The sequence below is a fragment of the Manis javanica genome, chromosome 8, assembly GCF_040802235.1.
Source record: "Manis javanica isolate MJ-LG chromosome 8, MJ_LKY, whole genome shotgun sequence".
Classification (NCBI taxonomy): domain Eukaryota; kingdom Metazoa; phylum Chordata; class Mammalia; order Pholidota; family Manidae; genus Manis; species Manis javanica.
This window is the reverse complement of record NC_133163.1, coordinates 39,001,596-39,578,311: the sequence shown is the minus strand read 5'-3', so window position 1 is coordinate 39,578,311 and position 576,716 is coordinate 39,001,596. Positions and strand designations below refer to the sequence as shown.

At 38.2% G+C, this 576,716-nt stretch overlaps 7 protein-coding genes, 1 long non-coding RNA gene and 1 pseudogene across 21 annotated transcripts; 3 read left to right on the top strand and 6 right to left on the bottom strand.

Moving 5' to 3' along the window:
* Positions 1 to 45,399: 45,399 nt before the first annotated feature.
* Positions 45,400 to 54,885, bottom strand: LOC118970287 (uncharacterized). The gene is made up of 2 exons (XM_037006827.2): positions 54,759 to 54,885; positions 45,400 to 51,332 (listed from the first exon to the last, which is right to left on the bottom strand). Exon 2 carries the CDS (start codon positions 50,953 to 50,955, stop codon positions 50,098 to 50,100), a length of 858 nt encoding a protein of 285 aa, XP_036862722.2. The 5' UTR covers positions 50,956 to 51,332; positions 54,759 to 54,885; the 3' UTR covers positions 45,400 to 50,097.
* A 2,859-nt stretch (positions 54,886 to 57,744) lies between these two features.
* SIX1 (SIX homeobox 1) lies at positions 57,745 to 62,116 on the bottom strand. The gene is made up of 2 exons (XM_017681249.3): positions 61,068 to 62,116; positions 57,745 to 59,027 (listed from the first exon to the last, which is right to left on the bottom strand). Exons 1-2 carry the CDS (start codon positions 61,625 to 61,627, stop codon positions 58,733 to 58,735), a joined length of 855 nt encoding a protein of 284 aa, XP_017536738.1. The 5' UTR covers positions 61,628 to 62,116; the 3' UTR covers positions 57,745 to 58,732.
* LOC140850742 (uncharacterized) lies at positions 61,627 to 62,859 on the top strand. Its single transcript, XR_012133803.1, has 2 exons — positions 61,627 to 61,762; positions 62,525 to 62,859. It is a non-coding gene; the product is annotated as an uncharacterized lncRNA (long non-coding RNA).
* A 4,464-nt stretch (positions 62,860 to 67,323) lies between these two features.
* Positions 67,324 to 70,064, bottom strand: LOC118970407 (uncharacterized). Its single transcript, XM_037007373.2, has 3 exons — positions 70,020 to 70,064; positions 69,445 to 69,857; positions 67,324 to 69,201 (listed from the first exon to the last, which is right to left on the bottom strand). The coding sequence occupies exons 1-3, from the start codon at positions 70,062 to 70,064 to the stop codon at positions 69,030 to 69,032; spliced, it is 630 nt and encodes a 209-aa protein (XP_036863268.2). The 3' UTR covers positions 67,324 to 69,029.
* Positions 70,065 to 106,574: 36,510 nt separating this feature from the next.
* Positions 106,575 to 118,806, bottom strand: SIX4 (SIX homeobox 4). 3 transcript variants are annotated; one of them, XM_037006727.2, is made up of 4 exons: positions 118,700 to 118,806; positions 117,650 to 118,491; positions 114,279 to 114,967; positions 106,575 to 110,913 (listed from the first exon to the last, which is right to left on the bottom strand). In XM_037006727.2, exons 1-4 carry the CDS (start codon positions 118,700 to 118,702, stop codon positions 110,117 to 110,119), a joined length of 2,331 nt encoding a protein of 776 aa, XP_036862622.1. In that variant the 5' UTR covers positions 118,703 to 118,806; the 3' UTR covers positions 106,575 to 110,116. The 3 variants fall into 3 exon arrangements, with proteins under 3 accessions (XP_036862622.1, XP_036862613.1, XP_036862627.1); XM_037006718.2 differs by lacking the exon at positions 118,700 to 118,806 and having other exon boundaries at positions 117,650 to 118,623; XM_037006732.2 differs by lacking the exon at positions 118,700 to 118,806 and having other exon boundaries at positions 114,735 to 114,967; positions 117,650 to 118,623.
* Positions 118,807 to 125,356: 6,550 nt separating this feature from the next.
* On the top strand, positions 125,357 to 369,088 carry MNAT1 (MNAT1 component of CDK activating kinase). 3 transcript variants are annotated; one of them, XM_073242296.1, is made up of 9 exons: positions 125,357 to 125,572; positions 180,146 to 180,298; positions 181,674 to 181,747; positions 194,072 to 194,175; positions 200,210 to 200,350; positions 211,164 to 211,289; positions 256,668 to 256,789; positions 350,335 to 350,439; positions 368,642 to 369,088. In XM_073242296.1, exons 1-9 carry the CDS (start codon positions 125,484 to 125,486, stop codon positions 368,763 to 368,765), a joined length of 1,038 nt encoding a protein of 345 aa, XP_073098397.1. In that variant the 5' UTR covers positions 125,357 to 125,483; the 3' UTR covers positions 368,766 to 369,088. The 3 variants fall into 3 exon arrangements, with proteins under 3 accessions (XP_073098397.1, XP_036862711.1, XP_073098398.1); XM_037006816.2 differs by lacking the exon at positions 350,335 to 350,439; XM_073242297.1 differs by lacking the exons at positions 350,335 to 350,439; positions 368,642 to 369,088 and adding an exon at positions 333,323 to 340,013.
* LOC140850741 (ribosomal protein uL24-like pseudogene) lies at positions 273,211 to 282,595 on the bottom strand (annotated as a pseudogene).
* A 4,909-nt stretch (positions 369,089 to 373,997) lies between the features above and the next one.
* TRMT5 (tRNA methyltransferase 5) lies at positions 373,998 to 381,669 on the bottom strand. 3 transcript variants are annotated; one of them, XM_017664311.3, is made up of 5 exons: positions 381,530 to 381,669; positions 379,753 to 380,408; positions 377,755 to 377,879; positions 375,025 to 375,679; positions 373,998 to 374,674 (listed from the first exon to the last, which is right to left on the bottom strand). In XM_017664311.3, exons 1-5 carry the CDS (start codon positions 381,532 to 381,534, stop codon positions 374,589 to 374,591), a joined length of 1,527 nt encoding a protein of 508 aa, XP_017519800.1. In that variant the 5' UTR covers positions 381,535 to 381,669; the 3' UTR covers positions 373,998 to 374,588. The 3 variants fall into 3 exon arrangements, with proteins under 3 accessions (XP_017519800.1, XP_017519799.1, XP_017519798.1); XM_017664310.3 differs by having other exon boundaries at positions 381,469 to 381,609; XM_017664309.3 differs by having other exon boundaries at positions 381,336 to 381,567.
* A 12-nt stretch (positions 381,670 to 381,681) lies between these two features.
* Positions 381,682 to 456,706, top strand: SLC38A6 (solute carrier family 38 member 6). Of its 8 annotated transcripts, none has more exons than XM_037006780.2 (16): positions 381,745 to 381,878; positions 383,018 to 383,148; positions 384,942 to 385,015; positions 412,932 to 412,984; positions 415,151 to 415,190; positions 425,234 to 425,312; positions 434,706 to 434,788; positions 435,258 to 435,316; positions 440,957 to 441,022; positions 441,262 to 441,315; positions 443,134 to 443,213; positions 443,772 to 443,872; positions 454,650 to 454,774; positions 455,882 to 456,026; positions 456,170 to 456,225; positions 456,408 to 456,706. In XM_037006780.2, exons 1-16 carry the CDS (start codon positions 381,774 to 381,776, stop codon positions 456,486 to 456,488), a joined length of 1,332 nt encoding a protein of 443 aa, XP_036862675.1. In that variant the 5' UTR covers positions 381,745 to 381,773; the 3' UTR covers positions 456,489 to 456,706. The 8 variants fall into 8 exon arrangements, with proteins under 8 accessions (XP_073098393.1, XP_073098394.1, XP_036862675.1 ...); XM_037006766.2 differs by having other exon boundaries at positions 456,131 to 456,225; XM_073242292.1 differs by lacking the exon at positions 383,018 to 383,148 and having other exon boundaries at positions 381,682 to 381,814; positions 456,131 to 456,225.
* The last annotated feature ends 120,010 nt before the right edge of the window (positions 456,707 to 576,716 follow it).

Sequence of the window (576,716 nt, the reverse complement as noted above, 5' to 3'; positions counted from 1 at the left end):
TGTTGCCCAAAGATCAGTATGCCTCCTTAAAAAAAAGAGCATCTAATATGGATCTTAAATATTTAGATGGTATTTTAATCCTAACTTTTTCAAATTTGCCACTTTAATCAATCAATGAAATCAATAAGCATTTATTACCACTTTAGTGCAGTGGGGGAAAGGATGGTCTTTTTGATAGAAATGCATCAATTAGAAATTATAGAGAAACAGCTACTCCAGGACACCTTGGAGACCTTGTGATTCTCTCAGACATGAGAGTATAAGAGACTTGTGAGGAGCTGCTCCAGTGCCATTTCCCATTTGCTTCCTTATCTCTCCCTGAGAGGCTATTATGAGATAGCTTTTTATTGCCTCTTGGGTTCTGATGAAGTTCAAGGCTTTCTGCCCCATTCCCCTCAGAATAATGCTACAGACTATAAATCACTTAGCTGCAGTTTAGAACTGGCTCTATAAGGTGGTGTCCCACTAATCTCACTGCAGTCATCTAGCCTCTTTTGTTTTGGTGGTGTCCTTTTTGGTGTGTGGGACAACCAAGGGAAGTTCTCAGCCTTTTACTGTCTATGTAGTAATAATCTACCTGAATCTAGAAGTGGTTCATTGTATCTTTATGACTGAATCAGTCGGGCTTGGTCTTACCTTGTCTTATATGTGTTTGACAGAGATTCATATGGAAAAAGGCAAAACTTGATCCCTGCTTCACACCATACTAAGCTGATTTGAAATGGATTGTAAACCTAAATGTGAAAGACAAAACAATAGAGCTGCTAATTCCTCAAGACTTCTTCTTTGACCCATATGTTATTTAGTAGTGTGTTGCTCAACTCCAAATATTTTGGAATTTTCCACTTGTCTTTCTTTTTTTCACTTCTAGTTCAATTCTGTTGTGATCTGAGCAATGTAGTAACATACTTTCTTTGATTTCTATTCTTTTAAGTTTGTTGTGGCATATTTTCTGGTTCAGAATGTGGTCAATTTTGATGAATGTCCCATGTGAACTTGAGAAGAATGTATATTCTGCTGCTGTTGGATAAAGTACTTTATGTCAACAGTAGATCAAGAGGATTGGGGGCGCTGTTCAGTTCAACTATATCCTTACCGATTCTCTGCCTGCTGGATCTATCAATTACTGAAAGAAGGGTGCTGATGTCACCAACCCTGATGGAGGGGAAGCTCTCTATAATTCTATGATTAAGTCAGTCTTTTAGTGGGACTGTGTTCCTGGGCTGTGATCTTATTTTGTCACTTTAGGTGAGAAAGTCTAGACGAGGCTGGAGTTGGGTAATTTTTCTTCCTTCACTTCATATAAAGCTCTGGTAATCTTTTCTGTGCTAAGCAGTCCTTTGTTAAGGAGACTGTTCTTGGTGTATTTCAAAATGGTTGCTTTTCCCCCTCCATTAGCAGAAACAGGAAGGTTTTCTTGGCTCTTCACTCTTAAGAAGCTAGTGGAATCCTGGGAGGTAAAACGCATAAAAGGATGGGGGCTTCCTAGGACTGCCTCAAACTAAAAAGCCTCTGCACAGCTTTTAAAATAAAAAATGTGAAAAAGCAACCTGTAGGACAGAAAAAAAAGGACATTAAGTTATATTAAATATAAAGACCAATTCTAAAATTTGCATGGAACCACAAAAGATCCCAAGCAACCAAAGCAACCTTGAGAAAGAGCAAAGCTGGAAGCATTACACTTCTTGATTTCGAAGTATACCACAAACAGATAGCAATCAAAACAGTATAGTACTGGCATAAAAACAGACACAGAAACTAATGAAACACAAGAGCACATATGCATATACAGTCAACTAATATTTTGACAAAGGATTCAAGAATACTCAATGGGGAAAGGATAGTCTCTTCAGGAAATGGTCCTGGAAAAACTGGATATCCACATGTAAAGTGAAATTGGACTAAGTTTGGGCAATCGTGAATAAAGCTACTATAAACATCCATGTTCCAGTTTTTGTGTGGATGTAAGTTTTCACCTCTTTTGGGAAAATACCAAGGAGTTTGGTTGCTGGATCATATGGTAAGAGCACTTTTAGTTTTTGTAAGGAACTGCCAGCTGTCTTCCACAGTGGCTGTACCATTGTGCATTCCATAAGCAGTGAGAGTTCCTATTTCTCCACAACCTCATCAGTAGTTGGTGTTGTCAGTGTTTTGGGTTTTGTACATGCTAATAGGTGCACAATTATATCTTATTGCAGTTTTAACTTGTAATTGACTAATGACATATGATGTTGAGCATTTTTTCATATGCTTAATTGCCATTTATATTTCTTCTTTGGTGAGATATCTGTTCAGATTTTGGCCCAATTTTTAAATGTGTGGTTTCTTATTGTTGAATTTTAAGAGCTATGTGTATATTTTGGATACAGTCCTTTATCACATATGTCTTTTGCAAATATTTTCTCCCAGTTGATTCTCTTCTCATCCTTTTGACAGTATCTTTTGAAGAACATGTATGCTGTTTTTTTAGGCTAAAATTGTATAACAAGCACCCTTATACTATTATAAAGACCTTGGAGGGCTTTTTTATTGTGTTAAAATATACATAACATAAAATTCATTTTTAAGGTGTATAATTCAGTGACAGTAAGTCCATTTACATTGTTGGGCAACTATCATCATTATCTGTGTCCAGAACATTTTCATTGTCCCAAACTGAAACTCTATACCCATTAAACAATAATTCCTCCTTCGACATCCCCCATGTCCCACCCCTAGCCACACGTTCCTATTTTCTGTCTCTGTGAATGTGAATACTCTAGGTACCTTATATAAGTGAAATCACATAATGTTTGTCTTTTTGTAAAAGACCTTTAACATTGCAATATTATTCAGTGATTACATTAGATATGCAGTACATAGTTTAATGACTCATTTCCTATTGTTGAACATGTTCATTGTGGTTCTATATATTTGATTGGTGTATTTACATATTATATGCTTTTTTGCTTTAGATTAGTATATTTATATATTATATGTTTTATATAATATTATACCCTGAGAATAGGTTTCTAGAAGTGTAATTAATAAAAGTATAAAGTATGAGTATCTTTAAAAGTCTTCATACAGTTTTCCAACTTACTTTGCAAAAGAATCTTAACAACTTGTACATCCAAAAATGATTTGAGGAAGTACATATTCTACCAACTCTTACCAGTGGTATATTCTTCTCAAGGCTGTACTAATTTGGTGAGCAAAAAAGAAAAAAAAAGTACATCTGCTAATATACCTATCACACTTGTGAGAGTGACCTATTCTCCATTTTTATTGAGCTCTCTATTTTGTGGAATGTTCATATCCTTTCTCCATTTGCTGAATGTATTCTTGATGATAGTCTTATAAATTTATTTAAAGCTCTTTATATAACAGAATAAGAAATTTTTCTCTTATCGTATTTTCTGTAAATACTTTCTCAAGCATGTTTGCTTTAAAAGAAAAAATTTCTTTAACATCAAGTGGTTTCCAGGAATGTTTTAAAATAGGATACATGTAGAAGGAAGAACAGTCATGGTGAACTGTAGAATTCTCTTACAGGTGTGTTACTTCACAGGACATAAATAATACATCCCTAAGAGAGTCAAATTCTCCAAGATTAAGTTTTCCAGAACTAAGTCAATGCTTTTGCATAATATTTAAAAGCAAATTGGCAATTAACCTTGGACAAGAAAGCGATGATGTAAGATGACCTTTGCCATAAACACTGTTTGAAAGTCAGGTGGCTCCAGTCAGCACCAGCCAGTCAGCACCAGCTGGACATACTCTGTGGAATAAAATGCGTATTACTCTGCTGTTTTCAATGCCAAATACAACTAAGGTCATTACCAATTTGTACCAAAGATTTCAGAGCAACTAACAGATCATAACCAAGATACACAATTCTTATGTTGTGGAAAGAGGCCAAATGGGTTGAGTTGTTACTGGTTTCACTATATGGAGCCTTCTCTTTCTTTATCTGTATTTTAAGAATAAGCATCTTTCCTTGGTAGGCTAGGTAACAGAATTCAGGGAGGGTGACAAAAGAGGACCCCTAAGATAGAAAATATAGAAATTATTACAACATTGAGCAAGCCAAAGATAGTCCTAGGATATTTGTTTATGCACCTGGGCACTTATGAAAACTAGAGGAAAAGAAAAGGTACATTTGTTGTGACAGTAACACTCCCCTTTGCTTTGCAGGAGGAGAGAGTCCTACCATGGTTTCTCTGCCCACACCTGACATGCAAGGGCATTTTGCAAAAGAAATCAGTGAGGATGAAAATCCAAGTCACTTAATGTCTACATGACTCAAAAGGCAAAACTAGTCTCAGCTTCCTCTTTACCCAAATTGAAGATTATAACTCTGTGGGTTTCAGAGGATAAGATGAATGGTGCTGTTACAACCATAGTACCCACAGCTTCTGATATCTAAGAATGTGAACCAACTTCTAGCTAGCCAGAGTTACTGCTGTTCCATATGCCCAGGGTTTATAAAACTGCAAAATTGTAAAGATTTCACTTTTGTGTTGAACAAGCCATAGGAAAAGATGAACTGATTTTCTTTTTGTTAACAATACTACGTTTGCTTTTACTTCATAGTTTATAAAGCATTCTTCATATAAATGTTTCATCTTATTAATCCATTTTGAATCCTGCCACCCTCTGAGCTGCACCTCTGTATTTCCCATGTATGAAAAGGTGCCTTGAATATAGTAGGTATTTGAACAAATGCATATGTAGGAAAATGTCCCTCTTCAAAACTGACCACAAGAATAGGTCAGCCATCACATCTCAAATGTAGCAGTGGTTTGTTTCTCTTTTTCTTCTTGAAGCATAGTTGACATTATATTATATTGGTTTCAATTGTACAACATTGTGATTTGTTAATTATACACATTATGAAATGCTCATCACAATAAATGTAGTTACCATCCTGATAATAATTAACACACACACAAAAAAAAAAATAGCATGAGGCATTAGGTAAAAAGGGTTAATTATATTTTATTAAATGAGTCACATCAGTTACCATATATTTTCTGTATTCAAACCTAACCAATTATATTTCTTTCCTAGTTTGAGAAATAGTTGACATAAAACAATGTACAAGTTTAAGGAGTACAGCATGATGGTTTGACTTAAATACATTGTGACATAATGATCATAATAGGTTCAGCTAACATCCATCTTTTCTTATAGATGCAATAAAGAGAAAAACAGAAAAAAAGAATTAAGGAAAAAAATTGTTTCTCATCAGTAAGGAAGCTCTTAGGGTCTAGTCTCTCAACTTTCCTATACACCACACAGAAGAGTTAGCTATAGTCATCACATCGTGCATTATATTCCTAGTATTTATTTATCTTGTTACTGGAAGTTTGTACCTTTTGACCACCTTCCTCCAACCCCTCTCCCCTACCCCCTGCCTGGTTGTGGAGGGTGAGGAGGGCGGAGGAGGCAGTTTTAATGTTATAACAAGATCTTTTGAAAAAGTATTTTTTTAAAAGGAGGTAAGCATAGGGTATATATCTAGCCCATTAGTTATCCCAGGATTGGCTTGACTGTAATGGGGAAGAAGACAATATCTGGAAGTCCAGGAGTATGACATGATGCTCCATCAAGGTTTGCTATAGACACAAGGAGAGCCCAGGACATAGGACTGGAAGATCTCCTACAGTCCTATTGTGCTCCAAACTCAATTCTGGGGGCATAAAATTGACAAATGTCACTAAGAAAGGATACACACTTGAGAAAATCTTATCCCAAAGTGTGGGCAAAATAGTATGAAGACACAAAAATGCCTGAATGAGAAATAATAACATCAGATAATACATGACAAATTTACTTCAAGGCAACAAATGAGAAGGTATTAGATATTTGGGATTGAAAAATTGAGACCATTGACAAAAATTACTTTGTGTTATAATTTATTTTATGCAAAAAGTCTCCCATGGCCCTTCTTTAATTATTCCATTGCACTCTAATATTTAAGGGTTTACCTCTTCCACTGGAGTTTTAGCTGTCATACAACCAAACATAGTACATCGTATGTTCTCAGGAATGGGAACACTGAAGATGTTTTAAAAAAGTTTTCTTGAAAGCATAAACAGACAAGCTCATTTTCATTTTTTATTTCTTGCTTTTTATCCTACCCCCTCCTTTATCTTCCTTTCTTATTTTCATTTTCTCTTGTTAGGATAGAAATCAAAACACCTGTGTTCTGACAGTTACTAATTGTGGGTCATCTTTTACCCTATCAAAAAATGGGAATAATAAACTAGCATCAACAAGACAAGAAATAACAAGCATTGGTGAGGACATGGTAAAAAGAGAACCTTAATACACTGCTGGTGGGATAGCAAATTGGTACTGCCACTATGGAAAACAGTATGGAGCTTTCTCAAAACACTAAAAATAGAAATACCATATGACTCAGTAATTCCACTTCTAGGAATTTATCCAAAGAAAACAAAATCACTAATCTGAAAAGATAAATGCATTCCTATGTTTATCACAACATTATTTACAATAGCCAAAATATGGAAACAATCCAAATATCCATCAGTAGATGAATGGATAAAAAAGATGTGGTATATTATACAATGGAATATTACTCAGTTACAAAAAAAGAATGAAATTTACAAGAACAAGGATGGAACTAGAGGTCTAATGCTAAGTGAAATAAGTCAGAGAAAGACAAATACAGTATGATTTCACTTAAATGTGGGATCCAAGAAAATAAAACAAATGAGGAAACAAACAAAACTGGAATAAACTCATAAACACAGAGCAGCAACTGGCTACCATGGGGGTGGAGGCTGGGAGACACGTGAAATAGGTGAAGGGTAAAAAAAATTAGAATGTTTAGTATCTTGATCTGATACCAAATATGAGCATATACACATGTCAAGATTTATTAAGCTGTACACACACACACACACACACACACATACAAAAAGGGAATAAGAGCACCTGTCCTTCTACCTCATTGTCAGAAATATGTAAATTCTAGTGAAATCATACAAGGAATCTCAATCAAGAGAGAGGAATTAAATAGATAAAACTATTGTTTTGGTAATTTTTGTCTACTGACTAAACCATAGACTAGTCTGCAAAACTAAGAAACAATTAGGAAAACCTGGAAGTGAATAAATAGGTGCAGCAAGGAAAGGATGATAACTCTCCAGTGGACTGAAGGACCAGTTAGCTTACCATCAACTTGTCTTCCTTTTCCAGTTGAAAATACAGTGTTACTCAAAGGATTCTTTGGGAGGTTAAGCAAAACTAATCCCAAATTGGATGACTGACCACAGGATATGTCTGAGTTTCCCCAAGGCTCTGAAGGAGTTATAGTCCTTTAAGAAGCCAAATCATTTACAGAATCAATATTTTCATTAAAATAGGATTAGACATAATATCCCCTCCACCAGCACCACCTCCTCTCCACCAGCTCACCTCATTTTGTTCTACATCTAAAATATACTTAGAATCTGACTCTTCAGATAATTTTAACAGTTCTCTAGTGGTTTTCTCTCATGTGGTAGAGGTGGGGCATTCCTGCTTAGAAATTGCTAGACTGAAATCCCAGAGCACTCTTCTCCAATGGAAAGTTGATCTAACTAGTAATTGGCAAATATGCATCATGAAAAAGAGAAACTATAATAATAGAAAACTAAGGCATACTTGGCTCAAAAAGTCCTAGCTATTGCCAAAATGGCTATATATTTGCAATAAAAAATAAAAAGCAGGGGAAAGGTAACTGCTTTCCTGTAAAAATGAACCTGCTCATTTGCAAAACAAATAAAACAAAACTCTGTTTTGGTTCATATGAGTCCTTGCTTCTCACAGGTATTATAGCTGTGAAATGTTTGCATTACAGAATTATATAGCAACAGAACTATAGTAACAGAATTATACAGAAAAAGCCAAAGGTGAACTACCTTTTCCTATCAAAGTAATAGAGTTACACTATTCTTTCATCTGAGCTCCAGACTTTAATACCAAACTGCATTCGTGCCATCACTTATTGTATGCCTCAAAGGTACCTTAAATACAAACTCAGTGTGCCTAATCCAAAATCATTATTTCTTTCACTTTTCAAAACTTGGTCCTCTTCCAGAGATCCCTGAATGATTTAATCCAGCAACCATCCAACTCTACCAGTCAGAAACCTATAACATGTGACGTCTTCTCATTTACTATATTTATCCTATCAGCAAGTCCTATTTCACCTCCTGTGTATCTCTCAAACCATCTCTTCCCCTCCATCTCCACCACCACCACTACCCTAACCACTGTCTCTCACATGGACAACAGCAGTGGTCTCCAAACAAAGCTAAGTATATCCACTCTGGCCCCTTCCAATCTGTTCTCCACACCTTAGCCAGAGTCATCATTTCAAAACACAAAACCTGTCACATGCACATCCTGTTTAAAATCCTCAGATGTCTCCCCTTAGCTCTTGGGATTAAGGCAAAACTCCTTAGGGATAGTCTGCAATGCCCTGAATGATCTGGTCCTTACCTACCTCACCAGCCTCAACTCACACCACACTCCCTCTCATTAGGGAAAGAAGAAAGCCAGTAGATGCACCTCCCAAGCATAATCCCCTAAAGTGACAACTTGATAACAATTTTTCTTTCAGATAATATGTTGACAAAACAGTCATTATGACTGACCAAAATAATGTTGTAGAAAATGAGACAAAAAGATAGAGAAAGTATGTGCTTGCTCCAAACCTGACACAGCTTGCCCCAAGCATATCCCCCACCAAAACACACACCCCAACATTACAAACCAGCCATACCTCTGTTCTTACCATCTTTGCTCCAGCCTGTTTTCTCCCTCCTCAGGACTGTGGGTGCAGGTAGGATTTAAGCCACATTTGTCTGACTTCTAAGGCAGTGCACTTTCCACCCTTTCATCTTGACCCACAGGAAGTGTTTCTCCACATAATTTTGGACATTATAAGGATAAATCTTAAGCATACATAAGACGCAGTATTTTTAGAAAAAACTGTAAATAATACTCTATTCTTTATTCCTTTTCTAATGAAAAACTTCAAACACATTAAAACAGAATAGACAATAAACTCCTATATACACCTCACTCATACTCTAGAATTACTCAAGAATTCATTTGCCATTGTATCATCTATTCCTTTGTTTTTATTTGTCTTTGCTGAAGCATTTTAAATAAAATCTAAGACAACATGTCATTTCACCCCCACAGGCTTTAGTATCCATTCCTAAAAAATATAGACACTTTCTTATGTAGCCATAGGGCCATTATCTATTTAACAAAATTAACAATAATTCTTTGGTAACATCTAACATCCAGTCTATGATTATATTTCCACAATTATCTCAAAAAATATCTTTTTAGAGTTCATGTGTTTGAATTATGATCCAAAGAAGTCTACACATTACATTTAGTTGTTACATCTCTTAAATCTCTCCCTGCCATTGACCTGCAGAAGCCAGGTCAATTGTCCTTTATAATGTCCCATATTCTGGATTTATCTCAGATTCCTTGAGGTATCATTTAATTTGTTCTTCTCTCCCTCAATTTCCTGTAAACTGAAAGTTTATAATATCTAAATCCTCAGACTCAGGATTATCTTTTTGGCAAGAATATTTCAGAGGTAATAGTGTGTGTTTCAAATTGCATCTTATCAGAACACTCACAGGGCCCACTGTCCCACTTTTAATAATATTTAGTATCATTTTATTTTTATCATGACTTATGAAGATTTACAAATTCAACAAATATTGACCAAATACCTGCTATGAGCCAGGTACACATCCAGGTTGTGGGTATAAAGAAGTAAACATGAGAGCATGGTCCCTGTCTTCATGAAACTTTCACATATTATCATTCTAATGACTGAATTATAGACTGTTTTTAATGTTAGTGTTTCAGTGTGTGATATGGACTTTACCTCTAAATACAATATATATATAAATACGTGTATTTGTATAATTGTGTGTATATGTATAAACATTCTTCATCCATCCTGTTAATCATCCTATTAGTCCTGACTGACTAATAAGGCCATAACTCGAATCCCCTTGAATGAGAACTGCCCCTCCCCTACATTTGTAGTAAATAACCTTGTCCCCTTGACCATAGCTGATTGAACTGGGAATGGACACCTGACCCAAGACAGCCAATCATGATCTCTCTCTCTTAAACTTATGAACAGAAAGACACTGCAAGTGGGGATAGTGGCTTGGGTTCTGACAGTTCTCTACTTTCTGTTTACTTCCTTTCCTGAAACCTTATTTAATGATCAACTGCTTGGATTTCATAATCTATCCCTTTTTTCCTTTCCTTTCCTTTTTGGCTAAACTATTCCCACTTATTTTCTGTTATTGGCAATCAAAAGAACTTTACAGTATTGACTATAACCCAGAGTGTGAGAGTGATCAGATGACACTGTCAAATAACTTCTATTCAGGTAAACAAATTTTCTTCATGCTTTTGGACATGAGCCATTTAGCCAGCCTTGTGTGTAAATAAAGTGAGCTGCAGTCCACTGAGTTGGCTGATGGTTACTACACTCAAGGCCATGCCTACCAAAAAGCTGCCACCCTGGCTTGCCAAGGTGTTTCCTCTCCTCCCTGACTATGAACTCCCATCCTTGCAGTCATTCTTTTGATGGAATAACAAAGATGGAAGCATTATCTTCAGATGCCAGCTATGCATTACCACATAGGATAGAGGGATCCTAAAAGGAGGGCCCTAGACCTTTCCTCTTTTCTTTCATTTGACATAACTGAGCAATTTATCAACTTACAAACTGCTATCAAGTGTCAATAGATGGTACATAAAAGAGTGCTGCATATCACTAATCAGAGAAATGCAAATCAAAAGCACAATGAGATACCATCTCACTTCTGTTATGAAGGCTATTATCAAAAGATAAAAAGTGTTGGTAAGAATATGGAGAAAAGGGAAACCTTGTACACTGCTGGTGGGAATGTAAAGTGGTACAGCCATATGGAAAATAGTATGGAAGCTCCTCAAAAACTTAAAAATAGAATGACCATATAATCCAGCAACCCCCTTCTAAGTACATTTCCAAAGGAAATGAAATCAGTATCTTGAAGACATAGGTGCACCCCATGTTTATTGCAGCATTTTCACAATAGCCAAAACATGGGGAAAAACCTAAGGGTCCATCAACAGATGAATGGCAAAAAAGATGTGGCATATACATATGTATATATATATATATATATGGAATATATAAGGAATAATACTGGAATATTACTCAGCCATAAAAAAGAAGGCAATCCTGACATTTGTATCAACATGCTGAACCTGGAGGTCATTTTGTTAAGCAAAATAAACTAGACACAGAATGGCAAATACTGTATGATATCACTTATATGTGGAATCTAAAATAGTCAATCTCATAGAACCAGAGAATAGAAAGGTGGTTGCTGTGGTCAGGAGGTAAAAGAAATGTTGGTCAAAGAGTAAAAACTTTCAGTTATAAGATGAATAAGTTCTGGGGACCTAATGTGCAGAATGGTGGCCATAGTTAATAATACTATATTGTATACTTGAAATTTGCCAATAGAGTAAATCTCAGGTGTTCTCCTCACACACAGAGAAATGATGACTATGTGAGATGATGTATATGTTAATTAACTTGATAAGGGTGATCATTATACAATGTATACACATATTAAATCATCACATCATATAACTTAAATTTATATAATTTTTATTTGTTAATTATACCTTGATAAAGCTTGAAAAAAGAAAAGAAAAGAAAGAAGAAATAAAAAGCAACAACTTCAAGTGCTGGCAAGAATGTGGAGAAACTGTATTGTTCATACGTTGCTGGTAGGCATGTAAAATGATACAGCCACCCCAGAAAACAGTTTGGCAATTTATTTTAAAAGCTAAACATACAAGTACCAGAAACTGCACTCCTGAGCATTTATCACAGAGAAATAAAAATCTGTTCTCACACAATAAACCTGAAAATAAAAGTTAACAGCAGCTTTATTTATAATAGCTAAAAACTGGAAACAATGTAGATGTCCTCCAATGGGCAAATGATTAAACAACTGTATGTCCACAACATGGAATACTATTCAGCAGTTTTTAAAAGAACAAACTATTGATACACACAACCTGATGACTCTCCGAAAAATTATACTAGTGAAAAAAAAGTAATCCCAAAATCATACATACTGTGTGGTTCCGTTTAAATAACATTCTTGAAATGAGAAAATTATAGAAATGAAGAACATATTAGTGGTTGTCAGGGTTTCCAGAGAGGGAGTGCAGAAGGGAAGGGAGGCTGGTTACAAAAGGGCAACATTATAAATCCTTTGGTGATGGAAATATTCTGGACCTTGATTGAATCATTGTCAATATCCAGATACTATGGTTTTACAAGATGTCACCCTTGAAGAGAACTAGATAAAGAGTGTGTGGGACCTCTTGGTTATTTCTTATAATTGTATGTGGATCTACAAACATCTCAAAATAAAAATTTTACTGCAAGAAATTTTTTTTCAATAAAAAGTGAACAGAAGGCTAGGCCAATAATTATTCCATAAGTTAGACAGCAGAAACAGGATGGGGAATTTGGTGATGAAAGAGTAGAGAATGATATGGCTGTTTAAAAACTGCACCTCTACACCATACAAATGTTAGCAGTATTCCACTAACCACAGTGATGGTGTTTGTAATGTCAGCTGATAGGCAGGTGGTGGTCTAGCTCCCACCTCCCATTAGAGTCTGCTTGCCAGAAGGATTCCTAGTATCAGCTCTCTAGGTCATGTGTCCTCGGAAACAGACTCTGAAATGGAGATTTGTGTTCAGGAACTTTACTGGGGTGTAGCTTCAGGAACATACCTGAAAGGAAGTGAGGGAAACAAGATTGGGCAAAGAAATAAATTGATCTGTGATGCAGTAACATCTGAAGTCAGAGCCAGTGCCACAAGAAGCTCTAGAGTTCAGACAGTCCTTCAGAGTTGTCCCATATTGAAGCAAGAGAGACAGGCTTTTTTACCCTCTAAACCAGCCATTAGACTCATGCTGTGGGCCTGGCAGGTACAGGAATAGTACTCTGATCATGACGATGGAATCTGGGAGGCAGCACATTACAGCATCTATTACATCAGATTTCTACAAAAATCAATGGTATAGGTAAAAAATGGAAGGGTACGATTATTATAGAATAAGAGATTTAAAAGGCAGAATAGCCAAAAGTAATATGTGAGCTTTCCTTTGATCTCTTTCCACACAAACTAACTAAAAAGGCATCTTGTAGATAACCGGGCTAATCTGCATGGTGAATGAGTATTACATCAAACTAATTATTATTGATTTTGTTACATGTGATAATGGCACAGTGGTTATTTTTAAAAAAAAGTCTTTGCCTACTTGAGGTGGAGACTGAAATGTAAGTGATGTCTAGAATTTGCATGAAAATATAATAGGAAAATAGTGGAGGAGAGAGGAGTTACAACAAGATCGATAAAATGTTGATAATTGGAGGCGGAGCCAGGATGGTGGCATGAGTAGAGCAGTGGAAATCTCCTCCCAAAAACACATAGAGCTATGAAAATATAACAAAGAAAACTCTTCCTAAAATAGAGACCAGAGGACACAGGACAACATCCAGACCACATCCACACCTGCAAGAACCCAGCGCCTTGCGAAAGGGGTAAGATACAAGCCCCGGCCCGGCGGAACCCGACTGCCCCTCCCCCCGGCTCCTGGTGGGTGGAAAGAAACCGGAGCAGTTTTTTTTTTGGCGAGTGCCCGTTACTAGGGAGGCAGGGCGGTGGGACCGGTGAGCGGGTGCATGGGACCGGCGCCTGAGGACAAAGATTATCGGGTGTTTTTCCCTACGGGACTGGTGGGCGGGTGCCTGAGACTGGCGTCTGAGGACGGAGGAAATCACGCGTATTCCCCTTTTTTTTTTTCCTCTTTTTGGCGAGTGCTTTTTGAAAGCCTTAGGGCTCCACCACTTTGGAGGGGCAGCCCCAGCCAGGCCACGCCCACAGCAACAGCAGAGATAAACGCCATAGAAAATGGGCAGGTAGCAGAAGCCCTGTCTGCGCACAGCTGACAAGCATAAGCCACTAGAGGTTGCTATTCTCCCAGGAGAGGAAGGCCACAAACCAACAAGAAGGGAAGCTCTTCAGCGGTCACTTGTACCAGCTCTGCAAACTATCTCTATCACCATGAAAAGGCAAAACTACAGGCAGACAAAGATCACAGAGACAACACCTGAGAAGGAGACAGACCTAACCAGTCCTCCTGAAAAAGAATTCAAAATAAAAATCATGAACATGCTGACAGAGATGCAGAGAAAAATGCAAGACCAACGGGGTGAGATGCAGAGAAAAATGCAAGAGCAATGGGATGAAGTCCGGAGGGAGATCACAGATGTCAGGAAGGAGATTACAGAAGTGAAACAATCCCTGGACGGATTTATAAGCAGAATGGATAAGATGCAAGAGGCCATTGAAGGAATAGAAGCCTGAGAACAGGAACGTATAGAAGCTGACATAGAGAGAGATAAAAGGATCTCCAGGAATGAAACAACACTAAGAGAACTATGTGACCAAGCCAAAAGGAATAATATTTGTATTATAGGGGTACCAGAAGAAGAAGAAAGAGGAAAAGGGATACAAAGCCTCTTTGAAGAAATAATTGCTGAAAACTTCCCCAAACTGGGGGAGGAAATAATCGAACAGACCATGGAATTACACAGAACCCCCAACAGAAAGGATCCAAGGAGGACAACACCAAGACACATAGTAATTAAAACGGCAAGAATCAGGGACAAGGAAAGAGTTTTAAAGGCAGCTAGGAGAAAAAAGTCACCTATAAAGGAAAACCCATCAGGCTAACATCAGACTTCTCAACAGAAACCCTACAGGCCAGAAGAGAATGGCATGATATACTTAATGCAATGAAACAGAAGGGCCTTGAACCAAGGATACTGTATCCAGCACGACTATCATTTAAATATGATGGTGGGATTAAACAATTCCCAGACAAGCAAAAGCTGAGGGATTTTGCTTCCCACAAACCACCTCTACAGGGCATCCTACAGGAACTGCTCTAGATGGGAGCACCCCAAAAAGAGCACAGAACAAAACACACAACATATGAAGAAGGGAGGAGGAGGAATAAGAAGGGAGAGAAGAAAAGAATCTCCAGACAGTGTATATAACAGCTCAATAAGCGAGCTAAGTAAGGCAGTAAGATACTAAAGAAGCTAACCTTGAACCTTTGGTAACCACGAATCTAAAGCCTGCAATGGCAATAAGTACATATCTCTCAATAGTCACCCTAAATGCAAATGGACTTAATGCACCAATCAAAAGACACAGAGTAATACAATGGATAAAAAAGCAAGACCCATCTATATGCTGCTTACAAGAAACTCACCTTAAACCCAAAGACAAGCATAGACTAAAAGTCAAGGGATTGAAAAACATATTTCAGGCAAACAACAGTGAGAAGAAAGCAAGGGTTGCAGTACTAATATCAGACAAAATAGACTTCAAAACAAAGAAAGTAACAAGAGATAAAGAAGGATACTACATAATGATAAAGGGCTCAGTCCAACAAGAGGATATAACCATTCTAAATAAATATACACCCAACACAGGAGCACCAGCATATGTGAAGCAAATACTAACAGAACTAAAGAGGGAAATAGACTGCAATGCATTCATTTTAGGAGACTTCAACACACCACTCACCCCAAAGGATAGATCCACCGGGCAGAAAATAAGTAAGGACACACAGGCACTGAACAACACACTAGAACAGATGGACCTAATAGACATCTATAGAACTCTACATCCAAAAGCAACAGGATATACATTCTTCTCAAGTGCACATGGAACATTCTCCAGAATAGACCACATACCAGCTCACAAAAAGAGCCTCAGTAAATTCCAAAATATTGAAATTCTACCAACCAATTTTTCAGACCACAAAGGTATAAAACTAGAAATAAATTCTCACAAAAAGGCTCACAAACACATGGAGGCTTAACAACATGCTACTAAATAATCAATGGATCAATGAACAAATCAAAATAGAGATCAAGGAATATATAGAAACAAATGACAACAACAACACTAAGCCCCAACTTCTGTGGGACGCAGCGAAAGCAGTCTTAAGAGGAAAGTATATAGCAATCCAGGCACACTTGAAGAAGGAAGAACAATCCCAAATGAACAGTCTAACATCACAATTATCGAAACTGGAAAAAGAAGACCAAATGAGGCCTAAAGTCAGCAGAAGGAGGGACATAATAAAGATCAGAGAAGAAATAAACAAAATTGAGAAGAATAAAACAATAGCAAAAATCAACGAAACCAAGAGCTGGTTCTTTGAGAGAATAAACAAAATAGATAAGCCCCTAGCCAAACTTATTAAGAGAAAAAAAGAATAAACACAAATCAACATAATCAGAAATGAGAATGGAAAAATCACAACACACTCCACAGAAATACAAAGAATTATTAAAGACTACTATGAAAACCTATATGTCAACAAGCTGGAAAACCTAGAAGAAATGGACAACTTCCTAGAAAAATACAACCTCCCAAGACTGACCAAGGAAGAAACACAAAAGTTAAACAAACCAATTACGAGCAAAGAAATTGAAACGGTAATCAAAAAACTACCCAAGAACAAAACCCCGGGGCCGGACGGATTTACCTCGGAATTTTATCAGACACACAGAGAAGACATAATACCCATTCTCCTTAAAGTGTTCCAAAAAATAGAAGAAGAGGGAATACTTCCAAACTCATTCTATGAAGCCAACATCACCCTAATACCAAAACCAGGCAAAGACCCCACCAAAAAAGAAAACTACAGACCAATATCCCTGATGAGTGTAGATGCAAAAATACTCAATAAAATATTAGCAAACAGAATTCAACAGTATATCAAAAGGATCATATACCATGACCAAGTGGGGTTCATCCCAGGGATGCAAGGATGGTACAACATTCGAAAATCCATCAACATCATCCACAACATCAACAAAAAGAAAGACAAAAACCACATGATCATCTCCATAGATGATGAAAAAGCATTTGACAAAATTCAACATCCATTCATGATAAAAACTCTCAGCAAAATGGGAATAGAGGGCAAGTACCTCAACATAGTAAAGGCCATATATGATAAACCCACAGCCAGCATTATACTGAACAGCAAGAAGCTGAAAGCATTTCCTCTGAGATCGGGAACCAGACGGGGATGCCTACTCTCCCCACTGTTATTCAACATAGTACTGGAGGTCCTAGCCACGGCAATCAGACAAAACAAAGAAATACAAGGAATCCAGATTGGTAAAGAAGAAGTTAAACTGTCACTATTTGCAGATGATATGATACTGTACATAAAAAACCCTAAAGACTCCACTCCAAAACTACTAGAACTGATATCAGAATACAGCAAAGTTGCAGGATACAAAATTAACACACAGAAATCTGTAGCTTTCCTATACACTAACAATGAACCAATAGAAAGAGAAATCAGGAAAACAATTCCATTCACCATTGCATCAAAAAGAATAAAATACCTAGGAATAAACCTAACCAAAGAAGTGAAAGACTTATACTCTGAAAACTACAAGTCACTCTTAAGAGAAATTAAAGGGGACACTAATAAATGGAAACTCATCCCATGCTCAAGGCTAGGAAGAATTAATATCATCAAAATGGCCATCCTGCCCAAAGCAATATACAGATTTGATGCAATCCCTCTCAAATTACCAACAACATTCTTCAATGAATTGGAACAAATAATTCAAAAATTCATATGGAAACACCAAAGACTCCGAATAGCCAAAGCAGTCCTGAAAAAGAAGAATAAAGTAGGGGGGATCTCACTCCCCAACTTCAAGCTCTACTACAAAGCCATAGTAATCAAGACAATTTGGTACTGGCACAAGAACAGAGCCACAGACCAGTGGAACAGATTAGAGACTCCAGACATTAACCCAAACAAATATGGTCAATTAATATTTGATAAAGGAGCCAAGGACATACAATGGCAAAATGACAGTCTCTTCAACAGATGGTGTTGGCAAAACTGGACAGCTACGTGTAGGAGAATGAAACTGGACCATTGTCTAACCCCATATACAAAGGTAAACTCAAAATGGATCAAAGACCTAAATGTAAGTCATGAAACCATTAAACTCTTGGAAAAAAACATAGGCAAAAACCTCTTAGACATAAACATGAGTGACCTCCTCTTCAACATATCTCCCCGGGCAAGGAAAACAACAGCAAACATGAGCAAGTGGGACTACATTAAGCTGAAAAGCTTCTGTACAGCGAAAGACACCATCAATAGAACAAAAAGGAACCCTACAGTATGGGAGAATATATTTGAAAATGACAGATCTGATAAAGGCTTGATGTCCAGAATATATAAAGAGCTCACACGCCTCAACAAACAAAAAACAAATAACCCAATTAAAAAATGGGCAGAGGAACTGAACACACAGTTCTCTAAAAAAGAAATACAGATGGACAAGAGACACATGAAAAGATGCTCCACATCGCTAATTATCAGAGAAATGCAAATTAAAACTACAATGAGGTATCACCTCACACCAGTAAGGATAGCTGCCAACCAAAAGACAAACAACAACAAATGTTGGCGAGGCTGTGGAGAAAGGGGAACCCTCCTACACTGCTCGTGGGAATGTAAATTAGTTCAACCATTGTGGAAAGCAGTTTGGAGGTTCATCAAAATGCTCAAAACAGACCTACCATTTAACCCAGGAATTCCACTCCTAGGAATTTACCCTAAGAACGCAGCAATCAAGTTTGAGAAACACAGATGCACCCCTATGTTTATCACAGCACTGTTTACAATAGCCAAGAATTGGAAGCAACCTAAATGTCCATCGGTAGATGAATGGATAAAGAAGATGTGGTACATACACACAATGGAATACTACTCAGCCATAAGAAGTGGAAAAATCCAACCATTTGCAGCAACATGGATGGAGCTGGAGAGTATTATGCTCAGTGAAATAAGCCAAGCGGAGAAAGAGAAATACCAAATGATTTCACTCATCTGAGGAGTATAAGAACAAAGGAAAAACTGAAGGAACAAAACAGCAGCGGAATTACAGAACCCAAAAATGGACTAACAGGTACCAAAGGGAAAGGAACTGGGGAGGATGGGTGGGCAGGGAGGGATAAGGTGGGGGAAGAAGAAGGGGGTATTAAGATTAGCATGCATGGGGGGGGAGGGAGAAAGGGGAGGGTGGGCTACACAACACAGAGAGGACAAGTAGGGATTCTACAACATTTTGTTAAGCTGATGGACAGTAACCGTAATGTGGTTGTTAGGGGGGACCTGATATAGGGGAGAGCATAGTAAACATAGTACTCTTCATGTAAGTGTAGATTAAAGATTTTTAAAAAAAGGGAAGAAAGAAAGAAAAGGGGGATTACTCCTTGATATGATAAAACTATTGGTAAATCAAAGATCAACACATGCTTTAAATATCCTTAATGTTGATCACGTAAAGGGTGTCAGATGATCAACTATGGAGGTACTCTTTTCTGATAATATTCCTTTCTCTTAATAAAAAGAAAAAAAAAAGGCAGTCCCTGTGTGCTGACCTCCAATGAGTTCTGCACAGTGGTATAGAGGGCATGTCAAAGTGTGGGCAAAGGGTCTGTTTGTTTCTATGCAGAAGATCAAGGCCTAGCTTGGATACCCAGAAAATGAACTAAGATACGATATGAGGAGGAGCTTCTGGCATCAGCACTCTCTGGAGGACTCGTGCCGGGGGACGATCATCAAAAAGCCTCCACAGGGATCCGGGCGATGCTGCGGTCGTGGCTGCGTCCACCCCATCGTTTCCTGGACTTGCCATTGGAATGAGGAGGGAGATGTCTAGGCTGGCATGTGCATACAGTGAGACAACGAATTTGACCGGATCTGTACTGTTGGAACTCAACCAGGAGTTGGGAGGGGTGCAAGGTGTAGCACTCCAAAATCTTATGACTATTGACTATCTACGGTTAAAAAAACATATGTGATGTGAACAGATCCCAGAAATGGGCTGCTTTAATTTGTCTGATTTCTCTCAGACTGTTCAAGTACAGTAGGACAATATCCATCATATCATAGACAAATTTTCACAAATGCCTAGGGTGCCTAAATGGTTTTCTTGGCTTCACTGGAGATGGATGGTAATTATAGATTTGCTGTGTTTATGTCACCGTATTCCTATTATGTTAATATGTGTGTGCAAATTAGTTAGTAGTTTAAAACCTATACATACTTAAGGTACTCTACAAGAAGATATGTCAAAGAAATAATCAATCCTCCCATGTTTTCTTCCATATGCTACCTCTATAGCTTTTCTTCTTCCTTCCTAATTACAACCCTTAAATAGAATTCGTGCCTCATATCGAATTTACCGAGCATCATAATTCCTCCAGGTGGTAAAGATACCTCGAGACAAGTGCTGGGCATAGAAGCCACAGGGCATAAATCTGCAAAGAAGTAAAAAGTTCACCTTTTCAAACAATATGGCTTCTCTCCCACTTACCAACTTTACATTTCCCTGTATGGCCCCGGAAGATGACTGGTTAGCCAGAGACGGGTAAGATTCCTCAAGGGAGGAACAACCTAAGACAGGCACAGTCGCAGGGGGGCCATCAGGTGAGAAATTGGGGATCAACAGAGGTGAGGCTCAGAACCTCATCCTCCCTGCTTTGAGAGAAATCTTCTGCATCCGTGGATGTTTTGCTGCCCTTGTCTAGCTTGGATTAATACTTAGTCCATAGGCACACACCTGATCATCTACATTTGCTCTCTTACAGCACTAAACTATGTTTTCTACCTTCATCTTGCATCTACCTACCACTTCAGCATTTTATTAAAAATAATAATAATAATAATAATAATAAAGGAAGAAATGTGGGATCCACATATAAATCAAGTATAAAAATCAAACGAATATTCATATTTGACCTGATTGTTTATAGTTCATAATGCGTGATCAAAACCGAATGTTTCTGTTCACCATGTAAGAATTTATTCACTATGTAAGAATTCGTTCACCATGTAAGAACTTGTTCGTTATGCTTCAGAAGATTGGAGACTGACGAGAATTAGGCTCGAGATGGATTAATGATTGTACATTGAGCATTGACCCCCCTATACTGAATTTTATTGTTGTTAACAACCATTTGATCAATAAATATGAGAGATGCCCTCTCAAAAAAAATAAATAAATGTTGATAATTACTGAAGCTGAGAGATGAGTGATAAACATTCATTCTGCTATTCTCTCTACATTTGCTCAAATTATTCATACTAAAAATATTTAAGGACATTTAATAGGTAATTGTGGTGTGTCACCAACCATTGCCCACAAGCACCACAAGATCTGCTGTTGCTACTCAAGCCAACGGTCCCTTCCATGGGGTCTCCCAAGATAGAAAACTACTTAATAAGCTTAAAATACTAACCATGCATTACAGCAAGATTCTAAGTCTTCCCAACACAACTGGAATCATCCAAGGCTACAACAGACAGAACTTTTCTGTATATTGCTCATCAAATGATATCCAGAGCCTAGCACACTGCTTGGCCCAGTGGAGGTGATGAATAAATGTTTGGGGAAATTAAAATGCAAGAAATACTCCCTGGCTTCTCCTTTCTGTCCCCACCCACCACTGCCTTAGTTGTCACTATCCCTTGGACTCTCCAGACACTATTAGGAATGTGTGCCCAGGGGCGCAAGGTTGTGTGTCCTGCTGTCCTGTCTTTGGCCTTGTGTGAACACTGGCACACATATGCGGCTCCTGTCCTTATTATCGGCAATGCCTTTCCCTCTTCAAAAACAATTCCCCTTCTGAGTGGGTGTTCCACATAAGTGAAATGTCAGAGAAGAGCAGTAATAGGTAAAACATGTTTCAGAGTAAGCAAGACAGCAGGAAGTTGGGGAGGGGGAAGCTGAACTCCACTGCAACTGGGTAAAGAAACAGGGAAAAAAGAGAAAAAGAGTGAAATCAGGGCCGATACAAAAACCCTGAGGACCTGTGGGGAGAAGTGTCTGACTCCTGGCCAGGAACTAATGTAAGTCTGCAAAATATGTAGAGCCAAGCAGCTAACCGCTTCAACCCCCTGTATCCTTTCTCTATGCCCCTAAAGAGCTGTCTTTCCCCACCTTCCACCCTCCTTTCTCCAGCAAAGTCCAAAATCAGCAATCAGTGTCGACATCAACGTGCAAAGGGTTAGAGTCCCAGGTAAAACAAAAGACACTGGCAGAAAGGCAAATGAGAAAGGAACGCAAGGAAAGTTCACGATGGAAAAATAAACACAGGCAAAACAAACATCCACAGAGAGGAGAGAGAGGGAAGCCAAAGAGACAAGATCAGCCAGAAAAAATAAGAACAAAAACAATCAGAAAAGCCAAGAAGAGGAAAAAAAGACTAAATAAAACTAAAACAGGCTTAATCTTCCAAAGAAAAGTAGAGGAAACGACAGGAACAGAATAGCACTGGCGGCATGGAACTAAAAGCTTTTACACACTGTCTCACTTCATCTTTGCCCCACTCTGAAAACTGAATATTGCTGATCCCCATTTTGCAGAAGTGAAAATAGAGGCTTAGAAACTTGCAGAGTTGTTTGTCCAAGGCTATACAGATAGAAAATGGTGGAGCAGAATTGAACACAGTTCTGCTCATTTCAAAACCTAGATTCTCTCACAAGCTACCCCAACTTTAAAAAGTATGACAAACACGAATTCTAAATCTGGTTGACTACATTTACTAACATGAATAACCATAGGTTCAATTATTCCTTAATTTGGGATCATTTCTTGAAATAGGTTCTGAATGCTTTTATTGCATCAAAAACACTATCCTTCTCAGTCCACCCAAATTCCTACTTTTGACCAAGGAATCCCTCCCACATGAATGAAACCATCTAACTACATCCAAGCAACTGAGGTAAAAGGAGACAACAGTACCCCACCTATTCGGTGACTGTAAAGCTGTCAAAAACAAAAAACAAAAAACATTCCTCTGGGACTAATCCGAGAAGGCCTAAAATTACAGGGGGGAAGAGTCAGGGAGGCAGGTGACTGCCTCCGATATGAAAACATCCTTTGAAGCAGGTGATGAGAGAATGAGAACAATGGACGTGTGGGTCTGGTGTGTGTGTTGTGGGTCTGAATAGCTCTGTCTTAGATCCCCATAAGCTTCGAGAAGGCAGAGACCACATACTGCACCTTTATTTTCTCCTTAAAATTCACAGGTCAAGATTAGCCAAGAACTGAGTGAATGCTGAGTGGTATAGCCTTGTGAATTTGTATCAAGACATCCTGTTCTTTTTGAAAAGTAAAGCTGCTCTTAAATTTTATTTTTAATTCTAGAAGAAAAGATATCAGGACAATAGCAAGACTAAGTTTTGGAACTGAACCAGCTCCTTTTTGAGCAGCAAGGTAAGTAGCGAAGGTCTGGGGCACTTGGAGATAGGCAGGAGGAGGCGCTAACCTGACAGAAGCCACAGATTGGTTCCCCTTATACCTTAGGTTTCTTCCTACTAATTTTTCAGTGTGTTCCCACCCATTAGAGTTTTTATATTCTACTAGTAGTACAGGACACATGAATAGGATATGGAGTCTGTGCAGACAAAAGATTACCAAGTCAGGTCTTCCAGTGGGAATTCTTGAGCCTGTGGAAGTTTGGATCCTTCCACAAAGAACCCCTTCTCTGACATGACTTTACAGGCCCTGCAGATTTACTGGCTGAGCTCTGAATACAGTGTTGATTTTCCTGGTTCATAAAGCCAGGCAGAGTTCCTGCTGCCAGACAGGTGTATTTGTTTTTGAATGATGAGGACACTCACTTGCTCTCAGTTTAAGCTAATAATAAACACTTTAGACATCCTTCTAAGTCTGAAAGAGGAAAGAATAAAAAACCTTCAGGCAACAAAGTCTGTTAATGGACTCCTACTCCTTAAAGAACGTATGGCCCATATGGCCCCGTAGAAGAACTGGGTGCTTGCTGGCTAACCCTTCTGGCAAGCAAACCCTCTGAATACTGCGTTTGAAAGCCCTCTCCCAGCAATAGAGCCCTGAGGTTAGCTTTACTTGAGTAGAAGGAAAGAAGACTTAAGAGAGTCAAGATAAATAGAATAATTAAATAGTAAACTGACCTCAAAGAAATACCAGAGGGAGACAGTACCAATGAGGAAACTCTTTTCACCCCTTTAGCTTAGCAGCCTATAAACACGCTGCCTCTTGAGAGTAGAGGCTTGAGGAGACCACCAGTAGCACAAGCAGACACAGCAGGATAACTAGGAAAGATAAGTGTGGGAAAGGAAAATGCAAGAAGAAAGAAAACAGAACAAATTTGCTTGTCCTTTAAGCAACCTAAAACCTAATCTTCCTACTGAGATGGTTTAGAAAGGGATATACAACCAAATTCAGAGAGCTAGATCTCTCTGCCTCAGTTTATCAAGGGGTGGTGGCTGACTTCTGGGATCAAGCTGCCCAGCAATGTAAAGGGGGGCGGGGGTAGAAAAAGCCAGTGGCATCCTCGGCACTGATACCTTAATCTACTCCTACCTCAGACTGTTTGAGTCCAGCCACTAAGCTCACATTTCACCCTTGATTCTCAATCCCCCTCATGTTGTTGTTTATACCACCACCAGCCATGTGAAAGGAGTTTGCTTTGGCTGGACTCTGACGGGCCTGGGCACCACCGGCAGACTGGCTCCCTCACAGTTCTTGATGGTTTTTCTTGTGGAGGAGGCAACAGTTCTGCCCCTGAATGGGGTGATGGGACCACAGCGCATCCATCATCTCCGGGGCTGCCTGGGACTGGCCACTGGCACTGCCTGGCAGTGAGGCCTGGGTCTCTCTGCTGAACAATACTTCAGGAACTTTGACACCAACAACAGAGAGAAATGGCAGCTCTTTCCACGAAGTAGGCATGAAAGAGTGCCTGGGACCAATTTACCTTGCTTTGTTTTATCCTTTTCATGTAACTTCACCCTGAGGATCTGAAAGTCTCCACAAATCAAACTAACCTTTCTCTTTCTCCAGTTGTTCTACATTGTTGTAATTCCCAGAACAACTCTTCTCTGGAATGTTTTACTTACACCTTGTAAGTCCAGGGAAAGGAAATCCCAGGGCAAAATACCTCTAAAAACCAGAATCAGTCAAAGGGAGAAATAAAGTTTAAACCCGGTTTATTGCTTACAAACTGCAGTCCAGCACCGCCTCTCTCCCCTGCTTGGGAAGGAAGCAAGCCAGCAAGCAAACCAGCCCCTCCCCTTAAACTCCCAGGTTCAGACACGTCCTCAGTTGCCCAGGTAATTAACCACTGACATGGAGATGAACTTCTCTCCACCCCTGAGGATATGCAAATGCACTAAAGCCAGACGAGATAGTCTGGAAATGTTACAATTTTACCCACACACCTTTATTTCTTTACCTCAAATACATTTGCCCTTAGAGATTCAGATTCATTGTTTCCTTTTGAAAAAGCAAAGTTACTCCTAAATTTTCATTTTTAATTCTAGGTGGCACATACATGTGTATTTATTCTAACAACTTCTTTTACTTTAAAATTGTTCATAGCTGAAAAAGGAAGTAAAGGGTAGTAGAAGAACTTGAAAATGTTTCACATTCTGACTTTTTCTCTTTAAGTTAGGATACTGTGAGAAAAAACAAAATTAAGCATATGTTTTCTGAGCCACATTTTTCTCTGATGTGAGTTTTGTATACAAAGAGCATGACATGTTTTGCAGGTGATTACTAGGTATCTCCCCTGAAGGATTCAGCCCCAGGCAAGTTAGGCATAAAAGGGTTTATACCCAGCTTTCTTTCACAGTGGCAGGCCACATGCTGGAATCACATCTGCCTCTGGGCAGTCTGCATACACAAGCCTGTCTCTGTCTTTGCCTTCAGGTCTCTCTGCTGTCTTGCAGCCCTTTCCTCTGCTCCTGGCTCTCGCTTGCTCTATTCTCCAGACTCCACCCTACTCCATGCTCTCCACCTGCTCCAGGCTCTGCTCTGCCCCAAGCACTGAGCAGAGCTCATTATATAGAAACACAGGAAACACTGTCTTATTGCCAACAGGTGTGTATGCATTAGCCTAGCAGGCCAATTACATCATCAAGTAGATTAGGGTTAGGTGAGGATCCTGGCCATGGGCCCCTCCATTTTCCCGACACTAGGGTAGCATCATCTTCAAGGATGAAGCCACATAGACACTCCCTGTCCTGTGCATACTTGCTTCATGGATTCTTAGTGTCTCATTTTCTCTACAAATCATATTTCCTTTTAAGCACAGTTCTGTGCTGCAATTACATATCCAAACAGAAATGTCACCTTAAGAAATGTATGCTCAAGTGTTTAGGGGTGAAGAGTCTGCAACCTACTTCAATAGCTCAGAAATAGATATTCAGGTAGATATGTAGGTAAGTAGGTAGATCACAAAGTGATACCAGTACCCCTGGACTTCTCCATGAACTTTCACAGAGAGCCTTCTTTTTGAGAATCTTCTAAAGTATAGCTGTAAGACTCTCAACTGCCATTATTCCATGGGCCTGATCCATAGGTGAAAACTGCTTTAGCATCAGTACTTCATACATGCTTTGTATGCAGTTTCAGAGTATCCTATTATTGTTGACCACCTGTCTTGAGCTATTGGAGGTAGGTATTGTTGACTGGATGACCCAGTCAACATATGTGAAAATCTGCTGGGTGTATCTTCTGGATAAGCTCTTGTTTTCCTCATAAAATGGGCCTTTTCATCATTTTGCCCTTTGCCTTTTCCCTCTTTTTTTTCCTTCTTCCTGTCTGGAATGGTAGACATGAGGTCTGGAATTACAGCAGCCATCCTGAGATCCTAAGGTGACCATAATGAGAATGACAATGGAGTGAAAAGAAAAAAAATGTCTAGGTTCCTGATGCCTTCAGTTTGCCACCTTGCCAGTCTTAGAATTCCTGATGAGAAAAACAAAACTCTGAAAGACTGAAAACGTGTAGGGGGTTTTCTACAATTTGCAACACAGCTCTGACTTGATGGATTTTGCCACCTCCTAGAAGATTTGGTCCTGGCATAAATAGAGTCACTCCCAGCCTCATACCACACACTGATGATGCCCTAAGCAGAACTTGGGCTGCCCACAAGTTGCCAAGGCTGTGAGTCTTCATGTGTCACATTTCCCACACTCCGCTGATTCTAAACTTGACTATTTCTTGAGTTTCCTTCAAATTTTTATTTTGAAAGAGCAACATGATTTTTCCAGACTATTGGGCTAAGTCCACCTCTTTCAGTCTAGGCAAACTTGCTACGTTTTTCCCTAGAGAACTACCCAAATTTTGAGCTGAATAAATTGAATATAGTCTGTGAGTGCTGGTAAGTGCAACCATGAGCAGTTTCAAGAAATAAATCTTCCTGTGGCCGGTAGAAATGTCTGGAGACTCTGGGAGAAGAATTAGGTAGCGAGGGAGAAAAGGCATGCTTTGGTTTTGTAAGCTTCCAAAAAACAGTTTAAGTAAATAAGGTTCAGCTAGTAACTGGAGACAAAATCGCTCACCTTGGCATTTCTAAACTGCAAGCCAAGACAGAACAACTTTCCTTACCCTTAGTCCCCAGGCCTTGGCTTTGGACTGGGCCCCCAGTTGCTTTCTGTTTTGTAAATCTCAAACCACACAAAATTCAGTAGGGCTGGGGTTTGAACATATGAATAAAACAAGCCAAGTTTCCGCCTGACCTTGGCTAACCTTGAAGTCAATCGTTCTGCCAGTCTGGTCTAGCCAACAGGGAAACTTGTGGTTTCATCTTGGTTTCACCACAGAATTTTGTGATGAAACACTAAGAGCCCACTGAGATCTGTGCTTCCAATCCAGTCTTGCTTCAAACTTGTTTTGCAAAATCTTATGACTTCTATAGCATTTGACTATTATCATTCAGCAATTTCTCTTCTGTTATACATGGGCTCAGAACCAAATTTATGCCCAGCAACATTTTTGGGGAACCTAATGATAAAAAAGCAGAATATATAACTGAAATTCATATAGCATTAAGTCAAGAAGACTTTACAGATATGATACAAATCTACATGATACCAGTGTTAGACCAACTTAATAATAACTCAAATAATTTGAAAGTTGCTGTTAAAAAAAAATTGCTGGGGGTTGCATATGTGGTAGGACAGCCAGAAGAAAGAAACCCAAGAATTGACAAATGTTGCCCCAAACAAGAAGTGCAAGAAACATAGAACCAGCATAGTACCCTAAGAGATGCAAGGGACAAATAAGATTTTCTACTATAAAGAGTAGCTCCATCTTTTCCAGCCCACAAACCTGGGTTTAGTCAGGAAACACAGGTAAAGAAAAGCCAAAAATCTGAACATGCTATTATAAGCAAGGATAGAACACCTCAATCTCATGAGCCCATTGTGTCATCGTATAAGAAGTAACACCTGCATTCTATACTCTAGCTTGGCATTTATGGAGGTACATACAAGAGTGCCAAATGTCATATCATCTCATACAATATAGATTCTTTTTTTCAAAACTGAGGTATAATAAGATAAAACATTATGGTATATGTTATATATTTCAGGGGTACAACATGTTTCTATATTTGTATATATTGTGAAATGATCACCACACCAAGTCCAGCTAACATCTGCAATATATATTTTTGTTAACTAGAAATCTTTGGGAAAATCTAACCAAGCACCCATCACTTCCCCCATATAATACTGAATTCCAACATGCTTCTGTTATAAGGGTCCTGAGCTTAACCCTTATATAACCTGAAATAAAAACAGAAGGCTCTATTTGCCTGGATCCCCTTTCAAATCTGAATCCTATTTCGTAGGTTCAGAAATTTAGCCACAAAAACCCATTAATAAACTTTGGAACAAAGAAAGAGAATTTTTACTTTAGCCCAACAGACTCTTCTGTTAATTATGCATGATGTTTTTCAGTGATAGGAAAAAAGAACCAGGACAGGAGAAATAGATGCTGCCAGCTTCTATAAAATCCTGAAAGTAGAAAACTGGTCTCATCACATCAAGAATACACTAAAGACAATCCTTGGATCAGTTATAACCTAGGGACCAATGCCTGGAACTTCAAAATGTCTGCAAAAGTGATAAAAAATGAGCCAACGAGGAAAAGGATAAATGATAGCTCCTTTCCCTCTTCCTCTCCCAAGTAGCTAACACACAAACACAAACAATGCTATGCAATTTTCATGTCCTTCCCAAGGACCAATCTGGAGAAATTTAACAAAGCTCTTACTAGACTAAGACATATATTTGTTTCTCCTAAAGAGCCATTTCTACATTCTTGCCCTCAATGGAAATTATAAGTTGTCGCAATGCTCCTGTGAGTCCCAGTCTACTGAATTACTCTGTAAGTCACAGATTAAGTTATCTTCACAGACCCCATTAGAATAAACTGATGCAAAGGGACACTTCTCCCCTAAACCCCAAACAAGGGCCATGGTACCAAAACCAAAATTCTAGGATGAGATTACATATTTGGCATCAAAGCCAATACATGGTCACAGCCAGGGGTTCCCTAATTTCCTACCCTTCTGCAAGATATAAGTAGAGGCTCTTTAAGGTAAAAGCCACCCACCAACTGCCTATGTCACCAATGTATAAAACTCAGTGAGCTCATAATATAAAACTTGGCACTGGCAAGCTTATAAACAATAGCTCAGTGGAATATTTTTGCATTGAGTTTGTTTCCTGGCTATGTTTTTCTTATAAATCTGCATGCTTACCCAAAAATCACATTACTCATTAGGCATTACAGCTGTCCTTGTGACCTAAAATCAAAGGGGTGTTACTTGGGCTCTTTCCCGTTAAGAACAGCAAATGAGTCACCATTTTGGGGCTGAGGTACAGGAAAGTTTTTGTGAACAGCATCCAGTAGATGGCACTCACATCCAAGGCTACTGGGAGGTTCCCTGCCGACCAGGGAAAGAAATCTTTGTTCACAATATACTGATTCACTACAGCTCAGTAAATAGTTGGAAGATGCCTTCTTACTAAGAGACTGAATTTCACAGCTAGTGTCTCTTTCAATGAAGTTTTGCCATTGGATATGAACAGCCAATGGATTTATGTAATTTTTTTCAAATAAAGTGATCCATCAATGGAGAAATTCCACACTGAAAATATTAACTTTGTGGATGTTATGGGCTGAATGTTTGTGTCCCCCAATATTCATGGTGAATCTAATTCTTCAATGTGATGTTGGTGGCTAGGCTAATTACCTTTGGGAGGTAATTAGGTCCTGAGAGTAGAGCTCTCATGAATGGGATTAGTGCCCTTATAAAAACAGGCCAGAGAGCTAGCTCTTTGCTCTTTCTGCCGTGTAGGCGAGAAAAAAGCCCTCTGTAAACCAACTAGAGGGCACTCACCTAGAATCCAACCATGTTGACACCCTGATCTCAGACTTTCAACCTCCAGAGCTCTGGAGAAACACTTGCTTGTTGTTTAAGGCACCCTGTCTATGATAATTTGGGCTAAGATATCTCTGCTGTCGTTTTTCTGGTTTGGCAATATTCGAAATAGGATTAAGGAACTATATACCACTTTGAATATTAAAAAAAGCATGGGGGTGAAATAGGTGAAAGGGATAAAGAGTTACAAACATTCAATTATAAAATAAATTAGTCATGGGGATGAAAGTACTGCACAGTAAATACAGTTAATATATTGAAATATTATGTTGTATGTTGACATAATATGTTGTATGTTTGTATGTTGACAGATGGCAACTATACTTATCATGGTGAGCATTTAGTAATGTACAAAATTGTCAGATCACCATGTTGTACACCTGAAACCAGTATAATACTGTATATCAACTGTGTTTCAATAAAAAAAAACAAGCCCAAACCCCTGCGAATAAAAAAAGAGTTGAGCAGAGAAAAAAAAAAGACAAAAGCCATTCTTTGCTAAAGATTCTCTTAATATGACAATTAAAGCTAGGTGTCAAATCATGTTCACAAAAGCCCAGGAATTGTTTTGCAAACAGAATGGAATCATCATGATCACAGACTTTATTTACTCTCAAGTCACATGTACTACTTATTATTATTAAGCCATACATCTCTTCCTAAACAAAATCATTCTATTATTTTAGTAAAATAAATAGAAGTACAAGAAGATCTTCTTGGCTGTATAAAATCAAGTATGCTGATACTAGCTAACACTGCCACTTATTAAGCACTTATATATCAGACACTGAAAAACAGGAAACATACAGCAATTTAATTTTTACAGCAATTCTATGAGGCAAGTAACAATTATCTACACTTTGTAGAAAGGAAGACTCAGTTTAGAGGCAAATTACATAACCTATTTTAGTATCATTTTATCTGCAAAGTGTGAGTAAAAGTACAATGTAAACTATTTCTTAGGGTCATGAGAATTAAATAAAAGAGTCCCTACCCTGGTAAAATTAAGTCCCAAATATGTGATTACTGTTACTGCTGCTGTTACTCTACCACTACTACTGCTATGATTACTACTACTATTTATAATTTTTTAAATTATTATTATTATTTTATAGAGGTTGTTATTGTTCAAGGTCACACAGAGAGCATATGGCAGCCAGAATTCGAACTCAAGTCTACAACTCTGAAACTTGAGTGCTTAGCCTGTAGGAAATAATGCCTTCAAATGACTAAATCAAGGTAGTTCTGAGAATAGAATAACTTTTATGGAAATAGAGAACTAACTGGCTTTTATGGAGAGCATATATAAGAATGGTCATAAGTTTATCTTTCCAGACCCAAACACACACATGGACAAGCATTGCCTCTCTTCCCCCCACCCAGCTTGTTGGTCAAGATGACTTTTTATCTTTTGGACCAAAATAAATCTTAATGGTCATAAAATTGCATCCTTCTCAAGGGAGGAGGGTAAGGAACTAGAATTTAATGAAGAACCATAGACTGGTACAAGCCAGAACCACCCAGCATTGAGCCAAGATAACCACACCACAGAATGTAGAGCCAAGTCTTGATCCTGACTTACCCTGTATCAGCAATGTGACTTAGAGGGAGCTGTAGCCCAGGCATATCAATCACAGTGAATGGTGGTGTAAACCTAGGGTCAGGTTCTCTGACTCGCAACTTTCATATGCTTGGTGTGATTTTGAATATTCCTTGGTATGGTTCTAGTCCAGCCCCCAGTTTACTTTCACTCATTTGCCATTTTTCTAACTGCCTTGGAATTTCTATGTGACATTGTTTTGGAGAAGTACGTTAATATATTGCACTGAAACTCTACTCCTCATTTATCAGAATAAAATTGGTTGAAAGCAATTATATTACTTCGGGTTTTAGATTCTCCAGATTTCTGTGTAAATCTATATTTTAACCTATTATTTTTTGAACACCTACCATGTACTAGGCATTCTAGTTAGCACTTTAATTACATTATTATTTCATTTACTCTTCAAATTATTAGTCTAGGACAGGGGTTCTTAACCTAGGATTAAGTTCAGTATGTCTATGTATTAGATGGAAAAAAAATCACATGTATATTTTAATTAACCTCTAAATTAAATTTAGCATTTCCTTCAATTATCACTGTAGGCTACAAAACAAGCAGTATTCCTAAAACCTGTGACTTTGTCACTAAAAATCACAGGCATTTTCAAATCACATCACAGTTATTGTAGATATCTCAAAATATCACTTATACTAGTCACTACTTAAAAATTATACTAATTATTATTATCATTAGGGCCTAATAGTAATTAATAAAAATAATACATATAAAAAATACATTATGACTAGATCACAAATTCAGAAATTTTGTTAAGAGTAGTTTTTTATTGTTAATTTCAATGGTAATGATTTAACCACATTATTCTGGGAAAGGGTCTGTAGATTTCACAAAGCTGTCCAAGGTGTGCTTGGTAGAGAATAGAATAAGAATCCCTGGTCAAGGCTGATCACAATTCCCCACTCCCCAACCACCAGTGATTGGTTTATCAATTGTACATCACTCAATTCTGTCTAAAGAGACAAAGAAAAATCTGTTGAGGAGAGGAGACTTAAAGGTTTCCTCCTTCTGGGGAGCTCCAGGAAGAGAAAGTTCCTCTTGTTCCTCTGGATGCAGCTAGACCAGATAGATGCCTGGAACTGCTACAACCATCTTGCAACCAATAAGGATGACACCAGCACCCAGAAGATGGTCTAGCTGGCACTGCTGTGAGCAGCCTGTCTGGGGCCATGCCTGGAGCCTGCTCTACCATTTTCCCCATTTGGGGCTATAATTTTCTGACATTTGCAGCTTAACTCTGTGCTTCCATACTGAGGCTTTAGAGAAAAGGCCTCTCTGAGAAGGTAACACTCAAGTGGCAGGAAGGATTAGGCAGAAGAGGGGCAATGCTAAGGGTCAGCGGAAACAGTGTCTGTAAAGTCTTTGAAGACAAACTGACTTTGGCTTGTTTGAGGCACTAAAAGCTCATAGGACTGAAGTATGGTGACTGAAGGAGAGTGTGAAATGAGATAAGATTAGCAAAAATAAATCATTTAGGGCGTTCTAGGCCATAGTAAGAAGTTTAAACTTGATTTTCAGTATAATAGGAATTCACATGAAGGACTTAAAGCAGAGATGTGACATGATCCAAAGTTCATTCTGGCTGCTGGTATTTGGAGGATATACTGGAGAGAGTGAATACAGCAGTAGGGAGACCACCTGGGGCTATTGCAGGGATCCAGGCAAAAGATGATGACAACTTGGGCTATATACAGAAATATTAGTTGGAACAGCTATTCTTAAATTTTAGTTTGTGGAAGAATCACTTGTGGTATTTGTTCACAATGCAAGTAAGCACACCAGTGGATTTGGACCACACCTGTGAAGCACCAGTATAGAAACATTGGTTAAGATCTTGAACTCTCTGGGTCAGACCACTTTACAAAAATAACCATCTCTCATTCTTTAAGTTCTCCCAATATAGGAGCTTCCATCCTTCCCAGGTGAGAAGTCCTTGGGTCCCAAACCCCTTAGAGTTACATGGTTTTTCCTACTGTCTCACCCCAATCTCTCACAACACAGTCTACCTGTTCCCTCTTGTGCTGTACTCAATAAAAGAAGAAATATTTCTATTGTTCACTGCCCCTTAGGTTCCTGAACATCATTCTTGAATCCATTCAAAGAGCATTTATTAAGTACCATCTAGGTGCGTGGCACTGAACTGGGCATTGGTCATACCAAGATAAATGAATGCACATAATCATATGATAGATGTCCATCTTCTCCCTCTATTTATGTGGCTCAGATGCCATCCACAGTATAAAACCTGGACAGCATTATGAAGGAAAGAAGAAAGAACACAAAGGGAAATTAGTTTCCACAGAAAACAGGAGCTGGGGAATGTTCAAGAACAAGACTTTGGAAAAATATAAACTGATGAAACTCTCGTCAGATCCTACATAGGATGGGGGTCTTAGCAATCTCTTACCTGAACCTTCAGCAAAGAACAGGCAGCCTCTAACAGCAAGGCAACATCTGACAACATGAATGCACTTCAGAGACAAGCACTGAATACTCAGAAGAGAAAACTACGTGTCTAGATTGTTTTAAAAACCACTGGGATCAAAGTTTTCTTGTTGAGAAGAAGAAACAAAAAAGGAATTATGCCATCTTCTGAAGCTGACCAAGACAAGGTCCCCAAATCACTGCATGCTGAGCCTGTATGAGGCATGGAACATCTGAGAATCCGTGAGGTATTGTGATTTCAGCTTCTAGACCCTTTGATGTTTAATTAATGTGCTAAATCCAAGCTTATATTCATCTGTTTAACCCCCTGCTGAATAACACTAGAAGGGGTTGATTAAGATCATAATTACTATCTCTAGAAATAATAGAAGAAATTCTTTTTTAAAGGATTAGTATTGAGTTGTTTTCAATGGGCATCAAAGATGACAATAAAGCTTTAAATATGGCTGCCCAGGGCCTTAAAAACAATTCTTCAGTAATAGCTTGTTCTCATGGGCTATCTAGAACCTCAGATTGTTTTTCCTAGCCACCCTAAACTCTTTAACAATAGGTTAGACAACTGCAATAAAGGAAATTATCTATTATGTACAAGTTACACTCAATAAATGGACTTTGCCAACATGTTGGGCACAGTTGCTGGCATACTCCTTGGCAGATCTCTAATGAAAATGAGTCTCTGATTTAAAATACAGAAAGAAATGTAAAAATATAGAAATGGACCCCCGGCAGCCTAAAGGCTTTATTGTACCTTAACAGACCTATAGTTTACTAAGGGGTTAGGGAAGAAGGTGATGAAACTGCCTGCCTAACTTAAATTTACAAACTATTTGTAGAATTGCAGCATTCAATCCAATAGGTATTTTGCTTTCTGTAATGCCAAATGGCCAGTTTCATTGAGTTTGGGGTAGTTTTTTTTTTATGGAACTGCGATGCTAGTTTTATGTAAGCACAACCTTAGGCACTTGAAAGAATCTGGTTTAAAAAGTGTAAACAGGGGCGGAGCCAAGATGGCGGCATGAGTAGAGCAGTGGAAATCTCCTCCCAAAAACACATAGAGCTATGAAAATATAACAAACAAAACTCTTCCTAAAATAGAGACCAGAGGACACAGGACAACATCCAGACCACATCCACACATGCAAGAACCCAGCACCTTGCAAAGGGGGTAAGATACAAGCCCCGGACCGGCGGGACCCGAGCGCCCCTACCCCCGGCTCCCGGCGGGTGGAAAGAAACCAGAGTGGTTTTTTGGGGTTTTTTTTGGCGAGTGCTTTTTGGAAGCCTTAAAGGGACAGGGACCCCGTTGCTAGGGAGGCAGGGCGGCGGGACCAGTGAGCGGTGCCTGGCACCGGCGCCTGAGGAGAAAGATCGTGCATTTTTCCCTACGGGACTGGTGGGCGGGTGCCTGAGACCGGCGCCTGAGGACGGAGGAAATCGCGCATTTTTCCCTTTTTTTTTTTCTCTTTTTGGCGAGTGCTTTTTGGAAACCTTAAAGGGACAGGGACCCCATTGCTAGGGAGGCAGGGCGGCGGGACCAGTGAGGGGGTGCCTGGGACAAGCGCCTGAGGACAAAGATTACCGCATGTTTTTCCCTACGGGACCAGTGGGTGGGTGCCTGAGACCAGCGCCTGAGGACAGAGGAAAACGCGCGCTTTTCCCCTTTTTTTTTTCTCTTTTTGGCGAGTGCTTTTTGGAAGCCTTAAAGGGAGAGGGACCCCGGTGCTAGGGAGGCAGGGCGGCGGGACTGGTGAGCGGGTGCCTGGGACTGGCGCCTGAGGACAAAGACTATCCCGTGTTTTTCCCTGCGGGACCAGAGGGCAGCTGCATGAGACTGGCGCCTGAAGACGGAGGAAATCGCGCGTTTTTCCCCTTTTTTTTCTCTTTTTGGCGAGTGCTTTTTGGAAGCCTTAAAGGGACAGGGACCCTGGTGCTAGGGAGGCAGAGCAGCAGGACCGGTGAGCGGGTGCCTGGGACTGGCGCCTGAGGATAAAGCATACTGCGCATTTTTCCCTGCGGGACCGGTGGGCGGGTGCCTGAGACCGGTGCCTGAGGACGGAGGAAATCGTGCGTTTTTCCTCTTTTTTTTTCTCTCTCTCTTTGGCAAGTGCTTTTTGGAAGCCTTAAAGGGAAGGGACCCCGGTGCTAGGGAGGCAGAGCAGCAGGACCAGTGAGAGCATGCCTGGGACCGGCGCCTGAACACAAAGAATATCGTGCGTTTTTCCCTGCGGGACCAGGCACGAGTGCTTTTTGGAAGCCTTGAAGGGACAGGGACCCTGGTGCTAGGGAGGCAAGGCAGCAGGACCAGTGAGCGGGTGCCTGGGACCGGCGCCTGAGGACAAAAAAAATCGCATGTTTTTTCCTTTTTTTTTTTTTTTTTTTCTGTTCCCTCTCTCATTTTTCTGTTGTTGTTTTGGTTTGAAGAGTCCTTTTGGGAAGTCTTAAAGGGGCAGGACAGGACACTTAGACCAGAGGCAGGGAATCTGGGGATCTCAGGCCACTCTAACCCCCTGGGCAACAGGGAGCACAGAGGCCCCTTACAGAGAAAAATAGCCTCCCGGCCGCTCCCCCGCCAACAGGGCTCCACCACTTTGGAGGAGCGGCCCCAGCCAGGCCATGCCCACAGCAACAGCGGAGATAAACTCCATAGCAAACGGGCAGGTAGCAGAAGCCCTGTCTGCACACAGCTGACAAGCATAAGCCACTAGAGTTCGCTATTCTCCCAGGAGAGGAAGGCCACAAACCAACAAGAAAGGAAGCTTCCAGCGGTCACTCGTACCACGTCTGCAAACTATCTTTATCACCATGAAAAGGCAAAACTACAGGCAGACAAAGATCACAGAGACGACACCTGAGAAGGAGACAGACCTAACCAGTCCTCCTGAAAAAGAATTCAAAATAAAAATCATGAACATGCTGACAGAGATGCAGAGAAAAATGCAAGACCAACGGGATGACATGCAGAGAAAAATGCAAGAGCAATGGGATGAAGTCCAGAGGGAGATCACAGATGTCAGGAAGGAGATTACAGAAGTGAAACAATCCCTGGAAGGATTTATAAGCAGAATGGATAAGATGCAAGAGGCCATTGAAGGAATAGAAGCCAGACAGCAGGAACGTACAGAAGCTGACATAGAGAAATATAAAAGGATCTCCACGAATGAAACAACACTAAGAGAACTATGTGACCAAACCAAAAGGAATAATATTCGTATTATAGGGATACCAGAAGAAGAAGAAAGAGGAAAAGGGATACAAAGTCTCTTTGAAGAAATAATTGCTGAAAACTTCCCCAAACTGGGGGAGGAAATAATCGAACAGACCATGGAATTACACAGAACCCCCAACAGAAAGGATCCAAGGAGGACAACACCAAGACACATAGTAATTAAAATGGCAAGAATCAGGGACAAGGAAAGAGTTTTAAAGGCAGCTAGGAGAAAAAAGTCACCTATAAAGGAAAACCCATCAGGCTAACATCAGACTTCTCAACAGAAACCCTACAGGCCAGAAGAGAATGGCATGATATACTTAATGCAATGAAACAGAAGGGCCTTGAACCAAGGATACTGTATCCAGCACGACTATCATTTAAATATGATGGTGGGATTAAACAATTCCCAGACAAGCAAAAGCTGAGGGATTTTGCTTCCCACAAACCACCTCTACAGGGCATCCTACAGGAACTGCTCTAGATGGGAGCACCCCAAAAAGAGCACAGAACAAAACACACAACATATGAAGAAGGGAGGAGGAGGAATAAGAAGGGAGAGAAGAAAAGAATCTCCAGACAGTGTATATAACAGCTCAATAAGCGAGCTAAGTTAGGCAGTAAGATACTAAAGAAGCTAACCTTGAACCTTTGGTAACCACGAATCTAAAGCCTGCAATGGCAATAAGTACATATCTCTCAATAGTCACCCTAAATGTAAATGGACTTAATGCACCAATCAAAAGACACAGAGTAATACAATGGATAAAAAAGCAAGACCCATCTATATGCTGCTTACAAGAAACTCACCTTAAACCCAAAGACAAGCATAGACTAAAAGTCAAGGGATTGAAAAACATATTTCAGGCAAATAACAGTGAGAAGAAAGCAGGGGTTGCAGTACTAATATCAGACAAAATAGACTTCAAAACAAAGAAAGTAACAAGAGATAAAGAAGGATACTACATAATGATAAAGGGCTCAGTCCAACAAGAGGATATAACCATTCTAAATAAATATACACCCAACACAGGAGCACCAGCATATGTGAAGCAAATACTAACAGAACTAAAGAGGGAAATAGACTGCAATGCATTCATTTTAGGAGACTTCAACACACCACTCACCCCAAAGGATAGATCCACCGGGCAGAAAATAAGTAAGGACACACAGGCACTGAACAACACACTAGAACAGATGGACCTAATAGACATCTATAGAACTCTACATCCAAAAGCAACAGGATATACATTCTTCTCAAGTGCACATGGAACATTCTCCAGAATAGACCACATACCAGCTCACAAAAAGAGCCTCAGTAAATTCCAAAATATTGAAATTCTACCAACCAATTTTTCAGACCACAAAGGTATAAAACTAGAAATAAATTCTCACAAAAAGGCTCACAAACACATGGAGGCTTAACAACATTCTACTAAATAATCAATGGATCAATGAACAAATCAAAATAGAGATCAAGGAATATATAGAAACAAATGACAACAACAACACTAAGCCCCAACTTCTGTGGGACGCAGCGAAAGCAGTCTTAAGAGGAAAGTATATAGCAATCCAGGCACACTTGAAGAAGGAAGAACAATCCCAAATGAATAGTCTAACATCACAATTATCGAAACTGGAAAAAGAAGACCAAATGAGGCCTAAAGTCAGCAGAAGGAGGGACATAATAAAGATCAGAGAAGAAATAAACAAAATTGAGAAGAATAAAACAATAGCAAAAATCAACGAAACCAAGAGCTGGTTCTTTGAGAGAATAAACAAAATAGATAAGCCTCTAGCCAAACTTATTAAGAGAAAAAGAGAATCAACACATTTTCAACATAATCAGAAATGAGAATGGAAAAATCACGACACACTCCACAGAAATACAAAGAATTATTAAAGACTACTATGAAAACCTATATGCCAACAAGCTGGAAAACCTAGAAGAAATGGACAACTTCCTAGAAAATACAACCTCCCAAGACTGACCAAGGAAGAAACACAAAAGTTAAACAAACCAATTACGAGCAAAGAAATTGAAACGGTAATCAAAAAACTACCCAAGAACAAAACCCCAGGGCCGGACGAATTTACCTCGGAATTTTATCAGACACACAGAGAAGACATAATACCCATTCTCCTTAAAGTGTTCCAAAAAATAGAAGAAGAGAGAATACTCCCAAATTCATTCTATGAAGCCAACATCACCCTAATACCAAAACCAGGCAAAGACCCCACCAAAAAAGAAAACTACAGACCAATATCCCTGATGAGTGTAGATGCAAAAATACTCAATAAAATATTAGCAAACAGAATTCAACAGTATATCAAGAGGATCATACACCATGACCAAGTGGGGTTCATCCCAGGGATGCAAGGATGGTACAACATTCGAAAATCCATCAACATCATCCACAACATCAACAAAAAGAAAGACAAAAACCACATGATCATCTCCATAGATGATGAAAAAGCATTTGACAAAATTCAACATCCATTCATGATAAAAACTCTCAGCAAAATGGGAATAGAGGGCAAGTACCTCAACATAATAAAGGCCATATATGATAAACCCACAGCCAGCATTATACTGAACAGCAAGAAGCTGAAAGCATTTCCTCTGAGATCGGGAACAAGACAGGGATGCCTACTCTCCCCACTGTTATTCAACATAGTACTGGAGGTCCTAGCCATGGCAATCAGACAAAACAAAGAAATACAAGGAATCCAGACTGGTAAAGCAGAAGTTAAACTGTCACTATTTGCAGATGATATGATACTGTACATAAAAAACCCTAAAGACTCCACTCCAAAACTACTAGAACTGATATTGGAATACAGCAAAGTTGCAGGATACAAAATTAACACACAGAAATCTGTAGCTTTCCTATACACTAACAATGAACCAATAGAAAGAGAAATCAGGAAAACAATTCCATTCACCATTGCATCAAAAAGAATAAAATACCTAGGAATAAACCTAACCAAAGAAGTGAAAGACTTATACTCTGAAAACTACAAGTCACTCTTAAGAGAAATTAAAGGGGACACTAATAAATGGAAACTCATCCCATGCTCATGGCTAGGAAGAATTAATATCGTTAAAATGGCCATCCTGCCCAAAGCAATATACAGATTTGATGCAATCCCTCTCAAATTACCAGCAACATTCTTCAATGAATTGGAACAAATAATTCAAAAATTCATATGGAAACACCAAAGACTCCGAATAGCCAAAGCAATCCTGAAAAAGAAGAATAAAGTAGGGGGGATCTCACTCCCCAACTTCAAGCTCTACTACAAAGCCATAGTAATCAAGACAATTTGGTACTGGCACAAGAACAGAGCCACAGACCAGTGGAACAGATTAGAGACTCCAGACATTAACCCAAACAAATATGGTCAATTAATATTTGATAAAGGAGCCAAGGACATACAATGGCAAAATGACAGTCTCTTCAACAGATGGTGTTGGCAAAACTGGACAGCTACGTGTATAGGAGAATGAAACTGGACCATTGTCTAACCCCATATACAAAGGTAAACTCAAAATGGATCAAAGACCTAAATGTAAGTCATGAAACCATTAAACTCTTGGAAAAAAACATAGGCAAAAACCTCTTAGACATGAACATGAGTGACCTCTTCTTGAACATATCTCCCCGGGCAAGGAAAACAACAGCAAACATGAGCAAGTGGGACTACATTAAGCTGAAAAGCTTCTGTACAGCGAAAGACACCATCAATAGAACAAAAAGGAACCCTACAGTATGGGAGAATATATTTGAAAATGACAGATCTGATAAAGGCTTGACGTCCAGAATATATAAAGAGCTCACACGCCTCAACAAACAAAAAACAAATAACCCAATTAAAAAATGGGCAGAGGAACTGAACAGACAGTTCTCTAAAAAAGAAATACAGATGGACAAGAGACACATGAAAAGATGCTCCACATCGCTAATTATCAGAGAAATGCAAATTAAAACTACAATGAGGTATCACCTCACACCAGTAAGGATAGCTGCCATCCAAAAGACAAACAACAACAAATGTTGGCGAGGCTGTGGAGAAAGGGGAACCCTCCTACACTGCTCGTGGGAATGTAAATTAGTTCAACCATTGTGGAAAGCAGTTTGGAGGTTCATCAAAATGCTCAAAACAGACCTACCATTTGACCCAGGAATTCCACTCCAAGGAATTTACCCTAAGAACGCAGCAATCAAGTTTGAGAAACACAGATGCACCCCTATGTTTATCACAGCACTATTTACAATAGCCAAGAATTGGAAGCAACCTAAATGTCCATCATTAGATGAATGGATAAAGAAGATGTGGTACATACACACAATGGAATACTACTCAGCCATAAGAAGTGGAAAAATCCAACCATTTGCAGCAACATGGATGGAGCTGGAGAGTATTATGCTCAGTGAAATAAGCCAAGCGGAGAAAGAGAAATACCAAATGATTTCACTCATCTGAGGAGTATAGGAACAAAGGAAAAACTGAAGGAACAAAACAGCAGTGGAATTACAGAACCCAAAAATGGACTAACAGGTACCAAAGGGAAAGGAACTGGGGAGGATGGTTGGGCAGGGAGGGATAAGGTGGGGGAAGAAGAAGGGGGTATTAAGATTAGCATGCATGGTGGGGGAGGGAGAAAGGGGAGGGTGGGCTGCACAACACAGAGAGGACAAGTAGGGATTCTACAACATTTTGTTAAGCTGATGGACAGTAACCGTAATGTGGTTGTTAGGGGGGACCTGATATAGGGGAGAGCATAGTAAACATAGTACTCTTCATGTAAGTGTAGATTAAAGATTAAAAAAAAAAAAAGAAAGAACGAAAGAAAAGGGGGATTACTCCTTGATAGGAAAAAACTATTGGTAAATCAAAGATCAACGCATGCTTTAAATATCCTTAATGTTGATCTCTTAAAGGGTGTCAGATGATCAGCTATGGAGGTACTCTTTTTTTGATAATATTCCTTTCTCTTAATAAAAAGAAAAAAAAAAGGCAGTCCCTGTGTGCTGACCTCCAATGAGTTCTGCATAGTGGTATAGAGGGCATGTCAAAGTGTGGGCAAAGGGTCTGTTTGTTTCTATGCAGAAGATCAAGGCCTAGCTTGGATACCCAGAAAATGAACTAAGATACGATATGAGGAGGAGCTTCCGGCATCAGCACTCTCTGGAGGACTCGTGCCGGGGGATGATCATCAAAAAGCCTCCACAGGGATCCGGGCGATGCTGCGGTCGTGGCTGCGTCCACCCCACCATTTCCTGGACTTGCCATTGGAATGAGGAGGGAGATGTCTAGGCTGGCAGGTGCATACAGTGAGACAACGAATTTGACCGGATCTGTACTGTTGGAACTCAACCAGGAGTTGGGAGGGGTGCAAGGTGTAGCACTCCAAAATCTTATGACTATAGACTATCTACGGTTAAAAGGACATATGGGAGGTGAACAGATCCCAGAAATGGGCTGCTTTAATTTGTCTGATTTCTCTCAGACTGTTCAAGTACAGTTGGACAATATCCATTATATCATAGACAAATTTTCACAAATGCCTAGGGTGCCTAAATGGTTTTCTTGGCTTCACTGGAGATGGATGGTAATTACAGATTTGCTTTGTTTATGTTACCGTATTCCTATTATGTCAATATGTGTGTACAAATTAGTTAGTAGTTTAAAACCTATACATACTTAAGGTACTCTACAAGAAGATATGTCAAAGGAATAATCAATCCTCCCATGTTTTCTTCCATATGCTACCTCTATAGCTTTTCTTCTTCCTTCCTAATTACAACCCTTAAATAGAATTCGTGCCTCATATCGAATTTACCGAGCATCATAATTCCTCCAGGTGGTAAAGATACCTCGAGACAAGTGCTGGGCATAGAAGCCACAGGGCATAAATCTGCAAAGAAGTAAAAAGCTAACCTTTTCAAACAATATGGCTTCTCTCTCACTTACCAACTTTACATTTCCCTGTATGGCCCCGGAAGATGACTGGTTAGCCAGAGACGGGTAAGATTCCTCAAGGGAGGAACAACCTAAGACAGGCACATTCGCAGGGGGGGCCATCAGGTGAGAAATTGGGGATCAACAGAGGTGAGGCTCAGAACCTCATCCCCCCTGCTTTGAGAGAAATCTTCTGCGTCCGTGGATGGTTTATTGCCCTTGTCTAGCTTGGATTAACACATAGTCTACAGGCACACACCTGATCATCTACAATTGCTCTCCTACAACACTAAACTGTGTTTTCTACCTTTATCTTGCATCTACCTACCACTTCAGCATTTTATTAAAAATAAAAATAATAATAATAATAAAGGGAGAAATGTGGGATCAACATATAAATCAAGTATAAATATCAAATGAATATTCATATTTGACCTGATTGTTTATAGTTCATAATGCGTGATCAAAACCGGAAGTTTCTGTGATGAATGCCCTTGCACTGTTCACCATGTAAGAATTTATTCACTATGTAAGAATTCGTTCACCATGTAAGAACTTGTTCGTTATGCTTCAGAAGATTGGAGACTGACGAGAGTTAGGCTTGAGATGGATTAATGATTGTACATTGAGCATTGACCCCCCTCTACTGAATTTTATTGTTGTTAACAACCATTTGATCAATAAATATGAGAGATGCCCTCTCAAAAAAAAAAGTGTAAACATAACTCATATACATGCTTATACTTTTTAACCAATACAACTATAATTATTCAAAAAAGATAGCACTTTTTATATTAGATTTGTTTTTCCCAGTTTAATACACAGTGAAATCCCAATAAATTCACTAAATCTAGTTACATAAAAATCTTCCTCCAATTCTATATGAATATTTACTATGGCTAACACCTTCCTGGGGTGCTCTGGCAGCATTTTTGCTTTGGGTTTCTTAATGAAAACCATGCCTAACAAAGTTCTGGATTCACATTTTAAAGACAAAGATCCTTGTGTAAAAATTTTTGTAATAAAAATATTTATCCCCCCAAACATGAGTGATAATATGTATTATGTGCAACTCGATTAAACCAGTCTGTATTTTTGTGAAAAAATATGTGTTGTTACTCTGATGCTTTTCTGTGTGATTACGCTTCCCATTTCTCAGGGACAGTCTGTCTTGAGGGCATTTAGCTACCTGAACAGTTTTCAGTTCCATTAGCACAATCTTATCAGGAGAGATCGGCAGGGAGATAAGGCTATCCCATATATGGTTGCATCTAGAGTCCATGGCCAAACCCCCACTGTTAATGCTACATATTTGACCCAAGAACCATTTTGTAGGCTGCTCATGAATAATGTTTCTAACCGCAATTCTCCACTCATTGTTAGAAAGGAGAGTTTTCTTTATATTTAACTAGTCAACTCTTTAAAATAAATGTGACCTCAATTCTATGAATTAGCTAGTGGCTGTGGGCATATTCTTTCTGAGACAGCCACTTTAAGTCATACTACCAGGAGGGGAGAGGCCTTTCTCAATGGTGGTTTTCTAACTACTGACAAATTCTCAAGGTAGAAAAATGTTCCTGAGAGATCTAAAGGTACATTCCACCAACCTTTCCCTTGCATTCATCATAAATAAAGACAGTATTGAGTCTGAAACCTCATAAGATGCTTATTGTTTTAAACCTTACCTTTATTATCATTGCTTGTTCATACAAGGCCACAAATTTCACTTTTTCTGAAATTTCATTCCAGGCAAAATTTCTAATATAATTGGAACACAGCATATCTAAACATTTGGATTCATTTCTGGTGAAAGCAAAGGGGCCAGAAGATTAGCAGAAATCACTGTGCTGACATGTCTGCTTCCTATATGTAAAAGAATTGGCTCAACTAGGCAGCTGCAAGCACAGAAAAGTTCACTCGATCATCTAATCCCTTCTAGCATTACATTTTTCTTTTTTCAGATCTTTGGCTAATTAGAAGCACATCCTTAATAGGAAAGGAGAGAAAATACTTTCTTATCCCTTTTAATTCATCTTCATTACGAACTCTAATGGCTCCTCCCACTAGCTTAACTAACTACCCACTGTTAGTAAATCAATCAATCACTCAATAAAGATAGCATTTATTTCCATATATATAGACAACTGCATGCATCCAATCTACCTGGAATGATTATGAGAATGTGTGAAAAAGGACATAAGGAAAAGAAAGATACAGGTTTTAAGAGATGATAAAAACATCAAATTTTTGAGAAAATAATTAAGTTACAGTGATCTCTCACTCCCCATATGACAAAAAACTATGGACACTAGAAATTCATTGCTGGTTTTATTTACTGTCTCTAAACAGCTGATCTAACATAAGACCTTTTCTGACATTAAGCTGAGCCATGGATGCTTTTTGTCTGAGATGGTATTTCATACATCCAAATAATCCATAATTTCTCTAAAGCCCAATAACTGATTTTTTTCTTACAAAAAAAAAAAATGTATCGATCTGGTAGCACAAATAGATACAGTATACTTACAGCCATTAGTATCATAGTGTCAATAATTTTCCAAAAATTTATAAATTTTTATATTTTTCTTCCATAAATTATTTGTAGATAACGTAAAATTTATTATTTGTAGATAAAATTTTTGTCCAGTCTTAAGTTAAACCAATTAAAATATGTCTAAACAGAAAGTCTTCAAAGATCCCTTAGCCTTCAGCTTAACAGCCATCCACAGACACACAAAATACCACAATAAGTCTAGAACAGGAAGTGACAAATAAATACCACTTCCAGTTATGACTGGAACATAAACGAGCATAGGGGAGGTCTCAAACCTAAACTTCAGCCAGGATACCAGGATTGTTGAGAACTTCCTTCCAAGAGAACTAAAGAATGTTAAGGTGAATAACGTGGTCAAGACTTGAAGTTTTATTTCTCAGCTAAGAAATATGGCATGTTTGGACTCTCTTCTCTTAATGGATGAAAGATACAATTTCAACTTTTAATGAATTGGTGTGCTAAGTCAAAAGGGCCAGTGCTGGAATTATAAATAACAGTCTGAAATCAAATTAATCTTCACAATATAGACTGACCTGTGAACCAAGAAGGATTTATAGATTAGGCTCTGGACTTTTTCTTACCCACTCTACCCAAGAGGGGATACAATAGCCAGAAGAATTTCCTATAGGGAACCACAAACCCTAATACCTCTGGTACCACCTGCATGTCCTTCTGCCCCAGAGTTGGCCCACTCCAACTCCATTTAATCTTGAGCACCAATGGGTGTACAACTGCACCTAACCACTGAATTTCACAACATAACTTGAGACAAACTGAACCTGAAAGGCTATTTTATGGATATTTTGCCTCCTTTCCTGCACGTAATACAATCCATCCACTGACTAGCAGTATTTGACTCTTCTAATCCTCACTACCATACTTCCTTTGGTATCCTTATTAAGGAGAGTATGGCTAAGAGCATTCGGCAAAGAAAATAGGTCTTTCTTAATCATTTGTATTGTTCATAACAAATGTAATGGAAGCTTAGAACAATCTTGAGTCTTGTTTGTGAGTTTTGTTCGTATCTTCACAAAAAATGTGGTATTTTCGTCTTACTATATTTTTATCCATCTATTTCAGGTAATTATTCAAATTCAAGTCTTCATTATTCCAAAGTCATGCAAAATCTAATTTTAAAAAAGGGGGGGTCACAAATTATAACATTTGTGGTATGCATGTCTCTACAGTAAATTTGCCACCATATAATGCTAAAAATTTGAACTTTGGAAAATAAAGCATATATTTCATTTCATTCCTTGCTTTGTTAACTAATGTTAAAATCTTTATTTTATAAGAAATTTGCTTGTTTTTCCATTGTTTTTGGCTTTAATTAAAATGAAAAAACAGTGCTTTCAACACTTGAAGGAACCATCAACTATCTGAGATTGACCTATAATTAAAATCATAAAATGTCATGCATCATTAAATATACTGAAAATACCTAGTATGTTGTCTTCTGAGTGCTCCATGAGGGCTAATTCATTTTAGCTATAACTAATTTCCAGTAGAAAGAAAGCTACTATACTTTTGAACATATTGACAAATAAGTCTTTCAGTTTGGTGGAGGTCAAGTGATTGAACAGGAACTACTGCCTCGGCACATACATATAAATCCTTTAAGAGAAAATCTGAAATTGAGGGTCCTGGATTTCCACACTTAATTTATTTCACTATGATACATCTGCAGAGTAGAAATAAGACTCCCTCTTTATCCAGCCTTCAAGTTCAGTCATATATTTTTTTATTTGAAATGAACTAAAGCTGATTTAGAGCGGACAGGCCTTTTGGAATACCCTAAGGGCTTTCATTTCTTAAACGATATGCTAAAGCTTGGAATCTACCCAAACCTCCTTGAAGCACCCTCTGCAAAGTTTAATCTAATTTAAATTAACTTATTCCTTAGCACAAAATGCTCTTTTTCTCATTTCTTTTTATTTTTTGAGTGAGCCCCTGGACATATTTTTGTGTTTCTAAACATGTGGGTGCTGGAACAATTTAGAAAGAAAAACACCACATATTTCTCTATTTCAGTCACATTTAAAGCAGTGGCAAAAAGCATAATTCTGAGAACTCTTGGCCCTCACACGAGGCAAACAATTTCACAATATGCAAATGATTTAGCAGCAATATAGTCATAGTTCCCACCAAATGTTTCTCTGGACACATTCTTAAAAGTGATGGGCCAAAACTCTTCACTTTTTCTATCTATTTCTGTCTGTGTACTGCTTACTTTCAAATATTCACTTTGCAAGTAAAAGTAATATTAAATATATATTTGCCAATAAGCATTTATGTACACAAGTGCAATTCTGCAGTCATAAGACAGAGTATATGTATCTAACAGACCTTTCTGGTAAATTTCTGAACATGCATCTGCTCCCTCTACTAGGGCTCTACCCCAAGGAAGTTGTAAGTGTAATATAGAATTTTCTAAACAAAAATAGTGTGGAACTATTTCTGATCATGTATGGTAATTGACTATGAATTAATCAACTTCCCTAAACTAAAATCTTAAATATGTACAGTTTTTAGTTGGCTAGGATATAACTGAAGAAAATGAAGATGCTGGATGAAACTTGCAGTGTTAAAGAACTGAATACAAAATGCTTCTTCTAGTAATGACAATGAAATTATTTTGAAAGGCTTGAAGGGCATGAAGATCCATTCTTGAAGACACCTACCACATGCATGCTTCACCTACTCTCTAGGTTTTGTATTTACTTTTGCTGGGATTATTTCTCCTACTAGTAAACCCCAGCACATTACCAGAAGTTTCTCTCTCTCTCTCTCTCTCTCATTTACACAAGCAAATTTCAGCTATACGTTTTGCATTGAATATTACCTGAATGAGAAAGTCCTTGAAATCAGAGAAGGATGTGCAATATGTCAAAATGAGCTATTCATCCCTGGTGATTATTAGGGAGTGTCACAAGAGAAGAAATGTACCCAAGAGGGTCCTGAAAAATTCCAACTCTGGGAATTGTGTTCTATCTAAAGACTCTCCGTCATTTCAGCAGCCCATTCATTTACTCAAAAAGTATTTATCAGGTGCTATTATATCAGCACTGTGTTAACATCAGCAAAGCATTAAATCTTCAAAGTAGTTTCTTACTCTACACATATGTTGACACATTTAGGTGGGGCCTTAAATTCTCTACTCAGCTAAATACTTTAGTTTCCTTCTAAGTAATTTGTCATTTTCTGGCACACTTAAGTGGGTTTTATTTTTCATCAATGGAATTCTACCATATATGAAAGCATCTACATAAGTGTCCAAATCATAAAGAATAGAGATAACAAAATCCAAGCATTCCAGATTTCAATATTATTCCAGAACTAAATTGCTGCAGTTAAACTTCTACAGAGCACAAACAAATCATTTTCAGCTTTGGCTACACCCAAAGGCTAATCGGACCTTAGGTCTCCAGTAGAATAACTTGTACTTCTTTCAGTGTTTCAGACAAAAGAAGGAAATGGCCATAATCTGCCCTCACTGGAAACTCTAGCATCATGGGAATTTTCCCAGGCGGCTTTGTGCAAGTCTAAGGAAGCTTCAAGCATGTCATAATTACAGCTACTGTTCATTAAATGTTTATTGTGCCAAGCACTTTACATTTAATATTCAGCTTCAAAGCATCCCTGCAGTGTTTAAATATCATAGTTTCTATATTCCCAAGGTGAGGCTCAGAAACGTTAGGTAACTTGGCCTAAGTCTACACAATTTGCAAGTGATGGATCTGTGGCGATGCATTAATACTCTGCTTCCCTCGTTAGTTTTCTAGGTAACATGTTTCTACGTTCAGAAAAAAAAGAAAGAAAAATCACCTACCTAGACCCCATGAAGGTTGGGGAGAGAGATGGGGACCGATAATGCTATCTGAACTGATGGAGCAAGAAAAAGAAAAATCCGCGAAAGAACAAAGCAGTCGCAGCAGCCTGGGTTAAGGAGCAAGACTCGCTCGCCTTGAAGGGCCTTGGGTTTCCTTTTAAAACCTTGCGGTTGCGCCGGCACAGGGCGCGGTGCGTGAGAGAACAGTATGACCGGGGATGGCTGGCTGCGTGGGGGTCGGAGCGTCAGCTTCTCAGCTCCCCTTCCTCCCTTTACCCTCACTCCCCGCGCCAGCTCCCAGCGGGCAGCGGGGGCAGCGGGGAGCTTCCCTGCCAGCGCGGGTGGGGCCGGGAGACAGATGGGTGCTGCTGACTGATGGGGGCGGCCGAGCGCGAGGGCGCGTCGTCGCCGCTGGGCCTCGGGATCCGGCCGCTCACCCAGCGCAGGCTCAGGGCGGGGTCGGGAGGCACACCTCCGCCCAAGGGCTGGCTCGGGGTCCCGGAGCCTCCACCCAGGCGGTCGTGTGCTCGAAGACTGGGCCTGGGCCTGCGCCGTGGCCCGCGGGGGCTCTAGGCCCTGTGCAGAGGCCGCGCTGCTCCGCAGGGGTCTGTTGGCGGAAGGCCTGAGGCCGCGGGTTTTCCTTCCCACCTCGGGTTGACTGAAGACAGACGTAACCGTGGCGGCGGCGGCGGCGGCCCACGCCGCCTTGAGGCACAGGAAGCTTGGGACGCGGCGTGGAAGCCCGCCCTGAGGGGCACCCCGGCCTCTCGCGCCCAGCTCTCTCCCCTCTCTCCCCTCTTCACTGGTTGAGAAAGCCTGCCAGCCGCAGCCCCAACCCTCTCCCTTCTCCTCCCCCATCCTGCGCCGGGCTCCGCTTTCCCTCCATCAACTCCAGGCCGAATTCAATCCGAGAAGGCTTCTTTGAGCTTTTGTGTTTGCTGGAGGAGATGTGGGCGCAAGAGGGATCGCGTTACAACTTTCATTTCCTGAAATGTTTGAGGGAACATCCAGGGTTTTTATCCCCCCATCAGGCCGGGTGACGGGCTCGGGTTTCAGGCCTTGTCACTCAGCTGTCACCAAACAAACGAAGCTCTCAGAGCCCTGGAGAGGTAGAGCTACCTGCTATTCATGACCCCTGGAGCAGGTGATCGCTCATGGGAAAAACAGGTAGAATTAATCATCGGGCTGTTCTCTGTTTCCTCTTCTTTTTGGCAGACCTGCCCACAGTGTGAAACCTGTCAGAAAACAAATTAACTCTTTCTTGTCGCCCAGGGGAACATGAAATACATTTTCAGAAAACCCAACACATACATTCACACCAAAAGACTCGAATGAGAGTAGAAGGGAACGAATTTACATTCTGCTCTACTTTGCAGTTTCTTAGTTTGTGGGGTTCCCATCTTTAGTGAGACTTGGAACAAGGGGAACCAGGGGAGAGTGGGGCATCTTCCTGTCACCTGATTCTACCTAATGAAAGGAACCCCAGGTGTAGTCTCTGAATTTAGGCAGACTGACATTTCCTTCCTGCTGGGATGTCAACGCAGCTGGGCTTGATCCCAGTAAAAGGAAAACCTCTACCCTAACAGGAGCCGTTAAGAAATTTCTGTAAATAGGTGTTTCCTTTCCCCCAGACTCCTCCCTAAGTCAACCTTGTTGAACATCCATAGTGGGCCCTGCATTAGAAAATCCAAACGATTTCAAAATTTCCCCCATTCATTTCATTCCTAACTGAATTCACAAGTAATTTTTTTTAATTGGCTCTTGCCTTAGTTGAACAAAAGCAGAAAGGGTAGCACACGGGCATTCTTTATTGTGTGGCTACCATTTAATTGCTACTTGTTAAATATTATAATACAAGTTTTAAACCATATATTTCCAATTTTTTCTACTTTTATTTTTCCTATATATTTCCTAGAAAATAAAAATAAGAGGGAAACAGGAAATGTATACAGATCTGTTTCTAAGATATATTAATGATGTAGAAGTCAGCCAGGATAGATTGGGAGCCTTAAATCAGATTGATATTTTTAAAACAGAAGTATGGTAAATGGCCTGCATTGTCATTTGGCCTTTTAGTTTTTCCATAAAGAATTTTTTTTTGTATGATAAGTTGGCATATACCGATTGTAAAACAATCTTTCTGGCTTTCTTTATGAAGATTTTGTCTGTTTATTTAAAAACAGCCATTGGTTCCAGATTCCCAGAACTGATTCTCTTAGATTAGCTATTTGTACTCGGAGGTAAAGCCCTGAGCAATATTATTCTTCAATTAAAATCAAGAACTTGACTTTAGGAGGAAGCATGCTATGTTTATATAGCATCAGCAATGCATAGAAAATATTCGCCACAATATCTGGAGACAAGGCTTCAATTGTTTAAATGTTCTTTTCACTTCATAGATACTAAGACACATTGACTATCCAGCTTAATCTTTTTAAAGCTTGTTACCTCCCTTCATATTCATGGCATTCTAAATAAATACAAAGCTAATGCTTCTTCCTTGCTACCTCCTTGACTTAGAGGTAAAGTTGCCTTTTGTAAGGTAGTGCAGACTGTGACCTCATCCTCAAAATGTGTATTTTCAGTACAAGCACTGTACGTTTCTTTTCTCCTCTACCAACTACACCACTATCACACACCAAAAAAAGCTGCAAAACTTAAGGAAAACATTACTGCATACTGATGCTTACAGTTTAAATTTAATATCTGTGTGAGGATCAACTAAAGATGTCACAGTTATGTGGGTTTAATTTGGTTTCTTGTTTATTCACAGCCCCATTGCCTTTCCTTGCAGTTAGATCATTTGGATAACTGGTAACTCAAATAAAAATTGAAGTGTTGCAAAGCAGCTAAAGCCATACCTTAAGGAAGAAGAAAAGAAGAGTACTTGAGTGCATGAAAACGCTTAATGTAAAGAACACCTAGAAAGTTGGTTTTATGGGCTTGCTGGCTAGAATCTGCAGAATTTGTATTAGGGATGCTGACTGACTAGCTCTATGAAATATTAAAGGATGTTTTTATTATTGTCCTAAAACAATTTAAAGGCCTGTCTCAAAAGTATGTAATCTAGGACTGTTCTTTCAAGACCCCACATACCTATCAGCTCAAGGCCTGAACCACCTCCTTCCCAAATGTATCTATTATAAATAAACCATGGCATTTAAAAAGCCATAATCAATTTTAAATCCTAAATTAAAATAAATAGTATATTAAAATATATTTGCCTTGTGTTAATCCATGAGTATTTCTATTTGGATCTGCTTAGTTGTCCCATAAAGGATTTGTCTTCTGAGTTAGGGAGGGTGGGAAGGACAGGGGACCAGATCAAGGAGCTGTTTACCTACTCCCATGACTCTTTACTAAAGTAAGTAAAAGGCTAGAATCTTTTCACTTACCTGTCTTTTTAATCACAGTTAATGGCAGAGAAGGGAGAGCAGTCATTATCACCTAATTATATTCTCATTACAATTGGATAGCCGCTTCTGGTACACTCAAGTGTGTGTTAAATCTGAAGTTAATCTTTTTTCTCTTTCAAAGATAAAATGATTTGGGTTTTTGGTTTTTTGTTTGCTTTTGTTAGGGTTTTCTTTCCACATTTTCCTGTTTAATCATGGGGTGGGGGTTGTGATTTTAAGAAAATTTTAGTGTTATGGAAAAGGAAAACAGTGAGTGCTTTTCCAAAAGGAAAGATAGGAAATAAGACTTCAGGTAGCAAAGCAACAGAGGGGAGCAAACCTTAAGGTGGTTGTGCTCCACCTGCTGAGAACTGGGGTCTCAGCTGTTCATTAGCAAGTTAAAAGGAGTGAAGCTGAAATTCAGATTGGGGAAGGGGCCAGGTGGGTGTCCACGCGCCTCAAGCAGTCTTTCTCTTTGTTTTTAAACGCTACTGCAGTGTTGTTCCTCACTGTCTGAAAGGACCAGTGTCTAAAACACTGATTGTCATCCTCAGTGGGAGAACAGGTTTCCAATTTCATCAGCTGGAACGAAGTTGTGTGTGTATACTCCGTTTAAAACACTGTAGAAAACGCGGCCTTTCCAAGGCAGCGCTTTTTCTGGGTAAACGATAAGCCAACAATTCGCCCACGATTTTGGCTCTTTTTGTCCTGGCTGTCCAGGTGGAGTTATTGGATTCAGTCAGACTGGAGGAGGGATATACTACCACTCTGAGGGGCTCAGAAGTCCCCAATGAAGTTTCAGAGCATGCCCGCAGGGCTAAAGGACTGAGCTCTCTTGCACCTTTAATGCTACTTGCCCCTGGGGGCGAAATGGGCACAGACACTAGTTTCACTGGCTTTGGCGGCTGTAGGAGGCAATATGGGAGAAGATTAAAGGTTCCACTTCTGAAGAGAGCTCAGAAAAAGGAGAAATGGGGTAGAGAGAGCGCGTGGGCCACTCGAGACTCTCCTCACCTTAACCCTGACCCACCTGTCCCTGTCAATCGTTACCTACCCCACCAAAGAGGGGCAGAATGTGAACCTCTACAGCCCGCCCGACCCCCGACCCCCTCCAGAACGCTCTGCGGGCGGCCGCCAGAGCCTTCCTGCTGGGGCCCCGAGGTCCATGCGTGGGGAAGAGGTTGATGCTCGACCCAAGGCCACGGGACAATAGCAAAACATCCGACCGGGCACCACCAAAGAAGAAGAGCTGCCGCCCTGTCCTACCCGAGACTCCAGAAACCAGGGCCGCTCTTCTCGGTTGTTGAAGTTCTAACAACAGCTCGGGAAGGGGCTCCCTCTCTGTGACGCCGCCAAGGGAGCGGGTGAGAAGCCCAGGTCCAACAGGCAAGGCGGAGGCCGCAGGAAGCAAAGATGTGCTGTATCTGAAGCAGGAAGGGCAGCCGGCAATGGGCGCAGGACCTAGGCCGCCTTCCGACCAGGCTCCGAAGCCTGAGACGGCGGCTCTGGCCCCAAAGCGCGGTGTCGGACAACCAGAGCTCACACCTGCGGCCCGAGCCCCGCGCACATGCCTCGTCTACAACTTAAGACTCGAAGAGGGAGACCCGGACTTGGGCCTGCCAGGTGGCTCCGGGGTGCCCAACACGACAACGTTGTCCCACGATGCTCAGGCCGCGGCCTCCTCCATTGTCTGGGCCCTAGTGGCCAGCCTCGCAACCTGTGCTCCCAGGGGCTCCCCGGGCCCGGCGGCTGGAGCTGCTTTGGGATGCGGGCCCCCGGGACACGCGATTCTCTGAACTGATGAAGAAGAGGCCGCGCAGGTGCGGGAAGGAGAGGCAGCCGCGCCCTTCTCCTCCTTGCCTCTCCGCGCCTCGGGAGGGCAGTGGCACGAATGGCCTCCGGAGTCTGCGGGAGTTCTGCATGCGCACTTTACCAAAGACCTCCAGGCAGGGGGAGGTGGTAGAAGTGAAGCCCCCTTCAACCGCAAACGCCACGACCGCGCTGGCTGTAGCAGAACAGAGGAAGGGCCGCTCCGCCCGGGTTCAGGGCCAGGTATCCGACTGGCCCTCAGTCTGCGGGGAGAGCGGCGTGACAAGGGTCATTGCTCCGCAAACTGGGAGTTCGCTCCTAAGCGCCAATGCTACTGCCTCTTCCTGGTAGCTTCCACTTCAGCTCGGGGCCAAGACCAAGGTTCAAGACCGGCAGAGCCCGGCCCCTGCAGTGCCTTTCTCCCTGCCCGCAGCTCATGGGGCTCTGGGGACTCTTGGGTGCCTACTGCTAAACCAGAGCCTCGGGAACCGCCAGCCAAGGCCTTTGGACTCTAGTTTTTAGGCAGTTTCATTCTCAGTTAAGAGATCAAGTCAAGCAGGTAGTCAGGACCCGAACTGTCATATATTCAGATTTAAAAAGAAAAAAATTACCCTAGTATTTTTTTTCATTTTACTAGGCAAAATGCTGTCAGGTTTCCTCCTAAAAACTATTTATAAGCCGTTGTTCCTTACTTGGTAAAGTTATGAAATCTGTAGAGGAGAAAGTAAAAGTAGCTTTTGAGTCAAACTGCATTGCAGAGAAGGTAAATTGGAGGTCCCTTTACAGCTGGTCCTCAAAGAGTTCCTCGAGGAAAAAAAAATATGGTTAGTTCCCCCTAATGATCGCTCTTAAATGATTGCCAAGAAAATTCAAAGCAATATCCAGCTTTCTCGCCTTCTGCTTGTCCCTAGTTTAGCCAGACGAGCCGAGGGCGGCAGAGGGAGGCATATTGTGCAATTTCTTATTAAACACATCTGGAATATGCACGCTCTAGATCGGGTGCCAGGGATTTTACAAAGGGTTTATGGCTGTGACAGAAAATTGTCCTTTTAACAAGTTTACAAGCCGTAATCACAGGGGCTTTTACAGAACCGACAGCTCTGCTCCTCACCAGATCTGCAGACATTTCCAAGATTCACCAACCGAGGAAGCAGGAAGTGGGCCGGAGCGCCCAGAGACAGAACTTCCAAGGTCTAAAATTATACTAAGCAGAGCTCCAAGAGTGGGGGGTGGTTATCGGAGTAGGAAGAGAGAGCATGTAAGAAATTAAAGTAATTGGCCCTTCCTTATTTTCCAGGGAGATTTCCGCGGTGTCCTTTGAAGCCTGTCAGGGTCATTGAAAGCTATCTTTGTGCAGGGTGTTTGTTTTGGGGAGTGAATGTGAAGAATGTGCAGAGATCCCCTGTGAGAGCCCCTCCTGCAGAGGGTGGCATTTCTCCGTGGCCCAAGACGTGGAGAATAAACACCCTAGTGACTTAAATAAACACCGACTTAATGATCCAAAACACTAACAAGGGAGATTGGGACCCTGAGCTCCCAGTCCAAATGATGGTCTCTGAGCGGCTGTGTGCACATCTGTCCATCACTGAGGGGAAAAATGACTTTATAAGTAAAAGTGACTACAGTTAAGTACAGTGACCCTTTCTCCCTTGAACTTAGTCAAAACCATTCGACAAAAAAAAAAAAAAAAACTCATAGTGAGGTCTTAATCGCTCTCCCACCTTTGTCTCCTAGATCAGGACAGGAAAGATAGGAAAGAGTGAGAAAGAAAATTTATATATTAATAGTGACACAGATAGGGAAAAATCAGAATTATGAAAACTGTCATGTCAGAAAATAAATAGGCTCTCTCTGGGGAGCAATATTTTACAAAGCACAAGCAAGCCAGTCCTGTTATCCTGAGTAGAATTTTAATAAATAATGCCATTTGTTTCACTACTTTTAAAACCTATATACAAAGACACATCCTTTTTGCCTGGAGCCTCCATCATTACTGGGATTTTTTTCTGGACACTATCTTGCAGCACTGCAAAGGGCTATCCTGCTGGTCAGCTTTTCATTTTACAGATTATTCACAATGTTGCTATCCTTGTTCAATTTCCCTTTTTTTTCCCGTCCAAGCAGATAAATTATTTTACTTTCACAGTCTTGTCATAAACTTGTTAATACAAAAGAGCTGAGTTAACATATGAATGCTGTGGAGAAGAGCTAGTGGTAAACAAAACTGCATATCTAAATAATGAAAAAATAAATAACCCAAAGCTAAATTCACTCTTTCTGTCATATAATTAACTCAGTCACCACTTTTGATTCAGGTGATGGCCTTCCTAAATACCCTGCAATTCATAATCACCATTAAAGAAGGCAAGAAAACTACTTTTTCTTTTTAAAAGAGCCCAATGAACAGCAATACACAACTCACCTTTCAGAAACACAATCATACTCCTGGTGTTCTACTAAGTTTTAATTTAGACGGTTTAGGTACAATAGAAAAGAAACCTGAAAACACATGCTGGTTTAGTAACAAATACCAGGTTGCCCGATTTATCCCATATTTTTGCACGCTAGAAACTAGGAACAGAAGAAATCCTTAGTAGGAGTAGGCTACAGATACGAAAGCTTCGAGGGCATGAGAAGTATGGCATTCAGGAAAGTGTTTTTTCACATTGGTACATTTTCAAAGTTTGCCATAAAAAAACCAAGAAAACAACCAAAAATCCCCCCTAAATTTGACAAAAATAGTTGCAATTACTAATGGTCACTTCTACTTCTAACTGCTTCACATAGAGAGCATTAAGACATTTAGGCACTTGATTTTTCCCCCTAATACTGTTCTTTCATTTCAATCTACATAAAAGTGTTTAACACTAAATATGAAAAATGTAAACTTAACTTTTCCCCATCAAAAAAAAATTATAAGATTGTATTTTTCCTATTCACCTTAATACAACAAGTTCCTCCCAGGTTGGAGGCTGTTATTTTCATTATTTTGACTTCTCTTCTCGTTTTCTCTCTCTCTCTTTCATTTCCTTTTCCTCTACCCAAAAGATTTTTACATAAATTAAAAGGAAATAATTAGAATCCAGTTTATTTGTAATTCCCATTCACTGAAATAAAGAGAAAAGAAAAGCTACTGAAGCAGGCACATAGGTTGCCCAGAACCAAGACTAGTTGACTGGGTGCTTTTGTTTGTTTGGGGTTTTTTTTTCCTGATCTTTATACTGGGAGGAGAAATGCAAAAGTGAAAACAGTCAGAGAGAAGAAGGCAACTAAGCTAAAGATCGATGTTGGTTTGAGTTTTAAAAAGATATTTGTGAAAGTCCACCATTCCTTTATGCGCAAAGAACCCCAGAAACAAGCTGCAAAAAATGTTCTGATTTCTATTTACAAGTGTCCCTAGTTGCTGCTTCAAGGCCCCAGTCCCTCCCTATTTAGGACCCCAAGTCCACCAGACTGGAGGTGAGGGGGCCCAGCAGGGAGTCCTGGAGCTGGTGCTGATGGGCTTGCAGGCCGTGCCCGGGCTGTGAGGCCGTTAAGCCCGGGAGAGAATAGTTTGAACTCCTGGCGTGGCCCATATTGCCCTGCAGCAGAAGGACCGAGTTCTGGTCTGGACTTTGGGGAGGTGAGAATTCTTCTTCTGAGCTGGACATGAGCGGCTTGCCCCCTTCCAGAGGAGAGAGTTGATTCTGCTTGTTGGAGGAGGAGTTATTGTTTTCGGTGTTCTCCCTAAGAAATAGAGGACAACACCATATGGTTAAAAAAAAAAAAGTAGGCTTTAAAAAAAGTGTGAGATGGAGGGAGGGGAGTTGGAAGGAGGAAAGGGTCATTGTGCAATCAGTCATAGACCCAAGTGGAGAAGCTCTGCCCTCCCACCCATCCCCAAGGGTCCTAGGAAAAATGAGGCAGAAGACACCAGAGAAATAGGGAGCTAGGGTCAGAGCTCATGGGGAGCCAAGTTCTTTCCTCTTCCAGATTTTGGAAAGCCAGGCAGGCAGGGCTTATTTGAAACACACAAAAATTATTTTTAAAATTTTGTTCAAGCAGTTATTTTTAAATACCTATCAATTAGCACCACATTTAGAAGTAACTGAGTTTGAAAATCTTCCAACAAATAGTTGTTGGTAATCAAGAAAATGATCAGGATACAAACAGTGCCCAATGCACAGATGTTTGGGGTGAATCAAGTCAATTGTCCTGTTCCCATCTGAGGAAACAATTAAACGTTGAGTTTCCGTGCCCCTGACGGAGGTTGCGGTTCCAAAGACACATGACAGGTCATGGGAAGTGGTGTCCAAAGCGGCCCAGTGACCTGAGTAAACACAGGGAGCACTGCCAGTCTCTCCGATTTCATCAGGGAGTGGGCCCTCCGGCCTGGCTTATAGAAAGGTAGTTTTGTAACTAAGGTCTAACTGGAACCGTCGTGTCCCTGTCCCCGTGTTTCTCGCTCAGCCCTTAGACCCTCACTGCCCTCCCTCAAACTCCCCTCGGACATCCACAACCACGCACGCTCTCCCTGCAGAGGAAACCGCCACCCCGCAAGGCCTGTGGTGGGCGCAGCGTGCCGGGGCGTCAACTCCCGGAGCTCGGCACTGTTACACTTGGATTTCGAAGCCCTCACCGCTTCCGCCTTCAGAGTGCTCGCCCTTCGTCCTCAGCCCTCGTGCCTGTCTGTCTCCCGCTGTCTCTACCTTTCCCTCCGTCTCTCTCCCCGCAAAAGGAGATCTCAGCTGAATTATCCGGGCTCTGTGCTCTCCCACCTAGAGGGGAACGCAGAGGCGACATCTTCGGCCCCCAGGCTCGGAAGCGAACAAAGGAAACCCACCCGGCCCCGGCGCTCAGGTTTCCCCCAAACTCCTGAGCTTCCTGGAGTGCTCTCCCGCCGCCGCCACCGCCGCCTCCCGCGCGCTCTTCCGAACCTTGTTCGCAAACTGCAGCAAATGGAAGGAGCCCGGCCAGGTGGCAGGGGTGTTGGCGCAAGGAGGGTGGAGGCAGAGGCAGGTTTTTAAAAGACTGTCTTCTGAGCTTCGGAGATATGTCTGCGACTGGAGACCCCCTCCTCGTCCCGGCGGCGGCGCGGACTGTCAGCCAGACGGCGCCGCGGCGCCGGGCCATGCACGAGGGAGCCCGGCGAGGAGCAATCCTTTCTGGGCTTGGGGCGCCGAGCAGTAAATGCAGCGCCAGCTCGCCCAAAGCTCTCTTTGCGGATTTCTTTTGAAAGACTCCTCCCTTCGTACACCTCGTGCGGAATGCAGCGGCGACCTTTCGCCCAAAAGACTACCAGGAGAGAGCAAGTAAAGAACTGGGCGGGGGTGGAGTGGGAGCTGAGCAGATGTCTCTGGCCAGCTGTCTCTGGGGAGTAAGAGAGAGGCTCACGACCCTCAGCCTCACCGAACTCCTTTCCTCGACATACCAATCAACGTTTCCCTTCCAGCTTATCTAGAAACTCACTCTACTCATCCCCCCACACCTCGGCCAGCCAGTCAGGGAGACAGGAAAAACAAACCTAGCGCTACTATTTCCCGACACTCACACCCCCCAAGAAACCCACGCGCGGGCGCTCAAATCAAAAGAGTCCCCATCCCTAGCAAACGATCCCAGAGTTCATGAACTTTCACTGCAGCGCCGCGGAGGCCCCGGCGCCGCCCCGCGGACGGGTTCTGGCCGGCCCGGAGAACGCGGTGGCGGGTGCCTGTTGGGGCGGGAAGGAGAGTAGGGGAAAGGAAAGCTTCCCGGAGTCGCCCGAGCAGCGGGAAGCACGCCGCGTACCTTTCCTTGGCCTCGGCGGCCCGGTCTCTTTGCCTCCGGTTCTTAAACCAGTTGCTGACCTGGGTGGTGGTGAGGCCGGTGGCCTCGGCCAGCTCCCGTTTCTCACGCGGCGAGGGGTAGGGGTTATGCGCGTACCACTCCCGCAGCACGCCCCGCGACTTCTCCTTGAAGCAGTAGCTAGTTTCCTCGCCGTCCCAGATGGTACGCGGCAGCGGGAATTTTCGGCGCACCCGGTATTTGCCCACGGCACCCAGGGGTCGGCCACGCAGCTTCTCAGCTTCCACGTAATGCGCCTTCAGCCACAGTTGTTGCAGCTTGGGGTGGTTGTGAGGCGAGAACTGATGGCTCTCCAGGATCTTGTAGAGCTCCCGGAAGTTGCCTCGGTGGAAAGCGACCACGGCCTTGGCCTTGAGCACGCTTTCGTTCTTGTGCAGGTGGTCGCAGGCAGGCAGCGACCACAGGAACCTGCCCAGGCGCTCCAAGTTCCCGCCTTGCTGCAGAACCTCGCACACGCATGCCACTTGCTCCTGCGTAAAGCCGAACGACGGTAGCATCGACATGGCTGGGGCCTGCCGGGGCGCACTGCCCAGGCGCACGCGGCAGGGAGCAGCGCCGAAAAAGCAGGGGGCGGCGGCCACTGGGATCGGGGTGCAACTGCTCCTAACTCCCTCCTTAGGCTTTCCGTAGGAGAAAAGGCGAGTAGAGATTTGGGGGTGAGCGGACGAGGACGAGGAGAAGGAGGAATGGGGCGGGCGCTGGACACGGAGCAGCCGGCTCACTCCGCAGCCTTTCGGGCCTCTCTGGCCCCAGCCTCCAGCCGGGTGGATGCTCCTCGTTGCCGGGGAACTTGGTTTCTGTTCTCCCCGCAGCGGCCTTAAAGCGCGCAGCGTCCCTGGCTCGCTGATTGGCTGCGGGCGGCGCCTATCCGGGGCTGGCCAGCCTGCGCGCTGCCAAGCCCGGCAGCTAGACCGCACCGCCCCGCGTGGGGAGGGCGAGGGTGTGGAGTCAGGAATAAGGAGTGGTGGGAAGCGAGGGGGTGGGGACGGAATCTGCTCTACTGGGGGCGGGGGCGGGGGTGGGTGGGAGAGTGTGAGCTCGTCAGGAACCTGCAATGTGAGCCCCCTCTCCAGTGTCACTTAGGGGCAGCGGCGCACACCTCTGCACAAATCAATGACCCTAGACCTTCTAATACCCCTCCTCTCCCTCCGTACCCCTGTCCCTGTCCCTTGCAACTTGCCCTTTCCCGGTGAGCTCATATTTAATTACCTTAATGTTGGAATGAATAAGTAATGGATTGATGAATAGCTTTTATGGAACTCAATAAATAATACAAGAGCAGACCAGGGCTCGGTCTCCAGCCGCTGGGAGAGTGGCTTCTCTCTGGGCTGACTTCAGCTCCAGGAGCCAAACCTAATTTCCTCCTCCCTTCTCCTCCCTCCCCCACCGCCCTCCAAAAGGACACAAGTACTCCCAGCTGGATAGCGCTTCCCTCATTCTCAAAAGACTGCGACATTTGGGGACCACGCGAAGAGCTGTTTAGAGCACAGTTGTTGAGCAAATGAAGATTCCAAGGGCTCATTTGTGATTTGGTATCTCAACGTTCCATGGTTTAAGTTAATAGGCTTCTGGACTCAGTTTCCCCATCTGAGCTGTCGTGTTTTCCAAGGCTTACCTGTGCTACCGAGGAATGCCGAGAAGCTTTACTTGCCAATAGGAAAAATACTTTGGAAACCTCGTAAGAAAGGCGCAGAATGGAGTGTAAATTAAATAAAACTGTGTCCGGCTCCAATAATCGTCCGGTTGTAACCTAATCCTTGCCCTGCTCTGAGAGGGACACTGCCCTCAAAGTGAGGATGACAGCGACTCCAAGAAGATTAAATAGGTTTTGTGTGTGTGTGTGTGTGTGTGTGTGTGTGTGTGTGTGTGTGTGTGTGTGTGCGCGTGTGTAGCAATGCTGGCCTATTTTACTGTCAGGGCATGAGAGATGTTCTGCAACTTCAGTGCCATCATCTGTTATTGTGTGTATGTGGGAGAATGCTTAGTAAAACTGCACAAATGGAGCTGTAATTATCTTAAGCCTCATTTGCACACCTTGTTCCAAAGCAATTATTTAAAAGAGTTTGAAAACAATTGGCATCTCTAAACAAAGATAATCTATTGTCAGTAGCAGAGACTGGAAGGAGATAAGAACAATGCATGGAGATAAGGGGAGCAGAATTGTGGAGGAAGAGTGGCTTTATGACTATACTTATCTCTGATTAGATAAGTTCAAAACAGAATTTTAAGTACACTTCAAAATGCTTTTCATTTAAATGCACCCTCTTGGTGAATGTGAAGAACAAACTCTAGGCTCTTTCTAGTTGCTTGTCTTCTTTTTTTTTCCTTTTTGTTTATTTTGATATCGTTAATGTACGGTTACTTGAACAACATTATGGTTACTAGACTCCCCCTATTACAAAGTCCCACACACATACTCCATTACAGTCACTGTCCATCAGCATAGTAAGATGCTATAGAATCATTACTTGTCTTCTCTGTATATACTGCCTTCCCCATGTCCCCACTTTGTCTGTTTAAATATGTTTTGATTCCATGAACCAGAGCCCAGGTCCACAGAACCATTTGTATATTGAGACAAGTGAAAGAAAGAGAAGCACTGTGCAGGTTTCCCGTTGTATTATTTATATGGTTTTAAAATAATGCACCCACTCCAATGCACCCTGCAATGTACATTTTAAACTCATGAAGAGTTTCCACCTCCTGGCTACTTCTGGGAATATTCCAAGTAGGAAAGCTACTTCTTCCCTTAACTCCCACACAATGCTTTTTGCATCCCTAAAACTCTACAGTATCCCATGCGATTAGACCTTGGAACCAGATGCTGGTATTCTGTTACATTTAGGATTATTTTATAAGTGCACTTAATGGGTGCATACTATTTCAAAAGAGCCCCTACCACATGGTGCGTCCAATGACTTACTTTCTAAACTAGGAGGCTGGCACCGCTAAACCTAAGCCCATGTTTCTGGTAATTTTCCCTCCTCGTCTTATTTTAGTGCTCATGATGTTTCAGATGAAGTCTTAAGTACCTGCAGTGTCCTGCCAGAAGGAATGTCTCTCCTTGGAACAGTCCTTATTGACATGGCAGCTGTGTGAGGACCGGAAAGGAGGCTTAAACTCTCCTCTAAAAATCAGTTAATACCCTAAAGTCTGGAGCAAGTGCGCAGAATTATACTGGGGGAGAGGAGAGTCTGAAAGTACAGCCACATCTCTTAAAAGACAAACGGTAAGCAGAGTATGGAGTGTACTTATATTAACAATTTTGTATAAGGAAGTGAAGCATAGCTTGGACAAATAAGGGCAGGTATAAATTTACAGGGAATGACGAGGAGCCTAGAGATGGCAATTAGACACCAATAGGACCTCCTTTTTTCCGGTTTCTTCCAGACCTTCCTGTCCACTTTTTTTCATCTCTCTTCAAAAGGACCCAGGACGTACTAGATGTTGGTGACAACTGGGTAGGCGATAGTGTGGATGCCGTGATTGCGGGCACCGGGGTTGATGAAATGTGGTGTTAGTCCTCGGAGGCTGGGCCGGGCCCCGCCAGCCTTTTCCCTTGCGTTAAATCCGATGAATCGCGTAACTAGAAAAGAAAATGGCTATACGCTTTGTACCAACGAGCCTACCTGCTATTTCGATCCCTTGGTCAGGGGAACCTATTGTTATAAATGTTAATTATTGGCTCGTATATACAAGGTTTCCCAAAATGGAACCTTTCACTGAAAACCACTAAAAAGAGGTAAAATGACATGAATTTACAAACCACATAAACCAAATGATCCATTTTAAATCGTACACAGAAACGTTTGAGTTGTTCCAGTAATTTAAAACCTTTGCTGTCAATGCAAATCACAGGAAAAACATAGATGCGTCGGAGATTTAAAGGGAAAGAGCAACTATGACTGCTGCCCCCTGGGCTTCGCAGCTCTAGAGGGCAACGCAGCCGGCGAGCGGCGCCCGACGCCAGGTTTCGGCTCTTCTATGCCTCCTCTGTGCAGGTAACAGTCGCGTGCACACAACCGGTCTTTGGAAAGGCCAAAGCATTGGTTGCTGCTGGGGTTTCTCAGCTGGGTGGGCATAGGGCCTCGGTCCTTTAAAAAACCCCTGTCTGGGACCCACTTGTTTCCCTTCTGCCTTGGAGTGAGATGCTTTGGGACTCTCTGCCCGCTTTCTTGGAATTCCTTTGCAGTCAACAACTACAGCAGGCTTCTACTCTACCTACAGATATTTGGAGACGAAGGGCATTAAGAGGTATTTCTTCAATAAATTAGCGTTGTCGCTCTGGGGCAGTGCGAAGACTTCCTAAATCCTTCCTGAAGTAACAATATTCATCTTTTTTTCCTCTGCTTGGTCGGAAACTCCGGGTGCCCTCGACCCTTGGGATCCAGGCTCCGACGGCCGGCGCCGCCCGGGATCAGCCGTCCACCTGCCTCCTGAGGACGCCGCTCCCCGTGAGGTCTGAATAGGCCGAGGGCTAGGGAGGGCGATTTGCGGACCTGGAGAAGAGAAACTCAAAACCAGTCCATTAGTAAATGAGTTTTGTGTTGTCAAGGTTCTTTCCCATCTACTTGCTGTTCTGAAAAATAGATCACGTTTCGTTATCTGTAGTGGGAATCTGCAACGTGACACCGGATCCGCGCTGCCCCCGCCCCTCTTCCTCCCTTCCTTCCAGCGTCTCTTGGCCAGGCCGAGGGGAGCCCGCCACCCTCCTCGGCTTATTTCTGAACAATGAAGATTTGTCTGTTCTAATATATTTATGTATGGAGGGAGTGAAGGACGGAGTTTTCTCCTGCAAGCGGGAGGCGCGCGAGCAGCCCCTCGTTTCCTTGGTGCGAAAACCCAGCACCAGCCGGAGACTCCGGGACACCGCGGTCTCCCCCCCAACCCCACTCACCGCCCACACCTGGACAAACAGAGCGGGCTGCGTGCCCCGCTTGCGCTAAAACCCCCGCCGCCCGGCGCAGCTCCTGAAAATAGTCTCACATTGTCCCGGGGTCAAGGAAGAGAGACTGACACCGCTACGAGGGAACTAGTGGTGGAAAAAGACAGAGCCAGGGTGGGGTGTGTTTGGAGGGGTTATCCTCTTCCTCTGTGTGTGTCCCCACATCTAGTCCCTCTCTCTGAATGTACGTCTCTGATTCTCTTTTCAATCTGAAAGAGGGAGCCTGTTCATTCTGCGTGTGAACGTTTTTCATTCTTCAATTCTCTTTCATTCTGTCTTATCTCTATATAACCCTCTCTCCCTTTCTCTCGCTCATTCTTCTCATTGTTTCTCCTCCCTCTGCCTCTCTGCCTCTCTGCTTCTGTCTCTCTCACACACACTCCCTCTCTTGTCTGGATCTCTTTATTTCTCTCTCGTTCCCCTGTGTACCGCACTGCTATGGGGGGCCTACGCCTCTTTCTGCCCAGGATCAGGCGCTGTGAGGTTCTAAGGACAGAGTATGTTTATGTTGCCCACCCAGGCAGTGCGGGGCAAGTAGACTCTCAAGTCCTGGCAGGGGCGTAGGGTTCAGCCGGTGGAGCCCCACCACGCTGAATGGTGGCGTGGTCAGAAGGTGGGGGAGCCCCGGGTAAGGCGGAGGAAGGTGGGTTAGCCGCCTGAGGGGAAAAGGGCCAACTTAAATGGTGCTTTGAGAAGGCTCTAGCTCAGGGACTCGTCAACCGCCAGATAATGAGCCTGAAGACGCCACTCAACATCAGATGCCAAACACCTTTCTGCAAAGTGGAAGAGAGTGTTGTAAGAATCCGTTCTTAAGAACTTAAGGCATTCTTGTTCCCTTCTCTTAAAAAGATTGCCTTAGGACAAGTTTTTTTTTTTTTAAGATACTCGCCAAGAGCTCTTATCTTCCATTGAATTTCCAATCAACTTTTTTCTCTACTAAGGTACATCTTGAATACCGAATCTGCTTAAGCTAAGAAGAATTTCCTTTTGGGAGGTGAAAGCCTGCAACTCCTATTCAGAGGAAAGTGCTAGTGACGGTAATGCAGGGTGACACTAAATAAACAGTTAGGGTGGACTGGAAAGATGGAGTTAATTATCCAGTGAGCTGCGTTTCAGCCCAGACCATCAGGGGCTGATTTGTTTTGGCTCATAGTCGGAGGAAGGAGACAAACCACTCTCTTCTCTGCCTTTCTTAGGGATCCTGATCGTCGGTGCCTCAAACAAAACAACAACAAAAAACACTACGAATATATCGCTATTTCAATTAAAATTTGGTTTATTACTCCTCCGCACACTGCAGAAATGTCGGGTCCTTTGCTCCATAGCCGTGGAGAGAAGACCCAAAGTCACCTAAAAATGCTCTCCCCGAATAATTTTTTAGAGATCCATGGTAAGGAACCTGGTCATCGGGCACCCCACTTCATCTCTTTACTTGGATTCTTACAAGTTTATGTAACTACGTGTTTAGAAATACTAAGATGTTGGCCTGGTTTTCAGGATGATTTACTTTTCCCCTACAAGAAAAATCAAGCTTCGTGAAATTTTAGATGCAATTAGATTTATTGTTTGCGTGATTCACTGACTATCCAGTTTCCTCAGGTAAGCCTGCGCTTATATATAAATCCTAGAAACTTAAAACTTCTCCCTCCTAACTTTGCTCTCCCTCCTTCCCCACCCTCCCGCTCTCCGCCACATTCTGATATTAATAATCCCCGGCTGCCCCTCTTTCCGGGTCATTACGGTACTGCTGGTCTCTAATCAATCCTAATGCAATGGCAATTGGAGTCCCTGATGACTGCGGCTCGGGTTTCTTGTAATGGCTCTACCACATTTTCCTGGACCTCCTTTTTTAACCTGAGATGCCAGGGGGACGAGTCCCTTCTCGGCTGCTGATTACTTCAAGATGTGGGGGCTGGGTAGAGCAGAAGGAGAAAGACGCGCACAGCGTGGCCACCACTGCGTGTTGGGCGGCTGGGGCGAGCAATGCGTCTGCACGCCCGGCGCCAGGACTGGAACGCCTTTTGCTGGTCTTTTAATTTCTTTCCATTTGCCAGGCCCAAACTTACTTTGGAGGACTAAGGTGAAGATTCTTAGAGCATTTTTTTCTTTCCCGGTGCGGAGACGCCTCGTGGTCTCTGTGCCTTTCCAGTTCTCACCGGCTCTCACCCTGCAGCGTTCTCCAGGGATTCCCTGACTAGGCCTGGCCCACACTTAGGAGTGAACGTCTCTCCCCATCCTTCGAGCCGGCTCCTCTTTCCTCCTGGTTACTTTCTCCTAGTGCCATCCCCTCTCCCCAGTTTTACTATTGTAGCTCCGGACTGGAACTGGGTTCTTCCCCATCTCCCTCACTGACCCTTGACCTCTCCCCTTCCTTACTCCAGCAGTACCCAGCCTGTTCCTGACCCAAAACTGAGGCCAGAAGCTTGGCCCGGTCATGTCGAGATACGACCCCCTTCTCTTTCGACCTCTGAGGGTCCATCGCTCAGAAAGAATCTTTAACCTCTACGGATACAGGCCCAACATTTCGCTGGTGCCATTGCCAGATCGTTGGTGCCAAAAGTGGGAACTTGAGCCCGACCTCCCTCTCCCCAGCCGAAACCTTCCTGCTCTCTTCCCTTGCCCAGGCCCAGCAGCGAGGTGATCAGCACCTTCGCGGCATTTGTACTCTTCCACTTCTCAGCCTAAGCCATTTAGCGTAACCCGAGCCCAGGATAATTGCCACGTTTTCTGCCGCGATACCTTTAAAAACAAGATAATGCTTCTGAATTGCGTTTGAAAGTGCTGCGGACAAATTGGGTACTGAGCTGGCGAGATGGATCGCTTTGTTAGGGGCAGCCGGTGGTTTGTGACTCAATTAGTGCCTTTCTGGAAGCTGCCGGCGCTCTGCAGTCGGGTCAGTTTGAGGCGAGCTCCCCCTGTGGTTCCCGGGACCCAGGATGGGTTCAAGGGGTGGGAGCACTTTAGGCCTGTACCTTTGTCGGTGCAAATCCACACCGTGGAAAATGTTTCTGCATTTCCATAGGAGTACATTGTTTGGGTTCTAAAGGATGCAGATTTTCACGGACAGAGAAGCATGACAGCCTCTGCTCCCGATGGGCCGATCGGCATTGTCTGAAGTACCAGTCCTCTGAGCTGTGGGGAAAGAAATACTATGTGGAGGGTGCAGAGAAGGTGCTCACTTACCCAAGCCCCTCCGCGCGTCTCGCCCACCGCTTGAGTTTGGAATTCGCAACTTCTCCAACCCCGCTGCTGTATTTGGCGCAGCCCTCCTGAAGCCGGCAGGGTGAGGTTTCCAGGCAGCTGGCGGACAGCGAGGGGAGCTTTTAGGGTTTGGAACAAAGCCGTAAGAGCTTTCCTGCCTCTGCTCAAGCTCACCCTTCACCCCTCTCATCACTCCCGGTCCACGTTTCGCTGACCCAGCCTGGGTCCCGGATCAGCCTCTCTGAGAAGTCCTCGCGGCGCGCGGATGAGAGGAAGAGCTCGCCGCGAGGCGTGCTCGCGGCCCCGCCCGCTGGCCCGCTGTGCCCAGCTTGGGGGAGCCGGGCCTCATTCCCCCCAGCTGCGGCCTGCGCCGGGAACCCCTCCCCGGGACCCGTCAGGGCTCCTGGGCGCCGCGTCAGCGCCGGGAACAGCTCCGCCCAGTCGTGCAGGCAGAGGTCCTGCGTTCCAGCCCGGCTGGAGCAGGAGCCAGACCTGAGCAAGCTTCGCACCCCGCTGCTCTCGGGTTCTTCCCCCGGGCGGCATTGGGGCCAAGCGGGGTAGGCGGTGTGAGGAAGGAGGGGACGTAGCTGGGGAGGGTAGGGGCCAGAAGGAGGTGCGGGAGGTCAGAGCAGGGAGGGGGCGCTTGCCGCTGGCGGGCGCGGCCGCGGGAGAGAGAGGGCGCTGTCTTCCTGGCAAAGGATCCTTGGCCTGGCCGGCAGGAACCAAAATAAAAAAAAGGAAAAATTTGCCCGGAAGAGTGCCCAAGGTGAGGGCCGCGCGGCGGGGAGGCGCATGGATGGCAGAGCGGACTCTCAACCCACAGCCTAGGAATCCTTGACCTGCGCGACCTCGCTAGCGCCGCGTAGCCGGGAGCGGGACTCGCGGGAAGGGAGCTTTCTTTGGCCGCTATAGCTCTACTCACAACAGCTTTCCTTCAGATGCATGACCCCCACCCCCTCGGAAAACCAGGCGTCGGTGTAAAGTCGGTGTCGCGTCCCTGGTGATTAAGGTGCCTCAGCATGCCCGAGGCGAGGGGAGTGGGTGACGAATCCGAATCTCCTTTCCCCTAGCAGAGCCCGTTTGGGGTTTTGTGAGTTCTGTGGAAAGGAAACCGCGACGCCATCCAATCCTCACGTAGAAACGCCTCAGCAAGTGGCCTCTCCTGGTTTGGCCGCGCCTTGCCCAGGAGCAGAGAAAAGACTCTTATTAACTGTCACCGATTAGCACTCAAAAGACCAGAGGGTTCTGATGATAGCTACAATCAATCATTCCCCACCCAAACTCACAGATTTAAAATGTGAAGTTACATTAGTTTGGAAGAAACTGCTATCCCTCCATTACAAAAATACACATTTCTCTGTCATCCACAAAGCATAGTATGCCCATAATAAACCAGGCAAAACAAAACAAAGGATCCCAAACTTACTCGTTTTCTGTCTTAAAGTTTCCCTGTTTCATTGAAAGTAGTTAAAGGCCCTCCTGGTTTGGTCTTAGACACTAGAACTAGAACCTTTCATCTGCTTACACATCTTTCACCAGAGAGTCTACAAGTGAATTTCCTGGGTACTTGTGACCCTTCCGTAGTCCTTCCAGCAGAATCCAGGTGGCCCTGTAGTTCTGCCTTTGGCAAAAAAGCTATTTCCAAGGAGAAACTGGGTGGGCTGCAATCCGCCGGCCTCTTCACATTGAGAAACGATTCTCTTGTGGGAACGTCTGTTTCTATTCATCAGATTTTCTAATTTCTTTGATCAGCTTAAATATTTTCTTGGCAAACGGAAATTGACCATGCCATGAATATGATAACAACCTGCTTGGAAAAAAGCTGTTTCGTTTCCAAGTAGCAGGAAAAGGGGGTAGGTGGAGGGGGAGGAGCTGGCTGGTAGGAATGCCTGTAACAGATTCCTACACATCTTTTTTCAGTCTCTGAAAAAGCTTTGTGAAAGCTGCCTTTTTCCCCAGTGTACTTTCTTTCCTTTCTCTCTTCTCAGATAGACATACACCTGGTCTCCTAAAAGTCTTTGATATCTTTACAAAAAAATAGAACTTCAATGGACACCTCTGGAGAATTTCCGTTTAAAATATAGATGAAAGGCAAGGTTCATACAATGTTCTCTTAATCCCTTTGCCTTCTGATTAAAAAATTATTTTCTTCTGCGTGTGATTGTACATCCTGCCATTTGGCTATGGCTATAAGCAAATCGACCAGCAATAGAAGTGTTTTGAGGCTGTGTATTAAATGCAACTCTCTTGAAATCAAGGGGAGGGTGGGGAAGAGAGGGAGGAGTCTTACTTCACAGGCAAGAGTTGGTGGGTTTCTGAAAAATCTGCAAGAAAAGGACCTTTCACCTCTCATTAGTGATGCCATCAGTGCTCGGGCAGAGTGGAGCGGAGGTCATGTTACATATGGCACACAGTCTGCTCTGCACTTGAAACGTCAGCTTTGAAATTTTAGAGAGGGGAAAGGTCATCTTTAATAAGCTAAAGTCTGCAGCTCCCATTGCCCTCATTGCAAACTGAGTGGGTGTCCATATGCTTCAAACCTTCTGTACAAGTTTTTTTTTTTTTTGGTTTGCAGTTTTAAACTGATTTTTGTTTCACATCTTCATTCAGGCCATACTTTTTTCAGCTGTTAATACTGCAAAAGGTCTTTCATTTTTATAGCAACTCTGTCATCGTTTCTTTTCATGCAATCAGAAGACCGTCTGTTCTGAGTGATAGCTTTTAGAACTCAGCTTCCCAAGAGAAATGAAGTGTATCTGTCCATCTGCATACATGGATCCAGACTTATGGGCTATAGGGTTACCCTTCTGAGTGGGTAATTTAGACTTCACTCTTGTATACTACATAATTTACTGAACCTTCAAAACATTAAAACTTCCATATTATGTAAAAGATCTAGTTTTTGAAAACTTCGTGGGTACTACTAAAATTTTTCATGCTAGTTACTGAAATTTCGTATTTTATTTTTACCATGTGGGGGAAACTTCCAAATCAGAATATACTGATTCTTCTATAAGGCTTAAAGTTAAGGCTAACTGACAGATGCTATACAGCTCTGGGGGTGGGGGGGGAGTGCTAATATCTCACTTCCTTGTTTAGAAAATATAAGGAACATTTGTGAATGTTTAATCCTCAAATCTGTTCAAGAAGTGAAGTCAACCAAAGTCAAGACACTGAACTGTCCCCAGATCTCTTTGTAGCCACTGTCAAAATAAATGCAAATAGTTCTCTTACACGAAACTCTGCAAGGAACTTCTTAGTAGCGATTTGTCATTTACTAGGTTTTAGAAACTTTTTCCCTATAGACCTATTGTCCAAGAGGAACAGATCACTACACCATTACATGCCTTTCTCACTTACTTTATCTGTCAACCCATTTTAGCTCGTTATCATATATCCCAGATTTTGGTTATTTTTTCCGGTTTTTCCATTTTTTACATAAGAGTTATATATTTTGTTCTTAAAATAAACTTAAAAAAATAAGACAACTGTATATGATAATCGAGTTCAAACAATAGACTCAATGACATTTAAAAATTCCATCTCCCACTCTACAAATTGAAAACATTGGAACAATCTTCAAATATCCTCTTGAGCCATTTAGGGATTCCTCATTACTAAAGAATTTAATGACTGTGATATGCGGGTAAGTGTTGGTTTTTTGCCTTGTTTCTGGTTAGATTCACAAAAATCCTTAATTTTGGATGAGCAAAAATTTGAAAGAACAGTCTGAATAATAGCAACTGAAACTATAGATGAGTAGAATGATTTCACATTCAAGAATGACATCAAGTAAATAATTTATTTCTAATCACTTTCCTACATTAGGGTTTACTGCTAATAAGCTCGCAGACTCTGTGATACTTTAGCTAACCCAAAGCACTTGAGGCTTTGATGACCCCAATGGTTTAGGAAGTTCAATCAATCTAGTCAGTAAAAAGTCAAGATAAAGATGCAAAAATTATAGTCTCAAGGAGTGCATGTGTGTTTCAGAGGTAATGTTGCTTTCCTTGTTTTTGTGTTTGACTATGTTTTAAACCTCCCAAAAATACTCCAGGAAAATTTAAGAGCAGACTATGTCACTCCAGTAAGCCTGCAAAGCAAGAAGTGAGATATTTTAAGAGGCAGATTCATTACTAACAGGTCGATAATTCCTTAAAGGCCTATAGAAGGAGTACTAGTATTTACACTTTTTATAGGATGCCTCACTAAAGAACCTTTAACATTTTACAAGCCTGATCTCATTCATCTTCTCAGAACTTTGGGAAGTAGTATTCTTATTACAAAGTGATTATCCCTATTACAAAAACATGGCAGAAAAATTGCATAATTTGCCCATGCAATTATAATTCCAATGCAGTTTGGAGATAAAAGCTATGAGTCCCAGACCCCTCCCAATTTATCTAAAAAAACTATTTTCCATAAAGAGATCAGTGATTAAACTGATTCGGATTCAGTGAGCCCTTGTAAAATGTGATTCTCCTTCAGTTAGATTCTATATTTCAGGCTCAAGATTTGTGAGGAGTTTCATGAATGTCTTTAAATTACCAAGATAAAGAAAATATAACATGAAGTGGCATCAGTTCACATAGGTCTGGTAATTCTTCCATCCTGCCTGGAAATAAGCCATAGTCTCATGAGGTAATTACTACAGCTTAACTGTCCCACAGAGAAACTATTAAGTGTTCACAAACAGGGTTACACATTCAATGACACGGTTTGGCCTGTGCTTTCAATGCTTACAATTCTGTCTTTGGCTTATTTAGGAGAAGAAATAGTAGAAATTCGAGAAAAATTAAGGATTTGGTTAATCTTGAGGGCAGGGCTTCATAAATTTTACTGGGCATGCAAATGACTTGAGGCACCTGTAAAAGGCAGCTTACTGGGCCCTGCCTGTAGAGTTTTTAATTTCCTGGGTTTAAAGTGGGATCCTGGAATCTGCATTTCAACAAGCATTCCAAGTAATTTTAACGCAACTGGTTAGTGGGCTATTCTTTGAGAATAAACATTCACTCTCTTCGAGGTAACAATAAAAAAGGAAGGTTCTATCAGCAGGAACAAAGTTTAAACTCCAAATTTTGACTTAACCAGAACTTATTTTCTCTGTATGATATTGAAAGAGAACTTTTAGATTGGGTTTTTACAAGGTGGGGAGGTGGATCTATAGGAACATGATGGAAAACAAGGAACCAGTTATTGCCTCCTGAAAGCCATCTAAAAAACCAAAAGGTTTTTTGAACATCTCCCAATATGCATGACCCCTTTAGAGGAGTAGTGTAACCCAAATGGGCCTCCTGCCCCAAGAGTCACAAGAAATGGAGATGCTTTGGGGAGTTGCCACAGTATGATAAAAAGAATGGAACATAAAATCTAAGAGGAAGTTGTAAGTGGTTGTCTATACTGCAAATAGTGGTCATTTGTTGTTTATAAAGGTACAGAAAGGATTTTCATAATAAAGAACACAACCACATAGTCACATACAACCACATAAAACTTCTTGCTTCTAGAGGGAGATTAAATACTGAGAAAGATTAGCATTCAGAATTTATTTTTATCCCTTTAAAGATCATTTGAATGAGATCATGGAAACATGAACACCAAACTCTGCTGTTGGAATAGGCCAAGAAGTCATTAGCTAAACCTGCCACTCTAAGTAGAATCCCTCAGAAAACAGTCTTGATGGGACAACCCTTGCTTGAGAATGGAGAACTCACTACCTCACAGCTCTTTTGCATGTTTCACAACATAGTAGCAACAATGTCACATGGAATCCATGGTCCCATACAAACCAGGTGAATGTGAGGGAAACATGGAGGGAATCTTCTAATTACTTGTTGGTCAAGTAGAAAGTTAGGGTAAACTGTACTAGCTGAACTGCTTTCTCAAGTTTCCATTTTAGGCATTTCTACTGTTTGCCCACTGCCTAGTAGGCTGCTGGAGTTCACTATAGGAAAAGTAAATATTGTCATTTCAAATAAAGAACTGTTTATTATATAACAGAACAGAAGCTGCCTTCTATTTTTGAGACTCTGCTAAGTTAATTGGGGACAGTAGCCAAAGCAGCTGCCCAGGAGATGGTGTTTTCCAACAGCTACAGTCCTCAAATCTAAACTGGGTTCATGTTTGTCTACAAAGTGGCAATCACATTGTTCTTTTCATTGAGTGTTCTTTGACTCCTATCTGGGTTGAATAAGTGGGGACCATTTGTACTACTTTACCAGCCCATTTGACTCCTGCAGTGATGGCAAACCAAAAGACAGATCAAAGCCAAACCTGATGACCTGTTACCATTAATGGGATTCAGCCCAGACTCTTCTCTAAGAAAGGGGAAAGGTTGACTTAGTGCCTAATTCCATGTAAATCAGGGTTTCTAAAATGTTGGTAGATTAGGGACTTGACTCTGTATTTTTAATAACTTTTCCATATTGGCTCTGATGGAGATTTTTCTGCTGCACATATATTTTTTTTTTTGAGAGGGCATCTCTCATATTTATTGATCAAATGGTTGTTAACAACAATAAAATTCTGTATAGGGGAGTCAATGCTCAATGCACAATCATTAATCCATCTCAAGCCTAATTCTCGTCAGTCTCCAATCTTCTGAAGCATAACGAACAAGTTCTTACATGGTGAACGAATTCTTACATAGTGAATAAGTTCTTACATGGTGAACAGTACAAGGGCATTCATCACAGAAACTTTCGGTTTTGATCACGCATTATGAACTATAAACAATCAGGTCAAATATGAATATTTGTTTGATTTTTATACTTGATTTATATGTGGATCCCACATTTCTCCCTTTATTATTATTATTATTTTTATTTTTAATAAAATGCTGAAGTGGTAGGTAGATGCAAGATAAAGGTAGAAAACACAGTTTAGTGTTGTAAGAGAGCAATTGTAGATGATCATGTGTGTGCCTGTAGACTATGTGCTAATCCGAGCTAGACAAGGGCAATAAAACATCCACGGATGCAGAAGCTTTCTCTCAAAACAGGGGGGGGTGAGGTTCTGAGCCTCACCTCTGTTGATCCCTGATTTCTCACCTGATGGCCCCCCTGCGACTGTGCCTGTCTTAGGTTGTTCCTCCCTTGAGGAATCTTCCCGTCTCTGGCTAACCAGTCATCTTCTAGGGCCATACAGGGAAATGTAAAGTTGGTAAGTGAGAGAGAAGCCATATTGTTTGAAAAGGTTAGCTTTTTACTTCTTTGCAGATTTATGCCCTGTGGCTTCTATGCCCAGCACTTGTCTCGAGGTATTTTTACCACCTGGAGGAATTATGATGCTCGGTAAATTCGATATGAGGCACGAATTCTATTTAAGGGTTGTAATTAGGAAGGAAGAAGAAACGCTATAGAGGTAGCATATGAAAGAAAACATGGGAGGATTGATTATTTCTTTGCCATATCTTCTTGTAGAGTACCTTAAGCATGTATAGGTTTTAAACTACTAACTAACTTGTGCACACATATTAACATAATAGGAATATGGTGACATAAACTAAGCACATCTATACTTACCAGCCATCTCCAGTGAAGCCAAGAAACCCAGTTAGGCACCCTAGGCATTTGTGAAAATTTGTCTATGATATGATGGATATTGTCCAACTGTACTTGAACAGTCTGAGAGAAATCAGACAAATTAAAGCAACTCATTTCTGGGATCTGTTCACATCCCATATGTTCTTTTAACCGTAGATAGTCTATAGTCATAAGATTTTGAAGCGCTACAACTTGCACCCCTCCCAACTCCTGGTTGAGTTCCAACAGTACAGATCCGGTCAAATTCGTTATCTCACTGTATGCACATGCCAGCCTAGACATCTCCCTCCTCATTCCAATGGCAAGTCCAGGAAATGGTGGGATGGACGCAGCCACAACCGCAGCATCGCCCTGATCCCTGTGGAGGCTTTTTGATGATCATCCCTTGGCACGAGTCCTCCAGAGAGTGCTGATGCCGGAAGCTCCTCCTCATATCGTATCTTAGTTCATTTTCTGGGTATCCAAGCTAGGCCTTGATCTTCTGCATAAAAACAAACAGACCCTTTGCCCACACTTTGACATGCCCTCTATACCACTGTGTAGAACTCATTGGAGGTCAGCACACAGGAACTGCTTTTTTTATTTTTTATTTTTATTAAGAGAAAGGAATATTATCAGAAAAGAGTACCTCCATAGCCGATCATCTGACACCCTTTAAGTGATCAAAATTAAGGATATTTAAAGCATGCGTTAATCTTTGATTTACCAATAGTTTTATCCTATCAAGGAGTAATCCCCCTTTTCTTTCTTTCTTTCTTTTTTTTTTTCCTTTCTTTTTTTTTTTAATCTTTAATCTACACTTACATGAAGAATACTATGTTTACTATGCTCTCCCCTATACCAAGTCCCCCCTAAAAACCACATTGCAGTCACTGTCCATCAGCATAGCAAAATGTTGTAGTGCTGCACATATTTTTGAGCAACACTTGTTTAAAAACACTATAGGGAAAGGAAATTCGGACTGGTGATTTAAGATAAACACACAGTTTTGGTGTACGAAAGAATATTTTTCAGGATTAATATTTTGCAACTTCTGTAAAGATTTATATTTTTTAAAGGGCTTCTTGCATTTGATTCTCACTTGTGAGATGGATGAAAAGGAATAATATTATTAAATCCATTTTACAAGTAAAGAAACTGAGATAAAGAGTATATAAGTGACCGGATATGTGGTACAATGGAGGCTGGAAGCCTGAGGTTTCTCATCATTTATCCTGCTCATACTCTTATTTCTAGTTGGTCAAAACATATACTTGTACCTCAAGCTTTTTAATGGTTATATCATGGATTTTAAAGATTTATCCAACTATTCTCTAATGGATGGACATTTTCCCACCAACTTTCTTATTTTATAAATAATGATCCTGTCACTATCCTTACACATGTATCTTTGAGTACTTGTGTGAATATTTCATTAGGGCAATTGTTAAAAGTGAAATTACTGAGTCATAGGGCATGTATATTAAATTCTTGATGTACATTGCTAAATTGTCTTTCAAAACTTGTACCATATTGCACTCTCCTTGAGTATATAATAGATTATCTTTCCCCAAATGCCTATCTACCTGTTTAATCTTTGCCAATCTGATTAGGAGAATGTGGCTAATTCTAAACTTTTCATTTTATTATTATTAAAGTGTAACATTTAAAAAATTATGTCTAAAATAGATTTAATGAGATAGGAAAGTGTACAAATCTGAAGTGTACAGTTCAATGGCTTTTCCCATATGTATACATTTAAGTAACCATCATCCAGATCAAGATATAAAACATTTCCATCACCTCAGAAAGTTCTGCTTGCCACTTCACCCACCTACCCCAGGGGTAATCACTCTCCTGGCTTCAACCAACATCAATTCATTTTGCCAGTTCTTGAATTTAATGTAAATGAAATCAGTTTTATACTGTCTTCCTTTGCTCAACAGATCTGAGGGATTCATCCATATTGTTGGGTGTATTAGTAGTTCATTCTTTGTTGTTATTGTTTTGATTTCCATTATATGAGTAATAATAGATTAGTAATCCACTCTCCTGGTGATGGACATTTGAGTTGTTTCTAGATTTTACTATAATGAAGCTGCTATGAACATTCTTGAACATGTTCTTCATTGGGCATATATACCTATTTCTCTTGGTCATAAACTTAAAGTAGAATTGCCAAGTCATAGAGTAGGTATATATTTAACTTTAATTGGTACTGCTTAACAGTTTTCTAATGTTACACTCCCACAGCAATTGTATGAGTAGTTCAACCTTCGCCATATCCTTCCTAATACTCAGTGTTTTTAAGCTTTTAAATTTTAGACTTTCTGATGAATGTATAATAGTATCTTGCAGTTTTAACTTGCATTTCCTTGATGCATGATGATGCTGACCATCTTTTCATATGCTTATTGGCTATTTGGATATTCTTTTTTGTGTGGTACTTGTTCAGGCCTTTTGTTTATGGGTTGTGTTTTTTTTGTTTGTTTGTCTTACTTCATTTGTATAAGTTCTTTGTAAAATTCTGGATACAACCCCTTTGTCAGATGGATAGATAGGTACAGAAAATACTATCATAGTCTTACTTCCCTCTTTACTCTCATACTGATATTTTTAATAAACAAAAGTTCTGAATTTTGACTTAGTCTTATTATTTTTTTTTTTTACAGTTATTGCATTCTGTATCCTTGACAACCCAAGGTCAGAAAAATGTTCTCCTATGTTTTCTTGTAGAAGTTTGAATATTTTAATTTGACATTTACACTTATGAGCCATCTTTAATTTTTGTATATGGTGTAAGGAAGGAGTGAGGTTTTCTCCCCCCTATGGATATACAATAGTTCTAGCCTTATATGGTAAAAAACAGAATTGCACTGACACCTCAGAGTGGAAGTATAATATTTTGCACTAAATATGTCAGCTATAGTTTTGGGGAGTGTTTCTAGATAGCTTTTGTCAGATTAATAAAGTTTCCTTCTTTTCTCAATTTGCTGATAATTTTTTTTCCTGAGTGCAAGTTGTATTTTATCAAACGCATTTTATCTGCCTATTGAGATGTTATATGGATTTTCTCCTTTTTTCTGTTAATGTGGTGAATTATATTGGTTATTTTAGAATGTTAAACCAACCTTGCACTCCTGGGAAAAAACCATACTTGGTTATGTATCACTTCTTTTTATATCTCTGTATTCAATTTGCTAATGTTTTATCTAGAATTTTTACGTCCGTATGCAGAAAGGTTTTTGGTTTTGGCATCAGATTTATGTTAACTATAAAACAAGTAAAAAAGTGTCCCTTTTTTCTCTGATCTCTGAAAGCACTGAGAGAAATTATCATTATTTCTTCTTAAGTATTTGGTAGAATTTACCCTGAAAGACACCTGGGCCTGGATTATCTTTATGCAGATTTAGCTATATATTCCACTTCTTTAACATATGTCAGATTATTCATATTTTATTTCTTTTTATATCAGCTTTGATAACTTGTATTTTTCCAAAAATTTATATACATTGTCAAATTTATTGGCAAAAAAGTTGTTTATCATATTCTCTTAATAGCTGTAGAATGTGTAGTGATATCACCTTTTGAAATTCCTATGATATTGGCATTTGTGTTTTCTTTCTCTTTTATTGATTATTCTTGCTAGGAGATAATAGATTTTATTATTCTGTATAAAGAAAAAACTTTTGGTTGTGATGATTTCTCTATTTCTCTACTGTATATATACTTCTTATTCCAGTGATTACTGTGCTTTCTTTATTATTTCCTTCCTTTTACTTTGAGTTTAATTTGCTTTTCTTCTTCTAGTTTAATAAAATGAAAGTTTAGAGTATTGATTTTCAACCATTCCTCTTTTGTAGTGTATTTATTAGAAGCCATAAATTTCCTTCTAAGCAATGCTTCAGCTGCATTGCACAAATTTTGATACATTTTATTTTCATTATTCTTCAGTTCAAAATATTTTCTAATTTCCTTTGTGATTTCATCTTTGACCCACAGGTTATTTAGAAGTATGTTCCTTAATTTTTGTACATTTTGGATTTTTCTTCTTATATTTCTATGTTGATTTTAATGGTCAGAGAAAACACTGGTCTCATCTGAGTCCTTTGAAATGTGTTGAGTCTTGCTTTATGACCCACCATCTGGTCTATCTTTGGTGTGCATTTGAAAAGAATGTGTATTCTGCAGTTGTTGGGTATAGTGTTCTATAAATATCAATTAGGTCAAGTTGCTTAATAGTGTTTAAATATATCCTACTGACTATTTGGTCTTCTTGTTTTGTTACTGGGACATGTGTTAAAACCTCCAGTTATGACTGTGACTACTTTGTCTATTTATTTTAAACTTTACTATAAATACAAAGATTATATACAGTAAAGCTGTGTTATTATGTCCATACAAATTTAAGATTGTTAGGTCTTCCTACTGAACCAAACCTTTTATAATTATGAAATTTTCTTTCTTATCTCTAGTAATACTTCTTACCAAAAGTATGTTTCTGTCTCATAAATATCATCATACCGGTGTTCTTTTAATTAGTATTTTTATGCTGTATTTTTCCCATCCTTATACTTTCAAGTTGTCTGTGTTTTCATGTTTAATGTGTTTCTAATGAGCAACATAGAGTTTAGTCTTGTCCAACAAACTGTCTAACATCCACTTACTTTTAATGAGCTTATTGATATAATTGGGTTAAAATCTACAATCTTCTATTTGTTTTCTGTTGGTTTCATCTTGTCTTTATTCCTTCCCATCTCCTTTTGTAGTGTTTATTTTATTTGATATCCTTCATTTAATTTTTGTTATTTATTATCTTTTTTTGGTAATTACAAAATAATATATTTAAAATACTAAGTCCTCCTATTCAGGAATAAGTTTTTTAATTCAGGTTTTATTAAGCCTGTAGTGACTCAAATATGTGTTCCCCAAATTCAATTCTATTTGGAATCCCAAAATATAACCTTATGTGGAAATAAGGTCTTTGAGGATATAACTAAGGTAAAGATTGGGATGACATCATATTTTATTAGGGTGGCTCCTAAATCCAATGAGAGTCCAAGACAGAAAAGAACACAGAGATATAGAGAAGACTATGTAAAGATAGAGATAAGAGATTGGAACGATGCATCTTCAAGCCAAGAAACAAGAATTAACGAGCAACTGGCAGAAGCTTGGCAGGACAGATGGGAAATTATCTCTCTTCAAGCCTCTATAAAGGAACCAAAACTGCTGATACCATCACTTAGGGTTTCTAGCCTTCTGAACTATGAGATAATAAATTTCTCTTGTTTAAAGGCATCCACTTTGTGCTGACTTAGTACAGCAGCCTCAGCAAACTAATACAAAGCCCTTCAGGAAAATTTAGAGTTTATTAACATAAATCTTACAAAATTCTTGTTAAATTTATTCCTAGGCTATTGGATTCACACATTTTTATATTAAAAATTCTTAATTTCATATTATTTATAAAATTAAAATTTTATATTAAAATGTTTTAAGATCTTCTATTGTATTACTTCAACAAATGGAGGAAAGCTATTATCCTTTATCTAGCCTCTGTTGAACTCTCGTACTTTTTATTATTCTCATGGATTCTCTAGATTGACCTCAAATCATCTGCAAAGATTAAGTGCCTCTTTCTTTCAAATATTTCTTATTTTGAACCATATGAAATTGCTGATATTTGACCATCTTGTCCTATAGAAAGTGATAATTTCATATGGTTCAAACTACTACAACTCTTCCATCCTGTATATATTAGATTATCTTGGAACTCCATAATAACTGGGTGAAATCAGCAATAGAGCATCCTTGTCTTCTTCCTAATATTAATGAGAGGGCCTTTAATATTTCATTTTTTAAGAAAAATGTGATATTTAGTGTTGTGTTTTATTACATTAAGCAAGTGTTCTATTTCTGGTTTCTATAATACTTAGTCAGGAATGTCTGTTAAAATTCATTTAATACCTTTTGCCCTCCATAAACATATATTTATGGGTTTTCTCCTTTATTAACAGAGAACATTATGTATGTAGATTGGTGTAACTCCAGGGGAAAAATATGTTCCCAGCCCAGAGCAAATAACCTTTGAAGCCAAAATCAGTCAAGGGGGAAAGTGAAGTGGGAGAAACCCATTTATTGCTTACAGGCAGTTGTCCACTTCTGCTTGCCCATGTCTCTCCCAACCTGACTGCAAAAAAAGACCCCACCAAACCTCGCTGGTACAGATATGCCCTTGCTCTCCCAACCCTTGTAATCACCTACTGATATAGAGATGGACTACTTCTCTCCCCTCCTTGGAAACACCTATTAACATGGAAATGCACTAAGACCAGGTCAGAGAGTCTGGAAATATTACAATTTTACCCACAATTGGTTTTTAAAAACTTTTTAAATGTGCTGCCAGATTTATTTTATAACCCTTGATTATGTAAAAGCAGTTCATGTTCACTGTAGTAAAATTAAAAAATGTAGAAAAGTAAATATAACAAAATAAAAATTTTTATTCCCACTATGCAGAGATTACCACTGCTAAGACAATAAGTTTTTTCTGTTGGCTTTCTCAGATTTCTTGTGTAAAACCTTCTAAGTCATGATATAATGGTTTTTAATACAGTGCTGGATTCATTAATTTTATTTACAACATAGTTATTCTCATTCATAAAATGGCTCTGTTGTTATGGTTCTTTTTGTAGGTCACAGACATGTTTTAAAATCTGATGAAAGCCTTGTATGCTCTCTTCAGAATTATACATACATACATATATATATACATATACACACATGTATATATATATATATATATATATATATATAATTTATTTATTTATTTATCTGTACCACATATACACCCAATTATCCATTCACTTTCGAGGATTTTTAGATTCTCTTGAAGTTCCATAATAAATATCTCAGTATTTAAGACTCCAGGTTAAGAACTATGGTCTGATTTTCTTTTCTAATACCTCCTTTGCTAGGTTCTGGTATTAAAACTATGCTAAAACTGGAAGCTTTCATTTCTTTATTTTTTTTTTTCTTTGCCTTTATCTCTGGTGTTTAGAAATTTCAGAATGAGTTTTAGGTGTGAATTTTTGAAAACTCAACCTGTTCTGTATTTAAAAGGCCCTGACAATCTGAAGTTTTACATCTCATATAAATTCTGGGGATATCATATTATTTTTATGATTTTCCTCTTTTCTCTATTACTGGAACTTTTCTTTGACAGATATTGATTGGTTCTTTCAGCTGTTCTGGTTCTCTTGCATTTTTTTTCCCCACATGCTTTCTGTCCTTGTTCTTTTTGCTCTATGTTCCTGGAGAGTCTCTTGACTTTATCTTGCATTCCTTACATTTATTTTTTATTTTGGTGATTGTATTTTTTAATCTCCATGAATTCTTCATCATTTTCCAATTGCTCTTCTTCATAACAGCCCCTTTTGTTTAAATAGAAAACATATCTTCTCTTTTGGGACACTAGTGGGAATTCCTTGTAGTCTGTTATGTTTTAGGAATTATCTGTATTTCCACAGTCTGGGTCAGTTCTTTTGATGTTTATTTTGGTTATTTTCACTTGGGCAGCAGAATTTCCTAAACATACATGGTCTTTAAATTATATTTTTTGTAAATCAAGGATAAGTTTGATTGATATAGGTGGCTTGGGTGGGGTTTCCTTGCCCTCCCCCTGAATCAGACCTAGGTTTTTTGTTTGTGGGTTAGAATGCAAATGACAGGATTTACTTTAGGGTGCTAGGGGCAGGTGGTCAGGCCAGGCCTCTTGCCAAATGCCAAAGCAAAGTGGGTCCTGCCTAGTGGTCCAACTCCTATTCTGAGCTGCTATTCCATGAATAAGCTGCCTAAATTTTTTCAGAGATAATGTTTCCAACTTGGCCTGAGGCAAAAGCCATTGCTACAAAAAAAGATGGGGACAGGGGACCAAAGCCAAAGAGAGTCAGGACTCCATACTCTGGATCCATCAGCCCTGATTCATGTGCCCATCTTTGGAGTTGAGAGTTAGGACTTGAGCACTCACAACACCATCAATTGAGTAGGGAAGTTGTATTCCTCAGAGAGATTCAAATGCTTTTATCTGAATATTAATGTAGTCCAAATGTGACTACCTTAAGTTGAATGTCAGATTTGGGGAAACTGGAGTGTGTACTAAAATATTGCTGCTATTTACACTCCAGTAGCCTGGGGTGAAAATAACTTATCTAGTTTTAAAATAATTGAACCAAGAAAAGAAGAACTACTACCTCCAGGATGTCGCAGGCTTAGGGTACCAACTGTTGTTTTTTTTTTTACCCTGCCCACCTCACTTGTTCGCTTCTTAAACACATCCTCTACACTGAGATGATGTTAAGAGGGACATCCAACCTCACCAGCACTCTGTACCAAGGACACCCAGACCCTCTGAGTATGGTCACCAAATCAGGCCACCAGGTCAGACTCTCCTTGCCTTTGGGGTAACTTCCATTTGGGGGAGGTCGGTGTACTCTCCTACTGACTGGTCTTGGTCAAGATTATCTCAGTCCTTCAGAGATGTTCTAATAATGTGGAATCACAAAGATAAAATGTTGGTTCTTGAAAATTTCTGCAAATTTACTCATTTCACTCCCACTTTCTCTCTCCAGGGTCCAACTCTGCAAACCAGGGACTCCTTGGTTTGAGAAAGCTTTGTCAATCTACAAAAGATTCTGCTGTACACTTTCCCTGGGGCCCTGGGGCTGAAGGGGACCTACTTGACATACATTTGCATAACTATGTATTTGAGAATAAAAAGAACAAGTAGAATCTGCACCAAGGGTTCTTGCTGTTTTTAAACAGAGACAATATTTAAGTGCAATTTACTTGGCTGAAGTTCTGTCTAACCAGGCAACCTCACCACTGACCCATTCAGGTGCACACACTCTCTCATGCATGTTTCATGGGAGACATGATCCATAAATGTTTTTGTGGTCTATGGTTGTATACTCTAGTAGTTCTCCATTGGAGAAAATTAGAACATGTTAAAAATTTTGTGAATTTCAATACTACAGGCACACCTCATTTTATTGTACTTCACTTTCTAGTGCTTCACAGATACTGCATTTTTTACACGTTGATAGTTTGTGGCAATTCTGCATCAAGCAAGTCTACAGATGTCAATTTCCAACAGCATTTGGTCATTCCATGTCTCTGAAGTACATCACGGTACTTTTCAACCTTTTTTAGAAAAGACACATAAGAAGTAAATGTTCAGTCTTTACATGTATGAAATGTCTTCATTTCACTTTCACAATTGATTGATAGTAAAGCTGTGTGTAGAATTCTCTGTTCAAAATATTTTTTCCTTAGCCATTTGAAAACATTACTCAGTTGCTTGTTTTTTTCTGTTTTTTTTTCTCATGGTTATATTGTCTGGATTTTGCCTGGAATTACCTATCTCAATGTTCCAATACCACTTTAGCCACCTCCTTCTGTCCTAGTTGAGAATACCTCTTCAGTTCCACCTGGAAATTCACCACAGGTATTTGTGGCCACTAGACTGCCTCTTGGTTGCTCAGTGAGGCATCCTTCTCTGTCAGACTTGGGCTTCCACTTCTGGCATGTGTTGTTCTGAGGTCTGTCTCAGGCGTAAGTGGTCCATGTCCTGCTCCACTGGCCAATCCTTTGGCTGGAATATCAGGCATCTCCCACAGCTGCTCCGCTTTACCGCACTGCTTTCTTACATCCCATGTGGCTTTGGGATCCTGGAAACTGTTATTTGTTTGCAGTAACCTGTCCTTCCTAATACCCCCCACCCAAGTAACATCTCCTCTATAATAGTAAAATGTCCTCTCTAATAGACAAGTGTGATTAACCCCACTGAGTGAATTTGGTGAAATATTGTGAATGAATTATCGAAGTTAGGAATGTGGAGCAGCATGATATAGTAAGTCAGCCTAATATAAACAACACCATTGCTGATCATTGTGGGAAAAGCTAAAGAGAATGTCTAAGTATTTCCATTAACTTAACCTTTATCCAGTTCACACTAGTTGGGGTTTGAGAGAAACAGGCTCTGAGGAGGGACATGCTTTGCAAATCCCTAACATCATTGTAGGCTTCACTGGAGACAACTTCCGGTTTCTGATTCACTGAGTATCTTGCCCTTAAAATGAATACGGAGTAATCACGGCAGGAGAATGTGCCTGTGGAAAAGGTATTTGCAATCTTACAAAATGTTTGGGGCCTTATTCACTCTATTTGTATTCCCGCGCTTCATTTGTGGAGTTCCTATCCATTTCAAAGGCCTTCCTGAGTGCTGACAGGGAAGACAGTTCTGCCAAATCGAAACCTTTTGAATAGACTAAGACTTTCAACATATCCCAAACATGGCTAGATTTGATGCTGATAAATCTCAACCACATCACAATGATGATGGGATCGTTCATTTCCTTTCTTTTTAACAGAGTAACTGTCATTCCCAAACACAGATCAGGCATTTAGACCTAACAAATGCAGTAATCAAAACAGAGGGTGATCAGCTTATCCACCTTCCCATCTGTGCTTCCCAACTGTGTTGTTTAATTTTCATTTCCTCCTTTCCACTGACATTCTAACCCAGTCAGGGAGGTCTGACAGCCCTTCCCACGGGATGTTGTTACTTCCTCATTCTTACATAAAAGCCGGAATTCCATTTGGAAAGAGAGATTATGTTGGGCTTAATCAATAACCTCAAAGAACTAAGAGAAAAAAAATTATTTGATTTTAATATGTATTTAATGTCCATGATTTGTGTTCTTGTGCTAATTGTAGGGTCACTAGAATTAGATTAGCAATTGTTAACATCTAACATTGATTTAAATGCAAAAAAAATCAATACTTGAGCTAAATGTTTAAATATCATGACACTAACAAAAGACTGAGTCTTCCCAATTGAATTATTCTTTGTTCTGCATTCTAGAACATTGGGCATAACTAAGAAAGATGAAAAATATGTACTGTTGTAAAGGACAATGTAAATAACTTCCTGTGGTCATAAAAATGAAAATAATGTCACAGGTAAGAAGGGTAAGGAGTAAATGCAGGAAAACTAAAATACCTTACATTAAATTTAACAAAAGATCATAATACTTACAATGGCTTTTGTTTTTAAGTACTTACTGTACACTTAACACAGTCATTTTAATTTTTCTCATTTAATCCTTACAACAACCTTATCAAGCAGATACCAAGTGAGTCCAGGGGGAGTCACCTCCTCTGAGGCACAGGTCAGGCTTGTTAGAAGTGATTAGAGAAGACAATTTAATTTATGCAAATAAACTTTATTTTACACCTCATGAAGGTTCCATTCCCAGAGTCCACACAACTGCAAAATGGGATGGAAGGCAGGAAGCTTTCATAGGGCAAAGAATAAGTAAAAAGAAAGGGGAGAATGGAAAATGAGTAAGGAACAAGGAAATAAGTTTACAGCCCAGAGCTGACATGGCATTTGGGGATTGGCTGGTTGGATATATTGGACTGTGTTTCTGGACAAAGGGAGCATTTACAGGACACGAAAATTAGATCTGAGTTTTGGTTTGCTGACATGGCAACCCGGGCAGGACCATTCCATGTTGGGACTATATATTTATTTCAACAGAATGAAGCCTGGGTCTGCTGACTGCTGATCCAGAACTCTTAACCTGTATGCTATGTTTTAGCAACTGTGATTCTAGATATATTAAACAAACCGAGTCTTGGAGCTTTAAAGTGTGGAAATTCCAAAAGACTGGTTATTCAGAAAGATACTGGAGTTTGCTAATTGCTTGTGAGTTTCATATTTCACTAATTTAAGTCTCAGAAACTCTCCTGTTAAATTTGATTCCTGCATAACCCAAAATTTTGTTTGTTGAATTGTATTTTACCATTGGACCGGCATGCTTCAAAGATGTTGCCGGCTTGGTTCCAGACCACAAAAATAAAGTGAATCTCACAATAAAGTCAAATTATTATTTTTTGGTTTCCTAGTGCATATACAACTTACGTTTACACAATAACAAGTCCTCTTTAAGTATGCAGTAGCATTGTCTAAAAATATGTATATACCTTAATTAAAAATACCTTATTGCTAAAAAATGCTAACCATTATATGACCTTTCAGTGAGCTGTAATCCTATTACTGGTGGAGGGTCTTGCCTTGATGTTGATCACTATTGACGGATCAGGGTTCTGGTTGCTGAGCGTTGGGGTGGCTGGGGAAATTTCTTAAAATAAGACAACAGTGGAGTTTGCCACATCAGTTGGCTTTTCCTTTCACAAATGCTTTCTCTGTGGCATGCAGTGGTATTTGAGAGCACAGAACTTCTTTCAAAATTGGGAGTCAATCCTCTCAAACCATGTGCTGCTTTATCAACTAAGTTTATGTCATAGTCTAAATCCTTTGGTGTCATTTCAACAATTTTCACAGCATCTTCACCAGGAGTGGTTTCTGTCTCAAGGAACCATTTTCTTTGCTCATCTGTAAGAGTCAACTCCTCATCTGTTCAAGGTTTATTGTGAGAGGACAGCAATTCAGCCACCTCTTCAGGCTCCACTTCTAATTCTAGTTCTCTTGCTATGTCTACCCATCTGCAGCTACTTCCTCCACTGGAGTACTGAACCCCTCAAAGTCTCCCATGAGGGCGGGAATCAACTTCTTCTAACTCCTTTTAATGTTGATATTTTGTCTTCTTCCTTTGAATCACAAAGGTCTTAATGGCATCTAGAATCATGAATCCTTTCCAGAAGGTTTTCAATTAATTTTGCTCAGATGCATCAGAGGAATCACTACCTATGGCAGCTAAAGCTTTACAAAATGGATTCCCTAAATAATGAGACTTGATATTCAGAATTATTCCTTGATCCAAGGCTGCAGAATGGATATTGTTTTAGCCGGCATGAAAATGACATTAATCTCATTGTGCATGTCCATCAGGGCTCTTGGGTGATTGCTGTCAGTAAGGTGTGTTGTCAATAAGCAGCAATATTTTGAAAGCAATTTTTTTTCTTCTGAACAGTAGGTCTCAACAGTGGGTTTAAATATTCAGCAAACCATGTTGTAAACAAACATGCTGTCATCCACGATTTGTTACTCCATTTATAGAGCACAGGCAAAGTAGATTTAGCATAATTCTTAAAGGCCCTAAGATTTTTTGATGGTCAATGAGCATTTAGCTTCAACTGAAAGTCACCTGCTTTATTAACCACTAACATTTCAACCTGTCTTTTGAAGCTTTGCAATCAGGCATTGATTTCTCCTCTCTAGTTATGGAAGTCCCAGAAGGCATCTGTGGATAAAATGAGTGTTCCTGTGGTCAGGATTCTCACCTGGCCCTGATTGACTAGCTCACTGCACACCTGTGGGCAATACATGGCTGTTGACTCTATAAAAAAGAGCTCCGCCCAGTGCTCTGTGCACAACACGGTGACAGGGCTGCAAGGCTGCAGGAGAGCAGAGCAGAGGCTGGAGTGGTGGCAGTGCCGAGGACAGAGGCCCAGAGGACAGCTGTGTGGGACAACTGTGCAGAGAGGCCAGAGGACGGCTGTGTGGGACGGCTGTGCAGGCAGAGGGGCCCACAGGCAGAGACTGGCTTGCTCCATGCATACTTGCTCTGGGTGAACGGAATTTTAGTGACTGACTGACCTGCCACTGTGAGAATAAAGTTGGGTATAACCCTTTCACCCCAAGAACGTTTTGCTGTCATTTTCTTTGGTCACACTGAATCCATAGCGAAGTTGCCTGGGGCTGAAACCTATTGCAAGACAGCATCTTCTCTCAAAAGAAGGCTGTTTCCTCTACATTGAAAATGAATTGTTTAGTGTAGCCACCTTCATTAATAATCTTAACTAGATCTTCTGGATTACTTGCTATGGCTTCTATATCAGCACTTGCTGCTTAACTTTGCCCTTTGATGTTATAGAGATGACTTCTTTCTTAAACCTGACGAAGCAACCCGTGCTAGCCTCAGACTTCTTCTGCAATTTTGTCAGTCTCTCAGCCTTCACAGAATTGAAGAGAGTTAGGGTTTTTCTCTGGATTAGGATTTGGCATCAGGGAATGTTGTGGCTGGTTTGATCTTCTCTCCAGATCATGCAAAATTTCTCCATTGCAGCTGTTTCACTTTCTTATCATTTGTGTGTTCACTGGAGCAGCATTTTTAATTTCTTTCAAGAACTTTTCCTTTGCATTCATAATCTGGCAAACTGTTTCATGCAAGAGGCCTAACTTTTGGCCTATCTCAGATTTTGGCATGCGTTCCTCACTAAGCGGAATCATTTCTAACGTTGGATTTCAGGAGAGGGACATGCAACTCTTCTCTCATTTTGACACTTAGAAGCCACTGTAGGGTTATTAACTGGCCTAATTTCAATATTGTGTGTGTCAGGGAATAGGGAGGCTCAAGAAGAGGGAGAGCACTGGGGGACCAGCCAGTCAGTGGAGCAGTCAGAACACACACCACATTTATCTATTAACTTTGCCATCTTACATGGTGCCCCCAAACAATTTTAATAGTAATAGCAAAGATCATTGATCTCAGATCACTGTAACAAATAAAATAATAATGAAAAAGTTTGAAATATTGCAATATTTTCAAATGTGACACAGAGACATGAAATGACCAAATGCTTTTGAAAAAATGACATCTATAGACTTGATTGATCCAGGGTTGCCACAAACTATCAATGTGTAAAAAATGCAGTATCAGTGAAGCACTAGAAAGTGAAGTACAATAAAATGAGGTGTTGCCTGTAGTACTGAAATTCACAAAATTTTTAACATGTTCAAATTTTCTTTTGACTCTCGCAAGTTCTCCAATGGAAAACTGCTAGAGTATATACAACCATAGACCACAAAAACATTTATGGATCTGAGTTGAGTGTGCCAACCCTAGCTCAGTGCATGTGTGTGCATGCACATCGTGCAGGGGAGAGTGTGTGTACCCACATGTGCACCTGAATGGGTCAGTGGTGAGGTTGCCTGGTTAAACAGAACTTCAGCCAAGTAAATTGCACTTAAATATTGTCTCTGTTTAAAAACAGCAAGAATTCTACCTTGGTGCAGATTCTACTTGTTCTTTTTATTCTCAAATACATAGTTATGCAAATGTATGTCAAGTAGGTCCCCTTCAGCCCCAGGGCCCCAGGGAAAGTGTACAGCAGAATCTTTTGTAGATTGACAAAGCTTTCTCAAACCAAGGAGTCCCTGGTTTGCAGAGTTGGACCCTGGAGAGAGAAAGTGGGAATGAAATGAGTAAATTTGCAGAAATTCTCAAGAACCAACATTTTATCTTGTGTGATTCCACATTATTAGAACATCTCTGAAGGACTGAGATAATCTTGACCAAGACCAGTCAGTAGGAGAGTACACCGACCTCCCCCAAATGGAAGTTACCCCAAAGGCAAGGAGAGTCTGACCTGGTGGCCTGATTTGGTGACCATACTCAGAGGGTCTGGGTGTCCTTGGTACAGAGTGCTGGTGAGGTTGGATGTCCCTCTTAACATCATCTCAGTGTAGAGGATGTGTTTAAGAAGCGAACAAGTGAGGTTGGCAGGGTAAAAAAAAAAAAACAACAGTTGGTATCCCAAGCCTGCGACATCCTGGAGGTAGTAGTTCTTCTTTTCTTGGTTCAATTATTTTAAAACTAGATAAGTTATTTTCACCCCAGGCTATTGGAGTGTAAATAGCAGCAATATTTTAGTACACACTCCAGTTTCCCCAAATCTGACATTCAACTTAAGGTAGTCACATTTGGAGTACACTGGCAATTATATGTTGGGTAAAATTGTCATTTTAGATGAGTATTTGGAAATGTCTTAATCATCTTAATGCTTATTTCTTTTGAACTCAGTTTATTTTGCCAAAGATTATTTCAACTTTAGGATCATTAATTCCCACCGTTTTCTAAAAAATGTTTGTGTTGGATCTATTCAGAACCTCCGAAGCTCTGCTCATCTTTATCTATCTCTGAGGCCATGGGAAGGTCTTTCTGCAGAATCATGTTTGCCGGAGTGTTTGGTTGTAAGAATTGCCTATATCACACTGTGAGGTAGGCAACATGGGGATCACTTTGAGGCAAGTGGGGTAGTTGGGTCAGTTGAAGGTCTCAGTGCTGGCCAGCAGCATTGTTGGAACTTGTATGGGCTATTCCTGACTTTTAAAACAACAGGCCCTCCTCACTCAGTTATGTGCTCATGATCCTTAGGAGTAGTTTTCTAGACTGAAAAGTGCTCTTCAAGGAGGAGGCAAATCTGGGTTCACATTCTAAAGCTTCCACTTCTCATCTTTAATTGGGCAAGGTCCCTGAACTCTTTGAGCTCTAGTGTCCTCTTGTGAGGGAGAAAAGGATATAAGCTATGCAGGCCTGTTAGGATTTAATGAGCTGTAAGTTTTAAGTACCCAATACTGTAGTATTAGCATAAGAAACACCATGCAGTCTCTCTTTGCAAGTTAGAATATACTTTACCACTGCTTTTTTGAGACTATATTGAATTTTATCATAAGAACCTAAGAATCTTAGGAAAAATAAATAAAATCATAAGTAGCTTTCAGATCAGCATGGAGTGATACAAAGTGCTCTAGGCAGCAGACTGGTTCTGAGTATCTACCACTAATCAAAACAACAGTTTAAATTTCATCCATTCATTGAACAAGTATTTATTGAGCATCTATTAAATGCCAAGCATTCTCTAAGCCCTGGGGCAATAAAGAAAAAAAGGCAAAATCCTTGACCTTAGATTGCTTACATTCTAGTGGCACTTATACATGCCAGGCATTTGTTCCAGTGATCACTGTGCAATTTAATACCAAAACTAATTATGTAAAAATAATATTTGGGCAAAACTCAGCCAGCAATTCTTTTGCTCCATGCAGTATTGACTAGGCTTACTCATTCCCATTCAGCTGACAGCTGGTGTGGTCTGGAGGGTCCAAATGGACTTACTAAGCTGCCTGGTACCTGGTCTGGATGGCAAGAAAGCTGAGCTCAACAGAACCCCTCTCCCTCTCCACGTAGTTTCAGGGTCTCTGTGCAGGGTCTTTCCATTTGGCTAGTCATACTTCTTACCTGACAGCTGTCTTCCTGGAGACCAAGGCAGATACTGAAAGGCTTCTTCTGACCCAGACGTTTGAGTCAAACAATATCCCTTCAGTGGCATTTTATTATTGACAAGTGAGTACCTATGGCTAGTGCAACTCAAAGGGAAGGGAATTAGATCCCTTCTTCCACTGGAAGGGTTGTCAAAAATCTGGCCATTGCCAAGCTGCACTTTACATGCATCATCTTATTTAGTCCTTAGAGCAAGAACTCTATGTGGTAGGTACCCTTAAATTATACTCATTTTATGGATAAGGAAAATGACACAGAGAAGTTAAATAGCTTATCCAAGGTTATCCAGCCAGCCAGTGGCAGAACGAGAATTTAAAAATAGAGACTCTGGACTCTAGCTCCAGAGTCTAGTATTTTAACCATTACACTTTACTTCCTCAAATAATTTGCACTACCTTGGATAATTTATTTAAATGACTGAGTCTCAGTTCCTCATGCACAAAACGAGAGACTAAGAATAGATAAGTTTTCCACCTCACACCTGTTAGGATGACCACTATCAAAAAACAAAGAACAGCAAGTGTTGGCAAGGACATGGAAAATTGAAACCCTTGTTCACTGTTGGGAGTTATGTAAAATAATGCAGCTACTATGCAAAACAGTATAGTGGTCCCTCAAAAAATTAAAATAGAATATAACCAGCATTCCACTTTAAGGTATATAACCAAGAGAGTTAAAAGCAGAGTCTCGATCAGATATTTGTACATCCATTTTTCATTGCAGCATTATTTACAACAGCTAAAAAGATGGATGCACCCCAAGTGTTCACTGATGTACAAATCAATAAACAAACTATGACATATACATACATACAATGGAATATTATTCAGCCTTAAAAAGGAAGAAAATTCTTACATATACCACAAAATAGGTGAACCTTGAGGACATTATGCTAAGTGAAATAAGCCAGTCACAAAAGGAGAAGTATTGTATGATTCCACTTACATGAAGTCCCTAGCATAGCCAAATTCATACAGTAAGAAAACAAAAGTTGGTTGCTAGGAGCTAAGGGGAAGAGGAATGGAAAGTTGTTGTTTAATGGGTATAGCGTTTCAGTTTTGCAAGATGAAAGGAATTCTGGAAATTGCACAACAATGTGAATGTACTTAACACTACTGAACCATACATTTAAAAATGGCTACAAAAGTAAATTTTACATTATGTGTATTTTACAATTAAAAATAAAAAAGACTGGATGTTTCATCAACTTTTCATAATTCTGTGTAATTTTTACCTTATATCTAGTATAATAGCAGTGAATTTAGGCTGATCTTAGAAATGAATTTGTGACAAGTATATAGCAATTACAGGTTGGTACCTACTCTCATAATTCTATAGAAAGAAGTGGATTAAGTCATAAGAAAGTAGAGTATATTATATACTTTTTTCTCCAAGCATTGAAATAATTAGTCATTAAAAAGGTGTCCAGTGATGTGTACAGAAAGTGACTAAAATATATAATAGAACTGGCAAATCAAACAGGATTCTGGACTTCTCACCCATCAGGACAGGCCAAAGCAAACAAGTGTATTTTGTATTGTGCTGTGAAGGTCAATAAACTCAGACTTGGCCAATTCAGAAAAGGCAGAGAGATGTAGAAACCAGGGCCCTTGGAAGTGAGCCTCACCTCAAATTCAAATAGGATGCGACTCAAATGTAAGCTGTGTTTTGGTTGCTGGAAGTGACATGGGAAAAAGTCAAACAACCAGGCCATTTAAAAGAAAGCAAGTTTGATTTTAAGTTCTAATCAGAAGATGAATATAATTGCTTTTTCAAGTGGCCAGAAAGCCTGTAGAGGAAGTATTCCAGAGGCACCACTAACCCCGGGGCAAGAGGGAAAAAGACGGAAATGGTATTTCTTCACCTCAAAGCATTTTTCCTGATTATCCAAATAAAACAGGCTATTAAAACACAGTCCAATGGACAGTTGTTGTTCGGATGGCCCAGCAACACCCTTCTTTTCTAGGTATATCACACTCCTCACCACACTAACTGGCTGGAGGAAGTGCTGCTGTTTTTTTTTCTTTCTTTCTTTTTTTAAATTCTGGTACCGCTTGGGAAATACAGGCTTCCGTGACTCACTCCAAACACAAGCAGAGCAGATCCTGTCCCCTCCTCTTGGTGCCGTCTTCTTTCACAAGCCAGATTTTCTGTTCACAGTGATTGGCTTAAGAGTAGACACCTTACCCAAGTTGGCCAATCGCAGTTTTTCACTACCACCGCCTGGGCCACTATGACTGGGTATTGGTTGAACTACGAGAACTTTTCACTGGGTTCTGAATTTTAGTGGGAACTGCCTCCCACAACTCCCAAGAATGGCAGAACATTCTTAGCTTTTCTAGCTGTAAAACTAGAAAACGTGAATTTAGGAGCTGCCAGCAACAGAATTAGAAGGCTTGCAGAGAAGGCAGATCAAGCACAGGGGAAACATTGACCCCAATGTGCAGAGAAAAACAGAAAGGAGTGGGGGAACGAATCCCTGGACCCAGTCAGTCCTAGTAATTGATTCAGTGAGCCAATAATAGCCCTTAAATTAAGCTAGCCTGTTGTTTTAGGTTTCCGTCACAATCAGAATAAGTCTTGACTGCTATCAAACAAAAAAGTAAAAAAGAAACAAAGTAATATGTATCTATAGTGCTACTCCCCAGCTGCAGCAACTGATAACGCTCTGTCACAGGTGCTTGCGGTCTTTTTACCGTGCTTCTTTTTTTCGTTTTTCATTATAGCATTGAAAATGTTAATAAATGTAATCTTCAAAATGATTCCCATAATGTTGGACATTTAGGTTATTTCCAAGTTTTTGAGGAATTGTGTGCATAAATTTTTGTATCTCAAATGATTTATTTGGGATATATTGCTAGAAAGAGAATAACAAAGCAAACGGTATGAAAATGACTTCTAAAGTTCTTTACTTTTGTTGAAAAAGTGGCATACTTGCATGATAAAAAGAATTAAATCATTTAAAAGGATATAAAAGTGAACAAGTTACCCTTCCATTTCTGACCTTCAATCGTGTTTCTTCTTTCCCAACTCTCTTTCTCTCTCTCTCTCTCTCTGTCTTGCTCCGCTACTTTTAAAGAAACCCATCAAATTATGGTATTGTAGGAATACTCTCGTGTACTTTGATTTTCACAATTTTAACAATGTATTTTCTAATAGCTGCATGGCATTTAATTGTCCCCTTCCAGTGATGAAAATCTAGGCTTTTTCCAGCCTTTTTACACTACCAACAGGTCTGCATTGAGTGCCCTTAGATAGAAAATACATGACAAAAGTGTAAATATATCTGTAAGACAAATCTCTAGAGGAGAAAGTATTGAATCAGAGCATGTGCATTTTCATTGTGCTGAGCACTTCCCAAATGTCTCTGCAATTGGTTATTCCAAATAGACTCCCATCCGTAATATATGAAAGAACATGCTTCCTGATACCCTCACCAAGATAACATATTAACAAATTTTTACATCTTTGCCCATGTGATTTAAAAAATGTTTCTTTTTGTAGTCGCAATTTGACAACTTGCCTTCTGAAAAGGTTATACTAATTTATACTTACATCTGTAATATGTGACAGTCTGATTTATTGCTCCTTTATCAGCATTAAGCATCATCATTATTTTAAATCTTAACTAATTTAATAGGAAGTAATAGTATCTCATTTTAAAGCTTGCATCTTATTAATTCATGCACATTTATTTTCTGAGCACCTATTATATGGGACATTGTTCTGACAGCAATGGTAAAATACTTTCCTTGCCCTCAGAACCTTATGTTTCTCTGATTACTGAGCCTGAACATTAAAAAATGAGCATTTTTGAGTTGTATTTTAAAGTAGGAATTGTGCATTGCCTCAACTTTTTAAGGAGATAAGAGATGATGGTAATTTAAAGATGACATTTATCATTCTGATTGGAAGTCAGATCTCTGTAGTTCTGTAGTGGAAAAGTGGCATTTCCTGTCTCATTTATATGACTACTTCCACTTTATTATCTAAAAGGGATAGTGCAATGCTGATAGTGACTGCAATAGGTGGATGAGAACTTGATAATATGGGTGAATGTTGAAACCACAAGGTTGTTCATGTGAAACTTTCATAAGATTGTATATCAATGATACTTTAATTTTAAAAAAAAGAGGGAGAGTGCATAAGCTTCAAGAAAGTAGGATAAATACAGTAGCAGGTAACACTAATTGACCACTAGTATCTATTGTTCCCTTCTTCCTTTTAGGAATATGATTATCTTCCTTTTAGGAATAGAATATGGCTATTCAGCTAGAGAGGATATTTCCCATGAAATGAGGTATTGGATATATGACTAGTTTGGGGCCAATGATATGTAAGCAGTGATATAAGCAATACCTTGATTGTTTCTTAGAAAAGTCCTACTACAGACTTCTTTCTTCCTGTGAGCTGGGAAATGACAGGGATTGGAAATTAATGTTGAGGGTCACAGAGACCAACTCCAACCTGGGGTCCTGGATGACCTGATGAGGCAGAACTGCCTTGTCAACTTTGACTATTCACCTCTGGACTGTTATGGAGAGAAATAAACTTTCATCTAAGTGAAGTCACTGTAATTTTGGGCCTCTGGGACAGCAGGATGGCCTGTATGCTAATTAACATACTCACACAATGTGATATGGCATGATAGATGCTACAGAGGCCTGAAATATCTGTTCCGGTTGACCTATATAATGTCTGAAATTTCCTCATTAGAGAGTCCTCTTTCTGAGCTAAGTTTTCATAAAACAGTTTCTGTAGAATTCTAGCTTCTCAAAATAATAAGAGATATTGAGATATTGCTAGAATAAACGGGCAGGTTTCAAATTAAGATTAGGACATACAGAATCATATCACATTTCCTTACTGCATGCTTTCTCAGAGAATTTCATATGTTTGTGTGCATATGAATATTCAAGAGTGATGCAAAATACATCTTCAAAAATTTATTTCTGTAAAAAGTATTTCCGAAACTTAAGTGATTACTTAAGTAGTCAAAATTTAACCCATTTTTGTGGATTTTGTATTTCAAAGGACTAATGCTCAATGGAACACATCTTGGGAAAAGCTGATTAAGGCTTTAGACTCAAAGAACACTTTTTAAGTTTTCATGAGGTAGGAGTAATAAATTAACATAATTCTTGGTCATGAACATTTTCTCCAATAGCTTTTGGGAGCCTCTGATTTTGGCAGTAACCCTAAAAGTGAAGTAAGCTTATATGTGGACTCAGTGATTTGGCAGGGAGGGGTCTGGATGAAGGATGGCAACAGGCTTGGTACTCTGGGATTACACTAGGCAAGTTAGGTCACTGGCATATGCCCAATAAATCTGATTATCTCATTTCCCTGTGTACTAACCAGTTATTGCTACAATAATGCTGTGTAACAAATAGCCACAATAGCTCAGTGACTGGCATAACATTTTTTTTCACCATCAGATCTGAGGGTCAGCTAGGGAGCTCTGCTCTGGGCTGAGTTGGATTCAGGTCTGAGCCACATGTACTTCATTAGGCAACTAACAGGTACCCAGGGCATGTTACTCTCATGGTAAGAGTATAAGAAAGTGAATCTTCAAGGCAGCAAATCAAACCACCCAGGCAGGCACGTTGAGCCTTTGGTCGAATGTTGTACCTTCTCCCATTCCTCTGGCCAAAGCAAGTCACAGAGCCAAGCTCAATATCAGTGGAGCAGAAAGAATAATCACCTCAAGGACAAGGTGCTGCAAAGTCAAATGGCAAAAGGTTTGGGTATATATGTGTTGAAAGCTTTTGTTATCTGCTTAACCAAATGACTTCACTAATCAAAATTAATTTTAATGTATTAATCATGGATAATACCCAAGGACACACTGACAAAGATATTCTTGAAAATATTTCCTATGTTATAAAAAAATGCTAGAAACAGTTGAAATTTAATAATGGATAATCAGTTGAATAGATAACATATCCAAACAATGGATATATTAGTAAGTTAAAAGGTTATGTAGTACGTTAAAAGCTTAATAATAATAAGTAACAGTTGTGTGCTTGGCTAAGTGCTTTACAACATGATTTTGTATAATCCTCACAAAACATCTATGAGGTAGATATGATAGTAATTCCCAGTTTACAGAAGAGGGAACAGATCACAGGGCGACCAAATAACCTGCCCAGGTCACTCAACTAATAAGCAGCAGTGTGTGATGTTTAATTTTAGATGTCAACTTGACTGAGCCATGGGTTGCTCAGATTTTTGGTCAAATGTTATTGTGAATATTTCTGTGAGGGTGTTTTGGGGTGATATTAACATTTAAATTGATAGACTGAGTAAAGCAGATTGCTCTCCCTAATGGTGGGCTTCATCCAATCAACTGAAAGACTGAAAAGAACAAAAAGGCTGATCTTCCCATGAGTAGGAAGGAATTCTTAGCTGACAGCGTTTAGCTGGGACATTTAAGCTTTTTTATTGCTTCATGCTTCTAGATTCAAAATGAAACTGATTTTTCCAGGGTCTCAAACCTGCTGGCTTTTAGACTGCAATTACACCATCCACTCTTCTGGTTCTTGGGCCTTTGGACTTGGACTGGAGCTAAACTGCCAGCTACCCTGGCTGTCCAGCTTGCCAAGTCACCCTGCCAGCCTTGAGAGTTGCCAGTTTCTGTGACTGAGTAAGCTATTGCCTTGTAATAAATCTCTGTCTCTCTCTCTCTCTACACACCCACCCTTACCCCCCCTACCCTCCCCACACTTCACTGCATCATTTTAATGAATAAAGGAAGAAACAAATGTAAGATCATTCATTTAGAAGAGTACTTGACATTTAATGCTAGCCATTATTATCTCTAGGTGGTGGGATTGTGTATAATTTTTGTGTCCTCTGTTCTATTTTCAATAGAAAATAATTTTTTTTGCAATAATAAAGAGTGAAAGTTTTTTTTGAAAATAATGCTTTTCATTGTTACCCTTTGCCTATAATTTAAAATCCTTATTTATGGAAGTTGCATTATCCACCTAAAATATCGTTTCTCTCTGCCCTCTAAGAGTATTCCTACTCATTCTTTAAAATGTAGTATCACCTTGCGTATGGAGCCTTGTACAACTCCTCTGGAAATGTCCTGTGTATCTCTTGTGTAGCACTTGAGCATGGATAGTTTGTATGCCCCTATCAATCCACTTAACTTAGCTCTTAGATATCAAAGAACAACCTGTCCATCTTGACTCCCCAGTAACAAGCCTGGCACTGGCACATGGACGCTGGGGTTTGGTTTAAATTAAGTAAACTAATTCAATCTTTTGGAGCTTTTCAGGGCTCCTGGTGTTTCTAAGAGCTGAAAGTGGTCCTTTAGCACCATTTTGTTCCTGGTACAGGAACTTGGGCCAAATCACAAGCCTAGTTTTATGTTTATGTACCAGTGTATCAGCATTGCCAAGATTTGGGTTTCATCAGATTGGCCCTGGGGAGCTCATATCTCCACTGAATGTTGCCATCTTCTTTACATCAGCAAAAACGAGTGGGGAACATCTATGACTTCTGTTTATCAGAACTCTGGGGAGGGAGTGTGCATAGAAGGTAATATGACCATCAGGCATATAATATAATATGATCACATTTGGGATAATATGTCAAAGATTGCACTTAACTATTTCCTCTTCTGTGTAAAAATCACCTTGGTTTACAGACACATCTAACAGTTTTCATGGAGAAACCTAACTAAGAAAGACTGGAAAGAGGTCTGCCAGTGTGAATAATGAAAAATTTCACATTACTGAAAAAAAATTAAAGGGAAGTTTTACTTATAGACCATATAATAACTTAGAAAAAAATTTCCTGTAGGCTCCATGTTTGGGAGTGGGGTGGAATCTGCTATGATAGAGAGAAATACATTATATTTAACACTTCAATGGCTATATATTTGAGAGTGCTTCTAAGGAATAAAAAGTTTGACAAATAGTTTTCCCCTTAGGTAATTTATATATGGACCCAATCTTGCCTATATGTTTAATTACCTTGTCAATATGAACCATTTAAAATGAAATAGTTAAAGGGAAATTTTACCCTAATTTATCCCTTCATGAAAAAATACACTTTTTGTATTACTATAGCTTCCCTCACACTGGGAACTCAGTATTACAACAATGATGGTTTGCTACCTGTTATGAAAATCTGTACTCAGTTTTGGAAAGATGGGTATGTGTTAAGTTATCAGAGTATGACTGTACAATGAGATTAGAGATAAGGGATTCTTATTAGGTCAGATTGTATGTATTCTTAGAACTAGTATGTGTTCATAGGAGACATTTTGGAAAATCTACCTGGGATCATTGGGATAGGATACTTGAACAATTTAGGATTAAGACCTTTGATGATTATTCATGCAGGGGCAGGATTTAATCGATCTTCATTCCCATTAAGCAGTAATAAGATAAATTTGCCAAGGAATAAGTAATATGTTTATACTAAGATATTCAAGGCCATCCATCTGTTAAAGAACATGGTAAGAATATACTTATTAAATGAAGAAAAATAAATACAAACTTACATTTCCTAATTTTTAACCAAATGCATACTTTGGGTTTCTCTTTGGCACATCTCCTATGTAGCTAACATTTTAAAAAGCAAAACAAAACAAAAAACCCAGAACAACCCTAGTTTTTCTATGGTTAACTTTTATGGTTCATTATAGCTAATAACTTTTCAGAACAGGAATCCTCTTGAAGGAAATATCCTGGACTCTGGACAAGATGGATTCGGGGAAAACTACACCATTAATTGTTTTCAAAGGATCAGTAGCTCAGGTTCCAAGGTCTGGCCCTTGATACACACTGAGCATGTTGAGCACAGAAATAAGGGAAACGGTGACATTTTCTTTTCTTCTGCTCATCCGTACTTCTCTCCCTACTCCCCAAATACAGAAAAACATATGCACACACACACATGCCTACTGCACTGAGAAATAGGGAACACCTTGCTCAGTTTTATTGATCTGCAATATATCATTCATGTGGATAAAGTGAAGGTTCCCGTGGCCAGGATTCTCACCTGGCCCTGGTCAGCCACACACGTGTGGGCAATACGTCGTTATCGACTCTATAAAGAGCGCTTTCCAGTGCTCTTTACCGTGGCACGGCTGCAAGGTTGCAGGAGAGCAGAGCAGAGGCTGGAGTGGTGGCAGTGACTAAGATGGCCGTGTTGGTAGAGAGTCCCAGAGGCAGAGACTGGCTTGCTGTGTGCAGACTTGCTCAGAGTGGATGGGATTTTAGTGATTGACCTGCCACCGTGGAAATAAAGTTGGGTATAACCCTTTCATCTCAAGAACATTCTACTGTCAACTTTGGTCACATTGAATCCATAGAGAACTTGCCCAGGGGCTGGAACCCACTGGCAAGACAATCAGTGATTACAGCTGGATTCTTTTGTATCTTCAAAAGCCTTCCTTAAAATGCAAATTCGAGAGGGGTGAAGGGGTTGGGATCATTATACCTGTAACAGTTGATCACCCACCCCAGGATTATCACTTAAGGCACTTGGGAGATAGGGCAATACCTGAGGGGAGGGCAGAACTTTAGGGAACAAAGTAGATACAGGTGAAGAAGGTGGAGGAGTACAAAACCAGACCTGCCTTACTTAGCTCTCCACCTCTAAATATCCTAGGGGCCACAGATTGTTCACTCAATATCAAATATTTTATCTTATATTTGTAGCCCTTGGCCGATCACAGTGTACTTTCATTCTGTAATTGATTTGATCTTCTTAACCTTTGGTGGGGCAGAGGAGGGAGTGCAGCCTATTAACCCTTTTCTTTTTCTTACAACTACATGGATCTCAAATATGATATCCAGTGTACCTATTTCAATAAACAAAAAAGGTCTCAGAGAGGTAAATTGCTGTTTCCCAAATCTAAAGGCTAATAAGAATTTAGATTTCCTGATGCTAAACTTTACGTCCCATTTACTATTCCTCATAGACTCTTTAGACATCTGCTTGATTCAAATACAGTAAGAACATCCGCAGAGAATATTTTTAGAAAGTATATCTATACATAAGTATAAATAGCTTTTTTGTACCTCACTGTGATTTTTGAAACATTGATCTGAAAAGGCTTAGTAAGTACATTTTTGCTTATGCCCCACTTGTCTGTCAAATTTTAGACGACCTCTATAACCTGGCACCCAGCCTCTATTTGGAAGTGGAAAAAAACCTTAGAGGAGTAAGCACAATAATTACCATAAAGACTGTGCACTCAACTTTATTGCAATAAAAAAAAGAGATTGTCTACTAATACTAGAAGATTCAAAGAATCATTCTCAGCACCTACCCCAACATGTGCTCACTTATTTTTGTTCTCTAAATAAGGGCAATGCTTTAACCAGTTAGCCCTAAAGTTCTTTTACTATTAGCAAGTGAAATGGTTTAAAGGGATGGATGACTGTTAGAGTCACTACTGATTCAACAAATTTTTAAGTGTCTATGCTCTACTATACTAAATACCAGAGAAACAAAGATGAAAGTGTAGAGAAGCAGACGTGTAATTACAGTGATGTGGTAAGTGCCACACCAAAGGAAGGTATAAATCCCTGGTCTAATCACAGAATGGGCTAGGCACTAATCTGCTTATGAGGGTGAGGCGGAAATTACTGGAGCATGTGACGTCTGGTGAGTCTTGGAGATTGGGTAGATAAGAAAGCTCCTGGTCTCTGTGGGGAAATTTCATGTGGCTAGAGATGGGACTAGACAGAAAATTAGGTCCTGGGTCTTTGTATGTTAAGGAGTTTAAATGGTATTTTGTAGGCAATGGCTAGCCTTTGAAAATGAGGCTAGGGTAAGTCTTGAATTCTGAAAGTCCCATCTAAATATAGTTGTAATGTAACCTGAAATGACGGCCAGTTGAGAATGATAAGTACTTAAATTATAACAGTAACCATAGAAATGGAGGAAAAGAAACTGATTCAAGACAGTAAAAGAGCAGCTGTGGGTAAATGTGATCTGGTTGAGGTGGGAAGGAAGGGAAAGAACCCTCCAGAGTGAATTCCAGATTTTTTATTTGGCCAGTGGGTGAATGAATGCTACTGAAATGAGGAATACAGAGTAAGGAACAGGCTTAGGGCACACATAATAGTTCAAATTTTCATATATAGAGTCAAAGGTAACAGGGACATTCTGAAAATATCCCTTAGAGAAATGGCTCTTCCAGCTTGGAGTTAAGGACACAGGTTCAGGCTGGGACAATCACAGCAAGAAGCTGGAAGCTTTTCCTAATAGCAGGAGGCAGAGTAGACAGAAGACTTGGAGAGCACAAAATTCTGGAGAGGGACAAACTGCCATACATACTTCAAGAGCTCCTGAAGTATTTCCTGTCCAACAGTTTAGGACAACATGACATAATTCCCTAATTCTGCTTTCACTCTTGCTTCCTACAACACCATTCTCCAGAGAATAGACGCTGTGATATTTTGAAGTGTATATCATGTTCCGTCATCCCTTGCTTCTCAGACTCAGATCCAAACTATTTGGCACAGGCCAGTAAATACCTATGATCTAGTCCCTGCCTATCTCTCTGACTGGATCTTGTATCATATGCCGCCTAGAGTCAAGACTGTGATCCAGCCACTCTGCTCCTCCCTCGGGGCCTTTGTACCTGCTGTCTCCTCTGTTTGAAATGCTCTTTTCTAGGTCTCGCAGCTGGCTGGCTCTCTCTCATCATTCAAGCCTCTCTGCTGGAATGTTACTTCCTCAGACTTTTCTTGATATGTTTTATGTTCCCGCCTCTACCATTCCCCATTCTCAGTTCCATTATGCTGTTATTGACTTTGTAGCCCTGATCATTGTATGATTTTATTTATTTACTATCTACTGTATTGGAAATGGTGATATGCAAAGGTAAATTTCCAAATTTATTATTTCCTAAGGGAGACTGGAAAAGACAAAATCATAAAGCTGAGTGTTGAATTCACATTGAGTTTTATTTAATCTGCTGGTTTCCTTGGCGCCACAAAAATAATTGAAGGTTAGTGACTTTGTCAAATGCTCTAAAAGATGTCATAAAATATAATTATTCCAAAATACTCCAACCCTACTCAGAGACACTATTCACTGTAACTGGTTTAACTACATAGAAAATTGCTAAATAATTTATCTGAATTACAAGAATACATAAAGGTCTAGACATTTGAATTAATTAAGTTAATCTGAGCAAATAAATTTGGTGGCTTTAACTAGTTTTGTAATAGAATTGTACCATTGGTCCCAATTTACACTATTCTCCATTTCAGTGTGGGAAGCATACAGATGTCCTGTGATTTTAAAATTAGGATCAAACTGTACCAAGGCCACATCTTAGCACACACTTAAGTTGTGCAGTTCTATTCATAACTTTAGTCAAGACTTTTAGTGGACCCAACTGTGGTGTAATCAGTCTTAGGCTAATGGGAGTGCTTTAAAAAGATGGATTATATTGAGCTCTTTCAATAAGATTGGGAATGGAAATGTCTTTGAAACTTTCAATTTAATTTTGTTGAACCTTATGGAGTACCAGATTCAGATTTTGGGATACCCAAAGGCATTGCATAATTTTATAAAATGACCAACAGAGTTTATTTTTCTAAAATGACTCCCATTGTCCTTATATTTGCAGCTTATGAAATGTGTGGGGATTTTTGTTTTTCCTTATCCTTCTCTGCTTTTCCAGGGATAAATAACTTTTCAACATGATGTATATATGTATAAATATAAAGTTTATTTAGCATAGTGTTTAGAAAAATAAGTTCACATCATTTCAGAAAACAAATAAAACAATTGTCCAGGCATAAACCCCTATTACAGTACAACATACATACTTTAGATCTCTTTGGTTGGGTAATTAAGCACAGAAATGTTCTGGGACATGCTCTGTGTGCCATCACCTAACAGTGCAGTAAAGACTCTGTTACCCCACCCCATGATATACATTCTGTATAGATTTCCTTTGTGTAAGGCACAGTAAAACCATAGTGAGTATATAACTGGTTGCCTCTAAACATACAGTACATGCAACAAAATACAAATTTTTTGAGAACCCTGAAAGCCAAAAGTCACATGCTATATCATTTTGATTAATAGAATGTATGGTGGTAATATTAACATGAAATGTATCAACTAGATACAAAATAACTATTAAGCTCTATTATCTAATTTCTAGGAAGACTTTGAAACATCTTTTGTAAATATAATTCTTTTTCCCACAACTCTCCTGAATTATTTATATTCTTATGATGAGATGATCTGTCAAAAACATTTTAAAGAATTCTGGCTATGTCCTAATGCACACTTGTCTGACATGTAGCAGGGCAGACTGCAACACATGCCCAATAATCCAACGTTTAACATGCAAGATGCAAGGGCATATACAGGGAGATTTAAGGTCAGTGTGCAATTTAACTACAGATTTTTATCTATGGCTATAACATCTACCTGCCTTTCATAAAACAAGAAAGGCACTGAAACATGTACAATTCAGTCTTTTCATTATTATAAATATACATGAGCTATAAAAGCAGTACCACACAGGTGCTCTTGCTTAAGGAACAAATGCACCTTCTCCAAATGAGAGACTGTACTTTAACTGGATGTAACTAAGAGCTAAATGCCAAATTCTGGCTAATAGAGTGCATAGATAGCTTCACACCAAAAATCCCACAACCAGCAGCAGTGGCTGGCATTTGCAGGGAGAGTTATTCACCCCTATTCTGATTCCTCTTTGGGCATCATTAGAGGGTCATTTGCAGCATCTTCAAGCACTGGTTTATGTAAGAGAGAAATTCTGCTACATGAACTCCAAGTTTTGAGTCTGGCCCTTGGGATTGCAAAAAACATTTGCAATTCTGTGCAAGGAGATCATGGGTTTACCTTATTTCATTCACATGTATATGGGCTTATTTTACTGAATAAGAATAGAAAAGAACAATAGTTCTTTATAATGTGCACTGATTCTTACCTGGTATATTGTGTAGCTACCTGCAATAATTGTAGGGGTATAATTACATCTTGTTGGGAATATGAATGGGTTTCCTTGGTAAGTCTTAAGTTTTGTGCTATCTTTTCTTTTTCTTAAGGGAGAAAAGAGGAAGAATGGTGCATAAAAGGCTTATTATATTTTTGGAAGACATAAAGAACTTTTCCAGTTATATATATAATATATATAACTTTCTAAACCTTCCCATCTCCCTTATTGGATGGGTAGTCTTAAGTAACTAACAAACTCTTTTTTTTAGGATCAGAGTAATCAAGTGGAAAACAATTTTCATGTAAACTACACTCTAGAATCATGTAACTAATCTCAATAACATGATCACTACCTACCCAAAGGGAAGAAACAATCTGTATAAGTAGTGGTGGAGTGGAAGAGAACTCTAATAAACACCTAGCTGACTTTGTAAAAAAAGACCAACAAAAAACATGTAGTTTCAGCAGTTTAGGAACATCCACTAATGAAAGATGGGATCTAAGTTCTTTATCAAAATTATGGGAGAGGAATTCTTCACAGGGCTCTTTACCTATGCCTGCAAGTTCCATCTGCAATAACAACATAAGTTAAACCCTCTACGGCCCTTTTTCAACATGCTCAGCTGCTTGGCATGTAGAGATCTCAATGGACCCTTTGTTCTGATCTTAAAAAAAGCAAGACGTGGTAACATCTTTATGTTCAACAATGTTAAGTCATCTCTCAAGAGACCACTTCTCACTTTTCTTGTTTTGCGAGGACCAGAGACTTTACTCACTACATAAATGTGTTGTAGTTTAACATCTTGTATTCAGTCCTAATAAAAACTACCACAGCTCACAACATTATCAAACAAGCTTCTTAGAGAAACCAAAAATGATTTACTTTTAAAGAAGACATGATAATATAGTGCAAACAACAGTCATATGTCATAATGTAACAACTGATTCCAAACATTGAGAACTAAGTATTTCAATAGGACAGAATGTGCTCAATAGAATTTATATTCTTTCTTTAAGAGGGTTGGTTTCATAGCCTACAGGATTAATTTTACATGGTAGTCTATAATTGTTGCTATTTTTCATTGTAATGACAAGCATCAACAATAATCAGTTGTTCATCTATTTGCATCATAAACATTATACATAAAAATACAATTGAAACTTAATTCTTTAGATTTAAAGCAATTCTGTGGTGTAATTAACCCTGTTAGATAGTAGAAAAGAGCCATCAGTGCTTCTGTTGACACTTTTGTACCTTAGTAAGAATAATAAAAAGGCCACAAGGTAAAAAGGCACATAGAATTCTATAGAAAAAAATATTTAAATGAATTGGATTGCTAAATAAAGAACAAGGGTGTGAAAAAAAGTACCGAAATTCCAATATTGGGAGTTAGATTGCCTGTTTCAGTGTTATAAATATTGACCTTAATTGACTCCTGATAAAAATCATTACTTTTAAAATCCTACAAAAAGTAAAACTTTCTTGGAAATAACTGTTCACTTCCTGTTCGAACAATAAAATAAATTAAACAGTAAGAAAACATCTTCCTTTTCAATTCCTAGTGTCCGAAGTATAAGAGAAACATATATACAGCATAAATAAAATTCACTATAATTACTCAATACTTGCTTACAGGACTAATATATTTACACTCATACTGAAGTTTGAGTTTTTAGTGGAGTTGCAAACTTTCTCAGCCCCACTGAACTACTTGCAATCACATTTGGAAATGTACAGAGACAAACCAAGACTCACAAAAATGCTGAAAAACAGAAATACATATATTCAAAAATATACCCTTAAAATATAATGTGGAGTACCATTTATGCTTCCTAACCTTATCAATGCCCATGGAGGAAAAGTAAACAAAAAGAATTGTTTGTATTGTTTCTAAGCTCTGTAGCAATATTTAATTTTCCATGTCAGTTGTATGCATTTTTAATTTAAAAAACTATTTATCAAGTCCCATTTGACCTTAGAATTATATTAAGTCAACCAAATGATACACTTTGACTTGATACATTTCATCTTGTTGCATTGTCTTCATCTATTTAGGAAAGAACATCTGTGAACAAAAAGGCTGCAGTAATGCAGTTCTACTCCTGTATATTTTAACTGTGATCTTCATGCAGATCAACTCTAAGTCTCTTGAATGCATTTACTTGCAAAACTAGTGTTTCCCTTTAAATGGAAAAATGCTTTATGTCCTCAGGGCTTTGTGAAAAGATTTGCCTGCTGATGACAGAAGAAAAAAAAAAGGTTGGGGGCAATAAAGTTTATAAGTCTTGCATATCTTCATCCAATTGGACAGTTTGGAGCTTGGCAAGCTCTTTTTTGTCGGTTTCCAGATCTTCACAGACAGTCTCAACCATGCCCTCCAGGACATACTTAGATTTGGAGTCCAGCATCATTAAGTTGCCTGTTGCTTTGCCCTCAGAATTTGTTAAGAAATTCTCTTTTATGTCAGCTACAGATTGCAGAACCAAGCGATGCTCTCTGACAAAATCTTGGTGTACTGCTGGGGAGGGGTGACTCACCTGGTCTTCAGCTGTAGGAACTATTTCCCCAAGGGTAGCCTGGGTCATGGGGACTGACAATAGATCTTGACTGGTAATAAGGGAGCAGTTCTGAAGAGTTGCATAGTTAGTGTTGCTGACAGATGTCACAGTAGATTTGCTTGCCACAGGTGCAGACATTGGCTGGCTATCAGCAATGTCAGGGTTTAGCTCAGTGGGATTTAGTAGGGTAGGGGAAGTCAGGGAAAAATTGTGAGTTGGGGATACATTAACTAATGAGGAGGCTAGTGGATGGAGGCCACTCCCCGAGATATTCTCAGAAGACAGGTTCGCATTTACTTGTGCATTCTGATTGACAGGCATCAACTGAGAAAATACCAAACTCCTCTCCAAGCCCTCCTGTTTAACAGATCCTATAGTCTGGCCTGAATTAGGAACAGTATATACCACTGCACTGGGAGCAAGAGAGCTCAAGAAAACCTTTCCTTGCTGGATTGTGGTGGACTCACTTGTAAATGTGCTCCCATCTGAAGTGCTTGAATTTACTGAAATATTACCTAAAAAAAAATAAAGTACATATTATCATCGATGGAAATGATAAGGAGAGAAAAAAGATACTTTTCTGCACGCACGATTTTTCTCAGGTTCCGTAGAATCACCTTGAATACTTAAAACTACAGATTACGAGATTCCACTCTGGAGAATCTGACTCGGTAAATCCTATAACTGGTGTTATCTTAAAACTCCCTGAGTAATTCTGATGATCCAGTGGGAGTGAGAACTACTGGTTTAGAAGCCAAGTGTGAAAAAATAAATCTTTTGCAAGTTCTAATTTCAGTCAAGTTTCTTGTTATTATCAACTTGCTATCTCTCAGTTAGTTGGTAGTTATTGCAAGCTCTGCTAGTTAGAACTAGAAAACAAATGCAAAATAAGTACCTTTGTTCAGCTCAAGCTCAGTAACTGACAAAATATAAATGGAAAATACCACATAAAATGAGTTACCCTGGGGCTTAAAGTTAACCATAAACTTGTCCAGACAAGTTGCAAACTTTCACCAAACTAACCATAAAGTAATGTCAACAAACATCCAACAGGTTTTTTTCTTTTGTTGTGCCAGTTCTGGATTTTCACTGTTGTAGTGATAGAAAGAATTAATGACAATAATGAAATGTGTTTTTTAAATACAGATTAATATAAATAACTAGAGCTAAGGCTTCTCTAAATTTGTTGTCTTTTGAGGCTCACTGTAATGGTCTGTGGAGACCAAAAGTAGAGAAAGAAATGTAAGTAGATAGTTGATGTGTTCAAATCAGGTAACTCAGAGGATGTAGATGAATTAGACACTCCCTCCCCATCTCACAACCAAATAAAACCCTTTTATTTCTGAGTCTTTACAATGAAATGATGGCAATTATCTTGCCATTAAAGGAAAGGTGGACTTGAGGATTTTTGTCACAGAATCATTCAGTTGGGCTATTTACCCTGCTCTTGTATTAGATGTTCAATAAACTACTGTTTTGAGAAAGCCCACTATTAAAGGTAATTCACCAAAACTTGAATTATTAGAATAATTGTGATTATATTACCATCTATATTGAGAAAATGTCACACTGCTATTTATAATCTTCCAAACATTTTTAAACACCTTAAATGTAAAGAAAAGTCTTTAAGTGGAATAAAAGAAAATGAAAACACTGTATTGGAACTTGAAAAATTTTAACCACTAGAAAGTATTCATCATGGAAATACTGGGAAACATTTTACGTATGTTTGGGCTTTTCCCTACCACAAATGTTTGTTCCAGGTCAAACAAAAGATAAAGGCTTTTATTTGAAAACATCTGACTTCAACTTAAGTATGCTTTAAAGTTCTTTTTGGTTGCTAAACTGTGACAAAAAGTTACCTGAAGTAAATGTTTATTTTGTGTGTGTATATGCTTGTGAAATTGTTTGCAGTGTATATGTGAATAAAATTATTAGTTATCTTTGATAGAGCCATTAATAACATAATAAATGTGACACTTTCTCCAACGGGAATTGAATAAATAAAAAAATATTTCTGAATGTACATAAATTATATAAATGCAAGGGGAAAACAGATGTGATCTAAAATTTGATATTTAAGCTTAACTGCAATTGGATTATAATTTGGACAATAATTTCAAGATCAGTTTAAAAAACCCAAGTGAAAAAATGATATAGATATAAACTTTAATTTTGTACCAATGGTAAAGAAAAAACTTGATTTTCTTAGATTATGAAGTTAGTAAAAGATGACAACTACTTTTACATATAAATCCCAACCACAGAAAGTTAACCTACCTTGCCTAGACGTTTTTAAGAAAGGCTCAGAATCTGTTTTTAAGAAAGGCTGAACCCCCAAATGTTTTATTGAAACCTGCAATACACAGTTACTATAAAGGAACCTTGCTTTTTGGACCCATCTGGTTAAACTTATGCCTGCAATTCACCCAGTCTAAGGACTGACAGCTCTGTCATTTGATCTTAGCTCTTTTAACCGAAAATGCTATTCTCATTCATATTGCATGTCCCACTTTAAAAATGAGCTGTTACTTTGTAATAATTTTCTATGGTAACACTTTTCTAGATACATGCGAAATGTATTTCTGCTTTTCTCCTCCTCTAATGTACATACCATGCTTTTGGTTCAAATTTATTATTTTTAAAATGTTACCTACTCTTTGGAAATATCCTAAAGAGAGAAAAGGGTTAGATCCATCTCACATTACTATAAAACTCAGCACTGGTGCTATCCCTGTGGTTTTCACATTTTTGCCCTATGTTATATAATAACATAGCTTAATCCTTTCTTTCACTAACCTGGAACAATGAAGAAATAAATAGTGTGCTACAGGACTATTGTGTTTTACTACCACTTTACCTGAAGAGAAATAAATGTACAGGTGAAATTTACTCCACAACAATTTTCACTAATGCTTCCAATAAACTGAAGTAGGTCATAGTTGCAGAAACAAAACAGTTGTGCATTAAAAAAAAAAATCATTTTACAGGAAGCTGATTTTTCGGACAAACAATTACTTAACTTGCTTTGGTAAAAATCTGAACTTTCAGATTTCCTTATAGGGAGGCAAACATGCATTAACATCTCGCACTCCTGAATTAAAGGGACTATGCAACCTCCACTGCTATTCTAACCATCCCTGTTTCTATATAGAGGAAATGACAGAGCCATCAGACTTGCATAAAGTCAGTGAAGAGCTGGCATATCAGCTTCAGGTTTTCTGAATTTCAGACTAGTGCTTCCTTTAGCAGACTGCTTTTAGTAAAGCCACAAATGTATAAAATAAGGTTTACAGTTGCCTTCATAAATAAGCCTATATATTTAAGAGGCAAATATACATGCAGAGCAATAGATACCCAATCACATATTCCTATTATTCCTCTAGATTTGTTAGTGTTAATTTAGGAGGAACATGAATCAAACAAAATTGTCCAGTCTTTGTAATTTGCTCTCCTAAAACACTTTTTGGTCAAATAAATATATACATTTTTACTAGCTATAGGACTAATTTTGTGTTCTTATATTACTAGTTTTTTTTCTTAAAATGTCAAGCAATGGGTTGTTTTGTAAGCACTGATTGACTTATCATATTTCTTTAACTGCAAAACTGGCAAGACTTGCAATAAACTGTAGCAACTGTAACTTCCATTCAGTTGTTAGGACAATAAAAACCCATAATGCCAGGGAACCAAGCAAGCTGGACATTACATGCACGTTGTGAAGAAGGAGAAACAAATCAAGGCTATTCTGCAGCTATGGCAGTCACTAAGGTACCTTAACAGTACGTAACACTGATTTATAGCTCTCACCAAATGAATCATTTACTGCAGCTGGCTCAAACATTCACTGCAACACTATGGTACCAAATGAGACTTTTACCTTGTGAAGCTGCCACTGAGACAGGAGGCAGCTGCAGTGGAGAGAATCCAATGCTCCCATTAAGGAACTGGCCATTTACTCCGGAATTGGGGATCTGGACAATGCCATACTGGTTAATTTGCACTGGTGTAGTAAACGTCACTATAGAACCTCCGTCCTGGGAAGCCACTGTTTGAGTGCCTTCTCTTTTCACCTCAGTGCTGGGTATCAGCCCTGGGAATGACACAGGGGCACTGGGGCTGTAGGAAGTGGTGGCTTCTGAGTTAGCTGAAGAACTCTGGAGGACTTTGAATTCCTTCACATCCTGAGAGGTAGACCCCAGTATGTCAGTCATGGATATACCATTACTTGCAATATTTGATGCCACTTTTGTTGGGTTTAGTGATACTGTCTGTGTATTTCCCACATTTAATCCATTAAGGATAACTCCATTGGGTCCCTGAATGAAAGAATTACCATTAAGGAAGACAGGTGAAGTACTTGCAGGTACCAAGCTTCCATTCAACAAAACTCCAGAGGAGCTTAATGATATCTTCGTATTTCCAATTTGTTGCATATATACTGGCTCCATGTGACTGGAAAGGCTGAGGTTGGTGACACCATCTGATGAACCGGAGAGTGGATGAGGAGACAAATCCTCATGGCCCTTGCTGGATTCATCTTCAGTGCTGGGATTGCCATCTGACTCACTGTACAGAGGAGGAAATCAAGACATTCAGAAGGTTAGGGATGGCATTGTACATAGTGCCACTTGTTTGGAAAACCAGCCTCTAAACCTCCTACAGGCAATATTTAAGGAAAGCAAGTCTTTAGTCTTGTTTAAGCTATGAGGCCTTCAGCAGAATCTAACCAGACATAGAATCTAGGAAGATGAACTCTCATATCCCAAACATTTTTACTAATAAAAACAGGGCAAGTCAGAGATCTGGAAGAAGTAAATTCCACTAATAGGATTTGCAGGAGAATTGCATATACATTTTTATAGCACTGAAGAAATTATGTATGCAATTTATAGCATTCCTTACTGCTAAATATGCTGCTACCTATACCATACAAAACTCATTAAATGGGATTTTCTTGTTTAGGAACTCCTTCTCTCAGATCAATTCAGATCAGTGTGAGTTTGGAGGTAAATGAAACCGCCAAAGGAGTAGGAGGTGGGATAGCTCAGTTTTGTTTGCCAGTTAGTTAACAAGACATCATTTTCTCATCTCCCAAACTTCAGTCTGACAACTCATTCAACAAAGTGGTTGTCCTTTGTAGGAAAGGCACTTTCAACCCAGTAACTGTTATATACCTTAGAATCCAAAGGAACTCATAGGGGCCTATTTAACATACACCCATCCAGTGCCCTGGTGAGTGGAAGGGAGAGGGTGTGGGCCACTCAGAGGCCCTGTAACTATCAGACCCCTCGCCACTACCACCCTAGTCCTTCTGTTCCAGGCAGGACTGTATTTCTCAGCTCCCCAACTTGGGAAATACCAAGTCCGGGGGTAGGTAGTGGCGGTGTTCCCTCTTTTGGTGTGAGGCTGGGAGGTGGTGAGCGCGGGGAGTAGGACCGAGGCAATTTGGAAACGTGGCGGGACTCGGCCCAGCAGAGGATCCTACATCGCTGCTGTGCCCGGCGGTTTGTTCCCTTTCATGCAAAGAGGAGGGGATTACCCAGGCTTCGGACTGAGGGGCCAGGGGCGCAGAAAGCGCTGATTTACGAGCTGAGGCTGAGCCGCAGTCGCAGTCGGCGAGAGTGACTCACCGGGGGTGCGGGTGGGAGGTAGATCCGGAGAGGGGCCTAAAGCCGGCAACTGAGCCGAGGGCGGGGATGTACAGTTGGTGGGGTGGGGTGGGGTGGGGCGTGAGACCTGCAGAGTGTGGCCGGTAAGACCTGAGGAAAGTTCACGCGGGGGAGTGGAGGCTGCAGGGCAGCTGGCCTGCGCGCTGCTCCCTCTCCCCACCCGCTGCCACAGGCCCTGCGAATTCCGTCGGCGCGCCGGGCCAGGGGTGCGAGGACAGGTGGCGTGGTCACCAGCGCGCCTCCTGTGGGTCTCACCGCAAGTCTGGGGAAGGGAGCAAGCAGGTCGCGGTTTTGGTTACCGCGAGGCTGGGCACACGCACAGTGCCTCCCTCCCTGCCTTGGGCGAGGATCGCCGGAGCCGTCGGGCCCCCGCCGGAGTGCCGGGGCAGGAGCGGCGGGGGCGGGCCGCCGTGGGCTCTGGAATGCGCCGAGTGATCACCTCCGCGGGCTCCCTGGCTCCCAGAGTCCTTCCCGGAGCAGAACCTTCTAGCTGCTTTTGGATTTTTACTCTTCTCTCCCCGCAGGGCAGGAGACACCACCTCTTCAGGCGACCTTCTCCTTACTTCTCCCAACATCACACACAGGGACACACACACTAAGTGTCAGAGGATTCACAAAAAAAGGTGGAAGACCCAGGATTTTCTGTCAGCTGGGGAAAATACCCTGCCAGTCAAAAAGTTCAAACCCGCCAGGGTGGCCGCTCAAGGCGATGCGGAATTGATAGCGCCCCCACTCCTTTTCTGCTGTCCGCCTCAGGCCGGCCGGCCTCCACCCCCAGCTGTCGTACCGGGAGGGAGGCACGCAGAGTTCGGGGACCGAGCAAGCAGCCCTCCAGCCCCACTACTCCCGCAGCACTGAAATCCGATCCGAAGTTCAGAATCAGGTTTCAAAATACGGCGAAGCCCAGCCGCACCAACACCCCTACCCCTAAGTTGTCGGCCGTGAAGGGAACCACAGCGGGCACGGTGAATGATTAACTCTGTCATACAAAACATCGACTTCCCCAGACCCCCTTCTGCACCGCCAGCCCCTACCTACACTCTCCCTCCAGGGCGGCCGCGACCACCTCCAGCGCAGCCTGGGACAGCCGAACCCCCGGGCTCGGGGAGCGCGAGCGCCCGCCGGGCCGAAGTGACCCGGCGGAGGTGCGGACCCCGGCGGCGCTGGCCACCTTCGTAGGGCTCGGGTAGCAGCCAGAGCTGCCTTTCCAGCGCCTACACTCGCTCCTTCGCCCAGCCAGCGCCGGGGAGAGTGTGGCAACTTCAAAGCCACACGGATGGGGGTGGGAAACCGGGCAGCAGTGACCAGTCGAGGTGGGGGCGGGGACTGAGACCTAGAAGGGCGACGAGAAACTTCTGGGGAAAGGAGGGGGAGAGTAAGGAGGGAGGTGCCCCCGCCCCTCGCCCCCGCCGCCCCCCTTCCTCGGGTCGCGGAGAGAGGTGGGGGGCGGGGAGAGGTGGGCAGCCGGACCGGGCTGGTGGGGAAGGTAAGCGCCATGTTTGCGAGCACTAGGAGGAAAAGAAAGCTGGGAAGGGGGTGGGGGAGAGGAAGGGGGAAGAGGAGGAAAGTTGGCGCTCACCTTTTGGACTGGGTCTCAGAGGGGTTCCGATCGCGCTGCCGGCGGTTTTTGAACCAGTTGCTGACCTGGGTGAGGGAGAGGCCGGTGATCTTGGCCAGGTGCCGCTTCTCGGCGGGCGAAGGGTAGCGATTCTGCTTGTAGAGCTCCTTGAGCGCGTTGCGCGACTTCTCCTTGAAACAATACACCGTCTCCTCGCCGTCCCAGATGGTGCGGGGCAGGGGGAATTTCCTGCGCAGCCGGTACTTGTCCACCGCGCCCAGCGGCCGGCCGCGGGCTCGCTCGGCCTCGGTGTAGCGCGCCTTGTACCAGAGCTGCTGCAGCAGCGGGTGGTTGGCCGACTCGAAGCTGTGGCTCTCGAGGATGCTGTAGAGCTCAGGGTAGATGCCCTGGTGGAAGGCCACCAGCGCCCGCGCCTTCAGCAGGCTCTCGTTGCCACGTAGCAGGTCGCTCTGGGGCAGGGACCACAGGAACCGGGCCAGGCGGTCCAGGTTGCCCCCCTGCTGCAGCGCCTCGCACACGCAGGCGACATGGTCTGGCGAGAAGGCCAGTGGGGTCTGCGCAGCGGCGGCGGCGGCCGCGGCGTGGTGGTGCCTGCCTAGAAGTTCCGAGTGGAGTTGTACCTGATCCGCCGCCGCTCCGGCCGCCGCCGCCGCCACTGCCCCTTCCTCTCCGCTCACCCTGGCGGCGGCGGCCACGGCGTCCCCCGGCTCCAGGGGGAAAGGGGCTGGAGCCGGGGGGCTCAGCCCCGCGGCCGCGCCCCCCGCCACTTCTCGCGGCGCCTCTTGCCCTTCCGAGGCGCTTTCCATCCCATTCTCCTGCTTGATGTCCGCCGCACTTGCAATCTGCCCGGTGGGGGAGGAAGAGGACATTTTTTGTTGTTTATTTTCCTCCCTCCCTCACTCCCTCGCACTCTTTTCCTCTTTCTTTCCCCCTCTCTTACTCCTCCTTCTTCGTCTCCCTCCCTCCTCCCCCCCTCCGGAAAGCCCACTCCCTCCCTCCCGGTTTCGGCTGGATCTGGCCGATCAGGTTTCCCCCCGGCCACGCAGTCACCATTAAGATAGCTGCTAGAGCAAAGTAGTGTAAAAGGATAGCTGCTTTCTGCCGTTCCCCCAACGTGACTCCTTCGGTTGCTGCATACTATATGGCACTGGCGGCCGGGCCGGCCCGGCCGCGCCACCTCATTGGTTATTTCACATTCAGAGGGAGGAGGAGACTCCGTTTCTATCCCTGTCGGTCACCCGCCTCCCACTCCACCCCGTGCTTCTCCCTCTCCCCCTGACCCCCCAGGCACCTATACCTGAAGGGAAACACCGACATTCTTTTCAGGCCTTGCTCCTGGGCGGGAAATTACCCAACGTGGCCCGAAAACTGGACAACAGACTCTTTGAAAGAGTCCCTACCGTTCCAGAGGAATAATAATTGTGCGGCCTTAAGGTCCGGATGCTAAATTCGTAACAAAGAGACCACTCCTCAGCACTTAGCACTCAAATTTCTAAGAAGACAATTGCTAAGTTTCCCTGGTATCTCCCTACTCCCCGTCACCACCCTTTCCTACATCTTTATCAAGGATTTTGTATTTGGCAAGGGTCAATAGAATGGCAGTAGGTAAATTTCTAAAGGGTAACCGTTTACAGTAAATTAAAATTCCAAAGGGGCGAAATGTTTAAAAAACCTTAAAATAAGAGGTATAAATAGCCCACTGAGAAGACAAAAACAAGAAGGTTCAGAAAATGATTTTGACCTTAAGTCATCTGGAGCGCTGGTAGCCCAACTGAGTTTAAAGTGATGCAACTAAGCACATAGAATATTTAACTATATGTTTACTCTGGGTGAGTAGGGTGGAAGAGATTTAAGCTTTAGATTATAATAACGACATGGAAATTGAAGTCTTCTATGTAAACTTTTTCAATGTAAGTGTATGAACAGTTCTTTGGAGATGATATTCCTGCTAGAAACACCATCTCTGTGCAGATGTCTTTGAGATCAGTGCAGGATCAGCAGTCCTTTCCATAGCCTAGACAGGTGGAAGACTGCCCTCTGGTCTGAGGTGAAATGCTTGGGGGTGGAGCCTGCTGCTGTTTGCAGTTCTGTCTCTTCATGGTTTGTGTAAGGTCTTCACTCAAAAAAGGATGAACCCCTCTCTGCTTCTCTGATAGCTGTGGATCAGTTGTGTCTGCTTTACTGGTGCTCTTCTCAGAATCCAACGTTTTAATGACATCATTCTAACCTTTACTTCAGGGTGTACTTGTATTGTTTCTGCTTCTCAATTACCCATAATTGCCTACTTCAGCATGTTATAAAGCAGCTGTTTAGGTCACCTGCTACAGTGATCAGTTTGGTGAGGTTTTCTTTTTCACTGGCTGCATTTTATTGATGGTCAACTAAGATATTACTTGCTTTTGGATTTAACTTCCTTTTGTGCTACCCGAATGAAGCCCTAGATCTAAAATTCATAATCATAGAAAAAACCATGTGTTTCCCCCATCTGAAATATCCTGTTAGGTATGGAGCTTCAGAACAATATCTGAGATGCATGACTTACTTGAATTTTTAAAAATATACTTCCTATTTTAGAATAACTATGACTTATGGAAACATTACAAAAACACCACAAAAAGAGTAGAGTTCCCCCCTACTCTTTACCTAGAGTTTCCCCTGTTACTGTCTTATATTATAATGGTATATTTGTCCAAACAAATTAACATTGCTGCAATACTATTAACTAAACTCTAGACTTTGTTTGGATTCACCAGTTTTCCCACATTGACTGCCTTCTGTTCCACTGTGCAATCCAGGATACCACATTGCATTTAGTTTCTTGGATTTTTAAAGCATATTTATCAGAACAAGGTAGACAGGAGGTAGTGTGATTTAGTGGAAAGGATGTGAATTTGGGGATCTGCTGGCTAGACGAAGGTTTAATCCTTGCTCTGCCATTTATTAGTAACTTGACCATAAAAGGTGGAGAGGAGGATTGAGTGAAATAAGATGTGCCAAAAAGCATCTAGCACATGGTTTATCTTTGTTTAATGTTGTGATCTTCCTCCCCATAGTGCAAATTGGGAAACTATTCAGTTGTATGTACTTAATGAAAATTCATTTGGCTATACTATAGGGTTATTCAAGTTCAGGTTATAGGAGTCTTTTTCAGGCTTATTGTCAGATATTGTGCCCTGACTTGGAAAACCATGCATTCCATTTCTGCAGGTCTTCTGTATATTTGCCTCCAGACCACCAAGTTCAACAGATTATGTAGAAGCAGGGGTGGGCTTTTATGATCTCTATAGCCTGTAGCTACATTCGTATTCTGTAGTTCCAGTAGGAGATTCCTGTAGGACCAGAAGTGAAATCCAATACTAGGCTCTAGATTCCTTTAGCAGGTTGAGCCCAGAGCTCATTCTGGCAGCAGTTCAAAGTGAACTAGAAGTCCTCTACGCAAACATGGTCAACTGTATTGGAAGGAACATCAGACTTGAGGGTGTGTGGAGTTAATCTCAGAGCACTGGTTTTGCTAAATGATTTGTGAAGTTAATGAATACTCCCTTCTACTTCCTATGTCTGCATTGCTGTGAACATTGAGTCTGCTATGCTGATATGCAGCTTAAAGCTGCATTGTGATTTGGGGAAACAGAGTTGAGGCTGCATGAGTGAAAAGCAAGCTGCTTATTTCCATATCTTTTCCTTCCTGCCTGAAAATAGTGATGAGAATACATGGGATTCTTCTGCCATTTTAGAGTATTGAAGAAATGTTCAGCACAGAATGTTATATTTTGCTTGAATATATTTGAAGCATTGCCATCAATAATGGAGATTCCCTTTTCCAAGGCTGACTTTGGCTGTCCAGTACAGGGAAGGCCATATAACTGCTGGCGGGTTCTTTGTATTTCATGAAGCTGTGTACTGGTATGATTAAGGAAGTTAGGTTCTAAAGTAATCTCCCAGGTAGAGGGGGTGTTCCTTTTATTTGATAGTCAGTGGTTGGTGTGTAGTCAACATGTCTGAAGGATCATTCATTTGCCAACCATTTATTAAGTCCTGATTAAGTACAGGTATTGCATTAGGTACTGAGGGACAGGCAGATGAATATACATTGAGGGTCTCTAACCTGAGGAGCTTAAGATCGGGAGGGGGTGGGGGAAGGAGATAAGACATTCCTAAGTAAATACGATACAGGGTGCGGGAGTGGTGAGGATAGAGACTAATTTTGAGAGCGAGAAAGAGCAGGCAATGGGGAGCGGATTTTTGGCTGGGCCTTTACAGACAAGAATTTTGAGGTAGAGTTCATTAGAAGCAGTGGGAACAAAATGAGTAATGCATGGACCCACTAATGTGTGTAGTGTATTTCTGAATACACTGAGTAAGTGTGTCTGGAGTGTGGGTTTTATGTAGGTGTGTAGTGGGAGATTAGCTTAAAAGGCATGTTGGGGACACATGAAATGCCCAGTTTGCTGTGGTGTGGTGGACACAGTGGTCCACATACTGTGTACAGAGCGTGCACAGTGGCTATGTCTTTGCGTAATATCACTGCCACAGGTGATTCGTCCAGGGCTGGGCATTTGCCCCAAACCAAACAATCAGTCTTTTCTGGGGTTTTTTAAACTTGCACAAAGGAAAGCATTAAGAGTGGTAGAAGAAACCTTGGATGTAATGCTTGGGGGTTCTTAATACCAAGCTCTCTGCCTGCAGAGGATGCTGATAAGCGGTAGGTGAGAGGGAGGGTTACCTAGTGAGTCACACGGGTGGTAGTGGAGTGAAAAGATCCTGGCAGAGACTGAGGGCTAGGTTCTAGTCATCTCCCACATGTAGCAGCATTTTTGCCTTTTTTGTGGTGACATGCATTTCCCCAGGAGTCAGAAACCCGTCTTGAACTGGCCTAGGCAGAAACGTGAATTAATTGGATCATGATACCAAACAATGTGAGGAACAGGCATGCAGCTGGTCGGACTTGCAGACCTATTGTCCCATTTCACTTGCTTTGTTTCTCTCATCATGTTAGTTTTAGTCTTTCAAAGAAACTTTCCCTAGAAGGTCGGCACCATGGCTTCCAGTAGTTCCCAGCCCACATTTTTTAGGTTCACTAAAGAGGCTCTGCTGCTTTCCGCTGATTGCCAATTTGAAAAATTCCGGGGAGGATCTCTGATTGGTCCAGTAAGTATTATATGTCAACCCCTAGCCAGATGGGGCATTGTGATTGGCAGGCCTATTAGAACTACAAAGGCCTTTGGGAGAGGAGCTGTTTTCCATAAGAAAGGGGAGGGGTGCTATCTGTAGTCAAGGGACAAAACAATATATGTTCCCTACAGATAAGGAAAGCTCAATATGGGTCCATAGCCTTTGGGTAGAAAGGAGCGTCTGCATTTGCGAAACACTGTCCCAGGGAGGAAGAATCCACTCTCAACTGAGATGGGAATGCTAGAGGACGAGCAGATTGGGAAGAAAAATAATGGGCTCAATTAGTCCAGTGTTGGGATGCAGCTGTTTTCAGAAATTTAGGAAACTTGATAGTTTGATGTTTTTTACAAAGGTTGAGTTTCCATATGAATCAGAAGTCTGGGGCCGTCAGTGCTTTCCTTTTCAAAGCTTTTCCTGCCAGTAGTAGTTAGTGAATCCCACTATTACATATACATTTTAAGAGTTTCTATTATGTGCAAGGCCATCGCATTACATTACACTGACTCTTTTAGATACTACTACTGCTAATAATGCTACTATTAATAATGACTAACAATTATTGAGCTCTAGATACCATGTTTAGCACTTTAAATGAAATATCTCATGTAATCTTCATAAGTATTATCCTCAGGTTATAGTAGGGAAATCTGAGGACCAAGGTCATGTAAGTGATGAAGCCAATACTTGAAACCAGCTCTCTTGACACGAGGCGCCAAATCTATAAGCACTACTTTCTACAGTCTCTAGCTCTGTGAGTAATGCTTAGAGTTCCAGCTAGGCTGTTGCTACAATGCTTCTCTGAAGTAGTTTCCAACCTGGGAAAAGGAGAAAGCCTATAGCAGTGTTTCCTCCCACAGTCTTCAGTGCTTTCTTTGCTTCAATCTCAAGGTTTAGGATAAAGGAAAAGCAATTCATCTCACAAGGCGATTGGGGTCGCCTGTTCAGGGACATTAGAAGTGTCTTGGTGGGAATAAGCAAGAATGTCAACTTAATGGATGACTTCTCAATGTATTGCTGGCTAAAAATTTGCTCACTGACCATATTCATTCTTTCGCCAGAAATTTCCTGTTCTGTTAAAATGTAAAGATCTTGAAAGTTGCCTTTGCTCCAAGAGAGCTTCACTAGGAGTCCTGTAACTGGTTTAAATGTGGTCTGTTTCAATAAAACAAGAGCAGTGTTAACAACCCTCCTGCCAGTACACATTGGCATTGTCTGTTAGTGGACTTACACTGGGTTAGCTTCTGTCAGGGAATGATACCATGATCCAGTAGGTGACATGATTTATTTAGTGGCTGAATCCCTGATGTCTGTATATTAGTATAAAGCCTGGCACTGTCATGGCCTGCTTTGGTCTGCTGGTTCCCAGGTGTGGTATCCAGCTGTTTGTCAGGCTCCTCCTCCATAGCCCATGAAAATTGCAATTGTTATTTCCACACTGTGGGTTGCCTACTCAGTGCACTGTCCTAAAAAGTAGGAGCTGGAATGTTCCTTTTTATGTTTTTATTGAAAAAAGAAAAAGTGTTATGGGGAGTTAAAATTACTGTGAGTGTATACAGCTGTTACTCATTGTATGGATTAACTGGAAAAACTTTGCCCACTTTTGATAGATTTGGGGTCAGATTACAAGATAATGCTTAAAAACTTCTTTTCACATTATATTACTCTTTGATGGTCATTCAGTCATTCTTCATTTACTTTAGTTCAGTAAGTATCAACAAATCCTTGTTACAGAGATGAGTAAGATGTGTCCCTAAAAGTGGGAGGAGTTCACTATCTAATGGAGGTGTTTACAGACTTGGCTTTGCAGCCTTGACAAATGCAGTGAACGTGGCTTACAAAGAGTTTCAGGCTCTCAGATCTTAGAATTATTGAAATAAAGGTAGTGTGTGTATATATATAGAAAATCTCTTTTATCTCCCCCCTCCCCTCCCAGTGTTTTGTCTTTGATTTAGGGGTGGGGGTGGGGGGAGAGATATTAGAGCCAGGTGACACCATTAAGCAGGCTTGACACTGATGAAGTAAGCAGCTCTGTGAAGAGCAGGGGCCAGATATTATTTATAGAAGTATTCTGACATTTAGTGAAAGTTTGTAATATTTAGAGTTGGTGTCGTTCTAGATAGCTTTTCCAAGCTTTGAATCTGCGAATGTGTAGTATTTTCTGTGCTTGCATGACAGTTCAAGCATAAAGAAGAAGTATAAAGCACAGGCTATCAAGTCATCTAAAAGAAAATAGTGGTCTGAATTATTGACTATGTACACTAGGCATAAATCTTTGAAGTCATGTAAATATTTTCAGACAGAACAAGATGAAATCTGTGTTTCTAACTGTGACACAGTTCCTTGAAAAATACAGCTAGGTGCTTAGAGATGAGGCTTTGTGTACAATACGCCTTTTTTTTAAAGCCCCCCCGCCCCGAAATCTAAGGTATTGAGCGGGCCTTCAGAAGCTAGGACCGAACCCTGCAGCAGGACCGGAAAACTCGCTGCCGGAACGTTTGTGCTGCCGTGCTCGTCCCTGGCCGGTGCTCATTCACAAAGGGACCGCTCCAGCCGAGGGCTTGTTGGTAGGAACCTGCTTGGCGTCGGGTCTTAGGAGAGCTAGGAAGTGGCTGTGTCTGTGGCTGAAGCAGGCGTCCGGGAGAGTCTAAAGGAAAAGGGCGACATGGACGATCAGGGCTGCCCTCGGTGTAAAACCACCAAATACCGGAACCCTTCCTTGAAGCTGATGGTGAACGTGTGCGGACACACTCTGTGAGTTGGGAGACAGTGGATTCATGGGGGTGAGAGGTGCAGGGTGGGAGGAAAGAGCCGAGAGATGCTAAGCGTCGGCTCCAGGGAGAAAAGGGCGTCGTTAGTTTCAACACTGGGGAGGAAAATGGGGACAGGGAACGTTGTTTCTGTAAACGGATGTAGCCCAAAGCTCTGAATCTCTTTGGCCTGCTTTGGACTGCAGGTTCTCAGATGTGATACCAAGCAGTTTGTCACGTTTCGCGGTCCATAGCCGATAAAAATCTCTGCCATTTTTGTAGGCTATGTTGTCATCTGGGGTCTAGACATGTCACTGGTTAAAAGCGTGGGGGATCGGAGTATTTAATTTCAGGAGAAATTTTTTATTGAAAGGAGCGAAAGTGCTGTGCAATCAAAATTACTGTGAGTATATACCGCTCTATTTGTTGTGTGAGTTAATTTGAAAGCCCCGTCTGTATGCCCACTTGTCCAGATGGAGCTTGTTGATTCTCATTACTAAAAGGGCAGACTCTAGGCAGTTAATTTTGGAGATATAATAATGGCTGGCATTCATTGAGTGTACATTATCTGCCAGGCACTCTTCTAAGTGCTTTACCATGAATTATATCACTTCATTCCGACAACAGCTCCATGAAGTATTAGTATCATTCCCATTTCACAGGAAGGGAAACTGAGACTGCTCAAGGTCCCTTATTTAAGTGGATCTGGAACAGAAGATGTCTAATTCTAGAGCGCCCAGTTTCTGTGGGGGAGGGGAACGAGAGAGGTTGAGTTTATTTTGAAGAATCAAAGCAGGAATTGTTGTTTCTTGCCACATTTATGGTTAAATGTGGTTCTGCAAAGATGGTTCTATAAAGCACTTTAGGATGAAAGGTGCTGTATTATGGTGAGCATATACTATATTGCTGTGGTTTCTTAGAGATAAAAAATGATGGATAATCTGTAGTGTGGTAGACAGTGTTTTGGGGTAAGCATAAATTCCATGATTAGTTATAGTTATAATGATTGTAATGGTATATTAACTAACTTAATTGATCTCTTATAATTTTTATTTTCCTTTGCGTTATCCAGCAAAAGAAATACAGTAGAGCTGTGTTTGAATGGTTTTAGAGTAGAAATAAGACAAAAGTAATCAAGAAGAATGCATGGAACAGGGAAATGAGGTGAACACTGTATATGGGCTATTAGAGATTTTGTTCAGTTTCCCTTCATTTTTCTGTATCAGGTTTGTTATAGTTGGTGCTCAAGGAGAGAGAATTTGCTTTTTTGGAAGGAAATTAAGTGGAATTTACTAGAAGAAATTTCTTCCTAGGAGAAATTAGCTAATCAAGGGAGATTATATTATTTCAGTAAAATAAATGGCATTTTTATTAGGCAAATTGTAAAATATCTATTTTTAATTAGAAATTGCTTTTGTTGTATTCTCAATCCTTTTGTTTTCTCATAGGAGTTAAGAATAGCCAAACTCATTCTGGTGGTGCATTTAGTTTGGTTTATTTGCTAAGCTGTTAGATATAGACCACACTTTTATAGTCCCTTTTTTATTTGAAATATGAACAAAATGAGTAAAAGACTGTAGGGTATTGGCTAGAGAACAAACTTCTGATTTTGAATTCTTTTATAAGTTTTGTGGCTTTGGACAAATTACTAATTCCTTGTGTCTCATTTATGTGTGCAGTGGAGATAATAGCACTACCTGTATTACAGTGTTGAGAATTAAATAATTATGTTAAATATTTAGAGGTGTTAGAGTTTCTGTCACATTATTCAGTATATATTGACTATCATATTATCATTATTTGGATGGTATGGGTGCTAAGCAGAAATGAAATTAAAACAGGATTTATTTGGTCTACTATGTAAGACTGTACAATAATAATTATCTTTAAATAAATAAAAGAGACCACAAAATGTAAATATGTGGCTTTAATTAGTGACCCTATTGTAATTTTATTAATATGAACTTGTTATGTTCTCTCATGGAAATAGGATTATATGCATGTGCTTACTTTTTTTATTGTGTATATCTTGCTTATCTTTTCTAAATCAGTATGTATATGTCTTCCTCTTTAGGTTTAACAGTTGTATGATGGTATATTCAGGTATACTATAATTGATTTAACTAAAAATTTTTTGATGAATATTTAAATTCCTAGTTTTTCACTGGAATAAATATCTGTCTGCCTATCTATTATCTATCTATCTATCTATCTATCTATCTATCTATCTATCTATCTATCTACCTACCTACCTACCTACCTACCTACCTATCTGTATATCTCTTCAAGCACTTAAATGCAAGTATTATGTAAGATGTAATGGACAAACTGTAGGGTAAATGCCTAGTAATAGAATTGCATGTGACCTTTAAATTTTGATAAATATTTCCCAGTTGTTCTCAGATTATAGTAATTATGCTCTCAACAACTAAGAATGTAAATTCCTCTTGCCACACATCTTTGTTGATATTGACCATTATCATTTTTTAAAAATCTTGCTGTTCTGATAGGTAATAAAATCTGGATTTTGATGTGAAATATTTTTAATAGTATGTTGAGTTTGTACAGCATGTATTTCATTGGATTGAACTTGGGCATTTTTATAATACACTTATTAGTCTGAAAGGAGCAGATATTATTTAGCATTATTTATGTCTGTTGGTTATCTATTGCTGTGTAATGGATTACTCACAAAAACAAACTTTTGAAATGGGCCTTTTATTGAATTTTCATGGGATTATGAAGGCATGTTGAATTAGATGGAATCAGTTATATTTAATTCTCATTTAACAAGAATCTTTAAAAAAAGACTAACTATAGTCTTTTAACTCTGTAGTTTAAAACAAAAAACATTTACACAGTTTCTGAGGGTCAGGAATCTGAGAATGAATGGCTTAGTCTGGTGATTCTGACTCAGGATCTCATGAGGCTCACTCAAGCTGTTGTGTGGGACTAGAGTATCTGTTTCCAAGGTCACTCATGTGGCCCTTTGCAGGAGGCATCAGTTCCTCTCCTGGACTCTCTGTAGGGTCCTTGCAATAGCTTTTCCTAGAATGAGTGATGAGAGAGAGAACCAGAAACCACAGAGCCTTTTATAATCTAATTGCAGAAGTGCCATTACCATCACTTCTTCTATATTATTAACCACTGAACAACTGTTGCAATGTGGAGGGTATTTACACCCAAAAAGCGTGACTAGCCTGAGGTAGGGATTACTGGGCCATCTTGATGCTGGATTCAGACAGTTTTACTCATTTTACTTTTTGTTCATGTCCTCAAGTAGCAAAGGCATTTTCAGGAGGCAAGTGATAGAGTGAATAGTAGTGCTTCAAAAAAGATAAGACGTGTAAGATTATGGAAAGATTAATTAGTAGTACCGTTTGTGGGAGAAAATACAGGGGTAGAAAGGAGAAAAGAGGTGAAATGTTATGAAAATACTTTTTTCCCTTAACTGATTGAGGAATGAATCATTTTCCTTTATGTACCAGTTCAATCCAGCAAACACTGAAATGAGTTGATTGCATGCATATCAAAGAAGGTTGGATTACATGTTTTTTCTTTTTCTTTGTCTTTTTTTTAATTTCAGGGATGAACTTGTCTTAATTACAGAAAAGGGTAATTTTTTTCTTTGCTATCAGCGCCTCTTTAAGAAATGGGCCTCAATTCTGAAGGCATATTGAATTTTACTGAATTCTCATTTAACTACAGTCATTAATAATTTCATTTCACTCTCAGCTGTACTTGGCAAAATGTGTCTGGAAATTTACATGTATTTGATTTTACTAAATCTACTTTTTTTCATTTTAAACATATGTAAGGCACAGAGTTGTAGAAAAACACTATCATGTCCTGATATATCAAAGTCAATATTTTACCATATTTACTTAAGATCTTTATTTCTTCCTTGCCTTTTTTCTTTGTGTCTCTGGTATTACTGGGTAGTTTGTGCTGAAGAGTTACCGGTCTGAATTTTACTGATTGCATCTCTGTGGTATTGTTTAATATGTTTTCTGTATTTTCTCTAAATTACTATCTGTATTTAAAAGCTTTCTCAGATTAAGGATCAATTTACTCATTGTTGGAAATAATAATTCCTAAGTGGTATCAATTCATTTGTTTTAACTAATGTATCTTTGTGCCAATTAGTAGACAGCACATTGAATAGAAAAATTAGGAAAAGACACTCATTCTGGGTAGAATTAGAAAAAGGAGGCTTTCTAGATATATTGTTAATTTCCAATTTAATTCTGTTGTGATGAGAACATACTTTATTAAATGTCAATCTTTTTCAATTTTCTGAAAACTTAATTATGGGCCAGCATATGGTCTATTTTGGTGAGCAATCAATGTACATTTGAAAATAATTTATATTTTGTGGCTTGTGCATGTATTATAAATGTCATTTAGGTCAACTTGGTTGACAGTGTTGCTCATATCTTCTATATCCTTACTAATTTGTTTTATCTATTCCTTTTATCGATTACTCCAACTAGATTGTGGATTGGTCAGTTTCTCCTTTTAGTTCTGTCATGCTTCCTGTATTTTGAAGCTCTTACTAGGTACATGGATACTTAGGATTGCTCTGCCTTTGTGATGAATTTTTCCTTTTCTCATTATGAACTGTCCCTTTTTGTCTCTTGTAGTACTCTTTGCCCTGAAGTTTTTCTGATATTAATATAGTCATGTCAGCTTTCTAAAGCTCACTGTTTGATGGTATATCCTTTTCATCCATTTGCTTTCAACCAGTGTGTGTGTTTGGTAGACAGTACCGATTTGTGTCTTGCTTTTTCTTGTGGTCCAACAATCTCTGCCTTTTAATTGGCATATTAACCCCTTTATATTTAATGTGATTATTATTATCATTGGATTTAAGTCTGTTGCTTTCCATTTGGCCCTTTTGTTTTTTTGTTCTTATTCCTTTCCTACCTTATTTTGGCTTACTTGGATTTTAAAATATTGGTCTATTGACAGTAGCTCTTTATTATTATTTTATTTTAACTATTTTTTTAGTGGTTTCTCTAGGTATAACAATGTGCATCCTTATCAAACTCTTTTTATTAGAGTCAACATCTGACACTCTGCGTTTTCATTTCTCATTTTGTACTTTACAAATGTGAACTATATAATTCTGTTTACTCACCCCTCTCATCCTTTGTGTTGATGAGATCATATTTTTTACTTCTATATATGATTTGTTATTGTTATTTTTGCTTTAAGCAGTCAGCTGATTTAAGGAAATGTCAAAAATAAAAAAATTAATCTTTTAAAAAACACCTTTATTGAGATATAATTTATATACCATAAAATTCACTCATTTAAAGTATAGAGTTCATTGGCTTTTAGAGGTATGCATCCCTCACCACATCAATTTTAGAACATTTTTGTTACTTCACAAAGAAACCCTTTACCACTAGCCATTACCCTCCAACACCCCCTACCCCTGTTGTCCCCAGCCCTAGGCAACTACTAATATTTCTCTCTCTATAGATTACCTATGATGGACATTTCATATGAATGGAATCATATAATATGTGGTTCTTTGTGATTGCCTTTTACTTAGTATGATGTTTTCAAGGTTCATCCATGTTGTAGCATCTATCAGGACTTTATTTGTTACTGTTATTGAATTTTGTGGATATACCACATTTTATTTATCTTTTCCTTCATTAATTGATGGACCTTTGGGTTATTTCCACTTTTTGTTCCTTATGAATAATGCTACTATGAACATTCATGTACATGTTTTTATATGCAGAAGTGATTTTATTTCCCTCAGGTGTATACTTCGAAATATAATTGTTAGATTATATGTTAACTCTGTTTAGCCATTTGAGGAATTGTAAGAGTGTTTAAAGTGACTGCATCATTTATATTCCTACCAGCAATGTATGAGGGTTGCAGTTTCCCTATATATTTTGCCAACATTTATTATAACCTGACTTTTTGATAATAACCATCCTCATGAGTGTAAACTGCCTCCTTATTTACAATTCTTGGTATCTTTCCTTCCTTCCTCTGGATCTGATTTTACAGTTATATTGGTTTGCTAATGCCTGAAGAACATTCTTTAGCATCTCTTGTAGTGCAGGTCTATTGGGGAAGAATTCTCCCAGAATTTTATCTGTAAGTTTTTTTTTATTTCACCCAGCTGTTTGAAGGATATTTTTGCTGACTATGAAATTATGGGTTGGCATTTCACCACTTAAAAGATATCATTCTGTTGTTTTCTGATCTCCATTATTTGTGATGAGAGGTTATCTGTTACTCATATCTTTGGTCCCCTTTACATAAAAACCTTTTGGGGCTGCTTTCAATCTCTTTATTTTTGTTTCTAGCAACTTTAGTATAAGTGTAATTTTCTTTGTAGTCATCGTAGTTGAAGTTTCCTGAGATTGAATCTGTAACCCAGTGTTTTTTATCAAATATGGAAAAATTTAGCTATTCTTTCTGCACTATTTTCATTTTTCTCATTTTGGAACTCCAGTTACATGGGTGATATTGTTATATGAGTCCTTGAGGTATTGTTATTTTTTCTTTAATTTTTTTTCTTGCTGTTCTTCAGATTAGATACTTTTTGTTGCTCAGTCTTCAAGTTCACAGACCTACCTGCCATTTCTAATCTTCTGTTAAACCCATTTGGTAGGTTTTTATTTGTTATTGTACTTTTTGTTTTATAATTTTAATCTTGTTCTTTTTTATAGTTTTCATTTCTCATTAGATTTACTATCTATATTCATTGAGATGATACTTTTATTTAGTTCTTAAAATGTATTTTCCTTTAATTCTTTGAACATATTTTGTGTTAATTTAAAAAAAATGTTTATAATAGCTGACTTGAAGTTCTTGTCTGCTAGATCCAGCATCTTGTTTTAGGGTTGGTTTCTATTGACTGCTGTCTTTTTGACTGTGAGTCACATTTTTCTTCTCTTTCTTTTTTCATGTTTAGTGATTTTTCAGTTGTTTACTGGATCACGTAGGGAGTGCAATTTAGAAATTCTGGATTTTGTTATCTTCCTTTGAAGAGTTAAAAAAAAATTCTTGCAGGTAGTTCAGTTACTGGTTGATCACCTTGAACTTTGTAGGCTTGGTTTTAGTCTTTGTTAGTATGGATCTATGGAGAACCCAATGTGTTTCCTTTATTGCAACTCTAACTCCAAACTTTTAATCCCTTGTAAAACTTGTTGGGGCTTGAGTTCAGGCTTTGTTAGTGTGAATCTAGAATAAGTGTTATTCTAGGCTGTAGTTCTTACTCTTAATTGAGGCTTGTTTCGTATCTCAGTTGAATGCTTTAAATGTTAATAAGGTGTTAACATGCTTTCTCTACTCTGGCTGGTGACAACTCCAAGTAAACACTCCATAATTACCCAGTTTTTCTCAGCGACTTTCTTGTAAGCCTTGATTGGTTTTACCCTGCGCTTATGGAGCCTGTTCCTTGGCCAAGGACTTATGGGTTTGCCTGCACAGACTTCTGGACCATCTGCCTTCAGATTTCTACCGTATCAACTTATCAAGATTGCACTCTTATCTCTGAATATTCAGCTTAGCACAACTACTTTTCCCTTCTTAAACTCTTATGTGTTTGGCCATGATCATGGAAATTACCCCTCGGTGGAAAGCTGAGGCAATTTTAGGACTGAGGGATTGTAGTTTTTGCACTGCTTATTGTCTGATCCTGTAAACAGTTGCCTTATACATTTTGTTGGTTTTATGGTTGCTTATGGTAGGAATGCTAGTCTGACATCACTCCATCATGTATGTTAGAAAAAGCTGACATTATTATTGAGGCATCTACTGTGTGTTGTCTAAGTTCTGTGTGTGCATGTTCATTTTCTGTACCTCAAAATTGGCAATTGCTTGTGCCCCTTTGACATTTCACTTCATAGTTTCTGATTATTACCTTTAACTTTTTTTTTTAACATAGCATTTTGAGGTTGATTTGAATATAATGCTGCAGAACAGCCCTAGAGAATTAATACCTCATGTTTTTTAATGGTAATTACAATGAAGATTTCAAGATCATTCTCCTAAAGGAGGTGGTTTTTGCTTTCACTACATATATGAGTTGATATCTCAGGTATTTTAATAACCCAAATCCATTGAGTAGTAGAAAGAACACTGAACCACAAGTTGGACAATTTAGATTCCACTTCCACCATAGACTGGTCAGTTTTAGGCCAGCCATTTAACTTCACTTTGTTCATTTGTTTAGAATTATTTTTAGCCCCCTTCAATTTCTTAAAACTTTGATACTTTACTTAGAGTTAATTAGGAAATCATTGTAGTCAGTAGCTTCAGTCTTTGACCTTATGCTGTTAATGAAACTTCTTGATAAGATATTAAAATTATAGTTATTTTGTTATCTATAATTATTCTTTTGAAATATGGGGGAATGTGCTGATCACTTTATTTACAGAATATGAGTACTTCAGTGTGGACTGATTATTTTATGGCTGTAATGTATATTTTTTAGTTTGACCAAAAGTAATTATTAGTGTATTTTAGTCTTTAAGATATAATGTGTGCTAATATACTCATTTCAGTTCCTTTTCCCAATGAGTGAAATTTAATGCTATAGTTTTTTAAAACTGATTACTAAGCGTTTCATAGTTATGTTACTTGTAATGTTTGTTTTTGTATGTGTGTATATTGCTCTATCCTTGTGCAGCTCTTTTTCTGTAATTTTTCTTTTCAATGCTGGGAATCTTTTTTTTAAGATTCATTTTATCTGTTGAGTAGTTTACTATATATTTTTTCTGTCTGGGAGGAGACTCTTGGGAGCTTTTGCCTATAGCTATCAGAAAGTTTCATAGAAACTTTGGCATCACGATGGACATCCTTTAGGATCTCTTTCCCTGGAAGTTACATAATCAAATTTGTTTTCAAAGCTATCTATTAGATGTTCAAACTTATTTGCTAAATTGCAAATTGTTTTATTTTTCAACAACATGAAACAATAGTACATTAGTTTCCTTTAGGGATACAGATTGGCAGGATTAATTAATTTTCTTATTGTCTTTTTTTCTGCTGTGGTCATAAAATGCCTAACAATTACAAAATGATAGTCTGCCTGAGTTTGAGTCCTAGATTTGCTACTTATTCTTAGTTGAGTGATTTAGGGAACAATTTAATCATTTTATTTAAGTCTTTTATTTCCTCATCTGTACAGTGGGTTTACCAGTAGCATATACCTCGCAGGGTCACTGTGAAGATTAGATGAGGCACAGTTCAAGTAAGCTTAATAATTCAGGTAAATTTAAGAGAAAATGTTCTGTAGTTAGCTATAGTTATTTTCAGTATTCTAAGTGCAAAAAATAGTTTTTTGGTTAAATTTCATGAATTTTGTTTTGGCAACTTACTTCGTGTTTATTTAGCAACTAGTCCTTGAGACAGTAAGTAGAATGGGAATAATTGAATGGAAATTTAACCTAAGGATTTTAAGGGTTTTCTTCATTTCAGGTGTGTAAAGCCTATTTTCAAAGACAAAATCTAAGACTCAATAGTAATTTATTAGTTGTTAGGGTTTACTAATATAAGTTTATAGTCTTTTTCTTCCACTCAATAAATTTTCCAGGCCATTGATTCCAAAACTTGCCTCATCCTAAGATTCACCTTATTCTTCTTTAAAATACAAATTGCTAGGCCCTACCATCAATTTTTGGAGGTGAAACCCTGTATTTCACACGAGCTATCTAGGAGTCTTGTGCTCAAGCAATTTTGGAAAACACTGTGTTGGGTGTACAAGGTGAATGTGGCAGACATTCTTACTCTGCCCTCATTAGTTTTACAGTGTTTTAGCTCTTCTTTTGAGTTGGAATGAAATTAGTTTTCTTTCTTCTTTGCAAGGAAGAAAAGGGAGTTTAGAGTTATCAAAATATTTTTTGAAATTAAGTTGTGACATGTGGGCTTTATGCTATTGTTAAACAGACTATTTGTTAAACAGTTACTATTAGAGAAGCAGACACCTGAAATTCTGAAATCTAATTGTAGCCATTCTGTAGGTTTAGGTAAAGGGCCTTTAGGTGGGTATACTTTTGGTGGGTATATCCTAAATTTAGTAATTTTTAATGCAAGATTGTCATCAAGGGTACAGAAATGTTTAAGTGATCCCAAATGCATAAATATTTTTGTGGAGCAGCCACTGAAGAGGAAAGACCTAAATATTACCTTTAGGAAAGAGGATTGTGATGTCTAATTTGGCTGTCAGGCTATGGATGGAAGTCTTGCAAAAGTACATGCTGAAAGTGCTATTTCTTTGTCAAAAGGATTGATGGGAAGTTGGCAGACTCAGTTAATTTAAAATTGGAAGGAGCTTAGCCATCATCTTTTTAGTTCTGTTCTATACCTGCCCCCCTTTTTTTAACAGATGGGGAAACTGAAGAAATGTTATATGATGGCATTGCCTACCTGGCCAACTCTATTTTCTTCTTTTTGTGTAAATCCCAGTTAGGAATTACTCAATTCAATTTGATCACATTGACTAAATAAAATTTTATTTATGGAATGCAACCAGATTGCAACTCAAAACCATTTTATATAAAAATGAAAATACTACAATATCAAAATCAATTTGATAGAATAATTTTCTCTTTATATTTTAGTTTTCATGATGATAACTTAAAAAAGATAATTTAAACATTCAGTTATGATTTTTTCCACTTTATTTTGCCATATATTCTTGTTTGATAATGTATAGACAATGTCATAGTGTTTGGTTTTTGAGGTGTAATCATATGCTAATTAGGAGGCTTAAATTTTGTATTTCTTATGTGATGAAATGATTTGGAGGATGACAGAGTATTTTTACTTTCCATATTTCATTTTTGACATTGTGTATCAAAAGTTTATACATTGACAAATATAGTTATTCCTTACAAAAAGACAAGAAAATGTAAAATTTAATGAATTCATTAGAATGTTTTGGGGCATCAGGTTTCCTTTTATTTACTAAGTTAGAATATGTAAAAACAGAATTTTGAAATGAAGAAAAATGGTTGTATCCCTCACTCAATTGTTTTTAGAACACAAGTATGATAGTGGCTATATCATTGAACATTAATGAGGTCTCCATCAATATGGTGCAGTGCGTCTGCACCACTGATTTATATATAATTAATGAGCCTGTTTTTCTAATTTCACGTAACTGAAGCAAACTGCATCTAGCACTAATTCTGATTTACTTACAAACAATTCATTCCATTAAAATATAAATGTCTTGAAATTTACCAATGTTAAGTATAATTTCTTCATAAATAATTCTACAGTGTTTACTTTCTAACTATAAGTAACTTGTCTCTAAACAGAGCATCAGTTTTTAGTACTGTATCAAATGTTACCAAAATATTTTCTGTTTGGTCTTATTTTGTGCTACTGCTCTGTGGAGCTGGGGTAGAAAATCTGAGGGTGGATATTAAAAAGTAATAGGATTGTATTGTGACATGGTAGATGTTATATTTTGAGGTCTATTGGATCATACTTGACCATTAAAGGGCATATTTCTTATTTTCTTTCTCCATTAGGAATTTAATTTTTAATGCCTGCATTTATTTTTAGTCACATTTTAAAATACTTTAAAGATGTCTATTTAATTTGTTTAGAGGATAATAATGAAAACATTTTAACAACAGAAAAAATTGTAAATGATAGTTTAACAGAGTATTTCTTTAAATTTTTACCATCTAATTCTGGTATGTGTGCTCACACACACAAATGAACAATTATAAATTGATTTATATAATGTGCAATTATTATGAAACAGGAATTTGCTGAACTATATATTACTTTTTCAAAAAATGCTAATACTGCCAAATTAATACAATTGGTGTCTTAAAATTTAGCATAAAAATTCTTTATCTGTATTTACCCTATAATCAATCAACTGATAGCAAAGAGTTTTTCTTTTGAAAGTTGAGGTTGATAAGCAAAATTTTAAAGTCAAAATTCTTACTCTTACAGTAGTTTAAGTATATATTTAAGATCTAAAATGTAGTATGTTGCAATGGATGTTTTTGCATTATTTAGATGATGAATGTCTTATTTCTCATAATTGTATCTGGCACATTCATTAATATTTAATTCCTTTGGGAGGTTAATTGCAAAAAGCAATCTATGTAATGTGCTGCAACTAAATGCAAAAACATACAATTTATAGAAGGAATGGTGTCAATAATAATAAATTGCCACAGGTAGTGTAAGTTTAGTGCTTGTAATTCACCCTTGGGAAATACATTATTTGTGTCTACTCTTTGCTTTATGTATTTTGGGTTTACATTATTTGGAATTAGGATAGAAAGTAACATTTATTTTATGTAGAAGTTAGAATGTAACAAACTAGAAATTATTGAAAACATATGGCCAAAGTGGATTGATTAATAAATTACCTCACAGAGAACAATTACATACATATGTAGATACCAAGGTTTTTTTTTCCCAACCAAAAAATAGACCTAGAAATTAAAACTGTGCTTTTTGATTATATTCTCTCTACTAATACTGTGTTCCCAATCACTGTATTCATTCTTGGTATTTTGGTTTCTAGATTATGCTTATAGGGAGATATTTTGGTACAGTGATTAAAACCATCAATTTGGAATCAAAGAAACTGAATTATATCCATGTGCTACCACTTAACTAGTTGTGTAACCTTCAGCAAAGGCTTTTTGACCCCAGATTCCTAAATCTCTAAAATGGTGATAAAAATAATACTACCCACTTTACAGGCTTGTTGTGAATATTAAATAAATGGCAATTTGTACAAACTGGTTGGCATATTATGCCTGGTATATAGCAGCTTATATTTATTGGACACTTACTATTTTTATTATTAAGAATGGTGGTATCAATCTTAATTGTTATATAGTGTTTCTTTAAGGAAAATTGTAAAATATTTGTAATAATAGAGAATTTTAAATATGTGAAGGGTACTGGTCAACCAGATGTAATCACAGTTAGCAATTTCCTTGCATATGCATTTCTTTTTCAAAAAATTAAATGGATTGTGCTGTATAAATTTCTCTGTAATGTAGTTCATTCATTCATTAATATATCTTAGATAACTTTCTATGTTTGAGCATATAGATATAGGTTATTTTTTTAAATGGTTGCAGATTATTCCACCTTTTGAAATGCATTATTTACTTAACCTGTGATACATATATATATATTATAAATATATCTAAATAAATGGAAATTTTGTTTCCAGATGTTTAGTTTTGTAATTTTTTCAGTGCACATCTTTTGTATATGTGCAAGTATAGCATATAGGATACATTTGTAACAGCAGAGCACATGTTTAAAATTTTGATAAATACTACTTATTTTTTTCTTTTTATTTGTTTTTTTCAGCTTTATTGAGGTAGAGTTATTATTCATTAAACTGCACATATTTAAAGTGTATATTTAATCAGTTTTTACATATTTATACACCCATGAAAAATCAACACAATTAAGATAACAATCCTATCACCCTAAAATTTCTTTATGCCCTTTTGTATTCCATTTTTCTCTCTACTCCCACCCCCAGTAGAGATTTGCTTTTTCTTGTCAGTTTTCTTTTGTTGCAATTTTACATGGAATTATATAGTCTGTATTTCTTTTTTGCTTACTTTTTATGACTCAGTTATTTTGAGATTCAATTCACCTATCTTGTGTGTATCAATGAATTGTTCTTCCCTCTTTATTACTGAGAAGTATTCTGTTATGTAGATATATCAGTTTTTTTATCCATTCACCAATTAATGGGCATTTGGCTTGTTTCTGGTTGTATTACAAAAGAGCTACTTTGAATTTTCATGTAAAAGTCTGTTTGACCATATGTTTTTATTTTTTTCTTTGGATAACTATGTAAAAGTGGCATGGCTGGGTTGTATGGTAGGCCTGTGTTAACTTTTTAAGTTTTATAGTTTTAGATTTTGCATACAGATCTGTGATCCATTTGGTGTTAAATTCTGTGTATGATATGAGGTAAGAGTGCTTTTTTAAAAATTAAAATTTTTTTTATTAAGGTATTGATATACACTCTCATGAAGGTTTCACATGATCAACTTTGTGGTTACTACATTCACCTATATTATCAAGCCCCCCCCACACCCCATTGCAGTCACTGTCTATCAGCGTACTAAGATGCCACAGAGTTAATACTTGTCTTCTCCATGCTGTGCTGTCTTCTGCGTGACCCCACACATACCATATGTGCCAATCATAATGCCCTTCAATCCCCTTCTCCTTCTCTCCCTCCCCCACGTTTCCCCTTTTGTAGCCACTAGTCCCTTCTTGGAGTCTGTGAGTCTGCTGCTGTTTTGTTCCTTCAATTTTGCTTTGTTGGTAGACTCCACAAATGAGTGAAATCACTTGGTACTTGTCTTTCTTCGCCTGGCTTATTTCACTGAGCATAGTACCCTCTAGCTCCATCCATGTTGTTGCAAATGGTAGGATTTGTTTTCTTCTTAATGGCTGAATAATATTCCTTTGTGTATATGTACCACATTTTCTCTATTCATTCATTTAGATTGCTTCCATATCTTGGCTGTTGTAAGTAGTGCTGTGATAAACATAGGGGTGCATATATCTTTTTGAATCTGGGGTCTTGTTTTCTTTGGGTAAGTTCCTAGGAATGGAATTCCTGGGTCAAATGGTATTTCTATTTTTAGTTTTTTGAGGAAACTCCATATTGCTTTCCACAATGGTTGGACTAATTTACATTCCCACCATCAGTGTAGGAGGGTTTCCCTTACTTGGCATCCTCGCCAGCATTTGTTCCTTGTCTTTTGGATATTGGCCATCCTAGCTGGCGTGAGGTGATCTCATTGTGATTTTAATTTGCATCTCCCTGGTAATTAGCGATGTGGAGCATCTTTCATGTGCCTGTTGGCCATCTGGATTTCTTCTTTGGAGAAGAGTCTGTTCATATCCTCTGCCTATTTTTTAATGTGGTTATTTGCTCTTTGGATGTTGAGGTGTGTGAGTTCTTTATATATTTTGTATGTTAACCCCTTGTTGGATATGTCGTTTATGAATATATTCTCCCATACTGTAGGATGCCTTTTTGTTCTGCTTTTGTCCTTTGCTGCACAGAAGCTTTTTAGTTTGATGTAGTCCCATTTTTTCATTTTTGCTTTTGTTTCCCTTGCCTGGGGAGATGTGTTTAGAAAAAAGTTGCTCATGTTTATATTCAAGAGATTTTTGAATTCAAGAGGATTTTGAATTTGGAGTTAATTTTTGTGTATGATATGAGGTAAGAGTGTTTTTGTTTTTGTCTTTTTCTGTATCTAGTTGATCTAGCACCATTAATTAAAATTTATTTCCTTTTTTCTTTGCGTTGTGTGATATAATGAGTCATAAGAAATAACATATTTGGTGATTCATATAATCAAATATATATTTCCCAGGTGTATTTGGTCTTCATCCACAGTTCCTGAAAATACTGCTGTCTTAAAGGTGAAATGGATATGTTGTCAGGTTAATAAGAGACTTCTGGAACCCCCCACTCAAGGCAGGGGCTGAAGGTTGAATCAGCCAATGGCCAAATCACTCTCTGCTCTCTTGGATCCTGCTTCTCAGTCAGAGAGAACTTCTATGCTTGGGGAACCAGAACGCTCCCATGTGGCACTGAGCCAGGCCCCAAGCTCTAGGAGGATAGAAGCTTCTTTATTCAGGACCTTGCCCTATGTATTTCTTCATTTGACTATAAACTTGTATCCTTTGTGGTATTTTAAATGATCTCCTGAGTTCTGTGAGCTGCTCTAGCAAATTAATTGAGCCTAAGGGGGAGGTCTTTGGGACCTCCAATCTGCAGCCGGTAGGTCAGAAGCACAGGTTAACTGCCTGGGGCTTGTGACCAACGTCTGGAGTTGGGGGTGGAGGGCAGTCTGGTAGGCAGTCCAATCTCTGGGCAGCTAGCATCAGAACTGAGTTGAATTCTTGGACACCTGCTGGTTTTTGAGAATTGCTTGGTATAATGTGTGGGAAGACCCCTTCCCACATACTTACACACATTGGAATCCCATCTGGGAACCCGAATGCAGTTATACTACTATTACTGCTGTGTATAATACTATTATTGTTGTTCTGTGTGCAAGAACACTTCACAGGTTGTCTTAGCATTTTTGTCAAAAATCAATTGACTGTGGTTATGTTCCTAAACTCTATTCTGTTCCACTGATTTATGCATATCTTTGTCAGTACAACCAAACTTTTAATTACTGCAGCTTTATGGTAAGGCTTGAAATCAGGTAGTATAAGTCCTCCAATTTGTTTTTTTATTTTAAAAATCGCTTTGATTTTTCTAGATCCTTTACATTTCCATATAAATTTTAGAATCCACTTATCAACTTTGGTAAAAATGCCTGATGGACTACTGATTGGGATTGCTTTACATTTGGGGAGAATTACATTCTTGAGTATTCCAATCGGTGAACATGATACATCTTCTCATTTATTTAAGTCTTTAATTTCATTCAGCAATATCTTTAATTTTCAATGTAGAGGTAGTCTTGGACTTTTATTTGTTCCCAGGTAATTTGTATTTTTTGTTTGACTATATATGGTGTTTTTAAAGAAATTTTACTTTCCTTTCAGTGCTGCTAGTATGTAAGAGTACAATTAATTTTTTTGTCTATTAACTTTATATCCTGCAATCTTACTAAGTTCATTTATTGTAGTGGTTAGTTTGTAGATTCCCTGAAGTTTTCTACATAAACAATCATCATCTGTATATAGGGCTGCTTTACTTTTTCATTCCAGTCTTTATTTATTTATTTAGCTTTAATGCAATATTGGAACCTCTACAGTAATGCTGGATAGATGTAGTGAAAATGGGCACTTTTGCCTTGTTCTTGGTCTTGGGAGGATAAAATTGTCACCTATAAATATATTAGTTGTAAATTTTTCAAAGATGCCCTTTATCAGTTTGAGGGAGTTTCTTACTGTTCTTAGTTTGCTGAGAATTTTTTTTTCCCCTTTTAAAATCAGGGACTGGTTTTGAATTCTGTTAATGCCTTTTCTGATCTATTGGAATGACCACATGATTTTTCTCTTTATTCTGATAGTATGGTGAATTACAATGATTGATCTTTGAATGTTAAATTGTACTACGTTCCTGGCCCTCATCCTAACATCATGATGTATTATTTTTATATACTGTTAGATTTGGTTTGCTAATATTTTGTTAAGGATCTTTGCTTGGATAACCTGTAAATTATTTTTAAGTTTCCTATCATTGACTAAGGTCTCTATTAATTTTTTTGATAATACATGAAAGAGCAATTTGAGGGGCTAATTCTTTATAAAAATATTTTATTTTGCTTATGGTTTGTTCTTATAAGTGATACAGTGGTATTGAATCTTATGTGGAATTTATATTCTGAAGTTATGTAAGGTAGAAATCATGCATAATGTAAGAATTACCCATGGTAAGATCAGAAATTGTCAGTATGGGTAAATGATGTTTTCACTAAGCCCAGCACAGCCAGTTTTCCCTCTAGAACAGGAACAAATCATTGTTTCTGCAGCTGAATATTGAATGTAATAATTGGCTCTTTTTTGGCATTGTATTGAAAAGACTTATCTTTAAACACAGATACAGTCTAGTAAGATACTCACCCTGGGAGAGGTATTGGAACTGAGTACAAATGAGGGAGCAGGTGAGTGATATCTCTGATTTCATACTTACTCTGGTGTGTTTATAGTAACTGAGAGGAAAGGCTGGTGATGTGGGCTGCTTTTTAAAAATGTCTCTCTGTCTCTTTTTGTTGAACACGTAAGTGAATTTATGCAATTAAATATGCATATAATGTAGTGTCATTGTACATTAACAGAATGCTTGTGAAGCTTATAATGTCTTCTTAGGGAAAAGTAGACTATTTCATTGCGATACTTAGATTATTTTAATGGTATTATTTTAATGGAATATGACATGAAAGGTTAAGTTTTATTGATTTCTATATTGCACACCATGTTCATAATGAGAAGTCTATGTCATTAAGAAAAATTTTAGTTATATTCAGCCAGCATACAACTAGCATACACATTTGTTGAAAACATGTATTATGGGAAAAGTAACATAAAAATGTTTAAAATAAAACTTCTGCATTTTGGAGTATGCTGGTAGTTGTCTGGAAAACTCACTGTCAGATAATGTCCCATTACTTTTGGAAAATGCCTTCTTGTACATGAAATTTGAATTTGTACAGCAGATAGATTAAGTGATTTTTCCCATTACTAAGGAGGCTGAATGTTTAGAAATGATCATCAAGGGCTTTCTTTACATAGTATATTATATTACACAATGTTTTATAAATTGCTCACCATTTAACAGTTAAGCCTAGAGGATGGAAAAGTCTTTATGTCAGTTTTAGGATCTTCTTTAAATTGGAAATCAATTAAAATGAAAATAAAGCAAGTGTAAAGTTTTATGTTACTGGGAAGATATAATTTGACTCACTAAGGTGTTGTTCTTGTATTCTATCAGGCTACATACCTGTGGCCTAAAGCTGTGGTCTTTAGGGACTTTGGTTATTAATACAGATGTGTGTTTTATAAAATAGAGCCATCTATTTTAGTACTATTAATTTCTTTTTAAAATGTGTAAATGCCCTTGCAAAGTTTTGGACAAAATCTGTGAGCTCTTTTGTATATGCAGATAACTGATTTATGAAGTATTATACAGTTGTTCTTCAATTTAATTTTGACTTTTTTGAAGTATTAGTATAACTATTTGATCTGGACTGGAACTTGATTTTAAGAAGTCATCATCTGTGAATTCCCAAGTGAGGGGCTGTCAAATTTCACTAAGGATCAGTTTTAAGAAATCATATGTAGCTTTCTGCTAATGCAGAAATTGTTCAGATGCATAATAGTTTCAAGAAGCTGAAAGTTTCCTGTTTGAAACTAATGGTGTAGAAAGTAATTTCTGTTGTTATATCTGGAGGAATTGATGTAAAAGGTAAAAATTCACATTAATCTGTCAATTCCTTGCTCTCATTTAGCTCTTTCCCTCAGTTTTTGGTTATTATTCTAAGTTATATCAGTTTACAGACCATATGTAAGCCAACATGAAAATTTTGTCTAAATGCAATTCCAGATTTTGCAAAACTTTTGTGCATTTTTTCTTTACTGTCTGCACATACATACAGGAGAATGTTTGACATTTTCTGGTAGTCAGTTGAGATGTGACTAAAATGAATTGTCTGGTAAAGTTACACTATATTCTATTTTGAAAATACTGTAATATGTTCCTAAGCATTTAAAACAAGCAGCTGTAATGCATTTGGAGTTTTAGGGCAAGATTTTATTTCCTAGAATATCACTCATGTAATTCCTATATTATGTCAGAGAAATACAGAAGACAAAGTGCAGTTTGGTTAATACATTCCAAATTTTTATACCCTTGTTACCTGTGTTAGAAACTTTGGTCGTGAGTCATAGAGGTTCTCTTTCTATCTTTTACTCTGGAATATATAGAAAAAAACATTAGGAACAGAGATTACAAATAGGAGAAACTGCTCATACATTCCTTGGGTTTTAGACTTTTTTTTTTCTCTTCCAAGCAGTGCTCCTAGACTGGTGCTTATTTCAAACTTTCTGTTCTTTTTGCACTTCCTAGGTAGTAGGAATTGATGATATAAAGCTGAGTAAGAGGCAGTCTTTGCCTCATAGTTATATATGGATAGACAAAATGGTACAATACAGCATAATAATTGTTGTAAGTATTGTTGTAGCCATTTGAGGAGTGTAATTTGATGGTGGAGGGTAGTGGCACCAACAAATGTATCAGAAGACCCAGGTTAGAAATGTGGGGGTCATTTTTGGTTTGTGTTCTTGGCTTATATCCAAGCATCACTAAATCCTGACCAAACTGTCTCCTAAATAACTTTAAATGAGAGATTTCATAGTCATTCTATGATCTTAAAAAGATTTTAAAGATACTTATAAGGGCAGTTTTTGTTTATTTAGATTTTTTGTTCTGCTAGGGGAACATACTGTCATCTGGATATGTGTTCTAATTAGATTTTAGTTAAATAACAGCAGAAAATTGAAGTCAGTTTGGATAGGGAGAAGATAAAAATGAGAGAAGCTGAAATGTGTTAAGATTAAAGTTACATACAGTTTTGTGCAATTAGGTAATACATGTATTCAAGTATATGGATATGATGAAAATTTAAGAATATGAAATTTTGATAGCTCTTTCTAAATTGTTTTTTAATGAAGTGCAGTTAATTCTGTGAACAGTGTATAAAAGTGCCTGTTTCCTCACATACTTTTGCATTGCTAAGGATTTCATAAAGGCTATATTGGTTTTAATCCACAGCAATAAGTTATACCTATTGCATTTCATATTTATATTTGGCAGCAAGTGTCCAGTGTGATTATAAGAATATGGACATAAAGCATTTTTTCCCCTTGATATTTGTGCTTTAAGCAAATACACAGATTGGAGTTTTAGTTTAAAAACGTTTAACTTTCTGAATAATAAAAGTCTAAGAGAACATTCAGAAATAAAATTGTGTGAAACAGCTATTGTTAGTAAGCAGTTTCTCTCTTGTGAAAAAGAGTCATATTACAGTTAGTATGAGATCTATTCTTTGGGCAGCTGGAAAGCAGGACAAGGAAAAATCATTCTCCTGTTGTCCAGTAGAAAGTACATTGTGCCCTTTAGTACCAGACTTGGGTGTTTTTTCAAAGAATAATGGATTCCACACAGGTGAGTCAGTCTTTTGTGTTCTTACCAGGTGCATTATTGATTTCCATGGTGGCAGTGTAGGTGCGCTCATTCAACAGCAGCTTTAGTGAGTTCCCCAAAAGAGCATAAAGAAAATAACCAGAGATTTTCACATTTTGAGTTCAAGAAAATGACTTTTTTCAACTCTTTTGGCTATTGTACTTTTTCTTGCTAGATGTTTATGAACAGTGATTCCTTTGAAAAAATGGATATAATGTATGTAGCTTCTTTGTCTTTTCTTTTTTTTTTGTGGCATGGTTTGTTTGTCATGATCTATTTATTTAATTTAGAACGTGAAGCAAAGTATATTGACTTACAGTTTTTTTTCCTGCTCATGAACTGGGTTAAGTTAGTGTGGGAAGGAGTCCCTCTTAACAGAAGGTTATCCATATCACAAATTCTAGGAATAATTAAGTTTAGATAGTTGTCTGGTGTTGACAATCATTTGATAGTCACTTGGCCCTTAAATCACAATATTAAAATAAATTTTGGGTTTTAACTAAGGCAGACATTTCAGAGTAATCTAAGAACTTTTTAAACAGATTTCTGAGAGAAAACTATAATCTACTCAGGGGCCCTTAGTAATTGAGAAAAAGAAAGTACCTGCTACTTTACAGTTTGGGATTATGTTTTTTCAGGTTTGCAGGTTGTTTTTCAATTGTTAGTGCTAAGGTAGGAACTTAAACTACCATAGCATTTAAGAGTTTATGTTTGGTTAATAAATGTTTCAAACAGTTGCAATGAAGCTTTTGTATATTTAGGTTATATTTCCTTTTTTTTGAGTACATTTCTTTTCAGGGTTATATTTTCCTTTTAAATTTCTCACTGCCTCTTTCAGGCAATAAATAATGAGTATTACTGTGTGCAAGCATATTCATAGTTACAGAATGATAGATTATCTTTGCCATCTTACTAGGTTTCTTTGGTTATCGAGTGTAACACTAATGGTTTTATGGGTTTTTCCTTTCTTATATCTTGCTTTGTAAATAATAGTTTAATTTAAATGTGTTTTTTAACTGTTTTGTGTGTGGGTTGACAGTTTCTAGCATATGTAAATTACTGTTCTGGCTAATCATGGGATCAATCTTTCTAGATCTATGAGTTGATAAATTCTAATTGTTTTTTAAATCAGGTATTCATATTTTCCCTTTTTCTATATTTTATTGATTCTGTTTTTCTTCAGTTTTTTCCCTCTTTTTCCTATTAAATAAATTGTGTGCTCTCTTAGCACATAGCAGATTGCTGTTTCAATTTGAGGCATGACTTTAAGTTTGTAGTGAGTGCATCATCAATTGGGAGATAATAATCTCTCATTGTTAGAAACCACATGCTTAATTCTCAAGAGAAAAAGATTCCTATGAGAATTCTTTGATGTAATTACTATACATTGATGTAATGACATAATTACTATACTGTGATACAAGTCTCATCTCTATGAGAAAATTTTTAGTTCTTTACTCCAGTACCTTATAATGGGTTATATTTGGTTTCAAACAGATTACTGAGAGAGTGAATGTTGGAAACTATTTTAAGGTATTCTCTACATTATGGCTCTACATTATGGTATTAAGTGGCTTTTCTATGAGTTTTATGTATGCTTCACCAAGCAATAAATTGTGACTGCCACTTAGCTAGAAATTTTTACTGAGGTTTGGTATTGTATATAAGCAAAATAAAGAAAGAAAACTAAATATGTTTCTTCTAGCTGGTTTGCAGTTTAGTTTATCAGTTGCTTTATAGAGATAGCTTATTCTTATGTATAGTCTTTTTAAAGCCAAAAATAACTTTATAGGCCATTTAGAATAATTTCTTAATTTCAGTGGATGAGAGAATAGATTTTTCTTTTAAAGCTGTTTCGTTATTGAATCTTTGCAAATTCAGATTGGCTTCTTTCTCAGTTAAACTAAATTAGTGAAGTTAAAAAAAACATCTAGGATTAATTTACACAGTTCTCATTGGTGCTAATGAAAATTTCTTACTTAGGTTCAAATGGACAGTGTTATCTTAGGTCATTCATCTTTGTTAATTTATGGATGAAATGGCCATTGCTACATTGCTGGTTAGTACTTTTTAGTGACTACAACAACTAGAGCCTGTATCATTTAAAATTAATAATTAAAGAGGAATGGCTTATTATTTTCCAGCATGTGCATATATATTAATTTCTTAGGATCATAGGCTATGTTGTAAGAGATTTCGGAGAACGTCTAGTCTGTTTTTATTTTATAGATAAATAAACTAGGTTACAGAATGGTTGAGTGATTTGTGTAATCTTCCATGACTATAAGCATTTGTATGCTTACCTCTGCTGTGATTTAATAAGGTTAGAGACTTCATTGTTATCTTACTTCAACTTTCAGTTGGCTAACTTCTAGTTTATGAATGTGTTCTATCATGTTTTCCTACTTAGTGTAAGTTATCAAACAATGAAAACTCAGAATTTATGGTGTGTAGTAAATGAGCAGAATCATTTTTCCAAACCTATCATTATCTGTAATTTAGAATTACAATGCCCAGGAAGCAGTGTTACTATAGGCACAATTTATACATCCATATTAATCCACCTGACAGAATAATATTTTAACATACCCTTTAGATCCACAGTGATGAAAAAAATGATTAAACTGTTTATTGTCAAAACAAAGAACTAGTTCAGCTGTGGTCATTTAATAAGCTATTTTGCTTCATGTAAGTTGGTTTTGTTCAAGCTCCAGAGATATAGTCACGTGGATTTATCTTTTAATGACAGTTGTTTACTATCTGGATTTATGTTTAATGCAGGTGCTGGTGACAGTTTGAGATTCTTGACTCATTGCCCTGCATGCAAAATGATTATTTTGCTAGCTCTACACAGCACTGTATTTTAGTGTTCACTTTTTAATGCAGTTAAAACTGACTTAATTATTCTGTCTTTATAGTGTTATGAGAGAGTTGACAGTGGTATATCTGTCAAACAACTATATATATGTAATATGTATAAAATGAAGATTTATGTGTACATAGTATTTCAGTCATGTACAGTTCAAAAATAGAAAATACCAGTTTTATTTATACACTTAAATTATACAATATGTTGTAGCCCCCTTTTTTCTGGATGATCTGCTCATGTTGAGTATTACCTTCCTTTTTCCTTGTTTGTGACTTTATGTCTCCAATAACAGTGCTAAGGAAGCTTTTCTTGCCTATTTATCAGGTAGTGAAGCTAATTATCTTCTTTTTGATATGTACTGCTTACTAGAGAGCAAATAGTCTAATAAATAGAAGTATCACAAACATGTACAAGTTAGTTTGGTTTTAGAACCCATACTTTTAGCCTCTTGTTTTATGTTGAATTAATGAGTGTGAAGAGGAAATTAACCAAGACATTGAAGTTCAAAGTGGGAAAGGTCTGAGACAGATTTAGGAGCTAAATCAAAAGGATTTGGTGATTCTCTTAGCTGTGAGGGTAAGAAAGAATAGTCTAAGATAACTCTCAACATTTAGGATTTGGATGATTAGGTGAAGAATGGAATTTGAAGATTCAGTGAAATTCTCCCTGGAAGAAGGCAGGGAATTGATTTATCAGTAAATAAATAGGCAAATAAATTAACAAGTGGTAATAACTGGAATGTTGGGTCTTGGATTATTACGTTGATTACGAAAGGTGCCTAACTAGAAGTAAGCTGTAATTAGGAGAAGAAGGAAGTATTAAAGGGTTGGAGGTCTGGATGAGATGGGGGGATAGTGTAAGTAATGAGGGGTTAAGGGCTGGTAGTTCAAGTTGGGCCAGAGTTTGGAATATGACTAAACAGGCCAATACTGTGTCCAGTGTTGGATAAGCTAGTGGTAAGAAAGGTAAACAGCAGACCAAAAAATGTTTAACATAATTAAAAAAGTTATTTTCCTTAATTCTTAAAATTAAGATTATCATGGAAAACAGGCAGAACCAGAATGGTTTATTGCTGATGGCTTTTATTTACAATTAAACTGAATATAAAAATCTTATTCTCTAGCCAACCCGAAGACATTATGTTAAAATTTTTGATACTTTCTTTTAAGTGTAAATTCTTTGACATGTATATCTTTTTATATAAAAAATTGTCTTTATACAATTTGAAACCTGTAATTGTAGAGATATACATATATATTTACAAAGGTAACATAGAAATATGTAAATGTTTTAAAATCTCGACATACAAAAGTAGAAATATAAATAGAAAATGATTTTTTAAAAACAAATTTCTTAACAGTGTTTGTTTTTGGTGATGTCCTAAGATGATGATTCAGTTAATGTAAAAGAATAACCTCTGTTAAATAATACAAACTACTCCCTCCCCCACTGTTCTGGGTATTCATCTTGTTTTTCAAAATCTTTTTGAGAAACTCTCTAATTCAGGACCCAAAATTACTGAGTAGTTAATGCTATTTATCATATGATAATCTAGATTTCATTTTGTGAGGTTTATTGATACAATTTTATTATTAAAAGCAAAATATATTGGGTAGGTATTTGTTAGAAGTTCAAATATATTAAATTTGAAAAAATAAAAGAATAAATGTTCTTTAAGAAATAGGTAATATTTTCAGATAATATGGAGAAAGTGTGGGAAATTACAGTTCAATAATAAAAACTAATGTTTGTAGGTAAATCAAGCTTGAGAGTTTCTGTTTTAATAAGCTGTTAAAGTTTGGGTTCAGAGATCTGTTTCTCTTATAGTAAATATTTTTAATATAGGAACAGATCAGGGAAATGGTTTCCATATGCTTCTTGAGGTGTTAACAATGCACTTTTGGATTGGGAATGCAATATAAACCTAAACTATATTCTGGAAGGTGAGTGGAGGAGCATTTCAACGGTAATGTGTACAAGAAACCCTTGTGCTTTGTAGATTTGTGACTTATGGTTTTGTAGGTTTCTGGTACATGCAAATTACTCCCTTACAAACCTGGAATCTAACACACCTTGCTCTGTCTGGCCAGCTTACAGCTTAGTCTGGCTTGGTATTTCTTTTTACTATAGTTTATCCCTCAGGGATCCTTCCTGGATACCCTTACTTTTAGAAGAATTGAGGCCAGTTTTGGGGCCTATTCTAACGGACTTAAGATATTTAAAATAAAGAGGATGTCTAGGGGAAGCAAAAAAAAAAAAACAAAAACAAAAATAAACCCAAGTAATTCTGTCAGACTCTTTTGGGTGTTCTAATGATCTTAAAGACAAGAACAGTTCAGTTTTTAAATTATGGTTAACTTTATTTGTGCTTGAGGTTAAGTATATGGTATTATTACACTACCCATTTAAGAGCTTCAAAATATATCCCCATAAAAATAAGATGGCTTTCTTTAATGGTATTTGTAATTTTGAAGAGTTACATTTTTAATAATTATATTCTTGGTTGACTTAAAAAAGTCTTGATAGACCTTAAAATTATTTTTTGTCTTTGTAAATGATTTGACCTGCAGAAACACAAGGAAAAATTCTAATGGGTTTTAGAATTAGAACTCTAATGGGTAGGTACTGATAATACCATTTTTTTTATGGATGTGGAAAATGAGGCTTAGAGACTTTAACTAACTTGCCTATGGCAGCAAAACTAGTAAAGGCTCAGCCTGGATTCAACTAGGTCTAATTGACATCAAACCTCTGCTTCTAAGTCACCATGCTATAATTCATTTCCTACAAACTCTTTTGCCTTTCTCCTCTATGTCAGAATGGGCATAATGGCAAGACTATGAGCATTTTCAAAAAGTTACCCTAGTCCTCAAGGTCGAATGGTGAGTTTCCTTTTTTTTTTTTTTTTTTTTTTTTTTGAGAATGAAAACTTTATTTCTGCTCACTCCTTTATCCCCAGAATCTGTTCAATGCTTGTCACTTAGTAAGTATTGACAAAATTGATAAAATAATAAGAATTTGACATACAAAGCTAGAAATATATAACAGTGTAAGGCCTAGCCAATGTAAGGAAACAATACAACTAAAATTATTAGAGCTTATTGGTTATTAATCAAAATATTACTCTAAAAGTTCCAGGTTGTTTCTGTGAAAAGCAATGAATACTTCTAGAAGTAGAGTTTAGTGATTAAGAAATAAAACAGTAATCCTGAAGCAATGCTTTTTTAACTTAAAACTTTTTCTTTTAAAAGTATATTAATATCAAATAGATTGCAAATCTGGTCAAGAAAAAATAATAATTACACTGTAGCATCATTAATATCATATCAACCAAAGGAATAGAGACCTTATGCTAAAGAACATTTTAGAATGTTATCATGGAACCCCATTCTTACTGCCTATTAACATCTCAGAAATGTTGCCAAATCCAAAAGTGACTCTAAGGTTGGAATTACCGGTCATTATTTCATTTTGTTAATGAAGATTGGGTGGCAGACGGCTCATATCATCATCTGCAATTAGCTTCCTTTTTGTGAGTGTAGTGAGTTTCCATTTTTAAATTCTTTTTTTCCATACAAGAAGTATGCATATAACATGAATGGCTGAATAAATAATAATAAGTACCTGTGTACTTACCACTGAGATGAAGAAATTACCATTATCTTTGAAGCCTCTAACCTTCCTCTGTCATATTTCTTCCTTTTCCCAGAGAGGTGACTACTATCCTGAATTTTATGTTAATTTTCTTCATTTCTTTTCTTTATAGATTTGCCACATGTTGTTGGGTCTATAAGCAGTATATTATGTAGTTTTGACTTTTATGTAAGTGTATGTATTTATTTGTTCTTTCTTTAAAGATTTAAAATTGTGGTGAAATTCTAAAATGGTAACATCTTAATCATTTTTAATGTACAGTTCAGTAGTGTTAAGTATAGTCTTAGTGTTGAGTCAGGAATCCCTAGAACTTTTTCATTTTGCAAAACTGAAACTCTGTACCCATTAATACTGTTCCCACTTCCCTCATCTGAAACCGTGGACAACCACCTTCCTACTTTCTGTTTCTCTAATTTTGACTACTTTAGATACTTCATGTAAATAGCATCATATAATATTTGTCCTTTCATGACTGTCTTATTTACTCAGTATAATGTTCACAAGGTTCACCAATTTTATTGCATATGGCAGAAGTTGCTTCTTTTTTTAAGGCTGAATTCCATTGTATTTATATACCACATTTTAAAAAACCCATTCAACCATTAATGGACATTTAGGTTGTTTCCGTATTTTGACAATTATTGAATGATTCTATAATTAATGTGGGAGTGCAGATATCTTTTTTGAGATCCCGATTTCAGTTCATTTGACTGTATATCTGGAAATGAGATTATTGGATCATGTGGTTACTTTTAATTTTTTGAGGAAACTCCATACTATTTTCCATAGTGGCTACACCATTTTTCAGCTCCATCAGCTGTATACAAGGGATCCAGTTAATATATGTGTTCTCTTTCAACTTTGTTCATTCAACCTTGTGTTTTTTTTTAATGTTTTTATTTTGATATCATTAATGTACAATTACTTGAACATTATGATTACTAGACTCCCCCATTATCAAGTCCCCCCCACATACCCCATTACAGTCACTGTCCATCAGCGTAGTAAGATGCTATAGAATCACTACTTGTCTTCTCTGTATACACTGCCTTTCCCATGTCCCCCCCCTACGTTATGTGTGCGAATCATAATGCCCCATTTTCTCCCTTATCTCTCCCTTCCCACCCACCCTCCCCATTCCCTTTCCCTTTGGTAACTGTTAGTCCATTCTTGGGTTCTGTGAGTCTGCTGCTGTTTTGTTACTTCAGTTTTTGCTTTGTTGTTATACTCCACAGATAAGTGAAATCATTTGATACTTGTCTTTCTCTGCCTGGCTTATTTCACTGAGCATAATGCCCTCTAGCTCCATCCATGTTGTTGCAATGGTAGGATTTGTTTTCTTCTTATGGCTGAATAATATTCCATTGTGTATATGTAGCACATCTTCTTTATCCATTCATCTACTGATGGACTCTTAGATTGCTTCCATTTCTTGGCTATTGTAAATAGTGCTGTGATAAACATAGGAGTGCATATGTCTTTTTCAAACTGGGTTACTGCATTCTTAGGGTAAATTCCTAGGAGTGGAATTTCTGGGTCAAATGGTATTTCTATTTCCTCCTTTAATTCTGTTAGTATTTGTTTCACATATGTTGGTGCTCCTGTATTGGGTGCATATATATTTATAATGGTTATAGCCTCTTGTTGGACTGACTCCTTTATCATTATGTATTGTCCGTCTTTATCTCTTGTTACTTTCTTTGTTTTGAAGTGTATTTTGTCTGATACAAGTACTGCAACACCTGCTTTTTTCTCCCTATTGTTTGCGTGAAATATCTTTTTCCATCCCTTGACTTTTAGTCTGTGTATATCTTTGGGTTTCAGGTGAGTCTTTTGGAAGCAGCATATAGATGGGTCTTGCTTTTTTATCCATTCTATTACTCTGTGTCTTTTGATTGGTGCATTCAGTCCATTTACATTTAGGGTGATTATTGAAAGATATATATTTATTGCCATTGCAGGCTTTGGATTCGTGGTTACCAAAGGTTCAAGTGTAGCTTCTTTACTATCTAACTGTCTAACTTAACTCTTTTGTTAAGCTATTATACACACAGTCTGATGATTCTTTATTTCTCTCCCTTCTTATTCTTCCTCCTCCATTCTTTATATGTTAGGTGTTTTATTCTGTACTCTTTTGTGTTTCCTTTGACTTTTTGTGAGTAGTTGATTTTATTTTTTGCCTTTAGTTAGTATTTGGTTGGTCTGCTTTCTTTGTTGTGATTTTATTTTCTCTGTTGATATCTATTTAGCCTTAGGAGTGCTTCCATCTAGAGCATTCCCTTTAATATATCCTGTAGAGGTGGTTTGTAAGAGGCAAATTCCCTCAACTTCTGCTTGTCTGGGAATTGTTTAATCCCTTATTCATATTTAAATGATAGTCATCCTGGATACAGTATTCTTGGTTCAAGGCCCTTCTGTTTCATTGCATTAAATATGTCATGCTATTCTCTTCTGGCCTGTAAGGTTTCTGTCGAGAAGTCCGATGATAGCCTGATGGGTTTTCCCTTGTAGGTGATGACCTTTTTTCTCTCTCTGGCTGCCTTTAATACTGTGTCCTTGTCCTTGATCTTTGCCATTTTAATTACTATATGTTTTGGTGTTATCCTCCTTGGATCCCTTGTGTTGGGAGTTCTGTGGGATTCCATGGTCTGAGAGACTATTTCCTCCCCCAGTTTGTGGAAGTTTTTACCAATTATTTCTTCAAAGACAGTTTCTATCCCTTTTTCTCTCTCTTCTTCTGGTACTCCTATAATGTGAATATTGTCTGTTCGGTTTGGTCACACAATTCTCTTAATATTCTTTCATTCCTAGAGATCCTTTTATCTCTCTCTGCCTTAGCTTCTCTGTGTTCCTGTTCTCTGATTTCTATTCCATTAATGGCCTCTTGCACCTCATCCAATCTGCTCTAAAGTCCTTCCAGAGATTGTTTTATTTCTGTATTCTCCCTCCCAACTTGATTCTTTAGCTCTTGCATATTTCTCTGCAGGTCCATCGGCATGGTTATGACCTTTATTTTGAATTCTTTTTCAGGAAGATTGGTTAAATCTATGTCCCCAGGCCCTCTCTCGGGGGTTGTCTGGGTAATTCTGGACTGGACCAAATTCTTCAGCCGTTTCATGGCGATAGAGGTAGCTGTAGGCAGGTAGCACATGTGTCAGCTGGGAGAACAAAGTCCTTTCCTGCTTGCTTGTTGCCTTGCCCATCTCCGCTGCCTGTGTTGGTTACTCGCACTCCTGGAGCAGCCTCTGGATTAATCCCCTAAGCTGCTGTGGGTGGAGTTGCCGTCAGAGTAGCCCAGAGCCCTATGGGGAGTGGCCGGCACCCCAGGTGTGCTCTCCTACGAGAACGTTTTCCTTTTGTGCCTTGCGCTGGTTTCCTCTGCCTGTGTTGGGCAGTTGTGCATTGGCGGCGGCCTCTGGGTCTGACTTGCGTGGCTGTGCGCTGGGAGGAGATTCTGGTTAGTTGCTGTGGGCATGGCCGCTCTCTGGCTGCTCCCTGGCTACTCCGTCCCTGCGTGCGTGTGCGTGGCTGCTTCCCAGCTGCTCCACCTCTGCATGCGCACGTGGGATTGCTTTCCAGCTGCTCAGCCACTGTGGTGGGGCCGAACTGGAGGGGGAATGACTGGTAGGCTGTTTATTGCTGTGAGGGGCCTTAGGGCTGCGTTGCCTCCCAGGGGCTGGGGTGCCCGAAGTTACCTGGGATTCCCAGCTGCTGGGCTGAGTGTGCTGGGATGCTTCTGTTCAGCTGTGAGTCCCTTGTTCCTTTAAGACTTTCAAAAAGCACTCGCTTTTCTTTTGTCCCAGGGGAGCTGGCTGCGGGAACCTGTTCGCAGATTTTACTTTTTCGTTTCTCTAATATCCAGTACACCATACAATGTGTGTCTGTGCTCCCGTTGCAGATTACTAGAGCTGGTTGTCTAGCAGTCCTCTCCCTCCCCGCTCTGACTCCTTTCCTCCTGCCAGGGAGCTGGGGTGGGGGGAGCGCTTGTGTCCTGCCAGGCCGCGGCTTGTCTCTTACCCCCTTCGTGAGGTGCTGAGTTCTTGCAGATGTAGATGTAGCTTGGCTGTTGTACCTTAGCCTCTGGTCTCTCTTTTAGGAATAGTTGTATTTGTTGTATTTTCAGAAATATATATGGTTTTGGGAGGAGATTTCCTCTGCCCTATTCATGCCACCATCTTGGCTCCTCCCATCTTATTTCATTCAACCTTGTGTTTTTGAATTAAAGTTTTATGATTCACCCATGTTGATACATATAGTTCTAATTTGTTCATTTCTACTGCTGTGTAGTATTCTACTGAATAACTATATTGCACTTTATTTACCCATTCTACTGTTAATGGTCATATAGGTCATTTCCAAATTTGTTTTTGCTATAGGAAATGCTTCCAAAAAACATTCTTGTGTATGTCTCCTGGTACACATGAGTTAGGATTTCTCTAAGATACATATCTAGAATAGAAATGTTAGGTCATAAAGAATGTGCATCTTTATTTTTACTAGGAAATACTAAATTGACATGAGAATAAAGTGTGTGTGATTTTGAAAGGAAAAAATACTATATTAGAGACAATTTAGGAGTTGTATTTTGTTTTCAAAAATTAATTTGGATAGTTGAGGAAGTGGGAATGTGCTTATATAGTAGTAGGGACTTAGCTTTCTAGGTATGGTGTGCTTTCTTTATATAATTCCATTTTGATACTCTTTCAAATAAGATGTTTTTAGGGGTAGGTATACCAATTGCTTAGGAATTTTTTTGTGTGTGTATTTTATTTTGATAATGCAGATGATCGAAATAAAGGTATTTGATTTAATGTCATTTATTTTCTGCACACTTTTAAAACTTTATTTATGACTGTTATTCTTTACCTTTTATGAAGAAATATTTATTGCTTGTATGGCTCACCTGGTGAGGTCTTTTTGTTTTTTTCCCCTAGTCTCACTTCATAACCAATATTGGGAAAAAAATATGGTTCTCTCTATACCAGTAGCTTTTATGTTTACAGCTAGTTGATTGTATAGTCTCTTCTTGAGCTATCAAAGTGTCCAACTAAAAATAAAACATTGCATAAAGAATGCGTGTTATCTGTAGAAGCATATTCTAGTGTCCACTAGAATAGGAAGAGAAACATTTAATAAATGTAACATCCATTCAGATGGTTAGATGGTTAGATGGTTATTCCTAGTCTTCCAAATTTAATGGTCTGGGTTCAGGACTAGACTCAAGAAGTCTGAGAATTCATCCTATTGGCAACAGCCTAAGGAATGTAACCTGGTGATACTGGGTTCGTTTTGGTTCTTTATGAGATCCTGAGTCATTATTCAGTCCAGCTACTATTTCATACTTGTTTTGCCCAGACATCTTCAATGATGCAGTTTTGGCTGAAGCCTGTGAAGGATTATTGGCCATGGGTGTGAATTGACTTTGAAACCTGGGGACCTAAAGTGTTACTATCTTCCCCTTGGTAGAATGGAAGTATATGAGAGATAGGTAAGTATATGAAAGATGGAGGGATTTAAGAGTAGATTGCAGCAGGTAGAGGAGACAGTCAATGAGATGGAAGTTAGAGAACAGGAACACAATGAAGCTGAGGCAACAGAGAGAAAAAAGGATCTCTATAAATGAAAGAATGATGCACACATGAAGCAATGAGAGTTGTGTGACCCATCCAAATGAAACAATATATGCATAATAGTGGTACCAGAAGGAGAACAGAGAGAAAAAGGGATAGAAAATCTCTTTGAGGAAATAATTGTCAAAAACTTCCCCAGTTTGGGGGAAGAAACAGACACCCAGGTCATGGAAGTGTACAGAGCTCATAACAAAAGGAACCCCAGGAAGACAACAGCAGGACATAATAATTAAAATGGCAAAGATTAAGGATAAGGAGGGAGTATTCAAGGCAGCCAGAGAGAAGAAAGATTACTTATAAGGGAAACCCCATTAGACTATCAGCAGTCTTCTCAGCCGCTTTATAGGACAGAAGGGAATGACATGAAATATTTAATGTATTGAATTAGAATGACCTTCAACCAAGAATCCTCTGTCCTGCAAGATTATCTTTCACATTTGAAGCAGAATTTAAACAATTCATAGAAAAATGAAGCCTTAGGGAATTTAGAACACTAAATTAGCACTATAGGATATATTAAAGAGACTTCTATGGATGGAAATGTTAAGGCTAAATAGCTTTCATGAGGAAAATAAACCCACAGTAAAGGTAGTAGACCAATTAATTACCAAGCAAGTATGAAATTGAAACAAAAGAAACAAAATCAACTATACACAAAATCTCTCAAGGGATATACAAAAAGTGCAGATTTTGACATCTAATACAGAAAGTGTGGAGGAGGAAGAAGAAAAAAGTACCTTTAAGTTGTGTTTGAAATAGAGCAATCATCAACTTAATATAGACTATTATATAGTAAGGAAGCTATCCTTGAACCTTTGGTAATCACAAAACTAAAGCCTACAATAGATACACAAAAAATATTACAAAAGAAATCCATTCACAGTACTAAAGAGAACCATCAAATAAGAGATGAAGAAACTAACAGAGAGGAGCTATAAAAACAGCCAGAAAACAATAAAATGGCTATAAGTACATATCTATCAATAATCACCTTAAATGTAAATGGACTGAATGCACCAATCAAAAACACAGAGTGGCAGAAGGGATGAAGAAACAAGACCCATCTATATGCTGCCTCCAAGAGACTCATTTCAGACCCAGAGACATACACAGACTAAAAGTGAAGGGGTAGAAAAAGATATTTCATGCAAATAATAGGGGGAAAAAAGCAAGAGTAACAGTATTTACATCAGACAAAATAGATTTCCAAACAGAGAAAGACATTCATTAAATAATGATAAAGGGGTCAGTTCAACAAGAGGATATAACCATTATCAAATATCTATGTACCCAACATAGAAGCACCTAAATATGTAAAACAAATACTAACAGAATTGAAGGGGGAAATAGACTGCAACATCTTCATTTTAGGAGACTTTAATAAACCTCTTACATCAATAGATCAACCAGACAGAAAATAATTAAGGAAACAGAGGCACTGAACAATACATTAGATCCGATGGATCTAACAGATATCTATAGAACATTCCACCCAAAAGCAGCAGGATATGCATTTTTCTAAAGTGTACATGGAATGTTTTCCTGAATAAATTGTCTACGAGGCCACAAAAAGAGCCTTAATAAATGAAAAAAGATTGAAATTGTATCAAGTAGCTTGTCAGACCACAATGGTATGAAACTAGAAGTAAATTACACAGAGAAAACAAAAAAGCTTACAAACACATGGAGGCTAAACAACAAGCTTGTAAATAATCAATGAATCAATGACCAAATTAAAACAAATCAAGCAGTACATGGAGAAAAATGAAAACAAAACCTCCACAGCCAAAAGTCTGGGATACAGCGAAGACAATTCTAAGAGGAAAGTACGTAGCAGTACAGGCTTACCTTAGAAACCAAGAACAATCCCAAATAAACAGACTAAAATCACAATTAAAGAAACTAGAAAAAGGAGAACAAATGAAGCCCAAAGTTAATAGAAGGAGGGACATAATAAAGATCAGAGCAGAAAGAAATAAAATAGAGAAGAATAAAACAATAGAAAAAACTCAATGAAACCAGGAGCTGGTTCTTTGAGAAAATAAACAAAATAGATTATCCCCTAGCCATATTTATCAAGAAAAAGTAAGTGTACATGTAAACAAAATCAGAAATGAAGAAGGAAAAATCACAGTGCATACCACAGAAATACAAAGAATTATTAGAGAATACTATGGAAATTATATGCCAATAAATAGGACAACATGGAAGAAATGGGCAGCTGTGCTAGAAAAATACAACTATCCAAGACCTACCCAAGAAGAAACAGAAAATCTAATACCAAAACCAAAGACACTACAAAAAAAGAAAATTACAGACCAACATCTGTGACAAACATAGATGAAAAAATCCTCAACAAAAGATTAGCAAACCGAATTCAAAAATACATGAAAAAGATAATCCATCATGACCAAGTGGGATTTATTCCAGGGAACCAAGAATAGTATAATATTCACAAATCAGTCCATATCATAAATGATATGAAAAAGATGATAAAAATCATGATCAGCCCAACAGATGCTGAAAAAGCACTTGACAAAATTCAACATCCATTCAAGATAAAAACTCAACATAGTGGGAATAGAGGATACATATCTCAACATAATAAAGGCCATATATGATAAACTCACAGCTGGCATAATAATAGCAAAAAGCCGAAAGCTCTTTTTCCTCTAAGATAGAAACAAGACAAGGCTGTCCACTCTCACAACTTTTATTCAACATAGTACTGGAGGTTCTAGCCACGGCAGTCATACAAGAGCAATAAAAGTCATCCAAATTGGTAAGGAAGAAGTTAAACTGTTGCTATTTGCTGATGATATGATACTATAACTAGAAAACCTGAAAGACTCCACCAAAAACTATTAGAACTAATAAATGAATTCAGCAAACTTGCAGAATACAAAATTTAATACACAGGAATCTATTGCATTCCCATATACTAACAATGAATTAGCAGAAAGAGAAATCAGGAAAATAACTCCATTTATAATTGTATCATAAAGAGTAAAATACTTAGAAATAAACCTGACCAAGCGGGTGAAAGACCTATACTCTGAAAGCTATAAGATGCTCATGGGAGAAATTAAAGACACCAAAAAATGGAATTCTATCCTGTGCTCATGGATAGGAAGAATTAATATTGTCAAAATGGCCATCCTGCCTCGCAATTTACAGATTCAGTGCAATCCCTATCAAAATACCAATAGTGTTTTTCAATGAGCTAGAACAAATAGTTCTAAGATTCATATGAAACAACCAAAGACCTCAAATAGCCAAAGCAATCCTGAGAAGGAAGAACCAAGCTGGGGCATTATGCTCCCTGACTTCAAGCTCTATTACAAAGCTACAGTAATCAAAACAGTTTAAAGAACAGACCCACAGATCAATGTAACAGATTAGAGAGCCCAGATATAAACCCACATATATATGGTCAATCAATATATGATAAAGGAGCCATGAATATAGAATGGGGAAAAGACAGCCTCGTCAATAACTGGTATTCAGGAACTGGACAGCTACATGTAAGAGAATGAAACTGGATTGCTGTCTAACTCCATACACAAAAGTAAACTCTAAATGTATCAAAGACCTGAATATGAAACATGCAACCATAAAGTTTTTAGAAGAAATCATAGGCAAAAATATCTTGAACATAAGCATGAGCAATTTTTTCCTGGACACATATTCTTGGGCAAGGGAAACAAAATAAAAAATGAACAAGTGGAACCTCATCAAATTAGAGAGCTTCTGTACAGCCAAGGGCACCATCAGCAGAACACAATGGCAACTTACAGTATGGTAGAATATATTCGTAAATGACTCACCTGATAAGGGGTTAACATCCAAGATATATAATGAACTTATGCATCTCAACACCCAAAAAACAAATAATCCAATAAAAAAATGGGTACAGGCTTGAACAGATATTTGTCTAAAGAAATACAGATATCCAACAGGCACAGAAAAGATGTTTTACATCGCTAATCATCAGGGAAATGCAAATCAAAACCACAATGAGACATCACCTCACACCAGTTAGAATGAGCACTCTTCAAAAGACAAGAAATAACAAATGTTGACAAGGATGTGGAGAAATGGGAACCCTCCTATGCTGTTGGAGGGAATGTAAATTGGTGCAGTTGCTGTGGAAAGCAGTATGTAGGTTCCTCGAGACACTTAACATAGAAATACGTATGACTCTGTAATTTCACTTCTAGGAATTTACCTGAAGAAAAAATCCCAGATTCAAAAAGACATATGCACCCCTGTGTTTATTGCCACCCTCTTTGCAATAGCCAATATTGGAAGCAACCTAAATGTCCATCAATAAATGAATGGATAATGAATATGTGGTGCATATACATGATGGAATATTATTCCTCCATAAAAAGAAAAGAAATCCTGCCATTTGCAACAACATGTCTGGATCTAGAGGGTATTATGCTCAGTGAAATAATCCAGGTAGAGAAAGACAAATATTGTATGATTTCACTTATTTGTGGAATATAAAACAAAGCAAAACAGAAGGAACAAAGCAGTATACTCATAGACACCGAGAAGTGACTAGTGGTTACCAAGGGGTAGGGGTTGGGGCGGATGGGGTGTGAGGATGAGGGAGATAAAGGGGCACAATAATTCACTATCACAGTATAAGTTAGTCTCAAATCATAGTACAGCATGGAGAATATGGTCAGTGATTCTATATTAAGTTCCTATGTTGATAGATAGTAACTGCACCAGAGGGGGTAAGAATTTAATTATATGGGTAACTGTAGAACCATTGTGTGTACATTTGAAATCAATATAAGATTGTATAACAATGATACTTCAAAAAAAACACTAATTTTCTAGTCTGTGGTGATTCTTTTAGTAGTACTGTGTACCCCCATCCCCATATAAGCTTTAGATTTTGATAAAATGAAATTTTCTAGTCTCTTACATGGTTTAAAGATTTTTAGTTGCTTTTAAGAAATCCTTGCCCTGATGTCATAATTCTCCTATAATTTCTTTTTTTTTTTTTGAGAGGGCATCTCTCATATTTGTTGATCAAATGGTTGTTAACAACAATAAAATTCAGTATAGGGGGGTCAATGCTCAATGTACAATCATTAATCCATCTCAAGCCTAATTCTCATCAGTCTCCAATCTTCTGAAGCATAATGAACAAGTTTTTACATGGTGAATGAATTCTTACATAGTGAATAAATTCTTACATGGTGAACAGTACAAGGGCATTCATCACAGAAACTTTCGGTTTTGATCACGCATTATGAACTATAAGCAATCAGGTCAAATATGAATATTCATTTGATTTTTATACTTGATTTATATGTGGATCCCACATTTCTCCCTTTATTATTATTATTATTTTTATTTTTAATAAAATGCTGAAGTGGTAGGTAGATGCAAGATAAAGGTAGAAAACATAGTTTAGTGCTGTAAGAGGGCAAATGTAGATGATCAAGTGTGTGCCTATGGACTAAGTATTAATCCAAGCTAGACAAGGGCAGCAAAACATCCACGGATGCAGAAGATTTCTCTCAAAGCAGGGGGGGTGAGGTTCTGAGCCTCACCTCTGTTGATCCCCAATTTCTCACCTGATGGCCCCCCTGCGACTGTGCCTGTCTTAGGTTGTTCCTCCCTTGAGGAATCTTACCCGTCTCTGGCTAACCAGTCATCTTCCGGGGCCATACAGGGAAATGTAAAGTTGGTAAGTGAGAGAGAAGCCATATTGTTTGCAAAGGTTAGCTTTTTACTTCTTTGCACATTTATGCCCTGTGGCTTCTATGCCCAGCACTTGTCTTGAGGTATCTTTACCATCTGGAGGAATTATGATACTCGGTAAATTCGATATGGGCATGAATTCTATTTAAGGGTTGTAGTTAGGAAGGAAGAAGAAAAGCTATAGAGGTAGCATATGAAAGAAGACATGGGAGGATTGATTATTTCTTTGACATATCTTCTTGTAGAGTGTCTTAAGTATGTATAGGTTTTAAACTACTAACTAATTTGCACACACATATTAACATAATAGGAATACGGTGACATAAAGCAAATCTACAATTACCATCCATCTCCAGTGAAGCCAAGAAAACCATTTAGGCACCCTAGGCATTTGTGAAAATTTGTCTATGATATGATGGATATTGTCCAACTGTACTTGAACAGTCTGAGAGAAATCAGACAAATTAAAGCAGCCCATTTCTGGGATCTGTTCACCTCCCATATGTCCTTTTAACCGTAGATAGTCTATAGTCATAAGATTTTGGAGTGCTACACCTTGCACCCCTCCCAACTCCTGGTTGAGTTCCAACAGTACAGATCCGGTCAAATTCGTTGTCTCACTGTATGCAGCTGCCAGCCTAGACATCTCCCTCCTCATTCCAATGGCAAGTCCAGGAAACGGTGGGGTGGATGCAGCCACAACAGCAGCATCGCCCAGATCCCTGTGGAGGCTTTTTCATGATCATCCCCCTGGCACAAGTCCTCCAGAGAGTGCTGATGCCGGAAGCTCCTCCTCATATTGTATCTTAGTTCATTTTCTGGGTATCCAAGCTAGGTCTTGATCTTCTGCATAGAAACAAACAGACCCTTTGCCCACACTTTGACATGCCCTCTATACCACTGTGCAGAACTCATTGGAGGTCAGCACACATCTCCTATAATTTCTTAAGTTAAAGTTTTCTCTTTTATGTTTAGATCTTTATTTCACATGAAATTTCTTCTTGTGTATAGTATGAGAAACAGGTCTATTTTTTTCCCCGTCATCTTGAAAGCCAGTGGTGTCTCAACCTTTTATGAAGTAGAACTCCTTTCCACATTGGTTTGTAATGCTTGTAATGCCTGATTCCCATGTATAGATATATATATATATATTTATGTATAATTTGGTGCACTGTGCTTCTCTAACTGAAGTATATTTGATCCTTGTGTGTCCTGATATGTTAATGGCACATGAATCCTTATACATTTTCTGGAATATGAATTTTACCGAAGGAATATGAAAAAACTGAATTACTAGCACTTACAAATTTTGAATTATTAATAATTATTTGAAGATTTTTTAATGAAAATAATTAGTATTGTATTATGGATTCAAATTGAACTTCTATGAATTTTTAAGATAAAACATGGTTAAGTGAAATTAATGTCCCTTATGGGAGACCATTTGAAAATATGTCTCCAATTTTCCACGAGGAGCATTTTTCTCTGCCATTTAAGGGTACTTTTCTGGGAAAGGGTGAGAAAGAATACCTTACACTCTTACATGAACTCTTTTTTTTCTCCAAAGTGTTGTATTTATTCTATGTATGAATTGTGCATATTGATGCTGCTATTCCTGTGATATCTGCCTGCAGTATCAATTTTTTTTTGTACTTCAAAGTCAGCAAATTTTTCAAGGCCTAACCTATTTCCTGAGTACTTTAGCAATTGTAATCTTTGATACTGGCTTTGAACTCTGGTTCTTATTGGTCATTCCTTACATTAGGTACTAGTTATAATAACTAATGTTTATTTAAGTGTACTGTGTGTCAGTATATTTTACATGTATTAACTGATATAAATCTCATCAACTCTGTGAGATAGGCCCCTCTCCTGCCACATGCAACTCCTAGAAGGTAGTATTTTTCATTTTCACAAGGAAACTGATGGACAGTGAGGGTTAATGATTGGTCTAGCCTAGCAAATGACTAAAGAAGAGGCAAAATGGCTCCAGAATCTGTGCCCTTAACCACCATAATGTATGCCCTCTCAATTGCTTAATACATAGTTAATTGCTTAGGGGGTGAGTATACTACTGTTTTGACATTTAGTAGACATAATCTTATCCTGCTATTTTATGGGTGTGTCCTCTTACCTAACTACATAGTATATCCCTTAAGGTAGAGATCGAATATTATACTTCTTTATAATGTGGCTTTATATTTTATATTTCCTTAGGTTGATCGACTGCATACAGTAAGTGCCCAATATATGTTTGTACATAATGATAGTGAATTCAGTTTGACCGTTAGAGTTGCCATAGAGTAACATAAACCTTATCATTCATTGTGAAATGAATCTAAGCCTTCTCATATAAGTAGTTATCAGATGGTTTGGGCACTCCAGCACCACAGATAACACTGAGATTTCCTAGTTTTGAAGCTGGGTGGTTTGGGTAGATCTGAAACATTCACATGATAGAAAGATGCCTAGAAATTAGGTGAGAAAGATTTCTGGCCTGCCCTTGAGCTATAACCTTTGACAGGTCATTTTGTTTTACTGCATATAGAGAAGAGTAAATAATGTCAAACAGCCTTTATTTTTAAATTATGGTCTTTCTATAGACTTCTAAGCTTTTCAAAAAGAAGAGAAGTTCTATGTATTTAAAATAGTTTCACATTCTCATACTTTATTATAATAACTTACCATTATATTGGTATAAAGTCAAGGGAATGTATCATTAGCATATCTATGCTTTATTTTGTTTTTAGTATGAGGAATTTAGGAAACAAAGCTCTTAGCAAAATTTCTTTTCTCTTTTCTTCAAAGGACCCCTCCTCTTCCTCTAGATACCTATATATAATATCTGTGCTCATATATATATATGTTTACATGTTTAAATATATAGGTTTTTCAGTATATTTAAAAGCATTAGAGCAATTTTTAAAATGCTGAAAGTAATATATCTTTACTGGGTAAAAATTACTTTATTATAGAAACTTTTGAAGAGATCTTGGGAGACATTGTTTTTTGCACTTTGTATTGCTAACTCTGTCATAGAGTCTTGTGTATCCCATTCCTATAATGTATCATATGTTTTAATATTCTTGATGGAATTAAAGTATTAAGGAAAAGTCTGTATCATATAAAGTTTTTAATTATAGCTGATATGAAAAATATTAAACTGATAATCAGTTATATAGAAAGAAAACATACTTATTTCTATTTGGAAAAAGGAAAATTAACAACGTTTAAAAATTCAAGATATCTAGAATTATCAAACTTGGAAGAAACCTTAGTAAATGAGAATTTGACTTCCTCAGAGTTCCCTGTGTGGTAAGAGACAGAGCTGGGATGGCAACCTTGCTCTTCTGATTACAAACATAGTCTAATTATATCATGTCTTTAGTAAGTGAATTTAGTAACTTTTATTTGGTCATTGATAGTTTTATCTTTCTAAAGGAATGGATTCTAGAGTAAAGGAGTTGTCTTTGTAAGAAAACTAACTTTTGTGTGGTAAATGCTGGATTTATCATTTAAGGAAATGCATTCTAGAATGAAAAACTACCATGGCATGATCATAGGACATACAGCTTTTTTTTTTTTTTTTTTTTTTTACAGTGCTTTCTTGTATATCCTCTCAGTTGAATAACATTTCTGGGAGAGAGTTAATTTAAGGATTTTTTAAAATTGCTTTTATAGGTAAGGCAATTGAAGGCAGAGTTTGTTGTTCTCAAAATGTCATTTAGGTAGTGATTTTTGGATGCTTTTGTTTGTAAATAATAGGAAACTCAATTCAAACTATCTTTCCTTTTCTTTTCTTTTCTTTTGGTATCATTTATATACAATCACATGAGCAACATTGTGGTTACTAGATTCCCCCCATTATCAAGTCCCCACCACATACCCCATTACAGTCACTGTCCATCAGCATAGTAAGATGCTACAGAGTTACTACTTGTCTTCTCTGTGTTATACTATCTTCCCTGTGCACCCTCCACCCCATGTTATGTGTACTAATCGTAATACCCCTTATTCCCCTTCCCCTTCCCTTCCCACCCACCCTCCCCAGTCCCTTTCCCTTTGGTAACTGTTAGTCCATTCTTGGGTTCTGTGAGTCTGCTGCTGTTTTGCTCCTTCAGTTTTTTTCTTTGTTCTTATACTCCACAGATGAGTGAAATCATTTGATACTTGTCTTTCTCCACCTGGCTTATTTCACTGAGCATAATACCCTCTAGCTCCATCCACTGTTGTTGCAAATGGTAGGATTTGTTTTCTTCTTATGGCTGAATAATATTCCCTTGTGTATATGTACCACATCTTCTTTATCCATTCATCTACTGATGGACACTTAGGTTGCTTCCATTTCTTGGCTATTGTAAATAGTGCTGCAATAAAAATAGAGGTGCATATGTCTTTTTGAAACTGGGCTTCTGCATTCTTAGGGTAAATTCCTAGGAGTGGAATTCCTGGGTCAAAATGTATTTCTATTTTTAGTTTTTTGAGGAACCTCCATACTGCTTTCCACAATGGTTGAACTATTTTACATTCCCACCAGCACTGTAGGAGGGTTCCCCTTACTCTGCATCCTCGCCAGCATTTGTTGTTCCTAGTCTTTTCAATACTGGTCATCCTAACTGGTGTGAGGTGATACCTGATTGTGGTTTTAATTTGCATTTCCCTGATAATTAGCGATGTGGATCATTTTCATGTGCCTGTTGGTCATCTGAATTTCTTCTTTGGAGAAGTGTCTGTTCATATCCTCCACCCATTTTTTAATAGGGTTATTTGCTTTTTGGGTGTTGAGGCATGTGAGTTCTTTATATATTTTGGATGTTAACCCCTTGTCAGATACGTCATTTATGAATATATTCTCCCATAATGTAGGATGTCTTTTTGTTCTGCTCAAGCTGTACAGAAGCTTTTTAGCATGATGTAGTCCCATTTTTTCATTTTTGCTTTTGTTTCCCTTGCCCGAGGAGATGCGTTCAGGAAAAAGTTGCTCATGTTTATATGTAAGATTTTTGCTTATGTTTTCTTCTAAGAGTTTTATGGTTTCATGTTTTACATTCAGGTCTTTGATCCATTTTGAGTTTACTTTTGTGTATGGGGTTAGACAATAATCTATTTTTATTGTCTTGTATGTAGCTGTCCAGTTTTGCTAACACCAGTTGTCAAAGAGGCTGTCATTTTCCCATTGTATATACATGGCTCCTTTATCATATGTTAATTGACCATATATGCTTGGGTTTATTTCTGGGCTCTCTAGTGTGTTTCACAGGTCTATGGGTCTGTTCTTGTGCCAGTACTAAATTGTCTTGATTAGTATGGCTTTGTAGTAGAGCTTGAAGTTGGGGAGTATGATTACCCCAGCTTTATGCTTCCTTCTCAGGATTGCTTTGGGTATTTGGGATCTTGTGTGGTTCCATATGAATTTTAGAACTATTTTCTCTAATTCATTGAAGATTGCTGTTGGTTTTTTGATAGGGATTGCATTGAATCTGCATATTTCTTTAGGCAGGTTGGCCGTTTTGACAATAATAATTCCTATCCATGAGCATGGGATGTGTTTCCATTTATTGATATCTTCTTTAAATTTCTCTCATGAATGTCTTGTTTTCAGAATATAGGTTTTTCACTTCCTTGGTTAGGTTTATTCATAGGTATTTTATTCTTTTTGATGCTATTGTGGATGGAATTGTTTCCCTGATTTCTCTTTCTGCTAGTTCATTGTTAGTGTATAGAAATGCAACAGATTTCTATGTATTAGTTTTGTATCCTGCAACTTTCCTGAATTCAGATATTAAATCTAATAGTTTTGGAGTGGATTCTTTTGGTTTTTGTATGTACAATATGTCATCTGCAAACAGGGACAGTTTGACTTCTTCCTTGCCTATCTGGCTGCCTTTTATTTCTTTGTGTTGTCTAATTGCCATGGCTAGGACCTCTGGAACTATGTTGAATAAAAGTGGGGAGAGTGGGTATTCTTGTCTTGTTCCTAATATTAAAGGAAAAGCTTTCAGCTTTTTGCTGTTCAGTATGATGTTGGCTGTGGGTTTGTCATATATGGACTTTATTATGTTGAAGTACTTGCCCTCTATACCTATTTTGTTGAGAGTTTTTATCATGAATGCATGTTGAATTTTGTGGAATGCTTTTTCAGCATCTTTGGAGTTTATCATGTGTTTTTTGTCCTTCTTTTTCTTGATGTGGTGGATGATGTTGATGGATTTTCGAATGTTGTACCATCCTTGCATCCCTGGAATAAATCCTGCTTGATTATAATGGAAGATCTTTTTGATGCATTGTTGAATTTGGTTTGCTAATGTTTTATTGAGTGTTTTTGCATCTATGTTCATCAGGGATATTGATCTGTTATTTTCTTTTTTTGCGGTGTCTGTCTGGTTTTGGTATTAGGGTAACGCTGGCCTCATAGAACGAGTTTAGAAGTATTCCCTCCTCTTTTACTTTTTGGAAAACTTTAAGGAGAATGGGTAGTAGGGTCTTCACTAAATGTTTGATAAAATTCATTGGTGAAGCCATCTTTCTGGTCTAGGGGTTTTGTTCTTAGCTAATTTTTTATTTCAAATTTAATTTCATTGCTAGTAATTGGTCATTTTCTGTTTCTTTGTGGGTCAGCCTTAGAAGGTTGTATTTTTCTAGAAAATTGTCTATTTCTTCTAGGTTATCCAGTTTTTTAGCATATAATTTTTTATAGCATTCTCTCATAATTCTTTGTAATTCTGTGATGTTCATCATGATTTTTTCTTTCTCATATCTGATTCTGTTTATGTGTGTAAACTCTCTTTTTTTCTTTATAAGTCTGGGTAGGGATTCATCTGTTTTGTTCATTTTCTTGAAGAAACAGCTCCTCCTTTCATTGATTCTTTCTTTGTTTTTTTCTTCTCGATTTTATTTATTCCTGCTCTAATCTTTATTATGTCCCTCCTACTGACTTTGCACATCATTTGTTCCTCTTTTTCTAACTTTGTTAATTGTGAGTTTAGACTGTTCATATGGGATTGTTCTTCTTTCCTGAGGTGTGCCTGTTTTGCAGTATACTTCCTTCTTAGCGTGGCCTTTGCTGAGTCCCACAGATTTTGCACTGTTGAATTATTGTCATTTGTCTCTGTTATATTATATTGCCTAATCTCTGTTTTTATTTGGTCATTCATCCTTTGGTTATTTAGGAACATGTTTTTAAGCCTCCATGTGTTTGTGGGCTTTTTCATTTTCTTTGCATAATTTATTTCTAGTCTCATACCTTTGTGGTCTGAGAAGCTGGTTGGTACAATTTCAGTTGTTTGGAATTTACAGAGGCTCTCTTTGTGGCCTGGAATATGACCTATTCTTGAAAATGTTCCATGTGTGCTTGAGAAGAATGTGTATCTACTTCTTTTGGGTGGAGAGTCGTGTAGATGTCTATTAGGTCCATCTTTTCTAATGTGTTTTCAATGTCTTTGTCCCCTTACTCATTTTCTGTCCTTTGGAGTGAGTGGAGTGTTGAAGTCTTTTAGAATGAATGCATGGCGTTCTGTTTCCTCCTTTAATTCTGTTAGTATTTGTTTCACATATGTTGGTGCTCCTGTGTTGGGTGTATAGATATTTATAATGGTTGTATCCTCTTATTAGACTGACCCCTTTATCATTATGTAATACCTTCTTTGTCTCTTGTGACTTTCTTTGTTTTAAAGTTTATTTTGTCTGATATAAGTACTGCAACTCCTGTGTTTTTCTCCCTGTTGTTTGCATGAAATATCTTTTTCCATCCCTTCACTTTTAGACTGTGTATGTCTTTGGGTTTGAAGTGAGTCTCTTGTAGGCAGCATATAGTAGGGTCTTTTTTTAAAAATGTATTTAGTGACTCTATGTCTTTTGATTGGTGCATTCAGACCATTTACATTTAGGGTGATTATTGCTAGGCCTGTACCTATTGCCATTGCAGGCTTTAGATTCGTGGTTAGCAAAGGTTCCAGGGTAACTTCCTAAGTATTTAAGAGTCTAACTTAACTCAGTATGCTATTACAAATGCAATCTAAAATTTTTTTTCTCCTCCTTTTTATTCCTCCTCCATTCTTTGTGTATTAGGTATCATATTCTGTACTCTTTGTCTATCCCTTGAATGACTTTGGGGGTAGTTTTAATTTAACATTTGTTTGGTAGTTAACTCTTCTACTTTACTCGGGTTTTATTACCTCTGGTGACAGCAATTTAACCTTAGGAACACTTCCTTCTATAGGAGTCCCTCCAAAATACACTGTAGAGACAGTTTGTGGGAGGTAAATTTTCTCACCTTTTGCTTATCTGGAAATTGTTTAATTCCTCCTTCAAATTTAAGTGATAATCTTTCAAGGTAGAGTATTCTTGGTTTGAGGCCCTTCTGATTTATTGCATTAAATATATCATGCCACTCCCTTCTGGCCTGTAAGGTTTCTGCTGAGAAGTCTGATGATAGCTTGATGGGTTTTCCTTTGTATGTGATCTTATTTCTTTCTCTGGCTACTCTTAAAAGTCTGTCCTTATCCTTGATCTTTGCCATTTTATTTATTATTTGTCTTGGTGTTGTCTCCCTTGGGTCCCTTGTGTTGGAGGATCTGTGCACCTCTGTGACCTGAGAGACTATCTCCTTCCCCAGATTGGGGAATTTTTCAGCCATTACTTCCTCAAATACACTTTGTATCTCTTTTTCTCTCTCTTCTTCTTCTGGTACCCCTATAGTGTGAATATTGTTCCATTTGGATTGGTCACACAGTTCTCTCAATAGTCTTTCATTCCTAGAGATTCTTTTTTCTCTTTGTGCCTCAGCCTCTTTGTATTCCTCTTCTCTAATTTCTATTTCATTTATCATTTCCTGTACCATATCTAATCTGCTTTTAAAACCCTCCCTCGTGTTCCTCAACAATTGGATCTCTGTCCTAAATTTGTTCCTGAGTTTTTGAATATTTTTCTTTGCCTCCAGGAGCATGTTTATGATTTTTATTTTGAAATCTCTTTCAGGAAGATTGATTAGTTTAGTTTCACTCGACCTTTTTTTCTGGTGTTTGTTAGATTTTGCTTTGATCCAGGTTCCTTTGATGTTTCATATTTGTATGTGGTGCCCTCTAGTGCCCAGAAGCTTTACTTTCTGGAGCTGCTCAGCCCCTGCAGTGATGTCTGGGGTCATAGGGGAGTGGTGCTGGTGTGTTGGGGAGGGGGAAAGAGTGGTTTCGTGCTTCCCGGTTTATATGCCTATCTCCATTGGCAGAACCAGTGGGCCAAACACAGAGGTGTAAGCCTCTGTGCTTTGCATTTGTAGCTGCCATAGGTGGGGTTTCCCTCTGGCTGGCATGACGCCAGGGCAGGGTTTGCTGGTTTCCGAGCCAGGTGTGGGCTGGCTGGGAGGAAGGTACAGTAAGCTTCATTTCATGGTTGGTGGGCCTTGGAGATGTGTATCCAGCCAGGGGGCTGGAGCATCTGAAAATCCTGATAGTTCCCAATGTGCTGGGCAGAGTACACCCAGGCAATTTTGTCTACCTGTCCTTTCTCCTGAGCAGTAAGCTCTGTGCAATCCTTGCCCCTTTAGCAGCCCTCTCACTTTTAGGAAGTCTCTTAGCCTGCCTGCCCAGAGCAGCTGGATATGGATCCCTGTTTTCCACAAGCACCTGGAATCTCAGTCTCTCCAGGTATTCCACCTGTCTTAGCTTTCCCACCCCACTTATCACCAGAGCACTGTACAATGTAGGTTCATGCTCCCAGAGCAGATCTCCAGGGTAGGTGTTCAACAGTCCCAGGCCTCTACTCCCTGCCCTCTCTGTTTCTTTTCCTCCCACCTGTGAGCTGGAGTGGGGGAAGGGCTTGGGTCCCACCAGGTCATGGCTTTTGTATGTTACCCTGTTCATGAGGTCTGTTCTTTTCCCCAGGTGTATGTGGTCTGGCACAGCCTTCTTTCCTGTTGCCTTTTCAGGATTAGTTGTATTCATTATATTTTCATATATGTGGTTTTAGGAAGAGGTCTCTGTTGCTCCTCTCATGCCACCATCTTTAATCCTCTTCTTATTGTTGCTTTAATTTGTATTTTCCTGATGACATATTATGTAGAGCATCTTTTCATGTGCTTATGTGCTATCTGTATTTCTTTTTTTGTGAGGTATCTGTTAAAGTTGGCACATGTTTTAACAAGGTTTTTTTTTCTTATTATTCAGTTTAAGAATATATTTTAGCTAATAGTCATTTAGATGTCTTTTGCAAATATTTTCTGTGTCAGCAGCTTTTCTTCATCTCTTCACATTGTCTTTAGCCCAGTAGAAGTTTTTAATTTTAGAGAAGTCCACTTTATCAGTTATTTCTTTCATTGATCACGTTATTAGTTTTGTATCTAAGAAGACATTGCCATTCTCATGGCCATATTGGTTTTCCCCTCTATGAGTTTTACATGTTTGCGCGCGCGCGCACACACACACACTACACACACACACACACACGTAAGAGTTCTATGGCTTTACATTTAAGTCTATGATCCATTTTGAGTTAATATTTTCAGTAGATTGTAATGTTAATGTCTAGATTAATTTTTTTTCCATGTTGATGTTCATTTGTTCAGCATCATTTGTTGAAGAGACTATTTTTGCTTAGTTGGGTTGCCTTTGTTCTTTTGTCAAAGGTTAGTTTGACTACATTTTTTTCATCTATTTCTGGGCTATTTTGTTTCATTAATCTTTTTATTCTTTTATTGATGCCACACTATTTTGATTACTGTAGCTTTGTAGTAACTCTTGAAGTCAGGTAGCATCAGTCCTTCAATTTTGTTCTTCTCCCCATCCTAGGCCTTTTGTCTCCCCATTTAAACTTGAGAATCAGTTTGTCAATATCTGTACAATACTTGCTGGGAATTTGCTCGGGACTGAATTATATCTGTAAGTCATGATAGGAAAAACTGATCACTAAAAATATTGAATCTTCCACCCATGAACTCTTTCTGTCCTTAACATGGACTATCTTTCCATTTATTTAGTTATTTAAAAAAAATTTTGTTCATAGGAATTTTATACTTTTCCTCATACAGATCTTATGCATATTTTGTTAGATTTATACATAAGTATTCTTTTTTTGGTGTTAATGTAAATGATATTATTTATTTAATTTCAAGTTTTACTTGTTGAAGAAAGCAGCAGTTACCTTTTGAATCCTACCTTATATACTTACATCTTTCAGTAGTCACTTATTTTAGCTGTTTTTTGGCTGATTCTTTTGGATTTTCTACATACATGATCATGTCACTTGTGACCAAAACAGCTCTATGTTTTCCTTCCCAATCTGTGTATCTTTTCTTTCCTTTCCTTTCCTTACTGTGTTAGCACAGACTTCCAGTATCATGTTGAAAAGGAGTAGTGAGAAGGGACATTCTTGCTTTGTACCTGATTTTGGTGGAAATACTTAGCTTCTCACCATTTGTAGGTTTTTTTTATCTGGTCTTAATCAGTTGAGAAAGTTCCCTTCTGTTCCTAGTTTACAGAAAGTTTTTTTATCATGAATGGGTGTAGGAATTGGTGTTTGTCAAATACTTTTTCTGTATCTATTGATATGATCATGTTTTTTTTTTTTTTCTTGTATCATTCACTGGTTTCTTCCTCAGGTGGCACTTACCTTTTAACCTGAGCCACTCATGTTATATTCTATCTTGTGGTACAGCCTGACCATCTAGTGAGAGTAAAACAATATATATATTCAGGTTAGTGCCATACAAATTATATATACTTACATGTCAGTTACACAGATACTGCTTATTGGTTGACAGCTTATTATAGTATTCAGAGTATACCTTTATTTTAGAGTTTTGTTTTTTCTTTTCTATTTCCATCACTGTATTACAACCCCTTGTGCACAAAAGTAGTGTTATTTTCTTTGTTTCCCTCACAGAGTGAATGATAATGGTTTGGATAGGTTGAGTTTGAGCTGACTTTATTTTACTAAAAAAAAAAAAGAACTCTCTGTCTCTTTCTCTCTCTCTCTCTCTCTCTCTCTCTCTCTCTCTCTCTCTCTCTCCCTATATATATATATATATACACACACACTTGTGGGATATCAAGAAGCCTAATAGGAACTCAGGAGGGATGTTTGGGTCAGAGGTAGACACTAGGTATTATTATAGGTTATTGTAAAAGTTTTGAGTAAGAATAAGATTAAAGAAGAAAATGGGGAATGTGAAGAGGACCATGGTCAATTTTTACTAGTTACATGATTTTAACCCAGTTAGTTGACTCCCCCATGCTTAGTGTCCTCATCTGTTTAGTAAGGAAGATAATACCTAATCACAAGATCCCTAATACATGTTATTTTCTAACTTCCTTCATATATTTACACCTGTTTTCTAAAAAATATATACAGCGTTGTTCAATAAAGGATTTAAATTTGGCTTAGAGTTTCCTGGCAAGAGAACAAAAAGGGAATTGAGTATATTCCATGGTCCTTACTATTTGTAAGGAGAATACAAACCCACTGTTTGTGGGGCTTATGTTGTCTTGGCACAATTACACTATGTTATTAACTCCTTTCCCTCTGTGTGTAAATATTTGTTTATATAACTATTTTCTGGCTGAAAATAGACTTATACTATTTGAATTTGTACCTTATTTGCTTGTTATTTGTAAATTTCTATGGTAAATGTAAGCACCAAGAGAAGGTTGGTTAGTTATTAATTTTGAGTGCTAGGACAGTGAAAAAAATGGGTAAACATAATTTTTTTTCAATTTTGAGACTGGAAATGTTTATCCCTTAAGTTTGTCTCTTTATAATGTTTTAACACCTGCTGTTCCAGACCATCATTCCATTTTTATGGGTGGATTCTTTGTTTGACTTCCCAAAGCATGGTGTTGCAGTAGTTAATAAATCCCTTTCCTCAGTCTTTGGAGTAGATTCTGAATTCCCTTTTAAGTATAAAGTGATTCATACCAATGTAACCTGAAAGTATGGAAGACTTGATTGTGAAACTTAACAACAAACTACATTAATTTAATTAGCTAATGATCATTTTGGTCATCTGTCTCTAAAATTCTGTCATTCACTTAGGGCAAAATTTTATCAAGTGGTTTCACTGAATTAAGATTCCTAAAGTTTTAATATCCAAAGACAGGGCCTTACAATTAGTATTTACTAGTACAGAAAAGTTAGGCAACATATTTTGGGATAAAAAGTTTCCTTAGTAATATGTAGCTCCTATCTGATAGAGTTCAGTATACATGGGTTTAAGAAATAATTTATTATAGTGGTGAAATTTTTCTTTAACAGAAGCTACTACTCTTTAAAAATCTTTGAAGACCATAAGCTTCTGTTTTGAGTAGTTTCCAGAAACCAAGGAGCTAATGAAGAATGGAAAGTGCTGATAAAACTAGGTTACTTCAGAGAAAGTTTTAAATACAGAGTTTGTAATTATTTATCTTCTTGTAAGCCAATTAATCTATTTTAATAATTATTGAAAATCTGCATGGAATATTTTCTTAAAAAATAAAGCAAACAAGTTGATTAAAAATCTTGACAAAGGAATACAAGCACTTAAATATTCTTGTTACAAGAAAATAAAATCTAAAAACAAGCTGTTAAGAGAGAAAAGAAGGTGTGCACCATTCTAGTTTTTAAAAACAAAAGAAAACATAAAATATCTTTGGGAATGGGTTAATGACTGAGGATTTAGGCTTTTCCAGATAATTTTCCTATGTTCTACAGAATATAAAGTTTTGTTTGAAAAATTCCTAGCCCTCTTGGAGGCAAAAGATTGCCCACATACTATGCAGTTTTGGTGACTCTTTTGCCAGATGAAGTGAACCTAGCGATTATCAAGTTTTTCTTTTTATATGACTAGTTTTTGTGTATATAATTTGTAAATGTACATATTTTATAAATATGTTGGAAAAGATCTGTCCATATAAACGTTAAAATTAAAGCAGTGTGGTTACCTGTGGGAAGTAACCTATAGAGCCAGAATGAAGTAAAACTTTCATTTTTTTCTCTATATACTTCTCTATTTGAACTTTAAAAAGAGTTATTTGTTCTTTTAGCAATTGAAATCAGAAAAAGAAAGTTGTAGAGGAAAACAAATTACTTTAAAAATTCTTTAATACTCTTCACATCTGTATAATTGAGGGCAGATTTTTAAAAACCTATATGTTGTGGAAACAATGTATTTAATATACAATATGGCTTTTAGAAATATTAAAGCATTCTATATTACCTTGTTGACTGAATTGCTGACTGAGTCTACTCTCTTAAGACCTTGAAATACAGAACATTATTTGTGACTTGATAGTTTTGGGTATTTTAAATGGCTCCTTACCTATAAATATCTTTAGTCAGTGTAGTCATAAAGTGTGCTCATTTTTAACTTCTGTAGTTGGTTTTAATTTCCTCTAACAATTAGGGGAAATACACCACCCCTAATCTTCTCAATCCCAAAGTGAATTTTCTGTGATTTTGTTGATCTTGACAATGATAACTGATCTCTGTTCTCTCTTTTAGGGGACTTTTCCCCTCCATTTCTTGATCACACTATTAAGGTAGAAAAATGCAAAGGTCAATATTAATATTTTACTAATAACCAACTTTAAAAATTATTATTTCCCTGTATCATTCTTCTCATTTGGTTTATTCAATAAGTCAACTACATACTTGGAAGAAATAAACTTTAACATTATTCATTAGAATTTCTCTTTTCTCCTCTGTCTTATGTTCATTTTTTAGTTTATTGAATATTTATTAACTGTCAGGCACTGGGGGGATAGACAACAAAATAGGCCAAATTCCTGCCCTAATGAAGCATCCATCCCAGTTAAGATGCCAGAAGATAAACATATAAATAAATAATTTCAGGTAACACTAAGGAAGGAGTGATTGGAGCTGGTGTGGCCCTGATATATTTAAGGAGTTGGGCAGGATTACAACTGAAGTACTACGTACTGAAATGCTCAAGTATTTAAAAGTTAGGAATCAAGCTACATCTTTGACACAGTCTGAATTCCTATGCTGCCCGTTATTTTTCTCAGACTGTATCCTCAATACCCAGAGGCTACAGCTGTTTGTTTTCTTCTCTCAGCCAGCCTTTCTACTTCCTAGTCTGATTTGTAGCATAGATGTGTTGGGCAGGCCAGAGATGAATGGGTGGTGCTTTGACCCATCTAAAACAGTATTCAAACTGATCCTGTCAAGTCCCCAGGAATTGGTACAGAGATATTAATCTGTCCAGCTTCTAACTCCCAACTCAAGACTTCCAGGAAGTTTTAAGCTGTTCCCAGAATTGCACTATCTAAGAAGAGAAGAGAGAGGGCATGCAGGTATCTGGGAAACCTGGCTTTCCTAGGCAATCACTTGGGTGGATTGGGCGTAGCCAACTTTAACCGATTAGAGCTTTTATAAGTAGCCACTCTTTCTAGGGCTTCTCAGGACAGAAGCTATGGTGATTCTCTCCTTTCTCCACACTCTTGGTTTCTTATCCTTGGGCCTGGGGACCTCATTCAGTTAGCATCTCTCTCATAATCCCCATGTACTCAACTGCTTACTGAACTTTCAAAAGAGCTTCCTTAGGAGGCTGAAAGGGAAAAAGTTTTTGTATTAGTAATTGTGGTATGAAAGACTTTCTGAATTGTAGGCTCCTGGCAGAGGCTTTTCTTGCCCAGGTTTAAGGATGATGTCGGACTGAGGGTGGAGGTGACCATAGACCACTCTTTTTTTTACATACCTCTTTGACTTCTTGTCCTGCTACTTCTGAATCCTCCTAGTCCCCAACTCAATTTGTTTTAACTTGTAAAGCTAAATTGATATCCCTTGGGATACCTATGTCTGAAAAGTAAGCTCTAAATGAAAATAAACATTTTCCAAAAGTTTTTCTCTAAGATTTTAAATAGCGTTGACTCATTTTCCTATCGTCCCAGTCACCCTTCCCAAAAAACACCTCACCCAAACAAAAAAAGAGGCAAACTATATATACAGACTTGTTGCAGATTGAATACTAGCTTAAATGTATTCATTTTCTCCTTACAGTTGTGAAAGTTGTGTGGATTTACTCTTTGTGAGAGGAGCCGGAAACTGTCCTGAGTGTGGCACTCCACTTAGAAAGAGCAACTTCAGAGTACAACTTTTTGAAGATCCTACTGTTGACAAGGAGGTTGAGATTAGGAAAAAAGTGCTTAAGATGTAAGTATTATTGCTTGAATGATTCAGTCCACAAAGGGGACTTTAACACTTAATTTCAATAATTGATACTATTATTTGGTGATAGAAAAGTGGACAGTTTGGCCAAGTAAGTTCATCTATACATTTGTTCAACAGAAATTTATTAAGTTCTTAGAGAACTCGGTAATTTATCTAACCTTAGTTAGGGAAAAGTAGATCATTTTGATTGATGGCTTCACAATTTGCTTATTTGCTATTTATTCTTTAATTAACAGATACATATTGAGTACCTGCTGTGTGTAAGCACTACATTATGCATATTAGGCACCAGGTAGGAAATGAGTGAAACAGCTGTAAACTTGGCCTGCATAAGGCTTACAGTATTAAGCATTGGATAGTATAGAGATAGACAATGAAACAGCCAAACAAAACAACCATGTTACTATAAATTGAGACAGATGCTATGAATTTAGTGACTTAGTGTTGGTGTGGGTCAGTGATGTCAAGTAAGGCCTGAGGAGGTAACATTTAAGTTGAAATTTGAAAGTTATTAGAGAAAATCGTGTGTTATCTACAACTTTGATTTATGTGTCTGTGTGTATATGTGTATTGAATATTGTCTTTTATAATTTCATTTTTATCCTTTGTTAATAGTTTTGGGTTTCATTTTACCTGTGCTTTTATTGAAAGGTACCTTATTGTTTTTGAAGTTTAAAGAATTAATATATGATTTTAATTTATTATTATTATTATTATTTTGGGTGGTATACATTTCAGCATAAGTTACCAGTGTTTTAGCAGCATATTTCTAGGAATTTAACCAGTGTTACTTTATTAGTGCCTCAAGCTGTTGTTTTCTTATTTGTTTTGCTTCTGTGTGATAGTCTTTCTTAGATTCTTATCTTTTATTGTTAACCCCTTATAGTTTTCTGATTCTTAACAGATACACTACAATATTTACAGATTTTCTTGATCTAACATTTTTTAGACTATAACTGTCATGAAAAATAGGAAGGTTTCTTTGGAATTAGTTTTTAGCTTTCTGGAAATTAGTGACTGTCTATTTATGAGTAAACAATATTGTAATTTCCCTTAGTAGGCCTTGTTTAAGCCCATTCCCTATTCCTTTAGTCTCCTAGATTTTTTTCTTAGCCTTAAGTCTTAAAGGATTATTCTGTACCATTCTCTCCTGATGCAGTTCTTATCTGTAGTCATAAGAATTTAAGAACAACATTCTTGGTCATTTACAAACCTGGCGTCAAGAAAACAGTGTTTTACATAGTAAGCAGTCCTTTTTTTATGTATCATGTATGAATTAGGTAAGAAAAACAAACCAGTGAGATAATATTCAAAGCAAGCAATATGTAATACGCTGATATTTTTTCTTCTCTTAAAGATACAATAAAAGAGAAGAAGACTTTCCTAGTTTGAGAGAATATAATGATTTCCTGGAAGAAGTGGAAGAAATTGGTATGTTTTTAATGTTTATAATTTGATGTGCTAGCCTGTGTGCTACCTAGAACATCTGAACATAAAAATCTCTTGCAAGTTTTGTTGTGATAACCGATGTTTACCTGATTACTTTCTGTTGCACTTGAACTGTGTTTGTTAAATTGAAAGCATACTTAAAGGAACATACTTAAGTAATAAACACTTTGTCTTAGAAAGTTAGTACCGCTTTATAGCTGAGAAGAAAGGCTGTTTCTGTATATGTCATCTGTATGTTGATGATGCATTACAGTAAATAGCAGCAGATTTTAAAAAGCAGGATTTCCATTAGCTGTGTCCATGACAACTAAAGCCATATGTTGTTTATCATAATTTACACTTCTGTGCATACAGTATTTGGAAAATACTTTGAAGTAGTTGACTGTTGAAGTAGCTTTCTATTACTCAGTTGTTATTTTAGAATCAGTGGTTAGAGGAATCTTAGTGCCTTTTCTTTCTATTGTTGTTAGTCACAAAGATGTTTTATATCAAAGACATTATTTCTGTTTTCTTTTTCTTTTTTTTTTTAATTTTGGTATCATTAATGTACAATTACATGAGCAACATTATGGTCTCCCCCCCATTATCAAGTCCCCCCCACATACCCCATTATAGTCACTGTCCATCAGCGTAGTAAGATGCTATAGAATCACTACTTGTCTTCTCTGTATACACTGCCTTTCCCATGTCCCCCCCCACTACATTATGTGTGCGAATCATAATGCCCCATTTTCCCCCTTATCTCTCCCTTCCCACCCACCCTCCCCATTCCCTTTCCCTTTGGTAACTGTTAGTCCATTCTTGGGTTCTGTGAGTCTGCTACTGTTTTGTTACTTCAGTTTTTGCTTTGTTGTTATACTCCACAGATAAGTGAAATCATTTGATACTTGTCTTTCTCTGCCTGGCTTATTTCACTGAGCATAATGCCCTCTAGCTCCATCCATGTTGTTGCAATGGTAGGATTTGTTTTCTTCTTATGGCTGAATAATATTCCATTGTGTATATGTAGCACATCTTCTTTATCCATTCATCTACTGATGGACTCTTAGATTGCTTCCATTTCTTGGCTATTGTAAATAGTGCTGTGATAAACATAGGAGTGCATATGTCTTTTTCAAACTGGGTTACTGCATTCTTAGGGTAAATTCCTAGGAGTGGAATTTCTGGGTCAAATGGTATTTCTATTTCCTCCTTTAATTCTGTTAGTATTTGTTTCACATATGTTGGTGCTCCTGTGTTGGGTGCATAGGTATTTATAATGGTTATATTCTCTTGTCGGACTGACCCTTTATCATTATGTAATGTCCTTCTTTAAGTCTTCTTACTTTCTTTGTTTTGAAGTCTATTTTATCTGACTTTTTTTCTCTCTATTGTTTGCATGAAATATTTTTTTCCGTCCCTTCACTTTTAGTGTGTTTATGTCTTTGGGTTTGAGGTGAGTCTCTTTTAAGCATCATATAGATGGGTCTTGCTTTTTTATCCATTGTGTTACTCTGTGTCTTTTGATTGGTGCATTCAGTCCATTTACATTTAGCATGATTATCTATATGTATGTACTTATTGCCATTGCAGGCTTTGGATTCGTGTTTACCAAATGTTCAAGGGTAGCTTCTTTGCTATCTAACCATGTAACTTTAACTCTCTTATTATGCTATTATAAATACAGCCTGATGATTCTTTATTTCTCTCCCTTCTTATTCTTCCTCCTCCACTCTTTATATGTTAGGTATTTTATTCTGTACTCTTTTGTGTTTCCCTTGACTGCTTTTGTGGATAGTTGATTTTATTTTTTGCCTTTAGTTAGTTTGTTTGGTCTGCTTTCTTTGCTGTGATTTTTTTCCTCTGGTGACATCTGTTTAGCCTTAGGAGTACTTCCATCTAGAGCAGTCCCTTTAATATACCCTGAAGAGGTGGTTTGTGGGAGGCAAATTCCCTCAACTTTTGCTTATCTGGAAATTTTTAATCCCTCCTTCAAATTTAAATTATAATCTTGCTGGATACAGCATTCTTGGTTCAAGGACCTTCTGTTTCATTGTATTGAATATATCATCCCATTCTCTTCTGGCCTGTAATATTTCTGTATAGAAGTTTGATGATAGCCTGATGGGTTTTCCTTTGTAGGTGATCTTTTTTTCTGTCTGTGACTGCTTTTACTACCCTGTCCTTGTCTTTTATGTTTGCCATTTTAATCATTATATGTCTTGGTGTTGTCCTCCTAGAGTCCCTTGTGTTTGGAGATCTGTGGGCTTCCATGGTCTGAGGGACTATTTCCTGCCCCAGCTTGGGGAAGTTTTCAGCAATTATTTCTTCAAAGACAGTTTCTGTCACTTTTTCTCTCTCTTCTTCTTCTGGTACCCCTATTATGTGAATATTGTTTTGTTTGAATTGGTCACACAGTTCTCTTAATATTCTTTCATTCCTGGAGATCCTTTTATCTCTCTCTGCCTCAGCTTCTCTGTATTCCTGTTCTCTGATTTCTATTCCATTAACAGTCTCTTGCGCTTCATCCAGTCTGCTCTTAAGTCCTTCTATTGATTGTTTCATTTCTGTTATCTCCCTTGGGACTTCATCCCTTAGCTCTTGCATGTTTCTGTGCAGCTCCATCAGCATGGTTATGACTTTTATTTTGAATTCTTTTTCAGGAAGATTGGTTATATCTATCTCACCATGCCCTCTCTGGCGTTGTTTGAGTTATTTTGGACTGTACCAGGCTCTTATGCCTTTTCTTGGTGATAGAAGTGATTGCCGGCAGGTGGTGCATTTGTCAGGTGGGAGAACAAAGTCCCTTCCTGCTTGCTGATTGCCTTGCCCTTCTCCTCTCCCTGTACCGGTTACCTGCACACATGGAGCAATCTCTGGGTTAAATTCCTGAGCTGCCATGGGCGGGACACCCCTCGGGATGGTGTAGGGCACTGCCAGTGGTTGCAGGCATGTGGCGTTTGTTCTCCTGTGGGAACGGTGTCCCTTTGTGCCCTCCGGACTTTGCGCCACCTTCCTCTGTCTGTGCTGGGTAGCTGCATGCTGGCGGCAGCCTCCGGGTCTGGCCCGATTGGTTACGCCCTGTGAGAAGTCTCTGTGTGGTTGCTTTGGGCAGGGCTGTTCCCCAGCTGCTCCACAGCAGGGTCGTGTCAGCTGGTTTGCTTGCAGTGCCAACCAGAGGAAATGAACCGCATGCTGTTTATAGCTGTGAGGGGCTTTGGAGCTGCGTTGACACCCAGGGGGTTAGGGTGCCTTAAGTTCCTTAATGTTCCCAGCATGCTGGGCTGAGTGTGCGGGTGCTCCTGGTGCAGATTACTAGGGCTGTTTATTTAGCAGTCCTGTGCTTCCACACCCTCCCCACTCTGATTCTTTTGCTCCTGCCAGTGAGCTGGTATTGGGGGAGTGCTTGGGTCCCGCTGGGTCATAGGTTTGTATCTTATCCTTTTTGTGAGATGCTGATTTCTCACTGATGTAGATTTACCTGGCTGTTGTATTGTATCTTCTGGTCTCTCTTTTAGGAATAGTTGTATTTGCTGTACTTTCATAATATATATGGTTTTGGGAGGAGATTTCTGCCACCCTACTCATGCTGCCATCTTGAGAGTTCTCTGCCTATTTCCCTTTTCTTATATAACATTTCACAGGTGTTACCAAGTCTGCAAGTTTTTATACATCAATTAAATTAATGGTGTTTTTTAAGATGCTGTAATTATATTACTCAATATAGGTTTGGAAATGATATAAAAATTGTAGACTGAAAATTAGAATGGGACTAAAAATTAAAGTCATCTTTTTTATTCTTCTCTCAGACCTGATAGTCAAGCTATACTCATATTATTTCTTATTTAAAATATGATCATAATAAAACCAATCTTTTGAAGGATTATATATGGAAAATTTTTAGAAAATTCAAATTCCTGAGGAATGGAGTATTTAATTCTTATAATTTATTAACTGAGAAAACCCAGAAAATAATTTTATTTCAACTGTTATTGAAACTTCTCTCAAATAACTAAGTTCATTTGATTGTCATAGGAAATAGCATGTGTAGATATCTTAGGCTTTTTCTGGGATCTTTTAGTGCCTTGGAGCCATTGCTTTTTCATTCTAATTGTATTCATTGTACTTTATATATAATCTTAGCAGCTATGAGTGGCTATGGATTTTAGCTGAAAAGATGGTAGAATTAATAGTGCCAAGGCAAAGTAGAAGAGTTAGGATTTAGTCTGAGAAGATTAACCAAAAAGAAATCTGGAAGAACTGGGCAAGCGTGCAGGCATGTAGAAATCTGGCTATACATACATATGCGGCATAGGACAAGGAGTTGGCTAGCAAGCAGGAAGAAACCCAGCTTACATTTATCTAAAGGCAAAGTGATTAGACAAAATCTGGTCAGGCAATAAAGAGCAAGGAAATTATAGATGTTACAGAGCAAGTTGAATACATGGTCACAAGTCCAAGCAGGCAGGCAGGATAACTAAAAGAAATGGTTGGATAAAGAAGCTAGGAAAGAGGGAATCTTGATTCTGGAGTAAGATGTGGGTTGAGTCATGATTTTTAAAAATATCTAATTTTTGCAATGAAGTGAATTAGTATGAAGAGATGAATAACCTCGGCCCATAGGTTAAACCATGTTTATGTCCAGAGTGGGAGGTGGGATCGACAGGTAAGAGCAAGTCCAGATATTAGTGCTATGCAATGTATGAGCCTTTTTTTTTTTACCAGATGAGGTAAAAAATTATGAAGAACTATCTTCAGTTGCAGTATGTTTAACTTCTGATAACCAGCTGCCACTTAATCGATCCAGTGAAATAACTGTCATTTCCCCATCCTCCCATAAAATGTACTCACTGATGCCTAGAGCACAATGAATGCATGATGAATCTTCTCTATTAGATATCCTCAAATACTCTTCTGTACTTCTCTCACCAGTTCAGTTATATACCAAGAGTTGGTTGCATTGGTAACCAAACCTTCTGCTGCCATTTTTACTTGTTATTTTAATTACATAATTTAATTAAGTAGTTTATAAGGTTGAGAAAAAATTACAAAACTCTAGAAGGATATTGCATCTCAAGTTCTTGTTTCATTTAAAAAAAGAAAGGAAACTGAACAATGTAGGTGACAGGTAGGGTTTTTATAAGAAAGAAGCAGAGCTTTAATTAAAGACTAGACCATGATTATATGTTATTACATTAGAGAATATACACTTACTAGATATATTTTAAATTAAAATGAAGTGTTTAAGGAAGATGTATGTGTGTTTCCCTCCTTTAATAAACTTTGCAGGAGGTAGCATTGGGTGAGAGGATAGATAAAGGAAATGTTTTAGAGATAGAATATCCAAGTGACTAATTTAATGTACAAAGTGAGTGGAGAGTAGAAACAAGGGAGAGTGGTTTTGGCCCTGAAAAGTTTTGTTAAGATGTGGCTCCACTACTTAGTTGTATGTCATTGTTCTAAAATTTTTATGGTATAATGAAACTTCCTTTCAGAATCTTGTTTTGATATCTTTCTACTTTGTATTTTATTCCTGCTTTTAAAGATCATTATTTAGATGTCTGTGATACCTGTATTGGCTATTTCTGTGTTAATCAGAAGTATAAAATGTTAACTTAATGGGTCCCTACTAAGTGCCAGACTGTACTGTACTCACATTATCTCATAATTTTCACACAAATGTGAAAATTCTGCATCTAGAGAAGAGGCACAGAGAGTTAAGTATTGTGCTCAAGATTACATTGATAGTAAACAATGGAGCTAAATTTTGAACATAGATTTTTCTGACTCTCAGAGCCCCATGGAAGTGCTTGTTAGTTTCAGAGAATAGTGTGTTGTCTGTATCTAAAACATGAGGTTCTGTTGGTGGAATAGTGGGAGATGAGAGGAAAAAAAGTAAGTTGTGGCCATATTTTGAAGGACCTCAGAGAATACTGAATTTGATCTTACAGGTAGAAGGGTGCTATACTAGATACTTAGGCCTAGAGAGAAGTAGAGTTGGTAGGGTATATAAATTTTATTATGGTTTTTTGAATATCACAAATAAAAAATTTAGAAGTGCTACAATTTTGAATAATGGCAGAAAGAATTATAATAGAAGGGGCACACATGAAGATGAACTTTTGTGTGATATTAACAATAGGTTCTTTTCCGTGGTTATGACAATCTAAACATAGAAATTCTTGTTCTTTTTGGCTTCAGGGATTGTCTCAAAGGTTTGTTCTTAGTTTTATAATAAACAGATTATTCCTTTCGTTCAGGTTATGCTTATTTTAAAAGGGTGAGAAAGTCCTAAGGGCTCTAATTATAAATTCTGGTTGTCAAAAAGACTTTGAAATTATACTTGAATAACATTAAATCTTTCAGGAAATACAATAGGTTTTTTGTTGGCTTTTAATACTCGACTAAAGGCAGGTCAACATCTGAGCTCAACCAGTAACCAGATAAAGGGCCAAATGATTATTGCAGAAAATTGTCTTCTATTCCTTTTTCTTCAAGGCTATTAAGCTAACCTGATTCATTGTGTTGTCACTGTGCTCATCTGAAAAGTTTTTAGAGTAGGAACGCACTTTTATATTTCTTTTCCTTCTTTTTAAAGGAAGAAATTTGTATTATTTCTGATTTGCATCTATATATTGCTATTATATTTGCTTTCTAAATTAAAAATGAACTACTTTATTTCTGGGTTATATTTAATGGAAAGTTTAAATCAGGAAAACATTGTATAGCTTGCTGATAAACTGATTTTTTTTTTAAACTGATAGAGTTCGACATAAGATGTCAATTTGATTACTTGTACTTCTCAGTAGATTCATACTGAGAAACCAAGATTATTTGGTCTTTTCGTTTTACACCTGCTTACTCTGCCTGATGTACAATTCAATTCTGTAATTATCAAGGTCGTTTTAAGTAAATCTGTTATTATAAAGAAAATTACAAATGTTAGCAATAGTTTATTTATTTATTTCTTTTTGTGGTAATTGAACAAGTATTTTTTGAGCTCTTACCAGACAAGAATTTCTTCCCACCTGCCCCACATGTGTACAAACTTCCCTATTACCAACATTTCCCTCCAGAGTGGTGAATTTGTTATGATCAATGAATATACATGACACACCATTATTCCCTGAAGTTCATAGTTCACATTAGGGTTTACTGTTGGTGTTGTGCATTTTGTGGGTTTGGACAAATGTGTAATGACATGTATCCACCATTACAGTGTCATACAGAATAGCTTTACTGCCCCCCAAATCCCTTGTGCTCTACCTGTTTGTCTCTCTTTCCCTTCAAACCCTGGCAACCACTAATTTTTTTACTGTCTTTGTAGATTTGCCTTTTCCAGAGTCTCATATAGTTGGAATCATACTGTATTTAGCCTTCTCAAATTGGCTGCTTTCACTTAGTAATATGCATTTAAGGTTTCTCCATGTCTTTTTCATGATTTGATAAATTTCTTCTCAGTGCTGAATATACTCCATTGTCTGGATGTACCACAGTTTATTTATCCATTCATCTACTGAAGGACATCTTAGTTGCTTCCATGTTTTGTCATTTATGAATACAGCTGCTGTAAACATCTGTACACAGGTTTCTGTGTAGATATAGTTTTCAATTCCATTGGATAAATACCAAGGAGTCTGATTACTGAATTGTATGGTAAGAGTAAGCTTAGTTTTGTTAAAACTGTCTTCCAAAGTGCTGTGCTATTTTGTATTCCTACTGCAGTGAATGAGAGTTCTTTTTGCTCCACATTCTTACCAGCATTTGGTGTTGTCAGTATATTGGATTTTGTCCATTGTAATCAGTATGTAGTGGCAGCTTTTTAATTTTAAGTGCTGGGAGTAATAAAGATAAATCTGACCTAGAATCTTCTCTCAAGGAACACTCTATAATACTCTATATGTGAGTTGAAAATAATTATACAGGGTGGAAAGTGGATATGTGTCACCAGAATGTTATTAGGTAATATATTGTGGGCATTCAGGGATAGAGAGAATGTACTTGCAAAGTGAGTTCTAAGCTGGGTATAGAAGGGTAGGCCAGATATAAATATCACAATTGTTCTGAGTTGAGTTTCATAGTAAGATGGGCCTCTGGGAACTGTTTGATCACAGGTGTGGATATAGGAAAGTATGAGGCCTGTACAGATGCAGAATAGCAGAACTGGGCTAGCAGTGGTTTTCAGGCATTAAGAGAATACATTGTAGATAAAAATTCAGGCTTTGGAATCAGATAGCTTAGGCTAAAGTCTTGGTTCCGATGTTTATGAGTTGTATACCTTGTATGTATTTATTTAATATCTTTAAACCTTGTCTGTGAATAATAGTACCCATCTCATAAGGTTATTAGGTGGATTAAATTATATAATTAGGTAAGATTAGGACATAGGGCCTGTCATGTATTTCATCGATTTTTGATATTTGTATTTCATAGATGTTTGATACACGCGCGCACACACACACACACACACAAACAGATATATACTCTGTAAGTGTATTCTTCAGGCAGAATTTTGAGAAAGAGATCAGCTCAGGAGGCATGAAGGAAAGCCACTCTGGTTGAATTACTCAGTCTTTCTTTCCCTTGGTTCTTGAAGAGGCTCTGAGGAATCTGCTCAACTCAACACACAGCATAGAGGAAAAGTTAATGTAAAAGATAAGATGGGATTTTTTTTCCCCAAATTATTGTAGATGGAGAAGTGATAAGTGAATTGAGTGACTCTTGATTAAATGACATAATCAGAACTTTGTTTTAGGAGGGTTATTTAGTAGCTAATTCTGCTAAAGGAAAGAGCAGTTTATTCTTTACTAAACATTTATTCAACAACCAGTGCAGTGGTAAATAGTATTTAATGAATGAAGCAAAAATATTTTTGTTTTCTCCATTGTCATTTGATCATATAATGCCTTGTATTATTACTTTGGTTTCATCTGTGTAGGGGTGATCTTCTTAATGAGAGTGTCAGGTTTTGAAAGCAGAAAGTTGTTTTGTGTGCTTACACCATAGTGTGTTGGGAACCTAATAATTGTTGTTAAATTCGTTTCTCCTTCTGTTTCTTCTTTCCCTTATGTCTGGATGGTACAGGATTGTATAAAATATGATCTTTGAGTGCAAGAAGTGTAAAGAATGTTGTGTATGTGTATACACATTATACACATTATAGAAAGTAGAAATAACTTTTTATGAGCTGTAAGTAACATTTTCAACATTAAGAGAAGGAAGTGAGGGCAGTCAGAGAACTTCATGGAAAAGGTAGTGTTTGGGGTGACATTTAAAGATTGGGTATATTTTCAGCACTAAGAAGGGGAATTAGGCATTCTGGGCAGGTATGATCAAAGGAACTGGAGCAGGAAGTGTGGGGGACATCTGGGAAATGCAGAGCTGTCTGATTTCAAGAGAGGTCTTTATTGAGGGGAGATAAAAATAGTTATAGCCAGTAATTTATAAAGGGTTCTGAATTCTAAAGTGTTTGATTTTTTCCTAGTAAAAGGGAGGGAAGGTAGAGGAGGTAAGAGAGGACTAGGATAGTGAAGGTAGAAGGTGATTTGAGGTATGCTTCAGAAATGTTAGTTTGGCAGCATTCTGTATTTTGGATGGACTTAGGGTATAAAGTAAAATGCAAAGATACTACCCTTTTGGAAATAAGAATTTAAGTCACAGGTTATTATAAATTATTCAGGGAGAAATAAGATCCTGACGTGGTATATTGGCAAGGTACATGAAGAATAAGGGTGGTTTTATAGAGATTTTGGTGGTAGAATCTGTAGGATTTGGCAGCTGGTACTTGTGGAATGCAAAGAAGGGTGGTTCAGATGAATGAGGCATGGCAGTCATACTACTAATAAAAAAAATTTGTAAGGCGGAGCAAATTTGAAGATATGTGTTTGGTTTTCTAAAATACACTTTGAGACAGTGTCAGCTTTTCCTGGCATTCATTTAGTTGAAACTACGGGATGTAAAGAGATTGCCCAAGGAACATACAAGAAACTGGCAAAAGTTAGAATCATACCAGGTGACTTAGAGGCCAAGAAAAGCCAGAGTAGGAACCAAGAATCTTGAGTAGTTGGATTAGTAGGAAGAAGAAAATCAGGAGAATGTATTAACAATTAGTCAAGGGAAGGAAGTGCCTGAGGGGAAAAAAGTAATTATAATTAACATTGCTAAGTGGGCATAGCTATTGAGATGGTGGAAGTTGTGAAAGATTTTTGGATTTGGTAGCTCAGCAGATGACTTGCTAAATATAAGAAATAAGTCCTGACTTGCTGGCAAAGATCCTGAAACAGGAGCATGAATAGATCACCATTGCTTTCCTGAGGACTGTTGCTAGTTTGGAGCCTCCTTCTCTATTTTGTGTCAGTATGATGTGTGATTTATGGGGAATGCCCTACATTCCATCCTAGTCAGAGTGCCTGGTTTACCATTACCATTTTCTTTTCTACTTTGTGGTAAAAAAGCTGGAGAACTAGCCAGAGGGTTATTGTTTCTCATTTTCTCTCATTTCTCTCAGATTTTTAAAATTGCATGTAGTAGAATTGAGGATTGCTTCTGTGTTTTCTACATACCTAAATGGGCCTGGATTTTCAATAATGATTGTAACAAATCGATGTTCTGAAATAAGTTGGCCATTTTAGGAGATAAAAATGAAATTCTGGATTGGATTTAATTTTTGAGTATGTTTGATGGCCTTACTTAACAAACAGGTAACCTTAGTTGGGCTTCTAGTCTTACTTTTCAACTCTTATTGGCCTCTGTAATCCAAAAGTGTAGGAACTATTTGAGATGGTTTGTTAAAGGAAAGAGAGAGATGGGGAAGACATCTGTAGAAACATGGAGTAGAGCAGGGTTATTTAGGGTGCATCAAACCCATTTATAGGACAAGCAGCAGGAAGCAGTGGTAAGTAATCAGAGAAGGGTAATAGTGTATGGAGAAAGATTATAGTGGAAGCCAAGGGAGGTCAGAAATCAATTATGGAACAGGAGAGTCTTAATGATATGGACCTTTCTATAGACAGGCTGAGGTAAACACTGTAAGGGATGGAGTGGTGGGGTGGTACTTTGTAGTATGAATTTGTATATATAGCAAAAGAGGTTGTTTTTTTTTCTTGGTTCAAAGTATTATAGCAACCTTTTATTTATATAAACTTTAGAAGGGAGTATGGTATTTATAATTCAAATTATTTTGAGTTGGACTTATAAAAAGACAGTTTTGACTCATTTAAAATTTTATTACCCATCAGAACATGTCTTAGTGGCTTCTTTTATGAAATTATTTCAGTCTTAAGTTTTGGTGCTAGTTTATCCTTTTACCTTCCCTGTTAAAATAAATTTCAAATCTTACCTAGGTATTTCATACTTTTCCAGATGTATATGGAAAATAATTGAATCTTGTATCTAGCCATATGGGAGACCATTGGAATGTGAATAAACCTGTTTTTGTTTGATCTAAATTATAAATATATATTTTTATTTTTTGTATAATTTTTCTGTTTCTGGAGCACAGATTCTTTTCAATATTGATTCTGACTAGTGTAGTAGATCTCAGACTTAACTCTTTCTATTTAAAAAAATTCAGCAGTCTTTTATATGTGTTTAAAGTTAGAGTGGGGACTATCTTAGTGGCACAAATCTTAGGGTTCCTGGGGTGATTCAGATATTTAGATATTGTGTGTGATAATCTTACAGTCTTTCCTTGTATTGGTTCAGAAAACACAGCTGCTGAACTAGAGCTAGTCTGAAATAGGTATAGGTAGTTAGTGTTAGGCTGGAGGAAGGAAAAATAAGGACATGCAAACAGAACAGAGAGATACCATAAAAGGAGAACAGACCAGACCCCAAGGTCTGTGCCTTATATGGAAAGGGGACAGCTCTTCCTGAATTCCATCCTTCTGATGTGCCAACTAAGACCCGGATGTCAGCCTCCTCCCTCTTGGAAGGAAAAAAGTTCCTAGCTGTCTATTATGTCACCTTTAGCCAATCATACCTCTCCATGCCCCCTAGGATAGCTTGCCCACTCCTCCCCCTCCTAACCCCTTATAAGCCCCCACCTCCCTGACCGGGTGTGACTTCCCCGGCCTGTAATATCCAGACTGGGGAACATCACCCGGGGATTGCGCTCAAATAAACTGCCTGGTCCTTTGTTGCCTGTTGTTGCCTGCTTATTTCGGCTAGAATTTATCTTATAGGTAGTAGGTCAAAAAGACACAAAGAGAACTGTGAGTAGTGACAACTTAATGAATTTAGAAGTCACTGTGATGAATATTTCATTTTTATTATCTACTGATAACATATTAAAACTGTATTTCATGCCATTGTTTCCTTCTGATGCAGTTTTCAACTTGACCAACAATGTGGATTTGGACAACACCAAAAAGAAAATGGAGATATACCAAAAGGAAAACAAAGATGTCATTCAGAAAAACAAATTAAAGCTGGTTGGTTTTTAAGTATTTCCTTCTTCCTTGATGTTAACTTTATGAAGAATTTAGTTAAAATTTAGGCCAGAGATACTTATACATGTATATAAGCATAAAGGTAAGAGGCTCATATTACTATAGCAAAAACAACTTTGAGGTCATTATTAAAATGTATTCTGTGAAAGAAAAAGAATTGTATGCATACAGAGGTTTAATTGTCTAACCTACACAATTTAGCTATCATTTTTTTTAGTACAACTTGGCTTTCTAGTTTTAGGGGAAAGCAGAGGTAATTATTTATGAAGTACTTTATCAGGAATTTATAATCATTGGTAAAAATGTTACAAGTGTATTGGGAACACATGGCTTGAATTTGTATTTTGTGTTTAGGATTTCTTCCTAGTAGTCTATAGAGAGTTTCATTTAGGCATTTTATTCTGCTGCAAAGCTCTCAATGGATTGACACTACATTCTCATACCATTCATACATAGCCTGGCTTTCTTAGAAAGGTGTCTCATTTTTGAGGGCATCAGTGTGTCATGAACATTACTCTCTTCCCAGGAGCCTTTCCTAGGTACATCAGAAGGTACATTCAAAATAGGTATGCCTAGGTATAACTCTTTGCATTAGCCCTATTTAGCTCACTGATGGAAGGTTGTTCCTTTCAAGTGAATGCTTTTCTCATTCATAGTCTGAAGCTAGGAAATAATACTGAGATTCAATGAAAGAATAATTTTAGACTGCTTATATTATTTTAGTCTAGGAATTTCTAATTATCTGAAGACTTTATAATGATAGGTTATTGAATAAAGCAAATACTTTATTCCATGCATGTTACAATGAGATTATTTGGACTGCTTTTATTCTTCATATTAATGTTTAGCACCTGGATATGTTATAAGTATTTTGGTCAGTATTTCATTACCACTTATTATTTGATCATTCTCTGCAAAGCATTATACCTATTAATGATATTTACCTGGGTATTTAGTATTTGGTATTGGCATAAACATACAGACATAGGACCACGGTTTTTAAGATGGCGCTATGTAAGTCCGGGAGGGAAAATCCTGGGGCAGAAGAAATACCTTTGAAACTGAAATCAGTCAAAGGGAGAAATAAAGTTAAGAAACCCATTTATTTCTTATAAGCAGTCGTCCCACCTCTCTCTTGACCTGGCTGCAGCAGAAGAGAGAGCTCCATCCAGCCTCTCTGGTCCAGATAATCCCTCCTGCCCTTGTAACTACCTATTGATATGTAGATGTTACTTCTCTCCACCCCTTGAAACACTTATTGATATGGAGATGCACTAAAGCCAGGCAAGAGATTCTGGAAATACTGCAGTTTTACCCACATGTTAGTTAACATATCAGTAACTTATGGTGTCCTTGGGTAAAGCCCTAACATGGCCCATGGGTCATAGACAAACCCACATGGCTGATCTTTTACTAACCTGAGGTGCCAGTTTCAATGTCTCTGTGAATATTGAGGTCTCCCTGTTTGAAAGACATTAGTTGTATCAAAGAAGAAAACAGCAATCTCTTGCATGACTAGGCACATAAAGACCCATTTCTGGTATAGAGAAGCTATTACTGAGTTGTCTGCTAAGGAGATCTTATTTATTTGTTTTGTGGATTGGGTATTTAATATCAATCAGAGTGAGTATGTAGGAACTGAAAAAGATGTTTTAATCTTGAGATAGTGAAGATTAGCTTAATTTTAATTTTAATTTTTCTGGATTCTCATGAGCAGAAGAGATTTCTGTGTAGAATGTGAAGAGTTTAGTGAAAAAAATAAAGTTCAGTAAACACTGGTTGAGTATCCGCTAAGCATATAGTATACAAAGATGAATAAAGATCCAGGTTCTCTAGGAACCAGGTAAATTCAGTATGTCATAAGCATTTGCAAAGTGCTGAGTACTTGTTATTGTGAGAATACAGAGGAGGAAGACCTAATTCATTCTGGAACTTTGGGGTAGGCATTCCAGGTGAGAGAATGCCTGAATGAAGCCTTGAAGGAAAAGCAGAAGTTACCAAGGTGAAGAGGATGGGTGAGGGATAGGGGAAGGGAAGTTGCACAAGGACATTCCAGGCAGAAGGAAATCATGAACAAAGACGAGAAGGCATGGAAAATCATGGAGAGTTCTGAGAGTTGTAAGTAGTAAGTAGTTCTGAATTGCCAAAATTCAATGGAGAATTGAAGTTGGAGAAGTAGAAAAGGCCTAGGTTATGTAAGACCTTAGGTATTGTGAAAAAGTAATTTGAGCTTATATAAACCAGTTGTTTCTATATTTAGCAGGTGAACTTTCTCTTCAAATGAAAGCTTGCTTGGCATACTTTGGTTGTGGTGATAACATGAGGGGGATAGGCTGAATTCTCATCTGCTCAAACTCTTCTGAAGTATGGCTTAGGCATCTTATTAGGGAATTCACAGGATTCCTTAGAGTAATATTGTAAAAGCCTGGCTGGTAATGATTGTCATTGAAGGGTTTTAAACAAGATGATAAAGTATTGTCCAAATTAGAGTAAGTTTAGTGATTTGGTGAAGGTTGAATTTGAGAGGATTAGAGTTGAGGAGACCAACAGGAGGTTAATGCAGTTAAGTAGGTGAGTTCAGGCGTGACTTCAACAAGGAATGGTGAGGTAGGAATGAGTTAGAGAAATATTTTGAGTTAAAAATAGCAAGTCGTATTATTGATGGATTAGAAGTGGGAGGTGAAGGCATGGGACATTGATTGGATAAGGTAGTGCCCTTAAGAACTCAGAGACCTTTAGTCTTTGAACCTGTATCCCTTCTTTCAGTCCAGTACTTTCTTCATTGTTCATCAGTGTTTGATTTTTAATGATAGTTCTTCATTCAGTAACCAGCCAACCAGTATTTATCTGAGGTCCACTTTTTGCAAAAATATTCATATGTTCTGTCTTAGAAAATTTAGGCTACCAGTTCCTCATTGCCAAAGGCGATAGACTCTTTATTGGTTTGAATTTCATTTAGCCTGTAGGCAGTGTTTGGTGCAGGCTTCTTTCTCCTTTGATGTTGAAACTTCCTTAACTTCTGAGGGGCCCCTCCATCCTGCTTCTCTCACCTTCCTCTTTCATCCACTTAAAAGGCTTATCTTGCCTTCCTTTGTCTTAAACAGGTTCCTCTCAGTGCTTCTCTTTATGAGTTACCCCTTTACCCTGATTGCTCTCAAATGTCTGTGTAGCCCATTGTTTTTCTCCTGAGCTCCTAGAATTGTATTATGTAATATGATTATTAGACATTTCTTTTGGATGTATTACAGGCACTTGTAATTCAGCATTCTAGAACTGAATTTTTAAATCTTCACTCTCCTACCTGTTTATCCTATTTCCTCTATTGCAGTGTTAAAGCCATATTCTGGTCAGTCTTCGGATACTGTTTGTAGTCTCATTATTTTCAAACCTGGTTGGTTCCTCCTTTAATTCTATTACTATTTCCTTATTTAAAGATCTCATAATTTTTTATCTAGGTTATTGAAATATTCTTCTAACTAGTCTTCCTATCTTCAGTCTTAAACCCCATTGATATATATACTTCACTTCCAGTGAGTCATCTTTCTTAACTCATCCTTCAGATTTCCTTAATGTCTTCCCAGTTGCCTTAGTATGACACAGATTCCCTTAGTATGGTATGATAGACCCTCTATGATCTGCACTCTGCTTGCCTGTCCAGCTTTATCTAGAAATTTCCCCTACCCCCATACTTCATGACTTGGTGATACCAAGCATTCAGCTTGATTTATGTCTTTGCATCATTATTTTCTTTGCCTAAACGGCTGCTCCATTCTCCAATGGGAGTAAATAAGTACTATTCAAGTAAATAAGCCCAACCTCCATGTATTAGTTCTTTAGGGCTGCTATAACTACATGGCTTATAAAAACAGGAGTTTATTCTCTCAGTTCTGAAGGCTCAGTGTCTGAAATCAAGGTGTCATCAGGGCCATGCTCTCGCTCTGAAAAGCTCTAGGGAAGAATCTGTCCTTGCCTCTTTAGCTTCTGGTGGTTGACAGCAACGTTTGGTAGTATTCTGATCTTGGCCTCTGTTTTCACTTGGCTTTTTCTCCTGTGTGTCTGTGTCCAGATTTCCAGTATGACTTCATCTTAACTTGATTTCATCTGCAAAGCTCTTATTTCCTTATAAGGCCACATTTATAGGGACCAGGAGTTAAGATTTCGACAAATATTTTGGGGCGACGCATTCAACTCACAACTCTGAATGAAATCTTTTTTGTAGCCCTTATTGCAAAGAGAATTTACCACTCTGTACCCACTGTACCCCATGTTTACCTCCATAACACTTATCATACTTAATTGCTTGTATGTCATGGTTTTGCTCTGACACTCATCCTTTTCTGCTTATGGGCCTCTGTTAGTCCGGGAAGAGGAAATCCCGGGGCAAAATACCTCTGAAAACCGAAATCAGTCAAAGGGAGAAATAAAGTTTAAAACCTGTATATTGCTCACAAACTGAAGTCCTGGGCTGTCTTTCTCCTCTGCTCTGGAAGAAGCCCGCAAGCAAGCAAGCCAGCCCCCTCCCTTTAACCTCTCAGGTTCAGACACGCCCTCGGTTGCCCAGGTAATTACCCATTGACATGGACATGAACTTCTCTCCACCCCTGAGGATATGTAAATGCACCAAAGCCAGGCGAGATATTTTGGAAATGTTACAATTTTACCTACAACCTCCAAAGAAGTCACTTTCCTATCCCTCATATCTCTCAGCCCTTAACTTTTTACATTTATTCCTACTAATCCTTTTAGATCAAGTTTAAATTTTCTTCTGAACCAAGGGCCTGAGTTAGAGTAGCAACTTTGGTAATACAGGAGGAAATTTGTAAAATTATAGGAGAGATACTATAGGAGTTGCTAACTGATATAGTTTAAGGGGAATGGGGTGAGCAAAGAGGGAGTAGACAAAGATGACTTTGATACTAGATGATAAAGCTAATTTTGGATATACTGAGTTTGAATTATAAGCGAAACATCTTTTTGTTTGAGAACTTTTCTTTTTTGGGAGTTACCTAATGTGTGAGTTGAGAACAATCTCATAGATAATTTTAATATTATTTTACCTAAAATTTATTCTCTCTGGGGTCTCTGTTAATTTATACATTGTTATGGATCCCTAAAGCTATTATGTTCTTTCCCCTCATTCTGTATTTGCCTTGAGGTGCCATAAATTCTCAATGTTCTGTTGACTAAAAAAAAGTACCACAACATTTTCAAGAGCAAGAGTCAAGGTTTTAAAATAAAGCCATTCAGATTTTACTGTATTTTTCATTCATAAGATTTAAAGAGCAAAGACTGGGTGTAATATTGCTTTGAAGCATGACTTAGAGTTGGAATAAATTTCAGAGCCTGGAAGTAATTAATATTTCTGAGTAGCTTCATAAAAGAAGAATTAGTAGTCCTGTAGTTCATTCTGTTAACCTATTAGCTTTGAATTTTCAGTTTGCAAAGAGGACTCTTGAAATTTATATGCTTGTATTAGAAAATAACTTCAGTTTTTCAAAACTTACCTTAAATGAATGCTATTTGGAATTCTAGCATCATAGAGATTCATTTTACATTGGGGAAAAAGAAGCTTTTTTCACTATCTTATGTGTTCTGGGAATTGTTCCTATTAAATAAGCTGATCTTTGAAGTGGATGGTTTCAGTCAGCAGTCTGTTGTTGGATTTGTTTTGTTTTCTTTGGTAATTACTCTAAAATGAATGACTTGAAATTGTCTGTAATAATTGTAAATAAATAAACCAATTGTTAAGCACAGTTCCTACAGTTCTGCAGCTGGTCTCAGTGTATTTTGTTTAGGTGTTTGTTTAGTGCTAGATGTTACTGCCTTTAGTAGTAACATGTCTACATGACACCAAATGAATTCTGGTTCCTTCAAAGTGGAGTTGCTGCACTATTAAACAGTAAGTAACTAATGTGTTTTTCTTCCAAAAAAATTTTAAAAGAAACTATGAGGGTGTGGTATAGGATTTTTGATTACTAAATTTATTGTATGCCATGTATAAATGTTTCTGTTTCAGACTCGGGAACAGGAAGAGTTGGAAGAAGCTTTAGAGATAGAAAGACAGGAAAATGAACAAAGGAGACTATTTGTACAAAAAGAAGAACAACTGCAGCAGATTCTAAAAAGGAAAAATAAGCAGACGTTTTTAGATGAACTGGTATGTGCTAACGCTAATTGTGATAGAAAGTCATTAGCCTTCAGGGTTTCTCTCTCCTATTTATTATGCTGTACAATAGCATTTAAATGACATTTCTACACTTGGTGTTGGTATTTATATATTCAACTTCTATTTCTTTCTGTTTTAAAAGAACTTTCTGTCAATATCCACTGCATTTTCAGATGAGAGAGTGATATTATAACTGACATAAGCCAGTGTACTATTAATAGGTTTTTTAAGTTTCTCAGCTAACTAAAAAACATTGTTTCAGAACATTTATTTCTTGATTAGTACTGGTTTTCTAATAACTAGCTCATTTTCTAGTGTTTTGGCTTCATGCCCAAGTTTATAGTGGTTCTGGCTACTCTGGGAGAACTATATTTCATATTTTTGCATGAAAAAGAATATATTTGAAAGAAGTGGCCATGTTTTGAAGTTATTGATGTTTTCCAGTAATTAACTTCCCATGTCAACATTGTTGTATAAGAAAAGTAATAATCACAAAGGCTTATGAAGTATTTCATAGATTTGACAACATATTACTTGATGCTTATAATCTGCTATAATATTGATGAATCACAACTAGAAAATTATCTAGGAAAGATGTTCTGTGCTCTACTTTTTCTCTCTATGTGCACATAATTAATTTCCATGAAGTGTTCAACACATTTAACTCCTCAGTTTAGTTAATAGGCTGTTTTGTTATTCTGTGATGGGGTAAATCTGTGTCTGTATATATGTTGTGCTTTTGCTGTAAAAGCATTTAAACCAGCTAACCAGGAATAGAAAGAGGAAGCAAGATGACTTAAATTAGAAGGAGGTGAACAAGTAAAGGTAAGGGCAAGGCCATGATTGAGGCTGAGATAGAAAATGCTTATCATAAAATCTCTCTCTACTTTGTATGAGGGAAATGTAAATTTGGTTCTAAAAATGAGGACAGCAGCATATAAAATGGAATATAGTGTTTTCCTTAGCAACTTCCATTCATTTTTCTTGAAATTAAGTGGCAGGGTAGCTTTAACAGTTGAAATGACACATGCCGTATTTTACATTTTTTTGTAGACATATATTTTGTGTGAAATTTTAAACATTTTGAATTAGCAAATACTGATGTTTTTATTTTATTGAAAAGTTCTTTTCCTTACCATTTTATGCAAAGAGGAGAACATTTTTCTTTGGCAGTCCTTCTCCTTTATACAATTAATTGTATAAATTCCAAATATAGAACTTACATATATTAAGATGAAAGTACTCTTTAACATTCTGGGATATTGCATTTAATAGAAATAATTTTAAGATAGGATTTCTAAGTTTATTCCTAATTAAGCAGTTATTCCTGCATATTCTTTTAATACTCAAAGTACTAAGTTTTGCTGCCTCATTGAGCTGCTTTTGGCATGAAGCTCCCCTTTAATTCAGTGGGGCATGAAGTGAGAGGTGAAACTGCCAGAGCTGTACATTGTGTCTAATCTGGAGTTAATACTGGTTTTTGTGAGGACCCCCCCCCACTTCCTGTTTGCTTCACCTGCAAGTCATTACTGCTCATACTTTGTTTAGATCATGTAACATGGTGGTTAAATAATCCTTAGCAATTTACTGTATTCATTAGAACAATTAATTATAGCAGATTAGTTTAGAATATCAAGGCAGTTTGAATTTCTGGTTTCCATTTTAGAATTAATTTTTAAAGATTACTTGTTACTTCATTTTTTAATTTTTATTAAAATTTTTTTGTTAAAATATTGACATATGTTTCATCCTCACTGGCCAATTGTAGAATTCATTGAGTTTCTTTTTTATCCTCCTGAATATCTATGAAGTAATTAAAAGAATACATTGTACTTCTTTTTCTATGTGTATTCTTGTGTTAGATTTTATGAAAAGATAGCACTGGCATTTGTATATATGCTTAGAATCTTAAATCTTAGAATTATTCTCTGGATCTAGTTCAGGCAACAAGTACTTCTTAAAGTTTTTTTCTTCTGTTTTTGGGTTTGGTCTTTGGGCTGAAAGAAACCCAACCTTTTGGAAAGCATTACATTATACTGTATGTGACAGGATTTTAAGTTATGGCCTTAATGTTTATGGCTTATCATTTACCATAATGTTGCCTAAGAAGTCCATTTATTTAATCCTAACTGTAAATTCAATTTTTTTAACAGTTTGGAAAAATATTTTTAAACAGGTCCTGACTTATTAAATCTTTTTATATTCCTGTTTCAAAATTCTCTTCTGCTTATGTCTTAAATTTTGTTAAGGGCTAATATTATCAAATGCAGTAGCTGATTTTTATTAGAAATATTGTTTGCCAGATGGCTTGCTTAAAGTCAGTTAAAATAATCTTTTAAAAATGGTCATTATAAAGCCTTTAATGAGTATTACAGGCAGTCTTATTAAATTTCCTTAAATACTAAACACTATACCTTTAGGCAATTAATGTATGTTAGGGAACCTTTCAAAGTAAAAAGGGAAGCAAAAAAAGAATGAAATGACTCTAAAGTTTGCATCTACATTTTATGTACTCTTGAAAGCATCTATGTTTCCCATCCTTTGTTTTACTTCATAGATTTTTGTTGCTATTGTTTGGGTTCCCACTTAATTTTAGTTTAAAATTCACAAAGTTTTTCATGCTCCAGAATTTTTCAGTGCTGAAATGGAATAAAGCAGATTTGAAGTAAATTGTATGCTTTAGTATCAAAATTAGTTTTACATTCCTAGAATATTAATTTTTGTTAAACTTAAGCTCTTTTACTAGGACATATTAATATTCAGGTTCTTTTATTTGAAAGTGAAACCAGGATTAAAAGAGACCAAAATGTTGATTAGCAACTTTTTTGAAGTGAACGTGTTTTCTCTTACACCAGAACTTTTACAACTTCTATAGTAAATACCAGATATAGAAGAGCATTTGAATTCACTTGGAGTGTACATTGGGAAGCAATGCTTTAACTTCTTAGCCAAGGAAATTAATTTTTCTTCTGTTAGTTTTTACATATAAAAAGATAGTAATAGATTTTAAAAGATATTTTGGGTCATAGCCAGTTTAATTTTATATTTTATTGTAAAATTCTTAATGGAAATTTAGAATAGCCTCAGACATTCACAGCAATACTATTACTAATGCATAACTAATGATTTATTATAGAATATGGAAGGTATTCAAGTATATTCTCATAATATATTTCATTTATTCTCCATTATTGTTAAAGCCAGGTCAACAATCTTCTTTTTTTTTTAACTCTATATAGGCTTAATTAATTAATTAATTAATTTTTATTGTGGTATCATTAATGTATAATTACATGAGCAACATTATGGTTACTAGACTCCCCCCATTATCAAATCTTCATGACATAGCCCATTACAGTCACTATCTATCAGTGTAAAAGATGCTACAGAATCACTACTTGTCTTCTCTGTTGTACTGCCTTCCCCGTGCTACCCCACTACATTATATGTGCTAATCGTAATGCCCCTTTTTCCCACTTACCCCCTTATCCCTCCCTTCCCACCCATCCTCCCCAGTCCCTTTCCCTTTGGTAACTGTTAGTCCATTCTTGGGTTCTGTGAGTCTGCTGCTGTTTTGTTCCTTCAGTTTTTTCGTTGTTATACTCCACAGATGAGTGAAATCATTTGATACTTGTTTTTCTCCGCCTGGCTTATTTCACTGAGCATAATACCCCCTAGCTCCATCCATGCTGTTGCAAATGGTAGGATTTGTTTTCTTCTTATGGCTGAATAATACTCCTTTGTGTATATGTACCACATCTTCTTTATCCATTCATCTACTGATGGACACTTAGGTTGCTTCCATTTCTTGGCCATTGTAAATAGTGCTGCGATAAACATAGGGGTGCATCTGTCTTTTTCAAACTGGAGTGCCGCATCCTTAGGGTAAATTTCTAGAAGTGGAATTCCTGGGTCAAATGGTAAGTCTATTTTGAGCATTTTGAGGAACTTCCATATTGCTTTCCACAATGGTTGAACTAATTTACATTCCCACCAGCAGTGTAGGAGGGTTCCCCTTTCTCCACATCGTCGCCAACATTTGTTGTTGTTTGTCTTCTGGATGTTGGCCATCCTAACTGGTGTGAGGTGATATCTCATTGTGGTTTTAATTTGTATTTCTCTGATGATTAGCGATGTGGAGCATCTTTTCACGTGCCTGTTGGTCATCTGAATTTCTTCTTTGAAGAAGTGTCTGTTCATATGCTGTGCCCATTTTTTTAATTGGATTATTTGCTTTTTGTTTGTTGAGGTGCGTGAGCTCTTTGTGTATTTTGGATGTCAGCCCTTTATCTGATCTGTCATTTACAAATATAATCTCCCATACTGTAGGACGCCTTTTTGTTGTATAGATGGTGTCCTTTGCTGTACAGAAGCTTTTCAGCTTGATATAGTCCCACTTGTTCATTTTTGCTTTTGTTTCCCTTGCCTGAGGAGATATGTTCATGAAGAAGTTGCTGATGTTTATGTCCAAGAGATTTTTGCCTATATTTTTCTAAGAGTTTTATGGTTTCATGTCTTACATTCAGGTCTTTGATCCATTACTTTTGTGTATAGTGTTAGACAATGATCCAGTTTCATTCTCTTACATGTAGCTGTTCATTTTTGCCAACACCAGCTGCTGAAGAGGCTGTCATTTATGTATTGTATATCCATGGCTCCTTTATCATATATTAATTGACCATATATGTTTGGGTTAATATCTGGACTCTCTATTCTTTGCCACTGGTCTGTGGGTCTGTTCTTGTGCCAGTACCAAATAGTCTTGATTACTGTGGCTTTGTAGTAGAGCTTGGAGTTGGGAAGCCATATGTGCCCTGCTTTATTCTTCCTTCTCAGGGTTGCTTTGGCTATTTGGGGTCTTTTGTGGTTCCATATGAATTTTTGAACTATTTGTTCCAGTTCATTGAAGAATGCTGTCGTTATTTTGATAGGGATTGCATTGAATCTGTATATTTCTTTATGCAGGATGGCCATTTTGACAATTTTAATTCTTCCTACCCAAGAGCATGGGATGAATTTCCATTTGTTAGTGTCCACTTTAATTTCTGTTAAGAGTATCGTGCAGTTTTCAGGGTATAGGTCTTTCACTTCCTTGGTTAGGTTTATTCCTAGGTATTTTATTCTTTTTGATGCAATTGTAGATGGAATTGTTTTCCTGATTTCTCTTTCTGGTAGTTCGTCATTAGTGTTTAGTAATGCAACAGATTTCTGTGTATTAATTTTGTATCCTGCAACTTTGCTGAATTCAGATATTAGTTCCAATCATTTTGGAGTGGATTCTTTAGAGGTTTTTATGTACAATAACATGTCATCTGGAAATAGTGACAGTTTGACTTCTTCTTTACCAATCTGGGTGCCTTTTATTTCTTTGTTTTGTCTGATTGCTGTAGCTAGGATCTCCAGTACTATGTTGAATAAAAGTGGGGAGAGTGGGCATCACTGTCTTGTTTCCAATATTAAGTGAAAAGCTTTCAGCTTCTCGCTGTTAAGTATGATGTTGGCTGTGGGTTTGTCATATATGGCCTTTATTATGTTGAAGTACTTGCCCTCTATACCCATTTTGTTGAGAGTTTTTATCATGAATGGATGTTGAATTTCGTCAAATGCATTTGCAGCATCTTTAGAGATGAACATGTGGTTTTTGTCCTTCTTTTTGTTGATGTGGTGGATGATGATGATGGATTTTCAAATGTTGTACCGTCCTTGCATCCCTGGGATGAATCCCACTTGATCATGGTGTATGATCCTTTTGATGTATTTTTGAATTCAGTTTGCTAATATTTTGTTGAGTATTTTTGCATCTATGTTGATCAGGGATATTGGTCTGTAATTTTCTTTTTTTGTGGTGTCTTTGCCTGGATTTGGTATTAGAGTGATGCTGGCTTCATAGAATGAGTTTGGAAGTGCTTCCTCTTCTATTTTTTGGAAAACCAAAAGGGGAATGGGTATTATGTCTCTTCTAAATGTCTGATAAAATTCAGCCGTGAAGCCGTCTGGTCTGGGGGTTTTGTTCTTGGGTAGTTTTTTGATTACTGATTCAATTTCATTGTTGATAATTGGTCTGTTTAGATTTTCTGTTTCTTCCTTGGTCAGTCCTGGAGGGTTTTATTTTTGTAGAAAGTTGTGCATTTCTTCTAGGTTATCCAGCTTGTTAGCATATAGATTTTCATAGTATTCTCTAATAATTCTTTGTATTTCTGTGGTGTCCGTTGTGATTTTTCCCTTCTCATATCTGATTCTTTTTATGTGTGTAGATTCTCTTTTTCTTTTAATAAGTCTGGCCAGGGGTTTATCTGTTTTGTTTATTTTCTCCAAGAACCAGCTCTTGGTGTCATTGATTTTTTCTATTGTTTTATTCTTCTCAATTTTATTTATTTCTTCTCTGATCTTTACTATGTCCCTCCTTCTGCTGACTTTGGGCCTCATTTGTTCTTCTTTTTCCAGTTTCAATAATTGTGACTTTAGACTCTTCATTTGGGATTGTTCTTCCTTGTTTAAATAGGCCTGGATTGCTATATACCTTCCTCTTAGAACTCTTTTTGGTGCATCCCTTGGAAGTCGGGGCATTGTGCTGTTGTTATTTGTCTCCATGTATTGCTTGATCTCTGTTTTAAATTGGTCATTGAACCATTGATTATTTAGGAGTATGTTGTTAAGGCTCCATGTGTTTGTGAGGCTTTGTCCAAGTTATTTCTAATTTTATACCTTTGTGATCTGGAAAGTTGGTTGGTAGAATTTCAGTCTTTTTGAATTACGGAGGCTCTTTTTGTTGCCTAGTATGTAGTCTGTTCTGGAAAATGTTCAATGTGCATTTGAGAAGAATGTGTATCCTGCTGCTTTTGGGTGTAGAGTTCTGTAGATGTCTGTTAGGCCCATCTGTTTTAGTGTGTTGCTCAGTGCCTCTGTGTCCTTACTTATTGTCTGTGTGGTTGATCTGTCCTTTGGAGTGAGTGGTGTGTTGAAGTCTCTTAAAATGAATGCATTGCATTCTGTTTCCTCTTTTAATTCTGTTAGTATTTGTTTAACATATGTTGGTGCTCTTGTGTTGGGTGCATCGATATTTATAATGGTTATATCCTCTTGTTGGACTGAGCCCTTTATCATTATGTAATGTCCTTCTTTAAATATTGTTACTTTCTTTGTTTTGAAGTCTATTTTGTCTGATACAAGTACTGCAGCACCTGCTTTCTTCTCTATGTTGTTTGCCTGAAATATCTTTTTCCATTCCTTCCGTTTTAGTCTGTGTATGTCTTTGGGTTTGAGGTGAGTCTCTTGTAAGCAGCATATAGATGGGTCTTGCTTTTTATCCTTTGTATTACTCTGTGTCTTTTGATTGGTGCATTCAGTCCATTTACATTTAGCATGATTATCTATATGTATGTACTTATTGCCTTTGCAGGCTTTGTGTTTGTGGTTACCAAATGTTCAAGGGTAGCTTCTTTGCTATCTAACCACGTTACTTTAACTCTCTTATTACGCTATTATAAATACAGCCTGATGATCCTTTATTTCTCTCCCTTCTTATTCTTCCTCCTCTACTCTTTATATGTTAGGTGTTTTATTCTGTACTCTTTTGTGTTTCCCTTGACTGCTTTTGTGGATAGCTGATTTTATTTTTTACCTTAAGTTTGTTTTGTCTGCTTTCTTTGCTGTGATTTTTTTTTCTCTGGTGACAACTATATAGCCTTAGGAGTACTTCCATCCAGAGCAGTCCTATAAAATACCCAGTAGAAGTGGTTTGTGGGAGGCAAATTCCCTCAACTTTTGCTCATCTGGAAATTCTTTAATCCCTCCTTCAAATTTAAATGATAATCTTGCTGGATACAGCATTCTTGATTCAAGGACCTTCTGTTTCATTGTATTGAATATATCATCCCATTCTCTTCTGGCCTGCAATATTTCTGTATAGAAGTTTGATGATAGCCTGATGGGTTTTCCTTTGTAGGTGATCTTTTCTTCTGTCTGTGACTGCTTTTACCACCCTGTCCTTGTCTTTTATGTTTGCCATTTTAATCATTATATGTCTTGGTGTTGTCCTCCTAGAGTCCCTTGTGTTTGGAGATCTGTGGGCTTCCATGGTCTAAGGGACTATTTCCTGCCCCAGCTTGGGGAAGTTTTCAGCAATTATTTCTTCAAAGACAGTTTCTATCACTTTTTCTCTCTCTTCTTCTTCTGGTACCCCTATTATGTGAATATTGTTTTGTTTGAATTGGTCACACAGTTCTCTTAATATTCTTTCATTCCTGGAGATCCTTTTATCTCTCTCTGCCTCAGCTTCTCTGTATTCCTGTTCTCTGATTTCTATTCCATTAACAGTCTCTTGCGCTTCATCCAGTCTGCTCTTAAGTCCTTCTATTGATTGTTTCATTTCTGTTATCTCCCTCGGGACTTCATCCCTTAGCTCTTGCATGTTTCTGTGCAGCTCCATCAGCATGGTTATGACTTTTATTTTGAATTCTTTTTCAGGAAGATTGGTTATATCTATCTCACCATGCCCTCTCTGGCGTTGTTTGAGTTATTTTGGACTGTACCAGGCTCTTATGCCTTTTCATGTGGTAGAAATGATTGCCGGCAGGTGGTGCATTTGTCAGGTGGGAGAAAAAAGTCCCTTCCTTCTTGCTGGTTGCCTTGCCCATTTCTGCTGCCTGTGCCAGTTTCCCGCTCCCAGGGAGCTGTCTCTGGGATAATCTCCTCACCTGCCATGGTCGGTGCAGCCCTCGGGATAGCCTAGAACACTGCAGGGGGTCGCAGACTTGCCATGTGTGTTTTCCAGTGAGAATTGTGCCCTGTCTTGCCTTCCGGACCTTCCTCCGGCTTCCTCTGTCTGTTCCAGGCATCTGTGCCCCACTGGCTGCCTCTGGGTCTGTCCCGTTTAGCTGCGCGGTGGGAGAAGACTGTGTGTGGTTGCTGTGGGCGGGCTTTTTCCCTGGCTGCTCTGCAGCTGTGGTGGGCCAGCCGGTGTGCTTGCAGCGCCGGCTGGGGGCTTATGAATGGCAGGGTTCTTATCACTGTGAGCAGCTTTGGAACTGCGTTACCACCAAGGGGTTTAGGGCAACTAACGTTCCTTAAGATTCCCTGCCTGCTGGGCTGAGTGTGCCAGGACGATTTTGTGCAGCTGTTAAGCCCTTGTCCCTTTAAGACTTTAAAATATTGCCCACTTTTCTTTTGTCCCAGGGGAGCCAGCTGTGGGGACCTGCTTGCAGTCTCTGTCTCGGATTTTACTTTTCCATTTCTCTAATATCCAGTACACCATGCAATGTGTGTCTGTGCTCCCAGTGCAGATTAGTAGGGCTGGTTATTTAGGAGTCCTCTGCTTCCACTCCCTCCCCGCTCTGATTCTTTCCCTCATGCCGGTGAGCTGCGGTCAGGGGAGTGCTCAGGTCCCGCCAGGTCACAGCTTTGTATCTTATCCTTTTTGTGAGATGTAGATGTAGCCTGGCTGTTGTACTGTATCTTCTGGTCTCTCTTTTAGTAATAGTTCTATTTGGTGTATTTTCATAATATATATGGTTTTGGGAGGAGATCTCTGCTACCCTGTTCATGCTGCCATCCTGAGTTCCTCCCCTGCATCTTACTTCTTAATAAGGTTCTATTTTGTAAATAAAACTTGTGTTGTTTTACTTGCTTTTAAAAGTTGTAATCTTTATAATGTTCCTCTTGCAAGTACTTCTATTACAGTCTTGTGGTTCAATTCTCTTGAAATAAGTTGCTTATTATTTAAATTTCTTTTATACTGTAACCTTAAAACAATTCCTTTAAATATATTTGTTAGCCACATTTGTACCTAAAATGTATTAAGTCATTAAATTTTGAAATAAAATTAGATTATGCTTTATGTTTACTTTCATGCTGTGAAATATTTAATGATACAGTTTTTTCCGGATTAAATTTTGGGTAGTTACTATTTCAAAAATACATAGGCTAGTTGAAGAACGTATTTGTTTTCATAGATAGCATCGGTATAGGACGTAGAAATGTGTTGGTATCTTCTTTTTTGTTTAGATATAGAAAGTTCTGTGTTTATGTATATGTGATCTCCCTTCCTCTTGATCTGCTGCATGTGTTTCTGCTGGTAACTCAGAAAGGAAGAAGTTTGGATAAATTAAGTTTAGACCGTAGCTCCACAGTATTTTAAATATGTAAGAGACCTTCATGTTTAAGAATTAATTAGTAATTTGTTTTATTAATAAGCATCTTTACAGATTTGTATAGTGGTCCTAATTTAGTATCAATATAATATGTTAAACATGTTTGCTATCATTTTTGTTAATTAAAAAAATTTAGGCTTAGTTTCTAAACGTAAGTCAGTGAAGGAGAAAATAAGTATATTTTTAGTTATACTAAATAGTTGTTCCATTGTGCAAAACAGAACAAGGATCATTTCCAAATGGCCTCAGATGGAATCTAATGGGAAACAATTTCAAACTGGTCTGAATTCATTGGTGAAAAGAATTTGTCTAGATAAACATCTGATTTAAGTTATAGTACTCTGTAGTACTCTTTTTGTGATTTGCTTTTAGTTTTTTTATTTTAATAAATATGGTTGGCTTTGCTAGATGAAATAAGACCCTATTGTCTTTAGTGTGGATTTTATAAAAATCTTTTTTGCAGGTTATTTTGATTTATGAGTCTTAAAACAGCCTTTTCTTTTTAAGGAATGTTAAAATTTTTTGTAAAGTGTTCTCCACAAAGAACATTTAGGTCGACATCAAATGCTTATGGAAAGGCATAATTTAAGCTAAAAGACTTGTTGCTCTTTAGTTTTCTTTTTAACTTTCATATTGTACTTTAATTTTTCTTACAGGAGAGTTCTGATCTCCCTGTTGCTCTGCTTTTGGCTCAACATAAAGATAGATCTACTCAGTTGGAAATGCAGCTTGAGAAACCTAAACCTATAAAACCAGTGACATTTTCCACAGGCATCAAAATGGTAAGCCTGTTTGAAAGATGTATTTCAAGGATTACACTTTATAACTTTATATTCATTTCTGCTTGTAATCAGGGAGGTTTAGAAGTTGAAGGACATTGTCTTAATCCAGGCTAGGTGTCTAGAAATGAATATATATAGTATAAGAGGAAAGTGAGAATTAATAGTTTTCAGAGTACACAACATAATTCTGTTGTATATGATGCTGGGTTTGTATGTGTCTTCTTACTCTACATAGATTTTTAAGCTTGTATAGGAAAATGTTTCTTAAAAGAAAATGCAGGCTTCTGGTTTTTGGCATGACATATAAGAAGCTTGGAAGTTGCCATTCCACTGTAATAACAAATAAAAAGCTGAACACACTGAAAAATCAAGAATTTTTCTTAGATCTATAAGTGAAGAGAAGTCACTAGGCATACCATTGCCCTTAAAATTGGGGAGACTCATAGAGAATACAGTAAATGACAACTTATCAGAACAATAACCTTGCCAGGAACAGGTGTAGGGAAACTTGAGTTGTAATTGATGAATTGCTGGAGGCTCAATGTGGACAACTCTGAGAGTTAAAACTCGAAGGGGAACCTGAGTTTTACCTCTCACATCTCTACCGGGTTCTCTTAGTGAATATCGGAGAAAAGTCGTGTTGTGCTTTTGGCAGAGGAAGGTGAAAAGGAACCATTTTGAAATATGCAAGAGCATTATGTTCTTAACAAGGTCTGCCCTCAGCTTCAGGAGAAGTTATTTCACCAGAACCTAAACTGATGGAATTTTATCAGAGCCTAACTGATGTTGGGGTATGGGGATACCCAACTCCAGCTGCTCCAGACTTCCAGGCAGGAGAAGGGAAATACACAACTTCAGCCCACCCTAACCATCCTGCTGCATCTAAGTGGAAGGGGATGGACTGAGAAGCACCTGAGAAGGTCTCAGTCCAGAAACATAGGTTCTTAATCCAGAAACATTGTCTTAATCCAGGCTAGATGTCTAGAAAAGACTGAGACCTAATCACAGGACAATAAAATGTTCCCCCACAACCCTCTCATATCTTACCACCACATTACTAAAGCCTGTTTACAGTAGTTCATTTTACCCAGTGCATCATGCCTAGCTATCAAGAAAATATCACAAGACAAACTAAAGGCAAAAAACAGCTGGAAGAGACAAAGCAGGTGTCAGCATGTGGCTCAGATGTGGCAGGAATTTTGAAAGACATCTTGAGGGCACAGGGTACATATTTTAATGTTTTATGTGATTATAGGTATTGGCAGACCTGAATGATATAAAACATACACGATCTAATTTTAAACATACAAATGTAGGAAGTCTTAGGACATCTTCAAATACTTTAAAGAAAAGCACTACTCATTAGGGAATTACCAAAGCTTTTGATTTAAGGGGCAATATAGAGAAAAGACTTAGATGTAATGGGATTTAACTCCGCAGTCACCACTTCATAGATGTGTATCCATGGGTAAGATATTCCTTCATTCTTCCTGAGTTTGCTTCCTCATTAGTAAAGTAGATAGTAATTTTAGCTTTATATGCTTATTCAGAGAATTAAAATGTATGTATAAAATGTTAAACCAAGTGCAGCTGTAATGTTATCAGTAATGTTTATTGTTATTGTTATAGTAAATAACAGTGGATTGTAATTGCTTTACATTGTGTAATTAGGTAATTTGTTTAGGATTCTTGAATTTAAGGGAATTTTATGACAAATTATGCATTTTGATACTTCTATTAATCTGTGGTATTGCTGTGACATAGTTTTTGTTTCAAAGTTTTAAAAAATTTATTTTTTAATTTACATATAGTAAAGGTCATTCTTTATTATGTACAGGGTCTTGACAAATTCAGAGTTTGTATCTACCCCTGCAATCATGATACAGAGCTGTTCCATTACTTCTCAAAGGCCCCTTGTGCTACCCTTTCATAGTCTTGCACCTGCAACCTCCCTGGTGATCAGTGATTGGTTCTCTGTCCCTGTTTTGGATTTTCCATAATGTCATGTAAATGTGATCATACGGTATGCGGTCTTTTGTGTTTAGCTTTGTTAACTTAGCAGTACACATTTGAGATCATCTGTGTTCTTGCATGTGTTCATAGTTGTTCCTTTTTGTTGAGTAATGTACCATTGTATGAATATATCAATTTCTTCATCCATTCAGCAGTTGAAGGACATTTGGGTTGTTTCTTTTTTTTTTTTTTTAATAATTATGAATAAAGCTGCTGTTAACATTTCCGTACAATTGTGTATGTACCTAAGTGTTCATTTCTCTTGGGTGAATACAGCTGACTTGTGAATAACATGGGTGTGATCTCCCTGAGTCCACTTAAATTTCAGTAAATAATTGGAGAATATATTGGAAAATTTTCTGGAGATTCGTGACATTTTGATGAAACATTTTCTTTAGCTTATTGTAAGAATATAGTATGTAATACATTATATAAAATAGACACTGTTAATGTTATCAGTAAGGCTTCTGGTTACTTGTATGCTATTAATAGTTAAGTTTCTGGGGAGTCAGAAGTTATACTTTTATGGACTTTCAACTGTGCAGGAAGTTGGTGCCCCTAGCTCCTGTGTGTTTTAAGGGTCAATTTGTACTAAGAATGAGATTGGTGATTTGTAAGGTAAAGGTATGTTAGTTTTATAAGACACTGTTTTTCAAAGTTTTTTGAAGTGCCTGTGCAATTTGTATTCCTACCAACATTGTATGAGTGTTCTTGTTCATCCAGTCCTTGCCAGCACTCAATATTATGTTTTAAAAATATTTTAGGCATTCTCAACAGTTGCGTAATGGTATCTCATTATGGTTTTAATTTGCACTTCCCTAAAGATGAATGATGTTCAGTATCTCTTCATATGCTTATTTGCCATCAGTATTTCATTTGGCCTTAGCATTTAACTTAATATTAGATGCCTAAACAAATAGTTATGACCTTATTTTTTAATTTTCTTCCTTCTTTTCTTTGTCCCTCTCTTACAACCTTTTGTGAAATGTAATGTATGTACACAAAAGTACACAGAACCAAATCATATGGCTTAGTGAATTATCACAAAAAGAATGTCTGTGTAACCATCACATAGCTAAAAGAAAAAAAGTATTGTGAATTCTCAAGCAGCCCTCCTCATAACCCCTCATGTCTGGTCAGTACCCCATTCATTTTTCCCAAAATAGTTACTCTTCTGTCTTTTATGGCATTCCCTATGTTGCTCTTAAATAGCTTTAACTTTGAAGCATGTATGCCTTAACCTAATTTATGTTTTGCCTGGCTGCATTATATTTGTGAAATTCACCCATGTTTTTGAAGATAGCTGCAGGTGTTTTCACTTCACTGCTGAATGTTGTAGCCTTGGAGGAGTGTGCTACTGTTCATCCATTCTGCTGTTGAGTGATGTTTGGATTCCTTTGAGTTTTTGATATTACAAACTATGCTAACATTTTTATGTAGGTTTTTTGGTGCACATATAAATACAGTTTTTGGTGGCTATTTACCTAACAGTAGAGTTACTAGGTCATAGTAAATATGTATGCTCACTTTAGAAGATACCAAAATCGTTTTCCAAAGTGATTTTTACCAACTGTATTCCTAACAGCAGTGTTCTTGTTATTCCACATTCTTGCTAACTCTTGTGATTTTCTGTCTTTCCTAGTTTAACTGTTCTGGTGGGTATTTAGTAGTGTTTTGTGATTTTAATCTGCATATTATTTCACTGATCGCTAATGAGGTTGAGCATTGGCTGTCCTATTTTGTGAAATGCCTATTCAGGACTTGTTCATGTGGAGTTCTTTATATGATCTAAGCTTTTTATTAGTCATATGTGTTGTATATAACTTTTGTCATTCTGTGGCTTTTCTCCACTCTTTAAAGGTTGTCTTTTTATGTCTTTATTGTTTTGCTTCTCTAATATCCACCTGGAATTGATTTTTTTTGGTATGATGTGAGGTAGGTGATTCAATTACTTTAATTCCTGTTAGATTCATACAACTTAAGTGTGTGATGAAATACTTATTATTGTTGTTTATTATTATATCAATTATTTGGGTCAAGAGGAAGGTGAAAACTTAAAATAATAGAGTTTTTATATAGATTTATTAATATTACAGAGTGTGAAGACTGACACATAGATGAAAATCTAAATGTTTATGAAGTTAAATATCTTTATAGTTTTTGGAAAAAGTAATCCTAAAATGCAGGATGTAAAGTAACATTTATTGAGCACCTATATCCTAGGGGTTGATTTCATTGAACAAATACGTTGGCATGGATGCCAACATTGCTTAAGACTTTGTGACCTGCAATAGCTCCTTTCAGTAAAAGGGGTCTTTTTTTGTTTTTCTGTCTCCATGAAATAGAAGATTCTACTATTTTTGCAGATGTGAAAACTGAGTCTAAGGTTAGATCACATATAAAAGATGACATTTAAACTCATTCTCTTTCATTTATAGTTCATTACTTAATTATGAGAATTGCCAGTAACAAAACTTATAAATTCTACTTTAGGTGTCTTTCTGATTTGAAGAAAGCTAGGATTGGGAAGAGCTAGGATTGGAGCTATTGCTTAATAGTGAGCTGACAGTATGGACTTGGGTAATCTAAGGCACAGCAGTCAGCACAATGATCTTTCTTTTCCTGATCTGCTCTACTTAAAGAAAGTCAGCTGCAGCAAATGAAGTCAGATATGCTGAATTTGGAGAGTCCAAGTGCTTTGCCAATGGGTTTCAGCTCCCGGCAAGTTCACTATGGATTCAGTGTGACCAAAGAAATGACAGTAGAACGTTCTTGGGGTGAAAGGGTTATACCCAACTTTATTTCCACGGTAGCAGGTCAATCACTAGAATCCCATTCACTCAGCAAGTCTGCATGCAGCAAGCCGGTCTCTACCTCTGAGACTCTCTGCCTGCACAACCACCCCAATTTCTGTCCTCGGCACTGCCATGACTCCAACCTCTGCTGTGCTCTCCTGCTGCCTTATAGCCATGCCACTGTGTCACCCAGGGCTCCGGGAGGAACTCTTTATATAGTCAATAACAACGTATTGCCCACAGGTGTGTAGTTAGCCAGTCAACCAGGGTCAGGTAAGAATCCTGGCCATAGGAACCTTCACTTTATCCACACCAAGGAAGACATGTAAATGTAATTAAGGTTTTTGGAATTGGATCCTTTGAGATGTTATTGAGAAAACAGAATTTATTTATTTAATAAGCTCAGAGAAAGATGAAGGGCTAAAATTGGCATAAAATAATGAGTAAGAAATGAGGATCTAATAATTATATACAGTTGTAATGTGGAGTTGGGACATTCAGTGAACATCTTTTGGCTAGGGATGTTCACAGATTGTGCCAGATGAATTTTTTGAATTATATTTCCTAGGAATTAAACTCTCAGTGGGTGGAGAAGTGTTAGTAGTACTGTCTTAGAAAAATTACTATAAAATTTGTGACTTGAATATCTGAGAGAGTTCTACTTCATTACTGTTTTATGCATGAAAGGGGGAAATTTTATTTTGCATATATTTATTTGGTCTTCTCTGTGGTGATAGTTTTTGAACTGTTAAAAGGAAGTGTCTTGCCAGTGGGTTTCAGCCCTGGGCAAGGTTTCTATGGATTCAATGTGATCAAATAAATTGACAGCAAAACACTCTTTGGGATGAAAGGGTTTATTACCCAGCTTGTTCTCCGGGCAGTAGGTCAAGCACTAGCATCTATGTCTCTGCCAAGAGCACTGGGCCTATCTCTGTATATAGTGCAATAATAGCTTATTGCCTAAAGATGTGGAAGCGGTAGCCTAGCAACAGGCCAGTTACATCATCAGGTGGTTTAAGTTCAGTGAGGATCCTGGTCATAGGAACCCCAACTTCTCCACACTCTTCTCCTCCAGGATTCTCACCTTACAATCTACATGCTTTCAATCTTCTGCAATGGTCCCTGTGCCAGAAAGCTGGAGCACTGTAACCAGATTCCACAATAGCAAAAGAGGATAACAACAACTTAGAGATAATAACAAAAATTAAGATACAACAAGATTTTGATACAGATAACAAAAATTATAATAATCCTCCAGCCAGAGGAAGTTCCCAATCCACAAAGACATTAGGGGCGATAAGACACATGTTTTAATGACACCAACATAGGCAAATCTTGTCCATCAGGTAGGATGCATGCAAGAGAATGGTCCTGTGATAGGACTGTAGCAGGAAGGGTGTCCCTTCCAGGTCTAGTATACCATACTTTTACTCCTTTTCCCGTGGGGGTTACTGAAGGGTCTACATGTAGTGCTACTGGAGGTGCATGCACTGACCATAATGATAAAACAAAATTCCCTGGTAAGATGCTCCTACCTTCTAGCCATTCAGAATATACTACTGTGACCTTTGGGGGCCACTCTGCTGTTATTCCAGGAATACACAGGAGGCCAGCTTCTAAGCCTTGTCCCCAAGGTGCCAGGAGAGCCAGCCATCATTCGTCATGTGTCGAAAGGTCCAAGGCCACGTCCACTCAATGGAGTCTCCAGTGTTCAGTGCAGTTGGTGCTGGCAGCAAGATGTTATTCTGGTGGCCAAACCTTGGCTTCAGTGATTCTTCCTTGGTTTGTACTTGTAGTTGTATAGGGGAGGCAGCCATATGTGTTAACATATGTATAGGACTCAGGGCTCCCTTTCGGGGTCTCTCCTTCAAACGCTTTAGTACAGTCCATAAGTGGACTGACCATCCCCACAGACTATTGGTATCTGACTTTAGTCTGGATTTTAACAAGCCATTGTGCCTCTCTATCATGTCTACTGTGATAGGATTGTATGGCACATGAAATTTCTATTTGATTCCCAGCTGTTGCATCCAGTGTATGTCCAGTAAAATGGGTGCCCTGATCACTGTCAATTACTTGTGGTTGGCCATAGGCAGCAAAGAGACGCTCCAGGCCTCTTTTGGTCACCTGCTCGTCTGCACACTGGGTAGGAAAAGCAACCAGAAGTCCAGTAGCTGTGTCCAAACAAGTCATGGCATAATGATACCTTCTGGCACAGGTAGAGGCCCAATATAGTCTATCTGTCACCTGACGAGGGGTATAGACCCCTTAGCTATTGTCCTGTGTTGCTGTGAACACACTCCTGCTGGGCTCTACTAACTTCTTCAAAGGTCAAAGGCAAGCCCCACTGAGAGGCTACAGCCCACATTGTCTTTTGCCCCGCATGTAAGAAGTGCTGATGTAACCATTGGGCTATATCAGAGGCAGGCTTTCTTTCTAACCAACATTATCTGGGCCAGTTTATCTGCTTCATCATTTCCTGGGGATGCCAGTGGCACACCACCTGTCACATGGCATACTGTAATTATTTTAGTCTGACCACAGGCCCATAAGTCTTGCCACAATTCTTTCCCCCAAAAGAGTCAGTGACCATCTAGCCAGTTGTCATAGTATCAGTGGTAGCCACAGAGTCAAGCCCCAATAGACAGCCCAGCTGTCAGTGCAGACAGCTATAGGGGAGGGCTCCTGACTGATCACAAGCCACACAGCCCGCAACTCTGCCAGTTGGCTGCTCTTCCCCTCACCATCTTTCATCCATATTGTCTCAGTCTTAGGATGGAAAGCTATGGCCCTCCATTTTGGGGGCTGCCCACGGCTGGAGCCATCTGTGTACCATGCATCTTTGGGTATAGGGGCTCTTCCCTCCCGATAGGGACTCTCTGCTACTAATGGTTCAAAGGCAAGTTCTCCTGTTTTTCACTAGTATATGTCACCAGCCCCAGTAAGTGTTGGAGTTCTTCACTCAAGGGGCTACTAGAGAGGGCACTATGCTGCTGTAGGTAAGCACCCCTCCTGGCCAGTGTGGACATTTGTGCCACACTGCTCCTTGGCTTTTGGGTCCAGTCTCGTATCCACTCCAAGATGGGATTGGTGGTTATTACCTTTATTGGGGCCAGTCCAGTGATGGGTTCTGTAGCCAGCAAGGTGTGATACATGGCAGCCAGTTGTTTTTCTATCAAAGTGTATCATACCTCTGCCCCTTTCCAGAGTTGTGACCAGAATCCAATAGGTTGGTGAGTTTGTCCAAGCCACTGCCAGAGACCCCAGCCGTAACCGTCTTCAGTCACATGAATGTTCAGCTCACAGGGCCTTGATGGGTCTATCATACTCAAGATCTGCACAGCCTTGACTGCCTGTTTTGGTATAGTAAAGGCAGTGCACATGTCTCATCCCAGTCCAACCTGACGCCCTTTCGTACCAACTGGTATAAGGGTCTCAGAATTTGTGCCAACTGCTGGATAAACACTCTCTGGTAGCCTAGAATACCCAAAAACTCCTGTAGTAATGCTACAGTTGTAGGGGTAGGAAAGGCCTGGACTTTATCTATAACTGCTTCTGGTATAACTGGTCTTACCCGACCAGATGACCCCCAAGAATTTAACAGACAAACCAGGTCCCTGAACCTTGGTACTGTTCACAGCCCATCCTTTCTCCTGTAGATGTTACAGTAGCTTAGGTGCTGCAACTTCTAGATCTGAAAGAGTATTGGACATGAGCATGATATCATCAATATAATGGTACAGCTGCACAGTTGGTGGTTTCTCCCATGTAGCCACGTCCTAGGCTACGAGTCCATGACAGATGGTGGGGCTGTGGAGGTATCCCTGTGGAAGGACGGTGAAAGTCCATTGCCATCCTTCCCACGTGAAGGCAAACTGTTCCTGACTTCCCTGCTCAATGTCAATGGAAAAGAAGGCATTAGCAAGATCTACCACATAATGGTATGTTCATGGCTGAGGGTATCCATCAGGCCTGCAATAGAGGGGACAGCAGCATGCATAGGGGGTATGACTTTATTCAATTCTCTGTAATCCATAGTCATACACCAGGAGCCATCTGCCTTTTTTTACTGGCCACACTGGGGAATTGAAAGGACTATGGGTGGGCTTTATAATACCCACCTTTTCCAACTCCTGGAGAGTTTCTCCAATATCTTTATGCCCTCCAGGCAGTTTGTATTGTTTGGTGTTAGTAACCAGCTGAGGCACAGACAAAGCTATGGGTGGGTGCCTAGCATGTCCTCTCAGAACTGCCTTCACCACAGGTACTCACAGCTGAACTCACCTGCAGTGGTCTGCAACCACAGACCCTAATCCCCAAAATATACTCAGGGATAGGAGATAAATACACGGTATACTCTTTTGGGGGTAGATGCCCTATTCCCAAGGGGATTTGGGCTTGTTTCACTCTGATAGCCTTACCCCTGTATCCATCTATGATAGTGGGGGTCCACTCAGGGTTACTATGAATCAATGAACATTCAGCCCCTGTGTCCACCAGAGCCAGGACATGTTGTATATTCACTGTGGACCAATGGATAGCTATTTCAACATGTGGCCTCCAGTCCCCCTGCCCCAGGTCCCTCAGGGCAGATACTTCAACCTTCCCCTCAGTCAAACTGTGTTCCCCAATAATCTTCCTGTGTGGGCTTAAGTGAGGTTGGCTCGTTCTCCAGCAGGAAGTCTTGCAAACACACAGGCTGGACTTGTGGCTCTGTCTTTGACCTCTGCCTCTTTGGTCTTAATGGCTGGAACTGCTGTTCTGGTTTCAATTGTTGCCATAGCTCTAGTAAGATCCTATTTGACTTCCTATTTAATTTTCTTCCATCTTTTCCTACCCATATTAAATCAACCCACATCTTGGTCCTCATAACCTTCATGGGGCACTTTAAATTCTTCTTGTGAGTAGCAGACCTTATTTCTTTCTGGGTTCTCATTGCTTCAGCCTCTCCTAAGTCTGCTACTGTAGGTGTCACCTCGCTTATGGGATGCCCTAAGTGAGGGCAAAGAATGGCCACTACAGACCCAAAGAGGGATGTGGGTGCCTTTTGAAGCACAATATTTCTCATCCCAGTAGTGAAAATCTCTTCATCTGGGCCATAATTCTCTGGACTATAGATGATATTTCTTATGCCTAGGCATCGTAGCACCGGTTGCAGCTCAGCATATGTCTGCCGTCTAACAGAAGAGAATGGTACATCACCCTGACTGGGCCCCTCAGCACGAAGTGCAGCCATAAGCCAATCGAGGAGGGAGTGATTCCCTGGGGTCTGATGTGCATTTTGTAATCGCTGCCTCAAGGCGGGCTGCACTGTCAGGGAAGACAGCTTTCCCCTCTCTGATCCTGACAGAACAATGCATTCCACCCCTAAGTCCCACAGATGCAGGAGCCAAGCTGATATTGACTCCGAGGGCTTCTGCGTAAACTGGGAGCCCAAATCCACCAACTCAGCCTGAGTATAGGGGCAGAGCACAGAGTGCTCCACGACCTGGGGAGGAGGCTGCTCCTCTCCTTGGGGAACCTTCAGCTGCTGGGTCTTTATTTTCTTTACAACCACTGGGCTGTGCTTTCAATACAGGAGGCCCCAGTGCCTCCGACACCACCCCTTCATCCTTCCCCAGCTCCTTCATTTCTGGGGCTGATGGCACCTTTCTCTCCCCTCCTCCGAGTGCCTCCTCTGCTACAACCTTTACCTTTTCTATTGTGCCTCGCAGCAATGCTCGCTCAGTCTTCAGCAACTCTCTTACCTTCACCTCAATGCTTTGCAGCTGGCTTTCTTGTGCCACCTCCGCCTGTGCTTCCCTCAGGAGTTCATCTTTTTCCTTGATGGCCTTTTCCTCCTTCAAAGCGCCTGGCAGTGCTGCCGTCTCATTCTGTAAGGACTCTTTTACCTCTTCAATGGCACCTTGCTGCTGGTGTGCTTGTGCTTCCTCCTCTCACATCAATGCCATTTCCTTCTTCAGGGAATCCACATAAGTTTGCAGCTTGCGTTCTCGTGCTGCTATTTCTTGGGTCTTTTTCAGGGTCATGTCCTTTTCTTCTGTAGACTTTTTTAATACTGTGAGAAGCAGCCAACCCACAGTCCCCGCTGCCTCACGAGCACTCTGTCTCTCAAAAGACCTACTTACTATACCAGGCTATCCCTACTGCCTCAGGTATCACCTCCACTTGCCTCCAGTCCTGGGGTGGGGCCCAGTCCTCTAGGAGGCAAACCACCTCAGACCACATACCCATTGGGGGACAATCTACCATCTCCCCATTCACAGGGGTAGCCTGCTGAAGCACCCATCCCGTAAAGGCAGCCTGTCTTTTTCCTTGGTCAACCCTGAACCCTGCCAGCTTTGCCAGTTTTCCTGCCAGTGGGTTTCAGCCCCGGGCAAGTTTGCTATGGATTCAATGTGACCAAAGAAATTGACAGCAAAACGTTCTTTTGGGTGAAAGGGTTTATTACCGGGCTTATTCTCCTGGCGGTAGGTCGAGCACTGCTGTCTCTGCCTCCACCAAGAGCAGTGGGCTGAGCTCTCCATATAGAGCAATAACAGTTTATTGCCTAAAGATGTGGAAGCAGTAGCCTAACAAAAAGCCAGTTACATCTTCAGGTGGTTTAAGTTCACTGAGGATCCTGGCCATAGAAACCCCAACTTCCCCACAGTAAGGGCTGCAACTTTTTTCTCAGTCAGGTGTTCAAATAACTATTTTAATCTAATTGGTTCAAATCCCAGCACTATAATTTTAGGGATTCCTTATTCTTTATATCACAAATAATTTTAGCTAATCTTTTTCTATAACAAATAGATATGGTTATGGTTCCTGACAACATAATTCTTAGGTGAGCCCGAGAACAGATCTCAAAAAAAGTTTTTTTCCACCCACGTTACTGATTTGTGTCAACTAAAATCCATACAGTAGATCTACAGACTTCAGCTACTAAGTCTCAGTCTTTTGGAAGGAAGAAAAGATATACTGATCATGTCATAAAATTAGGAGTCAGAATCTAAGACTGATAGTTCTAAACTTCACTGTGTTTTTGTATGTAGACTGGAAAGAGTCACAGAGAACCTTAAAATTGTCTTTAGGTATAGCTTTTGGTCCTTTGTGGCTGATTATTGGGATGTAGTGAAGGAGAGCTTGCCATTCAAAGGGGAAGGGTGTTTGAATATTTTAACACTGGTGTTTTAAAGTTGTTATTTAGTATCATTTATGGTTTAAGTGAGAAGTGACCTCATTTGTGATGTAATTGGCTTTTTTGACTGCAACAAGTAGTATTTAGCTATTTCCAGCAAGCAGTGCCTATCCTTCTGTGGGGAAGTAGGGGTTTTCTTTTGTCGGTCATTTTTTGCTATATAATTCCTATATAAATTTGCTTGGTAATTTTTTCATTTCTAATTACTTCTATCACAGAATAATGTTAGAATATAATTTTCCACACTTCTGGGGCTGTGGTTAAGAATTGAACCAGAAGTTATATTAGTTATTTTTGGACAATCTCTAACTTTCTTAAACATATGCAGTTGATGGATAACTTATGTTTTAGTTCTTATGTTGGCATATTTCACTAGAAGCCCTTCCCACTTTTGCTAAGAATGCTACTAGCAACTCCTATCAACCTCCATTGGGGAATGATAGAGCTAAGAACATCTTGCTGCTTTCTTCTGCTCTTCCTCATCAGAGTTTTTCCCAGATGATGCTCAGTACCTCCTTTGGTCCCAGGGTGGTGGTAGGATTCAGAACTCTTAGAAGACTGAGCTTAGAGGGGTTAAATATTCTTAAGGTGACCAAGGGCTTTTGGCTGTATTATAATTTAATACAGATTTGTAGATTCTGTGGGTTAGTAAAGGCTCATAATGTGACTCCTGTGATCAAGAATTATAACTAGTAGACTTATTAGTGAACATACGATAGACTGTCTCTTGATAAGCTGGGAAATTCCTGTGGGATCTGTTTCCTCTTTCATTCCTGATACTGTTAATTTATATCTTCTCACCTTTTTTCTCTGATCAGTCTGGGTAACAATTTTCTTGATCTGGCCAAAGAACCACTTTTTTATTATATTGATTTATTTTCCTACTGTTTTTCTGTTTAACATTCCAGTGATTTGCTCTTTATTTAATTTCCTTAATTGTCCTTAATTGTGGTATAATTTGCTTTGCTTTTTTAGTTTCTAAACATAGAAGCTTATTAGATAATTAATTTGAGACCTTTGTGATTTCGTATTATTGACATTTAATGGTATAAGTATTCTTTTAACCATTTATTTAGTTGTATCTCACACATTTTGACAGTTTTGATAGTTTGAATACTCTGACAAGCAATAAGGAAGGGTTAAAATATGTAAGAAATCTGTTATGGAAAATGCCTGTGCAAGAAAATGAGGCAGTTGTAGAAGGCTGAGAGTCATCAGACTTTGACTTATGTTTGTGAAGAAAGAAGAAAGGTTGCGTAGAAATGTCTCAGGCTACAGTATATTTATAGGGAAAGTTTGGAAAAGTGTCTGGGGACTCCTTGTGACAAAGTTTTCTGGCAGAGGAATCTTGTGCCTGGTAAGTATGGTACTGTCTTGGTATTCATGCCTCACTCAGTCATTGGTTAGAGGCAGACCATAGAAATCATGGCCTTGGTGCAAATGTGGAGATGGATTTCAGAGTGCGGTAGCTGGAATTGGTCCATTATGCATCCGCAGTGGGAGAGCTGAGAGGTGCATACATGTGCCATGACAGTTATGTTTGCATTTTCATTTAGTTCAAATTATTGTATAATTATGTTTTTGATTTCTTCTTGATCCATGGGTTATTTTGAAATATGTTGTTTAATTTCCAAGTATTTCCAGATTTTTTTAATACCTTTTTGCTGTTGAGTTCTAGTTTAATTCCCTTGTAGTGAGAGAATGTACTTTGTATTATTTCAAACATCTTTGATGTTATTGAGACTTTTTCTCTTGCCCAGAATATGGTCTGTCTTGGCAAAGTTTTTTGTGAACTTGCAAAGAATTTTTATTCTTCTGGGCAGAGTGTTCTGTGAATGTGAATTAGGTCAAGTTAATTGATTAAGTCTTTTTGCTCACTGACTTTCTTTTTCTCTTTTCTTTCTTACTGGGAGAGCAGTGTTGAAATGTGGATTTAAAAAAAAATCAATTTTGCACTATATGCTTTTAAACTCTGTTTTTAGCTGCATAAACATGTAGGATTATTACATCCTTTTGATATTTTGATATCTTCATTGTTATGAAATACTTTTATTATTATGGTATATCACTCTTTATTCATGGTAATATTCTTTGTTCAAACTACTACCTTTTCTGATGTTAATATAGCCACTCTATTTTTTTTCGATTAGTGTTTTCATGGTACAAGTTGCTTTCTTAAAGGTGATATACATGCATCTTGCTTTTTCATTAAATCTGACAATATCCCTTCATATGCTGTTTTAAGGTAGTTGTTGATATAGTTGGGATTAAGTTTACCTTTATCGAATTTGGAAAAATTTTGGCCATTATATCTTCAATATATTTTTCTGTCCCTGCACCTTCCTCTGGGATTTCAATTGCATATAATTTATACTGCTTGATATTGTTCCATAGTTTATCTGTGCTATGCTCATTATTTTTCTAGCCTTATTTTCTCTGTGCTTTTGGTAGCTACAATTGCTATGCCTTTAAGTGCACTGATATTTATGTCACTAGTGTCTAATCTGCTACTTATCCCACTTGTTATATTTTCATTTCAGGTAGTATATGTTTTAAATCTACACTTTCATTTTTACATCTCCCATTTCTTTCCATATCATGTTCATGTTTTTTCTCTACCTTCTCGAACGTGTGGAACATATTTACAGTAATTGTTTTAATGTCCCTGTGTGTTAATTTCATTGCTGTCATTTCTATGCTTTATTGATTGATTTTTTCTCTCCTTGTGTGGGTCATATGTTTCTGCATTTTTTTAAAATTGATGTATAGCTGATATATAATCTTATGTTGGTTTCAAATGTACAACACTGGTTCAGTAGTTATCCATATTATTAAATCCTCACCCCCTCTAGTGTGGTTACTATCTATCAACATAGAAAGATGTTACAGAATCACTAACTATATTCTCTGCTGTACTACTACTGTCCTTGTGACCTACCTATAATTCTGAATTATTGTGCCCCGTTATACCCCTTCCTCTCCCCTCTCACATGCACCCCCAACCCCTCTCTCTTGGTAACCACTAATCACCTCTCAGTGTCTGTGATTCTAATTTGCTGTTTTGTTCCTTCTGTTTTGTTTTGCTTTTTTTTGGAGGTCTTTTTTTATTGATTTATTGACTTACAGTATTTTTTATTAAGATATTATTGATATATACTCTTATGAAGGTTTGACATGAAAAACAATATGGTTATGACATTCAACCATATTATCAAGTTCCCCCCATACCATATTGAAGTCACTGTCCATCAGTATAGTAAGATGCCACAGAGTCACTACTTGTCTTATCTGCGCTATACTGTCTTCCCCAAGATTCCCCCCACACTATGTGTACTAATCATAATACCCCTCAATTCCCTTCTCCCTCCCACACCCCTCCCCTTTGGTAACCACTAGTCCCTTCTTTGAGTCTGTGAGTCTCCTCCTGTGTTTTTTTTCTCTTTATTTTATTATTTTTATTTTGATATTGTTAATGTACAATTACTTGAACAACATTATGGTTACTGGACTCCCCCTATTATCAAGTCCCCCCCCACATACCCCATTACAGTCACTGTCCATCAGTATAGTAAGATGCTATAGAATCATTACTTGTCTTCTCTGTATATACTGCCTTCCCCATGTCCCCACACCCCTACATTATGTGTGCTATTCATAATGCCCCGTTTTCCCCCTTATCCCTCCCTTCTCAGGGTCTCCATCCTCCACAGACCCTTTCCCTTTGGTAACTGTTAGTCCATTCTTGGGTTCTGTAAGTCTGCTGCTGTTTTGTTCCTTCAGTTTTTCCTTTGTTCTTATACTTCACATATGAGTGAAATCATTTGATACTTGTCTTTCTCTGCCTGGCTTATTTCACTGAGCATAATACCCTCTAGCTCCATCCATGTTGTTGCAAATGGTAGGATTTGTTTGTTTTCTTCTTATGGCTGAATAATATTCCATTGTGTATATGTACCACATCTTCTTTATCCATTCATCTACTGATGGACACTTAGGTTGCTTCCATTTCTTGGCTATTATAAATAGTGCTGCGATAAACAGGGGTGCATCTGTCTTTTTCAAACTAGGTTACTGCATTCTTAGGGTAAATTCCTAGAAGTGGAATTCCTGGGTCAAATGATATTTCTATTTTGAGCTTTTTGAGGAGCCTCCATACTGCTTTCCACAATGGTTGGACTAGTTTGCATTCCCACCAGCAGTATAGGAGGGTTCCCCTTTCTCCACATCCTTGCCAACATTTGTTGTTGTTTGTCTTTTGGATGTTGGCCATCCTAACTGGTGTGAGGTGATATCTCATTGTGGTTTTTAACTTGCATTTCCCTGATAAATAGTGATGTGGAGCATCTTTTCATGTGTCTTGGCCATCTGAATTTCTTCTTTGGAGAAGTGTCTGTTCATATCCTGTGCCCATTTTTTAAATTGGATTATTTGCTTTTTGTTTGTTGAGGTGTGACTCACATGCTACTTTTTTTAAATTTTGGTATCATTAATCTACAATTACATGAGGAACATTATGTTTACTAGACTCCCCCATCACCAAGTCCCCCCCACAAACCCCATTACAGTCACTGTCCATCAGCATAGTAAGATGCTGTAGAATCACTACTTGTCTTCTCTGTGTTGCACAGCCTTCCCCGTGCCCCCCCCACATTATACATGCTAATCATAATGTCCCCCCCTTTTCCCCCCTTAACCCCCTTTCTCACCCATCCTCCCCAGACCCTTTCCCTTTGGTAACTGTTAGTCCATTCTTGGGTTCTGTGAGTCTGCTGCTGTTTTGTTCCTTCAGTTTTTTCTTTGTTCTTATACTCCACATACGAGTGAAATCATTCGATACTTGTCTTTCTCCGTCTGGTTTATTTCATTGAGCATAATACCCTCTAGCTCCATCCATGTTGTTGCAAATGGTAGGATTTGTTTCTTTCTTATGGCTGAATCCTATTCCATTGCTTATATGTATCACATCTTCCTTATTCATTCATCTACTGATGGACACTTAGGTTGCTTCCATATCTTGGCTATTGTAAATAAACATAGGGATGTGTATGTCTTTTTGAATTTGAGAACTTGTATTCTTTGGGTAAATTCCTAGCAGTGGTATTCCTGGGTCAAATGGTATTTCTATATTTAGGTTTTTGAGAAACCTTCATATTGCTTTCCACAATGGTTGAACTAGTTTACATTCCCACCATCAGTGTAGGAAGGTTCCCCTTTCTCCACATCATTGCTAGCATTTGTTGTTCTTAGTTTTTTCTATGCTGGCCATCCTAACTGTTGTGAGGTGATATGTCATTGTGCTTTTAATTTGCATTTCCCTGATAATTAGCAATGTGGAGCATCTTTTCATGTGCCTGTTGGCCATCTGAATTTCTTCTTTGGAGGATTGTCTGTTCATATCCTCCACCCACTTTTAATTGGGTTATTTCCTTTTTGGTTGTTGACACATGGAGTTTTTTATATATTTTGGATGTTAACCCCTTGTTAGATATGTCATTTATGAATATATTCTCCCATATTGTATGGTGCCTTTTTGTTCTGCTGATGGTGTCCTTTCCTGTACAGATGCTTTTTAGCTTGATGTAATCCCATTTGTTCATTTTTTTTCCTTTTGTTTCCCTTGCCTGAGCAGATATGTTCAGGAAAAAGTTGCTCATGTTTATGTTCAGGAGATTTTTGCCTATGTTGTCTTCTAAGAGTTTTATGGTTTCATGACTTACATTCAGGTCCTTGATCCATTTCAAGTTTACTTTTGTGTATGGGGTTAGACAATAATCCAGTTTCATTCTCTCGCATGTAGCTGTCCAGTTTTGCCAACACCAGTTGTTGAAGAGGCTGTCGTTTATGCATTATACGTCCATGGCTCCTCTGTCATACATTAATTGACCATATGTGCTTGGGTTTGTATCTGGGCTCTCTAGTGTGTTCTACTTGTCTAGTTCATTGAATAATTCTATTGGTATTTTGATAGGGATTGCATTGAATCTGTAAGTTGCTTTCAGAAGGATGGCCATTTTGACAATATTAATTCTTCCTATCCATAAGCACGGGATGTATTTCCATTATTGATATCTTCTTTAATTTTTCTCATGAGTGTCTTGTAATTTTCAGGGTATTTCCTTGATTAGGTTTATTGCTAGGTATTCTATTCTTTTTGATGTAATTGTGAATGGAATTGTTTTACGCATTTCTCTTTCTGCTAGTTCATGATTAGTGTATAGGAATGCAACAGATTTCTTTGTATTAATTTGGTATCCCACAACTTTGCTGAATTCAGATACATATCCAGTAGTGTTGGAGTGGATTCCTTAGGGTTTTTTTATGTACAATATCATGTCATCTGCCTGTTTTTTTAATTAGAGTGATGCTGGCCTCATATAATGAGTTTGGAAGTATACCCTCATCTTCTATTCTTTGGAAAACTTTAAGTAGGATGGGTGTTAGTTCTTCACTAAATGTTTGATAAAATTCAGCTGTGAAGCCATCTGGTCCAGGGGTTTTATTCTTAGGTTGTTTTTTGATTACCAATTCAATTTCGTTGCTGGTAGTTGATCTTTTCAGATTTTCTGTTTCTTTCTCTGTCACTCTTGGAAGGTCATGTTTTTCTAGAAAATTGTCCATTTCTTCTAGGTTATCCAGTTTTTTGGCATGTAATTTTTCATGGTATTCTCTAATAATAGTTTCTATTTCTGTGGTGTCCATAGTGATTTTCCCTTTCTCATTTCTGATTCTGTTTATATGTGTAGAGTCTGGTTTTTTTTTTTGATAACTCTGGCTTGGTGTTTATCTATTTTGTTTATTTTCTCAACGAACCAGCTGTTGCTTTCATTGATTCTTTCTGTTGTTTTATTCTTCTCGATGTTATTTATTTCTGCCCTAATCTTTTTTATGTGTATCCTTCTACTGACTTTGGACCTGATTTTTCTTCTTTTTCTAGTTTCGATGATTGTGAGTTTAGAGTGTTCATATGGGATTGTTCTTCTTTCCTGTGGTAGGCCTGTATTGCAATATACTTTCCTCTTAGCATGGCCTTTGATGCATCCCACAGGTTTTGTGGTGTTGAATTATTGTTGTAATTTGTCTCTATATATTGCTCGATCTCTGTTTTTATTTGTTCATTGATCCATTGATTATTTGGGAGCATGTTGTGAAGCCTCCATGTGTTTGTGGAATTTTTCATTTTCTTTGCATAATGTATTTCTAGTTTCCTGCCTTTGTGGTCTGAGACACTGGTTGTTAGAATTTCAATCTTTTTGAATTTACTGAGACTTCTTTTGTGGCCTAGTATATGATCTATTCTTGAAAATGTTCCATGTACACTTGAGAAGAATGTGTATTCTGCTGCTTTTGGGTGTAGAGTTCTGTTGATGTCTGTTAGGTCCATCTGTTCTAATGTGTTGTTCAGTGCCTTTTTCTCCTTATTTATTTATTGTCTGGTTTATCTGTCCTTCAGAGTGTGTGGAGTGTTGAAGTCTCCTAGAATGAATGCATTGCATTCTATTTCCCCCTTTTAATTCTGTTAGTATCTGTTTCACGTATGTAAGTACTCCTGTGTTGGGTGCATAGATATTTATAATGGTTTTATCTTTTTGTTGGATTGACCCCTTAATCATTATGTAATATCCTTCATTGTCTCTTGTGACTTTCTTTGTTTTGAAGTCTATTTTGTCTGATGTAAGTACTGCAAGTCCTGCTTTTTTTCTCCCTATTAGTTGCATGAAGTATCTTTTTCCTTCCCTTCACTCTTAGTCTGTATATGTCTTTGGGTCTAAAGTGTGTGTCTTTTATGCAGCATATAGAGGGGTCTTGTTTTTTTATCCATTCAGTGTCTCTGTGTCTTTTGATTGGTGCTTTCAGGCCATTTACATTTAGGGTGTTATTGATAGATATATTCCTATTGCCATTGGAGGCTTTAGATTCATAGTTACCAAAGTTTCAATGTTAACTTCCTTACTATCTAAGAGTCTAACTTGGTTCACTTAATATGCTGTTACAAACACAATGTTAAGATTCTTTTTTCTCCTCCTTTTTCTTCCTCCTCCATTCTTTATGTATTAGATATTATATTCTGTACTCTTTGTCTATCCCTTGATTGACTTTGGGGATAGTTGATTTAATTTTGCAATCGCTTAGTAACTAAGTGTTCTACTTTCTTTACTGTGGTTTTATTACCTCTGGTGACAGCTATTAAACCTTAGGAACACTTCCATCTATAGCAGTCCCTCCAAAATACACTGTAGAGATGTTCTGTGGGAGGAAAATTCTCTCAGCTTTTGCTTATGTGGAAATTGTTTAATCCCTCCTTCAAATTTAAATGATAATCTTGGCAGATAAAGTATTATTAGTTTTAGTCCCTTCTGCTTCATTACATTTAATATATCATGCCTCTACCTTCTGGCCTGTATAGATTTTCCTGGGAAGTCTGATGATAATCTGATGGGCCTTTTCCTTTGTATGTGATCTTATTTCTCTCTCTGGCTGCTTTTAATAGTCTGTCCTTATCCCTGATCTTTTCTATTTTAATTACTATTTGTCTTGGTGTTATCTTTCTTGGGTCCCTTGTATTGCGAGATTTGTGTACCTCCATTGCCTGAGAGACTATCTCCTTCCCCAGATTGAGGATGTTTTCAGCAGTTACCTCCTCAAAGACACTTCCTATCACTTTTTCTCTCTCTTCTTCTGCTCCCCCTATAATGCGAATATTGTTCCTTTTTTTTTTGGTCACACAGTTCTCTGAATATTCTTTCATTCTTAGAGATCATTTTCTCTCTCTGTACCTTAGCTTCTTTCTGTTCTTCTTTCTAATTTTGATTTAATTTATCATCTCCGACACCATATCTAATCTGCTTTTAATACCCTCTATTGTGCTTTTCAATGATTGGATCTCTGACTGGAATTCATTCCTGAGTTCTTGAATATTTTTCTGTACCTCTATGAAAATTTTAATAATTTTTAATTTGAAATCCCTTTCAGGAAGATTCATGAGGTCGATTTCATTTAGATCTTTCTCAGGTGTTGTATTCATAATTTTACTTTAAAACAGGTTTCTCTGGTGTTTCATATTTGTATATGGCACCTTCTAGTGCTCAGAAGTTCTGCTGTCTGGAGCTGCTCAGCCCCTGAAGCAATGTTGGGGGTTGCAGTAGAGCAATTTTGGTGCTTTAGTTGAGGAAAGAGCTGTTTCCTTCTTCCTGGGTGCTATGCCTGCCTCTGCTGCCAGAACCAGTGGGCCAAGCACACAGGTATAAGCCTCTATGCTTTTTGTTTATAGCTGCTGTAGACTGGGCTTCCCTCTGTCTGTCCTAATGCCAGCATAGGGTTTGCTGGTTTGCGAGCCAGGTGAGTCTGGCCTGGAGAAACGCTCAGTAGGCTGCCTATCTTGGAGGTTTCCTTCAAGCTATGTAGCCAGCCTGGGAGCTGGAGTGCCTGAAGATCAAGAAAGTTCCCAACCTGCTGGACACAGTGCACCCAGACAATTTTGTTTACCTGTCCCTTCTCCTGAGCAGTAAGCTCTGTGGAATCCTTGCCCGTTTAGCAGCCCTGTTGCTAAGGACTTCCTTGTTAGAAAATCTCTCATCTTGCCCGCCTTTCTTTTGTCCCAGAGCAGCCGGATATGGATCCCTGCTTTCTACAAGCACCTGGAATCTCATTCTCTCCAGGTATTCTGCCTGTCTTAGCTTCCCAAACCCCTAATCATGAGAGTACCATGAAAGCACCATGAAATGTAGGGTTGTGCTCCCAGAGCAGATATCTGGAGTTAGGTATTCAGCAATTGCTGGCCTCCACTCCCTCCCTGCTCCATTTCTCTTCCTCCTGCTGTTGAGGTTTATTCTTTTCTCCAGTTGTATGCAGTTTGGCACAGCCCTCTTTCCTGTTGCTCTCTCAGGATTAGTCATATTAATTATATTTTCATATTCTATGTCTTTTTAGGAGGAATCCTCTGTCTCACCTCTCACAGTGCCATCTTTAATCCCAGTCCCTAGTATTCTTTTATCTTGATCAGTCTAGCTTGATGTTGTTGATTTAGTCTATGAGCCTATTTTTTTCTTAAATATGATTATGGAAGAATGATTTACATCTGATAAAATTCACATCAAGTAAGTGCACAACTTAATGATTTTTAGTGATATTATAAAGATGTGTAACCACAGGCCAGTTTTAAAATTTTCATTGCCCTGAAAATATTCCTATGGCAGTTTCCAATTAATTCCTGCTACCACTCCCAGCCACAGGCAACACTCCTCTGTTTTCTACTTCTGTAAATTATTTTATTTAGTACATTTTCTATAAGTGGAATTATATGTCGTCTTTTGAGTCTAGGTTCCTTAATTTGGTGTAACATTTTCATGCTTCATCTGTGTAGCATGGCTTTATCATAGGGTAGTTGATGTTACATAATGAGTTGGAAAATGTTCCCTTTTTTTTCTGGAAGAATTTATAAAAGGTTGGTTTTATATTTTTCTTTAAAAATTTTATAAATTTCATGAGTGAAGACATCTGACTTTAGCTTTTCTTAATGGAGGATTTCTTCATACTGTTTCAGTTTCTTTACTTGGTGTAGGTCTGTTATACCTTTTTCTTTTCTTTTTCCTTCACTTTTTACCTGTCCCCCTTCTTTCTTCCTTTACTTTTTCCCTTCATTAATTGGAGTCTTCCTAGATTAATTTATTCTAAGTTGAATTTTCATAGTCAGGAGGGATCTCCCCTCTTTCATTTATTATTTTGGCAGTTTGTGTCTTTTCCCTTTTTCCTTGGGTCAGTCAAACTAGTAGTGTGGCAATTTTGTTGATATTTTCAATGAACCAATGTTGGTTTTATTGTTTTTTTTCCCCATAATTTTTCTGGTTTGTATTTATTTCCATTCTTATATTTATTATATTATTCCTTTTGCTTACTTTGGGATCCCTTTGCTCTTTTTTTCCCTTATTTTCTTATGGTGGAAACTTGGGTTATTTATTTGTGATTTTTCTTCTTTCCTAATATGGGCATTTAAAGTTATAAATCCCTGTGTGCACTGCTTTAGTTGCACTGATGATATTTTCTTTTCATTTTTATACAGTTGAAAAATATTATGATTTCTCTTGTGATTTCTCCTTTGACCAAAGTTATTTGGAAGTGTGTTATTTAATTTAAAAATGTTTGTGGATTTCCCAAATTTTCTTATGTTGTTGATTTCTAATTTAAGTATGTTGTGGTCAGAGAGCATATGTTATATGAATCCAGTCCTTTAAAATTTATGGATATTACTTTTTGGTCCAATATTTTCTTTATTATGGGAATGTTCATGTTCCATGTATACTTGAAGCTAATGTGTAATCTGTTGTTGCTAGGTAGAGTGTTAGATGTTAGTTACAGCACATCGATTGATCAGTAGTGTTGTTTAAATCTTCTGTATCCTATGGATGTGCTGTGTACTTTGTCTATCAATTATTGAGAGTGGAGTATTGAAAATTCCTTGTGTTATTGTTGAATTGTTTGTTTCTTGTTATGTCCATTTTTGTTTCATGTATTTTGGGGCTTCTGGTTAGATGTGTATATGTTTATAATTACTATAGCTTCCCAATGAATTGACTCTTTTATCATTATGAAATGTTTTTCCTTATCTCTTGTAACAGTTTTTGTCATTAAGACTGTTTTGTTTTTAGTGTAGCCAATTTGGTGCTCTTATGTTTATCATTTGCCTAGTTTATCTTGTTCCACACTTTTGCTTTCAGTCTATTTTATGTTTTTGATTCTAATGTGTGTCTCTTGTAGGCAGCTTTTAGTTGGATCTTGTTTTCCCAGTCTGACAGTCCGCCTGTTGATTGGTGTGCTTAACCCATTTATACTTAATGGAATTATTGACATGATTTGCTTTACATTAGCCATTATGATACTTAGTTTTTCTATGTCTCATGGACCTTTTTGTTCCTCTCTTCCTCATTCATTTATTTTTTTTCTTTTGTATTGAATAGACTGTTCTGGTGTACATTTTAATTCCTTTTTATATTATGGATATGTTTCGAGTTTTTTTAGTGGTTGTAATATGCATCTGAATTTATTACAAACTACTTCATATTAATACTAATTCAATATCAGTAATATAGAATCTTTGATCCAGATAGCTTTTTCTTTTCCCTCTTGTGTGCTGTTGTCGTTTATGTTATGCTTTATATATTATACGTCCTACCATAGAGTCTTGCCTTCTTTTTGCAGTGATTTTAAAAATCAGTTAAGAGGGAAAAGTATTTTTATTTTGTATATTTACTGTGTAGTTTCCTTTTTAGTGTTCATTATTTCTTTGTGAGAATTCGAGTTACTCCTTTTATTTCCTTTTAGTATTTTTTTCTTTTTGTAATGTATGTCTTAACAGTAGGTTACTCAGTGTTTATTTGCTAATGTCTTTCTTTTGTCTGTTTGTTGGATAGTTCATTTGGATAAATAGTTCTTGACTGACAGTATTTTTCTTTTAGCACTTTGAATATATCATTCCATTGCATTCTTACTTCTCTAGTTTCTGATAAGAAGTCAGTTGTTAATCTTACTGGGTTTTGCTTGTATGTGAGGAGCCATTTTTCTTTTGCTACTTGCAAGATTTTATGTTTGCTTTTCCTCAAGTTTTCATAGTCCTGTAATCCAGTAATACCTGTTTGAGGAGGGGTTGCTTGTGCATTTTTACTAGTGAGAAATGGTGGTAGTGTTTTAGTTATTTGTATCATTTCATATGTGGCATTATTTACTGTTGCTTTCAGATTTTTCTCCTGTCTCATGTTTTTTATACACATATAACATAGATACCTGTTTTCTATATATTTATCACATAAAAACACATGTATACAAATAAGGCTTAAAGTAACAACACTGTTGAATTTTATTAAGGAATGTATGGTCTTCATTTAATATATTTTCCTTTTGGCAAATATTGATTGGTATTCTTTAAGTCTAGGTAAAAGATACCATAGTATGTTTTGTTTTTGTATTGAGGCATATATTAGTCTCTTTAGGAATTTATGTCCATAAATTTTAGCTCTGAACTGTGTCATTATCAAGTAACATCTGGTAGTAGAATTCCCAACTGGGTGTCTTATTTTGTTGCCTTATTCCTTTAGAAGTGTTACTATGAGCAGTAGGCAGGCAACAGAAAGAAGAAAGTGAGTGGGATCAAGAAAAAAAAGATTAAAACAGATTACAGGGAAATAAAAAAATAAAAAACATAAGCATTATTTGTTTTGGGTAGTTTTCTTTTTAAGCACATGAGAATACTTTTCATGTTTGAGAATTTCTGACTTCCTACATGCTATTTTTAGAAAGAGAAAATTCATGTAATATAAACACCGTTATAGATTACTTTGCTGGAACTTTTCATTTCTGGGGCTTACTTATGGGATAAATAACAGTGCCTTCTTTCAAATCATATTTTGACAATGTATTTGGAGGATCATAAATGTAAATTTAAATTGAAAGTTGCTAATGTAAATAATGACAAAAATTCATTCATAACTTCCTACTTATGGTCTACTTGAGTTATTTGCTCTAAAAAAGTAAGTTGTTAACGGGGATGGACTTTTGAAGATACATCTAAAATATTTTCAAAATATATCAATATAATGAGTTTTGAAATATGTGTGGTGCTTAATTTCTGTATCTGTAATCTAAGATTAAAGATTACTCTTGTGATTGAAGAGTATTTTACATCATTGAGTACACTTTTATGTAAATAACAGTGTGAATATTATCAGTCCTACCCTTCTCCTCCCTTTTTTGCTGATATGTTCTGTAAACCCTGAAGGAAAATGGGAGTCGGAGTATAAGCCTTCAGAGTCTTGTTTCTTTTTCCATTATACTAGAATGTCTCTTGAGTTAAATATGCAAAGTTGGAGAGAGAGAGGTTAAGATGGTAATGAAAGAAGGCAAAAGTCTTTGATATAGGAAGTAATATTATACTTTGAATCAACCATATTATCAGTGGTAGGAGCTCCTACATTGCCCTTGTGTATAGTCTTAAATGAGGATTATTGATAACACATGGCTCTGTAAAATACTCTTTTTATTTCTGTATTATCGAAATATCTGAATTTGAAATTATACCCATGAATGTATTTACCTATTTTTGTGCAAGGCGTCATCCTTGAAATGGTAAATAATGTTGCATATTTTTTCATTTCTAACACCAGTTTTAGGAAAATTTCACTGTTTGATCAAAGGTATCAAAACATTTTCCCTGTGTTCTTTATAGTAGCTATTTACACTTTTCCAGTAGGAGCTTTTGAGTTGAAAATGGAAAGTAATGAGTAATTTTAGCCTCCTGTCATTCTGTTTAATGGCACAACTGAGAGACTTTTTTATTTCCTTTTTACAGAAGATAGGTGGGATAGCAGTACAGTCAGGGATAGATAAGAGATTTTATATCAAATGGAGTGTTTTCAGATAACTGTTAAAATAAGCTCAGAGAAGATTCTTTGAATGATTTTCTTAGATACTGCCAATTGCAAACTGTTTTGCAGATTTAACCTAGCAATTTCTCCATAGATAACATACTAGATGGATTTTTTTGAAAAGTAAAGAAGCTGACAACAGTAGGAAAAAGAAGAAAGTGATTAAGTGACTAACTTCAAACAAAAGTTAAGTCTTAGAACTGGATGTATAATTCTCTCAAATTTTAAGCAGTCTAAAGACAAAGGGAGAATGATCTAAGTTATAAATAAGCTAATAGGAAATAGTCATACAATCCATTTAAAAGTATTAATGACTTTTTAAGTTGTCAGAAGGTGACTTAAACGATAATTTCATTTTTTAGATAATAGGGACTGTAAAAGTAACCCCATTTTTTATTATGAGAATATTTTGATGCTCATTTCATGAGAATTCCTATTGAGATATTATCTGAGAAATATATTCAAAAACTAACTTTGGTCTGCCCATCAGTTGAAATTATTAGAATCAGAAACCAAGAATACAGAGTAAGTCAAAGACTTAGATGAACTCTGGTGCTTTCTTAATTAAAGTACTGTAAAGAAGCTTCCTAAGTATTTATGAATTTGTATTTTGTATTATGGTGACAAATCAATTCATTTTTCTCAGCAAGACCATATCTATCTTTAAGAATCATGTATCCTACTTATGAGACAAAGAAATTGAAGAGAAAGAAAGTTGTAGTTCAACTTTTGGAAGATGAATTCTGGGGTTTGTGATAGATATATAGAACATTGTGTCATATAGACTTCAACTCTCCTTTAGTTATATGTGTACTTTTATGCATTTACTTGGATACTGAGGTATATGTGTATGGACTATATTTTGGTCCTTTGGCCTGTTTTGGTAAGTTGTGAGGCAGTTAGCCATAGACAGAGATATTGAAGAAGTGATTAAAAAATACAATGTGTATTAAGACTGGAGATAATCTTTAATATCCTGTATACTTCTGAGATTCTCTGAATTTCATTATTTATACACACTTAAATTTTACCCAGGGCTTCTGTACCTACATAGTTATCATGGAATTCCTGATGTTATGCTAATTGAGTCATTGTGAAAAATGTCAATGCTATTTGACAATCTGTTGAGAATATTTGGGAAAATACAGAGATGAAAAAATTTGGCCCAGATAATTTGTTGACACTTATTAAAAATAGGAAAACATTAAGCAAGATATAAAATAAGTGAATATTTCTTACCCATGTCTTTAAAAGGCAGCTACTGCTTTGTATTTTGTTGTAGAAAAAAATGTTTTACAAATGTTCATTTTAAAGGCAATAGTAATTTAATAAAAACCAGATGTCCACTAAGCAAAATCATGCAATGCAATTTCTTTCTTCCTAACACCTTAGTGATATCAGGAAATTTTGATTGTGGTGAAATGCAGGTTGGTGACTTAAGATCAGGGAACACATTAGGAGTCAGTAGGTTTGAATGCAGTGTTTCCAATTAGGAGCTTAGTGTTACAGTGTTTTTCTGGACATATAACGCCTGGGAAAGGCACTAGGAGCTAGATCGGCATGCAAAAGGCAGAATGGTAGAAGCTAATATTTCAAAAATTAAAAATTTTGCCTAGGGCCAGGGTTGCACCAAGGAAAGAGAAAGTAAGCTTTTCTTTGTTTTTTCTCCTGTATCGCTCTCAGAGCTCCAGACTAAATTTAAGATAAGTAATATGCTTTATATATTGTGAGTCTAGGATTATACCATGATTCAGAACTTTGTTTCTGCAGGAAGGTGCTTTGAGTTCTAACTTGAAGATTTTTGAAAGGTTTCTATTCATATGTTGCTGATTTTGCTGTGGTGATTTTTTTTTGGTAGTAGTGATTAAGAGGTGGTCTGTGGAGATGGTGCAAATATTCCTTTTCCTCTTCCTAATGAAGAGGATGATACAATAATAATAATAATTATTCTTGGTAGCATTTTGTAGACATTTGATTCTACTTTGTCCTTTATGTATTTTATTTGATTTGACCCTTTAATTTTACAGGTGAAAATGTGGCTTGCTAAAAAAAAGTTGCTCAGAGTAGAGCTGGAATTTGACTCTTTGGAGTCCAAAGCTCATGTTTTTAACATTGCATTATTCTAAGGGGATATATAAGAAAATAGGGAATTTAAAAGAATGGGAATTATTAGGCAGGTAGAACGTATGTTTGCATTCTTGTTGAAGAAGAGATGTAGATGGGAAAGCTGTTGTAGTGTGAAGAACCAAAATAAATGGAGTCTGGGTTTATTCTCATAGCTGCTTTAAGTTATTTAGAGTTTAACCTGGGCTAACCTTTTTGACATTGCAACTATGGATTCTTTGGATGTTATTTTTAATTATGGTTATGATTTCATCAAGAGTAGTTTTGGATATTATAGAAATCTTAAAGCACATGCATTGCAAAATGAATTAGAGATATTAGGCATTTAAAAAATGCCACCAGTGTTGATATAGTATTAGGACATAGTATAAGATCAGATCTTGAGGCGTTTCTTGCATATTTGATTTATATTTTATAGTTATTCTCATCAATTTTTATGTTGTCTCATGTAATGTGATTAGTACTGTGAATAAAACTGGTCAGTAATTTTCTTGAATGCTATTATGTCTAAAGATGTAATGCCTACAAAAACACTTAAATTTTAATATAGGTATTTTGAAAGAGTATATTTCAAGAAAAATATTTTTTGTTTCTGTGATGAATAATAATAATAAAAACTGTCCAAACTCATAAACTTTAAGTTGTATTCTCTAAACAGAGGGAGGAAAGTATTAGAGATTTAAATTATTTAAAATATCTTTTCTTAGAACTGGAACAACATGAATATTTTGCTTAATATGTTAAACTTTAATGAAAGAAATTTCTTATATAACTCTTTGTCTTCATAAAATATATTTGGTGCCATCTATGCACATGTCTATTTTTGCTCACTGTTGAATGCCTAATTCCTGAAAATGTATTATATTTTTTCACCATTAAAAAAATCAGTTCCATAGTCAATCTTATAAAATTCACATAATGTGAAATTTACCATCTTAATCATTTTTAAGTGTACAGTTCAGTACTATTAAATACATTCACATTGTGCAATCATCACCACCATCAATTTCCAGAACTCTTCATGTTCTAAAGCTGAAACTATGCCTATTAAACAATACTCCCTCCCTGCCCATAGGTTTACAGGCTTTTTTTTTTCAATTGTTGTACACTTAACAGTAATGAAAAAAATCAGAAGAATTTAGAGCAAGGGAATATTCACCTGAATCAACATATTTTAGTTTATGTTGAGCAATTAGTTAATAAGCTAGTTTGAACCTGACTTTTAGAATAGAATACTTTTGAAGTTATATTAATTTCTTTGTTTTCAGCAAGGCAAGTCGTAATGATAGATAAATTTGCAATTCCTGAAGAATTAATGTAAATGGTGTGCTAATTCCTATTATAAGAGATATTTCTTAGAGCTCCTGAAGTTCCTCCTTCCCTGAGGGTATCAGGTCCACTGTTGAATTGAGGAAGTTGCCTGGCAGCAGTCTTGTGTATCAGAGCTCTGTTCAAAATTGTTTAGAATGGGAAGTGTTTTTAAAATGCTATGGGAAAGGTACTTAAAATAAAACTCTGAGATTAAAAAGAAAACACAAAACAGTGTAAGGGTAAAGGGCAATGTTTTCTCTGAAATGTTTTTAGAAAGACCTTATAAGTATTGTAGGAAGATATTTTTTAGACCTATTTTCTTTAAGCATAGATCTTTTGGCAGGTATTTATTACTTCATTGATTGACTTTGCTAAAGACAGCAAGGTAGGTAATTATCCTTAGTTCTGAGTATGAAAAAATAATTATTTTTGAAAAATATTAAAATACTACAACATCTCATTACATATGCTTTGTGTACTAGCCTTTTCTAATGTAAAATGAATCTCAATATGCCATATGATTGGTGGCAAATAAATTCTTTATGCAATTAAGAGGAGATCTGTTTATTTAAGAGCTCTCAAAGGTTGTAAAAGATTATACTTGGCTATATGTGAAGGATAAATGTTGTGCAATAATGCCCCTTAGTTCCCCTTTTATAATAAATCTCAGCTGTGTGTTCAGCACAAGGGCTCAGTGCCAAAAAGAACAGGTTCAACTTGTCTGTGAGGATTTGCACCACAGTAAAGTGCACAACTGCTTATGTAGAGGTCATCATGGAGGTCACAGACATGTACAGTCTAATGAAAGCAACTTTAAAAACATGGTAAAGCAGATAGTGCTACTTAAGATTCAAGAATCAACATTAAGTTAAAATATTAAAAGGATGGAAAAAAGCTTTCACATTTTTCTCTTTATCTATGTATATGTTTTCAAATGAATTTGGAACAATTTTGTAGGCCCCTTTTACCAGTATATTTTAAAAGAACTTTAAAATCACTTTTATAACAATTGTCCAGTCTTGGAAACATTGACTATTTTAATATGTTAAATTCTGAGCAGTGCTCTGAACAGTTCACATAATGAAGGTAGTATATGATGGTAGTAGAACAAAATATGCAAGGGTGTGTATATTGGAGGTGGAGGCAGTGTGTGGGTAAGTTCTAATGAAAAGGCACATGGACTATAAAGGAGAATGCCTCCGAGAGTCATATTTCTCCTGAGCTTATTATTGAAAAGTTCAAAATTAACAACAACAAAGAAAGTACTATCTTATATTTATATGACTCTTTTCCCCCAGGTACCTCACAAATACTTTCAATATATTTAGGATAAATACAAATAACTCAGAAATAGCAGATGGAGAGATTATAAGACCTAGGATTCTGGTTATTAGAAGCTTTGGGTTTAGTTATAAAGAACAACAGAAAATGATATAACTAAGTAATTAAGTAGATGCAGAGCTTATCTGGAGTCATGTTTTACCTAGAGTTGTATTTGGTCTTAGAGTGACTATCTTTGTCTTTCTTTTTTTAATGGTGATCAAAATGGTAGGCAGCCATTGTTTCAGTATAAAGATTAATTAGTAATCTTTAAATATGCTTCAGCAAATGCAGCTGATTGGCAGTAGCACCTGTCTCAGCAACTGGTAGAATGTTAGTGCTTTTATCAAGCCTCTGATTTCCAGAAGGGCTTCAAAGGCACATTCATGAAAGTCTCCCATACTGATTACTTTCTTGTCTGCTAGGGCACAGTTTTACTAAGTGTGCCTCTCTATTTTTATTTATGTATTTACTTATGAAGGGTATGAAATAAAGTTAGTTTTTTTAATTTAAAAAACAAATTATGTGATAGTCTGTATATTCTTGTGTTTGTGGAACCACCATTTATGCTCATTGAACACATAACGTTGGTAGGCGGAAAATTTACCAAGATTATGATTTCTGTGCATGCTTTTGTATTCATACCATGAACATAAAAACATATCTTCAGTTATGAAAAATGGTTTGTTAAAAGTACAGTGAAATGTGGTTTATAATAGTCGACTTTCTAGGAAGGTTGTTTACATTGCTAAGAATTCTTTCTATTTGAAATAATCTTTCTGGTTCATATTTCAAAATGTATTCAATTTATATGGATTCATAGACAAGCCATCAATTTTTATTTTTTTGAGAAAGATAATATTTTTGTTTGTTATGAAAAAAGGCTGAACTTCTGAGTATCTAAAAATGATGGGGGAAAAAGGATGAATCACATATCTCAGTACAAGTGAAATTTACATCAGTCTAAATGGATTATGGGAAAGTTGAATGTGAATATTTTTAAAAAATAAATTGAGTTTTATGTCTTAAAAAGTATTTACACTAATATTTTTAAAACAAATGAGTATTTTCTAATTTGTTTAATAAATATAAACATATATTGTTAAATGCTTGAGAATAGAATTACTTCCAGTGGTATATCTTTTCTGTGATACCTTTGCAGGGCTTAGCATCCACTAAATGTTTATATAAATGAAGTTTCATGCAATAGCCCTGTAATAGAAAAGTGGTTGGTGGATTCTTGCAATATAGGGTTTAAAACCTGTGTAGGTTACTTGGTGTTGGAGAACATCAATTTCTTTTCCCATAAAATAGGCAAAATAATACTTAGTTCATGTGTATGTATAGTGCCTAGCATAGTCCATAGATATAGTAGATGTTCATTAAATATTTCTGTGTCCTTTGCATGGAAAACCACTGTTGTAATCACATTGCATATATGCAGGACTTTAGTAAAAGACAATTTATGCAAAATTACAAGTGAAAAGGAAATCAGAGATTCCTAAATATTTTATTATTTTCTGCATTTAGCCTTGATCTAATTGTGTGGTGGTGTTATGAAGGTAGTATTAGTGTTTATATGGGTTTGGGGGAAGCAGACTGGAATGGTTAGGGTATTTGTAGTATTTTTTGTATCCTTTTCGGACAGAAGACGTATAAAGTAAGTTACAGTTTGGCTCAGCTATTTAGTTATTTTCTGCACTGGGAATGGCACAATAACTATTCATTCTGTAGTTAAATGACTTCAAATAGGACCAGATTTGTTATGTAGCCTTGGGGGGGATTGGAGTGAGTGGGATACTGTAGATCATTACAAAACATTTGTTCATTCATGAAACGAACATTTCTAATATGTACCAAGCACTGAACGGGGCACAGAGGGTTTAGATCTAAGTAAATATTATCTCTTGCTACCTTTTTTACCTATATCACTTCTGGTTCAGAAGACTAACATTCCTAATATGTACCAAGCACTGAATGGGGCACAGAGGGTTTAGATCTAAGTAAATATTATCTCTTGCTACCTTTTTTACCTTTATCACTTCTGGTTCAGAAGACTAATCTTTCCATGTGATATTTTTTGTTTTGCTTATATATTAGTGGTAATATTTTTTGGGAACTTTATATAAAGCAATTTTCGTATTTAATCATTCAGAAATTTAGACCTATATGTAAGTTGTAATTATTGTTGGTTAAATAAAAGTTCATTTCAAGTACCAAGATAAGAATTCTTTCTCAGAAGCTATTTTTGTATTTACTAAAAGTAAATGAGCTAAAATGCTATATGTCTGAATAAAATTAGGCGAAAATTTCTGGCAATACTGTTTTTCTTAAAATTAATGTAGACTCTTTTAAGGAGATAGGTTTTGTCTCACCAAATAGTCTCCTTGATGTTTTTCTTTTCTGATCTTTTTATAGAAACAATTATGATCTGCTGGACACTCTGTCCTCTTGGCAACAAATGTTAGCTCAGTAGCAAGACAAGCATCAGAGAAAGAATGTAAAAAATACTTTTCAACATTGCCTCATTTGTCAGTACTCAAAGAAAAATAAAGCCTGGAACAACAAAACAAAACAAAATAGACAAAAATCTCTTCCTTGGACCCTACCTCTCTTTAACCTACTGCCGTATCTTCCTGTTTTCATTTTATCTTATACTTTGGTGTAAATAGTAGTCAAAGTTGCTCAGTGTTTCTGCTTCCTCAATTCCCATTCTTTCTTCTATTATTTAAATTCTGGCTCCTATTTTTGCTTTTATATTAGAGCTGCTCTTGGTGTTGAAATTCCCTTCACTTGAAATGCTTTTTCTTCCCTTCTTCCATTTCAGTCCCATTTAGCCTTTTAGCCCATCTCAAATGTCATTTTTCCCCATGAGTTCAATTGAATGAACATTAAATACCTGTCATGTTCAGCAGAGTCATATTATATGTATATTTAACTTGTTTGATTTCAGCTAAATTTAACAGCACCAAACCTAGGAAGGAAAATATCAAAGAATTCCTCTTTTCCTTCAGAAAAAAATATTTTTGAAACAATGTGGTTGCCAGAAGCAAGCCACTACTTTATCTGGTTTTGCACAAAAACAGAAACAGTAATCTATTCCAGTGCTGGAGAAAAACCTAGCTGAATTGGATTTATATAAAGAGATTATAGTATGCAGAGAACAATGTATAACATACTTTATGGACTATGTAGGGGATTTTTGAGGGGTTATTTTAATGAGTTTTTGCTTTATTCTGACCTTTGAACTTAATCCATGCACAGGATGTGCCTTCACTGTTATAGCTATGTTGAACTTATGTCAGTCACATACTTCAGACCCTACCAGATAACATTTGGATCTGTCTTGGATATTTTAGGTATAGAACCCATCTGCAGCAGAGACAACTAGCTTAGTTCCTTTCCTGTCTTTATTTTTGCATTTTTTTGGAGATAAATCTGCAGGAATGCAGTTATAGTCAAACAAGTTCAAGCAGAGAGAGAAAATGCTATTCCTTTTACCTAGAGTTTGAGACCTATGGCTCTCTGAAAACTAATTGCATGTGTCCACAAGTAAATTGTTGCATGTAGTTTCTATTTGAGCCATCGTAGTTCTATACTAATAGAAAGGAATTTACAAAAATGCTTTTTAAAAATATACAGGGTTTGGTTGTAATTTGAGATGCTTTAATGATAATTAATCTTTTAAAATAGATATTATTTCTTATTTTTTTCCCCAACATTTAAAATTTCTACATATGTTACATCTTAGTTTTGGAGTTTTTCTCAAGGAATAGTTTATATTAGTGTAACAAAAGTTGTAAAATAGAGTTGATATATTATTAAAGAATGTTTTCTGTGTGGTAATTTGAACACTGAATGGTGTGTGTTGCAGGGAGAAAAATTACGAATGAATTTAGTTAACAAAGCCCTAAGTAGTTCCATTGTAGTGAACAGATTTTGATGACGTCTCCAGGGCAATTTGGTAGAAATGGTTTTGGAGATTTGGTTTATCCAAGTGAGGGTATAACTCTTTTAGGACTATTTGATTTCTAATGATAAGCAGAATGCTTAAGCTCAGGTAGATAGTTATAGGAATTCTTATTTGATGTTTTAAAGCATATCTTACATATTTGAATGGAACTGTTCATCACTCAGAGCTAGAAGACTACAGCACTGAACCTGGTATGTTGAGATGTAACTTTTCATACTACGGAAGAGCCTGTTACCATTGCTTTGTGAGAAGGAAATCTATTAGGAACCATATTTTAAAAGACAAGGAAGGCCTATAAAAGCTGGTTTGTGGGAATAAGTCAACCTTAGAAAGCTTAAAAGAGCAAACCTTAATAATTCTTAGGAAGTTACATTCTGCTCACTCCAAGACACGCATTTAGAAAGGAAATGTAGTAATAATGATCCTACTAGAAGGTTGGGAATCTAGGGATTAGAGCTTGTTTTTACCACTGGTTGTTTCTCTAGTATAAATGGAATAAAATTATTTTACATGAATTTGGGGAAATTCCTTTATTTTATGATAAATATTTTTATGATACATACATTATCTGTTATGATACATGAGGTAGTAGCTTATTTCCACTTAGTGGTCATGAAATCCTAGCAGGTTAGACCTGGAAGAATATGTAGTCCAGTCCCTAATTCATGCCCTTCCCCCATATAGACGATGAAAATGAAGCTGAGAGAAGTTGTGGCGTCTCAGTTCATTTAGTTTAGAGGCAGTGCCAGCATAAGTATATAGTTACCTTTTACAGTGCAGGGCCTTGTCCCTTATTTGTCTTATGCTGTTTACTGTACATTTTGAAAGAAATCACAAAAAGTGATTTCTGTGGGGGAAAATCAATTGTAGTTATCATGAAATTATGTGCTACCAGGAAGTTACTACTATGCAGCTGTGGTAATGACAGGCTGATAGTATCCTAGAGTGACCAGAACAGTGTAGTATAAAAATTGCTCTGCTTGCTCCTAAAATAAATTCAAAACAACTGAGTTACTGCTCCCCCCCCCGACACACACACAAAAAAACTATTAGAATGAGCAACTTGAAGGCAGTGTAGGTACATTCTTTAAATATTCTCTATCCTGTTAAATAACTGAGGAGGGGACACACATGTACATACACAACTAAAAAAAATTCACATCCATTTACAGATGTATACACATCCACACAGAGCAAAAACACATACATACATGCACACACATTGTTAGGACATTTATCAACACAGAAACAATATTTCAGAAATAATTTAGTTGATTTTCTCTTGTAGATATTTTGTCTGGAAATAATCACTAGAATTATAGTGGTTTAATGTTCTGAGAACAGTGAAAAGTATTAGTTTCCAATTCCTTTTAGCAATGTGGCACATTCTATAGGATCATTAAGTTTTACATGTGAGAAGACCTAGTTGATGAAAAACAACCACTATTGTTTTCTTTTTGTTTTGGCTTTGCATTTGGATGTTTCAAATAAATAGAAGTATAAGGCACAATTTCATTGAAAAGTTATTTACTAGAATGTAAGCTTCCTGAGGGCAGATGATTGTATATGTTTTGTTCACTACTGTACATTCTAATCATTGGCATGTAGTCAGATGGGTATATGATGATTATAACAATATCCACAATGTTTTGTTATCTGAAATTTTGTTAAAATGAGTTCTTAAGTGGCTAGAAAGCATATTTACAGCCTAGGGATAAAAAGTATCCATTGACTCTGAAATGAGTAAGTGAAAGAAAATAGTAATAAAGTGTGAAGGTGAACATGTATTCTTTAAGTACCCTCATAGTACATGTGATTGACAAAATTCCATTATGTTTGGTGAGAGAAACATTTTAAGAATAAATGCTTAAATTTATGGAATTCTTAAATTTATAAAATTTGGAAATTTGACTCTCCATCTTTTGGTTTTCCTACTGTTCATACCAATTCATCAGATGACTATTCACATGATCTTTTCTGTTACTCATTCATTCAGCAAAGTACTGAACAGAGCTCTTTGGTGCCAAACACTGTGCTGTTAAACATGACTGAACATTGGGCCTTGAAGTCTAATGGGGAGACAGATGTTAAATAGATAATTATACAGAGAGATTTAAAACAAGCTTACAGGACTTATTAGCAAATATGTTGAAGATGAGGCTAACATGGTGAATAAAAGTAACTTAGGTAAAATGGAAAAATTAAGAGTTTTGAATCTTAAAATTGTGTTAAAGGGTTTGCAGAATCATTTAGCCTATCACCCTGAATTGCTAATACTTTATGAATTACAGTCTCTTCTATGGTACTTAACATAGAATCATATGCTGATTGATATGGAAAGTTATTTTTTATTTTTAGTATTTTTTTCTTTTTTTAATAACCACTATACTAATGATTAGTAATTGACTATGTTATTTTTCTGTTGCTGTTTTTTTTGGATTGAATTCTTAATTTTTTATTGAAATATAGTTTATATACAATATTATATTGGTTTTAAGCATACACCATATTAATTTGACAGTTCTGTACATTATTGAATGCTTAGTCCAACTAATGTAGTTACTGTCTGTCACATAGAATGATGTTACAGAACTATTCACAATATCCTTTGTGCTTTATTTCCATCCCTGTGACTAATTTATATTATGATTGAAATTTTGGGCCTCTATCCCTATCACCTATTTCAGCCACCTGCCCAGCCTAACCCTCCCACATGGTAACCACCAGACCACTTCTCAGTGTTCATAAGCCTATTTCTATTTTGTCTGTTTTGTTCTGTTCTTAGATTCCACATATAAATGAAATCATATGGTGTTTGTCTTTCTCTCCCTAGCTCCCATATCTTAGCTGCTGTAAATGAGTGCATGTATCTTTTCAAATCAGGGATTTTGTTTTCTTTGGGTAAATTCCTAAAAGTGGAATTACTGGATCATATGGTACTTCTATTCTTAGATTTTTTGAGGAACCTTCATACTGCTTTCCAAAGTGACTGTACCAATTGGCATTCTCATCAATAGTGTAGGAGGGTTCCCTTTTCTCCACATCCTCTCCAATGCTTATAATTTCTTGTCTTTTGGATAGTGGCCATTCTAACTGGTGTGAGGTGATATCTCTTGTGGTTTTGATTTGCATTTCTCTGATAATTAGCAATATGGAACATCTTTTCATGTGCTTTTGGCCATCTATATTTCTTCTTTGGAAAAATGTTCAGGTTCTCTGCCCATTTTTTATAAGGTTATTTATTATTTTTGGTGTTGAGGCATATGAGTTCTTTATATATTTAGGATGTAAATCCCTTATTGGATAAATAATTTATGAATATATTCTCCCATACTGGAGGATGCCGTTTTGTTCTGCTGCTGATGTCCTTTGTTGTGCACAGCTTTTTAGTTTGATGTAGTATCACTTGTTCATTTTTTATTTTGTTTCCCTTGACTGAGAAGATGTGTCCAGGAAAAAATTGCTCATGCTGATGTTCAAGAGATTTTTGCCTATGTTTTCTTCTAAGAGTTTTATGGTTTCCTATGTTATGTTTAGGTCTTTGATCCATTTTGAGTTTGCTTTTGTGTGTGGAGTTACATGGTAATCCAGTTTCATTCTCTTGCATGTAGCTGTCCAGTTTTCCCAACATCAGTTGTTGAAGAGACTATCTTTTCCCCATTGTGTATTCATAGCCCCTTTATCATATATTAATTACCCATATATGCATGGGTTTTTATCTGAACTCTCTGTTCTGTTCCACTGATCTGTGGGTCTGTTCTTGCGCCGGTGCCATACTGTTTCCATTACTGTAGTTTTGTAGTAGAGTTTGAAGTCAGAGAGTGTAACGCCCCCTAGCTTTGTTCTTTCTCAGGATTGTTTTGGCTATTTGGGGTCTTTTGTGGTTCCATATGAATTTTAGGATGATTTGCTCTAGTTCATTGAAAAATACTCTTGGCATTTTGATACGGATTGCATTGAATCTGTAAATTGCTTTGGGCCATTTTGATAATATTAATTCTTCCTATCCATCAGCACAGGCAAGATTTCCATTTACTTGAGTCTTCCTTATTGTCTCTTATGAGTGTCTTAAAGTTTTCAGAGTACAGATTTACTTCCTTGGTTAGGTTTATTCCTAGGTATTTTATTCTTTTTGATGCAATTGTAAATGGAATTGTTTTCCAGATTTCTCTTTCTGATAGTTTGTTATTAGTATATAGGAAAGTAACAGATTTCCATATATTAATTTTTTATCCTTTAACTTTGCTGAATCCAGTTATTGGTTCTAACAGTTTTTTGGTGGAGTCTTTAAGGTTTTCTATGTATAATATCGTGTCATCTGCGAATAGAGTTTACCTTCTTCCTTACCAATCTGGATGCCTTTTATCTCTTTGTGTTATCTGATTGCCTTGGCTAGGACTTGAAGTACTATGTTGAATAAAAGTGGTGAGAGTTCACATCCTTGTCTTGTTATTGATCTTAGAAGAAAAGTTTTCAGCTTTTCACCATTGGCTATGATGTCAGCTCTGGGTTTGTCATATGTGGCCTTTATTATGTTAAGGTATGTTCCCTCTTTACCCATTTTGTTAAAGAATTTGCTCATGAATGGGTGTTGAAGTTTGTCAACTGCTTTTTTAGGATATTGAGATGATCATATGGCTTTTATCCTTTTTTGTTTTTTTGTTCATATGGTGTATCACATTGATTGATTTACAAATATTGTACCATCCTTGCATCAGTGGAATAAATTCCATTTAGTTATGATGGATGATCCTTTTGATGTATTTTTGGATTTGGTTTGCTAATATTTTGTTGAGGATTTTTGCACCCATGCTTCTCAGGATATTGGTCTACAATTTTCTTTTTTTGTTGTGTTTTAATATTAGGATGATGTTGGCCTCATAGAATGAGTTTAGAAGTATTCCCTTCTTTTGGACTTTTTGGAATACTTTTAGAAGGATGGGTATTAGCTCTTCTTCAGATGCTTGGTAGAGTTCTGCTGCCATCTGTTCCTAGACTTTCGTTTGTTGGGAGGTTTTGATTACCAGTTCAATTTCATTGCTGGCAATTGTCCTGTTCAGATTTTCTGTTTCCTCCTGGGTAGATTTTGGAAGATTGTATTGTTCAAGGATGTTGTCCATTTCTTCTAGGTTGCCTAATTAATTGGAATGTAATTTTTTATAGAATTCTGTAATAATTGTTTTTATTTCTGTCATATCCATTGTTAACTATTCCTTTTTCATTTCTGATTTTATTTGTATATTCTCTTTTTATCTTGGTAAGTCTGGCTAAGGGTTTGTCCATTTGGTTTATTTTTCTCAAAGAACCAGCTCTTGGTTTCATTGATTATTTTCTATTGCTTTATTCTTCTATATTTTTTAATTTCTTCTCTGATCTTTATTATGCTCCTCCTTCTACTAAGTTTGGGTTTCATTTGTTCTTCTTTTTCTAGTTTTTCTAATTGTGATTGTAGTCTGTTTATTTGGGATTGTTCTTGTGTCTTGTAGTAGGCCTGTGCATTGCTATCTATTCCCTCTTAGAACCACTTTTGTGGTGTCCCACAAATTTTAGACTGCTGTATTTTTGTTTTCATTTGTCTTGCTTTCGACTTTGCTTTGTTCATTAGTCCATTGATTATTTAGAAGCATGTTGGTCAGCCTCCATGTGTCTTTAGGCTTTTTTGTTTTCTTTGTGTAATTAAATTCTAGTTTCATACCATTGTGGTCTGAGAAGTTGCTTGAGAAGATTTTAATCTTTTTGAATTTATTGAGGCTCTTTTTGTGGCCTTGCATGTGATCTATTCTGGAGAACATACCATGTACATTTGAGAAAAATGTGTATCCTGCTGCTTTTGGGTGAAATGTTCTGTAGATATGTTAGATCTATCTGATCTAATATGCTGTTCACTGCCTCTGTTTCCATATTTATTTTCTGTCTGGGTGATCTGTCTATTGATGTGAGAGGTGTGGTAAAATCTCCTACAGTGAATGTGTTGTAATCTATTTCCCCCTTTAATTTTGTTAGCATTTGTGTATTTAGGTGCTCCTGTGCATAGATATTTATAATGGTTATATCATCTTGTTTCTCTTCACTGTCTCCATGTGTTACTTGATTTCTTCTTTGTTTTGGTCATTGATCCACCACTGATTATTTAGAAGCATGTTGTTTAGCCTCTATGTGTTTTTTTTCTTCAGTTGTTTTTGTTTGTGATTGATTACTAGTTTCATACCATTGTGGTCCGAAAAGATACTTGATATAATTTGTCATTATGCAACATCCTTGTCTCTTGTTAATTTCTCTGTTTTGGAATCTATTTTGTCTGATATAAGTACTGGAAGTTTTTTTCCAGCCCTTCACTTTCAGTTTCTGTATGTCTGAGTCTGAAATGAGTCTCTTGGAGGCAGCATATAGATTGGCCTTGTTTCTTTATCCATTCAGGCATTCTTTTGTCTTTTCATTGGTGCATTCAGTCCATTTACATTTAAGGTAATTATTCATAGGTATATGTACTAGTGCCATTTTCTTAATTGTTTTATGATTGTTTTTATAGTTACTCCTTGTTCTGTTCTTCCTCTTTTATACTCTTGTTTTTGATGGATTTCTTTAGTGTTGTGATTCCTTTCTTTTTCTCAGTTTTTTTGTGTATCTATTATAGGCTTTAGGTTTGTGGCCAACATAAGGTTCAAGGATATCTTCCTTAGTATATAACAGTCTATATTAAGTTGATGATTGCTGTATTTTAAACACAGTCTAAAAGCACTTCTTTTTCTTTCTTCTTTCTCCTCCACACTTGATGCATTCATTAGAAGTCATATTCTGTGTTTTTTGGGTATTCCTTGACTGATTTTGTGTATAGCTGGTTCTACTACTTTTGTTTTGTTTTGTTGGGCATTTGTGCTTTATTCCTGATGTTAGAGGAAAAGCTTTTAGCTTTTCACCTTTGGGTATAATGTTAGTTCTGGGTTTGTTGTATACAGCCTTTATTATATTGAGTTATATTCTCTCTAGTACCCACTTTGTTGAAAGTTCTTGGCATGAATGGGTGTTGTTTTGTTAAAAGCTTTTTCAGCATCTGTTGTGATGATCATACAGTTTCTTTCCTTTCTTTTGTTGATGTGGTATATTATATTGATTGTTTTGAAGATACGGTTACATCTTTGCATCCTAGAATAAATCCAACTTTGTGGTGATGGGTGATCCTTTTGATGTAATTTTGAATTTAGTTTGCCAGTATTTTATTGAGCATTTGAATATATGTTCATGAGAAATATTGTTCAGTATTTTTCTCTTTTTTAATGTAGTGTCTTTGGTTTTGGAATTAGAGTAATGCTGGCCTTGTAGAGTGAGTTTGGAGTAGTTCTTCTATTTTTTGGACTACTTGAAGAAGCATAAATGTTAGCTCATTATTAAATGTTTGGTAAAATTCACCCATGAAGCCATCTGTTCCATAGTTTTATTTGTTGGATGTTTTTTGATTACCAATTCAGTTTCGTTAGTGGTAATTTGTCTGTTCAGATTTTGTTTCTTTCTGGGTCAGACGTGGAATATTGTATGTTCTAGCAATTTATCCTTTTCTTCTAACTTGTCCAGTTTATTGGCATATAATTTTTCATAGTACTCTTTAATAATTCTTTGCATTTCTGTGGTATCTGTTGTGACTAATCCTTCTTCATTTCTGATTTTGTTTATTTTTGAATTTTTTCTTGATGAGTCTGGCTAGGGATTTCTATTTTGTTTATTTTTTCAGAGAACCAGCTCTTGGTGTCATTAATTTTTTTAATTGTTTTATTCTCTATATTATTTGTTTCTGCTCTAATCTTTATTATGTTCCTCCTTCTACTAACTTTGGGTTTTATTTGTTCTTTTTCTAGTTTTATTAATTGTGAGTTTAGGCTATTTGGGATTGTTCTTGTGTCTTGAGGTAGGCCTGTATTGCAATGTACTTCCCTTTTAGAACCACTTTTGGGGTGTCCCTACATTTTGAACTGTTGTGTTTTTCTCTTTATTTGTCTCCATTTATTACTTGATTTCTCTTTGTTTTGGTCATTGATCCACCATTGATTATTTAGAAGCATGTTGTTTAGCCTCTATGTGTTTTTTTTATTCTTAAGTTGTTTTTTTTGTGATTAATTTCTAGTTTCATACCATGTGGTCTGAAAAGATGCTTGATATAATTTGTCTTAAATTTACTAAGACTTGTTTTGTGTCCTAGTATGCTATCCTTTCTGGTGAATGTTCTGTGTGCACCTGAGAAGAATGTGTATTCTACTTTGGGTGGAATGGTCTGTATATATCTGTTAATGTCTATGAGGTCTAATGTGTCCCTATTTCCTTTTTTATTTTCTGTCTAAGTGGTCTATCCATTGGTGTAATTTGGGTGTTAAAGTCCACTAGTATTATCATGTAGTTCAGTTTCTCCTTTCATGTCTGTCAGTATTTGCTTTATAGATTCATGTCCTTCTGTGTTGGGTGCATAGATATTCACAAATGTTATGTCTTCTTTTTGAACTGAAAGCTGAACAATCTGATAGCCTTTTGGAGTTTCCCATGTAGCTTACTGTCTTCCTTTCTCTTGCTGCTTTTAAGATTCTCTTTTTAATCTTTGCCATTTTGATTATTATATGTCTTGGTGTGGACCTCCTTGGGTCCAATTTGTTATGGGCTCTCTGGTCTTCCGGGACCTGGATATCTGTTTCATTCTGCAGGTTGGGGGTGTTTTCATCTATTGTTTCATCAATAGACTTTCTATCCCTTTATCTGTCTTTTCTCTTTCTGGGATCCCTATTATGTGAATATTGTTTCATTTGGGGTTGTTTTCGGGCTTTCTTAATATCTTCTTATTTTTAGAAATTCTTTTTTCTCTCTGTTCTTAGCTTCTTTACTTTCCACTGCTCCATCTTCTGGCTCACTGATCTGTTCCTCTGCCTCCTCTAACCTGCTATTCATTCCCTCTATTTAATTTTTTCATTTTGGTTATTGAATCCTTCAAATCTGACTGGTTCTTTTTACATTTTCATTCTCTTTGTTGAAGTTCTCATTGAGATCATAAATTCTTTTCTCCAATTTAGTGAGCATCTTTATGACTTGAATTCTTTACCAAAAATATTGCTTATCTTTGTTTCATTTAGAACCTTTATTGGTATTTTATCTTGTTCTTTCGTTCAGAACATATTCCTCTGCCTCCTCATTTTGTTTGGGTCTCTGTGTTTCTTTCTCCTTTGTATTAGATAGATCATCTGTGCCTCCTGGTCTTGAAAGTAGTGGCTTTTTGTGGTATGTGTCCTGTGGTGCTCAGATGCACAAATCCCCTGCTTATCAAAGACCAATTCAATGCTGTGGCTGAGCCATGGTGCCTGTTGTTGGCTGTGGGTGAGATGCGCCTTCTGTCCTTCTACCAGCAATGCAGATCCCCACTGCAGTGCCTTTCTTTGATGTCATTCTTTGATTTCTGCTGGCGTTCTCTGTGGGTAGGTCCACCCTTTGTCTGTTTGTCAGCAGTGCCCTACTACCACAGGGCTGAGTGAGTTGGGTGGGGCAGGTTTGCAGGAGAATGTGGGGGCTGATTCACTGGGATAGGTGTAGTGTCAGAGCAGGTTCCTCCAAGTATTTGGTCACTTGTGCTTTGGGGAGGCTGTAAAAGTGTTGTTTTCCTGCCCTTTCTCCTTTTGAGAGAGCTTCCTCAAACTCCCTTCACTCTGGCACACTTCCCAAGGCTAGCAAATCTTTGAAACTGCTCCCTTTGTGTTGGGTCTCAGAGGGATTGGCAGAACAAGCCTGTCCTCCATGAGGAACAGGTGACTCGGCCCCCCATACCAATGTAACTTTCCCTGATGTCAGTCCATTAATCTTCAAAGCTTAATGCAATGAGGACTTGTCTTCCTGGAGCAGATCCACAGGGCTGGGTTCGTGACATTTATCCCCTCTGCACTTCATTTTTTTCCCTTCTGCTTTTGGGCTGGGATAGGGGAAGGGCTTGGATCCTGACTGATCACAGCTCTGCCCCTTTACCCTCCTCAAAATGTGCTTCTCTTGTTAGCCTTGTTTAGGTGGTCTGTTCTACAGTATTCAGGTTGTTTTCAAAGTCAGTAGTATTTGATGTAGTTGCTTCTTTGTTGTGTGTGGAAGTGACCTCCTGTTCCACCATCTTCCTCCAACTCTCAAAATAATATTTTTAATGTGAGAAAGTTAGTCCATCCTTAAAATGCTTACAAATAAGTAGTAGTGTGAAAATAATATTAAAAGGCATGCTTTCATTAATGTTTCTAACAGGGTCAGCATATTTCATTGGCACCTATTCAGAAACTAGAAGAAACACTGTACGAATACCAACCACTGCAAATAGAGACATGTGGACCACATGTTCCTGAGTTTGAGATGCTAGGAAGACTTGGGTAAGTATCCAGGACTTCTCATTGAGGAACTAATGCTTAGGGCTTTGTTGTTACCTTTTTTAAATTGACACTTTGACATCCTTAGATTTTGTGTTACAGAACTTTACTCTTCTGTAAAAAATGAATAGTGTTTAATAATTAGTGAATATATTATTATTCCTATGGTCTTGTTAGGTCTTTTCAGACTGAGAATAGATTGTATTAGTTCCCTTTTAAGGCTGTCCACAACAGCCATACTGAAGTAGCTGTTCATTTTCAGCTCAGTGTGCATTTTTTTTAGAAATAGGGGCTTCATTTAGTTAGGAAGCCAGTAAAAATATGAGAGTTGAGCTCCTTGCTATGAAAAAAGAGTAAGTTTACTCATGAGTGCTGTTTATAATGAAACCGTCTTTATGAGAAATGAGCCATAAAACATAGTTTGTCAAAAGGTATTAGGTAGGGGAGGCTCCGTGTCTCAAAAGTCATATTATATGAATGCATTTTGGAAATGAACATGGTATTTTGGCTTTTGTGAGTGATGGAGATGATCACAGTTTGTCTCAGAACAACAAGTGGTTATTTGTATATTTGAAAAGTACAGACTTTGACAGGCACAGACTTTGTTGGATGGAACAAATCATATCTTGATCTGGTGTCTCAACCTAAACTCTTGAATGAAAAGATCCAGAAACCATTGTTACCTAACAAAAAAAAAACAGTGTAAAGAATATAATGTGAAAAGGAAATAATGGCCACAGTGAAACCAAATAATTAAAAAATAATTTTAAAAGAGCCTCTAACAGCAAAATGAGATAGATGAAACATAATAACCTACATGCCTCTTCAAAATCAAGACCAAAATCTTGAACATGATGCATAGTATTTTACATATGAATATGGAGGCTCAAAAGTCAAATTATAATTAAAATGAAAGATAATTTACTAATTTGCTATCTGATGGATCTTAAGATTTTTTATTACTTCTGTATTTTCTTAAAATCATATAGCCTCCAAGCATAAAGCTGAGAAGATGTAAAGCAAAATGTAAAACCCCTTTTGAGTTTGATATAACATATTTATCAAATAATTGTACTATATACAAAAATAGAAGCTTGAGAAGACAGACAATATGAATTTTGTGATGTAAAAACTTACAGGTGATGTAAACATTGGTTTCTTTTCTGTTACTGGGTTACCAAAAGCCAAAATTCTGTCTCTCTAAAATAAATTTTCTTAAAATATTCTTTTTTAATATAAGTGAAGACAAAGTATTCAAAATAGTACTCCTTTGTTATAGGGTTTTTAATTTTCCAGTATTTGTGTCATCAAAATGATAAGATCAATGGAAATGGCTGTGCATTATAGTGCATAAGTAAAACATATGACAACAATTAGTAAAAAGGATATGAAGAGGGGAAAAACTATGCTGTATTAATGTTTTTAAGCTATATGTGAAGTGGTATAGTACTGTCTGGAAATAGACAGTGATAAGTTACAGATATTTCATATAAACCCTAGAAGAACTACTAAAAATGTAAAACTGAGAGATAGTCAATAAGTCAATAGAGGAAATTGATGGCATGGTGGTAGACTGAATCTCAACTATATTGGTAATTAAATTGAGTGCAAATATTCTATGCCAGCATGATCCATTAAAGCTTTCTGAAATGATGGAAATGTTCTATCTGTGTTGTCCAGGATAGTAACTACTAGTTACTACTGAACACTTGAATATGCTAGTGCAATTGAAGAACTGAATTCTAAATTTTACTTGTTTGATTTAAATGACCATGTATGACTAATTCCCACAATATTAGATAGCATAAGTCTACTCACAGTAATTGGCAGACATTGCCAGATTGGATTAAAAAAGCAAGATATATTGAAAGTTTGGTTCAAGATGACAGCATGAGCAGGGTGGTGGAAATCTCCTCCCTAAACCATGCATATTTTTGAAAATACAGCAAATACAACTATTCCTAAAAGAGAGACCAGAAGATACAGTATGACAGCCAGGCTACATCTACATCTGCGAGAACTCAGTATCTCATGAAAAGAGTAAGATACAAAGCCGTGACCTGGCGGGACCAGAGCACACACCCTACCCCAGCTCACTGGCGTGAGGAAAAGAATCAGAGGTGGGAGGGAGTAGAAACACAGGAGTGCTAAATAACCAGCCCTAGTAATCTGCACTGGGAGGACAGACACACATTGCATGGTGCACTGAATATTAGAGAAACAGAAAAGTAAAATCCGAGACAGAGACTGCAAGGAGGTCCCCATAGCTGGCTCCCCTAGGGCAAAAGAAAAGTGGGCACTTTAAAAGTCTTAAAGGGACAAGGGTTTAACAGGGGACAAAATCATCCTGGCACAATCACTCTAGCAGGCTGGGAATCTTAAGGAACTTAAGGCACCCCAACCCCGTGGATGGCAACACAGCTCAAAATCCCCTCATGGCTGTAAGCAGCCTGCCGTTCATTTCCCCTGCCGGCACTGCAAGGAAACCAGCTAACCTGCCACTGCTGTGGAGCAGCTAGGGAGCAGAACCGCCCAAAGCAACCACAGCATGCAACTAACTGGGCCAGACCCAGCAGCTGCTGCTGCCAGCATGCAGCTACCCAGCACAGAGAGAGGAAGGTGGCACAAAGTCTGGAAGGCCCGAAGGGGTATTGTTCTCACACGAGAACACACGATGTGTGCCTGTGACCACTGTCAGTGCCCTATGGGCAAAGTCCGGAAGGCCCAAAGGGATGTTGTTCTTACAGGAGAACATGCACTGTGTGCCTGCGACCACTGGACATCCCGAGGGCTGTCCCGCCCATGGCAGCTCAGGGAATTAACCCAGAGACTGCTCCCTGTGTGCGGGTAACTGGCACAGGCAGCGGAGAAGGGCAAGGCAACAAGGCAACCAGCAAGAAGGAAGGGACTTTGTTCTCCCACCTGACACATGTGCCACCTGCTGGTGATCACTTCTATCACCATGAAAAGGCTGAAAAGCCTGGTACAGTCCAAAATAACTCAAACAATGCCAGAGAGATAGATATGACCAATCATCCTGAAAAAGAATTCAAAATAAAAGTCTTAACCATGCTGATGGAGCTGCAGAGAAACATGCAAGAGCTAAGGGATAAAGTCTGGAGGGAGATAACAGAAATGAAACAATCAATAGAAGGACTAAAGAGCATATCGGATGAAGTGCAAGAGACTGTTAATGGAATATAAATCATAGAACAGAAATACAGAGAAGCTGAGGCAGAGAGAGATAAAAGGATCTCTAGGAATGAAAGAATATTAAGAGAACTGTGTGACCAATCCAAATGGAACAATATTCACATAATAGGGGTACCAGAAGAAGAAGAGAGAGAAAGAGATAGACAGTGTCTTTGAAGAAATAATTGCTGAAAAATTCCATAAGCTGGGTTAGGAAATAGTCTCTCAGACCATGGAAGCCTACAGATCTCCAAACACAAGGGATCCAAGGAGGACAACACCAAGACATATAATAATTAAAATGGCAAAGATCAAAGACAAGGACAGAGTATTAAAGGCAGCCAGAGAGAGAAAAAAGATCACCTACAATGGAAAATCCATCAGGCTATCATCAGACTTCTCAACAGAAACCTTACAGGCCAGAAGAGAAATGACATGATATATTTAATGGAATGAAACGGAAGGGCCTTAAAACAAGACTACTGTATCCAGCAAGATTATAATTTAAATTTGAAGGAGGGATTAAAGAATTTCCAGATAAGCAAAAGCTGAGGGAATTTGCCTCCTACAAACCACCTCTACAGGGTATATTAAAGGTACTGCTCTAGATGGAAGTATTCCTAAGGCTAAATAGATGTCCCTAGAGAAAAAATAATCACAGCAAAGAAAGCAGACCAAACAAATACTAACTAAAGGCAAAAAATAAAATCAGCTATCCACAAAAGCAATCAAGGGAAATACAAAAGAGTACAGAATAAAACACCAAACATATGAAGAGTGGAGGAGGAAGAATAAGAAGGGAGAGAAATAAAGAATCATCAGTCTGTATTTATAATAGTGTAATAAGAGAGTTAAAGTTAGACAGTTAGATAGCAAAGAAGCTACCCTGGAACCTTTGGTAACCATGAATCCAAAGCCTGCAATGGCAATAAGTACATATGTATTGATAGTCACCCTAAATGTAAATGGTCTGAATGCACCAATCAAAAGACACAGAGTAATACAATGAATAAAAAAGCAAGACTCATTTATATGCTTTTTACAAGAGACTCACCTCAAACCCAAAGACATAAACACACTAAAAGTGAAGGGATGGAAAAAGATATTTCATGCAAACAATAGAGAAAAAACAGGGGTTGCAGTACTTGTATCAGAAAAAATAGACTTCAAAACAAAGAAAGTAACAAGAGTTAAAGAAGGACATTACATAATGATAAAGGGATCAGTCCAACAAGAGGATATAACCATTATAAATATCTACACACCCAACACAGGATCACCAACATGTGTGAAACAAATACCAACAGAATTAAAGGTGGATATAGAATGCAGTGCATTCATTTTAGGAGACTTCAACACACCAATCACTCCAAAGGGGACAGATCAACCAGACAGAAAATAAGAAAGGACACAGAGGCACTGAAACACACTAGAACAGATGGGCCTAATAGACATCTACAGAACTCTACACCCAAAAGCAGCAGGATACACATTCTTCTCCAGTGCACATGGAACACTTTCCAGAATAAACCACACAGAAGGCCACAAAGAGAGCCTCAGTAAATTCAAAAAGATTGAAATTCTACCAACCAACTTCTCAGATCACAAAGGTATAAAACTGAAATAAATTGTACAAAGAAAACAAAGAGCCGCAGAAACACTTGGAGTCTTAACAACATGCTCCTAAATAATCAATGGATCAACGACCAAACTTGCCCCAACTTTGGTTGGATGCATTGAAGCCAGTTCTAAGAGGAAAGTATATACCAATCAGGTAGGGCCTATTTAAAGAAGGAAGAACAATCCCAAATGAAGAGTCTAAAGTCACAATTATTGAAACTGGAAAAAGATGAACAAATGAGGCCCAAAGTCAGCAGAAGGAGGGACACAATAAAGATCAGAGAAGAAATAAATAAAATTGAGAAGAATAAAACAATAGAAAAAAATCAATGAAACCAAGAGCTGGTTCTTTGTGAAAATAAACAAAATAGGTAACCCCCTAGTCAGACTTATTTAGAGAAAAAGAGAATCTACACACATAAACAGAATTGGATATGAGAAAGGAAAAATCATGATGGACCCCACAGAAATACAAAGAATTATTAGGGAAAACTATGAAAATCTATATGCTAACAAGTTGGATAACCTAGAAGAAATGGACAACTTCCTAGAAAAATACAACCTTCCAAGACTGACCAAGGAAGAAACAGAAAATCTAAAAAGACCAATTACCAGGTACGAAATTAAATTGGTATTCAAAAAACTACCCAGGAACAAAACTCCTGGACCCAGATGGCTTCACCTCTGAATTTTATCAGACATTTGAGAAGACATAATACCCATTCTCCTTAAAGTATTCCAAAAAATAGAAGAGGAGGGAATACTTTCAGACTTACTCTATGAAGCCAGCATCACTCCAATACCAAAACCATCAAAGACACCACAAAAAAAGAAAATTACAGACCAATATCCCTGATCAACATAGATGCAAAAACACTCAACAAAATATTAACAAACCGAATTCAAAAATACATCAAGAGGATCTTACTCTGTGATCAAGTGAGATTCATCTCAGGGATGCAAGGATGGTACAACATTCAAAAATCCATCCACATCATCCACCACATCAACAAAAAGAAGGACAAAAACCACATGATCATCTCCATAGATGCTGAAAAAGAATTTGACAAAATTCAACATCCTTTCATGATAAAAACTCTGAACAAAATGGGTTTAGAGGGCAAGTACCTCAACATAATAAAGGCCATATATGACAAACCCACAGCCAACATCATACTTAACAGCAAGATTCTAAAAGCTTTTCACCTAAATTTGGGAACAAAACAGGGATGCCCACTCTCCTCACTTTTATTCAACATAGTGCTGGAGGTCCTAGCCATAGCAATCAGACAACACAAAGAAATACAAGGCATCCAGATTGGTAAGGAAGAAGTCAATCTGTCACTCTTTCCAGATGACATAATATTGTACATAAAAAACCCTAAAGACTCCATTCCAAATTACTAGAACTAATATCTGAATTCAGCAAAGTTGCAGATACAAAATCAATACACAGAAATCTTTTGCATTCCTATACACTAATGATGAACTAGCAGAAAGAACAATCAGGAAAACAATTCCATTCATTCACAATTGCATCAAAAAGAATAAAGTAACTAAGAATAGACCTTACCAAGGAAGTGAAAGACCTGTACCCTGAAAAGTACAAGACACTTTTAAGATAAATTAAAGAGGACACTAACAAAGGAAATTCATCCCATGCTCTTGGGTAGGAAGAATTAATATGGCCATCCTGCCTAAAGCAATATGCAGATTCAATGCAATCCCTATCAAAATACCAACAGCATTCTGCAACAAACTGTAACAAATAAAATTCATATGGAACCATAAAAGACCCTGAATAGCCAAAGGAATCCTGAGAAGGAAGAATAATGCCGGTGGGATCTGGCTTCACAACTTCAAGATCTACTTCAAAGCTACATTAATCAAGACAGTTTGGTACTGGCACAAGAACAGACCCACAGACCAGTGGAATAGAATAGAGAGTCCAGATATTAAGCCAAACATATATGTTCAGTTAATATACGATAAAGGAGTCATGTATATACAATGTGTAAATGACAGCCTCTTCAGCAGCTGGTTTTGGCAAAACTGGACAGCTACATGTAAGAGAATGAAACTGGATCATGGTCTAACCCCATACACAAATGTAAATTAAAAATGGATTAAAGACCTGACTGTAAATCATGAAAACATGAAACTCTTAGAAAAAAACATAGGAAAAAAATCTCTTGGACATAAACATGAGCAACTTCTTGAACATATCTCCCTTCTTGTATATATCTTGAACATGATATTGTACATAAAAAATCCTAAAGACTCCATTCCAAAACTACTAGAACTAATATCTGAATTCAATGTTGCAGGATACAAAATTAATACACAGAAATCTGTTGCATTCCTATTCACTAATGATGAACTAGTAGAAAGAGCAATCAGGAAAACAATACCATTCACAATTGCATCAAAAAGAATAAAATACCTAGGAATAAACCTAACCTGGGAAACAAAAGCAAAAATGAATAATTGGGACTATATCAAGCTGAAATGCTTCTGTACAACAAAGTACACCATCAATAGATCAGAAAGACATCCTACGGTATGGGAGAATATATTCATAAATGACATATCTGATAAAGGGTTGACATCCAAAATATATAAAGAGCTCATGCCCCTCAACAAAGAAAAATCAAATAATCCAATTAAAAAATGGACAGAGGATCTGAACAGACACTTCTCCAATGATGAAATTCAGATGGCCAACAGGTGCATGAAAAGATGCTCCACATCACTAATCATCAGAGAAATGCAAATTAAAACCACAATGAGATATCACCTCACACCGGTTAGGATGGCCACCAACCAAAAGACAGACAACAGATGTTGAGGGTGTGGAGAAAGGGGAACCCTCCTACACTGCTGGTGGGAATGTAATTAGTTCAACCATTGTGGAATACAGTATAGAGGTTCCTCAAAAAACTAAAAATTGAAGTAACATATGCCCCAGAATTCCACTACTAGGAATTTACCCTATGAATGCAGGAGCCCAGTTTCAAAAAGACTTCCTATGCACCTAAGCCAGGAAATGGATGCAGCTATTTACAATAGCCAGGAAATGGATGCAACCTAAGTGTCCATGAATAGATGAATGGATAAAGAAGATGTGGTACATATACGCAATGGAACATTATTCAGCTATAAGAAGAAAACAAATACTACCATTTCCAACAACATGGATGGAGCTAGAGGGTATTATGCTCAGTGAAATAAGCCAGGCAGAGAAAGACAAGTATCAAATGATTTCACTCATCTGTGAAGTATAAGAACCAAGCAAAAAGTGATGAAACAAAACATTAGCAGACTCACAGAACCCAATAATGGACTAACAGTACCCAAAGGGAATGGGACTGGGGAGGATGGATGTGAAGGGAGGGCTAAATGGGAAAAGGGGCATTATGAATAGCACACATAATGTAGTGGGGAGGGGGCACAGGGAAGGCAGTACAACACAGAGAAGAAAAGTAGTTATTCCATAGCATCTTACTATGGTGAGGAACAGTGACTGTGATGGGGTGTGTGGTGGGGCTTGATAATGGGGGGAGTGTAGTTACCATAATATTGCTCATGTAATTGTAGATTAATGATTAATGATATCCCCCAAAGAAACATTTCCTGTATGTTTTCTACAAGATGTACTAAATATGGCAGCATGTATGAATATGTTATTTTTATGAGCTTTAGAAGTTTCTCTGAATTTCTTCAATCTATAATGTGTTATTTAACAAAAACCATTTTGTGAAATGCTTTCTTCATTTTCTCTTTTCATTGTGAGTCTCTCATTTCACGTTAGATTTTTTGATATTCTTTTAGAGCTTTTGGATGCTCTGTTTGGTGTTTTTCAATCTTAAATTTGTGTTTCAAAAGTTTGAATAATTCCTCTTGTCCTATCCTTGAGTTTATTTCTTTTTTGTCCCTTCTTGGGGATTAAGTGCCACCCAAGAAATTCTTTCTGATATTGTAATTTTCATAGTTAGCATTTTCATTCCACTTCTTTTTGAAATTTCCATCTTTTTGCTGAAGTTTCCTATTTATACATGTTAACCACCATTTTTACTAGATTCTTTCATGTATCAACCATGTTATTTTAATGTGGCTTTTTGATAGTTCCAGCATCTCTAGGTCTAGTTCTATTGACTGTTTTGTCTTAATGATAGTTTTATTTTCCTGCTTTCTTGTGTTTATTGTAATTATCGTGTGAATATCGGACATTCTGTGCAGTAGAACAGTAGTGACTTAGATAGATAATATTTATGTCAAGAAATATTTATGGTCATTTTTCTTTCAGGCCCGTAATATAGGGAGTTGAGTATTAATGTCAGTTTATCAAAGGCTTCAAATTCTTCCAGTCATGGTCCATTGTCACTTTGTACCTAATATGAGGCCTGGAGTAGGAGAGGAATTTTCTCAGTCTTCTTGCACCATGCTCAGCCTCCAGCAGGCTCTGCAACCCTGAGCACAGAGGGGGTCTCTCAGTGTCCCTTCACAGCGGTAGACTCACCTTGCTTTTTACTTGGAACACATTTTATGGCGGGAGCAAGGGGGTTTCTTAGTATTCTGGCCCTGTGTGGTAGAGCTTCACTGTGGGACTTCCTCAGTACAACTGTCTCTTTCCCAGAGGCCAACAACTCTGTCTCGTTCTTTTAGAGGGCAAGTGGCTTTGCTTTTCCTATCCCAACTCCACAACTGAACTTTGTCTTGTGTTCATGGAATAGAGTGGTTTTGGGTATAAGACAGTTTCCTGTCCCTCCCTCACCTCCACCTTCATACAAATATTTTCGCTTATGTAAGAATGGATTTCCTATCTTTACTTGGGTTGAAGGTTTTTGTCTATGTAAGTATAATATAGTTGTCTGTGTCATTACATAAGTGGTGGTAGGTTTCTTACTTCTGGCCCTTAACTGTTGCCCTTTCCCATCAGCATTTCCTCTTGTATTTAGTGTTCATTTGTTGCTGCTTTTTGTTAGATCTTTCCAATGGGCTATCCTTATCTTCCTTTTTTAATGTGCTATGATGCTAGTGCTACTGCATATATATGTGTATGTATATGAGTATTTAAGTAACCCTGTTAGAATTCTGTGTAAAATAAAATGTAGCCTGACTGACCTTTTTTCTCCCTTTCTTGTTAAGCAACACTTCTGATTGGAGCCTTTTTGGTTTTCTTCTACCTTTACCATTATGGCTTAGATTTAAAATGTAGAGTAAGTGCCCTTTATGGAGTATAACCATAGTGTTTGTACTTTTTCCAAGTTTTTCATACCTAAAATCTTATTTGAGAGTATATAAAGAAGGTTAGATTACTTTTTTGGCATGCTGATGGTGGTGGTGGTCGTGGTTGGGGGTTTCATTAACCATTGACAAGAGTACACTTAGTTCCATATTTCTAGAAGTAGACTTTTATCTATGTCAATAAAGATTATACATATATTCTATATGCACAACAGTTAAGTAGGCAAATTCTTCTGATTACAAATAAACATGTATGTATGTAAAGCAAGAGACTTGACTGTAACAGTTTCTTTTAGCCGTCTCTGCCTAAGTAGTGGAAGAATTTCTACATTCTCTGTAGTGATACCAGAACTGCTAAAGAAACATTGACTTTTTGTTGATGTAGAACTATTTCGGAAAATAGAATGTATCACATATCTTCCTTTAGCCCTGTACCTTGAGACTGGGATTGAATTCCATATGACAGTTTGGAGCTGTTTTGGAGCCAGGATTAGCTCAAGTGGTCTCCTTGGTGATATGTTGTGATCTCATATTTAAATATTTGCCAAAACAAATCCTAAATTGATTTATTATGCTACTGGTTTTCTTTTCTGGAATTATTTGAAACTATATGCTTTCTTATTTTTTCTCATTAAAGAGAACTTTCTAGATCTGAGAGTATACTTTTGCCTAATTAATTTTCATAAACATGTACACAGAGACTGAAAAAGTTGGTCTGTGAAGTGACTTTTCAAAGAATGATTTGGTATCCTTAAAGGTGCTGTTCTTAAGGTACAAGGAATGTAAATTTCAGTTGACTAAAAGTGTAGTAGTTAACACATCTGTCCTAAGAATTGGTCACATCTTTGCTAGAAGATTGCATCTAATAAGACTTTTACAATAGGCTTTTCCACTTCCCCAATTACCTAACTTCTGCTTTTTTTTCCTATTACAAGAAAATTTCCATTTTTATATTGTGTTACCCTACAGAAGGAAGAAGTTATCCTACAGAGAGAAAAAGTTCCATTTCTCTAGGGACAAATAGAGAATAAGTTCCCTCATTTCCATTTTCTTATATCTAGTTTAAAACATGATGAAGTTATGAATAATGCACTTTGTAGCTTCACTTTAGTTGGTACAAAACTGCGGATATAGGCACTTTCAAAATAAATTTAATTATATATATATTTGGGAGTGGGAGATAAAAGGGTTGGGAAGCATTGTGTCTTCTAAGAACTACATTTTTGTCTTCATGTATAACTGATAAAGGATGAAATCAAAAGTATATTGACATGCGATATTAGGTGGTTTTCACTGATATCTTGTGAAGTTAGTTACACTTGGGAATCAGATGAAGAATAAGAATTTCTCATTCAGGATATTGTTATGAATGTATAATTACAGTTCACATTGCATTGGCAGTACTCTAGTTTGCTTAAGGCAATATGTAGACATGTTTTATTAATTTTGTGCTAGTGGGAGAAAGCGTTGGGAAAACTTAACTGTTAATTGAAATTCCCTAGACTGAGGCTTTAGTGTTAGTTTAGTAAAGTCTCACTGATTGGCACTATGAGACTGTTTTTCAAATAATTACTGGCTCTGTGAAAAGTTAACATTTTATTACCTTCCACCCAAAGAATAGTTATTCCCTAAACTACTAAAAATTATGAGTATTTATCAGTTTTACTCATGTATATTAAACTATTTAATCAGATATCACTGCTGTTTTAAGCAGAAGCGATATATTTAATATGAGCTGTTCATTTATAGGCTTACATAGAAATAAGGAAAACATGTTTTATAAAATAACATGATCCTTAAATAAGATGTGTATTTGTCATTTGCCCTTATTTATGAATTTAAATGGAGCCATTTGTTACTAAAAGTCTGTAGAAAAAAATTTACTCTTCATTTCCTGTGGAATTTCAGTATGTTTCTTGTGGTAGATGTAGCCCAAAGCACATGTTCATTACTGTCTTTTCTGTTAACTGATTTAAGTTCTGTTCCATCAATTCTAATAGCTTTAGAAAATAGATTTGAACTATTATAGTAGTATAATATCTTGAATCTTTCCTAACCAGATCATAAGATTACTTAGCAATTATTACATAATCAGTAGTGAAAAAAATTGTGGTAGTAATGATAATATTGAATTAACTCAGTTAACTAGATAGAAACTAATGATAATTAGAAGAGTTTCTTGTTTGATCTCCATGAGCACCTATCAATTTTTTTTTTTGTGGTTGACCTCCATGGATTTTAGTAATTTATTTCAACTTCCAGCCCATTCCTTTCCTCTTTCCTTCCTTTCTTCTGTTGGAATATAGTTGATATACAATATCATATAGGTTTCAGATGTATAACACAGTGACTCAATAATTATATACATTGCTAGATTCTCAGCACAGTAAGTATAGTTATCCCCCTTACCATACTAATATATTATTGGTTATATTCTCTTATGTTGTGTTTTCATCCCTATGACTAATTCATTTTATAGCTTGAAGTTTGTATTTCATACATCTTCCCACCTCCCTCCTGATGGTAACCAACAGTCTGTTGTCAGTATTTATGGGTCTTTCTGTTTTTTGCTGTTTTATTTTTTAGATTTCACAAATACATGAAACCATGTGGTATTTGTCTTTCTCTATCTAACTTATTTCATTTAGCATAATACCCTCTAGGTCCATCCTTATTGTCACAAATGGTAAGATTTCCTTTTTTATGGCTGAGTAATACTCTATTGTGTATATGTACCACATCTTCTTTATCCATTCTTCTATCAGTGGACATCTGGGTTGCTTCCATATGTTGACTATTGTAAATAATGTAGCAGTAAACATGGGAGTTCATGTATCTTTTCAAATCAGAGATTTTGTTTTCTTTAGGTAAATTCCCAGAAGTGGGATAGCTGGGTTGTATGGTATTTTTATTTTTAGTTTTTGAGAAACCTCCATACTGCTTTCCATAGTGGCTGTGCCAATTTATATTCTGACCAACAGTGTAGGACAGTTCCCTTTTTTCCATATCCTTGCCAACACTAGTTATTTCTTGTCTTTTGGATAGTGGACATTCTAACTGGTGTGAGGTATTTTGGTTGTTTTGATGTTCATTTCCCTGATGACTGATGCTGTTGAGCATCTTGTCACTTGCCTTTTGGCCATTTATCTTTTTGGAAAAATGTTTATCTAGGTCCTCTGCCCATTTTTTAATTGGATTATTTGTTTTTCTGGTGTTGGGGTGTGTGAGTTCTTTATATATTTTGGATGTTAGTCCATATTGGGTAAGTCACTTGCAAATATGTTCTCCCACATAGTAAGTTACCTTTTCATTTTGTTGATGGTTTCTTTTGCAATGCAGAAATTTTTAGTTTGATGTAATCCCATTTACTTATTTTTGCTTTTGTTTATCTTGCCCGAAGAGACATACAAAGAAAAAAATTAATCATACTGATGGTCAAGAGATTCCTACCTATGTTTTCTTCTAACAATTTTATGGCTTCATGGCTTACATTTAGGTCTTTAATCCATTTCAAATTTATGTTGATGGTATAAGCCAGTGATCTATTTTCATTCTCTTGTATGCAATTGTCCAGTTTTCCCAACACCATTTATTAAAGAGACTGCCTTTTCCCCATTGTATATTATTGCTTTCTTTGACATATATTAATTGATCATGTATGTGTGGGTTTGTTTCTGAACTCTCTATTCTGTACCATTGGTCTATGTATCTGTTCTTGTGCCAGTACCACACAGTTTTAATCACTTTGTGGTATAGCTTGAAATCAGGGAGCATAATACCCCTAGTTTTGTTCTTCTTTCCAAAGATTGCTTTGGTTCCATATAAATTTTAGGTCTTTTGTGGTTCCATATAAATTTCAGGAGTCTTTGTTCTAAATTTGTTTGAAAAATGCCATTGGTATTTTGATAGGATTGCATTGAGTCTATAAGTTGCTTTGGACAGGATAGCCATTTTCCTTATATTAATTTTTCCTATCCATGAGCATGGGATAGCTCTCTACTTATTTGTGTCTTCTTCAGTTTCTTTCATCGGTGTCTTATAGTTCTCAGAGTACAGGTCTTTCACCTCTTTGGTTAGGTTTATTCCCTTTTTTTTTTTATGTAAGCACTTATCAGTTTTGCTTTCTTGTGTGATCATAGACTATATTGTTAAAAAACAATTTGCTTAGCAAAAGTAACCAAACCTGTCAGAAATCCCATTACTATTATTGGCAAAACAATTGAAAGTTTTCCTTCCTGAGGGAATAGGATAGAGTATGGTTCCCCCAAAGTAGAAGATTCACCTTCACAGTTATTGTGGAGATACTTTTCATGACCATTCTTTTGCTCTTAAAAATTGATGAATTGAGACTTTATATATCAAGAATGAGATGAGATGTTGAACATGTTCTAACAAATTTTTTGTTAAAACTTTCTCCCTTCTTTAGCCCTTCCTCATTGTTGACAGAGAAAGCTTTATAATACATCAGTCTGGTCATGTGTCTCTGTTATTAATATCTTTCAGTGGCTCATCATCACCTGTATAATCTGACCCCTATCTACCTTCATAGCTGAGTGCCCTGCCCATCTCTTATTTGGTGTTTCTTAAGAACTTCATGCCATCTCACACATTTTTGTGCCATTACAGGTGTTGTTTAATTTCCTTAGAAGGCTCTTTGCTTTTATATTTGTGGCACAGTTCCCTCAGTAATTTCTTTCCCTCTTTTCCTCTGTACACATGATTTTTCTGTTTATGCCCCTTGTCCCCTTTTCTATTGGGGTAGAATGGTTTTCCTTATTTATGTATATGAGTCAGCCATATAGTAAGAGTAATAGCAGCCCCTTGAAATGTTAAATTTTATTATATTGTTTATGATGTGAAGTACTTTCAATCTCTGAGCAGTAAAATATATTGATGATGCCCTGTTAGGTTTCTGTTGTTCTATGCAGGAAGTCCTAAACCAACACAAAACTTTATATAAATTATTTATATTCCAACTTCTGTGGAGCTTCAGTTTTTACTTTTAATCACTTAATCCATCTGGAATTTATTTTGTGGTAAGGGGATGTAAAAGAATCTTTACTCTGTTTTTTCAAAATAAGTGGCCCCAAATAATTTATTCAGTAATCATTCTTTTCTCCATTGATATGTTTCATTAATATACTAGAACTTTTTCTCTGCTGCCGTTTGTTTTCCATTAATTTGTATTTCAGTTTTTTTTAAACAAAATCACATTGTTAATTTAAATTCATCATGTTTTAACATTAATAGTCTATTTATTTTCTGTTGATGAATATCAAATTACCACATATTTATGGTGCTTTAAATAACATCCGTTTTTATGTCATTAACTACTATCAGTGTCTGTGAATTAGCAGTCTGGGCATGGTTTACCTGGATCTTCTACTCAGGTTGCACATAGCTGAAATCAAAGTGTCAGCAGGTGCTGTGGTTCCATGTAAGTGAGGCTTGAGGTTAGTCTTAAAAGGTCATGCATATTATTGGCAAAATAGGTTCCCTGCAGCTGTAGAACTCATAGTGGCTTCCATCTTCAGTAGTAACAGGAGAAAATCTCTTTGAATATCTTCCTTTTTAAAGGCTCCTATCTTAAATCTGACCCACTATATAATTTCCTTTTTTATTAACTCATAGTCAACCAATCTGAGATCTTCATTATATCTGCAAAATCCCTTTTGCCATATATTATAATCTCAGGAGTGAAATCTATCATATCTATGGGGAAGGAATTACACAGGATGCACACAAGAGGGTAGGAATCTTGGCAGCCAACTCAGAATTCTGCCTACCACAGACGGAACAAGTCTTCTTATGCTACTTATCTTTTTCAAAGTGCTCTTACTAGCATTTGTATACATTTTTTATTTCAGTTAAATTTTGTTGGACAAAGCAACACAGCACTCTCTACAATTCTTTCAAGTTTTCTGTACATTTGAAAACTTTCTTAATAAATACTGTGAAACAAGTAATTAAACAAACAGAACAAACCAAAACCCAACAACAACTTAACGAAGACACGGCCATTGGTATCAGCCCCTGGATAACGACCAAACACTCCTTTTGGGGTTTTATCTGAATTGCTTTAAAGTTATAAACTGATTAGGAAAAAATGGGGGTAAAATGTATTATTTTCATATATCTTACACATTAGAAATTAATTTTCATTGTATCATACTTGTAATACTGTTATAAAATTGGTTTCATGCTTTCTAACTGTGTCTTCCATTTCTGTTTTAGGTACAAAATATTTTAATTTTGTATCTGCTTTGCTGAACTTGAATAATTTTTATTATTTTATTAGGTGAATATCCAGGATTTTATTTGGAAGTCAGTCATCTGAATAAATGAATTTTTTCTTTTGAGTGCTTTATCTCTGACATCAACTTCATATTTTATTGCATTTGGCTAGAACTTGTGGTGTTACACAATTCTGATAACTGCAGTTTCTTGTTTCTGATTTTTTTTGTGTGAATGCTTCAAGTGTTTCATCATTAGGAATCATGTTGGCTGTTAAAGTGATTTTTCTTATGTTAGTTAAAGAAGTATTTTTTTTAAGTCATATTGAAGAAGTTTCTGTTTTTTGGTGAAGGTCTTTACCTGTTGATATATTATACATGGATTGCCTAAGAATGGAGAAAAGGTGTTCATTTTGTTTTATATTTACTTTTGATGCTATCCATTTAAGTATATAATTAGTTTTAGAAAAAGTCTTAGGGGCACCAGAAAAATCACATAATATGGAAAAATCCAAAACTCAAAAGAAAGACTGATATATATATGTGTATATAATATATGATATATATTACACTTTGTCATAATCATGAAAGTATTACTAAGTTAACTTTTTTTGCTGGCTGTGACAGCAAAGTATCTTCAGTATCTGTTTTTGTTGACATTTGAATTAGAAATCAACTCATATCTAACATGAAACTGTGTGCTTTAAAGTTATAGTCTGTCTCTAGTCTGGTAAGTTTTAAATCTTTTTATGCAGTCATGGAAAAAAATAAGTTTCTGCTTGAAGCAGTTGTCAAACAAGCTTCTTTCATCGATAGTCAGACATAGGGCAGCTGAGTGAGGCTGTTTAGTCTAGAGTAAATGCTCACGAGATTGCAAGGTCACTGAGGAAATGTAATTATGCAGTTGATTCCAGAATAGTCTTTTGTAGTAAGGACTTTAAGAGTATTAAATCACAATATTGATTTTAAAAAATGTTCCAAATTTAACCTCAGAAAGAAAAGCAGCACTAAATAAACTATTTAGTTTATTAATAAAATTATAACTAAAAATTATTACAATGAAATAGTTTTAATTCAGATTTTTACAGGACCCTAAAAAAACAAGTTCTGTGTATTATTGAAATTTGGTCAGTTTTACTCCCAAATCACTATAAAATTCAATAGACTCTGTGTATCTATATGTAATTATTTCCATTGGGAAATGAAACCTCATAGTTGTTACTCATTAACATTAAGAAAACAGTTGATTATTTAGCAGTTGCCTTGCTTTTGTTATTCATCCTATTATCACTGACTTGATTATGAAGCATCTACTGTGTGCCAGTTAACTCTTCCAGGTGCTGAGAAAACAGTGAGCAAAACAGAAAACATCTGTCATGGAGCTTATATTCTACTGGGGTGAAACCAACAATAAAAAATACATTAATGAGTCTGTTAGATGGAAATTACTTTGAAAGCAAAAATTGTAGGCTAAAAGAGTATATAGTGATTGGAGTAGACTGCTCTTTTACAGGTTCTGATGGAATCTTTCATAGGATGATATTTGAACAGACATTAAACAAAGAAGCTAAATGATCTGGTATCATGATTGTCATGGAGAGAGTAAGTTGGAACTGTTAAATAAGTACAGAACCTCTGAGGTAGGAGTGTATATTTGGAAAAGAGAGGAGGCCTGTCTGGAGCAGAGTGATTTGGCAAATGGTAGGAAGTGAGGTGAGAGTTCATTGTGGTAGCAGGTTTTTATGTAAGTAGGAATGTGGCCCAGTTAGATCATGGAGGATTTTTTTTTTCATTTTAACAGTTTTATGTACAATTATTTCATTCTTGCATTTCTCAATTCTTTTTTTCTATATTTACCCTTTGCCTTTCCTACTTGGTGAGATTTGGCTTTACATTCAAGGATCTTTTTCTGGTCTTTGTCCAGTTTTAGTTTAGCAAGGGTGAATGCCCACATGGACAGTTGTGCCATTTGCCTTCTTTCCTTGTACTCGTTCAATGTCAATGATGTATTTCTTCCTGTAAAACTGGACTACTTTGCCAATTTGCTTAACCTGTAGAGTCCTTGCACAACCTGCAACTCATGGATTTAGCATTATACTTTTATCTCAGCTCTTAGGAAAAAGGGGAATACATAATCTTCCTGTGAACGTGGGAAGGTGCTTTGAAATGCCTTTTATGGTTCTTGCTTCAGTCAGAAGTCGCAAAGGGTTCAAACCTCATTTTAGCTGCTGATTTTTCAGTGATGGCCACAAAAGGATGGAGTGTTTTTTTAGATAATGTTCAAGACTTGGGTTTTTACTTTGAAAGAGGTAGGAAGTCAGGAGAATTTTGAACAGAGGTGTGTCATAAGACTTACATTTAGAAAGGTCTAATATGGGAGAATGGATTGGGCAAAAGAAAGAAAACTTGTAGCAATCCGGTTAATCTAGTGGTAGGTCATAGTAAAATGGTAGCAGTGTAGTTGCTGAGAAAGTGTGCTCATATTATAGATATAATTTTAATAGCAATGTAGAGCATTTTTGATGGATTGCATGTGGGAGTTATGAAAAAGTTGCCATGTATCTGAGCAACAGAGCTGCCATTTACTGTGATAAGGCAGAATAGGGGAGGCAACATAGTTGTGCCAATTGCTTTAAGTTCTGTTATTTACCAGATATTATTGTTAAAAAATATGCTTTCAACATATTACAAATGCTGGGAAAAAAGCCCTAGAGATAGTCTGTGTAATTCTCCTCTTTTACAGGAGAGCAAACTGTCATGTGTTTAATATGGGAGAGGCCAGAGAAGAAAACTCTTGTGCTGGTGTCATATCACTGGTTAGTGCAAAGCTAGGGCTAGATTCCCAGACTCAGGTTAGTTTCTCTGTTGTACCATATGGACTTGCCATATACAGAGCTTTCAAAGTCTGAATTAGCTTTATTTTTATTGTGCTTTTAGATTATTGTTTAGCAACTTTCCTTGATTATGTTCTTTAAAAAATGAAAATAAAACTATTCTACTTAAAGCATAAGCCAAGTTCTCAGTCTCCATTCAGTATTGTTGCTGTTTGATGAGGAAAATAGGATTGACCTGGAAATAGTGACTCACAAGCTTTTGGGTTAGAGTATAGGTAAAGGTGACCTGATAATAGAGGTTTAGTAAAGGCAGCGTGGTAGTAATGGTTTGTCCTGGGTGCCTGCAATAAGAGGTTAACTTATCTGTAGAGAATTAAAAAAATAATAAAGGCAATTAAAAGTCAGTTTTTCTATCATCTTGTACTAGCAGTTTTAAACAATGTCAATTTTCAAATACTCCTTCCTGAAAAAATCTTTTGTTGGTCCAAGTTCTAAACAATTGTTTTACTTTTGAATTTAATAATATACATGTAAGCTTCCAATTAGCATGTCTTTATTTTTTGTTCTTTAATAACATTGTATTATCCAAAGAAGTGAATTCAGAGAACTCCCAGTGTTATTTCAGTTCCATATTCCAGCCCCTCTCCCACAACACCAATTAACTCTGCTACATTTAGCCTTACTCAAGAGAAGTTTATAAGGTTTTAGAATCCTTCTGTCTCTTTTCTAGCAAAGTTTATACTTCCAGCTCTCCTGTGGCACTGTATATTCCTGAGTTTAAGCAGTAGGTTTGAAGTAAACAGGGATAGTCCAGTGACTATAAAGATGAAGAAATAGAACTTAAGTTCCTGGAGCATTTGTCTGTATTTAAAGCTTTTCAACTGGGAGACATCTGAAAGTTGCTAGAATCAATCCTGAAGAACAAAGACATGAACAGTATTGCAGTTTCCGGAATTTATGGTGAAATAGGTATTTTATGAAACTGTCAAACTCACCCATCTCACTAAGATATTTCCTAGTTATTTGGGTATCTGTTGCTTCAAGAAAGAAACTGGAAATTAAAATTAACAAAAAATATTCTTCAGTTGATTATGAGCAAAGATAAATTGACAAATCTGACTCTATTAACCATTGAAGATGAATATGCAGACAATTTCAATTTTAATGAATTCCTTAACAAACTTGCAGAAGTCAAACTCGGAAACTCTAATGTCACACTGTCGATTATATACTTATAAATATTTTCTTGTTCTCAAAAATTAAATTAATAAAATTAATGGGTATTTTAATCCATTACTTTACCTCTTTTATGATGTATATTTTATTTTTACTTTACATTAAAATTCTTTTTACTGGCATAATTCTGTGGAAAAAATCCCATAAAAAAGGCATAATTCTGTGGAAAAAATCCCGTAAAAAAAATCTCATTATCTGTGTGTCTTCGGCATTGCTATTATTTTTCGTTTCATGATTATTACAGATTAATTTTGTTAGATAGAGGAGCAGGTATGGTAGAAAATGATTGGCTGTCCAATACTAGGTGTGCAACTGTCTGATAAGAGTTGGCCCTGAGGATAGGATACTGTGTGATGGGTTTCTGTAACACCCCAAACATAATGTTAATTTAATAATCATAAAAATAAATTCTCTATATATTTGGTCATATTGCTTTCAGAAGAATGTGGAGACTTAGATTTTGCTTTGTTTTAGGCAAATTATGCTCAGAGACCAAAATTGTCTTTGTCAGTAATTTATTTAACACAGGTTCACTGTGAGATTATAGTTTATATTTCACAAGTCAGTAGCATTCTGGATAAAGTCTTTTACTTATTTATTTTCATGTTTTGTTTTTTTATTGTTTATTTTTTATTAAGGTACCATTGATATATACTCTTATGAAGGTTTCACAACAAAAACAATGTGATTATTACATTCACCCTTATTATTGAGTAGCCCCCATACCCGTTGCAGTCACTGCGCATCAGTGTGGTAAGATGCCATAGAGTCCATGTTTGTCTTTTCTGAGCTACACTGACTTCCCCGTGACCCCACATACACCATGTGCACCAACCATGATCCCCTTTTCCTTCCCTCCCCACCCTCCAGCCTCTACCCCTCCCCTTCGGTAACCACTAGTCCCTTCTTGGAGTCTGTGAGTCTGCTGCTATTTTGTTCCTTCAGTTTTGCTTCCTTGTTATACTCCACAAATGAGAGAAAATATTTGGTATTTGTCTTTCTCTGCCTGACTTATTTCACTGAGCATAATACCCTCTAGCTCCATCCATGTTGTTGCAAATGGTAGAATTTGTTTCTTTCTTATAGCTGAATAGTATTCCATTGTGTATATGTACCACATCTTCATCCATTCATCTACTAATGGACACTTAGGTTGCTTCCATTTCTTCACTATTGTAAGTGGTGCTGCAATAAACATAGGAGTGCATATGTCTTTGAATCTGAGTTGTTTTCTTTGGGTAAGTTCCTAGGAGTGGAGTTCCTGGGTCAAATGGTATTTCTATTTTTAGTTTTTTGAGGAACCTCCATACTGTTTTCCACAATGGTTGAACTAATATACATTCCCACCAGCAGTGTAGGAGGGTTCCCCTTTCTCCACGTCCTCACCAACATTTGTTGTTGTTTGTCTTTTGGATGTTGGCCATTCCTAACTGGTGTGAGGTGATATCTCATTATGGCTTTAATTTGCATTTCTCGGATGATTAGTGATGTGGAGTATCTTTTCATGTGCCTGTTGGCCATCTGAATATCTTCTTTGAAGAAGTGTCTGTTCATATCCTCCACCCAATTTTTAATAGGGTTATTTGCTTTTTGGGTGTTGAGGCATGTGAGTTCTTTATATATTTTGGATGTTAACCCCTTGTCAGATATGTCATTTACGAATAATTCACCCATACTGTAGGATGTCTTTTTGTTCTGCTGATGGTGTCCTTTACTGTACAGAAGCTTTTTAGCATGATAGAGTCCATTTGTTCATTTTTGATTTTTGTTGCCTTGCCCGAGGAGATGCATTCAGGAAAAAGTTGCTCATGTTTATGTCCAAGAGATTTTTGCCTATGTTTTTTTCTAAGAGTTTTATGCTTTCATGACTTACATTCAGGTCTTTAATCCTTTTTGAGTTTACTTTTGTGTATGGGGTTGGATAATAATCCAGTTTCATTCTCTTACATGTATTTGTCCAGTTTTGCCAACATCAGCTGTTGAAGAGGCTGTCATTTCCCCATTGTATATCCACGGCTCCTTTATCGTATATTAATTGACAATATATGCTTGGGTTTATATCAGGGCTCTCCATTCTGTTCCATTGGTCTATTGTTCTGTTCTTGTGTCGGTACCAAATTGTCTTGATTACAGTGGCTTTGTAGTAGAGCTTGAAGTCAGGGAATGTAATTCCCCCTGCTTTATTCTTCCTTCTCAGGATTGCTTTTACACTTTGGAGTCTTTTGTGGTTTCATGTGAATTTTAGAGTTATTTGTTCCAGTTTGTTGAAGAATGCTGTTGGCATTTTGATAGGGATTGCACTGAATCTGTCCTGTAGTTTTCACAGTATAAGTCTTTCACTTCCTTGGTTAGGTTTATTCCTAGGTATTTTATTCTTTTTGATGCAATTACGAATAGAATTGTTTTCCTGATTTCTCTTTCTGCTAGTTCCTTGTTACTGTATAGAAATGCAACAGATTTCTGTGTATTAATTTTGTACCCCACAACTTTGCTGAATTCAGATATTAGTTCTAATAGTTTTGGAGTGGAATCTTTAGGGTTTTTTATGTACAATATCATGTCATCTGCAAACAGGGACAGTTTGACTTCTTCCTTACCAATCTGGATGCCTTGTATTTCTTTGTGTTGTCTGACTGCCGTGGCTAGGACCTCCAGTACTATGTTGAATAACAGTGGGGAGAGTGGGTATCACTGTCTTGTTCCCATTCTTAGAGGAAAAGCTTTCAGCTTCTCACTGTTAAGTATGATGTTGGCTGTGGATTTGTCATATATGGCCTTTATTATGTTGAGGTACTTGCCCTCTATACCCATTTTGTTGAGAGTTTTTATCATGAATGGATGTTGAATTTTGTCAAATGCTTTTTCAGCATCTATGGAGATGATCATGTGGTTTTTGTCCTCCTTTTTGTTGATGTGGTGGATGATGTTGATGGATTTTTTAATGTTGTACTGTCCTTGAATCCCTGGATGAATCCCACTCAATCATGATGGATGATCTTTTTGAAGCATTTTTGAATTCAGTTTGCTAATATTTTGTTGAGTATTTTTGCATGTATGTTCATCAGGGATATTGGTCTGTAATTTTGTTTTTTGGTAGGATCTTTGCTTGGTTTTGGTATTAGAGTGATGTTAGCCTTGTAGGTAAGTTTGGGAGTATTCCCTCCTCTTCTACTTTTGGAAACCTTTAAGGAGGATGGGTATTAGGTTTTCACTAAATGTTTGATAAAATTCAGCAGTGAAGCTATCTGGTACAGGTATTTTGTTCTTAGGTAGATTTTTTATTATGAATTCAATTTCTTTGCTTGTAATTGGTATATTAAGATTTTCTGTTTCTTCCTGGGTCAGCCTTGGAATGTTGTACTTTTCTAGAAAGTTGTCCATTTTTTCTAGGTTATCCAATTTGTTAGCATGTAATTTTTTATAGTATTCTCTCACAAGTCTTTGTATTTCTGTGTTGTCTGTAGTAATGTTTCCTTTCTCATTTCCATTCTGTTTATGTGTATAGGCTCTCTTTTTTCTTGATAAGTCTGCTATGCGTTTATCTATTTTGTTTATTTTCTCAAAGAAACAGCTCCTGCTTTCATTGATTCTTTCTATTGTTTTATTCTTCTCAATTTTATTTATTTCTACTTTAATCTTTATTATATCCCTCCTTCTACTGTCTCTGAGCCTCATTTGTTCTTCCTTTTCTGGTTTCATTAATTGTGAGTTCAGACTGTTCGTTTGGGATTGTTCTTCTTCCCTGACATAGGCATGTATTGCAATATAACTCCCCTCTTAGCACGGCCTTTGGTGCATCCCACAGATTTTGCAGTGTTTAATTATTGTTCTCATTTGTCTCCATATATTGCTTGATGTATGTTTTTATTTGTTCATTGATCCATTGATTATTTAGGAGCATGTTATTAATCCTCCATGTGTTTGTGGGCTTTTTCATTTTCTTTTTGTAATTTATTTCTAGTTTCATACATTTGTGATCTGTAAGCTGGTTAATACAATTTCAATCTTTTTGAATTTACTGAGATTCTTTTTGATGCCTGGTATATAATCTATTTTTGAAAATGTTCCATGTGCACTTGAGATGAATGTGTATCTTGTTGCTTTTGGATAGAGTGTTCTGTAGATGTCAGTTAGATCCATCTCTTCTAATACATTGTTCAGTGCCTCTGTCTCTTTACCTATTTTCTGCCTGGTTGATCTGTCCTTTGGACTGAGTGGTGTGTTGGAGTCTCTTAAAATGAATGCATTGAATTCTATTTCCCCCTTTAATTCTGTTAGTATTTGTTTCACATATATAGGTGATTCTGTGTTGGGTGAATAGATATTTATAATAGTTATATCCTCTTGTTGGAGTGACCCCTTATCATTTTGTAATGTCTTTCATTGTCTCTTGTTACTTTCTTTGTTTTGAAGTCCATTTTGTCTGATACAAGTACTGCAATTCCTGCTTTTTTCTCCCTATTAGTTGCATGATTTCTATCCCTTTACCTTTAGTATGTGTATGTCTTTAGGTTGATGTGAGTCTCTTGTAGGCATCATATAGATGGGTCTTGTTTTTTTATCCATTCAGTGACTCTAGGTCTTTTGATTAGTACATTCAGACCATTTACATTTAGGGTTATAATCGATAGGTATGTATTTATTGCCATTGCAGGCTTTAGATTCGTGGTTACCAAAGGTTCAAGGGTAACTTCCTTACAATCTACCAGTCTAATTTAACACACTTCGTATGCTACTACAAACACAACCTAAAGACTCTTTTTTTTCCCTCCTTTTTCTTTCTCCTCCGTTCTTTGTATGTTATGAATCATATTCTGTACTCTTTGTCTATACCTTGGGTGACATCTATTTAGCCTTAGGAAGACTTCCATCTATAGAAATTCCTCCTAAATGTACTGTAGAGGTTGTTTGTGGGAGGTAAATTCTCTCAGGTTTGGCTTATCTGAAAATTGTTTAATCCTTCCTTCAAATTTAAATGATAACCTTGCTGGGTAGAGCATTCTTGGTTCAAGGACCTTCTACTTCATTGCATTAAATATATCATGCCACTCTCTTCTGACCTGTAAGGTTTCTGTTGAGAAATCTGATGATAGCCTGATGGGTTTTCCTTTGTATGTGATCTTTTTTCTCTCTCTATCTGCTTTTAAAAGCCTGTCTTTATCCTTGATCTTTGCCATTTTAATTATTATATGTCTTGATATTGTCTTCCTTGGATCACTTGTGTTGGGAGATCTGTGTACCTCCATGACTTGAGAGACTATCTTCTTCCCCAAATTGGGGAAGTTTTCAGCAATTACCTCCTCAATGACACTTTCTATCCCTTTTTCTCTCTCTTCTTCTTCTGGTACCCCTATAATGCTAATATTGTTCCGTTTGGATTGGTCACACAGTTCTCTCAATGTTCTTTCATTCTTAGAGATTCTTTTTTCTCTCTGTGCCTCACTTCTTTGTATTCCTCTTCTCTAATTTCTATTCCATTTACCTTCTCTTCTACTGCATCTAATCTGCTTTTAAATACCTCCATTTTATGTTTCATTTCAGATATGGAATTTCTTAATGATTGAATCTCTGACTCAAATTCATTCCTGAATTCTTGAATATTTTTCTGTACCTCTATGAGCATGTTTATGATTTTTATTCTGAACTCTCTTTCAGGCAGATTGATGAGTTCAGTTTCATTTAGCCCTTTTTCTGGAATTTGTGAGATTTTGGTCTGAACCATGTTCTTTTGACATTTCATATTTCTGTGTGGTGCCCTCTAGTCCTGGAAGCTCCAGTTTCTGGAGCTATTCAGCCTCTAGAGTGAGGTTGGGGGTCGTAGGGGAGCAGAGCTGGTACCTGGGGGGAGGAAAGATCTGTTTCCTGATTCCAGTATGCCGTGTCTGTCTCCAGTGTCAGAGCCAGTGGGCCAAGCACACAGGTGTAAGCATCTGTGCTTTGCATTTCTAGCTCTGACTGGCCTGATGCCAGTGTAGTGACTGCTGGTTTGTGACCCGGTGCCAGCAGGGTAGGAGGAAGGCTCAGCAGGCTACGTGTCACAGTGAGGGGCCTCTGAGCTGAGTAGGCAGCCAGGGGGATAGGGACCCTTCAGCTGCTTAAAGTTCCCAACCTGCTGGGCAGAGGGCACCCAGACAACCTTGTCCACCACTCCCTTCTCCTGTGTAGCAAGCTCTGTATAAATCCCGCCCCTTCAGCTGCCCTCTTGCTGCTAGGAAGCCTCTTAGACTGCCTGCCTTTCCCTTGTCCCAGAGTGGCCGGGTGTGGATCCCATCCTCCACAAATGGCTGGAATCTGTCTCTCAAGCACTCTACCTGTCCCAGCTCACCAACCTCAAGAGCACCACATAGTGTAGGTTTCTACTTGCAAGCCCATCTCCAGGGCTGGGTGTTCACCAGTCCCAGGCTTCCACCCCTTCCCCGCTCTGTTTCTCTTCTTCCTGCCCGTGAGCTGGGGTGTGGGAAAGGCTTGGGTCCTGCCAAATCAAGGCTTTGGTATGTTACCGTGTTTTGTGAGGTCTGCTATGTTCGTGAGGTCTGTTTTCAGTCTGGTTCAGGCTTCTTTCCTGTTGCTGTTTTAGGGTTAGTTGTATTAACTATATTTTTTTACTATCAGTGCTTTTGGAAGGAGTTCTCTGTCTCACCTCTCATGTCACCATCTTGAATCTTGACTCTGTCTTTTGATTGGTGCACTCAGACCATTTACATTTGGTGTGATTATCGATAGGTATTTAGTTATTGCCATTGCAGCCTTTAGATTTGTGGTTACCAAAGGTTCAGTGGTAATTCCCTTACTATCTAACAGTCTAATTTAACTCACTTAGTATGCTGTTACAAACACAACCTAAAGGTTGTTTCTTTTTTTCCTCCTTTTTCTTTCTCCTCCATTCTTGATATATTAGGTATCATATTCTGTACCTCTTTGTCTATTCCTTGATTGACTTTGGGGGTAGTTGATTTGATTTTTGCATCTGCTTAGCAATTAATTGTTCCACTTTCTTTGCTGTGGTTTTATTTTCCCTGGTGACAGCTATTTAGCCTTAGAAATACTTTCATCTATAGCAGTCCCTCCAAAATGCACTGTAGAGGTGGTTCTGGGGAGGTAAATTCTCTCAGATTTTGCTCATCTGGAAATTGCTTAATCCCTCCTTCAAGTTTAAATGATAATCTTGTTGAGTAGAGTATTCTTGGTACATCATTGCATTAAATATATCATGCTACTCCCTTGTGGCCTGTAGGGTTTCTGTTGAGAAGTCTAATGATAGCCTGATGCATTTTCCTTTGTATGTGATCTTTTTTCTCTCTCTAGCTGCTTTTGAAAATCTGCCCTTATCCTTGATCTTTGCCATTTTAATATTATATGTCTTGGTATTATCTTCCTTGGGTCCCCTGTGTTGGGAGATCTGTGCACCTCCATAGCCCAAGAGACTATCTCCTAGCTCTCAGCAATTACCTCCTCAAAGACACTTTCTATCATTTTTTCTCTCTCCTCTTTTTCTAGTACCACTATCACGTGAATATTGTTTTGTTTGGATTGGTCACACAGTTCTTGCAATATTCTTTATTCCTAGAGATCCTTTTTTTCTCTCTGTCCCCCAGCTTCTTTGTATTCCTGTTCTCTAGTTTCTATTTCATTTATCACCTCCTCTATTTCATCTAATTTGTTTTTAATCCTTCCATTGTATGTTTCATTTCTGATACTGAATTCTTCAACATTTGTATCTCATTCCTCAATTCCTCCCTGAGTTCTTGAATATTTTTCTGTAGCTCCATGAGCATGTTTATGATTTTTATTTTGAACTCTCAGGAAGGTTGGTGAGTTCAGTTTCATTTGGCCCTTTTTCTGGTGTTTGTTAGATTTTTGTTTGAAGCAAGTTCTTTTGACGTTTTATATTTGTATGTGGTGCTCTTTAGTGCCTAGAAGCTGTATTCTCTGGAGCTGCTCAGCCCTGGAGTGATGTTGTGGGTCGCTGGGGAGCTGCACTGGTGCCTGTTGAGAGAAAAGAGCTGTTTTCTGCTTCTGGACTTCAATGCCTGTCTCCACTGTCAGAACCAGTGGCCCAAGCACACAAGTGTTAAGCCTCTGTGCTTTGCATCTGTAGCTGCCGTAGGTGGGGCTTCCCTCTGGCTGGCCTGACACTAGAGCAGGGATTGCCGGTTTGCGAGCCTGTGCCAGTAGGTCAGGAAGAAGTCACAGCAGGCTGCGTTTTACAGTGAAGGGCCTTGGAGCTGAGTATCCAGCCAAGGGAATGGGGCGCCTGAACCTCCTGAAATTTCTCAACCTGCTGGGAAGAGCTTGCCCAGACAACCTTGTCCACCTATATCTTGTCCTGTGCAGCAAGCTCCATGCAAACCTCACCCCTTCAGCAGTCCTCTCGCTGGTAGGAAGCCTCTCAGACCACCCACCTTTCCGCTGTCCCAGAGCAGGCAGTTGTGGATCCCTGTACTGCATAAATGGCTGAAATCTCAGTTTCTCCAAGTATTCCACCTGTCTTAGCTTTCCAATCCCACTAATCTCCAGAGCACCATGCAATGTAGGTTTGTGCTCCCAAAGCAGATCTCCAGGGCTGGGTGTTTAGCAGTTCTAGGCTTCCACCCCCTCCCCACTCTGTTTTTCTTCCATCTGCTGGTGAGCTGGGATGGGGGAAGGGCTTGGGTCCTACCAAGATCAAGACTTTGGTATGTTATCCTGTTTTGTGAGGTCTCCTCTGTTCTCCAGGTGTATGCAGTCTGACACAGCCTTTTTTTTTGTTGCTCTTTTAGAATTAGTTGTATTAACTATATTTTCATATTATACATGGTTTTGTGAGAAGTTCTCTGGTTCACCTCTCATGCCACCATCTTGATTCTCTATGGATAATGTCTTTTAATAAGCCAGAGAAGAAATAACATACTCCAAACTAATGACATATTAATTATAGTATTGTTCCAGGCATAGTGGAGATGAAAGAAAAACAGTCCACATTTTGTTGAGCGTACCTTTATATGATTTGGTTTTCAGTAGAGTCAGTCCTTGCAATTAAAAGCTGGGTATCAGCTGTTGGCTTAGGCCTGTCACTGCTGGGGCACATAGCTAGCCAGCAATGGCACCAGTGTTGGCAGGGCAGGCCACATGCTCTGAAGGTTATTACTCCAGGGACTGTTCCATGGTTTGCACAACTGTGCCTACAAACAGTAGCTTCACCACAGCAGTAACAGCTGTCCCTTCTCTTTCTGAGACTACTGCATGGTTTAATACTACTGCCTGCCAGTACTAGCCTGGCCATGGCAGGAGCAAGTGTCTCAAGATCTTCAGAGAGCTATTTAGATCAATGAAGAATTGTGTTTTCCAGACTGAACACTCTCGGTAAGTCCTCTCAAATTCTTGCTATTTAGAGTTTAAATGTCTATTATGTCACAGCTGTTCTTTTTCATGTTCTAATTGATAAGTCCCCAGCAGTGTCTATCAACAGTTGGCTACTGAGTGCTTATTGACAACAGATGTTGATGACAGCATCCCAGCACAACTTCCTTAATGTAAATAAATTCACCCGTAGTTCAAAACAACTTCACTCAAGTCATAAACAAAAAGATTTCAAATCATACAGAACACATCAAATTTAGAAAAAAAAAAAGCAACCAAGATAAGAAATGGTTAAGAATTAGGTCCTACTTAGTTTAAAAGAACTGTGATTGTTGAATCTCGAAAAGAAATTACTGCTTTGGGAGAGCAGAATCAACATGGTTGTTTTAGTTTATGAAGGACTTTTTTAGGAAATACTGTTTTTGAAAGGAAGATTGCCAATAAGATGGTAAAATGTGCATCAGATGATCAGATAAAATGGCTCTTCAGGCTGAAGAGCCCAGTGTGGGAGAAGTTGCTTATTGGTTCTATGTAGTGTTGATATTTATTGGACTGTGAGCAAGATGCTATTTCAAATAATTTTTGAACACTTACTGTAATTCTTGGACTCTGTATTCTTCAAAATAACTTTTTTGACTCTGCCCAGATTCTATATCTTAGCTTTTTGTCATACTGTTTGTCTGTATGTTCCTAAATAACACAATTCTATTGTAGTTCTTTAATTTCAAATTTTGGACCCCACTCTTGACATCCTAATGTGATAGATGAAGACTTAGCCCTTTAAAACTCCTTCCCTATCCTTATTTCACTTTCCCTTTTATCTCCCAGTACAGTTATATCACACTTTTAAAACTGAATCCTTACTGAGTGTTTCCATGGTAAGTTGTAAATATTTTCAGCCAAGCCACATATTGTACAATGATTATGTCTTTTGGTTTCTCATAATGGTCATATTGATTTTTTTCTTCAAATTTTTCCCTTTGGGCTTAACAGCATCTTGCCTACCTCATCAAACCCTCAAATCGTCTTACTCCTTCTGAGACAAATGGATATGAAAACAAAATAGAATCTTAACATTCATCGCCTTCTGCTTTCTTTTAACCTCCTTATCCAGTGTAGATGGCACTGAGTGCTGTTTTTGTTAATAGCTTAGTCTCTCCTGTCCTTACGTTTGCCTTGTGTTACAAGCATACAAATTACTGGCTTTGTTAATTTGTGATGAGTAACATTAGGGCTTGTGGCACTGCTACTTTCTAAATGTTTAAAAAGTATTCTTATAAAGAGTGATTAGCTGTCTTTAGATTCAGAGAAAATTTAGTCAATCTTTTGGTCTCTTTCCTTGAGGTTTAACTCAAACTTAATTTAGAAAGAATTGACAGTTAGGGAGGCACAAGCAATAATATTTATTTCCTTCTCCTATTCCTACCCTTCTATCCTAGAGAAGTGAAAGAAAGATTCAGTGGCTTGAATTTGCTAGTGGAGACGGGAGTCATAAGACATAGTGGGACAGCTTTGGTCTCCCAGCAAATGAGTTAACAGCATTTCTTGGAACTCTTCAACGGAGCTGCCATTCTTTCTCAGGAATGTTAGTTGTTACCTTTATCCTTTCATTTGGTGGAAGTTAATATGTATAACCTGATGGTGGCTCTACCACTTTCATCTGCTTCATTGAGCTTGCCTACTAGTCTTGGAGGTTTTTATTTGTACAAATAATTAATCCAGCACCATCTTAACTCTCAATTTATACTTAGTGTTTAAAAATGCTATATTGAAAGTCTGTATATTTATTATATGTATTTCTATATAAAAGTTTCACATTGTGGATTATGTGCAGTATTTTGAAAAATTGAATAAAATAGAAAATAAACTAGGCAAGGGCATCATTATACTTAGCAAAAGTAGTGATAAGCTAGAATCTGTTAGAGATGGATTTAAAATCCAGACTCAATGTTTATGGATAAGTCCCATGTCTGTGTATGACAACTGATCAGTGGTTAGTTGCATTCAAAGGGTGTTGTCAATTTGGGCTACATACACCTTCTAAAGCAAGAACATGTGGAATAAAAATTTGGTTGTGTTATCTTTAAATCTCTACAAAATTCCTAATAAATTTGTTTTCTACTACTCATTTATTCTTACACCTGCAAATTATTCATAAAATAACTTAAAGTAATAAAAAAATTAAAAGGTTCTATTGGACCTAGATGATAAATGGGAATGACTATTTTTCCAATAGACAGAGGGTTAGAAAATGAAATTCCATAAAGTATTACAATAGAAGAAATGTAGAGGCTATGCCCACATATGCCTATACATAATTTCCCGTAGACCTCAAAAGTAAGTTTTCTAAGACTTTAGGAATAATTTAAGTAGTGACTCCTACTAAAGTGTACTGAGTTTAAAGCAGCATTTCTCAAACTTTTCTAACATAATTAGTATATGTACTTTATATGAAAACTCACTGCAAACATGTATATACACACACATAAAACTGCAACAAGAACTTCACAAAAACAATACTTACATTTGCTAAGTACAAGTGTTCTAGTATCTATAAGTTTTGTTTTTTAGATCCCATATGTAAGTGAAATCATATGGAATTTGTCTTTGTCTTATTTCACTTAGTGTAATACTCTCAAGGTCCATTCTTATGGTTGGAAATGGCAAGACTTCATTCTTTTCATAGCTGAGTGATATTCCATTGTAATAAATATACTACATCTTCTTTGTCCATTCATCTATCAATGGACAGTTACGTTACTTTTGTTATCTTGGCTGTTGTAAATAATACTGCAATCCCTTGTCTCCCCATCCTCTTTTATTTTTTGTCTTTTTGATAATAGCCATTCTGACAGGTGTGAGATGATAACTCATTGTGGCTGTGACTTGCATTTCCCTGGTGATTTGCACTGTTGAGCATCTTTTCATGTGCCTGTTGGAAAATGTCTCTTCAGGTCCTCTTCCCATTTTTTAATACAATTGTTTTATTGAGTTTTGTGAATCCTTTATATATAAATTTCTATGCTAACACCTCTTTGGAGATAGGATTTGCAAACACATTCTTCCATTTAATAGGTTGCCATTTTATTTTGTTGGTAATTTCCCTCAATGTACAGAAACCTTTTAGTTTGACATAGTTCCATTTGCTTACTTTGCTTTTGTTGTCATTGCTTCTGGAGTCATATTCCAAAAGATATTGCTAAGACCATGTCAAGGGGCTTACCACCTATATTTTCTTCTAAGAATTTTATGGTTTCTGCCCTTATATTCAAATCGAATTCATTTTGAGTTAATTTTGGGTTATGGTGTATGATAGTGGTCCAGCTTCATTCTTTTGCATGTGACTGTCCATTTTGCCTATTTCTATATTGGGTTTGTTTCTTACTGAGTTCAGAGAGCTTTTTATATATTCTGGATTCAGAATTTTACATATTTTGTTTATCAGATATTTAATTTGCAAATTATTTTCCCCATCTGTGGCTCATCTTTTAATCACTTAACAGTGTCTTTAGAAGAGCTGAAGTTATAATTTTGATGAAGTCCAATTTATAAATTTTTTTCTTTCTTTTATGGATCATGTTTTTGTTAGTTATATCTAAGAAATTTTTGTCTAACCTAAGGTCCAAAAAATTTTTCCTTTGTTTTTCTTTCCTAGAGATTTTGGATTTTTTAGGGTTATTCCATTTAGGTCTATGATTCGCTTAAGTTAATTTTTGTATATGGTAAGAAGTATGATTTGAAGGGTCTTTTTGTTGGGAGGGGTATATGAATATTAAGTTGTCCTTACATGATTTGTTGAAAAGACTTATTTCTCCACTGAAATGCCTTTTAACTTTGTCAAAAATCATTTGACCATCTATCTTTTAAGCTCTATTCTGTTCCAATGATTAGTTTCTTGATCTTGATACCAAAACTATATTTTCTTGATTACTGTACCTTTACAATAAGTTAAAACATTAGTCCTTCAATTTATTTAATTTTGCAAAGTTGTTTTGGCTCTTCTAGGTTCTTTGCATTTCCGTATACTTTTTTTTTTTTTTGAGAGGGCATCTCTCATATTTATTGATCAAATGGTTGTTAACAACAATAAAATTCTGTATAGGGGGGTCAATGCTCAATGCACAATCATTAATCCATCTCAAGCCTAATTCTCGTCAGTCTCCAATCTTCTGAAGCATAACAAACAAGTTCCTACATGGTGAACAGTACAAGGTCATTCATCACAGAAACTTTCGGTTTTGATCACGCATTATGAACTATAAACAGTTAGGTCAAATATGAATATTCGTTTGATTTTTATACTTGATTTATATGTGGATCCCATATTTCTCCCTTTATTATTATTATTATTTTTATTTTTAATAAACTGCTGAAGTGGTAGGTAGATGCAAGATAAAGGTAGAAAACATAGTTTAGTGCTGTAAGAGGGCAAATGTAGATGATCAGATGATCAGGTGTGTGCCTATGGACTAAGTATTAATCCAGGCTAGACAAGGGCAGCAAAACATCCACAGATGCAGAAGATTTCTCTCAAAACAGGGGGGGTGAGGTTCTTAGCCTCACCTCTGTTGATCCCCAATTTCTCACCTGATGGCCCCCCTGCGACTGTGCCTGTCTTAGGTTGTTCCTCCCTTGAGGAATCTTACCCATCTCTGGCTAACCAGCCATCTTCCGGGGCCATACAGGGAAATGTAAAGTTGGTAAGTGAGAGAGAAGCCATATTGTTTGAAAAGGTTAGCTTTTTCTACTTTGCAGATTTATGCCCTGTGGCTTCTATGCCCAGCACTTGTCTCGAGGTATCTTTACCACCTGGAGGAATTATGATACTCGGTAAATTCGATATGAGGCACGAATTCTATTTAAGGGTTGTAATTAGGAAGGAAGAAGAAAAGCTATAGAGGTAGCATATGGAAGGAAACATGGGAGGATTGATTATTTCTTTGACATATCTTCTTGTAGAGTACCTTAAGTATGCATAGGTTTTAAACTAACTAATTTGCACACACATATTAACATAATAGGAATACGGTGACATAAACAAAGCAAATCTATAATTACCATCCATCTCCAGTGAAGCCAAGAAAACCATTTAGGCACCCTAGGCATTTGTGAAAATTTACCTATGATATGATGGATATTGTCCAAGTGTACTTGAACAGTCTGAGAGAAATCAGACAAATTAAAGCAGCCCATTTCTGGGATCTGTTCACATCCCATATGTCCTTTTAACCGTAGATAGTCTATAGTCATAAGATTTTGGAGTGCTACACCTTGCACCCCTCCCAACTCCTGGTTGAGTTCCAACAGTACAGATCCGGTCAAATTCGTTGTCTCACTGTATGCATATGCCAGCCTAGACATCTCCCTCCTCATTCCTATGGGAAGTCCAGGAGACGGTGGGCTGGATGCCGCCACAACCGCAGCATCGTCCGGATCCCTGTGGAGGCTTTTTGATGATCGTCCCCCGGCACAAGTCCTCCAGAGAGTGCTGATACCGGAAGCTCCTCCTCATATCGTATCTTAGTTCATTTTCTGGGTAGCCAGGCTAGGCCTTGATCTTCTGCATAGAAACAAAGAGACCCTTTGCCCACACTTTGATATGCCCTCTATACCACTGTGTAGAACTCACTGGAGGTCAGCACACAGGAGCTGCTTTTTTTTTTTTTTTATTAAGAGAAAGGAATATTATCAAAAAAGAGTACCTCCATAGCTGATCATCTGACACCCTTTAAGTGATCAACATTAAGGATGTTTAAAGCATGCGTTGATCTTTGATTTACCAATAGTTTTATCCTATCAAGGAGTAATCCCCCTTTTCTTTTTATGTTTCTTCTTCTTCTTTCTTTTTTTTTTAAATCTTTAATCTACACTTACATGAAGAGTACTATGTTTACTATGCTCTCCTCTATATCAGGTCCCCCCTAACAACCACATTACGGTTACTGTCCATCAGCTTAGCAAAATGTTGTAGAATCACTACTTGTCCTCTCTGTGTTCTGCAGCCCACCCTCCCCTTTCTCCCTCCCCCCCATGCATGCTAATCTTAATACCCCCTTCTTCTTCCCCGCCCTTATCCCTCCCTGCCTACCCATCCTCCCCAGTTCCTTTCCTTTTGGTACCTGTTAGTCCATTTTTGGGTTCTGTAATTCTGCTGCTGTTTTGTTCCTTCAGTTTTTCCTTTGTTCTTATACTCCTCAGATGAGTGAAATCATTTGGTATTTGTCTTTCTCCGCTTGTCTTATTTCACTGAGCATAATACTCTCCAGCTCCATCCATGTTGCTGCAAATGGTTGGATTTTTCCACTTCTTATGCTGAGTAGTATTCCATTGTGTATATGTACCACATCTTCTTTATCCATTCATCTACTGATGGACATTTAGTTTGCTTCCAATTCTTGGCTATTGTAAATAGTGCTGTGATAAACATATGGGTGCATCTGTCTTTCTCAAACTTGATTGCTGCATTCTTAGGGTAAATTCCTAGGAGTGGAATTCCTGGGTCAAATGGTAGGTCTGTTTTGAGCATTTTGATGAACCTCCATACTACTTTCCACAATGGTTGAACTAATTTACATTCCCACCAGCAGTGTAGGAGGGTTCCCCTTTCTCCACAGCCTCGCCGCATTTGTTGTTGTTTGTCTTTTGGATGGCAGTTTTCCTTACTGGTGTGAGGTGATACCTCATCGTAGTTTTAATTTGCAATTATCTGATAATTAGCGATGTGGAGCATCTTTTCATGTGTCTGTTGGCCATCTGTATTTCTTTTTTAGAGAACTGTCTGTTCAGTTCCTCTGCCCAGTTTTTTAATTGGGTTATTTGTTTTTTGTTTGTTGAGGCGTGTGAGCTCTTTATATATTATGGACGTCAAGCCTTTATTGGATCTGTCATTTTCAAATATATTCTCCCATATTGTAGGATCCTTTTTGTTCTATTGATGGTGCATTTCGCTGTACAGAAGCTTTTCAGCTTAATGTAGTCCCACTTGCTCATTTTTGCTGTTGTTTTCCTTGCATGGGGAGATATGTTCAAGAAGAGGTCACTCATGTTTATGTCTAAGAGGTTTTTGCCTATGTTTTTTTCCAAGAGTTTAATGGTTTCATGACTTACATTCAGGTCTTTGATCCATTTTGAATTTACTTTTGTATATGGGGTTAGGCAATGGTCCAGTTTCATTCTCCTACATGTAGCTGTCCAGTTTTGCCAGCACCATCTGTTGAAGAGACTGTCATTTGCCATTGTATGTCCATGGCTCCTTTATCAAATATTAATTGACCATATATGTCTGGGTTAATGTCTGGAGTCTCTATTCTGTTCCACTGGTCTGTGGCTCTGTTCTTGTGCCAGTACCAAATTGTCTTGATTACTATGGCTTTGTAGTAGAGCTTGAAGTTGGGGAGTGAGATACCCCCTACTTTATTCTTCTTTTTCAGGATTGCTTTGGCTATTCGGAGTCTTTGGTGTTTCCATATGAATTTTTGAATTATTTGTTCCAATTCATTGAAGAATGTTGCTGGTAATTTGAGAGGGATTGCATCAAATCTGTATATTGCTTTGGGCAGGATGGCCATTTTGACGATATTAATTCTTCCTAGCCGTGAGCATGGGATGAGTTTCCATATGTTAGTGTCCCCTTTAATTTCTCTTAAGAGTGACTTGTAGTTTTCAGAGTATAAGTCTTTCACTTCATTGGTTAGGTTTATTCCTAGGTATTTTATTCTTTTTGATGCAATGGTGAATGGAATTGTTTTCCTGATTTCTCTTTCTATTGATTCATTGTTAGTGTATAGGAAAGCAACAGATTTCTGTGTGTTAATTTTGTATCCTGCAACTTTGCTGTATTCCGATATCAGTTCTAGTAGTTTTGGAGTGGAGTCTCTAGGGTTTTTTATGTACAGTATCATATCATCTGCAAATAGTGACAGTTTAACTTCTTCTTTACCAATCTGGATTCCTTGTATTTCTTTGTTTTGTCTGATTGCCGTGGCTAGGACCTCCAGTACTATGTTAAATAACAGTGGGGAGAGTGGGCATCCCTGTCTTGTTCCCAATCTCAGAGGAAATGCTTTCAGCTTCTCGCTGTTCAGTATAATGCTGGCTGTGGGTTTATCATATATGGCCTTTATTATGTTGAGGTACTTGCCCTCTATTCCCATTTTGCTGAGAGTTTTTATCATGAATGGATGTTAAATTGTGTCAAATGCTTTTTCATCATTTATGGAGATGATCATGTGGTTTTTGTCTTTCTTTTTGTTGATGTGGTGGATGATGTTGATGGATTTTCGAATGTTGTACCATCCTTGCATCCCTGGGATGAATCCCACTTGGTCATGGTGTATGATCCTTTTGATATACTGTTGAATTCTGTTTGCTAATATTTTATTGAGTATTTTTGCATCTACATTCATCAGGGATATTGGTCTGTAATTTTCTTTTTTGGTGGGGTCTTTGCCTGGTTTTGGTATTAGGGTGATGTTGGCTTCATAGTATGAGTTTGGGAGTATTCCCTCCTCTTCTATTTTGTGGAACACTTTAAGGAGAATGGGTATTATGTCTTCTCTGTGTGTCTGATAAAATTCTGAGGTAAATCCGTCCGGCCCTGGGGTTTTGTTCTTGGGTAATTTTTTGATTACCGTTTCAATTTCTTTGCTCGTAATTGGTTTGTTTAACTTTTGTGTTTCTTCCTTGGTCAGTCTTGGGAGGTTGTATTTTTCTAGGAAGTTGTCCATTTCTTCTAGGTTTTCCAGCTTGTTGGCATATAGGTTTTCTTATTAGTCCTTAATAATTCTTTGTATTTCTGTGGAGTTTGTCGTGATTTTTCCATTCTCATTTCTGATTATGTTGATTTGTGTTGATTTTCTTTTTCTTTTAATAAGTTGGGCTGGAGGCTTATCTATTTTGTTTATTTTCTTGAAGAACCATCTCATGGTTTCGTTGATTTTTGCTATTGTTTTATTCTTCTCAATTTTGTTTATTTCTTCTCTGATCTTTATTATATCCCTCCTTCTTCTGACTTTAGGCCTCATTTGTTCTTCTTTTTCCAGTTTTGATAATTGTGATGTTAGACTATTCATTTGGGATTGTTCTTCCTTCTTCAAGTGTGCCTGGATTGCTATATACTTTCCTCTTAAGACTGCTTTCGCTGCGTCCCACAGAAGTTGGGGCTTAGTGTTGTTGTTCTCATTTGTTTCTATATATTCCTTCATCTCTATTTTGATTTGTTCACTGATCCATTGATTATTTAGTAGCATGTTGTTAATCTCCATGTGTTTGTGAGCCTTTTTGTTTTCTTTGCAGAATTTATTTCTACTTTTATACTTTTGTGGTCTGAAAAATTGTTTGGTAGAATTTCAATATTTTGGAATTTACTGAGGCTGTTTTTGTGAGCTAGTATGTGGTCTATTCTGGAGAATGTTCCATGTGCACTTGAGAAGAATGTATATCCTGTTGCTTTTGGATGTAGAGTTCTATAGATGTCTATTAGGTCCATCTGTTCTAGTGTATTGTTCAGTGCCTGTGTGTCCTTACTTATTTTCTGCCCGGTGGATCTATCCTTTGGGGTGAGTGGTGTTTTGAAGTCTCCTAAAATGAATGCATTGCAGTCTATTTCCCTCTTTAGTTCTGTTAGTATTTGCTTCACATATGCTGGTGCTCCTGTATTGGGTGCATATATATTTAGAATGGTTATATCCTCTTGTTGGACTGAGCCCTTTATCATTATGTAGTGTCCTTCTTTATCTCTTGTTACTTTCTTTGTTTTGAAGTCTATTTTGTCTGATATTAGTACTGCAACCCCTGCTTTCTTCTCACTGTTGTTTGCCTGAAATATGTTTTTCCATCCCTTGACTTTTAGTCTGTGCTTGTCTTTGGGTTTAAGGTGAGTTTCTTGTAAGCAGCATATAGATGGGTCTTGCTTTTTTATCCATTCTATTACTCTGTGTCTTTTGATTGGTGCATTAAGTCCATTTACATTCAGGGTGACTATTGAGAAATATGTACTTATTGCCATTGCAGGCTTTAGATTCGTGGTGACCAAATGTTCAAGGTTAGCTTCTTTAGTATCTTACTGCCTAATTTAGCTTGCTTATTGAGTTGTTATATACACTGTCTGGAGATTCTTTTCTTCTCTCCCTTCTTATTCCTCCTCCTCCCTTCTTCATATGTTGGGTGTTTTGTTGTGTGCTCTTTTTAGGGGTGCTCCCATCTAGAGCAGTCTCTGTAGGATGCCCTGTAGAGGTGGTTTGTGGGAAGCAAATTCCCTCAGCTTTTGCTTGTCTGGGAATTGTTTAATCCTGCCATCATATTTAAATGATAGTCGTGCTGGATACAATATCCTTGGTTCAAGGCCCTTCTGTTTCATTGCATTAAGTATATCATGCCATTCTCTTCTGGCCTGTAGGGTTTCTGTCGAGAAGTCTGATGTTAGCCTGATGGGTTTTCCTTTATAGGTGACCTTTTTCTCTCTAGCTTCCTTTAAAACTCTTTTCTTGTCCTTGATCCTTGCCATTTTAATTATTATGTGTCTTGGTGTTGTCCTCCTTGGATCCTTTCTTTTGGGGGTTCTGTATAATTCCATGGTCTGTTCGATTATTTCCTCCCCCAGTTTGGGGAAGTTTTCAGCAATTATTTCTTCAAAGACACTTTCTATCCCTTTTCCTCTTTCTTCTTCTTCTGGTATCCCTATAATACGAATATTATTTCTTTTGGCTTGGTCACAGAGTTCTCTTAGTGTTGTTTCATTCCTGGAGATCCTTTTATCTCTCTCTATGTCAGCTTCTATACGTTCCTGTTCTCTGGCTTCTATTCCTTCAGTGGCCTCTTGCATCTTATCCATTCTGCTTATAAATCCTTCCAGGGATTGTTTCACTTCTGTGATCTCCTTCCTGACATCTGTGATCTCCTTCCGGACTTCATCCCACTGCTCTTGCATTTTTCTCTGCATCTCATCCCATTGCTCTTGCATTTTTCTCTGCATTTCTTTCAGCATGTTCATGATTTTTAGTTTGAATTCTTTTTCAGGAGGACTGGTTAGGTCTGTCTCCTTCTCAGGTGTTGTCTCTGTGATCTTTGTCTGCCTTTAGTTTTGCCTTTTCATGGTGATAGAGATAGTTTGCAGAGCTGGTACGAGCGACCACTGGAAGAGCTTCCCTTCTTGTTGGTTTGTGGCCTTCCTCTCCTGGGAGAATAGCGACCTCTAGTGGCTTATGCTTGTCAGCTGTGCGCAGACAAGGGCTTCTGCTACCTGCTCGTTTGCTATGGAGTTTATATCCACTGTTTCTGTGGGCGTGGCCTGGCTGGGGCTGCTCCTCCAAAATGGTGGAGTCCCATTGGAGGGGTAGTGGCCGGGAGGCTATTTATCTCCGTAAGGGGCCTCTGTGTTGCCTGTTGCCCAGGGGGTTAGAGTGCCCAGAGATCCATAGATTCTCTCCCTCTTGTCTAAGTGTCTTGTCCTACCCCTTTAAGACTTCCAAAAAGCAATCTCCAAACCAAAACAATAACAGCAACAATGAAAGAGGAAAAAGAAAGAAAAAAAAAGGATAAAATGCGCGATTTTCTTTGTCCTCAGGCACTGGTCCCAGGTACCCGCTCACCGGTCCTGCTGCCCTGCCTCCCTCACACTGGTGTCCTTGTCCCTTCAAGGCCTCCAAAAAGCACCCGTCCAAAAAAAAAAAAAAAAGTGAAAAATGCGTGATATTGTTTTTCCTCAGGCGCCAGTCCCAGGCACCCGCTCACCGTTCCTGCTGCCCTGCCTCCCTAGCACTGGGGTCCCCGTCCCTCCAAGGCCTCCAAACAGCACTCGCCAAAAAAAAAAGGGAAAAATTCGTGACCCTGTCTCTCCCCATACGCCGGTCCCAGGCACCCGCTCACTGGCCCTGCCTCCCTGTCTCCCTGGCTCTGGGGTCCCTGTCCCACTAAGGCCTCCAAAAAGCAGTCGCCAAAAAGAAAAAAAAGGGAGAAACGTGCGGTTTTCTTTGTCCTCAGGCACCAGTCCCAGGCACCGAGTCACTGGTCCTGCTGCTCTGCCACCGTAGCACTGGGGTCCCTGTCCCTTTAAGGCTTCCAAAAAGCACTCGCCAAAAAAAAAAAAACCGCTCCGGTTTCTTTCCACCCTCCAGGAGCTGGTGGGAGGGGCGCTCGGGTCCCGCCGGGCCCGGGCTTGTATCTTACCCCCTTCGCAAGGCACTGAGTTCTTGCAGGTGTGGATGTGGTCTGGATGTTGTCCTGTGTCCTCTGGTCTCTATTTTAGGAAGAGTTTTCTTTGTTATATTTTCATATATCTATGTGTTTTTGGGAGGAGATTTCCACTGCTCTACTCACGCCGCCATCCTGGCTCCACCCTCCATTTCCATATACATTTTAGGATTAATTTGTCCATTTCTACAAAAAAGCCTTCTGGAATTTTTTTTTTAATGAACTTTTAATTTTAGAGCAGCTTCCAGTAATCAAAACTGTATGGTACTGGCAGAAGAGCAGAGCCATATATCAATGGAACAAATAGAGAGTCCAGATATAAACCCATGCATCTATGGTCAATTAGTGTATGATAAAGGAGCCATGAGTATACAATGGGTAAAAGACAGTTTCTTCAATAACTGGTGTTGGGAGCCCTGGATAGATACATGCAAGAGAATGAAACTAGAGTACTATCTTAACTCCATACATAGTAGTAAACTTGAAGTGGATCAAAGACCTAAATGTAAGACATGAGACCATAAAACTCTTAGAAGAAAACGTAGGCAAAAATCTCTTGAACATTAGCATGAGCAATTTTTTCCTGCAGAAAAGGGAAGGCAAGGGAAACAAAATAAAAAATAACAAGTGGTGACCATAAACTAAACTACATAAACTAAACTACATAAACTAAAAAGCTTCTGCATAGCAAAGGACACCATTAGCAGAACAAAAAGGCAGCTTACAATGTGGGAGAATATATTTCTAAATGATTTATCCAATAAGGGGTTAACATCCAAAATATGTAAAGAACTTATGTGCCTCAATACCAAAAAAACTAAATAACCTGATAAAAATGGTGGAGGACCTGAAGAAATACAGATGGCCAACAGGTACATGAAAAGATGTTTTACACTGCTAATCATCAGGGAAATGCAAATCAAAACCACAATGAGATATCACCTCACACCAGTTAGAATGGTCACTATCCAAAAGACAAGAAAATACCAGTTTTGGCAAAGATCTGGAGAAAAGGGAACCCTCTTACGCTATTGGTGGGAATGTCAGTTGGTATGGCCACTGTGGAAAGCAGTATGAAGGTTCCTCAAAAAACTAAAAATAGAAATACCATTCAACCCAGTAATTTTACTTCTAGGAATTTATCCAAAGAAAACAAAATCCCTGATTGGAAACCATATATGTATCCCTGTGTTTATTGTCACATTGCTTACAAGAGCTAAGATATGGAAGCAACCAGTGTCTGTCATTAGATGAATGAAGAAGATGTGGTACATACACATAATGGAATACTATTCAGCCATAAAAAGAAAAAATCCTGCCATTTTTGACAAGAAGGATGGACCTAGAGGGTATTATGTAAAGTGAAATAGGCTAAGCAGAGAAAGACAAATACCATATGATTTCATTTATATGTGGAATCTAAAAACAAAACAAAACACAATGAACAAAATATCAGTAGACTCATAGACACTGAGAAGGGACTGTTGGTACCATGGCAGAGGGGTTGGGATGGGTGTGTGGATGGGTGGGGAGGCTGAGGGGAATAAGGGGCACAAAAATTCTCAATCATAATATATGTTGACCACAGGGATGGTAGTACAGCATGGAGATTATAGCCAGTGATTCTGTAACACCTTTCTATTTTGACAGATAGTAACTGTACTTGTAGGGGTGAGGATTTAATGATATGGTTAACTGTTGAACCACTCTGTGTATTTGAAACCAAAATAAGATTGTTTATCAACAGCATGGAGATTATAGCCAGTGATTCTGTAACACCTTTCTATTTTGACAGATAGTAACTGTACTTGTAGGGGTGAGGATTTAATGATATGGTTAACTGTTGAACCACTCTGTGTATTTGAAACCAAAATAAGATTGTTTATCAATGATGATTCAATTAAAAAAATTTTAGAAGAGCTTTGAATTTATAAATTGCAAGGATAATTTATATATATCCTACATGATTTTTGCTATCATTAACAGCTTACCCTTGTGTATTTGTTATAACTAATGAATCAGTATTGATTATGTTTTTATTACCTAAAGTCCATACTTTATCTAATTTCCTTAGTTTTTAACCAATGCCTTTTCTGTGTTCCAGGATATCATCCAGGATACTACATTACATTAGTAGTCAGTCAGGCCTCTTTAACTTGGGACAGTTTCTCAGACTTGCCTTGCTTTTGATGACCTTGACAGTTTCGAGTAGTCATCAGATATTTTCATAGAATGACCTTCTATTGCCATGTGTCAGTGTTTTCCTCATGATTAGACTGTGGTTAAATGTTCTTTCAAGAAAAACACAGAGACAAAATGCCATTTTCACACTTTATTTCAAGGCTACACACTATCAACCTGTCTTATCACTGTTGGTTTTAACCATGATCATCTATCTGAGGTAGTATTGGTTAGGTTTCTCCATGTGTATGGTTACTTTTATAAAATTACTTTTATGCAATAAAGAAAACTGTGCTCTTTGGAAGAAAGTCACTATACATAGACCACACTTAAGGAGTAGAGAGTTATGCTCAACTTTCTTGAGGATATGTGTGGTGTGTGGTGTGTGTGTGTTATTGTAATTCATCTGCATGGGAGATTTGTCTCTTCTCTACCAGTTATTTATTCAGTCATTTTTTTTTCTATCACTAAGGACTCATGAATATTTATTTTACACTTTGGGTTATATATAATCCTGTAGTGGCCATTTGAGATGTTTTTAGTTTGCTCTGACACCCATTTGTTATTCTCCCATCATTAAAAAAAAATTTTTTTTAAGTACTTCTTTACTTTCTGTCACTGCAAGATATTCCAGGATCATCATACATATTTCCTGACCCAGTTGTAGAATCAGCCATTTCTCTTAAGAAGTACAGATTTCTTTTATTGAAGAATAGTATCGGAAACCAGTGTTTGTGCTATAGGTGTGCTTGTGTTTTTGGACTTTCATTGCTTCCAAAGTCTGCCTAAATTTCTACTGGGGTTGAATTGAAACAATAGATCAATTTGGAGTGAATTAGCTCTAGCTTAGAAATAGTCTTCTGAATCAAGCACATGGTGTTTTCTATTTATTTAGGCCTTTAATTTTAGTAATGTACAGTTTTAGTGTACAGGTCTTGTGTGTACTTTGTCAGATTTATCCCTAAGTATTTTACATTTTAATATTATTGTAAATGGTATTTAAAACAAATTCCATTTATGATTGTTCACTTCTGAAATAAGGAGATATATTTAATTTTTTGATATACTTAAGTTTGGAATGAGGAGATACACTTAAATACTCAAATATTTAGGTCTTGTAGCCTGCAATCTTGCAAAACTCACTTACTCATTCAAGTAGTTTTTTTATAGAGACCACTGGATTTTTTTATATGTAAATAATCATGTCATTGCAAATGCTTTTTTATTAGGAACATAAACACTTAGGATTGTTATAGCCTTTTCATTTATTGGCCTTTGTATCATGAAAATGATCCTCTTCATTTCTAGTAATGTTCTTTGCTATGAAATCTAATTAGTTTGATATTAAAATAGTCATTCCAACTTCTTTTTGATTAGTGTTAACATGTTTCATTATTTATGTGAATATGTAATGGGCTTTAAGTGTTATCTTAAAATGAATGAATAAATATTTTAGAATTTTTTAGTTCTTATTTTTGATATAGAAAATATAGGTAGAAATAACCCTCCTAAACTCTTTGGGAGTTCTCAGTTACTTTTAAGAGTGTAAAGAGGTCATAAGGCCAAAAAGTTTAAGAATTGCTTATCTGTTATACATATTCTTTTTTCATTAGCTTTTGTAGTAGTCGTCTAGTCATCTTTCTACTCCGCCATTTATTCATCAGAAGTTCATTAGCCCATTTTATTTTTAATGTAAGATACGGTTTTGGTTATCAAAGACTTCTTGGTATAGAGTCAAGGGATGTAATGGTGTGTAAGCAGGATACAGTGCAGTATGACATGTATTCTCCCGTAGTGTCACTGTGCTTGGCACAGGGTTAGGTTGCATAGATTTTAGTGGTAAACATACCTGGCTTCAAATCTAAGCTCTCTTCTTTAGCTATGAGAACTTACCCTTTCTGAGCCTGTCTTGCTAGTGGGTTTCGGCCTTGGGCAAGTTCACTATGGATTCAGTGGTACTGAGGAATAGTGGAACATTCTTGCAGTAAAAGGGTTTATTACCTGGCTTGTTCTCCCTGTGATAGGTTGAGCACTAGAATTCTGTAATCCTCCTGCATCTCTGCCTCTACCCAGGGTACTGGGGCAGGGCTCTCTATACAGTGTCTTAGTCAGTAATAGCTTATTGCCTATGGGTGTGGAAGCAGTAGCCTAGCAGCATGCCAGTTACATCATCAAGTAGTTAAGGTTCAGGTGAGAATCTGGCCCTAGGAACTTCAGTTTTCCTCACAGAACCTCACTTTTCTTATTTGTAAAATGGAGATGATAATAGACTCTCTCAGGATTGTTTTGATTGAATAACTTAATTTATAGTGTTTAAGGCATAATACTTTTAATACTGAGAAAACATTCAATAAATATTAACTGTTGTTGTTTTAATACCAAAGAAGGTTTTATGGAGTAAGGGAGAGGTAGAGGTTGCATCTGGCTGTAGAGGCAAGGGAAGGGTTCATGGAGGTGAACATTTGTTGAATGAGCCAAATTTTGATTGGCCAAGACTGGGGGATCTAGTTAACAAAAGGAATGCCCTGTAATAGTTGGGACTACATGCTGCCTCCACCTGATGAAAATCAGTGTGATTAATGAATATCACCAGGATGATAAATTACCAATAGGCATGATGTCATAAATTCCTCTGTTAATTCATCAAACATAAGATGTAGTAATAGTGAACTATTTAAAGTTTATTATCACATTAACCTTTCAGTGTTGGGATTAACTAAGAGAACATACTCTGAAGCTAGTCTGTATGGGTTTGAATATGGGGTTTTTCATTTAGTTTTAATACCCTGGGCACTTGACTAATCTGTGTCCTAGTTTCCTCATTTTCAAAATGCAGATAATATTAGTGCTTATCTAATAGAGTTGTGATGACTAAATGAATTATAAATGATAAACCCTTAAAATAATATCTGACACATGGTCAGTAGTATATAAACATTAGCTATTTGAGTGACAAATGCTAGAATTGGAGTTAACATATACTTCTGGGAATATTGCTAATATGTAGTGAGCTCTGTAAATATTGAACTTTTACTCTTTTTTAAAGTTTAGGTTTAGCTTAACTTTGTTGATTGATTTTGTTTGTTTTCTCATTATGATTATCAAATTGCATTTTGGGGCCAAAATTACTTTAATGTGAAATCCATGTCCAATTATGTAGCCTGGGTCATTTAATTTAATGTAACATGCCCTATATGAATTTGTTTCTTTTACAAAACTAAGTTTTGTTTTTAATCTACCTACTGTTTCTATAATCTTTACTTTTCATTAACTGTGATGATTGTTAAAGGCCTGTTAAGAATTAATCTTAGCCTATAGTTTTTCTATCCAAACTTATAGACAAATATAAAATTTATACATATCATATCAACAAGAATTATTTCCTGGTCAATGTTGAATAACAGTGGTAGTAACCAAGAAATACTTTAGCCAAAGGCTTAAACAGATAAGTGAGACTGTGGATAAAATGAGACTTCCTGTGGCCAGGATTCTTACCTGGCTCTGGTTGACTAGCTCACTGCACATCTGTGGCAATACATAGCTGTTGACTCTATATAAAGAGCTCCGCCCAGTACGCTGGGCGCGGCACAGTGGCAGGGCTGCAAAGCTGCAGGAGAGCAGAGGCAGCGCAGAGGACAGAGGCCCAGAGGACGGCTGTGTGGGACGGCTGTGCAGGCAGAGAGGCCCAGAGGACGGCTGTCAGACTGAGGGGCCCAGAGGCAGAGACCAGCTTCCTGCATGCAGACTCGTCTGAGTGAATGGGATTTTAGTGACTGACCTGCCACCTGGAAATAAAGTTGGGTATAACCCTTTAACCCCAAGAACATTCCCCTGTCATTTCTTTGGTCACATTGAATCCACAGCGAACTTGCCTGGGGCTGAAACCCATTGGCAAGACAGAGGTCTTTTGCTTGTAGTTGTGCTAAAGAAGACTTAATGGAAAATGTTAAGTGTTTTTTTTTTTTGAGAGGGCATCTCTCATATTTATTGATCAAATGGTTGTTAACAACAGTAAAATTCAGTATAGGGGGGTCAACGCTCAATGTACAATCATTAATCCATCTCAAGCCTAATTCTCGTCAGTCTCCAATCTTCTGAAGCATAACGAACAAGTTCTTACATGGTGAACGAATTCTTACAGAGTGAATAAATTCTTACATGGTGAACAGTACAAGGGCAGTCATCACAGAAACTTTTGGTTTTGATCATGCAATATGACCTATAAACAATCAGGTCAAATATGAATATTCGTTTGATTTCTGTACTTGATCTATATGTTGATCCCCCATTTCTCCTACTATTATTATTATTTTTATTTTTAATAAAATGCTGAAGTGGTAGGTAGATGCAAGATAAAGGTAGAAAACATAGTTTAGTGCTGTAAGAAGGCAAATGTAGATGATCAGATGATCAGGTGTGTGCCTATGGACTAAGTATTAATCCAGGCTAGACAAGGGCATCAAGACATCCACGGATGCAGAAGATTTCTCTCAAAGCAGGGGGGGTGAGGTTCTGAGCCTCACCTCTGTTGATCCCCAATTTCTCACCTGATGGCCCCCCTGCGACTGTGCCTGTCTTAGGTTGTTCCTCCCTTGAGGAATCTTACCCATCTCTGGCTAACCAGCCATCTTCCGGGGCCATACAGGGAAATGTAAAGTTGGTAAGTGAGAGAGAAGCCATATTGTTTGCAAAGGTTAGCTTTTTACTTCTTTGCAGATTTATGCCCTGTGGCTTCTATGCCCAGCACTTGTCTCAAGGTATCTTTACCACCTGGAGGAATTATGATACTCGGTAAATTCGATATGAGGCACGAATTCTATTTAAGGGTTGTAATTAGGAAGGAAGAAGAAAAGCTATAGATGTAGCATACGAAGGAAACTTGGGAGGATTGATTATTTCTTTGACATATCTTCTTGTATAGTACCTTAAGTATGTATAGGTTTTAAACTACTAACTAATTTGCACACATATATTAACATAATAGGAATACGGTGACATAAACAAAGCAAATCTATAATTACCATCCATCTCCGGTGAAGCCAAGAAAACCATTTAGGCACCCTAGGCATTTGTGAAAATTTATCTATGATATGATGGATATTGTCCAACTGTACTTGAACCATCAGACAAATTAAAGCAGCCCATTTCTGGGATCTGTTCACATCCCATATGTTCTTTTAACCATAGATAGTCTATAGTCATGAGATTTTGGAGTGCTACAACTTGCACCCCTCCCAACTCCTGGTTGAGTTCCAACAGTACAGATCCGGTCAAATTCGTTGTCTCACTGTATGCACATGCCAGCCTAGACATCTCCCTCCTCATTCTTATGGCAAGTCCAGGAGATGGTGGGCTGGATGCAGCCACAACCGCAGCATCGTCTGAATCCCTGTGGAGGCTTTTTGATGATCATCCCCCGGCACTAGTCCTCCAGAGAGTGCTGATGCCGGAAGCTCCTCCTCATATCGTATCTTAGTTCATTTTCTGGGTATCCAAGCTAGGCCTTGATCTCCTGCATAGAAACAAACAGACCCTTTGCCCACACTTTGACATGCCCTCTATACCACTGTGCAGAACTCATTGGAGGTCAGCACACAGTAACTGCTTTTTTTTTTTTTTTTTAAATTAAGAGAAAGGAATATTATCAGAAAAGAGTACCTCCATAGCTGATCATCTGACACCCTTTAAGTGATCAACATTAAGGATATTTAAAGCATGCGTTGATCTTTGATTTACCAATAGTTTTATCCTGTTAAGGAGTAATCCCCCTTTTCCTTCTTTCTTTCATTCTTTCTTTTTTTTTTTTTTTAAATTTTTAATCTACACTTACATGAAGAATACTATGTTTACTATGCTCTCCCCTATATCAGGTCCCCCCCAACAACCACATTACGGTTACTGTCCATCAGCTTAGCAAAATGTTGTAGAGTCACTACTTGTCCTCTCTGTGTTGTGCAGCCCACCCTCCCCTTGCTCCCTCCCCCCCATGCATGCTAATCTTAATAACCCCCTTTTTCTTCCCCCCCCTTATCCCTCCCTGCCCACCCATCCTCCCCAGTTCCTTTCCCTTTGGTACCTGTTAGTCCATTTTTGGGTTCTGTAACTTCACTGCTGTTTTGTTCCTTCAGTTTTTCCTTTGTTCCTATACTCCTCAGATGAGTGACATCATTTGGAATTTCTCTTTCTCCGCTTGGCTTATTTCACTGAGCATAATACTCTCCAGCTCCATCCATGTTGCTGCAAATGGTTGGATTTTTCCACTTCTTATGGCTGAGTAGTATTCCATTGTGTATATGTACCACATCTTCTTTATCCATTCATCTACCGATGGACATTTAGGTTGCTTCCAATTCTTGGCTATTGTAAATAGTGCTGTGATAAACATAGGGGTGCATCTGTCTTTCTCAAACTTGATTGCTGCGTTCTTAGGGTAAATTCCTAGGAGTGGGATTCCTGGGTCAAAAGGTAGGTCTGTTTTGAGCATTTTGATGAACCTCCAAACTGCTTTCCACAATGGTTGAACTAATTTACATTCCCACCAGCAGTGTAGGAGGGTTCCCCTTTCTCCACAGCCTCGCCAACATTTGTTGTTGTTTGTCTTTTGGATGGCAGCTATCCTTACTGGTGTGAGGTGATACCTCATTGTAGTTTTAATTTGCATTTCTCTGATAATTAGCGATGTGGAGCATCTTTTCATGTGTCTCTTGGCCATCTATATTTCTTTTTTGGAGAACTGTCTGTTCAGTTCCTCTGCCCATTTTTTAATTGGGTTATTTGTTTTTTGTTTGTTGAGGCGTGTGAGCTCTTTATATATTCTGGACGTCAAGCCTTTATCGGATCTGTCATTTTCAAATATATTCTCCCATACTGTAGGGTTCCTTTTTGTTCTATTGATGGTGTCTTTCACTGTACAGAAGCTTTTCAGCTTAATGTAGTCCCACTTGCTCATTTTTGCTGTTGTTTTCCTTGCCCGGGGAGATATGTTCAAGAAGAGATCACTCATGTTTATGTCTAAGAGGTTTTTGCCTATGTTTTTTTCCAAGAGTTTAATGGTTTCATGCCTTACATTCAGGTCTTTGATCCATTTTGAGTTTACCTTTGTATATGGGGTTAGACAATGGTCCAGTTTCATTCTCCTACATGTAGCTGTCCAGTTTTGCCAGCACCATCTGTTGAAGAAACTGTCATTTTGCCATTGTATGTCCATGGCTCCTTTATCAAATATTAATTGACCATATATATTTGGGTTAATTTCTGGGGTCTCTAATCTGTTCCACTGGTCTGTGGCTCTATTCTTGTGCCAGTACCAAATTGTCTTGATTACTATGGCTTTGTAGTAGAGCTTGAAGTTGGGGAGTGAGATCCCCCCTACTTTATTCTTCTTTTTCAGGATTGCTTTGACTATTCGGGGTCTTTGGTGTTTCCATATGAATTTTTGAATTATTTGTTCCAATTCATTGAAGAATGTTGCTGGTAATTTGAGAGAGATTGCATCAAATCTGTATATTGCTTTGGGCAGGATGGCCATTTTGACGATATTAATTCTTCCTAGCCATGAGCATGGGATGAGTTTCCATATGTTAGTGTCCCCTTTAATTTCTCTTAAGAGTGACTTGTAGTTTTCAGAGTATAAGTCTTTCACTTCCTTGGTTAGGTTTATTCCTAGGTATTTTATTCTTTTTGATGCAATGGTGAATGGAATTGTTTTCCTGATTTCTCTTTCTATTGATTCGTTTTTAGTGTATAGGAAAGCTACAGATTTCTGTGTGTTGATTTTGTATCCTGCAACTTTGCTGTATTCTGATATCAGTTCTAGTAGTTTTGGAGTGGAGTCTTTAGGGTTTTTTATGTGCAGTATCATATCATCTGCAAATAGTGACAGTTTAACTTCTTCTTTACCAATCTGGATTCCTTGTATTTCTTTGTTTTGTCTGATTGCCGTGGCTAGGACCTCCAGTACTATGTTAAATAACAGTGGGGAGAGTGGGCATCCCTGTCTGGTTCCCGATCTCAGTGGAAATGCTTTCAGCTTCTCGCTGTTCAGTATAATGCTGGCTGTGGGTTTATCATATATGGCCTTTATTATGTTGAGGTACTTGCCCTCTATTCCCATTTTGCTGAGAGTTTTTATCATGAATGGATGTTGAATTTTGTCAAATGCTTTTTCAGCATCTATGGAGATGATCATGTGGTTTTTGTCTTTCTTTTTGTTGATGTGGTGGATGATGTTGATGGATTTTCGAATGTTGTAGCATCCTTGCATCCCTGGGATGAACCCCACTTGGTCATGGTGTATGATCCTTTTGATATACTGTTGAATTCTGTTTGCTAATATTTTATTGAGTATTTTTGCATCTACATTCATCAGGGATATTGGTCTGTAATTTTCTTTTTTGGTGGGGTCTTTTCCTGGTTTTGGTATTAGGGTGATGTTGGCTTCATAGAATGAGTTTGGGAGTATTCCCTCTTCTTCTATTTTGTGGAACACTTTAAGGAGAATGGGTATTATGTCTTCTCTGTGTGTCTGATAAAATTCCGAGGTAAATCCGTCCGGCCCCGGGGTTTTGTTCTTGGGTAGTTTTTTGATTACTGTTTCAATTTCTTTGTTTGTAATTGGTTTGTTTAACTTTTGTGTTTCTTCCTTGGTCAGTCTTGGGAGGTTATATTTTTCTAGGAAGTTGTCCATTTCTTCTAGGTTTTCCAGCTTGTTGGCATATAGGTTTTCATAGTAGTCTTTAATAATTCTTTGTATTTCTGTGGAGTCTGTCGTGATTTTTCCATTCTCATTTCTGATTATGTTGATTTGTGTTGACTCTCTTTTTCTCTTAATAATTTGGGCTAGAGGCTTATCTATTTTGTTTATTTTCTCAAAGAACCAGCTCTTGGTTTCGTTGATTTTTGCTATTGTGTTATTCTTCTCAATTTTGTTTATTTCTTCTCTGATGTTTATTATGTCCCTCCTTCTGCTGACTTTAGGCCTCATTTGTTCTTCTTTTTCCAGTTTTAATAATTGTGATGTTAGACTATTCATTTGGGATTGTTCTTCCTTCTTCAAGTGTGCCTGGATTGCTATATACTTTCCTCTTAAGACTGCTTTCGCTGCATCCCACAGAAGTTGGGGCTTAGTGTTGTTGTTGTCATTTGTTTCTATATATTCCTTGATCTCTATTTTGATTTGTTCATTGATCCATTGATTATTTAGTAGCATGTTGTTAAGCCTCCATGTGTTTGTGAGCCTTTTTGTTTTCTTTGTAGAATTTATTTCTACTTTCATACCTTTGTGGTCTGAAAAATTGGTTGGTAGAATTTCAATATTGTGGAATTTACTGAGGCTGTTTTTGTGAGCTAGTATTTGGTCTATTCTGGAGAATGTTCCATGTGCACTTGAGAAGAATGTATATCCTGTTGCTTTTGGATGTAAAGTTCTATAGATGTCTATTAGGTCCATCTGTTCTAGTGTGTTGTTCAGTGCCTGTGTGTCTTTACTTATTTTCTGCCCGGTGGATCTATCCTTTGGGGTGAGTGGTGTGTTGAAGTCTCCTACAATGAATGCATTGCAGTCTATTTCCCTCTTTAGTTCTGTTAGTATTTGCTTCACATATGCTGGTGCTCCTGTATTAGGTGCATATATATTTAGAATGGTTATATCCTCTTGTTGGACTGAGCCCTTTATCATTATGTAGTGGCCTTCTTTATCTCTTGTTACTTTCTTTGTTTTGAAGTCTATTTTGTCTGATATTAGTACTGCAACCCCTGCTTTCTTCTCACTGTTGTTTGCCTGAAATATGTTTTTCCATCCCTTGACTTTTAGTCTATGCTTATCTTTGGGTTTAAGGTGAGTTTCTTGTAAGCAGCATATAGATGGGTCTTGCTTTTTTATCCATTGTATTACTCTGTGTCTTTTGATTGGTGCATTAAGTCCATTTGCATTTAGGGTGACTATTGAGAGATATGTACTTATTGCCATTGCAGGCTTTAGATTCGTGGTTACCAAAGGTTCAAGGTTAGCTTCTTTAGTATCTTACTGCCTTACTTAGCTCGCTTATTGAGCTGTTATATGCACTGTCTGGAGATTCTTTTCTTCTCTCCCTTCTTATTCCTCCTCCTCCCTTCTTCATATGTTGTGTGTTTTGTTCTGTGCTCTTTTTGGGGTGCTCCCATCTAGAGCAGTTCCTGTAGGATGCCCTGTAGAGGTGGTTTGTGGGAAGCAAATTCCCTCAGCTTTTGCTTGTCTGGGAATTGTTTGATCCCACCATCATATTTAAATGATAGTCGTGCTGGATACAGTATCCTTGGTTCAAGGCCCTTCTGTTTCATTGCATTAAGTATATCATGCCATTCTCTTCTGGCCTGTAGGGTTTCTGTTGAGAAGTCTGATGTTAGCCTGATTGGTTTTCCTTTATAGATGACCTTTTTCTCTCTAGCTGCCTTTAAAACTCTTTCCTTGTCCTTGATCCTTGCCATTTTAATTATTATGTGTCTTGGTGTTGTCCTCCTTGGATCCTTTCTGTTGGGGGTTCTGTATAATTCCATGGTCTGTTCGATTATTTCCTCCCCCAGTTTGGGGAAGTTTTCCGCAATTATTTCTTCAAAGACACTTTCTATCCCTTTTCCTCTTTCTTCCTCTTCTGGTATCCCTATAATACGAATGTTTTTCCTTTTGTATTGGTCACATACTTCTCTTAGTATTGTTTCATTCCTGGAGATCCTTTTATCTCTCTCTATGTCAGCTTCTATACGTTCCTGTTCTCTGGCTTCTATTCCTTCAATGGCCTCTTGCATCTTATCCATTCTGCTTATAAATCCTTCCAGGGATTGTTTCACTTCTGTGATCTCTTTCCTGACATCTGTGATCTCCTTCCGGACTTCATCCCACTGCTCTTGTATTTTTCTCTGCATCTCATCCCATTGCTCTTGCATTTTTTTCTGCATCTCTGTCAGCATGTTCATGATTTTTATTTTGAATTCTTTTTCAATAGGACTAGTTAGGTCTGTCTCCTTCTCAGGTGTTGTCTCTGTGATCTTTGTCTGCCTGTAGTTTTGCCTTTTCATGGTGATAGAGATAGTTTGCAGAGCTGGTACAAGTGACCGCTGGAAGAGCTTCCCTTCTTGTTGGTTTGTAGCCTTTTCCTGGGAGAATAGCGACCTCTAGTGGCTTGTGTTGGGCAGCTGTGCGCAGACAGGGCTTCTGCTTCCTGCCCAGTTGCTTTGGGGTTTATCTCCGCTGTTGCTGTGGGCTTGGCCTGGCTGGGGCTGTTCCTCCAAAATGGTGGAGCCCCGTTGGAGGGGGAGCAGCCAGGAGACTATTTATCTCCGTAAGGGGCCTCTGTGCTCCCTGCTGCCCAGGGGGTTAGAGTGCCCAGAGATCCCCAGATTCCCTGCCTCTGGTCTAAGTGACCTGTCCTGCCCCTTTAAGACTTCCAAAAAGCACTCTCCAAACCAAAACAACAACAGCAACAAAAAGGAAAAAACAAGCGATTTTTTTTTTTTTTTTTTTTTTGTCCTCAGGTGCCGGTCCCAGGCACCCACTCACTGGTCCTGCTGCCCTGTCTCCCTAGCACCAGGGTCCCTGTCCTTTCAAGGCTTCCAAAAAGCACCCACCCACCGGTCCCGCAGGGAAGGAACGCTCGATATTCTTTGTCCTCAGGCACTGGTCCCAGGCACCCGCTCACCAGTCCCGCTGCCCTGCCTCCCTAGCACCGGGGTCCCTGTCCCTTCAAGGCTTCCAAAAAGCACTCGCCAAAAAGAGAGAAAAAAAGGGGAAAAATGCGCGATTTCTTCCGTCCTCAGGTGCCGGTCTCAGGCACCCACCCACCGGTCCCACAGGGAAAAACACGGGATATTCTTTGTCCTCAGGTGCCGGTCCCAGGCACCCGCTCACCAGTCCCGCCGCCCTGCCTCCCTAGCACCGGGGTCCCTGTCCCTTTTAGGCTTCCAAAAAGCACTCGCAGAAAACAGAAAAAAAGGGGAAAAACGCGCGATTTCCTCTGTCCTCAAGTGCCGGTCTCAGGCACCCGCCCACCGGTCCCGCAGGGAAAAACGTGGGATATTCTTTGTCCTCAGGCGCCGGTCCCAGGCACCCGCTCACCAGTCCCGCCACCCTGCCTCCCTAGCACTGGGGTCCCCGTCCCTTCAAGGCTTCCAAAAAGCGCTCGCCAAAAAGAGAAAAAAAAAAAAAGGGGAAAAACGCGCGACCTCCTCCGTCCTCAGGCACCCGTCCGCCGGTCCCGCAGGGAGAAACGCGGGGTGTTCTTTGTCCTCCAGCGCCGTTCCCAGGCACCTGCTCACCGGTCCCGCCACCCTACCTCCCCAGCAACGGGGGCCCGTCCCTCTAAGGCTTCCAAAAAGCGCTCGCCAAAAAAAAAAAAAAAACCGCTCCGGTTTCTCTCCACCCGCCGGGAGCCTGGGGGAGGGGCGCTCGGGTCCCGCCGGGCCGGGGCTTGTATCTTACCCCCTTCGCAAGGCGCTGGTTCCTTGCAGGTGTGGATGTGGTCTGGATGTTGTCCTGTGTCCTGTGGTCTCTATTTTAGGAAGATTTTTCTTTGTTATATTTTCATAGCTCTATGTGTTTTTGGGAGGAGATTTCCAGTGCTCTACTCACACCGCCATCCTTGTTAAGTGTTTTTATGGGCAGTTTTGAATAGTGTGAACAATGATTTTAGTAATGCGATGTAGAACAAAAATTAATCACTTAAAGATTTATATTTACATTGGAGATAATATGTCTGTTCTTGTAGGAAGTGAGGGTCTTTAGAAACACAGCAAAAAGAGTTTCTTAATTATATTTTGGCTCACCCGTTAATATAGTGTAAAGTGTATAATCACTCATTAATTCTTCATTTCCTTGGGGGAGCTCAGGATCACAGCTAGGATTCAGGTAACTATTAGATGTGCCCTGAATGATTTATATTCACTTAAACACCACTTCCAAATAGAGATAACTTAATTTTCTTTAGGTATGTATGTAGAAATTGTATTTAATTTAAAAACACTGAAGTTAAAAAAAAAAATAAAAGTAACCTGGGGATTGAGTTGTTAGGAAATCATTAGATGTGAATAGTGACCCTTTTAACCTTTCAAATATAAAACAAGTTGGGTCTTGGGTTAAAGAATCCTCATTTATGGTTACTATTTTCTGTAATTGTAACCTAGGTTTATTTCCTTTTTCTCTCTTCATTAACTAAGATATAATTCATGATTTATTTCTCTAAATCCTTCTACCATGAATTTCCTAACTAAGCATCAAGCATAAGAAACATTTGATTTTATACAAGCTATTAGAAATCGTTATTTACTCCTATTTTCAGAACGAATAGAGGTTATAAAAACTTAAATTTGAAAGAAAATACATACAATACAATGTGTTATGACTAGTAAGCTTTCTTTCCCTGTGAGTCTCTCCCAATCATCTTAGAGTCACATTTGCTTCTTAAGAGCTTCTGTTAAAATAAGTACGTTCATTGACTTTTCCCTGTTATTAGGGTAATATGTTCATTATACAAACTTTGAAAATTTAAGTAAACGGAAGAAAAATTACTCACATTGTTGCTATTATGTTTTTATCGACATGCAAAATTATAATAAGCCACAAGTGGTCTCTATTCTTAAGAAATAATTACCTATATCCTCTTACACTTTTTTCTTAGCACTTTATTACCTTAATGTTAACCCCTTCCTCCCGGTTTAACAGAAACCACTGTCACCACTCTTCAAACAAACATCCAACAAGTAAAACTGAGGTAGTTGTTTCTGCTGATACAGAGTCAAAATATATTTAAGCTTTGTTTCTAATATTACTCGGTTATTTAAACATGAAAAAAATACCCAAAGTAGTCACTCTTCCTATTTAAAAGTAATGTTACTCTTTTTTTGTTTCTCTCTATAACTGGTTTTAAATGTAAAAACATAAATCATAAGGAGTGGGAGTGAAAAAACAGGGATGGTTTTCATTTGCTACAATTTCCTGTGAGACATGACTCTAAACAAGGCCCATATTTACACACAAAAATACAGTTTTACATACAGTGCTGCATTCAGCATATTTTGAAATTCTTTAACCAGTCATCTGTATTTAATACCTTCATAGTAAATGTGTTTAATAATGCTAGGTGAAATTTGAAATAATTTTGTAATAATTTTACAGTAGAAACACCAGTTAAATCAACCTTTTGGTAATAAATGTCGGAAAAAAATCAATTATTTTTTCTGCCACTGCAAAATCAATTGTGTAACTGTTCTTTTTAAACTGACTTTTGCATTACTAAATTCTCAACACTACACTTCTGTAACTTGTCAGAAGCAGGTTTTGGTTAATAGATACTTTCAGTGATGTAATGGGAACTTTTGGCAGTGAGTCAGAATATAATGGACTGTGATTAATGTTTTAATAAGTACTTCTCTATTGCTCATAATGTAGAGGTGAAATGGTTTCCTGCTTAGATTGATAGGAGAATAGCAGGTGTGCATATAGTTTTTAAACAAGAGTTGGAATACTTTTCTTAGAATAACATTAATGTTTTTATATAGTTAAAATTCATTATCAATGGAGACGCATATGTTCCTACAAAAACCTGCAGTTGATTTGAAAAAATAAAATTAGAAGGCGATTACTGATTGCCTAATTAAATCTTTTAATTTTTAGCCTTTGTTTTCTTATGAAACTACACCTTGTCTATATAGTGTGGTATTAGTTCTGACTCTAAGCCAAAAGGAAATCAGAGATCTGCTTAAATTGTAGGACATGTGAGTTACACGCCCGTTATTTCTAAAACATTCACACTGTTCAGAATTTTTCAAGAAATTTAAAAAAATATCTAAAATTTTTTTCTCTTAAGGCCAGAAAGTACAGATTGATTAAAAAAATGACATAGTGATCATGCGAGAAATCTCCACTGCAAAGGCCACAAGTTCAGCCTTTAAACTCAATAAAGTTCAGAAATTTGGAAAGTTACACCCAGGAGATTTTGTGTCAGCCTTGGAATCTGAGAAGTGAAGACAAACCAGAAGAAATACTGGTGTACCAGGCTTGAGGAGTCGGTTTACAGTTTTTTGATTCTTTCATTTTTCTCAATTTAATTTTGGAAGCTTATATGCAATAAGTATGTGTTATTTGTTACAGGTAAAGTCCTAGAGCTCAATAGGTATATTCCATTTGGGAATAGTACTAGTGCAGATACCTTCTGCCTTGTGTTTTCCTTTGACATATGTATGTGAAATTGAGCATTTGTCCAAATGTGTATTTTTCTGGGAGAAAGTTCATAGTTTTCATTAGTCTCAAAGGGATGCTGACCCCAATAGAGCATCTAGAATAGTGGTTCTCAAACTTTGGCATACATCACCATGACTTGCAGAGTTTACTGAAACATAGACTGTTGGGTCCTACCTCTATGGTTTCTGATTCAGTGGGATTGGAATGGGACCCCAGAATTTTCATTTCTAACATATTCCCAAGTGATGCTGACGCAGTTGAGTGGGGACTGTACTTGGAGAACCACAGGTTTAGTCCTGGTAACTATAAATAGCTTTCTACACTATAATTAGCACTCACTGTATAGCACTCACAGTATAGTATGGAGAAGACAGGTAGTGACTCTGTGGCATCCTACTACGCTGATGGACAGTGACTGCAATGGATTGTGTGTGTGGGGACTTGATAATATGGGTGAATGTTGAAACCACAGTGTTGCTCATTTGAATAATTCATAGGATTATATATCAGTGATACCTTAATTTAAAAAAATACACACATGGCACCTGTTACACACCTGGTGCTAAGTGCTAGTGACCTATTGTGCAATAGTGACAGCCAGGTGCTCAGGACGTACTCTCACAGGCCGCCTGATTCCTTAGCTCCTAGGTGTTTCTTCCTCATCCTCTTCGATCTCTTGATTGATTGGTTTATTATTTATATGCTTATATATTTATTGATATATCTTTTTAATTAAGAATTTTACAAATGTGCTCTTAATTGGATGTTCCTAATTCTGGGGAAATTTCTGTTTTACAAATATGTTCTTAAGAAGGGCATGATTATGGGCAGGTGGCCTTTGAGTTCCTGGGGTAGTTAGGTAGAGGGCAATTTTAGGAGGTCCTTCCCAGGCTATCTGCTATTGATGAGGTTTTGTTCTAAGCCAGATCATTTTACATGGCATTAAAGTTGGTGAGGTGTTATAAAACTGTATGTCTCAGAATAATATATTAAACTGTACTTTTATATGGCTTTCTGTATTTGTTTTATATTTAACAACAGTTAAAAATAAATATCCCTTCTTTGAAAAAAATATATAAATAGCCTTCTAGACCCTTTCCTATTTTCATGTGTAATATATATTTTACAAAAATGTTTATGCTATATTATTTTGTTCCCTCTTTTATTATACTTTGACCATCTTCTCATAACATCATTTGAAGTATTCCATATCATAATTTATTTAACCAGTTCTCTATTAGACATTTAGGTATTTTTCATTTACTGTTTTTATGAATAGACTACTACAGTTTTGTGCCATATTCTGATTGTTTCATTAGCAAAATCTCTGGATTAAAGGATAGAACTTTGAGGCTAAATGACTTTTATCATCTCGTAGCTGAACACCTATAAATAAATGTAATGGCTGTACCACTTGAAAAGAGACGTAAGAAATTTAAAAAGTAAAAAACAATCTTGGTTCAAGAAACAAGTGGTTTTTTTTTCATTGATTCAATAGTTTGCATCTTTTAATGCTGAAACTTGTTTAACCAGTATATTTTTCTAAATTAAAAACATTTATTTCAGTCTTTATAACTGTAATAGCATTTCTAGAGAATAATAATAGGCTTTTTAAACATTTTTAACTGTTAGGAGACAATGGCCATGTAATTTTACTGGTATGTCACATATACATAGAGTTTACAATTTGCACAAAACTTTATAGTACTAAGTTTGTGCCAGCATTAAAGAGCCATTCTATTTAGAAAACTTGTACTCCATGCCTTGAAAATATCAAAACTGTGGGGTAGATTATGTGGGGGATTAATATTTTTTTTACTATCTAGACCTATAGTAAGAAAAATTAAATTAAGAGATATTGTTTGAATTTGAGAAAAAAATAAAGTACAGTAGTCCTCTTTATCCAAGGTTTCACTTTCTGTGGTTTCAGTTACCTGTGGTCAATTTACAGTCTGGAAGCAGATGATCTTCCCCCTGACATGTAGTCAGAAGGTCAATAGTAGCCTAACACTGTGTCACGGTATCTCTGTCATTTACTCACTTCACCTCATCACATAGGCATTTTATCATTTCTCGTCATCACAAGAAGGGTTACTATAGTACAGTAAGATATTTTGAGAGAGAGAGAGAGAGACCACGTTCACATAACTTTTATTTTATTATTAGAGTATATTTTATTGGAGTATATTTTTATAATTTTTCTAATTATAAATTTTATAATTTTTATAGTTCTAAAATAATATAATTTTATTGTTGTTAATCTCCTACTGTGCCTGATTTATAAATTAAACTTTATCATATGTATATATAGGAGAAAATATAGTATATATAGGGTTCAGTACTATCTGCGGTTTCAGGCATCCACTGGGAGTTTTGGGATGTATCCCCCATGCATAAGAGAGGACTACTGTATTTATTCATCCATTCGTAAAATTGAGAAATAGAAATATATATTAAATCTCTTTGCTGTATTGTAAGGCCATTCTGACATACACCATCCCCCACTTCCTGACTCTCAAACCCATGAAGAGAAAAATAATATATGAGAGTTCCATAGATGTGATCACTGAAAGGTGTCCAGCACTGGGGGTCTTGGGTGAAGCAAGCCAGGGAATGGGTGAGGGAAAGAGTTGACATCTGGGACACAAATTGAAGGAGGTAGTAGATCAAATATAGTCTGTTCCATTACTTTACCTATTTCTAAAACTCATATGTAACATGAATTAGTTTACATGTGACTGGTAAATAGGGGAATGATACCACATGATTTTCCCCAAGGTAAATGTGACACATTACTGAATAAAAGCAGCTGAACCCAAATATACAGATACATTACCACAGGTGCATGCAGGAAACCACAGAAGAATGCATAGAGTATGATACAAGGATGTCCGTTCATGCCATGTTCTTCCGTTTGGCTTAGTGTTGCCATGCTGTCTCTTGGAAGTGCTATTTTTGGAGTTCTCCCCAATTTTTGTGCATTTTGCCCATGTTTTCATAACTTGGCAATCTTTCCCTTGCTTTATAACTCCTCATCAAATTACATTCACTTTTTTTCTTCTTTTATCATGTAACTTGTATTTGCTGTATTATCTGTCTATTTGGAATTTAATCAACCTTTTAAAATATGCTAATACTTTTGGGGAGGATTATTAATGTTTTTGATAATGCTCTGGTTATGAAGTTTGCATAGGGGTTTTGTATGGACTGCCTCAGTCCTATTTTACCCCACATTTGTAAGCATGCGTTTTGGCAGAAAATGAGCAATTTCAAGAACACTTATATCATGTTATCACAGAAACCAGTATAGAGGTGTAAGCCTCAGGTTCATTGAGTTACAGTAGGCTCATCAGAAAAAATTTTGCACTTGGAATTGCTCCATGTAAGAGGAGATCTTTTGATGGAGAGTTAATTTTGGTTGTAGACTTCAATCACAATGCTGTTCATTTGGCCCTACTCTCTGGGTATCCAGTTATAAACCCCTAGCATTTAAAAGATCTTCTCCAGTTATGAAGTGAACTCATTATCTCAGAATTCTCCATATTCTGTTTATAAACAGTTTTCAGTTTACACATTCAAAAGGAAAACCATATCTTAAGACCTGATATGGGGGTTTTGGAGAGGGAACTTTATCAGTGAACCCTCTGCTTATTTGGTTGAGATACTCAGGCCTAGACTTAAGGTAAAGACACATGAACTCTCTATGATATTTTACCCATTTGGTAAATTTTAATGTGCAGCCACCAAAGACATTGAAGCCATTTAAAAAAACCTACAACAGTTTATTGAGGTATAATGTAAATGCTATAGAGTTCACCCATTTAAAGTGATGAAGTCAGTGAATTTTGGTAAATGTATACAGTTATGCAGTTATCTCCAGTTATTCACTTATTTCCACAATCAAGTCCTCCTTCCTGTATGTATGACCAGTGTAGCTTCAAAGGGCCCTGTTCTCAGAAGGGGGCCCTATGCTTAGAGTTCATTACTCTGTGGTCATCGTCTAGAAATTCTTAATGTTATCTTTGAATCTCTGCTTTATAAGTAAATCCTGATGGGACAATGGAGCATTCTTTAGGGACTTGGAGACACATGGACCTGCCTCTCTATGACAAGTTTTTGGCGATATGCTCCCTGCACCTGCTGAGTTACTGTTGCCACCCCGCCTCCGGCAGGGCTGTGGACACAGGGAAAGTCAGGACTGGGTGTATGTGCCCTCCATGTCTGTGAGGGTCTGCACTCACCCAGTGAGTATCTTCATACCTGAGGGAACACCTGAGCAAATAAAAAGTACCATGACAGGTCTAGAGAGATAACTGAAGAAAGGGGAAAAAAAATTTCCTTCATTTTGAGCATTTTTTTTTGTATTGAGCCTGACCACAATCCACTTTTAGAACCTTTCTAGCACCCCAGAGAGATTCATCATGCCAGTTTACAATTAATCTCCTTTCCCATACCTAGGCTTGGGCAACCATTTTTTGCTCCTTTTTGTCTTTATAGATTTGCTATTTAGATGTTTCATATAAGTGTAATCATAGAGTATGGGCTCTTTTGTGTCTGACTTCTTTCATGTTTTTGAGGCTCATATTACAGGATATATCATTATTTCATTTCTTATTGTTGCTGAATAGTAACCCACTGTGTATTTTATCTGATTTTTATCTATCTTACCCATTCATCAGTTGATGGACTTTTGGATTGTTTCCACATTTTGTGCATTAGGAATAATGCTTCTATGAACATTCACATGTAAGTCCATGTGTAGAGATATGTTTTCTTTCTCTTTGGTATATACCTAGGAATAGATACAGGAACTGTTTTCTAAACTGCTGTATCATTCAACATTCCTACTAACATGAGGGTTGGAAAATTCTCATTTTCCACATCCTCAGCAACATTTCTGTACTGTGTGTGTGTGTGTGTGTGTGTGTGTGTGTGTGTGTGTGTGTGCATGTGCATGTGTGTATAGTAGGGGGTTAAGAGTCAGGAGGAAGGGGATAGGCTTCTGCTTAGCTTTTGAAAATATCTGGAACATTTCCAATCTCCAAAATAAGATTAAATTTCTGGGAAACCATTGCTCTTTTGCCCAGGTGTGTGCATAATCCAAAGATAGTATGACCTGTCATTTGATTGAAGCTAATCTACAGATTTAATTTACCTTTCCTTAATGACTAATGATATTGAACATCTTTTTATTTCCTTATTTACAGTCAGATCTCTTCTTTTTTGAAATGTCTATTCAGATCTTTTGCCTATTTTAAAATTTGGCCATTGTAATACTCATTGTCATTTAAGAGTCTTTTTATATTCTGGATAACAATTCTTTGTTAGATACAGAATTTGTCAATATTTTTTCCCAGAGTATGGTCTATCTTCTTCTTTTTTTTTTAAGAGGGCATCTCTCATATTTATTGATCAAATGGTTGTTAACAACAATAAAATTCTGTATAGGGGACTCAATGCTCAATGCACAATCATTAATCCACCCCTAGCCTAATTCTTGTCAGTCTCCAATCTTCTGAAGCATAACAAACAAGTTCTTACATGGTGAACAAGTTCTTACATAGTGAATAAGTTCTTACATGGTGAACAGTACAAGGGCAGTCATCACAGAAACTTTCAGTTTTGATCACACATGAGCTATAAACAATCAGGTCAAATATGAATATTTGTTTGATTTTTATACTTGATTTATATGTGAATCCCACATTTCTCCCTTATTATTATTATTATTATTTTTTTTTAAATAAAATGCTGAAGTGGTAGGTAGATGCAAGATAAAGGTAGAAAACATAGTTTAGGGCTGTAAGAGAGCAAATTTAGATGCTCAGGTGTGTGCCTGTAGACTAAGTGTTAATCCAAGCTAGACAAGGGCAATAAAACATCCACGGATGCAGAAGATTTCTCTCAAAATGGGGGGTGAAGTTCTAAGCCTCACCTCTGTTGATCCCCAATTTCTCACCTGATGGCCCCCCTGCGACTGTGCCTGTCTTAGGTTGTTCCTCCCTTGAGGAATCTTACCCGTCTCTGGCTAACCAGTCATCTTCCGGGGCCATACAGGGAAATGTAAAGTTGGTAAGTGAGAGAGAAGCCATATTGTTTGAAAAGGTTAGCTTTTTACTTCTTTGCAGATTTATGCCCTGTGGCTTCTATGCCCAGCACTTGTCTCGAGGTATCTTTACCACTTGGAGGAATTATGATACTTGGTAAATTCGATATGAGCCACGAATTCTATTGTTGGGTTGTAATTAGGAAGGAAGAAGAAAAGCTATAGGAGTAGCAGATGGAAGATAACATGGGAAGATTGATTATTTCTTTGACATATCTTCTTGTAGAGTAACTTAAGCATGTATAGGTTTTAAACTACTAATTAAATTGCATACACACATTAACATTATAGGAATACAGTTACATAACCAAAGCAGACCTATAATTACCAGCCATCTCCAGTGAAACCAAGAAAACCAGTTAGGCACACTAGGCATTTGTGGAGACTTATCTATGATATGGTTGATATTGTCCAACTGAACTTGAACAGTCTGAGAGAAATCAGACAAATTAAAACAACCCATTCCTGGGGACTGTTCACATCCCATATGTTCTTTTAACAGTAGATAGTCTGTAGTCGTAAGATTTTGGAGTGCTACAACTTGCACTTCTCCTAATTCTTGGTTGAGTTCCAACAGTATAGATCCAGTCAAATTTGTTGTTTTACTGTATGCACAGGCCAGCTTAGATATCTCCTTCTTCATTCCAATGGCAAGTCCAGGAACCGGTGGGATGAATGCAGCTACAACTGCAGCATCGCCTGGATCTTTGTTGAGGTTTTTTGATGATCATCTTCTGGTATGACTCTTCCAGAGAGTGCTGATGTTGGAAGTTCTTCTTCATATTGTATCTTAGTTCATTTTCTGGGTAGCCAAATTAGGCTTTGATCCTCTGTATAAACACAAACAGACCCTTTGCCCACACTTTGATATGCCCTTTATACAATTGTGTAGAACTCATTGGAGGTCACCACACAGGAACTGCTTTTTTTTTTTTCTTAAGAGAAAGGAATATTATCAGAAAAAATGTACCTCCACAGCTGATCATCTGACACCCTTTAAGTGATCAAAATTAAGGATATTTAAAGCATGCATTAATTGTTGATTTACAGTTAGTTTTATCCTATCAGGGAGTAATACCCCTTTTCTTTCTTTTTTTTTGTTATCATTAATCTACACTTACATGAAGAATATTATATTTATAGGCTCTCCCCTATACCAGGTCCCCCCTATAAACCACTTTACAGTCACTGTCCATCAGCATAGCAAAATGTTGTAGAATCACTACTTGTCTTCTCTGTGTTGTACAGCCCTCCCCTTTCTCTCTCCCCCCCATGCACGCTAATTTTAATACCGCTCTGCTTCTCCCCACCCGCCCTTATCCCTCCCTACCCACCCATCCTCCCCAGTCCCTTTCCCTTTGGTACCTGTTAGTCCATTCTTGGGTTCTGTGATTCTGCTGCTGTTTTGTTTCTTCAGTTTTTCCTTTGCTCTTATACTCCACAGATGAGTGAAATAATTTGGCATTTCTCTTTCTCCACTTGGCTTATTTGACTGAGCATAATACCCTACAGCTCCATCCATGTTGCTGAAAATGGTAGGATTTGCCCTCTTCTTATGGCTGAGTAGTATTCCATTGTGTGTATGTACCACATCTTCTTAATCCATTCATCTCTACCGATGGACATTTAGGTTGCTTCCAATTCTTGGCTATTGTAAATAGTGCTGCGATAAACATAGGGGTGCATCTGTCTTTCTCAAACTTGATTGCTGCGTTCTTAAGGTAAATTCCTAGGAGTGGAATTCCAGGATCAAATGGTAAGTCTGTTTTGAGCATTTTGATGAACCTCCATACTGCTTTCCATAATGGTTGAACTAATTTACATTCCCACCAGCAGTGTAGGAGGGTTTCCCTTTCTCCACAGCCTCGCCAACATTTGTTGTTGTTTGTCTTTTGGATGGCAGTTTTCCTTACTGGTGTGAGGTGATACCTCATTGTAGTTTTAATTTGCATTTCTCTGATAATTAGCAATGTGGAGCATCTTTTCATGTGTCTGTTGGCCATCTGTATTTCTTTTTTAGAGAACTGTCTGTTCAGTTCCTCTGCCCATTTTTTAATTGGGTTATTTGTTTTTTGTTTGTTGAGGCGTGTGAGCTCTTTATATATTATGGACGTCAAGCCTTTATCGGATCTGTCATTTTCAAATATATTCTCCCATATTGTAGGATCCTTTTTGTTCTATTGATGGTGCATTTCGCTGTACAGAAGCTTTTCAGCTTAATGTAGTCCCACTTGCTCATTTTTGCTGTTGTTTTCCTTGCATGGGGAGATATGTTCAAGAAGAGGTCACTCATGTTTATGTCTAAGAGGTTTTTGCCTATGTTTTTTTCCAAGAGTTTAATGGTTTCATGACTTACATTCAGGTCTTTGATCCATTTTGAATTTACTTTTGTGTATGGGGTTAGGCAATGGTCCAGTTTCATTCTCCTACATGTAGCTGTCCAGTTTTGCCAGCACCATCTGTTGAAGAGACTGTCATTTGCCATTGTATGTCCATGGCTCCTTTATCAAATATTAATTGACCATATATGTCTGGGTTAATGTCTGGAGTCTCTATTCTGTTCCACTGGTCTGTGGCTCTGTTCTTGTGCCAGTACCAAATTGTCTTGATTACTATGGCTTTGTAGTAGAGCTTGAAGTTGGGGAGTGAGATCCCCCCTACTTTATTCTTCTTTTTCAGGATTGCTTTGGCTATTCGGGGTCTTTGGTGTTTCCATATGAATTTTTGAATTATTTGTTCCAATTCATTGAAGAATGTTGCTGGTAATTTGAGAGGGATTGCATCAAATCTGTATATTGCTTTGGGCAGGATGGCCATTTTGACGATATTAATTCTTCCTAGCCGTGAGCATGGGATGAGTTTCCATATGTTAGTGTCCCCTTTAATTTCTCTTAAGAGTGACTTGTAGTTTTCAGAGTATAAGTCTTTCACTTCATTGGTTAGGTTTATTCCTAGGTATTTTATTCTTTTTGATGCAATGGTGAATGGAATTGTTTTCCTGATTTCTCTTTCTATTGATTCATTGTTAGTGTATAGGAAAGCAACAGATTTCTGTGTGTTAATTTTGTATCCTGCAACTTTGCTGTATTCCGATATCAGTTCTAGTAGTTTTGGAGTGGAGTCTCTAGGGTTTTTTATGTACAGTATCATATCATCTGCAAATAGTGACAGTTTAACTTCTTCTTTACCAATCTGGATTCCTTGTATTTCTTTGTTTTGTCTGATTGCCGTGGCTAGGACCTCCAGTACTATGTTAAATAACAGTGGGGAGAGTGGGCATCCCTGTCTTGTTCCCAATCTCAGAGGAAATGCTTTCAGCTTCTCGCTGTTCAGTATAATGCTGGCTGTGGGTTTATCATATATGGCCTTTATTATGTTGAGGTACTTGCCCTCTATTCCCATTTTGCTGAGAGTTTTTATCATGAATGGATGTTAAATTGTGTCAAATGCTTTTTCATCATTTATGGAGATGATCATGTGGTTTTTGTCTTTCTTTTTGTTGATGTGGTGGATGATGTTGATGGATTTTCGAATGTTGTACCATCCTTGCATCCCTGGGATGAATCCCACTTGGTCATGGTGTATGATCCTTTTGATATACTGTTGAATTCTGTTTGCTAATATTTTATTGAGTATTTTTGCATCTACATTCATCAGGGATATTGGTCTGTAATTTTCTTTTTTGGTGGGGTCTTTGCCTGGTTTTGGTATTAGGGTGATGTTGGCTTCATAGTATGAGTTTGGGAGTATTCCCTCCTCTTCTATTTTGTGGAACACTTTAAGGAGAATGGGTATTATGTCTTCTCTGTGTGTCTGATAAAATTCTGAGGTAAATCCATCCGGCCCTGGGGTTTTGTTCTTGGGTAGTTTTTTGATTACCGTTTCAATTTCTTTGCTCGTAATTGGTTTGTTTAACTTTTGTGTTTCTTCCTTGGTCAGTCTTGGGAGGTTGTATTTTTCTAGGAAGTTGTCCATTTCTTCTAGGTTTTCCAGCTTGTTGGCATATAGGTTTTCATATTAGTCCTTAATAATTCTTTGTATTTCTGTGGAGTCTGTCGTGATTTTTCCATTCTCATTTCTGATTATGTTGATTTGTGTTGATTTTCTTTTTCTCTTAATAAGTTGGGCTGGAGGCTTGTCTATTTTGTTTATTTTCTTGAAGAACCAGCTCTTGGTTTTGTTGATTTTTGCTATTGTTTTATTCTTCTCAATTTTGTTTATTTCTTCTCTGATCTTTATTATATCCCTCCTTCTGCTGACTTTAGGCCTCATTTGTTCTTCTTTTTCCAGTTTTGATAATTGTGATGTTAGACTATTCATTTGGGATTGTTCTTCCTTCTTCAAGTGTGCCTGGATTGCTATATACTTTCCTCTTAAGACTGCTTTCGCTGCGTCCCACAGAAGTTGGGGCTTAGTGTTGTTGTTCTCATTTGTTTCTATATATTCCTTCATCTCTATTTTGATTTGTTCACTGATCCATTGATTATTTAGTAGCATGTTGTTAATCTCCATGTGTTTGTGAGCCTTTTTGTTTTCTTTGCAGAATTTATTTCTACTTTTATACTTTTGTGGTCTGAAAAATTGTTTGGTAGAATTTCAATATTTTGGAATTTACTGAGGCTGTTTTTGTGAGCTAGTATGTGGTCTATTCTGGAGAATGTTCCATGTGCACTTGAGAAGAATGTATATCCTGTTGCTTTTGGATGTAGAGTTCTATAGATGTCTATTAGGTCCATCTGTTCTAGTGTATTGTTCAGTGCCTGTGTGTCCTTACTTATTTTCTGCCCGGTGGATCTATCCTTTGGGGTGAGTGGTGTGTTGAAGTCTCCTAAAATGAATGCATTGCAGTCTATTTCCCTCTTTAGTTCTGTTAGTATTTGCTTCACATATGCTGGTGCTCCTGTATTGGGTGCATATATATTTAGAATGGTTATATCCTCTTGTTGGACTGAGCCCTTTATCATTATGTAGTGTCCTTCTTTATCTCTTGTTACTTTCTTTGTTTTAAAGTCTATTTTGTCTGATATTAGTACTGCAACCCCTGCTTTCTTCTCACTGTTGTTTGCCTGAAATATGTTTTTCCATCCCTTGACTTTTAGTCTGTGCTTGTCTTTGGGTTTAAGGTGAGTTTCTTGTAAGCAGCATATAGATGGGTCTTGCTTTTTTATCCATTCTATTACTCTGTGTCTTTTGATTGGTGCATTAAGTCATTCAGGGTGACTATTGAGAGATATGTACTTATTGCCATTGCAGGCTTTAGATTCGTGGTGACCAAATGTTCAAGGTTAGCTTCTTTAGTATCTTACTGCCTAATTTAGCGTGCTTATTGAGTTGTTATATACACTGTCTGGAGATTCTTTTCTTCTCTCCCTTCTTATTCCTCCTCCTCCCTTCTTCATATGTTGGGTGTTTTGTTGTGTGCTCTTTTTAGGGGTGCTCCCATCTAGAGCAGTCTCTGTAGGATGCCCTGTAGAGGTGGTTTGTGGGAAGCAAATTCCCTCAGCTTTTGCTTGTCTGGGAATTGTTTAATCCTGCCATCATATTTAAATGATAGTCGTGCTGGATACAATATCCTTGGTTCAAGGCCCTTCTGTTTCATTGCATTAAGTATATCATGCCATTCTCTTCTGGCCTGTAGGGTTTCTGTCGAGAAGTCTGATGTTAGCCTGATGGGTTTTCCTTTATAGGTGACCTTTTTCTCTCTAGCTTCCTTTAAAACTCTTTCCTTGTCCTTGATCCTTGCCATTTTAATTACTATGTGTCTTGGTGTTGTCCTCCTTGGATCCTTTCTGTTGGGGGTTCTGTGTAATTCCATGGTCTGTTCGATTATTTCCTCCCCCAGTTTGGGGAAGTTTTCAGCAATTATTTCTTCAAAGACACTTTCTATCCATTTTCCTCTTTCTTCTTCTTCTGGTATCCCTATAATACGAATATTATTTCTTTTGGCTTGGTCACATAGTTCTCTTAGTGTTGTTTCATTCCTGGAGATCCTTTTATCTCTCTCTATGTCAGCTTCTATACGTTCCTGTTCTCTGACTTCTATTCCTTCAATGGCCTCTTGCATCTTATCCATTCTGCTTATAAATCCTTCCAGGGATTGTTTCACTTCTGTGATCTCCTTCCTGACATCTGTGATGTCCTTCCGGACTTCATCCCACTGCTCTTGCATTTTTCTCTGCATCTCATCCCATTGCTCTTGCATTTTTCTCTGCATTTCTTCCAGCATGTTCATGATTTTTATTTTGAATTCTTTTTCAGGAGGACTGGTTAGGTCTGTCTCCTTCTCAGGTGTTGTCTCTGTGATCTTTGTCTGCCTGTAGTTTTGCCTTTTCATGGTGATAGAGATAGTTTGCAGAGCTGGTATAAGTGACAGCTGGGAGAGCTTTCCTTCTTGTTGGTTTGTGGCCTTCCTCTCCTGGGAGAATAGCGACCTCTAGTGACTTGTGCTGGGCAGCTGTGTGCAGACAGGGCTTCTGCTTCCTGTCCAGTTGCTATGGGGTTTATCTCCGCTGTTGCTGTGGACGTGGCCTGGCTGGGGCTGCTCCTCCAAAATGGTGGAGCCCTGTTGGAGGGGGAGTGGCCCGGAGGCTATTTATCTCTGTAAGGGGCCTCTGTGCTTCCTGCTGCCCAGGAGGTTAGAGTACCCAGAGATCCCCAGATTCCCTGCCTCTGGTCTAAGTGACCTGTCCTGTCCCTTTAAGACTTCCAAAAAGCACTCTCCAAACCATAACAACAACAGCAACAATGAGAGAGGGAACAGAAAAAAGAAAAACAAAAAACGAAAAGACACGAAATTTTTTTTTAATTCTCAGGCGCCGGTCCCAGGCACCCGCTCACTGGTCCTGCTGCCCTGTCTCCCTAGCACCAGGGTCCGTGTCCCTGCAAGGCTTCCAAAAAGCACCCACCCACCGGTCCTGCAGGGAAAACCGCGCGATATTCTTTATCCTCAGGCGCCAGTCCCAGGCACTCGCTCACCAGTCCCGCCGCCCTGCCTCCCTAGCACTGCGGTCCCTGTCCCTTTAAGGATTCCAAAAAGCACTCACCAAAAACAGAATGAAAAAGGGGAAAAACGCGCGATTTCCTCCGTCCTCAGGTGCCGGTCTCAGGCACCCGCCCACCGGTCCCTCAGGGAAAGACGCGGGATATTCTTTGTCCTCTGGCGCCGGTCCCAGGCACCCGCTCACCAGTCCTGCCGCCCTGCCTCCCTAGCACCAGGGTCCCTGTCCCTTTAAGGCTTCCAAAAAGCGCTTGCCAAAAAGAGAAAAAAAAAGGGGAAAAACGCGCGATTTCCTTCGTCCTCAGGTGCCGGTCTCAGGCACCCTCCCACCAGTCCCGCAGGGAAGGACGCTGGATATTCTTTGTCCTCAGGCGCCGTTCCCAGGCACCCGCTCACCAGTCCTGCTGCCCTGCCCCCGTAGCACCGGGGTCCCTGTCCCTTTAAGGCTTCCAAAAAGCACTCGCATATAAGAAAAAAAAAGGGGAAAAATGCGCGATTTCCTCCGTCCTCAGGTGCCGGTCTCAGGCACCCGCCCACCGGTCCCGCAGGGAAAGATGCGGGATAATCTTTGTCCTCAGGTGCCGGTCCCAGGCACCCGCTCACCGGTCCCTCCACCCTGCCTCCCTAGCAACGAGGGCCCTGTCTCTTTTTAATGCTTCCAAAAAGCACTTGCCAAAAAAAAAAAACCGCTGCGGTTTCTTTCCACCTGCCAGGAGCCGGGGGGAGGGGCGCTTGGGTTCCGCCGGGCCGGGGCTTGTATCTTACCCCCTTCGCAAGGCGCTGGGTTTTTGCAGGTGTGGATGTGGTCTGGATGTTGTCTTGTGTCTTGTGGTCTCTATTTTAGGAAGATTTTTCTGTGTTATATTTTCATAGCTCTATGTGTTTTTGGGAGGAGATTTCCACTGCTCTACTCACGCCGCCATCCTGGCTCTGCCTCCTCTATTTTTATTTTTAGTAAAATGCTGAAGTGGTAGGTAGATGCAAGATAAAGGTAGAAAATGTAGTTTAGTGTTGTAAGAGAGCAATTGTAGATGATCAGGTGTGTGCCTGTAGACTATATGTTAATCCGAGCTAGACAAGGGCAATAAAATATCCATGGATGCAGAAGATTTCTCTCAAAACAGGGGGGCGTGAGGTTCTAAGCTTCACCACTGTTGATCCCCAATTTCTCACCTGATGGCCCCCCTGTGACTGTGCCTGTCTTAGGTTATTCCTCCCTTGAGGAATCTTACCCGTCTCTGGCTAACCAGTCTTCTTCCGGGGCCATACAGGGAGATGTAAAGTTGGTAAGTGTGAGAGAAGCCATATTGTTTGAAAAGGTTAGCTTTTTACTTCTTTGCAGATTTATGCCCTGTGGCTTCTATGCCCAGCTTATCTTCATTTTTTAATGGTGTCATTGGAAGCATAAACATACTAAAATTTGATGATTTTTAGCTTACGAGTTTTTTCTTTTATGGATCATGTATCTAAGATACCTTTGCCTAACCTAAGGCCATGCAGATTTACTTCTTGGTTTTCTTCTGATAAAATTCTTATAGTTTTAGCTTTTACATTTAGGCCTTTGATTCATTTGTATGGTGTGAGATACAGGTCCAAGTTCATCTTTTTGCACATACATCCCCAATTGTTCCAGTACCATTTGTTAAAAGGAATATCCTTTCCCCATGGAATTCCCTTTAAGCCATGTGTTTGCATATCATCCTCAGTAATTCTTACTGTAAGCAAAGTTATGTGACTGTTGAGTACTGAACTTTTCCTTGACCTAAGGAATATTTTCTTTTCCTCTATTACATTTAGCTTTGGGCCTCTCTGGAGTAGTAATAGTGATTGTTAGATGGAAGAGCATATTAAATTTGAGGAATATTTGATTTTAAATATGAAAACTATGAGGAAGCTTTTCTTATCTTTCCTGAGAATGTATAATTAAAGCTTGAAGTAAATATATGTTATTAGTGTATTAGATCTAAGAGGGTCTATTAATTCCCAGGCCCAGAGACTTTTGACAGGAACCACCCTTTGAACCTCAAACAAATATTTAACGTTTTGATGCCAAAATATCTAAATTTTGTTTCAGTTCAGACCCAAATGTCTGTCTTCAGAGGTCAAAAAAATATAATATGTCTTGGTAAAACAAAAAATGGCTCCCTTAATTACTTTTCCAGGTCAAAAATTAGAGATCATTGAGGTAGTGTTTAGTTTTGGTTCTGTTACAAACACTATTATCAGTTAATTCCAGAGTATTTGCTTAAGGAGACATCCTTTTTCAAAATTCTTATTATTAAAAATTCATATTCCTCTATCTTTTTAGTCTGTTTTCCCTTCTACATTTTAAGTTATTCTAAGGCTGGGGATATTTCTTATCCATTTTTGTTTCTCCACCTCACTGCACCCCACCCCAGCTCATCCCACAGATCCTTAAAGGCACAGTTGCTTCTGAAATGACTTTAAATGGAAGAGAGCTTATTTAGGAGGTATACCAGAGAGAGGTATGATAGTGCCAAGTGCCAAGATTATTCTTTCTTCAGTAGTGTATCAAGTAAAATTATGCCTAGTGCTCAAATTACGAACACCAACCATCCGTGGTCCCTCCCTAAAGAGCTGACATCTGGAGGTGGACTGTCATGTAGGCAAGCATACTGTTATATGGCAGAGGGTCAAGGAAGGCTTCATAGAGATGGTAGAATTTCAGCGCCATTTTAAAAGATAAATTTGAGTCTGCTAGTGGCATGCATAGACCATTCTGTTAGAGGAGAAGGAACGATTTCAAAGGGCATGGAAACTTTACTAGAAATACATGTAGTTGAGTTTGACTAGAGCACAGGATTTATAACAGAAAATAACAAGAAACTACTTGGGGTGCAGATCATGAAGAGTCTTATTTGCTATATTAAGTATTTTGGATGATAGTTTTTATGTCTTTGTGTCTTAACGTTGAAAACCACTGTTTTCTCTATAGCTGGCTCTGTGCCATCCACTTTTAGTAATAGGGAGCTGTTGAAGAACTTTTAATAGGTGACATAATCTATATATTAGAAGAATATTTCTGAATGCAGCAGTGTGGAGAATGTATTTGAGTAGATTGAAAGTAAAAAATAGTCAAAAATAGAGAGGTTTATACTGTGAAGATGGAGTTAAGAGAATGAATTCAAGAGAGATTTAAGGGATAGAATTAGTAGGTCTTGGCAACTGACTCCATGTGGACAGTAAGGAATTGTCTAGGAATTGGTCCTAGTTTTTGGCTTGTATGGACGACTCTGATGACTTTAATAGAAGGCCTCCTTCAGAGTTTTGTATGGCCTACAGAATATGACACTTGGACACCAGTCTGTGTGTGTGAGTGCTACAACAAGCATCTGAACGATGAAGGCAGCTACTTCAGGCTTTATTTCTCTCTACTCACTCTTGTTGCCCACTGTGTCAGGGGAAGCCCAGGGAGAGAAGGCAGTGGAGGAGAGGGATTGCATTATTCTGCTGCCAGGGTTTGTGTAGCTGCCCCTTACCTGTGATTTGTGACCACTGTGTGCCACAGCTGCTGGGCTGGACCAAAGTAAGTAGAACGTAAAAACTTCTGTAATAACAAAGTCCATTGCTGCATTGAGTGTAACTAAAAATTTTTTTTTCATGATACTTTTCCAACTTTTATCTTAGTGTTCTTTATTCTAAAAACCTGTACATATATGTCTTAGACTTAAATTGTTCATTTAATATGCTAAACCCCCTAATATTCATGATTTAGTTAGTGCAGGTGAATAGAGTCCAAACACCCATATATATAATACATATACATAAAAATTTAAACATATATATATATAAATTTAAAATATATATATTTAAAAAATATGTAGCTGTGGAGTTGCTGTTAGAGTCTGAGAAGAACTGCTTAGTTGCCAAGGAAAACATTTTTTAAATACTCCCAAAGTCTGCTTTTAAAAATAACGGTGAATTATGTACTCCCTTAGCACAGCTATTTGAATTTTTTATCGATTTTTTATTCAGTGATAGGATGCTATTTGTCTATAGTTTTTACTTAAGTATTTGCCATTTCTAGAATGTTCAGACTTCTTACTTTAACTGATTTTTCTCTAGTCCAAGCTTCAGTTTGATATTTTTATCCATTTTATATTTAATTATTAAAGTTTTTTTTCCCCTTGTAGTATATGTCTGCTGGAGCAGAGCAGAGACTGGAGCAGAGAAGTGGGAAGCGGGAGATCCTAGAGAAGTGAGAAAGAGAGAGGAGAGCAGAAGGGCCGTAGAGCAGAGGCTGGAAGCGGAGACAGCGCCTAAGCTGAGCAGAGGCTGAGTGGAGACAGCAAAGACTGAGATCTCAGGGCTTGCTACTTTAGACTGCCAATTGCAGACATGATTTTAACACTCAACTTTCCGCTGTGAGAATAAAGCTTTGTGTGTCTCTTTTTACCCCCAACTCCTTTTGTCATTTTTTGGTCTCACCGAATCCCTAATGAACTTCCCCAGGGCTGAACCCCTCAGGCAAGACATAGGGGAATGAATTTAGAGCATGTACAGTCCTAGATCCTAACATGTATTATTGAATACATCTATTCTTTACCAAACATTGTATTACGCATTTATATTACATTAATTCATTTCACAAAAACCCTATGATGTGTAGGTAAATTATCACCATTTTATAGGTAAGAAGACAGGGTTTAAAGAGGCTAAATAACTTTCTAACGTTATAGTGCTTTCGAAATAAGATTTAAAACTAGAACTGTCTGACTCCAAAGTGTATATTCTTTCTACCCCTTGGAAGATATCCAGGTAGGTTTAGAAGTTTTTCAGGAATTTCAGCTGGGGTAAGTAGGATTTTGGCATGCAAAAATGAGGAACAACTCTCCTGTTTTAGAACACAAGCAGGAAAGGAGTTAGGAGGAAGCAGTAGGGCATGTATGGCCAGTAGTATTGAGGCTTGGGTGCAAAACTGGTTGCAGGAAAGGAAATAGTGGAAGACAGAAAAAGGTTGGAATTCGATTGTATCAGGGTGGGGAATTTGAACTTTCTTCAGTAGTTACTGGAATATTTAAAAATCTTATGAATTCCTTTTATTTTTTTATTAGCACTGCTTTATAATTTAGAGGTAAGACGTCCTTGTATTTATGTATTATCCTTCCTAGTAGATTTAGAGAATATAGTGAGGTGAGGAATGAATCAGAATTTTATAGAAGAAAAGGACTTTAGACGTCATTTCTCTCAACGTCCTTATTTTAGAGATAAAGAAATTGAGGTCCCAAAGGATTGTGAGACTGAAGTCGTAGAGTGCAATGAATTAGAGTTATGTTCAAAGGAAAGAAGGAAAAAGTGAAGGATAATTTAAATACTTTGCTTAGGATAAAAAAGGAATTTTAAAAACAAGTGAGAAAAGTCAAGAAAATGGTATTATTTCAAGAAAAAAGTTAATCAAAGTAGGCATGTTATAATCTTACTGGGGGAGCGTTGTGTATTTTCCTTTGTTCTTGTCCCTACAGCGACAAAGAATTGAAGGGCAGAGACACAGTTGTGAAGCAGAGTAAAGGTTTTATTTAAAGTTACTTAAAGAGAGAAAAAGTACAGGCAACCTCAGAGAAAGAGGAGTGCCCTGAAAGGTCGAAAAAAAGAGAGTTTAAAGTTCAAAGGCTACACACTTAGAAAGTACGGGAGACCTCAGAAAGAGGAGCCCCTGGAAAGGTTGGGGGTTACCCCTTTTAAGGATTGTTCAGGAATGTGACTAAGGGCTCAGGGTGCTGACATGTTAAGTATCTGCTTTATTTGCTAATCTGAAGTTAATATATAATTTCATAGGAGGTGTCATTCATTATTTTTCTTCACAGAAGGAATCTGGGAAGAAAACATAAATTTGCTCATGTAAATATTTTAACACCACCCCTTCAATAATTCACAAGTTCTTTCCCTGTACTTATGTTATGTTATGGAGGAGGAGACGCAAAGCAAAAACAAAGTGAGGCAAACAAAAAAACCCAAATGCTATTTTGTATTGTTATAACTCTATTTTGATTGCTGTTTTATTAATTTTCTCTTTTTAACTCAAGAAAGGATTTGGTGCTCAAAAATAGATTTCAAGACAGAATAGGATGAAAAGAGAAAATGACAAATGATAAATGCTAGGAATAAGAGTATGAAGCTGGGTAGGGGGAGAAATGAGAAAACAATATAGTCTATATATATATATATATATATATATATATATATATTTTGGCTCTCACAGATACTCTTCTCAAACCACAGAGGATGTAGTATTGCATTATTGCATTTGAAAGTCACTGTGAAGAGAAAGTTTACCATTAAGCTTTCTTATTTATCTGAATTTAGGGACTAGATAGATGTATGATAAGATATCTAAAAGGATGCCCTTTAAATTCAATTGTTCTTTATTCTTTCTCATAAGTCTCTCTAACATTAGAAAATCTTGAAAAGGGATCAAAATTAGAATAGATGGTCTGAGAAGATCAATTTTCAAAAAAATGTTTATCTGAGTTTAGGACTTGTAAATTGCTGTTTCTATTGAGTAATTTAAAATCTGTGTATTGTTAAGAACATAAATAACCTTCTGCCACCTAGTGTTAACATTTGAATTATTTCTTTAAAAAATCCCAGGAAATACCTTTGTTAATTTAGTTGGTAATTTTACAGTATTGCAGTTAGTTTCGTAGTATATAGAAGCTTTGTTTTAGTTCTAGTTTTTATAGTAGGTAGTTCTTGGTATATTATATGATATTTAAATAGTAAACAATGGTGAACTTAACACACTGAAAATTTATTGTTGTATAACTGCTTTATTTCTCATCTGAATATATTTCTCTGTCTAATCCTTTTTCCACCTTGATCTCTTAGTCCGTGTGATTTAGGAAACTGTATTAATGAGTGGGTTGTACAATTGACTGGAATACTCTCAATAAAATAGCTTAATATGGAAAGTTACATTTTCGTACCTAAAATGATGAAACTAAACTTTGTTCCCCTTAAAGATTTCCATCTTTAAAAAAATAGGTTCTGATAAGGTATATAAAAACATTATACATATTATTTAATTGCTCACTTAGCTAAATTTGAAGAACAAGTATTATTAAAAGTCAATAAATAAAAGCTGCTTTTAATTTTCAAAGGTAAGAAGCACTTGGTTCAAATCTTTCCACATTCCACTAAAAAGTTTTTAAGCTGATGAAAACACTTTTAGGGAACAGACTCATAAATGGAATGGTTTCTGTGACTGAAATGATTATCATTAAGTTGTCTTTCTTGAGGAGTTCAGCCAAAACGGTATATCTGTCTTTACTCCATAATTGCTTATTCTTCTTCCACTAGTAATAGTTATCGGAAAACTTGTTATTCTGGACTTTTGCTGTCTTGTTCGCAGGCAGTGACCAGAAGCACATGCTAACTTCTTGAGGATCTGTAAGCTTAACTTCAGTGCGAAAATTAGATGTTGACCTCATCACTTGCAGAGTATTAGGAAAGAGGGCCTTGGTGTTGTTATCATCCTGGACTGCTTTATTCTCATTTAAAATAGTGCTATTCAAATAGCATTTGTTTTTCCAGCAGCACTGCCTTAGACAATCAGTGACAACTTCAAAATAATTCTTTGCTGGACTTAGGATGCTTTATTTAGAGTCTGATTTGGGGCTATTTTGTTGTATTGATATTTATATTAAATGGAATTTTTAAAAAGCCCATTTTTATAAATAGGCAGATTTGCAATATTGAGAATGACCATTTTTTACCCATTACAACTTATTTTAGATATTAAGTTTGAAACATACTTTTAAAAACATCTATGTTATATCAAAGGGAAAATATATCAAAGCCATATTGAAATGGGCTTTTGAAGCAAGTAAAATTTCATTGTCCACAATGTCGTAAAACAATAGGCACATGCTTTACTTCACTCTCCTTAAAATATATAGAAAAAAATGAGCCAAATAATTATGATCTGTTTTTATTCTCTTGTTAATATTAGAATGTTTTTGTCAAGTCACTAAAGGGAGAGAGACGAGAACTTAAGTTTTCTTTAACAAAGCCAATGACATAGGCATCAGGGAAGGAAATTCTCTGCAGGCAGGGTCCATGGCAGGAGCAAAGCAGCTTTTTACCTTCTTTATCAGCAAATGTTCCATGCATATAGCAGTCAGGGACATGGGTAAGTGTTGGTGCTTTTCCTCACAAAATAATCCCAAATGAAACTGACATTGATGTTTTAGAGCTCTGAATATTCATTTGTTTTTCATCATCCCAGATATTCCAGTTTGCACTTGTTCTTGAAATTTATAATTATGATTATCAGTATTCAACATTTATCTTTCTACTTTGTCATTTATATTTGAGTAAACATAGTCAAGTTTTCAAGATTTTAATACCAGACATATAGTGTGGTTATAAATGAGATGCCAGGAGTGAGTTTGTTTGTGATTTTTAACCATAAATTTAATAACCTGATTACCCCCAAGGTATACTAGGTGAGAAGCTTCTGATTTCAAGAAATAATAAATCCCAAGGTTATGTTTATTAACTTTTTTTATTCCTGTGATTCCAGATGAGATATTTGACACTTTGATAAGACAGGGACCTCCCTTTAAATATATTATCCCTATTCTATGTTGAATATTTATAAAGGTTCAAAATAATAAAAAGTTGATGAGATTGGGAAATGCTTTTGCCAAATATATACTTAGAGTACTGTCTACAGAGAAGTCAAATATGATTCTATTAATGTTTTAAGTCTTTAATATAAATACAAGTAAAAATTCATTTCCTGGAAAAATAAAAAATGGCAACAGAAACCCTAAATGGCAAGTGAGTAGCATATATTTTTTACTATGTAGAGCAAAAGGAAAAAAAAAAAAGAATGTATACCAAAATTATGTGTTTTTTTTTTCTTTTTCATGAATTTCTGTTTGATATCTGTGGTAGCCATACAGTAACTTATAAATATTCTGTTAGGACACATACAGAATTCCTTTTCTCTGCCCCCTTTGAAGTTGGCCACATGACTTGCTTTGCCAGTGAAATATGAGCTTTTTGGAGCAAAAGCTTCCAGAGCTGTATAGGATTCTCTATATTTGCTTCCTTCTGGCTCAATGGTCATGGAAATAGTTGAGGTACAGCTTCTATTAGACTGGTCCCTGTGTGACTGCAGTGAGTTACTTCCCTTCCTGACCTACATTAGACAGATAGCATGAGTAAGAAATAAATCTCTATTAGCTAAAACCACTGAAATTTGCGATTATTCTCTGCTGCTGAAAAACAGCCTATCCTGATTGACAATGCTTTTTTCAGTAGAGTTGTCATGAGTCACTTTATTTACAGGTGTATTTTTAACCTGCTGGTAGTCTCTTAGTTATTTTGTCATTTGACTTTCCATAACTTTGTTATTTGAGTAAGAACCATGTGTTTGTGAATCAACACATGTGATTCTTCTGATGCATATTGAATATATTATTCACCTTTAAGGTTTAATTCCTATAGATCTGTGAGCCACCTTATAAATTGTTACTGGAAATAATCATTGTTAAATAACAGTTAATGTACCTTCACTAATACTAACACTTTTAGGTAATTTTAGAGCACTTTACAATTTCAAAGCACATCATCTCATTTGATTCTTAACCACAATCCTGATAGATAAGCAGGATAAGTTTAATTATTATCACATCCACTTTATAGGTGGGGAAACTACAGCAAAGTCATTTGCTTCAGACCAGATGGCTTATAGGCAACTGAATTAGGGTGTCATCTTCTTGCTGATCTTTCAACTGTTTTTGTTTTTCCTATCCTCTCATTATGATTATATATGTGTCCAGCCATTGGGGAGTGGGAAGAGAGGGAGGAGTTTTCATTTACTTTATCTTTTTATTCCTAAACATTTCAACCAGAGATATAAAATTATCCAAAGCAGATAAATATGTTACCTTCTACCCTCCATATTGCTGGCTGCAAGAGCACCTATTCCTAATTTAATAGATTTTTAAATTTATTTATGTTTTATATTTAGTTTTAAAACTATTTATAAATAGATTCCAAGTTTATGCTGGGTGAGGAGGGGAAGGAAGACTGTTAACATGTTTTAAAACAAGGGTAAATCTATGAACAGCTATCTTTTTGAACAGTGAATTTTGCAGAGTTCATTATAAACAAAGCATGCTTAGTCATGGACTAAATGTAGTTTCAGTATCATAGAATTCTAAGGGGTTATCCATACAGGTTGTGCATGTAGAATGAGCTCTTACTGATCCCTGGCTAGGACTGCAGAGTTCTTGCTCTTCATGAAGCTATGCAAGGGTGTTAAAATGCTTGCTTACAGTTGTTCCTGGCATTTCTGTGATTAGGTCATGATTTAGTACATCTGGCAGTTTGAACCTAGAAATTTGAGTGACGCAGAATGTTTTCTGTTTTGTAGGATTGAGAAGAACAGTTAACTGGTTCTTATCCTAAAGAAAATGACAAATGGTCAGCCAGGCGACCTTGCTCATCAAAGACTCAGTTTATATAGTCCTGTAGTATGAAAGTGATTTGTAGATAAAAGAAAGATTTACCAAGATATAGATTTGTTAGAAATAAGAGTTTTAGCAATTTTAAGAATTTTACATTACTAATTGTAGTGTATGAGAAATATATGGCCATTTAGATTGTAAAAAGCCCCTTCTGCTTCTGCTATTTCTTTAAAAAAGCATTGGAGGCTATTTTTTTTTTTGCATTGTACAGAAAGTCTATATATATATTTTTTTTCAGGTTTTTTTTATTAAGGTATCATTGATATACAATCTTATGAAGGCTTCACATGAACAACATTGTGGTTACAACATACACCCATATTATCAAGTCCCCCACCCCCACCCCATTGCAGTCACTGTCCATCAGTGTAGTAAGATGCTATAGAGTCACTACTTGTCTTCTTGGTGCTATACTGCCTTCCCTGTGCCCCCCCCTGCACTATATGTGCTAATCATAATGCCCCTTAATTCCCTTCTCCCTCCCTCCCCATCCACCCTCCCCAACCCTCTTCCCTTTGGTAACCGCTAGTCTATTCTTGGGGTCTGTGATTCTGCTGCTGTTTTGTTTCTTCCGTTTTGCTTTGTTGTTATACTCCACAAATGAGTGAAATCATTTGGTAGAAAGAGTATGTTTTTATATTTAAGCTTTAACATACTTTATAAGTTGCTCAGAAAAAGGTAAACTTAACAAAGTATCCGTATTATTTTCTAATTATGCTTGACTCCACTTGAAATTAATTAACAAGATTCTTATTTATCAGAAAGGATATGTTGAAAATGTTAATTTCTAAATGGGTAGAAATGTAAAAAGTAGAATATATTAGAACACATGCTGAATCATTGAAAAAAAGTCATAAATTGTTCATGTAAGAGGTATTCAGCTTTACTTTTTTGGTTACTCATTATATAAAGCCTTTCTGTTTCCCATTTCTATCAAAATATATTCTGTCATTATTAAGTATGCCACATTGGGATTGTTTTCATTGTATCTAGTCTTAAAACTATTTGTTCTTGTGACCCCTTTATTTAGTTTCTTTTTCTTGTTTCTTTGTTTCTAGCTAAAGCAAGTCTTAAACATTCTATATTAGAATAGAAATATAAATAGAAAATAAAAGCTGATGTAAGAATATTCAAATTAAAAGCTTATTTTTACAAATCTTTAAAATATGACAAATGCAGAAATAGGATTATGTGAAAAGTGGGATAAAATTCAGAAGTAGCATTTAAGAGACAGTCATTATGTTTGTTTTGGAGGGAGAGTGGAAATTAGATCTGGGAAAACTTGCAAGAACTGATGCCAAAGTAGGATGTAAAGGATGAGTAGATGTTCATCAGACTGTTAGAAGGTGAAAGACGGTCTGTTAGAAAGAAAAGTGTATGTGATGGCTCAGAAGCCTGACTCAGAAGATTGTGTTTTAGGAATTACAAGTGTTTTTTATTACTGTTAGAATAGAAAATGGTGGTGGGGGTGGGGGGATGGTGGTGCAGGTGGACAATGAGAAGAGATACCGAAAGATGGGATTAGAGAAATAGAAAAGTGAAATTAAGGGTCTTCTGTGTCCTACTGAAGAGTTAGGATTTTATTATATAGGTGACAGGAAACTAATTAAAGGATATAAAGCAGGGAAATGACATGATGAATTGTAGACATGATGTGAATTCTTATGGAAGAATAACTATTATAACACTGTGTAGATGGAAAAAGTGAAGGCAAAGGAGAGTAGTTATTGATCATGAACATTTATGGAAAATTTAATTTTAAAAATGTTTAGAAGTTGATACAAGGTAAGAAAAAGAGGTCTATCTTTTTTTCTACTTTAAAAATTAAGTAAAAAGTTTTAAACCTCACTGTTTTGGAGTTTTCTTAAAAAGTTCCATTTTGTTAGTGACTGGCTATCCAAAACAAACTGCTTCACTTACTATAAAAGAACTACTATATAGAGCTATTACTGGTATTTTTCTTTATATACTTTGAGGCTATTTTTTAGTTTTTTTAGTGTAAATTTCACACAAGTTTATAAAATTTTCTTAGAGGATTGCTTTCTTTACTATTGTGTAGATTCCCTCTCTATTCCTATAATGGCTTGTGTTTTAAGTCTATAAACGAACCATTAGCAATATGTTAAAACAGTTTTCTTTCTTGTTAGTATTTATTGTATATGGGATATTAAAAAAGTCCGTTTATTTTCATCTTTTCTGTGTGGTTTTATTTTATATCACTTGCAAATGGAATATGAATTGCCTTTGTTGTGCATTGGAAGGAATTTACAAAATCACTTATGTGTAAACCACTTATTAAAATTATAAATATAAACCTAACTATTCTTATACTCTTAATCTACAGATTTTATTTTACTTTTAGATCAAGTGATGATTTTTATATAAAAAAATAATAATTTTTCTTTAATGTTCGGTAAACTCAGAAATTTAATTCAAGGTCTAATTACAAATTTAAAAATCTGATTCTTTAAAGTACATCAAAGTCATAATAAACCTGCTTTACAAACTTAACAAAATCTTCCAAGAACTCAAACACCTTCTGTACATGGAATAAATCTGACTTAAAAATTAAGTAAACTAGTGGTTCAAACATTTTAAAAAGAAAGTATATTCAACAGAATTTGTTAATTATAGAACCTATGTATGTATCCGTGTAATTGCAGTTTACACAAAAATGTCACTACTTTTGTTTCACTTAATTTCTTCTCCTAAGATTAATATTCAGTCACTATCCAAGGTAAAAGTAGTTACTATCTTAGTCCTGCAACTGAGTTAATAGTTTGGGATTCTTGATTGGAGATCTGAGAATGGGACATAGAACTTGGTAATGCTTTTCATGATGGCTCTTTTGTTAGCTCCTTCATATTCATTCTTCCTTCTCTACCCTGCTCTTTACCAGGGGATTCAGACTTGTGTGGACTATATCAGTGGCTCCTGCACCTTTTGGTTTCCAGGTTGAAGTGGGGGGTGGGCAATGGGTAGACTCAGTAGGAAATCAGAGGTAAGGGAGTGAGACAGATGTATTTATTTCCATACCAGGTTGCCATATGCTGGCTGTGTCCTTCAACAAAAAGTCACCACTCTTTTCAAGACAACCCTTTCTAAACCATTCTCTCTCTTTTGGGCTTTTAGAACTATACTTGTTTCTCTTGCCTAGAGTGGCAATTCCTCTGTTGCTACGCTGGGTTTCTGAACCATCCCTTTTATTTCTCTACAAATATACATCTGTAAATTTGTCCTTTTATAAATAAACCTTCCTCAGGTTATCCAAGTACAGTGTGCCATCTGTTTTTAGTTGGAATTCTAATTGTTTACATGCTTTAAAACCAAAGTCAGTGTAGTCAGATCTTTCCTGCTAGGTCAGTAGGGCTTTCTGAACCCATGTTTTTCACCTGGAATTTAACTAATCATAATAGTAAATTGTTTTTCACAGATCGCTCCTCTGCCCCTATGTTTTTGTCCTGCTGTTCAGTTCCTTTCTCTGAGATGATAAATCTCTTAAGCTTTACCTAAAGATTTTAATTCATGTCCATGGTAATGATACTTTTTAAAACAAATATGTAATTTCCAGTCTCAAGTTCTGGTATGTGTTGAGGGGATCCTGAATCCCTTATTTGGGCTGAAAATGGATTTCCATTTACTTATTTTTCTTTTTCTACCAATATATTGAGGTAAAATTCAGATAGCGTAAAATTAACCATTTTAAAGTGAATAACTCAGTGGCATTTAATACATCCACAATGTTGTACAACCACCACTTTTATCCAGTTCCACACATTTCCATCATTCCAAAGTAAAACCTCTAACCATTTAGCATATTCTCTCCATTTTCCCACTTCTAGCCCCTGATAACCTCCAGTCTGCCTTCTGTCTCTCTGGATTTATTTATTCTGGATATTTGATATAAACAGAATTATACATGTGACCTTTTGTATCTGGTTTCTTTCACACAGCATAATATTTTTGAGGTTCATTCACATTATAGTGTGTTATCAGTACTTCATTCCTTTTTCTGACCAAGAATATTCCATTGTAGGGTTGTACCACAATTTGTGTATATATTTATTTATTGATGGACATTCGGGCTGTTCCTGCCTTTTGACTATTGTGATTTGTGTTGCTATGAACATGCTTGTTCTTGTACTAATTTCAGTAGTTTTCAGTTCTTTTGGGTATATACTGAGAAGTAGAATTGAGGGGATCATATAATTCTATATCTAACTTTTTGAGGAACTACCAATGCAACAGAATTGAGAGTCCAGAAATAAAACCCATACATCTGTGGCCAGTTGATTTACAAGAGTTCCAAAACCATTCAGTGGGGAAGAAATAGCCTCTTTCAAAAATGGTGATGAAACAACTGGATATCCACATGGAAAAGAATAAAGTTTGACCCCTACCTCACACCATATGCAAAAATTAACTAAAAATTAAGCCAATAGTGCACTAAATATATATACTAAAGCCATAAAACTTTCAGAAGAAGAGGTAAGGGTAAATCTTCATGATTTCAGATTTGGCAGTGGATTCTTACACATAATCTTAAAAGCAAGACAACAACAACAAAAATAAATTGGACATCATCAAAATTAAAAAATTGGGGGCATCAAAGGACAGTATGCTAGTACCACACTATTTTGATTACTGTGAATTTGTATAAGTTTTGAGAAATGTGTCTTCCAACTTTGTTCTTTTTCAAGGTTTCAAGGTCTTCTTGGTTAATTGGGGCCTCTTGCAGTTCCATATGAATTTGAGGATCAACTTTTCATTTCTGCAAAAAATGATCTTGTAATTTTGATAGAAATTGGCATTGAATCTGTAGATTTCTTTGGGTAGTATTGACATCTTAACCATATTAAGTCTTCTAGTCAATGAACATTCCATATTTCATGGAATATTCCATGGAATATTTAGGTCTTTGATTTCTCTCAGCAATGTTTTGTAGTTTTCAATGTACAAGTCTTTCACTTCCTTGGTCAAATTTATTCCCAGGTATTTTACTCCTTTAATGCTATTGTAAATGGGTTTTCTTAACATCATCCTTGGATAGTTCATTGCTAGTGTATAGAAATACAACTGATTTTTACATGTTAATTTTGTACCCTGCAGCTTTGCTGAAATTATTTGTTAACTCTAGGGACCTTTTTGTGGATTCTTTTGGATTTTTTATACATAGGATCATGTAATCTATGAACAGAGATAGTTTTACTGCTTCCTTTCCAATTTGGATGCCTTTTATTTAGATTTCTTGCTTAATTGCTCTTGTTACAACTTCTAGTAGGTTGTTGAACAGCAATGTTGAAGATAGGCATCCTTGTCTTTTTGTAGATGTTGGGGGAAAGCTTTCAGTCTTTCACCATTGAGTATGATATTAGCTGTGTTTTTTTTCATTAATGCCCTCAATCATGTTGAGGAAGTTCCCTTATATTTATAGTTCTGTGAGTGTTTTTGTTCCATTAATGGGGTATGTTACATTGATTGATTTTCTTAATTTGAACTACCATTGTATTCATGGGATAAATCCCACTCGGTTATGGTGGTATATAATCCTTTGAATTGGTTGTTAAATTTGGTTTGCTAGTATTTTTGTTGAGGGTTTTACACCAATATATTGATAAGGGATATTGTTCTATAATTTCTTTCTCTCTCCCTCTCTCCCTTTCTCTCTTGTTTTTTTGGCATTGATACTGCTAATACTGGCTTCATACAGTTCATTAGAAAGTGTGTCCCCCTCTTCTGTTTTTTGAAAGAGTTTGAAAAGAATTGGAGTTGATTCTTTAAATGCTTGGTGGAATTCACCAATGAAGGAAGCTATCTTGTCCTGGACTTTTATTTGCAGGGCAGGTTTTTGATTAAGGATACAATCTCTTAGTTTCTATTTGTTAAGATTTTTTGTTTTTTCTTGAATCAATTTTGATAATTTGCGTATCTCTAGGAATTGTCCATATCATCTAGGTTGTCTAATTTGTTGACATACAGTTTTTCATAGTTAGTTTTTACTTATTTGCGTTTAATATCTATTTTCTTTGCCAGTCTAGCTAAAGGTTTGTCAATTTTGCTAATCTTTTCAAAGTGCCTACTTTTGTTTTCATTGATTGTCTTAGTTTTTTCTCCCCTGTTTCATTAATGTTCATTCTAATCATTATTCTTTTCTTCCTTTTGCTAGCTTTGGGCTTAGTTGCTGTTTTTTTCTAATTCCTTAATGTATAACATTAGCTTATTCATTTGATATGTTCTTTTTTACCGTAGGCATTAGCTACTAGAAATTTCCATCTAAGCACTGCACTCTCCATTTCCCATATTATGTGTAGTATTTTCATTTTTATTCATCTCTAAGTATATTCTAATTTTCCTTTTGATACCATCTTTGATCCATTTCTTGTTTAAGTGTTTGTTGTGTAATTTCCACATTCATGAATTTTCCAGTTTCTTTCTTTTATTAATTTTTAGCTTCATTTTATTGTGGTCAGGGAGGCTGCTTTGCATGTTTTTAGTCTTTTATTAAGACTTGTGGCTTAACATATACTGTATCCTAGAGAATGTTCCATGTGCATTAAAAAAAAATGTATGTTGTTTCCCTAGCTTTTCCTCCCAGGCTTTAGTGGTCTATTATATGTCTCAACTGTAATCTTTTCCCCCAGATGGAGACTAATGCCTTGTGTCAGTCCCTCAGGCAGCCCCCATCAGGATAGAACAAGCACAGTAATTTGCTTATGTCTGCTCTGCTCCCTCTGGAATCAGGGACAGTGGCCTTCACGTAGGGAAGGTGGGCTGCCCAGCTGGGGAGAGTGTCGGACAAGGGCCAGTAAAAATGCCACAAAGCTTTCCTACCATTTTGAAGTTGCCTTTTTCTTGATTCAGTATACCCTTAGTTGCTGTAAACCTTTAGCTGCTTTCCAGAGTTCTGACAGAGTTGGTTCTGATAGTATTCATTTCTCAGTGTTTCTGTGGAGGGATGTGAGCTCTTAACTGCCTTCACCATTTTCCTAGTATTCTGTCCCCTCATTTCAGTTTTATAATTCATTTATGTCTTCTTGACCTACCATATAATCACCCTCTGAATAGTCTTATTCCTGTTTCTGTTATACTCTCCTGGTAGACACAGGTGATAGTATCTGTTATCTTGGGCAAATTTACCTCTCTGAGCCTGGACTTGCTTTTATAAATTGAGGATGCTCTCCTTTCCTCCCCTTTTCTGCCTCTCTGGATTCTTCAAAAGACCAAAGAAGAAAATGAACAGGAAAGTATTTTTATAAAATTAATCTAATTATATAATTTGTTGACGTGGAGCCTTATCAATGGTTTATTTTCTTTTGTCATTGAAATATGAGTCACCAAGAACCATTAAATAAAAATAAGTTAAACTGGGGGCTCTGAATCTATTCTTTGTTCCCCATATTTTGTCAGCAAATTATGGTTACAGGAGAATGTGCATATTTTTTGGATCACTGCAGACTAAAATGCTTGCCCTTAGGCAGAGAAAGAAAAGGAAACAAACTTGGGGAAACTCACATCATCAAACCTCTTTCAATCCTTTATAATCAAATCTGAGTTTAAACATTGTCAGTTACCTAGAGTATTAAAGCATAAACTGATTAAAAAGCTGTACTCAGTATTCTGTGTCTTAGAGCTCATTCTTAATCTTCTGTTTTCTTTGTAGTTCCATAAATTCCCATTTTCCTAACATGAGACCCAAAGACTGACTCAGCTATTTGAAAGTAGTATTCTCTTAGCGGAAAACACAATAAGAATGAAGAGATGGGCAGGAGACATATTTGTATATAATCAGCTTTACTGTCTAATATAGTATATTATTGCTTTTTGTTATTAAAAGACTATTGCAAATTAAATGTATATGATGTACTGTATGGAGAAAATATATCCATATGTTTCTTTTAAGTTCTACTTTATGTACTGTCTGTTATCATTCAGCAATATTAAAACAGCCTTATACAGTGTTTTAACATTTGACACTTTATGGTCTTGATCGCTTTATATAATGTATAATTAATTAAAAGAATTAATCCACAGACATACTTTATTTGGTCTCTGACCATTTCTACTGTGTGTCAAGTGATTTTCCATCCTCTTACAGGACACCTGCACCTATGTATTATAGCTAATTAAGTATTTGTGTTTCATGTATATTCACTTCTAACACATTGACAGACATTTCAGTATACTCCATGATATGGGAAATGTTGATTTGAACATGCTGTACTATTTTAAAAATACTATGTGTGAGAGCTTTAGTTTCTTTTTTAGGTAGTACTGAAAATGTTTGCCCAAATTAGCCAACATGTGACCATTTTTTAAGTTTGCAGGATATATTGGTTTATACCATCATAAAAGCTGATTGCCTCCTGATCCTTAAGAATTGCAAAATTCCATAAGAATTACAAAGCTGCAAATTGTCCACATTCTGGTAAATTTTGGTTTCTAGAAATAATAATTTTCAGTGAGAAATTATCTCTGGTTTTCTGGCTAGTTCTAAGAACCATTTTATTGTCTTAACTATTCATAGGAAAATAAAAAATGAGGACTCAAGGCATTTTCATGCAAACATAACTATTAAGGAGTGTTAAATCTTCGTTCACTGTGAGGAAATAGATGTTTAGAAAATTCTTACTGTAAATATGACTATAATAGTTTCCCAAAGCCAATAAAATATTTGGTCAGCTAATGAAAAATTCAGTCAGTGCAATTAAGCAGCTAATGTGAAGACATGAATCAGAGTTTTAAAGCTACTAAGTACCATTTACTATCATCACATAGACTCAAGTGCTTTCACTCAAGTCTCAGCAGTGTACTTTCTTGTTCAAGGTAAACTTTAGGAGTTCAGCAGTTTGCCTCTCTATCTACCTGGCAAATTACAGTTCTGCCTTCATATATCAACTTAGGTTTTCTGCAAGCACTTCCTGACTTCTCCGGGCTTTCAGTTCCCCTATATTTAAAAATTGTTTATTTTCACTGCTTTCATCACATGCCTTTGGGCTCCTTGGGAGCAGGGGCTGTCTTCTTATCTAGCACCTAGCATAATACTGGTACATAGTAAGTGTTCAAGATATGGTCACTGAATAAATGAATTATTTCTAAGCAGATAAAAATTTTTAACCTATCTGGAGGTCAGCTGTTAATGAGAAAATGGGATAAGATGATTTCTAATGTGTCCTTCCAGCTTTAGGATTCTGTGTTACTTTCCTTGTTTATGGTCTGTTCTGTCTTTACCCATTGTTCTTCTCATTTATTTTACAAACATTTAAAATTTATTTTCAATAATTGCATGTGGGATTAATCTTCAGTATATCTTTAAAGGATGGGATTTTATCTCCATGGTATTTGTTTTATATCATTTCAAATAAAATTAGTCTATCTTCAGTTCCATAAACATTAGATTTTACAAATGGAGGCTAATTAAGAACAAAACATATCAAGAATAACCTTAGTTTGAATTTTGCTTTTTTTTTACTTTGTGTTGACTCTTTGTGGCACTTCTACCCCAAACATGATCTAAAGATAAGAAAACTGTGTGGCTTATTTTATGAACTTCGGAATGACAGGTGGAAATAATTTTTCTCCCAGAAGGTAGAATTCAAGAAAACAGTAGAGCTTTTTTCTTTTAACCTTTTCAAGTAATAAAATAAGAAATCTAGGTTTTTAACTATAAAGAATTTTTTATGATATATTGAAGCAGGTTCTGTAAAATTAAACTTATAAAACTTAAATGATTTTCAAAACAAGTCATATGTAACTGATTAGAATGTGTTCTTGTTTAAAATATTATACCAGCATGTGCAGAGTCATAACACATTGCCAAAATGTAGTCTGGAAGCAAAACAGAATACTGAAAATAATGCTATAATTTTTTTAAATAAGAGGAAGATATTTTCTTCACATATGAAGTTTTTGGTCCAAATAATTTCTCACCAACTGGCTGACTAGTCTGTTTACCAAAAGCTTCAATTTTGGTAAAATGATTGCATTAGCACATTACTTAGGATAATGGGCATAGATTATTTTTTTCCCAAAGTGATGCTGTGGTTTTGCTTTTGGAAGAGAGTGCGTTTTCTGTGGGCTTAAGTATTAAAAATGCTTCTTAAAATCTTGAAATTGTTAAAAATACTTCTTGAAATCTTGAAACCAGAACTCCTGGAGCTATTTCAGATTTTACTGCTTGTACTCATTGGCTCCTTGAGTAGATATTCTATGAACCTGTTTTTACTTGCTGAAAAATAAAATTTTCCATAATTAAGAGAAAACATCAGTTATTTTATTCACTTGACTGTGTCTTTGCTTGCTATTGTTTGCTTTAGAGATTTATCTAAGTTATTGACATGATTCAGATTCCATTGTATGAAACAGAGCTTTTGAGAAGGTGCTTTGAATGGAAAAATAAATATCTGAGAAAATATCTTGCTTTTGGGTGTGTCCAGTTCTGTTTGAATTTCTTGGTTTTTTTTTTTTTTTTGCATTCATTGCTATAGTCCACATAGTATGTATTTTTGAGTATACACTTGGTGAACACACTGAGTTCAGGTTATAAAATTGAGGATAATGAAATCTCAAAGCAATTTTCAAATATACCTACTTAAGAAAATACAAATAATTATATTTTAAATAAGTCATTTTATGCTATACATTGTATCATCTCTCTGTTATTCTTACAGGCATCTTCTAATTTCCAGGAAACCTTCTGTCTCTTTAGTGACTGACGTACAACCTATCTTCCATTCAGTCCTCTGTCATCTTCCTCCACAGCTTCATAATTTGTGGTGATAACTCTTTTCATATCCTCCTCTGTATTATTACTTGCCATTGGTTATCATATCCATTCTTTAGACCTACCTATATTTTAACTAACCAGAATCTTGATTTAATTTTAACAGTTTTATACTGCTCTGTTTAAATGTTAGGGTGGTCTTTTTTTTTTGTTTGTTTTTTGAACAGTGATGGCTAGTTAGTGAGTAGATATTTATCTTACTGTCAAGAAACTTAAAAGACAGGGAATGTATAACATATAAATAGCCATGGTACTTTCAAGGGAGGTAGAGATAAAATGCTATGCAAATTCAGAGAAGGAAAGAAGTAATTCTACCTGGGTAATCCAGAAGAGGTGGCATCTAAAAAGGTTGTTAAATATTTCAAACATAGAGAAGTACCGAGAGTAATATAATAATAATTCTGCCATCCACAGTTAACAAATGTTTTCAAAAGTCTAAAGGTAACGTCTCTCCTAAACAAAGGCCTTAGAACACTTAATCTTACACTTTCTTTTTTATTTTCCTTGTTATTTTTGTTACCGTTTGCTGTGATGGTGATGGTGGTGAGTTTCTAGCTGGTCTTTGCTCCTTCTATCCTGCTATTCCCACTGAGGTTTAATTTTCTTCTTGCTGAAATAACTCCTTTCATGCTTCATTCACACTTCCCATCTTTTTAGCTCTGTTAAATTATGTTTTCCTCACATATATCTTCTGCTTTACTAGTTTTCTCGCCATTTGTGGATAATTAGCTGTTGAACCTGTTCATTGAGAGTTTTATTCCAAGAATTATGGTTTGATTTTTTTTTTAAGGAAATGTCTGTTCTTTTCATATTGTCTTTCTTGTCTAATGGCATGTCTTTCTTTCATCATCCCTTATAGTGAAATATACTTCCTTTAACATTTCTTTCAGATTCTCTTATATGTGGGTCTGGGTGTGTTAGTCTTGCCATTGATTTTATCTTTTGATTCTTTTATAAATGAGTTTCATTATTTTTCTTTTTTTACAAGCCCCTTTTTAGAGGGAGTTGTTTTCCCATGAGCCTTGGGTTGTGAAAGCATACAATTTTGCTTTCTGCCAAATACATGTTGGTTTTACTGATCTGGACCAATGGTTATTCTTAATTTCTTGGGGATGAAACAGGCTTGGATACTGTGATTACTTATGTATGTTTCTTTTTCTTCCCTTGCCCCTAGACTTTCTTGAGATTGTTCCCTGGCCAGTGAGCAAATTTTTTCTACAGCTGTTTTACAGATCTAGGTTATATGCAAAGAGCCAACCCCACTTCCAGCTTTTCACCTCTGATAGAACTGAGGCCTGTCTCCTGTCCCTATATGGGTGTTGAATCCATAGGTATCCAGCATCTTCCTGAAATTAAGCCTCTGCTCATGCTTGGATTTTGAGTTCTTGGACAAATTTCTGGCACTTGAGAGTCTTCTTCTGTTAAGCTTAGTTGCTTATTATTTTTGTTATAGCATATATGACATTTTTATGTTACATAGGGAAGCTTCTCATATCTTTGTTCAGAATTAATGGTCTGATATTTGAACCATGGTTTTGGAAGACAGGCAATGATGAGGCCATCCAAGATAATGAAACAGTGTGAGCAAAGATATGGAGTTATGAGGCATTCATAGGGAATTACTGAAAATCTCATGGTTGACTTTGAATTAAGTTCAGGGTACATGGAGGTGATTAATGTAAATATGTTTGGAAAGGTGGATTGGAATCAAGTACAGTAGGCCTTGAATGGTAAGGTAAGGAATTTGGCTTTATTCTACAAGCATCAGGGAGCCAATGAAGGTTTGCTTGAGAATGCTACAGAGCTTTGCTCTAGGAAGATTAATTTGGGAACCATGTATAGGATAGAATGGAGAGAATGTACAGGAAATAGGGAGATCATTTAAGAGACTATTAAACAGTTGTCCATGGAAGAGGTAATAAAGAGCTAAAATTAGGTAATAATAGTGACAATGAAGATAATGTGAAATTTAAATGGATGTTTATAGACAGATACTGTGGCATAACTTTTTCATTGGTGTGTAGGAGAAAGAGGATTCCAAGATGACCCTAGAAATATGTTGAAACTATTAGGAGAAATGAAGACATAGAGGGGTAGGTTTGTAAAGGAAGATGAGTTAGTTAAGAAAATATTAAATTTGTGGTGCCAGTGGGAAATGGCTACCCAAGCAGAGACAAATGCTGGGGTGTAACCAAGGAAGAAGGGCAAAAGGGCAAAAGGGCAAAAGACAGAATGGTAGGTTTTAGAACAGAGGTGGCAATGAAGCCATACCTTTCACAGAGAGTCAAGAATAGAAGAGGAGGTAAGCCAAGAAGAAAACTACTAATTAAGAAGCAGGTGCAAAAAGAGAAATTTGGGATTCAAAAGCTGTAGGAATGTGGCTCAAATTACACGCATTGTTATGGAGGCAGAATCTAAAAGTACTTTACAGCCAGAGGCTGTTTCCTGATTTAGAGGTGGAGGAAGATGTTAAAGAAGGTGGGGACAGACAGAGAAGTGGTCATTTAATGGGGGTGGGTCAATATATAGGATATGAGGAATAAGACGATGGAAAGATAGAGTGGAAATAATGTAGCAATCTAACTTTTAAAAATAAAATTTAAGAGAGTATACATAGTATTTCTGAAATACAGATCTGTACTTGTTTGTGTATGTATATGTGTTTGTCAGATTTTCACATTTGTTTTTAATATTTTTAAGTATTAAAATTTATATTTTAAAATACTAAATACTAATAATATTTAGTGTTTCCATCTTTAGATTACTCTGTTACCCTGTGATAAAAGATTAACAAGCAGGATTATTCCTTTTGTCTAATTTAAAAAACAAAAACAAAACGTCTGTTTGGGATACAGTGGAAGGGGAAAAGAGAGGGCAACATTGTTGTTGAAATAGATGTGGGAGTAGACAGGAAGGTCACAGAATTGGGAAAGGAGTGGTGCATACTAATTAGCAGAAGGTAAGCTCTTTGGAAATTCAGGCTATGAAAGACCTATGAAAGCAAACTTTGCATTAATAGAATCAAAGAATATGTAGGGTGGATATGGACACTACATTTTACCGAATGTCTGTTCTGTGCCAGACACTTACATAAGTTTTCTCATTTAATCTTTTGAAAAATACTATGCGGTATTACTGTCTCCCTTTTATAGATAAGGAAATTGAGGACTGAAAAATAAAAGTGCTTTCCAAATCATAATGTTAGTAATTGTCCAAGAAGGGATTTAAACCCAACTATATCTGTTCCCCAAATCTTTGTCCTTTCTACTAAATCATAATGTTTTTGTGTATGTATGTGGTACAGGGGAAAAAGAGAAACAATAAGAGGAGAGAAAACAGATTGTTCATAATTAATTTAGAGAGTGTGCAGTCAGCAGACAATGACACCACTGCCAGGAGAGTTTTCCTTCTGTAAAACTTAGGGGGTGCTTAAATGACTACCATTGGACAGGGAGAGGAATTCAACTTGATTTATCCATCTAGGCTGTTACCTTACTATTAGCCACAGAAAGCTCAATATATTTCATTCTGATAAAGATAGAAATTTGCAGCATTATTGTGGGGAAAAAAATCCAGATTATCAGGGCTATGGCTGAGGTTTCATTGACCACTTTATTGATTTCATCTGTAACTTTATTTTGCTGCTTTTGGTAGGTTAGCTTTTTAACTGCACTGATCAATACTTAGGCTTGCTGTTTAGATGTGTAACTTCAAAGGGTTCTCTGCAAACCTGATTTTTCTAACTCTTCTCATCTTAAATTAATGTATTGACCTTTTATGGAAACCAGGGAGTCTGCTACAGCAGTAGACAGAACACCATGACTGTAACATATTTCAGTATTAAATATACCTTAAGATGAGTAACTATAATTCACATGAATTATAGCAAAAAAATAAAAGTAGCTGTAAGTAGTAATATTTGGTAAAACCAAGGCCAACTAAGAATGATTTAAGCAGTGTTTCAATGCAGATTTGAAACACTCTGTGCACAACTTTTTAAAAATGAAATATTTTATACCTAGGAAAAACATATAGCTCATTTTCATTGCTTTTCCCTCCACTACTCCTTCAAGTTCTGTATTTGAATTCCACAAATTAATTGAAGAGACAGCACATAACCAGTGCCGTGGAAGCCCACTGTCTGCATTCTTCCTCCCGCATTGTGGTCCGACCTCACATCAAATATTGAGTCACCCTGAATATGGTGATTATCATTTACTTGCTTTTCTTTTCAGCTAGGTCATATCTATATATTTCATGTTTAGTTTGCATGTTTAGAACTTTATATAAATGGAACATGTTCTACATATTTTCTGTAGCTTGTCTATTTTTTTATTTTTTATTATGGTATCAATATACACTCTTAGGAAGGTTTCACATGGAAAACACTGTGGTTACTACATTCACCCATATTATAAAGTTCCCCCCATACCCCATTGTAGTCACTGTCCACCAGGGTAGTAAGATGCCACAGTCACTACTTCTCTGTGCTACACTGTCTTCCCAATGATCCCCCCCCATACCATGTGTATTAATCATAATACCCCTCATCCCCTTCTCCCTCCCTCCCCTTTGGTAACCACTAGTCCATTCTTGGAGTCTGTGAGTCTGCTGCCATTTTGTTCCTTCAGGTTTGCTTTGTTGTTATACTCCACAAATGAGGGAAATCATTTGGTAGTTGTCTTTCTCCCCTGGCTTATTTCACTGAGCATAATACCCTCCAGCTCTATCCATGTTGTTGCAAATGGTAGGATTTGTTTCTTTCTTATGGCTGAATAATATTCCATTGTGTATATGTACCACCTCTTCTTTATCCATTCATCTACTGATGGACACATAGGTTGCTTCCATATCTTGGCTGTTGTAAATAGTGCTGTGATAAACATATGGGTGCATATGTCTTTTTGAATCTGGGATCTTGTTTTCTTTGGGTAAATTCCTAGAAATGGAATTCCTGGGTCAAATGGTATTTCTAATTTCAGTTTTTTGAGGAAACTCCTTACTGCTTTCCAAAATGGTTGAACTAATTTACATTCCCATCATCAGTACAGGAGGGTTCATTCCCCTTTCTCCATATCCTTGCCAGCATTTGTTGTTCCTTGTCTTTTGGATGTTGGCCATCCTAACTGGTGTGAGGTGATATCTCATTGTGATTTTAACTTGCATTTCCCTGATAATTAACAATATGGAGCATCTTTTCATTTGTCTATTGGCCATGTAAATTTCTTCTTTGGAGAATTGTCTGTTCATAATCTCTGCCCATTTTTTAATCAGGTTATTTGCTTTTTGGGTGTTGAGGCATCTGAGTTCTTTATAGGATGTTAACCCCTTGTCAGATATGTCATTTATGAATATATTCTCCCATACTGTAGGATGCCTTTTTTTTCTACTGATAGTGTCCTTTGCTGTACAGAAGCTTTTTAGTTTGATGTAGTCCCATTTGTTCATTCTTGCTTTTATTTCCCCTTGCCCAAGGAGATGTGTTCAGGAAAAAGTTGTTCCTGTTTATATTCAAGAGATTTTTGCCTATGTTTTTTTCTAAGAGTTTTATGGTTACATGAGTTAATTCAAGTCTTTGATCCATTTCGAGTTTACTTTTGTATGCAGAGTTAGACAATAATCCAGTTTCATTTTCTTACATGTAACTGTCCAGTTTTGCCAACACCAGTATGTCCCATTGTATGTCCATGGCTCCTTTATCATATATTAATTGACCATATATGCTTGGGTTTCTTTCTGGACTCTCTAGTCTGTTCTACTGGTCTATGGGTCTGTTCTTGTGCCAGTACCAAATTGTCTTGATTACTGTGGCTTTGTAGTAGAGCTTGATGTCAGGGAGCGTAATTCCACCTGCTTTATTCTTCCTTCTAAGGATTGCTTTGGCTATTCGGGGTATTTTGTGGTTCCATATGAATTTTAGAACTATTTGCTCTAGTTCATTGAAGAATGCTGTAGGTATTTTGATAAGGATTGCATTGAATCTGTAGATTGCTTTAGGCAGGATGACCATTTTGACGATATTAATTCTTCCTAGCCAAGAGCATGGGATGAGTTTCCATTTGTTAGTGTCCTCTTTAATTTCTTTTAAGAGTGTCCTGTAGTTTTCAGTGTATAAGTCTTTCATTTCCTTGGTTAGGTTTATTCCTAGGTATTTTATTCTTTTTGATGCAATTGTGAATGGAATTGTTTCCCTGATTTCTCTTTCTGCTAGTTCATTGTTAGTGTATAGGAATGCAATAGATTTCTGTGTGTTAATTTTGTATCCTGCAACTTTGCTGAATTCCGATATTCTAGTAGGTTTGGAGTGGAGTCTGTAGGGTTTTTAATGTACGATATCATGTCATCTGGAAATAGTGACAGTTTGACTTCTTCCTTACCAGTCTGGATGCCTTGTATTTCTTTGTGTTGTCTGACTGCTGTGGCTAGGACCTCCAGTACTATGTTGAATAAAAGTGGGGAGAGTAGGCATCCTTGTCTTGTTCCTGCTTTTAGAGGAAAAGCTTTCAGCTTTTCACTGTTAAGTGTGATGCTGACTATGGGTTAGTCATATATGGCCTTTATTATGCTGAGGTACTTGCCCTCTGTACCCATTTTGTTGAGAGTTTTTATCATGAATGGATGTTGAATTTTGTGAAATGCTTTCTTAGCATCTACAGAGATGATCATGTAGTTTTTGTCCTTCTTTTTGTTGATGTGGTGGATGATGGTGGATTTTTGAATATTGTACCATCCTTGCATCCATGGAATAAATCCTACTTGATCATGATGGATAATCTTTTTGCTGTATTTTTGAATTCAGTTTGCTAATATTTTGTTGAGTATTTTTGCACCTATGTTCATCAGGGATATTGGTCTAGAATTTTCTTTTTTTGTGATGTCTTTTGCCTGGTTTTGGTATTAGAGTGATGCTGGCTCGTAGAATGAGTTTGGAAGTATTCCCTCCTCTTCTACTTTTTGGAAAACTTTAAGGAGGATGGGTTTTAGGTCTTCACTAAATGTTTGATAAAATTCAGCAGTGAAGCCATCTGGTTCAGGGATTTTGTTCTCAGGTAGTTTTTTGATTAACAATTCAATTTTGTTGCTGGTTATTAGTCTGTTCAGATTTTCTGTTTTTTCCTGGGTCAGCCTTGGAAGGTTGTATTGTTCTGGAAAATTGTCGATTTCTTCTGGGTTATCCAATTTGTTAGCATATAATTTTTCATAGTATTCCCTACTAATTCTTTGTATTTCTGTGGTGTCTGTAGTAATTTTTCCTTTCTCATTGCTGATTTTGTTTATGTGTGTACACTCTCTTTTTTTCATGATAAATCTGGCTAGGGGTTTATCTATTTTGTTAATTTTCTTGAAGAACCAGCTTCTGGTTTCATTGATACTTTCTATTGTTTTATTCTTCTTGATTTTATTTATTTCTGCTCTAATCTTTATTATGTCTCTCCTTCTACTCACTTTGGCCCTCATTTTTTCCTCTTTTTCTAGTTTCATTAATTGTGAGTTTAGAATGTTCAGATGGGATTGTTCTTCTTTCCTGAGATAAGCATATTTTGTAATATACTTCCTTTTTAGCATGCTCTTCGCTGCATCCCACAGTTTTTGCAGTGTTGAGTTATTGTCATTTGCCTCCATATATTGCTTGATCTTGGTTTTTATTTGGTCATTGATTCATTGATTAGTTAGGAGCATGTTGTTAAGCCTTCATGTTTTTTGTGGGCTTTTCGTTTTCTCTGCATAATTTATTTCTAGTTTCATACCTTTGTGGTATGAGAAGCTTGTTGGCACTATTTCAGTACTTTTGAATTTACTGAGGCTCTTTTTTGTGGCCTAGTATATGATCTATCATTGAAAATATTCCATGGCACTTGAGAAGAATGTGTATCCTGCTCTTGAGTGTTCTGTAGATGTCCGTTAGGCCCATGTGTTCTAATGTGTTGTTCCATGCTTCTGTGTCCTTAATTATTTTCTGTCTGGTTGATCTGTCTTTCAGAGTGAATGGAGTGTTGAAGCCTCTTAAAATGGCTGCGTTGCTTTTTTATTTTCCCCTTAATTCTGTTTGTATTTGTTTCACGTATATAGGTGTTTCTATGTTGGGTGCATAGATATTTATGATAGTTATATCCTCTTGTTGGACTGACCCCTTTATCTTTATGTAATGTGCTTCTTTGTCTGTTGTTACTTTCTTTGTTTTGAAGTGTATTTTGTCTGATACAAGTACTGCCAACTCCTGCTTTTTTTATCTCTATTATTTGCATGAAGTATCTTTTTCCATCCCTTTACTTTTAGTATGTGTATGTCTTTGGATTTGTACAAAGTTTCTTGTAGGCAGCATATAGATGGGTTTGTTTTATAATCCATTCTGTAACTGTGTTTTGATTGGTGCATTCAGTCCATTTATAATTAGGGTTATTATTGATAGATATGTACTTACTGCCATTGCAGGCTTTGGATTCGTGGTTACCAAAGGTTCTAGGATAACTTCTTTACTATCTAAAAGCCTATCTTTACTCACGTAGTGCACTATTACAAAGACAATCTAAAAGTTCTTTTTTTTTCCCTTCTCCATTCTTTATATATATTAGTTATCATATTCTGTACTCTTTGTCTATCCCTTGACTTATTTTGGGGGTAGTTGATTTAATTTTGCATTTGCCTAGTAATTAACTGTTCTACTTTCTTTACTGTGGTTTTATTACCTCTGGGGACAATTATTTAGCCTTAGGAATACTTCTATCTATAGCAGTCCCTCCAGAATACACTGTAGAGATGGTTTGTGGCAGATAAATTCTCTTAACTTTTGCTTATGTGGAAATTGTTTAATCCCTCCTTCAAATTTAAATGATAATATTTCTGAGTGGTGTACTCTTGGTTCGAGGCCCTCTTGTTTCATTGCATTAAATATATCATGCCACTCCCTTCTGGCCTGTAAGGTTTCTGCTGAGAAGTCTGATGATAGCCTGATGCGTTTTCCTTTGTGTGTGATCTTTTTTTTCTCTCTGGCTGCTTTTAATAGTCTGTCCTTATCCTTGATCTTTGACATTTTAATTATTATATGTCTTGGTGTTGTCTTCCCTGGGTCCCTTGTATTGGGAGATCTGTGCACCTCCATAGCCTGAGAGACTATCTCCTAGTTTTCAGCAATTACCTCCTCAAAGACACTTAATATCCTTTTTTCTCTCTCTTCTTCTGGTACCCTTATAATGTGAATATTGTTTTGTTTGGATTGGTCACACAGTTCTTTCAATATTCTTTCATTCTTAGAGATCCTTTTTTCTCTCTGTGCCTCAGCTTCTTTGTATTCCTGTTCTCTAGTTTCTATTTCATTTATCATCTCCTCTATTTCATCTGATTTGTTTTTATATCCTTCCATTGTATGTTTCATTTCAGATACTGAATTCTTCAACCTTTGTATCTCATTCCTCAAATCTTCCCTGAGTTCTTGAATATTTTTCTGTAGCTCCATGAGCATGTTTGTGATTTTTATTTTGAAATCTCTTTCAGGAAGATTGATGAGTTCAGTTTCACTTGGTTCTCTTTCTGGTGTTTGTGGGATTTTGGGTTGAACCAGGTTCCTTTGATATTTCATATTTGTAGGTAGTGCCCTCTAGTACCCAGAAGCTTTATTCTCTGGAGCTGCTCAGCCCCTGGAGCAATGGATGTGTTCGCAGACTAGCAGTGCTGACCTGTTGGGTGGAAAGAGCTGTTTCCTGTTTCTCAGCTGCAGTGCCTGTCTCTACTGCCAGGGCCAGTCGGCTGAATGCACAGGGAATAGCCTTTATGCTTTGCACTTGTAGCTGCTGTACGTGTGGCCAGTCTCTGGCTGGCCTGCTGCAATGGCAGAGGTAGTCAGTGTGCGAGCTGGTGCTGGCCAGGAGGAAGGAGCAGCAGGTTGTGTATCACGGTTGCGGGGGGGTCTCACTGCTGCATTGCCAGCCACTGGGATGGAGTGCCTGAAGCTCCTGAAAGTTCCTAACCTCCTGGACAGAGTGTGCTGGAACAATTTTGTCCATCTGTCCTTTCCTGAGCAGCAAGCTCTGAGCAATCTTTGCCCCTTTAGCAGCCATCTTACTTCTAGGATATCTGTTAGACTGCCTGCCTTTCTTTTGTCCCAGAGTGGCTGATTATTGGTACCTGTTCCCCAGAAGTGGTTGGGATCTCAGTGTCTCCAAGTATTCCACCTGCCTACTTTACTATCCAGAGCACCATGTAATGTAGGTTTGTGCTCCCACAGCAGATCTCCTGGGCTGATTGTTCAGCTGTCCTATGCCTCCACCCCCACCCTTTTCCATTTCTCTTCCTCCTGCTGGTGAGCTGAGAGAAGGGCTTGGGTCCCACTGGATCTTGGCTTTGGTAATTTACCCTTTTCCTTGAGGTGTGTTCTTTTCCTCAGGTGTACGCAGTCTGCTTCAGCCTTCTTTCCTGTTACTCTTTCAGGATTAGTTTGATTTGCTATATTTTCATATTATATGTGTTTTTGGGATGAGGTTTCTGTCTCACCTCTCACACCACCATCTTTAAGCCAATCTCTGTAGCTTGTTTTTTGTTGTTTTTTACTCAGCATTTAGCAATGTTGATGGGTGCATGAAGGTATAGGTCATTTGTTTTCACTGCTGTGTAGTATTTTACTGTGTAATGAGTTTAATCATCCATTCTACTGTCAGCAGGCTTTTGAATTGTTTCTTTTGTTCTTTTGCATGAGAAACACAACTGCTGTAAATACCATGAATAGGCCCCTTGGATCACTAAGATGGAGAAATTAATAGGTTTCCCACTGTTGTCTCTCTTATTATTATCTCCCTAAAATCACAAAAAGGGGTCCCATACAAGCATCAGGTTCTAACTCTTTTCCAAGTGCTTCTACCTCCCTTGCCTCTACCTCCTCTGCACATTTATGGAAAGAGTTTATGAGGTATTGGCAGCATTTACCACCACTGAATATACACTTCACTTCAGATATCCAGAGAAACAGACTCACTAGGAAAGGTAGGTAGGTAGGGAGGGAGGAGGGCACTCAGGCAGGTAGGTAGGTAGGTAGATAGAAAGAAAGAGAGTTAAAGAGTGTTATTATAAAATATTGGCTCACATAATTATAGAGGCTGAGAAGTCCCACAATCTGCTGTCTGCAAGCGGGCAACTACAGAAAGCCAGTGGTGTAGTTTAAAGGCCTGGGAGAACCAATGGTGCTGGTCCAAGTCCAAAAGCCAGTCTAGAGCACCAAGGGCAGAACAGTGATGTTCTAGCTCAGTTAGGCAGAGTGAATTCAACCTTTCTCCACCTTTCTGTTATTCTCAGGCTCTCAGTAGACTGGATAATACCCACTAACATTGGGGAGGGCTATCTGCTTTATTCAGTTCACCAGTTTAAATGCAAATCTCTTCAAGAAACACTCTTGCAGACATAGATACACACAGAAATAATGATTAACCATATATTTGGGCTCCTTGTGGCCCACTCAACATAATTTTATCTTGACATACAAAATTATTAAAATATGTCAATATTTATGTATTAATATAAAATTAACCATCAGAGCTTCTTCTGTTATACCATTATATATTGTAGTTTGGAATGTGTCTGTGTTATGCCCTCTCCCCTCTCATTCTATCCCTTCTCAAATTAATGTACCCATTCTTAAGGTTTCAAATTCCACCTAAATAGTGATACCTCCCAAACTGTTATATTCATTCCATAATTTTCTTATTTGTCCCATATATCCAGCTGCCACTCTGCATCTCCACTCATGTGTCTCATCTATAATCACTTCAGACTCAAGTCCAAAATTAAACTCATGATTTTTCCCTTCTCTTCTATCCCATCCCAATTTTCTCCTCCTCCAGTTTTTTGTTATATCTTGAAGGCATCTTCTCTGTTCCATATGAGTAGATAGCTGAAGTTGACCTTCACTCTACTTTCTCCTTCCCTTCCCTTGCCCCCTATATATACTCACCCAGTTGGTCCTTAAATATCTCTTGAACCATTACTTTTATTTCCACTACCACCACCCTAATTCTTGAGCCTGGAATAAACATTCTCATAGGGAGTCTTTCTATAATCAACTCCTGTTTTTCTCCAAATCCCTGGTACAGCCAAAGTTGCCCATTTGTCAGGTTACTAACAATAACTTCTCAGTGGCTTCCCACTGCCCTCTGAATAAAATTCACAGTTCTTAACATTTCCTATAAGGACTTCATTCTGCCTATGTTTCTAGCCTCATCCTTAGCCAGAACCACTTTTCCCCTATATCCTCAGTATGTGGTATGCCTCCTTGGCACCTCACATATGATCTTCCTTCTGCTAGATCATTGCTTTATTCCTCTTGCCTTGCTAACTATAACTAACTCATCCTCATTCTTTGGGTCCAAGCTTAACTATCATTTCCTTATTTACGGAGAACCTTTTCTGAACTTGTTCATGTTGGTTTCCTTTTCATTTACACCCATAGAGCCCAGACTTTCTCATTCATATTTATTATTTACCATCTTTTTTTCTTTGCAGAACTGTAAGGTCTATGAGAACATGGAGTCTTTGTTGTCTTTTTTATTTACAGGGTTGTTTGAATACCTGGCATGTAGTAGGCACTCAGTGATTTATTTGTTTTAAGAAAGAATGAGCTTCATACATATAAATTTCTGCATCTTAACTGCCCCACCCTTGGGGAAAAATTATTCATCCTTTGTAAAAATGTGATGAAACTTCTGGCACACATTTGTTACTAGCACGAAATTCACAGTAAAAAATTGGATTAGACCAATGAGAGTCAGGTAGTAGATTTTTTAGGAACTTTAAGAAATCAGAAATTAGGATATTTGAATTTATGTTTTCTCTATAGAAGTGGCACTTATCCCTCACTGGAATGTCCAAAATTTATATATGATGTTGTTATTTTCATATGGCTAATATAATTTGTTATTTTTAGATTTTTCATGAAACTTTGCTTTCCTCTACTCCCCTAGTTATTATTCATAGAAATAATAAATTAATAGGAATGACTATCACAATGTTTTAAAAATCAGTAAGTAAAAACATAGGTTATACTATTTTTCTGCTTAATCTCATCTAAGCATTTAAGAACCATACTGAAATTAGCCAAACATAATTATTGCTGAGATAAACATCTTCTGACTTTGAGAAGTATGTTTAAGATTTATCAAAAATCATTTTATCTATTGGTTATTGTTTATTATGTTTTTATGGCTTTATTTAAGTTTATCTCATACCACCTGATTCCTGAGATATTCCTGTATTTGTCTGAACTACATAGATAGAACCTATCCTTAGAAATCTATCAGCTGAGGTAAGTAAAACTACTTAGATGGTTCATAGAATGTTATACTCAAATAGCTGTATCTTGTTTGTTCATTAGCTCACATTCAAATCAAGGAAGTAGTCCTTTCACTATGTAGTTACATTAACTTTCAATAATAGCTACTGTCTTAAAATACCTAGTGTGTTCTTTGATAACAAAAAATTGCACAGTTTAATTTAGCTACAACTCAGAAAGTCTTATCAATCTATATTCAATTGTGTCCTTGAGCACCATGTCACTTTTAATTTCCAAATCTGTGCTTTGGTGTTTAGATGGTCTAAACATCTGCAATAATTGGTTACTCAATTCCCAAGTGTATTTGTAGTATAAATCTGAAATCAGCTTCAATAATTAGTTTATCCAAGTTGTATTCTCACTTGTTGACTAGATAATAAAGTGAAGAGTAACATTATGACTATTTATAGAAGTTTGTTATGTTTTTGGTTGAAGTTAATGAAACCATCTGTTCTTTATAACCAAACTGCCCTCAGTTTCTGGACAGTAGTTCTGATTTGTAGTGCTTTTCCCCATTTATCCTAGAATATGTGATAATCAATTTCCCTCTGTAGACAGTTTGTCTATTATTCTGACATTATGATTAGGAAACCTTAGTGCGAACTTTGCTTTCAGAATGTTTCTGCTTTTTAGTTACAATTGTCTGAGCACACTATTGCTCTGATTGTTTTTAAATCTTATTGAGATAGACCTCAGGTTATTAATGTAAATCTTTTATAGCTTTGGCTGAATTTCTTATGAGAGCTTTTGGTCTTGACAGCTGAGATGAGCCGGCTGATCTCTCTTAATGGCACTTAAATTTGAATTTTGTAGGCTGGGAGGCAGAACCACTGGAACTGGTCTGTTAAAGCATGATGGTAAATGCAGACTTAAAAAATTTGTCACCTTGTAAAAAGAAAGTCAGTCTGTAGAGTTCACTCCCTTTCTTGGTTTGATTTAAAAACAGAGTTTTTTTTTTTAGTCACCACTGGGCTGGTAATTTGAGGTGGAGGAAACTACTATGAACATTTTCATTTCAACTTAGATTCTGAGATTCTTTGATTCTCTGGAGCCAAAGTCTTTCAAGGGTTTTCAAGAGGAGGCTGTGACTGGAGGGGAAGAGTGCTGTCTGTCTCTTGGTCCTGAGTGACAACCCGTGCCCTCTACCTCCAGCTGAGAACTCAAAGCACTGTTGAATAGCACTAAAATCAGCTGAGTCCACGGCTTCAGCCAGATGGTCAATATAGGGCTTTTAAAGGAAGGGAAATAGTTAAAGAGTCATCTCAGAGGAACTCTCTAATGTTAAAGAACTGAGAAAATGAAGTCTTTCTCAAGCTAAGTGTAAATTATGCCACCTTCTCGGGGAGCAAAAGCTGCTAAATATAGCAGAAGAAAACAATAATGCAGGAAATCAAAGTTCAGTAACAAACTTCCAAGTGTGGTTTTCTAATGTTTAATCCTCTCTTACTCCCTTCTCAGGACCCAGTGCTTCCTTTTCCTCCCCCTTCTCCGAAGTCTATTTGAAAGGGATTTTTATGGGTAATGGCAAAGGAAGGCAACTTTAGAAAGAGTATAAATTAGGGCATAAGATGCCCTTTGTGCAGGAATTATCTTAGACATGCTTTTGAAAACATACTTTTTAAAAAAGCTTTATTAAGAAAATAATCAAAGGTATGATTCTTAAATCTTGGAGTTTAGTCTGCTTTCAGTAAAAATAAGGTATAGGTACCAAAATAAGCAAACCTCTTTTTTTTCTTTCCTGGTTTCTGCTTATAAGATTTACAGGTATTTAAAATAAACCCATGAAAAACAGAAGTACTGTCCTGGGATTGGATAAATAGTCAGAGCAATTACCTCCCGGCTCCAAAATCCAACTGAGCTTGACTTTTGGAAATAAATTTAGCTAAAACTTCTTCCTCATTCCGTTGTATAAAGGTGTATATGAAATGATACTGACCTCTACGAGAAACTGCAGGAATCCTATTTAGTGATGTACTTGTAAGAGTCATGAAAGAATTAAAACAACACAGATGTCGATTAATATGAAAAAGTAGGCAAAACACTAAATCTGCATTGTGTGGATTTATTGTGGCAGATGCTTTAAAATACCTTGGTGTACCACAATAATTAAAGGGTGTAAGAACATTAGGTCAAAATACCTAGAAAATAAAAGCTCACAATTGAAAAACAAGAAGGAACTGTTTTATATTTTAAAATTGGAATAACTGTAGGTTGCAGTGAGGAAATAGATTGAAACATTTAACAGTAACTGTTTTGTGCAGCCCTAGAGATCAAAAACAGCAGTGTAAATAAGCAGGTCTTTAAAGAACCATACTCACAGGCACGTTTAATGTAAATGATTGCTTGAAGGGAAAGGTATTTTCTTCAGTGCTATGCAAAGAAATTTTAATTGACTTTATTTTGGCAGTGAGAATCTACAATTTAGCATTAATAACTAAAATTTAAAAATATTTGCTCATTGCTTTGGGTTATGACTGTGTTCAAGAAATACTATTTTCAAACACTAATTAATCATTTTAAATAAACATTTTTTTACACATTTATGGCATCAATGAGTATGACTGTTTATTACATTTTACCTATAAAAAGTTGAACTGTTTTATATACTCTTTATGGAAACAGTGCAATCATAAATTAAAAGATGCAACTGTTTTGGATCTTTTACTGGTGGTCCTGTGTTTCCCTGCCAGCAGTGCAGCTGTTTTGGGTTTCTCAGGATAACATATAAAAAGCTGCATGTACACTGCAAGTTTATGCTTGAATTGCCAAACCAGAGATGGTATGACTCAACTTTCCCAGAAGCAAGTTGTACCAAGATGTGATGAATTTAAAACAGCTAGTTGCACAGTGGTTTGTATTACAGCAATGAAAACCGATTCTCATTTATGATAGTTGACTTCTTAAGGTTGACAGACATTATTCTGTGATACTTGAATTTTGCCATGAGTAAACAGTCATTGGAGCTAGACTGTGCTTTTCTTTTGAGGGTCTAAGGAAAGGAAAAGGGTGAAAACTGTCTGGTGTATGGATAAAAATTAGCTGGAAACTTGTATCAGGAATGGAACATTTCATTTCCAAGATACCTGTAAAAATATCATTCATTATTTGCGTGATGGTCATTGCACTCCCAGTGAAATTTATTTTATGCTGTTCCAGTTTGATATGTAGACTTCCTGAGGTGATTTAGCGCTTATGTCATTTCTCATGCATCAGAGTCATAACAGTAGTCATCTTATTGTGTCCTGGGAGGTAATAAACAGATACCTTTTATGACCATGCAGTACATTTGGTTAATCTCTCTTTAAATCTGTGGGACCTAAGGTCTTATCACAAGTTTGACAATGACTGCTTAGTAATAGTCTCCAAAGTGGGATGTATCCACCAGGGCATGTAAGATGAGATGTAGGGAGACAGTATTAAAATGTTTATTTAAATGGTTTTATCTCATCCTTTAAATATTTCTATTCAATGTGTTTTACAATGTTCTTACTATATTAGTATAGTATGTATATAATTATGTATTATATATTAACTTAATACTCTATAATTTATAAATAAGTATAAAACTTGGGAGATGCATGCTTGAATATTTTTTACTGCTATAAATATATTATCAAAAAAGTTTGGAGATTGTTGCCTAATAAATACTAATTTCCTTTCCCCTTCTACTTCACCCTTTCACCCTTGGCAAAGAAGCAAAGAATCGAGTTAGCACCTTGATTTGTGACAGAGTGAATAAGTTATAGCCAACTCCAGGAGCTTATGCTGTGCCTTACTCCTTACTTTGACCACTTTTTCTATTTGGCCTCTTACATTGCCATATATTTTTTAATCACAAAAGCTTATTAAACATGGATACAAATGAAAAACAGACTTGTTATTATGTTAGAAATACAAGTTGCTCATGCATCAAGACTTTGACACACAGGAAGTTTGAATGAATGAGTAGAAAAGTTTCCAAGTTATTAAAATGTTCTGGTACCTGATTTATTCATTTGCCATACCCGTAATTCTAAGATGGGTGAAGCTCTTTTACTTCCTGAGGCCTGAAGAAACAATGTGGTTTCTTAAACTAGGCATGAAAGCAAAGCTGAAAATATTTGTTTTCTAACAGTGCTGGTGATCATGCTAACAAGTTATCCTTCTTTGTCTACGATTGTCCCATTGTTTAGGCCCATTGTCTACCTTTATCGAGGTAGAAAGTTTTAATTGCTAAATAATATGGGTTGATTTAAGAAAACAGTGTCTATTACACTGTTTTGAGATCATTTACTAATTAGAACATTCTTTTGAACTCCAGCTCAGTCTCAAAGATTTCTTGGACGTGTAATTTTTTAGTTTCCTTCCCTGTAAGAAAGGAGACAGTATATTTTTGTAATACTGAAGAAATTTTGAAATAATTAGTATGTTCTCTTCCCTCCTCCATTTGTTTAGGTATTTGTGTCAGAACATATTTATATAAAAGATTCAATTTTATGTAAAATATTAGTAATATAATAGTAGTATGATTCTGTGTATTTATTAAGACTATGCCAAGAAGGAGAGCAGCAGTTAGGTACCCAAACAACAGCCAGTAAAACAAGGAAGTTCTGAAAATAGGGAACAGTAAACATTTTTTATAGCATTTTATTTTTGAAACCTTCAGAGCTGTTTTTAGGTCTTAATGTAATTTGTTTTATAATTTATCATGTAAACTAATTTAGGCATTCTATGTACAGTTGGTATGTTTCCTTCTGAAAGGTAATAACGCATTTAAAAGCTTAACTTTCAATCTCAGAATTCCTCTTTAAAATTTGAATCAGTTTTACTTTATTGCTTTTTAAAATGTTACCAATTTATATATGCTTTCTATGTGAGTGCAATACTTTTTGTTTTGTTTTAGGTATTTAAATCATGTCAGAGCTGCCTCTCCACAGGACCTTGCTGGAGGCTATACTTCTTCTCTTGCTTGTCACCGAGCACTACAGGATGCATTCAGTGGGCTTTTCTGTCATTCTCCTTTATAAGATTTGGACCTTGGAGCCGAACCAGGGAACTAGCACAAGTAAAGCAGACTTGTAAAATTATAGCCATGTGCAGCTGCACAACAACAGGACTACTTAACTAGCAGCTGTGTTAAAGTATCTATAAAGAGAAAATTTCAAAACTAACCTGAGTAATATAGTGGAAAAGTATTCGTGAAAAATTTATTTTTTACTTATATTTTTTCTGAGAGGGATTGAAACTTTAAGCCTCATCTGATGGAAGATATGAGTAATTCACCTATGTATGCTTGAAGTTGACAGACTTGTAAAATTTTTTAAAAAATAAAGCTAGACTTTATATTAAATATTGTGGTTTTTCTCTTATTACAGTGTTTTACTTGAGCACATTTTAAAATGCGATTTTGAATATGACATTTAGTGTTAATATCCAAGTCTATTATTTCTTCTCATAAAATTTTCCTTATTTTCCTAATGTCTTCTTAAGACTAGTCCAGACAAGTGGGTATGTTTCCTTCTACCAGCAGATTGTGGCAGGTAAAATCAGAGCTGTGCTAATGTCACTCTTTCAATTTTAAGGACTCAGTGGCTAATTTTAACAGTGGAAAGAGAGACAAACTTTCATCAAGGTGTTACAGTTCCCAGTTGTGAGCCACACTTAGGATATAACAGAGCAGTGTATTATCCTGCTTTAATGACAAATTCAAAGAAATCAGTTAATAAAATTTAATACTTAAATGGCACCTTTCACCTCAAATGTGAGCTTATTTTATGATGAAACTGTGGAGACTGGAATGGATACATTTAAATGAAGTTTCTCTGAATAAATTGTAGATTCTGTTGTAGTTTATGCTAGAACTTCAAAGGCTTTTTCTTATATCCAGGATTTTGCTTAAAGAGTTTGGGTGTGGATAGGATGGGGCATCTTAACCTTGGAGTCTATATTATAGACCACTGGGTATGGGACATAGTTTCTCAAGGAAATTAAGGGATTTCCTATCAAATCTCCATTACAACAGAGGTTAATTTTATGGGTGGAAAGTTATGTGAAACAAGGTCCATGATTGTATTAAGGTGGAATATCCATATGTTAACAATTCTACCTTATTTGACTAGGCAGGTATTAATTTCAGGAGTACATTTTCATCTTTACAGTACTTCTAGCCATCTTTGATTGAGGAAACTAAGGCACTGAATAATGGATAGGCTGAGATCATATGTACAAGTTAATAAAAGCCAGAATTAAAACACAGGGTTTTTAAATCTAAGTCCAGTTCTACCTATACTCTACCAGGCTCCATCCTGTTTCTCAGATCTATTAGTATTTCTCATTAAGAATTAATGTTTTACGTATAATCTACAGACCAGTTCAAAGATTAGTGGAATATTGGACTTAATGTCTAGGCTTTGTTGTACTTAGCTGTCAAAGTAAGGTATCCAGTCTTTAAAAATGAAACACTATTACTTGTTCTCAGTACCTTGGATATATAATGTATTTAAATGGAATAAACTAATTAATAGAACATTTCAAAAGCTTTTAAAACTTCTTTTGATCATACCTTATTGTGGAAATTGCTTGAACCTGATTTGGCAAATAAATTCTAAAACTTTACATGTTTGTAAATATTTTGCCCTAACTATTGCCATACTTAGTTCAATAGACAATTCAGAGGTTGTTAACTGATTGTTGTTACTAGAGCAAAAGGAATGAGTACAGACAGCCTAATGACAATTCACCAAGTAACAAAAATACTCTGAATTGATGAAGTTATCCCTTATCTTCCTAATGATTTCCTCTCTCAGAGACAAAAGGTGTCTGTACAAGACTACAACTATGTGAATTGTCTTTTAACATTTTATACATTAGCACAAAAATAATAGGTAACAACAACTGGACATTACCTATGTGCCACGCACTGTACTTCATTCTTTGTATGTTATCTAATCCCTACAACAGTGCTAGTATTATTTTCTTCATTTTAACAGATGAGAAACTGAGGCAAAGAGGTTAAGTAACTTACCAAAAGTTTAATACAACTGAAATGAAGCAGAGTTTGGGTTTGAACTCAAGTGGTCAAACTCCAGAGTCTATGCTCTAGAGATGACTGTCAAACTGTCAACTGAACAAACAACAGCTGTGTACAGCAGTCAAACTTTCTAAGACTTCTGGGAAATTTACAGATCATGCATCTAGTTCTTTTATGGGATACAAATGACATCAACTAAATAACCTTGTTGATATCTTTGAGAGAAGTGAGAAATCCTTTATGTACTATATAAATATTAACTATACTCCCTTTTAAACAGATTAATGGTATTAAACACATTTACATTGTAGTTGGGATGCATTACTTTAGTATTCCTTAATTTTATTCAAAATATTTGATCTAAGCTTCTCTTAGAAGTTATCTTTAGCCCATGAACAAGTAGTCCAATAATTGTTTTCAGAATACAATTAAGGTGGCAGAAGACTTGTTACAAAATTAGTAACAAAATTTAAAAATTGTATCTAATGAGCTTTCCAGCTGTCATTTTCTGGTGGATTCACCAAGAGTTCTGTTACACTTTACATAAAAAAGTTTATGGTGGGCCAAGATTGAAATAATGAAATGATCATACATTTCACTTATTCACTCTGAGGGACAAAGGGGAAGGGTCAAAATATTAACATTTATATACTGCATATTTTATCTAGGGTGATTAAATAGATGAAAGAATCTTACCACTTTATATGTATGAGTAAGAACATCATTTGTGCCCACACTTAATATTCACGACCTAGAACATCAGTGTACTAGGAAAAAATTTCTTACTCCTACTTGCAAATTAATTCTCTTAACCTAGATCAGAAAGCAAACTATGGAGCCCTGGCCAAAACCAGCTGCTGACTATTTTTGTATGTTCCATTAGTTAAGATTGGTGTCTTTATATTTCTTTTGGATTTGAAAAAAAGCTGAAAGAATAACATACTTTTTTAAATGTAAAAGCATACAAATTCAAATTTTAGTGTCCATAAAGTTTTTGGAAGTGTCCATAAAGTTTACGTATTATCTATTGTTGCTTTGGGGCCACTACAGCAGAGTTGAGAAGTGAGAGACCTTATGGCTTATAAAGCCTAAAATACTCTGACCCTTCACAGAAAGTTTGCCAAACCCCTGACCTACATGCTCACTTGGAGAGGAAAGGAGGGAGAAAACTGTAGGTCCCAAACCAGCAATTCCTAGGTGAACTAGTCCCAAGGTTTTGCGTAGGTTGGGTTAAGTTTCAAAACAATTTTAAATGCCTTAGGTAAGGAATGAAGGCTCCAGTTCATTATTACTTCCCTACACTTTTTACCATTACTGCTTTCATCTATTTATGCCTGGCTTCTGAAGGCATTTGTGTTTGTAGATCAGGGCACCTCAGACTTTTTCTGTAGGGCCAGAGAGCAAATATTTTTGGCTTTGTGGGCTAAGAGGCAATATTGAGGACACCACATAGGTACTTACATAAAAGGAGATAAATTGGCATAGTTTTTTAAATTAACAAAATTCAAAATATAATTGAATACATTTTTTATAATGTATTTTTTGGTGAATAGCATTTCCCTTATTGGGGTTCTAAGTGTTTATCAAATCAATTGTAAATATCACCTGTTAATGATTACCTGTAATGAATTTTGTACATTTCATCTTTAAAAATGTCTTTTTCACACAGATAGTGCTTAATATTGGTATTCATCCAGGAACATATGATTTTGAGTATTCATCACTTGGAAGTCATTTGTAAAACTTGTTAAATTTTCCCCTTGATATTTGCCCTTTAGCATGTCATTCTGGTAGCACATTAACCACTGCCTGTTGAAGATAAGATGGAAGTTCAATTGCAGTTAAATGGATTTTGAAATATATAAATTTCCTTTGTATTTGCACCAAGTCCCACAAATGCTGTATTCAGAAAATCTTTCAACCACTAATTTGTGTGAGAATGGAAATCGTTTCATTTTAATTTTTGACAGCATGAGAAATGTATAACACAGTATATTGTGATTCAAATGTCAGTTGTTGGATGACTACCACATTATGTTTCACATTAAAGTTATGCTTGCCTTTTAAGTTGAAATCTTTAAGAAATACTATCGAGTTTCTAGCAAAAGCTAACTTATAGTCATTCATTGATCTAAAATAGTGTTTAAGAGTGATTCTTCTTAAGAAAAAATTCAGTCTTGACCTTGAACTTAAAATATTGCAATCAAACTTAGTTCAAGCAAGTCAAGAAATTCAGCTTCAATTTCTAACAGGGACTTGAAGATGGCTAAAGTCCATGAAAACAAATGAAGTTTACCATTGACACTGCTGGTTCAGTAACACAATAGATTCAAGAAATTTCTGCAAGGTACTTGCTGGTGAATAATACAGTGAATAACTATAGGTTTTAAACACTTAAAATTTTCACAAGCTTTGTAAGTTTATCCAACTAGGTCTTTTTCTACCTCACACATATTTTTACCACCATCAGCTATAAGACATCTTAGCAGATTCTACTTCAAGTTGTACAGAATTAGTGTTTTCTCAACTTTCCTTGAAAATATCCACACATAGCTGTTTGATGCAGAGTATTCTGAAACTAGGTTTTCAGTAACTTCAAACTCAGCACTGATGCCTCAAATAAACAAGAACTGAGGAGATTAGTAACATCTATCAACTTGTCAAGAGTCAAAGAACCACTTAGACTCGTTACCTTTTAATTGGCTACTGATGTTAGACTCCAAGTGTCCTCAACTCTTTGAACAATTGTTCTTGCCAAAACGCAAATAGTCTTAAACAAGTTTACTTTATCTGAACACAGTTCTTTGGTTGCTGCATTCAAACACAACTCACCATCCCAAATAGCTTTTCTTGCTTGGCTTACAAAAGAGTCACTTGGAGTCTTAACTTTGGTTGTTAGCCTCATTTTCAATTTTTGTGAGGAAATTCTGCTATGATGAGATATTTCCAAATTTAAATTTCTAATTTTTCTGATAGTTGCTTGCCTGTAAGTTGGAAATACTGTGATGGGTGCTTTTGGTAATGTCAAATGTATATTGTATCTTATCTCATGTATAGATGTTTTGTCTTCTAATATCAAAATAATTCATACTCCACTGTGCTAAAAGCACATATATAGTGTGCTGAGCAGCAGTATGAAGTGGTAAGAATCACATAATCTCTGTGTGGCAACTAACTGCTCAGTTGTTATACTATGAAAGCAGCCATGAAAAATATGTGAACAAATGAGCATGGTATGTTCCAATAAAACTTTATTTAGACACTGAAATTCAAATTTCATGTAATTTTCCTGTCACAAAATGTTATTCTTTGGATTTTTTTTCAACTATTTATAAATGTAAGAATCATTCCCAGGTCATATCTGGCCTGATGGACATAGTCTGCCTATATCCCTTTATCTAAATAATATCATTTTTTATTTTATAGTGATATTACAGGGGTAGTAAAGGATAGCATACTTATATAAAACTTAGCTATATGATTCAACAAAGGACATTTGCAGTGATATTAGTGTTTTCCTAGGTAGCATGTATTTATTCTACTTCAAAAACTATTTTCCCAAGACATAAAAGACAATGTTTAAACATTTATATAATAAAAATTAGATATAACTTAGATTGAGGAATTATAATAATTTAGATGAAGACATATTTAATAGACTTACTTAAATTTTAATTTGATAATACTCAATTTATAAAACAGCAAGGACAAAATAAGACAGCAAGTGTTCAAAATTAAACAATGTTAAAATTTTATGAAGTTATACAAATTATTTTTCATTACATAAAGGTATAGTGGGAGATGGAGAAAACATTTCCAGTCAAGTAACTGAATAAATTTGTGTTTTTTCCTCTGAGAAGGCTTTACCCATCTTCTGGCGTTTAAGAGGTGGAGCCTCATTATTCTCTGTAACAAACAGAAAAACATATTAGGTAAGATAGTTAACATTTGAAAATACTTTGAAAAAGCAAATAATATAAGCATTTTAAAGATTTTATCTACTTATACATGAAATAGTAACATTCCTGGGTACTTTAATGAAATGGTGTTCTAGACTGAACACTGTGTCATACTAAAATTGGGAAAAACTAGTCACAGTTCAGTGGCAAGGGGTCTTCAAATGAAATACGTAAAGAATTAGCTTGACCTTTAACCAAAATTAATAATACAAAGTGTGTATATATATATATATGTAGCCCAAGAAAGCTAAATGAAAGGTATTATAGTTTACATTTAATTTCCTGGAAATTGCTCACCTAGATTTAGGGTCTGGTTCTTGTAGAGTATAGCAGCAGGAATCTGAAAGGTGATGCATAACATTTCTTTGTTAGGGGCCACATTTCTTACTAGGTGAACTGAACTGCATGCCTCCAAGGAAATGCCTAACACAGCTCCAGCTCTTTGCTGAACATCCTTAGCAGGATTAGCATCTTTGGAAAAGCTGTAGCAGTGCACTATGGGAAGGAACTCATTGCTGCATGGCGGCCCATCTAAAAGTGATTTTAATGCACTGAGAAACTCAACGGCCTTTGCTGGCAAGTTCATAACAATGTGCACTGAATGCTTTTTTTCTTGTGACAGTGGTCCCAGCTGCTGCATGAGTTCTTCTCTGACTGGTCCTTGGAGGAAGTCTTTTCCATCCAAGTTAAAGACTTTCACCTTTTGGTCCACTTTGTTTAATTTACAGTTGTGTGATAGCCATTTATGGGATTCAGGATTGAGATCATTGGCAAATACAGTGCAGTTTTTCTTTGCTACTGGAATGGCAAAGGGCCCAACCCCAGCAAAAACATCAAATAGGACATCTCCAGGCTTGAGAAGTTCTGTGATACGACTGTGTTCTGTAGAGAGACGAGGATTCCAATACACTTTTGAAAAATCAAATTCGTATGTATAGCTGTTTTCTCGAACCTGAAAAAAAGTATAATTTTGCTTAATCTGCTTAAGTCTTAAATTCCAGTTGCTGATATTGGATGTGTGCACCTACGCACATACACACATTTAATTTTACTACTATTAAGAGCAAGTAACAGTGCATTTAAAGACATTTAAATTAGAATTTGGTGTTTATGCTATACTTGAAGCCAGTTAATATCTTGCATTAGACTTTTTCAGGAAAAAAGTCATTTCTTCAAAGTCAAATGGCTCTCCACCTCATCCTAAAGGGCTATAAAGTGGCTCCTAAGTCATATGAGAGATATTTCAGATAGGCCAATTGCCTGTCTTAATTATACTCTTGTTATATCACCTGATGGAGATGAAGAAAACTGTAATTTGAAACAATACTCTGTACATATCTTCATGCTGGATAGCTAAGCTGCAGAGAGCACTTCCACACAGCAAACAAGCTTCCCTCCTTAGTTTTCAGTTTGTAAGAGGGAGGCATGACAGATGTGTCATTGAATTTGAGGTATTTCAATATGTTTTTAGAAGTTACCTGGACTTTGCAAGTTTCATGTACATAAATTAGAGCCAGTTTAGAACAGATTATTCCCCTACTTTCTCCTTGCCCAAATTTGAGTTTTTTCATAAGTAAACTAAATATATACAGTGAAACTAAGTCTTGAACAAAACTAGACAAAAAAAAAACTTTGTACCACTTCTTTTGGGACTATCATAAACATAAGAGAAAAAAACTAAAATTATAGTCATGGAATATGACCTTGCCATCAACTTAAGCCCCTTATTTAATAGATGAAGAATCAAAGCCCAGAAAGTTCCTAAGTTCTATAAATCTGACAGAGATATGTATCTTCTATATTCTGCCTTCATGGATCTTAATTCCAAATTTGTGCATATTTTTCTCCTGACCACATCAGATGCATTAGCTGTATTACTAAGGTTCCAGAGTTGGAAATGTTTCTTCATGATTCTGCCAACTTAAAGTCTTTCTCTATATATAACCTGGAAGGTTTAAATATGTCTTGGGGTGCTTTCCTGAAATCTCCTTTCTACTTCCCCATTTAAGCTTCATGTAAAGCACAATTCTAATATAAAAAATGTAGCTTCTAAGTACCTTTCTGGATTTACTCATGCTGTCTTTGATACCTCACTCCCATAGCCAACATAACTCCGCCCAATTCACTTTCAAAAACAAATTTTAACTTGTAATACACACACAGTACTTTAATGTTGCATGAACTCCTAAAGTTAAAATTAAACGTGATTCTGTTTGGAGCAAAAAAATTATACCATAATATACAAAGAAATTGTATACAAAGAAATATACAATACATGTAAAATATATGGTATAAATATGAAATAAAATATATGTCCTAATAACAAACTTACTGACTTAGAAAATCAATCACAAGGCATTTATAAAATTAGAGAAGTTTCTCAGAACTTTCAGATCTTCTCTATGAAAAGAATGATGCTACCTGTTATCTTTAAGAGTCATACCAAGTGATAATATAAAAAGTATAAATAACAAAAATCACCAGTAAAACCATAAAAAAAGTGCCCACTGTTACTATTCTGTATGTACATATTTACATATTTAGTTAAAATGGAATTATGCTATATATATTGTTGTATAATGATTTTATCACCTAATCTGTCAAAGAGCAATTATTTTAGTAAGTATGGAACTAAATATCTAATGATTATATCATTTGTTATACTAGAATTTAATCAATTCTCTACTGATGAATATTTAGATTTTCTTATTTATTTGTTATAAAAATGATGATGAAGAGCCTAGTACATAAATCATTACAATTCTGTCCAGTTATATCTTCGGGGTAACCTCCTATAAATGGAATGATAGGTCAAACAGTTTACCTATTCAAAATTGCAATATATTACCATATATTCTTTATGAATGTGTCAAATCTGTACTTGCACCTATGATATGTAAATGCTCACATTCTTACATACTCATCAATACTGCATTACTATAAATATTTTTGATCTTTGTCATCTATTCTGACCTAAACATTTATCTTGATCTGCACTGTACTAGGAGACCACAAAATACTCCATACCTTGGTCGTCATGTTCTCCTCACCAGATAGCACTTCCATTTGGAAATTTCGGAATGTGCTATCAATATTACTGGTTTTATTTACTGCTGAGGTGATTCCTGGATTTTTGTCAATCATAACTTGGCCTAAAAGAAGAGAATTCAGAATAAACATTGCTTATTGGTTGCAGTTAACATTGCAAATCTGAAATGGAAATGAACTATGTTTTCTTTTGGTTTATAGACAAAAACTGTATCTAGTTTATGTAAAGTAGCATACAACTCTAAGAATTCACCCATTTACTAAAGTTAATGTCTGATAGCCTTCAAAACAAACACACAAAAAATTGGATAATTTTAAAAGAAAAAATTCTTGAGGAATTTGGGTCAACCTAGCATTTTTCCATGTTTTTTAAAATAAATCATCTTAAATGTACCAATACAACAATAAGCAAAAGGGCATTGGTAAAGGATAGAAAGAAGAGATATAAAAGATGTGGCAACAAATGGTTTCAGAAAATGCCTGTGTGTCCCTATTGGCCTTAAACCAAATGTGTGTTTTACTGTGCACTTGAAACAGATGCTTCTACTTCAGAAATATATACCAGTAAAATAATATTTTCAAATAAGAGAAACAGACTTTAGAGTATTTATCTAAATAAAATGCTCATTTACATAAGTTGTTCTTTTTGTCAAATAATTTGCTAGAGCAGAAATAAGCTACAGATAATAAAATACACCAGAAATGGTATGTTGATGCCATTTAACCAAAGTCTATTTTTTTGGTCAGCACTTAAAAAATTTGTAAGAATCTGTAAGCTATTGCATTGCATAAGGAAAGATAACCTTGTGTAAGTTAGTGAAAAGTCTTATAATACAATTATGCTGAAATACAACGAAAATTTTTCTCAGATAATTAGATACCTGATTTTGAATATGATAGTATCAATAAGTTGCAGCCAATCATTGCTGTTATCCTGTTCTGCTTCAGGTATCAGAATACAATTTTAAAGGTACACAAGTTAGTTTGAAATGTGGAATGAAGTAAGAATAGTAATAATAAATAATAATAAACTACTCTGAAGGTCTAGTAAGAGCTTTAAAATAATCAGTGTAAGAAAATGTCCCACTTTTTATCTGTGAGTGCCCCTTTATGAAAAGGAGCTTATAAAATAGGAATGCCAAAAGTAATGTTTGAGTTAGGATAGACAATGACTTGTAGCAAAGCCAAGACTTAACATTTGCACCCAGTCATATTTAAGTATTTATGTTACCACTATGCATTATCAACCCTTTTCATCAATAAAAATGAAATGTATAACAGCATATTTATGAACTACTACCCATGCAAAATACTACACACTACATTTTAAAGCTGGAAATAAATCCCAGAAGTTCTGATAATTACTTAATAAAAACTATCTGGAGAATGCATGGACATCAAATATTTATATCAAATATTTATATTTATTATTATTAAATACAATTTTGATTAGTCTTCTACTTCTCTTTTATCCAAATAATAAAAGACCCAGGCTCAAACTTGGGGCTACAGAGGTATAACACACACAAGCATTATTTCTACAAGTCTAGGAGCACTAAAAAACAATGGTGACTGGTATATAGAAGACGGTCAGTTAATTGAATCAATAAATTAAATGAAAGCAAGAGTTAATAGTGTCTTGCACTTTTGACTAAAACACTCAAACTCCCGAAACCTACCATTCAGCACAGTTCTGAAGGTCTATTAAGTCCTATGTACCAAAATGACAAGTTGCCAAAGAATTTTGTCAAATTGAGTGACTCAAGTTTAATTTATGCTTAAAAACTGGGTACACAAAAGCTTGACCTGATATTTAGGGCTTGCTATGACTCTGGGAAGAGTATTCCAAAATGGCTCTTGAGAGTGTGTAGCTCAAGATCCAGCTTAAAATGATAAAGCATCTGCTTCTGTAATTTGACATTTTAAAAACTAAAATTAGAACTCACTAGCATACAAATATTACTAAGTCACACCTACCAATTAAATGCTTGAAAGGTAGTTGATGATCTCGAAGGTTCAGGTGGGCAATATGTCCAACTCTGCTAAACCCTGAAGTCACATCTTGACCTTCAGGAAGCACAGCTCTCAAGATTTCTTCTGACTTAAAGTTTTCATAAGTTAGTTCCAAATTATATTCAGCTATATGTGAATTGACATTAAGCTGCTTTAAAATACTAAGTTCTGCTTTTTCAAAGGAATCATCACTAATCATTTTATAGGGATCCAACATAATTAATCTACTTCCTTCATCTTCTGGATCTTCAATCACACGTTTTATGCCTGGGCGCTGCAGTGCTGCCCTTTTAAGGGATCGCATCAATTTACTGACTATTTCTTTCCTTACTTTAAGTACTGGGATGGTAACTTTCTTCTTAAAAGCTGTCCTATCAAGTTTTGTCATTCCTCGCACATTAGAGGGTGGTGAAAACAATTCAGAGTCTCTCTGATTTGTTTCTATTTCAGGCATGGTTGAGAATCTTTTTCTTTGATCCAACAAGAAAATAATAGGTGCTCTGCTAAGCTTCTGTATCAGTGATGTCCAAGCAAGTGGGATCAACGATTCTGATTCAGTTATTCTACAGCTTTCCACTTTGAGAAGTCTTCTTGAGAATCCAAATGGCCTCCGAAAGATCCTTAAAAGAAGTATTCATTTAAAAAATGTATCATAAAGCTACAAACTTACATGGTCACAGTAGGTTGTGAGTAGGTTTCATTTTATCTAACCTGCTAAATGCTGATAATTAAAACTTTTAGTGGTGAGAGGTATGCTATGCTTTCCAGGATATGATGACTCTTATTAGGAGCAAATAATAAATTTTCCCCTTCAACCCACCTGATGTCAGTAGGAGGGCTTGGTGATCGATCCATCAGCCTCCCTATAGTCAATGAACCACTCCAACCCACAATTTTCTACAGAATACATTTGGTACCCGAAGGCAAGGTTTTGAGTTAAAGAAGCATCTCTAAATAGTCATTATGACTTTACCAATAGCTACTGGTAAAGGATATTCTTATAGGTGCTTATTGTGTCAGATGCTTTAATAAATACTTTACACACATTGATGTCTTGGGATATGTGCAGGATAGCAACCTCATTTTGTAAATGGGTAAATGAAAGCTTCTAAGCAGGTTAATTCACCCCAAACCTTGTAGCTGGTAGGTGGCTGCCCAAGGATTAAAACCCAGGTCGGACAGACGTCAATGCCTGTATTCTTAACACAGTGCTTACACTGTTTGTCAGTGCTTTACTGCCATAAATCCTGCCTATAACTTGAGAACCAGGCCTTTGCTGAATATTATATGCACACCCTATTAAGAGTAACCACTCACTTTGCCTTCTAGAATACCAAAGAAGCAACAGTAAGATGAAAGGGCCCTGCCCTGGAACCCTGAAAAACAATTATCAAACTTCCCGTCAGGGTTCAAATAGAGTCTAGCAGTTTGCAGCTGTTGTGATCTTGGGTAAATTATTTAATCTGAGTTTCCGTTTCCCACATGTGAAAAGTGGTTAAAGGCTCTATCAGAAAGCTTTTGAAAAGATTAAACAGATTCGTCATTACCCAATACTCGGACGCAAGCTCAGCACCCGGGCGGCGGGTGACTTCGCAATGTTTCCGAGCCCGGGTCGAACGAGTACGGCCACCGGACTCTCAGACCCTTCCAACTATCAAGGGCACCGCGGCGCCACCTCACCAGCGTCACCATCCCAGTTCCCGACGTCCTTCAGCAGCGGGTTCAAGACCAGACCCCTCACCTCATGCTCAGGGGCAGCTCGGCAATGGGTCGCTGGTGGAAGGGGCTGGCCCTGACGTCATCATCATTCGCCACCGAGTGGCGAGCGTCAATAGATCACGTCGATTCCCTCCTGTCTTCCCCGCCCTGGGGAAGTACGGGATCCCGGCAGGGCCGGGCCCACAGCTCCGCCTCTGGCTCGACTAACGGCGGCACGGCAGGGGTAGTAGACTGCAGATGAGCCTGGTAGTCGGCCAGCTGGCGGCATGGAGGTTCCTTGTGGGATCATCAGTGTTGAGCCGGGCTGGTACGTCTCTGCCCAGCAGTCCGAGGAGGCGGAGGCGGGAGAGTTGAGCCCGTTGCTAGGCAACGTAAGTGCGCTCCGCCGGTGGCCAGGCTCTGACGGCTCGCGGCTTCCCTGCAGGGACGGCTCTTGAGACCGGCAGAAGGAGGGGGACGGCACCGGGAGGAGGGAGAAGCTCAAGTCTGACTCGTGAGGGGTGAGAGGGCAAAGGCAGCAGCTGAGGTTCAGCTGAGATCCAGCTGAGATCCCGGCGGAGTGCGTGAATGAGATGGCAGCTTAACGTGCCCTAGAAAGGAAAGCTGAGGTGGAGGTGCGGGCTCAGGTGGAAGCGGTGCAGCGCCGCGTGGAGGCAGAGGTCCCACTGGATGAGCAGCCCTAGGGTTGTATAACTCGCTGTTTGTTAGTATCTTTGTCAGCCTCCCATTTCCTCTACCAGTCTTGTGAGGCTTTTGCAAGAGTCACAAGATTTTTCTTTTCTCGACTTAGTCATTGGGTACCTATAAACTTCTTAATACAGAGAGCCTTAGCGATGGAGTGGAGGTGGCCTGGTAATAAGTATATAGCAATTCTCTGACCCTAAAGCTTGTGCAGTGGCCCTCGGCTTTTTAACTGAAGTCCCTGGACTGTAATAGTTTCTACAACTTTGCTCCCAGATGCTATTTTGGGGGAGGTGTTTTCAGAGATATCCTCGCCGGAGCAATGTGAATTACTTCTGTTTTTACGTCGTTATTAAAAGGTATCCCTGACTTTTTTTTCCCATAGGGCGGACTTAATGCATTATGTTTCTAAGTAGAGATTAGTTTTGAGTCCTAGTAATTGGGGAGCAACAGTTGTCCACAGCCGTCCCAAGTGGGAACTCAGAAACTCCGCAGTAATCATGTGAGCTGAGGCCATCTCCCTCCTCTTCGTCTCCACCCCATTCCTATCAAAGCTTCATCTTTTGCAGTCCCACGGTTAGTCATGGCTCTTGCTGAAGCCCACCTGGCCTCTGTGCTGGTGGAGATGATTTTCCTAGGTAACTAGATTCCTGAAGCTGCCCTAATGGGAGGTGGGAAAGAAAGGAAGCCAGTGCTGGTTGAGCAACCAGTCTGTCACACGATGCCTGTGGTTTGCAGGAGACTTCTCCAAATCTGGTTAGTCATTTCTTGACAAAATTTGAACTTCACCATGTAAACACTTAACACTATTAAATTTGTGTGCTTACAGGAACTACACAGACAGGGCTCCCCGGGTGTTTCATTTGGTTTCTCTGTGTTTAATTTGATGAATGCCATCATGGGAAGTGGCATCCTTGGCTTAGCTTATGTTATGGCTCATACTGGTATCCTTGGATTTAGGTAAGTTTTTTCTTGGGTTTAAAAAAATTTTTCTCATTTTGACAGTGCACTGAGAAGCAAAGAGGCTCCAGAAGCTGACTTCATACAATTTCTAGTTAAATTATGTCTGGGCTTTAGCATTTTCCTGCTACTCTTGTATTATTGCTAGTCTGTAGCTTGGAGGGATGCTGTGTAATTTGTATTTTTTATTCAAAAGTGTGGCTAATTAAAAAAAGTGGAAACTTGATTCATACTCATTTCTAACTTTAAGAACTTTTAACCTTAAGAAGTGGTATATTTGTTGTGTCAAGTTGACCCAAGTGTGTTTATCAGCCATGCAGATTACTCATAAATAGTAATTTTGTAAGTGTAAATAAAGCACATAATCTCATTTCTCTCTGTCTCTCCTCCCACTATTAAGTAGTCTTATTTTCCTTTCTGCGGTTAGACGTGTTCTTTGCCTATTCCTTATCACTTTTTAAGATTCAACTCTTGCAAGTTTGTCCAAATTGAGAGACATTCCTGGCTTTTCTGTGTTTCCATAGTACTTTGTATATTCATTCTACTATTATAATGCCTTATGATTTGTTTGCAAATTAGTTTCTCTGTTAAATCTTGAAATCCTTTAGAATTGGACGTTATCCTTAGTATGTAGACCATGGTTAATACAATAAATAAGCAAGTTTGCTTTGTATTGTCAGTAGAAGCAGACCTACTTTACTAGGAAATTTAAAATAGACAATCTTACTTAGGTTTTATCATCTGCTTTTATTTTGAATTTCTTGATAAGCAAACTAACAAGTAACCCAACTTGATTTTAGGAGGTGTGTTTACAAACCTTCATAATTTTAAAACTTCAAAACTGTATGGACACCTTAGGCAAGACATAAACATAGGGCTTATTTTTTGGTTGGGAAAAACCACATTTTATACTCCAGGGTCTTACATGCAGATGTGTGTATACCACTGCATGTGTCCTCATTGAGTCATACCTGGTGTTCCATTTTGTGATGCCAAACTATTACTTTGTGAGGGCTCTGATGTGAGTTTACTGACAAATGTATTTTTGCCTCTCAGTTATTCTATTTGTTATTAACAAGTACTAAGTGAACCACAAAGATAGAATTTCTTCAATTTTCAGGGAATTCCACTGAGGAAAGCTCTTTAGAAACTTTTACTGCCATAATGTTCTTGAGACTAGGTAGGGGATTATGCATGTTGGGTTTTTTTTTTTCACACTTTTGGTGAAAGGACCCCAGTTATTATATTGTTTGGACATTTTTCAAATTATACCATTTGAAGTATGTTAACTGCCTTTTTTGGTTTGTCTGGTGAGTGTGTTTAATAGGTGCTAGGAAATGCAGTCCTAATTTGATATTACAGATGAAAGTATGATAGGGAGGTACACATCCTTGGAAGGGGAGGGATGGAGGGATGTAAAAAGACAATGAGATTTCACAACTAAAACTTCTGTTTAGACTTAGACCAGGAAAAAAAGAGTAATAAAAGGAAATACAGTATTGCAAGATCATTGAATGATTGAACCAGCAGTCAGCAGATAAATTTGTTTAGTTTTTGATAAAATCTGTTTCTTTCTGATGTCTTTTTTTGATTTTAAAAGGAGCATATATTCATTTAAATAAAACTTGATAAGTACAGCAAAGTATCTTCTTACTTTCTTTAATAACCATAATCCAACTACCCAAAAACAGTTCCTGTGAACATTTGAACATGAAAAGAAGTTTTTTTGTAATGAGATGTCTTAAAAAAAGATATTTTGGGGTGGGTTGACCATGTACTCTTTTATATTTTAGTTTCTTGTTGCTGGTAGTTGCTCTCCTGGCTTCTTACTCAGTGCATATCCTGCTTAGTATGTGTATTCAGACAGGTGAGTAAAAATATTATACTTATTCATATTATGAAGCAGCCCTTTGAGATGGTGGTATCCACGTACAGGATTGGATGTCTCAAATCTAATTTCCAGCAGGCATACATTATTATTACGTAGGGTGGTAGAAAGGAGAATTTCAAAAGGCCAAGATATATAGACCTAATCCTATAAGTAAATATCCAAGGACAGAAGGGGAAGAGAAAAAACATTCTTACCTGCCTTTCTACACAACCTACAACATGGATTTCTGGGTTAGGGTGGATTAGGGAAAGCAACTGAAAGGTGTTCAAAGGATGCAAACCTTATGTTATGGGGATGCAGTAGATAAGTGTTCACTCTGATCCTGTTTTCCTAGGGTAATCATGTCCTTAAGAATGATCCTCCTAGATCTGTAACAGCCTTTCCTGTCTCGTCTCTGTCAGCCAGACAGAGGTAAGGGTGGCAGAATTAGGACTGTAGGAGGCAAGCTCACTAAACTTTGTATTTTTACTTGCAAGTCTAGAATAAGGGTTTTTGTAAGTGATAGAATTATATGTAATCAATACTGTATATACATGTGTGTTTTCCATTTGGAACTTTATTATGCAATTCAGTCATGTATTGAGTAAGTTCTTTCAAGTTGCAATAAACAAAAGTATATGAGAATCATGGGAAGATGGTGGCATGAGTAGTTCAGAGGAAATCTCCTCCCCAGAACATATATATTTATGAAAATACAATAAATACAACTATTCCTAGAAGAGATAGCAGTGGATGCAGTACAACAGCCAGGATACATCTACATCTGCGAGAACTCAACATCACATGAATGGGGTAAGATACAAGCCACGGCCAGGCGGGACCCAAACGCTCCCCCACCCCAGAACCCGGTGGGAAGAAAGGAGTTGGAATGGGGAGGGAGTGAAAGCCCAGGACTGCTAAACAACCAGCTCTAGAAATCCACACATGGAGTGCAGACACAAGGTGCACGGGGTGCTGAATATTAGAGAAATGGAAAAGCAAAACCTGTGGGCAGGTCCCTGCAACCAGCGCCCCTGAGACAAAAGAAAAGCTAGTGCTTTCTGCAAGTCTTAAAGAGACAGGGACCCCATAGCTGGATGAAGTCATCCTGGAACACTTAGCCAGCAGCTGGGAATCCCAGGGAACTTTAGGCGCCCTAAACCCCGGGGAGGCAGGACAGCCCTGAAGTCCCTCACAACACTAAGCAGCCTGCCAGTTGTTCCTCCATCTGGCGTGGACCACGACACACCAGCCCAGTAGCAGGAGAGTGGCAGCGTGTGCTGGGGCAGTGGCACCAGAAGGGACCGAGAGAGGCTTGTGCAAGCCTGCAGCGGCGACAACCGAACAGCCCAGGTGCAGCTCGCGTGCACCGGTGGCAGTGGAGCCAGAGGAGTCCAGGAGAGGTCTGCATGGGAGAGCCCCACGCACACCTGCAGCGGTGCCAGAGGGAGTAGGTGTGCTCCCAGCAGCTGACCGGAATCCCAGCCCAACGCACAGCCACCTGGGCCAGACCCAAAGGCCACTGCTGGCACACAGCTGCCCAGCAGGGGTGCTGCTATCACGGAGGAGGGCACTTGGTGTGCCTGCCACTCCCCGCAGGGCTCCGCGCTGCTCTTATGGAGACCCCGCCCACAGCAGCTTAGGGGACTAACCCAGTGGCTGCTCCAGGAGTGCGGGTAACTGACACAGGCAGCGGAGAAGGGCAAGGCATCCAGCAAACACGAAGGGACTTTCTTCTCCCAGCTGACACACCCACAACCTGCCTACAGCCACTGCTATCACCATAAAAAGGCAAAAAAATTTAGTCCAGTCCAATATAGTTCAGACAACACCTGAGATAGGATCTGCAGAGACAGACCTAACCAGTCTCCCTGAAAAAGAATTCAAAATAAAAATCATAAACATGAGGACAGAGCTGCAGAGAAATATGCAAGAGCTAAGGGATGAAGTCCGGAGGGAGATTACAGATGTCTGGAAGGAGATTACAGAAGTGAAACAAACTCTGGAAGGATTTATAAGCAGAATGGATAAGATGCAAAGGCCATTGATGGAATAGAAACCAGAGAACAGGAACGCATAGAAGCTGATGCAGACAGAGATAAAAGGATCTCCAGGAAAACAATATTAAGAGAACTGTGTGACCAATCCAAAAGGAACAATATCCGCATTATAGGGGTACCAGAAGAAGAAGAGAGAGAAAAAGAGATAGAAAGTGTCTTTGAAGAAATAATTGCTGAGAACTTCCCCAATCTGGAGGAGGAAATAGTTGCTCAGACTATGGAGGCACACAGAACTCCCGAGAGACGGGACCCAAAGAGGACAACACCAAGACACATAATAATTAAAATGGCAAAGATCAAGGACAAGGACAGAGTATTAAAGGCAGCCAGAGAGAGAAAAAAGGCCACCTACAAAGGAAAACCCATCAGGCTATCATCAAACTTCTCAACAGAAACCTTACAGGCCAGAAGAGAATGGCATGATATATTTAATGCAATGAAACAGAAGGGCCTTGAACCAAGGATACTGTATCCAGCACGATTATCATTTAAATATGAAGGAGGGATTAAACAATTCCCAGACAAGCAAAAGTTGAGGGAATTTGCCTCCCACAAACCACCTCTACAGGGTATTTTAGAGGCACTGCTCTAGATGGGAGCACTCCTGAAAAGAGCCCAGAACAAAACACCCAACATATGAAGAGTGGAGGAGGAGGAATAAGAAGGGAGAGAAATAATCATCAGACTGTTTGAGCTATTATAATAGCTCAATAAGTGAGTTAAGTTAGACAGTAAGGTAGTAAACAAGCTAACCTTCAACCTTTGGTAACCATGAATCTAAAGCCTGCAATGGCAATAAGTACATATCTTTCAATAATCAGCCTAAATGTAAATGGACTGAATGCACCAATCAAAAGACACAGAGTAATAGAATGTATAAAAAAGCAAGACCCATCTATATGCTGCTTACAAGAGACTCACCTCTAACCCAAAGGCATGCACAGATTAAAAGTCAAGGGTTGGAAAAAGATATTTCATGCAAACAACAGAGAAAAAAGCAGGTGTTACAATACTAGTATCAGACAAAATAGACTTCAAAATAGAGAAAATAACAAGAGATAAAGAAGGACATTACATAATGATAAAGGGCTCAGTCTAACAAGAGGATATAACCATTATAAACATATATGTAACCCAATACAGGAGCACCAATATATGTGAAACAAATACTAACAGAATTAAAGGAGAAAATAGAATGCAATGCGTTCATTTTGGGAGACTTTAACACACCACTCACTCCAAAGGACAGATCCACCAGAGAGAAAATAAGTAAGGACACAGAGGCACTGAACAACACACTAGAACAGATGGACCTAATAGACATCTATAGAACTCTACATCCAAAAGCAACAGGATGCATATTCTTCTCAAGTGCACACGGAACATTCTACAGAATAGACCACATACATACTAGGCCACAAAAAGCGCCTCAGTAAATTCCAAAAGATTGAAATCCTACCAACCAACTTTTCAGACCACGAAGGTATAAAACTAGAAACAAATTGTACAAAGAAAGCAAAAAGGCTCGCAAACACATGGAGGCTTAACAACATGCTCCTAAATAATCAATGGATCAATGACCAAATCAAAATGGAGATCCAGCAATATATGGAAACAAATGACAACAACAACACAAAGCCCCAACTTCTGTGGGTCGCAGCAAAAGCAGTCTTAAGAGGGAAGTATATAGCAATCCAGGCATATTTAAAGAAGAAAGAACAATCCCAAATGAATAGTCTAATGTCATAATTATCGAAATTGGAAAAAGAAGAACAAATGAGGCCTAAGGTCAGCAGAAGGAGGGACATAATAAAGATCAGAGAAGAAATAAATAAAATTGAGAAGAATAAAACAATAGAAAAAATCAATGAAACCAAGAGCTGGTTCTTCAAGAAAATAAACAAAATAGATAGGCCTCTAGCCAGACTTATTAAGAGAAAATGAGAGTCAAGACACATCAACAGAATCAGAAACGAGAAAGAAAAAATCACAACGGACCCCACAGAAATACAAAGAATTATTAGAGAATACTATGAAAACCTATATGCTAAGAAGCTGGAAAACCTAGGGGAAATGGACAACTTCATAGAAAAATACAACCTTCCAAGACTGACCCAGAAAGAAACAGAAAATCTAAACAGACCAATTACCAGCAACAAAATTGAATCGGTAATCAAAAAACTACCCAAGAACAAAACTCCTGGGCCAGATGAATTTACCTCGGAATTTTATCAGACATACAGAGAAGACATAATCCCCATTCTCCTTAAAGTTTCCAAAAAATAGAAGAGGAGGGAATACTCCCAAACTCATTCTATGAAGCCAACATCACCCTAATACCAAAACCAGGCAAAGACCCCACCAAAAAAGAAAATTACAGACCAATATCCCTGATGAATGTAGATGCAAAAATACTCAAGAAAATATTAGCACACCGAATTCAAAAATACATAAAAAAAATCATCCATCATGATCAAGTGGGATTCATCCCAGGGATGCAAGGATGGTACAACATTTGAAAATCCATCAACGTCATCCACCACATCAAGAAAAAGAAGGACAAAATCCACATGATCATTTCCATAGATGCTGAAAAAGCATTCGACAAAATTCAACATCCATTCATGATAAAACTCTCAACAAAATGGGCATAGAGGGCAAGTACCTCAACATAATAAAGGCCAGATATGATAAACCCACAGCTGACATCATACTGAACAGCGAGAGGCTGAAAGCTTTTCCTGTGAGATCGGGAACAAGACAGGGATGCCCACTCTCCCCACTGTTATTCAACGTGGTACTGGAGGTCCTAGCCGCGGCAATCAGCAAAACAAAGAAATACAAGGAATCCAGATTGGTAAAGAAGAAGTCAAACTGTCACTATTCCAGATGACATGATTTTGTACATAAAAATACCTAAAGACTCCACTGCAAAACTACTAGAACTAATATCGGAATTCGCAAAGTTGCAGGATACAAAATTAACACACAGAAATCTGTAGCTTTCCTATACACTAACAATGAACTAATAGAAAGAGAAATCAGGAAAACAATTCCATTCAAAATAGCATCAAAAAGAATAAAATACCTAGGAATAAATCTAACCAAGGAAGTGAAAGACCTATACCCTGAAAACTACAAGACACTCTTAAGAGAAATTAAAGAGGTCACTAACAAACGGAAACTCATCCCATGCTCCTGGCTAGGAACAATTAATATCGTCAAAATGGCCATCCTGCCCAAAGCAATATACAGATTCGATACAATCCCTATTAAATTACCAACAGCATTCTTCAATGAACTGGAACAAATAGTTCAAAAATTCATATGGAACTGCCAAAGACCCCGAATAGCCAAAGCAATCCTGAGAAGGAAGAATAAAGTCGGGGAGATCTCGCTCCCCAAGTTCAAGCTCTACTACAAAGCCACAGTAATCAAGACAATTTGGTACTGGCAAAAGAACAGAGCCGCAGACCAGTGGAACAGAATAGAGACTCCAGACCTTAACCCAAACATATATGGCAAATTAATATACAATAAAGGAGCCATGGACATGCAATGGGGAAATGGCAGTCTCTTCAACAGATGGTGCTGGCAAAACTGGACAGCTACATGTAAGAGAATGGAACTGAATCACTGTCTAACCCCATACACAAAAGTAAACTCCAAGTGGATCAAAGACCTGAATGTAAGTCATGAAACCATAAAACTCTTAGAAAAAAACATAGGCAAAAATCTCATGGACATAAACATGAGTGACTTCTTCATGAACATATCTCCCTGGGCAAGGGAAACAAAGGCAAAAATGAACAAATGGGAGTATATCAAGCTTAAAAGCTTCTGTACAGCAAAGGACACCATCAATAGAACAAAAATGTATCCTACAGTATGGGAGAACATATTCATAAATGACAGATCCAATAAAGGATTGACATCCAAAATATATAAAGAGCTCACACGCCCCAACAAACAAAAAACAAATAATCCAATTAAAAAATGGTCAGAGGAGCTGAATAGACGGTTTTCTAAAGAAGAAATCCAGATGGCCAACAGGCACATGAAAAGATGCTCCACATCGCTAATCATCAGAGAAATGCAAATTAAAACCACAATGAGATATCGTCTCACACCAGTAAGGATCGCCATCATCGAAAAGACAAACAACAACGAATGTTGGTGAGGTTGTGGAGAAAGGGGAACCCTCCTACACTGCTGGTGGGAATGTAAATTAGTTCAACCATTGTGGAAAGCAGTATGGAGGTTCCTCAGACTGCTTAAAATAGAAATACCATTTGACCCAGGAATTCCGCTTCTAGGAATTTACCCTAAGAATGCAGCACTCCAGTTTGAAAAAGACAGATGCACCCCTATTTTTATTGCTGCCCTATTTACAATAGCCAAGAAATGGAAGCAACCTAAATGTCCATCAGTAGATGAATGGGTAAAGACGATGTGGTACATATACACAATGGAATATTACTCAGCTATAAGAAAAAAACAGATCCTACCATTCGCTACAACATGGATGGAGCTAGAGGGTATTATGCTCAGTGAAATAAGCCAGGCGGAGAAAGACAAGTACCAAATGATTTCACTCATATGTGGAGTATAAGAACAAAGGAAAACTGAAGGAACAAAACAGCAGCAGAATCACAGAAACCAAAAATGGACTAACAGTTACCAAAGGGAAAGGGACTGGGCAGGATGGGTGGGAAGGGAGGGATAAGGGCGGAGAAAAAGAAAGGAGACATTACGATTAACATGTGTCATGTTGGGGGGCACGGGGAGGGCTGTGCAACACAGAGAAGACAAGTAGTGATTTTACAGCATCTTACTATGCAGATGGACAGTGACTGTGAAGGGGTATGTGGTGGGGGGGTACTTGGTGAAGGGGGGAGCCTTGTAAACATAATGTTCTTCATGTAATTGTAGAGTAATGATACCAAAATAAAAAGACAAAACAAAAGAAAAGTACATGAATTACAGAAATGCATTAATAAAGTTTCTCCTTTGGCATTAAGAAATACTCTGTGTCCATCAGTCCTGGTTTTTTTTTTTTATCTGTCTAGTCTCTTTTATCTTTAGATTGGTCAGTTAGGGTGCCAGAATCATGTCTTCAGTTCTTACATAGATGAATTCACTTTGCTCTGTTTGGTCTTATAGTTTTCAAAGTTTAAGAAGCAAAATAGATACAAAATAGATAAAAATGGGATTATCCTGGCTGTAGGTGAGAGAAGCCCAGAGGTGTATCTTGAGAATTTTAAGACTCTTCAGAATGTAGTTCTAATTCTACAGCTCTTGTCTATTTAATCTGTCCATGCATCAGACACAACTGCAGATGTCTTTACTTAGAGATTTTCAAGCCTAAAGACTTCTGATTCTAAGAATCTGAGGTGGCATTCAGGAATATATTTTTGAAATCCTCTAGGTGATTCTGAAGAAGTGCTTTTGGATCCATAGTTCTTAGCTCTAACTTGTACTACCTTTGGACATGTAACCTCTGCTTCCAAATGTATGCCTGTGCTTTCAAGGGGTTTGGGTAAAGTCCAGACAGATTAAAATACTAGAAAACAATGCAATGATATTAATTTCAAAGTAACAAGTTGTTCATAACAGTATTCCAAATTCAGGAATAATAGTATTTAATAAGGGTGTGTGTAAGTCCTGCTGAAACTTGACTGGCATTTAATGCCATGTTTTGAAATTTTGCTTTATTGTGTGTGAAAAAAATTGTTTTTACATAATTGTAATAGTTTATCTAACATCTTAGTAGGTTATTTTATTATGGATTCTATTAAAAGATTAACATATTAGTCAATTATGTGGTAACTATATCTTCATGAGCCAATGCATTTTGCCTTATTAATTTTAATTATGTGGTAGTAATAGTCTATGACTTTTTTAAAGCAGTGCTTATTGTTTTGCTCTCCTTCCTGCATACTTACTTTTAAAATTCTGACACTGTTGTTCTTTTCTGTACCTTTGGGGCATTTAAAGTGAAAACCTCTGTTTCTATTTCTTTTTTCTTTTTCTTTGATTGTAGATTACTTGGCCCATGAACTAACTTCTTCATACTGCTGATGCCCCTGCCTTCAGTTGATTGAATTCCTTCAGTCAGTGTAAAATTCTCTGTGGAGGTAGGCTTTTAAAAAAAAATACATACATGTACACATACACACACACACACACATACATAAAAGACTGGAGAATAATGTGTAGCTAAAGTTTCACCTCAGTTTATTGGACTGTCCATAAGGGAGTATTATGCTCAGATCCAGTGGCCGGAGAAAGAGCTATCGTAAGTCCTTACCAAATAACTTCTTCATTTATTTGCCTAGAATGTAAGAGAAATTTTTATCTTTATAAAAGCAAAGGATTTCTTCATAGGAAATACTGCTATTTTAGATTTTATTTACAGTTATGGGTCTATGAAAACTTTTCTTGGTTGCTGAGATAGCATATAAGATACATTAATTTCTCTAGCCTTGATTTGTCATCTATAAAATGATAATGATAATACTTTCCTCTTGGGATTGTTGTGAGAATGAAATATGTATAGAAAGTGTCTGGGCCTTGGTAAATGCTAGCATATATTATCAATGGCCCTGCATGCCATTGATCTTGTCAATACCAAAATTCCACCACTTCCAAAATCTCATTTTCAAGAACACTACCCTCCAACCACCAACATCTCTTATCTTTTTAACTCACTGACACCTTTGTACTTTCCCTCTCTCTCTAGTGCTACTATATTTCCCTTTTTTATCCATTTGAAGTTTCCTGGTATGTTATTAAAACCACTCCGTTGCTCTTCCCTGTCATCATCTTATTCCCTGGGCAAAACTCCAACCATGGCTAAATGTAACTCTACTTACTTCACACATGCACCAGTGTAGCTGAATGTTACTGAAGAAAAACACCCAACCACGCAGATTGGTATCACTGTAATTCAATGTCTAGTGGACTGATGATGCTGTCACACAATTCTTATTAATTTCTTTAGTTCATTTACTTGCTTACACTGCTGTCTCAGAGATGACTTTTGCAGATCTTCTTTCTCTCAAACTTCTAACACATTCTCTTTGATTTCATTCTTACTTAATATCCTCACTTTCTTTTTCACTGAGAAAATAGAAGCAATTATAAAAGAACTATGTAAGTTCTTGTCACCACTTCTACCTCTCTATCATCCTCTGTGCCATATACTCTAGTATTTTGGATTAACTCTATGTTCCTATCCAAGCTCCTCCGCTTAAGACCCTTCTCCTTCCACCTACATCCCTCCAGCCACTCTCTTATTTTTCATCATCTTTGTCCCTTTACAATTTACTTCCTATCAATTTACAAAGAGTCTATAATTTCTTCCACTTTAAAAATGACTCTATGTGCCTTTGGTATGCTCCATGATTTCCTAGCAAAATTCCTCAAAAGTTTATATATACCAGATATTTCCCCTTCCTCTTGCTGTCTCGAATCCATTCCAGTCCTTCTGCTTCATTCCACTGAAATTACTGTACCCATTGGTACATCCACTTTGGTAAATCCAGTGATCAGTTCTCATTCTTCACCTTAGTTGACTATTCAGCAGCATTTGACACAGCTGATCGCTCCTTCCTGTGTGAAATACTTATTCACACTCCCTGCATTTTCTTCCTATTTCACTGAATATTCCTTTTTCTTTCTTTTGCTGAATCCCTCTATCTTCTGAACATTGGGGTATCCCTGGGACTATTCCTCTGATTTCTTTTATACTCACTCTTGGCCTTATAATGACCTTAAAATTTATATCCCTAGCCTGGATCTTTTCCCCTGAATTTTCAGTCTCATATCCAACTGCCTCCATGACATCTGCACTTGGATATCTAATATATATCTCAAATTTACCAAACTGTCCATCTTTGCACTGTCACTCACTTTCCACTCCTTTTTCATCTAAGTGAATGATAGTATCCTCCTTCTAGTTGCTCAGGCCAAAGATCTTGGAATTAGTCTGGACACTATTTTTTTTCCAATACACCAAATGCAAACTCCAAATATTAAGTATCTGCTCTGTAATATTGAAGGCATAATGTTGACAGAATAATTGTGAAAGCCATGGTGCAAAGGTGTGGGGGCCACCATTCAACCCAGTACTCTTACTACTTGGTATTTACCTTCATGAGTGGAAAACTCAGGCCAACACAAAAACCTGCACATGGACGTTTATAGCAGTTTTATTTATAATTGTCATGATTTAGAAGAAACAAGATGTCTTTCAGTAGGTAAATGGATAATCTGTGGTCCCTCTAGACAATGGAACATTATTCAGCACTGAAGAGAAATGAGCTATCAAACCATGAAAAGACTTGGAGGACCTTATAAATGAGTATTACTAAATGAAAGAAGTCAATCTGGAAAGTTATATCCTGTATGAGTCCAACTGTGTGGCATTGAGGAAAAGACAAAACTATGGAGACAGTGAAAAGATCAGTGGTTGCCAGAGGTTAGAGAGGAGGGAGGAGTGAATAGGCAGAGCACAGAGAGCTTTTAGAGCAGCGAAACTATTCTGTATGGTACTATACTGGTGGCTACAGGTCACTGTTCTTTTGTCAAAACCCGCAGAATGTACAACTCCAAGAGTGAACTCTAACACAAACTATGGACTTTTGTGGATAATCGTGTGTCAGTGTAGGTTCAGTTGTAACAAATGTCTCACTTTGGTGGGGATGTTGGTAATGAGGGAGGCTGTGCATATGTGGGGTTAGAGGGGATGTGGGAAGTCTCCATACTTCCTGCTCAGTTTTTATGTGAACCTAAAACTACCATAAAAATAATCTATTAAAAAAAATAAGGGAAGAAAGAAAAAAAGAAACTCAAAGGAAAAGAGGAAACAGATAATACAGAGCCCAGATGAAAACGTAAATAAAAACTGTATTTATTAGCTTCAGAGACCTAAAAGAAGATATTGCATCCTTGAAACAAGAACAAGAAATTATTAAAAAGGTATAATCAGAAAATGCAAGAGTCCTAGAAGTAAAAAATAAAATTTTAAGTTAATTTAGTAATTGGGTTGAAAGAGTTGAGGAAATTTTGAGGGCAGAGGTGGAGGGGAAATGACAAGGAACTTGAAACTGGGAAAGAAAAGGTAAGAAAATTAGAGGATCAGTTCAGGAGGTTCAACATGCAAATTATAGGTATTCTATGAAGAGAGAAGAGTAAAGGTGGGATGGTGGAAAATTATCTACCGAGTAATACAAGAAAAATTTGTGTAACTGAAGGAAATTAGTTACTAGATTGAAAGGATTCTTCCAATATAATAATTGTAAAATAATTCACACCAAGACACATCATTATTAAAAATCAGAAATCCAGTTTTAAAGATAGTATCTAAAGAGCATTCAGAGAAGAGAAACAAACAAAAAAATTCTTGTACAAAGGATCAAGAACTATAATTGCAAAAGATTCTGGGAAATATTACAAATAAGAAGACTATAAACCAATATCTCCCAAATTCTTGGGGAAATGATTTCAATACAGAATCCTATACCCAAACTTTCTTTTACATGTGAAAGTAGAATAATGACATTTTCATACATTCATGAACTCAAAAAATTATCTCCTATGCACTCTTACTTAATGAGCAGTGGAGGATACCATTTACCAAAGTTAGGGAATAACAACAACAACAAAAAATAGAGAATCTACCACATGAGAAAAGTAAAGGCAATTCCAGGACAACTGAGCAGCAGATCTAAGGGCCACCTCCAGATTGGAGTAGTTCTTTTCAGAAAGGCACAGTCAGCTTTCCTGGCCCTGCTTGCCCTCATGATTGTGTTCAGGATGGAAACCCTTTTCTTTTTTTCTTCTTGAGGGGAGTGACTTCCTCATTTGTCTGTCTAGCTCTAATTTGCGCTATCAGTATCTGAGTAGGATTTAACAGCCAGGCCTGGCTGTTACAGAAGTCTAAGAATCAAATAATGGGAGACAGAAACAAGGTATCAACAAGGGGAATAAAAGTAAGAAACAGGTCAAGGAATGTGGGGTTGCTGATGGTTGACTAAATGTAGAGAGTAAGGGAGGAGATGCAAAGTGTATCTCCCAGATTTCTGGCACTGGTCACTGGATTAATGATAGTGTCATTAAATGGAGATACTAACACAGCAGAAGGTGTTGGTTCAGAATAAAAATTAGTTCAGTTTTGGATTGTGGACTGTGAAGTATATCTAGATGGACAGGTCCTAAAACTGAAGCCTAGGATGGAGGTTCATTCATTCATTCATTACTCCTATATCTACTAGGAATACAGAGATAGATAAGACTCACTTTCTTCCCTGAAAAAGCTCATATTCATAGCTCATAGGGGAAATAAATACATAAGCCAATAACATATAAAGTAGTGTGATAGTGTAACAATTTAAATATATGCAGAATAGTGATAGTTCAGAAGAGGGAATGATTTTCCTTGTCTGGAAACAGGGTGAGGGTTAGTAAATATTCCTGGAAGAGTGAGCTGGAAAGGAATTTGACTAGCAAATGAGGGAAGAGAGAGTATTCCAGCATATATAAAGTACATATTGTATATTTTATTCAAGGTACCAAAACTATTTTACTATTATTCATGCATAAGGTACAAAGGAGAAAATGAAACTAAAGAGACAGACGAGTGTCATATGCTAAGGACTTGGGAGTTTTTGCTGCAGCAGTGAGAAGCCACTGCAGTGGATGAGAAGAGTCAAGACAGGTACTGGGTTTCACCAGTTGCTTCCAGAGAATTTGGGTCCTTCCGAGAGCCCAGTGAGAAAGAGAACATAGTCCCCTCTCTTCTTCCTAAAGTAAGGTTACAACTCTGAGGATTTTAATTGTTGGCAGTGATGAGGAAATAAACGGAGCAAAATGGCCCCTTTGTGCTACCCTATTTTGTTTTTTTACTTAAACCCTTTAGAGCAGTGATTCTCAACACTATCTATTGCAATGCTCCTTTTGTTAAAGAAATATCTACATGCTCCCTTTACTATCTGAAGTGAAATTCCTGTATGTATTGTAATCTACCTGTGGTAGGCTGAATAATGGCCCCACAAAAGAGCCATATCCTAATTCATGGACCTTAATTGGCTTTGCAGGAATGATTAAGTTAAGGATGTTGAGACAGGTATTATCCTGGTGGGACATAACCATGTAATGGAGGGACATAACCGAAGAGAACGCAATGTGACCACAGAGGCAGAGATAGGAGCGATACAGCCATGAGTCAGAACGTGCTGGCCACCACCAGAACCTGGAAGAGACAAGGAACAGATTCTCTCTAGAGCCTCTGGGGTGAGCATGGCCTGCTGACACCTTGATTTTGACCAAGTGAAACTGATTTTGAATTTCTGGCCTCCAGAACTGTTGAGAGAATAAATTTCTGTTGTTTTAAGCCACCTAGTTTACAATACTCTGTTATAGCAACCATAGGAAACTAATACACTCCTTAATATATAATATAATGCCATATAGTAAAATTAAGGAGAAACAGAAAGTAAACGCTGTTGGTGGTGATGTGATTTTTCTAAATGGCAAGCAGTTTTGGCAAAGTTCCAAGCAGAACAAGTTCCAAATAACAGAAAACATGTATTTACCTGGTAATTGTATTCCTGGAAAATTTAGTGTATATTCAAACCATTAACCATTGTTTTCTTAGCATCTGTCAAACTGTTTGACTCACTTTATTTTTATTTAATAAAATCTGGATATATGGGTGATAAATGAATGGAGATATTAGAGCTACAGAAGGGTGCTATTTTAAAAGTTCTAAAATCAGCATATATAAGGCAAAAAATTATGTATAGTCAAACTCACCTTTGAAAATTTCTTACATAGTTTATAAAATAGTGTGTTCAACATTTACATGACATGTTGGATGCTAACATACCACTTGTTAGTAAAGCCTTTGCAAAATGTTTTCTTTTTCTCCCCATTGTTGGCGTGGGCACCACATAAAGGTCATGATGAGTCCCATTCAGCACTGTGGATGCTCTCACCGTGAGACCACACAAGAACTGAAATGGACTGAAAGACAGTGGATTCCTAATTCCCATCTTGGTACTTACTGTGAGCATTTGCTTACTGTTTGGAATGATAGCTGTCCAAACTATATAATTTCATCTTTTTTAATTTTGATTAGTGAGAATAGTTCAGTAGACCCACAATTAATTGAGCTGATTCTGTAACTCCATCTTTGGTAGATTGGTGTTCTTGTCTTAGCCTTTTTGCTAATGAGTAGTTCTCAGCTGAGCTTAATTTTTCTCTCCCAGGGGCAATTGGCAATGCCTAGAAACATTTCTGCTTGCCACAGTTGAGGATAATGGGGTGTGAGGTGTTCCTGGCATGTTGTGAGTTGGGGCCAAGGATGCTGCTAAACATCCTGTGGCACACGGGACGGCCCCCCACAAAGACGTTTCCAGGCCACAAGTGTCAGGCGTGGCGAGCTTGAGAAACCCTCTGCTAGATCATGTGCGTGCTGTGCTCATGCAGTGATTCATTCATATTGTTTGCCTTGACATTAGAGTAAGTGCTTTCTGTAGCAGAAGCTCAATTTTTTGTTATTGGGCTCTAGAGAAGGGTGGATGTGAGTATCAGCAGGGTCAAACATATTTTTTAATTAACCTTTTATCAGAAGTAATATATGATCGTGTGTGTGTGTGCACTTATGCTGGAAGACGTGGAGCAAGTCCCCCCCATTCTTCCCCACATCTAGTTCCAGTTCGCAGAGTAAGCAACATTTTGAGTTTTTGTTTTTAGTTTCTTTGGTAATTACCTTCCTAAGTCTGAATGCTCTTCTGTTAGGTATTAATTTAAGAGATTATCTGTTGACACTTCATTAAGAAAGGTGAGGATTTAGCTCAGGTGCCCTAATCCTCCCTTCTCCCTTCTAATTTTCATTAGTTTGTATTCAGTAATTCTTTCATTATTTTGTAACTCTAAATAACACACTGAAACCTTTATTTTGTCCTGTGGACTTTAGACAGCCTCTCTTGACTCTCTGCTATGTTACGTTAGTGCTTCTATCCTTTCTTTTCATCTGTCCTGTTATTTCCCGTAGTCTTCCTGCTGTGCCTTACACTGCCAAGGTTAACAATATTTACTCTGTTTTGTAATCGTCTGTAAGTTGTTCATGTTTTATCTATAAGTTGAGTCTAAAACTTGAAAACTAATGAATAGTACTTATAGGATATGACTTTGTAAATATTGTTCACTGCACAGCCAAGCAGTATATTGGGATCCTAGAACTTCTTTCTGTGCATGCAATATCACAGGCTCTATGCCATTTGAAAGGAGAATGTTCCTAGTATTCTCACATTCTTTTACTGCATCTAGTGCTCTAAAATCATGCCACATTTAGTTGGTATTTTAAATACATATTAAGAAAGTTCAGAAGTAGTGATACAGTTGTGTAGTAGACAGTCAGTAAGTGAATGACCTATCTGACACTATTAGGGAGAAAAAAGGCAAAAGGAAAATGATGGAAAACACAAGAAAGAAAGGAATTTTGAAATAATAAGGGTGCATTCCAGATGACCAACTTTCTGAGGGTTGAACTGTATTTGAATAACTCATGTCCCTCAGTCCGTATCCAAAGATAATATTGCTGCTGCTGAGACTTCGGCTTTGTACTGTAACCAGAGTTTATTAATTGTCCTATTTCATTGAGGAAAAAATGCACAGCAGACAGAACACTGGAGTAACTAGCTGGAAATATTCCACTACTTTATGGGAAGCAGCTTTCCAAATGACTCCTGTGGAGGCCAAGCTCTTGGTCTAGCCAAAATAGCACTAAAGTGTGCCTTGATGGTACATTAAAGAAGAAATTTTCCCCCAATTTACTTGTTAAGATTTACAGCCTTTCTGCCCCCTCAAAAACATAGCATTGATTATTTTAATATCAAATAATAATATCCTAAAATAGATTGCTAATGACTGCTTTCAGTTATTTATTTAAGGATTGTGCCAAGTACTGCCTTTATGAATTCCTGTAAAAGACTGAATTAATTTCATAATTTTCATAATGTTATTCCTGTTCTGTAGGAATATGCTATTAATGGGACTGGCATCATCATATTTTATTTTGATATCTCTCAAAACATCATTCACTTTATGAGTGAGGTATTAAAATATTGGTCATATGAAAGAGCAGGAAAAATATCCCTTATTAGTAGACCAAGTGATAGCACCAGATGGACTAAAAATTGCAGCTTAAATAAAACCTATCAACTATTTGGTGGAGGAAGAAATGGAACTATTCAAGCAGTAGGGCTTTTTTAAAGTTCCACCACCCCATTATAGACATAGAATATTTGAATTTCCCCCACAAAAGGAAGAAAAGAACAAAGACTACATAATCATTGTTACCATTTGTTTATAATTCATTCCACTCTTTTTTCATGTTTTGCTTTATAGATAATATTTGAGTCCTATTTTTTTCATTTAACACTGACATTTTTAATATTATTATAAACATAGTTTTTAATGGGTGCATATTATTTTCTTAGATATACCTACCATACTTAATCATTTTACCATTGTTGAGCAATTAGTTTTTTTTCAATGTATATAATGCATGGTGAGTATCTTAATGAATATAATAATTTCTTTGATTTTAGTCTTATTTCCTAAGAATCCCAGTTCCTAGGGGTCAAATGTTATAAGTATTTTAAAGGTTCATTGTTCAAATTGTATTCCAAAAGTCAGTACCAGCTTACACTTTCACTTGCATCTTAATTGCCCTAATGACAGAACAGAACTTCAGAAGTATTTCACTAGTGCTTTGGTTTGTATGTTATGATGATCTAGAAAACCATTAAAAAGTGAATATGTGGAGATGAAACATTTAATTTGGCTGACTATGTACATATTTTAGTTAAGCCTCAATATTAAGCCAGAAGCCATTATTCATATTCATGATGTCTCTCAGACATGAAAAAGTGCTTCTAGTTATTGTAACATCAAAGAAGTATGATGACAGTGACAGAACTGAATGGCTGGCCAGACATGTTGTGGTGAAAGATAGAGTTAGGATTTGAACATTGTACTCAGTCTCCATCTAAAAGTCTAGGCCTTTTTGTCTCTGAATTTGGGTATTTGCTGTATTTAGAGATAATTTTATAAAACTAGAAAATAAAGCAAGTTTGAATTTGCTAAAACGTATGTCACTATTGTCAGAAGTTGCAATTATTACTGCCTTCATTAAACTGTTAATTTGATTATAAATTTTGGAATAGTGTTTAATTACAAAGTTAAGAATGTTTATTTAGTTAAATTTAGATAATTGAGATACCAATTCTTCTTTTGGAATCTTTCAATACTTTGATTTTTTTGTTTATGGGGAAGGTATTTGCTTTTCATGTTTACTAAATATACAATCTATACTTGCTTTCTGCTGTTTAAAAATAAAACAAATCCTAGTCAGACTTTTTGATAAGTGATGTCTTGATAACTTGCTCACTGACTGATATAAAATAAGTCATTTTAAAAGCAAGTTATTACGTATATTCCCTTATGTATCATTGAAAAGCCTCCTTGCTTTTAGTTCTTGAAAGGAAAGTTTTTCTTAAGAAAGAACAGATATTCTTAACTGTAATATAAAAGTGATGCTAAAAATGCACAATGATGTTCCTTTAATCTCATAATGACAAATCAGAGACCATCCAGTTTTGGTTCACATTCACATAATACATAACAAAATTACCTTCTCAATGTCAAATTAGATAGAAGCTAACATTAGAGGATTTTCTGGTTTAATATGTATGTGGAATGTTAAATATAAGGAATTATGTCCCTGTATAACATTATCACTTAATTATGTCTAAGAATATCAAAATGAACAAGTAAATATTTATTAATTAAAATAATTTTTAATTTTTGTGATGACATTTACTTTAAAATATGTGTATTTGAAAAAAATAATTTTGGTACTTCGCATGAGAGGAAGAAATTCCAGAACTTAGTTTTATAACTCTGCTTTTTAATTTTGTGTTCTAAAATATATCCAAAATTTACCCCATAATGTTATTGAAATCACTCATGTTAAAGCACAGAGTTTCCTCCTTATAAGCAAATTATGTGTCCCAAATTCAAAAATAATTTGTCCTTATTCATCATATTTAGCAGTATGTAAGTATATTCTTAAAAATAGCTGTATGATCCAAAAATTTCTTAGTTCTTTGGTCAATTCTGATAATAAAGTTAAAATTTTAAATGTGTATTTGGCAAAACTTTGTTAAAATTTTTGTTCTTAATTAGTAAAACTTTTTTTCCACATTGCACTATTTCCCTTCTGACTTCATGGTTGTAACATGTAAAGACTATGGTTTTTTTTTTTTTTTTTTTTGAGAGGGCATCTCTCATATTTATTGATCAAATGGTTGTTAACAACAATAAAATTCAGTATAGGGGGGTCAACGCTCAATGTACAATCATTAATCCATCTCAAGCCTAATTCTCGTCAGTCTCCAATCTTCTGAAGCATAACGAACAAGTTCTTACATGGTGAACGAATTCTTACATAGTGAATAAATTCTTACATGGTGAACAGTACAAGGGCAGTCATCACAGAAACTTTCGGTTTTGATCATGCAATATGACCTATAAACAATCAGGTCAAATATGAATATTCGTTTGATTTTTGTACTTGATTTATATGTTCATCCCACATTTCTCCTATTATTATTATTATTTTTATTTTTAATAAAATGCTGAAGTGGTAGGTAGATGCAAGATAAAGGTAGAAAACATAGTTTAGTGCTGTAAGAGGGCAAATGTAGATGATCAGATGATCAGGTGTGTGCCTATGGACTAAGTATTAATCCAGGCTAGACAAGGGCAGCAAGACATCCACGGATGCAGAAGATTTCTCTCAAAGCAGGGGGGGTGAGGTTCTGAGCCTCACCTCTGTTGATCCCCAAATTCTCACCTGATGGCCCCCCTGCGACTGTGCCTGTCTTAGGTTGTTCCTCCCTTGAGGAATCTTACCCGTCTCTGGCTAACCAGTCATCTTCCGGGGCCATACAGGGAACTGTAAAGTTGGTAAGTGAGAGAGAAGCCATATTGTTTGCAAAGGTTAGCTTTTTACTTCTTTGCAGATTTATGCCCTGTGGCTTCTATGCCCAGCACTTGTCTCGAGGTATCTTTACCACCTGGAGGAATTATGATACTCGGTAAATTCGATATGAGGCACGAATTCTCTTTAAGGGTTGTAATTAGGAAGGAAGAAGAAAAGCTATAGATGTAGCATATGAGGGAAACTTGGGAGGATTGATTATTTCTTTGACATATCTTCTTGTATAGTACCTTAAGTATGTATAGGTTTTAAACTACTAACTAATTTGCACACACATATTAACATAATAGGAATATGGTGACATAAACAAAGCAAATCTATAATTACCATCCATCTCCAGTGAAGCCAAGAAAACCATTTAGGCACCCTAGGCATTTGTGAAAATTTATCTATGATATGATGGATATTGTCCAACTGTACTTGAACCATCAGACAAATTAAAGCAGCCCATTTCTGGGATCTGTTCACATCCCATATGTTCTTTTAACCATAGATAGTCTATAGTCATGAGATTTTGGAGTGCTACAACTTGCACCCCTCCCAACTCCTGGTTGAGTTCCAACAGTACAGATCTGGTCAAATTCGTTGTCTCACTGTATGCACATGCCAGCCTAGACATCTCCCTCCTCATTCTTATGGCAAGTCCAGGAGACGGTGGGCTGGATGCAGCCACAACCGCAGCATCGTCTGGATCCCTGTGGAGGCTTTTTGATGATCATCCCCCGGCACAAGTCCTCCAGAGAGTGCTGATGCCGGAAGCTCCTCCTCATATCGTATCTTAGTTCATTTTCTGGGTATCCAAGCTAGGCCTTGATCTTCTGCATAGAAACAAACAGACCCTTTGCCCACACTTTGACATGCCCTCTATACCACTGTGCAGAACTCATTGGAGGTCAGCACACAGTAACTGCTTTTTTTTTTTTTTTTTTTAAATTAAGAGAAAGGAATATTATCAGAAAAGAGTACCTCCATAGCTAATCATCTGACACCCTTTAAGTGATCAACATTAAGGATATTTAAAGCATGCGTTGATATTTGATTTACCAATAGTTTTATCCTGTTAAGGAGTAATCCCCCTTTTCTTTCTTTCTTTCTTTTTTTTTTTTTTTTAAATTTTTAATCTACACTTACATGAAGAATACTATGTTTACTATGCTCTCCCCTATATCAGGTCCCCCCTAACAACCACATTACGGTTACTGTCCATCAGCTTAGCAAAATGTTGTAGAGTCACTACTTGTCCTCTCTGTGTTGTGCAGCCCACCCTCCCCTTGCTCCCTCCCCCCCATGCATGCTAATCTTAATACCCCACTTCATCTTCCCCCCACTTATCCCTCCCTGCCCACCCATCCTCCCCAGTTCCTTTCCCTTTGGTACCTGTTAGTCCATTTTTGGGTTCTGTAATTCCACTGCTGTTTTGTTCCTTCAGTTTTTCCTTTGTTCCTATACTCCTCAGATGAGTGACATCATTTGGTATTTCTCTTTCTCCGCTTGGCTTATTTCACTGAGCATAATACTCTCCAGCTCCATCCATGTTGCTGCAAATGGTTGGATTTTTCCACTTCTTATGGCTGAGTAGTATTCCATTGTGTATATGTACCACATCTTCTTTATCCATTCATCTACAGATGGACATTTAGGTTGCTTCCAATTCTTGGCTATTGTAAATAGTGCTGCGATAAACATAGGAGTGCATCTGTCTTTCTCAAACTTGATTGCTGCGTTCTTAGGGTAAATTCCTAGGAGTGGAATTCCTGGGTCAAATGGTAGGTCTGTTTTGAGCATTTTGATGCACCTCCATACTGCTTTCCACAATGGTTGAACTAATTTACATTCCCACCAGCAGTGTAGGAGGGTTCCCCTTTCTCCACAGCCTCGCCAACATTTGTTGTTGTTTGTCTTTTGGATGGCAGCTATCCTTACTGGTGTGAGGTGATACCTCATTGTAGTTTTAATTTGCATTTCTCTGATAATTAGCGATGTGGAGCATCTTTTCATGTGTCTCTTGGCCATCTGTATTTCTTTTTTGGAGAGCTGTCTGTTCAGTTCCTCTGCCCATTTTTTAATTGGGTTATTTGTTTTTTGTTTGTTGAGGCGTGTGAGCTCTTTATATATTCTGGACGTCAAGCCTTTATCGGATCTGTCATTTACAAATGTATTCTCCCATACTGTAGGGTTCCTTTTTGTTCTATTGATGGTGTCTTTCGCTGTACAGAAGCTTTTCAGCTTAATATAGTCCCACTTGTTCATTTTTGCTGTTGTTTTCCTTGCCCGGGGAGATATGTTCAAGAAGAGATCACTCATGTTTATGTCTAAGAGGTTTTTGCCTATGTTTTTTTCCAAGAGTTTAATAGTTTCATCACTTACATTCAGGTCTTTGATCCATTTTGAGTTTACCATTGTATATGGGGTTAGACAATGGTCCAGTTTCATTCTTCTACATGTAGCTGTCCAGTTTTGCCAGCACCATCTGTTGAAGAGACTGTCATTTTGCCATTGTATGTCCATGGCTCCTTTATCAAATATTAATTGACCATATATGTTTGGGTTAATTTCTGGGGTCTCTAATCTGTTCCACTGGTCTGTGGCTCTGTTCTTGTGCCAGTACCAAATTGTCTTGATTACTATGGCTTTGTAGTAGAGCTTGAAGTTGGGGAGTGAGATACCCCCTACTTTATTCTTCTTTTTCAGGATTGCTTTGGCTATTCGGGGTCTTTGGTGTTTCCATATGAATTTTTGAATTATTTGTTCCAATTCATTGAAGAATGTTGCTGGTAATTTGAGAGGGATTGCATCAAATCTGTATATTGCTTTGGGCAGGATGGCCATTTTGACGATATTAATTCTTCCTAGCCATGAGCATGGGATGAGTTTCCATTTATTAGTGTCCCCTTTAATTTTTCTTAAGAGTGACTTGTAGTTTTCAGAGTATAAGTCTTTCACTTCTTTGGTTAGGTTTATTCCTAGGTATTTTATTCTTTTTGATGCAATGGTGAATGGAATTGTTTTCCTGATTTCTCTTTCTATTGATTCGTTGTTAGTGTATAGGAAAGCTACAGATTTCTGTGTGTTAATTTTGTATCCTGCAACTTTGCTGTATTCCGATATCAGTTCTAGTAGTGTTGGAGTGGAGTCTTTAGGGTTTTTTATGTACAGTATCATATCATCTGCAAATAGTGACAGTTTAACTTCTTCTTTACCAATCTGGATTCCTTGTATTTCTTTGTTTTGTCTGATTGCCGTGGCTAGGACCTCCAGTACTATGTTAAATAACAGTGGGGAGAGTGGGCATCCCTGTCTGGTTCCCGATCTCAGTGGAAATGCTTTCAGCTTCTCGCTGTTCAGTATAATGCTGGCTGTGGGTTTATCATATATGGCCTTTATTATGTTGAGGTACTTGCCCTCTATTCCCATTTTGCTGAGAGTTTTTATCATGAATGGATGTTGAATTTTGTCAAATGCTTTTTCAGCATCTATGGAGATGATCATGTGGTTTTTGTCTTTCTTTTTGTTGATGTGGTGGATGATGTTCATGGATTTTCGAATGTTGTACCATCCTTGCATCCCTGGGATGAACCCCACTTGGTCATGGTGTATGATCCTTTTGGTATACTGTTGAATACTGTTTGCTAATATTTTATTGAGTATTTTTGCATCTACATTCATCAGGGATATTGGTCTGTAATTTTCTTTTTTGGTGGGGTCTTTTCCTGTTTTTGGTATTAGGGTGATGTTGGCTTCATAGAATGAGTTTGGGAGTATTCCCTCTTCTTCTATTTTGTGGAACACTTTAAGGAGAATGGGTATTATGTCTTCTCTGTGTGTCTGATAAAATTCCGAGGTAAATCCGTCCGGCCCCGGGGTTTTGTTCTTGGGTAGTTTTTTGATTACTGTTTCAATTTCTTTGTTTGTAATTGGTTTGTTTAACTTTTGTGTTTCTTCCTTGGTCAGTCTTGGGAGGTTGTATTTTTCTAGGAAGTTGTCCATTTCTTCTAGGTTTTCCAGCTTGTTGGCATATAGGTTTTCATAGTAGTCTTTAATAATTCTTTGTATTTCTGTGGAGTCTGTCGTGATTTTTCCATTCACATTTCTGATTATGTTGATTTGTGTTGACTCTCTTTTTCTCTTAATAAGTTGGGCTAGAGGCTTATCTATTTTGTTTATTTTCTCAAAGAACCAGCTCTTGGTTTCGTTGATTTTTGCTATTGTTTTATTCTTCTCAATTTTGTTTATTTCTTCTCTGATCTTTATTATGTCCCTCCTTCTGCTGACTTTAGGCCTCATTTGTTCTTCTTTTTCCAGTGTTAATAATTGTGACGTTAGACTATTCATTTGGGATTGTTCTTCCTTCTTTAAGTGTGCCTGGATTGCTATATACTTTCCTCTTAAGACTGCTTTCGCTGCGTCCCACAGAAGTTGGGGCTTAGTGTTGTTGTTGTCATTTGTTTCTATATATTCCTTGATCTCTATTTTGATTTGTTCATTGATCCATTGATTATTTAGTAGCATGTTGTTAAGCCTCCATGTGTTTGTGAGCCTTTTTGTTTTCTTTGTAGAATTTATTTCTACTTTCATACCTTTGTGGTCTGAAAAATTGGTTGGTAGCATTTCAATATTTTGGAATTTACTGAGGCTCTTTTTGTGAGCTAGTATGTGGTCTATTCTGGAGAATGTTCCATGTGCACTTGAGAAGAATGTATATCCTGTTGCTTTTGGATGTAGATTTCTATAGATGTCTATTAGGTCCATCTGTTCTAGTGTGTTGTTCAGTGCCTGTGTGTCTTTACTTATTTTCTGCCCGGTGGATCTATCCTTTGGGGTGAGTGGTGTGTTGAAGTCTCCTACAATGAATGCATTGCAGTCTATTTCCCTCTTTAGTTCTGTTAGTATTTGCTTCACATATGCTGGTGCTCCTGCATTGGGTGCATATATATTTAGAATGGTTATATCCTCTTGTTGGACTGAGCCCTTTATCATTATGTAGTGGCCTTCTTTATCTCTTGTTACTTTCTTTGTTTTGAAGTCTATTTTGTCTGATATTAGTACTGCAACCCCTGCTTTCTTCTCACTGTTGTTTGCCTGAAATATGTTTTTCCATCCCTTGACTTTTAGTCTATGCTTATCTTTGGGTTTAAGGTGAGTTTCTTGTAAGCAGCATATAGATGGGTCTTGCTTTTTTATCCATTCTATTACTCTGTGTCTTTTGATTGGTGCATTAAGTCCATTTACATTTAGGGTGACTATTGAGAGATATGTACTTATTGCCATTGCAGGCTTTAGATTCGTGGTTACCAAAGGTTCAAGGTTAGCTTCTTTAGTATCTTACTGCCTAACGTAGCTTGCTTATTGAGCTGTTATATACACTGTCTGAAGATTCTTTTCTTCTCTCCCTTCTTATTCCTCCTCCTCCATTCTTCATATGTTGTGTGTTTTGTTCTGTGCTCTTTTTAGGGGTGCTCCCATCTAGAGCAGTCCCTGTAGGATGCCCTGTAGAGGTGGTTTGTGGGAAGCAAATTCCCTCAGCTTTTGCTTGTCTGGGAATTATTTGATCCCACCATCATATTTAAATGATAGTCGTGCTGGATACAGTATCCTTGGTTCAAGGCCCTTCTGTTTCATTGCATTAAGTATATCATGCCATTCTCTTCTGGCCTGTAGGGTTTCTGTTGAGAAGTCTGATGTTAGCCTGATTGGTTTTCCTTTATAGGTGACCTTTTTCTCTCTAGCTGCCTTTAAAACTCTTTCCTTGTCCTTGATCCTTGCCATTTTAATTACTATGTGTCTTGGTGTTGTCCTTCTTGGATCCTTTCTGTTGGGGGTTGTGTGTAATTCCATGGTCTGTTCGATTATTTCCTCCCCCAGTTTGGGGAAGTTTTCAGCAATTATTTCTTCAAAGACACTTTCTATCCCTTTTCCTCTTTCTTCCTCTTCTGGTATCCCTATAATACAAATGTTTTTCCTTTTGTATTGGTCACATATTTCTCTTAGTGTTGTTTCATTCCTGGAGATCCTTTTATCACTCTCTATGTCAGCTTCTATACGTTCCTGTTCTCTGGCTTCTATTCCTTCAATGGCCTCTTGCATCTTATCCATTCTGCTTATAAATCCTTCCAGGGATTGTTTCACTTCTGTGATCTCTTTCCTGACATCTGTGATCTCCTTCCGGACTTCATCCCACTGCTCTTGCATTTTTCTCTGCATCTCATCCCACTGCTCTTGCATTTTTCTCTGCATCTCATCCCACTGCTCTTGCATTTTTCTCTGCATCTCATCCCATTGCTCTTGCATTTTTCTCTGCATCTCTGTCAGCATGTTCATGATTTTTATTTTGAATTCTTTTTCAGGAGGACTAGTTAGGTCTGTCTCCTTCTCAGGTGTTGTCTCTGTGATCTTTGTCTGCCTGTAGTTTTGCCTTTTCATGGTTATAGAGATAGTTTGCAGAGCTGGTACACGTGACCACTGGAAGAGCTTCCCTTCTTGTTGGTTTGTAGCCTTTTCCTGGGAGAATAGCAACCTCTAGTGGCTTGTGCTGGGCAGCTGTGCGCAGACAGGGCTTCTGCTTCCTGCCCAGTTGCTTTGGGGTTTATCTCCGCTGTTGCTGTGGGCTTGGCCTGGCTGGGGCTGTTCCTCCAAAATGGTGGAGCCCCGTTGGAGGGGGAGCGGCCAGGAGGCTATTTATCTCCGTAAGGGGCCTCTGTGCTCCCTGCTGCCCAGGGGGTTAGAGTGCCCAGAGATCCCCAGATTCCCTTCCTCTGGTCTAAGTGACCTGTCCTGCCCCTTTAAGACTTCCAAAAAGCACTCTCCAAACCAAAACAACAACAGCAACAATGAGAGAGGGAACAGAAAGAAAGAAAAAAAAAAAAAAAAGGAAAAAACAAGCGATTTTTTTTTTTTTTTTTTTTTGTCCTCAGGTGCCGGTCCCAGGCACCCGCTCACTGGTCCTGCTGCCCTGTCTCCCTAGCACCAGGGTCCCTGTCCTTTCAAGGCTTCCAAAAAGCACCCACCCACCGGTCCCGCAGGGAAGGAACGCTTGATATTCTTTGTCCTCAGGCACTGGTCCCAGGCACCCGCTCACCAGTCCCGCCGCCCTGCCTCCCTAGCACTGGGGTCCCTGTCCCTTTTAGGCTTCCAAAAAGCACTCGCAGAAAAGAGAAAAAAAAAAGGGGAAAAACGCGCGATTTCCTCTGTCCTCAAGTGCCGGTCTCAGGCACCCGCCCACCGGTCCCGCAGGGAAAAATGTGGGATATTCTTTGTCCTCAGGCGCCGGTCCCAGCACCCGCTCACCAGTCCCGCCACCCTGCCTCCCTAGTACCGGGGTCCCTGTCCCTTCAAGACTTCCAAAAAGCGCTCGCCAAAAAGAGGAAAAAAAAAAAAAGGGGGAAAAACGCGCGACCTCCTTCGTCCTCAGGCACCGGTCTCAGGCACCTGCTCGCCGGTCCCGCAGGGAGAATCGCGGGATATTCTTTGTCCTCCGGCGCCGTTCCCAGGCACCTGCTCACCGGTCCCGCCACCCTGCCTCCCCAGCAACGGGGGCCCGTCCCTCTAAGGCTTCCAAGAAGCGCTCGCCAAAAAAAAAAAAAAAAAACCGCTCCGGTTTCTCTCCACCCGCCGAGAGCCGGGGGGAGGGGCGCTCGGGTCCCGCCGGGCCGGGGCTTGTATCTTACCCCCTTCGCAAGGCACTGGTTCCTTGCAGGTGTGGATGTGGTCTGGATGTTGTCCTGTGTCCTGTGGTCTCTATTTTAGGAAGATTTTTCTTTGTTATATTTTCATAGCTCTATGTGTTTTTGGGAGGAGATTTCCAGTGCTCTACTCACGCCGCCATCCTGGCTCCGCCCTCAAGACTATGGTTTTTAAAATGCTTATTTTTACATACCTTTTGGTCTTGTTTATGAAAGTGTTGAGCAGTTTTTTGTTAATTGCAGTTTAAAGAAAACTTATGTACATCTTGAAAGGATATATTAAAATTTGCCTTCAGAAATGATGAGCCATATTTTTGACTCATACCTTGATTCAGTATGTGTTGCTATACCAAGACTACATCTGCTAGTCTGCTTCTTTTTATTATAAGCATTATAAGGTTAAACTCTTTTCAAACTATAGAATTATACAAATGTTTTTACTTTGCTTATTTTTACCAGTGGCATCACCAGTTAGAGCATGAAGCTATATGGGCTAAGGACAAATTTGGTTCTTTTATGAGCCATTTAATTTTCATTTTTTCTGTGACCACACTTCTTGAACACTTGGAGTGAAAATGTAATTTCTTACTTTTTTATGATGAAATAAGAAAGTTATACCCTATTGCTTGTGGAACAAGGGTATTGTTTGTATCACAGACATATTATTATCACTCTTGGTAGCCTGGAGAAGTGAATGTCTCTGTAAGTATGATACAACTCCCATAATTTAGCTAACTTTATTTACATATGCGGTTTTCAGAAATGTGCCAATGAAAACTTAACATTTGGACAGTGTAGTATGCAAGTATGTTTAGTAAGAAGTGGGGTTATTCTTGAGTCATTATTCCCTTTGATTAATGCAGTCTAGGTTGTTGTTAGGCGAACTGGGAATTTGCTAAGCTCTACTTATTCTAAGAGGATTCTATCCTTACAAACTGTAAGTCTTCCAAAGTTCCCAAAAAAGTGGTTACCTCTGCTTTAAATTTAGTGTGACTGCATATCCCACAGCTATAACATAGTAGTGGAATAGCTTTCTTTCCTTTAAGACTTGGCACACAAATAGTTTTGTGTAAAAGTAAAATGATGATTTCTCTTAACAGCTGTGACATCTTATGAAGATCTTGGACTCTTTGCATTTGGATTGCCTGGAAAGGTGATTTTTTTTTTCCTTGCTGTGTCCAAAATCCAGAGAGGCCTTTTTTCTTTTCATTTCTTATTTAAAGACAAGCATACATAAGAGAAAGAAATTAGGGGAATCAAAGGAATTGAAAGTGAAGAAAGCAGAACGATGGGAGCAGGAAGAAAAAGAGAAGAAATCTCTCTATACATCTTTCCTTAAAGTCCATCAATAAATTTAATTCAACACTTCGGTCTTAGTATTTTTTACTCTAATGAAGGAGAGCAATGACTTGAATGATTTTAAACCACTAACAATAGCCTGTGTTTAGTTTTCTTCATTAATTTTGATTGTATTCCTCAAAAGACAGGAGAAGAAAGAATAGAATTGAAATTAGAACATGACTATTTACAAAAAAATAATTAGATGATCTTATCATTTAAGAGCTGCACAATGCTAAAAGATTAGCTAGCTATCCTGTCATTTATAGGTGAGAAAATGAAGGCTCAGAGAAATGAAAGGGCCTATTTGTTCAGTTACTTAAAGCTAGTATTACATCATAGAACTCCAGATTCAAAAATCTTTTGCCTTTCCTCCTCAGTAAAAGAGAAATAAGAGCAATATTTATTGCATATTCATTTTTGATAGGCATACTAAACTAATTAAAAAGGTGGGGGAAACACTGTCTTCTTCCACAGAAGACCAGGAGTTAAATATTTTTGTTAGTGCTGTAGTACCTTTTATTTCCGAAGAGCTAACATGCTTCTAAAACCCATTTTCATGTTGGTTCCAAGCAGGACTTTTTTTTCTTAATTTGTGTATCTGTTGTTTGTGTTGTTTGCTTGTGTATTTTGTTTTTAACCTAAAAGAATACTATATTTGTAGATGGCTAAATTAACTTCAAGATGTGAATCTAGGAGGAAAAAGATATAGCTATGTATTAGGGGGGGAAAACCTGTATTTACATTCAAGTAAACTTTGTTTTTAAAGTACAAAAGGGAATATTTAAATCATAATATGTAGTCTCATGGTTTGGACCTAATCTTAATAACCGGAAACTTGAACAAAATGTAGAATATGTTACTTGAAGTTAGTGGGTTTTGTTAATAATCTCTGTTAACAATTTCTGTTTCCTGAAGATTAGAATTTTTGCTATAATCATAATCAATTTCCTGTTTTCAGTTTCACGAATACCTGTGATATTTTGGAACTAATTTTTAAATGGGTTGATATGGAAAGTTTTTTTCTAGAAAATGTTAGATTGGTGATGACTACATCTTCAAAGACATCTTGCCAAATTTTCCTATCATTAGCCTTGCTCTGCAAACCCAAAGGCCTCTAGGTCTCAATAACAGATTGTTTCTGGGATAGGCAAATGCTGTGTCGCTGATGAATTCCTAGTAGAGGTGGGTCTCAAGGTGATCTGTTCCCAATCCATGTAGGACTGAAAGATCGCAGAAAGCTAGTCAGCTCCAAACATATATCCAGGGTGCAGAGCCACCAAAATTTGAGTGCTCAGAGGCCCTACTGGAAGCAGAAAGTTTAATCATTTCCTCTGAGTACATCTGATTACCAAGAATGAATAAAATGTTGCCTTGAGTTTCCCAGGAATCTTGTCTTACTACCTCCTATTGTTTTAAACTAAGCCCACTTCATATTACTGAGTTTGAAACATTTTGCTTACATTTTTAGATCTGCAAATATGTGGGTTGTAGAGTTTTCTGTGCTCGACTTTATTAATCGCCAGGACAGGGATGTTCAGAGGCTGTTGTATGCCAAAGTAATACATTCAAAAGACTGTATCATTTCCTTCTGAGCAATACAGCATAGGCGCAGCACACCTCAGGCTGTCTCAGTCTGCCACTAAAGCAGCAAGGGAGAATGAAACCAGATAGATTCAATTTTAATTTTCTGGTACTTTGATAACCACTGATTACTAGCTTTTTTTTAAACACTTTTAACTGTGTAGAAATGACTGCCAAGAGAAGTTTCAAGTGTTTTTTATAGTAACCATGGAGCTATTAAAGAACGCCTTTTTATGTAATGATTTTTAGCTTTATATATACAAATGGCTGGTGAAAATTACTTTTCAATTTCTCTTCTGCATCTGTTTTTTAGGAATAGTTATTGGATTTTAATAAAATACTGATCTTTTTATATTATTTCCCCTTTCATCTTCTGAATACATTTGTTCTTTTGTAGATGGTGGTGGCTGGTACCATAATAATTCAGAATATTGGAGGTAAGCTCCAATTGAAAGTTTACTGCTTACGCATGGATGTGATGGAAATAATTTCCTCCTTTGGTGTCTTGCCTTACTAGATTTAGTTGGGAATATGAACCTCTGTAGATGTAAGTATCTTCAGAAGCTCTGGGCGGTGTTCTCATTAGTTTTTTTTTTTTCCTAAGATCCTTTTAGCAGGACAATAACTTCTAAATTCAGTTCCAGCTAAACCCTTGATTTCAATCTTGTTATTATTTCAACACTCCTCTCTGTAATTGTGATGGCAGTGAGGTAACAGTTTGGAAAACCTCTCTAGGTGAATCTAAACTATTTCCCCTCTGCTTTTGTTCTAATCATCCCCATTTGTGGATACTGCTTTAGAAGGAGTGATATTCAATGGCCTGTGAACAATCAGGTATCGGCAAGCAATGTCCTGTTGTAACCAAGAAATTTAAAATGACTGAGTGGTTTAAAAAACAAACAAACATGAGACAAATAAGAAGCATTCTCACATTTATTTTGTGTCTTGTTCCCACTAAAAAAGATCCCAATATTGAGAACCATGCAGAAACAAAAATTACTGTTTTTAAACAGTAATTGTATTTGCTGTTTAAATACAATAAATGTATTAAATACTTAAGTCCAAAATATGGGGATCATGTTTGTATATATTGTAAAGAATTTATATAGTACTAAACAGAGTCTTAATTTTCTTTTTTTCATTGACTGGAGTGCTAAATAAATGCTGTTAGTGTACAGGAAAATACACAGAGAAGGTTGACATGCACTTTGGACCTTATACAAGACAGTATGGTCTGAGGAATTTTAATCTTATTTCTTACATGTAACAGTCCAAAATAATTTAGAGATGACAGTTTTAATAAAGTTCAACCCTGATATTCAAGAGAGATATTTCACTGTATTGTTCAACTTACTTGTCCAGATCCCATCTTTAATAGGTTTCTTGGCCAAGGAAAAAATTATTCCAACAATAAACTGTACTTGCCGTTTTTTTGGAAATCCTGAGCATTCATGTTGTAATTCTCTGAATTTTCATGAAAAAAAAAATGTTGAATGAGGAGAATGCTTTCTTGGATGCCATACCAAATAATTTCTTTTTAACACACACAACTCTGCTCTCCACACTGGAAGGCAGTAACCAGTCTCCTCTTTATGAATCTGCCATTGATTTTAAGATCTTTCCTGGAATAATTTATTTTAGCAAATATGTATTGCTTTAATGTTCACTCATGATGTCTCTAATCTGAATTTGTATTTTCATATTTTCAATCGCTCATTATCCTCTCTATATGATTACTAATAACTATCACATTTTGTTTAGAGTAGGTTGAACTATTGTTGAATAGTTTATGCAGAATTTTCAATCCAGGAATTCGGATCCAAATGTGTGACCCTAGCAAAATGCTGTTGTTGTATTCCCTGTATCCTTCCCCTCATCCCTTCCTTGTTTTCTAATCTTGTGTATAATTTATTGTGCATGACTCTATTTTAGCACCTGCTGTACTAGATTGAAGCTATCTCTGTTTATGCTTTTCTTCCCCACTATATTGTAAGCTCCTCCAGGGCAAGGATTGTGTCTTGTTTCTCTTATACTTTAAGAATCTAGCACAGTACCTGGAACTTGATAAACTTTTGTTGAACTGAATAGAGCCACATACGATTTATATGAGCTATTTCCAAGGACTTTTTGATATTCTCATAAATTTATCAAGAAGAAGAGAAAAGGGGACTGCTAGACTGATCACTAGCTTTAAATATCTGAAAAGCTCACCATGAAACAAAAAAGTTACTAGACTAATTCAGTGTTGTTGTGGAGGGCAGAACTGCTTGTAATGGGGAGAAGTCTTCAGTGGTCTGATTGGTCAGTTGTCAGAATGTTCTAGAAAGAATTTCTGCATTTAGTCGCAAATAAATTGTCAGTTCTCCCAACTCTAAGTTTGCTGACTTGGCCTTTTAGTTTTAAAACCCTTTTAAACAAAAGTGACTTAGAAGCAGTCACAGCAATTTTTAATGTCCCTCAAATTCAGAGAAGCTGATAATGCTTATTTTAGTTCATAGAATAATGTTCTTATGATTTTCTTCACATTGATTAAAAGTTACCTTACTGAGAACCCACTAAGTAATAACCGAACCATATTTTCAGAACTTACTTTCTTTTGTTTTAGCCACATGTGCATAAACCATTCCTTTATTATAATAGAATTGGAAGCTTGCTCTTTTGAGCAGAACACTGGGTTGGTCAGGTACTTGAATTCTGTCTACTCCAGCCTCTGCCGGTAGCCATGTATCTTGGGGAAATCCCTCCCATGTTCTCCGCTTCTCTTCGTTGAATTGCTGGGGCTAGGATGGGAAGCAGGGAGTGTAAAGTCTCTTCTTACCCCAAAATTCAAATTCAAACTTGGCCCTTTGGGAAGCATGCTAGTTCCTTCAAAGCACTGAAATATTTTCCAGAAAAGTACAGTGGTGGGGGGTGGTTATACTTGGTTCAAAAGATGATTTGGTCTTTTTTTAGATATCTTTAACCAATCAGCAACTACTGCTCTCAAAGCTTTCATAGATGCAGTTCTTTGTCAGAAAAGGGGAATCTCATTGCTTGGAACTACCCTTTAGTGCATCCACTGAGTCTCTGAGGTTAAAGTCTAGGAACTCCAGCCTTAAAAAGTAGTTTCTTGATGGACATAGGTGGGGTCTGTGGGAGTCCTAAACAGCTACTAGACTATGTGTGCTTAAGAAGAAGCAGTATACTTACTTGTGAGGATCTTTAATATGTTGTGCATATGATGTAATGTTATTTCTTCAAAATGCATTTTGACCTCTTTATTAATTGGAAATACATTGGATATTTATAAGATGATAGGAAATATATAGCATGAAATTGAATTTTGACACTTCTTACATGACTGTCTGCATATAATATAGTTTAGACAGTATTTTTTTGCAAGGATGTTCATTAATAGTATAAATCATCCTAGTTTTTGCGGTGATTGTTCAGAACTGAAAAATAATGTAATAGATTCTGTTTAGGTCAGGTATCCTACTAGACATTTTAATTATCCTCACAGCTCCTTAAGCTAGATGATATCCCCATTTTACAGAGGATGAGATCAGTACTCAAAGGAATAAATAACTTGATTAACTTTACCCCTTAATAAAGCTGGGACTTAAACCTTGCTCCATCTGTCTACTTCTAAAGTCTTTATTCTTTCTGTAATTATATAGTAAATGTTTGAAAAGCTGTGAAAATATTTAATGTTGAGGATTCTTAAAACTCCTTGGGGATGCTTGTTTTCTTTACGTGACATAGTTTCTGGTAGAGAAACTCAATAAATACTATTTGTTGAATGTATGCAAGAATTAAAAAAATTCTTAAAAGCCTAGGAGTTTGCCTCAGAGAGACAACTTTATATACTATATGAATATATACTATAGAAACTTGAAAGCTCATAGAATGATTTGTAGTTTGGAATTATATAAAAATGAAAAGATTGAAAGTATTGGGGAGAGTTAGATCTTATTTTTATAAAATAGGAAATGAAGTTTTTGAAATCTACTGTTTTCAGATTAGGTAATCATATCTTAGATTAATGCTTCCTAAGTCTTTTGTTCTTTGTAACATTTAAACATGTCTCAGTTTTCTTGGAATTCTGTGCCCCTGAAGAATTTATGAGAACATTAGAACAGAGAGATCTTTAAAAGGAAAATGATCATGAATTGCTCTTGAGCAATATTTGTTCCATGGATCTTTCAGTAAAGACCCAGTTTACTTCCTACATCTTCATATTCCATTAATCTAAGAAATTTACTAATTGATTTATGTCCTTAGTACCTAGAGCATAGTAGGTATTTAGTAAGTTAATATATTTATTATAGGAAGAAAGGAAGGAATAGGAGGAGGCAGTAGAGAAGTCAAAGTCAGTGACCTGGGTTGGTACTCCTTTTAGGAGGAAAAGAGTTTAATTAACTGGGAAAGAGAAGACAGCAGAATATATAAATGAGCATATAGTTTTTTTAGGAAAGAATTTACTGTCAGAACTTCAAAAAAATATTTTTTTTCCAAGATCAATCAGGCACCAAATATTAGTCATAGGGCACTAATGTGATCTAACAAATTGGAAAAATCTACTGTCTTTGAATAATCTCTGAACTTTATGATAGAAAAGAAAACCTGACTCACTAAATTCAGCACTCTTATCCTAAGGTTATAGAAACCGTTGCCATTGGAAAGTGGAGAGCAGTATAGCAAAATACTACTTAAAAACAATTCTTGATCTCCTCCCAACACTAATAAATTAGGGGCCTGAAATGGGCCAGAGCTACTGAGAGCCCCCAGCTGCCCATTTCCTCAGGAGCTAGAGTGATGCTTGCTGAGAGTCATTGCTGCTGGGACACAAGGTCAGAAAAGAGGCATCTGGAAGTTTTAATATTTAATACTGTTACAAGCAAGAAACCCTATGTAGAGTTTGAATTTAGTGGGCTACCAGTGAAGGATTAAGAACTGCAATAGTAAACAAGTATAGGTAGTTTCCATCTAGTTCCTCTAACTGTTGTATTATGAGATTCTTTTCCTAAAAGCCTGAGGTTTAAGTAGTTTCACATTCATTTGGATTCTGACATAAACCATTCAGTAGGCTAAAATATCCCTAGAAATCAAACAGTAAACCCCAAGTCATCTTTAGTCAAGCTAGAGAAAGTCCTATTAACTCTTACAAGTATGTGATAACAGTGAAGGTAATTAATGTTATTTCTGGTTTCATATCTCACCCTTCTCAAAATGGAGAAAGATTGAGTGGCTCCTAGGGGTATGTTAAATTTTTATTTACTCACGTAAAAAATGAAGAGTACTATGGATAGTATGTTCTTTCCTTACTTGTTTAAAGCCCAGTTCTTTAAAGGAGATTGAAGATTGAATCACTGTGACATATTGTGAAAGGAAAACGCTAAATAGTAGTAGTCTTACTGAAACTCCTGATATTGCTAGAATGACCCAGATTTTCCAGTCTGGCACAAATGTACAAACATACTCTAGCAGCCTTGATTAACATCTCAGTTTGGGAATCTAAGTTTTAAGAGGAATTCAGCAGCCCTTTTATGTGTTCAAGCAACGTGGTTTCTAAATTTCAAACAGAAAGGTATAGATCATTTTCAGTTGAGAACTATAAAAATTTCAAATTCTCAGTATATTTCAAATTCATTGTTCAATATTAGATAAGTTAGAAACTATTTGGTTTTACTTTCTTCCTGTACCTTTTTTTTTTTTTTTTTTTTGGTACAGTGAAGTCTTTTCGAGCACTAGTTTGCATTGTCTCTTGGGAAACGCGTTGAGCATGCTGTTACAACGCCATCTGCTGGTCAGCTCATCTGTAGTCAAATTGCAGCTTTCTTGAGCCTGAATATTGTCCAGAAATTCTAGAAAGTGCCCTGCCTTAGAATAGGAGAGAGATAGGAAATTTGGGAGGAGAGTCTTTTCCACAAGTACTTCCTTTGACAAAGTTTACTGGTCACACTGTCACAAATTTTAAAAGGTTTGAAAAATAATGTATTTCTTAGAAATAATTTTTATTGAAATTTAATTATAGGATTCCCAGAATAGTAAATATTCTGGTCATTTTGTGGGCAAATTTGAGGTCTTGATAAATTATAAATGTATTTTCCTTGGGTTATGGGATAAAATGTTCCTCCAAATATTTTTACATCCATTTGTGCACAAATTAGGGAAATAACATTGTTTTCAGGGATTTAAAAAAAGGAAAACTGTGTGTGTACTATTTTGAGTAGAGATAACTGTCAGTGGCATTTGGACATTTAGTAGGGATACCAGGTTAGTAAGACACATTGAGTAGAATAAAACAGTTGCTACCCATGACTAGAAACATGTTCGAAGTAAAATTCAATCTTTCTTAGAACAGAAAAGCAAACATTATTTTCTCCCATAGTACATCTGTTTAAGACTGCCGACTAATCCTTTAAGAAGTTGCTGAACTTCCTCCCAAGTGCTGAAAACCTAATTCTGTTTTAAAAATAGCTGTATGTAATTCTATCTTCATATGTGTATTTTAAGTGTTTGACAAAAAGGATAATTATTTTTATAAACTAATGAGTTCTTAGGCCCAAATTTCAATTGAGGCTTTGTTTTTTGGTTTTGTTTCTTTATAGAAGTCCTGGGAAAAATAGTCTGTAAGGGCACAGGGTTTGTGGGAAGAGAGATTTGTTTTCATTTTAATCTTTTTTATATTTCAGTGTAGTGTTAATATCTCATATATGCAAGAGTAAGAAACTTTCTCTTTTAACTACAATAATAGCTGTAGATGCAGTAGAATCATAATGGTGGATGCAGTAGTGTCCTATCATGAAACTCCTTAGCTTGTCTGAGGAATCTTGGACTAATCACTTCACCATACCAGCTACAGGACTGAGGTGAATTACATTGCAAATATATCTCAAAGTGGAACGAACAGTGTAAGTGTTTTTAAAGCTTCTAACTAACGTTCTGTGTTATAAAAATGTTTTCTTTTCTTTGAGCCTAACTTAAACTCAGCATTTAAAGGTAATTTGTTGTTTAAATGATGATTAAGAAAAAGAATAATTCCAGGGAGTCATCCTTTTGATAGACTTCCCTTATTTTTCTTCACTATGGAGGATTTCTTATTCACTTTACTTTGTGCTTTCCCATAGCGTAATAGTTAATCGTGCCAATACCTCACGCCAGGCTGGCTCTTTCCACTGTCACTAGGTTGGGCAAGTTACTTCTTTGTGCTTCCATTTCTTCATATGTGAAATAAATAATGTCTACCTCATAAGTTGTGGTGAAGGTTAAATGAGGGCATAATTTGTAAATCACTTAAAATACTGTCAAGCATATAACAGGCATCCAAAAGCCAAAATATTTCACTGTTACCCTAGTTTTGTCCCACCTAGTCCTTTCCCCTTTTCTCAGATATCTCTCCTTGCAACCTCCATGCTCCCAACTTATGTGTTTCTCTTTTATGATTCGATCAACCAGTATTAATACCTTACTACTTGCTATTACTTAATCAAATTTTACTCTGTTTTCATCATTCCTAATATAACAGTTTCTTCTCCATGTGGTTTTTAAAGAATACTTTCAACTTAAGTGTTTTGATGACGTTGACAGCTTTTTTTGTTCCCTTCCCAGGGCAATTTCCATTAAATGAGTTCCATTAGTTATGTTTAAAATGAAGGAGAAAAGAATACCTATTTAGTTAATGTGGTGAAGCTAAATGATTTGTAATAGTTGCATACCTGTCATCAAGGTCTGTCTTCTAGCACTAATTCTGGCTTTGGTGGTGTGGAGGCCAAAGCGACTTAACTATACCGGTGGCCCTTATGGATGACCTCGTTACAGTTGTTAATTCAGAGTACTGCATGGCGTGTCATATGTTAGGAATCTATGCTGTGTATCGTTGTCAGCAAAAATCATTTACAAATTCTTGCTTATGGCCTGTCTCTAAGATAAGACTTTAAACACTTCCTTATGTCATTAATAGAAGACATGAGACAAAAGGTGTGACAGGCAGCTGTTTGATCTAGTGAACCTTTTGGTTGAAAACAATGGATATATGAGCTTTCCTATTGATACTGTATCTTTAAAACTTTTCTAGTTTATTGTATTGAGCTGTTTTTTTATGTGAATTTAGTTAAGATATATTTTCTAACAATGTGTATTTGGCAACCTTTTTTATTTCCTCTGTGTATTATACATAATATAATATATGTAATATCCTATATATTATACATAATATGTTCAGTTCTTACAGGAAAGTTTACCTGTGGTTAGGAAAAAATAATTTCATGAAGAGGTTGGTGTCTTTCTTTGTTTTGCTTGCTTAATCAGTAGGGTTTTCTCCCCCATCGTGAACTCTGTGGTTTCGTAGCTTTTAAAACAAACACCAGCATTCTATAAGAAAGAAGCAGTATTTGCTGGTTTTAGTATATCTTGTATGCTGAGATCTTTTTTTGAGAAAGAAACATATGTTTGGTGAGTTCATGTTTCTTGAAATATACATGATTCTTCAGACTGGAATCTAATGAAATAGGACTCCCATTTGAAAACCAGAGTTAAGGCTACAACAGAGGATAAAAGTGATCAAATGATTAGCCAGGGGCTAATAGAAATTCTGAGAAGAATGACAGATTGTATATTAGAAAGAAATATGATCTTGTATTCATTGAAGCTTTTTACAGCTAAAGATCTAAAAGAAATAATAGAAAATTACTGAAAGAGATGAATGTCTGAAACTTTAGAAATGCATGTGGTGTTGGATTAATCCAAGCAAGAAACACTGATGGGTGGATAGTATGTTATATCATGTAGGAAGTCTGCATTCCTTGTTTTCAGGGTACTTCTGTCTTTTTTTTTTTACTTGCAAGATTAATATTTAAGTAGCTGTAGGCCAGCTTCAGAAAATTCAGTTAATGATTTTCATCATCACACCATATGTGTATGATTCTTCGGAAGAGGTAAAGTATTATAAACAGAGACCCCCAAGTCCTTGAGTACGGAAGGTTAATCTAAACCTTCCTTCTGTTCTGCACCGAATTGATAGGATTTTTCTTCGAGAGAGTATGAACGATATAAAACACCTTTTTTCCCCATAACTAAAAGAGAGTTTGAAGAAATATACTTATACTTAGGAAAAAGTAATAGTCATAAACTAGAAAGTGTACATACACATATTTTTATTATGGAGAAATGATTATTTACTTAACTCTTCTAAATTTTACTTTGCCATAAGTACATGTTATTTTACTAAAACAATTGAGAGTGTATATGTTTGTGTGTGTAACTCTTGTCTAATTTATATACAAACTAGTAGATACCTTTTTTTCTCTAGGTTTAAATAGTCACACAGCACTGTACAATAGCTGAGTTCAGCTGCTTTTAAATGTATTAAACTATTTGAGCCTTTTAATCAATTTTTCCCCAGATTTTTGCCATTTAGACTTTGCATTCATTTGTGTTCTTAGTTTTTGTAGGTCCAAGGAGAAAGTGAAATATTTCCTCAAATATAATTAAGTAATAAGTTAACATGCACACAGAGTACATTCCTTATTCCTCACAGACGTATTCTTGTTGGCTCTTTTTAAATATATTCTTATTTCTGGGGGAAAAAGAAAATATTACTCTGCTAACCTGAAGTTCTCACTCCAAATCATTCTGAGTTTCTATATACTTAAGCATTTAAACTTAATTCAAGTGTTTTCATATAAATGAGTTCTATATTATGTTACCCATATTAGAACATATCCTAAGATATGATGGAAGGTTTGTAAGATTTGCTTTTTTTTTTAAGCTACATAAGAAATAGGATCATTATTAAAATGTTATAAAACTAGTTATTTCTTGGTCCCTGTCAGATAAAAGCCTCAGGTTTTGATTGCATAATACAGATGAGCCCTGGTAATACAATGGAATAAAAGTTGTAAGTTTTGACACTTTGATATACTTAATGGTTTCCATGGAATCTTTTCTAAGTTGTTTTGGAATGCTTTAAAAGGTAACTCATTTTGCATTTTGTTTTTGTTTTATAAAAATATGTATCCATAATATGTGGGGAGCGGGGAAGAGGTAACAGAGAAAGGGAGAGAGAGACTTCTGGGGAGGAGTCTCTCTCTATTAAGAAAAACAAATAATCAAAGTTATTTAACCACATTTATTAAACTTCTGTTTCCATATCACTTGTTGGTAAATTAATTTCTAGTGCCTTGGACAGAGTTTTTGCAAAACTTCAAACAAAACTTCATTTATAAATGGCCTATCATCAAGACACTTTCTCATGCATAAATAGTTTACCTTGGACCTAGAAGGTAAACAAAAGGATACTTAAAGAACTCACCAATTATTGTTCTCTACCAGTTCTTTATCTCCACTCCTGGTGTACATATACCTTTGAAGACAGTGCAGTATGAGTTAATCTTCCACCTGTTGTCTTAGCCCTAATGAATATCTTTGTTTTTGGATATTCTTTAAATGGTTAAAAATTATAGAATTCTAATAGGAACTCTTTTTATTCTTTTTGCAGCCATGTCATCTTATCTTTTAATTATTGAAACAGAGCTTCCTGCTGCTATTTCAGAATTTTTGTCTGGAGATTATAGTGGGTAAGAAAAACTATTTCACAGTATGTCCATTCATTTACGAACTCAATTAATATTTATTAGGCTCTAGGGGGAAGTAAAACAAACTTAGTTCCTGCCCTCAAGACACTTAGAAATTAGGCAGGGGCAGAACAGTAATAAAGAAGAAAACACTCAGCAGACATTTATTGATGATCCATTACTTACTGTGGATCCACTGCATTACTTACAAAGCACTGTGCTGTGAACTGTCTGAAGCACCAGGTATAATCCTTGCATTCTTACGCGGTATGATAGGGCAGGACAGGTATGAGCTAGCTCTTGGAGAACAGTAAGGAGAAATTTCTAGGGATATGAAAGATTGCAGTGGGGGATGGGGAAAGGCTGAAAGTACTAACAGTCAAGGTCTTAAACAAAGGAGGGAAATGGATAATATTGCTGCCACTGCTCAGCAAACCATAGTGAGAAAGATGAGTCATAGTAATCAAGTTACAACCATACTTAGGTGAGATTCCTACTATAAAGCATGATTTGAACAAATCTTATTTGCAAGGATTTCATTGTTTCATTTTCTGTTTTTAAACAATATTATAAATAGTGCCAAACCACATTATACCTCCTTTTCTCCTTTCTTATTTTAAAAATACTATTGACTTATTTCTTTTTAGTGGGGAAAAACCCAATTAACTATATTTTTCCTTTCAGTACATAGAATACAAAATTCTGAAAAAAAACTTGGAAAGGCAATAAACCCTATAATTGTCATCACATTATTTCATAACTTCTAAACAACACAAAAATCTGCCAGACTTTTAGGTTTAAATATTTGGTTATTTTATTTCAATATTTGAAGTTGTTCTGGAGTGCAGGGCAGAAAAATTTGAAAATTTAGTTTTTAGCTTTTATAACTTGGCTTCCATGAAAGAATTTTACTTAAGACAACTGCAAATACATATTTATAGGAAAGTATGGTAACTTCAGATCTGAATTATAGCAACCATCAAGAAAACATGGTTGAAAAGGTTAAGTAGAAGTCCTTAATGACTTTTCATCATTAGGAGATACTGTGCCTTTGTATAATAATTTAGGTTTATAAGGTTTCCATATTCATTATCATATTTGATACTCAAAACTACCTTGTTTTATCTACAGATTTTCTAGTTACTTTTAAGTTCTATTCTTGTTTGATTAACAATTGCTATAAGAAATAACTGTGAAATTCACCTACATTTGCTCTAAAATATTGAGGACAACTTCTGTTACTGAAAAAATTCCACGTGATACATTTCTTTTATAATTTAGGGCTAAGAATTCAAGGCAGTAAGAAGTAGAATAAAGAATGTTAGAGTAAGGAAACTTGTTCTACCGTTTCATATGAAGTAAACTTATTACGGCTATCCAACTTAATGTTGAGCCTTAGGTTTCTTCACCTGGTGTAATGGGGGTCCTAGTATTGTCTCCTTAACAAAGTTGTTGGGATGATCAAATAAGATACATATATACATGCTTTTATATGTTGATAGCATACTGTAAATGTGAACTAAGAAATTCCAGTGTTGTATGTCAATTATATCTCAATAAAAATATTATTCCAATGATGATAACTGTTAAAGGTGGTTTTTTCCCCTATTTGCTGTGACTGCTCAGAGCCAAATTTGAATGTATTCCAAAAGTAATAACTGTGTTAAAGGTGGTTTTTTCCCTATTTGTTCTGACTGCTCAGAGTCAAATTTAAATGTACTGTATATACTCTGTTAATCCTGATAGTTGTCACATGTTTTCCTATTTCTAGGTCCTGAACTTGGTGACTTTTATTTGCACTTTTTTCAATTGTCATATGTCTTTATGGAAAGAGGAGGGGTAAAAATACATACAAAATTTTAGAAATAAGTTTGTATGTGACAAAACTGTTATTAATCCTTAGGTCTTCTTTCTCTAAGTTATAATTTTAGTTTAATTTTATAAAATAGCTTAATTTTAAATCAATTGCCACTTATTTTGTTGGGCTTTTTTTCTCCCAATTTGTTTAAAATAGTGAAAATTCCCATCTTACTCAGTTGATAACCATGTTACTTTTCTATGTAAGAAATAGATTTTCAAACTGTATACTTCAAAATACTGTGGCAAATTTGCATCATCTCTGTTATGAAAATTGCACATGTTTTAAGAGTTTCATCTTATTCTTTTTAGGAGTGAAAATCAGTACTTGAAAATATGAATTGGTTTAAAAAATAATAACTGTGCATCCAGAAAAGAATTTCTAAAGAAACACTTATAAGCCTAATCTTGTTTTAAATGTAATATATAATCACTTATTTTGGATTTCAAAGTTTTGAAAAACATTAATAAGTGACTAATTATATTTAATGGTTAGAATACAGATAAATCATTAATATTTAAAGCTTTGCACTGCAAAATAAGAGATAATTGTTATGGTAATTGACTTAACTATCTAGGGCAGTTTACTTCTAGGTAGTTACATAGCAATATTTCTTCTATGAGATCAATATGATATTGATATGCTTTTAGGGTTTGATTTATAATAAATTACAGTTAGACTTTATTTTCTGAATTAATCTATTAGATGTGGTGTACCTATATGAAATATAAACCTTTATGATGATATTATCAAAAAGAAACTTTATGTTTATAATATTCTAATTTCAAAAATTGCTATTAGAAGTCAGAAGCTATAATACTAATACTGAACTTTTGTGAGGCATTTGTATTTTTCATAGAATAACTTATATTTTAAAAATCTGTGGCTGTTAAAATTTGGAAGCCCTCTGTTAACATTTAATGATCTTGTCAGGGGAGTATGATTGACACAATTAAGTTGTCTTACATTTGAGTTACATAATTGATATGGGATGTGAGTAAGATCCTAATTCAGAACATATGATACTCTAGTTCCATTCCATTCGAGAATGAAATTAAAGTATTTTATAAATAAATCTGGTTTTCATTAAAATATGGAAAAAAACATCTGCATGCCAAAGCATTTGCAATACAGCTAAGGATTTATAGTCTATATTTCATACTTGGAACATTTTTATCATATAGGATTAAATCCACAGATCAAACAAGTTTTCTAGGAAGTATAAAACTTTTTACTCTAAATCTTTTGGCTTAAGGAGAATATATATTTAGATCACAGTAGGAAAACAGGGGCTCTGTTAGATAATTCTTTTTCCCTATCTTAGGAAAAAATTTAAGGTTAGTATATCCTTCTAAAATCTTGATTTGTAAAATAGGTTTATTTAATATGTGCTTTTTGAGATTCTTTTTATGGGTTTGAATTTCTCAGGCTAGGTTTTATTTTATAAGTGTAGTAATACCACTTCTTTGGAAAATACCTATTGCCAAACACAATTCAGTTGGCTGTGACATGCACGTGAAATATAAACTAACTTTACTGTGCATACTGTATTGCCTTTATTGTTGATGAATGGTAAAGAAAAGCACTATATTTAAAATTGGCTTTATTAACATAATAAGGATAAGAAATGATTAATAATAACCAGTAGCAATGCTAGGGATAGAGAAATTAGATTTTGCAATAAAGTTCTTTTTATGTTAGGAATTTAAAGTTCAATTCTGGAAAGGGGAATATAAAGCACAATCTTGAGAAAAATAACTCAGTATCTGAAAAATACCGTAAACGCAGAGTGACTATTGAAGAGTAGGGGGTATTGCATGTGGTCATCATCATCCTTTTGCTGATTTTGAAGACAATATAAAATGGTGCTCTTGAACCGGATGACCTCTGAGGTCTCTTGTAGCTCTAACGTCCCATAACTCTGTGATTCGGAGTTACTGCTGGGAGGAGGTGAAGTCATCTTTAGACCCGCAGTTCAGTGCTTTGGGCAGTCGGTGGCTTCTGTGGACATGAGTGAATTGTGATTGGAAATAGTATAAAGTTATAAAATATAATGTGTAGCATAAGTTACAAAGTTCAGGATTTCAGAAGTGTTCCTTTATTCTTATGCAAGAGAAGACAGTCTTTGGTCCCTTTGCACAACTCTACCTTCATGACAGCCAGAACAGAGAGCTAACAGATGGAATCTGCTGGGTGCTCCTTTGGGCCTTTTTTCTCTTGGTGTAACAACTGTCTGGGTCCCAGAAGGAAGGAGATTTCAGGCATAGAGCCCTGGGCTTTTTGCCAGCTTCAGAAATTTAGTTGCCAGGTGTTCCTCAAAGGGAGATATTTTGAAGTTCCCATTTTGATGCTTATTTAAGAGTGACTAGAAGGTGAACATGCTGAGTATCATTTTTTAGTATGTGTACTCTCTTAGGACCTTCTGCATACCTGGAATTGAGGGACATGTGCAAATGCAGAGAGCATAGTTTCAGGTCCATTAGAGCTAGACATACTTGTGCATAGGTTTTATTTTCTGCACATGCATTTCCTAAAGGTATAAATAAGGGTAGAGAAGGGAAAGGTGTGATTCAGTGCTATTTCTGCTACTGCTCCTTCTCTTGTTCTCTTAAAGAGGAAGTTGTGAATAGTACTCATTAAAAATACATTAAAGAGGACTTCCTTGTAAACCAGGTAGGAAAGATCATGTGAATAATAAATTCCATATTAGAAGCCAGGGGTTGAAACCCACATATAAGGAAACCTTTTCTTTCTGTCTCCTTTTTTTAAAAAAAAATTTATGTATATTTTTTATTGAAATAAAATTAACATATAACATTATGTGAATTTAAGGTATGTGACATGTTGATTTGATACTCTTGTATTGCAATATGATTACCACAGTAGTGTTAACTAAAACCTCTATCATATTACATAATTACTTTTTGTGTGTGTGTGTGTGTGTGTGTGTGTGTGTGTGTGTGTGTGTGTGTGTGGTGAGAGAACATTTAAGATCTAGTCTCTTAGCAATTTTCTAGTATATAATATGATATTGTTAACTACAATCACAATGCTACACATTAGATCCCCAGAACTACCATTTGACCAACATCTCCTTGCTTCTCCTGCCCCTAGTTCCTGGTAACCACTGTACTACTCTTTCTGTGTCAGCTGTTTTAGATCCCACATGTTAAGTGATACACAGTATTTGTCTTTTACTGTCTGACCTATCTCACTGTAATGCCCTCAGAATCCATCCATGTTGTCACAAAGGGCAGGGTTTCCCAATTTCTCATGGCTGAATTATATCACATTGTATGTATGTACCACATCTTTATCCATTCATCCACTGATACACACTGAGGTAACTGCCATATTTGGCTATTGTGGATAATGCAGTAAACATGGAAGTACAGATATCTTTTTGATAGCCTGTTTTCATTTCCTTTGATGATATGCCCAAAAGTGGGATTGCTGGATCATATGGTAGTGCTATTTTTAGTTTTTTGCGGAATCTCCATATTGTTTTCCATAGTGGCTGAATCAATTCACAATCCCAATAACGGTGCACAAGGGTTCCATCTCTTCTACATCCTCTCCATCACTTGTTATCTTTGTCTTTTTGATAATAGCCATACTAACAGGTGTGAGGTGACATTGCTGTTTTGATTTGTATTTCCCTGATGATAAGTGATGTTGAGCATCTTTTCAAGTACCTGTTGGCCATTCTTAAAGTCTGTTCATTTCCTTTGTTCATTTTAAATTAGATTGTCTGATTTTTTTTTGCTATTTGAGTTGTATGAGTTCTGTATATATTTTGGATATCAACCCTTTATCAGCTTTATGGTTTGCAAGTATTTTCTCCCATTCTGTAGGGTTCTTCTTCATTTGTTGGTGGTTTCTTTTTAGTTTGATGCAATCAACTTATTTTTGCTTTTGTTGCTTGTGCTTTTGGTGTTATATCAAAATCATTCCCAAAACCAGTGTCAAGTAGCTTTTTCTATATGTTTTCTTCTAGAAGTTTTATGGTTTCAGGTCTTACATTTAAGTCTTTAATCCATTTCAAGTTAAGTTTTGTGAGTGGTATAAGACAGGGGTCTTTCATTTTTCTGCATGTGGTTATCCATTTTTCCCAGTTATCTCATTCATTGAAGAGACTTCTTTCCTGATTGAGTATTCTTGACCACCTTGTCAAATATTAGTTTGACTGTATATGTGGGGTGAGAGGGTAGTTCTGGACTCTATCCTATTCCATTGGTCTACATGTCTATTTCTATGCCAGTACTATACTGTTTTGATTACTATAGCTTTGTTGTATAGTTTGAAATCAGGAAGAGTGATGCCTCCAGCTTTGTTTTCTTTCTGAGGATTGCTTTGCTTATTTGGAGTCTTTTGTCATTATATGCAAATTTTAGGATTGTTTGTTCTATTTCTGTAAAAAATGTCATTGGAATCTTGGTAGGGATTGCATTGAATCTATAGATGGTTTTACACAGTATGGACATTTTAACTATTAATTCTTCTGATCCATGAACACAGATGGGATGTCTTTCCATTTGTTTGTGTCAGTTTCTTTCATTAAAGTCTTATAGTTTTCAGTGTACAGATTATTCATTTCCTTGGTTAAATTTATTCCTAAGTATTTTCATGGTTTTGATGCTATTGTAAATTGGATTATTTTCTTTGTTTTTCAGATATTTCTTTGTCAGAACATCCAGTACTATGTTAAATAAGTGTGGTGAGATTGGGCACCCTTATCTTGTTCCTAATCTTAGAAAAAAGCTTCAGCCTTTCACTGTTGAATATGGTATTAGTCGTGACTTTGTTTATTATACATGGCTTTTCTTACATTGAGATATGCTCCTTCTGTACCCATTTGTTGAGGGTTTTTATCGTGAAAGGATATTGTATTTTGTCTAGTGCTTTCTCTGCATCTCTTAAGATGATCATATGATTTCTATCTTTCATTCTATTAATGTGCTCTATCGCATTAATTGATTTGCTCTTGTTGAACCATCCTTGCATCCAGGGATAAATCCCACTTGATCATGTGTATGATTCTTTTAATGTGCTGTTGAATTCAGTTTGCTAACATTTTGTTGAGAATGTTTGCATCTATGTTCATTAGGGATATTGGTCTGTAGTTTTCTTTTTTATAGTGTCCTTACCTGGCATTGGTATTAGGGTATATTGGCCTTGTAAAATGAGTTTGGAAGTGTTTCCTCTTCAAATGTTTTGGAAGTGTTTGAGAAGGATTTGCATTAATTCTTCTTTAAATGTTTGGAAGATTTTACCAGTATAACCATTTAAAAAAATCTGGTCCTGGGTTTTTCTTCATTAGAAGACTTAATTATTGATTCAATCTCCTTACTTATTATTGGCCTATTCACATATTCTGTTTCTTCATGATTCAGACTTGGTATGTTGTATATGTCTAGGAATTTTTCCATGTTCTTAATGTAACATGGCTGTGGGAGACTTTAATTCCCTGATAAAGAAAGATGATGCATTATTGCCAACCAGGAATTCCAAAAACATCTACCAGATGATTTGAAAAAGTGTCTTTGATGCTCCCAGCCCCCATATTAGCAGGAATTTTATTTTGTAACCATTGTGTGTGTATATATGTATATTTCAGTGTAAAAATATGATAGCTACATTATAGAAAATTTAGAAAAGAAGGCAAATAAAAATGCAGAACACTGTTTCTTACCTAATCACTGTTATCATTTTATTTCCTCTGAATTTTTTGCAAAAAAGCTTTTTAAAAACATAGTTAATAATCATGTATCTTGTATTTATGTTATTAGCATTTTCCATTTTACTAAATTGTCATTTTGAAAAAGCTGTATAACTTTAGATTCCATCAAGTGTGCTATTATTGACCTAAATATTTTCTCCTGTCGGATATATAGGATTTTCTGTCAGCTTCTTAATAATATAATAATGTATTCATAACTTCATGCACATGAAATTCTTTATATTTTAGATTATTTTCTTAGAATGGATTACCACATTTTTATTGCTTTTACTGTATATTATCAATGTTTTTCCATAAGATAATACTAATTAACAAGATCACTAGCAATGTGTAAAGGACCAATTATGCCACATTCTTGAATGTTATTTTTAGAATAGTTTTACTAGTTTAATTCCAATAGCCTCATTATTTATTTCTTTAATTAGCACCAGAGATTGGATTTGTCTTCATGTGTATTCTCTAGCTGTATTTCTTTCATAAATTACTTGTCTTGTACATGCTGAAGTAAAGTCTTTATTCTTAAAGTCTTGGGGACTTTTTTAACTTTTTAAAACTTCTACACGTGTATTTTATATTGCAAAATTGCAAACAAGGAGAAAATAAAAATCGCTCATATTGGTACCACATAGAAATCTACTTTTGATATTTTAAATATATTCTGAGTTTTTTTTAAGTCCATCCAGTTTTATTAAGTAATGACATGTACCATCACACTTTAACCTACCTTTTTTCATTCAATAGTCTAATGCCTTTATATGAAAATTTTAATACTTTTTCTGAGTAATTCATGCCCTTTCCTGAAAATTTGAAAATATATAGAAAACTATATATAAAGAAGAAAAATTACTCATCATTCTACCACTCAGAGATAATGGCTATCCATATGTTACAATTCTTTTCCATTTTGAATTAATCTGTATTTTTCCTCAACATTGCTATCATGCTATGTATATTTATGAATTTTACTGAATATTTATTATATTTTTGTGCCTGTAAAATGTTCTTTTTTATGACTGTCCCATAGTTCTATAATTTATTTTAAAGTTTTCATGGTCTTAGATGTTTGTTTCCAGTTTTCATTATTTTAAATATTTCAATAAACACCTTTTTACTAAAATTCTTGTTATTACTGACTGTTTACTTCTAATAGTCTTCCCTGTGAGTTAAATGTTTGAAGGCTCTCAATATCCATTGCCTAATTGCTTTCCAGAAAGATAATATACACAGTTTATACTTGTGCCAGTTTTGTGCAGACCTTGTATCTCCTCACCTCAATTGATTGTTATTTTTAAATATTTGCTGATTTGATAGTTAAAAAATGGCATCTGGTTTTTTAGATACACTTTTTTTAACAAATACATATTGTATTATTCTACTTACATGAAATTTTAAAACAAGAAAAGACTAATCTTTTTGATATAAAGCAGATCTCTGGTTGCTTGGTGCCTGGGCAATAGAGAGACTGATTGCAAATGGGCGACACATTTTTGAGGTGGTGAAAATGTCCTGTTTGTTGATGGTGATGATTACATAAGTGTGTATATACATTTAAAAAATTCATCGAACTGCATACTTAATATGGGTTCCTTTATTATGTATAAATTTTGGTGTACTTCTTATATGTAAATTCAATAACAGTATAGGATCCCACAAAAACATATTTTAACAAAAGCAAGTAGGCTTTTCCTAGTGGATGGTTGTAGTGGTTATAACATGCATATGTGTTTGTATGTGTGTGTGTGTGTAAAGACAAACACTGGAGTTCTGTACCTAAAATAGAACTTTTTTTTCCCAATAGGTCTTGGTATCTTAATGGGCAAACACTACTAATAATCATGTGTGTTGGCATTGTGTTCCCTCTTACACTTCTTCCTAAAATAGGTAAGTCTTTATAGAAGAGGACACTGTTTAGAAGAAAGAAAAAAGAAAGAAAGAATATTAAGGGGCTTTTAAACTTCATAGTACCACATATTTAGCAGAAGGGTGGTGGTTATGAATAATTTTGAACTTGGACTTATTTTAGGTTCTTTAGCCTTCAGCCCTGCCGAGTTAACCTACTACTTGGTTTGCAGTAGTATTTTATCTACCCCACTAAAATAAAATCTTCACAGAAGAACATTAAAGAGCAGCCTTTCCTTACAGTGTACCATAAGTGGTAAGCCAGTTTCCATTCTGCTGTGCAGAACTACATAAATGATCTGTGACAGATAGTTGGAATGTTGTTATTCTCAGCCCTAAGCCCTAGATACCAAGCACTGTAATAGAAAACATGCCCAAGACATACAGCTTTAGCTGTACATTAGGACTACTTTCCTTATAAATTGATTTTTATTTTATTGTTATTTTACAGGCTTTCTTGGCTACACAAGTAGCTTATCATTTTTCTTTATGGTGTTCTTTGCTGTTGTGGTAAGTTTAAAATGTAGTGTATTGCTTATCTCCTCAGTAAAATTGAACTCATTGTGTTAATGTCTTTTTACTTATAATGCTGTTTTGTGTTAAGAAGGTATCCTATTTTATTTCAGTGTGTTATTAAAAGCATTTTTATTCCACAAAATTTTTTCCTTCATTGTATCTATATTGAAGAGGTTTAGCTAGAGCAGTGTTTCACATTCAGTATCTCTTGTGGTTAGTTAGAGAGGAGAGCACACCAATGGTGTTAAAACCTTAGATGGAGTATAATTCTTTGTGTAGGTGTGTGTATCAGTTTATTTCTGTACAATATTGTGTGTGTTTATGCGTGTGGGGAGGTACTCAAACATGAGAATCAGGCTGGTTCTAGTCTGTAAAATCAATTTGATAATAGTCATTAATTTTGTTCCATTAATGAAACCAGAGTTTCTGGGGTTTAGCTGTTGTGGAGATCTAGTAAGAATTGGGGTACTTGAATTCTATCTGGTCTACTTTATTCAGATAGATAAATTCTCATAAAAAGACCACCATATGGGAACCCTCCTACACTGTTGGTGAGAATGTAAATTGTTGCAGCTAGTGTGGAAAGCAATATGGAGGTTCCTCAAAAAACTGAAAGTAGAAATACCATTCAATCCAGTAATTCCACTTCTAGGAATTGACCCAAAGAAAACAAAATCCCTCATTTGAAAAGATATATGCATCCCTATGTTTATCACTGCACTATTTGCAGTAGCCAAGATATGGAAGCAACATAAGTGTCCATGAATAGATGAATGGATAAGGAAGAGGTGGTACATATATACAGTGGAATATTATTCAGCCGTAAAAAGAAAATAAATCCTGCCATTTGCAACAACATGGATGGAGGTAGAGGATATACTCAGTGAAATAAGCCACATGGAGAAAGATAAGTATCATACGATTTCACTTATTTGTGGAGTATAACAATGAAGCAAAACAAGGAATAAAATAGCGGTAGACTCATGGACACTGAGAAATCACTTGTAGTTACCAAGAGGGAGGGGTTGGGACGGGTGGTGGGAAGGAGGAGGGGGAATAAAGAAAGGGGTACAATAATTCACAATCACAATATAAGTTGATCATGGGGATGGTAGTACAGCATGGAGAATATAGTCAATGATTCTGTAACATCTTTCTGTTGATAGATAGTAACTGCACTAAACAGGGTGAGGATTTAATAATATGGGTAACTTGAACAACTGTTGTACGTTTGAAACCAACGTAAGATTGTATCTCAATGATACTTCAATAAAAAAAAGACTACTGTAAAGAAAAGTTTTCTTCACTTGTGGAATAAGTTTTTTCTTTTTTAAAATCTAGCTCATTTTTATTATTTTTATTGTAGGAAAAATATAAGATGGTAAATAATTCATTTTAATATTTATAAAATAATGTAATATAAAGGTAAAAGAGAATTTGAATTTGACTCCTTTTAATTCTTCTAAGATATTTTAACATCCAAAAGATAGTATGAAATTTTGAAACAAAGTTCTCTTTACATAGCAGTTTATTCCATATTCTATATCTATCCAACTTAAATAGGATTAAACATTTTAAGCTTGTCAAGAAGCTATATACCTAAATGTCTTGATAAAACTCCTAAAATTACAAGCTTGATTAAACTCTCCCTTGAAATTGAGAAATGAGTGAAAGAAAAATGCCACCCAAAAGAGCAAGACAACACATCAGTAGTTAAAACCATATTATAGAGTCAGATTTTCAAGCTGTCAAAACAGTGTAGACTCACTTTAATTTAGGCTAAACTATCTTATGGGATATAAGAATAAAACAACTCTAGATTATTTAAATGAAGTGGAAATGACCCTGGTTTTCAGTATGCATAAATATTTATGCTTTACTGGAAGCTCTTAAAACTAAAAATACCTAACAGTGTTTACATAAGTTGTTGAATTTATCAGCATTAAAATCATTGCCCTCCCCACCTCAAATTGTCTGTCTTGTACCTTGTAAGTACGTGAATTGAACATAGGTTTTTTTGGATTCTTTTCACAAGCATAATGACTTAACTGACATATATTGCAAAATGATTATAGCAATAAGTTTATATCCATGAACATATACTTCTCAGGTTCCACATAGAGGAGGGAAATATTTTCATCATAATCTGATTGTTGAGAAACATTTACATGGTTAGGAGTAGCCTCTATATATAAATGAACATATGGATATTAAAGAGAATCAGTGTAGATAATGGATTTTTTTTCCTCACAGAAAATTGGCAAACCAAGCATCACATAGGTAGAAATAATTTGGGTTTTATATTCATTATTTTGAAGCAAGTGAAATGTATTGATATGATATGTCTATTGTAGTTTTTACAGTATTCATTTCTGTCATAGCTGGCAGATATTCCTTAATTTAATGCAGGTTTCTGCTGTATCAGTCATATGGAAATAATACCTTGTATTCTACACTTCTAAATTATAATGCTTTGCAAACCATCTGTTCAGATTTTTACTTGTAAGCACAGTTTAAATTTAGTGTACAGTGGGACAATGAAGATATACTTAAAACTTTTTTTTAATTTTTATACTTTTTTATTGTAATAAAATTGATTTACAACATTATGTTTCAAATGTACAACATAGTGACTCAATAATTGTATACATTACTAGATGCTAGCCACAGTAGGTATAGTTACCCCATTATCGTGCCAAGATACTACAATATTATTGCTTAAATTCTCTTCCATTCCTATGTCTAGTTTATTTTACAATTTTCAGTTTGTACCTCTTCATACCCTTCACCTATTTCACCCATTCCCTACCCCCTTCCATATGGTAACCAACAGTCTGTTGTCTGTATTTGTGGGTTTTTTAGATCCCACATGTAAGTGAAATCATATGGTATTTGTTTTCTCTGCCTGGTTCATTTCACTTAGCATGATACCCTCTAAGTTCATCCATGTTATCACAGATGGCAAGATTTCCTTTTTTAGTCTGAGTAATACTCCATTGTGTATATGTGGGATACTTTCTAATGCCCTTTTTATTGACATACTCATTTAAAACTCTCTAAGTATTCGGTTTTGAAATACATAATGGTTAGGAAAGGAAATATTTATATATTAACCCAGATTTTTTTGAAGAGTAGCAATTCTTTCATTTTTGTGTGTGTGTGTAGTATTTTTTTCTACATATATAATATATATATTTGTAATGTATTTGTATATGTGCATTTGTCAATACATGTTTGTAAATCTATGTAACATTCATATTACATTTTTAGAAAATCAGTCCAGAAAACTATTTTCTCAAATTATACTTTTTAAATAATGGAAGTCAAAACCTATTCTCTTATCTGTTGTCCCAGATCCTTATTTTGCACAAAAAGTTTTAACATAGTATTTTGCCCCCTCTTAAATATATAAATTTTTAAAGATAAAATTTATCTTTGCAGTAGCTCAGAATGATGGTAACCAGATGGATTTGCCTTTTTATGGTCCAGGTTAAAATACAAATGGATTGCCATTCTTTCCAAAAGTTCTGTCTTGAGTACAGATTAGTATTCTAATATTGTAGTAAGTCAGTGATCAAAATGAAAACTATGTGAATGGATTTTAGTTAGAAGCTTTCCTTCTGATGACCATTATCCTAGGCATTTTAGAGTTGTGGGAGTTTAACCTGGACTCTACATCATTTTAGTAAGGGAGATAAGATAAGTTCATTAGAAAAAATAGGGAACAATATAGGCCACAAGTAATTAAGTGTTGATTTATTTGCTTCAGAATAAGAATTTCAAGAGTTGAGAGGAGAGAAGGATCACTGAGAGCTAGAGTAAAGAAGGGTATGGAAGGAAATAAAATGAGCTACGTTTTTAAAGATTGGAAAGACTTGGAGCAGAGAGAAGGAAAGGCCTTTTGTGCAAGTGTACAATTATTTTTAACACTGAATCTTGCTCTCCCTTTATCTTTCTAATCCCTGGAGTTATCTTCTCATCACGTTCTGTCTTGGTCCTGAGCAGGGATTCCATTACTCTGTCATCAGGTATCTGTTCTCTACGTCAGCTTTGTAGGATATCCCTTCTATCCACTCCGTTCTACCATGCAGCCTTGGGGTTGGGATGGGTCTCTTTAAAGAAATGAGCTGTAGTTCTTGAATTTTATATTAATATGAAATTAGGCTAATGATATTTTATAATTAGTGAAGAAATGAATATTTTATATTTTGGAGCATTGTTTTGAAATACTTTGATTTGCAAGCCTAGTAATCAAAGCTGAAAAAATAAATGAGACAGCTCACATACCACCTTTATCAAAGTACCGGCTGTACAAATGCTCAGTAAATGGTTGTTCCTACCACCGCCAGCACCGTTAGTAGGGAGAAAATGTGGGTCACTAAACTCAGAGCAGGGCTGAAGAGAGAGACCAGTAATAACCTTGCCTCTCCAGCTTCTACCCCATCTCATTTTCATCCTTTTTTTTGATAACACACCAAAAAAACCAAAAAATACCAGATGGTAAGATTATTACTTTTGATTTTTTCTTTCCTCTTGGTAAGTTGACAATTTAGTTTTATTCCATATTGAAAACTTATCTAGAAATGTCAAAGCAGCTTGCCCAGTTGATCCTAATCATTCCTTTTTCCCCTGTTGATGAGGATTTTAGAGTAGTTTTTTAATTCACTCACTAACTTAATCCTAAGAGTATATGTTTTCCATAGATTTGTTTTATCACTACATAAAATGTTGTTTGAATTAATTAAAATCCAAAACTAGATAAATACCAAATAGGAATATTATTTACTTATCGGTCTCCTGCAAAGAACAAATACCTCCTTTATTCTCCCTTGCTCCTCTGTATGCTGGGTTTCAGCCTGGAGCAAACATGTACAGAGTAATTACATGCCCCAAAACAACTGCAACAATGGTAATGTTGACACAATTGTAGGTCTAGAAACAGTATGGCCACAATTAAAAGTAAAATCCTGAAACATTTTCTTTGATTATTTCTGGGAAATAGCATCCCTTTGGATTTCTTTTAATTTTTTAAAAATTTATTTTTACCAGCTGGAGTTTCCTAGTTAGTGCACTTATTCTTAGTTAGCTTTATTCACATTTGCCAGAAGTAATACCAAGTCTAAAAAAAGCAAGGAGGGACAGTACTTATACATCAGAAATCCCTTAGTGTCCCCTTTGCATAAGATCTGTACTTATTTCTGCCTGTGGTTATTTCCAAAACTGCTATTAATATTTCTCTATCTGCTACTAATACCAGGCCCACAAATAACCATACTCTTATACCATTGTTACTAAAAACATTGCCTTCCCATTTTGAGCTGTACTTTTTTAAATGCCTTGATGCTATTGGAGTTTTGAAAGATGACATAAGAGTACTCTCAGTCTTTAACGGGGGGGAATCTCCACTACACAGATAGGCAACACTCCCCCCAACACCCACCATAGGTGCCCATGTTAAATGATGACCTCATTCTAACCGGGGAGAATCATATGAGCAAAGAATCTTCTGTTAGCTAGCATGTCATTTGATATGGTTTTAGATTAATTGAATTATTGTTGACCTATTTGAAATCTATTTCTTGTCATGAATTTTATAAGAAATAATCTGAGTGGTGATTCTACTTATTCTTACAGATAATTATTAAAAAATGGTCTATCCCTTGTCCTCTGAGGTCAAATTACATAGAGCAGTACTTCCAGGTAATAGTTTATATTTTCTTTTTAGTTTCTTCCTTTTTATTTTAAGCTAAAAAAATAACTAATAATGATTTTTTTCCTAATTAATGAAATAGTAATGGCTATATTACACTTTGGAACTTTGTTTTGAAATATTTTTATTTGAAAGCCTGGTAATAAAACATTCATCATTTTTGTTGATATATTCTGACTTTTAATGACTATTGGTTTCTCTATTTTCCTCCCTCAATCCTCTTAAACAGATTTCAAATGCTACAGATGATTGTAAACCAAAGCTCTTTCATTTCTCCAAAGAGGTTTGTAAGTTATTAACAGATACTTTTGGTTGATTTTTCACATTTCAAGTTTTAAGAGATTTGTGTAATAGGGTCTCTTAGGTCTCTGTACCTGTAACTAATTAATTTTCATGAAAGTGCTAAGTATAGAGTTGCCTACCAGAAGAATAATATTATTTAACACAGGGTGGCCCATTATGAAACAGCCACCTCTTTTTTTTGTTTGTTTTTTGGCATGCCTTTAAATGAAGCCTGTTTTAAATGGGCCACTGCCTAAAAGAGCAGATTTACCAAATGTCTGGCCAATAAGGTCCTCTGTGGATACAGACTTCCTGTTGCCCTCTGGACTTATAAAGCTTAATAGCCAATTATATCAAAAACTGCTCGCCTGTGAGTAGAACCTTGGTTTGTAGCTAAACAGCCTCATCATTGGGCCAACATTTGAGTACTGCCAATACATCTTCTGGCTGACATTCCCAAGTTGAAATTTATGATACCTAGGGCAGAGACTAGAAAACCAAGTCCCCTTGCCTTCTCTAAGGATGCTGGGAATGTCTGCAAGAGCCCATGAGCACCAGCAGAGGAGACAGGAGCTGTGATCTGGATGATCTCTGCTTTGTCATTCTAGAAAAGCTCAAAGTCATCCCTGTTGCTCCACGTTTCTTCATCTACACTTTTTGATTCTGCTGAAATGCAGGTCCCAGATACTAGAATCCTTTCCACTCACATACAACTCTATTAGTGTAGAATGTTGGTATGGTAACTTCTCCCTGTGGAATTTTCCTTTTTATCACCAGTTTTTAAATGAGAAGTGTCTCTTTGGCCTCACAAGGGAGGTACCATATCTTTTACATAATAAAGGCCTCCATGTGTCTTAAAGATGTAGGTAGCATAATTGACAAGCCAGGAAATTGAGCAATATATGAAAGAGAATTTGTGAATTAAACTCTTATTCCCCTAATCCAGCCTCAGGAAACACTACAGCTTTCCTTCCTCCCAGCTCCCTTCAGATATTTTAGGGGGCATTATGTCCCAAGATAGGTCTTTAGTCATCTGGAACTTCTTTTACTGAGCAGCCTAAAGTTAATTAGGGAAAATTTTTAGAGTAGGAAAGAGAAAGTAAATCATCGCTATCCATTTTGTATTTTCATTTAGATTGTAACTTCTGTTTGCTTTGTAACTTCCTCTGACTCTTAAGTATTCTAAAAACAATGTTCACATATTCCAATGGATCTCTAAGAGTGTTTTGGTCTAGAATAAATCATGTTCATTCCCACTGAAAGAGACCTTAGTCAAAAATGCTAAATTATGATTAATATTTTCAGTATTCTCTTAATTACATTGGTAATATTCCCTTTGGGTTGGTGAAAGCAGGTTCAAAAGCATTAGCTACTGTTGTTACTTAGGATTCTACAATAAATAAGTTTCCTAATGCATATATTAGGAAAGACTGAGAATTATAATAAGATCACTTCTAAAGTTTTCTTTTTAATCTTATTTAAATATTATTTATCTTACTTAAATTATTTTATCTTACCCAAATAATGTAGAAGCACCAGTGATTTTAGTAAAAGGAACATGGTGTGGAAGCCAGCCAAGTAGTACTCTGGCCAGTACAGGCAATCTAACTATCAAGTAAAACATTTGCTGGTGACCAAAATTGTGTCTCTCTTTCTAAAATAAAGAAAAAAGCCCTTATTTTATAAAGAGGTGATTCATTAAAGAAGAAATAAATTTAACCAAGTGGATTTTTTTAAAGAATTGAGTTTATTGTCAAATGAGGTAGTAGGTTCAACAGAGTAGTATTTAATAATTTTATCATCTTAAATTTTTTTTCAGAGTGCTTATGCCATACCAACCATGGCTTTTTCATTTCTCTGTCATACCTCAATATTGCCCATATACTGTGAACTTCAAAGGTACTATAGAATCCTGGAATATTTTATTTTCATTTATATAATATTCAGTTTTATTGATATTATAATCTTATAGAATTTATAAAACTATATTTCTTCATGTTGAATATAAAGTTTTTTTATTGGTCTAATAACATACTTAAAATTTTGGGTAAATTTTTTAATTTAAAACTATTGCCTTTACATTCCATGTAATTACAGTAGTTTCAGTATGTTAAGTATGTCTTTTTACTTCTAGGACTTTCAGGTTGAATGACATGCTCCTTTATGAATCCTTCCCTCCTATCACTGGATTCTACATGTTAGCTGAAAACAAAACAATCAAGACTTAGGTCTGTCCCAGTTGAGAATATTTCCTGGAAGCATAATCTTTATGCAATAATTTCAAATCAGGATTTCTACTATATATTAATGAGTATATAGTTGTTAATGAACTAATTAGTAGTGATTAGTGAACTGGGTCTGAATGGTTAAGGAATCCATTTGACTAGCTTGAGAGATGTTTGTTTCTTTACGTGTAATTCAGTTCATGATTCTACTTTTTCCATTTTTATCTTTTAGCCCCTCAAAGAAAAGAATGCAGAATGTAACCAATACTGCAATTGCTCTAAGTTTTCTCATTTATTTTCTATCTGCGCTCTTTGGGTACCTCACTTTTTATGGTAAGTGTACTATTTGATTATTTGATTATGGATGGAAAATAAATTGTTCTATAGTTGGTCCACACCTAAATATGGACTTTGTTTCTGCCTTTCATTAGCAAGTTAATTTGTTCAGCCTGCTAGAACTCAGTGCAGTACTAAAGCTGACTCTATGAACCTTAAAGAATTGACTTTCTTGCTCTTAAAAAGATGGATCAAGTTCAAGATTAATAACTTCATGTGAAAATTTTCTTTAAGACCTAAGTAAAACCTCAGGTTTACGGACATTGAAGTCTTCCTACAGGAAAAAATGTACGATAATGATTTTGTTATTTTAAATTCAGAGTTCAATACATTAGACTCTAACAGATTCTCTTTCAGCAGTTTGAGAGGTTGGGAGAGTCAGTCATCTTAATTGCAAAAGAACAAGGTGAGAAAGGAAAGAGTGATACATTAGACTACAGTGGTACAGTTAAATGTCAGCTATCTCTGCCTTCAGTCTTAATTCACATGATTTAGCACATGATTCTTTGATGTACTATAACCTTTCTCCTTAATTTTTTAAAAGATTCTTTTAAATTCATAAAATAAAATTTTCTTTTATTTATTTTTGAGAAATTGCCTGCTTGGTACATATTTTTTTCTCTTATAAGGGCTTTAAGAAAAGGTGATAGTCTAGAATAAAAAAAATTTAAGCTCTCTTGTTTAATTTGCAAACATATATTTAATTTGCAAACAAACACATTATGGAAATTTACACTCAATGTGTCAAGTTCTTAAATATGCTTTTAATGTATAAATGCTTTTTTACCAGCTCTCAAAGAAATGGCTGTTATTACTTGGCAATATTTAGCTTTTATGATTCTGACTTGATGGTTGATAGCCCCATGCACATGTTTTAGGTTTTGGACATCCGTGATGACTTGTAATGGTGCTTATCTCCCAGAGTCTTTCCAAGTATGACAAGTTTTTGGACAATATTTGCTTGCACAGCTGCCTTTCCTAAGCCCAATGGAAAGAATATGGATTTTGAAATCCAATGATTATAGTTCAAATAATTACTCTGCTATGACCACAAATAGGGTACTTTAATTTACAGTATCTTCATCTCATAATCTGTGACATAGGGATAATTGCACAGACTTGGCTTGAGGAGGAAATGAGTCATATGTAAAATGCCTGTTACGTATCTGGCACATAGTACAAAGGAGAGCTGCGGCTGGTCGTGTGTTACTATCATTATTATTATAATTATTTCATAACTTCAGATGCTGTACTTCTTACTATCCTTAATGAAGTTTAATTTAAATATGATGACTTTTCATTATATGTCATGAGTATTATCTTGGAAATTTTTATGAGAAAAGTATAATTGCTCTATATAGTCCTCTTCTTGCTATCTCTGTTATTCATCAGTAATAAAGGCCATTCATTAACTTAAATATGCACTTGCATTTTTTTTGATATCATTAATGTACAATTACTTGAACATTATGGTTAATAGACTCCCCCTATTATCAAGTCCCCCCACATACCCCATTACAGTCACTGTCCATCAACATAGTAAGATGCTATAGAATCATTACTTGACTTCTTTGTATATACTGCCTTCCCCATGTCCCCAGCCCCCTACATTATTTGTGCTAATCATAATGCCCCGTTTTCCCCCTTATCCCTCCCTTCCCACCCATTCTACCCAGTCTCTTTCCCTTTGGTAACTGTTAGTCCATTCTTCGGTTCTGTGAGTCTGCTGCTGTTTTATTCCTTCAGTTTTTTCTTTGTTCTTATACTCCACAGATGAGGGAAATCATTTGATATTTGTCTTTCTCTGCCTGGCATATTTCACTGAGCATAATACCCTCTAGCTCCCTCCATGTTGTTGCAAATGGTAGGATTTGTTTTCTTCTTATGGCTGAATAATATTCCATTGTGTATATGTACTACATCTTCTTTATCCATTCATCTACTGATAGACACTTAGGTTGCTTCCATTTCTTGGTTATTGTAAATGGTGCTGCGATAAACATAGGAGTGCATATGTCTTTTTCAAACTGGGATGCTGCATTCTTAGGGTAAATTCCTAGGAGTGGAATTCCTGGGTCAAATGGTATTTCTATTTTGAGTTTTTTGAGGAACCTCCATACTGCTTTACACAATATTTGAACTAGTTTACATTCCCACCAGCAGTGTAGGAGGGTTCCCCTTTCTCCACATCCTCACCAACATTTGTTGTTTGTCTTTTGGATGTTGGCCATCCTAACTGGTGTGAGCTGATATCTCATTGTGGTTTTAATTTGCATTTCCCTGATGATTAGCAATGTGGAGCATCTTCTCATGTGTCTGTTTGCCATCTGAATTTCTTCTTTGGAGTAGTGTCTGTTCAGATCCTGTGCCCATTTTTTTATTGGATTATTTGCTTTTTGTTTGTTGAGGTGTGTGAGCTCTTCATATATTTTGCATGTCAACCCTTTATCAGATCTGTCATTTATGAATATATTCTCCCATGCTGTAGGATGTCTTTTTGTTCTACTGATGGTATCCTTTGCTGTACAGAAACTTTTTAGTTTGATATAGTCCCACTTGCTCATTTTTGCTTTTTGTTTCCCTTGTCTGGGGAGATATGTTCATGAAGAAGTTGCTTATGTTTATGTCCAAGAGATTTTTGCCTATGTTTTTTTCTAGGAGTTTTATGGTTTCATGATTTGCATTCAGGTCTTTGATCCATTTTGAATTTGCTTTTGTGTACGGGCTTACACAATAATCCAGTTGCATTTTCTTACATGTAACTGTCCAGTTTTGCCAACACCAGCTGTTGAAGAGGCTGTCATTTCCCCATTGTATGTCCATGGTTCCTTTATCATATATTAATTGACCATATATGCTTGGATTTCTTTCTGGACTGTCTAGTCTGTTCCACTGGTCTATGGGTCTGTTCTTGTGCCAGTACCAAATTGTCTTGATTACTGTGGCTATGTAGTAGAGCTTGAAGTCACGGAGCGTAATTCCACGTGCTTTATTCTTCCTTCTCAGGATTGCTTTGGCTATTCGGGGTCTTTTGTAGTTCCATATGAATTTTAGAACTATTTGCTCTAGTTCACTGAAGAATGCTGTAGGTATTTTGATAGGGATTGCATTGAATCTGTAGATTGCTTTACGCACGATGGCCATTTTGACAATATTAATTCTTCCTAGCCAAGAGCATGGGATGAGTTTCCATTTATTAGTGTCCTCTTTAATTTCTTTTAAGAGTGTCCCGTAGTTTTCAGGGTATAGGTCTTTCACTTCCTTGGTTAGGTTTATTCCTAGGTATCTTATTCTTTTTGATGCAATTGTGAATGGAATTATTTCCCTGATTTATCTTTCTGCTAGTTCATCATTAGTGTATAGGAATGCAACAGATTTCTGTGTATTAATTTTGTATCCTGCAACTTTGCTGAATTCAGATACTAGTTCTAGTAGTTTTGGAATGGAGTCTTTAGGATTTTTTATGTACAATATCATGTCATCTGGATATAGTGACAGTTTGACTTCATCTTTACCGATCTGGATGCCTTATATTTCTTTGTTTTGTCTGATTGCTGTGGCTAGGACCTCCAGTACCACGTTGAATAACAGTGGGGAGAGTGGGAATCCTTGTCTTGTTCCCAATCTTAAAGGAAAAGCTTTCAGCTTCTCACTGTTAAATATAATGTTGGCTGTGGGTTTGTCATATATGGCCTTCATTATGTTGAGGTACTTGCCCTGTATACCCATTTTGTTGAGAGTTTTTTATCATGAGTGGATGTTGAATTTTGTTGAATGTTCTTTCAGCATCTATGGAGATGATCATGTGGTTTTTGTTCTTCTCTTTGTTGATGTAATGGATGATGTTGATGGATTTTCGAATGTTGTACCATCCTTGTATCCCTGGGATGAATCCCACTTGGTCATGATGGATGATCTTTTTGATGTATTTTTGAATTCGGTTTGCTAATATTTTGTTGAGTATTTTTGCATCTATGTTCATCATGGATATTGGTCTATAATTTTCTTTTTTGTGGTGTCTTTGCCTGGTTTTGGTATTAGACTGATGTTGTCCTTGTAGAATGAGTTTGGGAGTATTTCCTCCTCTTCTACTTTTTGGAAAACTGTAAGGAGGATGGGTATTAGGTCTTCACTAAATGTTTGATAAAATTCAGCCGTGAAACCATCTGATTCAGGAGTTTTGTTGTTAGGTAGTTTTTTGATTACCAATTCAATTTCTTTGCTGTTAATTGGTCTATTCAAATTTTCTGTTTCTTCCTGGATCAGCTTTGGAGGGTTGTATTTTTGTAGAAAGTTGTCCATTTTTTTATGTTATCCAGTTTGTTACCATATAATTTTTAATAGTATTCTCTCACAATTCTTTGTATTTCTGTGGTGTCCATGGTGATTTTTCCTTTTCTTATTTCTGATTCTGTTTATTTGTGTAGACTCTCTTTTTTTCTTGATTAGTCTGGCTAGGGGCTTATCTATGTTGTTTATTTTCTTGAATAACCAGCTCCTGCTTTCATTGATTCTTTCTATTGTTTTATTCTTAATTTTATTTATTTACGCTTTAATCTTTATTATGTCCCTCCTTCTACTGACTTTGGGCCTCATTTGTTCTTCCTTTTCTAGTTTCATTAATTGTGAGTTTAGGCTGTTCATTTGGGATTGTTCTTCTTTCCTGAGGTAGGCCTGTATTGTAATATATTTCCCTCTTAGCACGGCCTTCGCTGCGTCCCACAGATTATGTGTTGTTGAATTATTGTTGTCATGTGTCTCCATATATTGCTTGATGTCTGTTTTTATTTGGTCATTGATCCATTGATTATTTAGGAGCATGTTATTAAGCCTCCATGTGTTTGTGGGCTTTTTCATTTTCTTTGTGTAATTTATTTCTAGCTTCATACCTTTGTGATTCAAGAAGCTGGTTGGTACAATTTCAATCTTTTTGAATTTACTGAGGCTCTTTTTGTGGCCTAGTATATGATCTGTTCTTGAAAATGTTCCATGTGCACTTGAGAAGAATGTGCATCCTGTTGCTTTTGGATGGAGTGTTCTGTAGATGTCCTTTAGGTCCATGTTTTCTAGTAGATTGTTCAGTGCCTCTGTCTCTTTACTTATTTTCTGTCTGGTTGATGTGTCCTTTGGAGTGAGTGCTGTGTTGAAGTCTCCTAAAATGAATGCACTGTGTTCTATTTCCCCCTTTAATTCTGTTAGTATTTGTTTCACATATGTAGGTGATCCTGTGTTGGGTTCATAGATATTTATTATAGTTATATCCTCTTATTGGACTGACCCCTTTATCATTATGTAATGTCCTTCTTTGTCTCTTGTGACTTTCTTTGTTTTGAAGTCTATTTTGTCTGATACAAGTTCTGCAACTCCTGCTTTTTTCTCCCTGTTAGTTGCATGAAATTATCTTTTTCCATGCCTTTACTTTCAGTCTGTGTATGTCTTTGGGTTTGAAGTGAGTCTTTTGTTGGCAGCATATAGATGGGTCTTGTTTTTTTATCTATTCAGTAACTATATGTCTTTTGATTGGTGTGTTCAAACCATTTACATTTAGGGTGATTATTAATAGGTATGTACTAAATACCATGGCAGGCTTTAGATTTATGGTTACCAAAGTTTCAAAGGTAATTTTCTTACTATCTAACAGTCTAATTTAACTCACTTCGTGTGCTATTACAAACAACCTAAAGGTTCTTCTTTTTTTTCCCCCCCTCCGTTTTCTTCCTCCTCCATTCTTTGTATGTTATGAATCATATTCTGTGCTCTTTGTCTATCCCTTGGGTGACATCTATTTAACCTTAGGAATACTTCCATCTATGAGAGTCTCTCCAAAATGCACTGTAGAGGTTTTTTTTGTGGGAGGTAAATTCCCTCAACTTTTTCTTATCTGTGAATTGTTTAATCCCTCCTTCAAATGTAAATAATAACCTTGCCAGGTATAGTATTCTTTGTTCAAGGCCCTTCTGCTTCATTGCATTAAATATATCATGCCACTCCCTTCTGGCCTGTAAGGTTTCTGTTGAGAAGTCTGATGATAGCCTGATGGGTTTTCCTTTGTATGTGATCTTCTTTCTCTCTCTAGCTGCTTTTAAAAGTCTGTCTTTATCCTTGATCTTTGCCATTTTAATTACTGTATGTCTTGATGTTGTCTTCCTTGGGTCCCTTGTATTGGGAGATCTGTGTAACTCCATGGCCTGAGAGACTATCTTCTTCCCCAGATTGGGGAAGTTTTCAGTAATCACCTCCTCAGTGACACTTTCTATCCCTTTTTCTCTCTCGTCTTCTGGTACCCCTGTAATACGAATATTGTTCCGTTTGGATTGGTCACACAGTTCTCTCAATATTCTTTCATTCTTAGAGATTCTTTTTTCTCTTTGTGCCTCAGCCTCTTTGTATTCCTCTTCTCTAATTTCTATTCCATTTACCATATCTTCTACTACATCTTATCTGTTTTTAAATCCCTTCATTGTATGTTTCATTTCAGTTATGGAATTTCTTAATGATTGAATCTCCTACTTAAATTCATTCCTGAGTTCTTGAATATTTTTCTGTACCTCCATAAGCATGTTTATGATTTTTATTTTGAACTCTCTTTCAGGCAGATCGGTGAGTTCAGTTTCATTAGGCCCTTTTTCTGGGGGTTGTGAGATTTTGGTCTGAACCATGTTCTTTTGACATTTCATAATTCTCTGTGGTGCCCACTAGTGCCCAGAAACTCCAGTCTGTGGAGCTTCTCAGCCCCTAGAGTGAGGCTGGGGGTCATAGGGGAGCGGAGCTGGGGCCCTGTGTTCATGAGGTCTGCTCTGTTCATGAGGTCTGCATGCAGTCTGGTTCAGCTTTCTTTCTTGTTGCTGTTTTAGGGTTAGTTGTAGCAATTAACTATATTTTCATACTATTTGTGGTTTTTGGAGGAATTCTCCGTCTCACCTCTCACACCACCATCTTGAATCTTGCTCTTGCATGTTTATACTATGTAGGATAAGAGTGGTAGACCTCTGTGTACACCATCAGGAAAGGCATTAGTTCCAACATTAGTACAGTACCCTGCTAGATACGCTACAAAGAAAGGTAAAGCAGATTGTTAAGCTTTTTGATCATTGAAAATGAAACAAAATTCTTGAAATACTTAAGCTCTATTTTTGGTTGTTGGGTTTGTTAAGTTTTGTGTAGACTTGCGCTCAGTAAGACTTTTCTATTTTCTATATCAGTAAGAGACTATAGCAGGGTGTCTGTTGGGAGTAAGCAAAAGCTTAGTATAGCAGAAGAGCTGCGTATTTTTCTAAGTTGAACTTATCACTGGGCACAAATACTATTATAATTAGAGATCTTCAACATTAAGAAAAGTTAAAAAAATGCACCTCCTTCTCTTCCTCTCTGTCCTTCTGTATGGAGGATACATAGAGCAATCTGGAAGAAACCTTAAATGGCCTACCAGTCTTCAGGAGAGCTGAAAAATAGTTACATAAGGCATTGTGAGAAACTTAGGAGCTATATTAAATTATAAGAAAGCTTAGATTAAAAGGGAAATGGAGAATGGATGGATGCTAATATATTTGTTGAGCAAATGTTTATTATGTGAGTGTCAGGTATTTTACATACATTGCCTAACTTAATCTTTACAACAACTCTGTAAGGTATGTGTTCACATAGGTTGAGTCAGTTTCCTTCTCCAAAGACATAAATTTGGCCAGTTACCTGCAGCTAATGAATAATATGTTGGGATTTGGGTCTAATTCTGACTCTTTCCAAAGTCTATTACTGTGCTGCCTCTTCAGGAATTATGCTAAAGAACCTTATTTCCATAATTCCATGTTTTTTGTCAGGTGAACTTTTGGAAAATCCTGGCTTACTTAAGCTTCTGGCATATCTGTATATCTCTATATCTACCCAGCTAGCTCTCTGTCTATATTGTTGCTTGAACACATGACAAACAGTTTCATCATGTAAAGGAAATGTTTCCTACACAGAGATTTTCCTGCTTATCAAGTAAAGCTGTTATGTTGTCTCTGATTTAATCCTTCTCCACCAATGCAAGTTCTTAAGAGTATCTATACTTTATATAATGAAGAAATACACATCTAAGAAAAATCACATGATAGGTATGTAAGTAGGGGATAGAGAGAGAGATAGAATGAATGATATATATTCCTTCTCCAAAGACAGAAGAAAATTCAGATATTGATTCATTATTTATAGTGGTTCTTTTTTGGGTTGTTAATCTTAATCAAGAAAAATCTGTAATGGTTTATTTCTGTTGGGATAATAATAGCTTTCAGTCTTATGGAAAGAAACTGCTAATTGAGCCTTAGACCTTATCAGAAGGGCAGTCACGAGTTTAAGTCCCTCCATTCATTTTGGAGATGAGCAACTGAAGTCCAGAGAGGTGAAGTGACCTGTCACACAATTAGTGGCAGGTCCCCTGAATATGAATCCAGTTATCTTTCTGCTATTCTGTGGTAATCTTTATTAACATCATATCCTGTTTGGCAATTTGTATTAAACAGGACAGCCTCCTGACTTGAATAGCTTATGTGACTTGCAGAGATCACCATCAGGTACTTTCTGAGATTTGTAGAGATTTGTCTGAATCCAGAGAAGTGTTTTACTCTATCCCTTACATATGTTAAGGCTCAGCTAAGAGTTCAGAAATGACTGGCTCAGAAGAAGGCTTTCATCCTGGAAAAGTAGAAAGTGGACATGTTACAGATATTTTGAATTTGCAGCAAATGTAGTTCTTCAGGCTTCTAGAGCTGCTTGGGATCCTTTTATTCCAGTGTTCCCAAGGCATAGTTAATAACTAAATTTTGACAGGTTAGAGGGACCTATAAGTATGTACTGAGATTAATAATATTGGTCTGATTACAGATGTTAAAGCATTGTAAGGTGAGGAAGAAAAAAGAGTTTCTCTGGTGAGTGAGGCCAATGCCCAAATGTTACATAATAGCCAGACCATTTAAAAAGTCTACGAGGTCAAGGAGTAAATGTTATTAGCTCATTTTTATGATTCATAAAGTAGAAATAAAATAGTTTGCCACATTTCTTCAAAGACTCACAAGTATCTCAGATTTGGAAATAGAATCCAGCTTTCCTGGCTCTTCTTAATCACCTACTAAGTCTATTACTCCCACATTGTGTGTATAAAGTATGACATATTTTACACAATTAGTTTCTCTCCCATTTCCATTATTGATAGTGTAGTTCAGATTCCCATTACCTTTCCATGATTATCACAGTTGCCTACTAACTGTTACCCTTGTTTTGGGTCTCTTTTTCTTTCTATCATCTTCCTACTTAGTTCAGATCATAGTACACTATTCTTCATAAGTCACTGCATCTCTGTGGCCTACAGATTAAGTTCAAACCCTATGAAGAGCTCTGTTACTGGGTCTTAAATACATTTCCAGCCTTGTCACCCAATACTCTCTTTGCTCTACAGACACCCTGTTTCAACCACTGTGGTATTACTGGACTAGTCATTTTTCAGAAGCATATTCCCTGGGCTACATCAGGGCTTGCTCTTGTGCTGGTTCTTGGTCCTAGAGAGAATCTCTTCTTCTCACATCTTTGAATGTCAGCACACATACATTAACTCATCTAATGCTCTCAGTAACTCAATAGGTCAGTGTATCATTGTCCTCATTTTACAGGTGTAAAAACTGAGAGACGAGAAGCTAAGTTGCTAGTAAGTAGTGGGTTTTGAACCTTAGTCTGTGTAGTCCCAGAATTCAAGCCCCTCTACCATCCTGCTGCTCACCGTGTCTTCTGAATTCCTCCTTGCTCATCGCAAAGCCATAGTTACCTTCCCCTGATCAGAATCATCATAGCTCTTTGTTTAGACCTTCTGCCACTTATGTCTATTATATGTGTGTGTACTCACCTTATCTCCCCTTTAAATTTTGAGATCCTTGAAAAGAGGTGTGTTTGTTTTTTTTAATTTCTACCCAAAACATCTTTTTCAAAGCATATCCGCTTAAATTTGAAAAGCACTATTCTAAGTACAAACTGTTCTTTTCCTACAAAGCAGTGATAATAGTGTATTCCTGAGACCCCTCACTCTTCATACCCTTTGTCTAGCTTGGGGTGGGAAGTCACTGAGACTGGAAGGACACCGTGGAGCATGTACAAACTCTGTCACTGGCTACCCCACTGGCTTGCTAAGAAAGCCATTTCCCTAAAACTGCATTCTCTTTTATGCAAGAGGAATCTACAGATGAAGTGTTGGTGAAGCAGGTAATAAGCACAAACTCTGTGAGATTCTAGAAAACATCTCAGTATTGAGGAAAAGATATTGGCTTTGACACCAAAAAAATTGGGCTGTACAGCTCTGCCAGCTCTGTCCCTTTGTATTGTGGGATCTTGGGCAAGTCATTTAGTATTTTTTAGCCTAACTGCTTGTCTTGTATTGTTTTCTTATGGACCAAATTCAGTAGTATACATAAAAGAACTTAACAAAACAAACAACATAAATGTTGTTCAAACCTTCAGAATATGGAAAAGTTCTTAAGAAATACATATACACACATATATTCATTGTCATAATTTTAGAAGTTCTACCTGTGCAGATACCTAGTTTTATTAAGTGAACCAATGGTAGGTTTCAAGGAGATATTTAACTAATGTCTCTGTGTTATATAGGATAGGAAAAAGGCCAGAGATTGGATTTGGTACTGGAAATCCAAGATCTGTTAAGATCCATGTGTGCAAAGGAAAATAATTTTGCTGTTATTGACATCTTAGTAGTTTATAATGTGATCCTTATTGTAATTTTTTGTATTTACAGACAAAGTGGCGTCAGAATTACTGCAAGATTATAGTAAATACTTGCCACATGATGTTGTTGTCATGACTGTGAAGTTATGCATACTATTTGCTCTGCTTTTGACAGTGCCTCTAATCCACTTTCCTGTAAGTACTTTTAGAGGTTTTGTTGCTAGTGTAGCAGCTCCCTAATGTGGCAGCACTAATTATTTGCAGACAAGAATGTTTCAATCATATCTAGTATTGTATATCTTATTCATTTGTCAAGTAATTGATCAAAGACCTCATGCTTTCATATGGCCCCATGAAAGCACAAAAATAATAGTGAACCACTAAGCTAATTTGTGCTTTTTGAGATTTAGTTTAGATTTACACTCTCCCACAGCATTGTTTCCAATTTACAGACTACAATTCCAAAGTTCTGGGGTTCCCCCCCCCCTTTAATTCTGTGTTCTGCTTTCAGAAGAATGTACATAAAGAGGAAAAAGTCAAGTCAACAAAAATAAACCCCTTCTGGTCTATTGTAAATTTATTTTCACATAGACATTCTAGTTTAATCTTAGACAAAATATTTTATTTGCTCTAGAATTATAATTTAAATGGCAGAACAGATCTTCACTCTACACTTGGTTGCCATACACAGGAATATTAAGAATTTCTGAGAAAATGGAAACAAAGGCTTTGGGTATAAATGCTTCTGCATGGATGTCTTGAATCCCCAAACAGTGAGCTCCTTAAGAACTGGGCCTTCAAGATTGCTGTGTGGACTGCAGTGCCAGGAGCATAGTGGGGCCGGATAAACATTTGTGGGATGTGACTGCCTGCTGCCCATCTTAGCAATGGGAAGTGTCATAAATAGTTTTCATATTTTCATGCTATGAAACAGATAATATGAAATAAAATAGTAAATGGTATTTCCTTCCATCTGTTGAATTTATTGAAAATTGTTCTCTGAGATTTCATTACATAGTGTTACTGTTAATAATTTTGAAAATTACACAACCGAAGGAAATTGTATGTGAAAATTTTTTCAAGAATTAAAGTAAAATAATTTATATGAAGCTCACATAGAAAGGAATACTTCTTTGTTTATGTGTAATAAACCTTTTATGATAGTTTAATAGCTGTGTGTTTGGAATCTAAATGGGGCAAAGAATATCATGAAAACTGTATTGTACATGTGTTTCCCTAAGTGAGTACTTTGGCTTTGATACTTTCTCTTTACTTAAATCTATTTCTTTTTCTGTTACACAGGCAAGGAAAGCTTTAATGATGATGTTTTTCTCCAATTTTCCATTCTCATGGATCCACCATTCCTTAATCACTCTAGCACTCAATATTATCATTGTTTTACTTGCAATGTATGTTCCTGACATAAGGAATGTATTTGGTATAGTTGGTAAGTTTTCTATTTTAAAAAACCCACATAATAAAATGTATAAGATAGATGCCCAGCTTCACATCTGAATTGGCAATATCTTTTTTTTTTCCTCCCACATAAAGGTGCCAGTACATCAACATGTTTGATTTTTGTATTCCCAGGACTATTTTATCTTAAACTTAGCAGAGAGGATTTTCTCTCATGGAAAAAGCTTGGGGTAGGTTGGTTTTTGACTGTTTCTTTTAAGACTCCTGTTTCAAGAAGTAATTTGTCATTTGTAATTATTTTACCCACATCAGGAAAGTTAATGTATTTTGAAATATAGCAAACCTTATTTCAGAGAATGGAGGTTTAAAAAAATATTCTGATTGTTTTTTATCTTTTTCCTTATTTCTACAGGCTTTTGTTTTGCTCATCTTTGGAATTTTGGTTGGGAATTTTAGTTTAGCATTTACCATTTTTAATTGGATTAACAAATGAAGGAAATATTTTCCCACTTCTTATGAAGAATAATTTACCTCCACATGCAAAAAGGAATAATTCTGGAAGGCACCTTGGATAAATCTTTATATGAGTTAACATTTTGGTAAACATTAGTAACAAAAAAAAATGTGGAACAGAGTGGGAATGGATAAGGAAAAGTAGGTTTATAGCAGTTTTAATAAAAAAGGAAATAAACTCAAATGCTCTTAAATATATTAGGTCAGTCTGTGTGCTTATTGTTTTTTCTAATAATTAATAGACTATTTTTTAGGGTAGTTTTAATGTTTACAGAAATATTAAGCAGAAACTACAGGGAGTCCCCAAATAGTCCCTCAATCCCCAACACACCCAGTTTCTCATGTTATTAACATCTTGCATTATATGGTACATTTGTTTCACTTGATGAGCCAATATTCATACATTATTATTAAGTGAAGTCCATCATTTACATTAGGTTCACTCTTGATGCAAACATTGGCAACCACTGATCTTTTTACTTCCTCCAATAAAAAACTGAGGCTTTCCCAGAATGATATAGTTGGCATCACATAGTTGGCATCACATAGTATCTAACTTTTCAGACTGGCTTCTTTCACTGAGCAACGTGCAATTAAAGTTTCCTCCACATCTTTTCATGGTTTGATAGCTCATTTCCTTTTACCACTGAATAATATTCCATTGTATGGGTGTACCATTTGTTTTTCCATTCACCTGTTGAAGGACCTCTTAGTGCTTCCAAATTTTGGCAGTTATGAATAAGCTGCTATAAACATTGGTGTGGAAATAAGTTTTCAGCTTATTTGGTATGGTAAGAATATGCTTAGTCTTGTCAGAAATTGCCAAACTGCCTTCCAAAGTGGCTGTATATATCGCATTCCTGCCAGCAGTGACTAAGAGTTCCTGTTGTTCCACATCCTCGTCAGCACTTGGTGTTGTAAGTGTTCTGGATTTTTGCCATTTGATGGGTGTGTAATGGTATCTCGTTGTTTGAATTTGTGTTTCCCTAATGCCATATGATATGGAGCATCTTTTCATATGCTTATTTGCTATCTATATATTTTCTTTGGTGAGGTTCAGATTTTTGCTCATTTAAAAAATCTGGTTTTCTCATTTAAGCATTCTCTGTGTATTTTAGATACCAGTCCTTTATCAGATATGTGTTTTGCAAAGATTTTCTCCAAGTCTGTGGCTTGCCTTTTCATTCTCTGTACAGTGTCTTTTGTAGATCAGACTTTTTAAAATATTAAATATTTAAATGTTTAATATTTAAATTAAAAAATTAAATATATTGAGTCAATCTTTTGTTTGCTTGTTTTTTACAAAATAAGTGTATTAAGTTTATATGCAAATTTAAATCTCAGTTTGTGGGTTAATATTGTCAACATCATCACTAATAGCAGAATTGTGGGATTATTCCCCTTGGTATTTTGCCCTGCCTTCAAATCCTGTCTAACAAATGTTTGTGACTTTCCTCTGGTGTTCGTTATGAGATAGAGCTGTGGTGATTGGCTGTAGGTTTGAAAGTTTTCTGAAGTTTCTTAATTGTTACTAAAACATGTGACTTTCTACTTGGCAAACAGAGACAAATAGTAATGGTTTATATCATATTTTGTTTGGAGGTTATAAGTCATTCCAGTCTCCCCACTGATGTGGCTTACTTTTGGTTGGAAACCACAAGCTAGGTCTCTCCTCCGCATGAGTATTCTATGTAAAGGGCACCTTTTTAGCAGCCTACCAAAGTGAGAGTGTATCAGTATAAATGAAATCCTACCCCTGTACGCATGTAAAGTAGGGAATTGCATGCAAAGTGCCAGTTTGCATGTATGGAAATACACATGTTTGCAGGTGCCCCTTGCTTCCCACTTAGTAAATGGACTGAAAAATTGACAACTGAGCTGTTTCTCTTTTGAGTTACTTCTTTGGCAAGTTGAGATCAGCATGGCATAATGAAAAAAGCCCAAGTTTGGGGGTTAGAAAAACTTAGATCCAAATCTAAGTAAGTTTAGGCAAACTACTTAACCTCTCTTAGCCTCCACTTTCACATAAGTATTAAATGGAGTTAATACCAATTATGTGGAGTTGTGTTGAAAGGATTAAATGACCTTGTATAAATTAGGTGCAGACCAAAACAGGCTCTCTCAATAGATTAGACATTTATCCCCTTTTCCCATCCCTTCATCTGGACCAGTAAAATCAATTTGCTTTCAATCAGGGACAAGGAATTTCTTCATCTTCCAACTTGCACAACTATGTTCAGAATCTTTTTTGGGCCTTCACTCACAAGAGAACTGGCCCCATGTACATTCTTTTTAGTGCTTTCCCACAGTTCTACCCCAGCTGTACTCTCCTACTAATGCCTTCTTGAAACTGGGCACTTAGCATGGTCCCAGGGGCACAGTGAGACATGGCTTCCCATGTGGCTTCAGGTCAGCCAGAAGCCCATCAGTCTGATAAGCTAATTCCTGTACCCTCTTTTTCTGTTTGTGAAATTATGGATCCAAATACAAATGGGTCTTCAGCTGCTTAAATAAATCTAACTCCAGTAATACCAAAATAACCCTAAATCTGCAACAGATGCAAGGATGCCCCCTGGGGCAAATGTTAAGTGTGATGACAGCTGGGCATCAATTAATAACGTTTGTCACCTGCTCATAGATCGTATCATGGGAGGTTTGGCAAAGGGACAAATAACCTTTTGAACACTGCACAAAACTTAGTTAATATCAGGAGAAATTATGTATGGAGGTATTTCTTTTACTTTACCATTTTTCCTTATCTAGTTGCCTGTTTGAAGTCATAACTTTTCCTATGAGTTTGGAGGAAGCTAATATGGCCAGTAAGAGCCATCCCCTTCACCAGGATTACCAAAAAACCTTATTCAAGGACTCCTCAGCATTTTTCCTGGGAAATATAAGGCCTCCTCATTATGGGCTTAATGTTCATAATTTATTAAGTAGTAATTATGTAAAATAAAACTAAATAACATAACATTTCTAACACTTGGAGACTTGTTTGCTAAATTAAAAGATGAAGTGCTGAGAATACAAATTACCTTGGTATGTTGAAGGTGAATGTTTAAACTACTTTTTTTAAACAGAATGTTTACTCATGCGCTTAGCATTTAAATGGTTAAAACAAGCCTTTGAAGTTACACTCCATTAAGATGAATGGGGGTAATTCACACCTCGGCTGGTGCTGTATTATTTCAGTCTGGCTGCAGAGAAAACAAGACAGCAGTAGGTTGATTTACTGTGAAGGCTCTTTAAACACCCAAGGTCTGGAAAACTTTGTTTGTTTGTTTTTTTCTTTTACATCTAGAAGCAGAATCTGAAATTCAGCACAATCCAGGTATAGAATAGATTCCTCACTGCCTGGCAGGTCCTAAGTTTCAATTGTTGGGTAGCCCGTTACCAGATCAGCCCAACTGCTCTGGCTTTGTTTGCTCTTATACTCTAGTGTTTCTTCCTACCAAGGTACCTTTTAAATTTAAATTTAGTACCCTGGTAAATTCAGAGTGGAAAAGCAGAAACAAACCATCCATTTTCAGGTAACCTTTACACGTGCCTTTATATGGGTTATTAGCTAATCATTGGCCTTCATGTGCTCCTGAAAACATTTTCATCCTTGCAAAACCTCATGTTCTATATTTGTCTACATATAAAACATCTATTTTTAAGAACTTTTTCTTCTTTCCCATTTGGGATTGGGGTGTGAAATGAGCAGAGAACAGTTGGGAAAGATTGATTTCTTTCTCAATTTGTCCTTTGTACTGGTACTAGTTTGTATTTGAAATGTGTATTCCCTCCTTTGGTGGAAATAGTTTAACCAAATGACCCTGAAAAGGTTCATTTTAGAGCCCAGGAATGGGTGATGTGAACGCAAATGAAATAAGATGTTACTGAATTTTATGAGATGTTAATGGATTTGGAAGATCTCTTTTTAAGGTAAACAGATTTTTCTCTTCTCCTGTCTCTACCCTGTGTATCTGCAGATCAGGTTACTAAATAATCTGTGGTAGCTGAGTGTGGAGAGTATTTCCATTTGGGCTCTCTGATGCTGACATTGCCAATACAGTATTAGAGATGGAAGATAGATGCTAGAAACAAAGGGACTCAAACATTAATTTTAACCTTTCTTCTTGGCATGTTGATTGTGGTTGTGTTAGTATTAGCCATATTAAAATACTTTGCTTCCTGAACATTACTCTGCCTAGATTTTAGGTGTCGTAATTTTTGGCCTTAGAACTTCTCAGAACCTTCTATAGTACTGAGAAATTTGTTTTTTTAGTTTAAACACACAGTTTATTCATTTTTCTATGATAACCCTCCTGTAGCCTTTCGATTATGAAGTAGGAAAAAGAGGAAAACAAAATTTTGGTGAAGAATGAGTAAAGATATTATGGATGTGGTTTCCTAATTGCAATTAGAATTCTTTCTGGTTTTTATTCTTCATAAACAATCTGATACAGGGTTTTACTATCATCATGATCTACTGTCCTAGTTTGCCAAGCTGTCAATCAAGGTGAGCAGTTAGGAGGGGCAGGAAGACTCATCTTGGCTGATGGCCAGGTGCACAGGTGGGAGTGAGAGGTTTATTCCTCTATCCAACAAAAGAAATGGGTGGAGAGGGAAATTGAGTTGTCAAGGGTTAAAAAGACAGATGGAGTAAAAGGCATTGTAATAGGGATGCTATAAAGAAAAAAGACTTGGAGAAAATGTTTCTTATTTGTTTGAACATATATGTGTTTTATCTTATGTTGATTCATTGAGCAAATGTTTACTGAGCACCTCTTATGTGAAGTTAAATGAGATGCATTTCTTGCCTGAAAAAGGCTCAGCTGTAACTTTGATTTTTCTGAGTGGACCTTTTCAGATAGACTTGATGAGTGAAACTGCTTAACTTAAAGGAAAAATTATGTATGTATATATTTTTTCTCTCTCTTAAGATTCTGGGGTGAAACTTACCTGTGTTCAAATCCCAGTTCTACCTCCTCCAGTCTAATTTGGACAAGTTACTTTAATTCTCTGAATTATCTAAAACCTTCAGTGATGAAGACAGAGTTTTCTGCCAACCAAGGGTAACAACTTGTTTCATCAAGTTAGATGACATGGCATTTGAGAAGAGCTTAAGTATGTTCATAAGCACTGAATTGAAGATACGTACCATTTTATTACTTGACTGTTCCTCAAATCACATAGCTTCCAAGCCATTTGTCCCTTCTCCCTTCTCTGCTTTAGCTACCTTTAGTCAACAGCCTGATCAGAAAAAGTTTTCTAGAAATAATCCTAATCAGTGAAGCTTAGTTTTGCTATTGATGTATTCTTCCCCAGGAAAATAATTTTGTAGTTTTATAATAGTCAACATACTCTGATTTTATGTCAGCTTTTTCACAATGACATTGTACTTTAGGCTCATAAAGTCATGTGGTCAATAAAAGCTCCAGGTCTTTCTTGAACTGTCAGATTTCTAGGACTGTGGGATCAATTTTTAATGCTTGTAACTATGAAGTAATATGTGTATGTGTGTGTACATACATAAATATATTCATGAACACGCACACACGTCATCTACCTGTGTGTCTGTTACATTTCATCTTGTTAGTGTCAGCTCATCCTTTCAGCAGCTGAGATTTTTTAATCCTGATTTTAGTGCATCAGTCATTGTTCCCTGTGTTTCAACATCATTCGCCTGCCATTTCTTCACCCCATTCACTTATCAAAAAGTTCAGGGAGACAGGTCTGACTACAGAGCCCTGCAGCCCACCACTAGAAACATTTCTTCCAAGTTGTTCCTATTCTCCTCTTTGGGGGAAGTTGTCATATTCCTACAGTGTGTCACCTAAATTGCATTTCTTTAGTCTCCCTGGAAGTGTCTTCTGAGTCAGTGGGTACAACCTAAATTCTCACCTGTTTTCCATATTTCTAGTAGCTCTGCGACATTTCTTCTTGGTTCTTCTTGGATGCTGTGGTTACCTCAAATCCAACATGTTCAAATCTATTCCCTGCCACATTTTCCTGTCTCTGTCCCCACTGTTTTAGTCTAACCTCCCAATGGGTTTCTTGCATCCATCCTGCCACCTGCAATCCATTTGTACTCTGCAGCCAACGTAGTTTAAAAACGTAAATCAGATCATGTCACTATCCTGCTTAATTTCCTCCAAAACTTCCATCTCACCTGGAGTGAATCTGTGCCATGACCTAAAAGACTCTTTTTTGTTTGTACCTATTTATTTCTCTGACCTCCTCTCATATCTGTGTTCTACTCTTCTCTACCTACACAGGCCTTTCTGTCCCTCAAATGCACCAAGCTTATTCCCATGTGCTTTACTGTTTTCCATAGTTAAAGCATTCCCTTCAAAGACCTTTGTGAACCTGGCTTTTCATTATTCCAGGCTCAGCTCGCATATCACCCTCTCACAGAGGTCTTCCCTGACCATCTTACAGACAGAAGCAGCCCCCAACATGCATTCATGCTCTGTAAGTTACACTGTTACACAAGTCACTACTGGAAATGTTTCTTTCTCTGTTGTGTCCACTAGATTGCAAGGTTCATAAGAACTGGGACTTGCCTGTCTTGTTCATCTCCAAATCCTTAGAGCCTAGAATTGGACCTGGTACTTGGGAGTGACTTAATAAGTATTTGTTGAATGAATACATAATTCTATGAGACTGTATATCTATTCACTCTTTACCCCCAATCTCACTTTATCAGTTCTTCCTTTGATAGATCCAGAATTGTTTTTATCCTATTCCCAACCTCCTGCCAGCCCCTGAATTTAAGCCTTCATCTCTTCAGCCTGGATTATTGCATTTATTCTCAACCCAGGCTGCTCTGTAGAATCACTTGGGGAACTTTCAAAAATGATAATGCCAGGCTCGACCCAAATGAATTGAATCAGAATCCCTGGGGGATGGGACCCAGGTATCAATATACATTAAGCTGCTCAGACGATTGTACTCGGCAACGACTGGATTGCTGCAGCAGCCTTCAGACAGATGTCTGTCTTCCAGTCTGTTTCTTCTCTTCTTGTCCACTGATCTTGGAATCCTGCTTTCATAGTATGACTTCCCTGCTCAAGATCCTGCAGTGGCTCCTGCTGCCCACCACTGTAATTCCACATAGCCCTGTCTCATCTACTAAAGTGTAGTTCATCCTTTCCTTACATTCTACAATACACCGAAATCATTTCACTGTCAGGCACTTGACCTGTCTTTCATTTCTTTGCTTCCACATTTTACTTTTCTCCTCACTGACTTCCATATACACACCCAGAAGGTCCTTACCGCTTTCCTCTACCTATCCAAGTGCTTCCTGTTCTTCAAGATGCAGCTCAAATCCCATCTTGTAAATATTTAACCCCCTGCTACAACCTAACCCTAGTATTATCTGTATGATTCTTTTGGTATGTATCCTTAGTGTCTTGTAATATATTTTCTGTTTTTTCCATAAGCTTTTGTGTTTACATTTTTTAAATAGGCAATATGCACGTGGTACAACTTGTACAAAATTGCCTTCATCCCACTTCTGCCCCAGACATCCAGTTTTCCTCCTTGGGCACACCCATTCACAACTTACTGTACCCTTGCAAATATATTCTAAGCCTAGTTAACCTTTATTTATATAGAACACACATACACACACAGCAAATGTTAGCATACTACATGCAGTCTTTGGCATCTTGACTTCTTTTTGCTTATATATATATATATATATGTGTGTGTATGTGTATATACATATGTGTATATATATATATTTAAAGGTTTTGTGTATGTGTATTGTAAAAAACACCTAACAGGAAATATGCCCTTGTAACAAACTTTCAAGTGTGCAATACTACTACTAATTATATGTACATTGTTGGACAGCAGGTCTTTAGAACTTTTTCATCTTGCATGACTAAAATTTTATGCCTGTTAAACAAAAACTTCCCATTTTCCCATCCTTTCAGCTCTGGCAACCGTCTTGCTTTCTGCCTCTGTGAGTGTGACTGCGTTTGCTACCTCATACAGTGGGATCATGTAGTACTTGTACTTCTGTGACTAGCTTGTTTCATTTGGCCTTGTGTCTTCAAGTTTCATCCATGTTGTAGCATATGGCATGATGTCCTTTTTTAAAGCTGAATAATACTCTATTGTATGTATGTACCACCATTCCTTTATCCATTAGTCTGTGAGTGGACATTTAGATTGTTTCTACCTCTTGGCTCTTGTGGATAATGCTTTAGTGAGCGTGGTAGTACAAATACCTTTCAGTTCTTTTGGATAAGTATTCAGAAGTAGGATTGCTGGATCATATAGTAGTTCCCTTTTAAATTTGTTGAGGAACTTCCATATTGTTTCCCATTATAGCTGTACCATTGTAGCATTCCTACCAACAATCCACAGGGGTTCCAGTTTCCCCGCATCCTTGCAAGCCTTTGTTGTTTCTTGTTTGTTTGGTTTTTTTTGTAATGACTCTCCTAACAGGTATGAAGTGATACATCATTATGGTTTTGATTTGCATTTCCCTGATAATTAGTAATGTTGAACATCTTTTCATTTACCCATTGACCATTGGTATGTCTTCTTTAGAGAAATGCCTTATCAAGTCCTTTGCCCACTTTTAAATAGGGCTATTTGTTCTTTTGTTACTAAGTTCAGTTGTAAGAGGTCTTATGTATTTTGGATATTAACTCCTTAACAGGTATCTTTTCACTCTTTACCTCTGTCACTGTATCAGTTCTTCCTTTGAAAGGTTTGCAGATATTTATCCCATTCTGTGGGCTACCTTTTTACTCTCTTGATTGTTTAGTTTGTTGCTGAGAACCTTTTAAATTTTATAGTCCCACTTGTTTGTTTTTGTATTAATATTATGTTTTAAAGATTATTCTGTTATCAATAAATTTCAATTCTGTTACCAATAAAGCTACCTAACTAACAACTGCACAGTATTCCATTAATGCAGGTACCATAGCTTGATAACCAGTTTCCTAGCAATGCATATTTAGTAGGAGTTTTTATTTTTTTTAATTTTTGCTGCTTTATGTAATGTTTCAGTTATTATCTTTTATGTGTGTGTGTCTGTGTGTGTGTGTGTGTGTGTGTGCATAATTTATCATTTAGCACACATAAGAATATGTCTGTAGGGTAAATTCCTACCTATTTGACTGTAATTCTGAGTTGAGGGGTATGTGCATTTTTTTTATAGATACTATAAAATTGCCTCTATTAAAGGTTTTACTAACTGAAATTCTTACCAAAATGTAGTAATTGCTCTTTAAATTTTGTGGTGTACTTAGTTTTTCACATTTAATCACCTTCTCTCCCTGACTCAGTTTTTTAATTAACTCAAAGTCAGGAACCATGTCCTGTACATTTTCACATGTATCCAACATCTAACACCATAAATTCACTTAATTGGTGCTCAACAAATATTTGTTAAATCTTCATTGTGTGTTTACGGTGTTTTCTTATTGCTCTGATGATTACCATGTGAAATTGTCCCCTTTATATCTATTTTCTTCTCAGGAGAGAAGTGACCTGTGTGATAGTCTTAGGAGAGAGCCTGTCATTGCTGTTGTTCTCCCAGGGTTGTCTGTTATCATTGTCTTTTGTTGTATCTTTTACTGGGTTGGAGTAGTTTGAATAACTCATTACAAGGACTGCAGCTGACACCAAACATGTGTCCAGCACCGTTCATATCCTGAAATTTGGTTGATATCACATTTTTATACCAATTATTATAAACTTTCTAAACAAAAAATTCTACTCCATGAGCTTTTCCCAACTTTTTATTATGAAAAATTTCATATATACACATAATTGGAAGAGTATGTCCATATACCTACCACTGAAATTTAACAGTTATTGGTATTCTGCTATATATATATTTATATATAATAATAAATATACAAATGTATATTCTGAATGATTTGCTAGTATTCCATTGATGAAAATAGTTTTGTAAATAATCACTTCTGTGAACAAAGCTATTTTAAATATTTTATTATTTTTTTTTCAAATTCTATTCCTTTCTCCAAAAGGATAAGAAGCTGTTTGATGGCATCTTTTCTTCAAATGACAAAAGACTTGTATCTATGGAAGAACAAGGTTTAATGGGGGAAAAGCAGCTAGCACCAGAATTGTCTTAGTAAGAAAAATATCTTTAATGTCTTTGTTTTGGAAAATATCTTGATAAGTCTTTTGGGGATGAAAGTGATATGCTATATGGTTTCATAATAGTGTGCGTGTGTACTAAATGCCTGTGAATTATGTACTTTAAAGTGGTTAATTTTATGTTATGTGAATCTCACCTGAATTAAAAAATAAAAAGAGGTGAGACCCCATGAGAAGACCCCATGAGGTTGGCAGGAGAAGAGGAAGTGAAAGAGACAGCTAAAGCTCTCTGCTAAAAAAGAATGTGGATTTGGGAGTTGAAGAGAAGCAAAAGGAAAAGGGCAGCAGGTGTTGAGTCAGTGGTGGGAGTGGAGCCTGTGACTACAAGTGGCTGAAGGGCATTTTAAGAACAGAAATGTCGAATATTCAGTTTTAACTGGCATGCCTCTGTCTCCTGAAACCAGTAAAAGTCAGCTATACACAAACTGCTTGTGAGCAGGGTTGTATGTATGTAATCCCTTCTCCAGAGCCATGTGGGGTCAAACACAAAGAGCACATGTGATCCAGAAACCTCAGAAAAAGTGGGCTTAATAGCCAGAGGTGACCAAAAAGCAGTGTAAGCCCCTGATTCCTCTCAGAATCCTTGGGGACATCAGAAGGGTTGTGAGACTATCCTCATATGATGATGTCATTTAACCAATTTAGCCTGACTCTCAAAGTGTAGGCAACTTTACCTGACACCTCATTGGCAATACAAGTGTTATTTTATTGACTTAATGGTTCATTCTTGATTATTCAGCAGTTGTAGGGAAATGCCTCTCTTTTAGAGACAAAATACCAAACCTTCAAAAAGTGAGTCTGGGGGTGGGGTTGGGGGATGGGGGAAACAGCTCTACGTTTCCTAACATTTCCCCTTAGAGTCATCCTAGGTTCTCTATAACTAAGGCTGGTATTCAGAGGCTGAGTTCCCAGAACTTACCTTATATCAACCTGAGTGTTTTGTGTTGAGGATCAGGACCCCTTGACCTCACTTATAGTTGGATGGAGGTAGTAGGAATCAAAGGGAGTGGGGCCCTTAGGGAAGGGCACCTCTGTGGGGAAAGAATGGAGACCATTTGTATAGTTCCTTGGTTCTCTTACTCAATTGTCTATTCAAATCTGAACGTTAGGTATTTTAAATGAATGGAAGGTCATTAGTCTCATTAAACATGATGATGAGCAAGCCCTTGTATACATGGACCAGGCATCAGGCCAAGCTCAGTGTCTCATATAGTAGGTATAGTTATATTTCTCTGTTTAATAGGTTAGAAATTAAAGTTTAGAGAGGTAATAAAGTTAAGGCTACACATCTAGAATGTAAACTAAAGTTTGACTATAAAACCTGTGTGCTTAACTATTATGCTAATAGGTTAAGGATTTTCAACTGTTAGGGTTTTTTCCACAAAAAGGTTCTGCAAAGTAGATATACAGTCAATATTGACCATGTTGAAAGTTGCTTTATTCATTTAAAATGTTGCACCTAGGTCTAAGTCTGTTCTGTCATGCCCGAGAGACAGCATTTTGGGCCCACTTTGTGTCCTCTGAGTCATGGTCTGTTACCACAGCATTGTTGTTTCTTCCTTGTTAAGTATTTCAGAGGAAATGCTAGGCAAAGGAAAGGTATATGGGCTTTTAAGTAGAGCATGAGTGTGTTCCAATATTTGTCAATCAGACTTTGAGACAACTTGGATCCCTTGAAAAACACTGTCAGAGATCCATTTCTGTGTACTATGGTCTCCACAAATAAAATTTTTAAAAATGTAAATATAACTGAGCCCATCAACAATCTAATTCAGTGTTTTCCTTACTTTGGATTTCTTTTGGATGCTTAGAACTTTAAAATAAATTTTGGAGACATTCACAAGATGGCCAACTTTTTATTTTGCAAACTGGTAAAGGACATTAAAAAAATTGCCACCTATCATCACCATCCTTTTATATAAAAAAGTAAGGAAGGTCATAACATAATAAAAATAAAGTCCTTTAAATTCAGTAGGTCCAGATTTCTTAAAGAACTTGCTATGTATTCCTTATTTTTCTCATCAAGGACCAATGAACTTTCTCATGGGGCAGCATTTGAAAATTGCCAGTCTAAATAACCAGAGTCTATATTCAAAATTCAGTAAATATTTTTGTACCCCTAATGCACATTGACTTCAATTATCTTATATTTAGAAGAAAGTATATATAAAAATAATCTTGGTTATAAAAATAAAAATGACTTTGTTGGCTTTCTCTCCAATAATTGCAGATCCTAAACTTTGGAAGGGAAAAATATCTAAACAATTGATTCCTCATTTACAAAATTTTGCCAACTTCTCAGTATTTAGAAAAAATAGCATTTCTAACATAAAACTTCATAGTTTATATGTTACATTGAAAGTCAATCAGCAATGATTATACCATGATAATATTTATATTATACAGGGAAAATAATAAAAAAGCAAAATACTTGGAGACTCTCCATGTCTGTGTAAAGATTTGTCATTCATTTGCATTCAAATAAATTATTTGCTTTCACTCATCCAGAATAGATCTCAACTTATTAGCTAACCAGACTAAATAAAGAGTTGCATTCATGCATTTTAATGTCAGTGTAAAAAATGGTTTTCCCAGGTTTTTCTTTCAGTCAAGTCCCCCAAAAAGATGCCTAATCACTCCCAGAACTCATTTTCTTAAACATTTCACAATGTTGTCACTTCTTTAGTAAAACTTTCATTATATTCGAGAGCCATACTCTAGCAACTTAGACCTTTATTCTAGTAAGAGAAATCTCTTGAACTCCATTTCCAATCTCATTTGTGAATGGATGATTTTGCCTGTAAGTGGCAATGTTCAGTATATATAGTATTTGTTCTTTAGTTGGTAAACCACTCCTGGAGTTTACAATCAAAGAGGGGCAACCTGTGTATGATACCTAGGATTATAATATCTTGAAGAACAGGGTTGGCCATAGTGCTTGCCTTGAACATCTAGACTATGTGGCACTTGTCAAAAGAATGACATAGCTTGGTGAGTAATATGAACATTAAAAGCTGTTCTGGACAAGTTCAGAGGGATAGTGGCTTGCTACCTTCTGATTGGTTGGGGAGCATTTTGTGGAGTAAGTAACAGCTGAGTAAAATTGCAGGCAAAAACCCAAAGGAAATGAGAATGGGAAGAAGGCATTCTCATTTGGAAAGAATACTGACATGTACAAGAAAATGAAAGGTATATTTTGGAAATGACAATTAAAAATTTTGCCAGGAACAAAGATGTAACAGCAGTTTTAGAAATAAAACTGAAGGATGGGATTGTGGTTGCAGAGAATGCTGGACGCTAGGCTGAGCATGGACTTCCCATCACAAGGAAGGTCATGTCTTAGGTCAATTAAGGACTTCTATTAAGGCATGATCAAAAATGGAGATAGAGATACATTAATTGACTCTCTGCACTATCATCATCACAAACGTTATATGAAAAGAAGCACTTCAGCCTTCGAGACCCAGTCATCTAAAATCCCACAATCTGTTTCAAAGTTGTAGCTCCAGGGGGCATGTGGAAAATTTTTCTGTAGTTTTGGGAAATCCCTTATACCCTTAGCTCCTAGTAAGACCTCAGACGTCTTAAAAGACTCCTCATGAGTTCCGGCCTGCACACTTTTGCACAAACCATTCATCCTGTGTTCTTTTTCCTCTCCAAAGTTCTCTCTTCCTCAAAACCTAATTCAACATTCACCTCCTCTGGAAGGACATCTTTGACTTCATGTAGCTGTTTGCTCCATTATTCAAGAAATCCATCCCCAACATCTTGATGCTACATTTAATTTCTTTAAATTACAAAACATATTAACTCTTGTCTATTTATGACAACCATTCTGTAATAGCCTTTAGGAAAGATCCTACATCTACCAGCCCCCTTATATTCTCCATCCAGGACCTGCCCCCACCCCCACCACTGCACCCGACTTCACAGCAGTGATGTGCACTTGGGAAGTGGTGGTGGTTTAAGAGCTTCCCAGAACAAAGGAGTTCTTTGCAGCTGAAGTCCTGTGGGGTCTGTAGAGTGGGTTTCCACCTTTGGCTCCAGCTTCTTACCAGCATGTGCAGGGTTTCTCGAACAGTTCACTGTAAGAGAGAATAACTTCATATTCCTCCTTTCCATCCTGTCTCTAGCCGCTGTGGGCCTGCTGGTGATAAGACTAACACAGTCATACTGTTGACCTGGGATTGTCCTGGTTTATCAGGACAATAAGCATTAAAAAAAACTCTTAATCTTATGCAAGCTTAATTTCTCCTTAACTCACTCTTCCCCTTCACCTACTCTTTCATACCTATGACTGTGATAGGTGCACTCCACCCCACATACACACCTAATTCCATCCCTCCAAATTTTATTTAGTGTTCTTTAGAGCCTGTTTGTCATGTGACTTGCTGTGGGCAGAGCCCAGCTAAGGGAATTTGTGATGCCAGATGGACAACGGCATACTTCTGTCCCCAGGTGCAGCCTGGCAAAAACAGAGCACCTGAGAATTTGAAGCTGGCTCTCTTACATGGAAATTGTACCCTCCAAAAATATATCTGAGGCTGCCTGTCCCTCCATGCATCAGCTTTGACTGTCACCAACTGCTGCTTCAGACTGAGCTTCAGAGTCCCACCTCATGGATACAAATCAAAACAGCTTCGAATCAAGCCTGGGAAACAAATCGGAGTGATTTGATTTGCATGGAGGAACTTTTGTCACTGAGTGAAGCCAGCCAAATCCCCTGGGCTCCCCAGCCCTCTGGAAATAAGCCTTACAGGGCATGGGGCCCCAGGCCCAACAGGGTGGGCATGATTTGTATGTTCACTACCACAGCTGCTTTGCCTGGCACTGGTCACTGCCATTGGTTTTGCTACATTTTACTGCTTCAGAATCCCCCTGTGCATGTTAGTGGTTAATACAGCAGCCAGGAGACGCCAGACAGCTCTCGGCACCTGGTTCAAATTTAAGGCTCATTTACACATGATGTCACACACGCATTGTCAGCGCAAGGGAGGTCAGGATGGTTCATTTGGGGAAGGTTCGCATTGTTCAGTCTTTACAACACTCACTGCTATTAATGCTTTAACCATCTGACTTGGATTTTGGTTTTCTGGCATGAGGTAATCCCAGGCGCTAGATTTATACGCTGAATGGGAAGCCAGTAGTGGTGGCTAATCACACTGGTTTGCAGATCTGCACCTCTGGAGCCTTGGGATGGAATTAGAGGGCCACATGGCATGTAGCAAATCATGGAGGTTTTGAGCAGGAGGGGTATTAGCTAGACCTGGAAGCAGGGGCCATGGAGGCAGTAGTTGCCTGAGGCAGGAGGCTTGACTGAATAATAGAAACCAGAGTAAGTTGGATAAGGGTCTAAGCCCAGAGGCCATAGGAAAACTCATTTGGCCAGTGTTTGGGGTCATTATTTGACCCATCCTTTTGCTTACCATCCACAGGAATTCTAAATCCACCTTCTCAGACCCAATTCAAGTCTCTCATGTTCCATGAAGCCTTTCCTGACTACCCAGGCCACTGTGATTTCTCTACTGAATCCATAAGTACTTTTGTCAGTAAAATAAGACAGTTACTGGGTACTTCTTTTGTGCTCCTAGCTTATTTTACCCTTACAGCAACTCTGTGCAGAAGGCACTGCTTTTTCCATTGTACAGATGATGAAACAGCTTTGGAGAAATCAAAAAACGTGTCCAGTGTTAGAGCTGGTAAGAGCCAGGATGGAAACCAATTCTGAAGTCCAGGTTCTGAATCACTGGTGGAGGCTACACATTATGTAGCAGCACTACATTGCCTGTGGCAGTTAGTACAATACCGTGGGAGACAGTCTGCACCTCAGCGAAACGCCACAGAGGCAGACACAGTAGTGTTGGCTAATGCCTCTTGTGTGTGTGTGTGTGTGTTGTCTCTATTGCCTGGCTGTAAGTAATTGCAGGGCAGGGACCATCGTTGCTGCTTTTCTGTACCCCTTGGCCTCCTGGCACAGTGCTCCCCCACAGTATGCCCAGATGGATGGTTAGATACCAGCTCCCCCCACCCTCACCTCTGCTTTTTCCTACCTAAAACATGTTAACATGTTGAGATCTTTGAATAAGCACCCCTACCACTTGCTAGTGTCCTCTGACACATGGCTAAAGCAAAAAACTGGTCTGCCTCTCACATCACCAATTCCTTACAGTAAGTTCAGAGAATGTCCTTGTAGTCCTGCTGACTGCCTTGATTTTGTTTTTGAATTTGGACCAAGACCTATTGCCATGGGTTCCCCCAAAATGGGCTTTTTAAAATCTTTTTTAATGAATCTGTTTTCAGTCAAGCAAACAGGTGTTACAACAAGGATAACAATGGACATGATGGCAGCATAGTGGAGGGGCGCCTAACCTGGACCTGAGAGTCCAGGAAAGGGTTCTGGGAGCAGGTACAGCTCTTGAAGGATAAGAGTCAGCCAGTGAAGAGGAGTAGGAAGGGCACTCTGGGCAGAGGGAGCAGCACAAAGGCCTGGAGATATGATCAGGAGCCCCTGTGAACACACCTGGACTCAGTGCCTGGAAAGGGCTCAGAGGAGAGGGAGGAAGCCCAGGTCATGCCTGACCCTCCTCTGCCGTCCACTGGAGCAATATGGATGACATTCCTGACCCCAACCCTAGAGAGGATGTCTCTCAAGACGGTTTTCCTGGGAAATGTCTCCTTGTAATGACCATGCAAACACAGTTGTTCCTCAAGTGTCCTCTCACCTTTGAACATACCCAGAAATAACTGACGAACCAGGCAATTGGATGGCCCTGTCATAAATCACCATTGCTTAGAACAGAATTTAGTGTTCAGTTAGCAAGTGATACTGAGTACCTTGTACTGGCCCCTCTACCCTTTCCCACCCTGCTCTAGGCCTCTAGGCCTGGGAAACTGACCTCAGTGGACTGTGTCAATGTGTTCCCCTGCCTCAGGGTTCCCACTGGGTTCAGCCAGAGACAGGCACCGAGTGGGAGCTAGAGAGGAGAGGAAGGTGACGGCAGTATATTTATCCTCCTCACCCACTCCCTGCCAGGCCACCATTGGCTGCAAGTCTGCTGAAGGCACAACTGTCAGGTGGCCCTCTCCACGAAGCCATCTTGCCAGGGTCTGGGTTCTGGGAATCTTCCCTTCCTCTCGCCCCTTCAGCCAGAGGGTGGTAATAGCCACCCTGCCCCATTGTTACTAGCTGTTATGGGTGTGTCCCCCCACAACTCATATGTTGAAGCCCTATCTCCCAGTACTTTAGACTGTAACCGTACTTGGAGACAGGGACCTTAAAAAGGTGACTGTTGGGAGTTTTCCTTAAGGGCTATTTCTCCTGTTTTAATTATATCTTTAATGTCAGGATCTTAAGAATGAACCTCAAGTATGTCGTGAATAAGGTTCTAGTAAGAAAATGCTGAAACAGGGACTTTTTCAGGGCCAAAGGTCTGATAAAAGTCTTGGAGAGCATCACCAACTCTTTTCCAACATTTATGATTGATAGTGCCTTCGAGGGGAAACCAGGGGCAAGTCTCATGAATAAAGGAAAAAAATTGTCTAAGATCTTTTCTTTTAACCCTTACTCCTCGTGTCCTGAGGGACTCCCTGAGTCCGCTAAGAAATACCTCGTGGGAGTTCAGTGAGTTGCCCATTAGGACGGCTGGGATTTCAACTCTATGTAACTTGGAATTATACTAATGCAGCCGCAACCACGCCAATATTCTGAACTACTGGAGGCACTCTCATCAGCTCAGGCGAGCCCTTGCTTACGTAGGACAGTCGGCAAGTATAATCCGCTTGCTCAGACCCTCTAGGGCAGGGACTCTGTAGTCAGAGTCCCTTGTGCAGGCCCTAGAGGTGAACGACCATTAGCCCAAAGTAAGCACAAGGTTTTCAGAGAGGAACAACCAGAGGACAAAACAAGGAATAAATCGTGGCAGCAAACTAGAGGGAGGGGATCAGTGAGAACTCACAAGAGGTATTTAAGATACTTGCTTGGGTGATGCGTCTACTCACCTCTCCGGGATCTGTATTACGGACGGGTGATCCTCAGTGATCCTCAATGCAGAGTCGACATCAGGTCAATACCTGTGCGATGACTCAGAAGAATGCCTGGCCAGGGCTTCCGAGCAGACGTTTCAGCAGGAGTCCCAGGGCCCCACATTGGGCGCCAGTTGTCCCGGCCCGCGGGACGAATGTGAAGTGTGCCGGAGACGCCTGCAGAAATGAGACAAGCAAGGGACACAAAGAATGACCAGCAAGACAGGATGTCTGATCAAGCTAGCGAAGTTTATTGTTTACAGGCTCAATTTATACAAGTAGCAAGTAAAGGGTGGGTCAGGAGATAATTGGACCTTAGGTGGCGCTGGCGGGGAGGTGTTTTCACACATCCTCAAGGTCTCCCTATTTTCAGAGTGAGGAGTCTTGGCTCATCTTCAAAGACAAGATATGTTTTTGTGAGCAGATAACTTCCAAGGACTGCACCGGTTGCTCTCAAGCTTGTGCTTTCCCATGCTGTGTTCAGACGTGGGGGAAGGGACATAGCCCCGGCTCCCAACAGGTGACTAAGTTAAAATGGGACCATTAGAGTGGGCCCTAGTCCAATCTGACTGGTGTCTTTATAAGAAGAGGATATTGGGACACACAGAGAGACTCCACGGATGCCCATGTACAGAGCAAAGACCATATGAGGCCACAGAAAGTGGCTGTCTGCAAGCCAAGGAGACAGGGCTCAGAAGAAACCAGACCTGCCAACACTTGACCTTGGACTTCAAGCCTCAAGAGCGGTGTACCAAATAACTTCCTGTTGATCCAGTCTGTGGTCTTTGGCTATGGCAGCCCTAGCACACTAATACCTTAGCCCTAAGGGTACTTCACTATTGCTTGGTGATTTCCTTAAACCTTGCTTATTACACTGTATATGTCTCTTACTAAACTTTCCTTTTGGGCATACCATCCATTTCTTGCTGGGACCTTGGTGGATACGCAAGCTTAGACTCCCACAGGAGGGCTCAGTGACAAAGGGGAGAAAGCACATTGCTGAAAGCAGCTCCGCCTTCAAGGTTTCCCCCAGTGCCACTTCAAGGTACTTCCTTTCCTTAGGATTAGTGATTTGGGTTAGTCATTCCCTATGAGCTTCAGTTTTCCTATCTGTAAAGCAAAGATAACAAAAACTATCTCTTTAAAGGTTTTTTGAGGTGGATGTTAGATGCAAATATGTATTAACTGAGAGAACCCTACAAAAATTGCTCTTCCAGCAAACCCATAAGCAGTTTCATTGGTAAATAGGCACAAAGCATTGAAGTCTTTTAAGGCCAGAGCATGGTGATTTCTACTACGAAGGCTGCCCTGATTGTGGTAGAGCAGAGGCTTTGCTATTTGCTCAGCAGGTCTCCATTAGCTCCTCCATAAAGAAAAAGGAAAGAAATCAGCTTTTATTTGATACTGATACAGGCCCCATACATATAACAGATAAATGTGTGCATCTGTTCGCCTGTCCCTCCTTTTCATTGACGAGTGAAGTCAAATGAACTAGCTGGAGGCTAGAGCAGCTCAGATGCCTGAAGAGGTACACAGTGTAGAGTAGGAACAGACTGCATCTTTGGGATTCTGTGTTCTATTTCAAATAAATGAAGCTTCTCAATCTTGTTCTCTTCACCTGCAAAAGCTGGAACAGTCTTCACTGCACCTCAACAGCTGCAGAGAGAGATGCTGACATTATATATGGGCAGGCTGCTAGAACGCAGGCAGGTCCCAGGCTCCCAGATTGTAACTGTAAGGGGATTAACGGGTGCTGGAGACTGACAGGGCCTCGAAAGCGAAGGGACCCAGGTGTCTTCTTACATTCCTGTTGCCTCCTCTGCAAGCTCTCTCTACTGGCCCTTCCCAGTGTGGGGCAGGAGACCTGGACTCTCTATAAAGTAGAGCTGGCTCCTGGAAGGATGCTGCCTGCAGGGTGATAGGAGCACCTTCCTGTTAGTGTGTTATCATCTCAGTCAATTCTCTCTCATCAGCCGTGGCTGTCACCAAGGCATTCTGTGGGTATGGAAAGCATACGGAGGAATGAATGGCCTTGGGTTAGGCAGGTAAAAAGAGAATAAAAGCTCAAGATGTAAAGATCTAGGAGTATCACCTCCTCTTATAAAAACACTCCAAACTGCAAGTTTACTTGTTTTATTGGACCCATTAGAAAACTGAGGTCACAAGGTCATCAGCTAGTGGAAGTCTGAGGATTAGTGAGGCCTGTTGAGAAGCACGAGGCATGAGCCCATGCTTACCTGGGCGCAGCCGCAGCCAGGAGAATGACTCACCTGGAGTAGGCGAAGAACTAGTGGAGAACGAGTGTGGGCTGTGAGGGAGTGTGGAGCCCTGGGACTGCATCTCTAGCGGGAGTCCTTCATGGGGCCCCTCAGCCGCAGAAGCCCTCCACAGCACAGGTCTAGTGAAGGGAAACCGGTCGCTGAGGAGGGACGTGGAACCCCACTGGCACCCCCACCTCCATCTCTTTCTGGAACAGAGGCCTTCATCTGCAGGAGAAAGGGCAAAACAGCATTTCCCTCAGAGCTCTGGTGACACTGAGGGAAGGAAACAGAACAAGAACAAAACCCCTTCACCCTAACAAAGGGGCAAGAATTCAGAAAAGAACTAAGGCTTCATCGCCAGCAAGTGTACTCTGCCTGGTTTTCTCCAGGCAGGGGGAACGTGATACAAGATAAAAACAGGTATCTAGATATCTAAGGAAGATATGAAGAGCACTGGAAACTGAACAAATGAAGGTAAGACGAATTATATTTGAAATCTTTTAATTCTTAAAGATAAATGACTTCAATGACTGTCAAGAGTAAAAATAGTAATGTATTGTGTGTGTATAAAATTTAAAAGTAAAAAATATATTAATAGTGCATTATTAAATGTGTTATTGATGCATACATTATTAATGCAACATAATTAAATTAAAATGTTGGGAGGGAGGAATTAGCAATACGCTGTTGCAAGGACCTTATATCACACGTGTTAAAAAACAAAATTCAACCGAGTGATTCAACTGAGTAAATTTTAAAGTTCTTTCTGACTATTCAGATTCATGAATTGGGCAGCATCCAGTCTAGCAGAGAGAAAGGAGCTCCAAGAAAATACAAAATGAAAGACTTTTATAGGCAGAAGGGGACAGGAATAAGGAGGCCATACTAGGCAAAAAACAGCTTGGTTATGTTAGGTAGAAAGACAACAGCAGCCAGGGAATGGGGGACATAAGTTTCAAGTAAAAAACTGCCCAAACCGCCGAGGTAGGGGGTCTTCTTGCCTGTCGGCATCAGGCCAAAGGGGTCCCAACCAGGTCCCAGCGGGAGCTAAGAACAGCCCAAACCACACCTTCCCATAATTTCATTACAATAAAATTGCAGTTCTGCTCCCTCCGCTTCCTCCCATAGGCTTTTCGGTCTGCATTTGGGGGAAAGATTCGCACCAAGAGGAACGGGTGTGTAGCTAGAGCTGTCCATCAAATGACCTCACCCTGTCAAATCAAAAGAGGTGCCTCCCAGCTAGGGAATAATAAACAGCCCTTCCCCCAAAAGCTCAGGGCCTTTGTCTGCCTTGACTCTGGCCACTCCTCCCCGGGAGTGCATTCAAATAAAACTTTCAATCTGCTTCACTATTGTGTCTCTGCCTTTCAATTCTTCGTTGCAGTGGGGACAAGAACCGAGGAGAACAAATTCAACCCGTCACAGTTACTGCAAGGTTGCTGTCCTTTAGGGGCCAGCAAGGGTCTCTGAAGCAGATTATGTAACTAGTGCTGATCAGGTGATTCCTGGTTGGTTTAGGATCCAGCCTCCGGAGAGCTGGAACTGTAATTAACTCCGTTTGATGACATGGGACTTAGACATTTGGGGCTTGTTGTCTTGTTTGAACAACTCCCCTCCATTAACTGGCTTTTGCCAGTTTTCTTAGCCTACCTGAAAGATAAGATAAAAACGTTTAAGGCCTTTGGGCAGCAGCCACTCTGGAGTTCTCATAGTCCTTGATGAATCTCCGGGTGGTATTCACACACTAAAACATTCGGCCATGGTTTACCCCGGTCGTTCTCTTTGCTCCTTTTCTGATGTTCTAAGGGTCATTTGCTTGGTGGTTATTGGCTGCAAATATGCAGATAAAGCTTTGAGAGAATACAGGAGGCTATTATTATTATAAGAAGGATAATTCCCAATGTCTGGAGTAAACTTTGAAGCCATGGTCCCCCAAATCCAAGCCAATCAGAATCAAATAAGTCAAAGACTATGCTGAAGGAGTCACTTTCTTAAGCCAACTGGCTTCTTTGTGATCTTATGTAGCCAAGTTTCAGCTACCCCAGAAGTGTCAGCCCAAGTACAGCAAGTGGTGGTGGCCACAGCACAGACACCTCAATCAGCTAAAAGATAACCAACGGCTGTTTTATTATCAAGAACGACTTTGGTCAGAGAGTCTAGGGATTTTTGTTGGACAGCTATTTTCTTAGTAGCAGGTTCTGCAATATCTTTAAGAATTAAGGAGAGGCTTTGGCTCATAGCCGCATTTGCACTTATTCCTAGCCAGGGAAGGAGGGCTCTGCCAAAGGAAGATAATTTTGAATCATGACTGCATCCTGATGATTCACATTTGAGTCTGTGGCTTGGGATTGGAGAGGTGGCAGCCATGGAGGCTAACAGAATTTAAGGGTCTGTAGATCATGCAGGCAGTTTATCCTGGTTACTCTTGCCTTGTGCTCCTTTCTTTGTGCAGAGCCCGGATGCAAGGTTCCTTGGGTTTAGGGTTGTTAACCAAAGACAAATAAATGGGACCCCAGATTAGGGAGCCTGACATAATAGAGAGAGGGCTGTTTTGTCCCAGAGAAACAGAAGCATTGGAAATCAGAGAGAAGTTTGTGATGGGCAGAATTACAGGATCACAAACGTGGAAATCCAACAGTTGTTTGGAGGTTGAATTACCCATCTTTGCAGTGGCCTGAGATATGTGGACAAAGGCATTATCTTTCCAAAGGCACAAAGGACAAGAACTGACAACATCCCTGCCCCAGGCAGGCAGAAGGCCAAGCCAAGTTCTCAGGACACAAATGAGACAAACAAGAAGGCATTAGCTTCTTGGGAGAGAAAGGATCAATAATCAGTGGGTAACCCCAAATCAAATTCACAATGGTCTGAATTGGGAAAGGAAAGGACGTGTGAAATTTCACCTTCCTCTCCTGACCTGGCAGGAGATCCGGGAGAGCTGCCTCCGGTAAGAATTCTTGCCCTTCATGGACTTCTGCCAGTTTCCAAGCATCCCTTCTACAGGCTTCAGAGTGGGATTTAATGAGAGTAGCCCCAGTATCTACCAGAATTTGTCAAGGTTTTCCATTGATTTTAATTTTAGCTTCCCCTTGTCTGTTTAAGGGAATAACTGGTAGTACTTTACTGGAGAATTCCTCAGAGTCTCTGTACCCTCTTTTGAGGGTAGGTATGGTATTTTGAATTGGGTGGAAGGATTTGACAAAACCTTTGAGGATAATCTCTTTTCTAGCATCCTGGTTGCTTGCAAAGGAGACACCAATTGCTGGGCCAGTAACTGATGACAGACCCATCCCCGTGAGTCCTTACTGTGCTGGCTAACTGGGGGAGGCCCTGGTGTTATTTTAGCTGTTGCAGCTCTAAGGTCACTAACTTGGTGAACTTTTGTTTATGGTCTTGTAGTCTCCTCAGAGTGGAAAGACAATTCAGATAGAGTATTACCCGACCCAGTACTCAGTTAACCAAGGATAGAAGGGAGTAGTAAGAGTCACATTGGTTTTACCATCTTTTGTTTTAGGTACCTCTTGCGTCTTTGATTTTTCATTAGCTCTTTCAATGAATCTTTCAACGAAGCTGTTTTGAAATCTTGAAGACTTTTGGAGTCTTCTGCATATTAAATTAAAATATGTAAATAAAATAGGTACCGCATTCTATTTGTTTGATTTGGGAGCCCTTGTTTTCAGTGTACTTTTTAAATGAATAATTTTGTGTAATTGGAATCTTAAAGAAAATGAAGGTTCCTATGGCCAAGATTCTCCTGACCCTGGTCGGCTTGCTCACTGCACACGTGTGGGCAATTCATTACTATTGACTCTATACTCTATATAAAAAGCTCCGCCCAGTGCTCTGGGCTGCGCGGTTGCAGGAGAGCAGAGGCTGGAGTTGGGGCAGAGCTGAGCAAAAAGACTGAGAGGCTGCGGTGGGCAGAGAGGCCTGGAGGCAGAGACCAGCTTGCTGCACGCAGACTTGCTTTGAGTGGACGGGATTGTAGCGCTTGACCTGCCACCACGAGAGTAGGGCTTGGTATAAACTCTATTATCCCCAACGTCCCATCGTTATGATTTGGTCTCCGCAAACCCGAAGTGAACTTACCCGGGACTGAAACCTCCGACAAGACAGAATGTTCTCCATAATATTCACTGTAATTCTAGTTTGTTTTAATAAGATTTTTGCCATTTTTGTTGATATCTACAGCTTCCAGGACCATGATTCTTAGACATAAAATAAGTAGGTGTGCCGGAAGGTGGCATGCCGTGCTCAATTCTTTGAAACTTGAAGATTCCATTTCTTTAGCTAAGCCTTGGATCTCTTGGAGTCAAATTAATACTTTAGTGAGATGTGCTGCTGGGCTGGAGATTTTGTGTTGTTTTACAGCAAGTGGTGGTGGCCACTTGCATGGAAGAAATTGCATGGAAATTTTCTTCAGGTTGGTAGGTGACCTAGCATTGATCTAACCTGTTCTGTGACCAACCTGGCGCAGGAATCTGGGTGTTAGGTGGCCCTGAACACTCTAAAATTTTAAGCGCTTGATCCATGTCCACCTTTTTTGCGACTCTGGATTCATTTCCAATCTGTATGTTTTTTATATCTTTTTATTACCTTATTGCACTGGCTAGGACTTCCAGTAAGATGCTGAATAGGAATAGTGAGAGAGGGTTCTTGTTTTGCTCCCAGTATTAGGAAGAAGCATTCAGCCTTTCACCATTCAGTTTGATTTTAGCTGTAGGGTTTCTGTAGATGTCCTTTATCAATTTAAAGAAATTCCCTTCTCCTATTTTGTACGGATGAATGTTAATGTCTGATAGATGATTTTCCTGCATCAATTGATAGGATCATGTGGTTTTTCTTCTTTAAGCTGTTAATAGGATGGAAAACATTGATTGATGAAAAAAAAAATTTGAACCAATTTTGCTTTCCCAGGATAAGCCATATTTGTTCATGATGTATTATTCTATTTTCTCACAAATTCCATATTGGCATAAGCAATTTTAATTATTCATTTGTCATTTGGTGTATAGTCCCTGAATTATTTTTATATATTTCTAATATATTTTAAGGACTTCTGCATCAATGTTCATGTGGGATATTAGTGTATAGTTTTTTAAACTGTCTTTGACTTTGGTGTCATGATAAAGCTTATAAAATGAGTTGAGATATGTTATCTTCTATTTTCTACAATATATTGTGTATACTGATGTTCTTACATTTAAAATTTTTCCAGTGAAATCATCTGGGTCTTTTTTTAGGTGTTTCTTTATTGTTAAATTTTTCAGAGTTTGTAAGTGTAATTCAATTATAGCAGTTTGAATGTAACATATCTTAGTGTGTTTCCTCTTCTGCTCATTTGTTTTGTATTTATTCTGCCTGGGGTTTCTAAGATTCTTGAATCTGGGGCATGATATCTTTCCTTATTTTGGAAAATTTTGACTCATTAGCTCTTCAAATATTTCTTAGGCTGCATTTTCTCTTTTCTGTGTTCCTAGAAATCCAATTAGAGAGTTTGCTATTGTCACATGCATCTTGGATTTTGTGGCTTTTTATTTTTCTCTGTTTCATTTTGGTTATTTTATTTTGACCTATATTCAGGTTTACTGATTCTTTCCTCCGCTATGTCAGATCCTAAGCCTGTTAAAGGTGTTCTTCATCTTTGTTAGCATGTTCATTTCTAACATTTCCACTTGGTTTTTCCTTATGGCTTTCATCTCTCTGATAAAATTCTCAATCTGTTCATACATGTTGTCCATCTTTTCCACAAGGCCTCTAACATAGTAATCATGGTTATTTAAAATCCCCTATTTGTAATTCTACCATCTTGATCACCTCGGAGTCTGGCTCTGTTGATTACTGTATCTCTTGACAGTGGGTTGTTCTAGCTTTTTTTGTTTTCTCCTTATTTTGGATTGGATGCCAGACACTGTGCATAGAACAGATGTAAGAACTGATGAAAATAGTATTTGTGCCTGGAAATGGGCACACCTTTTCTTCTGCTAGATTGAATGACTGTAGCAGGATTTGGGCCTGGTTTATGTTTTGTTGTTACTGTACTTTCAGTGCACTACCAGATTCAAATTCCTTTAGCGTTACTCTATGCTGATGGTCGTGAAGGGGTGCCAGAGGGGTTTTCTCAATGTTCTGCCTTCACCCGTAGATTTCAGCCTTCACTTTGTATCTGTGTCCCAGAAAGGTTCCTCTTCTGTGCTCTCCCCTCCAGCCTGTGGGGTAGATTGCTGTCTCTTGTTACTTGATGCTGGGGAGTGTTGGGTGTGTTTTGTCCTAGCACAGGCCATAGGCAGGTGTTGTGTATTTGTGTCTCTGGAGTGGGGTTTTCTCAGAAACTTTGCCCTTCCTCCCTGAGGCTCTTGAATCCTGCCTTATGTTCTGTGTAAGAGAGAATATTCTGTCCCTCTCCTACTGATGGGAGACCTCTTATAGGATCCTGGGCCCAGTGATAGAGGATATTTTGTCTCTTACCTTCCCCGAGCTGCAGTGAGTCTCCACCTGTGCTCTGAGCACAACAGAGTTTGCTGTCCGTTCCCAGGGGCTAAAGGGGAGAGGGGGCTATGTGTGACTTTTTACCTTTCCCTCAGCAGTGTTGCTCCCCTTCCTCAGGCCTGGACCATGCAGGGAGGCTTGTCTCCTGCCTTGCATTTAATCCTTTCTAAGGCAGTGGCTGGGGGCCTATGGAGAGGATCCTCCAAGTGGGTGTGAATTCTTGCATTTGCAACTCCCAGGGGCTACAACATTCTCATGCTAGTCCTCTTTTGACCTTTAACAATTTTAGTTGAGTTCCCTTTTTTTCTTTGGTATGGTACCTAGTGTCTTTTCTTCCTATATTTAGTCACAGGTAAGCCCCTGCTTACGTCCCATCTCTCCTTGGAGGGACTGTCTTTCCATAGATTTCAGGCTTTTTGATTCTGTATGGCCTTCGCTTTCTGAGGGTTTTATAGTTTATCTGACTTTTCTGTTGTTGTCATGGGAGATGTACTCATTTCAGCTTTCTAAACACTAAGCAGAAGTGGAACTCATATGTTTTCATATCAAATCAAGCATGTACCCCCTTCTTATTCTTTACAGAATTTGTCTTGGCTATTCTCATGTATCTATTTTCTTAAATACACACGATTTAATACATGATACATTTTTTAGTCATTTTGTCAAGTTCCTCATCTGCCAGTCTCTCCAAAAAAAATTATTTTCTGATTGAAATTGTGTCAAAATATGTAAACTGATTTGGGTCCTAGATAGTTTTGAAACTCCCATCCCCATGATCTGAGCATAGCAGCCAGAGCACGGTGTTATGATTGGAAGAAACCTCAAAGGTCAGCCTGCCTCTGGATCCTACCCATTTTCTCTGGTGTCCTGAAATTCCAGCATCAGATGTAAGAGAAACATTTCCACAATCTTAGGGGATTAAACATGTATGCAATTTGCCTTGGAAGGACCAATATAATAACCAATTTGCAACCATCGCTCCACTTACAAATTAAGGCCATGGAACTAGACAAAGTTTTGTGTGAAGTGAGTATGTGAATGGGTTTGTAAAGAAGAGAAAGGGATTCTGCTGAGAGAATGAGGGCCGGAGGGGGAAATGACTGGATCAAGAATTAAGGGCACCTGAGTAGCTGAACATGAGGACACTGGACTTCCTGGTGGAGACGGGAGGAGGGAGTGAGGGCCTCAGGCCCACCTCTGGGGTCATCACCCTTCAAATTGGCAGCAAGAGGAAAGCCAGCACAGGGCAGATGAGCCTCCTCAGAGCGAGTGGCCGTGACCCGGCAGTGGGGACCCTCTAGAGCCTGTGCTGGGGGGAAAGTTCTCCAAGAGGAGCCATGGGTATCACATCTATTGCTTTGTACTCCCACAGCTCTCATAATTATGAATCTCTTGGAATCATATGAAACGAACCATCAAGAGTTTCAGAAAGAATTTTCCAGTAGGGGAAATAGAAAAAGAAAAAAATTCTGAGAAAGAAAAAAAAACCTTGATGTTTTCCACAGACTGCTTTAGAAAGAGTGATGCAATTCAATAAAATAGCGTCGTCCTTGGTTGACCCGGGACATTTCACAGACCAAAAGCCAGGGGAATGCAGATGGTGCAGACAGTGCAGACAGCCACATGCAGGCGTCGGTGTTGGTTTTTGAGATGCAACAATTTTTTGTAAATTAATATTTAATTTTCAACTAACTCCAGCACCTCATTAAGGAAGGGCCTGTTCTTTGCCAAACTCTTCCAAGGGAGCCTGCTGGGTCTGAGTGTAGGTGTCAGCAAACAGTTCCCAGTGTGTTCTAATGGGGAAATGTTTATTTTGTAACACTCCTCCATGACCAAAAATACAATTATATGACATGCTTTATATGACCAAGGGGATTTGGGCCAAGATTTCCTATCCATAATGTACCCTAATATTGAGAAACACTGTTTTAAAGTGTTTTTTCTTTGGCATGGATAGGGTGCTACATCTTGGAAGAATGAAGCTTCGTGGGAATCTCTCTCTGGCCCTGAGAAAAAGTAGTTTGGGAACACATAAGAGTGTGTTTGCTTTGGGATCTTGAATTCTGGAAGATCTTTGAAGGAAGCAAATGAGTGTGTGAAGAAATTTTTAGTTCCAAGTTCATTTCTTTTCTTTCTTTTATTTTAAGTGGTATTCATTTTATTTTTATTTTTATTTTTAATTTTCTATTAAGGTATTATTGATATACACTCTCACAAAGGTTTCACATGAAAAAAACAATGTGCTTACTACATTTACCCATATTATCAAGTCCCCACCCATACCCCAATGCGGTCACTGTCCATCAGTGCAGCAAGATGCCACAGATCCACTAAGTCCCTTCTCTGTGCTACACTGTTCTCCCTGTGATCCCCCACACCATGCATACTAAACATAATATCCCTCAATCCCGTTCTTCCTCCCTCCCCACCCGCCCTCCCACACTCCTCCCCTTTGGTAACCACTAGTTCCTTCTTGGAGTCTCTGAGTCTGCTGCCATTTTGTTCCTTCAGTTTTGCTTCATTGTTATACTCCACAAATGAGGGAAACCATTTGGCATTTGTTTTTCTCTGCCTGACTTATCTCACTGAGCATAATGTCCTCCAGCTCTACCCATGTTGTTGCAAATGGAAGGATTTGTTTCTTTCTTATGGCTGAATAGTATTACATTGTGTATATGTAACACATTATCTTTATCCATTCATCTACTGATAGACGCCTAGGTTGCTTCCATATCTTGGCTATTGTAAAAAGTGCTGCGATAAACATAGGGGAGCATATGTCTTTTTGAAACTGGGATCCTGCATTCTTAGGGTAAATTCCTAGGAGTGGAATTCCCAGGTCAAATGGTATTTGTATTTTTAGTTTTTTGAGGAACCTCCATATTGCTTTCCACAATGGTTGAACTAGCTTACATTCTCACCAGCAGTGTAGGAGGATTCCCCTTTCTCTGCATCCTTGCCAGCATTTGTTGTTCTTAGACTTTTTGATTCTGGCCATCCTTACTGGTATGAGGTGATATCTCATTGTGGTTTTAATTTGCATTTCTCTGATGATTAGTGATGTGGAGCATCTTTTCATTTGTCTGTTGGCCATCTGAATTTCTTCTTTGGTGTACTTTCTCTTCATATCCTCTGTCCATTTGTTAATTGGGTTATTTGCTTTTTGGGTGTTGAGGTGTGTAAGTTCTTTATATATTTTAGATGTTAACCCCTTGTCAGATATGTCATTTACAAATATATTCTCCCATACTGTCTTTTTGTTCTGCCAATGGTGTCCTTTGCCATACAGAAGCTTTTTAGTTTGATGTGCTGCAAGTTCATTTCACAGTAAACTATAAAAATATACATATTTCATATCTAGAGCTGCTGAACCTTTAAAGCTATTTTTTTCAAAATGACTTTAATTTTCTATTTTTGGAGGGGTAATATTTAGAGCAAGGTATAAAGGACCTTTGCTAGAATATTTACCCTTTAAGGAAAACTCCCCCATATTTTCCTTGGCTGTGAAGATGCTGGCGCTGTCCCTGCTCTGTGGACGTACACCACACTCAGCCACCGTGGGGAATCTGGCTGCCCTGCTAGGCAGCTCTGTGACATTAATATAAATCACATGTTCGGAAGGGTGAAATGTGATTATCTGCTAAGAGAAAACTGTCAGTGGAAGACAGAGGATGGCCACAGGATGCCCAATGAATACCCATGAAATGGTCCCAGCCTTTCCATCATCCCCGTTTAGGCATTTGAACATATCCCTGTGGGTACCTGCATGGCTTGGGCACCAGGACTCAGCATCCCAAGCCCAAGGTGAGTTTTTGAGCAGAGGGATCATTTACATGGTGGTGCATCTGCAATGTGTGGCAGTTCAGTGATTTGGAGTAACTAGAAAGAAGAATAGAGGTATGTTTTGGCAAAGGCAGAACTTGGACTAATGTTCAAGAGACCAGCCAAAGAGCCTATGCATTGATTAGTGTCCTGCTGGTAGCTCTGTTAAGGACTATCATCCATCACTAAAATAAGACCTTTCATAGAAGATAATTGTTTTTTTATATAATAGTGATGCTATGAGACTGGTCAGAGGGGGATAATTTACATATACTAGTAAAAATCAAACTCATCATCTGATACACAAGCACAATAGGAAATACAGAAATGTAAGTCCACTGTTGAGCACAGTACTTGCTTTGAGGCATGTCTGGCAGGGATAGAATTCCTGGCCACAGCGTCAGCCTCAGCAGATAGGAAACACCTCCCTCCTCCCACATACGATTTTCTCTTTGTAATTTATTATGATTTCACAACCCATTCATCTCTAAGCCGATTATCAGCTACTAGTTGTCAATGTGTGAAAAGTAGTACCTCCTTTATCTTCCTACCCAATGTTTCCTTTTATGGACCTAAATTTACCTTGATCTCCTAGGTGAGAAAGAAAAAGTAATTCTGTTATTTTGGAATTTGGAGCTAACTCCCCTTTGTACTTTTCATAATTTTATAGCTTTTTATTACATTTTTCTTTTGCCCCTCATCTTTCCAAAAAAGAGACTTTTTTTTTTGGCTGTATAGGAACCATTCCATTTTCTTGACCATATTGTTGTATTTTGTGGACCTTTTCCAGCTCCATATTGCCTTCCCAGCAAAGAGGTGTTTTTAAAAAGCAGTTACTGGGAGAATAACATCAAGATGGTTTATTATTTTTCCTGCTTCATTAAACACCAGTTTGTTGTACCAACAGCCGTTAGTAAAGCCAAAAGTTAGGAAAGTCAGTAGTTTGGTTTAAAAATAGAAGTGTTTACACAGGCATAATGTACTAATTTGCTAATCCTTTAGGGACATACACATAATTACTTTTGTACACACACAACTTGAGAACATCCACTGGAGTGACAGAATTACACACCCACCCATAGCTGCCAGTCAGTGATCAATAAGTTAGTAAATTATGAGCATATTAATATTTATACAAATACTGAATATGACTGTAGAGTGTACAATTATAAGTTCTCACAATTAAACAGCTGAAGAAAGTTCTCAAACATCCTCTAGACTAGCTCTGTATTCCTAAATTTGGCAATACCTGAAATAGTCAAATCAAACTGTTGTCTTTCTTGTAAATGCAAAGTTCTTGCACTGGGAACTGACTGTGGCCAGCACTGTGTCAGGCACTGGAGGCAGGAAGATCAATGGTGTCTGGATTTGTGAAAGCAGGGCGATGCTTAGCTTGCTGAGAGGATTAAGGTGATAAACTGCTTACAAGAGGGCCAGGCACACAGTGAGCACCACATAAGTTTATTATTATTTCGGAGTTTCAACACTTCAGTGTTGTTTTCTGAAGCAGAAGGAAATGGCCTATTTAGAAACCTAATGGAAAGTGCTGCACTGCAAGTCTTAGTAGAACACTGAGGCAGCCCAAGGAGGGGGGGATTGGGCCTGCCATGGGGCAGCTGGGACGGGGTCAGGAAGAAGTTTAATTTGTCTTTGAGAGCTGGAGGAGGCTGGGGAAGAGCTTTCCAGGTGGGTGGGTGGGGGACGGCGGGGCGGCGAGAAGGGGGCAGAATAGCAAGTATGAACTCAACCCATTCTTGCTTCATTTTGCGGTGATTTCCTCTTGTTCAGGGTTTGGAGAGACCTGAAACCTGGTCTCTTCTGAAGAGAGAGTCAAACCTGAAACCTGTTTAGAGATGATAAGAGATGCCGTGATAATAGCCTGTCTTTTTGGAAGGTAAATCATCCGTAATAACACTTCCCCTCCAAACTGTAATCTGCCAGCTCTTTTATTTCCTTGGGGGATTTATTTTCATCTTTTTTTCTCTTTGTTTGATGGAGAGGCAGCTAAGAAGAACCTTGGCAAAAAATTATAAAGTAAATGTAATGCTTTGGGTGATGATGAAACCACAGTGTCGCTCGTGTGGAGCCTTCGTAAGATTGTGTATCAATGATACCTTAATTAGAAATAAAAAATAAAAAATAAATGCAATGTATTTGCCAGCTCCCCTCCCAGCCTGAAGTCTTTCCCCCATCAGGGTCTGCTTTCCCTGTGCTCAGATTTTGTACACACACCTTTCAGAGGAGAAGGGACCTGTAAGTTCATTCCCATGGGGCTGTCTTGGACTTAACCATGCACTGCTTGCATCCTCAAGGCAAGCTTTCTGAGACTAATGTTTTAATGCAGAGTTTTCCAGACCAGTAACAATTTCCAACAATTTTGGCAATCCCTGACAAAGCATTAGCTTTTTATTTTGCTAAGTAAGAACATTAAAAAGAAAACTAATTGCCTAATATAATCAATACTTCCTAAATGAAAGCACATTCTAAGAAACAGCCAAGAGTGGACAGGGTAGCATTTCAGAAGAAAGGGTAATCCTTTACGTGGAATGTAATTGGCTTATAAAAAATCTATTACCTTTATTTTACTGCTGACCTGTGATGGTCACCTGGGATAAATAGTAAGGATAAATACCTACTAGTGGGAAGTCAGACACCTGCAGGGGCTGACTGCGAGCAGACTGAGAACATCTCAGTTTTCTTTGCTGCTCTGCCTTTCATTTCCACTATTGGATCTCTCCAGGCCTCAGCAGCTCAGCCTGATGAGCATCCAGCTCATGACTGTTGGGGAACTGAGATCTGGGGCTAGGATTGACTTAAATGGACCTGTTGTCCATTAAGGCCATACCAAATCTCCTTAGTCCTTCTCACTGCTTCAAAGCATTAAGTCAAAACCCATGCTTGATCATGGCCCAAGCCTTGAAGTACATATTAGTCCTAAATGCCTATTGATGTTTAGAGACTTTGCATCAAATGTAGTTAATGTGCTTAAAATATTAAACTTTGACCTAAGTGCTGTTCTGTATTTAACTGTCCTTTTTGAGGCACCTGGCATCTAAAGCCAAATTGAGAAACACCAAGTGTCAGTAAAGTTGGATTAATCCCAGTGACCATCCCTTTCACTATGGATGGGGTCAAAGTTCATTCATTAGGGAATGAAACATGCAAAACCCATCCTTCTAGTTTTGGTCACGGTCTGCCACATGGGCCCTAGCATAAACTGCCACTGCCCAGCAGGACTCAAGGAAGCAGTGCTGACAGCTTCACTCTTCTTGCATGGTGATGTCCCGAGAAAGATCAGCCTGGTGCTGTGTCCTGAATGAGAAATGGATTCCAGGTAGAACTGTGGCCCCTTACAATTTATGGTATCTTGCTCAAGAGAAACATAGATGAATATTTATTTATAGCTGCTTGACTCACTTTCAGACTTACTCCAAATTTATTATTCTTGAAATTGAATTAGTTGTAATCACTGATTATAGAAACATAGAATAATTTCAAGGCAGGCTGGGAGGCAACCTTTGTCATCAGGTTTTAAATCCTGCCCATGCTGTGCACCTTTAGCCATGATGCAATGTAATCTTTTCATTGTATTTTCACACTTGTAAAATTGGAAAAACCACTTGCATTGAAGAATTACTGTGAAAATTGGAAGGAATAAATATATGGTACCTGGCATATAACAGGCTCTCAATAAATAGTTTTGGTAATTATTATCAAGAATTTTTTTAGAATGGGAAAGCTGTGCTGGCATTCCCTTTCTCTTCTGGGCAGGGATGAGGGTGGAGTGCTGGGAGAATATGGTGTTTTTATTGTGCTCACTTCTAAAAATGTTTTCTTCTTCCACCATTATGGAGGGGCAAAGACAGGTGTCATTCAAGGGTGGTTTGAGGAAGTGGGCAAGCAAACAGCTTCCTCTTGCTATCACAGTCCAGGGCCCTTACCTACAATACCCATGCTATTTGTGATAGTTCACAAGCCCATGTGTCTTTCAATTAGGTTGAAAAAATCCTTGTGGGCATGTACTGCAACCAGGGCCTCCTTGTATGTCCCCAGTAGGGGACAGAGCAAATGTTGGTTGGTTGACTTTGAGTGCCAGGTTAGCACCAAGCAGAGAGGACTTGGATGAGCTCAGGGACAGTAAAGCTGCTGGATGAATAACTCCCTTTCTTGTGGCCATTCCTGTCCCTTGCTTATTCCACTGGAAGAAGGGGTAGGAGGGCATCACAGGCCTCTGCTGATCCAGACCAAGTTCAAAGATAGGGATGCCAAAGAATAATCTCCTATTTTTCAGGTTCTCCTCTGCTGTTAGTATTGCACTTTGTAGGTAGTTGACACTCAGTAAATGCTAGCAGACAGATGGAAGCACTGATGCCAACCAGTTGGCCTGAAAGTACTGACTGCCCAGCCCCCAGAGCCCTGGCTGCTGGCAGGCACCAGCTGGCCCAGCTTCGGAGTCTTGGTGTGTATAGGAGCCTGGCTACACCTCACCCCCAACCCCCTACTCAGCACCTGTCAATCTCCTGTCCTCCATGAAAGGGCCTGTGTTCTCCCCTGCTGGACCCCAGTTTCTCTGGGATTTTCTCAATGCTGTCTGTCAGTCTTTCTGCTACTGGAGGTGTTGCTCAGGCCCAGAAACTCCGAAAGGAAAAACTAGTCAGCTCCAGGCATGGCTACAAACTCTTCACTTCCCCAACAGCCTGAAGGTTTTCTTCTTACCAGAACTACAGTGAGTTTCATTTTCAGAGTCTCTGAAGTCTGGCCAGCCAAGGCCCCTGCCCTTCTTGTACTTGGATGGGGTAACTCTGATGGTGTTTCCACTCCAGGGACAGAAACCCATGTGATTTCAAGGGGTCTGAGAAATAGGAATGGAGTGGAGGGGTGAGGGCCTTCTCCCCTGAGGCTCGAAGGCTCTTTGCCTTGGGTACATGACCACATGCCTGGCCAGAGTCAGGGCCCTAAGCTTGCCCTGCCGAGTTTGTGTGTTAGTTCACAGCAGCTGTGGTTGCAAATAAGATCAAATTGTGCAGCTTCTAATTCTGTGTAACGCTGCCATGAGCGTGGGTTTAACTGCTTTTCAGTATGGCCATTATGACTCTCTTAGCTTCCCTTCCCCATGAAACCTTGCATGAGTCATGGCTGGAGAATCTCGCTCCACCCCACTGCCCCCACTGTCCCAAGAAGCCAAAAGGCTGGCTTCCTGGGGTTTCTCTTCCTGGCAGTAAACCCTTGTCCCTGCAGGACTGTTACAACTGATCCAAGGTTAGAGCATTAGGGAGCCCATAACCTGGCAGGGGTGAGGGTTCTTCTTACCATCCAAGGTCTGCTGCAGATGTCCCATTTCAGGGAGCTGGGGGGAGGCAGGAGGCCCACAAAGCCTGACAGGCACAAAGGGAGCTGCCCCGTGAAGTCCCCAGGCCTAACCAGGGTCCTCTCTCCCCACATGATTCCCAGTCTATTTGTTCCCAGAGTCTGTTGAGCTCTTTTAATTGTAAAGGATGAAAATTCATTTAGACCTCTGTATTAGTTTACCAGGGCTGTGGTAACGAAGTACCACATGCTGGGCGACTTAAACCACAGATCACTGTCTCACGGTTTGGAGTCTAGGAGTCCAAATCAGGGTATTGGTAGGCTTGATTCCTTTTGAGGTCCAGGCGGGCAGGATCTGTTCTGGTCTCTCCTTGGCTTGTAGATGGCTGTCTCTGTGTGTCTTCACATTGCCTTCCCTCTGTGCCCAAATTCCTCCTCCTTGTAAGGACACCCATCACATTGCACTGGGCCACCCCAATGACCTCATTTTAATTTAATTATCTCTTAAAGGCCCCATCTCCAAATACAGTAACATTCTGAGGTCCTTGGGGTCAGCACTTCAACATATAAATTTTTGAAGGGATATCGTTCAGCCCACAATAGCCTCCTAGAGCAAAAGTTTATATCAAGGATACTCATGGCCTAGAGCTGAACTGGTTCATGTGAGTGGCAGTCCCAGAGAGACCCTTTCACAGTCTCTCCCTCTCTCTGGTCTTTTCAGTCCCTGCAGATGAAGTTGGGTCTTTCTGTTACAGTACACACTCCTAACATGATTCCATTTGTCTCCCTTTTGGAGTTTACTCACAGTATAATTAAACGCACTGGGACAACACAGGTTTTGAGCTGCTTGGGGCCACTCATATGCACATTTCCTTTAATCCATTTGGAAGTATTTTGAAGCTTTGCAACAATTTGAAGAAAAAATTTTCTTTGGTCTAGCCTGCCTTTGTGTAAGAATACAGTGTATAACACATATAATATACAAAATGTGTTAATCAACTATTATGTTATTGGTAAGCTTCTGGTCAACAGCAAGCTATTAATAGTTAAGTTATTGGGGAGTCAAAATTTATACATGGACTTTGTGGGGGGAGTTAGTACCCCTATTCCTGAGTTGATAAAGTCATCCAAAGTACTGGAGGGCCCAGGTCCTAGAGGGACCTGCCTGGCTTAGCTGGTCATCTCTCCAGTTATGTCAAACAGGATCCTCTTGGCTGCAAGTAACAGAAGCCCCAGTAAAACTGACTTAAACACTTTTATTATCTCACACAACTGGAGTATTGGAATATTGGAATATAATAAGTGTGAAGACTGGTTGTTTTAGGGGCTCAGTTATTAAAGACTGAGGTTCTTTCTACCTACATGCTCTTGTCTCAGTGTTGGTTTAACTGCTATTAGTAGTAAAATGGTAGCAGGTATTGTCACGTCACATTGAGACACAGCCTTGGGAGAAATGAGGGAGATTGTCTTTGTCATTCTCTCTTCGCCTAGAAATCCCCCAGCAGACGTCCCTGTAAATTTCACTGGCCACAATTGAGTCACATGCTCATTTCTTAGAAAGGGAAATGAAGTGACCAGGAAGGTCCTCTGGGGTAGAAAGGATGTTGAGGTGACAACCGATATCCATCACACATGTCAATGACTAGTCTATGGACAGGTTGTCACTGGGGTACCCACTGCTGGTCCATTCAGTAGCTACCTCTGGCCTGAGACCAGCCCAGGTCAAGGGCAGACCGTTTCATCCAGAGGAGGAGATGGCATGGCAGGTGCCATAACTGAAACATTGGTGCACTCCCTTCAATAATTTCTGTGCACTCGAGCTCTGTCTGACTTCAGGCTGAGCCATAAGGTTCCAAAACAATGTTGCCTCCTTCCTGACTCCTCCATGTTCTGGCTCACAGCAGCCATGAGCAAACACAGCCAGCCCCCACCCCACCTTGACCCCCAAATCTGGGAAGAGAGGCTGCGTCCTGAGTCTGCTTTTGATGGGGCTGAGCCAGACCCGCAGGGATCATTTTCTCTGTCTCCTGCTAAATTCCCTGGCTGCTCCTCAGCTGTCAGGTTGCCAAGCCCCCAGCATCTCGGGGCTCCATCTACAGCAGGAAATGGGCCGGACAATTGTTCTTCCAGAGCTGGTGATTTTTCAGTATGTATTTGTAAGGATCCCACCCACACTTCATTTCCAAAACTCCAGCTTATATTCAGCTCTGATTTACTAAGCACATACTACAAGCCCAGCTCTGTACTGCATGGGGTGGGTAAGGAATGGGGGGAGCAGGGAGGGCATGTAGTAATCTGAAACACTCTCTGCATTTGGGCTTATATTCTAGCCATGGTGACGGCTCCACACTTGGGAAGTGAAATTACCAGCCAAGGTGGCTGTGCTAGGCTATGGGTCACATAAGTGGGCCGGATAACAAGTGCCTTCTGGGTTGAGAGGAGGGCAAGACTGACAGGGGCACCATGTGTGCTGATCACGCTGTCTGCCCCTACGCACCTCCAGAGCTGCTCGCTTGCCTGCTGAGTGCCCTGGGCCTGACCCCTGTAGATTGCATAGCTGGCCCCTTGCCCCAGCTTCCAGTTGGGCTTGCCAGTGGAGCCACAGGCAGGAGATGGGAGGGCAGAAGGAAAGTAAGCCTGCAATTTATTCTTTCTGCTTCCTCCCTGTCTTGTGATTCTGGTGTGGTGGTTCCTCTAAATCCACAGCCCTGTAGGATGCAGGACCGTGTGGCTTCCTGCTGTTGCTGGTCCCTGAGTCACTTCTTGGTTTCCCTTAGCCTCCCCACTCTTCTGAAGATAATCTCTTTATTCTTCAGACTTCTCCTGAGTGTGCTGGGACACTGACTGGTGAATCATTTTAGGAAGTGACTTCTGAAGGAGCAGAGCCTGGGGCTGGGCTTCTGAGGATGAGGTGGAATTGGGTAAGCAAAGAAGAGAAAAAAGGGCTTTTCAGGGGGAGCACAGCCCAAGCAGAGGTGCCAGAGAGACTGAGCAAAGGGTGGGAGATTGCTTAGATAGGGAGGAAAGGCTGGAAAACAAGGTGAATGTTTATCATGAAGTCCTTGACTGCCGGGCTGAGGGACCTGGCCTTCATTTCTTGAGCTACAAGGAGCTACTGGAAGATTTTGAGCTAGTGAGGCAAAAGTTTTGATTTTCTTATTAATAGTTTGTGTTTCTACTTTTTCCTTGTTACTGATTTTACTGTCATCTTAATAACAGCTAGTATTTATTAAGCAAGACTTACATATGGGTTGAATTGTGTCCACCCCAAGTTTCATTCATTGAAGTCCTGACCCCCAGTATCTCAGAGCATGACCTTATTTGGAGATAGGATCTTTCAAAGGTAATCAAGTTAAAATGAAGTCTTTGGTGTCCTTATAAAAAAGAGAAATTTGGACACAGAAATACTCAGAGGGAAGGCAGTGTAAAGAGACACAGGAAGCAGATGGGCACTAGCCCCCAATGAGAAAGGCCTGAAGCAATGAAGAACCCCTCATGTCCCTCAGGAGGGAGCAGCCATGCTGACACCATGATCCTGGGCTTCTGGCCTCCAGAACCGTGAAATAATAAATTTCTGCTGTTGAAGCCACTCAGTCTGTAGAACTTTGCTAGAGCAGTGCTAGCAAAACCACGTAATAGTCATGTGCTGATTGATCATGAATGGCCCTGTGTGCACAAACAGTGTATCCGGTTCATCCTCTCAGCAGCTCCACTTCCCTCTGGTTCCCCTGTATCTCAGCACTCCTGAATTCTGGCCATAACACTTAGCATGCTGACACCTTTCCATGTTTATTGACGTGTTCATTTACTGAGCACCTTTTATGTGCCAAGCACTTTTCTAAGGTCTGGGGAGAAAGCACACAAAACCCGTACCATCCTGGGGCTGGCCCACCTTGGAGATAGTGTAGGTTTGGTTCCAGATCACCACAATAAAGTGGATATCACAGTAAAGTCAGTCAGATGAATCCTTTGGTTTCCCAGTACCTATTAAAGTTATGTTTATACTATACTGTGGTCTATTAAGTGTGCCATAGAATTACATCTAAAAAAAAAGCAATGTACATACCTTAATGAAAAAATGCTTTATTGCTAAGAAGTGCTAACCATCATTTGAGCATTCAAATTATAATCTTTCTGCCGGAGGGTCTTACCTTGATGTTGATGGCTGCCGACTGACTATTCGCAATGGTTGCTGAAGGTTGGGGTGGCTGTGGCAATTTCTTTAAATAAGACAACAGGGAAGTCTGACATTTCCTTTGACTCTTTCATGAGCAATTTATCTGTAACATGTGATGCTGTTGACAGCATTTTACCCACAGTAGTACTTCTTTCAAAATTGGAGTCAGTACTCTCAAATGCTGCCTCTGCCTTATCAACTAAGTTATAGGATACTCTAAAGTCTTGGTTGTCATTTCAACAATCTTTACAGCAGATTCCCCAGGAGTAGTTTGTCTCAAGGTCACTTTCTTTGCTCATCCATAAGAAGCCACTCCTCATCTGTTTAAGTTTTATCATGAGATTAAAGCATTTCAGTCACATCTTCTAGTTCTACTTCTCATCCAGTTCTCCTTTTCTGCCACATCTGCAATTCCTTCCTCCACTGAAGTCAAACTCCTCAAAGTCATCCATGAGTGCTGGAATCAACTTCTTCCAAATTCTTGTTAATGTTGATATTTTTGACTTCTCCCTATGAATCAAAAATGTTCCTAATGGCATCTAGAATGGTGAATCCTTTCCAAAAGGTTTTCAATTAACTTTGCTCAGATCCATCAGAGGAATCACTACCTGTGACAGCTATAGCCTTACAAAATGGATTCCCAAACTAATGAGACTTGAAAGTCAAAATTACTCCTTGCTCCATGGGTTGCAAAATGAATATTGTGTCAGCGGGTGTGAAAACAACATTCATCTCATTGTCCATCTCCATCAGAGCTCTTGGGTGCCCAGGTACATTGTCAATGAGCAGTAATATTGTGAAAGGAAACTTTTTTTTTCTGAGCAATAGGTCTCAACAGTGGGCTAAAATATTCGGTAAGCTATGTTGTAAACAGATGTGCTGTCACCCAGGCTTTGTTGTTCCATTTATAGAGCATATGCTAAATAGATTTAGCATAATTTTTAAGGGCCCTGGAATTTTCAAAATGGTCAGGAATCATTGGCTTCAACTTACAGTCACCAGCTGCATTAACTCCTAACAGGAGTCTTCCTATCCTTTGAAACTAGGCATTGACTTTTTCTCTCTAGCTATGAAAACCCTAGGTGATATCTTCTTCCCATAGAAGGCTGTTTTATCTATATGGAAAGTCTGTTGTTTTGTGCAGCCACCTTCATTAATGATTTAGCTGGATTTTCTGGAGAGCTTGCTGCAGCTTCTACATCAGCACTGCTCCTTCACCTGCACTTTTATGTTATGGAGACAGCTTTTTTCCTTAAAACTCATGAACCACCTCTGCTGGCTTCCAGCTCCTCTTCTGCAGCTTCCTTACCTCTCAGCATTTATAGAGTTGAAGAGAGTTAGGGCCTTGCTCTGGATTAGGTCTTGTTGGAGGGAATGTTGTGGCCAGTTAGATCTTCATGCCAGACCATTAACACTTTCTCCGTATCAGTAATAAAGCTGTTTCTCTTACCATTTGTGTGTTCACTGGAGTTTTGCTTTTAATTTCCTTTAAGAATTTTTCCTTTGTGTTCACACTTGGCTTTTTGGAGCAAGAGGCCTTTTGACGTGCCTTCCTTATGAAGCTTAATCATTTTTAGTTTTTGATTTGAAGTGCTAGACATGCGACTCTTCCTTTCACTTGAACACTTAGAGGCTGCTTAGGGTTATTAATTGGCCTAACTCCAATATTTCATGTCTCGGAGAATAGGGAGGCCTGAGGAGAGGGAGAGAGATGGCAGGAAGGATGATTGGTGGGGCGGTCAGAGCACTCTCAACATTGCTCAGCTAGCTTGGCTGTCTTACATGGGCATGGCTCATGGTGCTCCAGAGCAGTTACGACAGTGACATTGAAGATCACTGATCTGGATCACCATAACAAGTATAATAATAGCAAAAAGTTTGAAATATTGTGAGAATTAGCAAAATGTGACACAGACATGAAGGAACAGATGTTATCGGAAAAAATGATTTTGGTAGTCTTTTGCTCAATGCAGCGTTGCTGCAAACCATCAATTTGTAAAAACAAAAGCAAAACCCCAGTATCTTCAAAGCACAATGAAAAGAGGCAATCACTATATTTTTTTTCATCTTTCTCTACCAGAACAGCAGCTCTGCAAGGGCAGGGCTATGGAGTGAATGAGAATGAAACTAAGATTAAAATATTGATGACCCTTGCCCAAGGTCCTTAAGTGACAGGGCCAGTCCCAGATGCTGTAAATCGGACAAGCAGAGCCTCTGGATCACTGTTGTCAACTCAATCTCCTCTCAAGCACAAAAGACAAAAGACTTAGACCATGAAAAGGAGTAACTCACTTCAGTTACGCCTTAGTCCTTAAAGCCCCATAGCTCCCAGTGTCTTATTTGATGCATAGACAACATGACTTCTGCTCAGAGGACCTGAGGGGTGTTTAAAAGAGAGGGACATGTATTTAGACTTTCTGAGGAATGCCCATTTTGCACAGTCACATCTAACTACCCAGTTAGCTTGAAAGAGCTCTGGTCCTGCCTGTAGCCCAGCAGAGGCCTCCGGAGCGAGGGTCTGTCCGAGGACTGGTGGCCGTAGTGTGCAGAGCAGGGCTCAGTGGTACCTGGTGGTGTGTGGTGCGGCAGGCTGCCGGTTCAATTCGCAGCCCTGAGACATGTTCTTTGACTTGCATTCTCTGTGGGAACAAAAAAGGAAAGGGAAAGAAGTTAGCAGCTTGTTGGAGGCCCAAGGTGTGGAACAAAGAAAGCAGATTGTAGATGTTGAGAGAATCCTTCCACCCCATTTCCTGGGAATTCTTCTCACAAGCATTATTTCCCCATGTTTTCCTCTCTGATTCCCCTCAAAGTCCCAAGACCCTCATTGCCAGTCCACCTTCTCTGTGTCATCTACTCTCTCGTGAGACCCACGACCAGGTCCCATGCTTTCTTTTGGGCCAGGAGATCATAAGCATGATTATCTTGACAGTGTAATTTTGCCTTCATTCCCCAAGCCCCTGCTAGACTCGGAGATTCTTAGTCCACAACAATGGGGGTGCCAAGAACTGACATGCTTGTGGAGTGGGTGGCACTATCCCTGGGCTGCCACGAGATTGAGGTGGCTGACCTGGAGTGATAGCATCTCCCACGCCAGAGCCCCAGGTTCAAACACAAACCTCAGGGTGCTCCGTGCTGCTCTGGCTCTCCTCCTCATTCGTGGTACCAGTGAGACTGCACGTGGACAGCAGCCACCTGTCGCTCACAGCAAAGTATCAAAGGGGGTGAATGATTTGTTCACTAATTTTTCTTTTTTAACTAGAGAGGCTTTTAGATGACTCCATAATAATGCCCTTCATTCACACTTTTTCCCCCAACTTGCTGTCATGGGAGTGAGCCAGAGGGCGAAGGAAAGAAGGGAGAAGAGGGGTGTGTTGGGAATTGGGAACGAGTGTGGGTCAGTTCATGGAAGCACATTGTCCATGTGAATGTCATCATCTTCTGTGATGTGGAGGAAAAGTTGGGAACTAAACCTCTTCAGGTTTATTAAGAGATGGGCTTCTGGAAGACCCATTAACAGAATGCTTTGGAAACCAGCTTGGAAAATCTGACATGTTGTCACTTTCATCTGCTAAACAGCTTACAAACATTCTCCCATTCCTTCCCTTGACTGCCTCCAACTTCTCTGCTTCAGTCCAATCATCTGAATTTTCCAAGTGAGATCACAGACTCAGAGTGGGCCGGTTCCAGGTTCTGAGAAAGTGTGAAGGGCAGATGTGAGGTTTGGGGACAGGAGCCATCGGTCCTCAGGAAAGTCCCCCATTTGACTCTATCTTATGTGATATCAAAAACCTGTCCATAGAAAGGAAACTCCTCCCTGTATTCCTCAGGGTTCCTGCCACATCTGTAGCAGGGATCACTGTAATTGTGCAGCACACGAGACTGAGTCACGTCCTGGCTGTTGTGTTGGTGGGGAGGCAAACTCCCCTGGGCTGACTCCTGGTGCCTCTGGGAATGCAGATGTGCTCAGGCCACTTCTCCAGAATGAAATAGGCCCCAGGGACCAGAGCTGCTTCTCTGACTTTTAGAATGTGCCCTGTGCCAGGCAAATCCAACCCAAAGGGTCACTCTCTTTTCTAGGACATCTCAGCAACTCCCTTCTGATTCCTTTCAGACTTTTGTAGCAGTGGCTCCAAGGAAAGTCTCAGGCCTGCCTGGCCCCCACTCATCAGCAGGGACTCTGCCCCGGCTCTGGGCCACCATGGGGTTAATTGTCTCCTTTTTTTGTGTCTCTGCGCCTGCCCTGTGAGAGGTGTGATGGATGTCCTGGGCTCCCCGGGGCAAAGCCAAGGGATGACCTGAGGTGGGAAAGAAAAGCAGGTTTGTAAACACACAAGGGCAGTGTCAGGATTCAGGGCCTCGTTCCTCCCCGCGGCTTTCCGGGCTTCTGACGAGGGGAGCTCCTGCGGCTCCAGAGGGAGCCGCAGGGGAGTCAGTTATTGTTTTTGGATTTCACTAAGATGAACTCCAGATGATTTTCCAAGGGCTGATTTCACAGCACATTCGCTCCATCTGAGCAATCACTCTCTGCAGTAGTTGGATTTCCACTCAGGGTTTACCTCGTGTGCCCGGAACCAGGACTGTCTGTCTCCTTGGGGTGGAATGGTTTATTTTCTTTGGGGTTTGGCCAGACCCTTTCTATCAGCCTTAGTTCTATCTAGGCATTTCTATTTGCACGTGAGCAAGACTAGACCAAGTGCACAGAGGCTTCCAGAGCACCAGGACTCAGCCCACCCCTTTAGCATATAAAAAATGGGGAGAGGATCTACCAAATCTTTTCATTTCACTGAGGTAGTAGATATTCAGCTACAATGGGAGATAATGAAAGGCCGGGATGATACCCAACTGAGAAAATGCCCTGTTCTCTGCCAGGCCACTTCCTGCAGAGCCAGGACAGGCCCCTGGAGGATGCACGGGATTCTGGGAGGAAGAACTGGTGGGTGGGGGGTAGGCAGAGACCCTGGAGAGGGGCACAGGGCCGGGGTTTCTGTGGAGCAGGCTGGGGGCCTCAGTGTGGACTGGCTGAGCCATTTCAGGGACCTGATCACAGGTTCAGTGGACTTGCATTGAAAAGTTTGGTGTCCTTGTGTGTTGAGTGGCTCATTGTGTTTGAATTCCTATCTTAGCTTTTCTGATATTTATACTTCTGTAGTACAAATAGAACCAACCCTGGAAGTCAACCTGCAGGTCGTTTTCTTCACTCAGGGAAAGTAATCTGTGGCCAGCCTTGATGTAAGGGTCGCTGGATGTCTGCATTGCTTGTTAAGGTGAAGAGTGGCATGTTTTCCATGAACTGTGCTGAGCACAGTGCTCCCAGTGCTGACCTGTCCTTACATTTCAGGCGTGTCACCTCCACCAAGGCTGCCCCTCTCTGGAGCTGAGTCCTAAGATACCCCCTGCTCAGCTCTGCTGTGACCTGCCCTCTGACTTCACTCCTTTACCTGCCCTCTGACTTCACTCCTCTGGCCTTGCTCACATGGCTAAGACCTACCTCTCCCAGTTCCTTGGTGCCCTCCCCAGTTCTTGGGGGGACAGGGCCATGGAGGGTGCCTGTCATTCATGTGCTGATTGGACACACTCCTCTGCAGTGGCTCGTGGCCTTCCCAATCCAATCTGCCTCTGCCACCTGCCTTTTCATGTCCCCAAGGATATCCAAGAACTGTGCTTGATGACTCAGCTCTCTTCAAGGTCTAAGGAGAGAGACTTGAAGAGAAAACTTGTGCTCAGTGTAAATGCCTATTTTCTACCAACATGAGCACCATTATGCTTAGGCATCATTTCCCAACAAAAAGGGTCTGTGCTCAAATGCCTTGTTGTTGTCTCCCACAAAAAGTGGCTGTCAAGTTATGGTCCTAAGCAGTGAAAGGGCTGAGATGGGACTGTGAAATCCAAAATTTCAATTTCTTCCATGCAAGTGATGCTTGGTTCTATGACCTTTCATTACTATGGATAACAAAGGTATTTCATTGAAGCCTACTTAAGAATTATTAAGCACTACGAAACTTCTGAAGAAAGCATTCCTATTATAAAATAAAGTGCTAAGTAAAAATATTTACATATTAAATTATAAAATATATACAAATAATGTGAATTATATATACTAGAAGTAATTTAGTATAAATCTACAAAGTGAAGAAATTCTTGTTTCTTTAACTTGTTTTTAGTATTACTGAGTTTTACTTTATTTTGTTTTTTATTCTGGAAAGAGGCAATAGGCAGAGGGACCTGGGCTGCAGGGACTTCTACCAAGCCTAAGTTGGCCACAGTCAAAAAAGTCTGAGAACACCATCCAAAGGGCGCTGCACATCATTTTTCCCAGCTCCTTGTCTTCTGCAAAATGGTTTGAGAATTAATGGCTGGGCAGTAATGCACTTCCAGATCCCCATATAGGCAATGGTAGGAAAGTTCCCAGTTTAATAGTATAAATATAAGTTGTTATCTAAGACAGAAATATTTGTCTTGTCCACCCAAGGATGCAGTGGGCATACGGTTGGTTGTCTTTTCATCTGTATTTACTATGTGCAGAATTTCCCTTCAGGAAGCAAAGAGAGAAGGGAGAACTAATTCAGCAGTGGAGGCTTCTGCTCTGTTCTAAGGAAAGATAGTCAAAGACAAAAATCAGTTGCAATGAAATTTTATTCACAAGCTTTAAGAAACATATCTACACAGAGAAAGGAAGGCAGAGAAACTGGGAGACAGTTGTTGCTTATATCCTTCCAACAACTGTAATTGTGCCTCAATTTGCAGGGAAATAGGTTCCCTTTCCCAGACCCAGTAATGTGAGCCATGCAATGCTTCGGGCTGCAGAGGAGAGCGGAACATGCCTGGCATATCTCCGAGCTCCAGCTTTAGAGTTTCAGGGGGTCTCTGGTATGTTAGGGAGTGGGCAGTGCCCCTGGCCACAGGGCTAAGCCAGGCTACATGCACAGTCAGCATCCACCACAGGATCTGGGGCCACCAGGCTTCTTTCTCATCAACCCAGAGGCAGAGCACCCAGAGAAGCACAACCACTCCATGTGCTGCATGGAATGGCAGTGCTTTCTGTTTACATTTATTGGTATTTAACAAATTATAAAATGTATGTTTATTATACAAGAGTTGGAAAATTCTAAGCCACATAAAAAGGAAAACATCATCCCAATCCCACTACCGAGTAACCACTGTTGAAATCCTTGTTCTGCTTCTTTCAGTCCCATGTGCAAATATGTGTACATGTATTTACATGCCAGTCAGATATCAGCAAGGATTTCCCAGCCTTTTGCACTCTCAGGGAAGCTCAACCCTGTTGCATACTTGGCAGAAGTCCAAAGTCCTCCCCCAGTGTTTCTGGAAATTCCAGGGGGTCGTCTGTCCTCAGGATTACCTCTGCCTCCAAGCATCTATTTCTACAGCCATCTTAATTGTTTTGTTCCACATTTTATGGACTTAGATGAATAGTAAGTCTTTCTCTGGATTTCCATCCCAGATGTCCACTCACACAAAGCATTTCTAGGTGAAGTGGACTCTACTGAAAATTTCACGGGGAGGCAGAGCTGGAGTTTAGCTTGCAGCCATGGCAGCACCTTCAAATGGAACTCCAGATATCTTTGTGCCCGGCAGGCAGCTCCTGTGTGGAATTTCTCTTGACTGTTTCACTCTGAAAGGTCTCAGACTCATACCTCCTGGCTCCTTGCCCCCTTCTTCCCACCCTCACCTGTATAGTCACCCCAAATTCTTCTGTTGCTTTGTACCAGTCAGTATCCATCCCTCAAGATCTCCTTTTAATACGACTAGTTTATGAAGAAATTTTCTTTAACAAGAACCTTTCTTCTTATAGCAACTGTTATAATGATAAATATCTATATACAGCCTTTATTCTGCCTATTTAAATTGAGCGTTTCATTTTAACACTTGCCATAAAATCAAATATGTAATGACACTGTATTTCATTAAATAGATGCAGTTATTCATTTCACTATTTGTTATTGAGCATTCTTTGCTTTGGGGAAATTAAAGAAGCTGAAATGATTAGCTTAAGGGGTGTGAATTTTTTTAAAATTCAATACTAATTGCCAAATTGTCCTCCAGAAAGGTTATGTCAATTTGCACACTCCCCAGCTGTAAATGAGAGTGTCAAGTGACTTTATTTTTTAAATGATCTGTTAATTTGGCATCAGCTGTGGGAGAGACTCTTTCAGGGCCGTAACCTGTTTGGTTAGTCCCAGCCCCAGAGAGCTGGAGGCGATGAGCTCCTGGCCTCGGTGGACTCCAGGGCCCCGGGGCAGTCTACAAACCTCTCAGGACCTGGTCTGGCTGTCCCACCCAGGCAAGGACACCCACTGGGTGTCCAAGCGGGTCTTCACTCCCTGCCTCCTGCTCTTGGAGATGTCACATTCCTGGTTGTATCCCTCATTCCACCTTCAATATGCTGCCCTCAACCACTCTTCCCAGCCTTTCCTCAACAGACCAGGGTGGCTTGGGGCACACCAGCTTTCTCCCCAGGGAGGTAGGGAACTGGGTCTCTGGACACACCAGATTTATTTCTCCGTCCCTCACTGAGTGTGGATGGGACCCAGGGCATCCGCTGCCCCATCATCCCATTTCTGTAGCCGAGCACTTCATGGGGTCTGTTTCCCCCCTCCCTAAAGGCTATGTGAGTGCACACAGGCAAAGCTCGGAACATTTCCTTTCCAGATCCCTTTCTTCCTGGACATAAGAGTGTCCCAGGGAGCCGAGACTTCTCCCACCCTTTGCTCTGTTAGGATGCTGGTGAATTCTGCTTTCCCCACTTGGTGAGCTAAGCACATGTGTGCCTAGGCAGCCGAGACTCTGGCTGTCCAGACTATTTTTAAACAGACTAAAACTACTGACTTACCTCAGAGGATTATGCTGAAGGAGCTTGTTTAGGGTATCAGATGAACCTTTAACAAATATAAATTGCTTTGCATCACCTGATCTTGCACCACACAGGTTCCTGTCCTGGGAACAAAGCACGAAGGTAGCTGTGAACTCAGGCTGTACAAAGGAACTGGGGCAAAGGGTAGGCTTGGAAATGAGGGGCTTTCCTGCGTTTGATGGTGCTCCACTTGATGTGACCTCTCTAGACTCGGGACAATTCCAGGACAGATCCTGGGATCCCCAAGCCTAGAACATAGAACATGCCCCATAAGTGTTGCATATTAATGGAAACTCAGCAAAATGGGTGTTTCTTGGCTGGGTCTGTGCAAGTGATTGAGGCCAGCTGCCCAAGATGTTACGATTTCTGTTTGATTATTTTCTTTTAGGATAGGAGAAGCCCCAGCACATGCACACACGTGCCAACCCTTTCCTCTCCCTCCCACCTCCAGTCCTTCCAGTGCCCCTGGGCTCCTTCCTTCCTTGGGCCATCCGCTTGCCCAGCAAAAGCCCTGGGGCGCTTTCAGTGCTGCCTAGTGGAAGATCAAGTGCTTGCCTGTTCCAGGTCAGGCACTTTGCATTTAACCTTGAGGCCCAGGCTCAGCTGCCCTGACAACCAGCAGCTCATTTCTACAGCAACACCTCCAGCAAAGGTAGCCTAGCACGTCCTTGGCCACCGACTTCCTGGGACGATAAAAATAGCTGAGGCCGGGCAGCTGCTGAATGATGAGTTCTGGAAGGAGATGATTGATTCTCACAGCTGAGCCTCGGGGTCAGTGAGCACCCTGCAGGCAGAGAGGCTGGGGTGAAGGCTGGGCCTGCCCTGGGTCCTGCTATAGATAGAGCTGTTGACAGAGTGATCCTGGGCTCTCCCCACCTGGGGGAACACAAAATAAGCTAATTAAAAAGAACTGCAAAGGGCTCTTGTGAAATGAGGCAGACTGGGCACCCTTTTCTTTCAGGCCAGACTTGATCTTTTTTGGTATGTGCAGTCATTTCCCCTCCTTCATCTGGGACAAGATTCAAAGTGGGGGAGAATGTTCATTTCCAGGGAAGACAATGGGGTGGTAAATCAAGAGGAGCCCTCACTTCCCCCAAAGTGGTGAGGAGCTGTTGGGGCTTATGAAACAATGTGGGGACACTGATGTCAGGCAGCTTCAGGTAGCCTGGAATTTCTGTCTGCCCGCACCTTGGACTGGAGCAGTGATCCTGTTTGCCTTGCCAGGACTGGGCTTGGGTGATCTACCAGGGCTGGAGTCTGATTAATCATGATGGTCTAAGCTGCACAAGAAGCCCCTGCACAGTAACGGGAGCTCTGCAGCCACTTCCCATATCATGAGGCTGGCGGGCTGTGCACAAGTAAACAGCTGGACTTGCAAAGTTACACAGCTGGACCAGATCTGGACAATTCAGAGACAGAGCCATATGTGTTTACTTTATAGTGCATGTTTTTTAGGCAGTCTATCCCCCAGTGTTCTATAAAGCAATAATAAAGTTTCAGAGAAAAAGAATGTTGCAGGAGGGAGAAATTAAGAGGCAAATGAGAAAGGATATGTTTTCAGATGAGATTAGTTTTTAAAAATGATATGTTGATGAGATAGCCAGAGACGATAATCCACATGGCTACTGCTCCCCAGGAGAAGGGGCTGCCCTGTAATCGGAGCAGAAGGAAAGGGCAGGGGACCTACCGGTTTTCACTGAGGAGCCAAAAAGGAGATTCTGCAGAGGAATCTGGGTTAGAACCACAGACTTGAAAATGAAGTAGACTCTCCCTTTGCCTTTTATGCCACCTGTAGACATTTAGTGTGTCTTAGTCCTTCCTGGAGTCATATGAAGTGTATGCACTCAGCTTCTCTTCCTCTCTGTTCTTTGCTCATTATCTGCTCCACTGAATTACATCTTGGCAGCTCCAAACTCTTCCCCAGTAGCCTGTCTCCCACCCACTGACTTAACTCCTGAGTCTCCTCTATACCCACCAAGGTTTGGGGGACTTAGTATATGTAATTGAATTCATATTCTCTGGTTGTCTCTGATTATAGAGTTTATGCAACAGTTATCTGAATTTCTAGTTATGTAAAATTTAGTCAACTCAAAAGAGGGTACCCATGATGATGAGATCTGGAAACTGAGAGCACCTTGGGTGGAGTCAGGTGAGAACCAGTCTGGAAGAGACTTCAGAACACTAAGGAAACAACCCTGCAGGTGACCTGTCTGTCCCTAATGTTTGTGGAAGATAAATGGAGATCCTTTCTCTTCCAAAGCCCTCCCTGGCCCCTTACCCTGAGGGCACTACACGGGTGTATATGCGTGACCAACCCACAGCCAAGCTCCCTCTCAGCACCCCACCAAACAGCTGCCACCTGTCCACTGCCTGGGATCAGGAGTGTGTGCAGCAGCCAACCTTGGGAAGTCAGAGCTGGGAAAAGGCCACAGGCTGGGGCCATTTTGGCAGGGAATTCCCAGGTTCCAGTTACCCCGGTTAAGGTCCAGAAGGAGGCGTCACTGGATCTAGGTGGGCACATCCTCTTGGCCCCACACATTTCTCATGGCCTCATGGAAAGTGGTGTGACCCAGGAAGGGCTAGAATGGGGCCCCCAAGAGTGGGCCCCGGGCAAGTGACCCCAGTTGCCCAGGTCTAAATCTGGTACTGAGTATGTCAAACTCAAACTGTCCAAAATGGGATGAATTTCCTGCCAAATTGACCCCTCCTCCTCTGCCAAATTGACCCCTCCTCCTCTACTCTGCATTGGTGAAAGGGACCATCATCTACCCCCAGGAGCCCTGAGAGTGGAATTCCTTCTCCATTTCCACAGAGGCATTCAGTTCTAGTCATTCCAACTCTTTCATTCCTCCAGAATCTTCTCTCTTTCAGCCCCTGGCTTCTACCCAGTGGCGGCTCTCACTTGTGCCTGGGCTGATCTCCTCTTCTCCCGTCTCCGTCTCCGCACTGCCACCCCAGCAATCTTTCCCCAGCGTAAATTTGACCTCTGCACCCTGTGTCCTATTTAAGGCTCCCAAGGGGCTCTCTGTGCCAAAAGGATCAAGTCCAAGCTCCTCAGCCCAGCACACACGTCTCCCTATAACCCAGCGCTATGACCCCGCACTGCCTGCCTTCACTCTCCCAGGCCTCTGACTCTTGAACCTTGCCAAATACACGGATGCTTAATGCAATATGCCTTTCAACCTCTTTGCCTCCTTGCCCCCGCTCCTCCCTCTACCTGAAGGGCCCTTTCTTGTCTGCCTAGTCAACAGGTACTCACTTTCTCCCAAATGGAAACCTTCCCATTGCCCCCTGCTCTCCCTGTCCCCCCAGGTAAAATTAATCACCTTTTCTGTAAACTGAGTTGATGCCCGCATCAAAGCGATTAAAATGTCCTCTAGCATTTGCTTGTTTACAGGCCAGTGTTTTTCCTAATCAGACCACAGGCTCTCTGAAGGCAGGGCCCCATTGCTCTTGGCATCCCTGGGCCTGACTTGGAAACGTGGGTCGGACCAAAATAGAAAAGTAAAAGTGTCACCTGTGATCAATGCTTGTTGACACAGATCAAATCATGTGTTGATGAGCATATATTACTTGATTTGTTTTTACCAGATATTGTATATCTAATAATTCCTAAACAATGGGCAGGAACGCATCATGAGTTTCCAGCATGCATTCAGGATGTGGATGAGCCCATAAAGGTAGTGCAGTCTTTCTGAGACCCCTTGACTTCGCCAGCAGCTGGAAGGGCACTGAGAGCCTGCAGCAGTTCTGGGCCTGTGGACTTTGTAGCTCAGGTGCCAAGGTTATCTCAGGACAAAGGCCAGGTCCGTTACTCTGGTCACTCGGCTCTGCATCCCCTTCCTCCAACAGGGGCTTCTTGGAAGGAGAGTGAAAGGAGATGGGCACACAGATATGAAGTCAACTCAGGCAGTTAGGGACCGACTGCCACTCATCCATTCATGAGTCACTGAATGGGCTGCTGCTGAAGAAATGATCATGAACAAAACACAACCCTGCTCTTGAAGGGCTCACCCTCAGCTTGGAAGGTGGGGAAGTAATTCAATGGGAACCATGCAGCAGAACACCTACCTAAATAGGGAGGACCCTGAACACGCATGGCCACCCCACTGACTCCTGGCCCTGTGTGATCTGAGCCTGCCTACTCTCCAGACATGCGAGCCTCCGTCCCTCTTGCTCACTGATCTTCTGTCTGCCCGCACTGTCCCCTCTGTACCATGCATGACCCCTCCCTGCCACACCGCCAGCTCTCTTCATTTTCCACTGTCATTTCCTCCAAGAGGCCTTCTTCCATCACCTCATCTGTGGCCACTCCTCCACTTTAATCCTAAGTGTTCCTCTCAGCTTTTTGTTTATTTCCTCTAAAGCCCTTATCAAGTGTGGCCATCTTATTTGTATTTTATTATCTTTCTGACCCACAATAAGGTAAGCCTCATGAGGGCAGAGACTGCATTCATCTTTTCTCCTGAATAGACTGTATCTGGCACAAAGGAGGGACTTAATCATTGTTTAAGCAAATGAAGGAAAGAAGGGCTCTTGGTGGTTCTCTACTAGGTGGCAGAGTGAGGTGGGGAGGGGAGATGTCACAGAAGGCTTCCCAGAAGACAGGACATTTGACCAGGGCCTTGTATCACTATTAAGTGTTTGCCAGGTGGAAGGGCCATTGCAGGCCTATGAGCAGAGATGTGATTCTGGCGGTGGTAAAGGATGACACACACAGCGCCCACCTGGGTGGGTAGTGAGGGGAACAACTATTGGCAGTCTGCCCTTGATGGATGGGACAATAAGGTAAATTAATTAAAAGTCTACTTTTGACACATCTACTTTTTGGGCAAGTCCACCTGAGCTAAACACATTTAGCACAAGCTGAACAATTAGAACTTAGGGAGCTACCTGAGGGATCTAACAAGGGCAGCAAGGACACTCAGCTGACCTCAGATGATTCCACAACCTGGGAAAACACTTTGGCAAGCCCAAGCCATCTGACCATGAGACTCAACTCCTGATCGCTGCCAACTGCTCCCAACGGGCTGGCCAAGGACATTCTAGCTCTGCCAGGCCACTGTGTTCAGCTCCCCCGAACAGCTCTGCATTCTGCTCTTTCCCCCATCACACCCAAGGGAAAGCACGCGGAATGGGCCTATGTCCATGGGATGCCCCAGTGCCTGCAAAATAACCACCACTTTTGCCTCAGGCCAGGGCCTGGAGCTCTTGCTGGCAGAGCCTTGGGGATTCATGATGCCCAGGCTCCCCGGGAGGGCAGTGCCAGGCAGAATCTCCCACTTTACCAGGCAAGGTCTCTCCTTGCCAGTGATTTATGCAACCAGAGTGAGCCTTCTCCTCTTTCTGCCCCGTTCTCCCAGGGCAAATGGGTTTCACACCGCTGCAGGCACTCTGGGTGTGACAACAAAGATAGAGAGGCTCTGTTTGTCCATCTCCCCGCTGCGCCTGCTGTCAGGGGACGGTGGCTGTGGGGCAGTGGCCACATCCATTTTGCTGGCACTTTGATCCCTTTGTGCGGTGCTGGGGCTGTAGCCCAGCCAGTGTGCCCTTGCTGTGGTTTTTTGGGTTGCCAGGATCTACTGTCCATCTATAGGATGCCTGACTCAGAACTGTGAGGTCAGGTTTTTCTCTCCCTCCTTCTTAAGATCCCATAAATCTTAGCTTGATTTCTTGGCATGGAAACTGAGAGAGCTTGGGGTTTCCTTCCATAAGCATAGAACAGTCATGAAGCTGCCCTCTCCATGCTGCCAAGCCATTAATGCCCTAAACCCGCTAGTAGAGCTGCACAAGGAATGGGCCTTGAGCTTTTTCAAAATCATCCTTCTGCTCCACGAGGTCAAAAAGGGAACAAGAAAATGGCATTCACCTCTTTGCTGTTCTCAGGGGCCCCCACATTGCTCTTGTGCTGCATCAGGCCACTGCAGTCCTTAGCGTCTGGGACTTGGCAGAGGCACAGCCAAGACCGAGTGGGAGGAAGGTTGGGAAGTACCTCCCAGAATTGCCAGCTTTGGAAGCCAGAGTTTCTTGGCAGAGAGCCTTCACTCACTCAAACCCACAGAGGGCACTTGGGTATTTACCAGGTCGAGGCTGGCATCTACAGAAAATCACAAGCAAAAAGCAAGACACCTTATGAGGTCAGGCCCCTCCACCGCTGCAGGGCACTGGCAAGTGGGAGGAAGGGTAGGTGCAGCACCAAGATTGCCACTCACATCCCGTAACAGCCCCTCACATTCTGCTCAGGAGAACTGACATAAGCCGGGCCGATCAGTTTTCAGCTCCAAGTGACAGCCAGCAGCAGGACATATGAGGTCTCAGGGAGGCCAGGCTGCTTCTCCGAGTTGGCCCGGCTGCTGCTCGTGGCTGCCATCCCTCTGACCTCTGGTGGACTCTGCAGCCTCCGCTGGCCTGCCTGTACCTCTCTCATGAGCAGGGCTAAGTGCAGGTGTGGGCAGGAGTCTCTGGGGCCTGAAGGAGAGTGGGGAAGGCGCCATAGTGCTGTTCCAGGGGTCCCTGCCCTTGGCGTGATGGCACGTTGTGGGTGTTGAGTAATGTATGCTACCACTTCGGAGACATACTGCCTTTCAGCCACTGTATTAAGTACTCTACATCATCTCATTGAATCCTCTCAACAACCTGCCAGGAATGTATTGCTTCCTAGCTTTTGCAGATGAGGAGACTGAGCTTCCTGAGAGGTTAGATAATTGTCTAGGACCACACACCTGGTACCTGGGAGAGCCAGGAATTTACACACAGCTCCATGCTCATATGCTGAGTAAATAAATTGTATGGGCTCCTTCAACAGAGGTTATTGGGAATTTAGAATATTAAGGGGCACAAGGTAAATTAGTCAAAAATCCAAGCAACAGTTAAATCTAGGCCATTCAGATAGGGCAGTTAATTTCCCAGAATACAGGCTGGGACAAAGCAGAAAACCCACTACTCTAACTGCCAGGGTAATTCTAAGGTGGCCTCTAGCGAACTCGATTCCTCTGCTCAGAATCCTCGACAGCAGGATTCCCCAAGGATGTGGCATCTTTGGGGCATAATTATTCTGCCTACTACATGTGGGTTTTCTCATTTAGTCCTCATGGTAGCCATATGAAGTGTATAGTCTTATTGTACTCATTTTGCAGATGGGAGAAGTGAGGCTTCCAGATTGCATGACTTGCCCAAGATTACTGTCTCTGTCTGCTTGAGCTGCTAGACTATGGCAAAATATCATGGACTGTGTGGTTTAAACAAACATCTATTCCTGATGGTTCTGGAGGCTGAGAAGTCCAAGGTCAAGGAGCTGTTAGGTTTGGTGTCTAGTTAAAGCCCACTTCTGGTTTGCAGATGGCTGCCTTCTTACTCTATCCTCACGTGGCAGAGAGGAAGTGGGAGAGAGAGTCGGGAGAGATCTCATGTCTCTTTCTCTTTTTATAAGGACATTAATTTCATCATGAGGACCCTATCCTCATGACCTCATCTAATCCTAATTACCTGCCAAAGGCCCTGCCTCTAAATACCATTGCATGGGGATTAGGACTTCGACATGAATTTGCAGGGCTGGGCAGTGGACACAAATATTCAGTCTAGTAGTTTTGTAGCCAGTAAGTGTTAGAGCTGAGGTTGGAATGAACTGACTACTATATTCGAATCCCCCATGGTGTTTTCCATAAGCGATATACTATATGGCTGTTTTGTAACTTTTTTTTAACTCCATAATATATTTTGGCCATGTTTCTATGTGAATAAATATATATCAACAACATCATTTTAATGACTGCACCATTGATGGAGTGAGGATACAAAGGGTAAGAGTTTAAATTCTGCTACTTAATATTCAATGTGATCTTATTTCCTTATTCCTTTAGAAAACAAGGACAATAGTAATTTGAATTCTACACAGGAAACCAAGGTATAGAATTCACGTAATTTTGGAGCCAAATAATGCATGTGAATATGATTTATGAATCATGACATTCTATATAAATGTGAGTCATAATGATTGCTGTTAGTATTAATCATACACCAGGATAGTGAGACTTCCCACAGATTGGGGTAACTGCGGAGAAAACAGAGCATAGGACTACTGGTTACCTGATACACTTACTTTTAGAAAATTCACTTGTGATTTGTGCCCCTTTTTAAATACACTTCAGTGAAAAATTTACTTTTAAAAAACTGTTCCTCCTTTTCTATGGAATTAAGTGTCAATTTCTGACTCTGGCATTCAGGACCTTCTACTATGACCTGACTTCCCTTCTCAGTCTAACCACCCTAGTCCAACTCTACCAGGAGACTCACCTTTCTTTCTATGCATCCTCACTTTTTTCTATGTCTTTGGTCTGATGTTGTTATGTCCTCCCTGTTAAGAGCTTCTCAGATATCGTCTTTTCTGTGTGTTCTTCCTTGACCCCTGTTCAGCCCCCTCTCCTGGGTTCCTTTCTCCCTTGAGTTCACACTGCATCGTACTCATCAAGAACATTCAGTCAACAGATACTCCTTGAATGGAACTTTCCAGAATCCCTGGGCAAGGCCTGCAGTTCTGGAAGCTGTCCTTTGTGTCCCTCTCTCATGGAAGACACTGACTTCATATAGCCCTTACTTGGGATAGCTAATGGCAAATGGTTGAACACATTTCTGACTTTGCTTGAGAAAAGCCTCACAGCTTGAAATGGAATCGCGGTTATTTTGCCCTGCCTGGAATTTCTCTGTATTTTCTTTCCAGCCAAAGTATAAGCTCCAGGAGGACAGAGGCCATGCATTTAATGCATCTGTGTCCACTCCTTACTGACTTCAGCCATAGGCAAGCACAATGGTGTGCACAGAGAGAGGCCCTGTGGATAATGGCATGATGGCTACTGGTTTTGTATGGGGTGGTGCATCTTACTAAGACAGGCAACACTCCCTGCTCTCCACACCATCTTGGACTCCTTAGCAGTCAAGGGAAAGACACCTGGCCATGTTAGCTACCCTTTAGGAGAAGGAAATGGAGCTGCAGGCTGATTACCAGCCTGCAAGGCTCTGATATGGCTGGTGGTTTGTACTTAACCAGTTGGGACCCCTCCTGCTAGGGAACTGCTAGACAAAGTCTTTCCCATTCCCTTGGCTTTTCAACTGAATGGAACATGTTAGACCAGGGGTTAGCCAACTTTTCTCTGCAAAGGGCCAGATAATAAATATTTTAGGCTTTGTGCACCATATGATCCCTGTCATAACTCCAATTCTGCCATTGTAGTGTGAGGGCAGCCACAGATCAACAACAGGTCAGCAAATGTGTGGCTGTGTTCCAGGAAAACTCCACATGGCTACTGAAACTCCAATTTCATATTTTAACATCACAAAACAGTATTTTTTCTAAAAAAAAATTTTTTTTTAATCATAGGAACCTTTCTTACCTGTGGGCTGTAGTTTGTCAACCTCCAAGGTAGAACATCAAGGGGAAATTTTCTTTTGTATCATGGAAATACTTTTCAGACAGCTTGCATGAGAATCACTGAGGGGTGGAGGAGAATGCCTGGTAAAAGTACAGCTTTCTGGTCCCTTCACTGAACTAGCAGTGGGGGAAGCTGCCTAGGAAGTGCACTTCTCACAGATTCTTCTAGGTGATTGTGAAACACACTACATGTGGAGAACCATTTGAGATAAAAAAGAAACCAAGGACTTTCTTAGAGAAGCTTTTCAATTTCAGGAGAAAAGTGAGGCCAACCAGAAAGCCTCCTTGAGGGGGTTCTTTTAGGATATTTTAAAAGGCACTTTAGCAGTTTGGATTCTCCCACACTTTCATAGGTATTTCAAACTTGCTCAGAGTCTAAGTGCTGTATTTTCTCGAGAGAATGAGCGGGCACCTGAGCATTTCTCAGACAAGTGTTGTCAATTGCTCATTCTGGGTCTACTTCCTCACTTTTCTTTTTAGCTAAAAGAACCTGAGCTTTGTTCTGGTGTCCAGTCTCAAGGGGGATGACACTGTTGTGGTGATGTTCTGGTAAATGTATGTCAACTGGCTCTTCAGGGAAATAAAAGCCCTCAATGTACTCTTTGACAATTCCTGTGGTGTAAATACGCCCATCATGGCCACTTTTGAGCTACCAACATGAGGTCACTAAATAGAGGGTTGGGAGGAGATGTGCACTCTCAGCCCTTGCAAGCTGGTATGGACAGGCCCCAGTTCCACATGGCTCTGTCACTACTCAGGGACAGATAGTGTATGGCAGGAATTGGCTTGTGAGCAAACAATGTTCTGGGATGGGACTGGGCAGTTTAAGAAAAGTTTCCTTTATCAGTGAAGGAATGTATGGGTTTGCTTCTTCCATTGGATACGACAGGATGTGGTAATTCATATTCCTCTGTGATAAGGTGCTGGCAGTCACTTTGTGGTCAGAAAGGCAGCTGGTTTGTGGACAGCTGAATATATCATGGATTGTAGGACAGAGACAGTGGGAGGGCTTGGATCCTTGGTGATGTTATCAAGTTGCTGAATTAACCAGGTCTGACAGCATTGTCTATCAGGACTTCTATTTTTGTGCACTCAGCCTCCAGGCTGTTTAAGTTGGTTGAGTTGGGGTCCTCTGCTACTTGCAGTAGAAGGCTTCCCAACTGGTCTATCTTCTCTGCAGTGATCACTCAGGAATTAAGAGAAGGCACATGAGTTTTATTACCCAAGCTTTAGCACCTTACCGTGGACAGGTATCAGGCATAACTTCAGGAACTCAGAGGCAATGGAGCCACAAGTCAGCTTCTCGCTGCTCATTGTCTTTTCTCTGCAGTACCCTCCAAAGCCCACTTACTATGTGAAATGTCACCAACTTTTTGTCTCGCTTATTTTGCTCCCTCGCCACTAGCACAAGTGATGGAGGACGTTATCAGGGCTTCAGCAACGGCGTGTGTGGCTGAGGTTTAAATGAATTTCATCAGCATGATTAAATACTTATTACATGAGTCAAACATACGGGCTTCATTAAGCTAGTGAACTCCTAGGAACCTCCTCTTCTGTTTATACAACCCATCTGGAATCTCAGATTACTTTAAAGAAATGGGATAAATGGAGTTCGATATGACAGCCAGGTCTTCTTTCAGCATTCTACTCTCAGAGGGAACTCATCTTCCACTGCTGACTCTGGCTTCCATACAATGGGGTGCAGAGGTTTTTTCCATCTGCTTCTGGCCTCTGTTAAAGACTGACATGATGCTGAAATTGAGACCTTAAGTGTAACTTGCCAGGACATGACAGACATACTTTTCTCATTGAAGCATGGAACATTGTCTAAAGTCATTTGCAAGCACAAACCTTGGGCCTTTACAAGGAGGGCACACCTTGAAAGCAAAATAAAGGGCAAGGTTTAATTAACTTACTGGGGCTCTGTTAGTCGTTATTAGAGGCTCTTTATCAAATTAAAGGCCTGCTGGGAAGGCAGCCGAGTGCTGAGAAGCAGTGACATGCGTTAAGTGCCAAAGTTGGTTTTAATTGGCTGTTTAAATGAGGAAAAGCTCCCTGCAGTGTGACGGACACATAGAGTGGGTATGGACAGACACACACACATGCACGCACCCACACACACATGCACAGAGCCCCAGGCAGTCTGGGAAATCACAGGAATCACATTTTTGGAAAGTTGACATCCTCAAAGTGGGACCACAAACCTACCAGGAAGGGAATCCTAAAGCATGCAGCGTTCCATGCTCAATAAATGCCAGTCATTATTTCTGATAATAAATAACAGAATGGAGCAGTAAGCCATTTGAATGCTGCCACACTATCATTTTACATAGTCCAGATCATTGCCAAGATCCTCTTATGCTAGGATCAAACTGAGGGTTTTGCTTTGTCTCTCATGTCTATCAAGCCACTGCCATATAAAACAGGGACATGTTAGCTGCCCTGCAGGGATGTTATGAGATTTACACATGGCAGTACCTGGCAAGTACCAATAAGTGATAGTTATTTTGACTAAGGTGTTTTCTACTCTACTCTTTAAAAAGATGATTGGGGATTATTTATTCCTAATAGCACCAGTCAGGATGAGAAGCCCTGCAGCATGGCAGCCAAGAGTATGACCTTTGGTGTCAGATATATATGGGTCTGTGTGCTGGCCCCACCACTTCAGGGGACCGCCCGGAAGGAGCTCTCAAATGAAGTCCCTATAAGATTAGGATCTCCTATGTTTCTTTACAGGGTGACATGCAGTAGCCACTATGACTTTTGGCTTTTTGTCCTCATCACAGTTTGGTATAAAGTTGTGGGGAAGGCAGAGGGAGGGAGAAAGGAGGAGCCACAAGACTATAAAGGGCTGGAGATTTGGAAAAGTGACCATCTTTTGAAGGGTTTTGTGGTGGTAAAGAACCTCAGCCTATAGCTGCTGACAAGCAACATAAGATATAGGACTGTGGGGCCTTGGAGCCATTTTGAATTGGGGGATGTTTTCATAAAGGCTGCAAAAACAAACGTTCCCGGTTGAAAGCATGGGGCTACGTGCGTTTGAACACCCGCCATCTGTTCCAATAACAGCACAGTTCCAAGCCATCCCTGATGCATCAGCAAGGCAGAGAACAGACTCCTTCATTTCCCAGCATCCTTGCCGGGGCTTGGAGGGACAGCTCTCACTCAGTTTTCCAGCCCAGCAAGACTTTGAACATGAAACATAAGCGTCCCAGGGCTTTCACAAATGAGCCACAGCAGGCTGGATGTCGGTATGGATTCATGGGCTGCCGGGGGGTTAATATCTCTTGCAATTACAAATCAGAAAAGAGCCTGCATTCTTCTTCATCTTGCCTGTTTCACACATCCTTGGCAGCTGGGCTTCCCAATGCTTCATTTAGGCCAATGCCCGTGAAGGAACGGATCAGCAGGCATGGGCCACCAGGCAGCCATTTTAAGCCCTTGGCCTGGGTCCCCACTCCCTGCGCTCGGGTGAGACAGACAGGCCTTTGTGTGCCTAGAGCCGGCTAAGCCAGGATGTGACTGCGAGCTGGAATCTGACCTTTCATGGGCTCCAGCACCTGTCAGAGAAAACGAACAAGCTTGGGGTGTTTTTTCCGCTCCGGACTTAAATGCCAGTTTTGTGACTCCCTCGCGGTGGAACCATGCCAAGGCAGTTGTGGCCAGCGCTGGCTCTCTGAGGAGCAAAGCTGAGATGTGAATGATGGACGGCCCTGCATTTCTGAGGCCTGGCCAACTCTCAGCTCAGAATGAATTCAGCTGAGCAGAGGACTCCAGTGCTCTGAGTTAGGAACTCAGAGCAGAACAAAATAGCCATATCACTCTGGCTCCATGTAGTGTGTGTTTGTGTGTACGTGCGTACACTCAGCACTGGGACACAGACCCAGTCATGAAGATGCTGACACAGGTGGCTGTTGGGTGCAGCCCCTCTTGGCCTGCTCTAGCTCTCTGAGGAGGAATGTATTGGGCAAACTTGGGTGGGGCTCTGCCACCTATGATCTGCAGGACCTTGGGCAAATGTTTAACCTCCCTGAACCTCAACTTCCTCAGCTGTTAAAGGGAGTAGGAAAATGCCTCATCCTGAAAGTTGCTGTAGATTAAATGAGATAATACATGCAAATCACTAAGCACCTTGCCTAAGCAGCATGGAGGCACTTAGTCAATAGCAATGTTTCCCTCCCCAGGGCATGCTGGGGCTGGAGGAGTCGGGGTGCTGGTCACCACTGACATCCAGTTGTCCCATGGACACATCCTACCTGATCATGGAAGTGGGGCTGGTGCAGCCCATCAGTGACCCCACATGGGAGGACAACTTTCCTCCTAAGTGTGGATCATATTCAGGGCTCCTTAGTAGCCTGGTCTTCAGCTGGAGGTGACTGTAGTGCCAGAAGGGCCTGGGGGCCGTGGCATGGCCCTGTGGTTAGTGCACTTGTCTGCACTCTGAATAGGCTCAGTGCCCATGGAGGGAGGAAGGCTAAAGCATGCCGGTCCTCCAGCCTGGGGAGCTTGTCCTGGGAGGCGAATATGGCCACTGTGCTGCATCCTTGGCTCTGAGGTCCTGCACCTGCAGAGATGTCAGGCTGTCAGGCCACTTGGTCTCACAGGCAGCTGGGTTAACCAATGCTAAGGGTTAGCAGTATGGGTGGAAGGAAACGTTTGCAGTCACACAGATGCTGTAACCAGGGCTTGATCCAAGCAGGAGATACCAGAGAAAAATATGTGATATCAAAGCATCATTCTTAAGTCTGTGAATACTTCAAAAATACACACACGTCTATCATATAAAATCTATTCTTGAATTATGTGGATCATAAATAAATAAAATTGTGTTTTAGAAATGAAGTTTCTGATTCTTTGTTTGACTACCACATCTCATGAAAATAGCTGGGTAGTTTTACCACATTTAGAGAGTATGTTAGGGGTGGTATGATGGAAAATGTAGACTCTGCCCTGGAGGAATGAATCTCAATGAGCTAAGCCATTGTTCTTCAGTGGGACTGAAGCTGAAATTTACCTGCAAGTAGCAGTGACTGGGAGCTGGGGAGACTGGCCCCAGAAATAGGAGGTACTGGGTCCAGAACGCAAATAGCTGTATATGGGCCCAAAGTTGGAAGGTGGTTGATTTGCCACAAGCTGCTTCTTATATGGGCAATTCTATGTTGTTGGCTCCAATGTGAGTAAAAAAGAGATTTATTTAACCATTTTCCAGAGGAACACAGGATAGGCCAGTTGGTGTAAACAAAAATGGGCTATTAAGTCCATTACCTTTATATAATTTAAAATATAGTTATTTAGATTATACATTTTGTAAACTGTTTGTTCCTAATGTTTGAAACACATAGTTTGTTGTGTGTCAAACACTTCTATTTGTATCACATACAATCCTCACAAGGATTCCCTAGAAGGAAGCTTCTGTTCCCTGCTTCACAGATGAGGACAGAGGCTCAGGGAGGTTGAGTGATCTGCCCAGCAGTACCCAGATGGCAAATGGCAAACACAACTTCAGGTCTGTTTATTCCAGGGCCCAATTATTTACCAAAATACTATGTTAACTTTTCCTGTGGTTTCTTAAAGTGTCATTCCTTCACTACACAGATATTCGGATGGTCATAATTTGATTTGGTGACTTAAAGCGTTACCCTAATCAATCAAATTGCATGCTGACAATATATTCTTCTATACCTTTCCAAAATGTCTGGGTTTAAAAAAATTCAAATGAAAAATTTTAAATGCTCTAAATTAGATTTTCACTGGTAAGCATGTTATCTGATCATGTTATTATTTGATGTTTGATGAATACTCACCGCTACTGTTTGGTGCTCAGTTGAATAGTTAAAAGGTAGCTTGTTTTTTCGTCTTAATCTGAAATACATTAAGGAGGGTCAGCCAAACCCAGGCAGGCTTTGCTAAAGGTTTTTTGCATTGGTCACAGTTTTGACTTATAGATCATCAATTAGTTGCAGATGTCGACAGTAATATGGAGTGTAGGAAGGGTCAGAAGAACACTTCGTTCCCATTTGAGAGGAATTTAGAGCTTAAAAAAATATTCTGTTAATTCTGAGCTGCCAACATATACACATTCATACGTGTGTATACCTCCCTGGAAAAACAATCGTAGTTTTGGAAGCAGTTAGACCATAATTCTAAAGACTTTATAATTCAATTCATAAATAGTTGGGTATTAAAAACATAATCAACAAAAAGAAAAACAAGAATTATTTTCATATTTCTCTCATTTAATAGCTCAGTGAACACAACTTTTAATTATAATAATTACTCATATAAAAATAGTAATAATGAGAAGCACAGCTCTGCGTACAGCCAAGTGCTGAGTGGTCTGTCTGTTATCCCATCAATCCTTGTGCTTACTCCCTGAGTTAGGTCCCACCGCCAGCCCCACTTGTTGCTGAGGAAAATGAAAGGCCATGGAGGTCACTGGTGCCTTACCCCTGCTTGCCACTGCCTCCCTCATTGTGTCGTGCTTGGTGTGAGGCATCTCAACAGTCTCTCTGCAGGACCCGTGTTTGGGAAATACAGTACCAACTCTCTGGAAGCCAATGGATTTAGAAACAGTTGAGATGCAGACCCTAGAGTTTATGGGAGGAAGGAAGTGGAGAAGTCCAAGTTCTCATGAAGAGCATAAGGAAAAGATTGCATCTGTAGCTCACAGATCTCCATGGGTTGGCCAACTATGACACATAGTCTAAATTTGGGGCTGATTTTATACATCCGTGGAGCTGAGAATTATATTTAAATTTTTGAAGCATTAGGAGGAGGAGTAGTTAGAGAAAGAGAAAATATGTGACAGACCATATGTGGCCTGCAAAGACTAAAATATTTACTATCTGGCCCTTTACAGAAAAGGTTTGTACTAATATTATCAGTCACATATGTAATTTAACATTTTCTAGTAGCCACATTAATAAAGTTAGAATAAACATAAAATTCCTCTTAATGTATTTTATTTAACCCAGAATATCTAAAATATTATCATTTCAACATGTAATCAATATAAAAATTATTAATGAAACATTTAACATTCTATTTTTCTTACATAGTCTCTGAAGTCTGATGAGTACTTGGCACAACACATATGAGTTTGGACCAGCCATGTCAGATAAGTGGCTAATTTAGTGGGCAGTACACATCCTGATGTTGATGAGTGGACAGGATTTTGATGTGGGAGGTTGGTGGACATGCAGGCACTGACTTGAGCAGGGTTTCTCAACCTCAGCACCAGTGACATTCAGGGCTGCAGAACTGCTGTGAGAGGTTGTTCTGTGCATTTAACAATATTCCTAGACTCTACCCGCTTGATACCAGGAAGACCCCTGACCCTCCCTGAGTCATGACTCCAAAAATGGTCTCCAGATATTGCCAAATTGCCCTGGGTTCAGAGTCACTGGTCTAACAGGTGAAAAAAAAAGCTGTGTGTGGGAACACACCTGGAATTGCCCAGAAAATGCCCTCCAACTCAATCACTTTGGTGGAAGAAAGATAATCGAAGTTGAATAATGAGAGTTTTGGTAGAAAAGGCTGAGGGCAGAGCTCAGGCTGAAGCATTTGAAATGGATTCCCTCAGCAATGATAGTCATCAAAGAGTTTTGAGCAGGGGAATGAATTAGCAAAGTTACAAATTAAAAACATTTTTTTTTTCCGTCCTCCAAAAACTAGATTCTTTTCTTTCTTTTACTGGCCAAAGACAGATTTTTTTTCCCCTGATAAAGGAACTCATCATTTAAAGAGCCAATGCTCCCACCCTGTGTCTGGTGGGTGGTTTTTATTAAATTCCAGTAGAGGGATGGGTTTCCAAAGCAATCATCCAGCCCCTTGGTGAGCAGGCTCCCTGCCACTCCGCTGACATTCCACCCTGCAGGAGTCCAGGAGAGGAAAATCAACAATGAGCAAGCAGAGCAACGGCAGCTTATGCTGTTGGAATTTCTAGTGGGGCCATTTGGTGTTACAGTTGGTGCCAAATGCAGCTGAGCACAGGGGTGGAGGCAGCCTGATAACAAACTCTGTGTCTTCCAGTTACTAAATTGTTTTATTTGCTCAGCCCCTAACATCTAATGGCTACAGAGCCTAAGTCCCCTTTGACTAATAATAATAGAAATAATAATGTACTAAATAGTAATCATAATTGGAATATGTGTAGGCCTTTATGGTTGATCATGTGTTTTGTGGACACAGTCATGTTTAACCATCATGTGTCATGATACAACACTGAAGGAGGCCATAGATGCGTATTTTGGGATTTGTTCTTGTTTTGAGGCTCTGGGGCTGTTTGTTCAGCTCTGTTGGATCTTCTCTATTTGCCCCTTGGATCTAGTCTCCCTGCCTCACCCTCTACCCTGGGCCCGGGAAGGCTGGCCTGTAGGGATTGCATCAGCTCGGCCCTTCTGCTCCTATTTCCTGGGTTCAGCCCAAGGAGGCAGGGCAGCCCGAGGAGGCGGGGTACTTACTCTCCTCCCTGTTTGCCTGGATGTGGGTTGGTAGGGCTGCATCTCTTCAGTGAGGATCACGGTGCCTAGAACACAGACCTCACCAGGTTTCAGGAACTGCTTTCTCTCCTTGTGCCTTCAGGCCTGAGGATAGGAAGGCCTGGGGCTGCTGTTAGCCCTGGGCTGCTTCATCACCCCTTGCAGGCTGACCACACCCCAGCAAGCTGTCCATTCATAAGCTCTCTTCAGGTCACTCCTGAGGGTCACCTGCTTCCTGCCCTGACCCTGACTGACATTCCAACTCACTTTGTCTTCTACTGAGCAGAGTCACATCTTTGACCATCCCAACATTCAGTCAGGGCAATTCAAGCAAGGATAGAGCAGTAGCTTGGCGTTTGAAGTTAACATGTTGATCACATTTTATAGCTGAAGAAACTAGGCATGCAGTTGCCATGGCTTTTCCTGGGTTTACCAAGTAACATGCTGGGCAAGAACTTTAACTGTAAACCCCAAACCCATACACCCAATTCTCTTTCAGAGAGGAATGTGTGTAATGCTTAATTTGATGTTTTTCTTTCTGGAATTTCTAACAATAATAATGGAAAAGGAACTTGGGAGAAATTGTGCAGAAAATCACACTGGTGTTTTCCTTTCCTTATGTGTGTATTGTCTGAAGGACCTAAAACCCCAGCTTGAGCTACAGTGTCTGAACCAGACCCATCAGCTGTCAGCAGGCAGGCCCTGTAACTGGACGTCAGCAGAGGGAGATGAGTGTGCTGTCATCTCCTTCCTGCTCTCAGCCTGGTCCTACCACAGGGAGAATAAGCCTGCAAGTCACATCACCTGCACTTCCTCATGGAGTCTCACTAATTATAAAAAGAACAAGACCCACTCTGGGTTTTATCTCAGTCAGTTTAACCAGAGGAAATGATTAATGACCACTAGTTGAAAAAAGGTTAGGTCTTTATTAAGATGCTTCCCAGCTATTAATGAACACACTATAGGCTCTTGAGTGTAAAGGTTATTGAGAACCAGTAATAGAGATATTAATGGTAGGTACAGTAACAAAAACTATAGCAAAAGAGAAGACAGGATTTCTCAGGTCATGCTAGGTAGAGGCACTGAGCTGCCTGTGTATTCAGCCTCTTTAGGCATATAGGGGTGGGGTGGGTACACACAAGGTATCAGGGCTCTAGGCTTGACTCACTGAGTGACTTGGGGCTAATTCCTTCAATATTTTAATTCAGTTCCCCAGAGAAGGAGATGCAAGGAAGTTAAACATTACTAAGTTGACTATTTCTCAACCCTGACTCCATATTGAAAGCACCTGGGCAGCTCTTAAAAAAGGGTATGTAAGTTCTCCACACCAATTGGATTAGAATTGCTGGAGATGAGGTCCAGGCTTTGGTGAACACTATTTTGTTAACAGATACACACAGAAAGCTGGGTTTTGATGTAAAAATGTGTTTCTTACTATGGGTCATGATGAAAAATTTGAGAGCAACTTCACTACTGTACTTTATACCATACATCTAGTGGGCACTTAATAAATAAACAATTAATGATGGGAGAAGAAAATGGGGAATAAGAAAAGAGGAAAAGAAAGGAGGGAGAGAGGTATGACAGAAGGACATTAGGACAGTTTTCTGTTCTTAGTGTTTGTTGAAGTCATAAACACAGCCAGTCATGATTTACGTTAATTTGTGAAAAGTTTAGAGGAAAAAGAGAAAGAAGAGAGAAAAAGATAGTGAGTGACCAAAACTTCACAAATCAATCCTGACATTTCATCGTCTCATTTTTGATTCATTTGGGTTTGTGAGCCTTGATATGAGAGTTTTCGATGAATTTTAATTTCCTGTTGGTTTGAGGAGGTTCAAGACTGTGATATTTGAAAATGTCTTAAGAATTTCCAGCACTTTCTTGCCAACTGGATTCCTTCTTGGCTAGGCTCTGATCACTCTGAAGGTGATTCAAGCATTGCTTTGCAGCTCCAGTCTGAAATAACTAGGGTAATACTGATCATAATTCCCTCTTTGGGGGTGAAAGACCTTCCAGGAACCTCTGAGGCTTTTTAAATAAACTATTCCATGAACTCAGTATGTTGGTCTACAACACAAGTAATACCAGAGACAAAGAGGGACATTTCTTAATGAGAGAGGAGTAAATTCAACAGGAAGACATAACAACTCTAAATGTGGATTGTACCTAATAAGAGAGCTTATAGAACCATGAAACAGACTCCTGGATATTTACCCAAGATAAATGAAAGCATATGTCATCACAAAAACCTGTGCAGAAATGTTTGTAGTGCCTTTATTCACAATTGCCGAAGCTGAAAACGAGCCAAAATTCTCTGACTAGCAAATACATAACCAAATTGTGGTTTAATGCTACAATGGAATACTACTCAGCAACAAAAAGGAATGGACATATCATATAACAGCATTCTAAATTGAAAGAAGGGAGATTCAAAAGACTGGATTATATGGTTCCATTTATATGACACTAGAGAAAAAGCAAATCTGTAGGGATAGAAATCAGATCTTAAGGGACCTGAGCCTGGGGAGTTGGAACTGACTCTGAAGGAACATGAGAGAACTTTTTGAGGGGATGAAAATGTTTTATGTCTTGATTGTCCTGGTGGTTATATGACAGTATATCTAAAAAGGGAAAATTTTCCTCTATGTTATTTATTTCTCAATATGCCAAAAAGTACTATAGAATAATATTCTTAATAATTTTATGTCAGTAAATTCAACAGTTCAGGTAATAGGACAAATTCTTTGAAAGACAAATTATGAAAGCTTATTCAAGAAATTAAAAACCCAGAATAATCCTATATTTACTAAAAAAAATTGAATTGTACTTGAAATCCTTCTCATAAAGAAAACTCCAGGCATCAGTGGCTTCACTAGTGAGCCTAATGTAATAGGATAACTATTACCACCTCAACTGGGAATACTTCCCAAGTCATTTTATGAAGCTAAGTTTACTCTGATACCAAAATCAAAGACATTACCCTTTTGCCCTTGACATAGCCCAAAAAATATTTAACAGAATTTTAGCAAATCAAATCCACCATTATGATGAAACTGTGTTTATTTCAAGAATGCAAGATTGGTTTAGCACTAAAAAAAATGAATGTTATTAATCATATTAAAAGACTGAAAAAGTAAAACTAAATGATCATCTCAGTAGATGCTGATAAAGCATTTGACCAAATTCAACATTCATTCATGATAAAAACTCAGCAAACTAGAAATAGATGGGAATTTCTTCAACCTGATAAAAGAGGTGTGAAAAACCTACAGTTAACATCATATTTAATAGGAAAAGACTGGATGATTTCCCCAAAGATCATGCCTTCTCTTACTAGTCATACCACTTGTATTGAACATTGTACTAGAGATTCTAGGGGAATAGGAATCACAGAGATTGGGCAAAAGGGATAAACTGTCTTTAAAGACAACTTGATTGTCTATGGAAAATTCTGAAGAATATACAAAAAAATTTATAAGAATGAACAAATGAGTTTAAAAAGGTTGAAGCATGGAAGTTCATTTAACAAAAATCAATTATATCTTTATTAGTCACTAATAATTGGAAAATGAAAATTGAAAATATAACATTTACAATGGCATCTAAAAACATGAAATACATAAACAAAATATGTGCACCTATACACTAAAACATAAAACTGTTGAGAGAAATTAAAGACTTAATGGATATATGTCATATTTATGGGCCAGAAAACTCAGTAATGTTAAAATTTCAGTTCTTCCCAAATTAATGTATAGGATCAAAATAATCCCAGTCAAAATTCCAATAGATGTTTTAATATAAATTGACAGCTATTTAAAAAATTTTTTCAAAATGCAAAGAACCTAGAATTATCAAAACTATTTTGAAAATGAAGAACAAAGTTGGAGGAGTTACACTACCTGATTTCAATTTACTATGAAGCTACATACTTGAGGCACTATGGTATTGGCCTAAGGATTGGCAGATAGAACCATAGAACAAACTAGGGAATCTAGAAATAGATCTATGGATATATGGTCAATCAATTTTCAAAAATGATTCCATTTAATTATTTCAGTGGTGAAAGGACAGCCTTTTCCAAAAGCAGCTGGATGTCCACAAGGAAATAAAATGAACCTTGACTCTTATCTCACACCATATATAAAATTCATTTTAAGTAGCAATAGACCTAAATGTAACAACTAAGCTATAAAACTTCTAGAAGAAAATGTGAAAAAAAATTGAACTGGGTTATGCAAAGATTTCTTAGAATACAAAAGGCACAAACCTTAAAAGATAAAAATTAATAAACTGCACTTCCTCAAAATTATAAATTTTGCTCTTCACTGTCAAGAAAATGACAAACCAAGTCATAGACTGGGAGAAAATATTTGTAAAACATATATATTATAAAGGAGTTATAGCCAGAATATATAAAGGACTCTTACCACTACCACTCTATCATAAAAAAAAGAAACAAATGGGCAAAAGGTTTGCACAGTTCTCCGAAGGAGATATACAAATGGTAAAAGGACAGGAAAAAATGTTCAACATCATTCATCATTGGAAAAATGCAAATTAAAAACAATGAGATATTACTACACATGGACTAGAATGACTAAATTTAAAAATATTTACAATAATACTGTGTGTTGGTAAGGATGTGGAACAACTGGAACTATCTTCCATTGCTGGTGGGAAATGTAAAATGGTGCAGTCCTTTGAAAATTGGTTTGTCAGTTTTTTATAGAATTAAATGTATACTTATCATCTGACCCAGCAATTCAGTTCTTAGATATTTACATAAGAAAAATAAATACAGATATCCACACAAAGATATGTACATGAATGTTCATAGCAACTTAATTCTCAGTAGCTAAAAGCTGAAAACAATTCATATATCTATTAACTAATGAATGCATAAACAAATTGCAGAATTTCCTTACAATGGAGTACTTCTCAGCAACAAAAAGAAGTGAACTACTGTTACTGATACTTGCAAGAATACAGTGAATTTCAGAAGCATTCTGCTAAGTGAAAGAAGCCAGATGTGGAAGACTATATGCTGTGTGACTTGATGTGTATGAAATTCTAGGAAAAGCAAAGCTATAGTAACAGAAACCAGATTTGTCATTGCCTGGGGCTGGAGATGGTGAAACAAGATTGACGGCACAGGGATATAAGTCCTTTTTGAGTGATGGAAATGTTCTAGAGCTTGACTGTGGCAGTGATTATACAACTGTATATGTTAATCACACTCATCAAACTATACATTTAAAAATGGATGAATTTTATGTATATACATTAGAACTCAATAAAACTGATTTTAAAAATGGGTCTAGGTATAGGGTTTCACACCAGCGACAAGTAGAAAGGTGCACAGGAAATTGTGTGGCTGTAGGGAAAGGTGAAGAATTAGAACAAATAATGAAATCAACCTATTGTATTAGGTTTGATTATAATAGAACTAGTCACTGTGGGGGCTTAAAAAAATCTCCCCTGCTGAGGAATCTGTTAGTTCACATCCATCTTTGCATCTCTTTTCCTTCCAGCCTTTTGGCTGGTCCTCTGATGTTATTTCTTACTACCTCTTGAACTTAAGTCTAATGTTTTCGTGCTTGGATCTCATGTAGTTTCTAAGAGACTAAGTATTCAACGGCTTATGGTCATCTGGTTGATCTAAAAGGGATCATTGCTTAAACTCCCTGGTATTTGCAATGCCAGCATTTCACATACCCTTTCCTAATGGAAAAGCTGAGCAACTAAAGGGAAAAAAAAAATCAAGCCAAAGAGTTAGCTATCATGGAAAACCATTTAGGGATTTTATATACTTTCTCTTTAAATGTAACAAGGCAGTCCACATAATCACTCTGATTTATGGCTAAATAAATTATTGCTGTCAATGAATAAAATGTGCCTGCCCTTGGCTGAACAGATAGAGTTTTCTTACCTACCAACATCCGTCCTAGAAAATGAAATGTCACTGACCTAGGGCACTCAAAACAGAATTTTTCCTGTCCTCGTTCCACTAAAGGTAGCATATTCTTATGAGAGTGATAAATGCAGGTTCTCTCTCTTCCTCGAGACCTGCGCTCCAGCAAAATGGTAAAACCGGCCCAGTGCCACAGAATTCCATGAGAAACTAAGGTTGAAACCACAGCACAAAGAGCAGAAACTTCATGCTTTTAAAGTTGCTATTCCAGTTTGATATGGACAAAGCTTTGTATGAAAATCAAGGGTGCATTTAAAATTTTTCTCTTATGAGTTCTTCATGGCTTTTTGCATATGATAGAACATGTCTGGGAGGGAGGGACGGCTGTATTTTGCCAAGTTTAGAATTCGTTCAATCTCTTTGTTCTAGGCAAATACCATTAAATAAGAACAGTTTGGTGTTTAAATTTGTTTGCTCTTTGTAAAAGGGAACTTCCTGTTTTTTGATTCTGTAAGAATTTCTTGAAATAAGTAGCATTTAAATGTTTATATGAGTTGAATGCAATTGGATCAGAAAAATATGGTTAAAATTTCCCTCAAATTTACCCAAAACTTTAATAATTAAGAACTACCAAACGTACTTAGGCTTGGAGCTGGTTTTCGTGCCTGTAAAGTTTCAAAACATTCAGGGAACTCAGACTGTATTTCAAACTGAAATGTTTTTGTTTTGGTGTTTTGTTTAGACTTTACATGGGGGATAAAACATCTGGGTTTGTCTCCACAACTATGAATTTGTTTTCAATATTTATACCTCAATTATCACACTGATAGTAAAGTTTTCTTCCTCCCTCCCCCCACCCCCGGAAATGAAGTCAATTTTCAGCAAAGAGATTCTGTTGACAGTTGAGAGTAGTGCAAGTCTCCTTTGGGCAGGAGCCTGGTGCCCTTTGCGGTGGTACCCATTGTGGATGGAACTCATTCATGAATGTAGCAAGTGTTTCTCATTTTCAGTTCCACTTATTCTCCTAGATCCATCTTCAATTTCTCTTCTCTCTCCACACTCTTCCAATTTGGCTATTTGGCTCTTTCCACTAGGAACCATCTCAGTAGGTTATCTCCACTCCAGTTCTGGCCCTTGTGACAAACCCCGTCTTCTCCCCTCACCCAATTTCCTGTCTGGAGAGCCTTACTCTGAGTCTGGGCTGTGCTAGCCATGAAAGGGAATGAAGCCCACTGGAGACCTCAGTGAACTCAGTAAAAAACTCAGTCCTGGATCAAGGTCTTAGAAGAAGAAATTCCTACTGGTGTGGGATGAATGGCTACAGAAATTTCCAGTGGCTGTTTTCAGTGGAACTAGGGCAGGAAAAATTCTGTTTGGGGTGCCCTAGGCCAGCGACATTTCATTTTCTGGGACGGATATTGGTAGGTAAGAAAACTCCATCTGTTCAGCCAAGGGCAGGCACACACTGGTGGACAGTTACTTGTAACCATGGCAGTGATTCAAGTTGTTGATTAGCCATATTTACAGGCTTTTTGCCTACTTTTTTCTGCTGATTTTCTTTGTAATTGTGACACTTAGGGCCTCAAAGCCAGAAAAGACAGGAAAGAGAGATGAAACTCAAACTGATCAGCTGTGCTAACTTTTAGCAGTTAAAAAGTTTGAGTTCAGGTCTGAATCACTAGGTGGAATGGAAAGATTAATTACCAAGTAAACTGTATGTTGGGAAGAATAGTAATCTGTCTCTTCCCCTCCCTCCCACTTCAGAGGGCAACTGCTGAATTAAAATAATTTAACCAATACTAACTAGTTCTTTGCCTTAGTAATCAAGAGAATGCCTTGACAAGGATGGAGACACTGCTCTGAGACCAAGCCTGATGATTAGGCCACTGTCATCTTTCACCATGGATTTAGGCTAGTGGTTTTCAAACCTGACTTCACATTAGGTTTACCTGGGAGTCTTAAAAACTCAATGACTGGATCCAAATTCAATTCTGGGAAAAGCCCAGGCATCCATATTTTATTTTATTTTATTAAATTTTTTTTTATTAAGGTATGATTAATATACACTCTTAGGAAGGTTTCACATAAAAAAAATGTGGTTACTACATTTACCCATATTATCAAGTACCCCCCCATACCCCAATACAGTCACTGCCCATCAGTGTAGTAAAACGCCACAGATTCACTATTAGCCTTCTCTGTGCTACACTGTTCTCCCCGTGATCCCCTACACCATGTGTACTAAACATAATACCCCTCAATCCCCTTCTCCCTCCCTCCCCACTGTCCCTCCCACACCCCTCCCCTTTGGTAACCACTAGTTCCTTCTTGGAGTCTCTGAGTCTGCTGCCATTTTGTTCCTTCAGTTTTGCTTCATTGTTATACCCCAAAAATGAGGGAAATCAGTTGGCATTTGTCTTTCTCAGCCAGGCATCCATATTTAAAAAAAATTTCCTAGATGATTCTAGTGTATAACCAAAGTTGAGAACTATTGATTTAGAGTGTACTGTTTCTGAGAAAAATTAATATTTGTCTTTTGGAGATGTACTTACCTTAAGAGGTCAATGAGCATAAAAATGAGCAGTTCTGTACCTCTCTCAGCTGGTGGGAATGTTTGCAAAGTAAACTGAATTCAAGTATTCACATCTACGCTCATCCAGGAAATTAAAGATAACTTTTCAGGTCTGCATTGTCCCCCAAGCATAGACGTGGAAATAAACATTTGTATCCACTCTGCTGAAAAGTTGTGGAGGAGAGATTCATTCAAATTGCAGCTCTCAGTAAACATTCTGAGCGTGAGAACTCTTTCCATGGGTAGGGGTACGTGTAGAGTTTTCCCAGGGGGAGGCAATGTAGTTTTCTCTCTGGGGATGGGCTCTGGACCCTTAACGAGAGTCCCAGTTAACTTCAGTTTCTACCTTTGTCCCTTTTGTACCATAATTTCTTTTTAAAGTGTATTAACCCATTTGTAAGGAAATGTGCATGCCTTTGCAGCTTGTGTGTTAGAATTGTGACAGGGGGGATAAAATGGCCAGAGGGAGAATGCCCTCCTACCTCCTCCTCTCCCATGGCAAAGGTAGGCAGCCCCGTAGGAGGATAACAGCTCTGCAGAGGGCCAGATGGTAATAGCTTCCCACAGGGAGGCCAGCAGCCAAGGTGGCAGATGGTCGCTAGCCTGTGTAGGATCTCTGAAAAGAGGGTTCATACAAGAGGGAACAAAGTTCCTGGCACCACCATGCAATATGTGCTAGTAAATCTCTGATGTGTAATAGTGACCACTTTTCATGGTGTAAACACTTTTACCATCACCAATTTCAAGTTCCCAGCCCAAACAAGAAGTTACTGGAAGAGGGGTTGGAAAGAAATGTGCAAAATCAGATCTGGTAAGCCTGAAGGAACTGCTCAGCATACCACTGTCCAGTGGGTTAGGCATGCAGGCCCCTTGCAGGAGGGAGGGATGGGCCCAGCTAATTTTTAGGGGAACCAGTGTATTTTCTATAGATTTCTGCTCTGTTTGTGTTCCTTCTCCTCTTTCAACAAAAACAACCAACATTTGACTCTGATTCCTTCAAGACTGACCTCGTGAACTCAGGGTTTAAAATAAGTCATTTGTTAGAACCAAAACCTGTATTTGGACCCAAACAGGCAGAAAGGACTGAGGACTACATCTCTTATAAAACAATAAGAACAAATATTTTGAATATGCTTCAAAGAGCATCCTAGAGCTAGTCATACACAGTTTGTGGTGGTCAATAACAGGTAACGTTTACTGAGTGCCCATTATGTACCAGGTACCTTACATGTGTTAACTCAATCTTTATTATAAATCTATGAACAGGGTACTAGTATTAGGAGAACTGCACCTTTTAAACAAAAAAACCACAGTGAGTATTTTTGAATAAAATGACAAGTTATTCTAGACTGTTCACAATCAAATTTGAGATGGTTAAAAGTAGCAAGCATTTATTGAGTGCCTACTACGTACCTGACATTCTCCCTGAACACTCTGTTGAATTTGTATAGTGATCTGCAAGTCAAGTGTTACTATGATGCTTATTTTAAAATTTTTTATTTATTTATTTTTGATATTTTAAATTGAATTATAGTTGATATACAATATTATGTTGGTTTCAAGTAAACAATATAGTTATTCGACAATTATCTACATTATTAAATGCTCACCCCAACTAGTGCAGTTACTGTCAACATAGAAAGATGTTAGAAAGCTGTTGACTATGTTCTCTATATTGTACTTTCATCCCTGTGACTAATTAATATTAGATGCTATTTTACAGTTAAGGAAATAGAGGACAGAAAGTGACTTCCTGAAGGTCAGGTGACTTCGTGGCAGAGCCAAGAATCAAACCGAGGCAGCCTGGCACCAAAGCTTGCTCTTACATAAAAGACTTTTCCATTTTTCTGAGCTGGGATGTTCCTAGGAAAATCCCTGACCTTCAGTGTAGATGCCTGACCTTGATTTTGCAATGTACTTTTTATTTGAATGTTTCTGCACTACCACCCTTTCTGACATACACACTTCCTTCAGGCTGTAAACACTACCTTTTCCATTTGCTAGTGATTCTGTTTAGCATTATGTACTGGGGCCTGTGATTTAGAGCTGCAATATCATATGCTACAAGGTCAGGAGATGAATTTGGAATCAAGCAACTCTCCTAATTGCTAGTCAAGTTCAATGTTATCCCTTTGAAAACTACTCCTAAACCACATGCAATTTAGCTAAACTAAGGGGTTAAAGAAAGTCAGATTTCAGAAGGATTATTGATCTCTACCATTAGACTCTTTGGTACTAAAACAGTTTTGAAGTTCTGCCTCATTGGAGTGACATAATTTCCACCTTTCATTCTGGGGTTGTCTTAGCTGAGCTGCACAGTGGTGTTCTTATGTAGACAAAGCTACTGGAGTTTAGAAACAGGAAGGGCTAGAAACTTACTTTCAAAAGTAAAATAAAGCTTACACAGTGGGGGATTTCCTTAACTCTCTAAACTCTGACATGTGGTAGGTTGTCAGGAAAGAATAATAAAATTCCCCAGGAAAAGCATTTCACAAATGGCAGTGGTTAAAATGTGGTTTTCTAGGTGGCCAAGGATCTGATTTCTATCCCATTCTCCTTATCTCCCATGGGGCTGGTCTCAAGCTGCTCTTGCAGAGACAGGTCTTCATAGTCCTGCAGAAAAGCCTTCTTGGACAGTCCACAGCTGAGGCTCCTTCAGAAACGGGTGTCTGTGTCACACTAAGAGCTATGCGAGCTTTCAGTGGCTGCTTCCTTGACTATACAGGAGAGGGCACCAGCTTCAATTAAGTCCTGACAACTCAGCCTACACCATCTGATCATGGAGAAGGCGAGGAGGTGCTTGTTCAGTGGACAGCAAGCAGTGGGAACCACGCAGATATACAAGTCTTCCAGCAGGTAGCCTCAAGCACGGGCAAGATTGATGGAGTTGAAGATAAAAGAACCTGCTGCTGGAGAACAAATGGTTATTTTGGGGAATACTTCAAAAAGTAGCTGCACAGTAGAGTTTTCAAGATATTTGATTCAGCCGTGAGGGCCTCAAGGCATGAAGAGGAGCTTGGGAGGTTCTGGTCAGGTTGGGGGAGACTAGTTTAATTTAGGAATTTACAACTGTAGCCCATGGTAGCCAAACAGTGGTTGAGTGAGAAATATGTGGGAAGTAGAAGATCCAAATAATCACATCCTAGTACCTTTACAGATTTCATTACAGTACAGTCAGTTCCACTATATGTAACATGACATAGGCATTCCTAAAACTCAACTTGCTATGCAAAATTGCACAATAAAAACCACAGGGTTTAGAGAAAAAAATGTGTCCACCTAAAAAACATGGTGACATAAAAATGATAGGAATCTAATAAAATAGTCCAATGTCACACATGTTAAAACGATTAAGAAATACATAAATACTGCAATAAATATGGACCTTTATCTTGAAAACAGACCTCGTTTGCTTATGGAAGTGGGTATTGCAGCTTGTGCATTAGTATGAAATGGTAGAGGGAAGGTTATCAGAATCTGTAGTCTTAAAATCCCGGAGCTTGTTTTTCTGCCTTAAATATAGGCCCTTTGGAGCGTGCATGTACAGTAGAGATCAGCTTCATCAAAGTTGTAAATTTGGTTCAATGTATAGTAGTCATCTTCTGTTAATTTCTGTATCCTTGCTGGGAATTCTTTGGTGGCTTTCTCATCCACACTTGGGGCTTCACACAACAGCTGAAGTCCTTGGAAACTGGAGATGTTTGAAGCTAGTCACTCCACAATAGTACTCAAAGAATTTAGCATTTTCCATGGAGGTCTTTGTGTGTAGGCTGTGCTTTCTCTTTCTGAGACAGTTGCCCCCATTTTTCATGGATTGGTTTTCAATCTCAGCAATGTTGTCTTTCTATTGCTTCTATTTCTTCAGGCCTTATTCTTACCAACTTCTCAGCACTTACAGTTGTTATGTACATAGACATCTCCTTTATTGTCACAGCACTGTAGATTCCTTTTGCTTGAGAAGTTTCACACGTTCTCTTGATTCTTTCAAAATGCTTTTTGACTTCAAGCTTCTCAATACACAAAGCTTTTTTATTTTCATGACTTGAAATAATCAGGATGCTTAGACATGTTTGAGATTTGAATGAGTACTTTTTTCAAGATAGAAAAGTTTGCAAGTGTGAAAGAATATCCAACCTTATAGGATAACACACTTGGTTAGAATAAGTGGGGTGGGTAGGTCCGCATATCTGTAAAACACGGGTTGATGCGTGAAGTGTGTGCATGTGTGCATTTGGTGAATGTGTCAGCTGGTGCAATTTTCTATATTAATCTCATTTTTCTTACAGACAAAATTGCTTGTGAGAAATTTGAATATGTCCAATTTGTCCGGTAATATATTGATCTAATTAGAATAAATTTTTATTTTTCAAAACAAATGTTTTCGCAGACTATGTATGGTGCCCCTGTTCATGTGTTTTCTCCATTAAGCATTGCAATAATTCTGTGAGGTAAATGGGAAGTTAACATTCCCATTATCCAGATGAAAAAATCAAAGGCAAAACGGCCTAAAGCTTGGGTATGAGGCTTGAACTACTAGAAGTTAAGACCTCTGACAATATTTAAGTCCCTGGTCATACTAGTTCCTAAAGCCAATTCAACCCCTATTTTCTGGAAGTTTGATTTTGTGGGCTACCAAATTTTCTTCTTTTGCTTAAAGTTATTGGAGGTGAATTTGTTGAGTAATGCAGGGTTTTGGTGATTGCAAGGTTGCTTGGATAATGTTCAAATTCTCTCCCAGCTCTGGGAGACTTTCTGCTACATTTTGACTTGTAAATTAACCATCTTCAGGTAGGAGGCACCCTAAGTTCCAAGATCTGCTCTTGAAATAGGAGGCTTTGCCTGCACGGTGCTGCAGGCACAGCACAAAGGGAAGTTGGTCCTTCAACCCCTGGGTGCGGCCAAGGAAGCCCCTAGGCAAAACAGATTATCCTCTTTTTGGACCCATTCAGACATTTCCCTTTCTGAACAGTGACCCTTCACTGTCCCTGTCATGGCCATTGGGATGTGGCTGTCTCCAGGCTTGCTCCCTGGGAGAGGAGATGCCCTGGGTGCAGCGGGGCCTCACTTCCTCCTGGTCCTGTGTGTTCTCGCAGCTTCCGGTCAAACCCAAGCTCAGTGATAAGAAGGGATCCCAACTGTTTTCAGCAATGAGCTCGGGAAAGATGCTATTTCTGGTTCTGCTGCAATTCAGTGAGTACCCTCCGTGCGTCAGGCTTCTGAGAAGTATCTCACAGTTGCTCTTTCCACTAGTATCTGCTGAGGGCTCCCTGCTGAGGATCCTTCTTTTCACATCGATTATTTTATTTACTTCTTACAAACTGAACCCAGGAACTGACTGGATATCAGCCCACGCACTTGACACCATGCTATCCTGCTTCCCTCATTCAAGGTTACCCTCCAGGCTTAGTCAAGGTTACTAGAAGCTCTGTTGGCTTCAATCATTTTCCAATTTATTGGAGACCTGAAAACTTTTCAATGACCTTCCCATTATCTGGACACCAGTTTCTCAACTTGCCACTGCTTTTCATGTATGGGTACAGCCTTAGTGCCCTGCTGTTAGAGAGCAAGTGCCTGAGTTTTACCTATATGTATGTTTTCATGTGCTTTAGATTTCCTTCTTTCCTTCCTTCCTTCCTTCAAATTCATGCAGTGGGACCTGCTCTAAATTTGAGAGGGAAAGAGAAAGTACAGAGGAAGCAGAGCAATCTAAATACCCTTCCAAAATTTTTTTTTAACTTTATGAATGAAGCCTTTGAACTCAGTGGCCATGGCTCCTTCCTGACCTGTACCTTTCAAGTCCGGTTTCAGCTAGAGTGGAAAATCTGAGGTGATCTGGCCCTGAGCCGGCAGTGAAGCCTGGCTGTGGTTACGTCTCTGTCCTCAATGAACAGTGGCAGCCACAGCTGCTGGGGAGGAGAAGCAGCCGGGCAGGAAGCGCCTGCCGGGGAACTCAAGTCCCTTGCAACAGCCGTGGAAGCTCCCTGGGAAGGGAAGCAAATCTGAGCTGTCACCTGATGTGGCCAAGGGCAGCAGTAACTAAGATGATGAGAGATTCCTGCAGCCAGTGGGAAGCGGGCTGGGGAAGGAGGGGGTGTCTCCCGGGGGTGGTTTTGAACCTTTCTGCCTTGACTAAAACCCAGGTCCTCAGCGCAGGGGATATGACTCATGGCTAAGAAATTCCCCATGGCCTTGGATGACATTTATGTTGATTACCTCTGAGTCACATTTCTGGGATGAATTTTTTTTTTTTTTTAACCAGAGGCAAACTGAAGTGAAAATGGCATGGATAGTGGCTTGGAAACAGCAAAGGGAACAAGGTCACTTGTGTTCTTAGTAGGAGAGTTACAGACATGCAAGAATGGAAAGAAAAACAAGGCAAAACAGGAAGGACACTGAGGAGGTAGGAATCATCTCCCAGGGAACAGAGAGAACTGAGGTCTCTCTCGGGCCGTGAGGGGATGGAAGCTGCCCACTGAACTCTGGCTTTGCCTCTTGTGACTGTGGGAACTCACGGTGTAATAGAGGACACCATTGCTCACAGGTACTTGTTGATCACCAGTGTTCCCCATTCTGTTCTAGGCTGGGGAGATACAATGGGGAGCAACACAAAGTCCTGCCCTAAGGGGTTGATCTCAGTGGAGGAGAAAGACAACAATGAGCAAATCAAAAGGCAACTTTGAATCTAGCCCTTTGACTAATTAATGGAAATATGTTCAGAAAGTCCAGCTCCCGGATCTGAAAACATGCGCACCTGACTGTGCTCAAGGGGAGGAGACGTGCATGGGCCCCGTCTGGGGTGCTCTGCTTGTGGGTTAAAAGGTTTGTCTTGAATCCTGACTCTTACTGCTGTGCAGCCCGACAGGTAGCACTTCTATCTCCTGGAAGAACAGGCAGGGCTGTGGGACTGATTGGGAAAGGGAAATAAGGGCCCTGTGATGGCCCTGATACCCCCACATATGTGTCTGAAGCATCATCTGAGGTTAAAAACCCTCTTAATGAAAATGTTGATCTCAGTGAAATCATGGACTCCAGAAGTATTTGGGGGGCAGGAAAAGCTATGTCCCAAGTCCAGTAGAATTCCAAACCATCAATGGAACAGCCAAACCAAATGAAGAGAAATACTTATCACCAGATTTGCTTCACTTATGCTTGACTTGAATTAATGAATCTAATCCATTTCCTACAAAAGGACCACTTGCAGCCGACAGTGGTTTGGGAAGTAAAGGGAGGCAATGTGAGACACAGAAAAAGCTGAGGACCAAGATCCAAAGATCCAGTTTCCAATCTGATCTTGCCACTAACTGGCTCTGAGAGGCAGATGATCCTGCAGGCTGGGTGGATAGAGACAGAACATCAGGGAACTCAGGAAAGAGTCCCCAGGCAAGAACGGGAAAGTCATGGTAAAGAAGTAGGTGCGTACCTGAGAAGACCAGAAGTGCGCTGGTCTGAGGGCAGGGCTGCAGTGGGCAGCCAGGGTCCTGGCACTTCAAGGGACCTGAAGGAGGTCAGGAGTGAAGGACTAAGATGTGAGCCACAGCTGAGTGACTGAGGCTGAGCGAGGCTGGTTGGGGGATGGGGAGGGAGGCCTGCACGGCTGCCTGGCTGCCCTCTTGCTGCAAGGGAGGACAGCTTGGCGTTGTCGGTGCCCTGAGTTCCCTAAACCAGGTCAGAACGCACTGGCACCCCCCTCCTTGACACCCCCTAGCTATCTGGCTGCTCCCTTGACCCTGCCCCCTGGCCTACCCTTTAGGGTCCCATCCTCCCAACTGACCTCCAGTGACCATTGCTCACCAGTCCACCCTGGACAGGCAGCCTTGCGGCAAAGCCTTATGAAAGACAAAACGTTACAATAAGGAGAGCAGGAGAGGTGGGAGGAGGTGGGGAGACAAAAAGAAAGATGGAAGGAGAGAGACAGAAGTGTGAAGCCTTCAGCTAGAGGCTGATGAGGCCCTAGTGGGAAGACATGCTGTGAGGTTGAGTAATGCTAACTAGCAGAAGGCGGGAACTCTGTCTAGTGCTTCTTTTAATCTCCTGGAACAACAAAGGTGCAGCGCCACCAATCCCTCTCAGCTCCCTTCTCCATTGCTTTCCTGTGGCTGTCCTCCAAGTCCGGCGACACTCCCTGCATGCCAGCAGCCTGGAAGGGGGCTCCTCTCCTTTCCTGAGATGCTTCATCCTGTTGGAGAGTCTCAGCTCCTCCTTCTAAGTCTCCTTCTGTCCATCTGGCCCTAGCCACCCCCAGTGTCCCCAGGACACCTACCAAGGCCAATCACTGGAGTGGCTGGATCAGAGCTTCGATGGCTGCCAAGAGCGTGGTTCTGACCTAGAATCCTTCACGCCAGGGAGTGTGTGCACATGTGAAGTGTGTGCTGGTGCGAGTAGGGGAGTGGGGATATTGTACTTACCACTGAGACAAACAGGATTTGAGTTTCACAGATCTGGGCTTAAGAAGGACCTCTTAGCTTGGTGGCAATCAAAAGGCATGAGTTAAGGAGCAGAATCTGTTATTAGGTATATCCCTGTAATTTACCCCTGCATATGTTGCATGGCCTACAATTCCCTGGTTGGAAATGAAATAAATTATTATTATTGTTACTATTACTTTTGCTTGAAACAGGAGAAGAAGCATGTGATATTCTAGTGGCCCAGGTCAGTAAGGAGAATTAGGAGAGACTTTTGGGATGAGTTTCTGGAGCTCCTCATGCCTCTGGTTAAAGAGGGGGGAATGTCCATCCTGGCTGGCAGCCAGGTAATCAGTGAGGGGGGCAGAACACTTGGGACAGATGCCTTGGCAGCTGCAGTAGCGCCTTGCCAAGGTCTGGCTGGAGCCCATTACAACCATGCATTGTCTTCCTTTATCATTTAAAAAAGAATTACTTTATTATAGATAAGATACTAAAATAACAGAAAGCCAAAGCAAAGAGTGCTCACAATCCCATCCTGAAATCAAATTAATGAAAAATGAGCATGCTATCCATGAAATATAAAATTCCATCTGTGATTTTACTAAGAACACCACACATGCATATGGAAATGGTCTGGCAGATGATAACGACCACTCAGCCCAGGATTTTCTCAGGCTCAGGTCCAACCAGTCTACCCTCTATCAAGTTTTCAGTGATTTTCCAAGATGACTTGGCTTAGAAAGCATGGAGGAAGGAGACCCAAACCTCAGCCAACCCACCTATTCTCATTCCTCTCCCCTGTGCCAGCCTATCCCTTTGAAACATTTCCATGTCTCCATGGAAGGCAGATCTTTTGCTACATTGTGACATGGCCCCTTGATGTTGATGGCAGAGAGTGAAAGAATCTGTACATTTGCCACTGAACAAATGGCGCTTCACCTGTGGTCGGTTGTACATGTGTATGCTTCTGCATTTCAGCAATTTCTTCCTTCCTTAACCAACCTGCTAAATGCAACATTTACAACCAGTCTTGCATGCATTATTGTGAGGCTGGGACCTGGTCATGTCAAATGAAGGCTGCCAGCTTCCTCTGCCAGAAGCAAGAGGGACTGGGAAAAATGGAAATTGGACAATAGTCTTGTATATTCCCTGCTCTGTCATGGATGGCCTTCGTCAGGAAACCAATCAACGGAATCAAAAGAACACAGTTTCCTGTTAACATAGAGTGATGCCAAATCCACCAGACATTCCTGTTTCATGCCCTGTGCCAGTCATTGTCAACCATAGCGTAAGTAATAACACATGACTGGGGTTGTGGCAGTAGTGAAATATTCTTTTGCTTTTGGCACAGCACCACACACCTTCATATGCTTTATTGCCCTTTCCCAAACATGAGGAGGGTTTCTTCTTTTTCTTTTCTTTTTAGATTTCTTTCCCCTGAAGAACTATATCTGGCTGTTTTGCTGCATACCAGCTCTTAAACCCAAGCCAGCTGACTCCCAATTCTCCTCAGCCTTTCTTAAGCAACACTTTTTAAAATATATTATTATTATTGCATCACAGAGAACTAAAATAAACCCACTGTGTATTGGCCTTCAACAATCTTGCTTTTCGTCTGAAAATGGCTAGTTCCCTAAGACTGGCTTTGAGGGAGAAAAACCTCTCACATAATATTTTTCTTACTTTCCAGGCTGATCTTGAAGGTGATGATAGGTCATAAGCCCCAGCCTCTGCAAGGATGTTACAACCCCTGCAGCAGGAGGGAAGTACATATGAGCTTGGAATGAAACAAAAGGGAAAAGTTACTAGTGTGTACTAGACAGGGCCCTGCATTTTTAACCCTTTCTCTGAACCTAAAGAAAACCCAACTCCGAAGCTACTCAGAAGCTGTCTTCTAAAATGACGTGGCTAAGGGGGAATGTGAGTAGTCAGCTGGATATTCTTTCCCCCAGACAGTTCTGCTTGGTGGTTAAGAGCCTTGGTACCAGAGCTGGTTCAAACCCTAATTCCCCTCTCTTACTAGCTGTGTGACTCTGGGAAAGTTGATAGACTTTCTGATCCCTATCTTCCTCTTCTGGAAAATACGGAGTGCTCACCTTGCAAGGCTATCATCAGTGTGAGTTGGTACTGGCACTGTGCTCTCTGCTCTGTCACGGACACTGTAGCAGAAAGGGTACCCAATGGGTGCTCAGCCAAGCACTAAAGTATTTTTACTAAAACACGTTGGAAAATACTGGGTTCCTGCTCCAATTGCTTTCAGGAGAAACAGTAAGGGAGTGTGGGGTTCAGGATTATGGAGAACATAGGGTCATGGGCAGTGCAGCTTGTCTGTGATGTTCGTGTACATTATCTCCATTGGCATGAGAATTCTGGGAGAGGATTCTGGCAGCCATGATTATTCCCATTTCACAGACAAAGAGATGGGGGACCTTGCACAATGCTGGAATTTGCAGAGCCGTGACTGGACCCCAGGGCTCTGGAATCCTTGCTAATGCTCCATCTGTACATCACATTTCCTCTCAGAGCTGAATTAATTTGTTCTTGGCCTGTCCTCAGTTCCCTGAGGCCTCTCCCTGTCCTTTCCAGGAAAGGCAGCACTCCCGGCCTCCTCTCTCATTCTGTCTCTCACCCACACATTCTCTGCTGGGCCTATGCTGCCTCCTGTGGTCTCCTCAGAGAGTAGCTACTCAAACATGCATAAGTTGAACTTTGAGGTGATCTGAAGGGCTTGTATCACATTGTCTTCCCTGCAACTCCATCCCTGCAGTCTTTCTCTTTCTCCAGAAATCTTTTCTGCAATGCAGATTTATTACCTCTAGGCTCTTTGTAGCTAACCTAGTTTATTACTTGAAAACAGGAATAGGTAACTATTGATAAGAGTGTGAGGCATGTGGGTTGGGGTCCCCTGGGAAACAGATACTGAGATGGAGTTTGCACGGAGGGCATTTATTGCGGACGGTTCTCAGGCTAGGTACCTGGGGACGGAAGGGGGTCGGGTGGAGGGAGCAAGCCTGGGCAGAGGGAGGGTTAAACAGTAACGAGCAACGTAGTTGTCTAGAGACTCAGCTAATCCTATAAGGAGTTCTGGGCTAGGAGAGCCCTTAAGAGTTGCCCTGTGCAGAGGGAGGGCCTGGGGTTTTATAACTTGTTCTGACCTGTCATTGGGTACAGGCTGCCAGGTGATGTGACGTTAGACCAAGTTTAGTCTAAAGGTAGTTCCTGGAAGGGGATTCAACTGAGAGGCTCCTTCTGTACTCTCAGCAGCTGGGGGAATGAGAGCTCAGCCCTGAAGGGGAATTGGGTGATGTGCCACGGTATCCACTCTAGGGAGGAAGGCAAGGGTAAGACCCTGGGACAGTATATTAGCTGGGGGCTAGATGCTTGGGGCCTTTGGGATTTTGATGTAAAGACTTTAGAACTGGAGTGGGAAAAGCAGGGTTGTTCTTTTCAACCCAAAACTGAAACAGCAGAAAAAGCCTCTGGTAGCTGGAGAAGATGGAGACTTCCTCCCTGCCCACTCACACTGCCGTTAGAACTCGACCATGCATCTGATCCTGGGTCATGGGGCCAAGATGTTGGATCAGTATTTCTCAAAGTGTGCTCTGCGAATAGTATGCTTCCACATTACTCTGGGGAGGGGGTTTTAAAAATGTAAATTCCTGTGCCCCAAATATAGTAAAAGAGCCTCAGGGGGTGGGACTAGGAATCTGCACCATAAACATCCTCCTCCCTGTGATTTGATTTGTTAGCACGCCTACATAAGAACTTATCAGCATGTCTGCCACAACTACCTCCAGAACTGGCCAGGTCTTCAGGGCCAAGGAAAAGTACTTTTCTTAAGGGTAATATTTGCATAGCTGACTTGTATTGTACTCTGGGTTTTTCAAATCACTTTTGTAGGAGCTCCAATCGGAGTGTCTCCGTGACTCCCTGATTGCCATGGCAGCCATAGGTATGCTATTTACTCTTCTCCCTTCCAACCCCTCTTGACCCAGCTGTGGGGCTGAACTGCAGCGGCCTTCTGCTTATAGGACTTTATCTCTCTGGCCACAATCATGGGTTGAGGGATGGCCATCTGACCTCACCCATGCCAATTATTGTGTCCTACTTGTGACCTCAGTGACTGATGCAGAGCTGTGCCTATGACTCTAGCTAAGCCAATCAGAGTCCTTCCCCAGGATTCTTTTCCCCAAACTAAAGCAGGTGTGGGGAAAGAGTAACAGCCCTTTCCCCCTGCTTCTGAGGCCTTGAGTGTGATTCTAATGCTTCCAGTAGTCATAGCCAGAAGCATGGAGAAAGTGAGTTAGAGTAAGGCAGACACCTGGGATAGAAGCAGAGACAAGAGACAGGGTGCGTCCTGATGGCATTTAAGGTCCCTGTTCAAGTTACCTCTGGGCTTGTATGGTTTGGTAATGTGTATCTATAACCAGTGTGTTAGTAATAGATTTCCTGCTTCTCAAAAGATGGTATTCAGCCTCTGAGGCTAGTGCATTAGAATGTGGTCACCTATAACTATGGGATCATCAGAAGCACCGGCTCTCTGCAAGAAGAAGCAAGGAGGGATGGTGGAAAGGTCTTCACCTCCTGCCCCTCCCCCATGGGCATGCAGTAACAACTATCATTACATGTGTGTGTGATGTGTTTGTATTCCTTATTCCTTTCTCTTGTTTAGCTTAAAAAACAAAACAACCCTTTCAAGACAGTGTCCTAGGAAGCCACCACCAACACATGGGAATTAGCCTTTGATATGAAATCTTCTTTGCATTGGATCCTTGGATCCACTGCCTTTGTGCCTCTTTCAGAAGAGGTCTTCACATATTGGTTTCTACATAAGGCTAAGTGTTTTAAGTGTTGTGTCTCTGTACCCAGGTGTATTAGCAGAAAATCTTGATTGCCATGTTATCTTGGCCTCTCCCAGCTAACAATCCCAGTGCCAAGGCGCAGTTCACAAAAGTCTCCCTCCCCTTGAGACTCCCTTTGTGTGTCAGGGCCCTAGCTGGAGGATGAGAAGGAATTCTTGCATAATAGAAAAGTTGAAGTCTATAGTCTAATTGGTTTGGATTGAGAGCAAGTGAATGAGTCACTGTTTGGGGTACACCAGTTTACCCCAAAGAAATTATGTGTCCTTATTTGGGGTGATGGTGCCAGTGACGATGGTGGTGATGGTGATGGTGGGCACTCAGGGGAGAGTGGTCCTTCTCACCACTTTCTTCCATACTTGAAGCATTATCACGAGTGGTGTCTATTGTTTGGCAATGTAATGCTCCTCTGTAAAATAAGCATTTAGATTATGAAGGACAGTTAGATAAAAGCTCATGCACAGAGATTCCATTTTCACTTGGTATTATATAAAAGGTATCTATCAGGTTGTCCATCCCTCTTCCTTGCAGTTAAGGGCATTTAAGAGCTTTTCTTTTTCTCCTCGTCCGCCCCTGTTTCTTCCTCCTCTTTTCTTCCTTGTCCCCAAATTAATCTTAGCAGTGAGTCCTGAAGCAAATGATCATATTACAAGTCTAAATGTGATATCCTGTCATCTTTCATTATTTTTGACATAAACAAAACTGTCAGAATTCTCAGAGATCTGCCTTTGGTTCAGGGTGTTCTCCTTGAAGCGGGGCAATTCATAAGGATTAGGAAAAGGAGGATTGCTCCAAGGTTATGAAAAGAATGCAGTGGGAGAATGGAAATGATCTCCAGTTCCAAACTCGTGTGCATTTTTAGACCATAGTGTTTGGGGGACTATTAATTAGGGTTGTAAAATGTTTACATAATTGCAACTTATTTTATAAACTAAAGGTCTGAGGGCACTTCATTAACCAGATTCATTTGTCTTTCTTCCTGTAATTTCTTTGAATACTTAGATTTCATATGTAATTAAAGAATAACTGCCCGGCTTATTTCCTGGAGATTGGTGCCTTCTTTGGACTGAGTCGCTGAAGACTGGGAGAGCAGGTTTTAATGTATGAGAGTCTGTGTGGACACTGCCTCTCTCAGGTGCCTCTTTAGGACTCTAAGCCAAAATGCTATCATTTGAGGCACACACAAAATGTTCTGGAAAAGTTTCTTACTCTTCACATACTTTGAACATGTATCTCCATGTCAGTGATCCTGGGATGAGTTGAACGTAAATGAATCTAAGTATCTATTCACTAGAGGCTGTTTATCTTTTTTTCTGGCCCTCATTCAAAGCACCTATGGCTTTCTGAAAGAGACACACATAGCACACTCCAACAACAGGGAATTATTTGGATCTGAGTGAGCAGTGCTGGGACCATGGTCTTGGTTTGGGGGCACTTCAGAACTTTAATATTTTGGTAACCCATGCTCTATAAATGATCGAATTATATCAAGTATATTTAAAACCCCTCTGGGAAGATGTTTAAAATGCTGTCACTGCAGTAAGCACTGTCCTCAGACTCACAGGGCAGGTTGGGGCTGAGAAGGGGTTGGGTTTTGTGTGTGTTTCTCTAACTCCAGTTGGGTTTACCCTCTGACTCCCCACTTCTGTGAATAGCCCTTCCATTTCCAGTTATTTCAAAGTCAGGATATGGAGGCCACTTAGTCCATCAGGGTTAAGCCTTCCCATCAGATCACATTCTTTTTCCTTACATTCTCTTCAAACCTTTTAATGAAAATACCACAGATTGTTAATTTCAGATTAATATGTTTAATAAGAGAAATCTGGACTATTTTAAGAAGGCAGGCAGCTCAGAGGATTGGTTGCAACTGAGCATCCATGGCTTTTCCTAGGTCATCACTGGACTGAGACCTCCTTGGGAGCACCTGGCAGCAGCTCAGGCCTAATTACCCCAGGAAGTCCTGCTTTGCCTGCCCTGCTCTGTGGCCTCCAGATTTGCTCTGCAGTCTGACAATGCAGAGGACCATCAGGAGGCCAGATCCAGGAGAAGATGGCAGGAGTGAGCCCTCCGGTTTCGCTTTCAGAATGCTGCTTGCTTATAGGTGTGATGCCTGCCTCTGCTGGAGCTCCAAGCTCCTTGGAGAGGAGGATGCTGCATCTCTCTTGTTCACCATCATACCCAGGCCTGGATTACCTATGGGTGTGCTTGAATGCTTGCACACCCAAGAGAGAACATTTTAGTTTCAGTGAAATTATTTGGAACTCTTCAGTCAGAAAAAAACTGAAATTAAAAATGCTATCTTAATTTCAGCAGACTTAACAAATGTTGAAATCTTCAAAAAAAAAAAGGCACCAAATTTCACACTGGGGTTGGGGGCAGCATTATCTTTTCAAAGTCTTGGCCTTCCAGTGGTCTTGCCCTCCCTTGGTACATAGTAGGTATTTAATAAATTTGTTGAGTCAAGTTTATGAATCCAAATTAAGAGCAGGGTTTTGGAATTAAGTTCGGAATTTGAATCTCAGCATCCCATTGACTAGACTGTGACCCTGGGCAGGTTGCTTAACTCTTTTGAGCTTCAGGTGAAGTTGTTGGAAGTTTAAGATAAAGCATGCAATACATTGTATATGTGGTCAACACTAACGAGACCCTGAAACCTGTATGTCGCATATTCTCTACTCCCCATTGCATTGTCCCAAGGGCATCCAGAGGGAACCTGTCCCAGGGCCAAGAGCTGGTTTTGCCTCTGCTTTTGCCAGCTGACAAAGGAGAGCAGGTCTCTCCTGGGGAGGGACGTGAGGCGGCTCAGCTTATCTGCTGGCCCAGGGCAAAGATAGGCAGCCATGGGCAAGGAGCAGGATGTAGCTCTGCTCTCTACACCCCAAGTCTGGAAAAGGAAGAAGGCAGGGCCCTGACCTCCAGCCCCAGGGAATGGGCCATGGGGGGTGGAGTGGGGGCATTTGGTCCAGGAAGGGCACTGTAGCTCAGGGCTTGTCCAAGTCTGTCTGCTGCATCTGGGAATCTTCCAGGGGGCCGCCCCCAGATGTTTATGTATTTTGAACCAAAAAAAAATGAACACTACACAAAATAACAGCAACTGAAGGAAATGTGATTCAAAACACAATCTGCTTAATTTGAGCAAAACCAAATGCAGAGTGGAGATTAACAGCGCTTCCCTGAACTCTCAGGGAGGCTGACCAAATACCTCAGGTCCCTGTGGAAGGGGAGGCTGGGTTGTGTTTGGGAATCCCAGCGGGTGTCCCCAGCTAGCGTGTCTTCCAGATCTGACCTTGCTGAGATTTTTAGTAGGTCACTGTTTCTTAAAAAAAACAGGGTAACAGCAAAGCTCTTAATTCTCTTTTTGCAGGATTCTCAATTAAATTTATGGAAAAGGCAGCAAGGGGAATGAGTTGTGGCCCTCCATAAAATATTCCTATTCTGAGTTGTCCTGAGTGGGGACCTTGCCCTGTCAGCCTATCCCAGATGCTCCTTGATAGAGGAGATGCAATGGAAATGTTGCCTCCCTGAAAAGAGGTTTTTATTTCCTACTGTTGGGGGGCCTGTTTTCCTCCTCCCTCCCTTCCTTTCTTCCCTTTTGGTTAAGTGTTTGTTTCTGATAATGATTAAGCTTTTAAATCTATTTGCTTTCTAAAAGTTTGGTCTGACCATTGTCTACTTGCCCTCTTCCCCATCAGCCTGCACTCTGTTAGACAAAATTTACAGTAAACATTCAAAATTAGTTCCTAATACATGTTTAGAGCCGCCTTCCCCCATTCCCCCAAAAGTTGGTGATGTAATTATTATCTGGTCTTCATATAATGGCTCTCCCTTTTCTCCACCTGGTAGCCCCTGTCTCCCTCTCTGTCTCTTTCTCAAGGACTTGTTCAAATCTCATCTTCATCATTTACTAGCTTTGTGATCTTGGACAGATCATTTAGTCTCTCTAAGCTTCTACTTCTTTTATCTGAAAAATGGAGTTTATAATGCCCTACTTACAATATTATCAGTCTGATAAAATATGTTAAATATAATGTATTTACCATATAGAATACACTCAGTAGGGATAGGTGTAATAATAGGTGCTGCCCTTTTGAATAAAACTAGTTTTCAGATCCCCTCTTCGTCTCCCACCCTCCTTTATGAAAACTTTAGTTGACAGGTTCCTGGCTCTGGGATCTTAGGTCAGTCAGGTCTACCAAGTCCTTCACCTTAAATATTTTTATCATTTCCCCAAAAAGGTATCAGAGGTTTCTCTCCCACCTGAACACTCGCTTCACTTTCCTAAATCACGTGTCCTTGCTCTTGCCCCACTTGAGCCCATTGTCCAAATAGCAGCCTAAGTGGCATTTTAAAAACAGAAGTTCAAAACAAAATAAAAGAAAACAAACGAACAACAAACAAAACACGCCAGAAATCTCAGATCATGTCAGTTCGTTTCTGGAAATCATTTAGTGGCTTCCCCTCATACTCAAAATAATATCTAAACTGCATTCTCCGGAACAAGGGCCTCCCTGTGCTGCTGCTGCTCCCCATCTTATCTCTTCCCTCTGTCTCTCTGTGTTTTAGCCACATGGCCGCCTTTCTGACCTTTCTATTCTCTGATGGCATTTAGTTCTGTGCTGCTGAACAGCTCTGCATGCACTGTTTCCTGGGCCTGAAACACTCTTCCCCTGAAGTCTTGACTCACTCAGCTCAAATGTCACCTCTTCAGAGATGTCATCCCACTACCTGATCCCCACGCCCAGTTATCCTCTACTTACATCACCTTGTTTCTTTCCATAGAACTGAAATCAATTGATTTATTCATCCATTGATTGAATGAAGTGAACCTACAATTTAAAGGGAAAAAAATAACTTACAAACAATCAGCTCAAACCAAAAGACCACAGAAACAAATGCAATAGTTTTCAAAGTAAGGAGAGATAATCGCAGGATTAACCAATCTCTAAAATCAAAACAACAAAAAGATCACTGTTAAGAAGAAGCCTGATTCCATGGTCTGTGGTTAGAGCTTGGGTGGATATAATCTGCCCCAGGAAAACTACGGAAGGAATCCCAAAAGAGTGAGAAAATCTGACTTCCCCTTGGCCTGAAGAAAATGAAAAATTTTCCCCAAGCAGCTTCACTGCAAGTGGGAGGAGGGAATGGGTTTATTATTGAAATTATAATGATTTCTTATGGACTCAATGCCTACATTGACCAGGTCTGTTAAGAGCCTCAGCTTTGGCTCACTCACTCATTTTTCCTTAGGCCCTACCAATGGACCTTGTTTTCTTAACTTAAAAGAAAATTTTGGTTTCCATGGAGAAAATTCTGGAAACAACATATACGAAGTAATTGAGTCTGAATTTCTTCAACTGTGAATTTACTCTGATGTGCTTTGGCCTGGGTTGTTTAGAAACCGTTTGTTTTGATGGCTTTCAGAGTTTGTTGAACCGCTGCAGATTATATATATTATTTTTTTTTCCTGAGTAATTTGGTTTTGATCAAACCCCAAATAAACTTTTTTCCAAGTTATTTCCCCCTTAGTTTACAAGTTCATATGTATTCCCAAAAAAATGTCATCCACATGGTTAGATTCATTTATGCTCAACTCATCCCAGGATCACTGGCAGGAGATACATGTTTAAAATATGTGAAGAATAATAAACTTTTCCCAAAACATTGTGTGTGTGTGTGCCTGAATGATGACACATTAACTCAGAGTCCTAAGTAGGCACTCTGATAGTTTGCTATTGTTCTGGTGTTTGAAATAGGAAGATTTTAAGCAGTTGATGCTGTAGTTACATATTATTTGAATTCAATATTTTTTAAAAGAAGTGCTTTCTGTTTATCTGTTGGCATTTCAAAATTTTCCCTTCTCTTTTCAAATCCTGAGCAAAAACGTCCAAGCGGTAGACTAATTTTCCGATGGGAAAAACTATGTCAGTAGAAGAAAATAACTAGTCATGTGATTTGAGGCAAGTTAACTGTTCTGAGCCTAGGTTTCCTCCTCTGTTAAGTAGAGATAAAGATGTTGTTGCAAAGATTAGAAATAATATAGATAAAGCTCCTAGAAAAATGTATGGCTTAAAGTAGCGTTTTAACAGCTGGTAGATAGCCCTATCTATGTAGTCTTTAGTGACATTCTTGATGAAGTTCTGTACAACACTATCATCACCAAATTGATAATAGTGTGTGGGGAGGAGTGTGCAGAAAGGAATGTCTAGAGAGTGGCCAGGTGGCCAAGGTAGGCTGCTCTTAGAGGGGGCCTGTTTAAGAGAAGCAGTACCTGCTGCCCTCGATATTTAGGCAAACCACGACTAAGCTCTCCATCTTTAAGAACTCACATCTATAACAGATGGTCAGTTAGCCATCTGTCCAAAGCCAACCAAATGTCGATGTGGATCATGATAGCTTTGGGGACACGTTTTGGAGGACATCAGTATAAATAATGCTTGTGTGGACCTCGTGACTTTTATATGTTTGATCTTTGGACTTTCACCTTCCCTCCTTAGAATATTAGCTTTCTGTGATATAGCTCAGGGAACAGGATAGCCACCTCTGGAATGGGATAGAAAAGCAGAGTCTTTTTGCCCCAGCACAGATCTGAAATGCTAATCCATGCATGAAACCACCCATGAATTTGAAGTGTCCCCAGGTCTTATCATCTGCAGATGACAGTTAGGTTCTTCACTGTGAATGGGAGTATTTATAAGGAATAGTGAAAAGCAAAGGAAGCCATACTAGGCGGTCATGGGAAGGGTGGTGTCAGATGGCAGGGCAAACCACTGTGGTAACCTCCAGAAGTAATCATGGACATCTGGGCTGATGAAAACAACTAAAGGATGGCAGGCACTCTGCATTTGGGACTGAGTTTTCCCAAAGGAAGATAAATGGAAAAAACATGTTTGCTTTCACTGCTGACTCATGGTACAAAGTTTTAATTCAGACTTTAATTGAAAATGCAGCAAGAATGTAAAAGATTTACATAGAAAATATTTTAGTATATTGGCAAGACATTAATTATAAAATCAGATGGTCATGGTAGAAAAATCAACCAGGCTTTTGTTTTTCTTTTGTTTTCTTAGCATGAAACATTTTTATTTTACATATTTCAGTATTTGGTTATATACAAGTAACACCACTTTTCTATCAAGATTAATATAAAGAGTGATTGCCTGGTGTTTCAAAATATAAAAACACAGAAATCATCATTACAGAAACCTGGAATATGAAAGCATTCTTGTGATAGAAGCTTCATGACCAAGACACCAGTTCTCTCTCCCCAGAGGCCAGTCTAATGAGACCATATTTCTCAGCTCCTATTAACCGTGACCGCTGTCTCAGTCAGGGGTCATTTGTTTGCAACAGAAGGCTGGAACAGAACTGCCTGAAATTAGCTAGAAAGGAGAGTTTATTGTAAGGATATGGGAGGCTTTCTCTTTCAGAATATGTTCAGGGGGTATAATCAGTTTGGAGAGTTCATCTGATAAGACATCTGTCTGGAGGCCCAACGTGTCTTCTCTCTGCCCGCCCTCTGCACACTTGCTCTATGTTAACCGCATTTCTTCCCCAGACTGGCTTTTTCTGCTTGGTGAACAATAGGCCCACCATGGCTGCCTACTTGAATTTAACCCTGCCATCTTCCTCTTTGTTTACTATTTGTCCTATTTGTTTCTTTATTCCTCTTTCTCCATTCTTGTCTTGTGTCCTTTCTGACAATAATTTAGTATTTTAAAAATTATTTCATTTTCTGCTTTCATGAGCTTCTTGATTATATATTCTTTATTCTTTTTGTAGTTTCCACAGAGATAATAAACATGTGTCTTTGACTTATTAGAGTCTATTATAAATTAATACTATCAATACTTCTTGGATAACATTTAAGCTGATTTCCCTATTTGGGCTATTGTTATTATTGCCATGTGTTTTTTTCTACATACTTTTTGTCCCACAAAACATTATTATTACTCTAAACAGTCAATATTCATTATATTTTACCCATATGTTTACCTTTTACATTTGTCTACATTCCTTCCTGTATTACCATGTTTCCTTCTGGGGTTCTATTCCTTCTGCCTAAATAACATTGTTTTTTAGCATTTCCTTTAAGTGAATATCTGCTGCCAACACATTCTCTGGGTTTTGTTTGAGAGTTGTTTTGAACCTTACTCTAGATCTGTGAGTTTTTTTTCTACTTGTGGCACTTTCTTTTCTCAAATTTATACAAATAAATTGGTGTTCCCACTTTCAAAGATGACTATGATTTGAAGGTGTATTTTTTGCCTAAATGGGCATATTCAAAGTGCACTTTATCCCTCAAAACCCATAACGCATCAAGTCTTGAAAGCCTGTCATCTGTCAGGCAGTCTTAGTCACTGGGGAACAGGAGATGGTTGTACCTTCTAACAGCTCATAGTCTTGTAGGAAAGACAGGCAAATAAATGGTTACACCAAGTGTGATAAGTTCTGTGATAGAATTATGCATAGTTTATTTCAGGAGCCAAAGGAAAAATATCCAAATCAGAATTAAGAGTCAGAACTATTTCCTAGGAAAAGCACTTGTATTGAATTTTGCAAGAATACAAGTTGTTAAGAGTCATTTGGCTGCAAGTAATAGAATATCTGACTAACAGTGGCTTGGATGAGAAGTCCAGAGGCATTTGACATTGAATTTTAGCTTTGTACTTATGGTCTAACTCTATTCTGATCTGCCATGCTTAGTGTGATGGCTTTTCAGCCGCATGCTGTATGACCTTATGATTTCAGCATGGCTGCTAAAGCTCCAAAAATAACATCCCTACTGAGGTGGGAAGTAGAGGGAAGGGCAGCACCAGCTATATCTGTCTTTGTTTCCTAGAAGTCTTATGGCCGACTTCCTTTTGCTTCTCATTGGCTGGAGTGGGTCATGTGGCCACTTCTGGCCACAAGGAATCTGGCAGTGGAGGATCTGGTTTTCGAGGCTCTGGAGAGGGTGGCAGCAGGAAGCAGAGTGCTGAGAAAGGCTGATGGATTAGTCAACAACTGTGTCTGCATGAATCTAAGGTGGGGAAAATCCTTCAGGGGGCAGGGACAAATGTGTACAAGTCTGGAGCCATAAAATTTTTTGTGCATTTGGAGAACTGCAAGTAGCCCTGAAGCCAGTGGGTCATCTCAGGTAGTCTAGGATGGAATGAGTGGTCAGAGCACAGGTGCCTTGTGGGCTAGAGATCGTCAGGTGATGAAGAGCAACAGAGGGTCTCAGGTAGAGGAAGGAAATGATTAGAGTTGTTTTGTTTTTAATTATACTTCTTATTTGTTTTATTTTTTATGGAAGTATACTTGCTTCATTGTTATACTCCACAAATGAGGGAAATCATTTAATTGGCATTTAATTGGCAAATCAAATCATTGGCATTTGTCTTTCTCTGCCTGACTTATTTCACTGAGCATAATGTCCTCCAGCTCCATGTTGTTGCAAATGGTAGGATTTGTTTCTTTCTTATGGCTGAATAGTATTCCATTGTATATATGTACCATGTCTTCTTTATCCATTCATCTGCTGATGGACACTTAGGTTGCTTCCATATCTTGGCTATTGTAAAAAGTGCTGCGATAAACATAGGGGTGCATATGTCTTTTTGAATCTGAGAAGTTGTATTCTTTGGGTATATTCCAAGGAGTGGGATTCCGGGATCAAATGGTATTTCTATTTTTAGTTTTTTGAGGAACCTCCATATTGCTTTCCACAATGGTTAAACTAGCTTACATTCCCACCAGCAGTGTAGGAGGATTCCCCTTTCTCTGCATCCTCGCCAGCATTTGTTGTTCTTAGTATTTTCAATGCTGGCCATCCTTACTGGTGTGAGGTTATATCTCATTGTGGTTTTAATTTGCATTTTCCTGATGATTAGTGATGTGGAGCATCTTTTCATTTGTCTGTTGGCCATCTGGATTTCTTCTTTGGAGAACTGTCTCTTCATATCCTCTGCCCATTTGTTAATTGGGTTATTTGCTTTTTGGGTGTTGAGGTGTGTAAGTTCTTTATATATTTTGGATGTTAACCCTTTGCATGACTTCTTTCTTTTGTACCTGGAAGCTTGCACCTCTTGATCTCCATCTCCCATGTCACACATCTGCCAACCCCCTCTCCTCTGGCAACCACCAACTGTTCTCTGTACCTATGAGGTGGTTTTATTTTTTCTGTCCACTTGTCTTGTTAGTGGATTCTAGATATAAGTGAAATCATATGGTATTTGTCCTTGTCTGACTTACTTCATTTAGCATCATACTCAGGTTCGTGTCTTTAAAAGACTGCTCTGAGGGCAATGTTGAAGTTGGCTTGGGGGCAGTCTATGCTGAAGTCAAGGGGAATAATTAGGAAGCTATTGCAATAATATAGGCAAGAAAGGATGAGGAGTAACTGTGGAGATAAAAATGTAGCGATGAATATGAGCTATATTTAAAACAAGAGCTATTACAAAGTAGTACAGTATAGTTGTTAAGAGTTTGAGTTTGGGAGTAAGATAAAACTGAATTCAAATCTGCTCTCTCTCATTTCCTAGATATATAACTCTGGGTGGATTACTCAACTTCTAGGAATCTCTCTCCTCTGTAAAGTAGGGGCAGAAAGAGGACAGTATCTACTTTTTAGGGGTTAAATGATATAATTAGTAGATTGCTAGCATACACTAACATTCAGTTATTTCCCTATATTTATATGTGAATATACTCACATATAGACTCTAATATTGAATGAAAAGAATAGAGGACCCCAGGGCTCAGAATCTGTTGACTAGGTGGGTGGTCACTGTGGTGGGGAAAATTAGAGGACGAATAGGTTTGAAGGAAGGAAATGTGAGTTTAGTATTGGAAACATTTGCATTTAAGAACGTGCAAGTGGCCTAGGCCATTGGGCATGTGGAGATTTAGCGAAGAGAATTTTATAATAATTAGACATTTGAGTGTCATCACATTATAAGTTATAGTTGAAATTTGATTGAGGTCACTCAGGTATTAGACTATATAGTAAGAAAGACAGAGCTCATCCCTGAGGGATTTGGGTCAGGGGGAGTAGCTGGGAAGAAGACTGAAAAGAATGGCTGAAAAGGTGGAAGAAAAAACAGGAGAGTCATATAAGATAAGGGAAGGAGTGACCAAATGCACTGAATGATGCAGAAAGTTTCAACCCTGGCTTTCATCATCACAGGCCAAGGAAGCCTTGGTGAGAGGATATTTAGCAGAGTAGAGACTGAAGCTACATGACGCAGGTCGGAGAGTGAATGGGAAGTGAGAGAGTAAGAGACAGTGAACCTAGGGCAGTGTATCCAGAAACTTGGCTCCCATCAAAATGGAGCAAGTAGACAGGAGCTGGAGCAAGGGAAAGCCAGGATGGTGTCTTAGACTGTTAGGGCTACCATAACAGACACCACAGGTGGGGTGGTTGAAACAACAGACATTTATTTTCTCATAGTTCTGGAGGCTAGAAATCTATGATCAAGTTGACGGCAAATTCCTTTGCTGGTGAGAACTCTCGTGTGGGCTTGTAGATGGCTACCTTCCTGCTGTGTCCTCAAAGGGCCTTTCCTCAGAGCAAACTAGGGGAGAGAGAGAGATTAGGATCAGGGCCCCAACCTTACAACCTCATTTAACCTGAATTGCTTCCTTAGAGACCCCATATCCAAATACAGCCACACTAAGGGGTTAGGCTTCAACATGTGAATTTTAAGGAGACACAAACATTCAGTCCATAACAGATGGGTTTTGTGAAAAAGAAAAAATATTTTTCTGTGTTAAGGTAGAAGAGCCAGCAAGGTGAGAAAAAGTAAAGATCAGGAGAGCAGGGATGATTGGAATGAGGGCCATAAAAAGCCAAAGTATAGCCTTGGGTGACAGAGGAAAGGGGAAATGTATTGGTGCCAGTGGAGATGAATGCATCTAGTTCTGGGAGGAAATTCCAGCCTGGTATAGGAAGCAGTCATTTGAGAATGAAGAGATGGTCAGGGATAAGAGGTTTGAGGAGAGAGGTGGGCGTGTAATTGCTGAAGGCTGTGCCAGGAGACTGTGGATTGATAATGGCCCAGTCTTCCCAGTTGGGTGATGATGCCTAGTTTAGGTAACCATCTTATCCTTCCTTGAGGTTACTAATTTGCTCAAACATTGCTACCATTTTGTATCAGCTGTCATCTAGAGACAGCAAATGAAAGCTTGAGTTGAAATTCCTGCCTTTGGGTCCAGAAGTTCATGATGGAGAAAATTCGGTAGCAGATCACATTAACATACAAGGGAATTTCAGTTCACAGGACCGTAAGAATGAGTCGTGCTAACTGCATGTGTGGCTGCACTAGTACAAATCCAAGATCTACACCAAAGGAGGTGAAAGTCCCTCTCCAATCTGTGTCTGGCTGGTTGTAACTGGAGAATTCTGAGCACCGTACTGTAGTCACATAGAACAACAGACAGGGCTCATGTCTTGCCATATGACACATGGATATAGACACTGAGGGACATTTAGCCTGGAGAAGAGGAGATTCAGCAGAAATAAGATAATTGTTGACTTAGTCTATTTATCTTGTCTTTTATGTGCTCTGACTTCAAAGGAGATTTCACACCTGCTGGTGCATTGCTTCCCTGTAACTTCCCTCTGGCTTAGGGACACCATAGCCCACACTTCACACACGGGGAGATTGAGACACCTAGAGGATAAATTCAGGAAACAGTCTGGGTGACCAACATCCAACAACTTGCTCCTTAACCTTCTCATTATTGACTTGCATAATAAGTGTTTGCCTTTTGTCTCCTCCCGCAAAAATCCTCCCAGCCTTTAGAGCCCAGCTGAAATCTCCCTCGAAAGAAGCTTCCTCTCCATCAAGGCTTCACTGTGTTTTGTCTCCTCTAAGCACCTAAACAGTATAAATAAAATGACATCCGTTGCTAGAATTGTAGTGCTTGATTATATATTATTTTGTGTTGTTCACTCTAGTTTCATATGTGTTGGTAACCTCTCTCCCTACATATAGTGAAAGCAGGGGTTAAGTTTTATTCTTTGTTCTAAATCTCATAAGACCTAGCCCAGTGCTGAGAACTGAATAGGTGTTCAATATTACAGCCTTGCTCCATAGGAAACACTATTGCCATCTTCCATGGTTGTCCGTTAGACACGCATCCTTAAAAAGGAAGTTCAAAACAAAGGGCAGTCAGTGTATCTGCTGGCAAGGTGTGCACAAAGTGAGACATCCATGGAGAGCTGTCTCTCAATGGTAGGTAATTTTCAAATATTCTCAAGTATTAGCATTTTAGCAGTTAGTAATAGTTAACAATTATCTTCTTGACATTCTTATCAATAAAGTAGAAAATCAGAGCTGAAATCCCATGTGATTTAAAGTAATTATTTTGTTTTTGAAATATGGCTTGTGTATCTTTTTATTTTTCCTGGTTCAGCCTTTAAGAAAAGTTATCCATGACTGACTTGAAGCATCTGTTTTTGCTATTTCAAGTTTTGCTTCTGCCCAGCTGCTGTTTCTGAGAACTCATATATTTGAGGGCAATGCTGTTGACTTTCTTCACATTAGCCGTTCCGCTGGCTCTTTATTCAACACCAGTCCCACGGCAGTGAGTACGTGATCCCTCAGCCTCATCCAAACTCATACACTCATGTAGTCTCTACCCCCTAATTCTGGAGGCACCTCCTACATGTCTTGTTCTTCCACACCTCTGTGCTTTGTTCATGCTGTCCCCTCTGCTTGAGAGCTTCACAAGGGTCAACTCCTACTTGTCCTTCAGAACCAGACTCATGCTTTGCCTCCTCCTCCATAGGATATTCCTTATGTACCCTAAGCAGAATTACTGACTTCTTTGCTTATTTCCACGATGGTGCCTCTTAACATTGCACTGTGGTTTTCTATTTATACAACAATCTCGGTTAGTCTGAGGGCACGAACCATGTCTTTATATTTGTAGTGCCAAACATAGTAGATGTTCAAGAAACTTTTTCTTTGAATGAATATGTTAGAACTCCTGGTCACAAGCAACTGAAATAGACTCTGATGATCTCAAGGAAAAATAAAGAATTTTGGGGATGGCTGCTGGGGACAACAAAGGGCTAGAAGACTAGGTTTGGAAAATGGGCAGGACACCAGGGAAACCAAGGAAACAAATCAGCAGGGACAAATAAATTCTCATCACTACTCGTGTCCTTGCTTCCCTCCTCTGGGGTTCTCAGGCTCAGGAGGGTGTCCCATTGAGTGCGTTTGTGCTACATGCACACCTTCAGTCTGCACACTCCATGGACAGGCTGGGAGGAGGTACACCTACCCACGTCAGCTTGCAAGGCTAGGAGCTGGGGACAGGCACTGCTTCCCACCAAGATTACACACACTGGGGAAAAACAATTCCCTGGAAGGAAACACTGATGTTATCAGAAAGGGAATAAAATGTGTCTAACAAAAACAAAAAAAGTGACAAGTATCTACTACCATGAATGAAACTTTGCAGAAAGGGAGACTATGTGATTTAAAAATCAGTTTAATATTGGGTGCTTTGATTACCAGTAAAATCACTCATGACATTTAGCACCTTTATTTATTTTCCTTGATGAACTCAGAGCTCTTGCATAAATTTAATAATGTGTTATGTATCCCCTGGGTACCTGATTCACTGACTCGAGCTGAGCGACTGGACTCAACACAAAAAAGAGCTTGTAAGCTTTGCCTATGGCTCTCCAGCCATCAAAGAACTAAGCTCTTTGGCTCCCTGGAGAAACTAAAACTTCTAAAATGAAGTACCCTCTGCCATGGTTTCTGATTTTCAGCATTTCTCTTCTGCTTTCACATACTTTCACTGTTTTAAAATTAAATCTAAGAAACTCATTCCATATTTTTCATCATGTGCTCTTGAAAGTGAATGTTATGGATTTATGGTTTGGGGCTCTTTGATGTTAGAGGAGCAAACTATGCTTGCTTCATTTGTTTTTGTTTCATATCTTTTTTTTTTAACATCTACAAAACTTTGATAATTTGATTTATGAAAATAACCACAGTCAATGCAGGGGAACTGACACCATTCGCATTGCTGGGAGTGTCATGGAACACCAGGGCTGGTTCCCTGTAGAGAGCCGATGTCTGTTATTTTGTCCTCCACTCCTGTTTGGGCTCTAGAGAAATTTGGCATTAAGCAAAATTTCAAGCTACACCCCAAGGATATTAGTTCCTAGGACATTTTAAGATTTTTCTTGATTGGCTTCCAGCCCCTGAATTGCGATTTTGTCCCTGCCAAAATATACAGAGTGTTCAGCTAGTTTTTCTTATCAAGAAATAGAAATGCTCTTTTCTCTTAGATCCTAGAGTGTGGATCTGATGTATCAAAATTTGCATTTTCTGTGGTAGCCCTTTAAATGTATTAAGGAGTACAGTTTGGAACTTCCTAGAGCTAGAGGATAATTATCTTTAACACACTGGTGTATATATTGTGAATCCCCGAGAAGGTCATAATAACAAAAGGGCAAAAATGATCCTTGCTGCAGAGGGGAGGGCATTTTTCTGTTCTCAGTGTTATAGGGAGAGGTTGTGGGGAGGTATAAAGATATAGAGAGGGAGACAGAGAGGGAGAGAGAGAAAGTAGAACTTTACCTAGAGTGGAGAGCATGGAGAAGCAGACTTCCAAAAGGGCTTGAAACCATAGAAAAAATGTTGAAGTTGGAAGAGTCCTTAGATGTATTCATTACAATTCCCTCTACAACACCACTGGGTTTTAAGAAAAGAAACCCTTATGTGATACTACTTAATGAGTGTGTGTGTGTGTGTGTGTGTGTAGGAATCTTTCCAGTAATTGAAGAATAGGAAAAAGGCAGGTCACATGAGGACCAGAACTGGAAAGTCAGAAACCGGGCTCTCTCCGTTTGTCAGGCATTACATCTTCTCTTTCCTCTCAAAATTGGCCATTAAACACACAGTATGGTGTAGTCCACTATAGGTTTCTCCACTCAATAAGAAAATAGAAAGGCAATTGGATCAGCAAATACAAAAAACCATTGTCTAAAAATGAAACAAATTAAACCCTGGCATGTTTTGAACTGATAGTACTGAGAAAGAAAATCCATTTAGCCTCGGAATTAGGAATATTCTCCTTAGCATGACACAGCTTTAATACCGAGAATTATGACATCCTCCTAATAGATCTGTTCACACCACTGAAGTAATAATAATAGTAATGGAAATAATAATAAACTTTAATTGAAATTCTTCCTAGGTGACAGGCACTGTGCTTAGTGCTTTACATAATTTACTTTAATCTTCAAACAAGCCTATGGGGTAGGTATTATTATCTCAATTTTTTCAGATGAAAAATTGAAGTACAGAGAAAGCAAGTAACTATATCAAGTCACACAGCTCTTAAGTGGCAGAGCTATTCTAAGCCACACCCCTTATTTTTATGAAATAGTGTGTCTGGCTAGGCAGTATTATCCCAAACAAGAAAGAGTGATATTTACACAATCAGTGTAAGTCCCTTTTGATTTTTAAAAGAATCATTCTATAGATAAAGCACATGAAATTATTACAACTAAAAAGAAAATGCAAACATTATTGACCATGATCACATAAAAATAATAATATAGAAAGAAGTTAGGGAAAAAAGAAAGAAAGAGGAAGGAAAAGAGCATTTATTTCCTCCTATTTCCCAGGACATATTGTTTAACATTATTGCATTGAAAGAGCTGTATTTTTAAGATTATAAAAACGGCTAATAGAACTAAAAATAAAAACAAGTTAACAAAAGTTGGAGGAAGGCTTAGGAAGTAAGCCAAAGTTTTATTTTTCAACGGTGCATTCACCTGATTCTTTTTAAAGTTGACAAACCAGGAGAGTTTAAACATGTTACTTGAGTCGTGCAGATGACTACCAGAAAACAAAACACTGTCAACAAACAGGACAAACAGTTGCCTATGAAAAGCGGACCTGGAGTCGGGGTCGTGGAGTGAGGTTTTTTTTACTGTTTATTTTATACATCTCCATTTCAACCATTATCCCCATGTGCACATATTAAGTTTTATAATAAGAACCATGCCCATACTATTCACTTCAGGAAGTCGACATCTAGGTTTTCCTGCCAGAAAAATGCTCACGACTTACCTATAGAAGTGGTTCTAAGCAAAATGAGGGGTTTCTTCCAAAGTCTAAAATTACATCTCTGTAGGGGGTACTGATCATACACATTGCCCCGTGGTCTGGGGCTCCTTTACACCTATCCGAATGTACACACACACACACACACACACACACACACACACACTGCAGCCCAGAGGCGCAAGAACAAAAGGACCCACCTCTTTGAATTTCTCACCCTGTTTTCTTTTATGTTGATTTCTGGGGGAGAAGGTGTAGCAGGTTCTCCTACATCTGCTAGTCTGTTTCCTTGATTCAGGACACAGTAAGCCTCATGGCTTGGCCTTCATGGTAGATGGTGTGCAGGAAGGGAAAGCAGCCTACTGAAAAGAGATTGGGAGACAGTTCAGAAGTATTATCTCCCTTGCATATATAAATGAACAGGAAATGGTCTGTAAGGATACAGACCACTTCAATGGCAGTGGGGACCCCTTGGGAGAGGAGTGGGGGAAAGGACAATATGTTCATGTATGGCATGGGTAGTTGATTATTATGTTCTTGTGGCTATGGACATTTATTTAATGCTTTCATATATTTTATCCATATGAATCATCACAATAGCCCTTTGAGGTTCATTTTTATCTTGACTTTTTTTAATAGACTTTACTTTTTAGAGAAGTTTTAGGTTTACTAAAAAAGTTGAGCATGAAGTACAGAAAGTTCCCATATACCTATTCTGCCCCACCTCCCAAATTTCATCTATTATTAACATCTTACATCATTTTGAGACATTTGTTACAATGAATGAGCCAATAGTGATAAATCATTATTAACTAAAGTCCAGAGTTTACATTAGGGTTCACTCTTGTGTAGGACATTTCATGGGTTTTGACAAATGTTTAATGGTGGATATGTATCCACTACTGTCATATCATACAGAATAATTTCACTGTCCCCCAAATCCCTTGTGTTCCACCTATTCATTCCACCCTCAACTGATTTTTTAAAAACTCCACGATAGTCCTGATTCCCATGCTTTCCCTGCTGACCCTTGACACCTGCCCGCGTTGTGAAATCCAGTCCACTGCACCTGTTCTTTCTGTTAGTGACTCTGCTCTCTGTGATAATAGTATCACGAGTGGTCTTCAAGCACCTCATATCCTGCCGCTACCGCCACTTGTCAGGGGAAAACCCAGACAGGATGAGACCCACATTCCCAGCTGTCCCTGTCTTCCAAGGAAGAGAAACTCTAAACCAGTACTAAAGAGTGAAACCAGAGATCCTATGGAAGAGGTGAGGGCCGTCTGATCTCTGGTGGTCCAAAAGAGGCATCAAGCCAGGAGCCCAAAAGTGCTGGGAAAACCAGCCAGGAAAATGCCAGGTAACATCTCAGGCACTGTGGGGAAGGGGCCTCAAATAACAGGGTTTAAGATTTGAGATGAACTCTTATTGCAGAGTGATTAGGAACAGTGTAGAACCCTCCTGCTTCTTGATTTCCAAGGGTGGGTCAGGTGGTGGGAGGTTGGAGGGAGTATCTTGCAGGGAGACAGCTGAGAGTGAGACTGGAAGAGACTTACCCAGGCAGTGGTTTTCAAACATTTTTTTCTTTACTGTAACCTATGGTAAAAATGTATTTCATATTGCCATCTAGTACACATGTGTGATGCACACACAAACACACACACTGCCAACAGTAGCAGTGTCACCTGGGAGCTTACTAGAAATGCAGATGTGGAGCTCACTTTGGCTTACTAAATCAAAATCTGCATCTTAATAATGTTCCTCCAAAATTATGCACAAGAGTTTATGAAGCACTGTTCCAGGGGACCCCAAGCTTAAGATATTTAAACCATATGTGTGGGCCCCAGGTGATCTTGTTCCATCAGTTTCTTCCATTTGAGACCAGAACCCTTAGTAAAATATTTAAATACTGCAGCCTGGGATCCTGTTTCTCACTCCTCTCAAGACCCCATTGCTTAATAATCATAATAACAACAACAATGACAGCTTAATTGTATCACAGAGCTAAGCACGTGCTGAGTGCTATTCTAGTGCCTGATGTGTATTGACTCTTTGAATACTCAACAACCCTAATAAGATAGGTTCTGTTATTTTGCATTTTATATATGAGAGGTTAAAAATTTTCCCAATCACACAGCTAATAAATGACAGAAATAAAACTATAAAAGGGAAAGAACAAGAAGCACACAGTGATAGAAAATGGCCAACAGGTTTCTGCAAGATGTCAAGTAGATGGTAGAGGGCTACTGAATGAAACAGGTAGAAAAAATTGAGACTACACATATTCTTGCTACTGGAGCCAGTCTGGTATAGCCAAGGGTTAAGATGATAACTGGGAGCAAAAACTAGACAAATGACCCTGTTGATACACCTGTGTAATCCCCCATCCCTTTACAGCATAAAACACAGGCAGCCAATAGTCACCCAAGGCAAAAAAGTCTGCCAGCTCTGCCCTCAAAATTTCAATTGACAGCCTGGGAGAAAGCTAAGACCTCTCATATAGACAATATTCTTCTTCACATTTGGACATGTGGGGATTCCCACAGCTTAACAACTAGTCAGAAATTTATATCCAGCCAAACTATTAACTATGAAGGTGAAAGCATTTCAAACCTGTGAGGACTTAGAAAATCAATCTCTCATGCCCCTTTCTGTGAGAAGTTACTTAAGGGTGTACTCCAGCAAAACAAGGGAGTAAACTAAGAAGGAAGAAGATGAAGATATGCAATCCATAAACTAATGACTCTAACCCAGGAGAATGGGGACAGAAAAAAGGTTCCAGGATAAGAGCCACGCAGCAGGCCAGCAGGTGTAGAGGGCAAGTCCTGGTCCGAGCTGGAGGAGAGAAAATGGGGGAACTAACTCAGTATCAAGGACAGCATGAAAGAGTTTGGTAAATTTGGAGAATATGATAATGGAAAACAGTATGAAAAGAAAAAAAGGCAATGAGAAATTTCAAGGGATCAGGGAAAGATACAAGTATCTCTGTCAAGGTAGAATGTAGGAGGAAAGAAAGGAGGAGGACAGAATGGAATGATAATTGCCTCACTTCCATAAAGCAAGGAGTCAAGGAATGCTGTTTGAAGTGAATAGAAGCTCATGGGAATGTGAATTGGAACATATTTTTGGAGAGCAATTTGGCAATCTAGGCAGACTCAAGATGTTCCCACCCTACATCTCAATGATTCTCCTCAAGAATCTCTCACGTGAGCATGAAGAGGCTCACTACAGCACTGTTTGCAGTGGTTCAAAGGAATCCATCTAGATTAAGAAGCAGTACTGCACAGTGATTGAAAGAGAGGATTCTGGAGCTGGATGGTTACTGATTAGCTGTTGAGATTTTAGGTATGTGACTTCCTTTCTGTGTCTCTTATTGCAATGTGATTTTCTCATAGATAAATGAGGAGTGCTACAAGATCCCATTAGTTAAGCAATGTAAAGTTCTTAGAACCATGCCTGGCGGATAGTAAACACTCGGTGTTGTTACTGTTACTCTTATTATTATTTTCCACCAACAATGTCTGAATAAATACACTGTGGTACATTCATAGAAGGAGCACTAGGCAGCAATTAAAAGGACTGCAGCTTACATGTATTAACATTTGAGTGAAAACGAATTATAAAATGTTCGGAGTAATAATAGCATTTGCATACATTTTTAAAACATAGGAGGCAATACTACATATATGACTTATGAAACCATAAAAATAATAAAGATATTTAAGAAGTAACATAGGTGTTATATATTCCCTATATACTTATATTTCAGAATAAACATTTAAGATACAAATGAAGTTGCTGGAATAAGAAATAATGATGTAGCACTTTGTATAAAGTCTCCTATTTCAAAGGTAACCAAAGGATAAGAATATAAATGTTAAATATTGGGAGAAAGAGGAGGAGGGAAGGAAAAGTGTTAGATGATTTTCATCTTTTACTTAGGAGGGTCAGTAGATAATGTTTAAAATTGATAAATTAAGAAACAGGGATGTAAATATATTATCAATGCTTATCTGTATTTGCTGGATCGGAAGTGCCTTGGTGGCAGGAAGTTTCTATTAATGGTCACAATTCAACACAACGGCTAGTAGAATGCTTCACACATAGTAGATACTCCATAAATGCGCTCCATTTTGGTGAAATGATCTAAATATTAGTCTTGGTAGTTTGTAGATTTGCACAAGTAAGCCAAGTACAGTTGTGCTGCCCTGGAAGCATCGGATCGATCCCCAAATGACTGCAGTCCACTCCTCTGCTCCTTAATCGCTTCTCCATTGTAGTCCTAAACTATATTCAAAAAGTGCACCAATCATTCACTATCCCTCCACATTTAAGACTGTTTGTGATCTGAAACCTTGTCAAAAAGATTTGAAGAAAAGTGGGGGGAAAAAATTAAGATCCACAGAAAACGGTCTTGAAACTTGGGGTGGAAAAATGACAAAAAACCCCTTCACAGTCAGGAACCAAGAGGACAGTTATTATACCCGCCTCGGTAACAGGAGGGGCGAGAGTGAGGACTTTCTGTCCAGGTGAAAAGGCAGCCAGCAGCCCCCAGTGTTCTCAGTGCCAGAGATTTTTCCAAATCCCACCTCAAATCTCATAAACCCTTAGGTCCATAACTGTTGGAAATGACATCACGTTTTCCTTCATTTGAGACAGAGGCTTACCGCTTCTGCTTTAGGCGCTGTCGTGCTGTAGAAAGCATTGGGTTTTCAAGCTGATTTAGTAAATCCAATCGCACATGGAAAAACACAATAAAAAAATTATAATCTCTTTCTCCCCTTTACAAATAAATGTAACTTTGGATCTAAGTCAGGGCATAAATGTCCTGACTCACTGAAGGATTTGTGGTCTATTTTTTTATTTTGTTGAAGGCATGAATTTTCCTGTTGCAGTGTCTGTAACTATGGCATCACCAGAGGGCTGAGAAGTGTCAATTTTCAGGGATTTCCCCCTAAAAAGCCTGCAAAAAATAGGAACAGAAAGTGAAACAAACTGGTGATGTATAGGCATTTTCAAATCTATGTATTGCTGCTACTTGCTTGAGTTACTTAAAATTCTCTCATTCCACTCACAGGATTTTCAAGAGAGAGGCTTTCTTTTCCATTCCCTCTTCAGTCTGTCTATGTGTGTCTCTTTATATCTATCAGTCTATATATATCTCTGTGGTGGCACAGTAATCTAGAAGCTCTGGAGTCATGTAGCGGGTATACATTCATTCATTCATCAGACATTTCACAGTGCCAGACACTGTGCTAAATTCTGAGTACATAAGTATAAATGAAATACAACTCCTGCCCTTGGATCTTACCAGTCTTTTGGTGGGAACAGACTTTTAAATAGAAAAATTGCAGCATGTTAAGAGCAAAGACAGACTCAAGTGTCTTTGAACAAAAAGGGAGCAACTCACTGTGCTGAGATAACATTTCCCCATTGTTTCAGAGAACCACCCTGGTACAAACATTTTCTGCGCCATAAAATATCCTTACAGATCACTTTGAGTTAGTTTTGCAGTGTTGAGTTTTCAGTGGAATGAGGAGTCATCTTTCTGTGCCAAAACTTATCCTTATGTCAGGGAGAGAGGAGTGGATGGAGAAAAGCTCAGGGAGAGGGGAGGGGCAGGGGGCCCTGGCTTTTTGCCTGCCAAGGGACTAACGCATTTAAATTCCCTGGTGCTGTTAGGGAATCATTAGGTCGCTAAGAATTTTGGAGGGTGTGTGTATTTGTGTGTGTGCATATGTGTGTTTAACTGTCTACTCTTCTTAAACTCATTCCTTGCCCTTTCGTCTCTCTCTCACTTCTTTTCAAAATAGAGGAAATCACAAAGATGAAGAGTGTTATTTTGTTTTCCCTTCGGTGGATTAAACTATCACATTTGTGACAGTCATCTGAATCATTAGGAAATCTACATTCCAAGGTCTATAAAATCCCATCCATGCCTCAGCAGGGAGGGGAGAACTGACGCTTGCCAAACTTCACACTACCCCAATCCTTGCTGAATTTGGACCCAAGTGCAAAGAATTGAGGTCCTGCACTCATTTATTGCTGGCAAAAGGCAACAGCCTGATTTGTGAAAAAGGACTTCATGGCCATCAAAAGCTGTTACAGTGTCACGTGGTGATGAGTTTAATGTAAATGAATTTGAAACATCTGGATCAAGTTTCCTCCCAAACAAACAGGCTTATGAAAATTGGTGGGTGAAAAATCTCTCTGGCCAAAGGCATTTTGGGCTAATCCTGAACCCAAACTGTCTGCAGTGATGGTTTAAGGAGGCCTTTAAAGCTGCTCTGCTGCTTCTCCCCATAAAAGGGAGTCTACGCAAATAGGGCTGGAGTGAAAAGGACTGACCACATGAGCCATCACCTCTGTAATGTAAAAAGGGGAGAAATAAATTTATCTAACAAAGTTTTATCGAACATCTACTAAAAGCCAGCTATTATGTTATGATCGAGGGATGCTGAAAAAAACTAGACTGATGTGGATCCTGCTCTCTGGGGCTTGCAGTTTAGAGGCACCTCAGAGGCATGCACTGGACAAGTAATTAAGCATAGGACATGGTTGTTAGAGGTGCTGCGGGTGCACAGAGTGGTCCAGTGAGTCATCCGTGCGTGGGTAGACTGAGAGAGTATCTTTGGGAAAGAGAGCTTCAGAGTGTTTGTGTGGGTGACTGCTGTGCTCCTCAAGGCCAATCTCAATGCCTGGTACTTGGTAGGACCTGAAGAAATGTTTGTTAAATGAATAGCTCCTCCAAATAAATGCTGAGAGGAGAGCTGGGTGGAGGGGAGAGAGAGAGAGGTTAGTGGGATGTCCTTGATGAATTCTAAGCAGAGGAATGACATTATCAGATTTTTATTTTGGAAAGCGTTCTCGACTAGTATGTGGAGAATGGATTTGTATAGAATAATTCTGGAATCCAGGAGGCTGTTGTAGTAGTCCTGTGGAAATGAGATGATGGAAATGGGACAGCTCTGGGTGGGGGATGCTGAGGAAGGAAAGAACCAGGCAGGTTCCAAAGACATGGAGAAGGCAGAGTCAGGGGGCCTCAGTGATCATCAGAGGTCCAGTGTGAGGGAGATTCCATAAAGGGGTCCATCTTGAGACCCATTTTTGTCTGCCACTGATCCATTAAGGAAGTGCTCCTGTGTGGGAGCAGCAGAACGGGGAGGGGAAAGAAGCTGGCAAGGGTGTGACTGTCAGGCAAAATCCCACAAAGGGTGCATTGCCCTGATCCCATGGGGGAATATCTAACGTATCTCAAGCTATTTTAGTTCATTTACTTATTTATACCAAACTAATTCCATATAGGATTTAAGCCAACTCTAAGGACATATAAAATACAAGATTGGATAAATATCTAAGAAGAAAGAAAATGGGGAGAACATAAGAAAGAGGCCAGGATTACGGCTACAATGTATACTCTGATCAAGACATTCCCTGCAGAGGGCCACCACATGCTTGGCTATTTGTGAAAAGAAAATGGTCAATTATGCAGTTTGGTGTTGAGAAAATAAATACCAACTTTGGAAGTGTAACTATTTTCAACACTAGTATAGGGTGACAATTTCTTACAGAGTTTTTATAAAGAGGTCATGGTATAAGTAACCTCCTTACAACTTCCTTATGAAAAAACTAGCAATGAATCTCAGGACTATTTTTAAAATAATGATCGTCAATAGATGACATCTTGTCAAAAACACACTTTGGTAAAATCCACCTGTTGGAGAATGAAAAATGACCTGTTGTGGGACAGGTCCCCAGTTCCCAGCTGCTTTTGCCTGATCCAAGGACAGATTCTAGAATATCTTATAGACTATACCTCCATTCTCTCAATTGCAGTTATTCTTTATTTCTGATTGAATATAAGCTTACATGACTTAGTAGGCATTTTGTCTGAGATTAGATTTAACATCAGTTTCTAAAAACCAAGAAATCAAGTAAAGATGTGCCGTGATCCAGCAGCCATTCCACCAGTGGACCAGGGGATCCCTGTGGTAGGGCACAGTCTCCTCAGAAACTGTGTAGAATCTGTGCTATGTATAAACTGATGACCTGCAAAGGCCAAATGTTTTACTCCCTACAGCACAGTTGTAATAATTTCAGCCCAGAAAAAATAATTTCAGCGAGGTATATCCAAAAATATATCTCTGTAATCAGTCTGCTCTTCTGGGTCTGGCTTGGCTGTGCCCTGCCCACACTGTGATTCAAGGTGAATAGGCTTAGAATGATCTTTACACAGTTCTGGAACCACAAAGTCTTCCCATGGTGATTCAGTCAACATTTTCAAATGATCTATACAGGGCCCATATAGAGAGTGACCCGTGACTCACAATAATTGGAGACATTGTCCTTACTTTATGAGCTCATAGAGATGAGTCTTTTGGGAATCAGCTAGGATCCAGGTTTCTTTTCATGTGGTTGTCTTTGGGAAATATATTTCTTGCAGTTACTTCCTAAGACAAATAACCCACCAAATGGCACAGTGCCAACATTTTCTGTAGACTTTTGTCTATGAAAATATCTTTTTGATTTACCCCTTCTTTCCCTTGCCCTCAATACTCCAAATCCAAGATACTGTGATCTCTCTCCGTGCTTACACTCTGGTGTTGACCTCTGCTATCCAATTATTTCACATTTTTTCTGTTTTTCTTCCTAATAAACCACTTCTATCATGTCACTTTGATGTTTAAGAATATAGCTGGTTCCCAGTTTCCTATCATGATGAATCCAGATTTCTCTGACTTTTAGCATCTTCCATAATCTGGTTCTACCACATGTTCCCAACATTATTAACCATTTTCCCTTTTCTCTTCTGAATGGACACAGTATTTTGTTCATTTTTCTCCTATACCATTTGTCATGGAAAAATTTTTATTAGTCTGCATTTACATTTTCTCAATTTTTGTTTTTATATCAAATACATATCAGTTTAGATTTGTGACATCTTTTTAATGTATTAAATCTCATCATTTTGCAATGATTCTATTAACCACTTGCAGTTTTTTTCTTAAAAAATACATAAAACAAATATGTCACTTTCTTTTGGTTTATATGCCTGACAGATGTTTTTCTATTCATTTACTTTCAACCTTTTTGTGTCCTTATGAATCTCTATAAACAGCAGATACCTGGATTTCCTTTTTACATTTATTTTGATTACCAATGTATTGACATTTATTTCCATCACCTTATTTTGTACCTTCTATTTGTCCTGACTCCTCTGTTATTTTGTTTTCCCTCTTACTTGCCTTATTTTTGGATTGAAATTGTATCCTTTAGATTTTTCCTTGAATGAGAATTTTTTAGTATTAAACGCTCCATTTTTGTTGAAAAATGTCTGTTTCATACCTGTTCTTGATATATAGGTTTTCTGGGTATAAAAATTTTAGATTGACTTATTTTTTTCCTGCGCATTACAAATATTACTCCCCTACTTTTTGCCTTTCATTTTACTGCTGAAACCACTTGCTTCTTACTGTTTGTTCTGTCATTCCTTTCCAGATGTTTTTACAACTTTGTTGTTTCTGTTTTATTATGATGTCCAGATATGTTTTTCTAGTTACTTATCTTAATTGGGATTCACTAGTTTCCTGGATATCAGGTTTTGTATTTTTTTCAGTAATTCTATAAATAATTGGAACCCCCATTAGACTTATGGTGGTCTTTCTTAACTGATCCTCCATGTTTCTTGGCTGCTGCTTCATATTTTCTATTTTTTTGTGTTCTTTGACTAACTTCTGGAATTCTTCAAATATTATTTCCAGTTTACTAATTCTCTTTTTATCTGTTTAATCTGGTAGTTAACATATCTACTTAATTTTTAACTTCTACAAATTTTATTTTTCTAATTCCTGTTCTGTGCTCAAATTTTCAGTCTATTATTTCTTAAAGCATATTAAACCTATCTTATATTCTGTATCTGATAATTTTAGTACTTCAAGTCTTCATAGGTCTAATTCTGTTGACTGTCATTCATGTACCTTGTTTGTTTATAAGTTTTGTGATTTCTGACTGTGAGTTCATATTCTTAGTACTTTATCTGTGGGAATTATTTGAAATCTAATTGCAGTTGATGACTTGATAAAAGATCTGTGCTTGCTTTTGTCAGTTGTCCAGCAGGATTACAAGTTAGAGCTACTTTTATTTTTTCTTCATATAAATTTTATTTTTTATTATTTTTTAAGGTTATAAACCTAAATGTCAATTTATTTTTTCATGTGGGATTATGTGTGATATTTTCTTATTGAAGCATAGTTGATGTACAATCTTATAATTTCAAGTATACAATACAGTGGTTCAACAGTACCCTATGTTATTAAATCCTCACTCCCACTAGTACATATCTGTTAACATAGAAAGATATTACAGAATCATTGCCTATATTCTCCATACTGTACTACCATTCCTGTGGTCAGCTTATATTATGATTGAGAATTTTTGTGCCCCTTTATCCCTCTCACTCTCCCCTCCCACCCACCCCACCCCCTCCCTCAGAGTAACCACCAGTCAATTCTCACTATCATCTACTGCTATTTTTTTCATTTTGTTTTGTTTTGTTTTTAGATTCCACACATAAATGAAATTACATGGTATTTGTCTTTCTCTGCGTGGCTTATTTCCCTTAGCATAATACTCTTTAGGTCCATCCATATTGTCTTAAATGGAAGGATTTCTTTCTTTTTTATAGCTGAATAGTATTCCATTGTGGATATGTACCACTTCTTTATCTGTTCATCCATTGATGGACACTTGGTTGCTCCCATATCTTGACTATTTTAAGTAATGCAGCAATAAATGTAGGGGTACATATATTGTTTCAAAACAGGGATTTAATTTTATTTGGGTAAATTTCCAGAAGTGGAATTACTGGATCAGATGGTCTTTCTATTTTTAGTTTTTTGAGGAACCTCCATACTGCTTCCCACAGGGGCTGCACCAATTTACATTCCCCACAATAGTATAGGAGGGCTCCCTTTTCTCCACATTCTCGCCAACACTTATTATTTCTTGTCTTTATGATAGTGGCCATTCTGACTGGTGTGAGGTGACACGTCACTGTGGTTTTGATTTGCATTTCCCTGATGATTAGTGATGTGGAACATATCTTCATGTGCCTGTTGGCCATCAGTATTTCTTCTTTGGAGAAATGTTTGTTTAGGTCCTCCACCCATTATTTATTAAGGTTATTTTTTGTGTGTGTTTTTTTTTGGTGTTCAGGTGTATGAGTTCTTTATATATTTTGGATGTTAACCCCTTATCAGATAAATCATTTACAAATATATTCTCCCATACTATAGTTGCCTTTTTGTTCTGCTGATGGTGCTCTTTGCTCTATAGAAGCTTTTTAGTTTGATAGTCCCACTTGTTCATTTTTTTATATTGTTTCCCTTGCCCAGAGAAGAGGTGTCCAGTACAAAATCACTCGTACTTATGAGAGATTTTTGCCTATGATTTTTTCAAAGAGTTTTATGTTTTCATGTCTTACACTAAGGTCTTTGATCCATCTGAGTATACTTTTGTGTATGGAGTCATACAGCAATCCAGTTTCATTCTTTTGCATGTAGCTGTCCAGTTTTCCCAACACCATTTATTGAAGAGGCTGTCTTTTCTCCATTATATATTCATGACTCCTTTATTGTATATTAATTCACCATACACGCATGGTTTATATCTGGGAACTCCAACTGTCCCTGGTGTCCAGCCCCATTAACCACCAAAACCCAGTGCAGTGTGGACTTGTGTTCCCAGAGCAGATCTCCAGGGCCAGGTGTGCAGAGTTCCTGAGTGCTTACCCCCTCCCTGCTCTATTCCTCCCCCTCCCATCTGTGGGCTGGGATGAGGGAAGGGTTGAGTCCTGATCAGTTGCAGCTCTGCCACTTTACCCTTCTCTGTGCTCATCTCTTCTTCACCAGGTGTAAATGGTCTGTTCTGCAGTCTTCAGGTCATTTTTAGGGTTAGTTGTGTTTGTTTTCTTGATGTGTGTATGGGAGGAGGTTTTTGCCTTGTCTTCCTAGTCAACCATCTTTTTTTCCCCCTCTCCAGAACTACTTTTAATTAAATTCTCCATTTCAGGTTTTTAACCCATAGAGATAGTATATATTCTTCAGGTCATAAACCTATATGAAGACTGATTCCACCCAGTACCAAGTTTCCTTGACATCCCCCTCTGTGTGGTGAGCTTATTTCTAAGTCTACTCTAAGTCAGATCTGTGGCTCACTGGGACCCCAGCTTTATGTGAAAGTCTCCTCTTCAGTTCTTCCCCTTGTTTGCACCCTGGATTTTATCTCCTAACTCATTTTCTGAGCAATCATCACAGAAAAAGTCCAGGGTCATCAGTTTGACAGATAGCATCTCAGAGTTCCTGCATTCAGTGCATTTTTGGCCTCTGCAGATTCATTACATTCCTTTGGTTCAGCAAATCAGTTAAAATCATTGTTTAAATAATAATTTTAAGTATTTTATCAGAAGGACTTTTCAGATTTTCTAGTTGACCATATTTATGAAAAGGGAATGGAAGGCATTTTATTGTCTCTGTATTGCTAGGTTATAAACTCCTTAAGGAAGGATTATTTCTTAACAGTGTTTGTGTCTTATATTCTGTGAGTATCATCCCTGGTCCCTAGCACAGTGTTTAAACAATTAGATGCTATGATAGTTAATTTTATGTGTCATCTTTACATGGCTATGGTGACAAGTTGTTTGGTCAAACACCAGTCTAGATGTTCCTGTGAAGGTATTTTAAAGATGTCATTAACATTTGCAATCCATAGACTTTAAGTAAAACAGTTTACTCTCCTTAATGTGGGTGGACCTTATTAATCAGTTGGAGGCTTTAAGAACAGACTGAGCTTTCCCAAAGAAGAAATTCTGCTTCAAGACTGCAATGTAGAAACCTTGTCAAATTTCCAGGCTACTGTTTGTCCTGTGGACTTCACACTCCAGATTGCAACATGAACTCTCATGTAAATGTCTATACTGTCAGCTTACCTGATAGATTTCATACCTACCACCCCCACAATTGTGTGAACCAATTCTTTAAAATAAATCTCTCTCTCTACATATAAACGTATCCTATTGATTCTGTTTCTCTGGAGAATGCTAATTAATACAGATGCTCAATATTTATAAATATTTGTTAAATAAGCATATTTATGAACAACAGGTATTTAATAAGTGCTTACTGTTTACTTGATTTATTGAAGCTTCTACCTTGAGATTTGTCTCCCTCTTTGGGCTTGCCATTTTTAAATAAAAGAGCATAATTCTCCTTCAGCTACTTTCCACTTTACATTTAGCAATAAAACTTTGGGAGATATGTCTATATTCAGATCCTATTCCTCAACCTGTGATTAATTTTGTGTGACATAGACCTTTATGCCAGTCTCAGAATTGAGACTGCTGGTCAGAATTGGTACAGGTTTTAAGAGACATCCAGGAGAACCACTAGGGCCTCTGGGACTATACATTCTATTCTGTCTAAGGTCATGGTACAAAGCTGGCAGATTTCACATACTCTGCTGGCCAATAATATGTGTGCTTCAGCATCTGAAGGATTTCTGGGTGATTTCTCTCTGCATTTATTTTGTGATTCAGATTCTAGGCATTGTGTTGTCAGGTTGGCAAAAAACTCAGGAATTAAGAAAGAACTAGAAAAACCATGTGTTACCAAAGAAATAAGAAGCTATGGTGAATAGATGGAAGGAGACATTTCCTTCTGCTGAAGGATGGAGAGCCTAGCAAATTCCCCTTCTACTTCTCCAAGCTCATAATAATTCATGCTTATATCCTCACATGGGAAACCCTTTGCTACTTTCTAGGCTTAAAAGAAGTTGGGCTGACAAGAGGCTGGTTCTTGAGATGTCACATGGATGGTGTGGACTAGGCTCAATAGCCAAAGGAAAGCTTTCAGTTGTTTTGTGCAGCCTTGTGTTATAAAATTCAGGTAATTAAAAAAAAATTATAGCTGATTTAATATGGCTTTGTCTGTACAGGAAAAACTTGGGGCCAGTCCAGGAATTAGGTTATGCTGCTATTTAAAAGTGTGAGACCCTTGTATGTGGAATGTTGGGGTCTGGACTGCTTCTTTCAAGAACTCCAGACCCCTAATGTGAGAGTTCCTGGCTGAGCTCGCGTATTTGTAAAAATTCATCAAGCTGTACACTAAAGGTTTGTGCCTTTCACTAAAAGTGAGCTATATTGCTGTAAAGAAAAAAAGTTCCATAAGTGTCAAGGGGGGATTGGTGCTGAGTTCATCTGCTGAGTTCCCATTAGTGCTAAGAGAAACAGAAGCAGCCTTCTGCACCCACAGCTCTCACGTGACTTCCTGATTTCCCATGGTAGCACCTAGACCACTACAGGAACACCACCACCTTTTCTCTTGCCACTAATGGG

Bases quoted from the DNA above. Each gene is read 5' to 3' on its own strand.
- LOC118970287 (XM_037006827.2), bottom strand. From the start codon at position 50,955: ATGGGGGAGGAGAAGGGAGAGGGTTGGGGCTGCGGCTGGCAGGCTTTC.
- SIX1 (XM_017681249.3), bottom strand. From the start codon at position 61,627: ATGTCGATGCTACCGTCGTTCGGCTTTACGCAGGAGCAAGTGGCATGC. The intron at 59,028-61,067 runs GTACGCGGCGTG...TCTATTTCTTAG, and splicing joins GCCGCCGAGGCCAAGGAAAG to GGAGAACACCGAAAACAATA.
- LOC118970407 (XM_037007373.2), bottom strand. From the start codon at position 70,064: ATGCGCCTCCCCGCCGCGCGGCCCTCACCTTGGGCACTCTTCCGG. The intron at 69,858-70,019 runs GCAAATTTTTCC...TACCCTCCCCAG, and splicing joins CACCTTGGGCACTCTTCCGG to CTACGTCCCCTCCTTCCTCA. The intron at 69,202-69,444 runs GTGAGCTTGAGC...CTTTCCCCACAG, and splicing joins AGTGATGAGAGGGGTGAAGG to CTCAGAGGACTGGTACTTCA.
- SIX4 (XM_037006718.2), bottom strand. From the start codon at position 118,518: ATGTCCTCTTCCTCCCCCACCGGGCAGATTGCAAGTGCGGCGGACATC. The intron at 114,968-117,649 runs GTGAGCGCCAAC...TCCTCTGTACAG, and splicing joins TCTGAGACCCAGTCCAAAAG to TGAGTCAGATGGCAATCCCA. The intron at 110,914-114,278 runs GTAAAAGTCTCA...ATTTTTTTTTAG, and splicing joins CTCAGTGGCAGCTTCACAAG to GTAATATTTCAGTAAATTCA.
- MNAT1 (XM_073242296.1), top strand. From the start codon at position 125,484: ATGGACGATCAGGGCTGCCCTCGGTGTAAAACCACCAAATACCGGAAC. The intron at 125,573-180,145 runs GTGAGTTGGGAG...TTCTCCTTACAG, and splicing joins AACGTGTGCGGACACACTCT to TTGTGAAAGTTGTGTGGATT. The intron at 180,299-181,673 runs GTAAGTATTATT...CTTCTCTTAAAG, and splicing joins AGGAAAAAAGTGCTTAAGAT to ATACAATAAAAGAGAAGAAG.
- TRMT5 (XM_017664311.3), bottom strand. The intron at 377,880-379,752 runs GTAGGTGTGACT...CTCTTCTTTTAG, and splicing joins ACCTTTCAAGCATTTAATTG to GCCAAGTTATGATTGACAAA. The intron at 374,675-375,024 runs GTGAGCAATTTC...TGTTTGTTACAG, and splicing joins GAACCAGACCCTAAATCTAG to AGAATAATGAGGCTCCACCT.
- SLC38A6 (XM_037006766.2), top strand. From the start codon at position 381,774: ATGGAGGTTCCTTGTGGGATCATCAGTGTTGAGCCGGGCTGGTACGTC. The intron at 425,313-434,705 runs GTAAGAAAAACT...TTTTCCCAATAG, and splicing joins TTGTCTGGAGATTATAGTGG to GTCTTGGTATCTTAATGGGC. The intron at 441,023-441,261 runs GTAATAGTTTAT...CCTCTTAAACAG, and splicing joins ACATAGAGCAGTACTTCCAG to ATTTCAAATGCTACAGATGA.